At 37.4% G+C, this 511,173-nt stretch overlaps 40 protein-coding genes, 4 long non-coding RNA genes and 1 other non-coding gene across 90 annotated transcripts; 24 read left to right on the top strand and 21 right to left on the bottom strand.

Moving 5' to 3' along the window:
• The first annotated feature begins 30,789 nt into the window (after positions 1 to 30,789).
• On the top strand, positions 30,790 to 35,566 carry Pka-C3 (Protein kinase, cAMP-dependent, catalytic subunit 3). 3 transcript variants are annotated; one of them, XM_012374652.2, is made up of 6 exons: positions 30,790 to 31,764; positions 31,881 to 31,984; positions 33,460 to 33,622; positions 34,025 to 34,288; positions 34,634 to 34,964; positions 35,145 to 35,566. In XM_012374652.2, the coding sequence occupies exons 2-6, from the start codon at positions 31,894 to 31,896 to the stop codon at positions 35,289 to 35,291; spliced, it is 996 nt and encodes a 331-aa protein (XP_012230075.1). In that variant the 5' UTR covers positions 30,790 to 31,764; positions 31,881 to 31,893; the 3' UTR covers positions 35,292 to 35,566. The 3 variants fall into 3 exon arrangements, with proteins under 3 accessions (XP_012230075.1, XP_067207151.1, XP_067207152.1); XM_067351050.1 differs by having other exon boundaries at positions 30,790 to 31,522; positions 31,613 to 31,984; XM_067351051.1 differs by lacking the exons at positions 30,790 to 31,764; positions 31,881 to 31,984 and adding an exon at positions 33,000 to 33,022.
• A 150-nt stretch (positions 35,567 to 35,716) lies between these two features.
• LOC105676234 (sodium channel protein Nach-like) lies at positions 35,717 to 38,846 on the top strand. Its single transcript, XM_067351059.1, has 9 exons — positions 35,717 to 36,269; positions 36,554 to 36,770; positions 36,894 to 37,151; positions 37,232 to 37,376; positions 37,640 to 37,717; positions 37,838 to 38,062; positions 38,136 to 38,308; positions 38,385 to 38,488; positions 38,556 to 38,846. The coding sequence occupies exons 1-9, from the start codon at positions 35,984 to 35,986 to the stop codon at positions 38,675 to 38,677; spliced, it is 1,608 nt and encodes a 535-aa protein (XP_067207160.1). The 5' UTR covers positions 35,717 to 35,983; the 3' UTR covers positions 38,678 to 38,846.
• A 3,291-nt stretch (positions 38,847 to 42,137) lies between these two features.
• LOC105676464 (carbohydrate sulfotransferase 11-like) lies at positions 42,138 to 54,169 on the bottom strand. Of its 3 annotated transcripts, XM_012374370.2 has the most exons (7): positions 54,065 to 54,169; positions 47,504 to 48,035; positions 47,261 to 47,407; positions 45,221 to 45,602; positions 44,760 to 45,047; positions 43,962 to 44,197; positions 42,138 to 43,878 (listed from the first exon to the last, which is right to left on the bottom strand). In XM_012374370.2, exons 4-7 carry the CDS (start codon positions 45,530 to 45,532, stop codon positions 43,713 to 43,715), a joined length of 1,002 nt encoding a protein of 333 aa, XP_012229793.1. In that variant the 5' UTR covers positions 45,533 to 45,602; positions 47,261 to 47,407; positions 47,504 to 48,035; positions 54,065 to 54,169; the 3' UTR covers positions 42,138 to 43,712. The 3 variants fall into 3 exon arrangements, with proteins under 3 accessions (XP_012229793.1, XP_012229796.1, XP_012229795.1); XM_012374373.2 differs by lacking the exons at positions 47,261 to 47,407; positions 54,065 to 54,169 and having other exon boundaries at positions 47,504 to 47,638; XM_012374372.2 differs by lacking the exons at positions 47,504 to 48,035; positions 54,065 to 54,169 and having other exon boundaries at positions 45,221 to 45,645; positions 47,261 to 47,399.
• Positions 47,916 to 53,856, top strand: LOC105676466 (inactive hydroxysteroid dehydrogenase-like protein 1). Of its 3 annotated transcripts, XM_012374374.2 has the most exons (7): positions 48,105 to 48,245; positions 48,716 to 48,914; positions 49,367 to 49,586; positions 50,725 to 50,934; positions 51,976 to 52,212; positions 52,780 to 53,123; positions 53,309 to 53,856. In XM_012374374.2, the coding sequence occupies exons 4-7, from the start codon at positions 50,775 to 50,777 to the stop codon at positions 53,525 to 53,527; spliced, it is 960 nt and encodes a 319-aa protein (XP_012229797.1). In that variant the 5' UTR covers positions 48,105 to 48,245; positions 48,716 to 48,914; positions 49,367 to 49,586; positions 50,725 to 50,774; the 3' UTR covers positions 53,528 to 53,856. The 3 variants fall into 3 exon arrangements, with proteins under 3 accessions (XP_012229801.1, XP_012229797.1, XP_012229800.1); XM_012374378.2 differs by lacking the exons at positions 48,105 to 48,245; positions 48,716 to 48,914 and adding an exon at positions 47,916 to 48,055; XM_012374377.2 differs by lacking the exon at positions 48,716 to 48,914 and having other exon boundaries at positions 48,109 to 48,245.
• Positions 54,170 to 54,521: 352 nt separating the features above from the next.
• Positions 54,522 to 62,912, top strand: crc (bZIP transcription factor crc). Of its 2 annotated transcripts, XM_012374368.2 has the most exons (3): positions 54,522 to 54,683; positions 55,633 to 55,950; positions 61,505 to 62,912. In XM_012374368.2, exons 2-3 carry the CDS (start codon positions 55,728 to 55,730, stop codon positions 62,380 to 62,382), a joined length of 1,101 nt encoding a protein of 366 aa, XP_012229791.1. In that variant the 5' UTR covers positions 54,522 to 54,683; positions 55,633 to 55,727; the 3' UTR covers positions 62,383 to 62,912. The 2 variants fall into 2 exon arrangements, with proteins under 2 accessions (XP_012229791.1, XP_012229792.1); XM_012374369.2 differs by lacking the exons at positions 54,522 to 54,683; positions 55,633 to 55,950 and adding an exon at positions 57,937 to 58,963.
• Positions 62,913 to 64,812: 1,900 nt separating this feature from the next.
• LOC105676630 (probable E3 ubiquitin-protein ligase RNF144A) lies at positions 64,813 to 70,242 on the bottom strand. Its single transcript, XM_012374674.2, has 4 exons — positions 68,478 to 70,242; positions 68,219 to 68,381; positions 67,752 to 68,077; positions 64,813 to 67,631 (listed from the first exon to the last, which is right to left on the bottom strand). The coding sequence occupies exons 1-4, from the start codon at positions 69,162 to 69,164 to the stop codon at positions 67,395 to 67,397; spliced, it is 1,413 nt and encodes a 470-aa protein (XP_012230097.1). The 5' UTR covers positions 69,165 to 70,242; the 3' UTR covers positions 64,813 to 67,394.
• A 1,474-nt stretch (positions 70,243 to 71,716) lies between these two features.
• wde (windei) lies at positions 71,717 to 85,494 on the bottom strand. Of its 9 annotated transcripts, none has more exons than XM_012374626.2 (18): positions 85,354 to 85,494; positions 82,344 to 82,488; positions 81,640 to 82,157; positions 76,959 to 77,247; positions 76,566 to 76,688; positions 76,072 to 76,386; positions 75,421 to 75,978; positions 74,530 to 74,867; positions 74,184 to 74,444; positions 73,781 to 74,101; positions 73,511 to 73,652; positions 73,159 to 73,346; positions 72,961 to 73,059; positions 72,794 to 72,860; positions 72,520 to 72,593; positions 72,331 to 72,439; positions 72,070 to 72,239; positions 71,717 to 71,973 (listed from the first exon to the last, which is right to left on the bottom strand). In XM_012374626.2, the coding sequence occupies exons 4-18, from the start codon at positions 77,218 to 77,220 to the stop codon at positions 71,878 to 71,880; spliced, it is 3,123 nt and encodes a 1,040-aa protein (XP_012230049.1). In that variant the 5' UTR covers positions 77,221 to 77,247; positions 81,640 to 82,157; positions 82,344 to 82,488; positions 85,354 to 85,494; the 3' UTR covers positions 71,717 to 71,877. The 9 variants fall into 9 exon arrangements, with proteins under 9 accessions (XP_012230049.1, XP_067207137.1, XP_012230048.1 ...); XM_067351036.1 differs by having other exon boundaries at positions 75,421 to 75,591; positions 76,072 to 76,401; XM_012374625.2 differs by having other exon boundaries at positions 72,794 to 72,848; positions 76,072 to 76,401.
• LOC136998442 (uncharacterized) lies at positions 78,848 to 80,301 on the top strand. The gene is made up of 2 exons (XR_010889014.1): positions 78,848 to 78,989; positions 79,062 to 80,301. It is a non-coding gene; the product is annotated as an uncharacterized lncRNA (long non-coding RNA).
• Positions 85,495 to 85,991: 497 nt separating the features above from the next.
• Positions 85,992 to 90,777, top strand: Cka (Connector of kinase to AP-1). Its single transcript, XM_012374619.2, has 11 exons — positions 85,992 to 86,261; positions 86,694 to 86,797; positions 87,165 to 87,380; positions 87,527 to 87,731; positions 87,831 to 87,992; positions 88,089 to 88,227; positions 88,360 to 88,481; positions 88,562 to 88,740; positions 88,825 to 89,162; positions 89,366 to 89,677; positions 89,820 to 90,777. Exons 1-11 carry the CDS (start codon positions 85,992 to 85,994, stop codon positions 89,987 to 89,989), a joined length of 2,217 nt encoding a protein of 738 aa, XP_012230042.1. The 3' UTR covers positions 89,990 to 90,777.
• A 206-nt stretch (positions 90,778 to 90,983) lies between these two features.
• Positions 90,984 to 94,486, top strand: LOC105676249 (LysM peptidoglycan-binding domain-containing protein red). 2 transcript variants are annotated; one of them, XM_067351057.1, is made up of 5 exons: positions 91,102 to 91,422; positions 91,595 to 91,884; positions 91,973 to 92,122; positions 92,219 to 92,346; positions 92,682 to 94,486. In XM_067351057.1, the coding sequence occupies exons 2-5, from the start codon at positions 91,708 to 91,710 to the stop codon at positions 92,917 to 92,919; spliced, it is 693 nt and encodes a 230-aa protein (XP_067207158.1). In that variant the 5' UTR covers positions 91,102 to 91,422; positions 91,595 to 91,707; the 3' UTR covers positions 92,920 to 94,486. The 2 variants fall into 2 exon arrangements, with proteins under 2 accessions (XP_012229407.1, XP_067207158.1); XM_012373984.2 differs by having other exon boundaries at positions 90,984 to 91,884; positions 92,219 to 92,342.
• Positions 94,487 to 95,699: 1,213 nt separating this feature from the next.
• Positions 95,700 to 96,791, bottom strand: Bet3 (blocked early in transport 3). Its single transcript, XM_012374654.2, has 2 exons — positions 96,652 to 96,791; positions 95,700 to 96,413 (listed from the first exon to the last, which is right to left on the bottom strand). The coding sequence occupies exons 1-2, from the start codon at positions 96,688 to 96,690 to the stop codon at positions 95,916 to 95,918; spliced, it is 537 nt and encodes a 178-aa protein (XP_012230077.1). The 5' UTR covers positions 96,691 to 96,791; the 3' UTR covers positions 95,700 to 95,915.
• A 306-nt stretch (positions 96,792 to 97,097) lies between these two features.
• On the bottom strand, positions 97,098 to 101,608 carry LOC105676614 (interaptin). Its single transcript, XM_012374653.2, has 9 exons — positions 101,036 to 101,608; positions 100,592 to 100,698; positions 100,362 to 100,510; positions 100,073 to 100,291; positions 99,886 to 100,005; positions 99,580 to 99,803; positions 99,248 to 99,317; positions 98,702 to 99,156; positions 97,098 to 98,581 (listed from the first exon to the last, which is right to left on the bottom strand). Exons 1-9 carry the CDS (start codon positions 101,095 to 101,097, stop codon positions 97,327 to 97,329), a joined length of 2,661 nt encoding a protein of 886 aa, XP_012230076.2. The 5' UTR covers positions 101,098 to 101,608; the 3' UTR covers positions 97,098 to 97,326.
• Positions 101,609 to 101,806: 198 nt separating this feature from the next.
• ABCB7 (ATP binding cassette subfamily B member 7) lies at positions 101,807 to 107,886 on the bottom strand. Its single transcript, XM_012374660.2, has 11 exons — positions 107,356 to 107,886; positions 104,874 to 105,125; positions 104,598 to 104,805; positions 104,348 to 104,514; positions 103,970 to 104,248; positions 103,718 to 103,892; positions 103,432 to 103,589; positions 103,154 to 103,317; positions 102,917 to 103,046; positions 102,528 to 102,803; positions 101,807 to 102,451 (listed from the first exon to the last, which is right to left on the bottom strand). The coding sequence occupies exons 1-11, from the start codon at positions 107,518 to 107,520 to the stop codon at positions 102,206 to 102,208; spliced, it is 2,220 nt and encodes a 739-aa protein (XP_012230083.1). The 5' UTR covers positions 107,521 to 107,886; the 3' UTR covers positions 101,807 to 102,205.
• Positions 107,887 to 111,639: 3,753 nt separating this feature from the next.
• On the top strand, positions 111,640 to 114,518 carry Pdss2 (Decaprenyl diphosphate synthase subunit 2). The gene is made up of 7 exons (XM_012373969.2): positions 111,640 to 111,953; positions 112,633 to 112,993; positions 113,070 to 113,198; positions 113,300 to 113,501; positions 113,595 to 113,861; positions 113,959 to 114,114; positions 114,186 to 114,518. Exons 2-7 carry the CDS (start codon positions 112,659 to 112,661, stop codon positions 114,339 to 114,341), a joined length of 1,245 nt encoding a protein of 414 aa, XP_012229392.2. The 5' UTR covers positions 111,640 to 111,953; positions 112,633 to 112,658; the 3' UTR covers positions 114,342 to 114,518.
• A 702-nt stretch (positions 114,519 to 115,220) lies between these two features.
• On the top strand, positions 115,221 to 117,547 carry LOC105676526 (nudC domain-containing protein 1). The gene is made up of 4 exons (XM_012374504.2): positions 115,221 to 115,490; positions 115,593 to 116,577; positions 116,743 to 117,113; positions 117,196 to 117,547. Exons 1-4 carry the CDS (start codon positions 115,376 to 115,378, stop codon positions 117,393 to 117,395), a joined length of 1,671 nt encoding a protein of 556 aa, XP_012229927.1. The 5' UTR covers positions 115,221 to 115,375; the 3' UTR covers positions 117,396 to 117,547.
• A 93-nt stretch (positions 117,548 to 117,640) lies between these two features.
• RagC-D (Ras-related GTP binding C/D) lies at positions 117,641 to 122,574 on the top strand. 3 transcript variants are annotated; one of them, XM_067351046.1, is made up of 9 exons: positions 117,643 to 118,077; positions 118,358 to 118,518; positions 118,609 to 119,015; positions 119,094 to 119,230; positions 119,354 to 119,496; positions 119,573 to 119,721; positions 119,853 to 120,026; positions 120,955 to 121,014; positions 121,077 to 122,574. In XM_067351046.1, exons 1-8 carry the CDS (start codon positions 118,075 to 118,077, stop codon positions 121,011 to 121,013), a joined length of 1,233 nt encoding a protein of 410 aa, XP_067207147.1. In that variant the 5' UTR covers positions 117,643 to 118,074; the 3' UTR covers position 121,014; positions 121,077 to 122,574. The 3 variants fall into 3 exon arrangements, with proteins under 3 accessions (XP_067207148.1, XP_067207147.1, XP_012229930.1); XM_067351047.1 differs by lacking the exon at positions 120,955 to 121,014 and having other exon boundaries at positions 117,641 to 118,077; positions 118,786 to 119,015; XM_012374507.2 differs by lacking the exon at positions 120,955 to 121,014.
• Positions 121,164 to 126,239, bottom strand: LOC105676524 (gamma-tubulin complex component 5). 3 transcript variants are annotated; one of them, XM_012374503.2, is made up of 15 exons: positions 126,098 to 126,238; positions 125,764 to 125,894; positions 125,239 to 125,670; positions 124,855 to 125,120; positions 124,615 to 124,786; positions 124,288 to 124,504; positions 123,919 to 124,219; positions 123,641 to 123,837; positions 123,264 to 123,564; positions 122,966 to 123,182; positions 122,594 to 122,885; positions 122,315 to 122,518; positions 122,128 to 122,210; positions 121,901 to 122,060; positions 121,164 to 121,592 (listed from the first exon to the last, which is right to left on the bottom strand). In XM_012374503.2, exons 2-15 carry the CDS (start codon positions 125,833 to 125,835, stop codon positions 121,546 to 121,548), a joined length of 2,961 nt encoding a protein of 986 aa, XP_012229926.1. In that variant the 5' UTR covers positions 125,836 to 125,894; positions 126,098 to 126,238; the 3' UTR covers positions 121,164 to 121,545. The 3 variants fall into 3 exon arrangements, with proteins under 3 accessions (XP_012229926.1, XP_012229924.1, XP_012229925.1); XM_012374501.2 differs by having other exon boundaries at positions 121,164 to 122,060; positions 126,098 to 126,239; XM_012374502.2 differs by having other exon boundaries at positions 121,164 to 122,060; positions 126,059 to 126,233.
• Positions 126,240 to 126,425: 186 nt separating this feature from the next.
• Kap3 (kinesin associated protein 3) lies at positions 126,426 to 131,526 on the top strand. 2 transcript variants are annotated; one of them, XM_012374640.2, is made up of 16 exons: positions 126,426 to 126,626; positions 126,780 to 126,897; positions 127,000 to 127,168; positions 127,238 to 127,444; positions 127,536 to 127,672; positions 127,746 to 128,258; positions 128,333 to 128,501; positions 128,590 to 128,690; positions 128,767 to 128,985; positions 129,070 to 129,235; positions 129,481 to 129,606; positions 129,667 to 129,771; positions 129,876 to 129,961; positions 130,123 to 130,309; positions 130,385 to 130,475; positions 130,577 to 131,526. In XM_012374640.2, the coding sequence occupies exons 1-16, from the start codon at positions 126,601 to 126,603 to the stop codon at positions 130,713 to 130,715; spliced, it is 2,559 nt and encodes an 852-aa protein (XP_012230063.1). In that variant the 5' UTR covers positions 126,426 to 126,600; the 3' UTR covers positions 130,716 to 131,526. The 2 variants fall into 2 exon arrangements, with proteins under 2 accessions (XP_012230063.1, XP_012230064.1); XM_012374641.2 differs by having other exon boundaries at positions 127,000 to 127,162.
• Positions 131,525 to 134,153, bottom strand: LOC105676605 (ribonuclease P protein subunit p40-like). 2 transcript variants are annotated; one of them, XM_012374642.2, is made up of 6 exons: positions 133,892 to 134,147; positions 133,668 to 133,812; positions 132,616 to 132,780; positions 132,354 to 132,479; positions 132,075 to 132,258; positions 131,525 to 131,980 (listed from the first exon to the last, which is right to left on the bottom strand). In XM_012374642.2, the coding sequence occupies exons 1-6, from the start codon at positions 134,006 to 134,008 to the stop codon at positions 131,638 to 131,640; spliced, it is 1,080 nt and encodes a 359-aa protein (XP_012230065.1). In that variant the 5' UTR covers positions 134,009 to 134,147; the 3' UTR covers positions 131,525 to 131,637. The 2 variants fall into 2 exon arrangements, with proteins under 2 accessions (XP_012230065.1, XP_067207149.1); XM_067351048.1 differs by lacking the exon at positions 132,354 to 132,479 and having other exon boundaries at positions 133,892 to 134,153.
• Positions 134,154 to 134,198: 45 nt separating this feature from the next.
• TRNAM-CAU (transfer RNA methionine (anticodon CAU)) lies at positions 134,199 to 134,271 on the top strand. Its single transcript has one exon. It is a non-coding gene; the product is annotated as a tRNA-Met (tRNA).
• Positions 134,272 to 134,434: 163 nt separating this feature from the next.
• On the bottom strand, positions 134,435 to 136,666 carry LOC105676259 (RNA-binding protein NOB1). Its single transcript, XM_012373997.2, has 6 exons — positions 136,507 to 136,666; positions 136,159 to 136,291; positions 135,642 to 135,853; positions 135,228 to 135,558; positions 134,802 to 135,136; positions 134,435 to 134,714 (listed from the first exon to the last, which is right to left on the bottom strand). Exons 1-6 carry the CDS (start codon positions 136,576 to 136,578, stop codon positions 134,454 to 134,456), a joined length of 1,344 nt encoding a protein of 447 aa, XP_012229420.2. The 5' UTR covers positions 136,579 to 136,666; the 3' UTR covers positions 134,435 to 134,453.
• A 267-nt stretch (positions 136,667 to 136,933) lies between these two features.
• Fadd (fas-associated death domain protein) lies at positions 136,934 to 140,414 on the top strand. Of its 2 annotated transcripts, none has more exons than XM_012374013.2 (5): positions 136,934 to 137,087; positions 137,251 to 137,653; positions 138,507 to 138,707; positions 138,805 to 138,935; positions 139,122 to 140,414. In XM_012374013.2, the coding sequence occupies exons 2-5, from the start codon at positions 137,326 to 137,328 to the stop codon at positions 139,251 to 139,253; spliced, it is 792 nt and encodes a 263-aa protein (XP_012229436.1). In that variant the 5' UTR covers positions 136,934 to 137,087; positions 137,251 to 137,325; the 3' UTR covers positions 139,254 to 140,414. The 2 variants fall into 2 exon arrangements, with proteins under 2 accessions (XP_012229436.1, XP_012229437.1); XM_012374014.2 differs by having other exon boundaries at positions 136,948 to 137,168.
• Positions 139,773 to 151,688, bottom strand: LOC105676427 (eukaryotic translation initiation factor 4E-like). Its single transcript, XM_012374298.2, has 5 exons — positions 151,580 to 151,688; positions 141,475 to 141,651; positions 140,831 to 141,012; positions 140,431 to 140,748; positions 139,773 to 140,297 (listed from the first exon to the last, which is right to left on the bottom strand). Exons 1-5 carry the CDS (start codon positions 151,601 to 151,603, stop codon positions 140,183 to 140,185), a joined length of 816 nt encoding a protein of 271 aa, XP_012229721.1. The 5' UTR covers positions 151,604 to 151,688; the 3' UTR covers positions 139,773 to 140,182.
• On the top strand, positions 142,234 to 145,892 carry LOC105676424 (histone-lysine N-methyltransferase SETD1B-like). 2 transcript variants are annotated; one of them, XM_012374288.2, is made up of 6 exons: positions 142,234 to 142,465; positions 142,792 to 143,454; positions 143,537 to 144,033; positions 144,120 to 144,540; positions 144,663 to 144,983; positions 145,094 to 145,892. In XM_012374288.2, exons 1-6 carry the CDS (start codon positions 142,454 to 142,456, stop codon positions 145,157 to 145,159), a joined length of 1,980 nt encoding a protein of 659 aa, XP_012229711.1. In that variant the 5' UTR covers positions 142,234 to 142,453; the 3' UTR covers positions 145,160 to 145,892. The 2 variants fall into 2 exon arrangements, with proteins under 2 accessions (XP_012229711.1, XP_012229712.1); XM_012374289.2 differs by lacking the exon at positions 142,234 to 142,465 and adding an exon at positions 142,556 to 142,576.
• LOC105676422 (uncharacterized) lies at positions 146,283 to 150,118 on the top strand. 3 transcript variants are annotated; one of them, XM_012374287.2, is made up of 6 exons: positions 146,283 to 146,450; positions 147,249 to 147,911; positions 147,983 to 148,479; positions 148,598 to 149,159; positions 149,280 to 149,666; positions 149,783 to 150,118. In XM_012374287.2, exons 1-6 carry the CDS (start codon positions 146,442 to 146,444, stop codon positions 149,846 to 149,848), a joined length of 2,184 nt encoding a protein of 727 aa, XP_012229710.1. In that variant the 5' UTR covers positions 146,283 to 146,441; the 3' UTR covers positions 149,849 to 150,118. The 3 variants fall into 3 exon arrangements, with proteins under 3 accessions (XP_012229710.1, XP_012229709.1, XP_067207138.1); XM_012374286.2 differs by lacking the exon at positions 146,283 to 146,450 and adding an exon at positions 146,557 to 146,924; XM_067351037.1 differs by lacking the exon at positions 146,283 to 146,450 and adding an exon at positions 147,144 to 147,170.
• On the top strand, positions 150,489 to 152,879 carry PCNA (Proliferating cell nuclear antigen). Of its 2 annotated transcripts, XM_012374300.2 has the most exons (5): positions 150,489 to 150,884; positions 151,107 to 151,272; positions 151,354 to 151,498; positions 152,114 to 152,386; positions 152,497 to 152,879. In XM_012374300.2, the coding sequence occupies exons 1-4, from the start codon at positions 150,664 to 150,666 to the stop codon at positions 152,365 to 152,367; spliced, it is 786 nt and encodes a 261-aa protein (XP_012229723.1). In that variant the 5' UTR covers positions 150,489 to 150,663; the 3' UTR covers positions 152,368 to 152,386; positions 152,497 to 152,879. The 2 variants fall into 2 exon arrangements, with proteins under 2 accessions (XP_012229723.1, XP_012229722.1); XM_012374299.2 differs by having other exon boundaries at positions 150,490 to 150,884; positions 152,114 to 152,879.
• Positions 152,621 to 158,581, bottom strand: LOC105676426 (zinc finger and BTB domain-containing protein 14). Of its 4 annotated transcripts, XM_012374296.2 has the most exons (7): positions 158,332 to 158,580; positions 157,684 to 157,991; positions 155,341 to 155,582; positions 154,720 to 155,241; positions 154,514 to 154,621; positions 154,265 to 154,429; positions 152,621 to 154,161 (listed from the first exon to the last, which is right to left on the bottom strand). In XM_012374296.2, exons 3-7 carry the CDS (start codon positions 155,575 to 155,577, stop codon positions 153,775 to 153,777), a joined length of 1,419 nt encoding a protein of 472 aa, XP_012229719.1. In that variant the 5' UTR covers positions 155,578 to 155,582; positions 157,684 to 157,991; positions 158,332 to 158,580; the 3' UTR covers positions 152,621 to 153,774. The 4 variants fall into 4 exon arrangements, with proteins under 4 accessions (XP_012229719.1, XP_012229720.1, XP_012229717.1 ...); XM_012374297.2 differs by lacking the exon at positions 157,684 to 157,991 and having other exon boundaries at positions 158,332 to 158,581; XM_012374294.2 differs by lacking the exons at positions 157,684 to 157,991; positions 158,332 to 158,580 and adding an exon at positions 157,016 to 157,352.
• Positions 158,582 to 159,096: 515 nt separating this feature from the next.
• app (Palmitoyltransferase app) lies at positions 159,097 to 166,004 on the top strand. Of its 2 annotated transcripts, XM_012374290.2 has the most exons (9): positions 159,097 to 160,029; positions 160,220 to 160,380; positions 160,535 to 160,693; positions 160,852 to 160,989; positions 161,095 to 161,249; positions 161,325 to 161,442; positions 161,569 to 161,681; positions 161,804 to 161,906; positions 164,294 to 166,004. In XM_012374290.2, the coding sequence occupies exons 1-9, from the start codon at positions 159,680 to 159,682 to the stop codon at positions 164,590 to 164,592; spliced, it is 1,596 nt and encodes a 531-aa protein (XP_012229713.2). In that variant the 5' UTR covers positions 159,097 to 159,679; the 3' UTR covers positions 164,593 to 166,004. The 2 variants fall into 2 exon arrangements, with proteins under 2 accessions (XP_012229713.2, XP_067207142.1); XM_067351041.1 differs by lacking the exon at positions 164,294 to 166,004 and having other exon boundaries at positions 161,804 to 163,436.
• A 63-nt stretch (positions 166,005 to 166,067) lies between these two features.
• LOC105676326 (protein odr-4 homolog) lies at positions 166,068 to 169,188 on the bottom strand. Its single transcript, XM_012374109.2, has 8 exons — positions 168,961 to 169,188; positions 168,494 to 168,673; positions 167,692 to 167,897; positions 167,442 to 167,613; positions 167,196 to 167,375; positions 166,895 to 167,108; positions 166,644 to 166,826; positions 166,068 to 166,573 (listed from the first exon to the last, which is right to left on the bottom strand). The coding sequence occupies exons 1-8, from the start codon at positions 169,054 to 169,056 to the stop codon at positions 166,413 to 166,415; spliced, it is 1,392 nt and encodes a 463-aa protein (XP_012229532.1). The 5' UTR covers positions 169,057 to 169,188; the 3' UTR covers positions 166,068 to 166,412.
• A 185-nt stretch (positions 169,189 to 169,373) lies between these two features.
• Positions 169,374 to 173,390, top strand: LOC105676237 (uncharacterized). 2 transcript variants are annotated; one of them, XM_067351044.1, is made up of 12 exons: positions 169,374 to 169,610; positions 169,707 to 169,886; positions 170,064 to 170,199; positions 170,291 to 170,517; positions 170,699 to 170,880; positions 171,053 to 171,200; positions 171,274 to 171,306; positions 171,421 to 171,592; positions 171,737 to 172,134; positions 172,274 to 172,557; positions 172,660 to 172,767; positions 172,834 to 173,390. In XM_067351044.1, the coding sequence occupies exons 2-12, from the start codon at positions 169,809 to 169,811 to the stop codon at positions 172,925 to 172,927; spliced, it is 1,860 nt and encodes a 619-aa protein (XP_067207145.1). In that variant the 5' UTR covers positions 169,374 to 169,610; positions 169,707 to 169,808; the 3' UTR covers positions 172,928 to 173,390. The 2 variants fall into 2 exon arrangements, with proteins under 2 accessions (XP_067207145.1, XP_067207144.1); XM_067351043.1 differs by having other exon boundaries at positions 169,374 to 169,596.
• Positions 173,391 to 175,119: 1,729 nt separating this feature from the next.
• Positions 175,120 to 179,414, top strand: ImpL2 (Ecdysone-inducible gene L2). Of its 3 annotated transcripts, none has more exons than XM_067351052.1 (7): positions 175,120 to 175,256; positions 177,504 to 177,683; positions 177,886 to 177,953; positions 178,035 to 178,119; positions 178,235 to 178,418; positions 178,499 to 178,812; positions 179,017 to 179,414. In XM_067351052.1, the coding sequence occupies exons 1-7, from the start codon at positions 175,179 to 175,181 to the stop codon at positions 179,023 to 179,025; spliced, it is 918 nt and encodes a 305-aa protein (XP_067207153.1). In that variant the 5' UTR covers positions 175,120 to 175,178; the 3' UTR covers positions 179,026 to 179,414. The 3 variants fall into 3 exon arrangements, with proteins under 3 accessions (XP_067207153.1, XP_067207154.1, XP_067207155.1); XM_067351053.1 differs by lacking the exon at positions 175,120 to 175,256 and adding an exon at positions 176,060 to 176,211; XM_067351054.1 differs by lacking the exon at positions 175,120 to 175,256 and adding an exon at positions 176,620 to 176,767.
• Positions 178,011 to 210,525, bottom strand: Btk (tyrosine-protein kinase Btk29A). 6 transcript variants are annotated; one of them, XM_067351039.1, is made up of 18 exons: positions 210,338 to 210,525; positions 209,594 to 209,779; positions 206,993 to 207,254; positions 206,163 to 206,477; positions 183,543 to 183,604; positions 183,371 to 183,454; positions 183,175 to 183,239; positions 182,767 to 182,832; positions 182,452 to 182,580; positions 182,120 to 182,313; positions 181,811 to 181,982; positions 181,483 to 181,651; positions 181,244 to 181,362; positions 180,879 to 181,131; positions 179,675 to 180,796; positions 178,545 to 179,470; positions 178,210 to 178,334; positions 178,011 to 178,088 (listed from the first exon to the last, which is right to left on the bottom strand). In XM_067351039.1, the coding sequence occupies exons 1-15, from the start codon at positions 210,338 to 210,340 to the stop codon at positions 180,695 to 180,697; spliced, it is 2,181 nt and encodes a 726-aa protein (XP_067207140.1). In that variant the 5' UTR covers positions 210,341 to 210,525; the 3' UTR covers positions 178,011 to 178,088; positions 178,210 to 178,334; positions 178,545 to 179,470; positions 179,675 to 180,694. The 6 variants fall into 6 exon arrangements, with proteins under 6 accessions (XP_067207140.1, XP_067207139.1, XP_012229527.1 ...); XM_067351038.1 differs by having other exon boundaries at positions 178,210 to 179,470; XM_012374104.2 differs by having other exon boundaries at positions 178,210 to 179,470; positions 210,081 to 210,525.
• On the bottom strand, positions 185,217 to 187,993 carry LOC105676329 (insulin-like growth factor-binding protein complex acid labile subunit). The gene has a single exon (XM_012374112.2). The coding sequence runs from the start codon at positions 186,539 to 186,541 to the stop codon at positions 185,471 to 185,473; it is 1,071 nt and encodes a 356-aa protein (XP_012229535.1). The 5' UTR covers positions 186,542 to 187,993; the 3' UTR covers positions 185,217 to 185,470.
• Positions 188,140 to 189,399, bottom strand: LOC105676327 (insulin-like growth factor-binding protein complex acid labile subunit). The gene has a single exon (XM_012374110.2). It carries the CDS (start codon positions 189,382 to 189,384, stop codon positions 188,212 to 188,214), a length of 1,173 nt encoding a protein of 390 aa, XP_012229533.1. The 5' UTR covers positions 189,385 to 189,399; the 3' UTR covers positions 188,140 to 188,211.
• LOC105676328 (insulin-like growth factor-binding protein complex acid labile subunit) lies at positions 189,730 to 193,624 on the bottom strand. The gene has a single exon (XM_012374111.2). It carries the CDS (start codon positions 190,823 to 190,825, stop codon positions 189,731 to 189,733), a length of 1,095 nt encoding a protein of 364 aa, XP_012229534.2. The 5' UTR covers positions 190,826 to 193,624; the 3' UTR covers position 189,730.
• On the bottom strand, positions 197,869 to 200,858 carry LOC105676332 (C-type mannose receptor 2). Its single transcript, XM_012374117.2, has 6 exons — positions 200,644 to 200,858; positions 200,078 to 200,290; positions 199,554 to 199,837; positions 199,031 to 199,169; positions 198,454 to 198,681; positions 197,869 to 198,256 (listed from the first exon to the last, which is right to left on the bottom strand). Exons 1-6 carry the CDS (start codon positions 200,798 to 200,800, stop codon positions 197,958 to 197,960), a joined length of 1,320 nt encoding a protein of 439 aa, XP_012229540.2. The 5' UTR covers positions 200,801 to 200,858; the 3' UTR covers positions 197,869 to 197,957.
• A 180-nt stretch (positions 210,526 to 210,705) lies between the features above and the next one.
• Positions 210,706 to 212,076, top strand: MED7 (mediator complex subunit 7). Its single transcript, XM_012374116.2, has 4 exons — positions 210,706 to 210,842; positions 210,939 to 211,431; positions 211,546 to 211,698; positions 211,769 to 212,076. The coding sequence occupies exons 2-4, from the start codon at positions 211,102 to 211,104 to the stop codon at positions 211,964 to 211,966; spliced, it is 681 nt and encodes a 226-aa protein (XP_012229539.1). The 5' UTR covers positions 210,706 to 210,842; positions 210,939 to 211,101; the 3' UTR covers positions 211,967 to 212,076.
• Positions 212,077 to 212,561: 485 nt separating this feature from the next.
• cass (cassowary) lies at positions 212,562 to 218,023 on the bottom strand. The gene is made up of 9 exons (XM_012374106.2): positions 217,793 to 218,023; positions 216,763 to 216,924; positions 216,470 to 216,635; positions 216,202 to 216,362; positions 215,452 to 215,649; positions 215,139 to 215,330; positions 214,553 to 214,936; positions 214,278 to 214,428; positions 212,562 to 214,189 (listed from the first exon to the last, which is right to left on the bottom strand). The coding sequence occupies exons 1-9, from the start codon at positions 217,865 to 217,867 to the stop codon at positions 214,101 to 214,103; spliced, it is 1,578 nt and encodes a 525-aa protein (XP_012229529.1). The 5' UTR covers positions 217,868 to 218,023; the 3' UTR covers positions 212,562 to 214,100.
• A 670-nt stretch (positions 218,024 to 218,693) lies between these two features.
• Positions 218,694 to 223,467, bottom strand: Clp (Cleavage and polyadenylation specificity factor subunit 4). 3 transcript variants are annotated; one of them, XM_067351056.1, is made up of 5 exons: positions 223,265 to 223,467; positions 222,766 to 222,969; positions 222,377 to 222,566; positions 221,903 to 222,288; positions 218,694 to 219,126 (listed from the first exon to the last, which is right to left on the bottom strand). In XM_067351056.1, exons 1-4 carry the CDS (start codon positions 223,365 to 223,367, stop codon positions 221,922 to 221,924), a joined length of 864 nt encoding a protein of 287 aa, XP_067207157.1. In that variant the 5' UTR covers positions 223,368 to 223,467; the 3' UTR covers positions 218,694 to 219,126; positions 221,903 to 221,921. The 3 variants fall into 3 exon arrangements, with proteins under 3 accessions (XP_067207157.1, XP_012229537.1, XP_012229536.1); XM_012374114.2 differs by having other exon boundaries at positions 218,694 to 219,130; XM_012374113.2 differs by lacking the exon at positions 218,694 to 219,126 and having other exon boundaries at positions 221,806 to 222,288.
• On the top strand, positions 218,706 to 221,934 carry Abp1 (Actin binding protein 1). Of its 2 annotated transcripts, none has more exons than XM_012374108.2 (5): positions 218,706 to 218,847; positions 219,435 to 219,603; positions 219,687 to 219,919; positions 220,034 to 220,211; positions 220,301 to 221,934. In XM_012374108.2, exons 1-5 carry the CDS (start codon positions 218,765 to 218,767, stop codon positions 221,048 to 221,050), a joined length of 1,413 nt encoding a protein of 470 aa, XP_012229531.1. In that variant the 5' UTR covers positions 218,706 to 218,764; the 3' UTR covers positions 221,051 to 221,934. The 2 variants fall into 2 exon arrangements, with proteins under 2 accessions (XP_012229531.1, XP_067207146.1); XM_067351045.1 differs by lacking the exon at positions 218,706 to 218,847 and adding an exon at positions 218,874 to 219,008.
• Positions 223,468 to 224,058: 591 nt separating the features above from the next.
• Positions 224,059 to 334,106, top strand: Hers (Histone gene-specific Epigenetic Repressor in late S phase). 3 transcript variants are annotated; one of them, XM_067351146.1, is made up of 13 exons: positions 224,059 to 224,189; positions 224,678 to 224,771; positions 226,736 to 229,195; positions 229,269 to 229,402; positions 230,045 to 230,180; positions 318,126 to 318,296; positions 319,676 to 319,814; positions 321,297 to 321,517; positions 323,227 to 323,546; positions 323,723 to 325,246; positions 325,755 to 325,914; positions 325,990 to 326,158; positions 326,449 to 334,106. In XM_067351146.1, the coding sequence occupies exons 3-13, from the start codon at positions 226,876 to 226,878 to the stop codon at positions 326,633 to 326,635; spliced, it is 5,481 nt and encodes a 1,826-aa protein (XP_067207247.1). In that variant the 5' UTR covers positions 224,059 to 224,189; positions 224,678 to 224,771; positions 226,736 to 226,875; the 3' UTR covers positions 326,636 to 334,106. The 3 variants fall into 3 exon arrangements, with proteins under 3 accessions (XP_067207247.1, XP_012229586.2, XP_067207248.1); XM_012374163.2 differs by lacking the exons at positions 224,059 to 224,189; positions 224,678 to 224,771 and adding an exon at positions 225,261 to 225,843; XM_067351147.1 differs by lacking the exons at positions 224,059 to 224,189; positions 224,678 to 224,771 and adding an exon at positions 225,865 to 226,399.
• On the bottom strand, positions 234,259 to 293,364 carry LOC105676365 (uncharacterized). Of its 2 annotated transcripts, XR_001101379.2 has the most exons (4): positions 293,247 to 293,364; positions 271,414 to 271,493; positions 235,120 to 235,362; positions 234,259 to 234,736 (listed from the first exon to the last, which is right to left on the bottom strand). It is a non-coding gene; the product is annotated as an uncharacterized lncRNA (long non-coding RNA). The 2 variants fall into 2 exon arrangements; XR_010889060.1 differs by lacking the exon at positions 271,414 to 271,493.
• LOC136998479 (uncharacterized) lies at positions 243,190 to 255,887 on the top strand. The gene is made up of 2 exons (XR_010889061.1): positions 243,190 to 248,286; positions 248,409 to 255,887. It is a non-coding gene; the product is annotated as an uncharacterized lncRNA (long non-coding RNA).
• A 6,471-nt stretch (positions 334,107 to 340,577) lies between the features above and the next one.
• LOC105676363 (netrin-1-like) lies at positions 340,578 to 510,948 on the top strand. Its single transcript, XM_012374165.2, has 7 exons — positions 340,578 to 342,691; positions 418,103 to 418,291; positions 463,992 to 464,141; positions 465,426 to 465,521; positions 499,429 to 499,497; positions 502,380 to 502,590; positions 503,195 to 510,948. The coding sequence occupies exons 1-7, from the start codon at positions 341,311 to 341,313 to the stop codon at positions 503,337 to 503,339; spliced, it is 2,241 nt and encodes a 746-aa protein (XP_012229588.1). The 5' UTR covers positions 340,578 to 341,310; the 3' UTR covers positions 503,340 to 510,948.
• Positions 392,022 to 496,477, bottom strand: LOC105676366 (uncharacterized). Its single transcript, XR_001101380.2, has 5 exons — positions 496,053 to 496,477; positions 490,142 to 490,821; positions 489,139 to 489,807; positions 445,570 to 445,672; positions 392,022 to 392,212 (listed from the first exon to the last, which is right to left on the bottom strand). It is a non-coding gene; the product is annotated as an uncharacterized lncRNA (long non-coding RNA).
• Positions 510,949 to 511,173: the final 225 nt, after the last annotated feature.

Below are 511,173 nucleotides of genomic sequence, written 5' to 3' on the forward strand. Positions count from 1 at the left end.
CGAGCTGTTCCGCGCGTACTCCGTATGAAAAATTTCTCCTACGCTCGCTGGAGAATGCGAAAGCTCATGCACGCGCCGGATAGCGAATGCCGCAAAACACGCTTCTAATGGAAAAAAAAAGTAAGAAAGTTTTGTTAATTCTTTATCGAGAACGTTCCGGGGAGATTTTGCGCCCCTATGAGACCTGCGTCACAGCTTCGCTGGACTTTGAGGTCGTTAACATTGACAGGCAATTACCCGAACGTCAACCACGCGTGTTTGCTGTTATTTTGTAAAATATACTTAGGAAATATCAATCACACTGTGCACTTCATAAAAAATAATGATATAAACTTTCAAAAAAATTAATTGCAAAAACCGAATTTTTTATTAGGTAAACTATTGCGAAGTAAACTTTTAGAAAAGTATGTAATTAGTTTTTGATCGTCGCATCAGAGACAATTATTTAGGAATAAACAAATCGATACATCTATATATTTCACACAGTACCGGTAGATTACTATTCAAACAAAATGAGAATAATTTGAAACAATCGATAAAGTACGAATAATTGTGGAAGAACCGTTGATTCTTTAGCAAATACGGGTAGCCATCGTATCCTCGCTATTTCCAACCATTTTTCCGAAGTACGAGCACCAACGTCGAAATAACGTCGCTCCCTCGCCCATCCTCTCCGCCTGAGTACAATTTCCATACCTCAAGTGCGTTCCGCTCGTAGTCGCTTTTTCGAGTACCTCGTATGCGAGAGCGCACCGGGACTTGCAACGGGTATTAAAGGGGATGAAACGAAGCGCGCATGACACAGATTTAGATAAAACGCTTGCTATAAGGCGTGCCGTGTACATATATACGCCTGCGTATATATGTGTGTGTAAGACGGGCTTAAAACGCAGAATTATAGAATTAGAATCGGTGATCGCGATATCCTTTTATCGTACGGCAGCATTGCCCAGACCCGGAGCATTTTCGACGGATATCTCTCTTTCTCTCCTCGTCCGGCCCCCTAATCGTGTCCCCTCGACTACCGGCGGCAGCGGAGACAGAGCAGCACAACGAGGAGACGGGCGTGTGCGCAACCGAACGCGGTCCGTGTTCCGGGTTCCGAGAAATAAATCCGCTCGTGCTCCCGACGTACACGCGGCGACGGCGGCTACGCCGGTTAGCGCGTACACCCACGGGATTTCCATAATTTGAATTGTAAAAGTATTCGGGCGCCAATTGCAGTCCCCGAATTTATGCAGCCCACCCTCGTGACGCTCGTTTCGGGCTAGCCGGAACGATAGCGCGGCGGCGACTGTCCCTTAAGGCGGACCTTACACGCGGGAAATATCGACGCGACCGGTACGCGACGCGGAGCGCACTCGTCCCGCGAATTTAAACTTGAATGCGGCCCCTCGAATTAAGCTCTTTTACGGTGAAACGGGATTATCGCGGGTCGCTCGTCGAAAGTTAATTACGCGGCGCGGACTCGAGACGACTCGAAGCCGTCTGCCGAAGTAATTGCGCGCGGTGGAAAAGTTTCGCGCCGAGCGATACGTCCGATATCGTCGCGGGGGAAAACTGTATCGCGTTTTTTAATTGCGCCCCTCGAGATTATGAAGGAAATAATTAGTACAATATTTTCAATTAGGAACACGTTCCGTGCATCCCGCTCATCATATTTGTTGCCCGTGAGCGAAGCGTAGATTATAGTGCGTCCCCGAAATGAAAATTTATGTGAACCGCCCGTCCCGAAGAGAGAACCCACAGCGACGGTCGCATAAAAAAAAGATCGACTTCATAAAAAATGATGTCGGTTCACGATGACGATGCGGGACTGACAGCGAACGGAACGATGCGGGTAGCGCGGTGAGCGCGCTCGACTTTTAAATTGCCGCCTGTCTGAAGGACAGGTGAGGGGACTTGGGGTTGGGACACGATGATATACAGGAATAAAATACAGAAATAAGGAAGATCCTACACATCTTATGTCCATCTACACACAAAAAGATAATAATCTGGAAGGGTAACCAAAAGAGAGAAGTCTCTTTCTTTGAAAGAGAAATAAATTCTGAATTGACCGAAGAATTCGTAAAAATCTAGGAAATATACGTCCCGCCGAATAATCGCCTCTTGTATTTTAATCTTATATCCCATTGTGCATTTCTATTCAGTAACACACGCGCAAGTATATCGCTTTCACATGCATCGATCATATACGCGTGTTACGCGGCGCGCGTCGTGGCTTCGGCGCGCATAATGAGCCTGTGTCCGGCGGGCAGAACGAGTTAATTAATCCTTTGGAGACGGCGCGCGCGTTAATTACCCGCGTAACTACTCTCGCACTCGTGATTTCGTGTATCAGCTTATATCGCGTCACAAACTTCCTTGAATAAATGAAAAAAAGATATTGATATCATACCTTGAAAGCAAAATATCACAGTTATAGATTGGAAAAGAAATGGAAATATAGAAAATTTTTTATTTTTTTGAAGCAATTTTTATATGCAATATTTCTTTACACGCCAAAATATTAATGTCTTTTTCTATGACTCCACTTTTAAAACATTCCCAGAAAGGTGGAAAGTCTTTAATAAAAAGGTCAACGTAGAACATTCCGGATCCTTTGGGGAGACTTCACGGCGAAAAGGATTCTGTGTAATCGAGCTCATTAGTGGCGCTACTGCCGGTCGGTAGCCGCGAAGGTGCGGGAAATAGAGTTCCACAAGCTGAGCTCTCTCAGAACGAAATAGTGGCAGGAAATTCAATTCGGCCAGAGGCTCCGGGGAAATTCGTTTATCGTAAGAAATGTTAATTTAGTGCTACGTTCGCGGTCTTGGGGAAAATTCTCTGATATTCGTGCAACGACACCGGAACCTGCCAATTGGGTCCGAGATTGCAGAGCGTAGTGCAATAAGCCGACAGAGCTTTTACGCGCGAGGGCAACGTTCTGGTTACGAGTTCAATAACATAATAAATGTAGTTATGGTCAGGAAAAAATACGATTACTTCCCCGACTTACATTATGCATTTTCCCCGCGTTTAAAATTGCCGTTCAAAGCGAATCGCAAGTACAGACATCATAAAATACATTTAAATAAAAGTAAATTGAATTAAAGTCACATAGCTGCCGGAAGTACACCGGGCGTGTCCCCCGCGTTTGAATTTATTCGCGGATAATTTTTGATATATTAGAACCTGCAAGAAGCTTATGCGAACTTTACGAGCACTTTAACCTATGTGTAATTAATAAGGGTAAAAACGCTGATGGAAACTAGGCGCCTGACCCTTCCCGTAATATTATCGTCCGCGCGAAATACGAGCGGTGTTAAAGGTCAACGTGTAGCGCTCGACAGCATCGGCGTCGCCGCGCGTCGACGCGCGAAGAGGCAATTACCCTCGTCTAATTCTAGCCGAAGTCGAGAGAGCATTCGGACGGTAACGAACCTGTCGCGCTCCTTGTTCCCGATGTTGCCTTCTTTTCTCTCTTTTTTTTTTTTTTTTTTCTCCTTTTTTTCTCAACGCGCTCGATCACGACGCGCGTTTTGTCCCACCGCGTAGCGAAGATCAGAGACGTGGGAGAGACGCGACGAGTAATTATCCTTGAAACGGAAGCGCGCACCCTAATCCTCGGGGCCCTCCTTTCGACGGCGGCTGGTGGTCCCAGCGTGCTCACATTAACGGCATGTGTGCCGAGTGCGCGCGACGTGATTGATTCGCTCGGCGTGTGGCTAACTCAAATCAGCCGCGGTACCCACGAGAGTCACGGCTCTCTCGCTCGCACCCGTGCAATACCACATGTATGCGATCCAGATACTTGTCGGTCTGTATCAACGGCTCGCGCAGAAAGTCCCCTTTTCGAGAATCTCCTCGAGAAGTCGGACCACCACGTCACGTCGCTGTGGGTCTTCCGAATCGCGGTCTTGACAAAGAGGTGTTTTGTAGCATGATTCGAAGAAAATGAGAGAGAGAGAGAGAGAGAGATGGGAGAGAAAGGGAGAAAGAGAAACAGAGAAAGCCCCATCCAGTTACAGCTGCCGTTAAAAGCGTCGCGATTAATGGATTTCTTTCGCGATCATTCAACCATGTCCGAATAAAATTCTATTGATATCGATCGCTGCGTAGTTGCCTTCATTTAGGGCCATTCCGAAAAATTGAGCGAGAAGTAATTATACGAACCTGTGCGTAATGATTAGATATCAGGTAGCTAACAAAGTTCAGGTTTTGCTAATAATAAACTTCACGAGAAACTGATAGATTAGAATGAATTGAAGTAAAAATATTTTTATATAATTATTTGTATATTAAAGACTGATCAATCTACATCTGTGATATGGTAAAAAATGTTCATTTATATGTCAAGTTAGACTAATAAGCTAATAACTATTATTCACAATCAGACACGTTGACTGTTTTATGAGTTACATATGATCTGAGAGCACGTGTGCGATTCTGTCGCTTCTTTAGTTAGCAAGAAACATCCTGCCGGTGTACGTCAGAAATATGGAGCTCCGAGAAAAATATGACATGTGGCCCTCGAAATCTAAGATCTCTTTGTACAAGCAAACATTTCATATATCTACCCAGAATTTTTGAATAACCAAGTGACTTTCGTCAGAGAGCTTACATTCGTAAAAACGATCGTTAAAATATCGTTTCGCAGAAAGCAATATTTAATTTATTACACCGTTCTTATTTACCGATTCGCTTTCGAGATAAATGAATCTGGAAAATATATCGTGTTTATCGTTACATTTCTACCTTGTTTATCGACAATATCGAAAAAGCAATTTACCGCACCGCAGGATTGAAGGGTCGGCGAAAGCTCTCGTTTGCGTTTATAAAACTTCGAGAGATGTCTATTGGCCGCGCGTGATTAACGCAAAGAATTTTACAGAGGCCAATTCATAAAATACGACCCTATACGCAGACCGTGTGTATGCGATATTGCATGCCTGTACAAGCGTGCAACGTGCTCGATTCGCGTACTAACGTGTCAGGTCAAACGGTGCCATGTCGCGTAATGCCGAAGCGTGTGGGCGACGCTATGTTACTCCTGCGCTTTTGCAAAACGCCGACGTTTCTCTGGCACGACGTTTCTCAAGCCCACGACACTCGGCATCGCCGAGTTCTCTTTGTACAAACAAGCGTCTCGAGCTAGCAGCTACATAACGTCTATGCGGCATCTTCGACGGCTTTATAGAACGAGAATTCTCGTGTGAATGTAATTGAATGTTTAATTAATTAACACCATTTCCCATTAAGCAATGTCAACTGTTAGCTCTACCGGAAATTACAGATAATTAATACTTCCGCAAATTTGCAGATACAATTTAGAGGGATAGGAAAATCATTCTAAATAATTCATATTCTTCTGTTTACACAAGACACTTGTCTGATTCGTTTCAAATTTCACTTGCAATGTTTCTCTTTTACAAAAAAAAAAATAATAATAAAAATGATAAAAATATTGATTGAAATACAGAAACAGAAAGTATTACAAAAATAATGGGATATCAGCGCATTACATGCGATACATAGAAATGCTAAATTATTATAATTAACATAATATAAATTATACAATCAATAATATTTCCGAGAATATACGCTAGAACAATGCTCCGAGACAATTATTGCAGAAGAGGCAAGCGCAAAATTTATAGTCACGATCAAGTAGCAAAATAGCGGAAAATCCGATAAGAGCATCCACACAGAGCAACATTTCGCGTTTAATTAAACCATGCGGTGGTCGAGATAACAGCTTTCCGGTTCGCGACGATTCTCCGGCTTTGCTCCGAATAAAATAAAGCATGTTATTCGCCGTGTGTAATGATTGGAAGAAACTCCGCTCTTGTTAAGCCGTAACGTTTCTGGTTCTTGTGCTTGTGCTGTTACCTTTCGTCTTTCTCTCGCTAATTGTCTTCCGTCGGCGCAATTTAATTTGCCCTTCGCCCGTCCTGACTCTGACAACTTTGCCTCGAAAATCAGCTGCGCGAAATGCATTTCGAAAGTTACTGACGTAGACTTCGGAGAACTAAGGAATGTACAAGCAGTACATTTTAATCATTTGAAAATTCGCGTTTAATGAAATATCAGAAACATCGTAAATCGTGTACAGCTTGTTCCTCTGTTAGTATTTTAAACAGATTTATTCTATAAGAAAATTAGGTGATGAATTGCTGATAGTCGGTAAGGATAGTAGATTAGCCGATTAGGATGTAGCGAAATCAAGTAAAAAAAGGGCACTGGCCACCGGGCAGTGCCTGGCGATTTTTGATTGGACATGATAGAAAAATCTTCGAGAAGGTTCGAGGGAAAAGAGGATAAAAGAGAGGTAGAGAAGTACGCGGGGCTTTTCGTAGTCGAAAGTCCGAGTCGTTTGGTTAAAATAAAAAAGAGTGTGAACGTTGAAAAGTCGGAGAAAAAAGGAAGTCGTAGCAAGGCGAGATCTCTGATTTTTTATGGATTGAGAATTTTGGCGAGCAGAAGTGATAGGAAGCGAATATTGAAGACTGAGATAAGACAAGGGCTCTTCAAATGGACATGAGATAGTTGTCGTGGTAGCTTAAGCTAAGTGAACGTTTTATTATATATGTATATGTCGTATGATCACGTTTTTCGCGCATGAAAGCATAATTTATGAAATAAACGTATATTCTCCGGTAGAGATCTTATTAGAAAAACGACGTTACTGTTTAAAATACTCTTATTTTGAGCTCGTTCTTGATCCCGACAATTAACGCCTTCAGCGTTATCCTACATTCTGACTGTGAATACACTAAGAAAACTTACAATTCTATCAAAAGATTTTTATTAAAATGAGACTTAGATATAATTAAAATTATTTAATTATATCTAATCTAATTATTTAATAATAATTAAAATTATTTTTTATATAATTTTGTAAATAAATAACTATTACTGTTTGGACAAAAATCGGACAGCTAATTAATTGTTTCTAATTAATCGTCTGTTATAAGTTTAAACTCATTATTTCTCGCTGCATCTTATCGTTTCGTCTTGTTTTGTCTTAAAATTAGATGTTTGCTATCGATTCTTAGCATTATATTTCTCTAAAAAACAGCTTTCACCAGCGAATGTATTTGCGATAGTTTTTCTACCTGTTTCTATCACGGTTTATTTATATCACACACACTCTCTCTACTCTCTCATACATACATCTATACACCACGAATCTTCAACAATTACTTTTGTATAGAAGTTACTGTAAAGTTATAAAAAATTTCTGAAAAATACTTAAAAGTTTACGTTTTAAATTAAATAACAACTATAAAAGTTTAAAAGTTAAGCGAAATAAACATATAAGTATAGTAAGCGAAATGTTAACAATTTTGACGAATTAACTGCAAATTTGCTGTCAATCTGCCAACATTGCTAACATTTTATTAAATTTGATTAAATTGATACTTATAAATCTGCTATCAATCTGCCAATATTGTTAACATTTAACTATTGGAAGTTAATAAATATACAAGGTTTGCCATCTGTTTGCCACCATTTGAGAACGGTATCAAATCGGCACCGAGAAAGTTCATCCAAGCTGTTAATTTAACTATTCGTATTACCAGCTGTTGAGAAAGAAATTTATAATTTTATTAACTTGCATACGTATTAGTTTATATCACATAAATTACATAATAAATAATAATAATAATTATAGCAATATCTATAAATTGATTCCCAAATATTTTTTTAATACTGATCATAAGTCGGTAAGCGTCTACGTAAAATGCTGAGATACCCGTTCTGAGGCTTCTTTCTACTACAAACTTGTCTGACCACTATTGTCGACTACTACTTTATATACGACCGACATATATCAACAGAATTACCGACGGTATACAAAATCTTAAAAAATATAATTGATTAGAAATATAAAATTTATTTAACACACAAATCACAAAAAAGATTTTACTCAAGAGTATTACTAATATTACTAATAATATAAATTATTACAATTTTTAATTTATAAAATTTTAGTAGAAATACAATTAATTTTAATTCATTATTTGTTTTTATTTTAACGCGATTCTTATGTTATAGTCACGTACGTAATATTATAAATTTTTGAAAAACTTAATGAATAGAATAAATTTGAAAAACTAATTGCAAATATAAAAAATAATAGAAAAAGAAATATTATATCTTAATGTGCGCTTGCAGAAAATAAAAAGTAGATCAAAGATTTGCAAAAATATTGATACCACGTCCAAAAGAAAACGATCGAGATACTTTAATAAAACAAAAAATTCATGTCAACCCAGTCAACACGAAATGGACGTTGGTTTTTTTCTCCCCCCACCAAAGTCAGCACACCGTAAAGAGGAAGGCTATAGGAAATCAGCGTTACGAAGTAAGAGCAACAGAGCATGAAAGGGGATCCTACGACACAGGATGTAGTTCTACCTTCCGTGTTTCCTAAGGCTCTAAGCCGACTTACCGGAATATTGTCTATTCGTGGAAAGATCCGGTGACAGGGTCGCTAGAAACAATAGCACTGACTCATAAATACGTGCGAACTGCGAGATTAAATGCAGATGCGACTTCGGAGAAGCTAATCATCATTTTGAGGTGGAGCGCCGAGAGAGATCGCGCGGGAAAGTTAAAAAAATAAAGATAATTGCTTATTATTATCTCAATGGTGTACCACGACAACGATAATAAGAGTTTTCGAAAGAGTTCTTGCATTTAATAACGAGACTTTTTACTGTGAGAATCACGAAGGTAACAACAAATAATGAATTGAATAGAAATAATTGCAATTTTAATAAATTTTCTCTATAAATTAAACATTGTAATTATATATCTATTATTAGTCATACCTGGGTAAAATCTTTTTTTTTATAATTTCTCTATTGAATCCGTTTTGCATTTTTAAGCTTTTTTCTCGGAACGGTATAAATAAAGAAATCGCTGCACGGCAGTTTAAAATGCAATTCTTTTGTTTGTAATTCTTGCACCTAACTGCGCTCTATACTCTTCTTTCGTACGATACGGTTTCTTGAGCCGTGTTGCCGGAAACAGTAAATTATTTCCTCTTAAATCACGAAGGCGAGAAGCCACTAACGCTAAGGATCAGGGGCGGATTACTTAAAAAAAAATATATATAAACAGCCACTAAGCCGCACTTACGATTGTTACGCGTGTTTAAAAGTGTCGAATGTGAGATTCCATCTACATGTTACGATTAGTCGTAAAATCCTCAGCCACTCAAAGCGACTCGATACAACATGCGTATTTATTTTGACTGGCTCTGCTCAAGATAATACCGGCAATCGCTTACGATATCGTTAAACGAGTTTATACCTCTGTAAAACTGGTTGTGTGTGTGCACGCAGAATGTGATTTCTTTCACAAACGGAATAAAACAGACAACTTTACATATCCATGCATACTAAGTAAGGATATTCTATGCTGTTATTTTACTTTATATACGAAAGTTATTATTTATTTAGATTTTTATTATTTTTATATACAAAAGTTATTTTTATTAAAAAATAATCTTACACTATTCATGAAAAAAATACAAATTAACAGTTATTCGCAGTCGTTAATGAAATAATAGATTTCACTAATGTTTTTTATTAAGATGATTATTAGGATTATAAAAATCGTGAAATTTGATTCATGTTTTCCGTTATTTTCTTTCAATACCTATATATTTATTCTGAATGGCAACAAAAAATCGCTGATGAAACGATCATTATCTAACTTAGGGCCTTAGAAAAAATCGTGGCAATTTTCTACGGACCGAAATCCGTGCCTGCGAAGAAGCATGCCGCCGTGACAGGACCATGCTCAAGGCACGAGCTATCGTGTGCGTCGCTTCGATTCCTCCGGGTAGCTACGCGTGAAGCAGAAGAAGTAGAAGGGTGAGGGAAAGAGATAAAGGAAAAGGGTGAAAGAGGGAGAAAGAGTAGAAGGCCCCGCGACGCGGGGGAAAGCAGTCGTAGGAACGCGCAGAGACGTGGAAAGGAACAATGACTCGCGATGCCGGCGTTTACAGACTATCGCTGGGGCGAGCTCGTAATTAGTCATAGTGCGATGCGCTAACAGCGGCACTCTGCAAGAGTGAGCCTCGCTCGTTCTCGTTCATGCCGCCGCGCGCGATGCTCTCGTCAGGGCGAAGCTTCGAGAGCACTCGGGTTGATCCTGTACCGGGTGATGCGCAAAATTTACGACTCATCGCTAAAATCGTAGCGGTTTTGAGTAGAATCTTAACAATCTTACAACCTATAAAATTCAGATTTGCCATAAGAAGAACAACAAATTACTTTCAGTTTTCTATTTTGTGTCATTTATTAGTTTTTTTACACAAATATATATTTATGAATTAATAAATGTTGCTAAAACTCAAATTAACGATGTCTTTTATTTATTATTTAATGTCTAATTTTGTATTTCCGGATGTTATTTCGATGATTTTGTAATATGCTTAACGATATTTCCTTCGCCTTTCATGTTGCGCGGAATTACGTTTTCCTAGCTTTAGGTACATTGATCAAAGTCGCATTGAGATCTTTGGACGTACCGAGCGAGCTTTCATCCTTTAGAAATACGTTATTTTTACCGCTGCTCAATGAGCGATGTAACGCGTATAACGGACCCGGGACACTTGCATACAAAAGTCCTATCCGAGACGATCTGCGTCGACCGCGCATAACGGGTCGTTGTATATCTCGTAATTAAAGTGGCATAAGTGAAGTTCACGAATCATCGCCCTCGAGTTACTGCTTAATTAGTTCGACCTCAGACATCGGCAACACGCGAGAAACCGCCGGCTTTTCCCTGTCAGTGCAAAATTATACGCAACCACCTGTCGCGGATTGCGACACATGATTTATCGGCTGGTAATATCCCAAAGAGCCAACTACGTTTCAAGTTGCCGCCGCGTCTATTCTCTTATTAATCACGTGCTGCATATTTATCACATTAATAGTAATCAAGTCTGAAAATAATATTTATCGCGATTTTCTGTTGCAGATATACAATACAATAGAATGCCGCGTTAAATGTGAAAGATGAATGGCTGTTGGTTTCTTCGCTACTTCGAGGACACCCCATAGATGTGCACCTGCAGCGAGAAGACGCTACCACCTTGGCGTGCGGCGAAGCAGGTAAGAAGGGTTGCAACGCGGTGGCACGAAGTTTCCGAGCAATGTCGGCCAAGGGGAGGGAGAGGAGGGACAAGCAGCTCTCTCGGAGAAAAGGAGAGAGACGCGCGAAAAGCGGCAGAGCGAAGCCGCAAGCGGCGAGCCGTGTCTCCGGCGGCGAACTCGGTCGTCGGCAGGCAAGAGAGGCTCCCTCGCCAATTCGCCGCGGCGTTTCCACTTCTGCGCGCGTTTCACGCGCGGCTACGGTCGCGCGGTGCTCGCGACTCGGCACCGGCGCGGTGGTGCGCGGATACCACTTACCTGTCGTGCACACATCACACGCGATGTGTGTTCTACCGATGGCGAACAACATGCCCGCGCCGCGCGGTGCGCTGACCTTTTTGCCGGCGAATAGAACCGCGACGCGTGGAAAAATCGCGTGCGTGCTTCGTTGCCTGCGCTACGAACGGAGCGAAATGCGGCCACAAACGAGCCAGGCACGATTGAGGTACACGCGGAAAATAATCCGACTCGCATCGTCGTCATCGTAGTTACGCTCAACGAGGCGTCGCGATTATCGGCGCGACCAAATGGTAATCGCTCACTTTGAACGCCGCTACACGCGTTTTTCGCGAGGGATCCTCGTCGATCGTCACAGGCAATCGCGCATCGCGCGCCCTTACATCGCGGGATACATGTATAGAGCGGAAACCGCTATGCGCGCGTCTCTCTCTCGCGATGATTCGCCCGGTGCGGTTCCGCGCGCTGAATTAGAAAATACTTAGGTTCCGCGAGCCCCTATTAGCGTGTGCACGCTGTTTTTTCTTCCACGACTTAAATTCCCCGGTTGCCGGTTAATAAGCCGATGCAGTATTAAGCGAAAATGCACGGAGCCGCATCTTCACGGCCGCTCGCACGCCGGTCACGTACAGTGAATGAATCTTTCTCATTTCTTTGTATGAATCGTCTTACATGGGCAATGCTGATCGCAATAACAGGATATTGCACTCCTAGAATGAAACTAACTCACTTAAAAAAGAATACTAAGATAAGAGAAAATAATACAATTACCGCACATATATTTCTGTACAAGAAGGCGGCTTACATAGAATTAGAATTAAATGTAGAAACGTCTTGCTGAAGCGTAGATGCCTGATCCTGATATACCTTCAACGAATACGAAGACGAAGATCCAGGCCCAAGTAGAGTTTGATCACTGCGAAATCGAAACTAGCCGAGCATTAAAATCTCCCTTGCGCGCGAACTGTACGCTCTTACGACACCTACGGTATTATCGCTTCGGAAATTATTGCCACGCAATATCGGTATCGGTGTCTGAAATCTAAGAACGGTATCGCTGCGGTACAAAGTATCTTTCTTCAGCCCCCGCCGTTCGAGAGAAAATGCAGTTAAGAGAGACCGGTCGAATCTGGCTTTAGATTACTTCAACGCAGTTGTAAGTATTATCCGCGCGCATCTCTAGGATCATCAATCGAAGGGCTCGAGCGCGATGGAGCCGGTTTACTGACAAGATTAAGATATGCCGCGGCCTAGGGCGTCATTATTTGTAAGATGCCAGTACCGTGGCTATTTAAAGCGCGAGAAGAGAGAAAAAGACGTTAAAAACCGGAAGAAAGAGCGTTAATTGAAAAACGCCTTCGCGATGATTGGATTTCACGAGGAGATTGAGAGCAATCAATAATGCATTATTGCACAATTACGTTAACTAACGTTACGTCAATCCCAACAACTCTTGTCCCGTTTTAGCTGTCTATTTTACGTATAGAATTACGCGAATTTTTATTTCATAAACATTTTTATCCAAGACATTTGCAGAAGATATAATTTCGAGACAGTTTCTCCAGATGACTCCGTGTCAAAATAAAGCGATTTCTCTCGCTTATCTTCCCCACTTCAATTTGCAGCTGCAGGCTTCACCTGCGAAACAGTTTGTTGTCTGCGATCCACCGGCGACTGTAAGCCTTAACTGTTGAAGCGAACCGAGCAACGCGCCATCATCCAACACCTGTTACACAAAGGTTGTTGTGAGTTAGGTATACCATCCACTATCGAGTGGTGACGGTCATTGACGTCAAAATATGTGTTACCTTCGTAGTTCACTATAATTAATTCAATCGCAGATTTTCAATAACGTGGAAAAGAAATACAACTCTGAATCGCATAAACGCATTCGACTGTCATTGTAGAAAATAATTAATTCTGACTTTACGTGTCATAAATTTAGAGAAAAAATTTATGTTAATATATTATCACTTATCATTAAAATTCCAGTCTTCCCTCGGTAAAGAGTTAAACCATCCTCCAAATTTATATGAGATATATTACGATAATTCGTCGTAACTATTAAACAGAATTTACGTGTAATTAATTGCGTAAAAGATTGAGCGGTTACTAAACCTGCGATAAATTCGTGGTGGTTGTACGGAATGTTTATCGCGTGTGTTTTTGAGAGGGAGGGAGGGAGGGAGGGGAGGGGACAGAATACACGCGCGCGTAGGGTCAGGGCCGGGAACCAGCACACGATAGCCGACTTCCGTCAGCCCGTACAGTCGACAAAGAGGAATTCGTAATGCAGCGGAAATGTTATTCTCACAGGGGTGAGCCGCAAAGGTAACCGTCACGTAGGTGCTCATCGCAACGAGGAAAAATATTCCACGAAGAGCGCGCAAAAGAAGGGTCACGCTCATTTGTTTGTTCCGATAAGACGCTGTAAAAAAGATAACTACACGTCACTTGAAGTCATCCTAAACTTATTATTCGACGATAATGCTACGGCTTCACAGTGTCACACCTTTAGATATGTCGGAACGTTAGTTTCGTCAATAATATTTTAAGGTCGTCATTGACGATTCCTAAACTAACAACGTTCGAGATAATGATGCTATTTCTATGTTGAAATTTCATAAGCGTTCACAAAGATGTAAAACACATCATTGCACCGTATAATTCGAAGGTTTGTTTTGTTGGTATTTTCAGAATATTTATCCGCCGCGATGGGAGGCGAAGATTAAAGGGTCAAACACTAACAGTCGTCCCGTAACATTAAACTTTTGTTAATATTTTCGGTGTGTGCCGCTCGTTGTGTCAGATGCGAGATAACAATGTCGCTCGAAATGTTGCTCGCAAGTCGAAAAACTAGTTTTTTGATATAATCAACTGCTGAGGATAACGAGTGAGGTGATGTAAACCCGCGAAGACAATTGCGTCATTATTTTTCTTTATTATTTCGGTTATTTCGTTTTCGCATTATTTTTGTCGCTCGATGGTAAGTCCTGATACTCTGCTAGCCGTGTAACATAACAGTTTCAGCTTATGAGAAGGCATAACTAGCTAGTAGTTAACAGTTTCTAACTTTCCAAAACAAAAAGACGAGATACTGCGTCATCAGTCGAGAAAAGATCCGAACCGTTTTGCCGCAGAAGTCTCACAATCAGTGACGTTAACGTCGCGTTAAGCCCGCGATTCCGAGGAGCGAAAATTTACGTTTTCTGTCATTACCAACCGCTATCAGTACCCACATGGTAGCCCTATTGGTTAGCACAGTGCGGGATATAAACGGATAAAAGCCGAGGGCCCAGCCAAGTTTTCTATAACGGTGCTCGCCATAAAAGTGATTCAAGCAACGTCATGAAAACTTTCTTCAAAGTATCTATGACATTAGAGAAACAACTTATCGCGAAGACATTCATGAGGCATATATTTCGTAAGATATATTTTGTAAAGACGTTTCTAAAGCTTTTTTGATTGAATGCAAATTTTATTACACTGCTAATAAATATTCGGATTAAACATTAAATAAATCTGAATAAAAATCACTTGTTTTGATATGCATAAACTTTCTATTCTTTATCTTAAAAAATATTAAATTTTTTTAATTTGATAAAATAAGTTAAAACAACGCTATACTATTAGCAATTTCTTCAACTTTTGTATTCAATATAAGAAACTGCATTGAAATCGTCTCGGTTGCATCAATCGCGTGAAATGTTTTCGTTATTCGACTTTTATAAATACAGGAACAATGCTCCAAAACGCGCAGAGCTTTCTTCGTGCTTCAGGGCTCTCCTCTTCTGTCGGTGGTGCGACGAAAACCAGTTTAAAGCGTTTACCGGGTATTCCGAGACCCAGTCTCCGCCGTCCAGACTTCGTGTCCCGATCGGTCGGGATTTTATTTATAACGTCGCTAAAAGTTGCGTCGTCGTTGAAGAAGCATATGGCCGGATCAGTCAGTCAGGGCCGGTAAGCCCGGCGACCGCGGCTCGCACCTGTCGGAGCCTGGCAGTAACCTGCCGCCTCGTGCGCTACGCTTCCTGCTTTGGCGCACCGCCAAAGCCGCCGATAGAACCAGTCTCGTGTTCAACCCGAATGTTCGTCGCATACCCAAACGAAATTAAACAGCGACTAAACGCCGTTGTCTGGCCTCGTGTATTTCTCGCGACCGCACATCGGACAAACAAAACTCGGTGTTCAACCGACAAAAACAAACTGCGTTAAATAACAGGATATCACGCAAGCGAGAACGGAAGAGTGATTAAAGCAGCGGAATTTTTTTATGTACTATACATATGTATATACATATTTTTGTAGAGCCATTGTTTCTCAAAATCAACGGAGATGATAATTACGTCGCTCTTCCGTCCAACAACGTCAAATTTTGTCTGTACAGTGCGGAATGTCGACAGCGGCGGCCTTGGCCGGTAGTCGAAAGTAGATGATTGTGCGGATTTGAAACTGCGCTTCATCCGAGATAACGCGTTATGGGAGAGGTCGTTAGACAGGCGAAATCCGAGTACCGAGCGGTTGGTCCACTCTCTCGGATCTCGGAGCCCGCGTGGGCGATACGCTCGGAGCGTCTTATGGTATTAAAAGGAAACGAATGTATGGTAGAGACTTTAGCGCTTGCTGCTAACGACGCTGATCTTAGGTCATGGTCAAAAGTAGTCTTGCGATCGCGGTGGGTTGGCTGGTTTCGTCGAAAGCACCGTAGAAAGGAGCGTTCGTTTGAGCAAGACGCGTGCATTGCTCGCCAACGATTCGTAAGATTCGCGTGGGCGGTATTGTTAGATTGTTCTCATGGAAACGTGGCGAAGGCGATAATGATCCGCAAAGTCCCTAAAGCAATAACGGACGAGAATAGTGTTCGCTTATCCAAATAGGACCGGTACTGAAAAATCCGCGAACCTAATTGTATTTTTAAGAATTCGGGAAATTGGAAATCTCAAAGTACTAATAAATCACTGAGAGAACATAAAAGCGAATGCGTGACGAAACCCAGATACTGCAGTGCATGAAATTGCCGTAGAAAAAATAGAAAGAACCACTCGATAGAACTTTTCGAGATCTATTTTGAGATTAGTTGCATTTATATCGAGAAAGCGAGCATCTTTCAGCGCGCGCCATAAATCCTTCTGCGCGCGGCTGTTCGGTTCTCGCATCCCGTTCGTCTCCCCAACGATTATCAATCTCGGAGAGGAGCCGAGGATAACATTCCTCCACGAAGAGACGACCAACCGCACTACCCAACACCATCGCGTACGCTCGCGCGTCTAGATTTAAGCGCCGCGGTTTAGAGCGGGGTGCCGGAGGAATTCGAATCCCAACCATCTGCTCTCGGCAGTCTCTAGTGGTTAGATGCTCCCTCTTTCTCGTCTCCGCGGGGCCGGCGTTACGGTGCTGAATGTCCGGTTAATGCACCTGCGTAGTCCGCGGTTCGCGAGCGGAACAGCATGAAACGAAGCGGGAGACCGCGCGCGCGCGCGAGGAAAGGATGAGAGGACAGAACACGGGGGACAATTACGAACAGCTCCGTCGAGCAGCTACCGATGACGAAAGGAAGAGACCGACAGTGGGACCAGGAAGAAGCCGACCACGTGGATCGGTCACCGCGAACGACTCGGCGGAGTAAAAGGAACGAAGGAACGAGTCGCGATGCGCAAATATTAGCAATTTCTCTTTACCATTACAACATCTTAGTTTCATTGATCTCTTTCGCCTTATCGATTCTTTTCGATCTCGTTATCTAGCAAATAACAAAATTGATTAACAATTAACAAAATATAGAAACATAAAAATGGTATCTTTCCATTTATTTGTGAATTAATGTATGTTTCTTTTATCATATTCGCGGCATCGAACTCACCTGATTTAGACAGATTTCGATTTCTGCTAGCAGTTTCGACTTGACGCGCGTTATATTCAACGCAAGAGTAAGCAAAATGGCATAAAAACAAGTTTATGAGCAAAACTTCGATCGAGTTCCCAGAAGAACGGTAAGAAATTTTAGCGATCTTAGAGAACCGCGGCTTCGGGCAAAGAGATGCGCTTGATATCCTTGTTTAGAGGCTTCTTTTCGCTCAGTCGGAAAGAGGAAGATAGAGACGCTTTTTAACTCAGCTCTTTTCGCTCCTTCTCTCCCTTGCTATTCTTCCTCTCTCGTCCCTCTTTTCCCTCGCCGCACCGCCATATACCAATTCATAAAATCCCTGGAGCGAGCCTAAGCGCTCCACTAACTCCGCCGACGAGTCGCTGACCTCAGGACTCAGCCGTGCGCATCAGCTGCATTTCTCCGTGCACATAGACCAGTTGCGCCGCGCGATGGTCATGGTAATCCAGAAGAACCATGATGCACCGATGGACGCTAGACGAGGAAACGCGCGCGGAGAACGCGAGGATGAAAGAGACGGCCGAGGCGAAGTATGTTGTTCGGACACAACAAGAATATATTATCAAATACTTTGTAAAATCGCGCAGGAGCAACATGTGTCTACTTTGATGCAGGGAGTTAACGTGCGCTTGATATAAATTCTATCGTTGTGGAAATTCTATGGTATTATAGAAGCGACGTTACCAAGTCAAGAAAGCGGTTTGCTTGGAATCTCAAATTTTATATGCAGAGGGGCAAATGTGAGAGAGAGAAAAATGCAGAATACATATTAAAATTTATTCGGGACACTTTTTCTTAAATAGAAACTACAATACATATATTATCGCAGACTTCGTCACACTACATATACATCATCGCTAGAAATTTCCCTTGTACTACTTTTTTACATGAGATCTCTATCTACAATAACTTACTAATTTCTATACACAGCAAATATTAATCTTTTACTGAAAACTGATGAAACACTTTCTACAATTTTTTATCAACACCCTCGCCGATAGATTCATCTTGAGAAAGATTCGCGATTACGGCGGTGAATATTTATATCCTGACATTTATATCCGTAACATTTTACATTCTGACATTGCATTAGGCGACCCACGTTACTAAGGCATATGTATGAGCCGCGCGGGATAATTACCGAGATAATTATTGTCCATACTAATTTAGTAAAATTCACGAATAGACCCAGCGACATGTCAGCAACGTCGAGGCTTTGTTCGGTCGGAGAATAGAGGACAGAGTATAGCGTCGCATTGGCGACGCTTAATGACGATCTTTTTGAATGAAATAATGTTCGCCGTCCGCGTCCGTGGGACGATGCGTAAACGATGACGGAACATCTCCCCCTTCGCCGAATAAATCCTCAGAGAAGTCTGTTTGGAAGGACGAAAAAGAAAAAAAAAAAAAAAATGAAGAATTACCTGTCGTAATTCGTGTCCATTATGGTCCTCGTATGATTCGCAAAGGTTCTTGGCTCTCAGAAGCCGCCGCGTAAATTCTATCAAAGTCTATCTTGCTCTACACTAGGATACGGTCATGTGCGCCCCACTCCGATGTAACTACACGTGAAAAGTCACGCTCTGCTGGACTCAGGTATAGTTAGTATCCAATATACCGGGTGGTCGGTTGTATTCTTGTCTCTCTCGATCGAGTGACTTTTGTCCGATTATTCAACTAAGCTCTTCGATTGAGAATTCGAGATCCGCAACGTCTCGGAACTTCACGTAGGATTTTATATAGAATTAACGGGGCTTTTTTTACGCGATTTGTACCTAAAAGATTGCGGTACGTCGAGGTAGCGGAGCGCAAAAACATCTCGGAAAGATGCTCAGAGCGGTGTATCGCCAATGACTATTTTTCATTTTCTGTTAATTCTAAATTCTTGAGAAAAATCGACCCGCAATCACGCGGTCAAAGATTTTATTATCCGTACGAACATAAATTCGCAACGCGAACGTTATTAAATAAACCGTGAAAACTTATTCCCATGACGTACGTATAATCAGCGTGTAAACCACACATTACGATTCGGCGCGCGTATAAAATCGCCGGCCAGGCAAAGAGATTATCCGTAATATTAATATAACCGTGAACAACATTAAATCCTGTCCGACTACTGAGAATCGAGAGTCATTTCCGTTTTTTTTTTTGTTTTTTTTTCTACGCGCGTTCAAAGCTTCCTTCCCGGATGAGACTACATCTTTGCGAGCAGCGCGCGTCCTATTTCGAATAAAATCGTCATCTTTGAAACAACCCTCGCATCGTTGTTGCATACGCAATTAGTATCCGAGTGAACGTACGATTGCGTTCGATTGCGTAACCCCAAAGCGCTAATAATTACGCCGTTGATCGGCGGGCGAGATTGCCAATGGCCGCGATGGCGGATACGATACCGGAAAGAGCGACGACGAGAGAGGATCACCGTCACTTCTGGATCACTCTGTACGTGTGTATATTCCTGTGTACAGTGTAGCCTTTGCGGCGCAGCCTTTACTATGTACTGTTGGCCTATTCGCTCATTCCGAGCTGAGTCACACGCAGCACACCGGGTCTCTCCTTGTCTCTCCCACCTTTTTCCTGCCCCTCGCTTCGCCGCGCGGCCGTGTTCCCTCCGGGCCCCGCGGGGACCCCACAGCCCCCTTCGTTTGCCTCTCATCTTTCCCCGCGCCGCCTCTGCCGCCACCACCGCCCTGCGTCCCACGGTCCCCTCTTCGTCCCAACGGCGCGTCTTTCCTGCGGCCCCTGGGGCCGCAGGCTGACTCCCCAGGTCGGCTGACCGAGCTGACTGTCTCTACGGCTGGCTGGCTGGCTGGCTCCGCCGGTGTAGCCACCCAGCCGGCCACCTTCCTCTTCTCCCGCGTGTGTGCCGCCAGTCGGCCGGGGTTTACCTGGCGTTACCTGCCAGCCTGTAGCCTCAGTTCACTCACGTCACTTCGAGCAACCGGTTCGGAGTCCTCCCGGCGTTCGCGCGCTCCCGCACTCGACTTTAAAAGCCTTTCCTTTCCTGCCTCCTTTCCCTTACGTACATACGTACGTAACCGCGTAACTCTTCTTTTTTCTCCCTCCGTCCCTTTAGCTCGTTTTCCTCTTCTCGTTCATCATCCTCTCCCGTTTCTTTTCTCTTCCGCGTGCGTCCTTCTTCTCCGCGATATCGCCTGTGTCGATCGGATCGATGTTGATAATATTTGATGTTGGTGCGCGAGCCGTACGCCGCTGAGGAGGCAATCGATCGCGTCAAGATTCTCGCGTTGAAATTGCGCTTTACTCCGCGCCAGCCACACACTGGAGACTCTGATGTGAACGGCCGGTCGGAGCGACAGTGAAATTTTCACGGACCTTTCGTAACGATGTACCTACGAAGGAAAGGGAGAAGGGCGAGAGCAGCTTGCGGAGGATTGTAAGGAGAAAATCGTTACCGATAGCGATCGGTACCAGGTATATACTCATTCAGTACGGCGGGAGCGAGGCGCGGGTAATCGACGAGCGGATATTACTAAGACGAGAGGATTGATTAAATCTGATCAACATCTTTATCCCTTCTAGATCGAAACCGGTCGGCGATCAAAAAATAATCTTACGGCTGCAAAAATGCATGTGAAAGCACTTGAAAACTATTTAATGCCCACAGATGCTGCGTCTGCTAATTGATACACGCGCCGCAAATGAAAGTCCGCACGATTATTATTCTCTTAGACACGAAATTGTAATACGATCTTCGAACGAATTGCTAGAAACGATTAAACGCCGCGGTGTTTTTATTATCGCGGCTAACGATCGCCGGTGAAATCTATTTCTTTGGGACTCGCGAAGGGGCACGTTTCCAACGGTTTCTCTTTCTTGTGTATCCGCGATTTTCATCGGGTCAGTGTCCTCCGGTACCGGTGACCGTTATTCGCCAACTCCGACCTCGGCATGAAAAACAGCGCGCGGCTGAGAAATCGCGAAATAAGAATGGCAGCGTCGGCAGGAGAATGACGAGATGCTGGCCGTGCCGTCGATTGTTAACGGCGAATACGTTAGAAATCCCTCCTCCCACGATTACGTAAATCCGGAACTTCGTACGTTCCTCGACTTCTACGACGAAACGAGTGCTCGAGGTTTCGCGCAATCCAACGTCGTTCTGCCTCCGCGCGGAATCACAAATGCCTCGGATGTAGCTCACAAATATACAGCACGGCGACGGTTATCGAGGACTTATCACGCGAGCGCAGCTTAAGAGGCTCTACGCGAATAATCTCGTGAGTTTCTGCCGTAACAAAAGGAACGCGAGTAGCCGTTAGAAGTTACATAACTTCGATATGAAAATGTATAAAGTTATCTCATAAATGTGAGTTTTCCCGGCCTTTAGCCTGTCGCTTTAGGCATGTCACTTTTGCGAATATGCAAATGTATGACGTATCGTACTGTAATTTTTTTATCAGCTCACTCGCAATAATATTATACGTTTCTTACGCCGCGTCTATGTCGTGATTTAATAAGATTTCGAAAGTCACGAAGCGCGCACGGAGCGTCGGGGCCGTTGTCCCAGGGCTCGTTTGGTATTTTATTGTTTTCACAGCCTCACCCCTCCCAACATCAATTATCCTCACCTTCTCGATTCATTTATTCTCTCGTCCTAGATATCGTTGCGTCACCGTGAAATCTTTTCGTCACGGTATCAAGGTGCTACTCTCTACTTCAAGAAGGAAGTTTTTGTCTGATCGAATTGTAACGTCTCTTACTCACGACTCGACATCAAGTAGCAATATTTATTGCGCATTGCGTGAATTTAATACAAACTATAAACCGCTCTTTCACGTGCTTTAAACAAGCCGACAAAAATGAAACAGATAAAAAAGGTTTGACGGATTACACACAAAAGCAATTCCTGATAAGATTTTATTATTTATTATATTTCATTAATTATACATTGATAATTCCAATTGCTTATTAATAATTTATTTATTCATTATTGTATTTTATCTTATGGGTACACATTGCATTGACACAATAACGTGCAATTTACATTTAAAATCTGCGATCATTGGCACTGATGATTGATTGTAAATTAATAAGGTGGCTGCACGGTGACGAAAGCAATCGTGGATGTTAATTTTCTTCTTAATCACGTGCCTTCGATTCAGATACATCATCGTGCGTCGATCGCAACACGGAAGAGCGATTGGAATCGCGCGGCGTATCGTAGCATGGATCACAGAGGAAAGACGGAGAGGAGCGGACATTCCAACGAGAAGAGAAGTCGAGGTCACACAAAACCTGTTCGAAGAGTTACGAGATCGCGAAACGGGGGCTTAAACACGCCCGAGACACGCGTTCGCGTTTTCGCAATCATTGTGTATCTTGATTTATACAAATCAACAGACCCTGCCGGCCTGACAGCACAACCCGCTGCGTCTCAATTTGCGAGGCGATACGAATTTTACGTCTGATTCCATCCCGAACAGACAAGTTTTGCACTTGTCAAAGAGAAATCTTGCAACCTTCCGTTGCTGTACCAGAACTTGATTGTAGCAAAAACGGTATTTACAAATCTATCGAGATCTTTTGTTTTCTGGCAGTAGAGCACTAAAAATATTGCATTAATATTAATATTTCTTAAGATTAACATTACTAATATTTTATTATTGCTCTGCACTCTTTATTATTAGAAATAAAACAAATTTTATGCCGCTATCAATTTTAATAATACTCAAACACATGCACAGAATGTTGTTTTTTTATGAGGTATTTAAAAAATTTCTTTTTTTCACATGTCACGATAAAAACTTTGGAAATAAATCATTTCCTAATAATAACTGCTTTGTGGAACAAACAGCCCGCGAAAATACGCGTGTCTTTCTTTGACGAGACCAACGAATGGCTCTGACTGACATACTTTATATCCTTTTTTACGGCTTCGAAGACCCGATAAGATGTTCCGACGAGTTAACGTAAATCATATCGACATCGTTAAATGGAGGAACGCGATCAGATTATTTCTGAAATAATTATTATATAGCGTACTTAACCGCGGCGTGTATTAAAAGACTTCTGCGAGCGGCCATTATTTCCGTGCCGCGTTTCTCGATGTTCGAGTAAGCCGTGAGAACCAGAATGATGGCATGACCGGAAGAATGGCTTGAGAACTGAGAGACTTGCAGATAGTCGACGAAGAATCGCAAGTATATACACGGCGCACTGAGAAGATTCGAATCGTGAGAACCAGACGGGAAAACTCGAAGGAGCGCGCGTTGCTCCCGCGGATCCGCGGCTTTCTCGCTCCATAAATAAATCATTTCGCCGCGTTATAACGCAAAATCGATTCCTCCGTGAATTTCATCTCGATCATTTTCGACGGTCGCGGATCGATTTTATCTTAATCAGCATGAAATGAATGAAATCAAACTGCGCTGCCACATCCACTCATGTACGTGATTCATTAGAGGTAAAAAAAAAGGGTCGGTTCTCTTCTCGAAAATGAAAAATTAATAGGTAACGTGAAAACTTTTTAATCTTCTTTTTCCGGTAATTGATTATTTTAAACGACGATACAGAATTATTGCTTCATTTTTAGTTATTATGAGATAATTGGAAATTAATATATTTAACGTAATGCATACGTCAAATACTTTTATATTTCCAAATATATTGTCACAGAAATCGATTTTTTATTAGCGGTAATTTTTACTAAGAAATAACTGACTTTAAATTCAGTCATGAACTTCTAAGATGGACTACAATTTCAGATCCACATTGTATATTAGACATGACTAGGAAAAGACGGAATAGATAGATGTATACTTCGCTAGATTATAGCCTGCGGAAAGACGAAGAGGACAGGAGGCATATCCCAACATGGAGAACCCGACAGTACGGCGCTGGTCGAACCTGAAGAATCGGTGGGAACGATTTCGTGGGTGGGAGCGAGCAAATCGAGAGGCGAGCAGAAGAAGTGAGAAGGAGAGATACGACGAGACGTGGAGTTTGAAGGACGAGCGTGGAGAACGCCGGGCGTTCAAATCGTGGCGCGCTCCGCGATATCTGGCAGACACGGCTTCCGGGAAGAGTCATCGATCCGTGACGGAAGAGCAAGAAGAAGAAAAGAAATAGTTGACAGACTTTGGACTACCGTCGCGAACTCCGCTTCGTTGTTTCCTTCGCGACTTTGTCTTTTTTTCGGGTGCTGTTTTCTTTCGCGGAGACAAATCGAACTAATTCCGTTCCAGACTCCTGATTTATGATGCGAAATTTTCAAAGTAAACTTCGACCTATCCGATATAACTTTGGCTATTAATACCGAGATCCATTTCCGCTGTCGTAATTGTATACCGAGATTAATGGCTCGCTTTCTATCACTACGTTACGATCGTTCAGCGTTTTCAGCCTTTATCATAACGCTACATCTTTTCGCTTTGATTTATTCCTGACTTGTCTCTCGGTGCGACGTCGAATCGATAATATCCGCGCGATTGAGAACAGCTCTCAATATTTAGAAAATACAATAGCGCTCAACAGATAAAGTTTCAACAGCACGAGCGACTTCAATCGATCGTGCGTGTGCATCTAAAGAATCTCGCAACAAGTTGCCGTTTCTCCAAGATCGTTGACATTATCGATTCTTATTTTTCAAAGTTTTCCTTGTCAGAATTTCAGCGACACGTACGCGCGCGCACGAAGCAGCAGTGGAGCTCATCCGAGATGAAAATACAATTGTACAATTTTCTCTCCGGGCTTGTCTCTCGGCTTGGTTTCTGTAAATGGCACTGGAAGAATTCACGGGGGATTTAAGCAATAGGCCCGTGGAGCTCCCGTGTCATACACAGCGTCCGGCCTTACAGCGACATAAGCCCGGGAAATCATTTTCCTTTGCTCATGTATCCGCATCATTAACAATAAAACGTCTGTCGACGTCCGTTCAGTTTATAAACGCATAGGTGATACTTACACACGGACCGATCAACCTGTTCACGCATCATTGCCAGCATCGTTCGCTCCACCATGAATATCGCCAGCCACACGTGAGACAAGAATTATTTAATTCCTCGATCTTTTGCTTATATGTGTAATGCAATTAGTAAAATATTATATCCAATCTTATAACATTAACATTATTATTAACACTTAGAATCAAATTTATAGCGATACTTATTTTTTCATGATAGATTGCGATATTAACTCTCTAATCTTTAAGAGATCTAAATTGCCTTAAATTGCTCTCATTTTAATTCTGCTGCATGTCTTCATTTTCAAAACAATTCGCATTTAACAAACATGGTAAGTCTGCTAAGTTAAAATTTCTTTTCATGCAACTATGACCAGCAGCTCGCCTCTATTCTCTTTATTTCTCGCGAGTCGCGGAGGCGCCGCGCGTACACGTGGCAAGCAACCGCTTGGCAACGAGCAACGACCTCCTCCTGTACAAGAACGTATCGCAAAGCTTCGTGGATGAGAGTCACGGCAAAGCGCATTTGTCGAGCGGAATGTCCGCTTCGTCGCGCCGCGACGACGGTAGCGACGAACGACGACGGCGACAACGATGACAACGGGACGAGGAGTGAAGAAAGGAGCGTAACGGAGAGACAGAAACAACCGGAAACGGACTTTGCGAAGGCAGAAGAAGAAAATGCCCCGGAAAAAAAGACCGCGTCAAGGCCCTCAGGCAGATTCGCGACGCGACTTAAGTCGTGTCACACACCACCTGTCGCGCGACTAAGGCAGGTAAATGCGTACTCTTCATCATCATCGCTCGTAGAAGCTCGCGGAAAAAGCACGGTGACAGCTCCGTAGAGGATTCTTCACTAGAACTTCACATACAGAATCGGTCAACGTAAAGCAAAATGCGAAGAAATTTCGCTTAAAATTCATTTCGAGGTTTTCGTAACTATTTGCGCATTTATGTGCAATATAATCAAAATTTAGCAAACACTCCATCCATATTTCTTACAATTTTTAGAATATTTTATTTTTCTTAAGAAAAATATATTAGATAAATTTACATAAATGTTATCTATCGCATTTTTAATCGAAATAATCATTAAGAAACTGCAAAGATTGCTTAAATCGTAAACAAGTACGAGAAACAATTGGTGGATTCGGCGAGGAGCAAATCATAATACCGACATTTGATTACCTGTTGCGTCACACCTGTTGCTGTACGTACGCATACCACGTAACGATAGTGGCCGTGAAAAGATTTTCTCGATTGTCTCCGTGCCGCATTATACGGTGTCGCGGTGCATCTACATGTCATGAAAACATCAATATTCACACTCTACGAGTTATTTTGAGACATCGAAAAATTATTTTCTTATCGGATGTCTTTGAACAAATTATATCATTTGTAAATTAACCAAAGAAAAACTTTTGCGGAAGCTTATCATGTATGACATAAAAGAATTATTTAAATTCTAAAAATAACTATGAACCGAAAAAATTGAATTTGAAAACGTGTCAAATTTGGAAGCGTGTGGCAAAATTGGATTTTCTATTCCTTCCGACGTGCTTTTAAAGAATGCAGGAAGTAGTGACGTGACGTTCTAAACACCGCGCTGCTTACGCAACTAGACATGACGTTTCAATTCGTAGGTTTTCAGTCGGAGAAATGAGTATTTTCGATCTTCGATGTCGATAAAACACCTCGCAGTTCGATCGTGCTCACGTCCTCCCAGGAATCTCGCCCGATCTCATTGTTCGTGGGCAGCAGGGCAGAAAGCGGCGCTTCCGGTTTCAGGTTGAGTTGCACGACGGTCAGACGAACGAACAGACAGGCCTGGCTGCATCCTGGCTCCCCAGGTAAGCACCTGCGCCATGTCGAGCGCGATACAAACCGGACAGGAAAGAAAAACACGTAACGTCTCATTTCTGCATTAAATCTCTCTCGGTGGTACGCATTCCTTCATGTCGGTTCGGTGTATTCTCTTCTAAACAAACAATTGTCAAGATGTTTTCACTCGATTGTACTTCCTTATCACGAAAACGTCGCAGCTGCGCTCATTCATAATTCATAACGATGGAAGATTTCACCGAGATTAATGTATAATTAATGCAGCGTGCATAATTAATAACGGACGATAAAATTCTGAAACGCTAAATCTCTCGCATGTAGGAGCGAACCGTGACCTGTGCGTGCGCATAACAACGTTATTACTTGATTTTTTTTCAGCACCCAGCGTGGTACCAGCGGAAAATTGTCGTAGCAACGGGAAGTGGATAAGTCAGCGCGGAACCGGAAGTCACCGTGGGATCGCTCGTGGAAGCCTGAAAACACTGAGCGAAACCTTCGCGCTCCTGGGAACCGCCGATTAGCTACACGCGCGCGCGTATATTTTTCGCCTGCCTCTTGTCTGTGTAAGACGTCGTCACGACACACGCATACGTAAACGCATGTCGAAGATACAGTACGCGACATAAGCGTTAGGTGTGTTGTTAATGCGTAGATTAATATTAGATTTTTATAATAATATAAAATTTTTCTTAATTGTGAAAAGAAATATTATCATTATTCAGCAAATCTATTGAACAATCTTCTTGCAATCTCGGATAAAAAGCTTGAATGAAAAAAATGAAAATTGGTTTAATTACTATGTTTATTGCAATGTTCCGCGTTACACAGATACAAACACTAGCGAACACGGTTAATAAATGTGCATACGTATATCACAATGCTCACTTAGGCGCTGTATACCAAGGTGGGTCGATGACTCATGCTAATAATTGTTACATTGTGGAAAATGTCGGCTTCGTAACTATTGAGAAGATGCCTACGAAGAGAAGCGGACAATGCCTACGAACTTCTCCGGTCTCTGGCCTTCGCCGCTGATAAACTTAATGAAGTTGTCAAAGGTATCAAACCTAACGAAGCACATTAATCACGTCAGCGAAGCGTCTAAAAGATTGGACGCCACTTAGACAGACGTTTGGCAGAAGTAGTCGGAGCTTTAACAATAGTACAAAATTTCGACTAATGTATCGGAGTGATATGTCTAACCGTCTCTTTTGGTTTCTAGGTACCGACACGAACTTGATCCACATCCAGAAATCGTAGGCGATACTGACGTCACGCTGACCAACGACTTCCTCGACTCGGTCTCCTTGAAAAATAGATATGGGAACTTCTACGCCGCTAGTTTTGACACCGACGTTTACCGTTATTCGCACCGTGAGAACGCCGTGATGTTTCATATGTCACAGAGTACGAGAAGGATGATAAATATATGTATCGAAAATAACAGTCGAAAATAGCATCGCGATAATGCGATATATATTTGGCGAATGAATCAGAAAACGTATAGAGTTTAAGCCGATAATTTATTAAATCAAGAAGGGAAGAGTAAAACATCTATGATTTTATTTCTACATCGACGAGCTTTACAAGATTTAAGTGAAGTGAAACAAATTGTGGAAAATTTATTACTGTTTCGCATATTTATATATTTTTGTAAACTTGTGTATTTTTCGAAGTATCGATCACACGGTAAATCAAATTTTTTTTTATACTCTCTCAACTGCCAAATTCAATTTCTCTCTGCTAATGCGTGTATGTTGTTTGCAGTTTGTTTTACAAACTATCAATCTTCAATCACTGTCATTGCGAATACTAATATTGACCTATGATGAAAATCAGAATTTTGCAACAAATATATCGATCACGACGACGGTTTTGGTGGCTCATTCGCGTCCGCAAAATGACGCTAAAAGCGTTCATTTCTCACGTTAGTGCAAACATAGCTACCGACTGAAATATGTGGCGGTAATCCGATACTGTATTTGTTCGAATGTTAATGATGTGATTCTGAAAAATAACAGCTCAGCATCGGCTACATCTTTTCGCTAAGTATATAGCGAATGTCGCTATATACTTTATATCATATGTATAGTATATGTTTTTCATCGCCCTGCTGAAACTTACAAGTTTTTCCCGCCATCTGTGGGTTATAAATACATTAATAAGAAAATATTGCGCTTGATATTCTAGTAGAATAATCCGATTTAAACCAGTTGACTACCGGTAGCCGTAACTCTGTTGCGTTTCATTGAGTAATCGATGACCAGAACTTTTACGTAATCCGATATGCACAAAAGCAATGTTTATTACATTTGCACGAATACCGAGCGTAATATCGCGTATTGCTGTTTTATAAACAGAGATTATTTCAGTATACGTACGTACGAAGCCGGTAATACGTAATTATTAAGGCTTATACTCGTCTTGGCATTGAATGACTTCACACGGTAAAACTTCCGGGAAACTATTATTTTTAGTTTGGTCTATCTAATCACACTGCGTATTATATGGAACGAGGCAGCGATACAAGACCACGCAACAAACTTTAACGGAGAAGTATCGACCAAATAGTTAAAACATCAAAGAGTTTCAGCTGCGATCTCGTGTCGCGTATGAATAAAACAGGTGCAAGTCAATAATTTGTTTTGCAAGCTGACGCAATATGTAACACGCAACGCGTTTACAGCTACATATATTGCATATCTCGTTATATAACAATCATACAGATGTTAAATAAAAGATTGCGAAATAAGGGGACGCCCCAGTATTACAAAAGGACAGAGTCACGGATTCGTGACGATAATTTATTTTGTATTCTGTGGATATTTTTTTACAAACTTGAATCAGCGAAACGATGAATCGCATTTTCGCTGCTCTCATTGATCCGATTTTTCCGATACAAAATCAGCGAACGTGCTTTCGACGCGCTCGCGGATCGAGAACGCATAGCGATAAATATAAAAGCTGCAATTTATGGGGGCTTGGGCTGGCAGTGGGGGTTCGATAGGTGTCGTCAGTCATCGCGACGTCGAGCGTCGGTGGCAAAATGCATCTGGACGATCGCCAAATTCAAAAATAAGTCGAAATTCGAAGGAATCGCCCGATCGTGAGTAGCCCGCTTCGTCTCGTTTTTTAGCAACAGTGTATAATCGATTTGCGAAACAGCATGACAGCGAGGATGTCCGCTCCAAAATGACCTACACACTTCGATGACCGCGGCAGATTCACCGTATCTCGATGTTTCGCGTTGATAAGAGACTGTCGCGTATCAGCTTTCACAACGGCAAACTTTCCCCTCGATGAATATACTGATAAAAATATTGGGATACACTCATCCGGAATGATTCATAAAATGGATTTTCGGTGCGTCAGACAGACCCGAAGGGGCGGCGCCGCGGTTAATCTCTCGGTGTTTCCAATGAATTTTGATAAAAGTAGCCCCCGCATTTACGGGGTTGACGCAACCGCGCGCTCGCCAAAACAAAACCGATGTAATTTAGAGCGGGCGATTTATATTTTTGCGTCCGCTTTTATCAGTCGCCAGGTTTTTTGGCAAACCACTTTCGTTTCGGCGCGCCATATCACTGTATTTTCCGGTTTCTATTGCGATTTCGACAAATCTCTCTGGCTAGGTGATACAGACGTTCAGTAACAGTACGCGCGAGGTGGGAGTGAATAGGGGATGGGGGGTCAAAGGAAAGAGAGGGGGCAACACAGAAGGATAGACTGTCTTTTGAGATCCCTCGGTGACCAGTTTAGTTCTGGTTGGCAGCCGAGCCGCATGCTGCGCAGGGTCCAAGGATGATACGATAATCATCCTTCAACTAGCTTACGGCGCTCATTCAACCGATCAATTCGATGAATGAACGAAAAAATAACACAAGATAATTCTACGGCAATGTGTTCGGCTGTTGACAAGTCACATTAGTGCTAGTGCAATTTAACAATTCTGGGAAGCAGACAACTAACAATCACGTGCGCCGCTCAACTTCTACATGTCACTGCTAATTAATGTGTTATTCCTAAATCACGAAATATAAAAAATTAAATTTGCACAGTGGAAGATAGAATTGAATTTAAAATCAGAGATAATAACTTGATCATGGGAAATGTAATATCTGGAAACACAAAGTGAATGGTAAATGCTACCTTTCTGATTGCAAATGCCACTCGTGCGGTATCCTCGAGCAAAAATCGCAGTAATGCTCGCGTGACGCGTTCGCAATCACACGAACAGCTCATTTCTTTTTCTAATGATATTTAATCTGAGTGCTACAAGCTCAGGATCCGATAAAATTGGTCGATAAAATTGTTTGCCGCCTCGCTGCGCGGGAAAATCTGAAAAGTGAACTCGTTCGAACGCGTGTTTTAAGCGACTGCGGTCTACGCAACTTGGTAAATGACACTTGTGAAATCAACGCACACATTTTCACCGCTCCGAGCGAGAGCTTAAAGGGAAGGAGAATCGTTAACAGAAACGTTCGTATGATTCACTTTCGAGCAATACTTCGCAAGAGCACTTGTTGAAAATATCACCGATCGCACCGACGAAGCGTTTTTTCATTTAAGGAAGATCCAAAGAGCGCGTCTTTGAAGACGATCAAAGTACCTGGTAATTTTTATTTGCTTGGACTTGGATCCGTTGCATAAGGAAACAATAAAGCTACTCGAGGAGTCACGTTGAAGTCACGAAGAACAGATATGAGAGCAAGTCGTCATTGGTACGCGGTCTAAGAATATCACAGTGTGGATCATTGAACCGGGCTTCCTTTCTTCTTTCCACGTGTCGAGGTGCGCAAGAGAAATAAATCAGAAACTTTCTCTCACAATTTTGCAGTAGTCCGTAAACGATGTCGAGCGACAACACGTCTGATGATGAGGGATCGCAGGAGGATCCGCCGCGATACGATATCGACGAATTGGAAATTATCAAGACTATCGGTAAGTCCGAAAATGTTATTCTAGTAAAAAATCGACTAGTGATATTTTGTACTTTAAACTATCATATAATTATTATTTAATTTATATTTCTGCATATTTTTTAACCGCACAAATTTTAGGAATAAGTAAATCACAATTCGCGCAATTTTCAATTTCAGTTTAGTGAAAACTATTAAATGTTGTCGATATATTTATATATTATTTGTACAAACAGTTATATAAAATTGCAAATTGAGGAATTTTATTTTTTACATTATTGACAAAAAATTATCAATAACAAATTTTTATGTTTGCAAATAAACTCGTGGATGATAAATATATTTGTTTGATTATAAATTATGATAGAAACAGAATTCAATAATCAAAAAATAATATTTCTCACGAATTAAAGATGAACGAGCGAAACGAAATAAAGTGTACTGTTCTCGAAGTAAGGAAGTAGGACACCGAAGAGTGAGAGGATATCCAGTGTATATTTAACTGTTCGTTAAAGTCGGAATTACGTGGGAGAGTGGTTCGGAAAATTGCAGGTACTTAGTCCGCGTTTCTATTTCTCTTTTTTTCTCTTTATTATGCCCAGATGTGTTCGCACGTCTGGTAACAAATCGCAATAGCAAAAAAATATCTCAAAAAACATTTTAATTTCTAAAATATCCATCTTTCGGACGTCTTCCAGATCGCTCGAGCAATTTTTGCTCGGGACCGTTTGCATGATGTTGCACCTAAATTCGCGTATTCGTCGTATGTGTATTTAAAGCGTCTACGCCATCACCGGAAGCGCTTCGTCGTTTTACCATTGACACCTGTTCCGAGCCGTCGCTGGCAGCGGTCCTCGTCGTAGGTAGACGACGCGTAGGTATCGTGCCGCTCTTATTGCGCGACCAATTTCGTCGCTGCTGTATGCAGGTCGCGCTGTTTTCGACGTAAATACACGTACGCGTAAATATGCAAAACCTTGTGGTAGTTGTTGCACACGTGACGGTCAATTTCGGGGTTTAATTTGGCCAAGGCTCATTGCATGCGCGCTAATTGGTTACGGTACGTTAATCAGAACAACCGAGTCACCTGCATTCGTGGGAAAGTACATTAAACAGACCGCGCCGGGCAATGTGCATCAGATTAAAAAGAATGTCGAGAGCGTTGATAATTAACGGTCACTTTAATGGTCAACTCTGTAAATGTTACATTCCGAATGTAGTTCCGGCGATAAATGCGCAAAAATTGCGGAAATTGGACTGTCCTATCTTGCTGTATCGGCAACAAAAAGAGAAAATATATAATATATTAACTTATTAATAAAGGATTATTTCGTAATATGATGAGAGTATTAATATTCCATAAAACTGATTCGCAATATTGGAAAGTTGAGATTGCTGCAATATAAGATAATTTCAGCAATTTTTAAATTTATGGAGACATTTAAACGTGCGTGCTGCTAATCAATATTAATTTAAAAATGCCAATAAAATTTTCAGGCACAGGCACGTTCGGCAGAGTGGTTCTCTGCAGGCATCATGAAACGCCTCTCGCTCTGAAAATTCTCTCCATGGTCGACGTGATCAGATTGAAGCAAGTCGAGCATTTGCGCAATGAAATCTCGATTCTGAAGGAAGTTAAGCACCCTTTCATCGTCAACATGTAAGTGTTACATCTGTTATTATCACATCTTTTACATTACCATTTATAATACCTTAAAATTTACACGATTATTTTCCGACGACAAATAAAACTCGTGACTGTTCGATCGTGCGGAGTAATCATTCAAGAAAATAAAGAAAGTAACGATGCGTTTGTCGGTCAAGGAAAGGATTTATACGAAGATTATTAAATGTGGAAAGCGCGGCCAGGATTAAGAAGAGTGATACACGCAAATGTCGCTTGACTAGTTTATACCGTGTCGCGATTAATAGTCGGATAGAGACGAGAGAAATCGATCCGCTCGTAGACGGAACGCTTTTTCAGCCAAAGGAGCGAAATCGAGATTTGCTCGCGTAACAGCCCGGTTTGTTCGCCTTGTTTTCAGACTCATCATCTTTTCAGGCTATGGAACAGCAGGGACGAAGCCAGAGTGTACATGCTTCTGGAATTCGTCGCCGGTGGAGAGCTCTTCTCTTACCTGAGAGCGGCCGGAAGATTCGCCGGACCCACAAGCTGTTTCTATGCGGCCGAATTAGTTTGCGCTTTGGAATACCTGCACAATAAGCATATAGTTTACAGGGACCTTAAACCAGAAAATCTTCTTCTGGACAGTCAAGGCCATCTCAAAATTACCGATTTCGGCTTTTCGAAGAAACTAACGGACAGGTGAGACATCGAAAAAAACGACAACATTTCAAAAAAATATGTGGGAATTAATTATGCAAGACTAATTATATTATTCTTCTGTTAGGAAAAGTCTGTTAGAAAAAGAAAGATATAGAAAATTCAAATTAACAACTTTATGTATCAAAATGTTATTTAATCAAATATCTGTAACATTTTGTTTTCTTAATTCTTAATTAATTTTTGTTTAAATTATATTAGATAATCATCTGTATGAAGCAAAGCACACGATATCGTACAATTAACGTAACTTCACCTGTTACTTCTCGACAGCTCGTCATAATAAAACACTGTGACCATGGCTATAATTAACATTTACATTTTTAGAACGTGGACCTTGTGCGGTACGCCAGAATACTTGGCGCCGGAAATAATTCAAAGCAAGGGACACAACAAAGCTGTGGATTGGTGGGCGTTGGGCGTCTTAATTTACGAAATGTTGGCCGGATACCCGCCGTTCTTCGACGACAATCCCTTCGGGATCTACGAGAAGATCCTGAGCGGTAGGATAGAATGGCCGAAGCACATGGATCCGATCGCAAAGGATCTAATCAAGAAATTGTTGATCGCCGATAGGACGAAGAGATTGGGAAACATGAGACAGGGTGCTGAGGACGTCAAGAGGCATCGATGGTTCAAATTAGTCGAGTGGCCACTGGTAATTTTATAATCTAATTAATTTTGTGTGATAGCAATAAGGCATGTGAAAAAAATTAATGAAAAAAGTGGCAGAAATTGAAAAATTGCTGTTCAATAAGTACCATTTTATATCTATCTCTACATTTGATGATATCAACAATATAAGTGCAACAGTTAAACGATCGATCAATGTTCACAGGTGCCGCAAAGAGCCTTGACACCGCCGATAAGGCCACGTGTGAAAGCGCCAGGTGATGCGAGCTGCTTCGACGATTATCCGGAAACCGATTGGCGTTCCCAGCCACCCTTGCCACCGGATCAACTAGCTTTGTTCCAAGATTTTTGACAGCCAATGTGACGATATCGTTGAATAGTCATAACATTCTGCACTCGCAAATTCACTACAATACTATGCTAAATAGAAGAAGAACTCATTTTGTGGCATGAAACAAATGTGATCACAATTCGATATCTTTGATAATTAATTTTCTATTCTGTATATATAGATGACTTTTTATATTTTGTTGCGTATTATTTATTTTTACGCGCTGTCTAGGCTAGGCATTCCTTTTCATTGTTTTTGCGAAATCCTGTAAATAAAGATTGAACATTGAATGTTAAGTGTGCATTTCAATTTTCATCTATTTTTTAGAACTGTCATATATATTGCTGCGCTGTGTGTCAAGTTCATTATATGAATACAATCGATTTTTACTTTCACGCTCGTTGAAAAATAAATCTACTTTAAAGTACATACTATGTTTATTTGACAACAGAATATTACAAGTGATTCTTCATCATCTATACATTTCATTAATCTTGTACAGCATAGTAAATAATTTAAAGCAAACCTTGACACGCAACGTTTGCATGCTTTATCGTAGCAATACAACTTTTATGTACGATAAAATCAACGAGATTCTCGTCAAACAGTAAAAGGCAACATAACGCACAAGAAGCATTGTGTCGGTACATCAAATGAACAGTTTTATCCGTCATTCTTTGTAAAAGTGACGAACTTTTTAATTTGCTCGCAATATGTTATCAAACATTTCGCAGAAAAAGCAACACGCAGTGAAGAGAATTATAGTGAATCATGTAGAAATTCCGAAGAAGATAAACAAAGAATTATTCAAGAATGGCGATATCAAATCATATGGCGATCATTCGGTACAAAATAATAAAGAAATGGCTCGTCAGCTTTCGTGCGAATATCTGCAGGATTGCTCGGTACACGGCATAAAATATTTCGGCAATTTGCGATTCAAAAATAATATTTTTGGAAGATTGTTCTGGGCTGTAATTATGATCTCCAGTTTCGTATGTGAGTAGTAAACATATATTATTTTTACCTGATATTATTATAAAATATTTTTATATATGTATTAAGTGTAAAAATAAATTTTTTCCGATTTTATTTAAAAAATTAATATTAATTGACAGCTTGCAAATGCCATCGCGATAGAAACTTGGTGACTTTGAGGCAATAGTCAGAAAGAATTTATTTCTACACTTAATGATTTTTAATTATAATTGATTCATTAAAATACGATACGGCAATATATTTAGCATACATTAAATTTCGTCAAATGTGTATTGTTCCTGTAGTCTTATCTTGGATGCTCCAAAAATTCTGGATACGTTACACTACTAATCCAATTCGCACCGTCATCAAGTCCTTTCAGACTCCGATATATATGATTCCTTTCCCAGCAATCACCCTTTGCCCATTGATACCACCGCTGGCTGCAACGCGCAAAAAATTATTACAGAAATTACGCTTGCCGCACAATATGGACAACGAAACAGCAATGTTCCTGCTCAGGTACGTCCATTTTTCGTTAACAATCCAAACGACGCCAAATTGTGTCATTCTTGAAAAAAAAAATGATATCTGAATCAATTTGTGATATCTAAACTCAATGATAAGGTACGAAATTTCTCTTAGATACGGACCGGCTTTCACAAACGAACACGTCCCTGGTGGTAAAGCGCATATAAACAATTTAAAAGCATTGTTAAAAATTAACCATATGTCGATGGTGGATTTCTTAAAACTCTTGCGACCATGCGAAGATCTATTCGATTACTGTTCGTGGGAAAATATTTCGCGGAACTGCAGCGACTTATTCAAAATATCTTACACGTTTGAGGGTGTGTGTTGCTCCTTCAATTATCACCTCGAAGAATCTGTGCAGAGCGGCAGGTAATTACGTCCGTTTATTAATTCGTACTCGAATTGTGATATAATTCGATTGTCTAATGGCTTTGTTTCTACCATACCAGAACTTGGAACGACTCCGAATTTCTCAGAACTACTTCGTTCGGAGGAAGATCCGGTCTCCAAGCTGTTTTGCATCGGGATTTGTTGGTTGTGGGGGATGAAGCGGGAAAATATATCAAATATTCAACAAACTCCGCCGGTCTTGTGGTACATAAAAGTGATGCTGATATAACATTAACACAAACATAGCTAGAATAGTTTGATTTCTATGATAGAAATTTATGCATAGAAGAAAATAGATTTATATTTATAAAAATTAGTTGAATATATATATATATATATTCGTATTATATAATTTTTTTAGACGCATATCTAAAAAAACATATATGTGTATATATATATATATATATATATATATATATTTATTTATTTATTTATTTACATATATATATATTTTTTTTTTTAAATAGATGTACACTCATCATCCTTTAGAATATATCGGCCACATATCTACACACCAAATTATACAAGCAAAACAGGAATTACGGGTAATCATATATTTTTTTCAGATTCAGCTATATACTAATAATATAAGGCAGAATGTTTTGATCAAGCATTTCTTCAGTATTTCACATCTAAATATCTGATTCTGTAATCTTGTTCAATAGGTTGCCATAATTCCAACAATCAATCACAAACTCGCTAATTATTATGTTAAAGATTCTTATGGTGCAAAGATTTCGCAATGCGTAGATAAAGATATTAATCTGAAATACTTTCCTACGTATCAGTATACAAATTGCTTTATCAGCTGCTCCATCGATTCTGCTTTTAAAACCTGCAATTGTGTGCCATATTACTACACGCCTATGGCCAAGAATTATTCTTTAAGGGTAATTTGAGTTCTTTTAAAAATTATTTTTTCTTATCAGATCTGTAAAATAATGCGTTCTATAATATTTATAGATCTGTGAGTGGGAGGATTTCCAGTGTCTTTATACAAACAAGGAAAAAATTCGGATTATTCACAACACTGCTACATGTGAATGTCGATATCCATGCAAGAATGTAGCCTACGTAACGCAAGCTACTTCGATCAAGTTGAACGGTGAACACAACTTTAATGTCTCGCCGTTTTAGTAAGCTATAATAAAACAATACAAAATATGTTATTTAAATAATATTATGGACGCCTATATATATTATTAATTCCAGCCAAAACAGAACGGATGCTCAAGCTGTTCTAAGAGTATTTATGAATTATGAGGTCTGTGCTGAAATGGATACAGTTCCGATCGCCGATGAATTGTATTTGCTAGGTAAGCGACTGTTTTTTTACATATAAATAAACTACTTTAATATTTTAATCTAAAAAAATTTTTCCAGCCGCTATAGGCGGCATATTTAGCCTTTTCGTGGGTTGCAGTTTTATAAGCGCCATGGAAATTTTTTACTTCATCGGATTATTTCTTCACTCTTACTCTAATTCAAACAAGAAATCAAAATAATTATCGTCAAACAAGAATTTTATATGTTCCAAAATATCATCGTTCACTTATAGCTATTTAACAATTTGTCGCAACTAAACAGCTAATTAATTGGACGTCCTATTGCATTTTTGTCAGAAAACTAATTAAGAAATGAAGGATTAAGTACATCGCTAATATAAGCACACGAATATATGTCTTCTTTCAAGACATCAAGTTTACAAATATCGTACCACGAATCCAGAACGATTAGATCTATTTCGAGCGATTACTGGAGCGGTTGCCGTAACATTTAAGTCCTATAATCGTGCAGTTTTTAGAAACAAAATTGTTAAACAAATCCTCTATAAGCAACGGATAATGTTGTTATAATTTTCAGCTGTTTTCAAAGTGTCATTTAATCGGTTGTATAACGCAATACGTCAATTTATGCATTATATCTATATGCATTTAGTAGTTTCAACACTTGCACGCACCTGTTCATTAATGTTGGCAATTATATAAGAAATATATTCAAAATAGCAGCGTGCAGACATATCGAGTGTTTTGATACGATTAAATAATCACAGATTTATCAAAATCTGTGATCATTTGTGAAGGAAATATATAGAACAAAAGTGTGCAAGGCTTTCTTAAAGGCCAGTAAACTCAATATTTAGTTCCGCGAATACGTGAGATAAAAATTGTTGAAAAAGACGGCGAAAAGAGAGGATTCTTCGTGTACGCAAAAGTGGATATTTATATCGTGAAGAATGTCTCAGAAGTTTCAAATAAGACAAACAAGTAATTCGATACTTGAGCCATACGGTTTCAGGAATTGCAAGCCTTACGTAATATTTGAAAGCTTTACGTTAACGCAGCCCTAATTGCCGCGTAGTATTGAAACGTGTACTAATCACGTTGGCTATTTTCGTGAATGCTGTCGAAAATACCGATTTAGTTCTACGTAGATATACGGTAGAACTTCGAGAGCTGGAAGCGCCGACTATTTTTGGAGAAACGCCCACGTATCGCGGACACGTCGACGTCTCTATAACGTTTTCTATTTGTTGTACCTCGCAGCAAAATCCTCATCTTTCGTAATTACGTCTTTTTTTTAAGTATCAATCAGTTTATTTTACGTATATTGATATATGACAGGAAATTATTTTTAAAGCAGCGATAAATCGAGAATAAAATAAATTTCAATCGGCATTCCAAACGAAGAGATTTATTTTATCGTTTGTGGTACTAAAAATATATTACGAACAAATTTCAAAAAACATGATATTTATAATTAAATAAAATTAATGAGACTAATGGATACGAATGCACGTGAAACAACCTAATGTATTTATTTCGGCGAATTCAAATGAACACAATTCAATGATAACAACAATGTGAATTGTAGAAACGCTTGTAAAATATTACTTTGAGTTCAAATAAAGTATCCATTGCTGATTAGCTGAGAAAACATAATTAGCATAACATAAATAATTATTTTTAATAAATAGCCGATTTCCGCGACAAAGCGGCAAGAAATCGAAACGATGATGGGGGAATACATTTTTAGAAATTCTTCCTATTTTCTGAAACATATGGTTGAATAATTCTCGTCGCAGAAATCGGTCACTAAACGGTCAAAAGCGATTTACGTAAAGCATGTCTGCAGGCACCTAGATTGTATAAAGTATAATAAACGATGACAAGAACTGGTGAGCTGCAAGCGAGGTGTCCATGACAATCTTGGATCCTCTGAGTGCATCTGCCTTTTGACATGTGTCTTCTCTTCAGCCCTAAAATATGATGATCATATTTAAGGAGTCATTAAGTGTTAAGATATCATTTCGCTTCATTACATTATTAATTATTTAATCACAATTTATCAATTTATTAATAATAAAATACAATATGTAAAATAACATGAAATTATAAGACAAATAAGATTAAAATATCGGGGAAAAAATAATAGAATTGCTCATACTATTCGGAGATTTCAATGACGAATGTAACAATATTGTTCTAACATCGCAATCTATGACTCATAGCATCGTACAATCTTACAATTAGAGTCAATTTTAATAATTTTTATAGAAAGAAAAAACTCGTTTCATATTATCCATAATATCAAAATTAAGAGATTACATAAAAGAGAAAAAAAGTGTGCACAAATATTCGATACAAGCAGATATTATTTGCATTATATGAGAAATTCAAATTTATAGATTCATTGATAGATGCAACTCACCATAATGAGGAATGTCTGTGTTTAAAAAAATACCCCCGAGTATAACACCCAAAGTGAGATTAGTAGAAGAATAAGGATGAAATATGTCATCAGAATGTTCTGCGTCTCGTGAGCTTGTGGCATTTTTTGGCCGATGTGGACAGCACACTCTACTATTACATATATTTGCTCATTAAATATATTATTATTTGATAAATGTTTTCTTTTATTTTTTTATAAACAAAAAATCGACCGATCGTTTTTTTTTTTCAAATTTACATGAATTTCTGAAATAGCATTAAACTGGCAAAAATAAATTTGTAATTGTTGATGTAATTTATAAAACTCGATATTGATATTAATGATTAGAGATAATTGCAATATTTTTCATTAATATTTTTATTAATTGCACATTGTAGGCGATCGATCGGTCTTCGTTCAAAGAATAACGGCGATACTCACGAATGCTTAGACTATCACCAACTAATTGCAAACGTGTTCAAACTTCGGCGTTGTGTAACGCTCGGAATTTTATCTTTAATTGTAAACTTTATTATGCGAAAAACACTTTGTGCCCTTTTTATCTTCGAAATCACTCGAAATCAAGAATGCGTTCCTCGCCACTTTGCATGCAATCGTAGACTAGATCACACTGCGCAGGAATCCATACGCTGCGACCCCCTGTGATCCCTGTAAGTTCCTCCAGGAACCGCATCACCACCCCCACTCATTCGTTCGCACCTTCCCGCAAGCATCTTCTGCTCCAGGATTGGTAGAAGATGAGATCCCACCATCGGCAAATGTTGCTCAGAGAGCAACAAGTTCCGCTACCTCGAGTTATATTAAGGCATTGTGGATGTTACGCGTAACTTCCTGAGAAAAAAAACGCCGCTCGATCGATCCCAGATAATACGGGGCACGATAAGTATTGACAGGTTCACGATCGTTGCGAAACCGATGTGTGCCGGTCCGGTTATAAACACGGATTGTAAAGATGCACCATGTTACGTCCGAAATTCGTTCGGCCGACCGCCAGAACTGTTGCGCGCGATTAAGCTTTCACTCTTCAGCTGATGTGTGCCAATATAGAAGGCCGTCCATCATTTTCAAGCTCTCGTCTAAATTTAACTCATTTAGCCAAACATCAATCTCGGTTAAGGCGGAATGATAGAGCGTACGAACACCTCCGACCTGAACTCCAGCTGAGTTATATAACAACATCTTCGCGAGAAATATCAGGTACTTTTGTTTCACTAATTTACGAATTACATCATAAATATTTTAATTACAATTTATTATTAAATACATTGTACTATTAACAATGCTACATACATATCGATAGGAGATTGATTAATCGGTAACAACGCAGCTTCCAATTTCTACGCATTTTTTGTATAGAAATAATAGCAAATGCATTCTTGCATGTAATTATTATATAATTACATGCTAATATATCTACATAGGCACACAAATATGGCCGTGTTCGAAGCAAGAATTCTGAACACGTATAACACGATTCGCGAAAATAGAGTTAAAGAAACTTTTACGGATTAAATTGCGATACCGTATAGCAAATACTGTACATACATATAAATAAAAGATATCTTTTATATAAAATAAAATTTTCTTCTGTAAATTTAGATTAATATAAAGATTGCGGCATATAATTTCTACAAAACTTGAAAAAATCAACGGTGATTTCTTGGCACAGCAAAACGAGTTCTTTTATTCGCTTTAATGTTCTTAAATTCTTGGCACGAAACTCCGCTATACATTTAAAATACTATAATTTTAAAAATAAATAGTTCTGACGTAGATCTAAGAGAGTACACGTCTATATGAATTATAATTAACAATTAAAAATCAAAAATAACACAACTGAGCAAATATAACAATAAGTTAAATAAATTCCACATATAATTTTATATAAAAAAAACAAAAATTGTAAAATTAAAGATGTGCATAATTAAATATTCTAATTTATAAAACAATTCATCTTATCTTTAATTTTATTTTATTTAGCTTTCTATATCTTTTGATTGTTTATACTGATAACGCTATCTGAATTGAAATATTAAACGAAGCAAAAAATGCAATCAGAACGAAAAGCGCGGCTCTCAATGCACAAAAAACAATTTATTATCAATGAAAATACAAGACTTGACAAAAAACAAAACCAAGAAACGTTTTGGTCCGACTTCCGAACCTTTCTCGGAGTCGGAGATGTAAACCATATGTTCCCGCATAAGCCATGTGTACGGCTTAGATTTTCGGAAGACTGAGGTCAAGAAATCTTCATTTCCTGCCTTTTCTTTTTGTATTATTATTATTTTTTTATTATTTTTATTTATAAATCCTGCATTCTTATTGACAATACATTATTTTTTGCGCACTGACACCTGGTTCTTATTGCCTTTTTTACTCCGTCAATATTTTTATTGTTATAGAACTTTACTATTCTACTATCTGAATTATTTTATCATGGCTTAATATTGAAAGTATCTTTCAATAAAATATTTCTATCTTGCGTGTTATTCACATAAATGATTAATTAAAAAAAATAGTTATTTTATGATGCGATGCTGTATAATAACGAGGTAGTACGAAGCTTCTGCAAAATAAAATTTCCACTAAGTCGCTCACAGAATTTGTCGTTGAAATCCAAATTTGAAATTTCCTGTGTGTACGTGTATTCGTAAAATGCGATAATAATTATTCATCCTAACGTGCAAACTGTCTTGTTCACTTATACTTATTATGTCGACTTTAAACAAGCAAGAAGTCTCTCAAGCATCAACGATCTGGCCATTATATCACGTACATCTGTTTCTGTTGATACGTACCGGCGATTTAAGCCAAGGAAAATCCCAGCACGTCTTCCAACGAGTAATCAAACAGCCTTAAATCTAGTTTGTACAGATCCACCAGCTTACGAAGCTGCTTGTAACTCAGCGTAGAATAGTACCTATCCAGTTTCCTCGACGTCGGCTCGTAACTTGGCGGCTTAGGAGGAAAGCTGCGCATATAATTATTTGTCAGTGAGATATTTTGCAAAACGGACTCTGTCAAAGTTATTGTTTTATTATGTCGTACACTTACCTCACAGACGTGACGCCTATCCGTTCGAGAATTTCTGTGGCGTCCTCGACCAAACTCTCGTACTTGCTCACAAGATTGTAATTAACTAGACACGGTTGGCATAACTCGTAGATTGGTCTCCAGTGCTCATTCCGAGTTCCATTCTCAGAATCATCGGTAACAAAATCAACAAATTCGCGAAACGTTACGTCATCGCCGTTTTTTAAAGACTTCTCGCTGGCGTTTGGTCTGTACTTCTGTAACAAAAATATTGTATTTAATGCTATTAAACATTGTATTATAATAAGTTATGCATCTTAATTTACATACATAATCTGCTATTAATGGTTAATGTTGTAAAAGTAGAACAGCGTGCAATTAATTACGTAATCGTGCTCCGAGCAAGCAATAATTATATGATGCTTCTGAATTTAATGGAATTATTAGAGATATTTTAGATTTTACAATGTCTAAATAAATAAATATTTATTTTAATTATTTTTATTTATTTTATTTTATTTTATTTTGATTTTTTTATTATTATTATAAATATTTTTTACTCGTCATAATTATTTTTCTTGCTCATTGATATAATGTAATTGAACTCACAGCATATTCCAAAAAAAATATATCGGAACAATCTCACGAATTATTTATTGATTCAGCTTTGCATAAGCTATCACAATATACAGTTATGACGTGTAAGTTAACGTATAAAAATGATGAATATGTAACGTAGAATTGAAATCGATATTCAAAAAATAAAAATTAAATACGTCTAAAAAATAAATAACATAAATTAAATGTGAGGTTGTTTACCTTGACAATTTTTTTGCCAAAACGACTCTGAAAATATTTCGCGCTTTTCTCATGTTTGGTCTCCAATTTGTTTCGATAAGCCGATAAAAGCCTCTCCAAAGGATGTCGCACGACAATCAATTTATCGTACGTCGCCAATTTCTTCTCTATCTCAGGTAGCGTGTAATTGCTTAATCGTTGAAAAGTACCCGGTGAATGAGCTTGATCGGCCGGTATTTCTAGAGGATCATTACCGGGCCATTTTCCGGTCGCAATCATAAGCACGCGCTTCCAATTTGTGCAAGCCACCTAAAAAAAAAAAAATTATTTCGCTTTAGAATGTATAGGAACGCAATTTGTAATATTGTAATAGTTTTGACATGTATAGAACCGGATGTGAAATACCGGATTTTATTACTACTGTAAATTATTATGGTCTACTTTAAGTGATCTTAATAACAAGGCAACATTCAATTTTGCACCTTTGGCACGTAGCAGTAGAGCAATTCATGCGAGTCGTCAACGAGAATATTCCTAAATGATTCTGGATTTAACGCGTCGACCTCGTTACTTTCAAGCTCACAGTTATATTGCAGCCTTTCCTGTCGCTCCACCAAGGCCGATCTGGCCAGCGCATTTGGCCCTGTCCAGGAATAAAAGTATTTGTCCGCTTCAAACGGCTTTTTGCCGGCTTCATTTGCGGAGATTTGCTCGACGTTCGTGTTTGAATCTGCGGTCGTCTCCCATACAAGAACAGCGAACAAAATTATCCTCCAGACTCGACATCCTGTCATCGTTTTCTTTTGTCCGTCGCGGACATTGAACTTCCTTACAAAATATCGCACAGATTGTAAAAATCAGATTCTGCACAGAAAAAAAGCAGTTTGTTTTGCAAAGTTTTTTTCCCCTGAAACATCATTATGTTATAATTACAACCTAAATAATGAATTGGATAAAAATTCAATTAAATTTGGTATCAACCTACTAACATTGCTAACATTTTACTTATTGAGTATATGTTCTTGTACTGGGTTTTAGCTAGACGAATATACGTGTGAATAAACTCTATGAGATAAGATTATGGTTTGTTATGTCGAGAATATGAGATAAAATCGACGGAGATAAAAATGAAACAAACACATTGTGCTTCTATAATCACGAAAAGAAAATTTCAATTATTTATTGCTGTTTGTTGTAAAACAAATTAAATAAAAAAAAATTCCTCATTCCGATTATCGTAATATTTTATCGCAAAATTTCAAAAAGGAACAACAGGCGTGTAAGAATAATATTCTAATCGTTAACACAGTAAACGTAAGTAGGTGGTTGCAGCGATCAATGCGGACACGAAAACCTGGTTTACTTAAGAGAAGAAATGAAATGATTATTAGCGAGAGTCAACGTTTGATGGTGTTTCTAATAACAATCTTTCCAGGTTTTGTAAGCTGTTTTCACGCTGTTGACGATATTACGTTATAAAGCAGCGCAATTATTACACTACCTCGGCAATGTTATATGTATTCTTTTATGAATTACTTGTAGAAGCATTAAATATAAATAGTCTTTTCTTTTTTTTCTATATTCTTGTTTATATTCCTTCGCATGTCTTTTTACTTTAATACAGACAATGAAGAATGAATTGCAATATAATATTCTAGGCCAATGTTACGGTCGTGGCACAAAGAATGCACTTAAGTGCAATCATATTACAATGCAGACAAATTTTTTTTCTTTATGTATTTTCTGAATGAAGCGTATTTGTGGAAGTCATATTACAAAACCGCAAAAATGCCTGAATTCAGAATTGTGAATGAAAATTTTTATCTTTTTTAGATATAAATTTATAAAATTTTTTACAAGAATTTTGATAAAATAAGAAATAGATTTTTCGATAAAAACCGTCAATCAACAGCATCTCCTACTAAAAATAGTATTATATGTATAAAAATTATTATAATATATTTAAATAAACTTTTATTATAATATATTTTAATTAATTAAATAATATTAAATTATCACGTCGATAAACGTGCCACGTTTTTGCAACAAAAAGCAATTTTGCGTAAAATGGCAAAAACGACAAAAAGAAACTGCATAATATCATCCGAATATATCCGCGGCAAGCGTAACTAATCAGCATCTTGCTGAAAAATAAAATGTAATCGCAATGTCTCGTATCCGTGATGCATGCAAAAAACTACGCAGACTGTTATAGAACAAAGTCCATAACGAAGAATAATCAGCGCATTGAATTAAATTGACTGAAGTGCTATAGAAAGTATGACACAAATTGATATCATTTCGCCGTATTTTAATTTATGAAAGTTGCAAAGAATAAGTTTTTTTTTTAAATTTTGTATACATGTATTTCGTAATAAGTATTAAGATATTTTGCAATATATTATGCGCGATTATTTTAATTTCGCACATCTTATACTTGATTTCAATTAATTAGCCACAATAGATTCATAAGCGTGGATAAAAATTTATATTACGAAGAGAGTGACTAGCAAGTTTATTACCATTCAGACAATTCGCTTTCACGATGACACACGCAGTATCCCCGATAACACAGTCAGTTCTGTCGGTTGCGAGGTCACGACTTGTAGTCGACTGTCCGAGAGATTGATCGCGATCGATTCGCAGCCGCGTCTCTTCTACGCATTTCCCTGGCGCATAATTATATATCTTATTTTTCTAGTTATAAAATGTACTTTACAACAGGATCATATACAACATAAAAAAGTTCAGTGTTTGTGACTTACTGCGTAATCCGTCAATCGGGTGGACAGAACAGTCTTCAAAATCAGAGCGACGTACTCCGCGAATATCTCGACTCGCGTGTTCGGAGCGCGCGATCAGAGCGCACCGACGTACTCCAAAATTTCATGAAGATCTTGACCTTCCAAATGTAACAGCACGCTGATAAAAATCGAGGCAGGCGATTTCTTGCGAAGTCCAATAAGTCCCTTCGGATTCCTTCCGAATTCACTTCTTTTTCCGAAACTCCGGACGGAAAGAATGACAGCGGTGAACCGGGTCCGCGCTCGACAACGCATCGGCGAATACCGTGCGCTGTAAGGAGAACACGAGTGGTCAAGCAGCCGATCTAGGTAACAGCCGGTGATCGTCTTGGGTCGCCTGGAAGGCCCTCAGGAACGAAGCGAAGATGTGTCGGTGTCCGAAGTGAAAGACGCTGCGCGCGCCTCTGCTCTTCCGTCCTCGTTCGTTTTTCGATCGCCGCAAATCGGTTCATCTTTCTTCGACTCCTCGGACCATATTCACGGACTTCCCCACCTTCGACCCCATTCATTCGTGTATGTATTAAACCAAAGATCGCATGATGTAAATTACACAATACACAAATACATAATTGATTAGTTCGCGCCAGTGACGGTTTATCCATCTTCGTGAAGAGCTATGAAAAATCGATCATCGACGAATCTTAACTAGCCGTCCGATTGCTCGCATTAAAGCAGTTGCAAAAATTTATTCAAATAAAATAAGGTAAATATTCTAACATCAAACATCATTATAAAATCAAATCGAAATCTATTTATATTATTTCTTTCAATATTTATTCTTACTTATATTTTACGCATTAATCATCACTTATAACTAATTCTTTTTTGATCCCTTTTATACTCTGAATCGTGCTTTCACTTTTGTGTCACACGAGGATCTTACATGAAATGTTTTTCTGTTGTGTGAACGATCTCGTTACATAATGTAATTTTTATTACGTAATTTACACAAAAAATTCTGCATAAATACATTTTTGGCCTTTTTAATGGCAACTGGAATTTTATTTACCTTTATCTATAACATTCGACAAAGATTATAAACATTTTTTAAAACTACCAAGAGTTGTTTTAATGTCGGATTCTTCAATCAACTTCTTTAGCGTAAATGTGGAGGCATTAATAACTTCAAACTTGCAATTGGAAAAGAAGGGTTTTTTGCAAATTATATTTCAGAAATTTGAGAAATTAAAGACGGATAGATACTTGCAGTTTTCAATGTAAGTGAAATTACATATTGTGACGTAATATAGCTAGTCTGAACAGACATTGGTCAGTTTGACAAATGAGTAAATTAAATAGCTGGAAGGCGTAATAGAGGATCAAAAGACACGTTTACGTACCAAGTGAACGCGTAAGCAATGCAAAACTGACTGTAAGTATATGGCATTGGCAGACCCAAATAAGAAAAGAAACTTGTTTTATTGCAGCAGTACATGCGTTGATTGCCCCAACAGCAGCAAATTTTTTTTCTCTTTGTTTTGACATTAAATTTTTAATTTTTTATCTTACTTTATTCTGTTTTCAAATTAAGTTTTGAAAATATTACAATATATGCACGAATACTTATTGTTAAGTAAAACAACATAAAATTTATTATCATAGATCCAGTAGATTAAACAAATATAAAATTAATTAATTAAATGTTGATAAATTGATTCTGATATGATATCACCTCCAAAAACATCTATCGTCAAAAACATCATCCATTTTTGTCCAGTCTACAGAATCTACAATAAATCGTGTATTTTACTTAACAACATTTGACACAACAACAATTGTGATAAATAAAACCACTATTTGATAATCTTGATATTTTATTTGTAGTGCGAGATGTCATACTATTAAAATAATTTGACCTAAATACCAAAAGAAAGAATTGCGTGCAAAACTGCAAGATTCGCGGTAGATAGAGAAAGCGATCCTCGGCTTGGCCTTTTGGACAATCACCTAACCGAGGTCGTTTAGTCTGCCTTCAGCTTTCGTTCTTTAAGTACGAACTCTTGTGTACGAACAGTCAGCATCGAGATCACATACAGACGAAAGAGTGAGTAGCAAAAGAAATAATGCATCCGGTAACATAATTGCGCCACTAACAAAACAATTTACTTTCGTAACACTGTCGAAATTGCATAGTGAGATAATGCACTTTTAAGTGTTGAAATCTCAAGAATGTCATGCATACATTATTTTCTTATGACATCGTGATTACATACATAGTTTGAAGTTTGAAACAATAATATGATAATTTTCATTAATAATAATTAAAATTAATTAAGGTTTAATTGAGCACATCTATATTTCTCTCTACAAACTTAAATTAACTAAAATTTAAGGTAATTGTCTCATAAAATGAATTTCTGACAAATTGATTCAAATTTTCACTATATCTTTATTGAAGTAATATCTAAGTAATCCTGCAATAAAAAAAATTTACTGTTTAGAAACTGAGATAATCTCAATTGTAATTAGTACCTTTAACACGTGTACACCATATTAAGGTTAACGTCATATTTTTAATTTTAATTATTAATTATTAATTTATTAGTTATTACTTTTGAATTATTATTAAACTTCTAATTAATCCTTTTTAGTAATAAATTGTTCGTAAAATAAATTAAATAATATGTAACGCTATATCTTTAAACTTTATTATTTGAGTTTTTTTTTACAATTCAGGAAATTTACGAGATTCAGAGTCAATATGGGTTTTTTAATAAAAAAAAAAGAAAACTTCTTTTTTCTCTAGGAGTAATGTAAGATTATCCTTTATTCGTTAAACGTTTCGATCGTCCTTGCGATCATCTTCAATAACAAATCAAATTTTAAACGTCGAAAAAATTATATATGAGATCAACGATTACAAACATATTCAAAATGTGAGAATTGAAAACATACCTGTCGAAATAAGTTAATTACGTCTAAAATCGAGTGACTATCTTCCACACACCATTTTTTTTTCTTTTAAGAAAAACTTAACTTTTAGATCATACTGTCGTGAGACAACTACCTTAAATAATAATAAATTCAGAATATTACGTATAAATAATAATGTGACAAATAATATATTAATAAAAATAATTAATATTATATTATATATCATTCATTTTAAGCTTAAAAACGATGTTTCAATTTTGTATAATAAAAAAATTAAGAAAATAATTTTTTCCATAATTTTGTTTCAGTATTTATTCTGAAGACAACTAAGAGAAAGCACAAAATATAACGAAGAAAAATGCTTCTCTTAATAGCATTTTGGCTATTAGTCAGCTTAATCGCTTTTTGGCTTCTACTTGAGCCTATTACAAAAATACTGCGCATTCTATGGGAAATTATCATACAGATATATGATAAAAAACCAATTAATTTCCGAACAAAATTCGGCGAATGGGCTGGTAAGTTCAATAAATTATTTTCTTTAAATTTTAAAATATTACTTTCTATTTAAATATTATTTAAACTATTGATAATTTTTAATTTCTATATTTTTAACTTATCTTTTTTTTTATTATTTTTTATATATAATGAAAGTTTTTAAATGTGATGAAAAAAAAGATGTAAAAATAATCTTAGAAAATCTTATCAATATCTTATCAAAAAGATTGCTTGATGGATAAAAGCTAAAATAGATTTAGCGTAGAATTTTTTATTATTTAAAATTTAAAGTAAAAAAGGCCTGAAATGATTAATTAATTAAAATTGGAAATTAATGTGTACCAAAGAATCTAAGCTAATTTCGTCCGTGCGATAATACGTCTATTAAAAAATATTTATAAATATCGAACTTTCACTCCTTTAACACATTGTTAACCGACTATTTTATGCAAAAACGCGCGTCACCGATTATTTTCATAATAGAATAAAAATACGAGTATACTCGTGGCCGATCAATAACGCTTGTGTACAAAAATACGAGTACACTCGTGAGCGGTCAACAATATGTTAACAAGATCTTTTTCAGTATGTTTAAAGTTGAATTAATCCTAAAGAGTGAGGCTCCGAAAATCTCCTTTTTGCACAAACTTTTGGACCAAAGTTCAAGATTGCTTCAGATGAAGAATAAGTTGAACCGAGATTAAAGTTAATCTACATTGGTGAAAATGGGCATTATACGGCATCTCTCTTCTTGTACGGGCATCTCTTTGTCCTTCCCGATAATATCGGATCTATAATAGCTCCAAAATGGTGCGTCATAGCATGAAATTTTTTTTGCAAAAATTGACCTGTTTTTGGAGACCTTTCGAATGCGTCTTCCAAGTTATAATTTTTTGTGTGCAAAAAAGGGACTTTTTAGAATAGGCTTGTTACCTCACTTTTTTTAACATAAGACATTGTTGTACGAACGATTAAAGTACGTTTTTTTTAACTCTTTTTAATTTTTCCAATTTTTTCCAATTATTTATATTCTAAAAGTATTAAAACCATAAATATTTCAGTTGTCACTGGCTCAACTGATGGTATCGGTAAAGCTTATGCTAAAGAATTAGCAATGAAGAACATGAATCTAATTCTAATTAGCAGAAATTTAGAAAAACTTGAGTCCACGAAACAAGAGATATTACTGTTAAATCCCGAAATCAAAGTAGAAATTATAACGGCGGATTTCGCTGAAGGAGAAAAAGCTTTCCTCAAGATTCGTCCTCATTTGAAAGATATACCTGTCGGTATACTAGGTAACAAAATATTTTTATTTATTTATTATTTTAGCCATAATTCTTTGAAGGCTTGAAGTATCTTAAAGCATTTTTTTTATTTTTCCGTACTCCGGATATCTCAATTAGCCATTAGGACATTAGGTAATAGCTATTGCCTAATTGCATCAAAAGTTACTTACAAAGTTGCACAATTAAAAATTAATGATTATACCAAATAAAATTATAAGCCCATAAAACTGTGTAATATGATTCAGAAATAAATTCAATTATCCCATTCATCTTTAAAAAAAATGTCAATTTTTATTAGAATGACATATCCCAGACAGCACACATGTCTAAAATCGGGACATAAGACATCTTAAAGACATCATTAAGACGTCTTTTAGATACCGTGTCTAAAAGGTGTCTTACTGATGTCTTTAAGCCGTTTTATGTCCCGATTTTGGACATACGTGCTGTCTCAGATCTTACTAATCAAAAAAATAAAGTTGCTTTTTCGTTCTTTAAGAACAGAGACAGCTTCTAACATTTCTTTAAACAATTGAATAATTGAATGAATAATGAAATAATCAATTTATGTTTAAGTCAACAATGTAGGCAAAATGTACGAATATCCCATGTATCTCGGAGAGGTGCCCGAGTCGGATCTGTGGGACATTATTATGTTGAACGTGGGTGCGACTACATTAATGACGCGGTTAGTTATCGGAGAGATGCAGAAACGCGGAAAAGGTGCGATTGTTAACGTTTCTTCCGGATCGGAGTTTCAACCGCTGCCGTTAATGACGGTATATGCCGCCACAAAAGCGTACATGAAAAACTTTTCCGCTGCGCTCAGAGCGGAATACTCCAGATTCGGCATTACCATTCAACATCTGTCGCCTCTTTTCGTCAACACCAAAATGAACGCGTATAGCCCCAGACTTCAGGTACAAAGCATATTTCCAATTATCCAATATTAATTTGCTACATATAAATTATTATAAATTTATTATTAATTATTTCTTGTTTCATAACTTTTTCATTAATTCTTTATATATTTCAATGTTTTACGCTTGCATTTTCTTGCAGTTGCTTGTATTCTAATTTATATATTTTTTATCAAAAATTGCAGGTTACAAACATATTTGTGCCTGACGCCACAACTTATGCAAGGAATGCGATAGCCACTCTTGGCAAAATAGACGTCAGCACCGGCTATTGGTCTCATAGTATTCAGAAATTCTTTACTTTAATAGTACCTGTATGGGTCAGAACAAAAGTCGGACAAAATTTGAACGAAAATTTTAGACAAGATTATTTCAAACAAAAGAAAGAACAAAAATTGCAATAATATTACATACAAAATTATATGCTTTTTCAACATTTACAAACATTTTTGTGAAATATTATATATGAAAACTAATGATAATTGATTATTACTGATAGATGATTACTAATTACTAGTTATACTCTGATTATTACTGCACTAATTATTTTTAATGCTGCTTATGAATGTACAATGCTTAATGATGAACGATATACGATGCTTCAATTGATTCATTTATATTGCATTACATCGATCACTCGTTAGATTTGATTGCAAATAGATGAATAAGTTATGTTGTGGAGCTTTTTGTACATGTATTTATTAGTAGAAAATTATAGAATCTTTTTCTTTAACTTTTCTCTCTATATATTATATTCTCTACATTTTATACTAGTCATATTTTAACAATATTGACAGATTAACAACAAATTTGGTTGGATCAAATTTGATTTTTCTTATTAAACATTACTAACATTTTGTTTATTATATATTCCAATATTCTGTCGCCATTAAATTATTCAGAAATACCTCTCATCGTATTCAAAAATATCTATCACTTACCTCCACAAACATCTCATCGCGTCCAAAGTATCAATTATCTATAATTATAGACGATCCATCGCATGCAAGTATTCATTACCGTATCGTTATCTGGCAATAGCACGGTTAAACAAGTGGAACGCGAAAAGGCGTTCATGACATTGAGTGTTGAATAACAAACATGTGACTCTCGAGCGTTATAACCCATTTAAGAACATACCTTAAGTTCAGTTCAAATATAGCTTCTCATTTCATGGATATATCAAATTTTAAATAAAATATTATCCGTTCAGCGTATTAATCAGAATCTTAAGAGAAGAAAGAAAACAATAAGTACGCTAAATTACTCCTAAAATAAGAAAATGGACTATTTACTCGATGCATTAGAATGCTAGTAACAATATTGTTGACCAATCACATCGCGAGGAGTATAGGTCACGAGGAATGGTGGGAAAAATCACGTGATCCCGTCGATCGAAGCTCGGGCTGTTTCGGGGTACGTTCACATTCCTCATCCATGAAGCTTGTAAGGAAGACGTTAAAATTTTTGCCACGTTTCAAAATACGAGCAAGATGAATCTGTAGTTTAACGAAGAGCTTGCACACGCAAGTGTGCCGTCGATCCTTAAGAAATCATGGAGTAAGTAATACTGATTTTCTTGTGAATATTCATATTTCGTGTCGTGTTCGGATTTCTCTTGCGTTGTACGAAGAAAGCCTCTGGCCATCTTGTGAGTCATCGCGTCTAATGACTACGTCAAATCGTTATGTCTTCTTATGTCGCAATCTTTTTCGTTACCCTTTAGTTTATTATGTTCATACATCACATACATATACGTATTCCAGTTGCGTTATCGGTTTCAGACTAGTCGAGAGATCTTGCCAGATGATAGCCTCGTGTTGCGTCATAACGTGAAACGAACTGTTTATGAGTAACTGGTGTTCACTTCGAGTCCAATGGCGTGTTTTAAAAAAATCATTTTCCACAAAGATAAGCGGCGAATAATTGATATACAATGATTTCTAGGACGAAACTTGGCATCTTCTCATTCATGTTATTGTTTACTATTAATCATTAAGATGTAAATTTAATTAGCCTTTTAATCCAAATTGATTAAATTGAGAATAATGAATGAAAAGAAACTGAGCTAAAAATCTATGTTCTCTTTAAAAACAAAATTAACGAACTAAAAGTGGAAAAGTAGAAATATTTTTTTTTTATTTTATATATAATTAATATTGTAAGCGCTTATAATGTTCAACAAAATTTTATTCAAAAATAATAACAAAAAGAAAAAGTAGAACACGAAATTGATAACGGTTACAAGAAATATTTAATAAAAATCTGATTAATGTCTCTCAAAATGATTGGTCTGATCTCACTCGATCTTCCTCGCACTTATCAGTCCTCTTTTATTCACTTCACTAGCTCTTCTTCCAAAACTTCTAATCGCTTTGAGATCTTTTGCAAGACTGTCTTTCGGTTCTCGAAAATCGATAGTGTCATCCTCTTTAATGTATTGATATCAATATCAGCAGTGACAGTTATTATGTTAGGTACTTACAATGTCAAATTTCTTATTTTTCAGGGCCAATATGGCGCTCATCACGAGCTACGTCGCTAATCCGACACAAATTTCTTTTCATCATTCTTTAATACCCTTCGGTTTGATTCGCATTGAAAATGTCGAGTCAAGATCAGGAGATGTGGTTATGGAAGTACGAGCCGGTGTCTCCCAGTGGGACACCGCCGCTAGAGATTGATAATGATTGGCTTTTATTCGATGACAAGTCTACAGAACTTTCTAAAAATGCTGCGGAGCCTGTTATGTATGATGATCATCACCCCTCCCGTGCCCAAGTAGCTAAAAAACTCTTAGAAGAATTGGACGAATGGATCAAAGAAGGTAATTGTTTTATCTTTAATTTCTGTGATTTGTTAGTCAATATTTAACAGATTAATGATAATATCCAATAATATTTTATGTTCTTTCTAACAAGAAACTGAATAATAATAATGGCATGTTAAATCTTGGTCTTAAGTATCTTCAAATACAGTATAAATATCTTGTTATTAGAACATGATTAACACACATGAAAGAATGAATATTCAAAAGTTGTATGAGTAGTCTTATCTTCTTAAGTTCTTACATAATAACAAGACAAGTCAATAATGAGCTATATAAGGAAATAGAACCTGTAATTTTATATATATTTATTATACAATAATAATTAGAAAATTAAATAGAGATTATTATTAATCTATGATTAATATTTACAAATTAACTCTTCTCTACTTTTCTTTCAGTTTCTTTAAAAATTAAGAACTTTATCAATTTTAAGAGTTAACGTAATACAAGAATACTTATCTGGAAATACAGCTTTTAAAACTTTGGATTATCTAGATTTTTACATGACATGCATAACATGATTTTCTGATGCAAATTTATATCTGGCATAATTATTGACGTGACTCAAATTTTTATACTGGATTCTATATCATTATTGCGTTAAATTTTAATAACAAATGCTTTGACAAATTTGGAGTTTATTTTTTATAAGCAAAAATTTCGAAAAAAACATTGTAATTTTTTTAATTTTTATTCTTAAATAATTCCACAATTAAAAGTTGAATTAAACTCGTAAAATTGCAAGTAAAAATCACTCAAATTTAAACTTACAAATTGATCAAAGAATCTGTTATTAAAACCTATCATATCGGAAATGGGATAAACAGCGCGATAAAAATACTTCAGTTCGTTGCTCTGGAAAATTCCATTAAATGTGCTAGTCGGACTTGAAACAGTATTAATAGCCAGACAAATTCTTGACAAAATTTATTTTTTTGCTCTTATTATCACATACAAACATTGATACAGATATTTCTCATACTATGAAAAATGTCTGCAGTAACGAGCGTTAATTGTCTTATCGAAGCTATTAATTAACGGGAAAATTCACAAATTTTACACTACAATATTAATTGTCAAAAACTTACATCTATCATAACGCCTCTAACAAGTTAAATACTAGTGTTAGAAATTACCTCTACAATAGGTAATCGTTTATTAACTTTACTGTATAATCACATGCAATAATACAAGAATGCAATTATTGAATGTGAAATAGTCGCGCTCGGAATTGCAGCAAAAACTCGCACCTAGAGTTAAATCGCGAATCCTCGTGTTCATAATTACATGCCAGACAATTCACATATTATCGTATCTGAGCAGTAAGAAATCTCAATCGCATTCTCGACAGTGTATTAAACGCATGTTGTTATAAATACAATTCAGCAGAGACGGCCGCGTCGTCGTAAATCAACGATATGATATCTCGATGAAGGAGGAGCGCGTTACAAAAAGTTGCCGTATGCTACCGAGAGGAGACTTCGCAATCTCCACACGCGCGTAAATATAATCGAGAGCGAGTTGCGGCTAAGGACACGACAAGACGCACGTGAATGCGCATTAACTTAAGAATCGCCTACTTTTCGCATTTTTCCGCGCTGCGCGCAAAAAAATGTGAGAACTGGTATTTTCGTTCGATTTCGTACTCCCCTATCACTTTCATTCTTTCTCGCCAGTATCACTCGGTACACACTTGGTCTCTCTTTCTTCCTCTCTCTCCTTGCGTCGCTCCCCCGCGTTCCTCCACTTTTTTTTTCTACAAAAAAGAGTGGGACAAACTGGTTAACCTCTACGCAAATGGCTTCAACTTTGCGGCCGATAGAGGGGTGACGACGGTGTTAACAGCGAGATTGAGAAGAGGGAGTAGTGGCGACGGAGGGGAAAGTCCAAAGATAAGCAGGAGTGGTTCCGCGGTAGTATGCAGGCCAGTAAAGAACGATTTGTACGATCGCCGTTCGCGGAGCAGTCGCGCTACATCAGTATCTAATTGTTCGCCCGTCCACAGGGTTCTCAATATCTCTCTTGTCAGTGTCTGTGACTGCGTCGACCGTATCTTCCCCTGCCTCGTGATACTTGGATATCTCGCCTGTCACACGGTGCCTGTTTACACGAAAATTGCATTTTTCTCATCGCCGTGGAGTCACCGCGATTCCTCTCTACGAGCGAAGTCGTCCCGCAAGTCCGTTTCACGAGGAGGAGGCACGCAACTTCCTCATGCTCTTTGTGTTTGCTCCTTTCTGAAGAGAGTGTAAAACGGCACGCGCGCGACAGGTGATTCCCGCGAAACTGCGACGAACCTCGTACCGTTCGTCAGCGGAAGCACGTGTTGTGTCGGAGGCCTTACGTCGTGTTTGGGAAAATTCAAGTTCGGGATCCCGGTGCTCGCACGGCTCATCGTGACTCGTCCATCGATACAGAGACAATAGAATCCCGCGCGAGTTTAAGGACAGTGCCGGTTATCTTCGTCCTGAAGAGACGGGTAACGAGCTATCGCGAAACATCTGCGGAATAGCGAAGACCGATCGACCGCCCTTCCCCACTCCCCCCCTTGTGCCGATTCGGCGGAGCGCGTGAGCGATCTTGCATGGGCATCGGTGCGCCCTGACGAAAACGGAGACGCATCGCCGGTAATCTTACGAGACTGGCATCTCTAAAGTCGATCCACGAAAACGACCCGGCATCTCGATGGTGGAGTGTACTAATGTTGTATAATAGCATGCAGTTCGCATATCGTTACACGTGGAATCGAGAGATCATCGTCAACTCCCAGAAGCTCGTGAAAAGACGCTGAGTATCGGAAAATATCCAGGGCAATCACACGTGGAAGAATTACGCGTTCTTCTTCGTCGTCATACGGATTGTGGCGCGCTACGTCGGCGCTACCGAAGGAACGATCATATTGGAATCATCGGCCTTTCCCAAACAGCTACATTAAACACACACTCAGCCTCCCACCTCCCATTCCTCTAACAAGGAAAACACCAAGCGATGGCTGCCCTATGCTACAGCGGTAGGTTTCCCTCCCCCCCTTTCTCTTTCACACACCCTCCTGCCCGCCCCACTTCGATGTTTTGCTAGTTCTGCTCCAAGTCCGATGAATAATGCAAAATTTGCCCAATCGCCGCAGAGAGAGAGCAAATATGTTATCTGGTTATGTTATAAATACAAGCATAATGATTAATTTTATTTTACGATTGTTATGCAGCTTATTACACATGGTGCATTGTTTGCGTTTTTTAAAAGAACGTAACGTCAAAAATTTGTCGATTTCTTTTTTCGCAGAAAATTCCATCTTATGAAGATGGCTCTATACATTTGCAATGCTTCGATTCTGCTCATTTTTCTAAATAATCTTTTTCTTTTGTTTAAAAGTTTTTTTTTTTATAAAATTATGCGCGAGTGAACGATTTATTTGTCGTAATTATGCAACCAGATGGAATGTTTGTGTTCCCCTTACATTGGGCAGATTTCACACTCGAGGTGTATACTATCTGAAAAAATCTACAATTTGCAGAGTATTGAAATTGTTCGAGGCTTTCAACTTCGTTTTGCGAGCACATGGAAATCGAATCAGTCGAGTCGGCAATTAGGCCTCCTTCAATTTGTAGACATTTATCTTTAAAAGTACCGTATATGTATTCTTAATATACAAACTTTCTTTCATTATATTTCTTAGAAACAAAAGAATGAAAAGTTTTATGCAATACAAAATATTTATTTTGTGAAAGTTTTTCGCTGTTTTCAATATCTTTCAAATCTAATTACGAAATGGTTTTCAACTTTTTCTCATGTGAGTTCAAAAGAAATTAGCGTATAAATATCTCAAAATATTGTGATACTGCTTAGAAATTTGAATAAAATGTTTTTAAAAATGTGTGATTTTTTCAGGGAAAGTTTGAGTAAACACCTTGACACTATTCTTGCGTAAGCTACTAAGCTACTTCCCGTTAGGTCGACGACAGATAAAACTCGCAGGCTACTAGCGTTTAAAGTGAAAAATAAAACGCCGAATCACATGCTCGATAAATAAACACATATACACACACACACACACAGAGAGTCGTTCGTATATACATGAGAATATACACGCAGCAATTTGTTTCCTCTTTGATCCGCAAGTATACTTACGTTAGGTCTTATTTAAAAATTAATAGTCTTATGCATTGGTTTCGTTCGCTATTTGTTCGTGTTTTAGCATATTGTTGAATCGATTAACTCGTTTGTTATAAAACATTACAAGACATATTAGAAATTATGACGTAAGAATACTACAAAATAAGTTTGAATTGCTTTGAGATATGGTAGTCAATTCAATGCTCTTTTTATTTTTATAATAAATTCGTACAAAAAAATTACGATATATACACGTGTATATTTTATCGAATTTATATGTTAATTCCGATGTCCAAAGCTTATTGTTACTCCATTTTTCGAATCTCTATTCTCTTGAAAGTTCTTTGTGTGCCTTTGTGAGACTTCCGAATACAGAAATGTTCTTATCTAACCTTTTGCCCTCTGTATTTAAATGAAGATAACATCCAATAACCACTGGTCAGTTTCATAAGAAAATAGGTCACGGCTGTCGTAGAGCATACGAAAATTATAATATTATTAAAGAATGCATTTTAGGTATTTAGCTATATCTCTTAGCGTTTTCAGAGCGCTTTGAATTCAAGTTGAACAAGGCCACATCAATCGTTAATATTAAAAAAAATTTTTTTTTTTTTTCTTTTTTTTCAAACACATTGCTTTGCATGCGGAATATCAAATCACCGCAATATCCAAGAAGTTGATCGTATTATAAGAAATTGCAAATGAGAGACTTGTTTTCCTAGTTAAATCAGTAAACGTCCATGAAATTGTGTATATATCAATGTGCCACACCTACTTATTGTATAACGCGCAACGTGTCAACAAGTACTGTTAACTACTATAGGTGATTTTAATTTTAAGATCAACAAGATCCATATTATACATCAAAATATTATTGCAAAATATGCGTTTTTTTTTTATCTTCTTTGTTAGAACAACATTGTTACATGGACACAAGTACTACTACCGAAAGAATAAGAAAAAAATTTTCTGAAAAAATATATATCGTGTTCCGGTCTGCTATTGTCTCTATATAAAAGATGGATAATATAATTTCTTGAATATCATGTCGTAAACAATGTAACGTTATAGGAAATACGTCATTGTCGAGAGATCGATCACCCCTGATTCTGCATATATTCACCATTCATGCCACTTTTTTAGAAACATGCGAATTGCGTCTTATGCTATCTATAACAAAAGCGCGTACCAAGAAATGCATGTGAATCATTTACAAACGAATACATTACAAGAAGTTGTCTGCGTGCCTAGCGCGCGCAAACTGATACGCAGATGTCAATTAGAAACAAGACGAGCGTATTTCAATCTATGGCGCCGGCCGCGCGACCCTATACAAAGAAGTCGCACAATATTATTTACGTAGATTGAAAACCCGTAAGACAAACGCGCGCAAATGCCGTGCCGTTCTAATCAAATCTATTATCCGTTTTGCTTGCAGAACCCTTCTCAGATTGGCTTGAAGAGAAGATCGAGCTGCCTATATTCGATCAAATATCCGTTTCTGAGAACGGCCAAAATAAACCACCGCAGCCGCCGCCGATCGTCTATCCGACTATCGTGAAAGTGCAGCAACAGCAGCAAGATGACACGCAAACTCTTTTACAAGAATTTGAAACTGTCTTGGGAGATGTCGAAGCTTGCCATCAGATCATTCCGCCAACCAGCTCCACGCTCACTCCTCCGCAATCACCCCCTCATAAAGCAATCAATGTTGACACGCAGCTGTTGGTCACCCTACAGCCCGTTCAACCTCTGTACACCGCCGGTCAACCCATTTACAATATGGTCGTTCCAGCGGAAGAATCGCTGTACGCAAGCGATTCGCCGCGCCAATGGAACCCCGAGAATATATCGCTAAGTCCGCTCGGCGGGGATGTTGCGAATGACTTAGCGGTAGTGGATGAATATGTTCGCTCACACGCTGAGGACATACCGTCACCGTCGAGTCCGTGCACCAGCTCCGGCGGCAGTTGCATCTCGAATGAAGATTCCGCCGATGATCCCGATTGGAGTTTTGAGTCTGAGAGACAAAGTTTGAAACATTCAGTTTATGATTCATCGAAGAACCGTCACAAACCTTATTCTCGACCATCTGTCGAGGACAAGAAAGTACGAAAAAAGGAACAGAATAAGAACGCGGCTACGCGTTACCGTCAGAAGAAGAAGCAAGAAATTAAGGAGATAGAAGGCGAGGAGCGCGAGCTTACCGAGCATAACGAAAAGTTGAAAACTCAACTGGAGGAAGTGCAGCGCGAGATAGGATATCTGAAAGGATTGATGAGAGAGCTGTTCAAGGCTAAGGGTCTTCTTAAGTAATCCATTCATCCGGAAATCTCTACTATATCGTCAATATCGTTGTCCGTTTTTTATTTTATCTAGATATTAGATCTACTAATTTTAGTTTTAGAATTTTCTTTTGGCACTAACTATTTTACAATCCTACTACTATTTACAATCATTTACTATTGTATCACACATCATTTGTTCGCGTTTTTCTTATTTCTTAACAAATATTTTTTAATGTGTATTTTATATATAACTTACCCGCAGCTTTTTAGAAAGATTATAGACTTGTTAAAGTAAAATATATACCATCTCCTAATCTACTAATGATTCGTCATCGACATCAGCAAGCGTAATACATTAGATAATGCGTGTGAATTGTCGAGTATGCAGGTTAGTGAAGTTCTAAAATCTGCTTGCTCGTGCACATTCCACCAGATATCTAACGTATTCTTTGGATGCGAATTTTTTCATTCCGATTAACTTTTATTCTTAATTGCATAATACTTTCGTACAACAAATTATGTAGCAAGTAATAAATGGGTTCTATAAAAAAAAGCAAAGATTATTTCCTCGTTAAATCATAACTACAGATTAATTGTTTTTTAAACAAAATTTGAAAATTAATTTCTATATGGATATGTTGTTAACACATTAACATATTATCTCTACATAAAAATATCGGAAAACGTTTGCATTAGTTCTATTGCTAACTGATAAATGATGAATGTTGATATACCTTTAACTATATTCAATGAAATGTAAATATATTTGGCAAAAATCTTTGAAATGAATATCACAAGAAGCCGTATGATATGACAATTAAGAACGGCACGTGCTTCTTATCAGGTACATTTTGACATATTACAAATCTACAAAAATAAAAATACTAATGAAGCTGTTAATCATATTAATTTTAACACATCAGTATCTTTATTATTGTAAAGTTGTTAACTAAAAATCGTAGTTAAATAATTTATACATGAATTTTTTAAATCTAAAGTATCCTGTGAGACAAATTTCTTGAGGATCAATAATTGACCATGTTTAAAAAAACAATTGTACGTGATATGTGTCGATAAATCGATCTAATATTACAAAAATATAATTCGATAAAAGATGATATAAATTATAATTGATGTGAATTTTCGGCTCTATGAATTTTGACATTTATAACTGCAGTTGCTTGTGCGATTCGGCTAAATATTATATAGTAAGAATTTCTTTCTATAAATACCAATGATAATAAATCAATAAAAGTTATTAGAATGTTTATATTGTTTGAAAAATGTTAATTATAATATTAATTAGGCATTATAAACACTCTGGCAACTCACATTATAAAAAGAGGTTATGTTTTTGCTTCAATATATTCAACAATTGTCCAGATGATAATTCGAGAAACAGCTGTTTGTTCGGTAAGCAGTTAAACAGTTGCACAACTGTTGAAATTGAAATCTATATTTGCATTGGACTTTAATGAAGCAAAAATCTAATTGTATATATAGTAGTCTAAAGTCACATCGATTAGCACTTTTCTTTTTTACTTTTGAAGATATTGTAGCCAGCTTACTGAGATTTACTATCGGTTTTTACAATTTTATTTCTTATTATGGGTTATTACAATTTCATTTCTTGTTATTGTAATATTTCTAACTTTTTATCTTCTCTGATATATATTCTCTCATGCAAAAATGAAAGAGCGAAACACGGGAACAACGAAAAGATTTCCTATCAATAAATACAATAGAGCTGATTTGTATATTTACTGTACTTTTTACGTATAATAATTTTATCTAAAGATCTTTGACTCCTGTTGTAACGTTTCGACATTTTTTTTACCTGGACTATTCTCGAGCTGTTTATATAAATGTAGTGGAAAAATAGAATAATAATTCGGCAGTTCTCCCATCCAACTCTTACCGGTTAAACAAGTTTCTTAAATTAACGGGACACAATTTTAACATATTTATAAGATCATGATAATGGCATTACCATTACCACAAAAATATATTAATAAATATTAACATAAAACGCGTCGTAACACAGCGCATTGAGATGTTTGCAAACTGCTAAACAAAGCAATATTATTTTTTATCAGTTAAAATCTTGCATGCTAAACGCAAGCCAAGAAATAATTTATGCTACATTTCTCGGTTTTGACGTCATCGATATCGATTGGTAGACCTTGGGCAATTTCTTTCCCTACTTTGTGTACGAGATGTTATTATATATATATATATATATATATATATATATATATATATATATATATATATGAACTGTGTATATGTACAGTTCATAAATATTTAACGAATTTTTTTTACACAAGAGTCTAAAATGAATTTTGGACGATATTTTATATTTTTATGCTCCTTTGCTTATTGCTTAGCTACACTAGTAGCAGCAAACTATTGATAAATCAGCAGATAAAGGAATTTGTTTGAAGAGACAAACATAATATGCGATACTCTTATTTTATTACATTTTTATTTTTGACACACGAGTGCACATACACTCAAATGCATAATTCCATACACGTATATGTGTATGTGTCTTTTTATATTTACATACGATATTAATAATACAACAAATGAGATATTTTAACAGTTCTGACGTAAAATAGCGAAAAATCAGCTACTCAGTAATTTATACATATAACACAATGGTCTGCTGAATTGTTTATAATGTTTATGAAAAATGCATCGTTTTTTCGAACGTCCAAATGTATATCTGTCTTATATGCGTCAGTTATTATATATACAAAATACCACATATATTCATTACATAATTCACATATATGTAATTGATACATATATGTAATAATTTTTTGTCGTTTATTTGATATTCATATGGTTTATTAATCATGGTAAGAACCTGTTTCGCAGAAATAACATATAACTATTGTCCGAAGTTGATTATTCATATCCATGATCTTTAACAATCTAAATTTCACTCATGATGCATATTATGATGATTATCGTGGATGTAATTAACACGTTTCGGTACAAATTTTCTTTATTACAGGTCTCTAGCTCCTCGGAAGTATTCTGTAGAATCTCGCAATCACATGGCACATATTGATTTATAGATTCTTAATGTCAAACGTTAACTGCACAGCTCACACATCGATCAATAACAAACGTGTTAAATACATAATAACAACACTCTCAATTTCGATGATAAAATGCATAATTGTGAGATATCTTTTATATAATAGTTATATTTACCTACTATTTGTCACTCGTTCTAAATTAATGTACATGTAATGTACATACGATTAAATCACAAAAATAAACACGAAAGCACCCATAAATTAAAATAACGAAAATAGAATATTGTACAATCTAATACTTGATGATTAAGATTCGTTTTACAATAAAAATATAGAGCTGAGCCTTGTAATTCGACGTGGGCACACATATAGAGATATACACTGTGTTTTAAGATAATATTATAATTTAATTATACTAGGTGCGCAACTAAGTTTCCGGGTTTTTTTTATCAATGCAAAATGGAAAATTTCAAGAGAAATACAAAAAACGGTTTATTCAAAATATCGTCCCTCGCTAGCTACACATTTTTGCCATCTCTCTGGCAATACATGAATACCGCGACGATAAAACGACGCGTCTTTGAATCGAAACCATTCATCCAACCAATTCTGCACTTCTTCGAAATTGGCCAAGTGTAGCCCAGCCAAGCCATGCGCCATCGACCGGAACAAGTGATAATCGGAAGGGGCCAGGTCTGGTGAATACAGCGGGTGCGGTAGCAGATCCCATTTCAGCGTTTTGATGGTGTCCTGGACGATGGAAGTGCGATGGCACGGAGCGTTGTCGTGCTGCAATATTACTCGTTCGTGTCTCGTGTCCCATTCTGGCCGTTTTTCGAGCAATGCATGGTTCAAATTTATCAGTTGTTGTTGTCTTGTGTTTGCGTATCATTTTCATCCAATAACGCTTGCAGATCGGCGTCCTCAAATGTTTTTGGTCTTCCGGAGCGCTCCTTGTCCTCAGTGTCGAAATCGCCACTTCTGAAGCGTTTAAACCAATCTTTACAGGTAGTTTTCGATGGTGCATGTTTGCCGTAGGCTTTCTTAAGCAAACGACCTGCTTCAGCTGCATTTTCTTTCAAGTTGAAGCAGAAAAGCAAAGCTTCCCGCAAATGCTGTTTAGTTGGCACAAAACTCGACATCTTTATTGTTAGAAAAAAATTTTTGCGTTGCGATATGTGTTGGTATTATAACTGGTTATTGTTGACAGATGTCCAAGTTAATAAAAAAACACAACTTTAGACATGTATATCGACTACATGTATCGTTAGCGCCATTCATGTGTGAAACCCGGAAACTTAGTTGCGCACCTAGTACATTCAGTTATATTAATATTGAATAATTTAATATTGGTGAATCAAAGAATCGGCATTTTTACAAAAACAAAAATTATTAAGCTCGTATCTTGGTAATAAATGTATAAATTAATGAAAGCGTAATTTACACAGCACAGTTTATAATATTTTTGGGCAGTATAATAAATCTGATGTGCGACATATATATATATAAATTTTTGGAATGTTCTTGTATAATAATTCATTATGAGTATTTGTAAATCGTTAGACTTGCTTTAATCACAATTATCATACGAGTTTAATCATAAAATTTATTTTATAAAATTAATCATCATATAAAAATTAAGTGACTATAAAATAAGTGTACATCAGGAAAACAATCAAATTATAACTATACAATTCGCACTAGCTCTTATCTGTGCAAATAACGTCTCTCTAAGTAAAATATAAATATATAGGTAATCACACAATATGCTTGACTGACAAGAAATATATATACATATTCTGCTTCTCTATAATAATATATCCTCTAGTAACGCGCAAAAATAAAATAATATGTAAACTTAACAAAATGCAATGTATATCTATATAAGTTGCCAATCATATTATCTCCCATATGTGGAAGTTTAGGAAAAATATCTATTTTAGCTCAAAGAAATGATTAACCGTGATTCGATTAAAAAGTTTGGAAGGTTCTATGTTGCCGTGTCACCTTCCTCCTGTTCCAATCTGGAAGAGCCGCAAACGCGACATTTACAGCATACGATGCAAGGTGCCGCTAATAATAACAAGGGCGATGCGACAAGTAGAAGTAGGCCAAAACCAGCGAAGATCCCAATAACTTGCGTTCGATGCCATATCACGGACGCACGTGAATGACCCAATTTATTCTTACATGGTCCCTTGTCGTAATGTCGCAACAGAAAGTCATCCTACGGTAGCAACAAAATTTAAAGATATTAATTAATTATATCATCAGTATTCTTATATGCGAAGTTATGTCAAAAATTTTTAAACCGCATACTTTTTTTTATATCTCTTTAAATACTCACATCTAAGGATGCTAAACAGTACCAGCAAAACACGTGTTTACATCTTTTGCACATCATTTGAGCACAACCTTCATCCTTTTCTATCGGCACAGAACACATAGGACAACATTTAATGTGATCGCTGCCGAATGGTATCCCTAACGGAAGATCTGAACAGGGCCCATTGTGCCAAGGTTCCCGACATATTGAGCAGAAATCTGTGGAGCAATTGGGACAGTGAACAGGACCTAAAGGAGTGCCGCTTCCACCATTGCTGCTATTTATTGAACATATCGTTTCACAACCCGCTCGAGGACACCATGCACGACCTTTATCCATTGATACATCTGTGTACAAATCATATCAAAATTTATTAATATATATATATATAATATAAGTGATTTCAATCACAAATATCTTAGGCAGGAAACTGCATCATTTGCATATATACATTGCATTCCAAAAGATGCAAAGTCAACGTCACTTACCTCTATTTAAACGAAACTTGCAATGTTTCTCCATAAGTTCTGGACTGACAAGGCTGGATATCTCCTTCAAAGATAGTATTGCGCCGTGATCGCACTGAGCATCTGGACAACTAATTTCATACGCACCTTCCTCAATCTCAAATTCTACATAGGCACGCATGCACTAAAAGATAGAGCCATAAGTATCTCTGTGTACATAACAAAAGTACTCATCTTTCTCAAGTGTAACAAGTGATTTCCTATGAAAACTTTGACTTACATCTTTACAATAGGAACAACCACATCCCTCGATTTTACATGTTTTGGAGAGAGAAGTATCGACGAGACACAGTTTACAAAATATTCGTCCGATTGTCTGTTGCGAACCAGCAGGAACAAAGTTGCCAGCAGCCAAGCTATAACGCGAGCTGGACGCCAGGGATAACAAACTGGAGCAGCGAGAGCAGACTCTACTACGATTTATGGGTCTTCCTTCCAGTGCTGAGGTGCTTAATCCTACTGCGGTTTCGCATTTTCTCAGTACACCAGGACCCAGGTTCATCCAACTGCCGCCGCGTGCTTCCAGACTTGCGCTACTTTCAGGTCGTAGAAGTGGTGCATCCGCCTCTTTTCCCGGTGCAGTCCTCTCTGTTAAAGAGAGATTCACTACGCTAGCTTCTTTGCGTATCAGAGGTAGCCTGATGCCGCTGAGTTTCGTCTTGTCAATCTTTTTCTGATTAGTCGTGATTTTAGCGGGAGGATTGACAGACGTCACCGAGCTGGTTGCGGCACCCATATCTGTTAGCGGAGCTCGTCGTAAGACGAGCGAGTGTAGGCTAGGCATCCCCTGAACACCGTCGCTACCGGTTACGGACGACGAGGACTGCGTTTGTTGATCTCCTGGCGATGAGCCGCCGCCTTCCGCGCCCGTCGTCGTTTGCTCACCGCTGACAGTAAGAGAACGCATGAACTCGGATGATCATATGTACATGACGAATTCACACAGTGTATCCCGGAGTTGCGCGTACACAGATAGATCTTTACGCCGTTCGTCATAATCCTCGTCGTTCAACGTTACCTCCTGCACATATTCTACGTGCGTGTTAAGCTTCTGACACGCTCTGTTAAATGTTCTTATTTCCAAGCGAATTTTCACACCTGTGCCGTTGACATTACATTTAGCGGAGTCTCGACGTTAAATCCTCGAAACTGGAAATCACCAATTATTTGGATATTATGAGCGGAACACCCACAACAGCTGATCAACCTTCAACACCTGGGGAGTGATAATGTGCGAAATATCGTCGCGTTAAGAAGCGCGGAATAAACGGCACGACGAGCGAGTAAACGGCGTGAATAAACACACGATGCGTAAACGACGTCGGCACCTGATTAACGACGTCTGCAAAACGAAACGCGGTGGTATTTTAACGATGGTCGCAGCGTTGCAATGGGGCGCAAGCACATCGCGGACATCATCGCGCGACTCTTCTCTCGTACTATTAACAATCTCACCGATCACGATGATCGTCCCAGTCGCTGCCGCTTTCACTGTATTCGCAAAACGCGTCCCACTCCCGTCGTGCCGCCCGTCGTGTCAGCGCGCTGCGGTCTTCATCAACATTTTCACCTTCGCCGTCGCGCACACTGTATATACACACACCGTGGCGCGTTCATAAATTATCCGACCCACGGGACTACTTCCGCCCCCGCTTCCTTATTCGCTTTTCCTCTCAGAAAAACCAGCCAGAAGGGCACTGTCGCAGCTGCGGTATCTTCACAATTAGCAGTAGCGGGATTGTTTTTGTTTTGACGTAACATTACGCCCCGCGTATGACTCACTTGGCGCATATCGTACATACAAAATATCACACATTGCTAGGAAACGATGGGACGTGGAGATAGAGAGAGTCAGTGAAACTGGAGGCACCGCGGAAGAGTCCGCAAAAACGCAATTTCGAAACTAGTGACGTCCCGTCGTGCTGCTGTCGGAGCGACTTGATATGTCGTCGATGTCTATCTATCTTACTTGCACTTTCTGCACTGTTTTTCTTCTCTCTTTTTCCATCTTAAAAACTCAACATATGCCTTCTTGAAGAATTGAGCTCTTTTCTGACGTCAGTTTTTATTTTAAATTTATATTTATATTTTTGCATTAATAGTTATGTTTATATAATTAATGTTTTATATTAATTATAGTAAGTCTTTGAAGTTGCAGTAGGTCGTAAATGCAAAAGTACAACAGTATAGTTAATTATATATTCGCACAACTTGCATGCGCTTATTGCATATGCTTATGCGCAATGCAAGTTTGTCTGAATATACCCTAAGACAAACGAATCTTCGGAGAAGCGATCAATCGATACTGAGCACGTAAAATATATTATTAATTATTTCTCCTTATTCTAAATATCTTATTAATTATTAGTTTTTTTCAAAGAGAAGCATAGGTAAGTTTTATTAGGGAATTTTATTCTCTTTATTGGTAACACTAATCGTAATTTAATTTATCACAACTGGTAATATTCAATATAATTTAAAAAAATGATATATTTATATATAATTTTTTTAAACAATTAATTGATCCGATTAATTAATCTAAAATTAAATTCTATATATTTTCTCTCTTATTACAGTCCTATATAAGAATAAGATATACAAAATATAAGTAAAATCATAAAAATTGGGAAATTGGTTTTGTGTATAAAAAAATTTATTATTCACACAAATATAAAATGAGATTAATTTTATTATTTTTACATTATCACACGAGAGATAAATAAAACTAATTTAAATTTGAGCTTATACATATTATGCTTATAATTCATATGTAATTAATAATAATTAGTGATACATTTACATACATCAATATTTACATTTCTTGGATGCAGACTTCATATTTCGCTCAATTAAAAGATATTTTCCTTTTACAATATTTATTAGTATTACAAATACATATTCAAATTTAGCCGTATAAAAATTGAGCAAATTATATTTATTTAGAATAATTACTTATACCTTTTTATTACTGGAAAATATTAGCCTAAAAGTATCGTGAAACAGGCACAATTAAAACAATAGTTAAAAATAGTTAGTACCTATTTAAAAAAAGTACAGACTGTAGAAATTCTTCAATCTTATATCGTTAACGTATTTTGTATGTCGAAATGTCTTTAAAAAGTCTTTTGACTAGAATTCTTTTCTGTTCTGTGTATCAAAAAAGTTTAAATATGTGCAATGATATAAACAACAGAAATCAAGAGAAGCATATATAATTCTATTAATTTATAAATATATGATTGAATAAAAATTAATCATAAATATATGATTACAAAAAATTACAATAATATGTGAATATACCATCAATATTTTGTTCTAAAAAAATATATGAAATTAAAAATTCACCTGGTAATATCAATCTCTAAAAGAACAAGATATTTATCATGAAGTCAGGAATTACATGCGATACGTTACGTGTTTGATTGGAAGTATTTATGGGAATAGTTATTTCATTCAGAGTTAACAGTTAAAAGAAGACAATTTGTATTATCTATCAAATCAAATCCACTTAAATGTACAACACAAAATACCATGTTATTATAAAATTACTAACTATTTGTATCACAATTATGCATTAAATAGTAAAAGTAAAAAATGGAGATCTCGATGTTTTTATTTTTCTATAAAGAGATATTACCCGGTATACTGTACTGTCCTTTTCTAGAATGTGTATCGACCGCTCTGACGGCAAAGTAATAATTGTTACCCTCAGAAAACTGTAATAAAAATATTGTTCTTATAATATCGCTATTTTTAAATGTCAAGGAGCTCAATACTCTGACCTTGACCAGTTATAGTACTGATATTATTACCTGAGTCAAAGTACACGCCATAGGCAGTGGCAATGCTCGCACATCTCCAACTTTTTTCCATAGTGTTGTGGTAGGATTCACGCCGGGAACTTCTTGATACGCATACAATTGATAACTAGCTATCTCTGCATATTTATCTGACAGATTCATGTTCCACGATAGCACTATACCTAATAATACGACATTAACGTTATATATTTGAAAACTTTAACAATATTTTATTAATGAATCACTAGCTTGTAAGATTGAAAGATTCTTTACCATCTTTTCCGTTTGCGACTTTTGCAATCTTCAACGATGGAGCAGGCGGTGGAAGTTTCCAACCGGGTGTTATTCCGTAAGTTGGAGTATCTGGCAATGGTGCAGGATGCTGAAATAAAATGACAGTAAAATTATAATCGCCTTTGATAAATACATATCATAAAGATAAAACAACTTTTTTTTATTCACCTTGCTCATCTGTATATTTGACAAAGCCGGTGTAGTAATTACACGTACCGTACCATTCGCAATTGATGAGACTCCTACAAAATAGTAAAGTGAAAATAATATAACATAAAATAGCGCAATAAAATTGCATGAAATGCTACTATTTTTCACTATAATGCTTGTTAATTATTTATAGTGCTATAATAATGTGAAAAAGAGCTGTTTTAATAATGTTATAATAATGTGGAAAAGAACATATTATGTGCGATATATATTTTTAATGTAGTGTGATTACCTGTTTGGTACGTAACAGTTGAAAACGGTGCTCTACATGTAGTCACTGGTCGAATCTGTAATTGATTCTATCAAATTTCATATTTAAAAGCGATAATAAAATTTAATAATTTCATCGTTATTCAAAAAAGAACTCTCGGGAAAACAATACAAAATTGTTATACCAACCTGCACTTGTTGATTTGCATTTGATGTTATTAATACTGGTCTCGGTGAACCCATTCCACTTTGCATCACATATGCCAATCTGGGCGAATTTATATTATTCTAAAGAGAAAAAAAGATTATACACACAAGAACATTTCTGTTCTTTCTTCGATGTTGTTGCGTAGATATATATTCACGATATGAGAAGAAAATACTTACTACAAGGGCAGTTGGTGCTGGCTGGTTAGGTGCTATCACCCTTATACTAGCCTGTTGCGTCGTAATTGCAACATTTGTCGGTATTGTTTGTAGTACCCTTTGGAAGGATGGTACAGGTTTCGACGTAACGTTCATTTGCTGCTCCAATACAGAGGCTGTAGTTACGGATGTAACTTTCACATTTGTTGCTATGTACAGAATTCGGCGCATATTAGATAATAATATAAATGATGGAATAATTATAATTTTACGATTATCATCATGCTTGAAAATAGATATATAAATATAGATTATAATCTATCTATGATTCACTCATACATGTATTACGTAAATATAAAAAAAGTGAACTTACTTTTATTTTTTTCTTCTTCATCAGTAAGATCGATAAGATCATTATTTCTTGGCTTTGGAACTATCGATTGTGGACGATTTACTTGATTTTGTATTTTACCATTTAGGAGAATAGTCTGATGTGATTGAGGCTGAATCTGTGGCTGTAAAAATTTGCACAATCAAATTAATCTAATAAATCAGTATACTGCTATAAAACACTACGTTTATATTAATTTGAAATAATCTATTTTACAATGTATTGAATTATTATTAACTTCTCATTGCTTACGGTAGGTAAAATTGGCTGAACACCAGTAGGTTGATTGGGCAGTGTCAACGTGTGTGAGGCTTCCAAAGGTTTCGCAACAACTAAAGCTGCCGGTGTCACAGTGGAAATAAGAGGTGCCGTTTGTATCGGGCTTTGTGAAACTGTAGGAGTGGTAGGTGTAGTCACTACAGGCCGAGGCGATCTTGTCTTAATTCCACCGCGTCTTGGACTTGTTGTATTATTATTATTTGACTCAGGAGCTGGAGAACTAATAGTGCTTGGAACGTTCGTAGGCTTGACATGTGTTTGTTGTATCTGTCGTAAGCTCTGTATTCCCTGTTCCTAATACACATCATTTAATCAGTTAACACAATTTCAAGTAAACATCATAAAAATATATTAAAATATGTCTCATAATAAATACCGTTATAAAATTGACTTGTAAGCCTACGGATCTATTTATTTTTATAGGCGCAACCAGCTTATCAGCATTCGCACGCCGGTCTGCTGCATTACGATTTAGAACCATTTCGAAATCCTTCACTTGTTTTGTTAATTGTTGCAATTTTCCACGCATTGCTTCTTGATTCTTTTCCGATATGCGAGCTTGTTCTCTAAGTTGTCCGATTTCACTACGCATCGTGATTGTTTCAACAATCTTTTGAATCAGAAGTTCTTCCAATTCCTTAAGCAAATTATTAATTATAATTAATTAAAGGTTATCATACATTTTGCTGTTAAAAATGTTTTATTCTGATGTATTCTTTTACCTCTTGCGTAAGTTTCAGTAATTTTTCTTTAACATCGCGTTGGAAAAATTTCTCAACAAAAGCTAGTTTTGTGATATCATTCTTTTCCTCGGATTTTGAACTCGTTTTAAATTTCTTTAGATTACCATTAAAAATTTCATTATCCGAATTACGTTTTATTATACGTAACGGAGGAGGTGATGTAAGACGTATGTTTTGATTTAATTTGAGATTTGTTGTCACAATTTCTTCTGCACTATCACTGGAATCGCTGTCACTATTCAAATATTTTTTTCTAATAATCTCTTCCGCATTTCTAGCAGTTTTCCGTTTATATCGTCCGCTCTCCGTCTTTGCTTCTGCAATAATAATATATGAAAATAAAATACATCTTAACAAATATACATATCAAAAATTATAACTGAATTATAATAAAAACTTATTTAACGTGGTAAAACATGCTATACAACAAAACAGAATGAAAATATCCTATTTTATAAAAAAAACATACTTTTTTTTAATTTTATATTAATAGAATATCTTTTTTCTTCAATTCTATCACGTTTTCATGGTATTATTACAAAACGTATTAAATATATAAACACATAAGGTGTGATCTAAAAGTAATCATATATATTTTTATAATTTTTGTATAACTGATGCATGACTCCTTAATGTTCAGATATAAAACAAAATAAGCCCGTCAATCAAGATTTGATAAAAAAATATTCCGACTAGCATAAAAAAATTTTATTAATAAAAAATTATTACTTTTTTTCTTTAATTCTTACTATAATAATTAACACATTTCGCATCTGTCATATGTGACATACAGACGTATTTTACATTATCAGCGCGGAATGTATTATTAAAATATTATATTTACCTTTTAATATATAAAATATTTCTTACCTTGTTTAGGTTCTTCAATAACCTCATCTTGTACTTTATTGCTTGTTTTTTTTGTTCGTTTCGTTTTTGGAACAGTTGGATAATCATTTTTAGTTTCGCTCTCATTATTAGATTCTTCCACATCAATAGATGCCAGTAAAATAGTTTGTAATGAAGATGTATAAACTTTATCTACAAATTGGTTTATATGTTCATTAATATCACGCGTTTTCTTTGTTATTCTTGTTTTATCTTTTATATTAGACAAATCATTTTCATCTGATTCTAATATAGTAATTGTTTCTTCTTGCATAGATTGCGTATTCAATGAATTTTTGCTCTTTTTTATGTTCTTATGTTCCTCATTTTTATTTTTGCTTTTTACTTGATCAATAGAATCTTTAGTAGATGGCAAATTGTCAAAATTATGAGATTTAACTAAATCCATAGAATTTTGACTATCATTAATTTTGAGTGAGTTTTGTGTAGAGTGATGTTTATCATCTGTAATAGCCTTGTCTATTACTTTATTTATTATGTCACTCAAATTGTTATTATTACTGTTAGAAACAACGGTGACTGTAAAAAATTTTTTGTTATTAACAACATTAACTTTAATATAATCTATAATAAAACTATTATCGTCTATGTCATCTAATTTATTTAACTTACAAATATTTGTGGAATTTATTGGTTTATCGTTGACCGCCTCTTTTAAACCATCTTCATCGTCTATCGTTACTTCTTCATTTTTTATGTTACTTGGATAATTTGTAGATGAATTATCATTTTCTAATTTTACATGTTTAGATGTTGCATTTAAACTGAAATTGTTTATTTCAGCAATTTCTAAATCGTTATTAAATTTGACAATGCATTTTTTATTAGATTCACTAACAGTTGTACTGTTATTTTCTGGGTTATATACGTTATTTCCTTTTCGTTTGTTTTTTGATACACATTCATCTGAAGGCAATGCTGAGCTTTCTGCAATTTTAATTACTGTAACAAGTTTTGATAAAATAGACTTTCTTTTGTTTCTAATATCTTCAAAGCAAACAATTTTATAAGTAATTATACAAATTAGTTTAAACGTTTTCATATTCTTGGTCAAAAAAATAATTTGATTTCATGATAATGATTTTATTCTTTATAAATATTATTACCTGAATTACGTTTCTCCTGCGTTGGTGCTGATTCTCTGCTATCAGACTTTGTAATTTCTTCTACAATCTCTTGGGTGTTTAAGCAAATTTTATTTTCTACAATTATATTTATGGGTAGCTGTTCTGCAAACAAAATGCTAATATCTATATGTGTGCAAAAACAAATATCGCAATAAATGTAAGACTCACATTTGATTATATTTTATAAAACATAAATTATTATATTTACATTTTTACTTATATGACAAATATCATATTAAACTTGCACAATTATTCCATAAAGTAATTAAAATTAAAAGAAATATATACATATGTGAAATATCCAGAAGTTGTCTAATAATATTGGATAATAAAACATTTTCTTATAATTACAAGTAAAAAATAATTACGTACCATTTTTTTTATTTTGTGATTTAAGTTCTGAAATTTTTATCAGATTTGTTGTATTATCTTCTTGTTCAATATCCTCATCATCAGATAATCGTAAGCGTAAACTGTCATCAGACAGTGCATCTTCATCATCTCCATCTTCGTCTGCACCAAATAATAATTCATCCTCTTTCTCTTTTGATAGTTCATTAGTATTGGTACTATTTACATATGAGACTGTGGAAATGGCTTCTGATTTAGCTGCTTCAATTTGTGCTTTCTCCATAATGAAATTGAGCACAGTAAAATGTCACTGCAATTTTATTTATCTTGTTAATTAAATGTTTTATAATCTCTACCTACACAAAATGTTATTGTAATATCGTATTATATGTTATATAATCACAATATAATCTAACAATTGCACTCATAAAGTATATTTGTCCTATATAGTATGTGTCATAGTACATTGATAATAACATATTAGAGGAGCTTTATTTAATAAATCAACAAATCAATGTTTCAATAAACATATGTATAAATTTTTATTACAATTTTTACAATTATAAAATAATACTTATATTTGCTTAAAATTTATTATTTAAAAATATTCTACTAAAAATATTTGCACGAATAAACTACAATACATTTTGAAACATATATATATATATATATATATATATATATACTTCAACAAACTGTATCGTTAATCTTTGTGCTTACAAAAATATTGTTAAGGGCCAATAAAAAAAAGGGATTACTTCCAATCATAAAAATCATTGTAATCAAAGTTATTATAATTGACACTTTTTGTTTTATAGATGACCTCTACAAATTTATTTCTACAAATCAAAAGCAATAGTAAGTAACTATTAAAATACAATAAGAATAAACTATTTTTCTTATTATTCTCTTGAAAAATTGCCATACGAGTTGTATTAGAACTTTCTCTTTAGTTATTGGTTTTTTAAAATAAAACATATGAATAAAAGTAAATAAATACTCTGCGTAAGTACATTTTGCATCGAAAAAATGAGTTTTTAGTTGAAACCAACAGAAAAAAAGCTATTATTCTAAATTGCCTAATGCTTAATATTATCCTAGCAAGCGCTAACTAACAATAACATAACATCAATATTATAATTTCTCACTTAATAACGTTACTGCAATATAACATATCTTGTACGAAACTATTATATTGTTGAATGGAAATTATAATTGATGTTATATTATTGTTGGTTAATGTTTGCTGGGATTCTTATCCTTTCTCTCTCCGCATTTAATTCATCTCTTTTCTTTTTTTATGGAGATTTGTCTCTCCTGAAACACAGTAGCATTCAGAAGCATATTTCTGTTTAAACATTTTAATAATATATAGTTAACATTTTAGTAACTATTATTATTGCCGAATTTATGTATCAATGTGTTAGAGGTTATCCACTAAACAAAACGTATCTTGAAAATTCTGATGTTTACTGTACACACACACACGGGCGCGCGCATCCTTATTCTGGATCGATGTGCATCGTGTAAGGTTACTACTTTGTTGAACATGTGATTGGCGCAGAAGTTCGACAAGTCTCAATAAAATAGCAAATATTTTTCATGCTCGCAAATTGAACGTATGTATGTGTTATCGCATAAATTGTTTATAGAGCCTGAATGAGATCAGGCCCTGATTAAGGGGCCAAGGGCCCTGATCCATCGGCATACCGAGCAAAAGATGGCGGGCCCAGAATGCATTCCCTGCGATGGTTATGATGTATGAATGATATACTTCATAATCAGAAAGTCATTTATCTTCCTTATTTTCAACATGTTTCCTTAGACTGGTGTTCTTTATATGTTCGATATAGCAAAGCCATTTGGCTAATTATTGTATTTTGTGGATCCGGAAAAGTGCACTTATTTCTGTGAAATCACTCTAAGGTTTGTCACCTTAAAAATCGATTGCTATTTAAAGAGAACTAATCATTTCACGCTGACGTTAAGATTTGCAAGGATTGAGGAGGCACGAGTTGGTTGTGGAAAGTGACGCTTTATTGGAATGGCCAGGTAACCAACCGACACAAATGAATTGCTACAAAGTCAATAACGACACCCCGATTGAAAATCGAATTGTTATAGACATCACGAAGATCGTTATCAAGTGTCACCGATATTTTCAAACCCGAAGACGAATTAAAGAAACCGCGCGAACTAGTTCCGATACCATTGACAAATTTGCGCATTGAGCGTGGAACACACTGCACTTAGGCCCCGAGTTCATCACGAGATTCGTCCCGAAGATGGCCGAACACATACGAAGCATTGAAAAATATAAGCACAAACTGTGCTTATGAGGTTTGTGATTGGCTGCGCAATAACAAAACTTTAATCAGCACGTATAAACTACATTGAAAATTACTAACAAAATAATTTGATTAAATGTATGATTATACAAAGAAATCACAAAAATACATTAATAGTAATTAGACATTTTTTTTACATTAAACATGGCAGCAGGTTCGTTTTTTGAATTACATTTTATTCGAATTATATTTTGATTTAAACGTTAAACGTACATCCAATGCAATAAATTATCTTATCACTGTTATTATCTTATCATATATCAGGTATTTACGTAATTTTAGTTTCATGTATATGGTACACTTTATTTATGTATTGGGCCCCGTAATTCGCGATCAAGTTTTTCGATAAGATAAGTCGGTATAATTTTCATGTAAAATTTTATAGCAATTTATATATAGTTTTCGTTGAATTCATCTTATTGAGCGGTTGATGAACGACCCCCTCCCGTTTTACCGTACCAATGGCAGGGCTAACGGTAAAAGAAACGGCGCACCTTTCACTGCGTTGTAAACCAATTGATTTTCGTTGGTTCACTTCGATCTTAACTCTGTTGCTAACCACACAATATAGATTTTTGACTGTTAATCTCACAAAATAATTAATCACTTTTCACTGCTTTCATTACTTTTGATTATATTCATACAGTCAATAAATTTTTAAAATGTAGATAATATACTTTTATAAAATTAAAATATGTCGACCATTCTGTTCATGATCAGTACTTAATATGCACTTTAAATTTCATATAAAATACAAAAGAAAGTCAAAAGACAAAAAATTTATCTTTAAAAATCTCTTTACATTTCGACTTATCTTCACATATATTTCGCATGCAATAGATAACTTTTGATCTACAATTCTAAACTACAGCTTCCATAGAAGATTAATAAAAATTTAGCGAATTAACATCTATTTTGTTAATTAATCCATTTATATTCAAAATAAAATCACGAAGGTTCAATAATTTAATAATTCTATTAAAACAATAAAGAGAAAATTCAACAAAAACAAGCAATTTATATTCCAAAAATTATAATCGATATAAAAAAATCAATAAATATAATAAAGAATTAATAAAGATCTTAGAGATATCAAAAATATAATATATAATGTTTAATATTTATAATATTAAGTATTATATTTAATGTTTTCTAAGTAAAAGATTAAATTGAATCGGCAGCGCTATCTATTACTACTTTTACTTCGATGTAAAGTTGATGTTACATATGCAATCACACAATAATGTGAGCAATATAAAATTGCTTCTACTTGCTAAAATCTTTCTATTTGTTATATTTTGGTTACAAATTCCTTTTTTTTTGTTTTGAAGAAAAAAAATTCAACTTTAATCCATTATAACCTAATATTATTGTTCAATATAACATAAGACTAGTACAAGATGAATAGATGTTAGAAAAATTATTATTTATTAAAACAATTTTTATTAAAACATAATATATTTTTGAAAAAAGCGAAATTTTTTGTGTTGGATATATGTTAAAACATACAAATGATATATGAATATAAAATAGCGATATAACACATTGAAAATAATAAAAAAATATCTGTTGATAGTTTCGTAAAAAATTAATTAAGCTAAATAGAGGAAATTTTATCGTTATGACGTTGCACGTACTTTAATCGATCGGTGACCTTACAGCACTGATATGGCGTGATAAACAACAAACATAATTCGTAAACAAAGGTCATTGAAGGTAATATATTTGCATAAAACGTAATATTATTTGTATCAAATCTAAAGATCTCATCAAATTTTAATGACATAATTGTCAAATTTACCGAAGTTTCGTGCATACGTATATTATTGATTTATGATGCGAAAACGATGTATTCGTATGAATTGCACTTGTTGCATAATAAAGTTTTACTAACAATTGTATATTAATACAAATATTCAGCATGCACTTCAAAAGAAAGAACAACAAAATGGCGCACATAAAGCTATCTAAAATGGTGCCTTTCCTTCTATACACAACAGTAACAAATGCACATAAATTTGGGCCCTAAGGCCCAATGTTGGCAATGCACTGTCGAAATACGGTTAATTATACATGGTGTATTTATTTTAAGAAAACTGAAATAAAAATTAGCTCAGTTGACAAAGTGTAGAAAATTTAATTGTATGGTTTTATACCTTTAAATACACCTAACCTCCCAAATAACTTCAAAATCTTTACTCTAACAGAGTTCAGGGTTTTCAGACTTATGTACAGAGAATCTCAACAAAACGATTATTGACAACGATTCGAACCCCACAATTGCTTATTATGGAAAATTCAACGGACCTAAGTCTACATTAAGGCATTAGAATAATGATAATTGATAAACTTACGTTATATTACTGCGTAGAAAGATTTCAAACAATGGTTTATATACTTTTTGTCACGTGGAAATAGGTTATATTTACAGATTATATAGCAAATATGCTAGAAACGAACTGCACTTCTGATTCTTAACCACCCAGTAACTGCAACGTCGCAAGCTAAACAACTGACATTGGCAACGTTGCCAGTTCTCTAACAACGTTATTTCGTTTAACGTTGTGTCACATCGATTTGGAAAATACGATAAAATTATGATAACTTAAAGATATACAGCAAATCTCAGATTTAACGAGAAGCAATATATTCTAAAAAAATACAAATATATTGTTACAAATCATGAATAAATGCAGATCTAAAAGTTATCGACGTATACATCGTCATATGTTCCATATGGAATCTCGTTTGCGCATGCGCTACGTTGCCTAAATTCTCCGACCAACAATTTTAGCCTAACCACAAGGATTACTTCTTTTTTTTCCTTCCTTGAAGAACCTTTCTTACGTTTATGCGAATATTCCTTTCATTGCTACAATTACAAACAAAAGAATTCTGATAAACAATCATAAATTTAATGAATATAAGTATGTCAAAATTCGTTATATATGATACATTGTATTGTCACTAAATGTACGTCAATTATGTACAAAGAAAACATCTACAACACAATATATTTCATAATTAGTATCAATATGCTTAGAATTACGTTGCTTACCATATTGTGTTGAAACAACGATACAACGATGTATTATTTCTTCAGCAATCACTAATTGTAAGATTGTTGCTTATCGTATAGAAACCATCTTGTTCTTCTTCTTTTTTCCAATACTTAATCACTTTTTAGTTTTGTTTGATTATATCTGCGATATAAATATCTTTGTCAGATTTCATGAAATTACAAATTATAATATTTTAATTATATTATAAATTTATAATTATTGTTTTATACAAATCCTAATTTAGAAACAATTGCTATAATAATCTTTAATTATCAAACAAAATAACATTATTTATAAAATTTAATAATAACCCTTTCCTTAGAATTTAATTAAAAATTGTACTATTGTAAAATTTACTAAAAATAAAAAAAACAATTTTTTTATTGAATAATTAATCGTTTATAAATAATTAATAAACATACAAAGTGAAAAAATAATTATAAATAAAAATACGTAAGAAGTATACAGGGTGATTCAAAACAACCTGGGGGTCTATTCTGTAACTTTTAACGTTGTCGTTATGTATTATTGCGCAGCTATTACATGATCCAAAAAAAACCTGCGCAATGATGCATAACGACATCGTTACAAGTTACAGAATTGAGGGGCCTGATGTCCTTAAAATATTATATCCTTGAGCGATTTTTAATTCCTTTTGCAAAATTTTGTCCAAAGCTTTTTTAATTACAATTGAAAATAGTTTGCTAATGAGCAAACAGGAATGATGCAACGCATCATAAAACTAGCGTAATACTTGACAGTCTCATGATGCGTTGCGCGTTGTCAGGTTGTTTTGAAACATCCTATACAAGATAGAAAAATTTCCTGTTTAGAATTATATATGTATATATGGCGTGCGAATGTGTGTGTATGTATGTATAGCATAATGCGATATCTCGCATGTGACACAGATAGATAAATTGCTGCTGTATTATACATTTCTTCACTTAAAAAAGAGAAGAAAAACAACAAGAAAAGAAGAACTCCATTCTTCATTCTATTTTCTTAGGAATCTTTGTATTCCTAAAATGAACACTGAATAACTCAAAATAAAACATAAAGTTATTTATAACTTAGACTTTTGCAACTGCAAATTGACAATTCAAATATTTTTATATTTTATATTTTATTTTTTCTAATTTGCACACAACAAAATTAATTAATCTATTACAAAAACAAATCATAATAAATACTATTTTATTTACTAGTTTTTCTAAACGATATTATTTCTTTTATTTACAAAATTATTAAATATTTATATGTGTATAAAATATTTTTTATTTTTCTTAAAAATAGAAAAAGAGGAAATAAAATAGAATAGAGTAAATTTATTTAAATTTAGGATATATGAGATCTACTCTAATACATAATAATCAATATAAGTTTATAATAAAATAATAAAAAAATTTAAAACATATATAAAATAAATATGCAAAAGTAAAATTGGCATTTATCGTGTATAATGAGGATCAATTAAAATACTTTATAAAAATGTAATTTAAAAAACATGAAAAAAGATAACAAAAAATACAGAATAGAAGAAGCAAAAGAGGGAAGGAAGCAGAGAAAGAGAGAAAGATACTTAAAATAATTACATTTAATTAGAATAAAATTTGTTATAGAGAAAAAATCTTATAAAAACTAACACATTGCGTTACGTTATTGTCATTATTCCGTGAAAATTATATATGTAGAATTTTATTTTTCTATTGCATGATTATTATGCTTCATGAATTTTAAACACATGCGCTTTATTATTAATATGTATATCTTTTAGCGTTGCACAGTTATACAGTATACAGTAAATCCACCATTACATAACGTATGTGTACTCTGATTATTCCGATAAATATATGCATAGCAATTATTTTATATTGATATTAATTAATCAATATTGCAATAATAAGCTTAAACTTTCAGGCTATTCTGCTAAACAGATTGACATTTAGAGATGTGTAGGTGAAGTGACTTTTCCAATTACGGAAATAACTTTCCCACATTCTATTTTAATGTTTTAAAACAAAAATAAAATTAAAACAATTGAATAAAAGTTTACTATTTTGTTTATTCAAAAAATTTCTTAAAAAATCTTTTAAACTGTGTATTGTTAACATTATTTTAAACTTTAATAAAACTGTAATTCTGATTAGTCATTGAAATTACTGTATAACTTATTTTTAAAAATTATCGTAAATCTAATCAATACTGTAAAACAAATACACGTATGTATATAAAACTAGTCTTTTCATATTATAATAAATAAATATAAAAGAAATCTCAATTTAATCGAAAAATCTGATTAACTTTCTTCTTTTATCAGAAAATTTAACCTTATACAGATGTTCATAAACTTTTGACAGTGACTATATGCGGTTATTTCTAAATATCGATCTGCACATGCGCTCTATTAATTATAAAATAAAAACCTTTAATGTAAAAACCGCGATTTTTAAACATTAAAGTTACTTTTTTTTATTTTTCATAGCTTTGTAATGTATGTTATCTCTTTTAATTGAAATTTAATACCTATATCTTAATAGCCATTGGCGCATTTGTACTAAATTTATCAACATTGCCAACATTTTGTCTACTGGAATAAGGACAATAGTTAAAATCGTACACAATTCATTATTCGACATTTACAATTTTGTGAAACTAAACATAATCTATTATACTCATTGTCAATGATAAAAAAACTTTCAAATCAAACTAATTTCGATTTTATCTTTATAATAATTTAAGAATAAGTAATAGTGCAATCATTGTTCGTAAACTTGTCAGGATTAAACCGTTCTTATTTCAAATTTCTTTTCAATGTCTCTTTTGTTTCTATCACATGCACAGAATGAAAATTGTGTGCACAATTAAAACAAATTGGGAGAGCAATGTAAGAGACATTCACTTTACAAACTGAGTTCGTAATACGGAAAAGTTCACGATATAAATATGTTCATTATATGTCCAGATTCCACTTTATGATTAGGCTCATTTCACAGGATCACTCACGTTCACATTGACATGCACACGGCTGCGCGACCAACATCGCATTATTGGTCCACAGAGTTCGCCGCGCGGGGATGAATGGAGGGCTCCGTACGTCAGAGGAACAGGCGGAACGGCCCGTAACTAGATAGACGGCCAATAAAAGCTGACGTGAAACGCAACGCGCCGCGTAGCAAGGACTAGAAAAACAAACGAACGATCCACTCGGCGTGAAGATTGCCGTGAGGGGGTAGTGAATGTCGGTGAATCGCCGATAAAGGGTAAATTCCGGCGACGATGCACGCGGATCGGCGAGGTGCACGAACTCGCGACTGGGCGTGAGGCATGCCGCGTGATTACTTTCACCCGTTGACCCGTTGACGACGAGCGCGGCCGACGCAATAGAGAGGAGACGATTCTACGTGCACCAATTCCGACTTCGCTTTTCCGAAAGTTAGCACGGGCGAGAGCTTGCGAAACGAGCGGATCTACGGGCTTTTTTCTTGTGCGAGTCGTACACACGGCGCCGTAACTGCGTCCGCATGCGTAATAATTGTCTCCTTTTCCGACGGGCCGATCGAAATACATTGTCCGACCGGAGAGCACTCTCGGGGTACACGGCGAAGAAAGGGAAGTTGCTGTAATGGCCGCCGTGTCATGAAATGAAGGTGCCGAGCCAGTTTTGTGGTGCCACAATGGAGGATAGCTGCAGCCCCGCGTCCCAGAATCACAACGGCCAGCTGGCTGGCGGCGCGAATGTGTCCCTTGCTAACAACAAGCACCAGGGCGGCAGCGACAATGGCAGCAACGGCGACGCCAAGGACCAGCGGCCGCAGTACTCGATGCCTGGTATACTACATTTTATCCAGCACGAGTGGGCCCGCTTCGAGCTCGAAAGGTCCCAGTGGGAACTGGACAGGGCAGAATTTCAGGTATGGATCAGATTCTTCTTGGTGACGCAAAAATCGTAAATCGTGTATGAGTGAGCGCACAACAATTATCCATCTTGCTTATTGCCATTTCAACTGTCATGTGACAGAAGAATCGTGGAAACATATAAGACCCAAGCATTCAATAGCAATTTTTTAATTAGATATTTGCAATAGAATATATTAACAATGAGTATTTCATAGGTTGGCCATACAGTTAATCTTAGCATTGTATTACTTTTAATTTGTTATGTTGTCAAAAGTAGCAAGTGTCTTTTTCTCTCGGTATTAAAACTATTGAATAGACATATTGGTAGAAGACATTATTTATATATATTAATATATGAATAAAAATAAAAATAGGAATATGTAACAGTGTCATTAATACTGTTGACATTGATTATTTTTTTCTTTTTTTGAAATTTTATTATGCAGGCTAGGATAGCTTTTCTTCAGGGTGAAAGAAAGGGACAGGAAAATTTGAAGAACGACCTCGTGAGGAGAATAAAAATGTTAGAGTATGCACTTAAGCAAGAAAGGTAAATAAGTCATTAATAATATTAACAAAAAAGTTTAATATTTTTGCCATTATTATTTTAATTTTGAATACAATATTTATATTTATTCTGTACATTAATAATATTTAATGTATATATACTGGGGTACAAAAGAAGAAAAATTGCATAATTATTTTTATTATTTTTTATTTGTTAAAAAGTATATTGCTAAATTCAAGACATCAAATAAATCTAATTAAATTATCAAGATTGCTACATATAAATGAGATAAAAATATCAACATTATATATTGTAGTATTAACTATTGATAATTATCACTAAACTCACTATAGTGTGTGTATATTTTATAGTAACATTTGTTACATATAATTTCTTATAATTTCTACAGAGCAAGGTATCATAAATTAAAATATGGTACTGACTTAGTAATGCAAGGAGATATCAAACCACCTCTTTATGAGGAGGGTACAACGTGCAATGTTTCTGAAGGTAGTGGTGGTGGTGGCAGTGGTACTGGCGGCGGCAGTGGAGGAGGAGATGGAGAAGCTTCATTTACATCTGTCAGTAATGTTAGTTGGAGACAAGGCCGTCAACTTTTAAGGCAGTGTGTAAAATATTTGTTTTTATTTTAAATGCGGTTTTAAAATTATTCTTTATTATTATTTACTCAAGTTAATACACTAAATAAAGATAAGAAAAGAAATATAAGTATGTAGTCTTACCATGAAGTCTATAACAACATTTTTTCAGATATTTACAAGAGATTGGATATACTGATACAATAATAGACGTACGATCAAACAGAGTACGATCTTTACTCGGTTTAAATAATAACACAGACACAGAAGAAATGAATACTCCAGCGTTAAATGGAAATGAGGGAACAGCGCAAGATAAACAAGAATATAACGAAAGTCTCGTACGCCGAGGAAAACAACAGGCACCCCCAAAAAAGGTAAAGATAAACATTTTTGTTTTCAAATTAATTTTAGACTAACAAAAACAACAATTCGAATCCTTTTATCTTTTTATAAAAAATATAATCTTATTTTAGCAACAGCCATCTTCTATAGCAGAGGCAATGATATTAGATACAGAAGCGGCTGTTATAGCAAATTTTGAATTTTTGGGGCACACAGATATGGACATGGAAGAGGAGGAAGGAGATGTAGAAGATGAAATTTATGATGCAAATACAGAGACCAAACCAAATAAAGTAATTTTTATTATTATTTTACTCTAATATTTTATTTATTTATTTATTATCTGTAAGTATATACTGCTTTACACTAATATAATCTTTATCTTTCAGGCATCTATTCCCCTTCTAGCGGAGGATGTTGATACAGATGCAGAAGCAGAAGAAGTATTAAACGAATTAAATCTCCTCACAGAAATTGAAGAATCACCGCCTGGTTCTATTCATCTGGAAATGAATTCTTCAGAATGGAGTAAGTAACATCAATATGTTAAATCATATATTTCGTATTTCAAGTTTATATTTTAAAGTATAAACTTGTATATACCATACATTTATCATATTATTCTGTTTTCCAATGAAATAATCCGACTTTATCTTGTAGATGCATTACATAGAGGATTACAATCAGACCCAAGACGCCCAAATAAAGAAGGTGATTCCACACTGGAATTAGGAGAATTAGAGCAATTATGTGTTAACAATGATGCAGAGATATCATATGACGTAAGTTGCAAGAACTCTTCCTGTATTCTATGATTTTATATGCTTTATTAATATTCTAATGGTATTATTTTATGCAATAGATGGTTTCCACTACAAAAGAGACCTTCAGAAAAACGTGGAATGCGAAATATACGTTACGATCGCATTTCGACGCTGTCAGGGCACTTGTCTTCCATCCCACAGATCCAGTCCTTATCACTGCGAGCGATGATCATACATTGAAATTGTGGAATCTTCATAAGACTGTACCAGCAAAAAAGTTTGTAAATTTTATTATGAGATAAGTTAATTAATTGCAACGTATTATTTTAACGATGTAAATCATTTTTTTCTCTTCTTACAGGTCAGCTTCGTTAGATGTAGAACCACTTTATACATTCAGATCACACACTGGACCTGTATTGTGTCTAGCCATGTGCAGCGCGGGTAATCGATGTTATAGCGGTGGTTTAGATGGCAATATTCATTGTTGGACACTTCCATCGGCTAATATCGATCCGTACGACTCGTACGAACCAAGTGTCCTTAGTCATACATTAACAGGGCACACAAACGCCGTTTGGGGCTTAAGCATGTATCATCTACGTCCTACCATGCTGTCATTCAGCGCAGACGGAACTGTAAAACTCTGGGCTCCACAGGCCCCACAACCTCTTCTCAATACGTATGTCTCGGAACAAGGTATGCAAACGTTGCTTAACACTAACATTCTAAAATTAAACAATGCGCTATTAGATAATGATTAGCAAGTTGTATGTAAAAATAACAAAAGAGTCTCAAATCCGCAGAGCTTTATCTAGCAAATATTGATTGAATGTAAGTTTCTTCTCTGTGTCATACGTCCGTAGATGATTGCATATAATGATTCCTATTTTCTTTTATAGACGGCATACCAACTTCGGTTGACTTCATCAGGGACGAGCCGCACAAGCTAGTCGTGGCTTATGAAGGAGCTTGCGTGGTATTTGACACTGAAACAGGCGCGATCGTGGCGCGGCTCGAGGCGAACGAGACAAAGGGCGTGAATCGCGTCGTAGCGCATCCGACATTACCGCTCGTTGTGGCCGCGCACGAGGATCGGCATATTCGATTTTACGATCACCGGTCGGCTACCCTCGCTCACGCAATGGTAGCGCATTTGGACGCAGTTACTAGTCTTGCTGTAGATCCTCATGGACTATACTTACTTTCAGGAAGTAAGTATAACGCGATACTTAATGATCTAAATAATAATAATAATAATCTTGTTACGATAAGAAAGTTTTAAAATACCTAAATATCATATCTAATTAAAGTTCAATGTATGTGTTACTATCATTTCCATATTTATTATTACAGGTCACGACTGCAGTATAAGATTATGGAACATGGATAACAAGACTTGTGTTCAGGAGATAACAGCGCATCGGAAGAAATTCGATGAAAGTATTCTAGACGTAGCGTTCCATCCGTCACGACCGTTTATAGCGAGCGCCGGCGCCGACGCTCTCGCCAAAGTGTTTGTGTGAAATGTGTAAATCCGAGAGATACTCACTACATCAAAATGATTTCTACTATTACATCAAATCGAGCAGTTTTTGTACTCGTATTCTTTTTTAGATAGCCTTATAACTTTATGTGTCCACCCACAAACACTTCCAATTTCCGTTGTAACTCTGATCGTTCTACCATTTTTGAGGTTTATAAAAAAATCAAATCGATCGTATAGGTATTCATAAAACGAATGAAAATTATCCGTAACACTTGTCTGTGACAGTTTATGAAGCAAAAAAAAAAAACAATTTTGAATATAACGCTACTTGATGTTAATCATCAAGTAGTTAAATACTATTTGAAATAGCGGGGAGGGGTCTATCATGTAGAATATTAGCCGTTATAGTCCTGATAATTAGAGGAACCAACCCCTTACCCACAGAATCCAGGAAGTACACTGCCGCGGTAGCGTAATATTTATCCTTATGTTAACTATTTATTACCAATATCGCCGTTACTGTTGCACAGCTACTGGGGATTAATACAATCGTAATAATCGATGATACAGTTGCCCTAATAAAAAGAAAATACATTAATTAGTCTCCCATTACACATAATTTTTCCTGCTGCCTTATATATTCATCGAGGCTAGCACATAGTAATGATAACATAATAATAATAATCATAAGCTAATTATAATAGACATATTATTAATAACAATAAATTATAATTGTGTGTTTCTCTGTAATATATTGTATTTAAAAATAGATAACTGTGTAACGTATTATAATGAACATTTTTTTATTAAAATCTCATTCCATTATTTTCTTATTTTATATACCCACACACAAAATCGTCGGTTTTGCGCTTTAATCGCGTTTAATGTTTTATAAAGTGCAAAAAAATCAAATTATCGCGGTGAAAGCGTTTAAATTCGCCTCTTGACCGAAAGTTTCGCGCGGTCGTTATCTCAATTTTTATGTAATTACACGTGACTTAAAGCAAGGCACGTTTTGCATTGTCGCTTATGGGAAAGACAATTTTTCCAAATATTTTTTTCAAAAACTTCAAAAGTGTGTAAAGTGACGGATTTTTTTTAAAGCTGCATTTTTTTCGCAACTGCAATTTTATTTGAACGCCAATCTGTGTCAGATAATGCCATCTCTTAGTAGCCAATGCAGTGCAAACACACTATAATTCGTAGCTGACATGAGAAAAATATTCTTCCACCTCCGAATGCGATCACTAGTAGATCACTAGCGATCGCACTAATCACCTGAGCACAAACAGCCATAGCGTTTATATGTATCAGTGACCCCGTGATATTCCTTGTGACCAATTCGACGAAAGTCAACGAAAGTTTTCAATGATTCTAAGAGAATGATAAAATTTCGCACACGCGTGTACGCTGTTTCAGGCATGAAAGTGCTTCCAGTTTCTTAAATCGCTTGTTATTGTTCTTCATCTCGTAAGTGTTAAATTCTTAAGTCACCTCAAGAATGTACATAAGAAATTAAGAGAAAGAGAGAGAGAAAGAGAATAAGTTAGTGAAACAATACGAATTTTCGATGTGTCGAAAACATTCGCTTCACCGAAGACCGACAGATCGTTTAACTGAGTTTCGCAAAATTCTCGGACAGGTTATGTGAAATTATACGAATAAAATGGATTGATCTGAGAATCGTAATCTAAGACGAACTTTGACGAATTACGATATGTTCCATTCATTTATGAGCATCATAAAGGCCTAATAATGGAACGAAATGGTGCCAGAGAAATGGAAGAGCGTAGATGCATCCGAGATACCGAGAAAGCACCTAAGAGATATGGGAGTACAGCTAAGCACATGACACGAACTGAGAGTTTAGTAAAGCATACAGTGTGCCCTACAGATACCCTTCAAGGAATAGCTCTAAAATATGGAGTTACGGTATGGTTCATTTATAATTGTCAATATAATTTAAGACAATAATGGTCGCAATAGATAATTGACATTTTTTTCATTTAAATTTTTACAGACAGAACAAATAAGAAGAATTAATAAATTGTGGGCTTCAGATAGTTTATTTTTACGAGAACATTTACTCATTCCTGTTAGTGCAGACAGTTCTGCTTCTGTTTGCAATGACGAATCAGTCACTTCTGATGAGCATGATATTCCTCCAAATGTAAGTATAATCCAAAAGAAGGTATACGAAGCATCAATACTGATTGTGAACTATTAGAAAGCATTCACAGATGAATATGTTGTGTTTTTTTTATAGGTATCTAGTCCTTCTTCGATATCATCATCCATTGATGATGAAAGTTCCGTTAATGATTTCTTAGCTAAAATGGATACTTCAATAGCTAATGTCAAGAAAGAAGTCAAACGTGCTCAAGGGAATAGTGAGTAAGTTATTTCTTGTGCTTTATACACATTCAGTAATTTGATTCATTTTCAAGCATATATATAGTACCAAATTAAAAAAAAAAATAAAAACTGACATAACCAATGCTAGTTGGACTGTTACGCTATTTGGAAGAAAACCATTATTTAAAATAAGAAAATTTCCAACACATTTTATATAAAAAGAATAAAATTATAAAAATAAAATATTTATAAAATAAAAAAGAATTGTAAAGAAGTATTTATAAAATATTTTTTTATCTATAAATTTAAGCACAATACATTTGAAAAATATCAAGCGGCATCAACGCTTTAATTAATAAATCATCTTATTGCAGGTTCTGTATTGATAGCAATGACATGTACATACAACGGCGGCACAGATCTGCAAAATCACGAAACTCCTTTCCTGCTGCATCAAATACGTACTCGTCACCCTCCTCTGATCCTGTAAGACCTGCGTCCTCTAGTGATATGCATAATTTTCCAACTGCTGTAGTTATGACACAAGGAAGAAAAGTAAAAACTTCTTTACAAAGACTCGAGCAGCAACAAGACGAAATGTTTCAGTTGTAGCGTCTAAATTTTATTGGGCTGTAATATTCTGAATGTCGACTGTTATTAAAAAGCTTCTATGAAAGGATGTACTATATATGTATGCGAATAAGAGATTGTTTTTCATATTCGATGTTGGTTGATCCAGTTATAAATTTAATTGAATTACATTGCCTTCTTCTGACTTATTGCTGTCGAAAGATCAACCATATTCCTGTAATTAGTCTAAGCATTATTCTTAATAATTGCACTATTATTGTATATCAATTTTACGACCTTTTTTGTCGTAATAATATCATAAAGAGTGGATCAACTAACTTTTATACTGTTTGAACATAGATGCTGAAACTGTTTTACGTAATGTTGCTTAGTGGACCATATGTGCCTTGGATACAAGTCTCTGCATTATGTAAAAGTTCTCTCTATGCTCAGTTTTTTTCTGGTTAAATATGAGTTAAATATGGATTCTCATAAGAATATATTTTTTTAAAGTCATTTCTTTTTTTAATTTTTTAAACTGTGATTATGAAACTTAGAAGTTTGGTAAAAAAACCAAAGGCAATTTGAAGAAAAATAATTATTACGTAGTAATGCAAAATAAATAGTGCAAAATTACAAATATAAATATATGGACTCTCTTTGCAATGTAAGTTTACAATAATTATTTGTTATAATAATGATATATTTTATTTTCTTTTAACTATCTTATTATTGTTAATATAAAAGTTCTTAATTTCTTATTTTCCACAATGATAAAAAAACATATATCATGTGTATGACATTTATGTAATATTAAATATATATGCAAGTGTTATCATTGTGTTCACAAAAATCCTAGCAAAAATTATCATGAATAAATTAATAAGGGGCAACGGCTGATACTATTAAAATGAAAACGAATTAGTTCCTTTAATATTAATTCTTAGTTGATTATTAAATGAATCAATTTATTCCTTTAATATTAATTCTTAGTTAAATAAGCTTTTTCATAATTAATATTAAACTCATCAAAGTATAGTATTATTAAAATATATTTCTCTAAATTAAATGTTGTTCATCATTCCTAATCTATTTTAAAATATCATAATCTCCGCAATTTAATTAATGGTAATTCCTCATAAAAATAGAAAGTCACAGAGATTCAAAAGCTGAAGAGGATTTATTGTTTAAATTTATATCATAAATAATTTGCAAAATAACAGAAACTAAGAGAATAAATTAATTTATAATATAAACAACTGGACTACGATACACATTGTACATTATACATCAGATATATATATATATAATGTATCCAGTTTTTGTACATAGTGTAAAAAAACCTTATAATTTTAACATTGTATATATAGTTGACAGTAGCATTAATTGACAATGTTGTCTGTAAGTAATAAATAGTACATAGTATCCTTCCTTGTTATTGTAAAAATATATGTATATACATATATAAATGTTATAAATTAAGCTTATAATCTTTGATGCCCCCTCATGTATACATAATTACAATATACATATCTAAGCTAAAAAACATGTAATTAAAGGAAATGTAAGTATATAAAAAATCAAACAATAAATTTTAGTTTAACAGGTATCATTATTCATCACATTGTAATCACATTAAGAAAAAGTAATTTGAATTATTTAAAGTAATAAAATTGACAATAATTTATGTACATATAAAAAGGTAAGATATTTTTTTAGAAATATATTTTCCATAATATTTATGAATATTTTTTAGCGTTTCAAAGATGGTTTTTTAAATATATAAATAATACGTAATAATACAAAAATACATATGTGATCAATGTAAAACTTTATTTCTATTTATGCTTCTTTTATATTTTCATATAGTATGTCTACTTTAGAGTTAATTATTCTTATGGGAGGTCTTACATATTTGTCGCAGTTACACTTTAAATCATTTACAAAGTTGAAAGATCCTAAACGACTGTTGCAATGTGGACAATGCAATTTTCCCTTGGTCCAAGATTCCTGAAAATATAATTATATTTAGTCATATTTTTCGTAGACACACAAGCATATATTTTACAAATTTAGACAAAAGATATACTTGATTGATGATATTCATAATCCAATCTGGTGCACTTTCTGTAGTTATGTATGAATTGCAATCAGATTCATCTGCCTGACATCCTACATCTATTGAATTCTGTTTTACTTCATAATGTGCATTAACCAAGATAGAATTACCTTTAAAAAGAGATTTACAGCAATGCTTGCATTTTATTTCCATCATATAAAAACATGTAACAGAGGTTTTGACAATAATTTGTCAAATTAATACCTAAACAATAATTATTAGTATTATTTAATTATTATTTAATAATAAACATGTCTTGTAAAATGTAAAATAGAAAAAAATTTATATATAAAAGTTATAACAAAGTACTTGCTCACCAAAATATTTGTTACTAATTTAGTAAAATTCTCTATTACTGCGTTATTTTAATAACTGCATATCATAATAGAAACATATAATTCTTCAAATTATACCATACACATATAAATTAAAAATATATGTATTAAAACTATAGTAAAGATTTAAATTTAATTTTGCAGCTCTTTTCACGTGTGATATCTGTAAACATAACCTTCATAACCAATGCTAGACAGTTGGACTGTTCCAGTCCATTTGGAAGAAAACTATTACCTAAAACAAGAAAACTTCCAACACACACATTTTATATAAGAAAATAAAATATTTATAAAATAAAAAAGAATTACAAAAAAGAAATATTATTTATCATAGTATATATATAGATAGGGAATAACTTGTAATACAATTTTAAACAAAGTTTGTATGTATTTTACTATCATTGTGATTCTACCACATATACATAAGAGTGATATCTTTAATATGTTACTCTTAAATGGAAATTGACGGAATGCAAACAGTAAAAATACATGGCTAATTATTACAATATATCTTAATCCATATCATTGAAGTGACACATGGTCATAAATAACACAATATTTATACATTTAGGTACTATATATGTTCAATCCTCGCCTGCCGGTATTGCGTCTTCTAATCTTTTGACAAACTTCACACGTAATTCAGTTACATTGTCATTCTTAAGTTGATCCTGTACAAACCAGCAGGCAATTTCCATTTGCACCATCTCGCAAGCTCCTCTAAGTACACCAGTTAATATATTACAATACTTTAAATTTGAACAATTATCTGGTAATTCTACAAATTCTGTTAATGGATTTGTTTCAAAGCATAGGGAAAATTCATCTCCAGCCGGACTCCAATTTGTAATTGATGGTGTTATGCCCAGAAATATCTTGAAACCGCTTTGGATCTTCTCCGCTGTATCTCTGAAGTCATAACATCGGCCAGAACTAGTCCGTGCCAAGAAATCTTCTATTAATCGAATTCCCATGTTGTATCCCATCCTTTCTAACTGTTTGTTGACATCTTCCACATTCTCATAATCTTTCAGCAATTGGGCCACAACTGCGCCGTATGTTAGCGTAAATAATTCAGAGTTCTGTAATGCATAAGAATATAATATTATTTTTGTTGTAATTGGTACATTAATTATTCATTCCTACAAAATAATTATTAACTTTCTCTGCTTTAAACTAAAAAAAATACATGATCATAACCTCGAAACTGCCCAATATTCTAATTTTATGTTTGAAGTAAATATAAAAAAAAAATATATCATTTACTAATATTGAACTAATATCGCATGCACATCCATTCAAAATAATTGGGACACTTGCCACTTTTTTAGCATCAAGTTTTGTTCCTGTTCGTGACATGTTGACAGTTGGACGACACTACGCGTTATGCCACGTTATGCTGCTAGCTGACAACTATTCATTTGAAGTAGTATATTTTTATCTACATTTACAACATACAAAAAGTTCTGAATAAAAAATAAAAATTAATCATTAATTATCCATATAATCGTACTTTTATATTTTATTTTTTCTTATTATATTGCGCACTTCTTCACAATTAATTATCAGCTATAATAGAGCTAAAATAAAATTTACAATAGTCAAGATAATTTTTTGAACATTTTTATAAACTTATTTTCTTCGTTTCTATAGATTTTTAGTTTTTATACTTTTCTTTTTTTTTATTTAAAAAATGGGTATGATATCCATTAATCTTGCTCTCATTGCATAGAAAATAGATACATGACGGAAGTAAATAAAATAGATACATTTCTCTTATATAATTTATTTCAGATATATATTTATATAGTGACATACTTAGATAAGTTAATAAAAACTTCAATACACTAGAAAAAATATATAAACGCACGCATCTTTAAATATTTTTCCTCTTACCTATATTTGCATGCGAAGTTTAATAGAATGGAGGAAGGTAAGGAAAAAAACAAGTTTGCTCTATTTACTACAATCTTCTGTCTAAAGATTTCTAAAATTTTAATGAGATTTACTGCAAGTGCCTCTAACTTTATTTTCTATGTGATTGTCTTCAAATATATCTTTTATAATATCACGTTTTGGCTTTGAATGTGCAGGTAAGCCGCGATATAAATTCTCAGTTATTTGCATTCTGTTAATGTTGTGATTCCTGAATCCCTGATTTAGAAATTCAATATTTTCATTGTCATCAATAGCTCGCATTGTCGCCAATAATTTTTCTTTGTTATAATTGATTACTTTCTTTTTTTCATTTGATTGTTTCGTGTTTGTTATTTCAGTTTTTGTACCATTACTCTGTTCATTCTGATGAGATACATGCGCATTATTAGATAATGTACTTACATCTGCTTCTAATGATGTATTTAATTTATTTTTTGTTTCTACATTGAAATTATCTTTATTTAATATTTCTTTATCACTGTGTTGCGTTGTACTTAGCATTTCCTCTATTCTGGACTTAAGATATTCTTTTTCTAAATTATGAGTGGATTGATTATTTCCGTCGGAATCGTTAGTTACAGATTCCTTTTCGTAAGTTTGCTGAGAATTTTTCTTGGTATCTTTCCTTTCCGGACTTGGCAAACTTTTTATTTCATCGTATACATTATTTTGTTCAAGTGTCTCATGATTACCATGTGATGAATCACTATATATTGTCTTATTCTCTGAATATTTTGCCTCTTCTTCTTTTGAATGGTCTTCCTTTTTAATATCTGTGGAAAAATGATCTATTCCATTATTTTTCGAAAGTTGTCTGTCTTCCAGCCATATCTTTTCTGCTTTTGAAGATTGTTCAGTAGCTTCTGCGTTTTCCGTATGGATATCATCTAAAGTATCATCAGATATTCTTTGTAACTCTGTATTCTGTAATCTTCCTGTAATCTCCTTAGAGATTTGGTCTCTGATTTCTGAAACAATGTATTCTTGCTGATTCGTATCATTGAAAGATTTACTAAACTGCTCCTTAGCATATTTAGATGAATTTATTTGAAATTCATTCATTTTATATTCTGTGGAAGTGTCTCCATTTATATCCATCTTCTCTTCAGAATCTTCAGAGTCACTATCATAAATATTTTTGTTTTTATAATGTTGTAATACTTTTAATTTGCTTTCTTGCAAATGCTTCTGACATGCTAAGTCCTTCATTAGGTCTGTGTTTAATTCTTCCTCTTCTTCGTTACTGTAATGATCTGTCCTTTTCATCATATTATCCAAAGTATCAGAGGTATCATCTGCGCTACTGATTAATCTATAACAGAAATAACAAAAATAAGATTGTTATATTGATTATACATAGAGATATCTCACAAAAATTTTAATTATGCAGTACATTTTACATTATTTTTTAAAATATATATATCCTACGTACTTTGCATATAATTCTCTAGATTTGTGTGCAGTATTTAGATAAGGCTCAATATAATGTTCACTACTATCACTTTCTTTATCATCGGATGAATAATTAAATTCAATTTTCAGTTCTTTTTGTAAATTCTGGCTTTTTATTTTACTAAATAATTTTCTTAATTTTCCACTTTCATTGTTATCATTCAAATCGTCTCTCTCTATTACTTTAGAGTCTACTAATGTGATTTTTTCGTTATTATGCGTCTTTGTTTCAGTATCTTTAGGCCTAAATCTTATATCATCCATAGAATAAGCGTTTTTACGCATATTTGATGATCTTTGTAATCGAAACTTTCGTATCTGCTGCAAGCTTGCCATTGTCTCTGATTTTAGCTGATTCATTGAATGATCATTAACATCATTTGTTGCCTGAATCACTTTTCCATCATTATTGGATTCCAATATATCAAGGGATGGCTACAATTAAGTAATTAAGTTCATAAAACCGTATTAATACTTAATTATTTCATACTCAATGCATATAATTTATTATATATTTTATTCTCACCAAATTATCTCTTGGTATATCATTTTCACTTCTTTTATTTCTACTAGACGCTTTTGTTGGATTGGTAATGCTGTAGAGAAAATGTAAAACGTTATATATTAATATTATATACTTTATATAATATGAAAATAATAAAAATACATGTTTGTGACTAAAAAATAAGTTTCAAAAATTCATGATGCAACTATGACGCATTATGTAAATGCATTGACTGCAAAACTCACATTTACAGAATAAAGTTCATTTTCCTTTTCTTTTAGCATGTATCTTTGTGTAAATCTTTTATATTGGAATTTTTTATATTTTGTTACACATAAATATGATTTAAATACCTGAGATTTGTAAGAGAATGACTACCTAGATTTTTTTGTTTAGTACAAATCGGCACCTGACCATTATATAGTCTCTTTTCTCTATTGTCTAATAAACATTCTAAATTTTTCAATTTCTCTATTGTCTCTTGTAAGTTCTTCTGTGTTTCTTTATGTTTGGAAATCTCGACATGTAGTTGATGCTTCAAGCTCTTAGTTTCAAGTGCAAGTTTCCTATGTAATAGCTGCAAAGGAAATATTGAATCATAATTATACAATATAATTAATTATTGTTCTATTTATTACCAAGCAAGTATTGAAAGTTACCTGTATAGTTTCGTGTTGCTGTTGCATTTTGTGATTCATGTCTAATAAATGTAACTGTAATTTTTCTCTTTCTTCAAGATGTCGATCTTTACTAAGTTGCAAGAGATGTTTGTTTTGTGACTAAAAAATAAAATTTTCAAAAATTTATGTCGCAATATTATGTAAGTGCACTGACTGCAAAACTCACATTTACAGAATAAAGTTCATTTTCCTTTTCTTTTAGCAAATTGCATGTATCTTTGTGTAAATCTTTCAATTTTTTATATTTTGTTTGAAGCACTCTCAATTCTTCGTGATGCGAATTTATAAGTCTTGGTAACTCAGCGTTTGTTCCCTCATAACGCCTCAATGCAGAATCCTGTCTCTTCTGCAGCGCCTTTAATAATCTATTTTCATTTGCTAGTTCCTGTAAAAAAATTATTTTTATATTAAATAAAAATAAATCGGCATATTTTTCAATATATATTTCAACTTACATTGAGATGATAGTGTGCATCAGCCAATTGATTTTGTAATTGTTTAAAACGTAACATTTTCGCTGACATTACCCTTTGTCCAAGAACACTTTTATTAGATTTTGATTCATCGGATAATGATTGTTTGATACTGCCTCTATATGGTGTACCTGTACATACATATGTACATACATATATAACATAGTCAAATATTATAAAATAACAAATGTCATTTAAGGTTTTATACAAACCAAGCAAGGGATTTAAGGATTTTTTATTTGGTGGAAGTAATGTATTCCTGCAAAGAGACTGGCTTTTGGATTCCAGTATAGAGTTTTTTGAATTAAGTTTTGATTTTCTGCAAAAATTACATACACTAAATTAAATGGATAAAGTAAAGTGCATATTGAACTTTACATTTTCTCTCTTCTTCTTTCCGTCTCTTTATTATTACAATGTTATGATTCACAATATTATTATTGCAATATAATGTCATGTAAAATTTTGTAATAATGATAAACTTTAAATATAAAAAAATAAAAAATATCTATATAAATGTTTCAAAAACTCAACAAAATTTCAACAGGAATAAATACATTTATTTGTATATTATCCAAATATTAAACACATCTAATAAAAAATGCAAATAGTTAATAAATCATATGTGAGAATAGAATATTGTTAGCTGTGTTTACCTATTAAATGATCTATGTTCATCAAGTTGTACTACTGGCAAGACAGATGCTTCAGTTTGCATTTTATATTTATACAGCACAAATTACAACTCGTATTGTAATTGCCTGTAATCCATCTTTATAGAATCAAGTTGTTAGAGAACTGTCAAATGCCTCTTGGAGGCTAGTTGCGGAATCCATTGTTTCGAATGGTTGTCAAGACAACATCTACAGTAACGCCAGAATGGAGACGAAGTCCTGCATAAATCGTAATAGAAAAAATAACGCACATAATCAAGAATTTCATAGATGTGCGTTCCGCGCTTCGAATAGTAGAAGAGAGCAAATATACTGTTTTCTTTCAGTCTCGTTCTTATCGAACCGGCAACGCGCGAAGGACATTGCAAATTTCTTTTAGCGATTTCGAATGAATTCGGATTTTGATCTATCTCGAATTAAATTATCATTCAATTATCCCGAAAAATTAATTATTTTACTATGAATTCAAGTCTTTTGTTGGCGGAAACGATGCAATGATGTTATTAGTTAATCTTGGGTCGAAATCAAAATCCATTCATTTGAAAACGCTACTAGATTTACGCATATCAGAAGATAAAAATTCAAATCTTAATGAATATTTAATTATTTTATTTAATTATTTTATTGAATTGTTTAATTACATTCTAAGCATTAAAAATGGCACATCTTTTATTTATCAATTTTGAAATATGTTGCAAATTAAATATAGATCAAGTAAAAACAATTGGCACATTTTCTCAAGAACATACAAAATATTCCAAAATAATTTTTATTGCTTTGAATAGATCAAAACTTTGACAAGAAAGTATGTACATAATGATTGGCAAAGCAATTATTTGCAGCAGACCAAATATTATAATTAACAATATCTAATATATATACATGCATTGGTTTCGTAATAAATATTATAATCTGTAATCTTTAAATTTATATCCATAAATTTATATGCACAGCTCTATAATACTTTATTTTATAGCATCTCTGACCTGACTTTTATTTTTTGCATCCGCTAAAAATTTAAATTATTCGAAATTGTCCAAATTATGAAATTTTATTCGTACAAATGTAATAAATTCTAAAAAGGGTCAGATTTTTAGACTTTCATTCATATTATATAACAATCATTTTTCCCCTAAATTACACTGTTTTTAATCACTGTTCTACCTTGCTTCTTTCTTCCTGTTCTTGAGGCTTCTTCATACCCAAATATTGAGTTTCCCACAATTTGCTGTACAAAGAATTTGGTATGGATAATAGAGACTCATGTGTACCTCTTTCGACTAGATCACCCTGATCGAGAACGAGTATATCATCAGCATCCATAACTGTTAACAAACGATGTGCTATCACTATTGAGGTCCGTTTTTCTGTCGCCTTACGCAGAGCGTCAAGTATGTTCTGTAAAAATATATTTGTTTATTAAAAAGAATATTAAGAATTTTTAAATAACGCGTTATTAATTTTTAAAACTTGCATGTTCCGTAATGGAATCCAGCGAAGAAGTAGCTTCATCAAATATTAATATAGGACTGTCTTTCAAAATTGCTCTGGCAATTGCTACCCTTTGCTTTTCGCCTCCACTTAATTTCAAGCCGCGTTCTCCCACAGGTGTATCGTATCCTTGTGGCCATTTTAATATAGAGTCATGTAGATTCGCCATTCTTGCAGCTTCAAGAACTTCATCACGCGTTTTTCTCAAATTACCATATTGCAGATTATAGAATATGCTGTCGTGAAAAAGCACTGTATCCTGCAAATTTATAACAAATTATAAATGCTGTGGTATTCGTACATAAAATAAGGACCTTTATAAATTATCAGGACGGAAGAAAAAAGTGATTAAGTTATTTTGTGATTACATACTTGTGGTACAATTGAAATACAATTTCTGAGATCATCTAAATCAACATCCCGGATATTGTGGCCATTGATATAGATATTACCGTTCTGCGGTTCAAAAAATCTGTACAGCAATCTCACAATCGTCGTTTTACTAAAATGATAAAGAATTGTATGAAATTGTGTTATCGACACCTATTACATATTCCTTATTAACAGTGGCTAATCTTTGTAAAAGAATTTATATACCTAATACCTTACCCACAACCAGATCCTCCAACAATAGCAACTTTCTTGCCACTAGGTATAGTGAAGGATACATTTTTAAAAATAGGTTTTCCTTCAACATATTGGAAATTTACGTTTCTAAATTGAATTTCCGACGAATCTGGTGTCACGTAAAATCTTAACGCATTATCCTTTGACTGTAATAAAACATTGAAAAATATTTAATTGTTAATAAAGCGCAGTTTACACAAAGTTATTTCATAAATGTAATAACTGAGATTTTTTTATATTTTAGATCCACATGGTCTTACTTTAATTGCAGTATCTGTTGTCATGAGAGTAAACATGGTTTGCATGTCGATAAAGGCTTGTCTAACTTCTCGATAGACAGACCCTAGAAAGCCTAATGGAACAGAGAGTTGGAATAACAAAGCATTCACCATCACCAAATCGCCTACAGTCATAGTACCTAGTCAAAAAATTGAAAAGAAATATAACATGCGTTAAACTACTTTTTCTATAAATAATTCTGATTTTATATTAGCTAGTAACTGTAGTAGTTTATAGTTAAATAGTAATTATAAAATATATGATTACCATTTATTATATTCTGTGCAGCCATTACCATAATGAGACTTAGTGCACCACTGAAAATAGCGTTCTGACCGAAATTTAACATCGCTAAGCTTGTACTGGTTTTGAGAGACGCTGTTTGGTATTTCCTTAAAGACTGATCGTATCTTTCCGCTTCAAACTTTTCGTTGTTAAAATACTAAAATGAAAAATTTATATCTTTAGTATCCTTTTTATATCTTTAAAATTAAGTGGAATTTGTACTTTGTTACTAACTTTGACCGTTTCATAATTAATAAGCGAATCTATCGCTTTATTGCCTGCTTCATTTTCCGCTTGATTCATATGAATTCTGAACTTAGTCCGCCATTGTGTAACGGCTAGCGTGAATGCAGCGTAAACACCCACGCAGCCCAACGCTACGGCTGAGTATTCTGGTCCGCATTTTATTCCCAGTATTGCACTAACTAACGCTAGCTCAAACACTGTAGGCACAATGTTAAACACCATAGCATTTAAGACGAAATTAATACCACGACTACCACGATCAATTGTCTGCAAAAGATACAAATATTTTTTAACTTTAGCATACATAGTTTTTCTTAAATATTCAATCTTGGCTAAAATGATATATTCAGAAACAAAATATTTTACCTTCGATAAAGCACCAGTCTGCCTGCTCAAATGAAAAGCCATATCAAGATTGTGCAGATGTAAAAAAACGTTGTTCGCTATTTTACGGATAGAGTGCTGCGCGACCTTCGCAAAGACCGCATTTCTAAGTTCACTAAAACCCGCTGCTCCAGCTCGCGCTATTCCATCTGCAAAGAAAATCTCGAATTAGATAAAATCATACGTTACGAGAATGTTAAAATATTTTAGAGTAAAATACTGATATTCTTACATCCTACAAGTAGAGATGTTGCTACAGTAGCAACTGTTGCAGGCGCGGTTGTTAAACCCATAACGGCACTGCCTGTGGCGACTGCAGTATGAGTGTTTAAAGTATCTACTGCATACTTGAAAATAAATGGTACGAGGACATTTAAGACTTTAGCTCCTATAAGCAAACCCATTGCTATTTTAACTCTCTTGCGTATCTCTGGATCGTCCTGTGCACATATAATTCATATACTGTATATATTGTAAATTATAAGTAATTATAAATAATATTATTTACTTCTGGCCAGATGTATCTAAGCATCGCCTTTAGCATGTCCGCACTAGTAACCGATGACTTATTCTGCAAATCGAGCGCATCTCTGCTCAAACCAGAAACACCAGGATGAAAACAGTTTCTCTTTTGCTGGCCAGGTTTTGCTCCGGTTAAGGTATCAACGACTGAAGTAAACTTCACTGGTGGCACGACAGATTCAGCTTGTGGCACACTCTTTTTCTTCTGAGCACGGTCGATTACATTGCCACTACAACACTATAAAATACCAAGATTTAATTTTTATTCAATTTTTCTTATAATTAATCAAATATTACTTAAGAGAAATATGATAAATATATATTTATAAACATGTAATAAATGTTTCATAGACAAATTAAATTTTGAAAAAAAAATTATTTTACTTTTATCTTGAATGACAAAATATGTAACACAATGAATTGTGATAAACATATGTAAAAAAAATTTAGTCCTTCTTCAAAAAATATTTAACATTTTTAGAATATCTCTAAATATATAAATATATTTATATTTTGCAATGGATAAGAAAAAAAGAAATTAGAGAAGCTTTGATTAGAATTTATTATTATCACAATAGCTTATAAAATCATATGTACAAAAATGTTTTAAAGTATATTCTATATTATAGTTAATATAGTTATATTATAATTATTATAATCTATTAAAATATTAAATATAGATGATAAATGTTTATCTTGAGATTATAATTTCTATTGCTCTATGTATGTAGTTTTTTCTGTTTTTTCCATATGATTAAATGCCATATCTAGGATATTAATATATTCCTCTACAAGACCAATTGCGATTGAAAAACTTTGACTTTTAAATTTTGCATTCTTCATATTACTTAAAGCACATGTGTATTCTATTCTTTTCAAGTTTAAAATATTTATTCCTAACTTATTAATTATAGACCTTTCATTTGAATCAAACGTTTCGCCATATATTTTTATCTTCCAATAGTTCTTTTCTAATTTTGTACTCAATATAAATAATGTCATTGTTGCATTGTAATTTAGGCCATCGCGAGTGAATGACATATTCTTGTGGAAACTATTGAACGTAATAAAATCTAATTTATTCCTTGAAATGTTAAGACATTTTTGTATATCAAAAATATCAAAATGGATTTCATCTAGTGGATTGCATGAAATGAAAAATCCATAATCGATGTATAACTTGAGATTGTTATGTGAACCATAATTAATGAAAACCTGCGAGTCTTTATCAAACGACTTTAAAGTGACAATTTGATAAAATTGATTTTGAGAATCATCCGTGACAACAGATACTTTAACAGCAGCATTTACATCATGATTAAATAGATCTAGAAAGGGTGCTAGAGCTAGATTATTAGGTTGTTTTATATTAAATATGTTCTCCTTACATAACTTAGTATCTATATATACTGCTCTTGTATTAACAACATAGTATGCCCATTTGTATTTCGCAAATGTTATTATATTTTGTAGATGTACATTGCAATGAGAACAGGCCCTATTAATAATTTCCAAGTGTTTTATAGATTTCATTATTAAAGAAAAATTCTTTTCTAATTTATGTGCTTGAAGCAAAGAATCTAGAAAAAAACTTGGTAACAACTCTTTCTCTTTATTGGAACAAAAATCTGGATTTGTAAAAGATTGTGGCAGAGTTTTTAAATAAAAATGCCACTTTGAATTTGTTCCTAAATGTACTTCATATACAAGAAACACTGCAAGCATACATTGAGGATCAAAACTATCAGCAGTATTATTTAGAAATAAAGTTTTAATATTACTGTGCAACAATATATCTGTCGTTATTAACATTTCAAATGGCAATTGAATCAGTATTTCATTGTTTTCTATATGTTTGAATGTTTTTAAGCCTCTGCCTGTGAGAGGAAAATGCTCTGGTATCAAATGAGAAATCGATAAGCATTTTTCATTAAGAAGCCAGGATTTTAAGTGTAATAAAAATTCATCAGTATTTTCATTTAATTTTAGAATATCGCGCTTCTTCTTCCGGTGACGTTTTCTCAACGTTCGCCCCATCGTATAATGTAGATATTATATCTGTGGGAGCAATATAACGATAATTTTTATTGTATGTTGAATAAATTAATTACGTAATAAATCTTTTACAATTGTTTTTATCATATTACATCACTGTGTCATAGTGTAATATTTATATCATTATTTCTTTACACACACACACACACAAAACTTTGAAATTAAACAAAATTAACAATTACAAAATTAATAAAACATTGTACGGGATAATTACAATGCATGTATCTAATTTTATTATTATAAATGTCTTATAAATAATGAAATATAAGCGTAAGTATTAGAAGATATCACAATGAATAATGACAAATGTATAAATTCTATGTACAAATGTTCACACAATTATTAATGATTAAAAGCAAGTATGCATTTGATTAAATATATGTTTGTAAATGTATGAATTTTGAATATATTACCCTGATGCCGAGAAGAGAAAAAGCGGGATTACGTCCAACAATGTAGAATTTATTAGATAAAATTAATTGTGTCGTGACACTCGTGTAATATGTATTTTTCATATTCCACAGCTTCTTGTCGCATGGTACTTTGCGCAATATACGGCTGCACAGTATGCTGAACATTCTTTTCTATAATTGTTTTCTAATAACGACAAAGATATTAAATAACTATTAAAATAAATGTCATTACGGACAGATAATATTTGATAATCATGTAATCATGAGGACCATAACCACGATATGGATCAACCATGAAACAAACAGCACACATGAGATCCGTCTCGTACCTAAACTGCATATTTACATGACATAAATATATATATATATATATATATATTTATGTCATGTAAAGGCCAATGTCCACAATGCTAGAAATCGGTCCGAGAAACATATAGCCAATAAAATTGCCGTTTTTCCACAAAAAATGCAAGTTTATTGGTTATACACTTCTCAGACCGATTTCTAGCATCGTGGACAGCATCTCTCGTCCCTCTTTGCGAATGAGGTAACCTTCTCTCTATAGATCTTGGTTATGATACTGGATGTTTTCCAACTAGAACACGCTAAATTGCACTGTGTTACACCGTGTGAAACTTTTGTTGGAACGATAAAGTGTAAATCTAATTTCTGAAAATCTCAGTAGAGGGCATTATAGTTCTCCATTTTTATTACTAGGAGGGATTAACATTATTGTAATTATTGTAACAACGAAATTAGGGGCGGTATTCATAGTCCGTTCTTATATTCAAAATTGTCTTAAGCACGGACTTATATTCGCTTTCTTCGTTACACATAGATTGTGTCTGACGAAGAGAGCGAATATAAGTTCGTGCTTAAGACGATCTTGAATATAAGAACGGACTATGAATACCGGCCTAGAAGAGATTGACATTATTGTAATAACAAAAAATTATTGTAATTAATTTTTATAGTTAACCAAATTTTGAATGAGGATATATTTTGATTAAATTTTGTTTTAATTTTACTTTTATGTGAATTGCAGATGATGAATCGTAAGATTATATTTACTTTGACTAAAACTGCTGAGATAAGTAGTGATAGGGCGGTATTCATAGTCCGTTCTTATATTCAAAATTGTCTTAAGCACGGACTTATATTTGCTCTCTTCGTCACACATAGATTGTGTCTGACGAAGAGAGCGAATATAAGTTCATGCTTAAGACGATCTTGAATATAAGAACGGATTATGAATACCGGCCATAGTGATACTTCAATAAGCAGTAATGTTAGCAAAATGATCCAATGAAGCAATTGCGTTGTTACAATGTTTGCACGTGAATTCTGAAAAATATAATAAAATATGTAACAAATGTTTTATTGATAATAATAAGTAATAAAATTTGTATGGCATATTTTTTATTGTATTTTTTAATGTTTTATTTTACCATTAACTTCCAAAATATAATTCATTGAGATTAAATTTATAGAGATAGAGCTTCACAATTTTCAATTTTGTACTCTCGCTCTCTCGTATCGTTGTATTATTACATTTATAGATTATGATCAAAAGTATTACCATCATTTAAAATTATAAGATTTCTTAAAATGTTGGTAACACTGGAACATTTTACACGCTTGTACTTAGCTTTTTATTGTGTCGAGCAATGTAACATGGTGTCACTGTTGGAATAGTTCGTGTTGGACACAGTGGGCTTGTTCGTTTTAGCTACACTGAGGCTGCTCCGGGTCTGCTCTACACAGGATAATACAGGACAGATAAATAGTTTGTCTTGTATTATCTTGTTTAGAGCAGACCCAGAGCTGCCCCAGTGCAGCTAAAACGAACAAGCCCAGTGTCACACTGTGTCATCTGTGTAACTTGTTGGAAAGCACTCATAAATAGTTAAAATAGACGATTCAATCAATTTCTTTTTGAATGTCTCAGAATGGAAATGAAGGACTCTGATTGGTTGATTCCCTTATGTGTTATGCCTTATGCGTTATGTAAGGCACACGAGGCGATAGAGACGGAATCACATGTATGTACATAGGATGTCCATAGTATTAATTTGGTTATTGCAAAAAAAATTAAAAGCAAAAAAATGTTTCTAACCAACATTTTTTTACCAATTTTTCTTCTCCTTTTACTCTTATTCTTTCATCATGCTCCCCCTTCCTTCATCGTCTCTCGCCAACACCGGTTTTACTGAAGTAACCTTCTCTCCATATCTTGTATCATAACGACCTTGTTAAGATTACAAAATAGGTCAATTGAACCAGTTAACCACAAATGTCAAACCTTGTGGAATATCGTAAAAAGAGTGAAAAATTAAAATGTTACGAAAATAAAAATTAAAAATTAACCCAAATAACACAAACACATTCTATAAACATTCTATAAATATTTGTTGAAAATATTAGAATACTCTTTTAATGTACTAAAAGATGTTCTTTAAATCTTCATAGAACGTTTAAATGAGACCAATTTTAATATTCCAGATAGGTTGAAAAAATATTCTTTATTATCCACACGGAACATAATATCCAATGGACGTCCATATAATCTCCATAACTCCATACTACATCTATCTCTACGATGGATATTAGATAGGTTTCTATTAGAAATCCATATTATTTTCATGATAAATGACGATATAAATCCATCATAAATGTTTATTAGACATCTGTTATCGATGTTTGATAGAAGTATCAGTATCCATAGTAACGAATATTGTTAGGGTATCGTCGATGTCAAACGTTTCGGATGATCATTCAGCCATCTTCAGTTACAAGTCTAACGTTACAAGTCTGCTTAGTAGAAAGATTGTGGTTTCAATTCGTCATTAATAAAATTATTTGGAAGTAAAGGGCTTGTTCGTTTTAGCTACACTGGGGCTGCTCTGGGTCTGCTCTACACAGGATAATACAGGACAGATAAATAGTTTGTCCTGTATTATCTTGTTTAGAGCAGACCCAGAGCTGCCCCAGTGCAGCTAAAACGAACAAGCCCAAAGTCACAAATGTGATTGCGAGATAAGGCCGGAGCACAGACTTTTACATAAAGCATAACGCATAAGCATAAGGAAATTGATTGGTCTATATATAAGCATAAGCAAATGCATAAGGAAATGGACCAATCAATTTCCTTATGCTTATGCGTTATGCTTTATGCAAAAGTCTGTGCTCCGGCCAATAGTCTTGTTTATATAGGTGTAAGAGGCTAGTCACTAAAGTGTTGTGTTCCCAGCCAATCTGAAGCGTGAATGTCAGCCTTGAGTCGTCATTGGCTACTTGGGTTTCCCCAGACCAATCCGGTGGGTTTCCGCCGACGGCAATAATTCTGTGTTCTCATTGGCTCACGTGATCGAGCTAAGGTAATGTGAGTTGGGCTGCATGAGCGTCACTTCGGACAAGAGAGTCTGAGTCGAACCGTCCAAGCGTTAACATGCGTTGCGCCTTGATACTGTATTTTACGGTGTATTTTACCGAGTAATAAATTCTTTACATCCTGACATCAATCTAAATTTACTATACACCTTACGATTCATTTTACCCCAGGCTCACACCATACATAGGTGTTAACAGAATGTCACGACTGTGAGACAGTCGAGAACTGTGAGACAGTCGAGAACATGGTGACATTCTGTTAACACCTACATAAACAAGACTTATCTCGCAATCACATATGTGACTTTACTTCCAAATAATTTTATTAATGACGAATTAAAACCACAATCTTTCTACTAAACAGATTTGTAACGTTAGCACTAAAGAATGATCAGCCGAAACGTTTGAGATCGACGATGCCCTAACAATATTCGTTACTATGGATACTGATACTTCTATCAAACATCGATAACAGATGTCTAATAGACATTTATAATGGATTTATATCGTCATTTATCATGAAAATAATATGGATTTCTAATAGAAACCTATCCAATACAAATAAAACAAATAAAATATTTTTAATTCCTTATGAATTCTCGAAGTATTCAAAATACTGAGTTACAAAGTATTTATTATAATGAATTTTTGGGGAATACTTCAAGACGAATTGATTGTAGTTAATTATTTTAGAACCCAGATAACACACAATATTGTATGAATATTCTACGTTGCATCAAATATATTTTTATGAGTATATTCTCGAAGAAATCATTTATATATGTCTGTAGAATATTTTTGTTTATAAAGAATATTCTATAAACCTGTTCAGAATATGTTAAAATCAGCAGAACATAGTATACGTAACGTATACTGTAGATACATGCGCGCATATGCTCTTTACGGAACGCAGCCTGAAGCGAACTGTGTTCTGCTGTGTTCGAGTGTGTTAACCTGTCTCTTAAAAGGAAAGCAGCCTAAATCTCTCTATCTCTCTTCCACAGTGGACCCTCACTCCTCAAAGCTCACTCTTGTGTGCCAATTACAGCTGACTTTTCAGTTCTTGGTTTTGATCTGCATTGGTTAATATCGGTCTTCGTGACGTAGAGCAACATTCCATGCTCGAGAATACGATTTGATTTGTATAATCTTTATAGTGTGTAGTATTTCTGTCATTTGATCTCTAATTAAAGTCCATCCAACAATACGTAAGTCTCGATACTATTAAAAACAAAATATTAAAAATTTTACGATTGTTATGCACTGTTAATTTTCACACGTATGTACAACGTAAAGAATGTGACCTGTTTTTACATTGCAAGTAATTACATTGCATTTTTCTTGTAACATATGTAGCATATGTTATTCATTTTTTTCTTTTTATATTACTTTAAATACGTGAAGTTTGTAATCTAAGGGTTTTCCAGTGAATTAACATCGTAAATTCGCATTTCGTCGAACGTAAAAAATTTAAAGAAATTCATAGATATTAATCATATGTAACATTAATGTTAGCTATTTGTGCTAAAAATTTTTAAATATATTTTGACGTATTTTTTTTTAACACATGAGTAAAGTATGCAATTGTATGAGAAGATTTTGAAAATTAGGTCTAAAGAGAAAGTTTTAATAACTCTCACTCATTCTGTTAAATATCGAGAAGAAACGTATAGTTTTCTATTTATATTCCGTTTACATTCTTCTTTATTTTTAGATCTAGTGTTAAAGTGATTTTAGTTAAATGATTTTAATTTAGATGATTATCATTTATTCTAATTATTTTAAAAATAGAGAAAATTAAATGTTTTTTAAAACTCATGTGTATACTTGAATATTAATTTTGAGTTACTAATTATGTTAATAATTAAATAATATAATTTTTTCTAGATTACAGTACTTAAAGAAAACAGACAATGTCTACAAACACAGCTGTATTCAGAATTTGGAGAAAAAGTAATCCTATGATTACATATCTATGGAAATCGCATGAGATTTTTCAAACCCAAAGAACAATTTGCGTTTCTGCAAAAAACGGATATCATTTTAGTGATGTCACTCAAGCGGAAAATAAAATAGCAGTAAATCAGAAAACAGACTGGAATAAAACAATGTCAGAGGCAGAAAAGATTGTTGGATATCCGACGTCTTTCTTAAGTTTAAGGTGGCTGTTGAGCGATGAGATTGCAAATGTTGCATTACACTTAAGAAAGCTGGTTGGCACAACTCATCCCTTACTAAAGACAGCCAAGTAAGTCTTATGTGTGACAATGTTTTCTTATAAATAAAAAGAAATAAAACTTTATTTATATTTTTTTTTACAATAGGAACTTGTTTATTTATAATGGACGTAATGCACAAGCATTTGGTCTTATTGTGTTGTTAATCTCTAAAGCTGCTGGCCATTTAAATGCAAAACCAATAGAAGAAGATAAAGCTGCAGGTGTATTACACAGGTATAATATATATAATAATTTGAAAGTAAAAATCATAAAAGGGCATAATATATATTGTCCTGTTATATGATAGAGAGATAGAGTTTTAAATATGTTTTCAGCCAAAGAGTATTGGCCGAAGTTACACAAATGATATGCACTAGCAACTTGGTACACAAAGGTTTGGAAAATATAAATACAAATGAATCTTTAGAATCATTGGAGTTGAACACCATGTCTTTTGGCAATAAAATAGCATTGTTGTGTGGTGATTACTTGCTTGGCAATAGCTGTATTGAATTGGCGGCTCTTAGAAATCAGGATGTAAGTATAGACATTTTATTTATGAAAGTAATGGGAAGAAGAACCTAGTTTTTTTTATTTTTCAAAATTCATGGAAGATGTATTACTTTTCAGCTTGTAATCTTGATATCAAGTGCAGTAAGAGATTTATGTCAAGCAGAATTTGTAGCGCGCAGAGACAGTCAAAATTTTCCCATACCGTCAATACCACCTAAAGATTCTACAGGCTACGCACTGAAAGAATGGACGCTCTTAAATGTTTATGGTGGTGGATCATTACTCGGTAAAAGTTGTCAAGGTACATTAAAGCTAGCAGGACATAATGAGGAAATACAGGAGGAAGGTTACAAATTTGGCAAGCATCTAGCTTTAGCTTGGCAGGTAGTGTATTTAAAATTAATGCATTAAGTTTATACGTGTTTGTAATAATTTTGTAAAATTGATAATTTAAGAATCTAACGTAAGAACATTTTTACAGGCTTCCTTAGACTTAGGTTTATGCCTTAGCAATGATAAAGAAATCATATATAATTTATGTGCTGCGCCAATTATGTTCCATGTTGAACATGATCCATCGATTTTGATCGAACTTGATAAAGGTTTAGAATCAGTTGAAAACATTGATTATTTAAAGGTATAAAACTATACACACACACATTCACATATAATTTCTATAAATCTATAAATAATGTTTTATGTATATAGTTGCTTGACATCGTCACAGCTGGTCCAGGCATTGGATTAACCAAAGAGCTTGTGAAGGAACATTCGCAAAAAGCAATGAAAATCTTGAATGTTTTTAAAGAAAGTGATGCTAAAAAAGCATTGTCTAATATTATTGTTGCCATAGGAGATTTTTAACGAAGAAAACTCTTTTATTCTCTAATTTATTGCTCAACAAGCAATTTTATTAAATTATATTTTATTTGTATATACTAATTAAAAGTATATAAGATATTAATATATAAATATAAATTATTACATATTTTTACATATATTTTATATATATATATATGCAAAATAAATTATATATAAGAATGTTACGCTCTCTTTATATATTATATATATATATATATATATTTTTTTTTATAAATATTTATATATTAAATTTTGATAATTTCTAATATATTATAAACTAATATTTAATTAAATTGTTTTTATAAATAATGTTATTTAAATAAAAATAAAATGTTTGAATTTTATATTTTAATATAATCATACTTTATAATTAGTACATAGATTATATATATATATAGACAATATTGTATATTACACAAGAATCAAAAAGTGTGCACTAGCAATAAACTGGTCAAATGTTATGATAAATAAAATCTCATCAATTTTATTAAGAGGAAGAAAACTCTTCTCTCTCTGTCCTAAAAGCCTGAATCCGCCTAAAAATGAGAATTTCTATGCAAGATATACTATATTATATATATAATACATGTTAATATTATGCTCTTTCACAGAGTGCAAAAACATAGGTACTGTTTCTAATGATATAGATATTTTGTGTCGGTTGAAATCTGTTTTGACGGATCTAAAAAATACCAAAACAGTACTCGGTATTTCCAAGCGGTCAAATATCTTACCTTGGGTACTTTGATCGTGCACAATCTAGCTTGATCTGTTAAGATCACGTTTTCAATTAATCGCAAATATGGAATCAATGCGTATATGCCCACTGATGTGACTCTGATTGTAGACGTAGATTGTGTACGATGTAGCAGACGTCCAATGTGAACCCCTGTCTACAATATCGCATCAGTGGTCTCATATTTGGCGTCATTGGTCTTTAGGTTATCCTGTCAAAAGCGTTAGTTAAAAATGTATACTTACGCTTGAGTATTTTTATATTATATTACATTATATTATTCACAAATAAAACAGAGACGATGGCAGAAGTAATCGAGTTACGTCCTAACAAAGATTTAATAAATTCGTCTTTTGAAAAGTATCAGTTTTCCACTGATGTTATTCCTATAACTTCAGAAGTTATATTAAAAAATCGTAAGTCAAATTTACATTTTATACTATATACTGTAGATTATATACATTTTATATACATAACTTTTAACAGATAGGCAGTTTAACGAATGAATAATATTTCAGATGTATATAGATTAGAGCCAAATCATGATCAAGAATCCTGGTTGGAAGCAAGATTATTTGCATTTCATAATCATTTATTTAAGAATGCTTATGATTTATCATGTTGGTTTATTGATGAAGATTGGGTTGTCTGGTGTTTGGATAAAGATGGTTCTTTAGATCAAATATATGAACTACATACTACAAAGACAAATTTATCAAAAGTAAAATATAACCCATCCATTGGATTTACTTCTAATCAAATTATAGCAGTTTCGGATGGTGGCGAAAGACTGGATATATTGATAGGAGATACAAAACAGGTTATAAGAGTTCTTCTGTTAAATACTGTAGAACCTGGAGTTATCATGAATGTGCAACATGTAGAAAAAAGCTCAAAAATTATTATAACCATGTGTACCATTGCTGCAGATAATGATCAAAAGAAATATACACAGCTCATATTATTATCATATGCCTTAGAATATGCAGAAAATGAAATAAAAAGTATTACTTATATAGATAAACAAATATTGAAAGTACAGGGTACTGTAGACTATGTGTATGTAGAAGAAAATGGTAATTATTTGCATTCTATTTGTCAAGACACTATTAATTTTGAAAACAAAAATGTGCAAGAATCTGAAAGTAAAATAGAGCAATCAAGTACTGATTCGCAAATTAAGATTCCAAAATATTACTGGTCACAGAATGAAGATTCAATTACTGTTTGGGTAAAGATACCAAAACAACACAACACTAAAGAACCTAAAATAAACATCAAACCATTAGAATTATCTGTTGTAATAGACAATGAAATATTAATACAAGGAGAATGTCAACATAGATTAGAGGAGAATACAGCAACTTGGAGACACAAACAAGATACGTTGCAAATTGATCTAAGTAAGTATGAAAATGGATTAATGTGGAGTGAATTAATCAAAGGTGACACAGGAGGTGAATGCTTACCCAATGAAGATTTAGCTGCAGAAATTCATGCAAGGTATTTTTTATATAATTTGTATATTTTTAATTTTTACATTTTTTAAAATAATAGAATAATAAATAAAATGAAAGAGAAACAATAGAAAAAAATAAAATAATGTGATATATATATGTATAATATTTAATTTGGTTTTAACAATATTTGTAATATCACTATTTATAGGCTGGCACACTTGTGTACAGATCAGCAAAATAATAGTACTGGAGAAGGACAACCTTGCGTGGGATTTAATGCTGAACAATTAGAAGAGTGTGATATGGAGGGAAAGGATAATTTTCTACAAAGAATTAATCTTTTTACGCAAACAACCACACATGTAGCTAGACTAGGAAGCAACAATCATATGTTGTTCACATACAAAAGAAAGCATGGACAAACAGTATGCCTAAGGCATGATCACGATGCTTGTGTTTGGATAATAGATGATGCACAAGATGATATTCAGTGGAGTATAAAACATATGTACAGTTTTCCTGGATTTGGCTATGTTGAAGCCAGTAAAACCAATAAAAAGTATTGTGTTTCTCCGACTGGTAAGATATTAAATAATAATTTAACATTTTTTCTGAGATTATTAAAAGAATATTAATATAATTATATTTCTATATCTTATAGATGGTTCATATGTAGCTGTAGTAGAACACACTAGGCATGTATTTTTATATGACAGAGCTGATGTTGGAGTAAGAACTGCCAAACAGAGGATCGTGGATTTAAATTGTGAAAACTCTCCCATTATGGGTGTCGTGGCGACAAATAAATATTTAATTGTACTTTCAAAAGACAAATTATATCGTTTACAAATCTACACGTGATATAATTGTACAATGATCTACTTACAATGATTAAGATATATAAATTATTATAAATACTTTTTTTGCATAGAGCGATTACATATATAAGAATAATTATTATATATACAATTACTACTCTGTAGAAAAATAAAGTTCCAATTTTTAATTGGTTATTGCCAGTTTTAAACATAACATTTATAAATATGAATCAACATCAATATCGTTTTACCGGCAGTATCGAAAAATTATTACATCTATATAGTGAACAACGGTCGGTAAAACGATCAAGTTACTCTGCAATATTTAGACTTATGATTCGTCTGTATTTTATGCAGCTATACAAATGCTGTACAAATTGGTGTGGATAGTTCTTTAGAAGACCGAAAAACTGTTTATAAGTGATTAGTGTAGAATTTCAAGTGACAAGATTAACGTTTTAGTCTGTGCTTTGATGGGGAACTAATCAGAACACTGAGATACTAGCTGATATCAAACGAGCACTGTATCGTCACGCCTTTGCCAGCATAAACAAAGATATTGTATTAAACGCATTTGTAGTCCCTATGTAATTTTCTGTCGTGTATAGTAATTAAATAGATATATTGTGAAACCGTGAAACATTTTTCAAGTTTATTATTTGATAAGAAAACAGTCAGAATCTCTCTCTCTCTCTCGGCACAAAAATTATTTAACCTTAAACATGGTAAGTGGATGATATCAATTGAACATTTTTTATTAAGATTTCTGTTGGAAAAATGGCGATAACAAACGGTTTTACTAATTCAAAAAGATATAAAATATCACTGATATTTCTAGCAAATATTTTTTAATATTACTTAATTTGAATGCACATATGTTTGAAAGTAAAACAAATTGTAGCATTAATATTTAAATTAACAACAATGTTATATTTCGAATTTATAGAATATGTTAAAAAATTAATTCATATTTTTATATAATACGTTTTTACAATATTGTTTCAGGATGATGATGATCATTATCAAAGTGGTTATGATGATCATTACCAAAGTGGTTCTTTTCCTAAAGATTTTGGATATGCACCATTCGATGGAGAAACTGAAGGATCTATGGATCCATTAGCCGGAGAACAAAAACCTAGAATACTTTTGATGGGTCTTAGACGGTAAAATTACAATTTTTTGGAATAATCAATATTTCATAAACTTTTATCAGACAAGTATTTATATTGCTTGATATTTTTTTTGTTTTTTAGTAGTGGCAAGTCATCAATACAAAAGGTGGTCTTCCATAAGATGTCACCAAATGAGACATTATTTTTAGAAAGTACAAATAAAATAATTAAAGATGACATAAGTAACTCAAGCTTTGTACAATTTCAAATATGGGACTTTCCTGGCCAAATTGATTTCTTTGATCCTACTTTTGACAGTGATATGATTTTTGGTGGTTGTGGAGCACTAGTATTCGTGATAGATGCACAGGATGATTACATGGAGGCACTTAATAAACTTCACTTGACTGTTACAAAGGCATACAAGGTTAATCAAGCAATTAAATTTGAAGTTTTTATCCATAAAGTGGACGGATTGTCGGATGACTGTAAAATGGAAACACAAAGAGACATACATACGAGAGCTAATGATGACTTAGCAGACTCTGGTAAATAAGAGATTTTAAGATAAGATTCTAAAAAAATGAATGTTATACAATATCCACAATTGTTATTTTTGTTTTTAGGATGTGATCAAATACATTTGAGTTTTCATTTGACCTCAATATATGATCATAGTATATTTGAAGCATTCAGCAAAGTTGTTCAAAAGTTAATACCACAGTTGCCTACTTTAGAAAATTTACTCAATATACTTATATCGGTAAGAGAACATTTTTTCATCCAAAAAAGATTGTAGAAGTGTAGAAAAAAACTTGATATTTTTTTTTGTATGATAAACTCTAGAATATACTAAGTTTGTTTTTAAAATTTAATTACATTACAGAACTCGGCTATTGAAAAAGCATTCCTATTTGATGTTGTCTCAAAGATTTATATCGCAACAGATAGCTCACCTGTTGATATGCAAAGTTACGAATTATGTTGTGATATGATTGATGTCGTTATTGATGTTTCTTGCATATATGGGTAAATAATTATATCTTAATTGCATATATATATATACACATGTCTATTGTATTATTTGTATTTATATCTATTTCAGATTGAGAGAGGATTTGGAAGCTGCTGCGTTTGACAACCAAAGTTCCAGTTTAATCAAATTAAATAATGGTACAATTTTGTACTTGCGTGAAGTGAACAAATTTTTGGCATTGGTCTGTATTTTACGAGAGGATAATTTTGATAGACAAGGTGAAACAATTATTTTAATATGCTTAATGATAAACATTTTACAATATATTAACAGGATTCCGTTATAATTTACATAATCGTATGATATAAAAATTATATCCTGTCACTAATTTTGTCTTTCTAATTTATAGGTGTAATAGACTATAATTTTCTTTGTTTTCGTAAGGCGATACAGCAAGTATTCGAATTACGAAACAAAGCATTAGCCGCAACAAGTGCGAACAATCACTCATCATCTCCCGTTAGCACGAATGAAACATCAAATCCTTCTACGGTATCGCAATCTGGAACCATTGGACAAAACGGTACTGTTGTAATTGCGCAAAGTTAATTCTTATGTATAAAAAAAATTATATATATATATATATATATATATATATATATATATATATATATATATAAAGAAAGAGAGAGAGAGAGAGAGAAAGAGTTTCTCATGTAAATGTGACATAAGATCTTACTAATAATCCTATTTCTTGGTTGGAAATCTCATTTTTGCAAATATGACTTAAATATCACACATTTCTTTCTTTTTTCTTTCTATTACTATCATTCTTATTTTTCTTGTTTTTTATAATTATTAAATATAAAATATCTTTCTGTATAAATTCTCTAAAAAATAACTTATACAGTCACATCATAATCGTGTTACATAATATATGATTTCAATTATCTTTTTAAGATGTAACTAATCTTGAATTAAATGATATAGTAATACTTTTATGTAATTAATATTTGTTAAATAAAAAATTTGAATGAGTTATTGCTCTTCTTGTAAATATATATATCTCAATAAAATATTTATTTAAATTTGTAAATTTTTAATTTTTAAATGATATAAATATTAGAATTTGTAGGGACCAGTATATATATATAACATTTGATGTTGCACACGTGAAATGTTATTATATAAAATATATTTTTATTTCAATATTAATCTAAGTCTCTTTCTGTAATATTATGAATTGGTGACAATATCTTCCATCTCATCGTGTAAGACATACGATGATGAATTTAGAGTACTTAAATATTCTTCGTGTTGATACCATCGTATATAAGAAAAAGTTTGTTCATATTTATTTAAGGACACTTCAATAGGTAACAATGATCCTGAGCTAAAATTCATAAAATCAGTAATGCCATATTTTATTTAAAAATATATGTAGTATATATCAATTACGATTTTTACCTCATTTGCCAATCTTTTTCGTAAGTTAATTTTGGAATTGGCAGAGGGATGCCTGATGGTGGTAAACTCTGATGCGCGATTTCCGTCAGTAAAGTTCGACTAAGGTCAGTGATAAGTTTAATAAATTTTTCACTATCTTGAAATTCATTGTCAATGGGAATTGCAGATGCTGGCATCAACTTATCTGGAAGGGATCGGATGGAAAACAGGATATCGGAAGTTGACACATTGGATACCAATTATAACATAGAAGAATGAATCAAATACATTTATGCGATTCTTATTTTAAAAAATAAATTAACATCTCTCAATTACAGATAGAAAAACAATTATCTTAAATATTAAGTACATAATGCTATATTATAAATATTACAGATCTTTGTGCAACAATTTAATTTAAAATAATTAAAAAATTCTTAATGTATAAGATAATGTATTGATCTATAAAAAAAAACAACAATCTAGCTAAATACTACGTGTATCCATAAAATCTATGAAATTGCTGTAGTATAAAGCAGTAATTTGTACAAATGAAATGAAATTGTGATGTCGTTGTTAATCCCAAATGAAAAAATCAGGGATCACACTGGTAATGTTGTTAAATCGGTACGAGTTGACATTCTATTAATACAAAATTAAGCACACGGCATACTGCAATTAAAGGCTGAACTTAAGCTGGTCACTGTAAATAAAGCAAGGAAAAAAGTGTTATATATATCAGAAGCAATATTATTGATCGTCATGCAGCAATGATTCATTCTTTAACGTCTGTTAGTATGATATTAATATTTTTCGAGTACACACGGCAAATAAATTCAGAGTTTGATATATCAATATTAATAACAGTAATATATCTCAGTAATCGCCAGAGAAATGATCTTTGATTTTACTATTGTTTCTAGAATATCTATGATTGATCGATTGAAATGCAGAATTTTGGGCAATTGTGTTGAAATACATTAAGTATTGCTAATAAATTCTGAAACTTACAATAATCTGCATCCTTATGTTGCACTGCATTGTGCAAAGCTAAAGCGAGATATGTATGATACTTTATGTAACTGTGCTCCATTACATCCAATTCTGCAGTAGCTAGCAATAATTTCTTGCGCGACCATCTGTCTCGGACGTGAGTACACATTTCGATCATCTGAAACATAATGTAAATTTTGTGTGGCTCAATTGACACTATTGTTATTTAAATACTTTATACATACGTTGTTTATGGTTGTCATTAAATCTTCAAACTCTTCTGTCAATAAGCAGTGTTCGTGAACTTTATTCAAGTATTCATTGTGCACTGCAAAATAATTGTTTGCCAAAAAATCATTTCATTAAATCTCTCTTGGAAAAATTTTGTATTTCGCAATCATGCAATAAAATATGTACACATTGAAAAATTACCTGATATAATGGCATCAAGACTATCTGCCTGAGCGAGAACTTTTTCTAGTATAAAACCTAGGCTCTGTAATACTTGACCAGATAAGTACGTATGTATAGACCCTATTGCGTGTAGCAACCAAAACTTCAAGCTTTCAAGGCGTCTTATGTGAAATTGTTCCACTTTATCCTTTATATTAGACAGCGACCTAGAATCTTCTAAATCTAGAAGAAGAGACAATAAAATATAAATGTTTCGAAAAAAACATTGTGTATCTTAAGGATGGCTTTGTTACTTACCATTAAACCTTAAATTATTTAATGTCCATAAAGCCCATTTCAATTTCAATTGAAATCTAAATATTTCATTGTATTTTTCCAAGACTTTCTTGGTCAGCATTATGCTGATAGGCCATTCCACTGTATAATGCAGTGTTATGCTATTCACAGCTTGCAACACCTGACGAGTGTTGATATTGCCGTGAACTGTGATGGACCAGCGCGAACTCGTGTCTGGCCAATACTGAGAAAATATCTCTTCGAGAATGCATGACAGGAAGTATGAGTTAGCCCACATTTGATTATTTTCAATCTGAAATAAATATAACACATTATAGCAAAAAAATATTTATTATTATGTAGAAAACCAATATTTCCCATTTCTCACTTTACCTCGTGAAATAAGATTTGATAGAATTTATTCATAACATGTCCAGCTTCCATCATGTAAACAAATCTCAATAGCTTCAAATGTGTTTGTAGCTTGTATTCCTCAATCATAATATTTCTCACTAATTTGCTGGCACTGTTGTAGCGTAAAATTAAAATCTCAGACAGTGTATTTTCCAAAATATTTTCCAATGGCAGGATATATTTTATCTTCTGCAATCTAAAAAATAATACATATATTTTAGATTTCTCAATTATTTTAATATCTATATTTGTAAACAGCTTTTTTATAGATATATACTTTTTATATAAATCGTATGTACGGTCTTGCTTTCTTTTAGAGTCGTGAGTATTACGAGCGTCCACTGTGTCGCTTTTATATAATTCACATGGCATGTAATCTTCCATAGCTTTCATGAGAAATGGATTATGTAAAGTTGATAATTGTTGTATTATGTTCTTTTCAATATCAGCGTCATATTCTTGTAATATTTTATCCACTTGCAGCGCAGATGTATCTGTTTCTTCGACTGATGGACTATATTTAGATATTTCGGATAGTAATTTACTTTGTAGTTCATTGTTTAATGAAATCTTTGTATCTGCAATAAATTAAGATAAAATATAGTTACAACATACAAGAATAGTATAAAATAAATATCATTCATAATTAGAGACCATTATTTTCACTGTCCATCTTCCACATATCAGTAATACGATCTAGAGAGACAAGCAATTCAATACTGTGTCCCATATGTTGCACTTTTTGCAGTAAGAACTGCATGATCGGATCTGTCAGGCAAACATTATCAGACAACCGTACTGTGAATTTTTCATTTTGTTCATCATTTTCCGCTAATGCATCTTCTGTGATCCTAATATAATAATAGATATAAATATATAGATACACAATAAATTATTAAACTTTTTATTCCAACATTAGTTCTTTCATTTACCTTACTATTATAAATTCATCCCTCCAGTCTTCCAATCGTCCTTCACTCAACCATGTATCAATTATATTAAGATAAACAGCAAGACTACATAAGTACAAATTTGTACAAATATTTGTTCTTTCTCGGTTATGAGAATTCTGCATTTCATAATATAAAGATGATAACAATCGAGATGCACATTTCCAATTAGGATTAGCTGTCCAATCAGTTGTAACTTTTTGATGTATATCATGAAGTATTCTTATAGTATTCAAATATTTTCTTAAACTAGTCGATAAAGTTAAAAATGTATTGCAATTCTCTGTGAAGAAAAAAATATGTAGCAAAAGGATTATAAAAGTAACAAATAAATAAAATATGTAAGCTTACCTTGATTCATAACATCTTTCTCTATATTAATTACTTTATTCTTGAATTCATATAAGTGCAGCTTAAGTGCAGCATTATACGCTTCATAGGTCAAAGGAGGACTCTGAAGTTCTGATTCTTGATTATAAACTGATTGCAACTCGGTTCCAAATTTTTTAATATCATATATCATTGAAAAGCATTCACAGAATGGTGACAGAATACTTTTAAAAGCAGTCTGAAAGCAACATCACATGTTATAAAAAAAATACTTGTATGATGTGATTCAGTATAAGAGATTGCACAAGAAAGTGTAAGATTGCCAAAATATTCTTATAATATACTTACAGTAGTCAAACTTGGTATAGATATATCAGGATGTATTGAAAATTTCGATTCACTTTCCTGTTGAAATACTACCATAGATGTTTGAACATACAACATCCATAATAATTCTCTACACACTTGATATTCACTGAGAGTAGCTACTTTATATGAAGCTGATATGCTCGTCCCATGCCTGTAAGCACAAATGTGTATTTACATTAAATAATCTTTTGTATTTAAACAATTAAAAAAAAAATTTACCAAATGTCACATATATTGGCATCACAAGATTGTTTGATAACAGGACACTTTTGACATTCTAAATTATTCCACCAGTCCGTTTGAACATTTGATAAGAGCCATTTTTTAGATTCAAGATTTTGCACTAGCACTACAGATAATTTATCTGTTGTGGTATCAGAAATTTCTGAGGATTGTGCAATATCTAATTGTGTATTAGGTATTTGTGTTGGCAAGGAAGTATCATTTTCATTGGTCTCTTCTTCTTCTGATAGATCAGACCATTCCTAAATAAACATAAAAATTGAAAATATTTAATCATATAATCATAATAATATAAAATTATATAATAATCATATAAATAGTAAATATAATTTTATAAAATATATCTTTGCAAATACTTACATTCTCACTATCGTCACTTTTATAATTACAAAAAAAGTTCTCTTGACCTTCTTTTAAATACTGTACCCAATCAATTTCCTCCGTAACATTATCTTCACTTGCAGCAGCTGCGTTAAAATTATACTCTCCACGTGTAAGTTTTAAGCTATCTAAATTGGACTTATGAGTTTCAGTAGACAAATCCAACAGGAAAGTTAACAAACACCACTGCAAATCATACTGCGGATGCTGCTCAAAATCAAAACTTGATAAAAAAGAATCAATGAACTCCTGAAATGTTTTAGCAACTTCATATTTTCCATGGATTAAGAATTTGGTAACTATGGCATTTATAGCTTCTTTAGTTGCATGACTATTAACAGACAAGTAACGATGATGTTTGATATTTGACAAGCAAAATCGTTCACATATCCGAAATCCTTCTTCATCTTCCTAAAATACATAAGAATTTATATTTTAGATTATATACTTATGCCATGTCATCAATGATATTGTAAATGCTACTCTAATTTTATACACGCATACCTCAAATGATGTAAGTGCTTTTATAAGTTGTTTTAAATCATTATGAATATCATTTAATATCCGAGTACTCATTTTTACTTAGTATCAAAATCATTTAATAAGTACTATAGGATAATATGTCATCAGCAAAACTAAAAAAACAAATTTAATTATACATTATATTTAATACCAGAATAATACATAACAATCTTTTTTAATAGCTTTTTGAGTTAATTAATTCTTTAAAAATAACGTATGAGATAATGTCGTTTCTTCAGAAATCTGAGCGGAATAAAGAAACGTATAATATTATTACCATCAAATTTAATATTTAATATAAATTAGGAAAGTTTACATTTATTTTCAATTCGTGACACCATCACACATTCATACTGTTCATCGAATTACTGCTTATTGAATCGTCAACACAAAATATTCATCGCGATAAACAAACGTCTGTTTACGCCATAGACAATATTAATGTTGAATCATTTGAAAACACACATCGCTATAAAATTTAATGGTCGAAATATCAGGCTGTTCAATGTTTGAGGTAATGAAATTGGTTGTCCAATAGAAAAATAAATTTTTTAGGGATTTTAAGTAACAATATTGTTATTTGAAGAAAGCATATAAAATTATGTAAATAGGACTTTAGCCTTATATCTAGATGTAAGTATGCCGCTCAATACCAGTTGTAGTTTATGGATTTCTCTGATGGATTCGGGTCTTTTCTCCATGGAGATGGAATAATCGCAAATAAATTAACAAAGTGGATTTGTATGCGCAAAGTATACAAAAAAAGGAAAACATTCTAGTCTAAAGAAGGTGATAAAATAGCGATCATATAACAGTGAAATGGATGAAGCTAAATTTCTGAAAAGGTAAGAACGATTATCTCTTCTGCATCTGTCAAATAGTGTCAGTCATCTGTCAAATACATATGATCGTTTGACAGATGACACAAATGTCGTAAACGTTTTACAAATACAATTATAAGTGCAGTAAATTTACATATTCGCTGTACTGATATTCAGGAAAGTGAGATCTGGGACATTGGACGTGCATCCAACGGAAAAGGCCCTGGTAGTAAATTACGATGTCGAGGCGTTGATATTAGGGGAACTGGGAGATCCTATGCTTGGTGATCGCAAGGTATGCTTTTTTTTTGTATTTATGTTTATGAATAGAGTGTATGACATGTAATTTCTTTGTAAAATGAAAGCTATTGTTTGTGTGTGTTATTTTAATTTACAGGAATGCCAAAAGATAATCAGATTGAAAAGTTTGAATGCGGATACAAATGTCTCCCTCTTGGCCAAAGAAGTAATGGAAAAATGTTCATTAATACACGAGTCCAAGTTGCGCGAAGTTGAGCAGCTAATATATTATTTACAAAATCGTCGGACTAACGACACCAGTATGGGTAATATATTTAATATAGTTTTTATGCTTGTACTGTCTTAGAAGTTTATTAAAGTTTGGATTTCTATAGGTAATGATAGCAACTCTCATCCACCAAGGCCAGTATCATCAAATTCAGTGACTACGGAAAATAGCGAAATTGAACGCGCAGTCATTAGTAATGTTGACAGTTATATTGAATTATTATATGAAGAAATACCAGGGAAAATTAAAGGTTCATCATTAATTTTACAATTAGCGAGAGTACCAGATAATCTTTTAGAGTTGACAAAAAATGGTAAGTGTGTATTTTTTTAATAAAAATTTTAATGAATGTTGTGTTGATACAAAAAACCGCTTATTAATAATAATTTTTCTCTTTGGTACAGAATCATTGTTAAGTGCATTAGCTCGAGTCCTAAGAGAAGATTGGCGACGCAGCATAGAGCTATCGACAAACATCATTTACATTTTCTTTTGCTTTTCAACATATAGCCAGTTTCATAATATTGTGCTCGAATACAGAGTAAGCTGAGAGTCTTAATTAACTTTCTCAAGCAGATCTGAAACACTTGATACTTATATTTCCTTTCTCATAGATTGGTTCTCTTTGTATGGATATAATTGACTTTGAACTGCGTCGCTATGATCAGTGGAAGGAGGACATGGAGAAACGCCGAAAACAATTTGAGAACACTACTGGTTTAACGTTTTTTCCAGTGGGAAATAATGACAATTGTGATAGAAAGATTAGAATCATCGACGACATTTGGAATATGGAAGGCCCACTAGATTACGAAGTCAAAAGACGGTCCACAGAAATATCCACAACTTTGTCTGAGAGTGACATTAAGAAGTTAAAAGAGGAACTTGAGAAAAGTCGCAAGAAATTTAAGAGTTTAACTAAAAAGCAGGAACAACTGCTGCGGGTTGCATTTTATCTACTCTTAAACATCGCCGAGAATGCCATGGAAGTTGAAAGAAAAATGCGTAAGAAGAATGTCATTGGTATGTTGATTAAAACGTTAGACAGGACGAACACTGACTTGTTAATATTGGTTGTCACATTTCTGAAGAAACTATCCATCTTTCGTGAAAACAAAGATCTAATGGTAATATTACATAATATTTTATGTTGTATATAATAAAGTATGTGTATTAATAGTAAATGCATTGGTATTTACAGACAGAAGAAAATGTTATAGATAAATTACCGAGACTTCTACAAAATAATAACGCTGATCTTGTGTTGAGCACTTTAAAACTGTTGTTTAATCTTTCTTTCGATGCTAAGCTAAGAGCAAGAATGATTAGAGTTGGCATGTTACCAAAATGGATCAAATTGCTTATCCAGGGTAGGAACTGTTTAAAAAGTTAAATAATTATTTTTTAACATGAAAACTATAAATTCTGTACATAAAATAAAAATTCATATGTTCACAGCTGATGTAAAGAGTAAGAGCACAATTTTGGGACTGCTTTATCATGCCAGCATGGATGACAAAGTGAAAGCAATGTTTACAAATACAGATTGCATTCCAATGGTATACAAAAATCTAAGAAACTTTTCTACATAATTAAAAAAATTTGAAACTTATTTCATATGTATATCCTGTTTAGATAACAAACATGATATTAAGTTCCGAGGATGAACACGTAAGATCTGAATTAGTAGCACTTGGCATCAATTTAGCTATCAACAATAAGAATGCGCAACTGATGGTGGAAAATAACCGTTTACAAGGTCTCATAAAAATTGCATTCAGAAATCAAGATGCTCTTGTAATGAAGATGATTAGAAATATTTCGCAACATGATTCGACAAAAGAAAGTTTTGTTGTGAGTTGAGACGTTTAATACTTAAAGTCATGCAATCATCATATAATAACTTTGATTTAATGTTTACTCGTATACATTTTATAGGAATTTGTGGGTGATTTTGCTATGGCCTTGACTCAATCTGATTCTCAAGATTTTGTACTGGAAGTAATTGGTGTTTTGGGCAACTTAGAATTGCCTGATTTGGATTATTCTCAAATCATTCAACGTTGCAATCTTATACCATGGATCCGCAATAATCTAGTCCCAGGTATGATCTCTTTCTTTTTTCTTTTTGTCATCCCAATGATCATCCCAGATAGTTAAATGTTAGCAATGTTGACAGATTGATAGTAAATTTGATATAACCTGAATTTGATCTGCTAACATTTTGTTTGCTAGAATTTTGCATAATAAATTGATATTAAAACTGAGAATAGAGATTTGAAAGATACTAAATACAGATTAATAAATATATTAAAGCTGTTTTGTTATGTCTTGTCTTTATGCACACAGGTAAGGCACAAGACGATTTGGTTCTTGAGGTTGTCATATTTTTGGGCACTGCAGCTTATGACGAAGATTGTGCTCGTTTGCTGTGTAAAGCTGATATACTTCTCTCTCTTATCGAACTTCTTAAAGGTATGTATTAACGTTGATAAAAGCGTATGATAAAATTTTTACTGTACGATATTATTTCAGCCAAACAAGAGGATGATGAAATGGTTTTGCAAATTATTTACGTTTTTTATCAAATTGCAAAACACGATTCAACGCGAGATTATTTGATCCGCGAAACTGGCAATGGTAATAATCAATTTCTCCAATTGCTGAATTTGTCAAAAACACGCAAAATAACACCACAATGTCTTATGTCTTATGAATATCTTTAATCTCGATTTTATTTACAGAGGCTCCTGGATATCTGATTGATTTAATGCACGACAAAAATCCTGCAATCAGAAAAATCTGTGATGCATGTTTAGATGTCATTGCTGTAAGTAATTTTTTGAAGGAATATATTTTATGCAAATGTTTTTTCTTGTTTTCCTAAATTTATAAACAATATCTCGTAAGTGATACATTGTGTAAAAATTTTATGTTAAATCATAAGAAGTGTTAAATCATAAGAAGTGCTAAATATTCTAATTATTTTAGATATGTGACAAGAATTGGGCGGCTCGCATAAAAGTAGAGAAATTCCGGTCACATAATCAGCAATGGTTGGAAATGGTTGAATCTATAGGCGCAGACTCGACCACTCACATGCTACCGGATGACGATGACAGTTTATCTCCATTCATCAGTGGTGATTTGTTAAAACATACCATATTGTTTCCCTCTGGTAATAATTTTTTTAAATAAAATTATATGCAATTGTTTATTACACTTTGACAATAAATTAATCATTTTTTCACAGGTAATGCAGCATCATTTAATACAGATGATGGATTTTCAATCATGAAAAATTCATCGGAATCGTCTGAAAATCCTAGTCGGCCTGTCAGTAGGTACGCGTCGAATAATTCTAATACATTTGATATGATTAGTCCTTTTAAAATAAATTATGATACAGCATGAAAAAATTAATTATATAACATTATTTTTTCAGATATCGAGATCTCGATGATATAGGCGAACTCATGGCGCGTTCTAAGTCTCGTATGTCCATTGGTTCAGGTATAGAGGATTTATATTATAATTCTAGAGTGAAGTTCAATGATTCGGATAGTTCCCACGTATTAATATGAAGATTAATTCAAATGTTCTGATGTAGATACGCGACTTTTAACTTTTCGAAGATAACAAAAATATTTTACATTATCTGAACATTATACGTGTTTGATGTAAAAGAAAATCTTTGCTACTATTTACTAAGACGTGCTTGCTTAAATCGAAGATTTTTATTGTACACATGATAGATTGCTTTGATCTCATAGTTAAGTATTTTAGTGCCTTTTATTTTTTTATACATTTATTTATGAACATCAGCTTTACACTGATGCGTGATTCTATTACGTTGCAAAATAACTGATAGTGTTAATTAAGTCCTTTCGAATCTCTTTTATCTTGTGATAGACTTCAGGCAGTCAAGATAGTGTAATGAATATGTGGTTAAATGTAAAATTAGTATTTACGATATATAGTTCAAAAGTGTCTCGTAGTATTTATATTGTTAATATCAGTTAAACGACAAGTGGTGTATGAAAATATTTAACAATTTAGAGTGACAGCAGGAATGAAATTATTCCAAGATACAGTATTTTTTGTTTATTTATTAAATTATTAAATATAGTAAATTGTGCAATAAATTATATAAATATATGTAACTTCATTATATATAAATCTTTTTCATTCTTTCTCTAGAAAATAATCCGAATATATAAATATTCTCTCTCTTATATTGTTTTTCCGTCGTGTTTCATCGCACCTCTTGTTCCTTTGTGTTGTCAATTTATCGCATTTATTAACATAAGATGGTATTTTATTACATTAACAAAATGCATGACATATAGGTACAAACTATCCATTATATGACAAAATAAATTATGATATCTCGTAGTTTTTAAGACAATGATTTATTTAAAAATATGTTCCTCAAAATCCAATTCCTCATTGCAAAATTACAAATTACATGAAAAGGATAATAAAGTATTACGTGAAAAGGAGAATTTATTCAGAATTTGTTCTTGGTCTGTTATTAGAACTTGAACTTTGTCGTATAATAGATTCATCGTTAGGTTGAAATATAATAGTGTAACTATTGTCTCCATCAGTGAAGAACGTGTGTTCTCGTAAGCCCCAACTAATGGGACTGTCCGCAAATCCCTGTACATCCAAACTAATCCATGATACAGTATTTCGTGATAATATATAATCTTTTAACACATTATATATCTCTTGCATCTTTCTGCTCGTAAAGAATCCGGTATACTTCAAATACTGTACTTGCCCAACTTGTATTGAAGGAGAAGGACATTTATATGGGTTTGCATCATCTGTTTCTCCATTCGATCTAAGAATGTTATATTGAAATATTATTATTGCACTTGTTTAACGTTATTAATCATGGACGAAGAATTGTTATTTTATAGCATAAATAAACATACAGTTTACAGTCAGTGCTGAAGATTCCGAGCCATTCAAAGAATTTATCGATATTACATTCATCTTGAAGAGTTGGTATCATTAATGAGTATTCAGTTCTTTGAGAAAATCTTTGGGAAGCAAGATCAACTGTATAATCTAGTTTCTCAAACCATGCTGCTATGGAGGATGGGCACACATTGTACTCTGAAATATTAAAATAATTTAGAGAAAGACATATGTATGAATGCCATAATATCGTATTACATTGCATTATAAGAAAGAGAGAACTTGATACGTACGTGATGGATGCCATGATACTATAACATTAAAGTTTTGCGAGAGTCGTTTTTTCAATGCTATTCGAACTCTTTCAAAATTCTTATTACCAGGAATAAAATTTTCATCATTTAGATCAATTACCACTACTTTTGTATATAACCGGAAAAATATTCGGATTTAATATGTGAAGAAATATATATGCATATATATAATGCTTATAATAAACTATGGATTGTTTTATTTTGGTTATATTTCATTATTATTTTATTTCTTAAAACTTACCATAACGCGTACGAGATTTACTTGCAAAGAAAGAAACTCTTCCTTCTAAACCAAGAGCTTGGTAATGTGCATCTATCAAAGAGAGCACTAAATGTCCACTTGGTGTTAAACATATAGAACTCTCCAAATCTATTTTAACTCCTACTGTCAAGAGATTGACTTCCCCTAAAATTTGAAAAATAAACATTAATAAAATTATGTATAAAAAGTTAAAAGCAAAATTTCATCTAACATCTAAATTTATTTAATTTACTATATATTGTACAATATTATAGTTATGCTTAAAAAAATTGTTTGTTTGGACTTTTTTAATAAACAAATTATAATATAAAATGCAATAGCTATGTTAGCCCAGAGTCAGGTGTTGGTTGCTCAGTTAAGAATAATTAACAAATGGTTATATCAAACGTTTCGGCTCATTTATTTTGGCCATCTTCAGTGAAAGTTATTAAAGACGAACGGACATTAGAAAAATAAAATAAAAAGAAAATAACAATAAGTATACGCCGCAAGGTTATCGTGTATCGGTTACGGAATTCATTCGTTTACAGTAAGCATATAAGAATTTTAAAAAATATAAAAATATAAAAAAATAATTTATAACTCGGACAATCCAAGTAAGATTAGTTCTATATTTTTATAACTCCGACAATCATTTTAAATTCTTATATGCTTACTGTAAACGGATGAATTCCGTAACCGATACACGATAACCTTGTGGCGTATACTTATTATTTTCTTTTTATTTTCTTTTTCTAATGTTTGTTCGTCTTTAATAACTTTCACTGAAGATGGCCAAAATAAATGAACCGAAACGTTTGATATAACCATTTGTTAATTATTCTTAACTGAGCAACCAACATCTGGCTCTGGGCTAACATAGCTATTGCATTTTATATTAAAATTAACATTTAAAAAAATTACAGTTTGCACTTCTTACTTACAAATGTGTGAATAAAGATTATTTCTTTAATTTAAATTAAAATAAAGTATTATATAAATAAGTACAAGAAAATCATGCAATTATATAAAAAATTAATAATAAGTATTACCTTTCTTGACAAAAGCTTCAATGAATTCTCTGTATAATAGATCGCAGGCACGCAATCCATTTACTTGATAATAATTTGTATCGATCAATAAACAATTTTGTAAACGAGTAGGAACTGTAACAGTGTCAGGAAGCACTACGGATATCTAATGATATTAAAAACATAAATTGTACGAAAATAAAATCTTAAAAGTTGAGTTTTAAAAAAGCAAGCAATGAACTTACAGAATGATTGAAGTAATGAGTTTTCATCGGCATAGGAACACTTCTTTTTCTAAAATCATACTTCTCTATGAAGAATTTATGCGGTGGTGGTTTGAAATTGTACTTTGGACAGAGCATATTGACAATTATAAAATGATATTCTAATATATGTATTAAAAAGAAATATACATGCACAAAGCACCGGCACACGTGTTATTTACATGTGATAAGTAGAAATCAACATAACCTAATCTAACCTAACTTAACCTAATTTAACATAAACTGTTGCTATCCTAATATTCATAGACTTAGAGTAAGTGGCACAAGTGCCTCGGTAGCGCAGTAGGCAGCGCGTAAGTCTCATAATCTTAAGGTCGTGAGTTCGATCCTCACCCGGGGCAATTTTTTTGTTATTATAGATATATTACCAAAATATAGTGATTGTCTAATGTAAGATAAAACTATATTGTAATGTACAAATATTCTTTTAATTCATATAAAAATTGTACAATATAAGTAAGCTTATCGCTTAAATGCAGGTACATGACACTATTAACATCAATGTGTAATAAAAATATAATTTTTATTTTCGTTTCTTCCTACATTCATTAGGATTCTTTTTCATCCAGTATTTAATAGTATTATCTGGTCTTATACCCAACATAGCTGATTTCGAATTTACATCACGCATAATGAATGGAGAATAACCAGCTATATAATCTTCATGGAGCGGATTGTTTTTAATACGCGCTAAACGCGACGGACGTTGATCTGGTACTGGCTGATCTTCACATAAAATGGGATTGTTTGCGTGTTTTCCACCTTTCGGCATTGGCAATGAGAACTGAAAAATTTCATTAATGTTATTTTTACATCTTAACATACATCATTGAACCATAAATTAATTACACTAGGAACTAAAGCAACATACTTTCTTTCCTTTAGCCGAGAGAGGTCTTTGGAAGTTTATATGAATTTGTTGTTTTCCATTCTCATCTAAAATGACTTCCACTTTCTTCAGTGTCTTGTTGCCGCAATGTGGACAGAAAATCTTTGTCATAACACTTGTGGTCTTGAAACAGGCATAACATCTGAATATGAAAGTCCGCATTTGTTTAATGACTCTGCCATCCAATGAAACTACATTCAATCCCATTTGCATAAGAACGTTCTGCATTGCAAAATCCATCGTTAAACATGCAACGGTTGCAGATTTCTCTTCGAGAATTTCCAGATCCATTTGTTTTCTTAAGTCAGCAAAATTTCCTTAAAAAATAAAAATTATTACAAATTAATACAATATATGAATCGTACATTAATATTGATCAGAAAATTTGATTGACAAAATTAAGTTTACCTGGTGTGATCCAACCGTTATCATCGTCGTCTTCATCTTCAGTTGATTCCCTGTCATTTTGGTCATCTTCAGATGTTGCATCAACTGGAGCAAGAATATCATCTACAACATTCGTATCTTCATTTTCACCTTCAATTTCTAAATCTGCTGGATTGCATGTTAGTTTAGCAAATTTTTCAGCCAAAATTCCTGTTTTAGTTTCTTCAACATCCGATGCTTCATTATCTGACTGATCAGATCTATCAGAAGTATGTAAAGTAGCTTGTATTTTCTGTTTTTCCACATCATTTAAAGAAGATTCTGTGGTATTTTGATCCAATTTTGGTTTTTCCTAAATATGAATATCAATTTTAATTGAAAATTTCTACACATTACACACATATGTACACACAAAAATTTATGAAAATATCTTACACTTTTATTTGGCATATAAAAACCAATTGGTAGCTTAACATCATCTTCATCTTTTCTCTCAGCAGTAGATTTAATGCTCCTTATTGTTGGAGCATCCTTCAAATGAGATGTTCCAACTTTTTCCTTCTCCAACTGATAAGTGAGTGCAATCACTTTAATGTCAGTAGCAGATAGGCTTGTATAGTCACCACTTTTCTTAGCAAACTCAGTCACTATGAATATATTAAATACATATTAATTTTAGTAACAGAAATGCATAGAAATGTATTTCTAAATAATATAATATAAAATGTTCTCTGCTACATATATTATTTATAATAGATTTTTCTTTCTTATATTAATAATATATAATAATAAGTTATTTTAAATTTAAAATCTCAAAATAAAAAAAAATACTTAAAGCAAAAAGATAATAGTGTAGGAATAATTATATAGTGTGATTAATCTTGCATCTTGCTAAACATATTCTTAGTTAATAACACATCTAATAGTGAATACATTAACATGCTTTATTTACCAAATTTAATATTTTCCGTAAAAGCTTCTTGAATTTTTAAATCATAGGGTAGTACAACTAATCTTCTTAATTGTCTCTTATTTGTGATTTCATCAACAACAGCTTGTTCAGTCAAAATATTGACTCCAATATCCTGTGAATATTAATATGATTTTTATTGATTTTCATATTTTATAAGCAAAAATGATAAAATGTGTGTATATATATTCTTAATAAATTACATTTTAAATAAAACTACACTAATATTTCAATAAAATATTTGATACATAACCTTCCCTCAACTTTATATAATCTCAAAATTAAAATAATGTGCACAGATTTATATATAATGTTTCAGTTAATCATTACCTGTAAAGCAGCATTCTTTATAAAAGCACTCGTATCAACAATAAGATATTGTACTTTATTCATATTATTCATGATTGTTGCGAAGTCTTATCAAAACCACGTGAAAATCAGTGCTGTCTAATTTTCTCGATAACCTCTGATTGGTTCTTGATAAAAAATAGGAACATGATTTACCTAGTAATTTTTACTTTTAAATGTTTTTATATCTTATGTTCATTAGTTTTCCGCTGTTATTTGTGAATGGAGAATAATGGCCGGAGCACAGACTTTGCATAAAGCATAACGCATAAGCATAAGGAAATTGATTGGTCCATTTCCTTATGCATTTGCTTATGCTTATATATAGACCAATCAATTTCCTTATGCTTATGCGTTATGCTTTATGTAAAAGCTTGTGCTCTCGGCTTAACTCATAGTTTATTATTACCAACTTTATAATATAAATTAACACTAGAAAAGAGATAATTAAATTTATGGAAGTATATAGTGTTGATAAATGTATATTGTTAAACACACTAATTGTAAAATATACAATCTGTATAAGCTTGCAAAATTTTATTTTAACAAAATGTATATTTAATGTAAGTATTAGTATTTTAGACTACTTGATGTGCCACTTTGCTGTTTGGTTGAAGCATTTCTTCCATCCAATGTTTTCTTAGGTTATAACTTTATCTATATTTATATATATATATATATATATATATATATATATATATATATATATATGTATACATATTACAGGTTTGGGTATTCCCGTGAAAATCTCCTTGAAAGTCTGTATTTTCTACGCACAGTGAAAACTTGTATGAGGGCAAGATGTGTGAGCAATATAGCTTACTCCGTCAAGACTTCCTTAGTATAGCAGAACCTTTTATTGACTGTGGTATATTGGATCAACTAAAACAAAATTATGCACATGAGATTGATTCAAGACGCAAATTAAGTAGTGTAAAAGACCTTAAAACATTTATAAGATTATTAGAAAAACGCGATATTATCAGTTATAAGAATATAAAAGAATTGCAAAGCATATCAAAGTTATTTATTAGGAAGTCAGCTTTGGAAAGTAAGTTGCTCGATTATGAGAATTGGCTGAAGACTGTGCCTACATCACATTTATGTGATATGTATCAACATAATGAAAGTGAGTATTTATGATTTAATAGCTATATAAGCCCAGAGCCAGGTATTAGTTACTCAATAAAGTGTATTTAAATAAATCAGTTATAATATAGTTCTGAAAAAAAGAAAAAAAGATGTTAGATTGCTGCTGTATTACAATTTTTCGGCATACTGGATTGACTTTCTTAATTTGTTTGTCCGTTGATTTTTACTGGAGGTTACCCTTTGGGACCTTTGCACACTGTCTTGCTAATTTTTATAACTCCGACACTCAAGTAAGAGAATGTACAATTTTTTAATTCTGAATAATTTTTGTAACCACTCTTCGACAACCTTGCGTCTTATGCGTATATTTATTATATTTTACTAACGTTCTGTTTACTTTGTATCTCTTATTGAGGATGGCCAAAACAAATGGGCCAAAACGTATGTTATAACTGATTTATTTAAATACACTTTACTGAGCAACCAAAACCTGGCTCTGGGCTTATACAGCTATTACATTTTTTTGTTATAATTTTATTATTAAGAAAACCCAATTAGACATTTCTTTTATTAATAATATTTCTTATGATATTTACATCATTATATATCTTGATGTATATTTTATTTTCTTTGAATAATCTATAGTAAGAATGGTCAGGTAGTTTTAATGTATAAAACTTTGTTATGTACAATATTGTGCAGAATTGATTTGTTTTATTAATATTAAGAGTAATGCAATATAAATCTGAGAACTGAAAAATTTACATATAATACAAATTCATAATAAATTTACTTTGAAACTGTACATATTTTTAATTTGTTAATATTGGCAATATAATTTTTATTTTCTGAATCTATTAATAATATTAAATTAATTTTTATTTTTATAGTAGCTTCAGGGTCGTCACAAGGAGCAGAAAATGTAGAAACAAATCAAAGAACAACCTCAGAGCCTGAATGTTCTAATTTACCTCAATCATCAATGCATAGCGAAACTGTGTCATTTAATCGTATTACACAAACATTGCACTGTTCTCAAGAAAATAAAACAAATAATCTTGATGATAAAAGAAAATCGCTTCAACAAACAGGTACTTCTGAAAATTTTAAGTTTATATATATATATATGGTTTTGTATGTCTTTTTTTTGTACTTTTGTACTTTTATTTTGTATGTTTTTTTTTATAGTGTTACTACAACTTAAGGATAGGCTGGGTCGATCTTGGAGGAATGTAGCTAGACATTTAGAAATTAGAGAGTGTGAAATTGATGCTATACAAAGTAAATATCCTTTTGATTTAAAAGAACAGAGTTATGAGGTAAGATTTTGCATATACTAAATGTATGTGTGTGTGTAAATTTTATATATTTTTATATAGAAAGTTGTACCTTATATAACTAAAATTTAAAATTTAATTTTGTAATATGAGCCAGTAATATTAATAATACAAACTAGTTAAAAATGAATTGAAAATGAATAAAAAATCTATTAAAATGGTTTACAGATGCTGAAAATTTATATATCACAATCCAACACGGAAGAATGGGCAATAAATTTAATACGTGCTTTAGAAAAAGGAAGGCGTAAAGATCTTAAAGAACTAACAGAAGATTTAACATGGAAAACTAGTATGTAAAAAGATTGATAGTATCCTGTATTGATACTATTAATCATACTGTTAGAAGATATATAATATTTTATAAAAGTAAAAATTCAATACACAACAAGATGGATAAATCAATTATTTAAAAGTCACAGGTTATGTAAAAAAATATGTATACACATAGATGCAAGTATATTTTATTAATATTTATAAAAAAAAAAAAAAACAGTTTATTTGCTAAACAATTTTAATATTATAAATAGCTCGTACTAGAAAATAGAGCTGGGTGCTGTATTTTAATAAAAATTATTGCTAAATATCAAGTAATTAAATACATATATAATTTCTGTTAATACATACAACCAATGCTTAACGGTTGTCTTGCAGATATTAGGTCGATTTAGCCTTATTTCTGCTGAATATTAATGAGAAAGCATCAAGCCTTTTAGAATTTGGTGAAAGATCAAAATAAAAAAAAATAAAAACGATTGACTTTCAGCATGGCTCCCAATATCCATAAGGCAAGAGTTAACAGGTGTACATAGAGAAGCATTACAAGAAATTATATATGTATTTATTTGTTGAAAAATGAAATTCCACAAATTACATTTAAGTATAAATGTATCAATCATACAATCATGTTATCAACTACAGAAAAATACAGCAGCCCGCGCGTATCTTTCGTAAACTATATCAAAACTGCATTATAAACTAATTTTTATGTTAATGATATCAATCTACTTCGATTCATCATATATTTATTGGTTTTCATTTAATTTCTGTCGTTATTACGAAAACATGGCTACAAACGACATAACATGCTTTCGAAAACAAGATTTAATTTTTCAACATAATGCAAACAAACACTTCCAATTATATTGTTAATATGTCGTCCGGCAATTTTTGACATTAATGTCTTAATGAACAACTTAAAGGTGATATCATAATGAATTTGGCAATATTTAAAGTGTATAAGTATTTTTTGTTTGATTTCCAGTTGTTGCCATAGTATCTTTATGTACTTGATATCCCATCATTGTTTTAGATGTGATCCTCAATCTTTCCTTTAATTTGCGGCTGAAATCAAAATAACATATCAATAACATCAATGATTCAAAAGCGTTATATATAAAATATTAAAGTGTCTTTTAATATTAAGTTATAACTATTAATATAATATATACAAAAGTCAAATAGCTTAATTCTTTACCCAATTTCCATAACACTATCTGCAGAATCCGCATTTGACGTCCAAACGCATAATTTATCTCCCTTTGTCCTGACATTTACTACAGCTCCGCATATATCATCAGAGTATTCATTGAAGGCTTCACCAATCATGCAAAGTAAAATTTCTAACCAAAAATTATCTAAGTCTGTAGCTCTTTGCTTCTTATCTAGATTTATTATCCATCGTCCACCGCATTTGTTCTGATCATCTTCCCACATAGGCCGAATTCCTTGCTTAAACATGCTATAGTCACAACCTTGTCTTAATTCAGACGCTGTTTTTATGTGGTTGTACAAGCTGCGCATAAAAAGTTTTCTTTGTTGTAATTCAGATTCTGTAATTAGTAGATACATTTTTTTACACATCAAAGAATAGTTACCTCCAGAAATCTTCAGCTGTATCGAAACTTGTGACTTCCCGGTGCCTCTCTTCCCATGATTTATTCCTGTCAGGTTCGTAATACCACAAAGTCCAAGTATTCTGCAACGGATGCTTGATTAAGTATTCAGGCGGGAATTCATCGGTGTTTGCTACTTCTGTATTTTGCTTCCGATCGATGTCCTAGAAAGAATATTTAGTATCATTTATACGATGCCATGTAAAATCGTGTCAAGACCGGACATAATTGTGTCGATACGAAAAACTTGCGCGAATGACCTTTCGTCTGTTAACCTAGCAACAATCGTTACTACCGTGTACATTTTTTTTCGATCAATCTACCGTATTTCGCAATCTTCGCATATATTTCCGGTAACGCGAATTATTTATAGATCGACGAGCGATTGCCGGTGCAAGGCACTTGCGAACGTAAAGGCGTTACAGCTTTTGCGGCTCTAGGACACTTTCTACATGCTGTACAAACGTAACGTGGGAGGGACGCGAAGGGAGAAGGATATGGAAAGTTCTGAAAAGGATTATGCTGTTATATGCGACGTTGGAATGCTTTTTTCGCCTATATTCGCGGATTACCGGCATTCTTGCATAGAGATACGCAACGCGATTGTTACATTCACACTGAAATACCTCGATTTCATCCGAAATATTCGTAGCCATGTCACTACAATATGCACGCTCGCTCCGTGGAAGCCGTGAACTGGCAGCAGGGGCATCAATCCACGCTCTCCGCTGGCGCTCTATTCGACTTCGCTCCTTCTGGGCGAAATCGGGAAGGAATGGACAGTTGCTACTTCGTTTCGCTTCCTGCAATGTAGACGCGCCTTGTGCGATGAGTCACTTATAAAAGAAAAGAATCCGTCCGTCTGTTAGTTGCACTTTCTACGTTCAAAATATGTGACGTAGGCTGTAAATTTAAGTTTTATCGAACGAGAGAGAGAAATGTAAAGTGTAGAAAGTGTGCAACCAAAGCGGAAACGGACATTCAAATATAAATAAGAATTCGTTACGAGTTGATTTTTTTATATGCCTGCAGTCCTAAAATTCGAATTACTTTGTTTTTTTAATGATTTGCAATTAAAATATTATCGGTAAGCAAACAAGTGTTATAGAACAGTGAAGATATAAAAGATTATCGGTCGAAATTGTGTTACGCGATGATTGTGTGGTTATGTAAATAATAAATATTTTCCGAGTTGTTTAATCGAATCTCTTGGCAACTGTTATACGATTCTCTTTGACAGTCATTCATATCTCGCTCCCATGCTCCGTCCTGTTTGATACATCTGCGCCCGCGTTGCAAGTCGAAAAAAAAAGAAAAATAGGGAGCTAGTGCCCCTATCTGTGGACAAATACAGAATGTCATGAGTTCACGCTGTACATACGTACTTTATGTAATGTAATTTCACGTAGGATCACCGCGATATCGGGTCAGGGTCGTTCTTGTTTATTTATCTTGCAAAAATCATCGAGCAAGGGTTGGCACCCCTGACGTGTCTTTCTCCGTCGTACGCTCGTTATTCATGCCTGTACTACGATGTGTTTACGTTGTAACTCGGGAAACGCTACCTCCTCATAAGGACTGACCACGTTAAGCGTGTCTGCAGTGATGAAGCGCGCGGTAATATGCAGGCTTGTTTTTAAAGAGATAGTATTATATCCTTGAGACAGACTTTCGTTTAAAAAGAGAAGAAGGAAACTCCGTTTTTTTGTGTTGCTTAGCGTAATAATGGTTGTAATGCGTTGTATTTTTTCCGTTTTCTGATATTATTATTTAAGGTTAACTTGTCAAAGCTAAACAATGTTTTCATGCTTGATTGTACCAATATTGTAGTCGCGATAGAATGATTTTTACTTTAACAAATCAGATCTTTGGTGTATATGTTGCAAAATTTACAAATTGCAATATATTCTTCTTGTTTTAATTCATAAATTTTTGCTATTTAGATACTAGAAGAAAACAATGAAGCCAAAGGAACTTCAGTCAAGCAGGAGGCTATCAATTTTGGATATGATGCTTCGTATGCCAATTATTCTTCATCATCCTCTCCTTCCACTGTTGCTCAACCTTTACCAGGACAGCCACCTTTACCTCCTATACCACCTCCACCAAGTGGCGTCCCACCTCCACCTCATGTATTCGGATCAGTGCCTTCCCAAGTTGCTCCTATTCCATCATGGCCACATTCACAAGCTCCATGGCAATGGATAACACCTCAAACATCCCCTTTGCCATCTCCAACTCCTCACGAGATTACTAATACGTTTCCAAGAGAGATGCCTCTGAGAGGTAATTATGTACGCCGCGAAAGATTTACTCACAATAGAAGCAATATGTATGTTCAGAGAAATAATTTTCACCGGAAAAATAGAAGGCTGGCGCGGTTTGGGCAGTCGCAGGGTCAATTTGAGCAAGCTGCGTATTTTGGCCCAGCATTGGCAGGTGGTCTCGGTTTGGAGTGGCAAAGAAATAATTATACTACAGCAACGAATGATGCTATAATAAATCATATGGCCGTTCCTATACCTAATCATCCCATACCTCCTATTCCTTCAGGGGTCATAAACAGTAGGCATAATGAAGAAACGGAAGATCATGATTTGAAAATTGTAATAAATACATTCAAGTTATAACAGTTATAAATTATAACAGTTTGTTACAAAATGTAATTAATATAATCAAATTTTTTAGGAGGAGGTTATAGTAAAGAAAAATAAACCAAGGAAGCCAATGTCTCAAAGCTATCCCAGTAGACCGTGGAATAGAGAGGACGCGGAGAAAGCACTGAAGACTGAAAACGAATATAGGACAATTGAAGCACAGAGCTTAATAATTAAATTTCCTGATCCGGATCTAAATAAAGACATCGTTAGATCATTTCACCCCGGTATACAGAATGTACGTTTTCAAAGTCCGAGTGGACCAAGGTACTGTTTTATCCAAATGGCGAAGAATGTGAATATTGATGAAGCTATAAAAGATTTGGAGAAAATTCAATTTGGCATTGGATGCTTGAAAGTTGAAAGAAAATCGTTGAGAGATGAGGATAATCCTTTGCCTGAAGAGATAAACCCCTATACTTTATATATAGGAAACTTGCCTAAATACCTTAATGTAAAAGAACTGAAAAGTAAATTTCCAGCCGCACGAGTAGATGCTGGATACGCGCAAAAAATACGGCGGACACGGTGAGTTATGCATACACATTGTAGTTTGTATGGCGGGATTATTAAATTTTATTCTTGTATAATATCATGTCTATATTTTATTGCAGCTATGCTTTTTTAAGACACAATACTGTAGATGAGTCGATAGCAGCTTATAAACAAGCGCATGATATGATGTGGGACACGAGGAGTATTATTGTTAGATTTAGACGATTTGACAAGCCTAATGGTAAGAAAATTAAAGATGAGCCGAATAATGCTGCACAAGTGAAGAAGGAACAAAATACAAATCATGTTGAATCCAAGTCTAACGTTAATAAGCTGAAAGAAGAAGAAAATAATGCTAATCAAGTGAAAAAAGAGGATAAAATTAATCACTTGGACAAATCGCCGATTAATCAAGATACGGATAAAAGCAAACCGGTTTTGCAAGCTCAAAAGCAAAACAAGTCTTCCTCCCCTTCTTCTGCATTACCAACTTCAATTACTTCAGCTAAAACACCAGAAGAGCAACAACAACAACCCTGGGTAATAAATATAAAATCTCCTTACAACATTTTATATTGCATTTATATGTATTTAATTTAATTTGTATATTGTTTATGAAAATGTAATCATATTTGAAATATTATTACTGTTTTTTTTTGTAGACATCGCAGCCTCCTCAAATACCTTCAGCATCGGAGGCTCCGCCACCGTGTCTAACTGAGGCAGAAACTATCGAGAAAACGATGATGCTTACAGAAATCAAAGAGGAACCCTTGGATTATGAAGAGGTGGATATGTATAATATCCAATCGGACGATGACGACGATGACGACGATGACGAAGAACTGGAAGAAACTGATGATGATGAAGACAAAGATGACTTCCAAGACAATGATGAAGACGAAAATATTGATGATGATGGAAATATAACTTTCAGTGACAAACCGTTCGAAACAGCAGAAGATGACGAAGAACCAACAGATGTAAATATAACATGATTATTTATTTATATTAATTTTACATATCATTTTAAACTAAATTGATAATTTAATAATCAAGATGCAAATATTTTATGTATACTTTCTTGTTTCAGCATCTCGATCAAATGTTCAGCGACTTGGAGAATATGACAGGCGACATCGGTTTTTTTAAACATTGAACAATTTATCATTTCAATACATTTCGCATTACACTGATCCAATTTTTATAAAATTTAATTTCGTATGTAATATGTAAATATTACTGGTTACCTAATGTAAGTAAATGAGACTGCATGTATTTAATATAATAGTGTAAGCAATTATACAGTCGTATTTAAGAAGATTTTAGAATGACGCGCAAACTCCAACATCAAAGCACCATCATTTAGATGGGACTCTAAATGAGAGATTTACATGACCGACGTAATCAGTGTTACCAATTTTTATTAGTGTGACTATGTATATTTTATGTATAACATCTGGATTATATTCTTCATTTTATTATGATAATTTCTTGCAAATGTGATCTGTTTTTTAGAGAATTTTGTCTTTAGAGCCGTAACAGAAATTTAGAAATAAAAAAAGCATTACGTCAACCTTTTTGGTTATATATAATTGTATTTGTACTATCAATCGTATTATGTAATATTTTCTATTTTACAATATTTTTAATATTGAATATATAAAATGTCTCTTTATCGCATATTCCCGCAATGTATCTTTCTTTCGGTTTTCCTATTTTAAATTATATATGAGGCATATAAACAGCGATCTTTTCTTCTTCAAAAAAGTCTTTACGAATAATGCACATTGAATAATAAATATATTATATTTGCCGATATTATACACAAAGCAAATGACATATATTTGAAACTGTAATTTATGTAATGGAATATATATTGTTACTCTAAACATTACGATTCTTTTGAATGATGATTTGATAGAAAATGAACATTTTCTATCAAATCTGAGAATAGACAATAGCTTGTCATTTTTTATAAACATAATAAAATGACGTCTCGTATATTCTACATTATGAGAATATTTTTTTCGCGAAATTTTCCTCCAAATCTTGTAGCGTTAATTTTACACATGCATGTTTGGTTTTCGATTAAAACTTTTCAAAAATTTATATTGCGCTTATAGAAACCACATATTAAATAAGTACAATTAATCGTACGATGAAATTACTTATCTTTACAAACGCACAAGTGGTGATTTAATTACGTTTTATTTGTGTACATCACGCAAAGTTGCGCAATAAAATACCAAGTTATTGATTTGCGAACACGACAGCACGCGCGGGTGTATCGTGATCGAAATGGGAACTTGAAATCGACAATCGATCGCACGTGCGTGGCAATAACAGTATTCAGTAACAACGCGCTTTTTCACGTTCTTCAAATTTAGAAATCGTAGCACGTGCGATTAAACCTTTTAACGTGATATGAAAAAATAACAATGAGGAGGGTACGTATTGAATAATGTCTGTGCGTAATGTTCGATTGAATCTCTCGGCATTTGTCGCATGATTCTCTGACATTCATTTACATCTTGTTTTCGTGCTCCTCGCAATTGATATACCTGCGCTCATCTCGTGTGTGCGCGACGCGTTGCAAATCGATAGCCGGAAAAAAGGAGAAATATGAAGCCAGTGCCTCTGTGAACACTGTGGATAGCATAAACGAATGCGATGCGTTCGCATTTATGTAAAATAATGCACGTTGCATAACGTAATTTTACGTCGCACTGCGGGGTCGTCGGGTCAGGGTCATTTTTGTTTATTTATCCCGGAAAAAACATCGTGCGAGGGTTGGCATCCCTGACGCCTCCCTTTGTCGTATACATGCTTGCACAACGATGTGTTTACGTTGTAATTTGGGAAACGTTGCCTCCTTGTAAGGACGGACCACATTTAACGTGTCTGCAGTAATGAAGCGCGCGGTAATGTCTAGGCATACTTTTTAAAAGTGATACTGTGTGTCTCAATTTTGAATAGATTTCTGTTAAAAGAAAAGAGAAGAGAGGCTCCGACTTCTCGTGTTGTCATAACGTGATGAGTAGTGTGACGCGTTGTTTTTTTTTTTTTGTCTGTTTTCTGACAACATTATTTTAGGTTAACTTGTTAAAACTAGACAATATTTTTACATTCGATTCTGATATTGTGCGCATGAGAGAATGATTTCTGCCGTAACAAAGCTTTTGATTGTATATATTCTAAGTTGCAGTGTGCTTTTCCCGTTTTAATTCATACTTTGTGATCCTTAGGTATCGGAAGAAAACAGTGAAGCTAAAGGAACCTTTATCAAGCAACCTTTGTCTATCAACTTTGGATATGATGCTGCCTATGCCAACTATACTTCGCCACACACTCCTTCCACTGTTGCTCAACCTCTACCGGGACAGCCACCTTTACCTCCTATACCACCTCCACCAAGTGGAGTCCCACCTCCGCCTCATGTATTCGGACCAGTGCCTTCCCAAGTCGCTCCTATTCAAGCATGGCCACATCCACATGCTCAGTGGCAATGGATAACACCTCAAACATCCCCTTTGCCACCACCAACTCCTCGGGAGATTGATGGATTTTCAAGAGAGATGCCTCTAAGAGGTAATTATGTACGCCGGGAAAGATTTACTCACAATAGAAGTAATATGTATGTTCAGAGGAATAATTTTCACTGGAAAAATAGAAGACTGGTGCGGTTTGGACAGTCACAGGGTCAGTTTGAGCAAGCTGCGTATTTTGGGGCAACGTTGACGGGTGGTCTTGGTTTAGAATGGCAAAGAAATAATTATACCGCAACAACGAATGATGCAATAATAAATCATATGGCCCTTCCTTTACCTAATCATTCCATACCTCCCATTCCACCAGGAATCGTGAACAGCAGGCATGGTGAAGAAACGGAGGATCAGGATGTGAAAATTGTACTAATTAATATGCCTTAAACATCATATCAGCTTGTTACAAGTATAATTAATATGATCGAATTTTTCAGGAGAAAGTTATAGTAAAGAAGAAGAAACAAAGAAAGCCAATGCCTCAAAGCTATCGCAGTAGACCGTGGAATAAGGAGGATGCAGAGAGAGCTCTGAGGGTTGAAAATGAATATACGACAGTTAAATCGCAGGAATTAATAATTAAATTTCCTGATCCGGAGTTAAATAAGGATATTGTTAAATTATTTCATTCCGGTATACAGAACATACATTTTCAAAATCCTAGTAGACCGAGGTACTGTTTCATCGAAATGGGAAAAAATGTGGATATTGATGATGCTATAAAGGAATTGGAAAAAGTTCAATTTGGCGGCGGAAGCTTAAAAGTTGAAAGAAAGTCGTTGAGAGATGAGGATAATCCAATGCCTGAAGACATAGATCCTTATACTTTATATATAGGAAACTTGCCTGAATCCCTTAATGAAAATGAGCTAAAAAGCAAATTTCCAACAGCTGTACTAGTAGTAGGATATGCGCAAAAGATGAGGAACACTCGGTAAGTTATGCATACATTACATGTATACAGTTAATTTATATTTATATTTGTTGTAGCGAGGTTATTATTTTTTTATGATTCTGTACATATGCGATACGATGTCTTTATATTATTGCAGATATGCTTTTGTAAGATATAATAGCGTAGATGAATCAATAGCAGCTTACAAACAAGCACATGAATTGATGTGGGACACGAGGGGTATTATTGTCAAGTTTAGACGACTGCGAGGTAACGCTTGTATTCCTGGAGAGCCCAAACCTAATGTTAAGAAAGTAAAAGAGGAGCCAAATAATGCCACACAAGTGAAAACGGAAGGAAATGCAAATCATATTGAATCGAAGTCTAATATTAAAGACTTAAAAGAGGAAGAGAATAATGTTGATCAAGTAAATCAAGAAGATAAAATTAATCACGCGAACAAATCGCCGACGAAACAAGACACAGATAAGGTGGAAAAACGAGTGGAAAAACGAGTGGAAGAGCGAGTGGAAGAGCGAGTGGAAGAGCGAGTGGAAGAGCGAGTGGAAGAGCGAGTGGAAAATGATTCAAATCAAACAAAAAGTAAATCGGTTTCTCCAGTCTCTTCTCAAAAGCAAAACAAGAATTCTCCTTCATCTGCACCACCAGCTTCAATTACTTCAGCTAAAACAGCAGAAGAGCAACAACAACAACCTTGGGTAATAAATATAAAACCACGTTATGATACTCATTGCATCTGTGTAAATTTTAATTATTTCATATTATTTTTTCATAAAAATGTAATAATATTTGTGGATATATTATTTATGTTTTTGTAGACATCGCAACCTTTTCAAATACCTTCAGCATCGGAAGCTCCTCCGCCGTGTCCAATTGAGACAGAAGCTGCCGAAAAAACAATCATTCTTACACAGATTAAAGAGGAACCCCTGGATTACGAGGAGGTGGGCATGTCGTATAATATCCGTTCGGACGATGACGACGATGATGATGATGATGATGATGACGACGACGACGACGACGATGATGAAGAACCGGATGAAACTGATGACGATGAAGAACCGGATGAAAATGATGATTATGAAGAAGAGAAAGATGACTTCCAAAAGGATGATGACGACAACGATGAAGCTGTCGATGACGATGAAAATATAATTTTTAGTGAAAAACCGTCGGAAGCACAAGATGACGAAGAACCAACCGATGTAAGTGTAGTGCGATTAATTATTTACAATAATTACTTTATATATTGTTTTAAAATGCTAACTTAATTATTCAGTAATCCAGATGCAAACATTTGATATACTTTCTCTTATTTCAGCATCTCGATCAAATGTTCAGCGATTTGGAGAACATGACAGGCGATTTAAGTTTTTTAAAACGCTGAATGATTTATATATCGTTTCAGTAGACTCATATTACGCTGATCCAGTTTCTATAAAAGTTAGTTTCGTATGTAATATGTAAATATTACTTATTACCTAACATAAACAAATGAGACTGCATGTATTTAATATAGTAATATAAGCAATTATTATAGTCGTGTTTAAGCATTTTGTAATTATCATTTTTTCAACTGAATTTTAATGACTACCAGGCTTTGCAAAAGATTAGAAAATTATGTAAGTTATTATACCATTAAAATTATTATTTTGTATATTCTCTGCAGTGATCAATCTGTTTGTTGTTTATGTCAGCATTTTATTCGATAATCTTTTATATATATATATATTATATATATATATATATAAACAAATTTGTATACGAGGAATTGAACAAATGTTAGATTTATCTTCCACTTATATGTTACGAGTCCACAAACTGATGTCAATTATAATTAGGAGCTAATCTTACCATATTGCGAAAATATAGCATCTAATATTCTACGAATAATAATTCTTTTTTGCGCATAACCATTAAAAAACTGAAAGAATTTCTCTTTTATAATGTATTGCGTCGCGATTTGTTGCATATTCAAATACCGGAAATGCATCCCTGATAATTTAAAGGCGCCACCTATTTCCGCTTCAATAGGCAGCTACAAAAGCGCGGGTAATTGTTGTCCGAGGAAGCTGCGAGAATACTTGTTGCTTCGACTGGAAAGCAAATTGCGGGGTTTTCTACGAAATTCGTGTTGGCTGCTCGAAGTACTCGAGAATATCGAAATTTATCGACACTAGCAGACGAGTGACTAACAGCACGATGTTCGAGGCACGTCTCACACAGAGTGCGATCCTGAAGAAGGTGTTGGATGCGGTAAAGGATCTTCTAACCGAGGCAACGTTCGAATGTTCCGATTCCGGGATTCAGGTCCAGGCGATGGACAACGCGCACGTTTCTCTGGTCTCTCTGAATCTCAGAAGCGACGGCTTCGACAAGTACCGTTGCGACCGGAATTTATCGATGGGCATGAGTATCAGTTGGTGAGCCGCGATGACAATTTAAAGGTTATATACCGGGCGGCAAACAAAGAGAATCTGTTACTTTCGACTGTACTTCCTCTACTTTAAAGTAAAATAGATATGTATATATCTTGAGCTTTAAGGCGAGAGAAAACAGATCTGAAAGACATCTGAAATAGGAAAATTGCCACGGTAATCTTTGTGAGATTGTACGTATAATCAATTGTTATGAAATGCTTTCAGCATGTCAAAGATTCTGCGATGCGCTGGTGCGGAGGACACGGTGACCCTCAGGGCATGGGATAATCCCGAATCTATCATTTTTATATTTGAATCACCGAACAAGGATAAGCTTGCTGAATACGAGATGAAATTGATTAACATGGATCAGGAGCATCTTGGCATTCCTGTGAGACTCATTTACATATGAATAATGAGACTATATTGAGTCGCGTATCGTTGCTATTGTTTAATTATTATTTTTTTATAGGAAACCACGTACTCGTGTGTCGTGAAGATGCCATCTACAGAATTTACTCGAATCTGTAGAGATTTGAGCCAGTTTGGAGAATCTATAACTTTTGCATGTTCTAAGGAAGGTATTAAATTCAGCGCATCTGGTGATTACGGTTCAGGTAAGCTCATATTTTTTAGGAATATATATATATAGATAAACGATATAATGTATATATTATATAGTATGTCCTCTTACTTACACCAGTGAAATGTACTGTCAGCATCTTCGATATCGAAACTCGCCACGTATGGTATCTGTTGCACAGTAGATCGAAACTGACTGTAGGAGTTGATTTCAAATAAGCGTTATTAACTGGAAACATACTTAAAATATTTATCTTTCCTTTGAGTAAAGGTCATGTTGTGTATACTCTCTTATTTATATTTTCAACACTGAGATCACTTCTTGGAAATATTTGCAATCTAAATACATTTAGATTGTCCAGTTATAACAAATAAAGTAAATTTTCTAAACGCGTTTATACAAAGGCGAAAATTGAAAATTTTATATTTTATGAATAATGCTATAAGATGTTCTATCATAAATTATTCCCTTTTATTTCTTAAATTATGATTATATTAATAAAGTTTCAATTTGAATAATTAAATCTAAATTTTATTTATCTTAATTTATTTCCTTTAATTCAAGAAATAAAAGGGAATAGCTATTTATGTTGGAACATCTCAAGTGCATGTCATAAGTAATTTAATATATTCTTTTTATTTCTTTGCAGCCAATGTTAAATTAGCACAGACTGCAGACGCAGATAATGAAGAGGAAGCAGTAATAATTAACATGCAAGAGCCAGTAAAGCTAACATTTTCTTGCCGTTATTTGAATTGTTTTGTGAAGGCTGGTCCACTTTGTAATCAAGTTCAACTGTCTATGTCCGACGATGTGCCTTTAGTATGTGAATATAAGATCGGCGATATTGGACACATCAGGTATTATCTAGCGCCGAAGATCGACGACGAGGAAGAAAATTAAAATAGCGATAAGAATAAAAGTTCGTATACAATGAATTATAATTACCGATACCGTATTACGTTATTGATTGCTTTGGAAAGTCTTATCTGTTTAGCATTAGTTTTGACATTGTCATATTTATTTCAATAGAAAAAGATTAAATAGCTTGACATTTTAATTCCAAGGAAACAATGTCGTACATATATTTTAGTAATCGAGAAAACTAAATATTCCATTATTCAATATTGAGGTACAAGTAAGGCAAAATATGAAGTACTTTTAAGGTAATATATTATTTTAATTTTACATTTAAAAGTTATTTGGCTCGTCACAGTGCTAGCGCAATGCAGAATTGACACTAAAATTCATAGTAGAGTGACACAATCGTAATGATTAGTATAGCAAAATGGTGTCATCCTCTTAATTATTATTCACATTGTTACTGTTCCAGAGACTGTGACAGTATTTTGATAATATCGCATTATTTTTTATATGTAAGAAGAACTCAATATATTTTCAAAAAATTTGATAAATTTTGAATATATTATATGTTACTCTTATGTCCTAACCTAGATCGAAATTAAGTTTTGCTTAATGCAAGTATCTTACTTTTTATATGTTTGTGTGTATAAGCTACTTTAATATAAAAATACATAATTAACTTACGAGCTGAGGGAATAAGAGGGCTATCTTGGATGGAATAGCCTAGAAGTATACAGTTAAATCTTACATAATTTGGATTTCGTATAATTATTCTAAATAATTAAGTTAATAATTGTTAAATATTGATTTATACTATAGAATTATTTTACATGCAAGCACTCCTCGACAGATCTCTAAAAGATAAAGTCATTAGCATTTGTCCTTTGTATTTAACTAAATTCTTTTTTTTTAAATAAAATAAATAACTTTTTTTACGCGTGCACTATATTAGAAGTGAAGAAAAGAAAGTTAAAAACAACCAAATGAGACATTTTTGGCAATATTAATCAGCCTCTTTGGTATTAAAGCCCTGGTATTGCTTTCTTGTCATAACTCAATCGAAAACTGTTTAACGAGAGAGGAGAGCTCTATTATTTTATACATTATTAAAAAGAAGATTATTATATTATAAAGAACGCGAGATTATTACCTTTTAGAAAAAATAGTTTGTATAGATTTCTCTCCAATATGCATTGTAAATTTTTAAGATGCGCTCAGTTAGCTTTTCCGGTGGAGATTCACACAGCTCTCTACTTACAATCGGTTACTTTGTCACCACACATCTTGCTCTGATTTGGCATCCTTTTTATACGTTATAGATACGCATTCAGTCTACATAGACATAATATTGAATATACATAAGATGCTGTATGGTCTCTCCACGACTGAGACGCTATATGCAGAACAGAAACAGATTTACGCATCGGAAAGGAAAGAGAAGGGCTTTTAAGTGTTCTTACAACCGTTGCTCCCGTATAAGCTGGGATGTACATATTTGTCATGCAGTGTCCTTAAATGCCTCAGTAGATTGCTCTTTACGTTGAAGCCTTTTTTACAGTAGGAACAGAGAAAAGGCTTCTCGCCCGTATGCGTTCTCTGGTGGATCACCATCGACGCGTGACTCGGGAATTCCTTTTGACATATGTTACATAACTTTTGGTGATTGTGAACCCTCTTCGGCTTAGGGGGCGCCGAATTGTTCATCAAGGCCAACTGCTCCTCCGTGTGCTCCGTCTGTATGTGGCGCACCCATTCCTGCGGCGTGGAGTACATGTTGCCGCACAGATCGCACTTCAGAGGCGGGAAGTCCTTGCTGTCATCGCTCATGTCGTCCTGAAACCCAAGTAGTTTTTTTTTTGTTTTTTTTGTTTTTTCATAATATCTGCGTATCATCGTACACGTGCATCGTATTGTATTATGAGGAATTAATAATTACTTTTCGTTTCTTTCTCCGATTTTCAGTCATGTCAGCGTGCGTGTATTCTATATGTCTCACCCAATCCGACGGCCTGTTGAACGTTTGACTGCACATGTCGCATGTCAGTGGTGTATACTCCTCCTCCTCCATATCTCCATCCTCATCCGCGCTGTGTACGATTTCCTGCAAAGAGAATGGAAATCGTTATCACCGCCAATCGCTTCACGATATCAAAAGAAGTGAGTGGATCATCCTTATTTTACGCACCGGTTTTATATCGATCTCATGGTCTATCGTAAGCGACTCCGACGGATCGATCGACTCTTCCCAATCGATCGGCTCGTCCTTCACTAGCAGTTCTAAGTTTAATTCAGTCTGGAAAGGAGGAAAGAACATATTAAACTTCATGCTGTCAAACTAGAGCGTTTCTTCTTTACAGCGTTACTACAACTAAACCTAAAGAACTGCCTCACATTTTCGCTTTCACTCTTCGACTTATTCGACTCGACGTCGCTGCTGACGCTTTTCTTCTTCTTTCCGTTCGTCTCGAGATTCTCCTTATTTTTGGTCTGCTCATTATTTTTGTTCTCTTCTGAGGTTTTTTTGGTTTCAGATTCGTTGACCTTTTCCTCGTTCTTCTCGGTGCTTTTCCTTTCGACCGGCTTTGGGGACTGTACATTATTTTGGCAGGCCGTGGCCGTCTGTTGCGTGCTTTCGACCACCTTCTCCGGAGTCGGCTGTATCAGCTTGATTTTTTGTATCTGACCGGTGAGTTGCGACGGTTCCCGCTTGTCGCGCTCGATTTTCTGATTGTTCGATTGTATGTTTTCCTTCTTGTTGCTGCCGGTGTTCGATCTCCACAGTCCACGCACACGCAATATATCGCCGGCTTTCAAGACTCCCTCCAGTTGATCGTTCGTCACGGTAGCCTCACCACTGTACATGTACTGTATCAGGATTTTTAGCGTGCGGTATCCAATTTCTGTGGGCAACACCTAAAGCACAGAATAATACCGTTTCGAATTGACAATGGATTCGCGATAGCAAGTAAAATGAATGATAACGATAAAAAATTCGGTGAATTCGATACCAACCACAATTATCGGAGCATTGGTGTTCGCGCCGAAATGGCATGTCTGAAAAATATGACTGAGATACGACGAGCAAGCCGCGAGGACGAATCGATGAGCCGCCACGTGCCGGCCGCAGGATGTAGCCAGTAGAACGTCAGCGAAGGACTCCGAGTGAAGCAGCGTCGCGACGGAGCTGTGCAGATGCGCTCCGTAGCTGTGCCACTTGAGTTGATAATTCTCCGAGGCGGCGATGGCCATCTTTTCTGTATCAGACAAAAGTGATATGTTTATATTAAAAGCAATGTAAATTATAATATATATGAAAATTCCAAATTATTAAGAATCATACAACATTAGACTTTTAGGCCAAAGCAGACGATAGTGCTTATTTACTAATGCATGTTTATATTTGCAAATATAAATCATCTGTCTTGGCCTAAAAACCCAATGTTGCATAATTTTGATTATTAAATAATGTAGATCTTCACAATTTTGGTTTTATCAAAAGTATTATTTTGCGCTAACAATTTAACTTACTTAATAATTACTTGCAAACGCAATGTAAACATTGACTGATAGTCAGAGATGACATTTATTATTAGTAATGTAATTGTGAAATTTTTTTTTTAATGTGTCTGTTACGAGACGAGCCTGTTGCGCGGCAATATACTCTTATTGATAAATCGATAATAAACCGATTAAATTATATAATTCGGCAGATTGCAACAACGAATCACTTTTCGCCAATTTTGTCGTTTTGCGCATTCTTTCTTGTATCGATCTCTCATCGCAATTAACGATTGCGGATAATTATCTGCAAAGACGAGAGAAGCTAACACATCGCCCTCTCGCCATGATCCGTCTACCATCATCTCGCAAAAAGCGTCGCGATCTAGCGAATGATCTGCGATTTCGAGTGATCTACAGAAAACAAAACGCGATTTCTTTTTATCATATTGACTCTATCTTTTTACCGCAGTTCATCAAAGGTCGAAAGGTCCGTGCCACTCCGTGCTGCAAGATCAAAGCTACAAATCGCTCCAAATCGATCGAAGAAATATTATTCTAGGCGACTATAATACTCGAGTGTGCGAGAACGTTAATCCTCTATTCGCGAGTTGAACTGTCAATTGTGCTTCCTCGGTCACGTTTGCTACGATCCGCTACGTCGTCGTCATCGTCGTCGCCGCCCGTATACAGATCAATGCAGGCCGATAAGTCGCGCAACGTGATAATTCGCGCGCGGTGTCACTCTCTCTCTTGACCGTCGCGATTTCCCCTGCGATCTCCGTGTCTCGTCGCGCGTTAATCAAATTTGCAAACTCAATCAGGATGCACAGGAAGTTAGAGTCGATCAGCCGTCCTTTATTAGCGAACGATACCCGACACCTATCATTCGCACCCTCTCGCGACGTCGGGAACGCGTGTGCTATTACTCCGCGAACACATCGGAAACACTTGACCGCGTCCGTGCACCGAGGAACCGCATTGATTATGCTCGTTGACGGACGTCCGCACGCGTCGTATCACTCATGAATCATCCACGGGGAAGAAGAGAATGCGTCGCGACGAGCCCTCGATCGCTCCCCTTCTCTCTCTCTTTCTCTATCTATATATCGCTCTCTTTCTCTCTCTCTCTCTCTCTCTCTCTACCCATCTCCAGCCAGACGTCGTCTTTGCCATTGTCGCGATTTACCTGAGAACATCGGCGCACCAGTAACGATTTCTGGATCCACTCCGACGATCTATTCGAATGCGCGATTCACGCGACGATAAAAGCAACGTGCGATGGGCAACGAGAGCAACGGTAACGTCGACGAAGACGGGGCTGCGTGCACGAGCGCGGCGTATCTCGCGCGCGTCGTCGGTGTTTTGAAAGGCGCTTGGCGCGGACAGGACGGGGGCACGGGGCAGATACGAGCATCGAACGAACCGCCGCGTAGGGGCCTAAAAATCGATATTTCGGTCTTTGCTCCATCCTCTCCGCGCGCCGTGCGGCGCGGTGCGGTGCGGCCGTGGCTCGGCGGCTCGCCGGCTCTCGCCGGTTAGAGAGGTAGAGGTAGGAGTGTGCCCCCCTGTGTTCATCATCGATTTTCCCGGCTACCAATCGCACGCATCCATTTATCGCATCGATCGCCCGAGCTGATTTCAGCGTTTGCGTCCGTCCGTCCATCCGCCCGCTCCACGACGATTCATGCACCCTCCCGACGATCCCCCCCTCCCGCGCGTCCGTTCTATCAGCCCTCCCCGCGTTGCCGGTACCCTTTCCGCGACCCTACCCCCTTGTTGAGGCGACCCTCGCCACCGCTGCCGTTGCCGCCGCTGCCGCCGCCGCCGCTGCCGCCGTCGCCGCTTCGGCTGTACCTTCGATCGTAGATATGACTCGACTCGAGAGACCCGTCGAGGGTCGCGCCAACAGCGAGACCGACCTCGCGGCCGCGCGATCCTACACGATCGCGTCCGCCGACTTTTTGATGCCTGTTGATATCCCACTGCTTCCGGCAGCTGCGTTTCCTCGCTCGAGAGCTTTTATCTTGTAGAAGCGGAATGTCGGAGCGGCGAATGTCAATCCGATTTATCGCTAGGTATTGATTATCTGTCGCTTGATGATCTACTGTCCAGACGAGGAATCTGCCTTGTCCACTAACCACGAGGGTTCTCGCAGTTCGTTTCTAAAAAATTTCAATAAATTATTCGAAGAAAGCATTCGCTATCTCAGATCGATTTGGAGTCGTTTGTAATCTTGATTCTTTTTTAGAATATCTCGTTAAATATAGAGTTAATGCGGTAAAAACAAGAAATTAATAATTACGAAATTAATATGCAACATGCAACGTGCTCTCTCTCTCTCTCTCTCTCTCTCTCTCTCTCTCTCTCTCTCTCTCTCTCTCTCGACATATTGAGTTGTGAAAGAACCGCGTTTAAGCGTGTTGAATCACATTGCCAGCTAAATTCCAGCATCCACTATAATTAAATTTAAATCATAAAGTAATTTTACAAATGTAATATTACCTGTGGACGTGATTATATTTGGTAAAATTACTGAACACTGTGTCACCAATGTTAAGAGGTTGCACACGACTAGTTGCGATAGACGTGCGTACACGACGCGGCGAAGGATCTATAATGGATCCTTTCGGGCTTTGTCATCCAGCTCGTGGAAGTTTTGCGATCGATGTCGTCCGTGCCCGAAGATGGCGTCGGTGATGGAATTGTTCGATTTTCAGGATTTCCTTGGTCACATGTATACCTACATGCGCTGTGTATGTGCGTGTGTGTGTATATATGTATCTGTGCGGTGCGCGGCGACGTACCGCATTGCGTCGACGACCCATTTTGCAACGGGGGCGATAAGTCGCGCTTTCTCTCTCGCCACCCTCCCTACCGTTAAATAATCAATCTCGCGGCGCCCGCTGATCGAGACGCTTTCGGAGACGCCTTTTTACCTGCCGGCGCTACAAGAAGGGGGTTAGAATGCATCTCGACGTTCTTCGGCGTCGCGTCCTTTTTCCCGCCCTGCATCTGCATCATGTTCCACGCTTTCAGCGCTATATTTCCGCACCTAACTTCGATTTGGCGAAATCCGGAGCTCGAAACTATACGAATATCGTAAAAAAACAACTCGATCGCAATGTTGACAGAAATCAGATGATCAATGATCGATTCGCGCGAAAGGACGAGCGTTTGAATCGTGATCGTCCGACCCGCGCTCGGGTCACATGGTGTCAAGTCACGTGGCGTTTCGCATGTGCCTTGCGAGGGCGCTGTGCGCGCCTTTTTTTTTTGCGAGCGAACACGTCGGGCAACAGCGAAACTTCACAACAGTCCGTGTTCCGTAAATATGCGCGTTATTGTCATCGGCCAGGGGCACATCGCGACGTCGATGACGACAATGATGACGATGACGATGTGAGAGGATGCGGTGATTTACCGGAACATAGCGTGTGTCGCGAATTTCGTGAATGGCCAATAGTGCTGGATCCGCGAGTGGCCTCGCTGACCCAATTTTGACAAACGAAGGTCCTTCCTTCGCGGCTATGACCCTTCGAGTGAACCCTGTCGTCGGAGTCGCTGGCCTTTGAAAAACGGACGATGACGATGTCGCGTGGGGAATGAAACTTATGACGATTTAAGCTGCGTTTAAAGAAAATAAAATTGTTTCGTGTGCTGACTTTACTTCAAGGATGTTGCGGACTCCTCAACTCTAGAATATAGTAGTTACGTTAAGAACATTAGGTTAAGTGGACAAAGCGAATTTGTCCTATTCGCAAATGGTTCGATTTTAATCGCCGTATCGCATACCCTAAGCTCAACAGTCGATCCCTGACGTTGCAAAAAAAAAGTGGTGAATAATACGTGGATGCTGCAGCTGGTTTCTGCAGCGTGTTTTGATTCAGGGACCAGAAGAATCAGTCAAGATGAAATATGTTTGTTCAAATTCTCAAGCAGGAATGTCGAAGAAATACAGATATACGATTGTGATAAATCGCCAGCGATTCGCAGCCGAGATTTGTATGTTTATACATGGCAGTACATGAGAGGAACTTTATCATCCAGCAAGATGCCTCATGTCACACGAAAATGGGAGCTATTCCCAGGCAGAAATCGCTTTTGTTGCGATGGCAGAGTAATGATGGCACCACAGACTGGAGTATTCTACGTTACTGTCTGTCTTATTGTCGGAACCAGTGGATTATTCTTTGGTTTGGAGTAAGCATCATGATATTGCATATTATATTTGTTCTTAAGCACCAAGGTTAAGTAGTATTATTAAGTAACTTATCTAATCTATATTAGTCATTGCTCAGGTATGCTTGAAATAGATTGCGAAATTAATTAGGAATAAAATTAATATATTTTTAATTATATCAAAATGTGATTTCAAATCGTTTTCTTCTAGTTGTCCATATTTGGCACTACATGTAACACCAGCAATACCAGTAGTAGGAGCATTATTATTTATATTTGTGATGTCTGCTTTATTCCGCACAAGCTTTAGTGATCCTGGAGTAATTCCAAGAGCAACACCAGACGAAGCAGCTTATATTGAAAAACAAATTGGTATAAATATAATTATATTTATAGAAATAGCAGTTTTATTGCTTTACATAATTATTTTATGCTAATGATACTTAATTGTGAGGAAATAATGAAGAATCGTGTTTATTGTATGTTATAAATGCTAAATTAAATTGTTTTTTATGTTGGGTTATAGAAGTACCAAATAATGGTAATTCAAAAACATACAGACCACCGCCTAGAACAAAAGAAGTCTTGATTAGAGGACAACCAGTAAAACTGAAATATTGTTTTACGTGTAAAATATTTAGGCCACCAAGGGCCTCTCACTGTAGTTTATGTGACAATTGTGTAGGTATGTATATCTGTTTTTTTCCCATCAAAATTAGATATATTAATTTTCTTCTCATCGTTTTATATTATTAGACGCATATCAAATTAATTTTATACGATGAGCATAATATTAGTTTAATACACAAGGTATTATTTTAAAGATAACTTTTCTTTTTTCAGAGAGATTTGATCATCATTGTCCATGGGTTGGAAATTGCGTAGGGAGAAGAAATTATAGATATTTTTATGCTTTTATAGTGTCCTTGGCATTTTTTTGCGTTTTCATATTTATATGTGCAGTCACACATTTGATTATGCGTAAGTGTTTTGACTTCGGAATCAATAACTGAGTAAACACATCTTAAGAAAATTGAAGTATAATATTTATAACATCTATCTGTTTACCACTCATTATGATTATAGTTACAAACGATAGCAAGCCTGTTTTAGAAGCTATTAAATTATCTCCGAGCAGTATTATTGTGGCAATCGTGTGCTTCTTTTCTGTTTGGAGTATCATAGGCCTTGCTGGCTTCCACACATATTTAACCAGCAGCAATCAAACAACCAACGAAGATGTAAGTAAATTTGACAAAGTTATATATCTATAAATTATGTTTAACAACTATTTTTAATTGTTGTTGCCATCACAGATTAAGGGATCATTCACGAATAGAAGAGGGCAAGACAATTTCAATCCCTACAGTCAAGGAAATATATGCGGAAATTGTTTTTATGTGTTATGTGGACCAGCTCCACCTAGCTTAATTGGTAAGATCTTCCCGCAAGATGCGTGATATTAATTTATGCAAATGCATGCAAGTCACGGAATCAGGAGAAATAATACACTCATGCTCTCATTATTCTCTATTAAATTCTGAGATCATATTGTTTCAGATCGAAGAGGAATAGTTACACCTGAATATCGCGCGGAACAAGAACGGCTTGGTGATGATAATGTGATTGCTAATAATAAGACGTATGGTACTGCCAAAATTGTGCAGCCTCAGGTAGATATTACAGATTGTAGTACTAATTTCTATTTTATTTTGATAACACAGCTAAATACGATAGTTGTTTAGCGAGTAATTTACGCGACGATACATAATTTGCTTTTTATATTTTATTACAGCCGAATGGTACGACGGTTCAAACAAGTCCTACCATGGATCTCACGGGCTCAATGAACAATCTGATCACCGGTCAGCATTCCCCAAGGATAGAATCAATAAACGGTGAGTTGACTCTATTGAGGCATCCTGTGCATTGTCCCGAAGAGCTACCGAAATATCCGCGCCAATACATAAACGATACTTATGTGCCGCCATATCCGGCACAACATTGCTCTCAGGACTCGATGAAGCATATTAAATACACCACCGAGATAGATCGGCTAAATCCAGACTTACAGAAATATCCATGTAGATGCGAGGAGGGTTTGCACAAGTATCCTCACAGATGTAGAGATGAATATCATAGATGCTCGGATAACAATCTTATATACGATCAGTGCGTAGATCCGAAATACGGCATTGATCTTCAGAAGTATCCTCAGCGATATTCCGAGGATCCTTTGGATTACAAGATAAGCGAAAAGAACGGTTACACCGATCTGCAAAAGTTTCCCCAATGTTACTCCGAGGATCCGCTGCGACTTTCGCAGTCCCCGCATATGCTTAAGTATAACAATTTGAGGTGCGCCGATCACAATTTAAAATATCCGATGTCAAAGAATATTCTGCCGGCGCGTATATTAGGTACGGGCGGTATACCGATTATCGGACAGACCGCGATTGGTCTTGTGGTCAATAGATTCGGCTCTGGCCCACTGACGAATAATTTATCGTACGCGGATAATTCGTTATGCCCGAGCGATAGCACGGAGGAAGATCTCTTGAATCGGCGTTTCATCATGAGTTCACTGAGTGATAACGAAGACATTTAACGTCTGTTATAAATTAATGTTTTTTAAATATATAATTCGGTTAAATTCTCACAAATATATAATTCGGTTATATTATACAAATAATGAAATAATGATAATTATACTCCTCTACCAAAGAAATTGTGGACTCATAATTATATTAGAAAGCTTTAACAATTAAATCGTGATTCGTCCTAATCTCGAAATCTCTCTCACACTAAGAAAGTGCACCGATTTGTATATATAAATGACTATATAATTGTTCTCGATTCCTTTAACAGGGAATTATAAAAAAAAAGTTATATATACAAATATGCCAAGAAGTTGAATTTAATTGTTGCAAAAAGAGATCTATTTATTTTTTGAGAGTACCGTTTTGCATTACACATAGATTTTTATTTTAAAAATAATATGTATATTATGGTTATGGTGGTATATAAGTGAGTTAAGGTATAAGACGCGTGTACCAGTTATGTTTACTTGTGGCTTCTTAATAGTACATCATTTTCCTTAATTTAAGTTTTGTGTGTATTACAGGAAATAAGTTTTATCGAACTTTGAAAAATATGTCACTCCTGCTTCATTCAATATTCTCAGTTTAAAAATCACTTCACATATTTCATGTAAATTTTCGTAGTTGCGTACTTTTTATTATTCTTACTATGAGGACAGACAAAAGCGCGTAATATGTCAAGATATATTCTTAACATATTTCTTTAAGGCTGAATTTCTTTTATTAATCGAAAAGTTTTCTTTAGTACGTATATATACAAATGTACTTTTATATATATCTAAGTTTTTTAGCAATTAGTAAAAGTTGAACATTATTCAATAAATTGTATTTCTTTACTGTTTAAAATAACGTCCTGTCGAGGGCTCAGAGCGTACTACTTGGTAAGTTTATTTTATACGTTTTGACCATTATTGAGTGTATGTTTTTAATATACGAATGACCTGATTATCTCTTCGCTAGTATTAATATATTACTATACGCGTGATGTGTTTGTTTTTTTTTATATTTTTATAAAACTAATTTTGGAACACTATTAATTACAGGGTTTATGGTTTGTGACTAATTAATTGGGTTTTACGGGCAGGATAAGATTTTATATAATTTGTAAATAAATTAATAGGGATATACACAAAGTGTATCAAATTTTTTTATTTTTATTGAAAAAAAACTCAAATTTAATCTAATAATATTTCATCTTTTAATGTCTTTTTTTACAAATTTGAAAAAAATTGGTAAGAGTCTTGTATATCAAATAATGTGAAAAATATGATTTATAATCAATTCTTATTTTATTATACATAAACGGTTGCAATGTTTAAAAAGAATTTTTCGCAAGGCTACATTTAATATAGGATGTTAGTTTATGAAATATAGGAATGGAGAACTGACACATTATCAAATGGGTAATAAAGATTATGGGTAGAGCTTATATTCGGTTTTGCTGATAATTTTGTGTGTGAGAAACACAAGGCCACAATGCTGCACTTTTCTGGTAATAATTGTACAGTGTAATTTGTTTTCTCTTTTTCCTCAACACTAAAGGAGATTTTATAACAGCTTGTCTTTCACAATTTAATAGCAATTATTATATTTTAATGCTGTATGTGCACACTTTGTACAAATCGTCCATACAACACCATAGATAAAATCGAGATGCTTATCTGCCATTATTATTTTGCTTTTAGGTAGTACGACAAACAGTATAAGTCAACTTGTTACCAACGAAATACCGCTAGCGTCTCTCAATATAGCACCAATTGATATCGACGAAATCGCTCCGTTGCCTCCTCGTCAGAGTGTCGTGGCCACTTTGGATACATCTTCAATACCAACGGTAACTGTAACAACTCCTTTGTCTGCGTCTAGACTTAGATTGTTGCAAGACACGACTATGATAGAGTCCGCCTTAGACTTGGATTCGTTGGAAGATACAAGCGTTGGTAGAGGAAGTCAGTCAGGACTTATAAAAATGGGTGTAGTATAAAATTCTGCTATATTTACAGGCCTTAGAGATTAAGAATGATCAATTTTTGTCTCATGGATAGTGCAGTGTTAACGTCGCATATTGAATCAAAGCATGAAGTGCAATATTTGTTTGCATCTTCGTTGAGAATAATTCATATACGAAACGATAATTATATGCAAATGTAAAACATATTAGTCATTAATTGCAAGGGCTAGATATTTACAATATTATGCTTTTTCGGAGGAAAAAGTGATTTCAAGAGATTTTCGAAAACTAGGCAATTAAGTTGAAAATCTAAACAACCAAAACGGCCGAATTTATGGTTAAAGTACAAATATAATTATTTATATAATTAAATTTGTATAATTCATTGCACATAATTAAAGGCTTTCATAATTTCCTATTACTGCACTATTTATTACATCATATTCATATTCATATTTAACTGTAATAATCACAGTTAATATATTCTTTTTGCTTTCCAAAATATTTTTCTGCGTTAAATTGTTAAAAAATTTTTATGGATTATAAAAATTTTAGGACTTTGAAGAGTATTATTAATATGTTATTTAATTTATTATTTATATTTAAAATTTTTGTGATTCTACGAGAAAAATGTTTAACGGTAAAAAATTATAATATAATATAATTAAAGAAAATGTGATGTATTATACTTAATTTTTTATCCAAATTTAAGTTATGTTTAATATGCATAAAAAAATTTATTTTGTTGGTTGTTTATGGCATCTAATCGTTAGAAATATATATATATTTTGCAATATTTCACATATGTATATGTATGATATCAGAATTGATGATTTTACTACAATAGATACAAAAAGTCAATAGCCATGTGTGTACAAATCATATTTCTAACACCTGTGCTTATACTTAAAGACAAAAAGAATCAAAGTACGAAAAAGAAAGACGGAGAGAAACATAATTTTCAGTAAGTAAACACATTATTTATTGCAGAAGAATTATTGCAAGATTATTTCTTGTTATTTTCTCGATATTCTTAGAGATATTGTCTTTTTGACGGAATTTGTCTCTTGTACAGTGTAAAAAGTTTTGTAAATAAGATTTTCATACACGTTAGCATAGTTTTACAGATATTTACAAAATTTATTAATGCAATGCAATTAATAGCAAGCATTTGAACATTAGAATTATCACTGCCTGATTTATTAACAAATTTTGTATCAAAATTGCATGCTATTACCTAATTTGGCATTACTATGCGATAGATTATTCATATATGAGTAATATTGACGAATATATTATCAATAGCAATTGTCATATTAATGATATAAGGATTGCCATTACGAAGACTATAAATACTATTCTTTTGTATATAAGATATGTATATGATACTGTATATGTAGATGTTATAATAAAATCCATATATAATATAATGCAAGTTAAAAATATTTTGTAGTACTTTATTGTATTTCCTCAAAATATATGAATAAAAATGAACAACTTCAACTATATACCTTGCAAAAACCATATACCTTTTATTCTGTAACAATCTATAAACAGCAAAAATGTAATTTTTGTTTCATGTGACTAAAATTATATCCTATTTTTATAAATACAAAATTATATATTATAAGAATGCCATCTTATAATTTTATATGCAACATTAAAACAATATGTACTGTGTTAACTTTCAAATTGTGTATTAAATAATTTAATATTTTTACATCAAAATTTACAAATGTGTGTGTGTATTACGTAGTTTCAAAATAATATACTGTTTATTGCGTATTGTATATTGCACGATATACAATAGTTAAAATCTTATGTGCATTATTAATAAAATACGAATATATATTTTAAATGGTGAGTTGATGCACAAGAACAGCTACCACCAATATAATAAGCCCAACGCTTATGCCGGTAAGACAATAGGCCATTTGATGATTTCTGTTTGTATCAGTATTATTGTCTGACAATTTAGTATTGACATCACTTTGGCAGTAAAATTCTGTAGAATCTGTGTTAATAAATTCAGTTGCAATTAAATAAAGATATTTGAGACTTTAAATTATTTCGATAAAACTTACCAGCTTGTAGTTCCACTTCCTTTTGGACTTGACTCTCTTGCACTTCGACATCCAGAAGCTCTTGCAGTGACCGTAACGCTTCTTCCGGCCCTTCTCCAGGGAAGAGATAATCCGATAATGTGACTTTATTCTCCGGTAACGCTATTAATACTCTTCTTGGTGGTTCATGCAACGTGATATCCTCTGAAAACAAATTTGCAGAAAATTTGTATTTACGTTATATATCTTTTACAAATATATTTGTGACTAACCTTCGGGATAACCAAATTCTTCCTCTATTAAACTATCCCAGTGCATTTCCAGCCTGCTTGCCAGAGATCTCATGATATCTTGTTTCACAGCCATGTTAGCTTCCGCAATACCAGCTTTCTGATGTACAAATGTTCTACTGACTAATTGCCCGATAAGTCGTATCGATGCACTGCATGATGTTATTCTTATATCCGACTTAGTATCACTTTGCGACTGTAACAAGATAATAACAATATAAATTGTAATGAATAAATTTTACAATTACGTTTGTAAGATTTAAATAAATTTACTCATACTCACACAGGGAATGTACAAATTAACTTGAAGCGAATTGCTGTTATCATTTTTCTTATTTTTACACTCTTTGCTGTCCTTTTTTCTTTTGCTAATTATTTCCAGCGTATCGTCCGGAGATCTGACTTCTCCCTCAATAACAACAAGCGAAGAATCGATTGTATCTGCCACGCTTGTCAAGATATTCTATGAGATTTATGTTTTTAGTTTATGCAATATTACACAAATAATATATTGTTTATTTTTCAATACCTGTAACTGTTTTTTGAGAGTTTCAGGATCCTTGTCTGCAGCGATAAGATATAATCTGTCAAAGTCTACAAAAGCTTCGAGTTGGTGCCATTTGGTAGACTTTTCTTGAAATTTCCAGTCAGCTGGTTTTAATATGCCATCTTTAGCAACATCTATAGACTTGCAAACGTATCTGAAAATACAAGACTCTAATTATTAAATAAATTAAAATATGATATACCTTAATTTTTAAGTATCTAAAGCAGCATACTTTTGTGTGATACTGTTGAAACTTAATATAAGTTTTTCATCTTGATTATTTCCATAAAGGTGCTTATTATTCCAAGACAAAGTTTTGTGAATTGCACTAAGAACCGATTTAATTTTCTGTACATTACTAGTATTATCTAAAGTATCCTCAGGTCCAACAATAAATACACCAAGTACCCACATTCCACCAGGTAACATTCTTGTAGCCTGTGAATAAAATGAAATATGATACAGTCATAAATATCTCTATATTATACTATCAATAAGTTACTGTTCAATATGCAATTCCTTATTTTTTAAATTGCTAGTTAAAATAATTAGATGTTTTCACAATCGATTGTTAAAATATTCACATACTGCAACAAAGTCTTAAACTATTTCTAAATCTATTACATTATTTTAAGATAGAATATCATACTTTTGTTCAATTTTTTATAAATAAAAGCACTGTTTTTATCACTTGTTTAACACGTTCCATGCCCAGCCTGTTTTTGCGTTACCACCAATAGCTGATGCTGGTGTATTTATTATTTGAGCGCAAAACGTATATATTAAATTTAAGATTGATGTATTATCAAAATAGTGTAGAACAAAAGAAATAAGTTGTGAAATGTTTTATGATAAGGTATTTGTTTATATAAAATATATTAAACAGCCTGAATGAAAAGTTCAGCGCGGGCCATTGGTGGTACACAGGACACTGAACGTGTTAATTATTTCTGCAGCAATTAACCAATTTATAAAAATAAAAGAAATTAAATTTTATTATATAATATTAACGTATTATGAAGATCGTGACATACATGTTTAGCATGATCAGCCACCCAGCTTATAGGTATATCCTTGACAGATTTAATATATGTATTTGCTACATCCTGTTCTGCAGGTTCCGTAGAACTAATTAATGTCTCTTCCACAACATTTTTAGTGAGAGGAGGTGGAGTCTTTGCTAAATGCACTATGTAGTCTTTCTGTCCAGAGCTCTATATCAAATAGAAAAAAGCATATTAGAAAATTCTGTGTACATTTATAGGATTTTAAATATTTATATCTAGATATAAATTTCTAGCAGTTAATTTTTAGATTCAACAGTAAAAAAAAACAAAATATGAATTAGTAATATTGCCTATTTGTGTGAACTTTGATAATTTAAATTTAATGCAATTTTAATGAACCACATGTTTTTCACTTGCTCATTGCATATGTTAAAGTGAAAACAGATTGATAATTGACACTTGACACGAAGAATTAAAAAATGTGAAAATCAAACCTGTCCCAAGATCAATCCTATTACATATCCATCTGGCTTCGTTAAAGATGCTAAATACGTGCGAAGATGCTGTTCAACATAAATTGTTCGTCCCATTTCCTCGTATTATGCCTCTTGACAGAATAATAGCAATTCACGTGTGATTGCCGACAGGCCTGTAAAAGTTACGTTCAGAAACACACGCAATAATACGTGAAGACACGGCCCGTAACAGCAATGGAGGAAATAACGCACACAATCAAGAGCCGCGTATATATGCACTCCGCACTTCGGCTGACTTCGAATAGCGGAAGAGAAGAGCAGATATACTGTTTTTTTCTGTCTCGTTCGTGTGCGTTACGTTGGGCCGCGTCTTCAGTCTAGCATTACTGAACACGCAACAAGATATCGTTGGTAGTTCAAGTCTGTTTCTGCAATCTTAATGTATCCAGATGTATCCCCGAGACACGAACCCGCAAGTGGGTTTCGAAATTCAAGTACCCTGCAGCCTGCACGTGCTGCGTCTAGCGTCTATGTCGACGTATATATGTAGTTGTGCGTAGAATGCGTAGAAACAAGTTGACGACATGAATTATTATTCACTAGCATTCATCGTTATCGACACTGAATAGAATAGACGTGATAAAGGTTACAAAGGTGACAAACTAAACGCAAGTATAGTGCAATCGCATTTAGTTGTGTGATATTACGTGATAGATACGTGCTGTACATAGCTAACGAAGATTTTCATTTATTTTAAATAACAGCTGGATTAAAGTCGTTGAAACACTGCCTGCCGTAATCACAATACGGTTTGCATATGTAGCGCTTTAAAATGGTGAATATTGTTTGAAAAGCAAGAGTGGATAATGTATAGTGTTTCTATTTTCTTACTTATTTTGGCAGTATGGATAGATGGATTTTCTCTGGAAGATGTGTATTGCAATGTGAGTTATACAACATACTTATTTATCTTGAAAGTAATACGTAATACTGTTAAGAGTTTGCAGCTTGTTTATTTTTTGCAAGTGGCAATAGATAAGTGCTGTTTGACATCAGTAAGAAATAAAAATATATACCATTAAGTATACTTATTTTGTTTTGCTTTTTAATATATTTTCAAGCAAAAATGCCAGGGAGATGTAAATAATTATAATGTAGTTGGATACAATTCTTCAGTTATTAATTACTGTACCACCGAAGATGTTCCTGACGAATTCAACTTCACTGTATGGAGTGACAACGGGAAAGGAGAATTTAGTAATATGTTACTTTTGGCCTTAAATAATTAATTCATAAAATGATAATTATAAGCATCTATATGCGTTAATTATATTTTTTTTTATCAAAGATTCTGTAAAGATTGAGTTTGCACCTCCTAAAAGAAAATGTATATATGGAATAGCTTTATTAGTTAATCCCTTGATTGAGGATGAAAGAGAATGCAGAGAATATAAGTTTGAAGAAGCGAAGGATATTAATTCAACAATACATACTATAGAGAAAACCTTATGTATTCATATGAACACTAACCAGTTTGTAAGATATAATGATAATTCAACAGTACCTTTATGTAAGGTAATAAACAATACTAAGACAATTATATATGTTTATATGCATGTATATGGATATTATATATTTGTACATACACAATAATTAATATTCAAAGTATGATTTTATAAAACTGCATAAATGTGCAGAGTCTGTTTAATAATATCTGAAAAGAAATTTATTTTTAAATCATAAATAATTATTTCAGGACAATATTGGACTATGGTTCCATTATATCTTTACAGGATGCTATGCGCTTCGATTTCATCTAGACAAACAAAAATATCTAATAAGGGCCCATAATTTTTTGAACACTACTTATCAACGTACGGAAGTAAAAGAGCCACAGTTCATTTGTAACTATAACACATATTCTGATTTAGATCAAAGGTATAATTTCAACAATAATTTTTTGTTGTTATATTAGTGCAAATTTTATTATAGCTTAGATAATAGAATGATTAGATAATAGAATGATTCTTATTATATTGATAAATACATCTCCATTTATAAATGTTATGAAAAGATTAATAAAAAATTAAAATATTTAATATATTTACAGAAAGGGACTATTAAATTTCACATTAGATATCTCGCTATCAGCAGATACAGGACCATTCCTTGAACTAGCAATAATAAATCATGATAAAGATGAAAAATCTTGTATATGGCGTGGGCAAAAATCAATACGTATAGGAACAGTTTATTTGGTAAGATCTAGTTATTAAAATAAAATTTCTTTTTTTTAACAGCTGATATTAAGGTTTAATTTTATATTTACAGAAGAAGGATAATCGTAATTGCAGTATAAAATTGGTAAGTAATATTTTGCTTAATAATTTCAGGATTGTAGATTTTTTGCAAATCATCAAAACATCTATAATTTATATATACATAAATTATATTAAGAAATAAATTTTGATCAAACAGATACAGACAGTATCTGGAGAATATGTGAGGAATGTGGTGTGTAATTTTCAAGTACGAGTTCCGCAAAGTGAAGGTTATTGTTTTATATTTTGGGTGATTGACGATCGGTGCCATAAAAATACTCTCTGGAAGCCACCCTCAAATGAAATGTTTTTATGTACATGGATAAAACGTAAATAAAAAGTTTAATATTATCATATTTTATAGAAATAAAAAAATACATAGGTAATAATTTATACATATAAACTTTATTTTTATTAAATAATGTTTTGTAAAATAATTATGTGTGATACAATTATGTGTTATATGTTTGCAGGTTGCCAGAAAACTTCGGATAATTCATTACATATTGACAACGCTATTGAGATAAAATCAGATAAATTGCTGAATACAAGTTCGTACTTATTACTGCCAATTATTGCCATTGTATTTATCGTATCGGCAATAATCGGAACATTGTGTTTCTTGCATTATTTACGCATTCGAAAAGAGGAGGTCACCTTATACGTCAATCCGCGGCCCGATGACTTTTTAAATTCTGCTTGCCTAAAATCCGATTTTGGTATTATTGAAAACAATGATACTGAGAAGGAAATCGATCACGATAATTCTAAGTGCGACGACATTGTTCTTTTATACACTAAAAATTCGACATCCTTCATGGCATTGATGAAAGATTTTCGTGAAACACTTGCCAAGATATGCTCTTGTTCTGTAAGTTTGCGATAATTATTGATTAATCTATTTTACAATATTTTTATTAACATTTTCTCACTTATTCGATGCAAAGTATTAAAAAGAATGCTATTTGCATATCTTGAATATTTCTAGTAGCCACTATTTATTTTTAAAGATACATGACTGGCATGACGGAGCCGAATGGAATGACGTAGCTAAAGTTGGTGCTGTCTTATGGTTTTCCGAATTACTCAATAACGGATGTCGCGTTATCTGGGTAGATACACCGGCTACGAGATCCATCGTTACATCAAACTCGAAAGAAAGTGCCTTAAATAAATTTAGTAAATATTATGAAATAGGTGATTTTCGTGATATGGCATTTCCTGTCGTACTCGAATTGGCAAAACGCAATACAAAGAATACCGTGTTTCAGTATCGCAGACATTTCGTTGTAAGGTGAGATCAAAGTGATTGCAATTATTTTTTACTAATGTAAATATTTCTCGATTATAATTTGCGTCATAATATATATATGCTCTATTATTCATGGCGCTCCAGGTTCGAAGGGTTGGAAAGCACCGCAAATGGGAACGACCCATTTCTGGATCTCTCTCCTCACGCACGATATCGCATGCCGCAACATCTTGCGCAATTGTGTTCGGACTTGTAAGCATATCATATAGTCCATAGTTTTGTAAGATAAAAAGCTACATTTAATTTGAATACTTTTAGGCTGGTGGTAAAAACAGCAATTTCATTATATCAAATGAAGGCGGAGGAAGATCTTTTGCAACAGCGCTTAATGAAGATGGAGTCACTAATGTGAGATATCGGCTAACCGTGGGTTATCGTAAGATCTCAGCATTATCAAAATTGATGGCTGTTCAAATGCAACGATATTTTTTTCAACGCAAAGTGATACCTAGGACACAAATTTATTGTCATATCAAAGATACTACCTCAAATTAAAAATTAGACGATGCTCCGTCCTGATAGGATTACCGGTGAATTGCGAGTTATTTGTTCTTCAGTGACGATGAAGCAAAGACATGCATCCTGCACTCTCAGGATTAATTAATTATAATCTTCTAATTCTTCTAACATTCTTATTATAAACTTTTTCTAATTCTAATATTCTTTTCTAATGTTCTTCTAATTCAATTGCATAATATTATGAAGAATGTCTAGTGTAAGTTTTAAGTGAACTTTATACATTTATCATATTGATACAAAGAGATGTATATTTGACATAATATATATAATTTTTAATAAAATGTTGGGAAATAAAATTTGTTTTTTTTTTAACATATGTATTCTGTTATTGTATGTCTGTGATTCACTTGTCGTATCTTAAAATATATTTACGAAAATTTATGGCATATATTTTGTACATTTAGAATTATTTATGATAGTAATATCCATAATTTAAGAAAATGTAGCATTTTCATAGATTTATTAGTCAATAACTTTAGAAATTTATTACTGTTTTGATTATTATATTCATTTTTTTGGCCTCAGTGTATATTCTTGAGGATTACGTGATTCTTGGTGGTATAAATGGTTGCCTAATCAGAGGCGAAATACTTGTGAATGCGTTAAGCACACAAAGATCTTTTATCATAGATTAATTTGATGATGACTCAAAACACTTTCGTAAAGCAACGACAAGATGATAAGAATTTAAAACAAAAATATCATTAGCTCTCGTTTATATTCATTTTTTTGTATATATGTCGTATTTGTAGAAAGAGAACTATTTATAATATTGATATCTATAATCTAAGAAAATATAATATTTTTATGGATATTATTTTATTTGTCAATAACTTTTAGACGTTTATTGTTGTTTTGCTTTGTATTTTCTCTCTTCTTTTTACTTCTGTTTTTCTTTTTCGGTTTTTTTTTAAATGAAATACTACAATGCTAGCATAAGTGGACGCGAAATTATTAGTTAAAAATCTAATGAACAAGGACAAGTTTCTGAAAAATATAAATAAAACATAAAAATTGAAAAATCTAATACGTAATATAAACTTATTGAACACAATAAAATAAACAAAACTGTTTAATTTTTTAAAGTATATTTTATTTTTTCCGATTAAAACAAAAATAAAATATCAAATTCATTCTTTATGTAAGCTAATAATAAATTGAATTTTCTCTACTGAGTATCTCAGTATTTATTTTATGACGTTTCTCTACGAAACTGTTCGTATCTTCGTAGAAAACTTATGAAATAAGATAACATCAATATTTGAGAAAATATTGTTAGATGTATCCAATAGTTATTTCGTGGCTATACAATGGTTATTCATTTAATAAATTGTAATAAACGCACATTTGACAAGGCGCACAGCAGGTTTCAGGCAAAAGGATATTTTATCCACGTTATGACAGAGTATAGCAGAATTACGAACATTTCAATCTTTTCACACACACCTAGGCAGCGTCGTTTGTTGGATAATTGAAAGAAAAATTATGACATTAAAAAAAAACACAAATTTAAAAACATATTCTAATATTATTTTATCCATTTATATGATGCATTTATTACATAATAGTAAAAAATAGACCAGTCTCTTCATTTTCGTATGTAGCCTGATGCCTTTTGCAGATATCTATGAGAGATTCAGCGCAATTTTGAGGTAACGACCTCGAAATCGCTGACGAAATCCAAATTTGACACAGCCGTTTTAACGCGAACACACGTTTTCATTAGAGTTTCGTCTTCATGACCGCATATTTCGGATCGCATTCGGATCGGATTCGCATCAGGCGACAGCGAAGGTCAATCTAAAGCGTGAATAGCATTTTTACCTTTTCCACTTCGATTCACAAGTACGATATTTTCGATCGTTGTTAGATCAGATTCGACAACGATGGAGTTTGGTCGATTTACTAAATAAATGTGTAATGTTATTTAAACTATATGTTAAATGTTTATGTGTGAGTTCAAATTAATAAATTTCCTTTCATATACAAACGACGTGTGACAATAATTCTAAAAAAATCGTGACTTTTATTCTTTATATCTATCCTTTGTTTCTTTAAAAAAAAAAAGTTTAATTCACATCTGTATGTGTAATTATATATTTTTACCAAGTGAAAACGTCATTACGTGTTTGCTGGGGACGGAGGACACAATATTTATTGAAGTAAGTAATAAATTCTGGATGTAAATGATTTTACAATTTATACGAACCTTCGATTTCAACTCAAGTATACACTTGCGCGACATATTTTCATTTTACGCTATTTTTATCACGAATTGATCGATAGACCAATCGTGTCTCTTTGATTTCAGAGAATTGCAATAATAGTTACCTATCTTTTAGCAGACATTAAGATAAATTCAACGAAAATGATGATATATAATTGCGCCTAATAAAACGGAGAATACAATTGATTGATCAATTCGCGATAAAGTAACAATATATAAAACATAATAATATATGATGTAAAATAATGATGCGCGCACTAACAACGTTCAATCATAATCGTTGATATTTTTGCGTAAATAAATGTAATCAAATGTTCCTTTAAATTGAGATGAAGCTTATTTTGCAAAAGTGTTGAGCAATTGAAGCTATTTCACGTAAATTGTTATCAAAATACTTATCACTTGTGGAATTTTATTGGCATTTTTAAAGACGAGAGAACAATAAAAAAACTATGTATTTTTGCGTGATATAGAGATCAACCGGATAATTGGAGTGATCTTCTTCCCGATACAATCGCTTTCAATAAAAGTAATTATGTCATTCTTTTGAGATAAAAATCGATGGACCGTAGATGAGGGTGGAAATTGGGGAGATATCTATTACGCGCGTACAAACGACCCGTGTGCGGATAATGAATTCGATTGTTTGCTGGTGGTATTATCGCCCTACTCCCGGTAATAACGGCCAATCGGGCAAAAGCAAGGGCGCCCGCTGTTACATTCGAAATATATAAATGGACCAATAACTGTTATACCGTCGTTCAGTCGGATCCCTCGATTCGCCGCTGATAAGCTGCGAGCGCCGGTCTGCTTTTTCCCTTTTTTTCATTACCTTCGAAATCTCTCCTTTTCTCTTCACAAATAATTTACGGAAAATCACAGCGTGCACGGTAAGTCACATTTAGATTTACGCGCCATCTCAATATTTCCCGCTGCAAAATCTAAATTGCGAATATTTTACGAAATTTCTTTCTCTTCAAACACGTAAATTAGTATACAACGTAGATATATTTTTGTAATATACTGCATGTTTTAATACATTTCAATTGTGAGTGTCCTTTTTAGTGCGTGCGTAATAATGTAAACGTTAATGATGGTATTTGAGTCCAATTATAGAATTTTTGAAAGGAATAAACCGGTAATTGCTACGAGCGGCATACATTTTGACCGGATCTCGCAAGGATTTAAAGCTGCGCGGTAGACCGTAATAGTTTCGAAAATTAAAGCATCCGCATCATCACGAAGTGTGCCTCGCGCACGTGTCATTCCGGTTTGCTTCCCTCTCCACTTTAAACCGGGCAAAGGCAAACCAATCCAATAAAACGGCTGATGCAACATGGCAAGACAGAACATCCGCCGCATCCAACGTGCTCTCACTCACATACTTTTTTTTTCAATAACTGGGCGCCAGGTCGTAAGATATCAAGAGACAGTTCCTGATTCAATGTAAATTAATCGCTACGTATTCATATATACAGTGTCCTTTCAATAAACGCGTTATTTTAAACTACGGATTTTTTAAAGTCAATTTGTCTTTTACTTTATACTAGTACTAACATACTTAAATCTTAGAGACAAGCGTATTATCTACTTGAAATTGAGTAATTATAAAAATTAAAAGTTTTTTGAAAAATAAGAGAGATGGATAGATAAAAACAAAATCATATTTTTTAATTAATCTTACATAGAATCTTTAATAAAATTTTTATTTAATGTCATTAATTACTTTGATTCCATTAAAGAGGTGATTGATCAAAAATTGAAAAATTGCAATAAGTAACAATTTTTTGTTAAGAAAAATTGATGCAAAATTTAAAAGAATCAGTTGAAAAGAAATGTTTTAGTGACAAGTGTGCTCTTCTATATATTACACGTAGAACTATTTATCGCCACGTGGAAATAAAATAACGTGAAAATTTAATACATTGCGAATAAATCATTTTTAAGTATTTTCTTGTGTGAAACTCTTGTAAATTTGCAAGTAAAATTTTATTAATTTGATGCATGTGTTATCTCTCGTGGAAATAGATTAATAATGTTCGATATTTATCGTGTGAATAAGTCCTTATTTCTCTTTTCGCTATTTCGAGAAAACGTGTTTCATCCCACATTCTCTTTCCGAGGACGAATTTAATGATTCATACATATGCGAAATTTTTGATTTAATTAATACTTTTTTCAGATGCGGTTGTACTCTACGGATCTCGCACATCTTCTGGTGATCGTCGCGGTAATCGATGCAATCCTCGGAAGCCCTTTGACACTCTTATTGCTGCCCAATGCATCGTACGCACGTGGAAATGTTGATCATTCCAACACGGCGAATAGACTAAAAGGCGATAAGCCGACCGGCGAGAGAATGGTATAATATCATCGATCGTAAATGTTTAATAAATTTAAGCTTCACTTTTCTTTCCTATCTTGCAGACTTACTGTACAATTTCTCGTTTAATTTCATCTTTATGGCGCATGGCGTTAGGTATTTTCTGTTTATGCTTTACATAACACACAAGCCATTCACGCACGTTTCTTCATGCATATTATTTTAAAAATTTGCATTCCAGAACGTCTTTACATCGACCTGGACCAAAGTTTTGCAAAATCCGCCCGATTCCTTAGAAGTTGCTGTGGGGTAAATATATATATATTCTATATAAAATAATAACTAATACAGAAACAATATATAACGTTCATTGCATTGATGTTTATTTAGAAGCCGAGTCGAGTTACAATGTGTGATGGTTGGAAATCCGCCTCCACAGATCTACTGGATTACCGGAAATGAGCCAGAAAGACAAGTTAGTTTTGAAAACATAACATTATTACATTAATTTGTTTCGCTTAATCCTCACCGATTTATAATAAATAATTGTAGCAATGTTCCTTACATTTATTTTTTTGTTGCTCCGGCAGATTCAGGAGCTGACCACGCGAGACCAAGAAACGAGTAACAGCGTGTCCACTGAGAGTATTAGCAAAATCTCTTCCACATACGTAATCGACTGCGTTAGACCTGAGGATCAAGGTTTAAAATATTGTGTATCCGTGTCTAAAAATGTAGTGGCCCAGTCAGCAGCAACGATACTCTTGGTTAATAGTAAGTGAGAACAATATTCCGCCGTGGATCACATCAATAAATACATCAATCGATAAAATGTAATCTCTTATTGCCTACAGCTACCAAGTCTACCAAGTGCAGCAGCGAGAGTCAGCCCACTATTACCTTGTACGCCGCTTGGAGATTCGCTCTTCAACAGAGCACGGTAATTCTTCCATGTAGAGCTGTAGGTCAACCAGCGCCTTATCTATTTTGGATAGATAACTTGGGCAACACTGTAAGTTCCGCCACGCACGAGAGACACACCGTTTTGCCCAACGGCGATCTACAGATAATAGACCTCGAGTGGACCGACATGGGTGAATACACTTGCAAGGTGAAATCGGGATATACGGAGAAAAGTATCTCCACATTCCTGTACCCCGTACTTCCCGTACGTATATAGTTAATTTCTGCAAATCTTTGGTATAATTTAGTATATGATATTTAAATGCACGGTAAATGGAATATTTAAAAATTTATCAATAGCAGGCAAATTATTATACATATCCATAATTTTTCATAATTTTCAATATAATGAAAAGTAATGCTTTTAACAGCAATGACGAGTGTGTAATCTTCTGTGTTTTCGTTTCAGGAATCATAAAGACAAATAGAAAATGTTGTATAAAAGGACTCTAAAAATCTCTGCACTTGCAATGCCTTTTGCTACAACTGTGTATAACATCTATTACACTCATCAATCTATACATTGTCTAAGTAGAATGTAATTTAATTATATAGAATGTATTAAGTACTTATTTTTTGTATTAGAAAGTTTATTATGTATTACGTATTATGTATTAGGTAGTTCCTTTTTTGTTACATTTACGATACCAGTGTTGCTCGTCCTCGAAAGCTCAATATTTGAGCGACAAATTCGCTTCCTACGTTGGATCAGCGCACAAAAGAAAGTATTTTTTTTTATCTTGCATGAAAGAAAGTTTGTAGGTGAATTTAAAGCAGTTTTAATAAATGCGACCTATACCATCTGCACTTTTGTAAAAATTTTTACTTCCACCACTTGTCAAAGAAACCTTGAAATTAGAAACCTAAAAAGATTTTTAATAAATAGATTTTTAATAAATTAACGTTAATTATGGCTTGTCAATATAAGCGCATTGTATCTTAAACTACTTAATTTTATTACATATGCTATATAACAATATTTATATTTTGTATGAGATTTATAAACTTATAACAGAATTCACAATAAGAATTTATTCATCAATTGTTTTAAATTACATATTACTTACCACTTATAAGTGTCCACTAAGCTAACTCCAAATGAGAATTGCATACTATTTCGTCAGAATAAAACATGCGTTTTTTGCGGCTTTTGCTATATCTCCTTTTCCTTTGCGGTTTCGTGTATTAATTATAATATGATGTACAAATAAGCGAAATGCTTATTTATTAAATCGATTTATTAAGCAGAAACGATATTTCCAATTCAAAGTGTATGTCAAAACCAGTCATAAAAAATGATATATTCTAAGAAGAATCACAAGTTGAATATTGCGCTTGTTGCAAAGGCCATCAATAAATACTATTGTTCTATTTATAAATGTATTTATGACGGTACAGAGTAAAGTCTAAAAATTATATGGGAAAAATAGTATGTGAAACACACATAGTATCACGCATCTCAACGTCGGATAAAATCGCGTGACAACTGGAACACATCCGTTCGAAATATTCGGAGATGCACCAAGAGGGAACAATAGGAGAGAATAGACGAAAGAAATGATGCATTTACGCTTACGGGGTTTAGAATCACATCTCCGTATTACGGATACGGTTCTCTAAATGCGTAACAGCCGTGATACAGAGCGGTGTAAATTCAATTTCGTGTACACACACACGCGCGCGCATATACGCAAGTTTACTCATTTACCTTTAGTGGCTCGTATCGCCTTGCATATTTCGATCCACGGTTGTCCGTAGGAACTGCAAACGTCACACACATTGTTAGTCGAGCTCGATGATGGTTTATGTTGACTAGTTTGATGCCCGGGTGTGCTCGGCGACGAGGAGACCTCTCCTTTTGATTTGCACATGATCGATGATAAATGACGTGAGAAATCGATCGTGGAAGGCGGGGGGGAGGCCGGTGCGCGGGTCTTGCGCGACGGCAGCGTTGCTGAGTTATACGACAGGTTCGACGAGGGTAAAGTGGCAGACGTTGATCGTTCCGACGACGGCGATGACTTCGCCGTCGATCGGATCGAGCGGTAGGAAGGTGAAGACAGGCGCATACACCGCAGAAGGTTGAGTCAATCGTTGATTAGTCCTTGAGAAACGCTGATTAGCTGTTCCTTCAAGACGCGGAAGGACGGTCGCACTTCCGGACAGTGTGCCCAACATTTACGCATCACCTGAAATCCATGAATTCGTAAGTTTGGGAGGATTCTGTAAATGCAATACACGACACGAAAGCGAAGAGGAATAACAATTCACCTCATAGACTTCCTTGAAACACGCTTTCGGTCGTTCCAGTATGATTCCTCGCTGTACTCGCTCGACAACTTCCGTATTCTTTAGGCGACCATAAGGCATTTTTCCGCATGTGAATACTTCCCACATAAGTACTCCATATGCCCACACATCCGATTTCGAACTAAAGCGTGTGTAATTCAACACTTCTGGCGGCGCCCATTTAATAGGAAACTTCGTGCCCCCGCTACTGGTATATTGATCATCGAGCACGTACCTGAAAATATGTGTCCGATCAGCTAAATTCACGGCACGCTTACGCGTTTCTTATTTCTTTCGATTAAGTTTGTTATCCCAGCACAATATAATACGGTAATAAAATAACTTACCTAGCTAAACCAAAATCTGCAACTTTTACTACGTTTTCGGATCCCACCAGACAGTTACGCGCAGCAAGATCTCTGTGTATGTAGTTATGCCTCTCTAAATACGCCATTCCTTTGCAAACCTGTACATTATAAAAATTATAAAAAAAAATACTTAAAGAGCCTGTACATTATATTATCATAAAATTATAGCAACATCTCTCTGTACGTTCTATTATTATCTTAAATAGAATTTGCATTACCTGTATACACATGTCTAACAAAAGGCCAACGTTTGCGCCTAATGAGGTTTCGTGACGGCGGAGGTAGTTGAGAAGAGATCCGTGTCGCATGTATTCCGTGACAATGTATATTGGTCTATCTTTACTGCAGACACCGTACAGCTGGACTAGGTTTTGATGTTGCAGTTTTCTAAACACAAATAAAATTATAAGCGCGAGTTTCAATAAAAGTTTAGAAAATAGAGAGTTATAATCAAAATCGTAATTAAATTAAAAAGATCTCGCTCGTGCGTATACTTGTCCATCGAAAGTTTCGATGCAACATAAAAGAAACTGGGTTGAAACTTACGTCATTACTTTAGCTTCTTCTATAAAGTCATCCTCAGACATGGTTCCCTCTTTCATCATCTTCACGGCAACGTCGATGGAGCCGCGCCACTTTCCTCTCCGCACGACTCCAAATTGGCCGGACCCGAGCTCCTCCAGCAAATGCAATTCCGCCGGGTCGATCTCCCATTTGTCTGCGAAAAAGCCGCCCGTTAAGTAGCGTCGAGAGAGGTCGAAAAAGGTTTTTTTATATCTCGTGTTCTTTTTTTGCATCTAGTGCTTTTTTACAGTACCTATTTACAATAAGAAAGAGAATAAAAGCTACACGAACCATGACTAAGACCGGCAGTGGGTGGTACAGGACGATCGCAAGGACTGGTTTTCAGTCGGCTGGCCAAACCGCCGCTGTTGTGTCTATGATAATTCACTAGGTCGGGAATGGAGCCGCAGCAGTGCTTTTCCGACAAATAAAATTCTCCGCGAGTGTTCTGTTTGATGTGATAATGCTTCACGTGGGGATGTGGCCTGCAACACCATGGAGACTCTCAGATTATCGGAAAAAGCCTCGGGCGATTGTTATGCAGAAAGCGCTTTTTAAAGTCAAGGATCACGATCAATGGAATTTTTCCATTTTTAGTCACTGATTGATAACCGTTGACTTACACTTTCGTGTAAAGGGAGAGTGTGTAAAGTCCTTTGGTCGAGGAATTACGAACGACGAAACAGCCCTCCTTATCTTCTTGCTTTAGCAACGATTCAGCGCGCTGTCTTGACATATCGCCTACGTACCATCTACAACAGCAAATAAATCGTCCGTTAGTTTATTTTTATCATTTACAAGCTTGCAATTTACGTAAAGATTATGCTAAATGATTGATAATTAACTCGAAAAAATAAAGAGACGTAACTAGGCTTTTATAAATCTACAGAAATTGAACTCGGCGTTTTACAGAGAAAAATATATACTATTACACTTACTCGTATTTTTGCAGTCCCAACAGTTCCTTCTCTTTAACGTAGTTGCTAGGAATATAGCCGATCGATCTGCAATTAAATGCGCGCCATATGACTTTGTGCAAGGCATTCTTCGCTAACACTGCAAATTACCTTCGACGAGCCTTCTATTTTGCCATGCATAAGTAAACTATCAAGCTATCGCGAATAATTATCGCTGATTATATAAAAGTGCCACTAAGATTACTGTTTGCGAATTGTACGCTGTAACTAATTATTTTCCATGATTGCTTTTTGATCACTGCGACGTGTGTCATGATGTAAAAACACAAGTGAAATATTGTAAGCTCGTTGTAAATTTGTTGTAAATAAATTTCGAAAGAAGTTTGCGTAAAATAATGTTTATAGCCGATTTGAAAAAGAAATATGTACCCATTCTCGTCCTTAACTTTCCACCAATGTTCCTGAGAATCATCCAGGACCTCGTACTCTGCACCCTGCGGTCATAAAAACACAGATCGTTAATAAATATTCTATTCAACGATGTATAATAATGTATAATATTGTGTAAAATTGTATGCCATAATCATTTTGAACTTTACGATATCTATTATTGTCTTATCCTTACCTTTTCGAGAGACAAGTCACCACCTTCGATGGCTCGAAACGGATACAGAGCCACTACGACTTTCGCCCGCAGCATTATCTTCTCCTAGAGCAAAATTAATCAACTTTTATCGCAAAAATCAGATAAAATGCTAGAAAAAAGAAAACTGCAATACTTCAACGAAATGACTCACCTTTGTTTTAGAGGATGGCGTTCCGGGTGTGCCGCCTGGCATTATCGGTGTCGAGGGCGTTCCTATAAAAATAAAAAAAAGAACGTGGAAAAATCAAATAAACTGTTCGAACACTTTTCACATCAGTTATTTAGTTTTCGAATAATTTGATAGCACAATACATTTCCTCACATTAGCAAACAATCGATTTACATTCTTTCGCACTTCATTTTCACAACGCTGTTGTTTATTGAAGCAAGAAGCAAAAGTTCCTAATAATTTGATCCGATAGCGGTCGACACACGATCGAAAATTGAATAATTACTTTTCGATTAAGCGCAATCGTCGTCGTTTCATTTCACCAAACCAAAAAAATTCGACAGCGACATTTCTATTCGCGTGGCGAGGATCGGCGAGAACTGAACGGAACATTCCGTCCGACAAGTGCACCACGCCGGGATGACAGCATACCGGACCGATGGACGCGAAGGACGATACCACGAGAGCAGTCTCCACCCTGTCTAGACAAAATCAATGCGACCTCAAACCTCCTACAGCCTCCCCACCAGCATCTCTTCAACGTTCAACGTTCGCACGTGTACGGCTCGTCGCGTGCACCATGACTGCGTGCGCTGCAGCAACCGTTTCCTACCATCAACACACAACCGCCGGGCGTACGTGTATGCCTGCACTGAAATCTAGAAAACGCGGTGGAGACGCGGTAGTACGTGTGGGAAATTAATGTTTCCAACTTCCAACTCCGAAGTTCGCGAGCAATCTGATATTCTACGAACGCACGCTTTCCTAAGCACGGCCTCTCATCGTGGGTATTACAACGTTGTTTAACCGCAGCCGAGCGAATTTACTGCTCATCGCGTGACATCTCGTATCTTATAATGTTCATCTCTTTAACATTTTTTTTCTCTCTCCCTTTCTTATCGCCTCTTCCGCCGAGTTTCATTACTGGAGGCAGCCCCCGGCGAAGAGGTTTCGTCCGCGAAAGTTTCTTTACAAAAAACACCCCGAGTATCTTCGTCATACCTCAGTTGCTTGCCCTTTGGGGAAAATTTTTCGTACCAACAAAAAGCTATATGACCAGAATGGAACTTTAAAAAACAGGAAAGTTACCGCTGGAAAAACTCTCGCGCTATTCCGCGCGAGTTAATATTACATCTAATCTTCCAAATTTTCTTTACAATAATATATCATAATGTTTCTATTTTTTAAATTATATTTTTTAGATTATTATATCAGAATAAGAGAAGAAGTAGAGTAAACGAGAATGTACTGGATAGTCTTTTCAATTATCGAGAGAAACAATATTCTCGATCGAACGAGTGTTTTCTCTTTTAAAACGCTATCCATTTTCGCATAGCGGAGATTTCCGCGCAATTTTTCAGTATACACACACGCCGTGCAACCGAGATTCATAGAGAAACTTTTCGTGAAGCATGAAGAGAATCTCAAGGAGGATATCTCAGTAATGAAAGTCTCGCTGGGACACAAGACCTGCGACGTGAAAAGAGGGTAACAAAATCCGCCGGAGGCGACGCTTCTTCTTTCGGGAGAGCCACTTCAAAAATATTCCGACTTCTGCGGAAATTCAATAAGTAGGAAAATCTTAAAAAGGATACACATAAGGTAAATGTCGCGCTTGAAATAGGGAATGTTGGGATATTGAGTCTTACTCTCGGATGATTCAAATATAAAATATATTGTTAGATGAAGAGATACATTTCGATACAATACAATTTCCGTTTACATCGTTTCATTCCTCTTTATACGTTTCCAATAAGATTGTCCTTTATATATATATATATATATATATATATAGAAAAAATTTCGCCGAGCTAGCTTAATATCTATTCTCGATTTATTGTTAATCTCTCGATAATTTTACATTTTTTGATACAAGGAATAACAGTAATAAAAAGCATATTAACATTCCGTTACAAAAACAGTGCAACCTTAGATAAACATCCGCTTATTTTCTTATCGATTTCAGTGATGTTGTTAGAGGTTAAATCGAGACTCTGCAATTCAACGAGATCAGAGAATGCGCCGTTATCTACCGTGTGGATGTTATTATCAGACAGTGCGAGATCTTTCAGTTTGTAGAGCCCTGTAAAAGTGTCGGCTTTAATATGAGACAGTTTGTTTCCACCCAGTTGTAGGTTCTCTAGCTTAGACAAATCCCGAAATGTTCCCGGCTCAAGAGTTCTGATTTCATTATGCTCCAGATGGAGTTCTTGCAGATTAACTAAATCACTGAGAAGCATTCTGGAAACACTCGTTATCAGATTATAATCTAGGTGGAGAAATTTCAACTTATTTAATCCTCGAAAGATGCCGTTCGGTAAAATCTGCAACTGATTGTGGTTTAACTGGAGAGTATTCAGTTCGGTTAACCCGGCGAAGGCGCCAGGCGCCACGTACAAGATTTTACTGCTGATGAGCGACAGGAAGAACAATCCGGGATTTAAATTCGAAAAAGAATCCTTATCGATTGTCGGGATATCATTCTTATTCAAAAATAGCCATAATAAGTTCGGCAAACCAGCGAACGAGTTCTTCGGTATCGAATTGATCTTGTTGAAGCTTAACGAAAGCGCTTGCAACTGTGACAATTCCGCAAACATGTGTTCTGACAATAATACTACGTTTTTGTTCAGATTAAGAATCTTCAAGTTGGGCAAACCGCGGAAGGATCCCCTCGTCAGTACAGATATTCGGTTTCCAACGTTCAGATTCAAAGTGTGCATCACCGTCACATTTTTGAAGGCACCCTCCTGAATCGCCAGAAGATCCATGTTGTTGAGGTTCAATTGATCATTGAAATACCATCGATCTTTGAAAGTTCGCGTAACTTTGACAAGCACTCTTTCGTTTTGGCAGACATTATAGCCGTCTGAAATCTTACAGATTGGTTCCTCTTGTTCCTCTTGTTCCTCTTTGTCCAACAAAGCTTTTGCCGAGACTATCAGAACGATTTGCGAGAAGAACAAAAGAAGTCGCCACATCGTTGATGTTCAGCAGTCGATGCTTCCGATTGAATAATATTAATGTAACTGTAAAATCGCTGCGTTTTACGCTTTATATACCGTCGAAGGGACGCATTTAGATATCGGAACAGTGTTGCTAGACGGACGCTTTTCTTCACGCATGCGTTTGGAAATCGGCCTCAATAAGCCTCAATAAGGTACTAATTCAGGTGAAAAAGGGCACTCTCAGGTTCTTAGTTTTAACTATTTAAAAAATTTTTCCCTTGTAGCCCCCTAAACTCTCTGGATTGTGTTCCGATATTAACTAACAGTATTAAAATACTACAGGTAGATAAGGTAAACAATAAATTACAGTACTGTTGGTGAATATCGGAATGCAGAATTTTTTGTGTCCAATAACGCTCAAACACTATGTATCCATATACACCACTGAATTCATAGATGTTACACCGCGCATGCGTGAAGAAAAGCATCCTGTCTAGCAACACTGCATCGGAATGACTTAGATAGCATCATCTTAGAGACGAAAAAATTTCCATGCTTACATTCAGGAAAGAAAAAGATCAATTCTAGACTAAAAGTAAATAAGGCTCTAAGTACCAATTTTTAAAAAATCGCGATTAAAATAAAAAACTGCTCAAAGAAAAAATAACTATTACAAGAAAAATAAAAATTTACTTGCAAACATCTGCAACAATTGGTATTTGGAGCCTTTTTTAAAAAATAGCGATTGGAATAAAAAATTACTGTCATTGCTAACAGCGTGTATAAAGCGCTAAATGCCATTTGTATAATAAATAACTTACAATACATTATTTACGGCACTTATTATACGATAGATTCTAAAAGCTATTTTTTAAAAAAGGCTCCAAGAGCCAGCTGTTGCAGATGTTTGCAAGTAAATTTTTATTTCTTTTGTAATAGTTATTTTTTTCTTTGTTTATTGTTCAATAAAAGAAAAGTTAAATAAATAAAAAGGTTATTCACATTCACTTATATTACAGTGGGCGTACTATGGCGTACCTATGGCATTTAGAGTTTTCCTTATTTTATCTCCCTTGAAACTTAGAGCGTTTCATACATTTTAAACTTATGATATGTGATATTGAACATGTTTTTTAACTGCATTTTTTGCTGTTGTTTTATTTTTTCGTAAAAAAGCACTTTCGAAAGTAAGTATAAACGTATGATTAAAATATTTAATGCGTTAATAAAAAAATTAACGGTTCATTTACATCTCTCTATTTCAAAATCTATATTTTGGCATTTAAAGCCTTATTTACTTTTAATACTGATACCACATGTCAAAGTTGAAGATAGAAAACACATGGTTAATTAGTAGAGAAAGCAGAAATAAATTTCTTGTGTTATCACGCTAATTCTTGTGTTTCTTCTAATATTTATCGCATTTTTAAAATATTTTGAAAAATATTGCTACGGTGGTACTCGACTTAGTTTTCTATTAATTTTTTCTCCATTTATTGTTAATCTAACTTTCTCGAAAACTTTATATTTTTCAATACAAGGAATGAAATATACAGTAATAAAATACAGTAGTAAATACAGTAGTAAAAAGCATATTAATATTCCGAGTGTGTAAAATAAGATCGCAAACATTTTGCAATAAAAAGATTTATTTACTATTTCAATGTTGCAAACAAATTCCGCATTGGGAAATAAACAGATTTCTAAGGCGTCAAAAAGACAGAAACCTCAGATGAAAGACCGCTTATTTTCTTATCGATTTCAGTGATGTTATTAGAGGTTAAATCGAGACTCTGCAATTCAACGAGATCAGAGAATGCGCCGTTATCTACCGTGTGGATGTTATTATCAGATAGTATGAGATATTTCAGTTTGGAGAGCCCTGCAAAAGTGCCGACTTTAATATGAGATAGTTTGTTTCCATTCAGTGGTAGGTCCTCTAGCTGAGACACATCCTGAAACGTTCCCGGCTCAAGAGAGCTGATTTTATTGTGCCCAAAATGAAGTTTCTTCAGACTGACTAAATCACTGAAAAGCGTCCTGGAAACGCTCGTTATCAGATTATGATCTAGGTAGAGAAATTCCAACTTGTTTAATCCTCGAAAGGCGCCGCTCGGTAAAATCTGCAATTGATTGTCGTCTAAATGCAGACGATTCAATTCGGTTAACTCGGCGAAGGCGCCAGGCGCCACATGTGAGATTTTATTGTTATTGAGCCACAGGTACAGCAGTCCGGGATTTAAATTCGAAAAAGATTCCTCTTCTATCGCCGGGATATCATTGTTACTCAAATATAACCACATTAAGCTCGATAGACCAGCGAACGAATCCTTCGGTATCGCATTGATCTTGTTGAAGCTCAACAAAAGCGCTTCCAACTTTGGCAATTCCGCGAACAGGTGTTCCGACAATGATACCACGTTGCTGTCCAGATCAAGACGCTTCAAGTTAGGCAAACCATGGAAGGATCCCCTTGTTAGCACAGATATTCGGTTTCCTTCGTTCAGATTCAAATGCGTCACCGTTACATTTTTGAAGGCATCCTCCCGAATCGCCAGAAGATCCATGTCGTTAATGTGCAATCGATTTTCGAAGTGACGTCGTGTAACTTCGACCAGCACTCCTTTGTTTTGACAGACATTATAGCCGTCTAAATTCTTACAGGTTGGTTCCTTTTTGACTGGCGAAGTTCTCGCCGGGATTATCAGAACGATTTGCGAGAAAAGTAAAAGAAATCGCCACATCGTGTTCAGCAGTCGATGCGTTCGATCGAGTGATATTAATACAACTGCAAAGTCGCCGCGTTTTACGCATTTGCATATCGTCGAGAGGAGGCAATTAGATATCGGAGTGACTTTTGACATTGATAGCGTCATCTTCGAGACGGGAAATTTTCATAAGTGCATTCTCGGAAGGAAAAGATAAATTGGTACTACACGTCAAAGTTGAAGATAGAAAACGCATGACTAACTGGTGGACAGAGCAGTGATAAATTTCTTGTATTATCATGCTATTCTTCGCGTTTCTTCTAATATTTATCGTCCATTTTTTAAATATTTTGAAAAATATTGCTACGATGATACTCGAGTCCAGTTTTCTCTCCATTTATTATTAATCAAACGTTCTCGTTAACTTTATATTTTTCGATTCAAGGAAAAAGAGTAATAAAAAGCATATTAATTTATTATATCTCGAGTACGTAAAATAAGATCGCAACAAGACTTATTTACTCTTTTTATTGTTGCAAACAAATTCCGCATTGAGAAATAAACAGATTCTTAATGGCGTCAAAGAGACAGTAACCTCAGATGAAAGTCCGCTTATTTCCTTATCGATTTCAGTGATGTTGTTAAAGTCTAAATACAGACTCTGCAATTCAATGAGATCAAAGAATGCGCCATTATCTATCGTGTAGATGTTATTATCAGACAGTACGAGATGTTTCAATTTGGAGAGTCCTGCAAAAGTGCCGGCTTTAATATGAGACAGTTTGTTGCCATTCAATCGTAGGTCCTCTAGCAGAGACAAATCCTGAAACGTTCCCAACTCAAGAGTTCTGATTTCATTATGCTCTAGATGGAGTTCTTTCAGATTGAGTAAATCACTGAGAAGCGCCCTGGAAACGCTCGTTATCAGATTACGATTTAGGTAGAGAACCTCCAATTTATTTAAGCCTCGAAAGGCGCCGCTCGGTAAAGTCTGCAACTGATTGTGGTTTAAATGAAGACAATTCAATTCGGTTAAACCGGCGAAGGCGCCAGGCGCTACGTGTGAGATTTTATTGTCGTTGAGCCACAGGTACAACAGTCCGGGATTTAAATTCGAAAAAGATTCCTCTTCGATCGTCGGGATATCATTGTTATTCAAATATAGCCACATTAAGCTCGACAAACCAGCGAACGAGTCCTTCGGTATCGAATTGATCGTGTTGAAGCTTAACGAAAGCATCTCCAACTGTGACAATTCCGCGAACAGGTGTTCCGACAATGATACCATGTTGCTGTCCAGGTCAAGGCGCTTCAAGTTGGGCAAACCGTAGAAGGATCCCTTCGTCAGGTCAGATATGAGATTGCCGTTATTTAGATACAAATGCGTTGCTGTCACGTTCTTAAAGACATCTTCCTGAATCGAAAAAAGTTCCATGTAATTGAGGAATAATGCACTGATATTATAATGTTGCGTAACTTCAACAAGCACTCCATTGTATCGACAGATATTGTAGAAGATCACGTCATGGCAGATCAGTTCTTTCTCCGACAAAGCTGTGGTTAAGACTATCAGGACAATTTGTAAAAAAAGCACCAGAAATTGCCACATCGTTGGTGGCTAATACAACCGGTCGAGTGATACAAATGCAAAACCGCTGCTTTAGAAATTTATATACCGTCGAAAAGACGCAATTAAATAGCAAAATGTGCCTCTCAGCATTGATATCGTTATCATAGAGGTAGAAAATGATTGCATTTTTAATGAATAATACATCAATGAGTATCACATGTCAAAGTTGAAGATAGGAGAAGCGTTTAATTTGCAAAATATTTCACGAAATAAAAAAAGCAAAATTTCCTGTACGATCGATGCACGATTTCTCGAGTTTTCCCAGCATTTATCGCATTTCATTTTTAAGATATTTTGAAAAATACCGAAACGGCTAAATTAACGCGTTAATTAAAATGAATATCATATTAACCGCAGTCTTTGTGATCGCGAATCCATTTTAGCAATCCGCTTATATTGCGGATGGCAGGTTGTTCGCCACTGATTATCTGTAACGAGCAAGTAGAAAGTATGTAATAGTCCAGTGAGCACCCGGGACAGTGAGGCGATCACGGAAAGTGGAGTGAAACGGTAGAAAAATACGGTGCGAGTTGTATAAGGATGTGAGCGTCCTAAGGCGGATAATCCAAGGCTGATTACCGCTTTCCAGAAATAATCATATATTTTTTTTCAACATACACTGTGTCATATTTATTATCGCGCATATGTATTTATGTCATATGTATGTATTAATATTTATAAATGTAAATATCTTTCTCCAAGACGGCATTTATTTCCGCGGGACTTGTACCGTTAAAATTTGTATGCTAATCTCAAGGTCTAGCTCGAATATCGAAGAGTTCGGATTCCGAGAGAATTGCATCAATTTCGCAAGAACGATTTCCGTGCGGGTTTTCAAGTGTTTGATGACGACGAATTACGGTGCAGGCAATCCAGCGAAATTATCCGAGAAAGAAATATGCATTTGCTGTTCCGATTGTTCGAGAGATAAGATAAATATGTACCGCGGGCGATTTTCAAGGCTACGCATGTCTTCTCGCGAGCGGTGCCGAGAAGCTTTCTAAGGTATTGGTGAAAACATCAGAAGAGCGATTCGCCTCTCGCTCGCGAGGTCATCGAACGATGTACATCCCACTCACTCGGTTTCTCGATTCAGGTATTCCGCGGTCGATCGGTCGGTCGGTCGGTCGGCGGTTAGTGACAAACCGATTCGCGATTACCAATACAATATTAATGATGAAGAAGCTTAAATTTCAATCAAATAGCAGAATACAATAGGATATCCGATATGTCTCTTGGCCGGAATCGCGACTTTATATCTCTCTTTATATTTTCTTTATATTTTATACTTTATATTTTCTCAAAAGTCAGCTTCGCGCGCGATTAATGTTTATGATTTCCAAAATTATGAACAGTCTTGTTATTGCAGGAAAAAGCGCTGCTAAATGTACTAACTGTTTGTTTTACTTTGCAATCAACATAATTGCGCGAATCGACTTAAAAAAAAAAACTATGATTGCAAAAAATAAATCGCTAATTTTTATCTTGTAATTTTTTTAGTTATAATTCGTTCTCCACAATCGCTGAGCTTGCGAGATTCCCGTGTATTTTTCCCGTTTGCAAGAACACTTGTGTATCGGTACACCATACAATGACCGCGTTACCGTCAGCACTTGAGGTGTCGACGTCTATGCAGCCGGTGAATGTCACCTATAATGGCCACATTACGCCTCGCACAGCGGTGAGTATGCGCGCAAGTAATTGGCATTTGTCTCAGCTGTACTCTTAATCAATTTTTTTATACGTAGAAAATAATTTGGTAGGACGTAGCGAAATTTGATTTCGCAAAATTTGCGTCGCAGCACATTTTTTAAAAATATAAACAGACAGCATTTTTGGAGCGTAAACAATCGCTTGGTATTTCGAATAAAATGAAAACTTTTGGATTATCTGGCAGAGTTCTGACTGCTCCTTCTCATCGCAATTTTTCTCGCAATTCTCGCTCATAATTAAACACGGACCTTTTTATTCATTAAATGCAGGGTACACGCTTTTTTCGATCTAAAAATAAAAAATCGATCCAAAATAATCGACGTGCAGTTGACGTTGCGATCTTGACATTAGGCGTGGCAAGAAAGTTACCGTAGTACCGTTCTTATGAAACCGACGGAGGTCGGTCGTGCTCGCGCGCGCCTCCGTGTAACCTTTTACATTTTGCGCAAGCGATATTTCTGCGCGAACACAAATGTATTATGCACCGCGCGGATGCTTTCCCGTGCCGAACCGAAAAGTTGAAAAATACGGAGCGCGGGTGGGAGCGACGAAGTACGACTCGCGAGCGACGGAAGGAGAGAGGGAGAGCGCGATACGCGCTAGATCGTTTCACCTGTATATAGCGCGATTACGAATTCTACGTTGCAAATGTGGAGAGCGCAAGCTTTCATCGTTGAGCCGATGAAATACCGGATGATATTTGCCACTGTAGATTCATCGTCTTTTTTTTTGTTTTTTTTGTTTTTTTTTTTTGGACACATCGGATGTTTTGATTGACATTACTCGTTGCATTGTGGAACTTAAGTGGATTTCAACATTTTGCTTTATTAAATTAAACCTATAATTTTTGTTGCGAAATATTTAGGTAATCTCGGAATTATCAAATGTCTCGAAATATCATACATTAAAAGCGATTAGTCTTGTGCAATCAAAAAACAAGCGATTAATTTAAATGCTAACGTAAGCGCAATCGCGGCGTATCGGCGAATAAATAAAGGAGGGATTGCGTTAACGCAAAAGCGAATCGTTCAAATTTCAAAAAAGGAAAGGTTCGATCGACTCACCAGAACTATTGTGAGCGTGTCCGGTAACATTGCCGGTGGCCGAGTGAACCGCGTTAGTAGCGGCATTCGCGACCTGCTTTAAAGCGCTTATCACTAACATGATTCCGTTAGTTAATTAGCCGTCGATCAGCGTCTGTTGCGCGATACGAAGTACACCGGCGCGCGAAACTCACAGCAAGAGCCCCGTGCACTAAATTTCGCGAATAACGATTCGGAGAGAAGGAGCGGTAGCAGCCGTGGAAGCGGCTCGACGCGAACTGGGTTCGGCTCGAGAACGTCTAAGCGCGCGACTGGTCGCTCGTGCGAGCAAGCAACGCGAAAGGGAGTTCGGAGTCGTCGTCGTCGCCGCCGTCTTGCTCGGTCCCCTTCTTCGCAGTTTCACCTTCACGGAAGTTTTCCTTCGCCGCCGATTAAAGTCGCCGACCGTAGACGAAGACGACTCTTCGACACGCACTATGACGCGCGATGCGTTACGTGGACGTTGTTCCTATCCGTAAAAGTCCGGAAAGTAATATGTGTAATCACTAATACGCCCGGGGACCAATTATGTAAAGAAAAATTATATAGCAAAAAATTCCATTGCGAGAAATTCATACTGAAAAAATAAGAGAAAAAAATTGTATAATAAAAGATAACGTACTTCGATTAAATAAGTATTCTCATCGCCTTTTACGAGAGAAACTGTCGCGACGCTGCCGAATTAAAAGAATCCAGTCAACCTCGTGTCTCTCGGTCGAATTAGGCGCGAGGAGAATTAAAATCAAGATTCCGATCACCACGGCAATAATTTCTCCGCGCGCGGCGATGAATTTGACGAATATCGATATCGGCTCGTGTCGTTCCCTCTCAGGCACCGAAGTGCATCGTGTAGAAGTTATAGAACCCCGGGAAAATGGCTGGTGACATTGTAGACCAGCTTACCGGCAAACTCAGCACTTTGCGACAAGTACCTATCCGTACCACTCTCTCCCTCCCCCCCACGGCGATGTCCAATTAAGTGTGCGCTAAGATTACCGGCGGGAAGCAGCAATTTGGAACAGCGACAGGCGCGAGTGCACAGCGCGGCGACAAATAAAACGCGGTCCTTTAACGGCGCGGATAAACAAACTTCTCGACTTTAATGAGGATAAAGAAACGCAATAAAACGTTAGAAAAGCATTAGGAAGAAAAAAGCGAGGCGGAGACCGCGCGCGTAGCGCGCGCGAGAGCGTGACATCGTTATCGAGGCTCGCGCTAAATCGAATTTCGAGCCCGGCTTCCTTGGCTTCCGTCGCCGTGTACTTGAGAACTCAATGATCTCCTCGAGTTTTCCGAGCACGAATAGCGATGGCGGAATACCAGTCGAGATATGCGCGGTCGCAGCGCACGATTCGATGCTACTTTCGATATAAGGCGTCTCTCGAAGAATTCTCGCGTGCATCTTAAATCATTCGGTTCAACACGCTACATATAGATATCGCGCGTCGGGAGTAACATTATTATTATATTTGCGAATAAAAGTGGAGAAATTGCACGGACAGAATTTATTAGACGGACGATTTCAGTTCGTTAAGAGACCCATACTTCTTGTGGCGAAATCGAGCGTATTTTCGTTCCACGACGCGCGAGGACTATCGATTTGCCGCTACACATTTGCTGAAAATCCCTAGTAGCCCCTAGCTCAATATTATGCATTCGAGTTTTTCGCGGAGCAGCCGCCCCGACTCGACCCACACCACTGCTGTCGTAACAAAAGCGAAGTGGCTGTGTAATACGCCGACACGACGACGACCCGAATCGCGAAAATAGGGAGTCGGAAGTCGAACAAGAAGCGCCTGTCGTAGACAGAGCTACTACTGCGTCGCATTTTCTCAGAAAATCAGTTCATGAAAATGTGGGTGGGTGTTCTGTTCTGACCGGGGCAACTCCCGAGCCCGAATGTCTGAGTTTTCAGGACGTAATTCCATCACAATATAAGCGCAGTCTAATAGCTAAATTCTTTTATTCAAATTGCGAATCTCTCACGACTTTTAATCGCGCACACGACAAATAACGAAATATCTCGCTCAGAGGTGAATTAATTGATCGATCGAAAGCGATATCACCCGGGTGATAGCCACCAAATGCATTAGTGAAGTTGATTTCATTGAATTTCATCAAATCATCCCCGGGATTGAGAGCCGCGATATGCAGACCTCACTCGAGTTCCGGTCGATCCCTCTTTACATCCACGCTGCGTTTTATATAAGCGGATTGCCACAAAGCGGTTTAAGCTCCGACGCTTTTATCGGAACGAGAGAGGGGAGAAAACTGCCTGATATTATCACGTAAATATTTCCGTACTAACGACATCGACATTTATAAAGTACATTTAAAATAAAAATTTAATCAAAAACTGCGAACACTACAAAGGCCCCACATACTTCAGAGTACAGTGACATATATTTAAAATTAAAAAAAAAACAACAACAAAAAAACAACTTTGCCTGCTAAAAATTTCTACCGCGACACTATGCAAGACGAAGGAAGGATCGTGCTCGCCAATGTGCCGATCGATGCGACGAGCAGGAGCGCTTTTTACGATGCTTTTCCATTTGCGGTTCCCGCGGTTGCGGATGAATCTCCATTGAGACACAATTGCGCGCCACGGAACATCTCTGACAGTCCAATATTCAAGTATGCATTTGGATTTATGGGTTGGTCTCTGAAATATCCCGCGAACACTCCGCGAATATCTTGGATATCTTGTCTCGCAGAACGGAAATTAACTGTCCAAAATTAATTTTGCACTCCTCAGCGCATAAAATTCTTTTCATTATTCAAAACAATTATCAGTAATGTTTTCCGCAAAATATAATTAATATAATTTGTTTTTACGTAACGTAGTTAATATGCGCGTATGAACAGGATATATTCAGCATTTATCGCGGCTCTTCTCGTGGCTTCTCGCTTGTAATTTATAATTAAATACTTCTCTTGCATCGTTTCGCGCAACAACACGATTATCTGTCAGAGGCTATTAACTCGTGGAAGTTACGACTACATTCAATCCCGCCTCATCACATCAGTCACTTTTCTCTTATCGAATCTACATTTGTTAACATCGTCACGCGCGTATTTGCCCTCACGTACGAATCGGTCTTATTTGTAGTCGCGGAGTCGTCTTTTCTCAAAAAAGATCAGTTCTTCGAAAGAGATTTCGAAGAATATATTCCGCGAACAGGAGGACTGTTCTAACAGATAAAGTGAGGAAATGGAGAAACAACGACACCGAAGCAGAAAGTCCAATAATATTCAATAACAGTTTCCAAATAAAGCATTCGAAAAATTGAAAGTTAGCCTTGGATACAATTGACAGATAGGATGTCATTCCATGCTCGTTGAATAGCGCAACGACTATGATGTACCTTATCGAATAAAACAGAAGCGAGGGAAGTTGAGACTTATATTTGATAGAAGAGACGTCTGCTTTATCACGCGAAAATAAGCTACACTTGAAAAATAAATTCATAGACGAGCAAAAATTAGAAAACCATCCTACTTATTTAATTGCAAACGACATAATAATCAGCGATGACGAATATGTAAAAATCGTGTAAAAACCAAGGGAAAATCCATCAACAGGAAAATCTTTATCGTTAGTCATTTATTTTTTTCCCTCGAGATAATTTCTCTTCTTTTTTCCCCCTCAAGTTATCTTTTCACTCTTGAATTGAGACTATATTTCAACGACGATATTTTAACGCCTGCGAAATTCCACAACGACCATCCAGCAGCCGGGCAGCTTCATCTCACAGTTATCCGGCTGACTTTCCTTCATCCCCGGTATGAACAACGAAGCCGGAAGAGAGCTCATTCGTCTTCATTCGCAAACCCGATTAACTACTATTCGAGTAAACTGAACTGAATAGTATCCAGTACAATATCGCGCGCGCGACGCTTTCCATTACTACACTCGTGCAATTCAAACGATATATATTCGCTAATCTAACCGTACGGTATCACTGCGCTCCAGCCGCCGGTCGCGCGGACAAGCCGATCGTTCGATGGAATGCCTTCATAGCGGTAGAGAATAATGGAGTACCGAGTCAAATTGCGGTTCAGTGTTGCGTCGTGATTAATTTAATCCTTCCTTGCGTTTCCGACGTTCGCGGAAGCGACAGGAAAAAGCGCGTTTGCGGTACTGTTGCGTAAATATTTCGGTAAATATTGACGACGTCGATATTCTCTATCTATTGAAGTGAATTTCTCAAAATACAATTTGGGTTGTCAAAATAGTAGGAATAAATCTATTCGTTTATTTATACGTATTGTTGTAAATGTAATCTGCGAGATGTTGGTACACATCTGTAATTTTAGGCAGCCATCTCGCAGATGTAAGAATGCACATGGTTGCAATTTTCATCGTCTAATCCACCCTCGATAAGGAGCATTCCGCAATTTTGGTTGCCTTGATAGTTGTCGGGTTGATTTGGAAATTTAGTCGTCCACTTGGTGAATCCTGTTTCTTCTAAAGGGTCGCCTTCGACGGTGATCCACTCACCCTCTTGATAAAGATCATGAATTCCGAGCCAACCTTCGCGTACATTGTTCTCTTTCATCAAACGTAAAAGAAGCTCCTCCTCCGCTTCCGAATTGATAATCGCCAAATAACCTGATCGCGTTTGAAATATATTAAAAAATCTTTTGCTCTGATATTTGTACGTTTATATTATCGTGACCACGATACTTCTTTAATTTATGAATGATGTGTTGTGTTAAAGCAATTTTTCAAATGCTAGTAATACATGCCAATTAATATATCAATGACTGATGATCGTTTGATGATGCGTCATGAGTTATTTTCTTTACCTCCTTCAGTGTTGCAAGCTTGGCGAGCATAGTTCCAGGTGAGTTTACGAGTCACCAATTTATGCGCAGTTAAACCACTAGTGCCAGTGCCACCCAGTTTTTCCGAATGCTTATTATTTATTAATATTCGCTTGAGCTGGTCTTCGTCGTATATATAAAATATTTGCTGGCCCACATTGTAGTTGTTATTTCCGTTCATAGCAATCACGGGTTTCTTGCTCAACTCCTCTGACGGGATAGAATTATTTTAATAATTTTCCGAAACAAAAAATTGTTCACATCTCTATTTCTCCGAAGATCACATTTATTCTTATGCAAATCTTCTATTTTTTATGTAACACGTCTAATTTAACAAGATGAATAAAGTACGGAAAATCTACAAGCTGTGACAATCTAGCTTCGATATTTTTGAAGAAAAATATCTTAAAAAAAACTTTTAATAGCAATCTAAATCGAGAGACTAAGCAGTTTCAATAAAACACTGATAGAGAAAGAGAGAAAGTCGAAGAGAAAATAGATTTTTAAAGTTTCAGTTTTAAACTTTCGTATAAAATAAATTGTAAGCAAGGATTTATACCTGTAATCGCGGTCAAATTGCCGTTATCTACATTTGGAATAGAAAGAAGTCGAGTCGACGTGTCTTGAGCAAACGCATATCGCTGAGTTTCGCACCAAACGACAAGAACAACTAACAGATACTTGAACATCATTAGATGTTACCACTGAACAGTCTCGTGAAGCAATGCCACGGTAGACAGTCGACGTTGTGCCCGTCGTTTCGTTATACTCAATCGGTAAAAGATAACCCGACGCACAGGTCATGAGGAAAGATTAAAATTGACGTAAACAGTAAAAACAGCAATGAAGTGTATCGACATTGCAAACTGAAAAAATTGTAATCGCAACGATACGCGTTGTCGCGCAACCGAAACGCTGGGATTTTTGATTTACGATGATTTACGGGATTTACGATGATTCGTATTGCTTATTTTTGCTCATTTATTAAATTACTCATTTATATACATATATTGTTAACAAATACATGCGACTATCCATCATCATATTGATAAATCGGCAATATCAGACAAAATTCTCCATTACACGGCAATCTCGCAAAAGAAGGGAACCAAAACGTCGCATAGCTCATTGGTCATTCCGCCCTCTTTAAGAGCCGCGCAATTTTGACGATTAGCATCACTGTTGGGTCCGTTGGCCGCCCACTTAGCGTATCCGGTATTTTTTAAGGCCTCATCCGTGACGGTGACCCATTCACCTTTTTTGTAGAAGTCATGCACTCCGAGCCAAGCGGCGTCTATGCCATTATCTCGCAGCATGCGCAAAAGAATTTCCTCCTCAGAGACCGAATTGATAACCGCCAAATGACCTAGTCGTATGCGAAATTTTATAATAAGAAATCTTCCGCTCAATACTGTTATACGGGATAGCTATCAACATTCATCATGATAATTTTCCAATGAAACCTCATTAAATATCGGCGAGCAAATCAAATACGTAATATCAATCGCAAGTCAAATACACGCAACATGCGCTGATTGAAACATGAATTCAATAATTAATGATCATCGTTCTACATTAGTGGCGCTTCATGAATTATTTTCTTTACCTCCTTCCTGAATACAAGTCTGGCGAGCATCGTTCCAAGTGAGACTGTCAGTTTGAAGTTTGTGCGCTCCTACACCGGGCGTGACGAGATAGCCAGCAGGGTTCACATTTGCTTTTGCCACAATCGTCGTTTCGACGTTTACGAGAATTACTTGCACGCCCGCGTTAATATTATTTGATCCGTTTATCTTAACTAGCACTTTGTTACATCCGTCTGATAAAAGAATAGAAACAAAGTTAGACATTTCTTGAAAAATTAAAATAAAAGGGACTATTTGCGTCTATGCAATTTTATCTCGTTATAAAAATATCTCGTGATAACTGAAAAAATTTAATGCTTCTGCAAAAAAATATATAAATACGTAAATCTTCCAATAGAAAAGCAAATCGAACGTCGTATTGCGATAAAATAGAAATCAGAGACACCAGAAATATTAGAATACTGCAGCAGACATCAGAGTACAAGAAATATAGTAGTCACGAGAAGTTTAGAAAACGTAAAAAATTCAATTTGTTTCCATATGGTTCAAATTTGAGAATAAAATATATCATTAAGCGAAAATTTACCTTCAGTACTATTATCTGGATCTGTTGCGTTCTGCAACGAGTTCAGTAGCGGCAAGCTTTTAAATAACGCCGGAAGACGTTGAAGTACTTCTTCTTGCGGAACCGCATGTCCACGAGTGTGGCAAAGAATAACGAAAATAAAGAAATACTTGAACATGTTTGATCTTGCTATTAAACAATCTCGTAAAACGTCTCGACAGGTTTTGCTCTTGGCTCAACGAACGTTTGCTTTTATATTCATTTTGAGATTCGATAAAAATTTAGATTAGATGTAAAAGGATTAGATATAAAAGGATTAGATATAGAATCATTAGTTTGCATTTCTGAGATTTGTTTTCCTGATTTCTTAAAACTTTATTGTTTGTCATGTTATTTTTATTATTATTTTTATTATATAAAACACTTGTGTTTATCGGTGTTCGTCGTAATCAATGTTTAATCGTGTCTTTATCGGTACTTATACATTGTGTCTTTGATCTATATCTAATATCAGATTTCTGTGTAATCAATTTTATCTCTTGTGATAAAACGCACTTTTTTGCATCATTCTACATCATAATAAATATTCATCATCATCAGTATATATGTATTCCATCTAATGTTGTAAAGATTTAACATTCGAAAGACGATGATGTTCGTGGCAGAAAAAAATTCTCTCTTGTCGTAGACATATTACAGTCCTGTCAGCAGCGATCTAATAAACTTTCCACAAAGTAAATGAAGCGAAGAAGTAGTTCAAAGGAATGATGTAAGAGACGGTGCGTAGGAAAGCAGTCTAGCCTGCAGTAATAACGTGGCACGCATCGCTAACCAAATGTATTTTAATAGCGAGAGGGGTCGCACAGCCAGAGGCATTTTTGCGACGCGAGGCCTATAAAAACCGGTATGCAGAAGTAGCGATTAGGAATCAGAACCAGCTATCTCCGCGTTAAAACATGCTATAATCTCATTTACAAAATGCGAATAGAATTGATAGACCGCGCGAGATACCATATCTCAAGCGCATTTAGACATAATAAAAATGTCATGGTGACGATTATCGCGATGGCACTTATCAGCGACTGAAGATTTATATTTGCAGTCGGATCAGCTATGCCCTTCGAATAATTTAGCCTGCACACGTGGTGTCTGCTACATTATACATTTGCGCGCAATCGGACGAGGTAACAACTGTGGCAATGAAACGGCATTTTGCAGTCAAACTTCCACGAGCAACGAGATGATATCAAGAACAATTCAAAATCACAACCAAGAGCGCAGATGCAAATATCGTAAGATCATTTTACTCATTTCCTATTTTTCTCTGCAAAAAAAAAAGACAAAAATTTTCTCTCGAATGTCGAACATTCGAGATAATTGCAAACGTATATTCGTCGCGATGCGATCACGAAATTCAAGAGATGTTTTCAAAGCATTCGCACTAACAACAGATTGAAAGTCACTCGTCTCAATCGTTCGGGAGACGAAACTTCCCTTCGAGAGAACGCTCTTAATCAATTAGCATTTATTACCGTCAGATTAGTCATCGCGACCTGTCTCTCTATCGACCGAAAGTTCCCTTCGACGATATTCAGCCCGCGTCTCCGAAAGTCAAACTGGAAATCGCGCGCTCTGAATGCGACACTGGAAGGTCTTCTTGAAGATTCATTCAAGGCTGCGGATTTAATAGCCCCGAAGAGGAATCAGAGTCGCAATAAGAAGGGACGGCGCGCGCGATTGCACTAACTGAGCAGAGTTTGGTCGGGAAGTAGCTTTGGGACTTTCTCGGGCGACATTAGTTCCGCCGTCGCCGTGCCACGCTGGTTCCGTCTACATTTATCTCTCCTTTTTTTCCTCTCCATTCGCAAACCTCCTTCCTTCGTCCCGAACCTGGGGGATTGCAAACCGGTTGCACTCTATCGGTTATTTAATCGAATCTCCCTCACTATTTATTGATTACCCGCCGCGCTCCGGCGTAATCCTGTGCGCTCTGCTTGTCTAGCTTTTATTTTATGACACGCTCCGGCGTGCAGATTGTCCGACAGACCCTGGCCTTTCTCGGACACGGTCCCCGATGACGTATCGCGAAAAGCGTTCGTACGGAAAAATGCGAAACAAAAACTGGGCTGAAAATCGCTTTGATACAAAAATAATCAATCGCGCGATAGAGACAAACCGATCCGACGCACGATCGACGTTCGACGGAGGACGCAATTAGTGGCATTAAAACGACTCGAATGCCTCGTAACGACGATCGCTTCGGCGCATAAAGAAAATACCATCCCGGAGCGAGAGGAGAGAAAAAAAAATGCGCGTGGGCTTATTGCCGGTTCGCGCGATATATACTCGGCGACGAGTCAAGGATGCTCGAGAAAAAAAAAACTGCATTTCGCGATGCGTCGCATATTGCAGCGTCAGAGGTAGTTAAGATTTAGCTTTCGGCTGCATTCATTTGCTAACTGTAGCGCCTCGTCCGTACTCCGTAGTCAAGCAAACTTGTTAATTGCGTGCTCGACCTACTCGACGTTCATATAATGGAGTCGTGTCACGTCTGATATCGCGGCGAGTAAATTAAAGCGGCAGGACCCGGGTGAAAGATGAAGCCGGAGCGCGAACAGTGGATGACGATATTGAGAAAAGCACGAGAGACCGATACTTGTCAAAGTGCAAGCGGGTAACAAAGAGAGAAAGAGAGAGAGAGAAAGACCGATAATCCAGATATTCAGATCCACTTGTTCGATCCGGGAATTACTTTCGAATCTCGTAATACACGATTGTTCTTAAGCTTATGAGATTTTCGACGACGGTGCGTCGTCGCAATCACGCGCGGCGCGCCATCGGCGTTGTAAATTAAGATATGGGTCTCGCGTTTAAGCTGCACCCTGCCACGCTGCGAGCGCCGAGGATCGAATATTGCATGCATAAATGCAAGCCTATCCCGCGCGGAAACAATGCAAAGGTCGGCACTACATCACACGAATGATAATTCAGGTAAGTGCGAGGTCGTCGCTAAACTCGCGATTAAATCACCGAACCGGGATTAATGAAATGATCATTATTTAAAGCGGCGCATTATAATGTACGAACTTTATCTCAGGCAGTTTATCGAGAAACGCCGTGAGCCATTACTTTGACCAAGTTGAGATAATTGCTAACCGGATGACGGTCGTTACGTAACACCATCAAGTCCGGCGGAATTATCGGGAAATGTGAAAAACGACAAACGATAATGCGCGAAATCTGGTGCGTGGGATGGAGCGGACGCGCGCGTAAGTTACGTTCTTCAGTGAATGAGCTGATAATCGAATTGATTTGCCAGCACCTGCTGCTTTGGCGGATTGCGAAGAAAAAAAGGTTCAATTAATCTTCCGAGAGTCAACTTTGTATTTTCAATGCGCGCGCCGTGAAAGCATTAAGCGCATTTCAGATTAGCGATTAAAATATCTCAAATTCAATTTGCCGTTAAGTAGGTCGACTTCGGTCAAGGAAGTCTCCGAAGAAGATCGTAAGTTCCGCGCGCGCGGTTCATATATATTCACTTCGAGCTTTTCACGCGAACGAACGATAGGCCGACGCACTCGAGAAGGAATAAATTTCCGACGTATGAAAAAGTCGCCGTTAAGAGAGCGTCGTCCGAAAGATGGTGATCGGAAGTAATCTGATAATTCGGAGCCGTCGAAACTGTGTGAAAACTCGGATTATACAATGACGATTACCGTAAAACCGGAAATATGTAGGCACTTATTTCACGCGATTACACGACGGCACACGTATCGATTTTTAATAAAAGGCTATCTAATAATAAGTTTTCCTTGGTAAAAACTGGCACCTGCGTCATTTGCTCTTGAACAGAATGTCATGCTTCTGGATATTTGCGATGCAAATAAGAGATACACGAAGTTTGACGTGGGAAATTGGATTCTAATGTAGGTACCTTTCGTGTAGAGCGCACACCCTTTGTAACTACCGTTTATTTTACCGGCGACAATTCCATTTCCACAAATTCGTCTTTGCCTTTGATTCGCGCAATGAGCCACGTAATCAGATAAATCCACGTCGGAGAGATTGAGATTTTTTTCCACCGTTCATGGAAATGCGTTCATTACGCGAAATCGCGAAATCGATGATACGAAATTTCAATTATCGATACCGGCGATATCGGCGCGCATTATTGGCGAAATCGAAAGGCTGTCTTGCTGCGAGCGATAAAGAAACTGGGACACTCGAGTTATTTGGGAGGAAGAATGACGCTTGACCGAGGGGATTTTATGACGCGATGCGACACGACGCGATGCGGTTCGAGTTTCGGGCTTGCAGTTCGAAAAGTCGAGGCGTTTTCACAGCACGCAAAAACGTCACGCTGAAATCACACTTCCGTTGTCTAAGAGAAAAGTTTTCGTGACAGACGCCAGCGATTCTGACATTACTTCGGATACTTCTCTGTTTAAAGCTTTGTTTCGTTGTTTTTCGACTGTCTCGTCGCGAACAGAAATCCACGACAAAGACTTCAAAAACGAAAACGCGCACACACATGTACATATGTACAAGCGCGCTTCGGCACACATATCAGCGTGCAATTTGTCAATCATGTTTATTCTCAAAATAGAATCACTTGAATCGAATAAGGATAAATTTTTCCGTTACCGCTGATATTGCTCTAAATACAGCTTCGTATATTCGTTGATAAAAAAGAAGAAAAAACCGTTTTCACGAAATGTGCGCAATATCTATTCTCAAATATTAGACTTTAAACATTTCGATCTGAAAATGCATAATATGATATAAGCTCCCGCGTTATAGAGATTTCCAGTCGTTAGACAAGATTTAACAAATCCGGATTCAGGAAAATCGCTTTCTCGGAGACAATCCTCTTCGTACGAAGAGAACACGATTTTCTTGATAGAAAAAAAATTCACTGCTTATTCGATAAATCTACAGATAATCTCGTTCGTGGCAATAGATTGAGCCAACGCCGCCAACCGTGCGTCGGTCGATCACGAAGCACGGAATGGACTCGTGTTATTGTGCGCGCCACTAAATATTTAACGAGATAAAACGGTAATCAGTTAATTACTCGTTGCTTATACGCATCGTCGGCCGTTGATTTTGCGCATTATTCCGGAATATTTCAACACTTTTTCTTCCGCAATAACCAACACGTACATCGCCTAGCGATTATTTATATATCCATCTCGATTGTAATTAGCGCGTTCAGCAGCTATATAAAATACAGTGCACGATATCGTGACAAAGCGTGTCGCACGTGATAAAACCGAATTGTGCATGGATGATAAAATTCGACGCAAAAGAGTCCGAAATAAATGATTCTCTCCTCGATAGCGTTTAATTCTTTACACGACCGCGGCAATTAACGAACCCGTCATTACCAAATATATCCGCTATTATATGGTTAAACAACGTAATCCCCCTTCGGAACTTTCACGTAGCATTGAAATGAGGAGCGTATCGATTTGCCAGTAGGCCGATTACGGCACAAAAGGCGGCGAGAAAAGCATATAGCATAAATGTGAAGTACGAACCGATTGTTGAGCGGGTCTGCGGCTGGACGATCGGATTGTTATTCGCTTCAGCGTTCGTCGAGCGGTGATCGGACGTGACAGTTGTCGTCGAGATGATATTGTTAACGACGCTGCCGGGCACGGATGTCGATGTTGTCGAGGCCGACGTTGTTGTCGAGGACGGATTCGTGGCGTTCGTAGCTGGCTTCGACGACCAGGAGCTGCAAGTGTCGCAGCCTTCGGCCGAGCGTGTTGATAATCGACAGCAGGACCAGCGTTTTCCACTCCAGAGACCCGCGTGGTAACGCCCGCTCAAGCTCGAATTCTCGCTGCACACTGTAACAAATGGGCATCGCTCGTAAATCGTGCTTAAGGATGATATATCGCACTTCAAATGACAAATTCCACTAATAAAGAAAGCGTGTCGTTTTTTTTTTTATACCGATGTGAAACGTACGTGACGGAGTGCTCCAGAATTTCTCTCTTAAAGTTTGATATTGACTTAGCTTATCTATCGTAATAAATATCAAAGTTACTGCAATTTTTATATAACATCTTTTAAATAAAATATTATTCTTAAGCATTATTATGTCATCTATAAATTTATCTTTGTACTAAAACACACATACAATGTTTTTTCTGCTTGCAATAAAAATCACGATTCAGAAAATTACTATTAATACATTCAATATTCAAATTAACATAGATATATGCTCCATGGTAATGCGAATCTTGCTTGTCATTTAACGTCAGACGAATCATTCACGGATGAAATACTTGCTCGAAATCGGAATTGAATATCGATGTAAGAAAAAGAAGAAAAGGAGGAAGGAAATAGAAGGAAAATTTACCAGCGCGTATGGCACGTATCCATTCGGCGCGGTCCTGCTCGCGAGCGGCGAGGAGATAGAGCGTATACTCTTGACCAGCTTCCCGGTATCCGACCTGGAAGGGTAACCCGGATGGTATACCGCCACCCCCGCCGCCTGCATCGCCGCCACCCGCGGTGTCGCCAACACCGCCGCCTCCGCCACCGGTGCTACCACTTCCGAGGCTGGCCGTTTCCACCACGTGGACGCTCTCCACGGCGATCCGTCCGCGTTCCTTGCGGCGCTGTAACAGATAACAATCTCTGATTGGCATTTGATTCACTAAAACACCAATGGTCTCAGAATTACATTGATCTCAGAATCCACCAACAATTTCCATTGAATAGAGCTGTATTTATTATGTAGAGAGTCTAAAAAATATAATATAAATATTTGTATAAAATATAATATAAAATATAATATAAATATTTATATAAATATAAATATAATATAAATATAATATAAATATTTGCACATGAGTAACTAAGATGATAATTGTTTTTAAATTATTTAATTTATATTTGAAATAAATATGAGCGCTGTAGTAAAGTAGTATTTTAAATATAAATTACATAATGCATATAATAAAACATGAAATTGCACACAACTCTGAAATTTTCCTTCTATATTCAGCAGTTTACGTAATCGCCTCAATTTCAGAATTAGGTCCAGAGTTTCAATTTTAGATTAAGATGTCAAGCGTTGGGGTAATCTCGATGTGCTTGTTACCGGAGTATATCTGATTGCACTTAGCCAATAAGGCTTTAGCTCGAGAATACATTATTGGCTTTGATGAGGAAATTAAATTGCGATAAACTATTCATGCTACAATAGCAACGGAATACCTTCCGAATATCGACACAGTATAGTTACGTTTCAGACGTGAAAAAGTAATTTGCGAGCGGGCACGGAGCGACCCTCCCCGGGGACATTCCTAGCGGAATTCGTGATATGTGTCCGTGCAACATGGATTTTCCATCCGAGAACGGGCAAGCTAATCGAACAAATGCGAGAGAGAGAGAGAGAGAGAGAGAGAGAGAGAGAGAGAGAGAGAGAGAGAGAGACAGCAGAGAGAACTATTCAAATTCGATCGAAAATCTCTTTACCTCCACGTTGTACGATAGATCCTGCGACGCGGCGAACACGATGAATCCGACGAAGTCGGTGGCTCGGTGGTTCCGCACGTGGACCACGTTATATCGGCCCGAGATCGGTACGATAAACGGTTGACCGTTTAGACGATTTAATCTTCTTGAAACGGTGTTCGGAGGGAAACGAGAGAATATCGAAATTGCAATCGATGCGCCTTAACTATTCGCGACGTCTTACAGTTCCGAGGATCGATAGGTACAGCTTGATCCTGTCGCTCAGGATCAGATGGCACCTGGACAGAGCGCGTCGGATCAGGATCCAGGAAGGTCGACTGTTACGCCAAAGGATCAAGGCGCGCGTCGACGTTCTTCCGCGCTCGTCGAGGGATTAGAGCGTTATAGACTCGTCCGAGGAATCGTCAACTCGCGGAAGAGTATCGAGTACCCGAGCGGAACCGGAAGTCCGACGTATACAGCTTCGTTATACTTTGTCGACACCGACCCCGAAAGACGGCCACTGACTGAGCGAGCGAACGAGCAGCAGCAGTATCAGGAACCCAACGACAACGGCGGAAGAAAGGACGAGGAGAGGAGGAGGAAAAGGTGGAAGAGGAGGAGGAGGAGGAGGCAGGATGGAGAACCCGCGCGGGGGCGCCTGCGCCACTAATTTTACACACGGTATCACGGTGCACGTTATCCGCCACCCCCTGCCGAAAGCAGCCTGGTCCACCAGTCCACCTACCCAACGGCCCGCTTAGCTACAGAGGTATAGCTACTGGTACTAGTCACGACCGCACGCAGTTACCGAACCGATAGTTACCGGTTGCCACCCTACTCGTTGTCGCGAGATTGAGGGGACTGTGCTATCGTGACAAAGACGAGATTAACCCGGAAACTCTGCGACGAAAATTACAACGGAACAGTATATCACAAGTTATCCGAATTAGCCTTTATATAATTAGTGTGTTATTAATAGTTCAATAGTTAACTAAAAAATTGATTATGTAAGATAAATTTTTATTTCAATTTTTTTAAATAATTTAAAAGTAGTTCAAAGAAACAAATTGCACTGTTGTATAATTAATTTTAAAAAACTTGATTATATAATAGTACAATTTTGCACATAATTACTTGAAAAGAAATTAGTTAAGTTTGTATAAAATTGTAAAGAAAAAAGATTTCAAAATAAATGTTTTTGATGTTTTGTGTGAATGCAATATTGTTACATTTTCAATATTTCAGTTATTATCTGTTACAGTTTCTCTTTGAAGCAATATCAATTTCTCAAAATAAGAATTTTATGGGAACAATAACAATGATATATCATAACAATGATAACAATATCATTAACAAAAACGAAAATTTAATTATTATTGTCACATGATTGTCACATTACAAATAATAAATAATAAATTGACTGACTTTGTGCATATCATATTTTACTGGATTTTAGAAAATAAAATTCAGATATAAATTTCAGAATTTTACTCACCTCACCATCCCCATCATAGTAGATGAGATAATGTTTTGTCAGCACAAACCATCGTTGCTTGTAATTGACTGGAGTAAAGCGTTTTTTATTTTGGGAGCGTTTTATCATGAATCCTTGTCGAATAACATCTCCACCTTTTGACTCTGGCTTCCCATCCTTTCCTGCCATCACAGATGAGGGGCCTCCCTAGCAACAGGAAAAATATCATCTTTACATATAATAAGATAACTTCATTAAAATCTAAATATTTTATTATGTGCTCTGAACACAGACTTAGTATTGATACTTGTTGCACAACAGCTTAATTCAGCAATTCTTTATAAGAGATACACAAAAACTTAAGTACATTTAAATCTGGCTTATTATTATGTGGCACATCTGGTCTATTCGAAATAAACAGAGGATGCAAAGGAATCTCTAAATATAGCACATCCGGAAATTTTTTTCTCACTCTATCACCCGCTTCCTGCCATATAATTCAACTCACGTGTGAATTAATGAGCAATTATTATCTTCATCGTTACCGCATAAACGGCCCTGTGCTCGCACAACGGAGCGGAATCGAGAGAAACGCGAGCGAGTGTCGCCGAAATCTCGGTAGTGTCGTTACACCTAAAGGAGCGGCAGCGCGAGAATATGTGTGGTTATCCCAACGTTTGATAATTCGAATTCTACACCCACCGCGAGGTCTGTCGGCGTTTACTGGCCGCGCCAGCGACATTTTGGGCGAAATCTCGCGCTTACCATGCAACAGATATGCGCTACCACCACGCAATCCCGACACTTGTTAAAAACATGACCGGCGCCCAAACAAAGAATTCACGTGGAACGAACGCATACACACACCGACAATCTGTCAAACGAAGACGTCTCGCGGCGACGTCGGGAATTTGCGAGATATCAGGAAATGCCTGACTACGTTGATCAACGTAACGCCGGATTCCCACGAATAAAGAATCACGTGTGACAAACGGGACGTGATGGTCCGGTATTACGACATTTCGTGTAACGCATAAATATTTTTAAAAATTGAGGAGAATTTTACGATTTAGAATGCGCTAATGATTGTCGAACGGTCGGAATACGAAATATCTTTTGACTTGTATAACTTGAAACGTAACAAAATGGCGAGCTAGTGAGTGAGTGTCTTCGTCTCTGTTGTTTTGTTTTACTTGTGAGGCGTTTACCTGTCATATACGGACTTTTGAGATCTTCAAGAGTAATACAAAAGGAACTTTGCGATTCATAGGTTATTTTCCATCTAAGACATAATCAGAGTACACAAAATTATTCTGTTGCTCATTGCATATCAAAGATAGAATAATACTTGTGTCGTTTTGTGTAGATTGAAAATAACTGAAAATTGCTTTTCGATCCATGCGAATACAATATGAACGATTTTAATTAATACATATGAACGCGACCTAACCTATCCATGTGTTCGATGTGTCATCGATGAATCATTATTTACCATTGTTCGTCCACACTGCCATCGGAATATATTGAGCATGGCAGCCCCCGAAGCGATCCAAGTCAGCTCTCTGCCATTACCACCCGTCCAGTATATCAATTCGTACTCGGACGAGAATGTTCGCCGTGGAAGAGCTCCGCGGCCACCGCTGCCGATACACGAGTCTTATATGATGTTCGGCAATGCCTTCAATGCGGACGACACAATCATCAGGTCGTTGGAGTTGCAAGGAATTAAGAGATTATACCCGCAACACTTCGACCGGCGACGTGAACTAAAGAAGCTCAATCACTCTCTGCTTGTAAATTTCTTAGATTTGATAGATTTACTTGTCCAATGCCCTGATAGTCCGCGACGTGCTGAAAAAGTATGTACATATACAATTATAATTTAAATCAACAAGTCTTGTGCACTGGGATTTGTAATATTATTTTGACTGTGATCTTTTAAGAAATATTGATATAATCTTGTTGTTTTACAGGTAGAAGATTTAAGTTTATTATTTATCCATATTCATCATCTATTGAATGAATTTAGACCACATCAAGCTAGGGAAACATTACGAGTTATGATGGAATTACAGCGCAGACAACGGCTTGAAACAGCACTACGTTTCCAAAAACACCTTGAAAAAGTATATTATTAGAATTTCAAATTTCTCTGATGTTTTCATAAATGATTTGTTATACATGGCATTATTCCAGGTGCAAGAAATACTGCAACATGCTTTACAGATGCTTCCAGATACGGAACTGGACTCCAAACTTGCAATAAATACAGATGCTATGGAATCTGCAGATAATTTAGGTCTTGAACAACAAAATCAAGATCCATGTAGCCCAAGTGATCGTATCATGTGCAAAGCGATAGACGATATGATTTCTTCTAATGGATTGTTTTAAGATTTTTTTTACTCCAGTATGACTGTTTACTGCTAAATATGCTGTAATAATTTTATTTTGTAATGTTTATAATGCTTATTAAAGTTATTTTACAATGTTGTGTATATCAAGTACAAATTTTCAAATTTTGTGACCTATATATCATATTAAAATATTACACAAAAGAATGGCTTCTAACAAAAATAATATTTTCAATGTTTTTTATATATTTGTCGCTTTGTTTTCACCTGTAAATTTTATTCTTCAAACAAAAATTGTAGTTGCTTGAAGATTAACGTTTTATTATTTATACATTAGTAATACAGGAAGTTTGACAAATTGTAACTCAAGTATATCATTCGTATCCTAAAATTTAGTAAATTGAGATTATTATATATGATTGTGCAAATCTAAGCGCATCTAATGCAACTACACAAGTTTTTACAGATATTAATGCAATATAGAATCTTAAATATAGAATAGACATAGATCTAGTCACACATGCGTGGACAGTTTGACGGCTTATTTCTAAAATCAATTGTTCTAAATCAACAGATTTTTTTCAACTCATTATTCCCTTGAAATACCTGCATTTACTGGGTAAAAAAACACCATGTAGTATTAAATAATGTTATTTATTGAAGTAGTTAGAAACATTTACGAATTGCAGATAACATAAAACCTTTCTACATGATGATAATGGAGAGAGGAAAAGGAAAGACAGAACACAATGCTTGTTAAACTCACCTCACAAAACAGCAATCACATGAAGGAAAAATATACACAAATACTTAATAATAAGTAGAATAATATCAGCTCCTGTAAAGAAAGTGCGTGTACTAATTAGTTTTTTCAAATACTCTCTGCTTCTTTGCATCCATCTCTCTGACAGAAATCTGTAATAAAAAAATATATATAAGTTTATATGACGTTCGCCTAGTCCTCAATTTCCAAGCCTCTTGTTAGTATGTATTTTCTGAAAAAGAAAAGCAGTATAATTGCTGCTGGTATCACTCTTGATCTTATCGAAGAAACATAGATTCATGAAACCAATATATTTTTACAATCAAAAATATAATATATATTAATAAATTAATATTTTTGAATATAAAATTGAATATAAAATTAAAATAAAATAACAAAAGTATTCAGAATTTATATTTTTCAGAATAAGCATATATAAGATATGAGAAGCATTATTAGAGAAGCATTTACTGAATCTATTGAAACAGGAAGCATAGATTGCGTATAAACACAAATATTGCTTTTTGTAAATGAAAAATTATATCTAATTATATCTGATGTTTCTTCGATCAAATTGTTCTTTTGCATGGCTGCTCGCTCTGATCTGCTCGAATCCTCTGTTACGCATGGACCAATCCTGTAGACAAACAAATATCAAGAAATATAAAGGTTTGGAGCTAGGAAGGCTAATTTAGGAATGGATACAAAAAGTGGTATTCTTGTATTGTTCTATCTGTCGTCTTGGAGATGAAGGAACTGTACATTTCCATAAGCTTGTGCCACTACGTCGATGGTTCAATTGTATAGTATGAACTTGTTGTCAGCATATTTCCGTTTTCCATTTTTATCGTTTTCGTTATTCCATCTTTATGCTTTGTTTCAATATCGTCAACTACAATCCAATTTCTATAATATTCTTGATAAGTTCTGTGCTGCTAAACTTCTTCTTTCTTCATATATTCCATGTTCATGAAATCAGTTATTGTAGCAGTATGTTCTGTTGATCTTAATACATTTGCGTTCACTGTACTCTGTTTGCATACTTTCATATATTTTTTTATATACGTCTGCAATATTTTTGGATTTTTATTGCAGTTTATATATTATAATGTTACAATTGTTTTCTGTCTCTTTTTCGATATTTGTAAAACATTGAAAAATATTTGAGAAGTCAAGAAAGTCTGCAGATTTTTAATTTTCTGATATATGTCTGCAATTTGTCAAAGCATTCAAATCACTGCTATGCTTTTGATGTGTAACGTAAAAATCATTGTTGTTACACGTACGATTATAGAGAGTAACAGTAGATTTTGCAATGTCACTTTTTTGAAAGCATTTTGTCAAACTCACAGGTTATATAAGCGTTTATGTTGTCATTCCAATCTCAATTGCTTTCAATGAATTTTTATGTTTAATAAAAATTCTTTCGCCACGGACCACGACCTCTTGACCTGAATCCGCCTCTTCCTCCAGATCTGTTGCCTTTGAATCTACCACGTCCTGCAAATAAAATCAATAAATAATAATTATAACTGATAAAGTAACATTGTCTGTAAGTTTCAATATTCTTTATCTTCTAATTACTTACCGTAGTTTGATATGTTTGAACTATATTTGCCACTAGGAGGTGTATATATTTCTCTTTTGCTGCTTTTATCTTCTTTGTTACGTTTATTTGAGTTGCTGTCATTTCCAAATGTAATCGGTGTGTGTCTTTTCTGAGCAGAATTCTTTTCGACCTAAAAGAGACGCAATAAAATTGAAATAATGTAAATCAAATAATTCACTGATGTGAATATATTGTAGGTATACATTTACTTGCAAAACAGATAATATTTATAACTGCATTAAAAAAATAATTACCTTCTTGTCAGTACAAGGCGTTTTCCATGAGAGATGTATTACACTTTTAAAACTGGGTGGTGAATGAAATAGATCCTTGATTAAAGTGTTGATGTTATTGGTTGTCTTTAATGCTACAACTTTTAACTGATTTTCGTCAGATTTCAATTCTTCCTCGGTTTTACCACTAATAGCTTCACGCAATTTCTTTATGTACCCTTGAATACCTCTTGCAAAGTATTGTAATCTCAATCGAAATTCTTTAAGCTGTTCTGGATCTTTTATCAAAAATTCAGGAGTCTGTTTGCATAGCTTATGAAACGCATACATTAAACATTCCACGTGACTAAATTGTAACTTTGGTACGTCAGTAATTTCTGTAGCTGGAGGAAGCGGCATGTAAGTCTGAAAGTGATAAAATAATAAATAATGGATTATCAATTTAGTTAATAAGACACAGACATTAGACAAAACTATTCGATTAAATCATAAATAACTTTCTTAATGATAATAAATTTAAATAAAAGAAACGGATATTATTTGTGATTCAACACGCAAAAATAAGATAGATTTGTAAAAATATATCATAAAAAAAGATGTTACTTACAGTAAGAGTGTTGTAGAGTTGTTGAACTTTATCTTCGGGTTTGTCAATAGTTCCGCAAAACACAGTTAATTCAGCAAGCAATTTTAATAGTTCCAATTGAATATCTCTACCATCGGGAGAAATAATCAAAGAAAGATGTGGCAAAACTTGCACACAAATGTATGAAACAAATTTTGATGAATCCGTCTGTGACTGAAAGAGGAATAAATAAGTATAAATAAAGCAATTAAGTAAAATATATAATACACATAACATTTATATAAATTACTCTAATATATATTAAAAAAACATACAAAGCAGTGCGTATACATACACTGAAAAATGGAAGAGCATGTTTAATACATTGCACCAATCTGTTCCATTGTTCGACATTAGTGTGTTTAAAAGGTATTGATAATTCAGCTTGTTCTATTATGATATCAACTAATTCTTGTTGACCAGTTACAGTAGATCCCAATCTAGTCCACGCAAGAATTTCTATGATACTATGAAATTCGTCAGCAGTTACATCCTGCGTAAAAAATATATTAGTTAAAATAACATATACAGGGTGTCCAATAATTGCTGAATCATCTCTCGGGTGTAGGTAGAGCGGTTTAAACCGAATAGAGAAGTCCTCTATCATTTTGCGATTTTCGCAATAATTAATAAGAAATTAATTTAAAAATATCGGCCAATTCGCACGAGTTTAAGAGCGCAGCGAGAAGAGATCCGTGGTGATACAGTCCACTGTTATTTGGTTACTAGGCGCGCGATAAATCGTTGGGAGGAGCGCTCTATAAATGACAATGGCACATACGAGCGGTGTGTAACGCTAGATCCTTGCGTCCTAGCGACCATGTAACAACGAGTTGCCTCTTCTCGCCGTGCGTTTAGACTCGCGCCAATTGGCCGATCTTCTTTAATTAATTTCTCATTAATTATTGCGAAAATCGCAAAACGATAGAGTACTTTTCTACTCGGTTTAACCCGCTCTACCTGCACCCGAGAGGTGATTCAGCAATTATCGAACACCCTGTATATCTTCATATATAATAATTATCGTAAATTAATAAACAATTACCTGTAATACTTTTTTACATTCTGCAATTAACAAATCCTCTGGTTCCTTTGTAATAACATCATGTCCTATTGCTTTGAGTTTGGTAGCTAGAAATTTTATACAACGTTCCCTCGTCGCATCATCACCATTAATAATTTGGCTGAAAAATCCGCTTAAAGTTCCTACAAGAATTATTTTGATTATACAATGTTACATAAATATTAAATGCTGTCCAAATCAAGTGACAAGTTCTTGCAGATATAAATTGTGTTGATTAATTAAATCATACCTTTTGGATCACTTTTCATAAGTGACATAATACTGTTATGAACTACTGCTAGTTCTGAAGAATCCTCAGCTTGCAATAATTGTGCCAAGATATCTGCAATTCGAGCTGTATGTTCTTTATTATCTTTGCAAAGCGATGGTAAGTCTTTAATAGCTTGTTTTCGAATCTGGAAAAGAAAATATTATGGATAAATAATTATTTTAAAATTATTAAAACGTAGCATAAGCCATTCTTGTGTATCGAAATTAAAATAGATAAAAATACAAAGGATTAAATTATATTTAAAAACTTACAGCCATGTCTTCATCTTCACATAAATCCAAATGAGCATTTATAGCTTCATCCGCTAGTTTAGGGAAATGCTTAAAAAACCTCGCAATAAATTGTGATGCTAAACGTTTTTCCTTGGGTGATCCTTTAACTGCTGTTAAAATTTCCAAATATTCTTTTTCATGCTGCAATGTAAAATAGTAACATTGTAGAAAATAATTCATAAATATTATGATAAACAATCTTTTTGATAAATTGATATCATAAAAATATTAACATTTTAAAATTTGAAAAAAATAATGATTTTATCAAGTTATTTATTTCTAAATAAAGATTCATAAAGAGAGAGAAAATAAAGATTCTTTTGTAGCTCAGTAAAACATCTAAATTAATGTCAACATTTATATTTCAATCTGAGATTAGTATTTCTACATATACTTTTTACATTTCTTGAAAGTAACATATAAAATTGCAGACTTTTTGACTTGTAAATGTATAAACAACCTTTATTACAAATTAAATCTTTTTGCGACAAACCAAATAAAAAGCGTTATTCTAACAAAATCACAGAAATAATATTCTATATGTATTAAAAATACATTATTCTGACACAAATTAACTAACTAATATACTAATCAAAATCATATTGGTAATAACTAACTAATATACTAATCAAAATCATATTGTTAATTAAGAAACTATTTGGTCAGTTTGATGACTCATCGTTAAATGATTACAATAATTCTATGTATATATACACAAGTTTCTAGTAAATCACTATAGCGGTTTTTCGTACACAGTAATGTTTACGAGCTATAGTGGTTTTCTGAGAAAGAATAAAATAACATGCATAAAAACGTGCACATGATCGCACATGAGACGCTATGTGTATTTTCAACTTTTCGAGATACATTTGACATTTCATGCAACGAGAATAATCACATAAATGATACTTATTGATAAAATTATGTAAAGATGAATGGGAAACAAAATCTTCTCGGTTATATTTACCGATCAAACGTGATTACTCAATATAACCAATAAGATACGTACCTGAACCAATTTATCCTTAGCATCAGCAAGGATGCCAAAATTTTTGTATAACTTTTCGATACTGTCAGTACTCATGGCAAAATTTATGCGTAGCGTTTTATAATCGACGACACAAGATACATGCACAGAAAATGCGATAGAAAATCCGAGAAAATCGAAAATTTTTGCCGGACGCCGAACACAGCTGAACCCGCCGAACTTACAACGATGACAAAGATGGCAGCGCAAGGGAATAAATTCCCTTTTTGAGAAAATAGTTAGATGCTAGCGCCTCCTACCCGGAAGTGGTAAACTAAATATGGATACGTAATGAAAACTTGGTAATTGCGCCAAATACAAATTTCAACGAACGCGTTAAAATGTTAATTTTTGTCTAATTAATATTATTCTTAATCATTAATATCGTGTACAAAAATATCTGTCTTTTTTTAATTATTAATATTTGTTTTTTTTTATTATGCAAATAATATTTTATTCAAATGTAATAGAATTAATAACAGATTTTCAAATAATTTCTATATATATTTAAATACTTGTAGAAAAATATTTCTAAAATAAACAATAAAACATATTTTACATAAAATATCTTTTATATTGAATAAAACAAAAGAAGAAATAAAAATAATATAAGTTAAAAAAGTAATGTTACTTTATTCTGCCCCCATTTGGAAAGCACTTCATAAAAAAATCTTAATTAAAATAAAGCCAGTAAATAATAATTTATAATATTGCGTACTAATGCTCCGGAAATTCAAACTGATAAAGTCAATATCTCATTACCTCATTTCCCGGTGTGCAAACCAACGGGAGGCATTCCTAGGAACATTAGAATTTAAGCGATTGGCTGCAGGCAGGGCGTTGACATTAGTCAAGGAGGCGATGCGCGTGTGATGTTGCGCTGGTTTTGCGATTGCACGGTTGCCCCCGTTAATAATACAGTTGAATTTGTTATGAATTGATCCAGCGAGAAACATGTCAATTGATCTGACGAAAAACAAAGATGCCTTGGTGGCTGCTTGGCACAGCGTGGTCGACGATAAATTGTCTACTAACTGGTAGGCGTACATTTAAGTTCCATTGCGTTTTGTCAATCCGGCATATACACCAAGTAGTTTCGGCATACGTACATACGTGCACACAGTCATTAAGTTAGCCGGTTCTTTTCTGCCGGTATCAAATCTACCATGCCGAATTGATATATTCTTGTGCATTCGCCGTAAGCTATTTTGTTTCACATAAACACCAGGTTGATGATAAGCACTCTTTCTATCGATTCTGATTTTTTAGCGGCTATTGCATTTTGTCGATGGGAATTCTTTTGTTATTTGTTCTTACTTTCTGAAAAATAGAATATACTAAAGAGAATATGCAAAATAATTATTATTAGAAGAAGCTGTCTTGATATCAATATATATTAAATATATATTTTTATAAATAAAAAATTAATTATGTAAATAAATATGATTATTCAAAATGAGAATTCATAGCAGCACGATTAACAGATTTATACATAATTTAGTTTATAAATTAACATAATGTAATCTTAAATTTGATTCGCAATTTGCAAATTTCAACATGTAAATCTTATTCGATCAAATATATTGCTTGAAAGCTAAGATATTCCTCTTTTTATTCTTGGCAGGGCTTTATTTGGCTACGAAGGGCAGACAAATAATTTAAAAGTAGCTGGAACTGGAGAAGGTGGATTAGAAGAGATGATTGATCGATTAAATAGTAGCCACATTATGTATGCATTTTGCAAAGTCACTGACACTAAAACAAGTCTACCAAAATGTTTGCTCATTAATTGGGTAACTAAAATAACTAGATAAAATTTGTCAAATTTTATAATAGTTTAATATGTATGGACTTATCTAATAAAATATTTCTATAGCAAGGTGAAGGTGCTCCCATTGTTAGGAAAGGAACATGCGCCAATCATATCAGAGATGTAGAACGTTTGTTAAAAGGAGCACATATAACAATTACTGCGCGCTCCGAAGATGATGTAGAAGTAGATGCAATTATGCAAAAGCTTGCACGGGCAACAGCTTCAGCATATAAATTTAATGAGCCTCGTGGTGAAAATGAAGGACACGCAGGTCCTATTGGAACAACATATCGCAGGTATAAATTTTTATCACATGATATTTATATTTCAAAATGCTGACTAATCTTTTTCAATTTTCAAGAAATTATTACTGTTCACGATACAGTTCTTAACTAATATGCACTTCACAGAGTAATTCCTGAACAAGAGATAAATGCATCAGAAAGAGATCAATTTTGGCAAAAGGAAGAAATAGAAGAGAAAAAAAGACTGGAACAGGAGCGGGTCCGTACTGAAGAAACACGACAGAAGCTCGAACGAGAAACTAGAGCTCGAGAAGAAAAGGAAACGCAACTGAGAGAACAAAAAGTATGTTGTAATCTTATCTTGTATTCATTTTCTTATCTTGTCTTTATTTTTATATCAAATATATGTACTATGTGCACTACTTCTATCAGGTAACCGCTAAGGAAAATTCGATCGCGCGGCAGAAGATGGCGGAACAACGCGCTGAAGAAGCGAACAATGTACGCAATCAGGTAGCCGCACAAAATTATACTAATGACGTTGATGATGATCATAAATCACGAAGCGAAGAGCTACGGAGGCAAAGGAGTAAAGAGACGCAACAATTGATAGCTCAGAGAACGATAAACGCTAGAGCGGTGTTCGAACAGAATTCAGCCGCCGGTCAGATGAAGAAGAGCTCTGCACAATTTTTACCTAAAAACAATCACGTAGAGTCCATGAGAAAAGCATTAGAAGAGGCTCAGATAAAGGATGAATCTGATGTAAAATCTCACGAAGAAGTGCCGGTTGAAACGAAAAAATCTACAAATGCGGAAACAGTAACGACTTCGTCTGCAGTGCCTCAATCTCAAAATGTCAATCAAGAACCAAAAACGACCGCTAATCCACAGCCAGAATCTGAACAAGCAGAAACTAAAGTAGAGTCTGTTGAAAATGAATTGTACAATCAATTAGATGGCCCATACTTATATTTCGACCCTAATAACGAAGGGATGAAAGCCAGAGCTTTGTACGATTATCAAGCCGCCGACGATACAGAAATTACTTTTGATCCCGGAGATATAATTACACATATAGACGCGATTGATGAAGGCTGGTGGCAAGGCCTTGGGCCTGACGGGACTTACGGACTTTTTCCTGCTAATTACGTTGAAGTTATCGACTATACTACAACATGATAAGACGTGCTTCCGAAGGAATTAATTGAGATCATTGTTCTGTTTGTTTCTTCGTAATTACCCACATAAAATTGTTTGCATGTTAAAACTGATACCGATGCAATCTTGTCCCTTGTTCCACCACAGTTTTAGGTGTAACCACGTGATAAAATGATTTTGAATGGTTAGTGAAAAGCTTTTGTAACGAAAATACGCATAGCATGTTTGATAGCTAAAACGCACGTCTTCAATAACATTTTGCGCCTTCCATTATTAAATGCCATTGTTCAATCCTAAGACATTTATGCAAGAGTGAGTATATACACAATTAATATTTCAATTAGTAAAAATTCAGAAACCAATTGAAATGTTAATCGTAATTGATGAAGTGTATGTGTCTTCCCAGCAGGCATATAAGTTTTATCCAATAACCAACCAATATTACATAAATATATCTTTTTATAACATTATGTAACAAATGACGAGATGTAGCAATAACTAAAATGCATCTTACAGTATAGAGACAAAACTGTGTTACTGATGAAATTGTAACAGCTTAGCATACGTCACTTTTAGAACGACAAATATTTCAATTTGTTATAGTTTAATAAAACAAAAAATCTAGCATTAAAGTATCCGCTTATATTAAAGTTGTTCTTTCATTCTGTATATTACCTTTTAAATATATTGGTGCTATCGTATCCCAAAAAAGGAAAAAAAAAGATGTATGGAGATGCCAATAGTTATACAACATTATAAGAGCGACGATGACCACGTTAGGCATGTACGATAAATGATTTTATTGTATAAGAGATAGAAGTTTTTATAAATAATTAATATTGAGATAAAATAGCATCACAATATCTATGTTACCTTAATGAAATAAAGAAAGTTATCTCCGATAATTCTGATTCTGTCCACTACCTCCACTACCCGCATGACTTAAAAACGCTAAATGACCCTTTGGGCATTTATTGGCGTAATGTCCTTTCTGGCCGCATTTGTAACACGTCACTTCTTCGAGTGGCTTTTGCGGTCCTCGCGGTTGCGGTGGCCCATTGTGCATATTCATATGATGATGTGATGTGTGAGAATTATTGTCAAGCTCTTGTCGTACTTGAGCTTCCCGCACGTCGGGTGGCATTTTGTTGCAATAAATCGCTTTATGGCCACCTTCCCCACAGAAGTGGCAAGTGATCATAACCTTTTTACCTTCTTTTGGTTGCATGTCTTGCACCGCTGGCAATTCAAATCTCGGACTAAACACAAAAATCAAGTTATAGATATAGGGATCCAATAAATTTTTATGGTATAATAATCACTAATATTTTATACAAATATACTTACTGCATAAATTTGCAATTTGGTCCCTCTGGACAAAAACCAGCTAAGTAAGCCATACACAGTACACGTCTGACATGCCGATGCCGACATAAAGGACCATGTCTACAGAAACCACGATCATACCACGGACAATCTCTGACTTTAGTTTCAGGATCAATGTGTAAGAATGGACATTCCTTATTATGACATGCATCTGTAATAATTCATCTTGTTTTAGATATAATTATATTTAAATATAATTTAGCTATATAAGTTGTAACATTGTTCAAATGCATAATAGTTCTGTTAAAATTGTTATATGTAATTCTTGTATAGAATACTTTATTAAGTTATTAATTTCAATAATAATGACAGTAAATAAATAATTATAATAGTTGTATTAGACTACTTACTGAATCTAGAGTAAAAATAACATTCTGGCATTTTTGTCATGTCATATTCATGTAAGAATTCACACTGATCTCCTTTTTTGCAAAGACCTCTTAACCAATGTTTACATACTATTGTGCGATCGCCACGAACATGTCTAAATGGACAGGAAGCTCCTTTACTGCAAGAACCTTTTGGATAAAATTGACACACTGCAGCAACTGATTCTGTAAATTATTAGAAGAAAAGAAAATTATTTTATTATATTTTTATAACTAGATGGTAAATTAAACTTTTATTATAATAAAATTTATTTAATTATTGCACATAACAATCTATTTGTATATCTATAAATATAATTTGTAATAAAATCTACTTTTTATCGTTAATTGTTTAAAAGTTCTAAGTGCAAGATATAGTATATGTTTTTATCAATTAAAGTAAGATGTAAACAAATATGATATTGTACTGTGCAATGTTAACCTACAATACACTGTATATAAACATAATATAGAAACATACTATCCATGCCAGTAAAAGGTAAAGGAAGAGCTCCATATTGTTCATCAAGAGCAATCTCAATATCAAATCGCATGCTATCCACACTTGCTACCATACAATCCATTATTATTGCAAGAATTTGAACAATCAAATACAAAAACACCCTGCTTTCGTTTGATCTGAAGTTTGGCTACGTTCAGCAGAATGCTGAACTATCTTCTTGTCAACACGTTGATTTGTTGGTTTTAAAAGTAAAGAGCCAATCACGTTCGACTGCTACTAAGCGGTTTGTTCTGCTGAACGTACCTTTTATCAAAGTCTAAGGGTGCCGTCACATGAAGCGTAACTTGCGTAAGCGTATCTTGTGTTAGCCAATCAAATCGTTCAGATACTATACGCAAAATTTTGCATATGATAGCTGAATGATTTGATTGACTGACATAAATTACGCTTACGCAAGTTACGCCTCATGTGAAAGCAGTCTAAAGGCGAGTGACTCGCTTTACTGTTAACTATGATTGGTCGATTTGCTTACGCCTTACGGTTACAAATAAAACTTTTTTACGTATAATGACTTTAAATCTTTTTTAGGATATATTTAGACAAACTTGAATAAGCGTATGACATATTCAAGTTAGTTTAAATATATTTTTAAAGTCGATATTGAGTAATTACTGTGATTGGTTCGCCGTATCAATCGATTCAAGATTTCGAGAATCGTAATATCGAAGTATTCTCTCTGTTGCTCATTGGATATCAAATAAAGACAGAATGATACTTGTGTCGACTTGTATCCTTTGCTGGAAAGCGGCCATATTCAGAGGTGGTCAGTCACAAATGCACCATTAAAATGGCGGAACTACATTCGAACCACTCCGTATCATTCGCAATTGTAACTGTTTAAGAAATATTGTAAATAACAAATTATAGATTATAGCAAACATTCGTAAGTATCAAATATACATAATAATGTTTTAAATATTGTGTACAATTGTCATTATTAGGGTTTTGATGTCAGCAATCCTTTTCTGTGTGCACACAATATATATATATATATATATATATATATCTATATATATTTTGTAGTAAACTGCGCTGGTTATATTTTTTGTAATAATTTGCTATTTTGACCATGTCTGATATTCATTCAACAATTTTAGATAATTTTTTACGGTAATTAATGTGAAGTTTATTGCTTTAACCGTACCAACATTGAAAAATGTGCAATTCATTCTTTAATAAATTTGAAATTACAAACGGTTTTAGAACGCACCGCGACGGCGATAGAGTCGCATTTCCGTTCGCTCGTATTTTTCGCGATTGTTACTGTATAAACAGATCTCATGCGTGAAAAATTATTGTGAATATTTCTCGTACAGCGAATGTTTGTCGTAGCGTGTTAAATGCTGTACAACTGTCACCATTGTGTTTTAGGTATAAAGATACATTTTTGTGAGCCTTTAAATCGATCGAAATTGTCTTCGCGCTATTTTCTCACCAAAGTTCCAACAAGTATGGTCATCAACAGGTATGTGCACAACATTGCTATATTCTACAATAAACGGAGCTGATGTATTTCTTGAATAATAATTAATAAATATTTAAAGCTATTTTATGATACATTGTATATTAATGATGTAAAATTCATCACCAATAATTGATCATGTTTGAATTTTTCAATCCCAGTGAGAAATAACATGTCAAGAAAATTTATATTAGATGTCTGTAGACGTTTTTTCTGTGCTTTTCACTGGGGCATTTTCGTAGGATTTTATTTGTCACAAAAATGTAGCTGCGTTCCATAAATAATATTAAACATCGGTGTGATTAACTTTGTCTTAAAATTATAAAAAATTGTTTTTTTCAAAAATTATTAACAACGTGATGTTTAAAGGCAAATCATCTGTATGTTTAATAAGCAAAATATTGATTTTTTAAAATCAAATTTGCTCAAATTGTAACAGATCGATAGCAAAAGATAGCAGCGCACGGTTAAAAAATAGGTAAGTCATATTTCATTTATTTCCATGTAATATTTTTTCTAATTAGCACTATTATTTGTTTCATTTACATCCATATTATTATATACAATTCGCTGCAGTATCGATGTTACAACCATCACCTGTGCATAGTTCTTGCGTGCAGCCCAGATGGCTGTACTCGCTACCTTCGAGGCTGCTTTCCGGTTACGTCAAAAGCATGAAGCCGCGAGATGCTGCCCTCTCACGATAGCGGGGAATCGTGCTTTCGACACTACGTGACAGAGGGCTTCGCGTGGGAGTAGTGGGGGAGCGGCGCGAGGAAGAAAATGGCCGACGGGGCTACGGTAAAAGGGCAGGGACGTCGTGCGAGGTGCGCGCTGCGCGACACGAGATTGCCAGTTTCGCGATAGACCGCGCGAAAAAGGGCCGTCGAACTTCCGCCGGGAAAGGTCCCTCGTCGTCGCTCGCGGTCGCGCGTCCCGCCGGGAGGTCGTTCAGACAGGACTGGAGCCCGTCACCGTCGCCGTCGCCACCAGCGATCGCTCGGCGCTACGATTCACCGTTTTAAAAAGCGTTCGCGGATCGAGTGTTGCAGCTGACGGAAGGGCTCGCCGAGAGGTAAACACGATCTCGTTACTAGTGAGGCTTCTGCCTGCCGTCTTGTCGTATTATCCAGTTTTCGTTCCCGCGTTTGCGTTGCTAAGCGTGCTTGCTTGCACGCGTCACTCGCCGTCGTGCGATCGCGTCGTCGCGCGATCGTCATCCGTGAGATTTTCCGCGTGCGACGATTGATCGATCAGCAGGTTGTGGCTCTCCCGCTCTCGCGCACTTGTCAGGGCCACTTGTGGCCGTCCGCCCTGCAGCTGCTTTTTAAAGGGCGTGCTGCCGTCGCCGTCGCGTTTACTCGTTTCTCGTTTTCGCGTTATCCTGTGTGTCCTCCGTACTGTGCGTTGCGTACGAGCATCTTTGTTCGCTGTCGTGCTATCCGTACGCGTACGGATCCGAGCGCACGTTCGAGAAAAGTCCGGAGTGGCGGACGCCGCGTCGCGGTTGATTATTTATCACGCGAGAGTCTACCTGCTGTGTGCGAGGCTGAATCGCGACGGGCGCAGTGAGATTTAAAGGGATCGATTTGTCAACATATCGATGAGAGAGTGCGCGCTGTTCTGACACGGTACGGCGGATTTTCGCTTCGCTTGTGAAGTATTATTACGATTTCCGTCACGCGTTTCTCGCGAGCACTCCAATTTGCGTGCGTTTGTCATTTTATTATACGTTGATAAAACTCAGCGTCCGTAATACTGTATCAGTGAATATTTCCTTGATGTTCGTTTTGTGGAAAGTAGTTTTCATCGCGGTTTAAAGTCGTTCACAGTAATAAAAAAGAAATGTAATAACGATTAATTGCTAGTTAAATATCAAATATTTGATTGTTAAAATTATGTTAAAATGTAAATAATAATTATTTGCTTTTCGTTTGAGATTTTGTGTGCATTGGGATTGTTTTCAGATAAATCCAGTTTGCGAGTCATATCGCAATTATTAAAATCTACAATGGCAGTTAGGTAGTTGTGGAAATTAACATTGGACATTTTTTGTGAACTTCAATCGTATTTTTATTTATTTGAAAATGTAAAGAATACGATCATAATGAAGCCACAGAAAAAGGCTGTTGTTGCCAAAAAGGCAACTAAAATGCCAACAGTCGCCAAAAAACGTCGCACATTTATAGAGAAGACCATGCCCGATGTGAGGAAGGAAAAGAAATCAAAGAAAAATGACAAAGTGGAAGATTCAAAAAGGAAGATAGATAATGATAAGAAGAAATTAGAGAAAGCCGAAGAGAGAAAAAAATTTGATGATAAGAAGAAGATGGAGGATAAGAAAAAAGAACGATCTGACAAGTCAGATGAAAAGAAGAAACAGTTAAATAAGGATTATGACAAGAAAGCTGACAAGATTGACGACAGAAAGACAGAAAAAGGAGATGATAAAGCAAATAACGAAGAAATAAGTCAAGAAAATATGGATAAGAAAAAATTACAAAAATGTGAAGAGAAAGGAAAATTAGAAAAACAATCTGCTGATAATAAGAAGAAAATTGAGAAAACAGAGGATAGAAAAAAGAAATTAGACGATAATGCAAGTGTAGAGGATAATGTAAAGCCTTTAAATACAACAGAAAATAAGGATTTACTTGAAAACAAAATTGACGCCCATCTTCCACTTAAGAAAAGAAACAATGATAAAAAGAAGGATGTGAAACTTATTAAATCTGATATCAAGTCAATTTCGAAGAATTCCACCGTAAAGGATAAAAAATCTGAACGCAAGAAAATTCCTGAGAAGGAAGTGGCAAGCAAGATTTCTTCTGCTAAAACAAAGAAGGACAGTTCTAAAACAAAACAAGGGCAGAAGAAGAGTATTGCAAGAAAAACAGTTTTAACAAAGAAGCCTCATTTATCGATAGTTAAAAGATTAGTGGACAAGAAGATCAAGTTAGTCAAACCGGTGAAAGATGAAGAAATGAGCGAAGATGAGGATCCAGCCAAGAAAGCGAAGAAGAAGAGCAGCAGCATTGTGAAGAGTAAAGTTTTGCAGGAGAAAAAACCAAAGCTGGCTAAACACATGAAAGCCAAATTGCCTCAGAAAAATTCGAAGATCAGCGCTGTTCTGAAAAGGGAAGATAAATTGAAAACTATAACGGAGAAAATTATGGCCAAGAAGAAGTTGGAATTAAAAGAGTCTGAGGAAGCTGGAGCCGAACATAAAAAGATTACAAATAAAGATGAAGTTTGTCAAGGACTAGAGGTGAGCAACATTAAAAGCGAGATTGAAGAAGACAAGGATACCGATAAGAGTAAAGAGGAAAGTCTTCAACCAAAATTACAGGATAATAAGAAAGCTATCAAAAGTGGTAACAAAGTTAGCAGCAAGATTCCAAAGAAGACTGGAAAAATGATTAAGGTACAAACGGAGAGCAATAATCAAACAGCAGCTTCATCCGAGGGCATATCTTCCGAGGAAATTAACAAGCAGTCGAAAATTTCCGAAGATAGCGCGAAGTCTGCCGCGAATTCCAAACAGGAACAAATTAGCACTGAGAACACGGTTGAATTGGATTTAAAGGTTGAGGCGATGAATGGAGAGAGTGCCGGTGGCATTACATCTCAATCTTCCGAGGACGATTCTGACGATGAATACAAGAAGAACAAGCAGAGGGATTCCAGGAATAAAGAGAGGGCTAACTCACCATCGGACGAACGGGCGCGACGAATGCGACTTTTCGGCTTCTGGAGTGGACCAAAACGACACAGGGTCGCGTCATTGAATGCCTTGGCTAAAGTTCACTGCCTCTACGAGAACGAGACCGGTGGAGTCTATCTTGGAGGTTTCTGCAAACCGAAGCCCGAGAAAGAAAAAGAAAAGCCGAAGAAAATGAAAGAAGAGAAAGAGGAGCAGCCACCGCGTAAGGAGAAGGAGAAGAAAGTTGAGTGCAAAACAGAAGAGAACGTTTTGAAGAGAAAGTTGAGGAATGTGCCAGGACTACGTGGCAAACATTGGGATATGATGGAAAGTTCATCATCTTCGTCGTCCTCCGAGGAAGACTGCGAGAAGGAAAAGAATATCGAACCGAGCAAGAAGAAAATGACCAAAAGGAGGAAGAAAAACGAGGAAGTAATGGATCTGAAGGACATGGTTGTTTGCAAGAGGATGGCCAGTCTTAATGCCACTGCCATTTTGGCTGCTTCCTACTCCGACGAGAAAAATCGTTGCAGCGGCAGCAGCAGCAGCACTACTGATTCCTCCTCCAGTGAATCGGAAGTAGAGATAATTAAAAGACGTAGACAAAATGACTCTGACGTAGATAAGAAGAAGCTTAGACAAGGCTCGGATCCGGAGGATCCTCTTATTAAGCCATCCAAGAAAGTTGTCATCGTTAACCAGGACACGGACGTCACTATCACTGGTAATTAATCATGTGTGGATTAAGTACGAAAACTCTAATGATCTTCTTGTTACACTAACAAATTCTTTTCAAGGTGTTTACGTCAATCAAACCCGGTCCACCCACCATGAGGGTTTCTGCAGTATTGCTGGTATGCAGTACAGGATCAGCTCCACCAGTCACACTCAAACTGCAGCTACCGCAGTGGCTACTGAACTTCACGATCAGGTTTGTGTTTAATTTAAGACTGTTTGCTCCTCATATGTTACACATACATTCATTTTACGTCATGCACATGCCTCTAAAATAGAAGTTCTGACTTATTGAATATTTATAGAAAATTTTTAGAGATAAATACAATGTTGCTACAGGCAGTATAATAACATATTAAGTTTTACATTACTAAATGAAAAATACGCTAATATTACGTTTAACGAAAAACATGAATCTTTAGTATATATTTTGACACATTTAAACAAACTAAAAATTTTCTTATGATACTTCTAAAAACAAATAATTGTGTGTGTTAATTATATTTATGTTTTGCTTATTGAATACAACATAGTTTTGAGCTGTTTATTGTTTTTTTCCCTTCAAAGTTATAAAATTGTTTTAATATAATAATATATCTTATTGTATTTTAAGTTTAATGATATGAAAAATATTTATTATATTTGAAAAAAATAATATTAAATATTTAAATTATGTAATAATTCTGTAAAGAATCTATATTTAAATATCTTGTGTTAAGTCACGCTCACATATCAATGCGTAAAATTTAAATTACAACTTTCTATCAATAATTCTTTCTTTTCGTTTTTTGTCGAGTATATATGTATATTTTTACAGTTATATGTTTCTTTTTATTAGCAAAAAACGGAACAGCCTTGCAAATCCTACACACCACTGGGTGCATTGTCCTCTATGCAGCCTCCAGGTAGCCAGGGTAATCATCCTAATATGTCACCTCGCAGGCATTCAGCATTCTCAGCCCCTCATCAGCACGGTGAGTCAAACGTTCTTGCATGTTTCTACTCTTTATTTATCAGTTGCATCGAACAATCGCATCAATTTGCGATTATCAGACTCTATTATAAATCGTTTTAGCGTACTGTCGTTGAAAAACCGGTATATACAATACTCTTTTCATATTCCATTCTATTTATTATTTGACGTGATTTAAATATGGTCCTCACGAATTGCATTTTATATATGAATTTACACCGTTCATTAAATTAATTTACTCGCTTCCCGTGAAAGCGTATATGCGTAAAACAATCTAAACGAGGAATTACGCGCCTATTAAATAAACGGCCGAAGCGCTATATGGCAGAGAGAAATTTTGCGTAAATTATAATAAATTAACCGGCGCGGATTTTTTTTCGCTAATCAAGGTACTCCGAAAAATATTCTCGTCTTTTTCGGACGTACGCCACTGCATCGTCCGAGCGCGCATTACACCGCTCGGCGATTTCCTCTTCCAACTCATGGCGAGCGGCTGGCTTTTCTCTTTGTTCCATTGACGCTTTCTCACCGCGTCTCGTTCTCTCACCCTTTATCCCACTCGATTCATTGCGAGACGTACACATTGCACGCAAGCCGAGGTGCCGCGTAGCCTCGATGACAGCGTGTGAATACATGTATATGCGTATGGAAAGCCGCGCCGTACAGTTTGCGCCATTTGCTGGACGATTCAGAATCGAAAAGGCGTCGTTCTGCCATGTACTTGTTACGCCTTGTATTATTCTATCTATCTTAACGACTTGCGTAATTACGGGCCTTTTAATTTTACTCTTCAATTATTTTATGCATCTGTAGATTACGCGTTAGGATGTTATACGACCCGATAAACTTTCTTTGTACATGTACGCGGTATTTTTTATGCTCTCTAAATATTTATCATATTATCATATTTCATCCGATAATAGCCTTAACGAGCTTAGATCTATTAAAGTAGGCGTACTATTATTATAAAGTTCCGCAATAATTCATAAGACTTGTGCTTTCGGTCATAAAAATATATAAAGAATTAGTGATTAGTGCTATTATAAAGTAAATTTTCTTGTAGAAATTTATAAATGAGAGAAAACGCGCAGGCCTTGTTCGAAAGTAAAAATTTCATAGTGAACATATTATGTCTTGCACTGTCGTACATCATTTACAGCGTAGACTGTATTTCATTGAATTAGATGCGAACATATTTTAGTCTCCAAGGAATAACATGTTTACAATGGGTATTGTACAAGTGGATGGGATGGAAATTATATATATTCCGCGATGTAATGCGGAATCATTCTGATTCGAGTCGAATCAATAGCTTAGACGATTAATTTTTCTAATCGTGCAAGTTCTTAGCTTCGCGGTGAATTTTGAGAAACAGATGAGTAGACGTGTTCTGCATAATTTTTCATATTGCAAACGTGACATGCGATATTTCGACTTATTAGATTATCACTTGACTCATTTTCCTTCTATTTTACATTTATCTAATTATTTTGCGCAAACAGCATAAAGTTTTTATATGGTTATTTTTACCAATTGCGTGCAATTTTCATATAAAGTTAACAATTGGCTTGGGAAAGCATCAAAGAGCAAAAGTTTTAGAGCATCGTGAGGCGATGTAACGTGTCTAAGAACGTGTTTCACTTTGAGACGAGAGAAACATACTAAACTAGAAAACTTCTTCCTAAAACGGAACTTTCAACATCCGAGAAAACACGCTTTCCCCTCTTTACTCTAAAGATTAATTTGAAACCCGGATTTACACATAAGCTAAACAAACTGCAGTATAGAGTCGCGCGGTTATAGGTTTCACATGGTTAAAAAAAAAATACTTTCTCAACATTTATTATTATGTAGTGGAAGGAAAAGTGTTTTAGTCATGGCATAGCTTTAGGGCAGCAACAAGTTTAATCCTTAGTCGAGCGAGAGAATTACACTGAATCTCTGAAAATATCTGCTTGTTATCATTGAAATAATATCTAACACGAAATAATCAATTAAAGCTGAAAAGTTTCAGCACAATTGAGTAAACTTATCTCTCTGAATATTAATGCTAAACGTGATACTTACGTGAAAATGTCGAAATAGCTGTAGGGTGCTTCGCACTTTGCATCTCCGATCGCGTTATGAGAATAGATTGCCGAGATAAGGGCTTAATCCATTGGATTAATTTGCACAAATATACGTTATCCTCAAATGAAGCCCTCCGGAAACTGTGTGCTTCTTTTTCTCGCGTTTTCCTCCCATTAGCGCACAATTCCCCGAAGCTTCGTCCATTAAAAACAAATCGCACGCGTCCCGTTCGTAACACGCGCTAACGCGAACGATGCTGAACATCCGCCTGCACAATTATCCCGCGCCGGTTTCCGAGAGCAAGGTCAGTGCGTGCCGAGCTCTTACTGGTGCAACATCGTGTGCCAATTACGCGTATGATATGCAGGACGCACGCACGCATAAGATTCGTGTTACGTCTCGAAAACTCAGTCGACGATTTACACTTCGTATTTGTCTGCAGTATGCATTACCGAGCGAATCGACATTCTGCTAGCAATTTAAACGCCGATATCTTCGATAATTTTATTATATTTGTAAATTAAATTTTGTTTTTATTTTCTAAATGTTTATTTATGTTCAACAATATTTAATTAACAAAAACATGATTTCACTTCACTTTCATAGTTTTATAATTCGCGAGCTGAAACATTATCGAATAATTTAATGAAATAAACACATTTGGCCGATGCATCGACGTGATAAAGCTCAGAGACTAAAATTTTTAATTGTATTAATTTATGTTGATAGGGCGAAAAGTGATCTAGAAAATTGTATCAATACTGTTGCGCTCGAGGTTTTTCGCGCTCGCGGCGTTTAGCGAAACAAACATTCATTTCAAAAACAAGAATGTTTATTATTCATTGATTCTTTACGGCATAAGAACGATAATCATATTTCAAATTCAGATATATCGAAACCGATCGTGACTCGTCCATCCAGCGCCGGGGGCTATATCAGACTCTTTCATCTTCTTTGGTTGATCCGTTAGCATAGCTATCAGACTTTCTTTTTTATGTCTTTACACAACTCAGTATTGATCTTTCTCGATTTTCGACTTGGCGCGAAGGCAATCTATGGATATTACAATTTTGGCGCAGATTCAACAATATGATGACGAGGATTCACGCTACGTCTTTCTATGCAAAGTATATTTGAGTATATTTGAAACATATTCACATTTTCCTCTATCCTCTTAGTATCTTTCACAAATGCGTGAAGGAAAGTTGGAACGTATAAGGTTTCTCTAAATTGTTAAATCTGTGCACAACAACGTTGCTTATAGAATTGCGAAGTCATTTTTTCTTAGCCAAATTTTGATTGGATGCCATCCTTTTTGCCCGGTATTTAATCATTAAATATTTGGTATTTTAATCAATATCGTATTAAAATATCTAATATTAACGAAATGATGACGTCAATCAACATGAAATATGATTTTTCATATGATACACGTTGGAGTAAATTATCGATAAGAGATGTGTAAAATAAATAAATGAGAATAAATTTAGATAAAGTAAATATAAAATAGATAAAAGAAAAATTTAGCTGTTGGTTTGCTTTAGATAAAAAAATGATATGTTTCTTTTCAGAGAAGTCTATATCCAACGTCCTTTTTCATATTCGTTTCATTAGCAAAAGTAGTTTTGTATAACATTATTGCCACATTTATTGCAATATAGAATGATTACATCTTTTTGCAAATAGTAGTCGTCCGCAAAAAAAAAGTAACACTCTTTCCAGCACTTCTCGAAGAAAAGTAAATAGCACAGGGTGCTCGAAAATTCCTTTTTATGCGCTCCAGATCAAAAATCGGGTAAGAATGTGAAAAGTGTTGCTTTAGAATTTAAGAACACCCCGTAGAGACACGTTCGACCGAGTGCGCGAGTCTAATACTTACTTCCCTTCTTATGTAAACCGTGTACCGTCGTTGCTTCCGACTACGCAGTGCTCCAGTGTACGTACATACCGTGTCGGAGATCGCGCGCGTGAGAGTGGCCGCCGGCGGCGGCAGCGGCGGCTGCAGTGGTGGTGGCGCGCTGCTACGTACGCGTCGCGAGGACGCACACCTGACAGTGCTCGACTGGTAGCCGAGGGAGACGAACGTGTGTCCGTTCCCTTACGGCCCGGCATCCCGTCGCTTATTCGGAGCCGCGCGCGCCGGCGGGCCGAAAGTCGGCAGTAGCGCGATTCGTCATCACCGCCGTCGTAGTCTTTCTCTTTCCCTGTCGCGTAGTGCCGTGCGCGTCGTCGGTCGGTTCGGGGTTGGACGCAAAGTGTTCGGCTTGATAGTGTTCTGTACTTGTGGTGCGCGTCGTACCGTAGCCGCCGGGGGGTACGAACGAATGAAATGGAGCCATGGCGTGAAAAGTAGGTAGAGCACTCCGGAGTCCGATTGCATCGAGCAGTCTGCTTCACTGAATTCTTTCTCTCCGCGTCTGCCCTGAAAGGTCCGTCTTTCGTCTCTGGATTCTTCGAGTATATTCCGCTGTCGATCTCTATTTTTATCTGAAATATTGAGACACAAATAGTCTTCGAGATGTAAACTATTGAAAATGTGAGATTACGTGTTAATTAACAAAAAAAAAATTTTTATTTTTTTTTTTTTGTTACTTTCAAGAACATTTGGTCTTAACAGAATTTTTATTAGAAAATTAATTTGACAAAAATATTTGATTAATGTTAAATACTAAAGAATGTTGAAAAACATGACTTCTAAGCGAGAAATCGACACCAGATTATTCAAGACATTTATGGACAAAGGAAATGGCGGTGACATCACAAAATAATTTGCTAACATTTTGCGCAGTAAATAGGGCCATAAATTGAAGCAAAAGCGAATCATTAGGCAGACGTAGTCGACGCAGATTGTCGATGCAATTCGGCCTTACTTGCGGCGAATTCGACGAGTGACACGTGTGCGGCGCTCGATGTTATGCATCCTCGTGATCGACATGAACGAGTCGTCGCAGTGTCACCTTTCGATTCGGCGGACACTCGTTGACGAAGTGACGAACGCTTCGATATCGCCCGATAGGTATTGACGGCCGTTTTCGTCTCGCGGCCAGCTTGATTGATGTAGATTATTGCAGATGATCTTCCACGCCGGTGAATTGCATTTCATCAAACACTTGCTGGTGAAATGAACATTTCGAATGTGAGATAGAGCGAATGTTAATTTGAGTGTGCTGAGATACGTTTCTAACATTTGATGAACATTTCAGCCAGTTTGCGGCAAAGTGAATATAAATGCCATAAAGAAAGCAATAATTTTAGCTATGTACATTTAATTATTCAGCATACAAAATGTTGGAAAGTAAACATGTTAAATTTTGAAGTCAAATTTTTTAGCGAAAATATTAAAGGAGAGCGTTTTTGACCTTCTGATATTTTTCAAGCTTCAACATTTTTTATCGCTTATTAGTCAGATTTTAAATTAAAATTCTATCTAAAATGCCCTTTAAATTGAAAAAGCAACATTTCGTTATTTATTTGCGTTTTTTGTTTTTATTGGATTATGGTTCCATTAATGCTTTGATATTTTCGCTAATAGAAATCAATCCTGATATGCGTGTGTGTTCATTAATTCTCTTCGTAACATAAACTTTAATGATTAATTTGAACTGTTTATTATAACAGCCTCGACCATTTAAATAATGAAACTTTTCAATGCACGATTTTCACCATTGATAGTAATCAATGGCAGAATCAGTATACAAGGTATGCATTTTAACATAAAAAATATATTATCAGAATTAAAGATCTAAATGTAATAAAAGATAACATTTAGATATTACAAAAAGTATTTAAAAATTTTATTACGATACAATACTCGTGAATAGCGATTATTTTAACGATTATTTTTCATATGAAACAAAAATGGAACGACATTACAATTTTTTTTAAAAGTAGACACAGTCACGATCTTCGCTTTTATTACTTTTCAATTGTAAATTCATTCTGCAAGTATGAATTACAATATGCTTCCTAGCGAGCGTGTTTTCCTGTTATCATTATTTTATACATTCGTTCCCTTACCCGGAAACTCACATAACAGTAAAACCGGCAATAAAACAAGGTCACGCACGCGTCGCAATCGCTCGTATAATCCGTCTTCTCGTCCTTCGGAATTATTTTGGATCATCCCCTTTACAGTCCAGTTGCTATCTCAGAGCAGATCGGGGATATTTCACGATATGATGAAATGTTGGAACGACAAACGCGTGTCTTGTGTCGCATTTAGAAGAGAAAATAGGAATATCGATAGTGCGGATGTAATATTTCGTAAATACTCTTGTGCTTACTTTGCAGAAGAGAACAAATCTGCCGACTATAAAATGCTAGTTTTTAAGCGCTAATATTGACAATAAAATTGATTGCACACGATTTAAAAAATAGTGCAATTTTTAAATAACAGAAGTTTTGAACAAATTTTGCTACAGCACGTTTTATAACAATTTATTTTTTATTTATAAAGTTAAATGTTCACTTTTACGACTTATTATGTATCTTGAATGTTTTATTCATTTCGGCAATGTAAACTCAAATTATTAATGTGTAGACTATCGTATACGTCCAAAATTGTTATATTTTTGTAAAAAGTGAAAATAAGATCACGACTTACCGTCGTGAGATTACCGTCTTACTTTATACTCCCGTCGCGACGCGTCGTTTCCTGGTCGATGAGAATCATGTCATATGTATTATAAATCGCTGGATTTCGGAGCTTAGTTTCTGTCGCGTCAAAAATGTCGACGCGTGTCGACGCAATGCACGCCGGCGCCTGGAACGTTTCGGCGCCACTTAGATATGCGGGTATGGTTATCAACGGGGCGGACATGAGCACGCGATGGTTTTAGTCGAATTTGAAAATAGACCCGTAACACGGGACGGGCGCGAATGGGACCTGGCCGCTCGCCAGCCTCCGCGGCGCAAAGCCGAGCGGAAGCTGGTAATTTCCACGGCCGTGACTGATGCGCGACCGAATACGCGGAAGAGATAATAAGGTCCGCGCAGGATCTTCCGCGAAGCGTGTCTCGTGAGAAGCACGAGAGGTCTGTGCCCGTTCGCGGTAATTTCGCGTGTGCCGCTGGAGCGAAGCTGCTCCGGAACGCATCGTCTCTTGCTCGTCGATGAAAGTTCACCGAAGCGGCAGCGAAGCCGCGATACCTCGTGGGTCAAGAACTTGAACTCTTAGAGATACAACGTCAGACTCTCCGTACAGGATTGAATAGTTTCGCCGAGCGCGAATCATTGCAAATTCACGCTGTTAACGCGGCTATCGTAGAATTTCAAAATGCACCGCGTAGAATATAACTTTTGCATTATAAATCTTAGCCACACGCGCGAAACGGAGATTTACTGTTTCTGCTGACCGGGGCACCAAATTTATCTGCTAAAATATGCAATCGTGCAAATTTTAACGGATATTAATCGCGTAATTCCGCTATACAACGGTAGTGTGGTCCGACCGAACTTGCTGCTTTTCGAGGACACGTATATTCTTCGCGAAGTAGTAGACTCTCGGAGTTTTTAAAAGTCATTCTAGTTTTACGATCCGTATTTAAAAGTTTTATTTTGTTTATTTATGTAAATTTCCTCTTAAACTTCAAATTGATCCCAAGTTGAAAAGATATGTCAGTAAATTTTCACATAATGGACGTAATAATAAATGCGGAATATTTAATTTGCATTTTTTTATAATACATAATAAAGTTTCGTCGATAGTTTTGCCTCGTGCTTAAAAGTCGCAAATGTTTTTTCAATATCTAATTTTCTCGCCGTCTCATCGTGATCAAACAAGAAAAGATACGGGCTACTCTAGGTGCAATGTCAGGCGCGCGCGCGAAGTCCGTAAGATCGAATCGATGGGAAAGTCGTTTGCGCGACGTGTAGTATTTCGTCTGTAATGCGATCAATTCGGATAACGTTGTTAACCGACGGCTTCGTCTGATGCCCGAGTTCAATGCTCCAATACGCGACTCGCAAATCCCGATATACTCATTGTGGCACTTTCCGTTTCGGTGACGTAAGTATGCGGTCCGTCCGTTATAAATCCGGCTTCGTGCTTTAATCCTCGATCGAACCCCGCGCGAGTTTTGGCTCCGGCTGCATCAGCCGCGAGATCACACGGGTTCTCTTACATCGCGGCGTAACGGCGCTTTGAAGTGTGTTGCGGGATAACGCCGCAAAGTTCCAAAATTTACGTTCAACCTACGGCCGACAAAGATTAACTAAATACACAACTTCCTGATGGGCGGAAAACGACCGGTATGAAATATCGATTAGGTCACCCGGGGGTGCGATATCGGTTGTAGGTCAGCACTCTAAGCCCGATAATGACATCGCATTACAACGAAATAACACAGGGAAGATTTATATTAGATCGCTGCTGTCAGGAAAAATGAACTGTTGAAAAGTCCATTTATAGCATCCACTATTTCTAAAATAATAGAAAAGAGAGATATCGATGCGCGCGAGGAGTCGTTGAACATAATTTAAAGAGAAATTGCATCTGTCATTTTAAAAAATACTTTATTTCTAAAAAATGTAGGTCGAGATAGTTTGAGATACAAAATTTTTTAATGTTTGTGCAGCGACGTGTTATTTTTGAAAATAAGCTTGATTTCGGAAATAAATTCTTTAGTTGCATTGAGAAAGTAGGTTGTTCGGAGGCCAAAATGAATAAATTGAATAAATAAATGAATAATGAAGCCTTTTCGGAGTTTGACAGCGGACTCGCAAAATTAGACGATAAAACGTCTCTGATTGAGAACGTCTACTTGTTACTTATTCGCGCAGGACTTTCGAGCGTAATGCAGTCGTTCGGAGCGATTCGTTCGAAGTCGAGCAATGGCCAGTTTAAATGCCGCGTTTACGATCGAATAGGACATGGAATCGTGCTCCGGTTTCCTCGCCGAGCGGCCGCGTCGCTTCCGAAAGGTTTTTCAATCATAACTTTTATTTACGTGAACGGGTTTATCGTTCCACTTTTATTACCATGCGCGTCTCTACCGGTTTGCAATGTATGTTTGCCTTGTTCGCTGAATTACTCACGTAATATTGCACAGCGTATTCGCGAATACGTGTGGCAAATTTTTCGAACGGATATCAATGCGAATGAAATATCGGAGTTTATAAATTTGCTTGTAATCGCGAAGAACACATGTTCTACTGTTGTTCGCGGAACATAGTTACGCGCCGAGAAATATCAGCGCTGTCGTCACACTGAAGTAATCGCTGTTCGCAAGTAACACATGTCCAGTATACTTAGGCATTTACGGCTCTATTAGCACGTTGCTATTTTTTAGTATTATGGCGGCGAACCGCGGAGCATATGCGCGTTGTTGAAAGGGCGGCTGGAGGCTTCGAGAATAATTTACGACTGTCTATACACGCGCGCAAGAGACGACGATGTTGCTCCGCTTTTTGTCGCCTGGTTTTTGGCACGTGTCGGCATTCAGGAGGTATTTGCGTCCTTCCCGTTGAGGCGTGTGTTATTACCGTATCGTAATTGCGGCACTTTAGCGCGGCTATTTCGTCGCGTTTGTGCGCGCAAGTCGCAATGCAATCGATTGATACGTCACTCGACCAAATTGACCACGACGATGCTTTAAAGTGCGCCGCAAACAAGTATGGGCGCGCCGGTTTGATCGGACTTCGTCATTTCTTTTATCGCCCGGCGCGGCACGTGGCGTCATGCCGAACGCGTGACTTCCTTATCGCAAATATTTCAGCGAGTCGTATAAGAGTATATAAGAGAGACGAATAAGGTTCGGATAAATATTTACGCGGTCGAACCAAACGCCGCGGCCTCATTCTTACGTGTTCGGCAAACAGATCCGTTCGCCATCGCCGACAATCCGCGCTTCAAACTGAAATGCACAGAAATCTCTCGCCGCGATTCGTCTGCTCTTTTTCTTTCCTCGTCTCTTTCAATTGAGAACGTATCGGAATAAACAGCGCGATATAATATAAAATTGCTAATTATGCGCGGAAGGAAATTCGCTAAAGTTAAATTTGCTTTCTTCTTTTTCCGCGGAATGTTTCGGCACACTGTTTACTTTTTTAAATGCTAAGCAAGTATTTGCAACAAGTACTGTCTAAAATCGTTGTTGCAGCCCATATAAATGCACTTATTCGCTGAAATGCACTTTTACTACATTTTGATGAGAATCTGGTTTTAGAGTATACGTACACATTAAATAAACGTCAGTAATAGCAATGAATGCATTAAATGCGTTAATTAGACACAAATGCGGACAAATAAATTTTTTGCCTTCTCTTTAGTATGCGGAAAGCTGTATAATTTGTATAAATGTCAGAATAATCAGAGGAATATACGCGCCGCGCTTTGTATTAGTTTTTATTAGAATAAATATTGAGCGGGTTAAATATTTATCGAACGTGGCGTGCTTGTGCAATTTATTATACGAGATCCGCGCGTGTGATATTTTATTATTATCGAGCGCGGCGAAAATATCTCTGAAAATTGAGAGTAAAGTATGGTAGAAATGATTGCGTATGCTCTTGACCGTTTTGATTGAAGGTTTATCGTGAAATTTATTATCATTTACGGAAAAGCAGGCTGATGTACATCAAATCCGCAGTATTGTGTAACGTAATGATCAGAAAATGATGTTCTAAATGTGCATAAACTTTTATCAACGAGATAATGCCGTTGTAATTTCGCCGTCACGATAACATTCCTATCTTTATTATTGATCAAAGTGGATATAACAATCGATAAACAAGAAACAATTTCATGTTTGATGGGTATTGTCTTGCTTGAATATTGGAAAGCTTCGTTGTCGATAAATTCAATTTAATTGGTAATACCATGTAGTGTTCATTAATGTTTATAAACGAATCGATTAATTAATGGCGAAATTTACCACAGGTTGACTGCGACTCGACGAAACGAACGAATGCACTCGATTGCAAAATGTGGCGTGGTTATGATGTCATGTATCGCGCGTATTAATTAAAAAGCGCGGTAGTATACCTATCAATTAAAAAACACATCGCACCGTATCATCTTCGGAGCGCGGAATCCACCGCCGAGTGGTTTCAAAATTGAATCTCATGAACACGTTCCTCATGGCGGCGAATGGAAATTAACGTAACTGATATTTAAGTGACCCATGCGCCCGATACCGTGGCGTAATTTCGTTAATGCCGCGCTTTCGCGCTTACCAAGCCGCTCGCGCAGGGCTCGGGTATTACGCATGGAATTAATTTATACGGGGAATTTAAGTTCGTTTCTCCGTTGGTGCAGAAACAATGTAAAACTGCGCGGCGAGCAGCCCTGTTACAGATTGGAAAATGTTGAGTTCGGTGACTGTTTCGCCACGTGTGCGAGAAAACACGGCGAATGTTTGTTAATGCGCGAAAGTTTTGAACGGGAGAAACGATAAACAATCGTTCGCGATTTTGACTCTGTTCAAACGGAACTGAAGCGCAATCAAGCGCGAAGACAATACTCTGATTCTGCACCAAAGACATGTTTTTTAACTTTTAAATTTATCCAACTTTTTTATCGATAAGGATAATATATTTATTTGGTATTGTTTCATAAAAAAATGTTTCATGAATGATTAAAAAAGGCGAATAAAAATATTTAGAAATGAATGGTCGAGGCTGGCTACGACGAGTAACTGGATAAAAATTCATCACACTCGAGGTTTTTTCATGCTTTTTTCGCGACTTGCGTAACAAGAGAGAAAGAAAGAGAGACTGGAAGGACATATGTATATACATACGGGCGAGAGAGATAGAGGCACATGAGATTGAGCGGCGTACGTAATAGTATGATTAAATATTAAAATTAAAATATAAAGGAGCAAAAGAAGTCAATGACAATTATTCGTGTAAAAACTCCTTCTTTTTTAGATTTATTTACATTTTTGTAAAATTGCGTGGATTTAAATGTTTTTGTACGAACAACTGGCACTGGCTGTTTTTGCTCCTTTACATTTCAATTTTGATATTTAATCATCGGAGCCTTTATAATTTTATTTTTCACGCAGGCGTTAACACGCGGTTTTTCCCTTCTTTTTTTTTTTGATTATTTTTATTAGATTATATTTTTGTAAAATAGCGTGCGTTTAAATATTTTTACACGAACAACTGATATTGCCTTTTTTTTGCTCCTTTATATTTGAATTTTGATATTTGATCGGAGCCTTTAATTTTTTATGTACGATTAATATTACGGCTGTCCATTACGAACGCGAATTATCCGAGAGGCGAATACGTTTTAGGAAATACGCGCGTATTGCTATTATTAATATGCTGAAAAACGTGATGCTTTTCGCGCAACAAAATTCCGCGATTTATAATAATATTAAAGGCGTAATTAAGATATGGTTAATTTTAACGTAAATAATAACGATCGCGGATAGAGAAGGATCGAAATTCATTTTGCTCCATGATAAACCATAATTTATAGGCGTAATATATCTCGCCGGGACAACCGGTAGTTTTCCGTTATACCGGTAATTTATGGGAAATTTGTCTCGCGCTTGCGAGAGATCGGGCCTGTCACTCCCTACGGCACCACTCTCGTCATTTATTCTTCTCGATTACGTGCAATTAAGTAGCTCTCTGTTTCGTCGCGCGATCTCCCGCCTCTTTCTCTCACACGGCGTTCGTTCCCTCATCAACGAGCTGACGATGATCTCGTGATCGCACACGTTAACGTACGCGATGCCTGTTGAGCAGGAATGCTCAATCGAGGATCGCCGATTGGACGACGCCACATCATCAAGACTCTGAGAGAAGTACAGGAGAACAGCAACTGTGATTAACGTTTCATGCCGATATTAGGAGCTTCTATATTATTACACGTTGAATATATATACACTGATATCTATATATACACACCATATACATGTTCCATATATTTTTGGATTGCCTGTTGAAACAAGAACGCAACCTGATTCTAGCCGGTGAGTACATATAAAGTGATGCAATCGTAATTTTACGGCGGGGAGACTGCAAATTTTCGGTAGTACATTTATATCCGCGGAAAGTTGAACTGTTTTTTATATTGTTTTTTATTACCAACTGCAAAGAAATGAAAGAAGGCTTTATATAACACCGTCTCTATTATATAATACTGTCTGTCATAAATAGCAATCATAAAAGAGCAGTAGTGATCCTATTGCCACTCATCGCCGTCATAACTTTTTCAATCGTGAAATAATCTTTCACGATATCATTCGCCGATCACTTGTCGCATCAGAATGGCGGCTATAACAGCGATGACGTTTAATTTTCACGAGAGCTTGCTTATTGCATATATCGCGCGTAAAATAACGCGGTTTTCGATGACGATTATTTTGGCGAATCGTATATAAATAATTCCATTAGGTTGTTGTCCTATTTTTCCGGCGAGTTTATCGATCCGTTCAATCGTCCGCGACACTGTCGGAAGCGAAATGCATACAAATCGCGATTCAGAAATCTATCGTGCGCGTTTTTTATTATTTATTGGACATTATTCTTTAACTAATCTGAATTCAATTTATCCTCAACGAAAATTTAAATCGATATCATTAAATATTAAATATTATTAGAATTGTATACCTTCAGTGATTCAGTTTTAAATTAACTTTTCCATTTTTTGAAAACCATCTATTTTTCCGAATAATCGACTTGTCATTTTTATGCAAAGAATAGCAGAGTAATAAAATAGAAAGGATTATTTATATGTAAAATACCTTCTATAGTGATGAAAGAAGTTTTCGTATTTATCGTCGTTATCTTACTATAGAGTCAAGAATGTCAGTCGTGTTGACTGTAGAATAAGAAATTCCCGAAGCTACTTTGAAGAGATTGGTTAGATAACTGGAATCCAGTTCTAATAAATATAGCAAGAATGCCTGGTTGCACGTGATAGGGTGTAATTACGGCACGCCGTGTACATATGATCGCGGCCGCAGAAATTGCTGCGCGCGTTTGAGCCAATTGTAATTGTAAATAATTGGCGGTCTTTGTTGGGGAAGACTTTTAACGCCGCCGTCACTCACGGTCGTTTAAATAACGCATTACTGTCGTTTAAGCAACATATTGCCGCGCGCAGGATGCGCTACGTGTAATTAACGCGCGCGCATAAACACGGCCCGCTTAACTTCAGGCTATTGTCCGACGTTGTGAAGTTCATGAGAGAAGCTTTAACTTGATCATGAACTCTCAGATAGTCGGAAAATATTTTTTTCTCAAATTTAGCATATTATGTTTCTTGTTTGCGAAAAAAGTTTTTTAGCATTTCGAAATAAGACACTGTGAGAAAAATTACAATAACATTGGTACAATAAGAAAGATGTTTCTTCATTTAGAGATGTTCTAATTTATGTATAAATTTCTAGGTATTTGTGTATATATAAAAAATGTGAAAGTTTGAAATCGCTGTAGTTGGAGTAAATGTATAGCAAGGAAATAGTGCTTTATATCATTTTATATTTGATGCATATACGCACATATGTTTGGTTAAATAATGCACCTGAATAACTACGTGCAAATCTTATATCCTTATATTTAAAACATGACATGCTTGATTTCAATTTCGCGAATAAGTCTAAAGTTAACTGTCCCAATTAAATTAAATAGACGTCGTATAAAAATTAATTTTTGAATTAAAGATTTATAACATGTAAAAACAAATCAGATTATTTAATTTTGTTACTTCTATTTACGATATTAATTCATCATTATAATTCAGAAAATTCGAAGAGAATTAAAAAGAATTTATTTGACAAATACTAAAAATGTCTCGCAAAGATTTGCTCAGAAATTGATTATTTAAAAAAGTACAAATGTAGCAATATGAAGCAATTAGAAAAAAATGTAATTAGAATGATATGAAAAAGCTACGCTTATTTCAAACAATACTTTTTGTTTAGCAAGATATTAGTTTCTACAGGATTTTGGGTACAAAATGACAAATTTATCGGTCGGTATTTTAGTGTTTGGGATGATCACGTACACTCGACTGAAGTTCGCATAAGCTATCTGCATGTAGATCCATAATGCGGCCTAGATTTCTATGTACGACGACTCGGGCCGACCGAGCAATGGCGGCCGGACTGGTTGAACTCTATCGAGTTTATTCGACGATATACACGAGTGATTCCAAACAGTGCCGGCACAATAAACACTAGCGTGCATCGATATTGACTCCTTTTTTTCATGCGACTGCATTTAGCTGAATATAACGTGGGAATAGGAGCGGTCAAATTTTTTCTCGTTTCCGAAGAAATAGCGATGCTCGAGGAGAAAAAAAGTGTCGAAAACAAAAAGTAAATCAGGGAATTTTTGACTATAAAATCGAGGTGTTAGTGGAATCTGCCGATTTTATTTTTAAATGCCGTATTATAGAATTGAATTGTTTATTATTAAATTAAAGATGTGCTAAAGTTAATTAATATACTTCTGATATGCATTTATTTTGATGAAACAGTTTGCTATCTAATTTACCATAATTTACCATAATATAACACATATAATATAATCTAACATATAATATATAATATAACATAATATATAACACATAATGTGATTTAATACATAATATAACATACTTAGAATTATCACAAAATGTTTAGCAATTTATATATTATAATTTTTTATTAGCGGGTAAACTGCAGCTATATATTTATTCGCTATAAGTTTTTCATTAGTGATTCACAGCAGGTAGAGAAACAAAATAAGATGACCCGCGCTTCACTACGCCGTTCGACTTTATCGGTGATAGCGATCGATTGCATTTAAATATGACTTCCACTTAAATTTCATGTAATACCGACGCAACTGGGGCGCTGGACAAAAATAGAACGCGCCGTACTAGCGTCCACTTTATATTCGGTCGTATTCGAAAGAGACACTAATTTCGCGGGGAACGTCATTAGCTAACGCGAGACGACACGGAAGACTTCCCGCGAGGATCCGGATGCACGCGTGTTGTTCTTGCACCGCGCCATTGTCGCGACAATTCGCTCGTCCCGGCTCGGCGCGTCGGCGACGAATCTTATTAAAGGGATATATACATTCTAATCCTTAAACATTGCATTTTTAACATGCGATCTACATATATTTTTTTTTTATTCACGAGGGATACAAAAGAGATCTCTATAGATACGAATCATAAATTATGCATTTTAAATATAGTAATTATTAAATTACGTAGTATGTAGAATTATACAGATTGGAGATAAACATATACGGATCTTGGAAAAAGAATAATTTCTTTAAAAGACGCGATATGTGCGCGATATGTGCAGTAAGAGATGCCCTTCCGAAAAATGCGAGTTTGATTATTTTATAAGCAAGCATCTATGCAACGCGTTCAATACATATTGCATAAAACCATAGAAGATACATGTATCCACTTAAGGAATAGCGGAATACACGATGCCGATAACACAGCAAGATCTATCTCCGCAATCTGTCGTCGCTATCGGTTTTCAGCGAAACACTCCAGGTTTTATATCCGTGTCGCTATCGCGCTTACGACAGCGCGTTCCAAAGTTTTCAACGTGTGGCAACGAAGAGGTTTATGCCGACGGCTTCGCGCGGCTAGGAATAATCTGCATAATTGCACGGGACCGCTCGTTGCAATTGCGTTTTCTGCGGCGTGACCTCTTTAGCGGATGTAGCGAACGGCGAAAATTTTAGTTCAATCACTCGTGCAAATCGCACGGATTATAGTCGCAATAATGATACTTCCCAACATCTTTGCGATATTATTGATGATTGATAGTCATTTGCGCCGTGATTTGCGCCCGCGATCACGAAAGAGGTCTAAATCATATCGTTTGTTTTGACCTGTAGACTTTTAGCGTTATATTATATTAGCTCCATAAAGATGTTTAATATCAGATAAAAATAATTTAATTTAATTATGAAAAATCAGTGAAGAAAAAGGATGGCATCCAATCTAACCGACATTAGAAAAAGAAAATAGATTTTAATTTGACTAAAACGTTAATTTTACTAATGGATGAAAGAAATTGCGATAATTCCAAAGCGGTCGTATATACATTTAAAAATAGCATTGAAATGAATATACATTTATCACTTTTATACATTTAATATATCAAATGAGCGGCTTGTATGCTGCAAAAATGGAAGATAAATGAGATGTGTCGCAAACATGGAGAAATTACGTGTGGCGAACAATTCATTTCATTTTTAATGTTACTGTAAACGGCATGATTATGATTGTTAATGTATTGCATATTGGAATAATGCTTAGTTTTTCAAGTTTAACGATAATTCGTTGCAGTATACAAAAAGTGTAACCGGCAGATGGCTATTTTTATATCTAATAAGTACACTAAAAACGTTCTTAAAAAAATCAATTTTTCTCGATTAGACTTCACTGTGGCATAACACATTCGCTTGATGAACCATTCAATTATCGAATTATTCATATGACCCTATTTTCTGCTTCTCTAATCGAACGTGGCGACAATGTAAACTTTATGCACGCGAAGTAGCTGGCAGGCTATGCAAGGTGACATAGCACAAGGAAAGGTTTGCGGGAAAGATTAAAGGGGTCAGAGGCGTGACGGGATACACGGTTTTCGTGGGCATGTTGCGCGTTTGACGTCGCCATGTTTTACTCCGGCGAGGACACCGGAAAATGCCGCCGTTCGACCGGCTCCCCGTGTTTAGCACGTGCTCTCCGAAGAATGGTCGGTCAGCCGGTATATCGATCGCGAAGCGCGGCCACTTTTCCCGTTCGTGTAATGCGTAGTAAGCTTGGCGAGACGTCACGAGAAACAACGGACGCGCGTGGCTTTTGACGCAGCGACGCGGCGCCAAGGCGATCGTATCAAAAACAAAAAAAAACACTCGGATAAGAAAAAACCACACAAACGGAATACCTCGTCGCGACATCTTGTGTCATTGTTGTTTTGTATCTGTTCGCGATGATTTAATCGAATTTTCGTCTTCATCGCGCGCGTCAACACCGCACATGTTGCGTCTCGCAAACGTGAACGTGTAAATAAGAAGGCAGTGATAGCGTAAATCGTAAAAAAAATCAGTGTTGCGTAAGTAATCTCTAGAAATATCCGTGATGGATGTGTGTATATGTACTTTCGACATTAAAACGGAGCGTAAAAGCACGGAAGACATCTGATATTACATTATTCAACGATTCTCTTACTTTTAGATTTCTGACGGGACGTTCGACACTAATAGATTTTTACGATTCCATACGTATTTTTGATGAGCGGACTTCTAAATGGAGAATTATAGTAGTAGATTGAAAAGATCTTCAATAAGGTTGTTAATGATTGATTGATGGACACTTAAATATATAATTCCACATTTTTATTGAATGAAAATGTTCCGTTTATCTCGTTACCTTTAAAATTTCAATTAATGTTCAATTTTTTAAATAATGTTAATATTAAAAAAATATAATGAAGAACTATCAATATCATATTTAAATTAAAAGGATAATTAGATTGGTGGTTATATTTTAAAAATAAATACAGATTAAATAATTAATACCACGTATATGCTATTTTTTTTATTTTAGTGGACAAAATTTGATATTTTTCCGAAGTTAATTTAGAGCAATTAATTGCGGGTGTAAATTACATAATTACGTGTAGCCGATACAGTAACGATTATTCTCCATAATTTGCGATGGTTTAGCGAAGTAGCAACTTTCTCCTCCTCCTCCTCCTCCTCCTCTTCGTGTAACGCGAGACCTTTTGATTCACGCTAATTAATCATGCCCATTACGCCTATTAAGTGAGTGTATCTTATAAGCGTGCTCCGAAAATCATGCTTGCACGTCAATCGGTGTTTCGAGTCCGTTAATTGAATATACGTCTGGCGCGCTAAATTGATTGCGATTCGATATGATTACTGTAACATATCGACGACTGTAGCAACAGCGCCGCGTGTACACATAATCCTATCATTAATCATCGGTGTAAATAAGACAATTACATGCAAACGATACTCTACTATTATCGACAATTCGCGGCCAATCGATGTAGAATAATAATATCGCGGAACACGCTTTCTCTCTTGCATACGGAGCTGTTTTTTCCAACTGCATGAACTATTCACATGGTCTTGTCAAACAATAAATCAGGAATGTTATTGCACTGTAGAGAGCATACCATCACTATCGGACATGTCCTTTTATCTAGAAACTCTTTTACAATTTTTTTTACAAATGTACAACGAATGGAAAGTTATCAATAGTCGAAACTATTTGATTTCCCTTAATTATGTGCTGTAACGCGAAAATTCGAGTTAAATTCTCGTAAAGTCCGTCTGCAATGAATTGAAAACACGAGGCTTTATTTGTTCTCTTTGTTTTCAATGTAAAGTTCGGTGTAGGCTTTTCATGCTTTAAATATCTATACAATTTCGATTTGAGAATCGTTAAAAATTAGCGATATAGTAATAATAAAAATTTATAAGATTTATAGATTTTATACAAAATTACAAGATTAAAATATTTTGTAGTCACTTTTGTTTTCAAACCATAAATTCAACAAATTTCTATTGTTATGAAAATCGAAGATAAGAAATTTTTGGAACTTGCTTTGCGGTTGTAATCGAAGCAGCTACGATTATTGTTGATGCTTCACGTTCGTGGGATATACGCTTTCGTTTCTTTCTCGGCGCAACACGAGGCCTGGCAGAATCACGTACTGGCATACTTGAACGTGTGTATGTGGCGACGAGCGCGGCTGCGCCGAGCGTCGGACGCAACAGCGAGCCGTTCAGTGATTCTCAACCGGCCGGCCTGCGTGAAAGTACGCGCATCTGATTCCGGGCTTCGTAAACGATGCTTCTCAATCTTATGCCTCAAAGTCAAACTGAATCGGGGTTTTGAGATTTGTGTTAGTACTTTTAAACATTTACTTTTTTATTTAAAATGTATTTGTTTTTATACACTTGAAAATTACTTCTCTCTACGCATTCCTTAAGATACGGTGCAAATCTTACTAATGAATTACAGTTAGCAGTTATAATTAGATTGCGGATATTTATTCAAATACATTATTTTTATTATTAAAATATATATGTGTATAAACATCTACAATCTAATAATATTACTTGTAAATTTGTCAAGAGAAACAATACTCGATTATACACACAAAGTTTACATTGCAATCGATGCAAATTAGCGCGCAAGTCTTAATTATATTCAAAGTTAAGCAATGTTTTACGTTTTAAGGAATATATATTTGAAGCGATCGCTACATATCGGTCGACGAGTTATCCAGTTATCTTGAATTCCATTATTAGTATTTGTAGTTTCAAATTTCCAGTTCCAACCGCGAAGCGCACTAAAGACAGATGTATAATGCAAATTACCGGAGAAATGTCTTGCGTGATTTAATGATGGTGTTTGAAGCCGATGAAGTGGAGCAACGAGATGTACCTATTAGTAATTCATCAGATGAAGACTGTATGCGAGTATTCTCGTATATGAAATGTGATAGGGCATGTAATGAATAATAATCTTGCGTTACTCGAAAGAAGGATCAAAATAGTATCAATGATCACGCTCGCATTTTACAAATCACGATAGAATCTTATTTATAGGACATGGGTTTGCAGTTATTTGCGATGTTTGAAAGATATACAAAAGGAATATTTAATGAATATTAAAACAAATTAATTCAAAATTGATCGATTTAAATATAATTGCAATATAACGCGTGCTAGAAATTAAACATTATTTTTTTTATTTGCTGAAATTAAAATATTTGAATCATAAAACCATGAAATGTTTTTTTTTTTTTTTTTATTTTTATTTTGTATTGCATGAATATCATTCTCGTTAGACAGATCTCTTTCTGTAGCCTTTACAAATCTCTTTCTATACGTGTGTCCATCGTACAAAAGCAGTTACGTGTCGCCATATTACTTGATTCCAGCATTCGAGACTGTGACATTTACGAAGATTTGACGCACTTTCGTGACAAAAAGATAGAGGGTGCCGGAGTTAGGTGGGCGTTTAGAATACTCCTACGTAACAAAGCGTGGGCGAATGAGTGATTCAATATATTTTTTGCAGCAGAAGTAGCGACGAAGTTTTGAAAAGCTTCAAGCATATATTCAAAGTGATTTTCAAGATAAAACAAAATTACGTATCAATAACTATTTTTAGAATACACTGACTTAGTCGCACACTCTTCAGCTCACGTTATCAATTTTCTGCCACTTTTTCTTTCGCAGAGTTTATCTTTTAACCTTGCTGTGTCAATCTTATTGACACTTTATTACTGTGAGTGAGGGACTACAACGATTGACAATTCGGATTATCGTTACACAATTAGCCTTTGTTGTTGTGGAATTTCACATGAGTTCTGGTTTTGCTATCTAGCATTATTCTCCCGAATTCCTAACTAAATATAATATTCTAACCGAATTTTTGGCAATGTTCCCGGCACTAACCGGATTTTGCACTAACCAGAGCGCGTAAATTTCCGTGGGCTCATTGCCGAAAATCGCGTTCGTACTTACATATGCGGCGTAATGCCGATCTGCGAGGTTTACATCGGCCACGAATGACGCAGTTTCGCGAGAAGAGGGCGAGAGGTGGGCGTTTAGTGTCTCCGTCGCGTCCGTCCGCATGGGCATTATTGCAGATGTGTATCTCACTCTGGACCGCACTGTCGCATGTATTGCGCGTAAAATCCCCTCTTCTTTCGCGCGCATACGTCATCAACGAAATAACGTAACTTTCGCTCAGCCGTGTGTGACGTCCGTCGCGAGCATGCAGTGTGTGCACGTCGCGGATCATCGTTTGCGTGTCCGAATGAAATTGTCGCTTGGCATTCGGACGCAATTGGGTTTCGCAACGTGAAACTTGTTATTTAGGATCGTCCTTTAGTGGGTCGCGCTTAATTGTGACTAATTCTGGAAAAGGGTAATCAAACAATAAACTCAAATATTGAATATTTTGTGAAGTATTATAATTCTGTTTGTATTTTATGACATTATAATCAATGTTTGCCACGTTAAGATTGCATTTTTCTAAAACATAGATTTTGTTGTCATACTTATTTGTAAATTTGTGCGAAAAATTAGAAATTGATATTCTCTTTGATCAGATATATTTCCAGAAATAGTCGCAGTATGAATATCTTCAGTTTGCAAGTACTTCCGAAGTAGTTGTGCATGCGTTTGCAGATATAGCACGCTTGAGAATTAATTAGTCTGAGTGAAGATGTAAATTATGCACAAGGCAAAATAGATAAATAATTCATACGTGTTAATGAGTAGCATTAATTAAGACCCCAACATAGAATTCACAAGTAATTACGAGCGTAATAATCCTAGACATTACTGCTTGTTTTGTGGCTCAAAATCAGTCGCTTACTTTTGTCTCTTGAAATTAATCTGATAATAAGCATTTTATCAATCGCATTTATTTTTAACATTCATTTTTTGCAACATATTATTTAATGACATTTACAAAAATATAGTAGCATGTAAATTATTACATATATCTTTTTGAGTTGTTTTTTACGCAAATTTTTGGAAAAAATTCTTATAATATTTTAATGTATAATATAATTTATTTTTTCTACATTAATGAAGTAATGAAGTTCCCCAACTGACTTTTCATACTCGACTCGAAGTTACAGCTAATACAAACGCGAATAGAAAGTTAACATAAACTAGCAGAGTTGGTGAAAACTGAATGTGCATCTAACTAGCAATGTTGGAAAATTTTGCAGCGGACAAAGTTTTGTTTTAAAACACTATATATATTATATATATATATCTATTTATGTGCAAGACATCCCCTTTTGCCTAAGGGCAATCCTGACGGTCCTTCGATTTCATACTCAATCCGCGTGAATGTTCATCGCTCTGGCGATGCCTCTCTTTTGTCTTCGTGCTCTCGGATTTTTCATTTCGAAGTGAATTGCCTGTAGGAATTAGATGCGGTTCACGCTGCACGTGCAGGAACGACGAAAAGAGCTAGCGGCACGCTGCGAGAAAATAAACGGAACAGCTGTCTACCTCGTGATGGCGAAGGTACGGAACCTGAACCTGAACGCAACATACCCTCGTCTGCTTCGTTCCTCCTTTCCTCTTTCCGCTTTTCCTTACCTACCGTCTCGGTAGGTCGAGCTGCATCTCGCAGGAGGAGCGGGAGGAGAACGACAGACCGAACCAGTCGTCCAGTCCTCAGATATACTTTTACTTCTGCAGGCAGGACGTTCCTAATTTTCTGGAGCGTTAAGCATTCCGCCTACTCGCGATACTTGCAACTCGACGACGACATCTTCCTCGTCGTCGAGTTCCCCCTTTCACCGGTCTACCGTTTCTCCCCGAGATACGCCCTGTTGATCATCGACTTTTTTTCTTTTTTTTTCTAAAGCCAATGACGTCGCGAAGTCTCACCTGAGCACGCGAGGAAATTTTCCAAGGAGTATTCTCTCTATCGTGGCTCTCATTGTACCATCTTCTTTTTCATAATCCTACAATTCTGTGCCAGCGTGAACGGTGTACAAAGACAAGAATAGAAATAAGTGAGAAAGTTCTATTATTGGAAATAACGGATTTTGCTGCTATTAATTGCGAATGATAGAAACTATTATGTACATTACTATATATTTTTAATTGGAATTGCTTTTGTCATTTGTGTTTGTTACGATTTGTTGTCTATTTTTTTCAAAAATACTGATTTACTTTTTTGTGATTTTTTTATATTATTTTCTTTTATAAAGATAGAAATTTTTTAAAATACTCAATATTAAAATATTCAATTTTTTTCAATCGAAAGGTTATTGAAAAATTTATAGTTGTTTATACGATATTACACAACTTTATTATAAATTTTGGAAAATGGACATTTCTTGTTTCTATATTCTTCAAAAATAAGAATTTAGAAGCATTATGCGAGTCAGAATCATAAAAATTCTGAGAGTTGTTCAGAACACGAATATTACTTGCAGAGCGGTCACGAAAGATTTGGCTGCAAGTTAAGCACTTTAAACTGCACTTCTTGCTGCAACGCATTTTAATTTTTATCAGATTTTACCTTTTCTTGCCGAACAGGTCCGGAATTTTTGTCGCTGTTCGGTAAGATTTGCGATCTTTATTGCGCAACCTGTTATACGTACTTCGCCACTTCATTATTTTCCGGTAGGCAACCGGTTCACGTCACACTTGCGCTCGCGACGTGTTTAGTTATCTACTTCCTGTATGAAATTGATCCTCGAGCGAACCGCATTCGTATATCTCCGTTGCGTTATCGCGCCTTGACGAGAGCTTTATTAGAGAGAGAGAGAAAAAAAGCTGACGCGCGATACATCGCGCATTTAACCGACCAATCGGTATTAACTAGATGAAAGAGATGTTATATCTAACGTATAGAATATCACTCTAAGCATTTATCTATCTTACGTTTGAAAATATATATTTGACGATAACCAAGCTCTTTATCGTGTAGCACGCAATTTAGATTCGAAAAATTATTTTATTCCTTTTGTGAAATAATTTAGTAGAGAATAGTATTGTCGCGCGCATCGAGAACTTATTAAACAAAAAAAGAATCATATATTCCTAGGTTGAATGCATCATGCAATTGCAATGGTTGCCTTAAAATTAAAAAGCATCACGTTAATTGGAAAGAATATATAGTCTCGCATTATAATTTACATCCATCAGCGCAGTTATCGGCGACTTTTATCACGACTGAGAAATATTTAACGGCCACGTAAAATGCCCAGCGTTATCGATTCGCGCATTGAAAATGTGTGGAACGTCAGCACAATACGGGAGTTTCGCGCCAGCGTAGGTGGGTATCAATTTTACCACGAAGTGGCTTAAATTAGAAATCCCTACGTAGACTCTCTTGCGGGACTTGCGAGGAAAGCCTCGGGAGTGGTGAACCGTGCGCGGCTGTGCGTGCGGCGTGTATGCACAGCTGTCGACTAATCAGTTGACAATGCACGCAGCGGCGGGTATCGCCGTCTATGCGCGGAGAGCAGAAATCGAAAATACATCAGAATGCACGGGTGCACGCGAAACGGCACTGCGAATCGACATACGCGACTTCGCCAAATTGACCGTCTGTCTTTCCCGACCGTGACGAGAATGTAACTCGACGTCGTCTCGATTAACGCGTAGCTTTCATTGCAACTAGATCGTGTATCTTTATCTTTCGAGGTGATATCGCGTATCGAGATGAGTAATCGTGTCAGAGAAAACGGATTTCGTAGAAAGTAGAGAATGTAAGGAAATATTTTCAAGACAGAGAATATGACAGATTTTTATTGTAATATTCTGAATTCTGTGCGAAATCAGTCGACCTGAAAAGATTTTCTTCCCGAGATAGAAATGTCGGTCGCAGTCTGATCATTCCGACATTGTGGTTGCATCGACTCGTCTATCGGTATGTATATGCGCGAGTCTCGCGGTCGTATCGGCATTATTAATTCGCGTCCCTCATCGATTTCGCATTCGAGAAGTCTCGGGTGCTCCGGAACAGCGCGACGATGGCTCGAACGACGTCGCGTTGCTGCGGAAAAATAATGCGTGCGGCAAAGTGCAACGTGTTCGCGAGTAGTTGGTAGTGAAAGTCTTATCGTCGAGATAATGCAACGAGCGCGAGCTTCTGCGCAACAATGGCGCCCGTTAAGTATAATATTGTGAGCGTCGGCGCCTTTCTAGTCGTTGCATAATCTGTTTTGTGCCTTCATAATTTGGAATTCGCGACGATGAACTTCGCGCCTTTAACTATTGTCGTGCAGTGAAATGTTTTTATTTTTCTCTTTCAGGATTAATAACAAAGATATGAAACATGCATAACTTTTGAAAATGATATAAAATATTTTGGAGTTTTCAAGATTTAGGAGGTTAAACATTTTTTAACTGGAAGAAAATATTTTGTAATGAATTTAAACTCCTCGAAACTTTGTGAAAATCTTTAAAATTCCACTCGCTGGTATCTCGAAAATTAACGTGTTGCTGTTAAAATACAATACTCTCAGGCGCGATAAAAACCGCCGACTGCGTTGATGGACATAAATTGTAATGCTAGAGTGTTCTCATTTACGTAAACAAAGCGAATATTTCACATACGAGAAATTTCAATTCGAGAAATTTTCCTGCGGTTTGCACGGCGAAACTTCTCTCACGACTGTATCAGAGGCGGGATGCGAAATCGCGGCTGTATGTATACAAGTATCTCTCTGAAGAAGCAACGTACTCCATTTAATTCAAAGGGAGCAGGTACTGACGATTAAAAAAAAATAAAAGTGGAAACGAAAGGAACGGAAGTTGCCCGAGATGAAGGCGCTGACGGAGGGTACTAGGTTTGATCTACATTCTGTGAACACGGAATAAGAAGTCACGCACACGCTTACACGCGGGGGACGTACACATACCCACGTACACACGCGAACGCGTCGACCGGCAGTCTGGCCGTAGTCTTTTGTACTTTGGGACACGAGCCTCGGGCTTGTTGTCTGGGCTGTCCTCGCATTATAGCGACGCCACAGGTATAACCCGGCACTCACACACCGACGCGTCGCCCTTCCTCTCTTTCTCTCTTCCTTCCCTTTTTCTTGCTCTCCTCCGTTCTTGCACGGCAGCTTGTCGATTCGAGTACAAAGTGGGGAATCAGGCCTTGGCGGATAAAGGAGAGGCCTGCGTCGTCGTGGAAATAATGAAGACAGACCGAGGAGGAAAGGGAAGGCGAAGGAGAGAGACGAAGAAACAGGCCGCGCGCCGAGGAAGCGAAATGTACAGAGTAAGGGAGAGAGGATAGGAAGAAGCGAGACGAGAAGTAAGAAGGTCAGGAAGGGATCGGTCGTGTTATTTGGCAGCTGTGTGGCAGAAGCACCAACTGGCAGATGCTACGCTGAAACGTTCTCTTTGGGCCCAGCCGGCCCACCCCGCGGCCGGTTCTCTTCGTTAAGGGAAAGTTTTCGAAAGAGAGAACGAGAGAAAAGAGAGGAGAGCGAGTAGTCCCTCCCTGACGATGCCTATCCCCCTTTATTTCCCGTGGGACCGCGCGATTAAGCTGACGTCTTCCGGAAGGAAGGGCGTCTTCTTCTCGAAGACTGGGATCATCGCATTCGTATTCGTTCGCGCGACGACGCGGATTTCTCGACGCGTACTTTGCGAATTTCTTGTGGATTGCATTCGTCGTTAAAAGAGACTTGAGCTTTCGTATGCAGAGAACTGTGCGATCGCGGTGAAGAAAAATAGAGTAGAAATTTGAGATGTATAACTATGACTTTGTCTTATACACGAATGCCAACATCTTTACTGAAACACGATGTGTACGATGCGTGAATAATGTGAGGTCGTAGCGTTTGTGGAAATAGACGATCAATATTATTTCGCTAGAGCATGGCTTTGACGGTTTAACTTGAAATCGTGAATCAAATGAATTTGTGCGATTCATTTTAATGCCAAATTATTTTTCCATGCTAATTAATTCGAATTAATTAAACATTTTTATTGATATTGACGTAAAAAAGTGTTGTAACAAGTATCCTAACTAGTAGTCTGCTTTCTGAGTGAATGCTGTATTAATTCGACATGAAAGTTTCGACAGTATTTCATACAACACCGCGGAATTTTAATGTTTGAAGGCCCATTACACCACTGGAACGCACATTCCTTATCTGTAAACGTTTAACTTTATTGAGTACGCCTGCCTAATTCTGAGGCTTGTCAGAGTCGTAAATATAATGAGCACCGTAAACAAGGGAGCTCAACACGGACTGTTTTGTCGCGGCGGTAGAGGAAAATGATATTTTTCCGGTAATCGAAGCAAAGTCGTTTATACACAAATTCTTTCAAAGTTGATTCCAAACACATTCCAATATTAGAGACAGATAAATTTAAAGATAATAAATCAAATTTCTCATGACAACATATAAATTTTAAAAGCAAGTTTGTCGAAAGCAAATGATAAAATTTCAGGATACGTGAATAATGAATTAATTTCCATTGCTATCTGCTGTAATTATCTGGAAGAAAATTTCGAAAACATGACGTCACAACGTACAATGTGCGCATGAAGTTGTTTAACCGAGCCTCACCGCAGAATGTAACCATTGTGCGGTTTTGCCGCTAATGTTTAGTAAGTGAACTATTTCCTAGCTACGGGCACACGCGAGGCGCATAGAGAATATCGATGTTAATTCGTTCGGCCGTGAATCAGCGGCGCAGTTAGCTGCGTAGTCGTGCGTGACACCATGCTCTCACGCGTGAGTCAATAATACGCGCGGTATTGAAAGTATGGGAAGTCCTGAGAGCCGGCCGGGCAGAATCATCCGGTTTCTCCTTTCATGGGGCTGGGGATAGAAGGGTGAAACGGTCTACCCCTGCGGGTGACGTCATGGCCCTGATGGCGCCGGATGTCTGCGTGTATGCGTGCTGTGCATCCATGTACACGGCTGCATTTCGCGTCGACTGGTCTGCCGGCAGGTCCTCCGACCGAAGCACCTGTTTAAATTCTCATGAAATTAGAACGCTCGCGATTCCGAGAACGGAAGGAAGAACTAATTGTCGGAAGCCTTATTGTACTCGACCTGCTGAATTCGTAATGAGACGGAATTTTTGATGGTGCATGACATTGTACAGGCAGAAGTCGAAGTTGCGTCGGAGAGAGAGAGAGAGAGAGAGCGGGTCTGATAATGGACGATGAAAGCCGCCCATAGATAAAAGCAGGGTTCTTTTGTCAAAACGCGTGTATTTGTCCATCTGGAAGTTTTGGGAATTGATGGAGAAATAGCGCGAAACTATTTTCAGTAGTACCCATATCGCAACAGCTATCAAACTCCGAGTGTACGTTGTTACAGGAAGTTATATTGTTATCGAAAACTCCATTATCAGGACAGCTATTGTAGTTGTGAGAATTTTTATTTGTTCGAAAGATACGTTTCCTGCTGTGGAAGTTCGAAGAAAATTGTATTTTAATCTTATATTTCACTTATTCGTAGCAGGGAAAAAAATATTTAGGGTACAGCTGAAAAGAATATTTTTATGAATAAATTCGGTAGATAAGGTTTAAATTTTTAACACATTATCTTTTCTAAATCTGTAAATTCGCTTAATTTTGTCCTCGTGAACATGTAAATCTGAAAAAAATGCTCGGCTGTATCAGCGAGCAAGAATTCGGTTCTCAACGCGCTTCAGCTTTTTTCCGAGTCTGCTTCACGCTTCTACCACGCTTCTGGTTATCGCGAGATTATCCTGCCGCATGATCTTCCGAGGCTAACACGTTCGCCTTCGGTTTCGGCTCGATTATCAAAACTATGTGATAAATCGGCTCTCGTTGTGAGCGACCTGGAAAACCGGATGCACTCCGAGATGGAAGACTGTCGTCGATAAGGACGCCGCTATAAAAACGCGCACCGTCACGTTGATAGAACGCTTTTCGGTGTCGAGTATAACGAGAACAGATAAGGATAGCTTCGCTGCGGGCGATGCGCGCGCGCTTTCTCCCTCCGCGTTGAGTGGAGTCAAAAGATACACATAGCTATATGGGATAAAACATTATTTTCTAGCACCGTATACCGAAGCCGGTATTTCCCGTACTTTCTTTTCTTTAAGGATTCTTTTATCGATTTGAAGTAGACTTTTCTCAAGCAAATGTCATAATGTACAAATATTCTCTGCAAAACAATTCGAAGTATTGACGATTCAGTTTCGACTGCTCTAGAAATTATTATAGGAATATATTAAAGTATATTTTCAATGAAAGAAAAAAAAAATTAGGAATTAAACTTCTCCATAATTATATTTACGGGCTGTTACATAAAAAATGTACAATCCCGACGTTCAGCAAATGTTTTACCAAACGTATCATATGTATCTTTAGCTGTAACTTCACGGAAGTTTACGTTACGAGATACGAGATGTATATATCGTCCTCTCTTACTCGCGAATATTCCTCTTAAAGACACCAAGAAGTCCCGAAGGAGGAAACAGCCATACCGCGCGTTCCAGCTGTCTTACCGCGCGCGATATATCTTTAAGTGGATTTCGATTACTAACTGTAAACGGGGGACGAGCGAGCGAGCGTGCGATCGCGGCTAGCGCAGGCTCCGCTGACATCTCGCAATTTGTGCGCTCCATGCATCGCGAGCGACGACGAGCATGCGCCCGTTCGTCGCGTGGAACCGCATCGTCGGTTGCTTCGGCATCGAGTGCATGTAAACGGCGCTTATGTAAACGCCGGAATCGACTGGCGGTAGATACATAAGCTGCCTACGTGGAAATGGGACGGTTGCTGCCCCGATTAGTTACAGACTAGCTCTCCTCGCGTATCCTGTGATCCTAATTCCTGGCGCGTCGCGAACAACATCGATTCCACAGATCAGCTAGTTATATGCACACGAGGTGTCTCGTCAGCATCACATCGAGACTTCATTGCGAATTCTTCGGTTAATTTCGAATTGACTCTTCCTCGAGAGAGCGTTCGGGATAAAAAAGTTTATTTGAGGCTTAATTAGTGTCGAAATACTGAATGTCGAAAACTATCACGGCAAATATTTTCGTACAAAAATATTTACTCGGTAAATACGAGCATCGCTATATGAATGAATATTCTGCAATTGTATGATCGTTATAATTACCCAATATCGGTTCCTACGAAATTCGATAACAGTTACAGTAGAAATCAAATCGTGTGAACAGGGAGCATGCTAATGAGCGTAAAAAGCTATTTAAATAACCGAGATAATTATTCGACTAGATAAAACTAATACCGATGAATACTAGTCAACCGTATCACTTATCGGGCGGTCGCAAAAATAAATAAATCAAATATTGTCGTCAGTCTCGAGACAGAAATAGAAAAGCTCGCGTCAGATATCTCATGTCAGACTTCTTTACATTCGTCTTTACATTTTTATGAAATCTTATAATCTGCATCTCGTAATAAAATTTCTTTCTATTATTTTTATATTCTTTCCATCTAACCAGATCTCTATTCATTTACGTAATATATTTCACAATCAAGTTTATGGAAAGCGATATTTAAAGAAACAAAGTGGATACAATTTTATCGGAAGAATGCTTCATTAGTCAATTTATTAAAGTTGAAATGACTCGTGTAATAAAAAAATAAAAAGTGAGATGTTTCGTTTTTACACGCGAAAAGCAACACAAGCGAAATGTTTCCCGTTTTCAGTTCTTGTCCGCGTGATCCAACGCGGAAATAGAAGAGAATTGTTCTGCGACTTTAACACGATCCTCGTTACAAGCATTTCAGAGCGAAATCTTATAATTCGCATGTCATTCATATCGAGGAATTTCTCGCATTAAATGCGAATCCAACGCGATTCGTAACGCACAGGCCGGGCATTTGCAATTCAATGATCTGTAATAGTTTCGAATGGTTCATCGTTGACAGCGATGGGCGCCACGTTGTCGAGGGAACAAGCGAACCGATGTTTCCCGCGGCGGCTGTCGCTCTTATTACTTTATTATTACGCCTGGGCGATATGTTCGTAAGTGAAATCGTCCGTCCGATGATAAATGAAATTTGCAACCGATTGTTTCTCGCGTGCGTCATTCACGTGAAAAAAAAAAAAAAAAAAAAGCGAATCGCCGCTGTCTATTTTTTACAAACAATTTACGAGAACTATCGTCAATTTTTATATTTCTATTTCTTTTATATTTTGCACACAATGAATAGATTTGATCACAAAAGGCAAATCTAACCGTCGACATTTCACGATTATTGCGGTTAATAACTTTTTGATGGATTTAGAGTTAATCCTTCTTTAGGAATAATTTAGTGGGAAATCTTCATGTGTAATCTTCTCGTTTTTAGCGTTAAATGTTAATTTTTGCTGAGAAATGAAGTTTTAACGATGTCGATTGAAGTACGATGTCTCGCGTGACGTAATATCCGTCTTATGAATCTTATTTCTCAATGGATGCCTGCCGACTACTTATGCCAAAATATACGTTTCGCAAACTCTCATCATTCGTTGGAAGTCGGGTACCGCTGGCGTTTGCAGAGATGACGACGGGGTGTTTGCGAAGTCATAGTTACAGTTTGCGTTACAAAGAGAGGTGTGCGCGATGTGTTACGCATTTTGCTGCAACTCCTCGGCACTCGGCGGCAATTTGCATTCTGCGAAACCGGTTGCGGATGCAAATAAAATTGTTAAACGGGAACGAAATGTATTGTTGCACGTAAGGACGTCGTGTGCAGCTGTGCTACGTTTCCGTTTCGAAATTGCGTTAATTTCCGAAAGCAAATCCCCAATACGGCTATTGGTTCGATATATCATTATTAATAACCCGGCCGATAAATAATGGAACATATAAAACTCCGTACACAATATTCTCTTCTGATGCCATCGCTAATTTTAGAAATATCGCGAGGAAGAATTGCGTTTTCTATCGATTAAAAATATATATTTATCTCTTTGAACTTATCTATGTCGGTTCATTGTTCTGCATCGATTTAAAAACCAAAACACGAGATCTCATTTTAACGTATACGAACCTAGTCTTGAAAATAACTCCTTTATTTTATGATGTGTGCAATTACGTATAAAGTTCTATCGCGCGAATTATAGAGCGTTCAATAAAGCAGGCTCGAGGCAGCTGCCGGGTGTCGTCGAAATCCTGCTCGAGGTATCGCCGACGTGTCGGAAAGCTCCGTTGGACTCGATAACACGTTTGAAATTCAAAATCGGCCGTCTGGAATCCTTGTTGCGCGTTCTTTTTCTCCCTCTGTGAAGTCGCGCCGAGCCCCCGACACAAAGCGCTATAAAACAACGCCGTAAACCGAAAATCAACATTTTGTCGCTTCTGACGTCGCTCTCGTTCGCCCACTCTTTATGCATCCGGGCACAAAGAGCGCAAAGTGCAGCACCGGATGCAGAATCACCGTGCAGAATGTCGTTCCTCGCGTGTTTCGATATTTTTTTATAATTACGAGGCACGCGACGTACAATTTTTTTAACGCGACAGATTTAATTAGCGCAGGCTTGTTTGGTATCTAATTTGGGTGTTACGACATAAATTAATTATAAATTGTGTACGTGTGCATTGTTGCACAAAATATTCTATATATTTAAATAATGAACAGACAATTGTAGCTCATCAGTTAGGATATTGCGGTTCGCTCCGCCCACAGCAAATTCCGCTTTACATTGCTCCGCATCGGTCCCATCGAAGAATCGAAAACACGCGCTAATAGTTACGCATCACCGAGCAACAGTCAACCCTCGCAATTCATTCGTCCATAATTACACGAAATACTGTGATATCATCCGTTGTCTTTTTATTCGTCAATATTTGTTATTTAACTACCGGGGATCGTATTTTAACAGTTGTATTCTCAGCTGCAATTTGCATTTTTATAAACAAATACACAACGTACATAATTGCAATATCATGTAACTGTTTGGGATTGCCTAACAAAATTGTACAAGTTACAATTCTATTTTTCGAAATTCTTCTTCAGTTGAATGACATTATGACTCAGTTGTTTTGGTCTAAAATCAAGGTTACGAATAACTAAGTGAATTTTAGCGGCTGTAACTTTTTTTTTCCTTTCTTCCGGTAGAAAGACAAACTGGTTTCGAACATTTTAACACGTAAGATCGCTTTCGTCATAAAAATTCAACTATTATCGCAGCGATCTTAATATAGAAGATACCTGTAATAGACTATGATATTAAACACCGTGGCTCTGTCAACAGAATTGCACAATAGGGTTTTTATCTTGAGAATAAGTCAGATTATTAAATTGTTCCGTTGTTGATTATTTTTTCTGAAATATTTACAAGCGGGAATTACCGATATAACTGCGATAAGCTATCTTTGCTACAGGTTTGCGAAAATAATATATATATTTTTTCATGATAATAAAATAGCAATAATTTGTATTGTTCGCATTTAATCGTATTTAATTTATCGTATTCGATAACCGTATAATATATTAATTATTTAAAATTTCGTATTAAAATGAGCGATTTTATGTGACGATTTATTTTCTTTTATTTTTCAATTTTTCAAGCATTCGAATGATGGATATTAAATTATATTTTTTTATGTTTACGAAATAATATGAATAATATTTATTGCGTTAATTGACGCTGATAACGTCGAGTAAAAAATAAAATCAATTTTAGAGATTGCAGCAATATATATAAAATATCAAATATGTCACATCAAAATAATAAAAAATTGTTACAAACGCGCGTCAATTTTCATGTTTTCGTAATTAAACAAATAAATACAGATATCATTTTTCCATGTTTACAATATCAATATCTTAACTGGCCGAAAACACGCCAATTTCGAGCTTTGTTACGGACCAGATTTCTCTCTGATACTTCCGATTTTCACGAGCGGAAATTTCTCGACTATCGGCGTAATCGAGGGTCGGCCGGGCAGTACGAATGTCCATTACCCAGTCATTATCCTCCATTGCGTCACGCACAGAGAGGTACCCCGACTGACCGGAATGCACCCTTTCACGATAGCGTTTTCTCTCTTTCTCTTTCTCTCCCTCTCCTTGTCCGCCGCTCTCCATCGTGAGTATTAAAAGTGGCCGATGTTCATTTCGTAAGGCTTGCGTAATAGCGTGCGCGCCGCGAAGCGATACCTCACATTGTTAGCAACCGCTGGCCTTCGCTCTTGCGGCTCCGAGGAGTCCGATCGATCCGCCCGTGCGTGTCCGAAGACGAGCCTAATCGGCCGAGATCCACGCGCCGTTCGCCGTTAGCCACGCTGGATTCTACTACGTAGTATATCACAGCGCGACGCGTCACATTCGACGTTCGATTCGACCTTGTTTGCGCACAGGCGATCGCACAAGGACGCGCTGTGGGAATGAGCCTAGATACGACGTAGGTAAAGTCCACGATTGTTCGCTTCAGGGATGAAGTCGCGCCGTAATGGCACGCGTACGCTCTAATGAAGTTGATTAAACCCCTTGTGCGCTTCGACATTACACGTGGACGTTACGTTGGTTTGATGACAATCCCTGTAGAGTCAAGTGGAGTAATTGAGGCCGTTGGGTAAATGGAACAATGCAGTGATTTTCCGTCATAAAACTGATACATTATGAAATTATTGGGAATTGATAAGAGTATTTACTTTGTAATTATTAACAAATTATTAAGAAATTATGGTTAATTATAAGCTATTGATTATTTCATTGAAACTTATTTTGTTCTGTTTAAAAAAGTATTGTCTCGCTTATATCCGTTATATATCTTCTGAAATATTGAACAAGTTTTTGAATTATTTTTGTTCAAATTTTATAACACGTAAACGGTGTTGTATTAATCGATATGTGAAAACTACATTTGGTATTTTGAACATATTTATAATATTGTATTTTCTGGAACACTTATTTTATTATTTTTTTCTTTTATTTCGGTATATTATCTGAAACAAATTTTGCAAAAATAATTTCGAAATTAGATGAAGCATTAAATTTTCAGTTTGAAAATCGAGATTCAAAAATAGAAAGTAAAATATTTATCAAAATTTTCTCTTTGTGCGCTATTATTTCATATATTTTTCCACGAAATTTAGTTTTCCAATTGGTATAACTTGTCACTTTCGTATTCGTAACATAGTAATGTATAATGGAACATTATTTGAGTTCGCTATTTGAAGAGTCCACCGACCTTGCTGAAAGTTCACGCGCCGAAACTACTGCTCCGGTTTACAAATCGCAATATCTCCGCCCCACAATCCATCGTCACGCGCCGAGCTGGTTCGACCTATTTGCGAAAACTGTCTCGCATTTCTATTAACAAGTTTCGCGCGGACAGACGAGCATAGTCCCGTTATCGCGCAACTGCGTTTTCGAGTTGATAGCCACCCTTAATCCTTTTAATTGCATTGGCACTTCGTGCGCAAAATTGCTCACTATTTTTTCGACTAAAAGAGTCCGTTCAATTTGCAATTTGATGTTTTTTCTGAAAAGCTTCTTTGCTTTAGTCCGATGTTTTTTCCGCCGTTAACCATACGAGTAAATATTCATTGTTAATACCCGATTATCAATACATACTGTTAGAAATATCATATTTATAAGGATATTAATTCAAAGAATATTTATTGATTATTTTTAATATTTATATTTTATTATTTAATTTTAAAAAAGATCGATATCAATTTGTGAGTTTATCAGCACTCTTATACGTGAGACGGAAAGATCGAACATCCATTCGAGTTGTTTTGCTAATAAAGCTTTACGCAATATGCTATCACGCATTGGTGTTTTGCAACGGGACGACCTTAACAGTCAAGGGTTAAAAATGATCGGACCGACGCGAGGTTGTAGCGTAGCCATAACCGAATGTTTATTATCGAGTTGGAAGATTGCGGGTGTTTGAAAAGGAGACGGCGGGTACAACACGCGAAAGCGTGTTAAATCGTCCGATTGACTGTCGCACGCGAGGAACGGTCTTCCCGTCGCGCGGGAAGGAATTCTCCGCCACGTATACACATCGTATACGGCGATCGTTGCGAGGCATATAAGATCCAGGGAGCTACTTTATAGCGACGGTTATGGCCACGATATATCCTGTTTTCGGAGCTGGACTTCTGATAACAGAATCACCGTTCTACCACTCAACAGTATATTAACTCTCTTTTAGCGACTCAAGCAAATTTCGGGGGAACGTGTCGCCGTACGTCTGTCCGTTTGCAAATTGATATAATAAATTGCACTTTTGCTTCAATCTTTTATATCGATATACGTCCGACATTATTTCTCAGGAAGCGTCACTTAATACCACAAGCGTGATATCTTTGCACGCGCAATATATCGTCCCGCGGCCGTAATCGTTGCCATAAAGTTTCTCCGATATTATATGCAGCAGCGATACACAAAGAATTTTATCGAAGTGAAAAAACGATAGTAAAACTGTGGTCGCTTTTGCCAGATAATAACTGGTTTTGCCGAGTTTTAATTGCCACCCCGGGATCACGTCCCGCAGTTGTACGGCTACGCAGCAGCCGGCGTTAAGGCTAGTTACGCCGATTTAAATAGATCGTGATCGCGTCGGCCCTCGTCATCGAGCGAGATCGAAGGTGGAGATTCGTCCCGGCTCCTCGTAGCCGGTTAATTATAATGAATTATTCATAGTATCGTTAGACGTCATGCCGCACCGTCAAGTCCGCCACCGGCTGTCTCGCTCCTTCTCGCTCTCGGTCCCCAGCCTCGGCCGACTCCGTGAGACGTTAAATCGCGGTGAAGCTGAGCGAAAAGAACGGAGAGGGTGGGACCCCGTAGGGTAGGCAGATAGGTGTACTCGCGCAAGCATAAATTGCACCTACGGGAATCATATTAAATTAAGGACGCGCGCGGATATACTATTTACGAGCGAAGCCAGTTACGGAGGAGGCACGATAATTAGCGTCGATTAGAAGCCTTTTCGACGCCGTCCGGTGAAACGCTTTAATTATCGATTATGGGGGCTGCCACCGATACACCGCGGCTGTCCGATCGCCGTCGTGCGAAGGACTACGCATTCCTCTCTCTCTCTCTCTCTCTCTCTCCCGTATATGCATACCTTTGTGAATCTCCCGACGTGGAACGCCGCGGCGTCTCGGTTACTGCACGCTCGTTATTAAGTAGCGTACGGAGGCAAAGCGCGTGCTAGTTTGTATGGAAGTTACCGACGAGGGAACACGACCGTGCCCCGAACTCATCAATTTGGGTGAAACTTTGCCGGTGTATAGGGTGACTCAAGGAGTAACGGTAATGCTCCGTTCGCGCCCAATTGCCCTTTAAAGGTACGACATTTAATGTCTCAAAGCTGTAAGACCGCTCCAATTCTGTATACATAAATGTTGAATCGTGATGTAAGAGGATGTTTTGAATAAATGTGACAGATTGAACATTACAAAGTATACAAACAACATTTCGGCAAGATCTCGGAAAATTATTGTATTTCTTTACGAAGGTAAATTGATTTTATTTATGCTATTTTGTGATGTTTCTATTATGAGTTAAGGGGCAATTTTATATATTAACAATTAGAAGAAATTTATTGATTGCTCTATGAGAAAATAACAAAAACTTAATTTCCAATAGATTCTAATCAAACTGTAGTTACACAGTAGATATTTTGCGATAGATAGTTTTACGATTTGATTTTTTAGACATTTAAAGTTAAAAAAATTGAAAAGCTGCGGTAAAAGTGATTTTATCAAATTTCCGCTAAGTGAAAATTGAAGTCAAAACTCGAAAACACTTTTTATTAGAAAATATCGTTATATACGGTGAATGCACTTGAAGTTGATGCGTTGCTGTCGCTATATAGAGTGCCTACAAGGGTTGGCATGAAGCTAAGGCAAACACTAAATAATTCATTAACCTTTCGATAGCCCTAGCGGCAAACACACGTGCGGATTGCACGCATGGCTGTCTTCAAAAAGTTCGGAATCAAAAGCAGCGTGCTGGAAAGCGCGATATCAATATCAAACACACGCATTCGCGGCCTCAATAAATCGCTGCCTGTACGGCATAAGCTGTCATGTCGATAAAATTCGGTCTTTTATTTGGTAGAATGGTTTTAACGCTTCTGCATACGACTCTTTTTCCCGTTCCACATTCCGACTGTAAAATCGGACGCTCTTGTAGTTTTGTAGCGTCACGCGCGCGCGCGCCGCGCGCGCGAATTAAGCCGCTCGCAGTATTTTATTCTCGCCTACATTTCGCGCGTGTTCCTTAGCATCACGCTAAGTATTACAGTTAGTTTGGAATTCATTTTCATTAAGCGAAATATTAACTTTGCTAAGAAATCTTCAGCTGCAGGAAGGCGCGACAGTTTTAGGAGACCTTATATATAAATACAACAGGAAAAGCGAAACGGGAAATCGAGTGTAAGAAATATCGGAAATTACGGGAGAAAAAAGAGCGGAGGCTATTTATGTTGGAATTTAGAGCTGTTATATATATATATATATATATATATATATACGGAATTTTGTGTAGCGAGAAATCGAAAGAATTATTACATGGCGAGTTTGTAAAAATACAAAGGCCTAAGTCTCTAAAATCGAAATCCTTGTTTCGTTCGGCGACGACGTTACGTGTCCGACGCAACGACGCCAGCGTGCAGACATCGTAATCTGCTCCCTACGCGCGCGTAGCGGTCACCCCGTCCCTATCGCCGTTCTCCTTAGCACGTTGCGTTGTTGGCCTCAACTGAACGCGCGCGCGCACGTAAAACGCACGCACACGGAGCCGCTTGTGCATACACACGATCGTTATTACAGCCGCCGGCCGTGTATGAACGGACGGTGTTCGCCGTTGGCATCGCGCGCGCGAGACAGTAGTAGTGGCGCGTAGTGTGCCGGCGTGGCGCGTCGACACGGTGGGATCGTCGTCATCGTCGTCATCGTCGTCGTCGTCGTCGCCGTCGTCGTCGTCGTCGTAGTGGTGGCACGACGTGGTGGGATGCGGCAGCAGATTCGTACGTGACCCGGTGCGGCAGGCAGGACTCTCTCAGCCGGCGCTACTCGACTTCGCGAACGTACAGATCAGTTGAGTCGCGAGCCTCGGAACGAGCTGTCGCGCGCGCGTGCCTCTCTCTCTCTTTCTCTCTTTCTCTTTCTCTGTATTGCGTTTTTTCCCCCTCTTTCCGTTTCTCCTCCGAGTGTCATCTCCGTCTCGCTTCCTCCGTCCTCCCTCTCGCGGCTTTCTACGCCGTCACTTGTTCCTCTCCTCGTCGCTCCTGTCTACCTCGCGGTCCACCCCGTGATTCCCGCCTCTTCACTCGCTCCTCGTTTGTCCGCCAGCTGTGGAGTCCGCACGTCTCCGTTCTATCCACGAACGTTCGGTGTGTGTATCCCTACTGCGTCTCACCTGCCGTTATCTCCGTCTCGGTCACGTACACCGGCGACTTCATGCGCGTCTTCTCGCTCGCGCCCGCGACGCCGAGGAGCACCGAGCGCGTCCGAGTCCGGTCGGGACACTCGCGGCACTCGCGCGCACAGGATCCGCGAATAATATCACCTGCCGGACGCAACACTAAACCGTCGATCGTCAGCGTGAGAGCTATCGCCACGGTGACGTGCCACCCTACGCAGCGATAACGCAGCCTCGATATCGTTATCGAGTCCGGAGATTAACCAGGGGGAGATTCTGGACCTCGCGTTTTCCCCCTTCGGGTGCGTTCTTTACACGCCGATGGGAAATTGCGACTTTCTGTCGATGATCTATACCGCTCCGAGCAGGATCCGCTTTTCTCTTTGAGCGAACGACTTCCAGGAAGCTCACGATCGATCTTTATTGCGTATGGCTGGCGGAGCTCGGCTGTGCACCGTAATACTCTTTCGCGCGTCATGCTGAAGCAAGGTGTGTTTACATCGCGAACCTTTTACGCTAATTTTTTTTCAATTAATCATTAATCATCATTAATATTCGCTTTGACATATTGAGTGCAAGTTTTTTTCTTTCACGACATGGATAAATAATGCTCATTTTGTAATGTATGTCATTCGAATAATTAACAAAGTTTGTTATGTATCAAATTTGATCACGTGCGGCCTCGAGGAATTGCTTATTTTATATGCAAATTTCTGATTTACATGAAAACGTGAGTAATAACCAGTTTTTTTTTCGAAATATTAAAGAACAGATATAAAGGTTATTTACTTTATTTTATATTAGCTCGTTTCTTACGTTAACGATTAATCGCAGTAAATCGTATAACAAAAAATTATTCTTATTATAAATGAGTGACAGAATAAATTTTTTATATATCTCTACATATAGCATTTAAGCTTTGAAGAAAAAAAAAAAAGAAGATAAATGTGCCTCATTTTGCGCGGCTTTTTTACAATACATCCGACGTTAATCAAGATTTCCTTGTTAGAAAACTAATAATCAAGGTTTTAACGAGTTAATCAGCTCACGGCATCCGTAAGGCTCGATTAGTTGTCGGGCGTCCTCGGATCATTCCTTGAAGTGGATAAACCGCGCTCGCACGCTATATCGCGCGGGGGTATACATTGTAAATTACCGTTCTTGCCGGCAGCCGTACTTAGGCGCACCTGGGCACGGCGGAAGGTGCAAATGGTCTCGAATTGCTCGGCAAGAAGGAGGTAATAATAGCGCCTACCATTTGATACCTCCGCCGCTTACGCTGGTGGCTGAATTATAGGCGCGCGTCGATTGCCCGATAGATAATTTCAACGTGTAATCCTCTCTCATCTCTTACCTGCTTCACGCGCCGCGCACATTGTTCGTTCGCGTGGATTTCGCGCGCCACGCCGTGCCTTCGTCGGACAACGGTCATCTCTGAAATAACAAAAGAATTGAATCAGTCGACAAATCTCTCGCATCTTTTACAAAAGTAAGCCGAAGACGATCGCGTATTTCCGAAATCGATTGATCTTTATTAGACGAGCTGTGATCGAGCGTGATTAATTTAATACTTAGATGCATTGCGCATCAATTTTAGCATTGATCCATCCAATTTATTGTTCTCAACGTTCGATGAACAAATCGAAAAATTGCAAATTGTATAATTATTATCATCTTTTTACTATATCATTTGTCGCTAATCCGTCTAATTAAATTTACCGTTATCGTAACATGTTGTGTAACATAATAGGTTGACCGGAATCTCATTGATCGTGCGAGGGAAGGTGTTACGAAACACGCGGAGAATTTCGCATCGGAACAATTAGCGTAGGGTTGGATAGTACGTTAGGATGCCTGTAGGGTGTTACGTTAGAAGGCCACCAATTACGAACACGATTGCTAGTTAACTCGTTAGAAGGCACATTATTCTGTCTGAACTAGGCTTAACCGTTTAACTGATTGTGAATCGTTTTCTCATTAATTTACTCTCGTCAAAATATGTATCACTCAATCGAATATATAGTTCTCTGATAGAAATAATGATGATACGACATATCGAAGATGGAGATTTATAGACAAATGCGAATTAATATAGCGGTATTTAAAAAATTATTTTAAAATTGAAGAAATGAGGTGAACAATAGAAAATTAAAACAGTGGTGGCATACATTTTATATTGCGTCGAGAATAATTTAGTGAGTAATTATGACTATTTAATTCTTGAATTAATTCATCAGAGAGATGCAAATGGGACATTCGAATGATTTAAACTACTAATATGGACTATTAATTAAAGTATAGTATTTAATAGCAGATTTGTGTTTTTCTTATAGAGAAAAAATATTTTATATTCGTGTAAGATCTTTTCATATCAGTTAGTTTCTTTTGATACATTGTGGAAATTCGATCGCATGTTTCATGAGCACTTTTATAGTGCTCTTCAATTCTGTAAACGCGTCACTTCAACAGGCGTTGTTGGACGTGTTGTGTGCGCACGATGATCGGCGAGTTCTTCGTGTCGGAAAATGATGCAACTTGTTGACGCCGGCCTGTCTTTATATAAGTCCCGTGTGATGGCGTATTTAATCTTTTGCTTCAAATGCGAGCTATGTCTGTACTTTCGTACAAATATGGTCAGGAAAAATCGAGCTGTACCGGCTCTTGAATAACTTCGCAACGTAACAAAAGATTGTAAGATTTTAAGATCTATATTATTCACATTCTATATTTGGAATGTTTTTCTGCTTTTTATTTAGAAATGTCGTTGTGCGAAACAAACAAAATACAGAATCACACATATGGCTAAATGTGTATTACGACACGGATTCGCATTTTTCTATTTTCAGAAAAGTTCTCTGTTATTTTCATTGATATGGTAGAATAGCTAAAAAAATACAGACGACGCTTTTCCCGCGAAGCTGACGTTTTTATCTTGGCATTTTATGCGAGAACCGCTCCTCGGAAAGACTGTTTAAGGTTTCTTCGTCTGAATCACGAAGGATCCGCGCCTTACCGACCCGGATGAGATCACGCCGCGATTCTTATTGCCTTCTTTTGCGCGGACCATTTCGCGAGCGGCGGCCGTCGTCCCCCAAGGACACGTCGCGGCAACCATTAGGTGTTGTTTCCTCAATAAGGGGGGAAAATGCGCACGAGGGAAGCGTAATTTACCAGCGTGGCATCTCCGGAGCGCAATGCTCACACGCAGCCGACGGCATTATTTTTTGTAACATTATTACTCGCGGGTTAGCGCTTTAAACATAAATTTATGTACTTATTATGCCGCGTTATATCTATCGTGTTTTATTGACTTCATTTTGCCGTGAAAATTTAGAGTACATTATAAAATATTATTACATATTCAATTATCACGCGCGGAATGTCCTAATTATCTTTATTTTCAATGAAATTGCATTTTTTTATCTTAGATAATTTATTCAGTGTGCAACATCCAATTATATGTTTTATCTTAAATATATATACGATTTTATCAAGTATCCCGTTCTATCGATAGAGTCTGATTACGACGCCTGCTTATCGAAAAAGCTGAACGTCCAATAGCTCAAGTGCAATCACGACCAATGGCCAAAGATTTTTGCAATTTACCGAAGAACAAGACGACTTGACTCGGCAAGTCTCTTCTCTTGTCCTTCCACTGGAAATTGTTTTTTCGCTAAAGAGAAAATGTATTTATCGAGGGGAGGCGTATCACGCGCTGGCTGCGTAATCACATTGTGTCGCGCGCATCAGGCCCGATAATCGTTTTATGACGAATGTGAATGAAACACTTTGTCCGAAGGGTTCACCTCATGCGCGGAACGGAAGCGTGACTCATGAGTGACTCGCGCTTATCGGCTCCTCGGCACGATAAAAAGTCCCTGGCGCTGCTGCCGTGTTTGTATAAACCGTGGGGTAACACAGGGTGGCAAAGTGCCACGGCATAAAGAGGAAGTGCTTCCGCGGCGACGCAAGCGTATTTTTATCTCTCGTCCTTCGTAAAGGCATGCCACAGTGCCTAATGTATTAATGTCGGAAAGTAAAACCCCGAGCGAGTAGGTCCAAGTATCAAGTTGACATTTCATTTGTGACTGTTCGAGAAGACATGATTTATTATTCAAGGCGTTGAAGTTGATTTGCGACGCGTTGCTCAAACGCGTACAGAAATATCAGCGAAATTTCAAATGCGAGTGAATTTAACGCTTCGAAGTATTATTTGCTTATAATATTAATTGCGAAATTATCATAATTATTTTATAAAATATTATCAATGCGTTCTTGATTCTAAACTTATTATATTATATTTAGATTAAATCTTATAATGATTATATAACTATTTTTCCTATTTGCAATGTTTATTGATTACAATACAATGAACTTTTAATCTAGAATATTTAATAAGAAAAAAGTCGAAAATAGGTAATAAATTAAACGATTATTTCTACCAGCTAATTTTTAATGTTTTTTAAAAATTATGAATGGTATGATTTATCAAGTGTAGAATATAATTTAATAATGATATTAGCTGACGTTAAAACCATTTGCATATTACACATGAAAAAAAAGAGTGTGTTCGCGATTCCGGACGGTGGGATTAATGCATACGCGTATGAATATTTGCACACGACGGTTTGCCTTTTGCAAGAGAGCCTTTGCAGCACGCAAGGACCATTGTCCTTATCGTCGTTAATAATTCATTTGATTTTATTTGGTCGGCCGACGCGTTCCAATGTACTTTATTTGGGATTAGATTCACGTGGCGATGCATTCAAACGGATTTCTCGCGAGACCATTGCTCTCCGTCACTCCGCGCTGGCGCGCCAAAAGAGAAAATCTCTCTCTCTCGTTACGGTGTCTTGCCTTCCTTATACTTTATTGCATAAATAAAGCACGGGCTATTGAGAGCGAGCGATCTTTTACCGTGTCAAGGGAGGTAGGAGGAGAAGGAGGGGGAGGTTCGCGCACAAACGGGAAAATAGGGGGCAAAGAAAGCGACGGCGTTGAACGCAGTTTTGCGGATTAGCAATGCTAACGTAATCAAAGAGAAGCGGGATGTTTTTCTGTTAAGCGATTAAGCTATGTCTTGGGAGGTTGAAAAAACATCGCGGCTTCATACACGGAAAACCGTTTCGCGTCGGCGGCAATTAACCGTCGACGAAAGTCTCTTAAGAAAAGAGATTTTCCGAAGTAATCTCATAATGGTGTAATATAATACACTTTGCTGCACCTCGCTATACTTTCTACTTCAGTTTACTTAACTTCACTCGTTTAACATCTTTAGAGTTGTAACGGATGCTGTTTTCGTCCATTGCAAAATGAGAGATAATGGTTTTATCGATTATAATTTTGCAGTAAAACTTTAATTATGGAAAATTTTATAGATTTATATTAGCATCCATTCAATTTTGAACGTGTGTTATTTTTGAGCATCGATTCATTCGCGCGTGTTTATTATTTGAGTAAAAAAAATGAGGGATAAAGCGCATTCTTTGATAGCTGCGAAAGAATAATCAAATTTCTAATATTCAGACACATAATATTTATTAACACACAGTTTATTTAAATCATACTATTAATAAATACATGTTATATTTCGTGGCGAAATTGTGTGTAAGGCAGGAGGTAGGGTGCACTTAAGAGCTGAGTGCCTCGAAACACACTTATGTAGTTACGAGCGAAAATTCCGTTTCTACAATTTTACCATGGAACGACGTAAGCCATGGTTTTCTTTAAGCCGCTTTTATTTTCACGTTGTTAATTTAATATACAAATAACTACACAGGCTTTGCATCGCGTGCCGATGCAGCAATATTCAAACGTCCCACGTGGTATGAACGTAAGATCGATTGATCCGTCAAATGTGATCGAAACAGAAAGCAAAGTAATACTATTACCTTTATACATCGTCAACCTACCTCAATTTCGTCTAAGGAACAAAGAAGGTAGGAGTGAGCAGGAAAGAGGTTTTCTGGAGAAAAATAGATAGACAATATCGCAGAAAGGTGGAGGCGGAATATAAAAGGTCGTGCTTTTATCGCACGTGCTGAGCTAACCGTTTCATGCGCTTCTCGCGTTACTTTCTCTTTTTACTCTTATTTGTACGAAATTGAACCAAAAAAGTCGCGCAATAAAGAGTGTCAGTCGAATTTGCAGTTTACTGCGCTGAAATATGTCCGAAGCGAAGCGTATTGCGCGAGATTATCTTTAGCTTAGCACTGCTCTGCTTTTTGCGCTATTTTTATTAACCTGCGAATGGTTGCGTTATGAGCGCCACGCTGAGATAAAAAATAAGTCCCTTACGCAACCAATATATAAATTATCTTACTATAAAAAACAAGTTATTTACTTTTATTTTTGACCCACTGGAATATATTAGCATATTTAAATATGTAATTAATGTGAAAAAATATACAAAAATTTAATATGCAAAAATAATTGAAAATTTCGAGACTTTGTTCTCGATAAAAATGTGCTGTTTAACTGTGTTAACAATTAGATCTCATGTATTATTCGTCAAACTGTTGGCGACTTTTTACTTCGAGAAAATATGTGAACGCGCTATGTCCTTTCTTTAATTACTCGAAAAGTACAATTAAAACTTGCGTTCAAATAGCTGAAACGTCCTCATTTCGGAATTTCCGACTGTACCCTTAAATCAGTGCTTTTAGTTTAATTGTAATAATGACTGACGTAATATACCGTGGGCGCGATGAACTTTGGTACCAGTTCGGGCGAGATACATAACTACGAGTCCGGCAAAGACGCTTAACTTTTAACGAATACAAGAAGATTCCGAGTATCGAGGTCGACGATACTTTGCGAAATTTGCATCTCGAGATCCAGAAGTCGCGGAAGGAGGAAGTACAAGAAAAATGCATTGTTGAGGCGGGACTTCAGCACATATCTGTTTTCACTATAGCGCGATATCTATAATATATTGAGACGTACAATGGCTTGGCGCGTTACTGATTTACTAAATTACTTCCGGAATGTTTAGGTGTGCATCCGTGCGCATTTTTCACCCGCTTGCCGCAATCTGACAATGTTTGCATTATTACTACTTCACGTTTTCACGATTATGGGGATTTTCGCGGAATCTTTGTATACATTTAGTTTTTTCGCATGACACAGTGATCTGGCATTGTGATAAGGATCTTAACTTGCCTTTTAATTAATTTAATTATGTTAAGTATGCATTTAATTACAGTGCGTTACTGTGCTATTGGCAATTTATTATTTACAATCGAAGATTCGCGTTAAACTTATAAGATTAACTTATCAGACGCAATGTCATTATTAATGCTTAAAACGTTAAAGCTTGATGCGCGATACCGATCATAATTATTTCGACATGTATGGAATGATTTATATGATTTGTTATTCGTATCGACAAACTACGGAAATACATTCGACCACGATTTCATGTCCGTTAACCGCGATATGTTCCGTTCAATTTCAGTTATTTATCGATGAAAGCGAATGTTTCACATACGAGTTTCCGAGTAATTATAACTGGCTGTATACGCAATAAACTTTGATTATAAATTATCGAAAAATAGAGGTGTGCATCTGGAAAAATTTATTTTCGAATAAATTTGTTTTATGACAGCGGATTATTTTTTTTCCAATAAATTATTAAATATCTCGACATAGCGGCAAAATTAAGATATATCACGAACTTATTTATCGGTAGATTGAAATTTTCTTAAATTGTAATTTAGTATAACAGTATAAATTAGAGATTTATTTGCCAATATACTGTTCTATCATAATAAGATAGGGTTAAGTGATTTAAAACCAAAATATATCGCATCGTATAGCTTCGCAGAGCAAAATTTCCAATATTTCATTGCAAAACTTGGCCAAGGTTGCTTCTCTCGTGTATGTTTTGCCTCAGAAGAGCGTAGAATAAAGAACAAAAGTCGCGTCGCTGTTTCGCCATACGATCGAAGCTCCCCAACTGCGATTTGTCCTAATTTATTTCTTTGCCATTGGTCATCTTTTTCTCGAAAGAATGAAGAATGATCATCATTTCTACTTTACAGAGAAAATGAATATAACAACAAATCGCCCTACAATATAATATATTGTCTTCGTGTAATCTGCATTTTTATTTTTTATATGTAAAATAAACAGAAATGCATAGTGCTCCACCAAAGTAATAGGACGTCTACAGGTCGAATAAAATCGTGTTTGAGTGAATACTTAAACTGCTACGAATTATACAATTTTTGATAACTCAAATTGTGTTTAAAATACTGAGGTGCAAGTTTGCTGACTTTGATAATTCTCTTAGCACGTACTGTCGTGCACATTCTTTCTCATTTAACATAGCTTTTTACGCTTTGGCATATGTTTCGGCATTTACTCTTCGCCGCTTCAAGTGCGTTTTCTTTGCGGTGGAACTTTGCCGAGATCAATTTCAAACCGCGAAGCGAGATGTGGTAACTTTTTCTCGACCAAGTTAAAAGGTCGGAACGCCTTTTGCTCCGCTTTTATATAAAAGAAACTGGAAAGCGTCGCTTTCAACGATTTTGAAGATGCTCTCGGTATTTCTTTGCATTTTAAAAAGGTATATGTAAAATAAACCAAGTGCTGTACAGTTTTTGTAACAATTTACAAGAACAATTTATAAGATATTTATACAAGATACAAGATATTTATAAGATAAATCAGTTAAGAATATTTTTTAAGTTTAGAATATTGCTAACAATTAATATTTAAATTTGTTCTAGTATTCCAGAAATTTATTTTTTAATTTTAATGTACAGCTACTTGATTTTTTATACAAAATATCCAGATAGCCAAATATTGGCAGATTGACAGTAAATTTGATCAAACTTTACAACACTTAATATTTTGTTTAATAATTATCTATGACTGTCATCTATAAAGATCTTTGCAAATTTCAACATTAAGCTTATATAGCTTCCAATCAAATTACAATTTTTGCCGAACTATAAAGTGCATTTGCATTCAAATAAAAATAGTTAAAATTAGATTTCTAGAGTTTTAACGCATTTCAAAATTTATGCAATAACTTTTTTATTTTTACAAATTTTACCTCAAAAAAATCTGTAGGAAGAGTTAGAGACCTGGAGCGTCTAATAATAGAAACCGTTTCTAATTAGCATAGAGATGCGTTCTCGCAGAAAACTCGATAAAAACTTTCGATTTTATCTATGATGGTTAGAGTTACGCATTATGTCGATACACCAAACGAGCAACAGGTACGAGGGCAGTGTAAATCAGGAGCTAACAATTGAAGCGCATTAATTCCTGTATCACGGCCGTCGTGTTCGAAGAAACGGCGGTGGATAACCGAAGGTCGTCGGTTCTGCGCCTCGATTGGATCGGAATAAGTGCCGGAGCTCGGGCTTAGAAACATCGTCGCTCGGTCAGTAGACAGATATTCCGCTGATAAGTCGTAACGTGATAACGCGGCTGCTCGCACGCCGCAGTTTCTGTCGACGCGACGAAACGCCTCGCGTTGCTCGAAATTTCGCCGCATGCCACGATCGCTGCATACGTTTCAAATCGTCATCGCTGCGTTAATTGCCGTCCTTCGGGTAAGTCGTTCCGTTATCGTCACACGTTTGAAATTGTTGTGATTTTTTTAGATCACATTTGTTAAATGTGGACTGCATATCACATAAATCAAACAGATATCGAGGCTATATGAAGAGATATTTTTACAAGAATGCGACGACTTTTATTCTGGTTTGTAGCGTGATTCTTGTTCATTATCTTCGTGATTTTTTTAACAATCGAATTTTCAATATTACGCTCACTGAGATATAAAGAAAGTTTATATCTTTCGTGTACTTAATATTGATTAATATCGGCGTTTAGTTAACACATACTTGCAACTTATGATTACTATGCTACAGAGACATACAAAAATTTTGATATTGATTTAAAAATTATACTGATTTTAATATCGTTTTAATACCGAGTTCGCTTTGGAGTCTCCCCATCGTATACAAGGTCTTATTTTCTGTGTCATATAACGTGATGCCTTCGTTTCGATTTATCAGAGAATCGAGGAAGAAGGGCCGAGTGAAGTGCCGTGGCAAACCGCGCACAGTGATATAGTCATACAAATATATTTTTCTAATACCTCGAGAAGAACTGCTCGATCTTTACGAGCATCGTGGGTGAGCGGTCAAGCGAAGTGATACCAGTTCGGGACGAGTCCGACGCAAGTGCGTGCTGGACGGCGGAGATCGGTGCGCGACAGGATGACCAAGATTCGGTGCAGGATCTGCGAGTTACTCGGTGGTGACCAAGGTCTGAATCACGGATTGAGCCATCCCTGTCATCTGACGAACCCGAACCACTCCAGGCCGGGGCTGAACTCGCTTCCTAGCATGAACTACAGCTTGCTCAATGGTCTCTACCTGCCGCAGCTCAAGGACATGATGCTCGCCGCCTACTTGCTCAGAGGTAAAGATCACGCCAAGATATATCGACCGCGGCGAAATGCGCGATATTTCGACGAGCGCGCCGTAACTGCTAACCGAGTAGCTTCAATTCATTTGAGTCGTGGCGATATTATTGAGATGCGATTCCGTTTGTAATTCCAAATGTGAATAGTTTTTCCGTATAATTGTACTTTGACGCTTGTAAAAATCACGTTTATATCAAGAGCGCGATGCAATCTTAAACAACAGGGAGACAATTTCAGATTGTGTTCAGTTGCTTGGATGCGCGATATGTCTTTCCACTGATTTTTTACGTTTTGTTATTTGTTATAGTTTTTACGCTTTTTTATCGAGAAACTTTTGATTGGAAGCTAACAAGATTATTATTATCGCTGTTTTGCGTATATTGTTGCAAGGAAACTAATTACTCATTTTTGACGTACATATGTTGTTATATTTTCATTAATTTTGTATTGAATTTAACTGCTGTACAGCGTAATTGGCACGGAATTCGATGCTTTCATATCGACGTTCGAGTCAAACGCGAACTCCCTGCTTTCTCACCATTACAAAATACATATTGTTATCGTTTTTCCAGCAAGTTGAGCTCGCGTAAAACGGGCGCATATCAATCCGGTAATCCTTGGAACGTCTTACGGCGGAGACGTCTCGCTTTATTCTCGCGTGGCTGCCTTTCGAAATCGGTTTATCCGCGGCATACAGCCGTACTCTCGCGGAACAAAAGTGATACCTTCCTCACTGTGCTCCGTTTCAGCATAAAAGCACGGGACAAGAGCTCTAAGTCGCCGAACGAACGGCTGAATAATAAATGCTCGCCCATCCGCGGTTCGATTTCGAACCCGCAATGATATATTTTTCACGTCGCCCGCGATACGACAGGATCGTATTTCAGCGATACTTTGTGACGTTTGGTTGTGATATTAATATTCTCACGCGACTCTAGCTCGAATATCTCGCAAATCGCTATATTAATATAACTCAATATAACCAGTAATTACCAGTTTATCGATAACGCGCGAATGATTCAACCTAGAATCGTTCGGGAAATACGTTCGAAATTTACGTTTACCGGCATAGAAAGCTTTTATCTGTAATGTACAATTTGCATTGCTATTAATTGCTCATGTAAATTTTTGATTGTTGAATAAAACTAGTAAGCGAAATACTAAAAGCTTAGATAATACATTTTGTATTTAAAAGATGCAGAAAAATTATTATTGTCTATTATTTTCTTGCAATAATATACGAATTAAATGTTTCAAGCTTTTACAACATTTCACTCGTATTTTTTAATTATGAATACAGAATATTAGGGGGAAAAAAAAACAGAATCTTTATGTGTTTAGCAAATTTTTAAATCTTTAGGCTTTCTATTTTTATTATGCAACACTCGAGGTATAACAATATTGCGTTTAGAATTCTCTAAAGTATCAATTCACGCAGTTTACAAATTAATTAATTAGATTGCGCACAGCGCAATCCAAATCGTGATTTCGCGCCGCGGACTGCATTGAATTCGCACGAGCACGCTATCGACCAACGGCACGTAACCGTATCATTCAAATATTGACAGCTGCATTCTACGGGTCGCCGCCGGTATTCCTCGTATCGCCGATTTTTATCGCGAACTGCCGATCGATACCCTCGTCCGTGCCGAGGCGGCGGCAGCTATATTGCCGAGGATACGCTCTTTCATTCGTGCTCTGGGAAGTCGCTCATTTCTGTGCGAATGTTCGCGCTGTCGGTCTGATTTTATGAACGTTGGTCGGCTACCAAATCGCCGCGCAAATATGACATGCACGATACTTTGTTCCCGTCTCCCCGCAGGCCCCATTTCGCGATTTTCCGCTTGCTCGACCGCATATTTTGTTTGCCCGTTGATCTTCGTGAATTTGTATGTGCGCTTTCCGCTCGTCGTCGGGAAAATGAGCGCAAGCTGCGAAATATGACGGACTTGTGCGCGCCGCAGTAAGGCTAAAATTTCCATCTTTTCGTTTATGGTCGACGATTCGTTGTGCCGCGTTTTACGATCGACTTATAATTATTAATAATTGTTTCGAATTCGTATTTTCAACAACGTTGAACGAGATGCGAGGATACAAACAACTTTATCTTATCTTTATTTATGCGACATATAAATTAAGAGAGAAACAACGCGCCAATCAAACGTAATTATTGCTATTTATATTTATTCGCAATTCTGAATATTTGATTTTTAATATGATTACAAATATTTATATCCAATATTCAATATTATATCAAATTTTATCTCCCACGAATTTTTTATGAAAATTTCGCGTGGAATGAATTTCATAATTAGAATTATAAAGAATATTCGGGAGAATATTATGTATCTCTCGGGCAGCGAGTCAATAAGAGAAGAGAAAACAGAGTCAGTCTCGATCCTGCGAATTGTGCGGACGTATCGCGATTGGCCGTGCTATAATATTGCAATTAAAATGTATTTCTCATTTTCGTTGTAAAACGCACGTTTTAACTAAATGCTTTTTTATCGGACGTGTGCGTTGCAACAGTGCGGATGTGATAAAAACCGCGGATGTAATAATACGAATTAGAAATGTATGCAAACATGAATTTTATCTCTCGGTTAGCTCTACATTAATTAAAAAATATACAAAGTACATATAACTTAATAATGTGCAATTATGACGTATAATCTAGAATTTTCTGCAGCCGCCTGCGAATAAAAAACGCGTGAATTTTTTGTGCAATAGCCAGTTACGAAGTCAACGTCTTGGCAATGACCAATTATGACTAAGGTATCTAAGCATTTACATTTCATTGGAAGTGAAGTGCGAAACGAGAAAAATGTCGGGTCTTTGTGCACAACAGTTTAACGAAGCCGATAAAAGTATTATGCGAGGAAAGGCTTTTGTCAACTGGAAGAGAATTCCATGTTTCAAGTGACGAGGAAAATTTTTGCGACATGTACGTAGAAAGATAGCTGTAATTGGAGATTCGGAGAATACTTCGATAATATTAAATTCTTTTTCTCTTTGTCACTACGATAAAGTCATTAATATTCTTTTCCGAATGATAATCTTGGAGAACACTGTACATCAATCCGCAATCGAGTTGCTTGAATTTATTTATTATTAATCTTTGCTAGCGAGAGGTATTAATACCGTAAAGTTTTGATTTATATTTATACAGCATTCAATATCGGATATCGTGAAAAAGTATCGTTGTATTTATGATCCAATTAATGCTCCAATAATAACCCTTTAGATCCTTAAACCGGACAGTAATCTTTATTAATCAGCGCGCCGAGGTGGATAGTCGCTAATTAAAACGCGGGGCAATTAATAAGACTCCGAAAGCTGACTCCCCGGTGAAATAGCTCGCGTTAGATCCGCGAGCTGGATTTCTGCGCGTTTCGCAACTTTCGCGAATTTACGTTAATCGCAAATTACGATTCGCCGGTGACGGGAAGAGCGCGTTCGGGTTTTATCGGTAATCGCGTCCTCGTTTATACCGTCGCCGTCGAGGCGCAATTTGCCACGAAGGAGACGGCGGAAAATGTCTGCCTCGCGGTCTACGCCGCGACTCTGACCTTGATTTATGATCTTTCGCTGACCCTAACGTCAACCGAGCCCGGCTGGCTGCTCTCACGTACAACCGTCAAAACGATCACGTTTACATTGGACGGCAGTAGCGCGAGAATTCCACGTGTCCCGCATTTAATCCCGACGGCGGCGACGATGGCGATTTCCGTCATGCTTGCATAATTTACGAATACACGCTGGCGACGTCACGACGCGGATCCGTCGAGCGTGTGCACTGATCATTATAAATTAATTCGCACGTATTATCTACCGAATTACACGTCGTACAATTCGTTAATTCGTCCTTGAACAATGTGTGAGTATACGAATGCTTTGTGTGAAAATTTAATCCCAAAATTCGTCGATCATGTAATGTTATTAAAAAAATAAAAGTTAGATTTAAAAATTTATCCAAGAGGAAAAAATACTATTTGCTAGAATAAAAGATTTTTGAACTATTTTGAACTCATCTAGGAAAATTAAATCGGTAATTAAAATTTTGTCTTATGTGGAACGATAAAATAGAACTTAAAGAATATTGTTTTCTCTATTTAATGATGTTACAATCTATATTCTTGTTTGAAAGTTAATTTTGAATTTACACGCTCAAAGCTTAGATTTGAAAAATCACGAACGGCTGAAATTTTTTATGAAATTCTAGTTTTGCGCAAGATGTTTCTCTCATTCGGAGTATCGCATCATTAATTACACGCTGCAACTTGCAAGTACTATCCGGCGACATAGTAATCACCATGAATATTTAATATTAATTAATTACGGAGGATTATTCTATACAAGCACCTCTTCATGCGATCATCGACCGTGCGAGGAGAGTCGTCGTGTCGTTCTTAACTAGCGGTGCGATCGTAATCAACGATTACTCGATTCAGCGCTACGTGGCGAGAATCGCGAACGGCTGAGCCAACGGAGCCAAATAGACCCGCGGACGATCGCACGATCGTTGCGAAACGCGCGCACGCATATATATCCGGGCAACCGAGATATAACGCCGGGACGAGTTGCGCGCCGAGCGAATTTTACGTCGCTTGTCACCAGAGACTTCTATATTATACGCGAGACTGCTAGTACGCTTTAGTTTCTCACGATGTAGAGATACATGAGATTTGTGGTAGGAATGTCATTGCCCGACGTGCTGTCACGTAATAAAAGAATTTCTGAGTATTACATACAGACGTAATTGGAGTTTTTTTAGGCTCCGAAATTAAATTACTTTAAAAAATTATTCCAAGATATGCAATATGGAAAACAAAAGTTTTGTTTAATTATTTTTTTAGAGCAAGAAGTCTATTGTTATATTTTGTGCATAAAAATATTACAATTTAAAATCTAACAATATATTGTTTTAATCATTGAAAAACGATACATAATTGTAAATGAGAAAGAATAATTGTGTATGAATATTCAATTATTTTAGAACTGCTGTTTTTCATATTGTATATCTTCAACTTCACTGACTTCAGTTTCCCTAACTTGACAGCTAATATGTGTTATAAGATTTTGGTTACCTTGTGTGAAGGATATGGCGGTATGCCAGACTCTCCGTTATACCGAATCTACACCGGTAATCTCAAAATTGAAATACACGTGTGGTCGAGCGCGGTTCTATCCGACCGTGAAACTCTCGGTCGTCTCACAAATCAAAATTAGAGTAGGATTCTACATTTGTTGTACAAGCTCGAAGCAGATAAAGAGTGCACATAAAGAAGAAAGTTGTTTGAAGTAATACGTTGCTTATTTAAAGCAATTTATTGCAAGCGAAGAGAAAAATAGAAAAGTACTCATTATGTAATAAGTTTTGCAACGATATAAAAATTGATACCAATTTGTTTTGTCGCGAAGAAAAATAACTAGCAAAAAAATACTCAGACAATAAATTGAAATAAATTCAATTTACATAATAAATGAAAATAATAAAATAGATAATAATAATATGATATATAAAATAAATTGCATTAGCTACCCGAAAATAGTTACAGAACTATCAGTATTATTCCTGCGCTGCCAGCGCATGTTGTACATCGAATTGTACATCGAAGCGCTATGAATTGCCGCGTGGAAGAAAGTCAGCGTTCTCGAGACTTTCACGAACGGTGATTGCAGCAAGAAAGAGTTTATCCGCTCGTCATCGATCCTCGTGCGATAGATCATGGATCGTTTTATTATAATTCTGCGGTACTTTATTCCGCAGTTTCAGTAAGAGCACTGTACGCGTTAATCGATAAATGCATGACGACATAAGACAATTCACGACTGATAGTACAAATGGAATGGCGGTTTGTTGTGAAGTAACTCGATTTGCAGGAACAATCTTTCCTGAAAATAATTGAATTCCTGCGGATTATTTATGATCAAAGTTTAGACGTGTGCGCGCGGTCTATCGTAGCAAACTTTCGAACGTATGGAACTTTACGTGCAACTTGTTACTTGTATCGGTAAACTGTGGAGACACAGTCGATCGCAATTCGTTGTTAAGCATTGTTTTCACTCAATTATTCCCGCATTAAAATAATATAGTCTGAAAATAATTATAATCGATCGTGTGCGCGTTTTATAGATTTTAAATATCAATAATTTAAAAAGTAATGATACAGCAAGAAATTATTCTCGATTATCCATACGACAAAAAATTATTCATTTATTATTGGCAATAATTACGTATTCTGTAGATAGAATTAAGTTTCACTTATCAAAGCATATTTTATACGCGATTAAATACGCTTGTTTTCTGTGCCATCCGCATCCGCTAAAGCGGACTGATAGTTTGTCGCTTCGAGGAAAAGGAGGAAAAATTATCTGTGTCCGCGTATAATAAGAAGTAGGAATAAAAACATAGGAAAAAAGAAGATAAAAAAGCGTTTGCATTTTGATAATGTAATACAATCGGGAGAAATTTAAGTTTGGTGAAGAATCGTAAATGAAATCCAACGTCATAAAATGATAAGGGATGATCTGTGTCTACCATAATATGTGATTTGATCTATTATCTTCCTTGACATACGCGTGTAAGTTTTCCAAGTTGCGCACTGCTATATCATATTGCTAAGTCCAAAGAGGATGAAGAAGCATACCTCAGGGGCCGTCGGGAATTTCTGGGAAGAACGCGGCGTAAAAATGGCGCTCGGCTTTGAGGCCAGGGCCGCGCGCATTCGCGGATCCTCGAGGATCGCGAAGAAAAGGCGTGGAAGAGGGACGGCAAGAAGCCGAAGGCTTCTCGCCTAATGCGCGAACAGCAGACCGGAATCCGGTTGTTTTGCAAAAAGCGCCTAACAAATTCCGCGTAATTTCGCGATCGAGTCGACCGCGCCGTCGCCGTAATTAGCCCTTCTTCGCCAATTAGCCGCGATACGAGCTGACACTTAATAGTGATTTAGTGCCGCGGCCAACGACTATCGAGAGTAGTCGCGCGTGGAATCGATTTCATCTCGTGCACGAAGCTTGATTTTTTTTTTCTTTCATCCGATGGTGACTTTTCAAACTCGTCGCGCGACTAGGTATGCTTTAAACTTAATAGGAGAACATACATTCTGACATTATTATTCTGTATAGCATACTCGAAGTATTCTATTCGGTACTTCTTCCTTTATTAAATTTTTTGTAAAAATGAATACTGTTTAAACTTAATTGATAATATTTGTTATTTATTTTATTGATATTTAGTCGCGATAGTTGTCAATATTATTAGATAATTTTACTTAAACGGGTATTTTCTTTCATTTATAAATGTGCTTTAAGAATAATTCTGTACATTTGTATGTTAAAATATTAATTACAGAACTTTTGAGATCTTTTTCACTTTCTATAGATTCGCTTGATATGCTAATCATAAATTGAAAACATTTCGCTAAGGGTCAACGCTCTGTTAACCATATAGAAAATAAATTCAGATTAATACGCGATATCAGATCGAATTACGTTCCTCAATAGAGACGTTTTTATTCATAGTTGCATTTAAATTCATAGTTCATCAATTTTTAATATCGTGAGCATTCTGTTCTCATTTCGTGAGCAACTTTCATCGATTTCCAATTCTCTACTATTAATTTTAATGCACAACTTTAAAATCTCTCAAATTATTAAATGCTGCTTTTGTTGAATGTGATTAATTTAAATTTAATATTTTAATTTGTGCGATTTTTATATTTTATTTATGAAGTAATGCCATACATTTTTCAAGTAGTAATTGATACAATATATCGTTATATCATTTTTCTCTGCATTATTCTAAAGCACAAGATCAATTTAAAAAAATATTTAAGAAATACATATTTTTCATAAAATGAAATACTTGTATAATTAAAGTTCCTTGACAAGCTATTATATGTTGATATTAAGAGAAATATACGTATCGCTAGCTTCTCTTTTTGATTTGATACCAAACACGGATTAATAGCTTGACAACGACGTTCCTATTGGACATCGTGATCCTCATGGCTCGCTAGGAACATTGGACATCTGCGATCCGATGTCGCGGTCTATTTCGAGAGCGCCGGGAAGCTGGATTACTGGCGGTAGATTCATAAGCGAGAGAGCAAGGCTCTCGGAGCATATGCCGCTCAGTTAATCTCTCACGTAGTGCCTAACTCGTTGGCATTTCGCTGGAGAAAGTAGCGAACCCGCAGTGGTGCGGCGCACCACCAAGGTTCCCGCGTGCCGCGCAGCTGCGGATAAATTTCGGCTACTCTGCACTTTCGAATTGTCACGTGGATTATGACAAGTGCAATTAAATTTGATCGCAGTCGTGCGGCACGATCGGCTTCATTTGCCGTCGATCGTAAAAAAAAAAATTAGCTCGTTCAGATTGACAAATCTGATTCGGCAGAATATTCGCAATCGTTCGCGCATATTTGCTGTATTAATGCAATAAATTTGAAGAGTTTGTCTTTTTTTCTGTTTTGACAATGCACATTTGTCGAGGACGTGTCTCTCGTAACATATTATAGGTATAATATATATTTGAAGTGTGACACGTATCTTTTATTCCGAATCTTTCTCTTATTTGTTTTGAGATCTCTTCTATTCGATTCGGAACGCGCAAAATTAATTATTTTTGGAATATTTGATTTTAATATTTTAGTATTTTTCCACGGAGTAATATTTAATGCAACAACATTAAATTGCCCACTTAAAAACGGTACAAAATAATATATGGGATATTTGTCAGCATGTGGTGTGTTGATTTTCCGATTTTTCAGATCTTTCCCGTAGCTTTCCTGTGTTCAGGCTTTCCGTTTTAGGAAAGGAGAAATTTCCGTCTTGGAAAGTTAACGCTTTTATGAAACACTTCGTGACTTCAACCCGGGCTATTCCACGGGCGTTGTAGTAACTTCATAATGTTGCTTTCTTACCGCACGATGCTTTGTAGGGCATTGTGCAGCAAGTAGCGAAATACGAAGTGCATTCTCGTGAAGTATGCGTTTAGAAGAGACATCGTTTAACATCGCCTGCAGTAGTATTTCGTTTTCCCTCAAGAAATAAACTTCACGCCTAATATAAATGCCAATATTTTTGCACTTCTTTATCACGTTTTGATAGTTATGTACGGAATTTCCGATACATCTACTGGCAAAAATCCATTTTGATAAATGGAATTAAAAATATATAACGATTGTTGGAATAATTGCGTTGTGATGAGCTAAGAAATAAAAATTCTAATCTGAATTAGCATTGCATTAATTTAGCAAGTTAATATGTTATTATAATCTTATTGAAGAATAATTTATCTTCTATGCAATCCAATGAAGATCAATACGTATAGAATTGATTTGCAATAATATCCAGTTTCACAAATTCGCGATTCAATTCGACGGGAAATTGATGATGATCTGATAGTGTAATTCGCGCGTATTAGATTAGTTTATAAAGGTGGGATTACATGGCGGGATAGCGTAGTTGGATTATGATGTCGAATCATGCGCTTGGAATGAGTTACACATGCATCGTGTATCGAGTTTACATACGTGCGAGCTGCGATATTCCGATGACAGCACGCCGCGCGCCTCAAGGACACGGTACTCGAGCGAAATTGCGCGTGTGCGGAGCCGCGAAGGAAGGGTTCCCGACTTGGACATTAATTTGAGGAATAAACGAGATACGCGTTTAGGGAGCAAGCGCGAAATTAATTGCGACCGCCGTAATCCTTGCGCTACGAGTACGCAAAAGCGGACGCGTCGCGCGGCTGCGTTCTCGTAATCTACGTCGTCTTATCGATACGCGGCTTCACGTGATCGCTCGTTGGAAGAAAAAAGGAGATAATTATTGCAGCGTCGTGCCGCTGCATGATGGTCGCGGCAAGATATATGCGCGCCGCTTGCGCGCCTATTACGACCGGCCGGTGGTGCGTAAGTGTACTTGCAGCGCGACGCGCTCAAGTAAATTAATAAAATTTAATCCCGCGATCACACCTATAAAATGTCCGCAATATGGCGACAGTGTAATCCTTAAGTGCTTAATGTGTCACGTTTGCATATTTCATATGCGGATTCTAGAATTTTGCGAAGACACTTTTATAAATGTCAATGTATTGTGCGATATATTATATGTGCTTTTGAGCTTTTAAGCGAAAAGAAAATTATAATCTTTTATGAAAAAGTTATTCTCTATTCTTCGACACTTCTATTCACGATGTTTCGCTGTTTGCGCGTATTAATTATTTAGTTAGATTATAAATAGACAGTATTAGACCGGAATATATTATCAATGCTAACAACTTTTGCAACTTGTTTAAAGCGATGCTCAAAGCGACACACGGCAACGGTGGAATAATTATTTCCATCCTCGAAAAAAAAGTGTAATGAACCGTAATGTCGACCAGCAGTGTACACCAGCCTTGCGGTGTTTGCGCATCAGCACATGATATTTTCCATTGCGTTGCAATACGGACTCAATGTCGCTCTCGGGAGCGCGCGAGCGCGCTCTTAAATATGCAGAACGGACGGCGAGAAGTTTACTCGAGTGACATCGCGTGTTTTCGCATCGAGATCGGTGCGCTCGAGCAATCGATTAGATATCTCTCGCAAGAGAGCGTGCCGTGCGCGGCAAAAAGCTATAATCGTCACCATTGATGATATCGACGCGCGTGATACTACGTACATTAGTTTCTTGCCGTCTGAACATTCTCCACTTCATTTTTCTTTCTCGGAAAAATCTATTGAAATATGGCGTCCGCGCGAGCTTACACATTCGCGCCGAGATAAGCGGAGCTCGTAACGCGAATTCGCAAGCTGATGTCGATCAGCTGATTCCTCGGTTCAACTCGGCGCGAAACGAGAGCAGATTTTATTTGCCGCCTGTAATCTTATCGACGTATTATTTCACGCGAATCGAAGGATCATTATCGCCGTTAGCGGTACTCGCAGCGGAGCGTATGGTTGTTTCGGCGTCTTCGGAGATTCTTTAATCACCGTTTATCCGCCCGTTGCGATGCGATGGAAACATGAAATGCGAAGTATCTCAGATTGTTACCGATAATGTCGGCGTGTAATATCGGCGTAAAGTGAAAGATATGTGCCGAGTTTCTCAGAAGTTGTGCGCCGAGTCGTGAGATCGGTTATCTTTAGGACTTCAAGTTTATAAAGTTCAGAGCGGAATCTTTGTACATTAAATGCGTGGAAAAAAATAATAAAAACTTTGAAAGAACTTACGATTTTCACTTTTGAAGTAAGAAAAGCATCTAAAATTTAGGTCTCCAAAAAATATTCTTTATGTATCGTGTAGAAAGAAAAATTTCTGTAACTTACATTTTCAAATAATTTTGAAATATTTAGCATTCGGTAAGATTAGGATCTTTGAATGAAAGATAAAAAATCCGCGAATCCAGACATTTTTCACGATAGATGCATATGAAACTGCGAGAGTATGCATAAACGCAAGGAACGAGGCCTTCATTGGATATTGCATCCATTGCCTCGAGTTACTCGCATGAACGTTTTGATTAACGTACAGAGCCGAGCGTAGTACCGATTTGCCGGCACCTGCAATCGCGCGGAGATGCTGCAGCCGGTAGCCGCATCTGGCGGACTGCATGCAAAAGGAGCAACGTGAAGTGGTCCACTCCTTCCGACGTCGTCGCGCGGCTTCCCGTCGTAATCTATGACGTCTTATCGATAGGAACCGACAGATAGCTCGGTGCTTTTCGATCGATGGTTACACGCGACTGCACTGGGAAAGGAGAACTTTCCGACGGCCGTGGCACGTTATGCTCGAATTACGCCGCGAATATTATGGTGTACATCCATCGCATCGCGCGTTGGATGTTGAGTTTCTTTCGCTTTTTATACTCCATTCGACGTATTGTGTGTGTTGCTGTCTATTGTTCGAAAGTTCCCGCCGCGAACCATTATGCATTTTTCTGGAATGGAAAACCGGCGAGGCGTGTCGCACGCTCGTCGAAAAATTTTGTTTTTATCAAATTTCTGCAACGAGCTTCAAACATCGGCAAAAGCGAATGTCGCGAGATGAATGAGAGCCTTCGGCATCACGTTGTGAACGCTAAAGAACTTGCTTAATTATTATGGCAAATAAATTCATCGCATTTTAGCATGAAAGCGCGAATTTTTCTTTTTTATCACACTTATTTAACTTCACAAGTGTTATCTTAAAAGTTAAAACCATTATAATAAAGACTTCAATAAAACTTTACAATGAGATCTTAGTATGCTTTACCGCAACTTAAAGAACAAATACTGCTGTGTGAAATAAAGAAAATAAGACGCGCGTTACAAGGAGACTATAAAAATTACAAATAAAATTGTAAAAATGCAATCTTGCGGAGAAATGAACTCGGAGAGGTATATTATGTAGTAGATAAAGAGAGAGAGAGAGAGAGAGAGAGAGAGAGAGAGAGAAAAAGCAAGACGCGGAATCTCAACAAGCATAAAGTTTTACATGGGCGGAACGGATAAAACAATTACAATAATAATAAGTGAGGTTACAAGACGCGACACGTGGAGGAGAGTGGCGACGCTTAAGCACGGAGATAGTTGGACGCGACAACGACAACGACGACGACGACGACGACGACGACGACGACGACGACGACGACGACCACGAAGAAGACACATATTTCCTCGAGCGAACGAGCTGTTTCTAGCACGCCTTGACCTTCCGCCTGTGGCTCGAAATAGCATTTGTATTTTTAGTCGCGGCTTTTGAACACGCACCACCCTCCTCTTTCGAAACACCAAACCTCCTCCAGGACCCGCCGTGCCTCTGACGCAGCTTCCTTCCGCTTCCTTCCTCGCCGTCTTCCATTAATTAGCACACGTCTTTCTTTTTGCACGTTTTGCCGAGCTTGCAAACTCGCGGAAGGTCGCGTTTACTTTGTTCGCCATCCTTACTTTTTACATTGTACATTACGGCGTTTTACTCGACAGATTTAACTGAATAATCGTTTAAACATCTACCAGTCCGATAAATTTTAATCAAGTTTCATTTCCCGAGTAAACACTTTGTATTTATCACGCTTAAGAAATTTTGGGATTGGAAGAAGATATTCCGTTTATGCATTCGTTAATTAGAAGTGAACCCATTAAAGTTATTTATGAACATTACAACGCAATATTATTCAACAAGAAATTTAATAATTTTTGCCAATTACTAAAAAAACATATTTATTACTAAAAAATTGTTTGCGTTTAAAAAATTCACTTTTTAGAAACTTATCTAAATTTAATCTTAGGATTAAGTTTTTCAACTTTTTTAACAGACAGTGAAATAAATTATTGCATCGAGAAATCTTTGGATTTTACTGTCAAAACTATCCGCGTTGCGGCACAGTCAAGCGCGATGCGCATTTACACACGGCGTTAATGTTGCGACGCAATAGCGTCGAACGACGTATAAACTTCACAAACGCTCGGTCATGATTCAAACTATACGGACGGACGCGCGTCTCTCGGGTGCTCGAGTCGCTCGTCCGCGAAATAGCTTCGCGCTAGTACGCAACATCGCGCCTTCATTATTTTCGGAATTTCTACAGCGACGACGCGGCGCGAGTAATTTCGGACCTTTGATCTCTCACTTCTGTTGCTCGCGTTGATATTGCGGAGGTCGCCGCGCGAGCGCAACAGACGCTAATATATTTAATTAATTCGAGTTTCGCCCTTTAGTCTCGAAAAATTCATAGTCTCGTCGACCGGTTCCGGCAACTCGCGCCGCCGAGTTTTTATTCCTCCGCGGGATGTAATTCCACGTCGGTGTGAAAAGCTAAACGGTAGGAACGGTAGGTTTTTAGGAAACCTTGAATTCCTATATGATATTTTATCCGCTTTTTTACGACCACGATCGCATTACGTCGCTGCCTTATTTTGTAAAACACTTTTTTTTCCTCGCATGTTTTGCACTCCTCTGCCAGTGGTATGTGATAAAAGACATGGAAAAAAAAGCTGAAACTGGTATTGTACGCGTGGATTTATTTCAAATTTTGCCAGTCGATGTGAATTTATTTACGCGAAAATTTCACTTCGGAATCGCCAGTACAGTCGCACACTTTTTTCATATTTTTATACAATATTTTCGAGATCTCTCTTAAATTATAAGATAATATTTTATAAAAAAGGAGAATTATTTTTTGCGTATATAGATTTTGCGAAAGCAAGATAAACATTTTTGTTGCTGTAAGAAGAAAATGCAATTTATTATATTGTGACAAATAAATCTATTAAATTTCTACTATCTGAAAATTATACAATAACACGCAAGAGGACGCCCGTTGTTCCCCGTTCAAAATGTGATACAATAACGAATTCAAATCTTTTTTATCGCTGCGATATTCGGCTTAGCTCGCAAATTTCGCTGCAACTGCCCAGCGTCCATTTGCGTTAAATTAAAGTCGTCTGCGATCGTTGTTTCTGGTCCGCGCGTCCGTTTTCTGAACCCGAAATCGATTCTCCTCACTCTCTTCATTCACCAATGCCTCTTTATCATTGCCGTTTCCTTTTCCCATCGTCCCTGCGGGATTTTGCGCGCGTGATTTCGCTGCACTGTAAATTCGGTTTACGCCTCAGCACGCGGTGTAATTGCTGCGTGCCAAGGCATTTATGATTGTTTACGTCGTCACGGCGAGTGTCTAACGAACCAATTAGGTTATTCCACTCGTCTTCGACGATTCAGCATGCCGGCGGACCTGTTATTGATCACGTTGCCACGTCGCGGGCGTTATATGTCGTCCCCGTATCGAATCGTTGATTGACGATAATCCGCTTCGTCGGCTTTGTGCCGACCGCTTTGGTTACGCGTTATTCGGCTTGCGATCTAATTCACGACGTAATTCGCACGATTGCGTTCAAAAAGTGTAGTTACAATTCTTAGGCAAAAAAATTCTGCTACGGACTCTTAAAAATAAAATTATTTACGGAATTATTTAATAAAGAGATATTGCGGCTTGCCGTTTTTTTTTTGTATTTGTTCTGGAGCATTCTTTGTCGGTAAATATACTCGACATTACAAATAGAATTTTTATATAATCGAAAAACATTCGAAATAAATTCTAGTTGATTAGATTTCAACGTTCATTATATTTGATTGATTTGAAATGGGTTTTGTTTGGAATCAAATTCTGTCGTTGATTGCAATAAGTTCCGAAAATATTTTAATTGTGTTTATTATTAGTTTTTATCTTCAGTTTTTATGAGCGCTTAATGACATCTCTGAGGATATTCAAGATTCATTTAATATTAATATATGTGTCGTGGCGACGACACACTCTTCCTAGAATCCCTGTTGCATAATACGATGCAATCCGACACTTCTTTTAACGTAACTGATAACTCTTTCAGTATCGCGACACTGGCGTATGTCGCTTGGATTACGTTCCGCGACGCGGAGTTAATTATATGCTAAAACCATTTAACGACGGAAAACGTGGTTGGCGCGGTCGAGGACAAAGCGCAGAGGAGTACAGAAGCGAGGATGCAATGCGACGCGAATTACGAATGCAGTACGCGAATGAGCGCGAGTGGCAAGAGCGCAGTCGGCGGCGGGCGTTTTCTCGCCGCGATGAGCGGTATACGAATATGCAAGTGTGGAATTTGTCGGAGAGGTTACAAAACCGAAACGCTCGGGCGAAGTTAATTATACGTTGATTTCGCGTAATCGAGAGCACCATCGTGCCGCAATAAAGCGCGTGCAGTGGGATAATTCGGCGCAGCGAAATGCGCGCGGCTCGAACGCGAAGCGCGACCCCGACACCGAACTTAATTACTTAAGCTCGCGTTTAAACTCCGCCTTGAATCCAATTACTTAAAACGGGCGTGCGCGAACCTCGCTGCCTGCTTTCCCGAAGATAACTCGAATCTCGCGTTATCGTTTCATCTCCCCCTTAAATGAGTTTCCGTAACAAAGAGCATGAAGGGACGTATTCAATCAATCATATCGATAAATTGATAATGTATGAATTATATGGCACATATACAGATATCATGTGTTTAAGAAGTATTTTGAGTAAAAAATATTTGTGTAAAAATTCATTTGGAAAATATCTGAAGAATCACCAAGCAAGTACTGGTAGAATTGTGATCATGAATCATGCGATTCATCATTCTTTTCCCGCGGCATAAAATCGATGAGTGGAATGTGGAAAAACAATCGATAGAGCTTGAATGTAATTGTAGATCATTTATTAATTATTTAAAGTATTGAGAAAAAAAATGAGAGGTCAGCATGAAGCTATTGTCCAAGAATAAAGCATGAAGAAATATAATGCCGTTAGACATGATAAAAAAATATATATAATAGATGGCGAGAATAAATTTTATTTTTGAAGTTAATTTTTAGAAAGATCGTGATTTAGGTCAAACAAAACCACGTTGGGAAAGAATCCATGAAACAGGCCTCGCGCATCGGAAACAACTTCTCGTACAATACGATTAACACTTTCACTACTGTTCGACGTTTGCACAACGAGTGCCTGTATCATCAGTGATATGTTGATGGTGAAAGTGTTAACACCGCGAGTTTCCATTGCCAGACAATGTTATTCGAAATGATCGGCAGATAAAACGTGACGATGAAGTTGGTTGCGAGCGCGTGCATGACGCAATCGCCGTGTTTTACGTACCCAGATAAACAGCGGCCTGCTATCTATATTAATCCTAGGAAATACCAAAGTTAGAAATACGAACCCGGGAATTTTTACCGACGAGTTAAAAATTTCCGGGAAGTTTTAATCAGTGAGTTTGCGCGATGAGAGCATTGTGCTCGCGCTAAAAATTATTTTTTTTTCTATGCAACGATTGACACAGAATGTCGTATAACTTTAGTTTAAATGTTCTACCAAATAAATATGTATTTAAAAATACAATTATTTATAATGTTTCTAATATGAGACCGTTGTTGCAAAAAATGCGCGCAGAATATTGTCAAGTTATTAAATTATTAAAATAAGTGTTAAATTAAAATATGCATTTTTTGTTTTAATATTATTTGAATTTTAGCATTATTTGAATGCCGTATTAACATTAATTTATTTAATTATTGAACATATTTACAAGTAAACAGTAGAATTGAATTGCAAAATTCAATTGATTAGTTTGTTCAAAGCATATTTTACATAAATATGCTTTCAAATATATTATGATTTGCTTTGTTTCAACATTGATTTGAAACATTTTGTTTCTATGCATTTTCATATATCCATAGAAACGTAAAGAGAAATTGTGTTTTTTAATTTCGAAAATGTCTTTTTTAATTTTGAAAAATAATGTCAGCATTTATTTTCTTCAAAGAGGAAAATAATGCCATCCATGGAGAATTGACATTATTCAATTTAATTTCGAGATGCTATATCGAGATAAAGCCAGGCCGGATTTTTTGTGATGCAATCTTTTCAGCAGCTGCGACACAAAACTGCTGCATCGACGACCTAATCGAAGTTAATTACATATTGATTTTGCGCAAGCGGGAGCACACATGGTACATATGGTGCGATAGATCGGGAAGCAGCTCCCTTTGAAATGTTCACACGTATTATAGCGGCGCTGCATATATTCTGTTTATTTGAAATAAATTCATAGAGGGGAGAGTTCGATGAGATGTTTCATATTTTATTAAAATGCGCGGCACATTGACAATCCGATAAATAATTAATACTGTATAATACAAAAATAATTATTTTTGACGAATATTAATATTGGGAAAAATTGTTTCAAAATACGCGAACGTCATCACAAGCTGCCGTATAAATCACATACAATTATTCGCATAAATTAAAAATGATTGTAACACTGATTCAGACGTAACTTTAGATTATGTGTGGAACACGGTGATTTCCATTGTCGGAACGCAACCATCTGTTTATCATTTAAATGCATTTTATTGCATTTATTGCATTTAATTATTGTATTTATGTATTATTCCGTTAATATCATAGCAATTGCTCAAGTGGTCGATTAATACCTAATTCATTATAACCAAGCGAAACGGAATGATTCGGTTACATCGATACACAACAGAAATGTTAAATCTTCGTGGCGAACGCACAATTCTGCTTTGCTAAGCCCAAATTACATCGATAATCAGGATTATCCCGGATCAGCTGCATTGCCGTTTTTTCTAGCAGCTTACAGTATCGTCTGTGATCTAGATAGAGGAGCGAAATCGAGTTAACCGGGGTTAACGCTAATCGACCTTGGTCCAACAGGACCTGAGAGCCAAACTCAATTCAGACCGCCGTGTAACCGCCGGTGTAATATGCTGTAATCCGCTACTGCGCTACAGCCTGCGGCTCGGCATTGTGCGCGCCTCGCGGAATTTTCAATCTCGAAAACGGAACGCGACATTTATGAAAGCTCATGGAAATTACGAGCCGTTCGGCAGCCCGGTGAAACGCTGCGGCGGAACGTTCCTGTTTGAGCAGCTCCATAACGAGAAGACACAGGTTCTCTCTCTGGCAAACAACGAGATGATCTCGAGTAGACCGGGGTAAACGCAGCTTCGGCTTAAGCCAATTAGCAGCCGAGAACACGTAGGCGAACTACTCGGCTTTCACGGCAAAGGTACGTGATGCCCTTGTGGGGGCGACGTGATGGATACGCGCAGGAATGCTCGGGATGTTTTTATAACATCGAAGCGTCGATACTCGGCTTCCGATCCTCGAGTGTCTTTGACATCAATATATTACCTTCGATTGCGGCTCGATTAAGTAAACGCTGCTGGAATTTTCCGGGTTCCATCCCGGATGGAATCCGGGATTCATTTCGGACCGCCCGAAAATTTCGCGTATCGTGAAAGAACGGAGAGAGGAGGTGGAAAAAAAAGAAGTACATGGAAAATAACATCAATTGCAAAACAGGAGGACTCGCTCGTGAGACATGAAAGATCACGAATTCGAATAGTTGTAAATTCCACGAAATTACTTCTGCAGTATTTCGTAATCGCGGTGTATTTTCGTCGGTAATTTCGTGAGAGAGCGCCCTAACGTGTCCCAGTTGAAGAGTTAAGGGCTAAAGGCGTCGTAGGATCGCTGTACGCCAAGACAAGATCTAGTCTGATTAAGGTTACTCGGCTGCTAGCTGATGCCGATGGCGCGAAGCAGACCGGCGCATTATTCTTACTGCTCATTCCTACCGTGTTGTGGCTTCCTAACGGCGCTATACGGTACCTCCGTCGTTTCCCGGCACGCTGTACACGTACATACGTCTTCCCCTCCCACCTCCTCTCTCCACCTTCCGCCTTCCTTTACGACCGACACCACCGTTCTGCTGCGCGACATTTGCCTCGACTATAGGGATGCTACCGACGATGCCACGGCGGTATTTTGAAGGTATCGATACTTGGCGCGTAACATTATCATTTTATTCGAACAGAAGCGCTTACGCTGAATAGCGGTATTGATACATTTTTATTTATTTTCGTCGATATAGAATACGAGTAATATTAACGGTATCGAGTGGTTACTTCTCTCGCAACGATCGACGTTTTGTAACATCGATGCTAGACAATTATCGGAGAATGTTTCTGCAGCTATCAACAAAAGTCTTGGAATATTTTCCATTTGTTATTGTTAGGCTTCTAGTTAACGATAAGATTTATCTGCGATAAGATTTCAATAATTAGAATATTTAGGAATTGCAAATTATTGTAATTTTGATATGCTTACTATTATATTTTATGTAGCGCATCTGTATCTAAATTGAAAAGCAACACAATGTAAATATTTGTTGAATGTTTGGTAATGGTCATTTAGGTAAGCTGCAAAGTAGACAGTTTAGATATCATATGATAATTGTTTACGCACACAAGGCCAACACGTGCCGACTTCCCCTCTTTCACATTTTTTTCAGACACTGCTAATATAATTTATATAACGTTAATTCAGTTTTTTAATTAGTCTGTTTTTTAAGAATGTATTGTATCCTTTATTATCAGCGAAGTACGCTGCACTATGCGGTTGTTTTATTTCTCAAATCGTACATTTCGCGCGCACGCATAACTGAAAAATCCTTCATTCCAATTTGTTTATTCGAAGTAAAATGCAGCGTATCGCGGATAATATAATATATTCATGCGGAATCGTTCGGCATTAATTTATCGTCAATTATGCCAATTGGTTCGCCTTCTGTAAATCGAAGCAACTAGCTCTCACTGATCAATAACATTGCGCGCTTATCGATAAGTGAACGCCACTAACAGCAGGTGCTCAATTAAAGCTCAATATCTTGCCGCCGATTAGAATCGCGGCTGTTTGTTTAAATGTCACGGCGTACCTGCGAATTGGGAATTTATACGTGTTGTTGCTCCGTGGTCATCGCATCGTCGCGGTGGCCTTCGGATTCGTCACGGTGCAGTGAAAGCTTGTGCGCCACGACACGTGTTGACGTTAACTCCTGTAACCTGGGAACGTTTGCGCTATGCATGCCGCGCTCGCGCCGACAATTATTTCCTTCCTAGCTAGCGCGGAATTTTGCGTGGAATGCCGTCTGATAACTTTATCTCCTCACCATTCCGGATCCCTTAGAACGTGTAAACGCTCAAAAGTAAGTTTATTATAGGAGTGTTTCATAATTATATGAGAACATTAATGTCCCCATTTCGAGAAATTTCTCCTGCGTTTTCACAGTAAAATATCTTGCATCTCGATATCATCGTCTGCTTTGAAAATACGATAATAATTTGAAACCTTTGGCTTATATTAGGAGAGCATAATTTTCAGCAAAATTATTTAAATGATATCAATTTTCCACATGATAGTATTCCAGGATTAATTTGCGGAAAGCGAATGGTTTATTTTATTTTCCGTGTTTTTTTTCGCAAGTAAACCAACAGAGAAAAGGTTTTGAAAAAACCAAAGAAATTCTTTTCTCTGTTGATTTTCTTTTGTTATTTTTTAGAAGTATATGTCGCACTATTTATTCTCAAGTGTTAATAGATAAGAGACTATGCCATATTTTTATGACGCAAAATTTAGTTCTAAGATGAACAAACAGAGGTGGTTTGGAATATTCCGTGTGATGTTTGTATCGGGTTGTGTTAAGGGAAGAGCTTTGAATAAGCGAAATGGCGCTTTAATAAGTTAAGACGACACGTGTTTCGCGGGGTTGCGGAGCGCCGTCCTCTCTCGTTTTCTCTCGTCCTCGTTCGTCCTCTCTCGTTGCACGGAAAGATGTCCTCGGCCGCGCTCCAGTTTCGCGCCGCGAGACGAACACTGATACGACACGCTGCCTTCGTATCCTGTGATTCATGGCCGCCCACGTTCTCGCTCGTTCACAACTTAACACCCGTTTCGAATGCACCTTTCATTCGCGGTTTTACTCGGCCGCGAGCGGCATCGGCGAGATACTCGCGGTGCGTTAATTAACTCCGCGATAACTAAGTTAAGAATATCTTGCTCGAAACTTTTTCCTCTTCTGTTCGAACTATTTTCCTCAAGCGCCAGCCAAGCAATAATTCCATGGCGTTCTATCAATCTTTCGCTCGAACTTTTTTCAAGCTTTTATCTTAGACGCGGCGCAATGTGTAAGCGCTTAGAAAGCACACGAACTTTTTTTTGAGAAGTCGATCTATTGAAAGAAATTTCTTTGTGCAAGGATTATGTGTTTAGGAATGCTGCTTGGTAGAAACAAAAATGGTAATCACACGCTAACGGTTCGTTATATATTTGCGAGCAATTAGCGGATGTTGAAGGATCATGTTATGTGCGAGTGGTACGTTACGAAGATTCATTACGAAACAAATTCTAGAAATCCTCACGAATATTCAGAATTCATTGTTTGATTCAGCAAGTATAGCACTGATAAGATTCAGCCTTATTGCTGCCTGGCATGTCTGTCTATGGTACGATGTTAGTTTTATCTTGATTGTCTACAGCGTGTTACGCTATTACCGTCATATTGCAGACGAGAAATGTGTTTAACCCCGATGAGTGCTTGGCGTTTTCCTCTCGGTTGCGACGTTCGTTTTATTCTACATTCAACACGACCCTATTTACGTAGCTATGAAAAGCTACATGAAAAATGGAGCTGTGCGGTGATGAAAAATGAATCTTCGAGTGATTTACTAAACTCGAGATGCATTTTAAGGAAGTTTAAGGTTTTAAGTGTGGTTTTTCAGACGCGATCGAAGAGCTATCACTGATTGAGATCGCGACCTGGCTTCGTAATATCGATTAACAGGAATTATGCTTTAAGCAGAGTTTATTATCGGGACACGTCTGAAAAACTTTCGTAATTCTAGAAAGTTTATCATCATCGTCCGATATTTTCTCTCGCTTTATATCACTTTATTGTACTTTACATATATTTTCCATATGTATTATTTTTTCGGCATATTTGTCGAGGATGTTCTGACATAATAGTTTTACGGAAAAATTACGGTTAAACTATTTTTATGTCACCGCTCGGTTTAACATCTTTATATTAGTCGCAAAGTATATATCAAGAATCTCTTCCCTCAAGATAATCGATGAAATATTTTTAGATATTGAGCTCCGAGTGCAGAATGTCCTGTTTGCACTGCGTCAAAAATAAAATGTAGATTGTGCAATGAAAGTTTAAACTCAAGTCCTTTTACTGCAAACTGTACGGAGAATCGTCATACTTTATCAGAATACATCGTCTATTTTTATAATTATATGAAAACGAATAAATCCGGATATCTTTGAAATAATACTCGCTGCGGGAGCTGTGTATAATTACGAACTTACGAAGTAAGCGCGGTCCATAAAAGTTCGCCGTTTCCTTTAATTGAGAAGTCCGTGCGCAGGAAGCGCGACCGCAAGCACCATTTTGGCGCGTGATATCTGAACGGCGCGCCGTCGTTCGCGAAATCTCGCGCGCATCCTGCGATTTCGCGCAGATTTATCGCGTCGCAGGAGTAATCTGTACGCGGGCCATTGTATGCCGTGTATATTTTGCAACTATCCGTCACTCCGCGGAAAGCCACGTCGACGCTCATCCGTTAAGCCAGGTTCAGACTTGACACTTATCGCCTGATATTGCTATCGTACGTCGCGCTGCCGGGACGCGACAAAAGAATATCCGTTGCGGGCCGTAGCGAAGGTGGGGACGCGGGGCGGACAGGAGGAGGTCGGACGTCAGCGCTGTATGCATCGCTGCATGCGGAGAACAGACTTCCGACGGTTGCGGTGCAATGTGGAAAAATGTATACTCCGACGCCGAGTGTCGGTTTGAGAAATTTAGTTCTGATAGTCGAAATTTAGGAGAAAGAGAAGTATTACTTTGACGATGATATTCATCATTGTTTTCCGAATGATATATATTTTTTATGACTTTACGAATCTACGATTCTGCCATTATTTATCTTACAAATTGACAGTCTGCGAATAATTCCTCTCGTTCAAGCAAAATTGCTTATTTTACCGATTGTACAGTAAAAATAATCCACAAATACCGTTCTTAATTCCGCGTTTGGTCAAGAGTTTTTTTGTTGAAAGTAAATAGCTCTCAACTGAATGTACAAACTAAGACTCGATGTTTAAGATTTATTTTTCGAGAGTGAGTCGAGGACGTGTGTCCGGTGGAGTGTTGTCCTTTTTCTCACTTTCTCTTTAAAAGCGACTTTCGATAATAAAACTCTGATGAGGACAGAATAGAGTATGACATTTTCCTTAATAGACATCCATCTCCAGAGTTTCACTGTTTCCGCAAGTGCGAAATAGCAACTTTCGATAATAAAATTCTTAAACGTGCATCTTTTACGTGAATTTTGACATATTTTATGTGAGACTTGCGACTTGCTTGGAAAAGTCGGTGTAGTGAGTAATGTAGCTTACTTTTATTGTACCTTCAAAAAACTATGTATTATTCGAATTTGAACTAAATGTTTAAAATTGAAATTATATAATTAATTTATAAATTTATTAATTATATATAATTAATTATTAATTATAATATAATTATATTATGCCATTATTGTTTTAAATGTCCGTAATGTTAACATTAAATATTTGAAGAATTATTTGTTATACAATTACATTGAATTTCTTAATTTGCCAGAGCTGTTTAAGTTTTCGCTGTTAAATAATTTTTTAATTCGTTTTAATGTGTAGCATGGAATTAAAGTAACCCGAAATATAAAGTTGAAAAGCGGATGTTGTTTGATACGATGAATTTAGCGTAGGAGAGATATATTTAGCTATTTAACGCGCGTGATGATAAAGCGCATTTCTGCACCGAAGTGCACGCGAAGAGCGCTGAGAGTTTCGTATAAAAGAGACTTCACTAGATTAGTATATCCGAAGAGCGACGTCGACGATCTCGAGAGCATCTCGTCGCGCGGAAGAGGATACGCGAGATGGCACATCTTACTCATTCTAAGCGATTTGTACTATCGAGCGGCATCGAGAGCGAGACGACGAGCATCTCAAAAGCGGCGGTGCCTTGAAATTGATAAACGAGCAAGGTACTCTCGCGCTAAGACGCGACGCTGCTCTCGGTATCATGCAACGCGCATTCTCGACGATCGCACAACCGACGAAGTACATATTAAACGCGCTGAACGGTGAAAATAGAGCGTGCGCGCGCACGGAGAAGTTGGCCTAGTAACGGTAGACAGAAATCTTATGATGATGTCAAAGGCTCGTATATTCTTATCGCGCATTTAGCGTCAACACGCTCACTTCATTCTTATATTTCGTGAAATTATTTTAATCGCATAATCTGTACAAAATTTTTGTCTACTTTACTGTTTGCGTTGTCAAGAGAATTGTTTTCTTTTGTCCAAATTGCATCTCGGACTATTCGAATACGATGATGAGACTTCACTAACTTGGACGCCCTACTAATCGTCTATTGAAACTTGAAGCTGCGAGAATTAATAGGTCACAGTCCATTGAGAGGTAGAAATCTGCAACTGGATTTTCTCATCGTTTACGAAAACAACGTGTTTTCCGTTTAGACGCGAGACAAGTGGAACGTCGACGTCTTTCGCAAAAAGTTCTAAAATCGAGCGATTTAATTTCACCGTCAGCGTGGTTGATCGAGTGTTTTTACGAGCGGAGTCTTTTTACGTATTTCCTAAATAAAACTTACGGAGAGCTGGCGGAAGTGACTATGTCAACAAGCACTTGACGGATATTTCGCTCTGCTGAATCGTAATCGCGCACTGCACACAGACTTTCGTATCGTTGACCATCGTGAAAAAGCGCGGGGGAAAATCGAGAATCCTGATAGCCCGGAGCTTTTTCGACGCGTTGTACAGACAGCGCGCACGATTCAGTGTACAACTCTGATAAATGCTAAATTATTTTACGACTCGAGACCGTTTGCCTTACGAGTACAGTCACACGACTCGGCAAAAATCTGTCTCTCACCAAAGTGGATACTCGACTTAAACACGTCTACGAGGTGCGACTAGTAGTCATTTTTTTTTAAATTATAGAATTTAGTTTTAATTAAAAAAATGATATTAATGGGAAAAAATTGGAATAATATGGGATTAAAGAATATTATCGTGTTTATTTCGAAAAGTAGACGGTGCATAGAATAGCGTAATAAATAGCGAAAAAATCTAAATTCCCCGTTTAAAAAATATTATTGTAACAGATAGTCATATTTGCATTGTGTTTCTTTTTCTTATCGGGCCATACTCTTCGTGATCTACGAATATGGAAACTAAGGAAATGCTGTGCTAGATCGCGAGAAGGTACGGGGTGAAAGTACCACGGCGAGGGCCTCTGGGAACGCTTTCGCTATGATCGTTTCTTTTTTTTCTCCTTCGATCTCGCTCATCGAACAGCAAATAGAGATTAACCGCGAGCTAATTATGATCGATCGAACGACTCCGTTAGGTTCTTTTCGGCTCTTAAACGCGCTCGAACGAGCTGACCCAGTAACGGCATAAACCGTACGGTAGTGTCCCGGCTTGCAGTTCTTCGCGGGTCGATAGTTACTTCACGACGGTTCTTCTCGTTAACTGCTTGAACTTGCCGGTGGTAATCACGATGATTGCGAGGAAGGGAGTCCCCTTTCAAACACGAAAGGACCATATCGATGCGCGGATTGTTGTTTCGAAGTGTCCTTTTACCCAGCGATCATTCCCACGTAAAGAAGTCGCTATTGTCCCCGGGATCCTTCCTCGCGGAAACTCGGCGGCGAAACTTGGCGATTAATCTTTTAATAACAAAGTCCTTCCCCGGTTGAATTTGGGCCGAGTTACTTTCTGCGCTCTTTGTCCGTCCGCCTTTCAGACACTCGGAAGTAATGCAATAATTAACGTGACTACGTCACGTGGACGATATCGTTCGCTCGAAGTGACGAGGAATGGAAATGTGACGTATCGAACGCTTACAATTTTACTGAAACTGTTTCATTTGCATGTAAAACTATTATTATACACGCACATATTCGTCGTGTATAAAAGTAAAATAATTAAATTGAAATATTGGTCATTTCGGAGAGAATTATATGTCGATATATCTAAAAATGAATCGTTTCGTTTATCAAATTTTTGATGTGCAAATACGCGCGAGAGATAGAATATTCATTTGTCACAATCTACTGTATGATATTTGTCTGTCTGTCCGAAACTACTGCGGATAAAATACGACGTATACAAGACAGAAGCGATTCTTTCTCGGATAAAATGAGCGCCTCATCGCGAGTAGATTTAGCGAGAACGAAATATGTCCCGCGTGTAAACGTGGCGGGGCCTGGCCTACTAACGGCACAAATCCCTCACGTTGGCGACAGCGTGAACCTTCTACCATGCTGTTCATTATTCATGACATCTGGCTCAATGTGCTTCCGCTTTATTATCGATACTTAAAATAGTTATTTTATTTTTGGCTTGACACGAACGCGCGTATGCTGCATTTTTATAATTACCTTTTGCGATGCATGGATCGATCTGCTGATTGAATTTTACTCAACTTATCGCTAAGATATAATGCGCTACAAAAGTTATGCACTTTACACAATTCACCAAGTTTCTTAGTAATTGTAAAATCAATATTTTTTGTTCCAAGAATTAAATTAAAACCCCGCTATTGAATATAAGTTATATTTAATATTCTACATTCTATTTTTGTCAAGGATTGTTCCGCTCGGTTCGATATTTGATATTAAAAGATAAAATAAATATTCACGTCCATGGCTTTTTACGTCATATCAAAATAAATACCACTACAATGTATTTTAAAAAATGATCGGTCATTTATAGTTTGCAACATGAACAACCGTATCAGACTACATCAAGTTTAGCGAGAACAAAATCCGCAGAGCATGAAAACAGAACGCGAAGTTGTTGACCTACTAACGGCACAAATCCCCCGCCTGTGTCACGTGCCGCGGCACGCATTTCGATTGTTTGCATTCCGTTTGATTTATCTCCCTTTTGGCCACTACAACCGCATCGATCTTTTTAGCGAGTCCGAGTTTCGCGTTTACACCCCGCATTTAGCGCTTAATCCAATCCGATAAATCATCCGAGCTCCGTCTGTCTTACATGAAGACAGCATTCAACGTTTCATTAACTGGGGATTATGTGCCGTCCAAAGTACATGGATATCATTGTAAAACACAATTTTTATCATGATAAATCATAGTTTTACATCATTGCTTTTCTGCTCTCTTATTACCCGCTTTCTCTTTTTTAGTAGAGAAATTATTTTCACGAATTTCTTAAAAATTATTTTTTATACTTTCTCTAAAATTCAAAAGAAAGAAGCCTAATTTGTTGCAAACATATATATGTGGAATAGTGAAGCCTCAAACGTTCTGATAGCTTTAGCATAAGCGAGAATTTTCGCAGCATATCTTGTACAACAAATAATACTGAAGCAGCTAGATTTGGTGTCGATTTCACTTCTTCTTTCCGTAATTGACAAGGTCAGATAGATGAGAGGTCCTTAGTTTCCGGCAGGATGAGTTAATCTGTATCAACGTCAGAAAATCGCGTAAACGCTCTTACAATTGACTATACACATAATCAAGGCGATTTATAACGTTCCGCTCGAGAGAATTCCGTCGTTTATCATGGATCAACGAGAAATGGAGCGTGGAGTATACACATTGAAGTGAAGCGATCGTGCATCCAACTTAATCCGCGAGTGTTTTGCGTCATGACAAGTCGCGTCGTTGTTCGCACCTGGGCGTCGCGCCGCCATGCTTTCGCAAGTACGTCATTGTGGATTGTCATCAAAAATGCAGCATCTGATAGAAAAATTTAACGATATTGGAAATAATATGCCGCGCGTTTTATTCTTCGAAATTTTAATTCCAATTGCATAATTTAGAAATTAATAATTTTTTTGAGTTTCTATTAAAGAAAATTTTTAAATCGCACGATAAGCAGTTAAAGATGGAAAGGACGGCTCGTTAGATTTGAGAGACATTTCGTACAATTACTGTATAAGAAATGCGGCGAGCGGGAGAGCTCGCTGGAATTAATCGCAGTCGCGAGCGACAAAATGGACGGCGTGCATGGCGTCGCGCGCGATCCGTCTCACCGCTCGTCGGTGGATTTAGCGTAAGCGAACGATATGCGCCGCGGACTGCGAAAACGGAACGCGCTGCGATGAGAAGTCACTGGCCTACTAACGGCACAAAATCCTCCGGTGGTGGTGTCAACGTGTCTCCGCGACGAGCGTTTAATCCGCTCGTACAATATCCACCGTCTCTATGGCACCTACACCTATTACCATCCGCGTAATCGTTCATGGAAAGTCGCGAAAGTAGGTGTTAACGAGAATTTTCATGGGTGAAAGAAAAGCGTGTTTTCTACAATCGCGATGTGAATCTGCGACTGCGATTCGGCTTGCAATGCGGATAAATGCACTTTGCGGATTTTTGCACAAATTAATTAAAAGATGTCGTCGAATGTCCAAATTGAAATCGATTCTGTTGATAGCGATTTATTTTATCGTAATTTAATTAATTCTTTATTTTGTTCAAGTTCTATCCTTCTAGAAAAAAAACACCGACCTAATTAAAATGTAGCTGACATTAATTCGTATTTGTGCCATTATTTATGTCATTTTAATTTTAATATGAATACTTATGTGACATTAATTAATATTTGTGTTTATAAGGACGGTTCATGCAGTTGGGAAAGTTTTGCTAACTTTATCGAAAGTGTAGGACATGTATTACATTCTCTAAGCGCGGAATCGGAAGAAAAACGGCGAGTCGTTCTTCATTATTGGCACAAAAGCCGCAACGGGAAAGATCGATGCAAACGGGAAATTGAATTTGGTAAATCCGACGGTGCGGCGCGGTATATCTGCGCGGAGAATGAACAAACATAATTAATTTCTTGAGTGTCTTCATCCTGACGCTGCGTAACTGCATAACAAAGTTTAATTGTGTTGCTCAACAGTGGGTTCAGAATAAAGCTATAATCATACGGACAGTGCAGCTTAAACTGCACCGAACTCGTGAATAATGCGAATGCATTTGGGAGGCGCCTTCCTTCATACAAAAGCTGCCGGGGGTATCTCTCTATGCCAAAACTGAGAAAGTTGACTCCTGAAGCTTCTTCCGAGGGAAAGAGTGCAACGGCATTTTGTGCCATTAGACACAGTAATTTGCAGCACAGTAATTTAAGCCGTAATCTGCTGAATTCCGTTAAATCCACTTTTAGAATTAAACAAGGCGTAAAACTGTGTTCTCTATTTATACACTTTGGAAACTCGTGAAAAGCTCTCATTTGTCAATTATTTATAACTCCAGAAGATTGTTGGAATGTTTCGCTATTAAAACAAACAATAGTCCGCTTATCTCGGTTGAAAGATTTCATGAAAATGACATTTTTTAAATTCTTATTTCTCTCGTTAGACAGTGGAAAAAATTACGAAATTAAATAATAATCATTATTTGCTGATTGATCTCCATTTCTCGGAATCATATAAAAAATATTACAGAGGTTGAAGAACCGAAAGATTTCGATACTAGATGATTAAGATCGAGATTAAACAACTCCCGAATCCCGCACACTTCGGTGAACGGCAATCACGTGCGTTCGCTCTTGTGATTTGAGAAAAAAAAGGAACGAAATTCCACATCATCTTATTTGATGATAGATCTCAGTCCGTTCTCGTACCATAATATAGCGATGAGTTTTGGCACTTCCTGGTTTCGGTACGTGATCCGATCGTTCTTCAATCCGTCGAATATCCTGTCAGATGATTGACGTCATTGCCATTCGCGCGACGGACGAGGTGAACGGACGGCTTTCGTCTGTTCCGCTTACACCGCCAACCTTATTTTTTTCCCTCACGTCCCACGCGATGACGAGGACGAGCCATAATCGACGGACTTTTTTAATTTCTCTCTCCTACGCGCATCGCGATTATCATTAATATGTAGGATTTCGAATTAAAATAAGACTCTCGACTGCTGGAAAGTTGGTTTGAAATTTTTAGAATCTTTAATCTGATAATGACATACTAGATTGCTAAGAGGATTAGCATAACAATGAGCAGTGACCGAATATTCTTAATTTCTACAGATATCATAAATAGCATGTAATTAGCAATGTAATATGATCAATGAGTACGTGTTTGTAGTTAGATATGGATTGTTTATAATGTTATTTAGATGGAAAGTTTTGACAGAACTTATTGAAATAAACAGTTTATTTTATTGCTTTAATTAAAAAAATTAAGTAAAGTATTATAATTGTTAGCCTACAAAAATAATAAAATGAATTTTTCTTTCGTTTATTTTATTCTTATCTAATTCTATCTAATAACATTTGTTATTTAATTTCACTAAAAGTGTTTAAACGAAGTGATAAATATTGAAAGTAAGTACATAAAAAGAACGTAAAAGCGGAAAGAGAAAAGTAAGATGGAAATACTCTGCCAAAGAAAATACGGCGCGCAGTTAGGTTCGCCGTTGCGATGTATCAGTTGACGGACAAATTACATTTCGTAGTTACGTGGCTTCAGAAGTGTGGCGCATTAAAAATTAACGTAGAGAGATGAAAATACTAAGGCATCTATTTACTTTAGTTTTTAACTATTTAACATAAGGAAGACAATAGTTCGGAATAATTTTCATAAATGATCATGATAAAAAGTATGCATTATATTTATGATTCATGTATGAAATCATTCACATGTAATGTTATATACTTATTATAAGATAAAAATAAGTGTCAGTAAATAAATGTTGACTTAACTATCGCTTCGAGAAAAATAAACGATAGCGTGGAGCTGGTATATTTAAATTTAATATACGAGGTCGAAGGTTAAAATCCGCGGATAAAAGAGGTCATCGAAAAATATCATTCAATATTGTCAATGAAGTCGATGACATAACATATTGCCAACGAAGATAAATATGTCGGTACTATTTGACTTTTTATCGATTGCTTAATGAATTATTGAATCAGTATTTATGCCGTTATATTTATTTTGTATATTTTTCTATTTGATTGATTTAAAAAAAGCGGACATATTAAATTCGCACGTATTCTATAACGCGTAACTCAATACAGTTCATAATTGTATTAACAATCAATCAGCATAATCAATGGAAATTAGCCAAGGATTATACGGGTTTGACGAGAACCTTGAGACGATGAGTATCGTGATCGATCTTATCGGGAGCGCTGCGAATGAGTTATCGCACATTGAAAGTAAAGGGTGTCCGAGCGCGCGACAGTAATTGACGACTCTCATCGAAAAATTGATTTCCTTAATAATCGTTTTATTTATCTTCACTAACGACAGAATATTTTACGGCGAATCACAAGCAGTCGTTTATAATTGTTTCTCTAGATAAATGCGTGTTACTTTAAATCACTCATTGCAAAATTATTTTTATATCGTAATTTTAATTTATAATAATAATTTTTCTGAGCAAGGAGTTTTTATATTCTAAATATATGTATGCGTTAAAATATATATGAGCGAATCCTACATTTATTGGATGTTTGGATAACTTTAATAACTTTTTAATTTGCCATATATACTCGTTAATAATTTTTCAAGCAAAATCTACGCGAATGTTTCTTAAAGTTTTGCTACGTGCATGTTACGGAACTTTCCGAGGTGATTCCGTCTATGTCGAACGTCCTTGTAATACCGCAGAGGATTTTTTCGCATTTCAAGTCTTCAATTACCGAGTGCAGTCTTAGTGGCGTTATCAGGGCCGCGGGCTTTCTCTCTGATCCATTGGATCTACTGAACGGTTTTGCCGATCGATTTTTTTTATTTATGAGGGATAAAGGGTTAAGAACTAAAACCACTTTATCCACTTCATGATCTCTATTTCGCTCGTTTGATTGTAAGAAATCATCACGCAGTTTTTGCTCTTTGTCGCAATTGTTCAAGCATATCGGAAAGCCAATTCGTTCGATTCTCGTTACTCAATTGTATTGTAACGCGAGAATACTTGAATAATAACTTCAATGTTCACTGTTAAACATGTTTTATGATATTTTGTGCCTGAAATAATGTGGATAAATTATATTATACACGATTTGTTAAAGTGTTGTATAATGTCGCTTTATTTCACTTTGAAAAACGTTTATGTAATTTTCACAATAGCCTGGGAGAGAAAATAATTTTGTAATTAATGTTTCATGTGAAGAATATAGGAAATTACACGAATTACACGCGGTAATATTGCATAATTGGTTAAGGACCGAACAATCGGATATTTGCATATCATTGATCTAGAGTCAACGGTGTGGTGACCGTAAATTCTTCTCGTTCTCGAGTGAGAGATTTACATGACAATCAGTTACTATATATATATATATGTGTATATATATATATATATATATATATATGTGTGTGTGTGTGTATATATATATATATGTGTGTGTGTGTGTGTGTATATATATATATATATATATATATTTCGTTTCATTAGCAGGCGCTTCCGCTCTTCCATCATTGCCAGCGCACAATAATGTTACGTACGATAAATTACTTAGAGCAAGCTACACAGCAACGCTGGGTCACTAATCGCGATCAGATGTAACAATTAGATGTGGATTAAAAAAAAGAAATTGCTATAATTAATTATATCCGACGTTACGAAACGTCGCGTTTCGAAATAGCACTGCTTCTTCAGCGCGTTATTCGTTCGAATTTAAATCGCAGTATCATCGCCGTCGCAAGTTTGTTACACGATTTGCGTTACCGCAACTCGATCTAGGCTATCGACCCCTCGCGACGCATCGCCGGTCCCCATTCCGCATCGCCCTCGCCGCTCCCCCTCGCGTCTCCGTATCGGATGACGGCGGTTAAGGGCCGAATATTCGCGAATTATCGATCGCGTGCCGAGGTCGCACGCCCTACCGTCACCGTCACCGATCATCCCTTGGATTTCCGGTCCGATCGGGAATCCGCCTCGCGATCCCGTGATGCGCGTCGTTCCTCGAGTTTCGGGGAACGTAATCGCGCGCCGGGGTACGTCGTAGGACCCACGTCTCTCTATTCCGAGTCCAACGACACCGCCGTTACGCCAGCACCTACGTGCTCCTCGGGTCCTTGACTTCTCTAGGCTACGAACGCCGTTCGAGACATTCGCCGCGCCGATATACGGGGATAAAATGAGCAGAGAGTAGTAGTGTAGGCTGTGGATCGGAGGGACTTCGTTGGAGCAACACGCCACGGGATCGCTATCGCGAAAGATAGAGACGTGGCGTTTTTATTCTTATTTATATTCTTACCTCCTGCCAGAGATATTCGCGTCAGAGTCAGGCCAATGTGACGGGTAATTTGTTTCCTTGATGCGATTACGCCTCCGGCGCAATCTCTATTTTGTGTAATTATTAGCGTTTCGATTTGCGCTTTCAGCACGAAGAGCGTTGTGCTAATTTTAATAACTAAAAAGTAGCGAATGGATCAAACTTTATTTTAAATATTCCTCAACACTGAAATCGGAATTTGCTTTCCTTACTTAATAAAATAATATTGTAATCTTTTTTTTTTTTTTTTGACAAAATTATTTATTGATCAATTTTTTAAAATGTTTTATTCTTGCTATTTAAGCAAATGCATTTTATATTAATTTTATTACTTGAAAATGCAGATTGAAAGCGACGCCGACTTAAGCGTTTCTATTCTCGCTCCCGTATCCTGCGATTGATCTTCGTATAGTCCAATTTGACGTCATTTACACGCGGTGATGCTAAACGTCGATTTTGTTAACAAGCTGTACTACAGCTGCAATACGTCACGATGACTCGCGATTCTATGATTATTTAATGCAGTCACGAGCAAAATGCGCTACCATTTGCGATGATTTCATTTAGTCGTTAATGATCTGGACAACATTGGAGTAGTAGATAAATCTGGGCGTGCTGGACGTTTATAATCGAATAAGAGTAAATGAGAGCCATTCATTTGCATTTTCGAAATTAATATCCGACTGATTCACAAGCTCGAAAAATTTTTTTAAATGTCATATGTGAGAAAAAAGTTTGACGAAGATCAAACTGATCAAACTATTTCTATTACAATTAAAATAAAAAATAATTTATATATATTTTTTTACAACTAATATTCATTCTAATATATTGAAACTGAGAAAATTTAACGACGCTACTGTAAAGGCACTTGGCTCAATATCCGAGATCAATTTTCAAGAAACTTGCGGTGCGATCGCGATACGGACGGAGAAACGCGGGCGCATATCTGCGCGATGTATCTCCGCGCTTCCGAACCAGTCCCAGCGACCTTAATACGCGTAGACGATGTCCTCGCGGTATCCTTGAATTGTTCCGATATGGCCGCGTAAGAAGTCTCTCTCTCGTCCCGACAATGCTCGCGCCGCGCCGTGTACACGGCGACCCAGACTCGTCTTTTTCTCGCCGTCCTTATCGTCGGCAGTCGAAGTTGGGCCACAAGTCGGGCGCGCGAACGCACTATCCTTGGCCCAACTTTATCGTCGACTTTGACCTCTTCGCCGCCGTCGCACCCGCTACGAAATTACGCAAAATTAATTGGCTTTACGTTTAATCCCGAATAAGCGCGGGCGCGTCTTTCGCCGCTACCGGCGATACGAGGTAAATTAGTAACCTGTTGTTTGCGATTTCTATGTTTACCGCGGTTTCACCGGAAACTCGGCAAAGTTGGAGTACTTAGCGAGCAAAGTGGCGAGGTCGAAGGTCGAATTGAATTAAATTTAAGCGCGATTACAGTGCGATTGTGCAAATAAACGATTTAGCAGGAAATTCAGTCGGGTGATTCGACTCGTATTATTATCAAAAATAAGAAAACTTAACAAAACTTGAAAACGTTTTCTTGAAAGTTTGCTTAATTGACACAAAATCAAGAGAGATTTCGCACAAGATTAAATGAACAGTAAATAATACAAATGCACGTGCAATAAACGTTTGCATTGGCGGATATTTTTTTTGTTTTTATACATATCGCAACGTTTAAGATGTTCAAAATATGATTAAATCCGACTATTTAATTTGTTTAATTAAATTATCATTAAAAATAATTTTTATATGGTTTATATGAATTAAGATAATTATTTGTTATTGAAAGAATTATTGAAATTATTTCATGTTTATCATAAATACTTATGAAACATCTACAATATTGCTGCAAGAGCGAAAGTTTTTTTTTTCTTTTTACAGTTGGATTGTGCGCATCCGTAACGATTGTCGGAGAACCGTATTAAATGATTAATTCGATGGCAGCGGTTCGGTACTTATACTGCGTATCGGTGTGCGCAAGCGGTATCGATTGTCGTATGACGTCATTCAGTGAGACCGGCATTCGTCTTCAACTTTGGCCTTTTGATGCCCTGACATTCATGGTCTACACGTGTCGGCCAAATAATTACGTTTTTCCGAATCCAATTAAATCGAACTGTCGTCAAGCGTTAATGAATGAAGTAAATTATGCAGCAGCGCGTTGGCCGAATTTGTCAGCTGCGTCGGATAAACGCATAATCTGCAGCAATCGAATATTTCGCAGTTAACGATGAATTCACCTTCAATAAATTATATCTATTTGTTTTTATCATTGCTATATATTGTATTTTATGTAAAATTACGTATAATTAGTTATCAGTAAGTAATTGGAAATGACAAATCTTTAAATCGACGGTTTTAAATCGACAATTATTTACAAATCATTAACAAATTCGATACTTAACAGTATACCTAACTAAAATCACGTGACATTATCAGCGTATCAGTCTTTATCTCTGACTGCACGCTCAAGCCTCTAATATGCGCATTCAAGAAACTCCCCATCGTTTTGCTCGATTTGTACACTCGTGAAACTTGCTTTTCTGCTTACATATCCTGTATTAATGATGATACAATTATACGACAAAATTGGATAGACGAATACGAGCGTTATCAATGATTATAACGCATTTACGCGTAAAATATGTGTAAACTTGCGTTAACGTGTTGTAAACAAGCGCATTATAATTAGAATTGTAAATTTGTTTTGCTGCAATTAGAATTGCAAAAATGCTTTTGAATCGATGATAATTAAATCTTTTCATAAGTTCTCTTTCCAAGTAAAGAATATTCAACTATCACATTTTTACGTAGCTGATTGTTCATTAAATGAATCTCTCGAACAACTTAAATATTGGAATCACGTATTAACGCTTATCAATCTTTTTAATTTATCCACTTTGTCTAATTGTAAGATGCGCTTCGAATTAGATCTCCGCGAATGCGCACGGATGCTGCGCCCATCGCGGCGTGTATGCGCGCTCGCAGTGTGCGTGAGTACGAACGAGGCGCGTTTAACCTACATAAAGTGGAATCGTGATTGGGCGAAGTAAATGGCGAACGATCTTACAGATAATCGATATGCAGCACGTCGCGAGTATCGTCGATTCTTCTCACGCGGAGAAAGCCGGTTTCGTTCGTTCGTCGTTGCTTTGGGGAGAAAAACCGGAGAGGAGGCTATTGCGATGAGTTTCATACGTGTGATCCCGGTTCGCATACGTGTTAGGTTTAATCATTTTTTCATTAAGGCGGACCGCCCCAAAATCGACGCGGTGCGAATGTTGAAAAATGTGTAACGCGAAGCTGAGGGATAAAACTAAACGAATGAGAGGATTAGAGAGACTTAACGTGACTTATTCACGCTCCCACGTTTATGAACTATTGAAGTGTAACGCTTTGACATTATCCTATCACTGGCGAGTTAAACTACGCTTCTATTAGTATTGTAACATCTTGAACGTATTGATTAAACTGCAGAACTTGTATTTAATTTCTGTACTGTATCTAAAACCATCAATTGTATCATAAATTCTATGTAATCATATCGATTGATAATATAAATAAAATAATTAATTACAGATCCAAATTTTACAATATATATGTGTAGCTAAATTTTTTAAATATAAGTTTCTCAAATACATGAAATGTTTCGAAAAGTAGCAATCTTTTTTCAACTTGATTTGAAGTTGGTTTATGTAAATGTAAACATTGAAATATATATAAAAGCTACATAATTGCACTCTCTTAAATTCTTTGGTTAATTTGAAAGATTTAAATTGTGCTGGTGAAAATATCTTTCACAGCATGATAGATGATATGCTCGAACAGTTTTCAAAGTAACAGTTTACAAAGCAATATTGAAAATTAGGAGTGAAGGACGATCAGTTAGGAAAGTGCACACGCTGCTCTTTTGTTCGCAGGGTATTATCAGCCGGCTGGTCCACTGATACAGCACCCACCGCCACCGCCACCGACTTTACCACCCGTTAAAGGTCCGCCCCCGGAACCGACACCCACGCCTCCGCAAAATTCAGAGGGCTCGGACGATTTGGTCGCCACTTCCACAACTTCGGGAGGCACAAGCAGCACGGGTATGTCACACTAATAATTAACATATGAATAATAATCATCAAAAACATTGCTGTAAAAAAGTTTTTTCATTATATCTTTTGCTGGAAAAACAAAATTTTATACTGAAATATTTTAATTTATATAAAAATTTTTTCGTTTTGCGTATCGGACAGTTTTCACCAGTTCAATTTATCTAACAAATCTGCTGCTCAGGCAAATTCACGTCGTTATATATCTCTTGAGGAATGTATCACAGAACTTTTTTAACGATTTTATCATGTAGTGCTCAACATAGCACGATTATCTATCTTGGAACTGCATTAATGAGTGCAAGTGCGTATTGAGATTGCATGGTGCATAACTGGTGCGTGAAGGTAAACATTGGAAATCGTGCAGCTTTAACCTTTCGTTCCTCCGTTTTTCTCTTTTTCATATTTGCTTTATTCATATTTTATATTTGTTATTTTTTTTATTTATGTTCCACATTTATTCATATTTCATCGGAGCAATTTATGTTTTTTTATGTAGATTTAAAAATGAGTCTTTGCCAAATGTTGCGAAGAGTCGCTAGTAAACTTTAACTTGTATGTCGCGTAGAATTAATAGTTTGTTTTCTGCAATAATCATGGATGCGCTATAAATTGCACGCTACATTAGAATGCAAAAAGTAATGTACATCGGCCATTTTTAAGTCGGGCAAAAACAGTGCGCGTCGGCTTAAGATTGAACCATGAGAGCGTATTTTTCTGCATTTTTGCATATGCAAATAACAGCTTGCACTACGATATTATAGATATTAGCGTATAATAAGCGACTCTAAATCACGTAGTACATAGACGGGAGCGCGGGGCTAATAGCGCGAGCACTCACGAGTTAATTGGATGGAGATATCTCAGCGTCTTCGATAATATAGCGCTACATTCGTACGCTATATCAAGATCAAGTATAGCACACCCATGCAAAGTCCTCGCAAGTAGCGTTACTGATAGCAGATATTATCAACGAGAGATTGTAAGTCGATGAATAGTTATCCCGCTGTTCAACTTTTCGGCAAAAATAGAAGTTTCTTACTAAATAAGCGAATAATATTGGATAAAGTACTTATTATTTGGAAATGAAAACAGTTACTTGCTTCACTCTTCATTTTGAAGACTTCAAGCTTCTGCGACAAATGAATGTTACATATTAATGATTACATATTAATTGCATGTTAATTATGTATAAAGAATGACGTCTTCTTTTGACAAATGGCTCGTGTAAATTACGTAATAGTGCTCTTTAAACTGGCCCTTCAACTGTAATTATCAAACTAAATACTCGGAGTTTGTTCGTTACTGACAAAATGGACCGTTGGATTCGATAGAACCCGCAAGGATGAATGAACGATCGTTTGTTACAGGTGGAGGCTTTTATAGGACATATTGCCCGCAGTACTACAACACGCCGCCGCAGTATCCGGATCTGTGTTATCCGCCGACGTATTCTCATCCTCACGCTCATCCGCCGCATTACTACAAATACCCACCCACTTACAGAAGGTAAGAGATTTATTCGCGTTCGACGCCTCGCATGATGACGCGGGTAAGAAGAGGCGAGGTTCGCAAAGAATAGCACGTACGCCGCGTTACGTCGGTTCTGTAACATTACCCGGAATTTATTTGCATTAAGTGTCTTTAAAAATTTTCATTTTTACATTATACAACATGTTATTACGGTAGAATATGAGCAGCACTAGCCTTATTATTATTATAACGTTATCGGGCATTGTGTTACATTACTCTTTCCGTGGTGCTCATTCTTTTGAACGAACGCCCGTACACCTTATAAATGTTGATAACGCGATTTACACATGTTAATTATCAAATTGTGCACAGTAATTATGTAATAAATTAGGCGCGATTGTATCTCGCTTTAAATATCATCGTTGTTAACCGTTTCGCGGCACGAAAGTTGTTTTGCGCATGTTTATTACTATCCGTGTGACTGAGTTCTCTAAAGTTTCAGACTAGTCTTGATAAAAGAAATAAGATTGCTGTTGGAAAAGAAACATATTGTAGAAAATTTCAATGAATTTTTAAACTATCGTAAAACAAACGGGACCGCTTGTATAATAATGATAAAATTACTCGATACGATTGCACATTGTGTTCAGATTGTCTTGCTCAAATGTATATAAAAGCATATAAAAATATGATTGAGGATATTGCAAGGACAATTCAATTTCTGTATCAATGTTATTATTTTTTAATGTCATTATCACTTGCAGTGATTTCAATTACATAAGCAACAGAGAGCATATCTTGTCATATTATAATACATTTAGGTCACAGATGGTGCTAACTTTCCGAAAGCATCGTAGTCTTGTTTTTGGTAAGGAAACGAGAGTTGCAACTAGAGCACGGCGAAGTTGGTTTTTGCTGTAAAGTCGCGGAAATTTTAGGCAGCGAATTTTGACATATGCGATAATTTTGGAACTATTCGGCATATTAACATGAAAATACATGTACGCTTTCGTCTCTACAATTAAATCACACAAATTAAAATTTTATTAATTTTTATTAAAATTTTATTTCATATTAAATTTCTATTATACGAGAAATGTGCATAATTAGACTCATTCGTAGCCTCATTATTATATCATATATTTTTGTTAAAATATAATGTAAATATATAAATCTCTCTCAATCTCGTCTCAATTTCTAGAAATCTAATATTATTAGTGCCCCGATGTTTTCGGCAAGAAAAAAATTTACTTTGAATTGAAGAAAAAAATTTTGTCAATCGAAAAAATTATGCGGGCCTGAATTCTTCTTTTGACCATAAATTTAGATGCTTCTGACATTTGCTAATGACTCTGTAAATATGTCACGGAAAAAATATATCTTTTCCGAGCCTTTACAGCCTTTCTTACACAATGAGAACAGGCGTGTATAAGGGTGAACGTCCAGCGTGTTGTAGAAAGTTCGTATTCATCTTTTGATTGTTAATGCATGCTTCTTGAGAAAAGAATTTCATTCCAGGCAATACTATGGCTATCAGGAATCCGGTGGGGGAGGCGGACCACCGCCGGGCAGCGGGGCTGCCGGAGGTGGCCCTGGAGTCGTTGATTATCAGCCACCTCCGCCACCGCCCGGTGAATATCCGCTGCCACCCTATTACTATCCGACACCCCCCCATCCGCCACCACCACATCCACCGAATCCGGCATATCTGCATTCTCAGGGAAGACCTTTCGTAGACCGTAAGTATCATCGGTTTTCTCAAAGAACTATGCTTCCACTCTGATCCTGCGCTATAATCTTGCGAGGAAAATTTAGAATTTTACCAAAATTTTTTTTCCGCTTGTGACTATATCTTCCTGCAATCCATTTCTTTAGTTCCATACGATTAAATTTATATTAAAATTGTTTCTATTTTCGTGTTTTTAAGAATTTTAGAAAAAACACAGACATGTGCCTGATTTTTTAAATTATTGTCTCGAATGTATACAATATAATATAGACAATAATTAAAGTAAATAATAAAATAATAATTATAATGAAAATAATTATTAATAATTATTACCAATAATTGATGTATATAATTTTTTGACAAATTTTTTAATTAGAGAGTTATGTCATAAGTTATCATTGCAGAATTAAAAGTTTAAAAGATTGCAGGATTATATAATAAACTAATAATGCATACGCCCGAACGCTATTGGACGACTAAATTATTCAGCTGACGGCGAATTTTTGGAATTCTAATCAATTTTTTAGCAACTTATCAATCCAAATTAATCTTTAGATTTTTTGTTTATATTTTTAACGAAATTTTTAATGTATTATTCAATACTTTGAAAGACTAAAAGTCGTTTAATGGTTAAGTCCCCTCTTCTCCTTTCTGCATCTAATACGGATCTAAAAGAGTTTTCAGATTTTCAAAGTAATTTTTCACGTAATTTTACATGCATTATTTTTAGAAAATCATATTTTTTTGCGAACGTAATTGAAAAAAGTATTTATATTAAAGAATAATAATACATATTTGGGTTTTCCATTTTAACAAAATGTATTGGTACAAAAATCAAGAAAGAAACTAGTTAAACAACTTTAAATTGGCTTCTCTATATTTGCTATTGTATTGTTCGAATTCCAACAAACAGAATGGCGTCTTATTTGACATAGAAGAAAGGGAAAGTGGGGATAAGACCTCCATATAATGACTAGTCATTCAGGTTAAAATTGCTACAACCCAACAAGTCGTTCGATTTTGACCAGAGACCTACGACGAAGGGTGGGGTGCAGTCTTGCACGTTCATTCAGGCAGTTTGCATAGAAGTTTCGTCAGAAATTTTCCTTTACTGTAACGCCCACTTATTTTTTCTTTTTTCCCAGTGTTCTTCCAAAATCTTGTGACTTTGTGTGAACGTTGTGGTTTATCTCTTGAAAGAATGATTGGTCAATAGCGTTTGCAGTAAGTTATGCGTTTCTTTCGAGTATTTCTTAACGTGCTTAGGATGTGCCGTTGAAAACTTGTAGCTACACGTTTTTCCTCGACTTTCGTGAGATTAGCGACATTTTAAATGCACAACTGTTGCGCAAAATAACAATAGCTTGTGATTAATTTTATTATATTTATCAGTAATATTTAATAAAAACTTAATTTAATACGAAAGAAATTATACGAATAATGTAAGATGTTTGTCGCTCTCTCTCTCTCTCTCTCGCTTTGAGATCGGATTTTCCAAAACGTAGCGCTATTTTTTCGCACGACGTTCGCAGTGCAAATAAAACATTTTTTTGTTCAAGTATATCTTTTATTCGACTTACGCTAAGAACTAAATGCAAAAAATATCGCTGAAACAAGTATTTGGAATTTTTGCTATGAATTTAGTTTTCTCGGACTACCTGTTTTCTAATCAGCCTTCGGCAAGAAAAAGGATACTTATCGAAGCTGTTTCCATTGTAGCCTTTCAGGGTTGTCCATGCCCGATGCAATCGTGTCCAAAAAACGTGGATACTGGGGCCCTTATTGGTAATGGTAAGGGAGCGCCAGTGGTATCGGGGCCCGGTCTGTCATTGCCACCCAGTGCTTTGGTAGGTCCGCCCTCGCCGGCGAGGGGGCTAGCCGGGCTAGCACCCCCTCACGGTGCCAACGCCTGGGATACGGATCGCGTCCAAATCAACACTCATCGCAACCTAAATCAGAACCAACCCCCCTCAGTCCCGTCGTCGCACAATCTGGTCGGTGGACATAGTCGCCTTCAAAGCCAAGACTGTAGAAGTAAGGTATGTATCATTCGCTCTTAAATCCTGACGATTGTTTATTTTGATTTCCCGCATAAAAAAATATCATTGATTGCACTGTTTAATGTATAAATGTCAGAAATTATATTTCGCGACAGTATCTTCGCGAATTTTATCACGGCTGAGTTGCGAATTTCCTTTTTTTGTCACCTCCGCAGGACGAGCAAAATTGTACGGAGGATACGTTGCGAAAATGTGGTTGTCAGAACGCCTGTACGTCCACCTGCGAAGTTAAGATGGAGACATTGTCGCCGACTGAGAAACTGTCGGTGACGGCGAATTGTCCCAGCAAATATCACAATTTCAAGCTAGAGAACAACAACGTCAAATGCGAGTCCTGCAGCATGGAGATCGCCGACGGGCTGCCGTGCGTCGCCAATTGTAACGTCGTGAAATGCGAGTCGGACTACAAGTGCGACATCATGAAATGCGAGCAGTGCATGAAGGAAGGCCAGATCGCTATATTGGAGATGGATAAGGACTCCGGTATCGTACTGGATGACAAGCTTGACGGCGATCCCGATGTGAAGGAGGAGTTGGACGTCGTGCTAATCGACAGCGATGAGTCCTGGAAGAAACCCGATTATGAATCGACTGTACAAGAGACCGTCGATGATAAGGATGATGAAGACGAGGAGGAGGAGGAGGAGGAGGAGGAAGTCACGCAGGGACCGGCCGAGGTGGAGATTGAAGCTGAAACTGAAGAGCAGCCCAAGTGCCAAAAGGTGACGAAGAGGAAGCTCTCGCTCGACAGTTTGTCGGACAGCAGAAAGAAGAGGAAGCTGAGCAAGAGAGCCCTGTCGGTCGGCTCGTCTCAGGAGGCGAACAACGAGCAATCGGCGAGTGTGATCGCGCCGATCGAGCCGTTGCCGAATAAAACTGACAGCGTGAGAGTCGAGGCGAGCGTGCCGAAGAAGAAGCAAGCGAAGAAGGACGTAGGGCCGCGAGGTCAAAAGCGCAAAGCGGAGGCGCCGAACGCGAATGAGAGCGCGACGAAGAAGGCGAAGAGTTGTAAGCAGAATGCGATTAACAACGTCGGGAATTGCTTGAAGCGAACCGCTAGCGATATCTCGATAATGGAGACCATAGACGATGTGATACAGCAGAGCCTGCAAATGACGCAGAGGAAGGATCGCAAGAGCAAGAACTGTGAGCGCGTGGAGAAGAAAAAGAAGAGCATAAAGGAAGAATTGCCGACGGCGAAAAAAGTCGCGAAGAAGATAGATCAGATGAAGCAGGCGATTGCTGTCGAGAAAATGTTGAAGGCGGTTTCGAAGAGTCAGTCCAAAGCAAAAGCGGACGTGAAGCTAAAATCTAAGGCTCTGCAGGAGAGTAAGACTAAAAGTAAAAGTAAAGGTGGCAAGATCGTGGAGACAAAAGTCCAGGATACGAAATTCAAGGTGCAGGAGTTGAAAGCGCGAGACGGTTCGAAGAAGCGCGACACCGTGTCCAAGACCAAAGCGAACGACATTGGCGAAGACCCGAAGAAGTCGGCTGTAATTAAGAAGAAGCGGAAAAACGCAAAGAAGTCGGTGAACGTCAAGAAGTCAGGCTGCAAGGTGGAGAACTCCTCAGTCGGAAACGAAAGCCTGACATTAACGAGAAAAACGTTCCTGAAACCGAAGTGGAACAATGGATGGAGCTGGGAGGGGGAGCCCTTTGAAGCCAAAGTTTATTTAACGGTAAGGACAATTACACCTTGAAGTTTTCAATCTGGTCGCTTCGCTTGCATCTTGATATCACATTTAAAAAAATAGATGTCTACTGCATTGTCATCACATTGCGATAAAAGAGATTATAGTAGAAACATTTTTATTGAAGGATTATAAAACAACGATTTAAATTACATATTTATCGAATCAGAAAGATTTTATTAGTCAAACATGCTAGAATATTTAGCTTTGTGCTATAAATGATAAAAAAAGAATTTATATTTTATTGTTTGCGTGTTACTCTGACAAATTCATGCAAAATATAGATTTTACAAGGCAATCTTTGATCAAATAATATGTGTAGATCGTTTCAAAATAATTTTCATTCATTTTCCAGTCGCAAACGATTGCATGTTTTATGTAGAATCGTGTGCGGCTGTTAATTGCTATGTGATGATTCTAGTGATTGATTCGATTCTGGAAATCGGTCGATTCCAGACAGATGAGATCTGATCGATTTTGAAATGTATTATTTTAGAACGAGGAGACAGCCATACGGCGATGTTACGCGAGTATGAGTCACGAGAGCGGCGACGTGCTGCGACCTAGGGACTGCGTGTTACTGAAAAGCGGTACGCGGAAGGGTGATTTACCGTACGTTGCGAAAATCGCTGCGCTCTGGGAGAATCCGGACGACGGTAGATATCTTATATCGCGAAAACACGACCGTCTAGAGCCAACAAGCTAATATTCCGTTATTCCGTTCTCGTTAGGTGAGATGATGTTTTCGTTGCTATGGTACTACAGACCCGAACACACGGAGCAGGGTCGAACGCCGCACGATAGCGAGGACGAGGTATTTGCTTCGCGCCATCGGGATGCAAACAGCGTCGCTTGCATAGAGGACAAATGTTATATCCTAACGTTTAACGAGTATTGTCGGTGAGTAAATCCATATTCTGATCTATCAATTCATTACTTGAATGTGTTTTTGATAAATAAGCCTTTGGCAAAATTTTCTTTACAGATTTTGTATAATTAGACCTAATGACAAATTTCGTTTGTACAGTGGCAAAGTAACTTTATGAAAAACGTTTGAGGCTTTTAACGAATCGCTGAATATTGCTTTTATCGTTGGTTCATAAAATGTTGAAATTAAAAAACGTAATCTTTTCGCTTCATCCGGCAGCGTCAGTTTCTCTATATTACTGCATGTGGTTTTTATGTGATAGGTATCGTAAAAACTTACGGAGGATCGAAGAGGGCTTAGAGAATCCTGGCTTGATAGTTCCGCCAGGGGACCAAGTGTATCCAAGAGAGAATCGGCAGCCTCCTATACCAGTACCATCAGACATGGTGCTCTTCTGCCGACGTGTTTACGACTATCGCGGGAAGAAACTCGTGAAGAATCCCGGATGACTCGAATTCCTGTAAAATGCAAACCGAGGAAGCTGAGGTCACACTGAGAACACATTGAAACTGGCCGCGGGTTTCCTTTCAAGTGTAATCGCGTCGATCTGTTGATCGATTTGTCTTGATTTCGAGGGGTAACGAGATCCGATTGTTCTTGTCGCGAATTACCGGCTTCGCGAAAGCAGCCTCTACTTTCTGCACTTTTCGCCATTCGCATTTTATCGATTCGCTAGAGGAATAGATAGCGCTTCTACATGAAGGAATATTCGATTTTACCCAAAAGAATTATGGAAAAGTGAGGAAAGTGAAGTAGCGCGCGCGCGCGAGTGTTTCAACGATAATCGGATTTCCTTCTACCCTTAAAATGTAGGAAGATTTTTAGAATATTGCGTCAAGAAAGACTTGCAGAAAAAGAAACGGCATCTCGCGTATATCATATATATTGTAAAGCTATCCCTATCGCCGCTTGTATTAATCCGTCTTTCTATCTTGCTCGTCTGCGGTAGCACGGAAATCATGATGAATCGTTCATTAATTCTGATGATAGACGTCGCGTCGAATTCGCGTCGGCGGATCGAGCGCGAAAATGCGCGTCGAGCACTCACATGCCGAAACATATAGATCAATTACAAGTTCCGGACGATATTTTTCCACGGGTGACATTAATCCGCATGTTCCTCTCGCGATCGCGTATCTTCGACCGGGATTCGGCTCGAGAACGCGCGCCCGCGCTCATCGCCGTCCGCCCACGCGAACGAAACCGACGTACTCTCGATAAACGTGTATAAGCTGTTTCTAGGCGAGTTAGCGGGATTTGACAATTTTATAGAGAGAATCATATTTTTTGTGAGATAGCATTTTACACAACACTTAAATGGATATTTTTCACATAGGAGGTACAAATGCACGACGCCGTCGCGTCGCGCGTCACGGCGCCTTAACTTGAAGGGAACCTACGAACAGTTTCAATGATAAGGAATCAAAAGCAGGGACGAAATTGCGGTTACTTAGCGAGAACAGCGATATATGTATAAGTGCTCTACCGTACTCCAATCAAGCGTGTGCGACATTACACTTCCATCGTTCTATGGTACACTTTTTGCATCTATCTCGGGGATGCAGCTAGCTTTCGGATGGAAACCCAACCGGCGCACATATGTCATTTTCGTAAACGTAATCATTGTAATATGTAAAATGCATTTTTACAAACAGTGCCGAAGACAAATGTTCCACAATCAGAAGTGGCTCAATCCGAAACATTAGATTGTACGATAAGTTGTCAATTTGAACATCTTTGCATGTCTTTATTAGGATTTTTGTGTCTAAATATGTACACATTTAGAAATCTTGTTATTGTTGTTATACTTCACAAGTGTTAATTATAGTATGATAGGTTTGGATACTTTTTTTAAAATCGATTTAATTGATATTGATTTTTAATACCTAAAAGGTAGCAAGAAAAAATTGAAAATCAGAGTGTTTTAAAGAGAAGAATTGCGGATCGAGCCATTTCTAACTGACACGCCGCGTCTACGCTTAGTAAAGAGACCTTTGTTCGCTCGTTTTTTAATACAATTATGACTCCTTCCAAGTATACAGGAGACACAGACATTTAATAGCCAGGGACGTTTGTGTTTTGACCTGTCACACACCGCGAGTCGCTTCTACGTGCAGTTTTGATTTCTTTTTTTTTTTACGATTATTCTTTTTACTTTGATTCTTAACGATCTCTGAGATCCATAATGAGAGAGAAGTAGTTGTGTATTATCGCCTATAACGTAGACGTATAGAAATAAATATATAATTTTGGTTCGTGTAAGATCCATGTAGCAATTAGTCAGTACTCGCGGTAGAATGCCAAAAATAACCAAAACACATTTATGTCACACGATTCACACGAGAAGCTTGACTTTTTTTTATGCGCATTAATATTAATCACGACAGAATTTATCACCGGATCATTTGATAAGTAATTATTTCTATGGGAATTCATCGAATCATGTTGATTTTGATTATTTACATTTGTTGAGTGTAGCGGGCGTTTGTTGGAAATTATATTATTTAAAATTAATATATTGATCATATATGATTATTATTTAATATCTAATATATTGGACTTAGGCATTAAGTTATTTTGCGAGAGCGTAGTAAGGAATAAACAGGTAGAACAGAGCGCGCGCGTGTTTATGGCTGTATGTGTTATGTGTGCGTGCGAAGAAAGAGAAAAAGAGAAGAGAAGTTCATGGCGAGCACTGTTATAAATGGGCGAGAAAATCGAAAACGCGGTAAGGAGAGAAGCGAGACCATGTCGACAGATTCTGTTTGCGAGAAATCTCACGATACCGATACATTCTTTAATGTGCAAAATTTCTTCGTTGCGATTCGATGTATCCGTTTTCATAATGTATCCCGATAACACTCGATGAGATGCGCTCGACGTATTTGATAAGGATTTAGTCTTACGTAAACACCGTACACACAATGCGTGGGTTTCAACGGACGCCGTTTCGATTAAGTACCGAAAAACAAAAAACGCGCCGAATCCTCACGCGATGCACTTCCGCTTTCGACCGTGTTTATCGGAAACCGAGAGAAACAAGGCGCTCCGGTCAAGCATCTAACGCAAAAATTCCAAAGAAACGCCGATCCCGCGAGGGGTAATGAATTGCGGCGCTCGTCGGTAATCCACCGGATTCTTGCGTAATCTTTTTATAGGTAGTTTTATATTCCTTTTTAACGCGCAAAGAAGATAACAGAGAGAGGCACGAAAGCGCAGAAGATAACTTTTTTTTTTCTAGAGAAATCGACCGTTACAGATAGCGAAACCGGGAGAACAGTGATACAGACGGAACAATAAAATATTTGCTGAAGAAATATCGAGAAAGAGAAGAAAGAAATTAAGAGGAGAGAAAAAGAAGAGTTGCACACGAGCGCGACTTTTTTATCGTGTCACCGAAGACGAAGCGTACTCGTGGAGATCATCGAAACGAAATAGGCGGAATCGCGCGCCCGTGTAAATATTGTGTATTCGCGTACGTGTAATACCTAAAAAGAAAAAAAAAAGACAAGAGAGAAGAGCGCGGCTCCATCCGAGCCGCGCGCGCATGCACGGTGCGGGTGTAATTTTCAGGAACTTACCTACCTAGCGACGGTTAACATGGGAACATTGCACACAATGCATATCCTCTGTTCATTTTACGTAGCCGACGTACTTTTTCCATCGAGAGAAAGAGAGAGAGAGAGAGAGAGAGAGAGAGAGAGCGAAAGCAGGGAACTTCCCTTGGTCGTTCGTCAGGGCCCACGAGGTGTGCGAGGTCCGCGGCCTGCGCTTCTCTCGCTCCCTTCTTGCATCCGCTTTAATCAAAATGCAACAAGTGTCGGCCGCGCGCGCTTGTCGAGATCGGGCGCGTCGTCAGTCGCGTCGTCAAAACGCTCGTTCGAGACATACCGTTCACGGGCGTGAACCGCCAATGGATTGACTCATATTGAGTATTCACTCGATTTGTATTCATCGTGATAATTTGTAAGCGACAAGGTGTAAAGGGATCATGTATCTGAATATCGAAATGAGCAATGGGCGACTTCTAAACCCATTAATAATATAAGAGTAAACATTAGACGCATACTTTTTATTATTTGGTCCACTTATGGCGAAGAGATGCTGAGTTTTTTTATTTGCGTGTCTTGTATTACTTAACGATAGCTTTTTTCCTTTTTTTTTTCAAAATGGAATATTAGTCAGCGGAAGTCAGATTTAAGTTAGAAATCAGCCCAGATAACACAAACACGTTCAAAAAAATGGTATAAAATATTGTAAGGCGTTTTATGGGTTCTTGTATTGTTTGGGAGAGATACAAAGATTCTGACTTCCACGATGTATTAAAATGACATTTATGAAATTGCTGGTTACAACACCGTCATGAACAAAGACATTAAAACAGAGGATTATTGATAAAATCCGAACAAAGCGTGAAAGATTTAGTAGTAGTAGTAAAATGCGATGTTATTTAAGACCGTTATATGTTAATTAACAAATTAAAACCGCGACGTTTCGTAACATTCAACACTGTGAATTGTGAAAAGGGAAGGACGTCCCGTTTCGACGTCGATGGTTTCTCTAGCGTGCGGACCGCGATCGTTGCCTGATCTCGAGAACGCGACCGCTATTTACGAACGATCAACCCGATGAACTTTCATTGCGCGGCGTTACGCGGTTTGCCGTGCGGATGCTCGATTTCTTCTGGTTTATTTGTTGGAACAGGAGAGCCGAGAGACGCGCGATTGTACTCGTAGGCGGTGCCTCATTCTCGTAGCTGTGAGACTTGTATGCCCTCCTACATTGCTTGTCTTTTGCTCTATACAAAAATATTTGATATACGCAATATATTGAATTGATGAGAACTTTTGTCTAGATGAATATGGATTCTGGGATTATTATTGATATGATTTTTATATTTAAAGATAAGTTTATAGCAAATTAGATGTTATATGGATGTCTCTGATTTTTTTCGTTCACGCTTTGGGGTAGAGAATTTTATATAGAATTGCGACTTTATATCGTTATAAAAACATTTTTATTTTATCTATATTGGTTCTTATATATCGTTCTGATCTTATATCATTCTTATAATTAATCTCTCATTGTTCTAATGTAGATTCCTGATTAGTATTTTTTTAAGAGTATTTCGTAATATTTTGAGAAAAAGTTTCAATATATTTGTAAATTTAAATGCAAGACGCATTATACATTAACATCATATTGCATAATTTCATTGCTTGGCTTGGAATTTTATTGCTTGGCGCGACGCATGAAGCGAGCTAAAAATATTGCTCACGTATCACTGATATTTTGTCCGCAAATGATTTATATGTTAGTTCAGTATCAGTTGTTCTCCAAAAATAAATGAACTATTTGATCTATTAAATATTTAAATAATCGATTAAATAAGAATCCAAGTAAAGTTAACTTTTTTTCGATATTTTTCTTTTTTCAAAAATATCGCCTTATTTAGAAAAATGTCGTTGACACAAATGAAAAGTTTTCTGTTAGCAAATACTATCGAATAATCGTATCTTGTGTCTTCGCAGATCAGTTGTTATGTGAAACATATTGAAAAAAATGTGCAAGACTCGCAGGTAGATTGCATTTCTAAAGAAGCGAGGCACGCCTAGGAATTTCATGCTTATAATTGTAAATCATTGCGAAGCGTCTTGAGCCGAGAACTGTTGACAGAAATAAACAAGAAGTCTAATTTACCAAGTGTCTTACTAAAGTATCTATTCCGATTACACCAATAAACGATGGATACGGGTTCTCAGTATGAAAGGATGTCAAGTATAGTCGTTTGATGTTAATTACACGAACTTTGGAAATCGCAAAACGTTCGGAAACATCACAATTTTCGGAAACCTATATCTATTTATATTGTCGCTATTATAAGAAAAAGGAAGATTGTATCCTATGATAAAAATTTACTTCTTCATTCATAACTCCGGAGAGCCGAAAGAATTATAAACTGATTTATTTTTGTGATTTTAGAAACTGCGATTTTATGTTTTTGTTTAAGAAAATCTGTACATATAATTTTGCTTTGTCATTTCGTAACAATTAGCTGTTCGATTGTCTTATTTAATTATATGTAATTTTATTTTAAAACCATTTCTCGCATTAAGTTTGCATTGTATCAATACCTGCAAAAGAATTTTGTATTTTTCAGATAAGCAATGCAAGTCTCAAAACTTTTCTTCCTTTTATCTTTAATGCGCGAGGGATGCTGAAACTCTGGCGTAAAAATATTTTCTTGCTTGAAATTAGTGAAGTTGATTAGAAGTCGCTCGTTTGGACAAATGCGAACGGCAAACTGAACGGCAACGCCACACACGAGCATACAAATACAATAAAAAAGAGAGAGAGAGAGAGAGAGCGAGAGAGAGAGAGAGAGAGAGAGAGAGAGAGAAAGAGGTATTATTTCTACACGAAACTGAGATAAAAGTATATAAATAATATATATATGACAAAGTATATATATATAAATATATATATATTTAGATAATTAGATTTAAAAAAATATATATGTATATGATTGAGAGAAAATGAATAATTATAAATACGGCGTACACGTATATACACACACGTACAGACATACGATACACAAACACGTATAGACACCGACCCACGCAAACAAAAGTACACGTACGGTATAGAGCAATACGTGATACTTCTGTGGAGGACAGGGAACAAGAAGATAATACAAGTGCCAGAGAGCATTCCTATAGGAAACTCGTTGCAATTGTTTCACCGTCTATGGTTTTTTTTTCTCCTTTTCATTCTCGAAACGAGTGTACGTCTATTAGTGAATGAATTGCCTCGCGATCCTACGTTGAGCTGTTTGTAATTATTGCGAAGCGACGCGACGCGACTCATAGGCATGTTTAGCACGTTTTTCGAGTGGAGTTCGCGATGGTGTCAAGTATATTGGCGAAAAGGAACGCGTTTTACGGCGAAAATGAAAAAACAGTCGTATTATAGAAAAATTAAAATCTACTTTTCCACAAGTATCATAATTATTATCCGAATTGATCAAAAAATTATCTCGAAAAAGGGATTAAGAAAGGTGTGAAAATCTTGGGACATTCGTCATGATTCTTTGAATACATTAAATAAATAAAGCTAAATGAAGTAAGAATTAGTGTAACAGTCACGTAATAAATTAAATTCTGAAAAATTGGCTACAATACTATAAATTTCGATGCATTTCAATTTTCAAATAGCATCACATGTATTTTCGAAAAATGAGCGAAACATGAATAAGCATTGCACTCAAACAGCTTGACACCTCGCGCATTTTCGTTTTTGGACTCGACGAGAATTAATTAGTGTAACTCGTCCATCGCATGTGAAAAAACACGGCGATGCCACTTTAGGAGTTTCGGTGATTCCCACTGTTATTTAGTCGTCGCGCGACCACGATTCTCTACACGAAACAGCGTAACACGAAAAACACGTTTCACCGGCAGTCGAGTGCTTCCTCGAGGTGTCACGCGTTACTTTCAACGGTATATTTCGTACAAATACTATACTACTTTTAGACGTAATTTGTAAGCTTCGTAGAGTGAAAAAATGGGAATTTAATGACGCGAACGGATCGTGACGCGGACGAGCGCGATTTCGCACGAGAGAAGCGAATTATAATTCGCTTCTCTCTCTTTTTTTTTAATAAAAAAAATTATCACTATTACTGCATGTGTTCCCTCCGCGTATTCAATCTGATTTATTCCCCTTCTCGCGTGCTCGCGTTCGCTCGTCCCGTTGCGAATCCGTGTTTTAGAGCCGCAATGTGTTTTTCACAGACAACGGACGTAAATATCTCGCGACCAAGCGCAGAAACCGTGGACGACGTGGTGGGCGCACGTCGTTGTCTTGTAACATTGTAAATTACTATAAAATGGCGAACGTTTAATAAATTATTTGATCAAATCCGCTGGTTTTCTTATCGCGCCATATTCCTTTTGTGCGTTTTATTTGGGCAAACAGAAGAAAATACTTTTTATTGCGATATTTAAAGTAATATGTAATTATCCAGCTAGCCAGATGTTAGCAATGTTCGCAGATTGACAACAAATTTGATCAAATATTGCTAAGATTTTGCTCACTGGATGGTTTAATTATTTATCTCAAATCTTAGACTCTTAGTATTTTTTAATGTGTAGATACTTTATTTGACGAGTTTAAATCAAATAATAAAAATGTCGATAATAAATATCTTTTCCAGAAAGAAATTGAGCATCAAGTTATTAACTCTTCTAGAAAAGTGTACACTTAATCAGCTTTATACTACTTAAATATTTTAATCGTGATCTATATTTAAAAATAATACCACTAAAATCAAAACAAAATATATATATATTTCTTTTTTCTTATCTTCTCACTCAAAGATTTAAGATAAAATTTAAATATATCATCGATATATTTATCGAATGATGAAACGCAAATTACTCCGAGCTGTTTGCCACGGCGTGTCATCTTTTTATTAGTTTCAGGCATAAATTAGTTCCACTAAAAAAGCGACATTCGGCGGGGTCGAGTTCAAGGAATATTCGCGTGTAGCCCGTTCGGGCGCCATAAATTCGTTGACTTCACATAGGGTTAATCCTAGAATCGTGAATGTCGGCACGAATCTCGTTCGTTCCCGAGGATTACGCAAGACGAGCCGCCCCGGTTACAGGCGGTTTCAGGGAAGTCGCCGATAGACCACTTGAAGAAAAAAAGCAATCATACGCATACGTTAATCAACCGAGGAAGATGAATCGTTCGCCTTCTGTTACGTTCTACCCTCTGGAATTTCCGTGGGAACTAGTCCAAGGAATTCACGAATCTCTATTGTTCCTACATCTCGTTTCCAAGCTCGTAAGACGCTTCAGAAGTATTCATTTTTGATTCCTTGCTCTTTATTTTTTGTCATTAATTATTCAAAAATTGCCAATATTACCAAAATCTCGGTAGAAAAATTTACATCCGTAAGGATTATTAGAAATAAAATTTTTTATTTGTTACATATTAATATTTTCGTAGAAATCTAATTTCTTTTCAAATCGCGAATTTTTTTCGCAAATTTGTTTTTAATTGTAGTCAATACACTAGATAGAAGAATTCTAATGTGTGTGTGCGCGTGTGTGCGTATGTCCAATTTATAAAATAAATGGAAAGATTGCACGGTAATTGCAATAATACGAACTCTTTTTTTTCATGCGCTTAACAGTGCGTGTCTACCGGCCCTACCATTATCCACGGTCGACCGACACACGACTTCCGCGCGACGGAAACGGTATGAAAGGCCGATCCGCAGAAGAACGGAAGGCGCCCGGAGAAAAGAGTATCCTGAGCTCGCAGCCGGGGTGAGAGGATATTGCGATCGGTCAGCGCGATGGCGATTGCGTTTTCAAGTTTTAATCCGGCCCAGGGCGAGGGATCTAAGCCGAAAAGCCCGCAGCCGCGAACGTCATCACGGCCGCTTCGTGCCCGTCTAACCGCTCGTCGAGATTATATTAATTCGATTAATGGATGCCATCCATCGTCGGCGATGCCCACGCGTCCATTGGACTTCTCTCCGGCTTGCTCGTTCGCCCGCTGTTCTCGATGCCCGCCCCGAGGTTTGATGAGAGATACATAATTTTGCTGTGATCGAGGCGGAACCAATAACGTAACCAAAGGTACGCAAATTCGATTACGTTTACCGCATGCATATTAACATTTATTAATTTGCTAAAATCGATTTATGTTTATAATAGATAAATACATAGACCATGTTGGTAATCTCTGTTAATATTTGTATTGATTATTATTTGAGATAAGTGAAAGAAAGAGAGAGTTATGAATGCGAGAGTTGATAGATGTAACAGTTACTAATTATCGCATAAATTTGATAAAATTATTTCTTATTAATATCAAGATAATAATTTTTATCAAATTTACGACGTTACGCGCCAATTTATGTGATTATTGTAATGAATAGTTGATGACAATCGCAACAATTGTAGCAATTACTATAGATTAATGCTATGTTTTTACGTAGAAATGAGTACATTTCCTCATTTCATTAGAATCAAAGATTTTTTTAATTTTATTAAAGTTTTCTCGAATTTAATTAAAGATTAAAGTATTTCATTTATTCGCATCTTTAAAGTTTAATTTGCGAAAAGATTTTTATCACTGATCTTAAAATTATTAATGCCTCAACATTTAAATTAGAAAATTTGACGAAAATACTATTATCAAAAAAGATTTTTCTTGTTTGATGAGGGATATTAAAAAATTAATAATAAATAATTGTATCATGGTGCAAATGTTTTTGGAGTTATATTAAAAAATGAGATTTCTCGAAATAAGCTTTTGGAATACAATTGAGTAACAAAATGCTATTATTCAATCTTAATATTTATTTTAGATTTAAGTGAAATTTATTATTTCAAAAATCTCATTTGAGATAAACAAAACTGTTAAGTATTGCAATAAGATATCAAGTAATCAAAGAATAAGATTGAAGTACAGTATTCCGAGACACCTTGTGTAATAATATATACTGTAAGGGATGAATCTCTCACTGCTTAATGAATAGTTGATGACAGCGGCGGTAATCTTTGACTTCGTAAAAATCCGTCGGTCCATTTGCCGTCGGGCTAAATGAATAATTGATAGGCAGATCGTATTGCGATTCTAGAACTGCTTTTTACAAGATCCGCGAGTCGATATCGTTATTTTTGGATTAACAGTGTATATTCGCGACTTACGTGCATTCGCCGGCGTCAGCTATTAGACTGAAAAATATTACATTGGGATTTTATACTGTTTCAAAAGCTAAACCTGTTAGTTATAGCCCGTTTACATTGCGTGATTTATGCGATGATACGGGATAAGATCGACTGGTATAAAAATTATGAACTATATGTAATTTTATATTGCGTTGCATCTTCGCAATACCACGGTCGCTATAAATATCGTAGAGCATAAATAATGCTTCCCGCTATCTTCCTGGTATCTTGCGTATTTCATAGCACTAAAATGCGCCAGTCGCGCGGTTTCTAGTTATTAAAAATTATTAGATATCTGTTATTTGTTTTAGTTTTTGCTTTGTGCTGTCTATATATCAAAAAATATACGTATGTACTTTGCTCTCGTATAAAAGAAGTATCGTTTCTGACGATACAAAATATTTCAATGAAATTTCAGCGGCAGTATTTTCTCATAATTATGAACAATTATGTGTATTGTAAGATTCCAATTATGAGTTTACGAATTCCGTAAGATATTATTATTAAGCATTATTATTTCAGTCGTAAAATACACTCTCGCGTGCGAGTATGTACATCCTAAATAATCCTCCCCGATTTTCGGCGTTGAATGCGGAGCTCAAAGGCCAGCAAAAGGAGAGCGCGTTTTAACGCGATGAGGTAGCGCTCTGTGAAAAGCATTCCAGCCGCCACCTGCGTTGAACGCCATAATTATGTTTCTTGTGCGCCTGCTTTTGGTACGAAGCGTTTGGATATTTTGCCTGGACGGCCTTATGCTACATAAATGCCTTCTGTCAGACTGCAAGGCGCCCTTAAACGGTGGGCCCTTCGTTTTCATGCGCCTTTCATCTCAGGCGAGTATGTACAATTCCGCCAACGCGCCTATAGCCGAGCTTTTTGTAGGAATATTGTATATATTTAAATATGCAGAATCGATAATAGGCATATTTGATGGACAACTCGGATGTTCCTTTCTAAACGTGAAACGTGAAAACGGTTTTTTTGTATTAAAATTTGCATTGAAAGTTGATGGAACGTTGTATTTCCCAGTTTTTAAAGCTTTAGTGTTGAATTTACTCCAAGTCAAAATTCTGTTAAAGTAAAATTTGTTTTACTTGCTTAAAATAAAAGTTCGTTATTTCTTATTGCGTATATTTTTCTAATGATTAATGATGAATGTCAAAGAAAAAAAAATTTAAACAATATCCATACAAAAAATTACGCAACTGAATAAATATCGCACGGTTGACTTGAAAAGCCCTATCGAATAAGACCGAAAAGAAGTCTGTACCTTTCACCGTTTTCAAGGAAATCACGAAAGGCAGAATCGAAAAAGTAAAATATCTCACAAACGAAAGCGGATAGCTGGGCAAACATATATAATAATCAGTGCACGTCATCTGACTTTCGCAATGTGTGAAAAGAGAACGCATATCCTGTCTGTTGGCAAGTCTATTAGCGAGCAAATAAATTTTGTATCTCGAGTGCCTTTACACTCTCGGCAAAGAGGTATACGTCAGCGATCGCGTAAGTGTTGAAGGCATAGTTATCACTGCCGACGCTAGAATCGTTGTTAATAAAAAGAAGGTTGCTCCGAAACAGTGTGAGATTCACGGGCGGCAAAAAAATACTACAACAGATACTTTAGGTAGACCGGACTCGTGTCGGCCACGCGGAAAGATTCGCGGTTGACTTAATTCTCCGGGACCTATATTTATCGTATCCAACACCAGATTTCGAGCTGTCAAGTCAGACGAGCCAACGAGGCCTTTCCACGTTGCGGTCCAACAGAAGTTCGCGTGACGGCAACAGACGTCGGCTCTCCTCTCTCCACTCACGTCGTCCCTCCTCGTCAATTTCCCTCTTTCTCTCTTCCGTATCCCTCTCTTTTTCTCCCGCATCTCCGACCGTCTTTTCTTTTTTTTTCTTCGAGCGCCAAATCGACGCCGTCGACCAATGGAGCGGCAGAAAACTCGCTCTATAAGCCTCGCACGCAGCCGAACCCGTCCTCGTCTCTCCCGACGAAATTGACGGAAGAAGAACCCTCTCGCCTGCGGGGATCACCGTGAAATAATCCGTGGATAAATTCCTCGAAGACCTTCCTCTCTCGCAGACCAGCGGCGAGGCGAGCGTTCTTTACGATCCGCTCGCGGCAATCGATTCCGTGAATGAACATGTCCCATTGACAAGTGATATTCGATTGCTTCATCGGTGCCGATTGCGTCAGCCTTAATTAACGATATGCATACAAAGTATCCCGTAACGCGTTTAGTGAAACGATGATCGGAGAATTGGAGAATTGAAATGATACTTTCTCATCAAAGATGTCAAGACGTCACTAATTTAACGAACGACAATAAGAAGAGGAAAGTCTCGACGATTTTGAGAGATTTCTTTAAGAATAGAAATAAATAAAATTTTTACCCTTTTAAATGGATTTTGAAAAAAGATTAACTTGAGTTTTAGATATTGAAATTTTAATCGCGAAACAAGAGATAATATCGAGTTGAATTTTTATACGAGCAAGTCGTTTTTGTTCGTCAAGTATTTCTCGACGTTGGTAAAATATCTGTCTACAATTGCATATGCCTTTGTATGTTTGTTGTTTGCTCAGCCATTCATATTAATTATTCGCATCCACGAGATTATGCATTAAGACGTATTCTCTTGTTATATTATCAAAGATACTGCTACAGCAGAATTTCGGTATATTATATTGGACAAATTAAATTGTAATTTCTGGAAAAGCAAGACGATTCGTTAACCAGAGCCAATTAGACATGGTATTACTGAAATTAATCAATAGAGACGATATTCAGCTGTGGATTTCAGTGTATAACGGAAATGGATTACATCGAGTAATATTATGCCTGCGTATATAGAGGGACGATGGTGGAGCAGGCAAAGACAAACTAATGTACATGTATTATACACTACCTGCTATGCAAAGACGATATATATAGGAGATTGACATAACATTATATATCGCATAACATATTGATGCGTAAATTCTAATCATGTAGAATCATTCATTGCGCAATGCTTCGAGAAACTAATTATTATACAAAATGCGAATCGACCGAGTAAACTACTTTCTAATCAAGATAAAGAAAGAAATAATATCTTTCTAAAGATATTTCCCGCTAAAGATCTTGAATAGCGATACCAGGGGAAATATCTCTTTTTCAAATATATAACTATTGAAGTGAAAAAAACTTCTCATTTCTACGTATAAACGTCTCTTATGTAATATTATTACAAATTACCCGAGTATCTCATAATGTTATTATTCATTATTCACCCCAATTCGTCTCCCTACACAATTATCTCTCCACCTCGTACAATCCGAAAGCAACGAAATCCCAAACGCAAACGAACCAACAGGTTAACGTTTAAAGCCGCCGAAACGCGGACGAAATAAAGGAGACGAAAAAAGAAAATCACGCGATGCCCCCAACCTCTCCCGCAAGGAAAGCACCCTCGGGGCCAGTCCACCGATTCCGGCAGCATCCCTCCGTGCTGGATCCACGATGGACCGTCTCTCGCGTGGGGGGCCGCGACCGCGCCGTCTGATTGGCCCGCGCGATCTTTCGCGTGCGTGCAAGCGAGAGCAATGCGTCGTTCGTCGAACGGAGATGCATAGAGAGGGGGGTACCACGCATCGGCGTCTCCCCCCCGGCCCGATGTTGGGGGGGGAGGCCCGCAACCGGAGAGGGACTCTGGCAGTTCGGATGCGCATCGTGCGAGGACGGCGTTTCAGTTAGCGGCGAGCCGCTGTCGAGATAAGGTGGTTTTTATCGTCGGTTTTGGTTTTAACGTATCCGATCGTACCCGATTTTCTCGCTCGCTTTTTCGCGCCCCGGCAATACGCGGTCTGCCGATCGTCTCCGGATCGAGGTGAGACGCGTTTTCAGAAAATTGCAAATCGATAGATTAAGTTCGCGCGGCTCCGCCGAAGTGAGAACACTTTCGAAGCGGTGAGCCAAACGGTTTCTCGGACCGCAGTCCAGTTCAGTGCGAGCAGTGTATTAAATCTCGTGGTAATAAACATATATATATATTCATATATATATATATAAATTTATTTCGTCGCGACTACATGTGTTTCTTGGCAAGTGCCGAATATAATGTGAACCGCTGAGTGAGTGGGATACAGATAGACGGACTGCAGAAATTAAACGGCGCGACCGGTGTCAAAATGAAGCGGAGCGGTGCTTAGGACCGATCGCGTCTCTCGTGCCCTCTTCTCGCAGAGGGGAAAGTATAAAGGTAAAAGGAGAGGTGAATAACTTGGTGGCGATCGACACTTGCGACCGAGCGATCTCGACGTCTAGCGCGCACCTACAACGGAGCACAGCGGCCGAAGAACGACACGGCGTTCACCACGGTGCAGCATGACGGAGGAACTGAGCTCACACCGATCCTGCCGGTCCTGGATCGTCCTGGCGGCGATCCTGTCCGGCCAACTGCTGCTCGCGCAGCAGGCGCGCGGCGAGATCTACGCCAAGATGTTCTCCAGCCAGCAGAACCCGAGCGATCCGTGCTACGACGAGGACCGGCCGCGGCGTTGCATACCCGATTTCGTGAACGCGGCGTTCGGCACGGCCGTCGAGGCGTCGTCCACGTGCGGCACCGGTGGGCCCACTCGCTACTGCGACGTTACCGACGAGCCCGGCGGCACCACCGGCATCGGGCACTGTCACGTGTGCGACGACAGCACGCCCCGACGACGATTCCCCGCCAGTTACCTGACCGATCTCAACAATCCGAACAACATCACCTGCTGGCGCAGCGAGCCGCTCGTCAGCTCGCAGAGCTTCTCGGCGCCGCCCGACAACGTCACCCTCACACTCTCGCTCGGCAAGAAGTACGAATTGACGTATGTTAGTCTGCAGTTCTGTCCGCGCGCCGCCAAGCCGGACTCCATCGCGATCTACAAATCTATGGACTACGGCAAGACCTGGCAGCCATTCCAGTTTTACTCGTCGCAGTGCCGCCGCGTGTACGGCAGGCCGAATCGCGCGACCATCACCAAAGCGAACGAGCAGGAGGCCCGTTGCACCGACAGCCATCGCTACACCGGCGGGGACGGCTTCGGCCCGGTGGGCAGGATCGCCTTCAGCACCATGGAGGGTCGGCCGTCCGCCGGCGACTTCGACAACTCGCCGGTGCTGCAGGATTGGGTCACCGCCACCGACATCCGCGTTGTGTTCAACCGACTGCACATGCCGCAGCAGCCGCCGACCTCGGAACAAATATCCCACAATGGCGGCGAGGATCATCACGTGGCGGCGATCGGTCTCGAGGAGCTGACGAAACGCGAGCGCGAGCGCGAGGAGCGGCTCAAGAGTCAGAAGAACGCGATCTTGCACGCGCAGGATCCGCTGGTCACCGCGCTGCCGTCGGTCCACCAAGTTATCGCGCCCCAGGAGATGCAGTCGAACGACGCGATCGACGCCGCGGTGAGGGATATGGGCTTCGTACCGGTCACCGTCTCCACGACCACGACCACGCTGCCGAGCGGCGCGGTGATGGTGGCGGCCGGCGGACCGGCCACCGCCACCATGGCGCATCACTACGCGGTCTCGGACTTCGCCGTGGGCGGCAGGTGCAAGTGCAACGGCCACGCGGCGCGATGCATCCCCGGCAAGGACGGCGAAATCGTTTGCGAGTGCAGGCACAACACCGCCGGCAGGGACTGCGAGCGCTGCCGACCCTTCCACTTCGACCGGCCGTGGGCCAGGGCTACCGCCAGAGACGCCAACGAGTGCAAAGGTTAGTGGAAATGCAATTTCCATGCTCGCGCGATCATAATAATAATTAGCTTGATCGGCTTGTGCACGCCGAACGCGCATACAAATGCAGGTCACAATGACGAAATAATCAGAGAGCTATAATTGAAGTCGGAGGATAATTTTGGAATAATCAAAAAGTACGCGAATTCGAACCACGTTTGCGTAATTACGAATCGCGCGATAATTTATGCAGTCTTTAATACGTAATTTGGAAAAGATATTTTTAGAAAAAAAATTAAAAAATCTTGCATTATATGCAGCGTTTTCTAATTTTTTATAACAATCAACTCGCCAATTCAACTTATACTAATTAAATTTCGACAAGACAAAAGTCATGCATAAATCACTTTGCTTAAGTACATCGGTTGATTCCTCAACGCGTAATAGACCTCAATTGGAGTTAGACGCGCTCGAATACCGACGATTATTCAAACTGCAGGACGTATAACTGCAATTTGATTCCGAGACGGCGTGTGGGCTTTAGGCGCGCAGCAAGATGTGTTTTCGAGGAGTTTGAATTGAGTTATATGGATTTCGGTAGTGGCGTGTATTACAACCGGAGCGAAAAGGAGAAGCCAGACAAAGTTATGTATTACAATATATATATACGTAAACCTCACAATGAATACTGCGAGATTTTGACGATCGATAAGTACATAGACAACTCTCTTGTTATGCAGTTCCGCGGATCAGTTAGTTGTAGCGTTGTTACAGAAATTAAGGCACTCACAAAGTACTATGCGCGTCCTAATTAATATGATATATTCAAGAGTGTGCAATCGTTTATGAACTATGTTACACTTGAATCTTTCGGCAAAATTTTACAATTGCTCGTAAAAATTTCACGCTTTCAATTCAATTTCCAATTTTATCACAAATGGCAAGTTTTGGAAAAATATTATTATAGTATTCAAGGTACGATAATTGAATGAGTTGTGCAAAAAGACATGCAATTTTACGTTAATCATATTTATACACACCCAAATATGAAAAAAAAAAATAGATATGCAGATGCATATTTATATTTAAAATACAAATTCTAATAAATAACATCACAATAGTTGATATGAAATATATTACTGTATGTTTCTCCACCCTCTTTTTTTATAAAAACGATTTGGCGCATTCATTTCAATATCAAGGATATTTCGATATTCCGAAATACAGAGCTGGATCGAGTCGACGACACTGGGGTGCCGCCCCAATAGGGAATCACCATATGCGTTGTTTTGTAGTAGGTTAAATATCTGTATACTGTGTTTACGAATGCAAAATTAAATGAACGATAGAAGTGCAGTCACCTTTGAAAGCTGGCTAATCCTTTGTAACTTCCGGGACACATATTACTTTTGACCGTAGCGGAGTGGGAAGAGAGATTGCGCAACGCGCATATTAAACTGTTATCTGTCACCTCGCGATTGTCGTGTCGTTTAACGGTGACTAATTTTTTTAGCGATCTTGCTCTATTCTCATCGGGTTTTGTTCGTCATCGCTTTTCCGCAATTCTGTTCTTCTGAAAAGCAATTTCTGCGATATCCCGATATTGCGTTTCTAATTTTACGAGCTCGCGCGGCATAATTAAAATTCTTTAACGCACAGGCGATAACCTCTTCTTTATAAGATAGTGAACGTGTAAGTTTTACTTTACTTATACGCAGGATATTAATTCCAAAGTTTTTCTTCCATAAACTTCTAATAGATACTTCGTAGCCTGCAATATTCTTGGCTATCTTGCCGATGCATAAAAAGTACGAAGATATTGTCACTCTTTCTTCTGCAAATTCTTCGATAAAATAACATCTCGGATATTATTTTTCACTATTTTTGACTCAACATTAAATATGTTGCAAATAAAATCTACACAAATGTTATTAACAAACAGAATACAACAAATTTGTGAAATAAAGTATACGAAACTTTGTAATTTTATCATTTGCATCGAATTTTGATAAATTTTGCTCTGTGAATTTTCTTCTCGGAACTCACATTCTGATTCTAGTTAACGTAAATACACTGATCCGCGTTTCTTTTTTTGCTCACTGCACAAACGGTATTCTTTTCGATTCGTCACGGATTTCAGGACTACGACAATAATCTCTATGAGACTCTCCAGAAACGTCGGGCGTATCCAAACGCTCGTTATTCAACGGGGCCATATTTATTGAATCTGGGATCGGGGATCGTGGGGTGCGTATCCGGCGCGTATAGGCCTCTCGAGGAGTAAAAAATAAACACCAAGAAGAACCCCAGATTCGCTCGATTCCGCGTCCCTTCTTGTCTATTCGTCCCCTCGCTCGCTTTCCCCGCCCCACTTCCTCCGCACTGTCTCTCTTCGAGGGACGATCCCGGGGTTGGGCCGTACTTTCGGGGCTCACCCCTTAATTCGAAGCGGCGAAGCGTTGCCCCGCGGAGACTGGTATCGCGGAGACCGCGTAGCCGAAATCAAAAATGTCGGAGGGTGAAACCACCCTCGAAAATCGTTTCGAATCGATAAGGGACGCCACCAGTGTTCGCGCGCTCTACACGCGCCTCGCACCCACGCGGTCTGGATTCTCGCGGGGGCCGCCGCGACGAAAAATGTAATCGGATTTAATTGGATCGGCGATTGCGGAAAGACACCCCTGTTTATCTTCGAGTGAGACGGAGCCGGCATTCGCGAGCCGGAGAACGTGCGATAAATGGAAGGTGCCGGGAGCCGCGGTTTTCACTCCTATCAGCGAGCTTCGCATTTGTTTGTATCAAAGCCGAATTTTAATTCGTATTTTCTGTGGAGATTTTAACAAAATTCTTTGGATAGTTACGTTGCGAGATATGTTGGCTCGCTGAACGTATTGTTAATCCTGCTCTGATCCTGCTAGAATGATACAGTATTTACAAATATTTTGCAACAGTTTTTCATTTCTGAATTTATTCTATAAATTTCAAAGAGGTAATAAACGTTAAATAAACAAATATTTTCACGCATAAAAGAATAACTTTTAATCTATGTTTTCTTTCGAAAAACATAATTAAATCATTGAACTATATCTTGAAACATTTTCTTTTCTTTGAATGTCGTCGAAATTCACGGTGAAAAAACAATCGCTGTTGTTGCAACGTCAAAACATTTCAAGTTTGAAACCTGCTTTCTAACGACAAGCAAGCGGAGAAAATCACAGCGTTGATTAAACGTAGACGCCAGCACGAAATATCTGATCCGATTGCGTACACAACAGCGCGCTATTCGAATTAATTAAATAATTGACTCGCGCCGAACCGTAACTAACGTTCTCTGCACAGTAACACAATGCTCCATGCAAACAGGAATCGCGCGCGAAGCGCGGCGGAATGGGAGGAGGGTGGAGGAGGATTATCGATTTAATGATACTCCGATTAGAAAACACGTCGGGGTAATTAATCACGACCGGTGTCGCGCGTTGAATGAGAAACGCGAAATTGCCCCGTAAACAATAATGCCGCGGTCGTGCGAAAAATGAAATGCCATTTACGAACGATCGATCGAATCAATAAGTCGACGGTGCTCGACGTCGAACGGTGCCGCGATGCGATCCGACGCGATCGGTCATCCGTAAGCAGATTGTCCACCGCGCGTCCACGCCGTGCCGCGATTGTCGCGTGAATCGTTTCTCCTTCATCGTGCACTCACCCTTCTTCGCTCCACTTCGATATTGCGCTTTCACGCGTGTAGATAACCGCCGGCTGATTTTCTCGTTCCGAGAGAAGGATATCCACGTGGAGGAACGTTTTGTAATTCGGTTAAATTAAATGAGAGATTATTTCTCAGCGGTATGTTTGCGAAGAAAGCGCCATTAAGCGCGGAATATTTACGACCGTGTCGCATCAATATTATCTGTGTTTTGCGAATCGAGAAACTCGGTCGCGCGTCTGATTAATTAATCGATGCTAAATAGAAGTTGAATTAATGTTCCGAGCATTGTTTGTATGAAGATCTATAACATTCATATTCACATATTAAATTCAATTTGCGCAATTTACAAGCAAATACGATCTTTATTATTGCATAACGTTACACAACGGGTCAGTTATCTTTGATTGGATCGATCAATATCGCAAGGCAAATAAATTAACATATCGATGTTTATAAGTCAAATTCATGTTTTGCTACGAATTGTATTTGTTAAAAATTGTTTAGAAAGTCAAACAAGTGTTATTTATTTATCACTGTTCAGGCTATAGTATAATTCGTGAAGAGATATTTTTTATCAAATAATCAAAATAATAGAACCACCAAACTTATTTAGCGTTTATGATTTTGATTTATTGTATCCGGGCTAGAAATATTTGCATCTCCCCTGCAAAATACGCGGCGTCTGCCTGGACTATCGCGCGCGAAATGCTTCCCCTTCGTATCGTAATCGATGTATACGAGTATCGCATACGCGCGTGTGCATGCGTGCGGAACGTCAACTGCGCGATAAAGAAAAAAGCTTTGCGCGGCGCATTACGTTCGAAGAAATGTCGCCATTAATTACCGCGGTTAATTAATTTCAGACACGAGAGAAATTGCGCGCAATCGAGCGCCAAATCGGGCTCGAGATCATCGTCCCCTTCGCGCCTCTTTCTCTCTCGCTCTCTTTCTCGCTTTCATTTGCCGCGGGTCAGTTATCTTTGATTGACTCGTTTCGAAAATGTTTCGTTTGTATCGGAAAAAAAACATCTCTACCTATTAATTAATACGTGCCGCGAGCCAGGCAATTTCTCTCCGAGTAAAATTGCGTAAAGTGTCACATACTTGGTGAACAGTTAGTTTTTTGTATTTTTCGACCAATTAATCCGATAAACCGCTTTTCCAATTTACGATTTATGCAAAGTGACTGTACCTTTGTTTTTGTAGAATTTAATTAAAACAACAGAATAACAATTTTGGAACGTCCAAGATTAAAAAAATAAATGCTTACAATTTATACTCTTGATGTATTTTTTACATTTTTAAAAGAAAATAATTGTTCAGATATCTCTGAAAAAAATTGGTATGATTACTTCTTTTACAAAAAGAAGAAAATGATAAAATGGCACAATTAGACACAAAATTACAGTAATATTCCGTTTAATGATTCTTTATAATGCGCTCATAAGATAAGAAAGCGGCATTAATTTTACGAGTGGGTGTAATTGGCAATGGTATGAAGATAATTGAAAATGGGAGCGTTGTTCAGGGCCGATTACACACAACAATTATCTTTTGAGTGGACTAGTTAAGATAATAAGAGGCAAGAGTGATGTTCTGGTTAAGAAGCTTCTTGGTTTGAAGTTTATCGTTTATCGGTCAAGGCTATAAATGCATCGTTGAGTTATATTAACATCTTGTTGAGTGATTAACATCTTGTTAAATCCCTAACGAAAGAAATTGTTGCGTGAAAGAAAATCTCGCGTTCATCTATTAAGAATGAAGAATGAAATTAAGAATTAAGAATGAATCTGTTATGGATTAAGAATTATAATTACGCGATTGTAGCACTTTTATAATGGCTGCGTTATGATGTTGATAAAATATAGAGCTACTTTTATGGCTGTGCGCACGTTTTTCTATGCACGTAACGCTCGGCACTTTATTACATCGATCGTTTCTTCAACAACTACGTAAAGCACACTTGATAGAACGACAGCTTTAGTTGCCTTCCTCGAATGGGAAAGATTGACAGTTGGCGAACTATAGCTGTATGTGTGATAGATTCTATGACAACTAATTTTTGTTACGTAGAAAACCATTTTTATATGTTGACTATTCGAAATATGTATTATTTTTATTTTGTAAAAATTCATTAAAACAAAGTTCAATAATAATTTAACTTTTATATTGATGAAAGGAATATAAGTAATATTTTTCACTGAAAATTATTCAAAGGATTTTTAATTAAGGAGCTAAAATGTGATAGCGCTATAGACAATATCGTATTAAATTTAACAAATACTTTTATATATCATATAATGAGGAATATGAGGAATATATCATAAAATGAGGAAAATGAATAGATTTATATATACATTATTAAGTAATAAGAAAAACGGACGTTTCAGTATTTAATAATTAAAAGTGAGCTTTAAAATTATGAGTGAGGTTAGACTGGTTAGTTAATTAATTTACACGCGAAAGAATCGAAACAATGAACTGATGCCGTTGGGACTAAAAGCTCTATCCAGGTTTACTGGCCGTCGACGATACTTGACTCTCTGATATATCGATCGTTTTGTTTCATGTGTAAGGTACCTCGGAAGTTCGAATCTGGCTGAGGTTCGTTTGAACATAAATAAACGTCGGTGTTTGTCTAATTGAAAGTTATGTATTTAATTGAGTAATTTAAATTCTTGACAAAGAAGTAAAAAAAAAAAAAAAATGGGAATGTAAGATCGTGTGATAAAAAATGCAGACATAAATTATTCAAGAGTGTAATTTGTCGTGACTATCGCAAATTTGATGAATCTTATTGTTAGATTATTTTCTACAGAGTAAGAATTTAAATTTCACATTTGAAGTTTTTACTGTCTCATGTTATAAGATGAAGACAAGATAGTAAAATGTATTAAAATGCATACTTTTAATTAAATAAAATTAATTCTTATCTCAAATAATGCTAATGAGTTTATAAAATAAAAGTGGAAAAGTTATGCGACTTATTGAAACTAAAATTGAAAACGCAAGGAACAAAATATTATTTGGTGATACATAAGAGCAATTAAAGACGAAACTATGTACGTCTGTCAAAAGAATCGTTGTACATACAAAAAACAGAGTTGCTTTAATTGATGAAAGAATGAATGAAGAAACATTAAAGATGAAGTAATTTTGAGTGAAATTGTTTCTTATAGAAGAACCCGTTGTGCATAAAAGTGTAAAAAATTATTTTGCATAAAAGTGTAAAAAATTATTTTGCATAAAAAGCTTGGTGCTGCTAGATCTTGAAATAATCTAAAACGTTAAAAATAAACAATTGGTTGCGCGCGACACCGGAGAGACGCGAGTGAGTTAGGTGCACCGGCCGGTCCGCCGTAGCATATAAGGCTCTCGAGACGCGGTGTTAATTTGACGCGGCGTGCCGCGGCGCCCGTTTACCGCAATGAGTTATGTTCTCGAGGGCACGTTTATGCGACTCGTGCAGTTACACGCGTACGCGGCGCGGCGAGTGCCGGAGCCCGCGTATGCTTTTCCTCTCTTTCTCGTCGTCTCTTTCTCTCTCTTTTTACCTTCCTTTCCTCCCGCGCGCAAAACCCTCGAGCCGCCACGACATTAAACCGACCTCGATGGCGATTTTACGGCGTTTTTTGTGATGTCAGGTGCCTCTCGGGTGCGCGTATTGTACGTAGGATTTTACAGCACGTTTAGGACGTTATCCGCGTCACGCTGCTTTTGCGACCGGAGAGCGATATGGGCGGATATTCCCGCAGAATGCCACGCGAAGTCCATGTAAAGAGCGATTACAGGAATTTATTGCGCTTCTCGTGACGCTTATTTGGTCGCGAATTCAGGGGTGTAAAGTAATATGATGCAATAAAATATAAGACTTTAAGTAGACCAAAGATGATTATAGCGCATTTCGCGGACTGGCGTGTTAAATTTCGACGACAATTAAAAATATATTTCTTTCCTATTTAACTGATAAGAAAATTAACTAAATGCTAATCTAACAAATAACTTTTTATTTTAATTTTCCTTAATTTGTATAGTGCAGTGTATGGTTTTTCAAGCACGTAAAACAACAGAAAGAAGGGCGATGAGAATCAAGTGCAAGATATTAAAAATTAATACAAAGTAAAATTATCCGCGTTTTTATAGTCTTTTTTTCTGTTGTTTTCTTAATTCGTATTGGATATAAAATAAATCAATCTTCATCGTTTACTTCAACGAGACGCGATAAGCGGGCCCAAACGGGAAGAAACGGAGAGCGTGGATGGGCCCGTTGCTGTATTCTCTCTATTTCTCCCCGTTCCTGATATTCGTCGCGCTCTTCCTTACGGGAAGTTATGCGAATTTGTTCCGCGCCGCGGCGCGGGGGCACTCGACGATTTTATTACGGGAATCTCTTCTCCAATTAAGCGGTCGCTATGGTGATAGCCGTCCACGAGTGCTCGCGGTGTTCACCGGGAGTGCACGTTGCGGCTGCCGCACGGGCACGGGGTTCAAGCAAAAAAGACAAGGGGGTTGGAGGATCCTCCCCGTCCCGTCCCTTCATATTACGACTCTTGAAAAAGAGAGTGACGGTACCGTGAGGAGGGATGGTTAGGGTAGAATGGTAAAGTGGATAACGCGAGATTGCAAAACAAGCCACTGCCGGCGTTTCGCCAGCGCCGACGTATCGTCGACGTGCACCGCCTTTGTACACTTTGCCACTAATTGCATCGGGGATCTTTTTGAACTGCGTCTGTCAGCTCCTCCGCTCGCGTCGCGGATCTACACGGTGAAAGTGTAAGCGGCGAACGTTTCGCGAATTTCTTTTTGACGATGAGGGAAAAGAGAACGCAATTGTGATTGATTACCGCCATTGTAATTTACATGATATCGAATTTCTGCGCTTTTGCTATGTAAAACCATTCGCGTTTGGAGTTATTCAAGTGGCTGCGAAGTATTGAAGAGAGTTAACGAACAAACCACCGTTTTCCGAATGTGTTTGATGCTACTTGAAAACGATTCCTGAAACAAGCAACGTAAACGACCGCAATCTCTCAGCGTTTTTTTGAAAGCAGAGAGCCTGAGAAGTCGATCTCTCTCTCTCTCTCTCTCTCTCTCTCTCTCTCTCTCCCGAATAGCAGACGAGGTGGTTCTTTTGCATCATGGAAATGATAATCCGTGTTCCGAAATCTACTTACAAGGCAGGATAGGATGGAGAGGAAGGCGCTCTTCTCGAGAGCGGAGTGAGATCGAGACGTGCAGATATAAAGAGCCGCGAGCGAGTCGAGAGAGAAGGGGGGGGGGAGGCAAGGGGGAGGAGGGGAGAGAGAGAGAGGGAAGAAAGCAGGATAGCTTGTAGGCGAGGAAAGAAAGCAAAGAGGGAATCTGCAGAACGAGAGAATTAAATTACGTTTTAATTTCGCAACCATTTCGTAGCGTGCGTCCCGCGACGCGATACACCAAATATTCGACGCAATTTACATTTTAAATTGGAGACTTCTTGCGGTCGGCTCAAGAGCCCCGTTGTCGGCATCGAGACTGACTACAAAAAGCATCCCCGCGGCTGCGAGGCGGAATTTGTGTGAAAAATCGCGGTTTACCTAGCGTTGCGCCAAACACAAAGTTCGAGAATACTGTTTGCGGGATTATCGCGCAAACAAACGCGCTATGGGCGCGCGGTGTATTTTTCGTCAGACGTTGACGATTCGGAAATTAAATGGCGAAACACGCGTTGTCGTGTGCGTGCCCTTGTACACGCGTGCGTTATTAAAAGATCTTTTCATATGTTAATCCGCGATTTCTAGAATTCTCTGGTAGCGGCCGTGTCCAAGCTTTACCGAGACTCGTTTAGCTGCGCGGCGCTGCGCCGGAGTCTCGACATGATAGATCGTTTTCGCTCTTCGACGCCTCTTTTTCCCGCCGAGTAACATCGAATTCTCGAGGACGCTTCGAGCCTCGTTTCGGTGCCGCGAATAGCCGCCGCGTTCCTCCTCCACCTCTTTCTCGGCCGGTCGACCGTTCCCCTGCCCTCTCGCCCCCCCCGTCGATTATTCTTCCCCGCGGCGCGAGGGCGACGTGTTCTGCATGAATGGGAGTCCTCCGTAGAGACTGTAATGAATGGTTTCCCCCTCACACGCAAAATGTAGTAAGTACTTCGATACGAAGTATCGAAAGTTGTACTTCACGCATTCAAAATCTCGAAGTTACTGTTAATGTACTCTCAAAAGTAATTTATACAAAATAATTCTTAGAGAAAACTGTTTTTTTTTTTTAGTTGATATCACAAAAGACTGAATCTAAATATAATGATTATTTTAAATAAAAAAATAAATTTTTATGGCAAAGATATTTCTTTTTAATTATAAGATTTGACATTTATTTTTGTTAGTTCTGTTAATTAATAAGCTTTATATTGATTAAAATTAATCGTGACTTAAATATCTCTTCATACAATTTTTTAGATTTTATTTCTAAAGGAAAAAGGATAGAAGAAGCTGATTAGTCAATCTTAATCAATGTCAGAAAAGTTGAATATGTTTTGCCAAGCGCACTGGCCGTTATAGACAACATGTCTGCGAGGTTCTCGAAGGAATCCTGACCGACTTCACTCTGTCTCGTGGTCGTGTGTACGTCCACACAAACGTTTGCATGGATGTGCGTGCGCCGACGGCGGCCAAGAGAAAACGAAGGACCTGTCGCTTCTATGGAAGCGCGCGGCGGTCTCGCGGATGCACGGATAATTGCTGAAAATATGGACGCCCCGCTTGTGTTACCAAAGTAATTTGCCCGGTTATTACGGGCACGAGAAACTCGAGCAGTCCCAGTGGCGCTGTTCGTGTTTGTTGCTTGTTGCATTTCGAGGAATACACAGTAGAATGCGGAGCAATGCGTGTAATTGTTCGTGGGATCAAAGCGTAAAGAGCTACAACTGCTTTTCGAACTTAGATCTGATTACAGAAACGTCAATTAGCATTATTCCGCGAAGAGCAAGCTAAAGATGTAAGATATTTTCAAGTGAAATCTAAAATTTTAATGCAAACTGTTCAAATGTTTGATTTAAAACATGTAAAAGATAGTATTCGGTTTTCTGTCAAATTTTTATTATCGGATAATCCACTCTTTTTTATATTTTCCATCGGATAAAACCGAATAACACCGAAACAAGTCAAATATTTAATTTTACACCGCAGAGAGCAAATTTTCACTAACAGTCCGTAACTTTCGAGTTACCAGAAATATACGGACGTTAACCACGCAGCACTAATTGCGAGCCGGAAATGCGATTGAAATCGGCGCCGCGGTGTCTTCGTGCATACTCGCGCGTGTACGTATGCGAAATACAACGGCCGAGATTTACTGGTCCGTGCTCGCTCTCGATGGGAACATGTAAATGTGACGTACGCCCGATGTGCCGGGCTCTCGCCGAGTTCCTTTCCGTCTCGACCCGCGATGTAAATTACGGCGATGGTCATCTCACGAATAGACGCACCGTCTGCCGCGCAGGGGATCGGATTTCCTGGCATGCTCCAAGCGGAAAGCGCTCCGCCGCTGAAGGTGACTATAAATATATAAAATCGGAAAATTGCTGTGATGAATTGCGCTGTTCATATTTGCGGAGCAAATTGCGCCGATTATCATACCGTACTGTGTATAAAGAAAGACGCGAACGAAAAGATAGAGGTATTATTAAAGAGATATTATTAGCATAGTATTATTACAGACACGAAGCACACATTTTTCACGGAGCAATTATATTTTATTTTTAACTGCGATTTTCTCGCATTGCATCTCCAAGTTGTATAGCAGAAATTGTTATCTTGAACGCGAAACGATCTACAAGCATTATCCTACATGCACGATCATTAAAAGTACGCTCGATGTCGCGTCGTAAAAGTCAACATGTCTGGAAGGGACACCCGGCGTTGACGATTAGAGCGGTTGTGGTGATAAATAAGGGCCGTTTAAACTCCGCTGTAGGTAGAGGAGAACTCCGGTAAGCAGTTTTACTTTTTGGCATCGGCCAAGTGGAAAAACGTTACGCGCATGAATATACGACCGTGGGGTGTACAAGCGTGGCGCGCCATTATACGTTCTTTTATTGCGTATGCAAACGTGAGATACGGTTGCACTTTGGGCAAAGTGTTGCTCAAATATTTGATGTATCGCGCGAAATCCGAGAAGAAAAAAGTAGCATAAATTTGGCGAGCAAGTTTCTGCGAACTCGCTACTTAAAGCAGATTTAATTAATCCTCTTTCTTTGCACGATAATTTTTTACAACGTAAAAAAATGCATAGAATAAGCAGCAAACAAGATAGAAATACCTAATTACGACATATTGATTAAATTGATCTTTTTATATTTTGATTTATAAGTAGCACAATTTGAAGTAGCGAAAAGCTATTGTTTCTCAAGGTAGCATTTGTCATTGCGATAAACTTGTCATTTCTATTGTTAGACGGACATTACAATGTTTGCAATGTGGATAGCGGGATTGTAAAGAGACATTAACTAATTTGATTTCCACCGCACATCTATCGCATGAGATCTCGGTGATTCGCCAAACTCCTACAATTCACGGTGGTTTCACGGGGCACTTCTGCGAGAGAAATCGCAAGTCATGGAACGTCACGCGGAAACTCGGGTAAATTAGGGTAATGGTCGCAGCAGAGAATCGCTGTTGGAAATATAAAATACGGATATATACGCGTAAATCAAATCCCCAGGAACAAGAGTCGACGTAACGAACCGTATTCGCGCAAGCCGCACAGACTCCGTCATTATGCTCCAGAACTGCCTGATCATCGGAGCTCTAACGTATCCTAACGGTATCGTAAATTAGCCGCGTGTTATAAGCGAGCCCGGAGTGCGCGCATAATTGCGGCTCCGAAAGGCTCAAGCACAATGCAGTGCACTTTTCGCTATCCTGACATAAATCGGCTATATTTATTACCCAAGTCGTGCCATGTTTCTGAATTCTATCAAGGATCGAGTACTTCCATTTAAGGAAAGAAAATGTTGAAAGAGGGTTTTGAACAGTTATTATTTTGTGCATCACAATAATTACGTATCATTACGGATATATTGCTTTCAGCATAATTGATCAATTCTATTGCACTCATAAATAAGTTATCCAAATGTTAATGTTTCTAAGAAACGTTTTTTAAACAGGACAAATAATCTAAATGTTTATATTACAATATTTTATTAAAATTATTATTATAAGGGCTTTAAACAGCGACAAATTTATTTTTCTAAAAAAGTGATATTTTAAAAGATACACATACATTTCTCGTATTTCGAGAAAATAAAAAATAATATGAATATTGATTAAAGCGCTTTTTCGGCCATTGGTAAACAGAAAATTCCTTGTCTTCTGTCAGAAATATTTTTCGTATTGTAATTAAACAGCCAATGGAGAGTTTCGAATGCGTAAATACGTGCAGTAGCATTGCACACACAAATAAATTCGCAAACTGCCAGTGCGGTCTATCCGTACAAGTATTCGCGCGAACATACGCCCGGCATTCCAAATTACCGCGTATTTTATACATTGTTGTTGCGCAACTGTTGTTTCGCTGTTACGACTACTGTCGTGAATTTCAGGAATGTACGCGCGAAACGCTCGCGTTTACATCAAGTATCGGTTTTAAATTAACCGGTGCGCGTGTGCTAATTGCCTCGTTGAATTTTTACCATAAACCGAATGTTATAATAAATGGTCTTCGGGCAAAGTAGTAATTTGGCGCCTTAAAATTTGCTTCAAATTTAATTATGGGTTTACGTAAGGTTGGCGTTAAATAAGTTAATTGTACATTAAGATATACGAGTTTCGTGCAAGTATGCATCTACAATGTATCGAATTGAAATATTCTTATAAAGATTGATGTCAGATATTTTGATATCAGAAATTTAAAAAGTAACAAAGTAGAATCAATCAATCGGTCACTTTTTTAATTTTTTAATTCCTCAGTTTGATTTTATTTCTAATTCTGTCCTTTTCCAAAATTCGCGTCACGCGCTTACAATTGATCTCGCAAATGAGAAAATATCGGCGCACTCGGAGAGAGCCGGCCGCACCTTGTATTCCCGAGAGTGCAGCAGCCCAAGCGAGCGCAAGTATCCGCGCGTATGTGTGCGAAACATATAAATAAATCTGAGAGCTGCCACGCGGTCTGCCGTGAAGCGCAACGTCTCGGCGACCGCCACCACCGCCGCCGCGCTGTCCATTCGTTCGCGCGAGCCCGTCTCTCGTCTCGTTTCTTCTCGTTTCGCAGCCTCGCGACGGACTCGATGGACGCATTTTCTCTGGCGCACAGGTGCTTCCGCGATCTCCGGGTATTCTCGTTCGAGCGCAGGCTGCTGCGCTCCCGAGATGGATTCGTGGTTGCATTCGCAATGGTTACAGGAAGTAGCGCGAAATAAATAGACGGTATTATCTTACGTGAGAAACTACACGTTGATATATGTTTCCGGGGAAAGTTGCCATTTTTAAGTAAATCATGATAAAGCCGATATAAGTACGAAAGAAATATCAAGGATAAATTTAAAATCAATTTTTTAAATTATTTTCCCTCAAGCAAGTTTCGAGATTTCGACAAATAAACTTTATTCCCTTTGCGCTAAATAAAAAGAAAAGAGGACTTTTGTAGCGTGTTTGTTAACTTTAATTATATAAATATAAATTTTCAGAATTAACTATAGCAAAGCTATGCGTTATGTATGGAACAGCATGTATATAAAGGTCTAATTATTGCGAAAAGTTTCTCCACGCTTGACAGGAAGTAATCTAACGTCAAAGTCCATAAGCCATGTCGCTTTATTCCCTAGTCGATGGCAAGCCTTTGCCAACAACAATAACAACAACAATAACGAACCTTTCTGTGGTCTGTTGGAGGAGAGAAAAGGGGTCTCTTCGGTCGTCCCGAAATAAACTGCGACCGCATACTCGCGTTTGTTCGCGACCGCGCATGCTTGCTCGCTCGCTCGTCGGCTCGATTTATTCTCTCGCTCTTTATCGTGGAATCTCTCCTCTCCCCCTTTCTTTTCTTTATTTTTGCGCACCTCAACCCTCCCGTTCGGCGGGAATTTTAGCAGTCATCGGTAATGGTATGCGAACCTTATAAATTCAGTTTACGCACCGTTTGTATAGTTATTTTATTGTTGCGCAAATTAATGACACTTCGTAAGATAGAATTTTCTAAAATAATGCAACAAAAACTTAATGACGCGATCGCTAAAAACGATAAATTGCGATTAGTTTGCCTATATTAGAAAAATCTTCCCTTTACTTGCTTTTAAGGCATTATTTGCAACATCGGGGATTCTTAGCAGAAGTTAAAGGGAGTTGTAGAGAGCAAAGTGTCATTTCATTAAAAAGAACTTTGCGGAAGCTGTGTAGTGAAAATTTATTCTTTTCACTTGCTTGTACCAAACTCTGCGCGCGTCAACTCCATTGTCCGTTCGCACAAAAAACGAAAGACTGTCACGGACGAACGCAGACGACTTTATGAAATGATAAAATGAATTATTGTAGTCTCGGGAGTTACTTCCATGTGAGTTTTGCAGACTTATATAATGGGATAATTGTGTTCTGGAAAGAGATTTATGACCGCGCACATGGTAAAATAGCTATTTTCTTTTAATTAGTATACAATGTTGAACTTTCCGAGTAAGAAGTATATCAGCTATAACTTGTGGTCTTTCAAAACTCTATCCGTTGTTGCAAAACAAAGTTTAAAATATAAATTAAAATATCTAAAATATTTATAAAATCTAATCATAGATATTATATAGAAATCACAAGTTTTGCAAATTTTGTTTACAGATTAAAATATTTGAATTTTTATAAATATGGAATGTTCTGCATAATCTTTTACTTAATCTAAAATTAATCTTCAAGATGAGATATATGTATAAAGGCACAATTTTTTGCAAATTAGAGAAGCAAATTAAAATATTTCTGTAGCAACTTTATCTGAATTGGTATTTACAAATCATGCATTGAGAATATCAATGTGTACCCTTACTCGAGCGTGAAAAACTCGGTGTGCAGAGTTCGACAATTCTATCAATCACAAAGTGGACCACGTTTTGTAAGCCGCTCGACTTCCGTTGCGATTTGTATGAGGCCGAAAACGAGAAAAGTGTCCGCGACAAACGCGTTCGCGAAACCAGTTGTAAGATCGACGAGATCTTACCGGCGCCTTTGGCCAGGATACCCTTAAATGGCCCCGCCGTTGGCATCGCCTTTTAGAATCCGCCCGACAGAACTCGTCTTGTCGCTTACCCGTCGGCTTTCCTCTTAGGTATCTCTGTCACGTTCCGTGTTTATTGATTCCTTTTCTAGCTCTTTATATTTCTTGCGCAATGACCCTTCATTGCCCAAATTAAACCTGACTGCGAGTTAGCACGTATCGAAATTGAATTGCAATCAAAAACTGACGGAAGATACGTTTTAATTTTTCTCCATCTAATATATCTAATTATTTGATATGGAAATCCGCCTGTTTGTTAATCTATATATTTCGATTGAACATTTATTACAATTGATAATAAAGTTATTAATTAACTTAACGAGATAGTTAAATTACTTTTTACATGATGTTGATTGGAAAGATACTGTTTATTGTTTTTATTAGTGTAATTAGCATTATATTCCTAGTTATGTAATTAACAAATTATGATATTGAATTATCGTTGAACGAGTAATTTACATTGTTGCGCCGATTTATCCCGCGGAATTAAACAGACGACAGACAGGCGGCAAATTGATCGTGCGAAAATGAATAGATTAGAGCGGCAATTCTGAGGACGGCCGAAAGCGTGAGGAGTTATTTATTATGAGTGTCCACTCGCATTGATGTCTATGCCAACGCATTAAATTAAAGCTGCGTCTATAAATACATCGGTGTGCGTGTTCCCGCGTGTTCCTTCGCCGTTTCGCTTTCCCGCCTGACACTCCAATCTCTCGGTGCTTCGTTGCGCGAAATACAAATTCATCCTGGGAAGCAGAAATGTCTCGGAACGCGATGTCGGAGGAGCTCGACGGGATTTACGCGCCATCATATTTTCCACTGCGTCCGATCAAATCTCTCCGCCGGGCGGGAGTCCCACCCTCCCCCTTCCGCGCCGTAAAAACACGAGCGTTCCGCAAATTCCAGACGCTTTCGTCGTATTGTTTGTCGAGACTCTCTCATCCAATTTTCTTGCTCCCCCCTTCCGCATTTCGGAAATATCGCTCCCTTTCGTCTGGACCTGTCGCGCAATCTCCTTCCATCTCTCTCTCTATCGGGACTGTCCCTCCGGCAGCAATCTCGGACAATCTCGACGAATAAACTCGCGCCGCTACCTCCCTGCCTACCGTCCCGCTTCCTTCCACGTACCCGGTGTCCCGTTCGTGCAAAGATTGCGGCGTCGAAATTAACTGCCGGGCCAGGTGGCCCGTAATGGAGTCGAGGAATTAGAGCCCGGACCGGGCGGCGGAGCGTTGCCACGTTATTATCGGGCATCTCTGCCGTTCGCAATGACGGGCGATTCGGCCGCGGAAACGCATCGCGGAATTGCACGCCCGGTGGGGACGATTATTATAGACACACCCCGCGCGCTATTCGCCTCTCCGCCGTTGATTATCCTCGGCGAGAGATCCATCGACGATAGCGTCTAAATGGCTGATAACCTCCGAATCGACATTGATGACTGTTGCGCCGGCATCATTAATGTTTGCAATTATGCTGTACATTGCCTGCTCTTTTTTCGTTTGAATTATTTTAAAGTACTGCTACAACATTTCTTGATAGCCTTGTTAAATTAAGAAGAACAATTTGTAACAAAAAGATTGAATTAAAAAACTTTATTCGTTTCGAATCCTTCTTGCCTTTCGTTTCGTGAAATATATCCCTCACTCGCGATCTCGATGCAGTCTCACGATTTCTTGCAGCTTCGAATTGCATACGAATATGTACGCGACGCACACTGTATGCATATACGAAGCGTGCATCCTCGCGACTATATATGACGCGGCACGTACGATAGATACGAGTCTAATCTTTAGGAATCACGGCAGCTCGTAAACATCCGTCGATTCTCGCGTAGGAGTGAACGAATTCAATGGTTTTCTTCAGGCGCATTTCGCTTATCCGAATGGACGACGGCGATTATCGGTTCTAGCCCGTTGTCTTCGTCGCGATTCACCTGGCGGCTCACACACACACACACACACAACGATTCTCGATACTTTCTATCGATAACACGATGCGCTATCTCTCGGGTGCGTAATCGATTTCCGTAACAAGCTCGACCGATCACGGAAATAGCGCGTGCAACTATGTAATCGGAAAAACTTGATTCTTTGTCTTCACGTGGATGTTAGATTTGAAACTTTAGTCAGCTTAGAGTTTTAACTATCGAAGGAACGGCGAGTTTCTAGCGTGGGAGTTTCGAGGTCCTTGCTCTATCGCTGGCGGATTTTCAACTCTTCGAGTTCGCATACGTATCGCGCATTTAGTGCTATACGTAGCCGTTTGATTCTCATTTTGTTTTGGCGCCGAACGCGAGATTCGCGTTCTGCAAATAAAATAAAGAATCGAATCAGCGCACTTAGCGAGAAACGAGGCATTAAATAGAGGAGATGAGAATATAGATCTCTAAATTTATTGCAACAAGATGCATTTTAAATTTTTCTCTTTTTTTGTACTTGATGTTTTATATTTGCTGCGGATTAAAAAAAAACTATTGTAGCAAATTTATATGAACTATTTTCATTCACGAAAGACATTAATGGGAGAAAAGAAATAAGATTATTATTAATATTATATAAATGTTACTTGAATTACAACTGAAATTATAAGAAACTAATTTACATATTATACAGAAGATTATTATATAGAAAATAAAACTGCTCTTACTTCCATTTTTCTTGAAGTGCTTTATGCGCAATAAAAGAATAATATTCCGTCGTAAACTTAGCGTAATTTTCTTCAAAATATTGCGTTACACGGTACAAAGAAGAACAACACAGATGCACACTTATTTCGAGAAAAGCTTTCATCATCATAAAACATTTTTTCATACACCGTCATAAAAGTCATGTATATGAAATTACACACTTTTCTGTAAAAAAAACAATCAAGCTATATCTATGCTCTTCGTATAGTAAATAAACTTTAAGTATATAATATGAACAAATAATGTTAAAATATCAAAATCTTTATGTAATATATTATGATGAGAGAATTTTTAATCCTATTTTTAATCCTAGCATCTAAACTGACAACGACTGTTGCTTTAGTGCTGTAAAACGCAACATAACGAATATTCTCTCGTATCGATGCGTACGTTAATGTACCATTTTCATGTTTGCAATAAAGTTATGGATGTGAGCTTGCGCGTTTCTCTCAGCAAGCCTTTCACCGTGCATAAATCAATCACTTGCCACGTCGTTATCCTATGTAGTTCGGATCTCGAAGTTGGCGAGTAAAGTTTGCAGCATATCTCGATAATCATACATCATAAAGCGGGCTTGGATTTATCTTCGCTCTGCTCGGACGGTCTCCGAGTTATTAGAAGCGATTTCAATACCGAGCCGAGCCGCCCCGAACGAGTTGCATCGTATCGCAATGTGGCCGAATCGATCTCGCTGAGCCGCGCTATCTAAAAAGGAAGAACCAGCCGCTATAAAAGAGCTATCGATTCGAATTGATTCTAATAAATTACCTTCTATCAATTAAGCGCTAATCGAGGCTCCCTATCTTCGCTTTCGATCGCGTTACACAACGAGAAGCAAAACAAATCACCTTCCACGAGAGATATACAGACGCTTTTCTGTCTTTACGCCGACTTGGTGTTAATTAGCTCTTATCAATTCATCGCTAAGCAGATTGTATCATTATTTTCGATCGTAATCCGAACTGAGTCTGTTGCAATTTCAATGCGACTGGTCTAAGATTATAAGGCGAGAGAAAGAGAGAGATTGTGTTTTTAAAATTAACATGCATATTAAAATTAAAAATTGAGACGCATAAATAACTATTTCAATTTTTGCTTGCAATCAAAGATGGGATGATGTAAACTTCATTTTATACGTATGGTAATAAGTATGGAATTGCACCTTGCACATAAAGAGTTAACACCTCCTTCCCGTTGCTTCCCGAGAATCAGATCGCGTGGATCGAACGGCCTCGGCGAATCCGCGTAATTGGATCTCGATCCACGTAATGCCTGGAATCGCCTTGAGGAGGTGGGGCGAGGTGCTGGCGAGGATTTTTTGGTGCCTCTATCTGGACCGCCGTGCGATAATCGCTATTCGGTACGAAGCGAACGGCGGCTTCGATCATGGCCGGGAAAATATTGTCGGTCTCGGTGTGGTAGCGATGGGAACAAACAGGAAGTAAACCGATATTTTGATGGTGCAAAATAAAATTACTTTTTTACGCAATTTCAATATTTTTATGTTTCTCTGCTCTTGTATTTAATTACGATTACTTTAAAGAGATTTTTTTTCTTTAGTTTGAAATAAATATGCTAAATAATACAACTGTTCTTATCTTTTTAAAAGCTGTTGCGTAACTTCTCTTAAAAAGCGCAATAAAATAAAATACTTGAAAAATATTTGAATAAAAGTATTTCTCAAATTGTTGTCTAAATTCACTTGCAAGCATTGATACAGAGTCAAAATTAAAATGGCTAATTGTGGAACATCCTGTACAGATACGATTGCGGTCAATAGAATGCCGACGATCGTTTTTCTACGACGCGGGCATCAAGGCGTGCGCTCGTATACGTGAGGTTGTTTCGCGATCGAGTACGTGACGTGGTCGAAGTTTCGTCCGCCGTCTCGTGAATCTCGGAGAGAAGGTGCCGGCGCATATCGAGCTATTAGCACAGCGGGTAGCTCGTGGCCGCTATCACCTTCTCACTCATCGTTGAGTAACGCCCAACTTTTTCTCGCCTGCGACGAATTAACACGTGAATGTTCGCGCTCGGATAAAAAGTTACGTATCCCTCTTACACGGTGGTCGTGCCAAGCGTCTAGGACTTTATCTAGCCCTTTATTTTCAATCTTTTCGGATGTATAGGAAATTTATCTTCGTCGAATTTTAAAATAAAAATTAGAATCGATGAGATGATGTCTGTGTCGTCACTCGCGGTTTACAAGGAAGAATACATTCTGATTAGCTGATTGATCGAGGCGAGTGGCAATTAAAAAGAGCCGCCTGTCGGAATCTAGTCTTATTAATCACACGCGCCACCTAATTCCCGACCTCGATATTAATCTCCGACGAAACAGAGTGCCTACCCGGCACTTCTCGCGTGTTGTCCTCTTTGTCCGCGCCCTGGACCGTAGATTGATAGCTACCGAATTCGGGTTTCGGTCGGTGGGCAGGTCGCACCGTCGTTTCTACACGATGTCGTAAGCGCCTTTCGCGAGAGGCGGAGATGAATGACTGCGAAGATTAGTGGTCCACTTGGGAGGGACGTTGCCTCCGTACAAGTTTTTATCGGTCTATTTTTCTCATCGTTTTAAGCTCACCGGAGATTCGGTGCCCCGCGCGATAGCGGATTTAATACGCGGACGTGAGATACGGCATTGTGCGCACTGTGTCGGCTTTGCATAATGCGCACAAACTATGATTATTAATGAAAGCTAATATATCATGTTAACACTATCGGGTTATAATTTATCTGGGAATACTGGGATGCGTGATTATAAATCATTTGAATAAATGATTTTGGGCTTGATTGAACGCTGACGCAATCACAGTTATTTTAACAACAGCAATATAATATTTTAATAAGCAATAAATATAAATTGAGTAAAGCAGGTTAAATATGATTATTAATAAGTAGCATAATTTATTCAAAATTGTAATAAATATTAATTCAATAATATATTATATGCGATTTTATATATTATAGAAAACAGATGCACATATATAACGCGAGTTGAAAGCTTTTCAAAGTTCGTACCAATTTATTTAGATCCGCGACAGCTATTGCAATAAAACTTTCCAAGTTTATATAAAGTTTAATATTTTCAATGATACGTCTGAAAGCAGCTTTGTTCGCGAAGAGAGAGCCATTCGACCGCATTGAGTTTTAATGTGAGAGCAGCTCGACGACGGCCGTTTTGTTTGGCGAACGAAACTCGTATGGAATCGGAAGCAAGCGGAATAGAGGGAAAATAGTAACGAAAAGAAACGGCTGCCGAATAACGAGGAAACTTGGAAAGTCTTCGGTCCAATGGATTCTTATGCCACAGTATTGCTATTCCTAACCACGAAGATGTCGCTGCCGCAATCGAAATCTTTGCGTTGCAAAACGCGACGCGACACCGGTGAATGTTTCGCTTTCTTCAAATCTTTTCACCACAGCTATGGAATTTTTCAATACTTGAGTTTATCTTTCTCGAAGGAAATAATCTACAGAAAAGAGAGGCTTTATATATTTTTGACAAATAGCCTTTACATTTATTTTATAATGAGAAAAATATATGCCGCTCGCTCTTGCGGAAAATACTGAATTAGTTTCGAAGTAAGCAGTCAAGGTTTCGGCAATAAATACGCGGCTCAAGGAAGCGAATAATCGTTCGCGCGTGGATTTCCTTTAAAGTTTGAAGACCCGATCAATTGAACCCGGGGATTTGGAGAAAAAAATGGGCGACCCTTCTTCACCCGGTAAACCGGGTTTGTACGAAGCCGAATGGAGATCACGCGCGGGTATAAGCGGGAGGGCGGGCGGAGAAAAAGAAAGAGGAGCATCGCCGGGGTAACTAGGAAACTTGGAAACTCCGCACCGGCACCGGGAGATCTCTTACTTACAACTGAAGGCTTTACGTTTTCTGGCCGACGAAAAATAACTTTTAGCGTGGAGCGACGTCGCGGGAGGAAAGACAAACCATCCGGCGGAAACAGAATAGGTATCGAGGAGGGATCCTTCACGGGCTTGCCTTTGCTCCCGGGACTCGCGCCAAGGAGTTTCGCAAAGTCGTAGCTCGTTTCGGCGCTCGAGGGGGAGGGGTCGAAAGAAGTTTTAGCAGATCGGTCCCACTCTCACGTCAATAAAATAAGAGACATCTCCTTACTCCGCGCAAGAAACTAATGGGATAAACGGCGCACTGAGTTATCGATGATATGAAATATTTTACTCCGGAAAAAAAATTACACCTAAAGAAAAGTTGAATATTGTAGGCCGTGTCGTAGAAATTTTGTGCTTACCAATTTCCATTTTTATTCACATTGGCGAAAATATATTTTTTTATATGTTCTTAAACATGCATTATGATTCAAATTCTTTTAAAGTAAATATGTATATCTGAAGCAAATTGCTAGATTAATCTTAAATAATTAGATCAAGATTTAAATAGAATGTTAATATAAATTTTAGTTTTTTTAGCGTCTTTAATTGTTCTTAATTTTTGTTTTCTAAACGGTAGAAAGGAAGAAAAGTATTTTAGGATGAATCCCGTTCAAAAATATGAGACTGTAAATGGTTAATAATCGACTTATTCTGACAAGTGGCATTTGACTAGCCATAAGTAGGGAGAAAATTAATTGGACATAGAAGTAGGAACCGCAATGCGCGGTTTTGTAAATCGTGAGAAATTATTGACGAGTGAATGCATTCTGTGAATGATAATTCGCAGAAAATCTTTCCAGAGTTCGGTTAAGCAGCAGTTTACCTCGTCAAGCACTCGTACGTGCCGCGATTCGCCGCGGGGCCGCGATAATCGGACATTATTAAAGGTTCGGCGGAAAATTAGGTGTCAGAGATGAAGTAGTACCGTTACGCAACGTGCCAGCGATAGAAAAATGCGCTTTCTACTGTGCGCTGAAGATAGGTTCTGGTCGGTATAATTGGGATATTTTGCAATTCCCCCGGTTTCATCTCGCGCGGCACGTCGCGCCTCGCGAAAAAGACGAGAATGGCGTAAGTGATACGGCTGCGGTATAAAACGAACCGCGCTTGCTGCATCGCATTATAATATAGCGAGATATCACATGCGCTTTGCATATATATAATTATGCGACTCCGACAAGAATTACATCCGTGACGAATGGACGAATATTTCTTTGCTGTAAATCCACGCTCCAAATTCATACGAATGTATAACAAATATATTACGTGCCATACTGTGTCATATATTTGCGATGCTATCACTTGTATATGCACTTTATAATCGTGAAAAGATAGAAATATTTATAAATTTGTTTAATGAATAATTTAATTGTATACCTTTTAGTCAAATAATTAAAACATAGAGATTCAGCACAATCCAAAATAATAAAAGCAATTTTGCAAAATATTTAGATACATTGGAAAGAATAAATATATATTTCTTGTGTAAACTGAATTAATATTCGTTCGTTTAATGAATACAATTCGCGTTTATATTTCCCTACAGACGCGAATAAATTTTGTTGAAGGAATTTCCCTATCGCTTCAATCGGATATTACGAACCGAGCCAATTTGCGCGGAGTCGGGATCCTGCGATCGTAATTTCGCTGATCTACAAATTCTCACGAGCGATCGCGTCGTTGAGATACCGCGGCACGCCGTATTCGAGCGCGTTCCATTACCCGAAAGAACGCGCTGGCGAAGAATTAAATGCCGCTTAATCGTCCATGAAGCCGAGATTAAATGCCCTGACAAAAGGCGTCGATTCACATCATTACGTGGCGGGAGCGGGAGGATGGCCAAATTTGGTCGATCCCTCGATTCTTTCGCGACGGGACTCGAATATAGGAGGAGTTCTCCGACGTTCGAAAGCGACCCGCATGACCTTCGGTCATTTCTTATCTTTACACGTGGACGCACGTGGAAGTTCGCCGTGGGTGTCCAATAAATTGGCCGAGTGGGCGGTGGTGCATTGTCTCGAACAGATTGACCGCTTAATCACGCACCCGCAGAAGAATAATTCAAGGTGGCGGGCAGGTCGCTCGATAGATATGTAGGTAGATCGTCATTTTTCCTGCCAGAAGCCGCAGGATTCAGGCAGGATTAATCGACTACGCTTCGTCGCCGTTTATCTATCGGAATCGATAACTTCCGACTCTTCCAGAATTCGAATCGCTATATATACTGCATACAGAACGAGATCGGATGATCAAGAGCAAATTGAAAACATTATAGATTCCGCAAGAAAATATAAAATCAATTTTGGCAACAAATTTTTTCAGCAAAATTTAAATAATTAAATTGAATATTTTTAAGCTTTTATCGTTCTATTGAAATAAAATTCTTGATATGAGTTACAGAATAAGATTCTTTTTTTCAATTTCTTCGGTTGTTCAAACTTAAAGAAGATGAAAGAAGATTTACATGACGTTAAATATTCTATTTCCGATTCTGTTTGCATAAATTTCGCCATTGGCGTTTTGCAAATGGCGAGAGACTTGACGGCGTAATCCAAAATTTGCAATCATGGTTGGTGCGTGTGGTCTAGCTGTCGGCAACGGTAAACAGAATCCTCTCCGGCTCTTCTTCTCGTCACATCGCCCGCGCTAGGACTCCGACGGGATCCCAGGAGAGCACGTAGACGAGAAAAAATAAACAGAGCTCGCTCGCTATCTCTTGAGCGCTCCGGAACCCGGTCCGAAAACGCTCACTGTTTATTTTCTCACCTCACTGCGGTGCTCCTCGGCAATCGAAACGTTTCTCGTAACGTTTCACGGCCTGCTTCTTGTCGTGACACGTCGGAAGAGTAATTCCTTCCTGAGTATTACTCATTGAGACGTCCGAAAGGCTGAAAACCGAAGAGTCTGACAAGTAGCGGTCGAGATCCCCGGAGATGATTTAAGCATCGATGACATGTTCTGTAATCTCAGAGATTTTGTAAGCTTTCCAGCCGAGCGACCCGTTCGAAATAGAAGAGTTACGGCGATCGGAAAGAGAGAAAATGATTCTCTTCAAATATAAATCCAATTACTAGATTATTTGATCCAATCCTTTTTCAACGTATATAATACACGTATAATTACAAATGTATATTTCTATCTAATTTGAGACAGCATCTAGCGATACTCGATATTTCTTTGAAAATTGCGTGATTACAATTTCTAAGTTTGTTAAAATGTTTGAAGATGAGCTATCTTAACAGCACTAATATTGTTGTCGGCAAAGTTGAATGAACTCATTCCGCATCTTCGTGATCGCCAATGACGCGTGCATGAGGAACGCTGGTGCATGCGATTCGATACGTTGATACTGGCGATACTCGCGCGCGATTCTGCCATTTCTTCTTCGTACGTGTATACCGTGCGAGGGGACGGTGTGACCGGGTGATACGGCGCGATACGAGAAGCTCGCGAGGCGTAGGTGCCGGTTACGGGCGACGATAAGATCGGGGACCGGCATTCCTGAGCCTATCGGCCATTAATAATCGAAGCACCTCGAGAGAGATCGAATACAAAATTGTCTCCCTTCCCTCGGTCGAGAAGGAAGAAGGAGAAGTAGTTTGCGGACAGACAGAAACAGACGATAATCCGCGCTTTATCGCCGATCGTGATCGAGCGGAATAATTTCGGCAGTAGAAAGGAAGCAGACGGGAATTCGAAATGGACGGCGCATGGCGGGGCGATCGGGAACGCGTGATTGAAGCTTTTGATCGTTCGCGCGAATGGCAACGTTTATTTTATTGCATCTCTAAATGCGATGACGCTGTCAGAAAGATTCGCTCGGAGAGATCACGCGCGTACGTTGAATGCGGTTGCAATATGTGCTACCGTCGATCGATTGTAATCTGGGCTAATAACTTTAAAAGCGAAAAGCTACATCGAGAATATTTCGAAATTCGCATTTTGTTTCAGCTACATTGATATGGACGTGCGCAATACTGTGCCGAATAATTTAGTTGAATTTTCGCAACTTATTGACTGGAATGGAATTTATTCTGCCATTAATCAATGTGTATTTACAATTATCGTGCAATGCAACTGATTAACATTAACCTAGGCACTTCATATACAGATGCTTGATTTCTTCTCAATGTTAAATACATTTTTAATGTTTGTCGCTGGCATTCATGCTGGTATTCTAATAATTTCAGTTGGTCGCTGAAAGACTATGCACTATCTGATATCTATCGATTGTGAGATACGCGAGGGTAACTTCGTAAATCAGAATGAAGAGCCGCGAATCGAGATCGTAGAGATCGAAGGCGCGATGACGTGGACGATGACTACAGAATCTGCAACGGGACACTGGGCTCGGTTACTATTCAATGAAGTCTTGTTGCGCGGGACAAAAATAACGAATGAGAGGAAGCATTCATGGTTGAACGAGGATAACAAGGACATTATGTCGCTGCTAAATACTCTTCTGATCGCTTCGCTATGCGTTTTTGTAGGATGCGCATGCGATCATTAGTTCTTTTTTACGCGCAACAGCATGTCGAGGACCAGTCAGTTTGATATAATATTCATATCAAAGAGATTATCTATTATCTAATAGATACTTTAGCGGCACAAACTTTTAGAATTTCTGAATGAAGAGTTGTATCGTTGATTTAAATTTTCTACTCTCAATGTTAATAATCTTCTGCTATCCCATTATTATCTGTGCGTTGAAACTTTGATATTTGATAACTACAATAGTTGCACACATGGCGTGCAATACTAATGTAATTATATGATATAACCGCACATATGGTGTACAATATTACTGTAATTATATGATTAATGTCATATATGAGTGCGTGTTGCGAAATTCCGTTCTCAAGCGGAAAATACGCGGCAGTACGAAAGCGAGTGCCGGGCTGACAGAACAATAGCACTCAGGGCGCGATAACAACGATAACGACCACCCTTGTTGCCGGTGAACAGGAGTCGCGCCAGCTGTTTCCTCGTCATCTATCAAGCTTCTGCGACGTCGTAACTCGCCAAATTGGTCGCCGAGCATCATCTCAGTAAAATATCTGCCCACTGTGTTGCACGTCGTCCGCAAACGTCGCGGATAAAATTCTAAGCCGATGTAACGACTTCAAATAACACGAAACGATGGTAGCGAAAGGGAAAACTGCTGAGGAAAAACAAGTGTCAATATTATTTGGAATCGGACACTTTCCTTCTTGCGTATATGCGCATATGTCTTGCGAACGGATGTGTTAATGATGCTTCAAAAGCATGTCTTAGAAACACAAAGTTCTCAGTGAGTAAAATGCTAGCAATGTTGGCTGTTTGTGAGTAAATGATTAACAGAGGAAGACGTAAATTAATATTTAAAGAAAAATTCACAGAAAATCTTCACACGTATCATATCTTACTATTTTTATCATACGCTTAGTGTTATCTAAAACAAACGTAGAACCAACGCTTTTTAAATCCAAACAGATATTTCTACGGAAAGCAAATTTACTAGATAGATATACTGATAAAGACTGATAAAGAAAGAACAATGAAAGGGTTTCTCCAAGAGTTTATGTTGCAGCCCTAAAATAGCCTCTCAACTTATCTATAAAGGTATACAAGAATTACTAGCTAAGAAATAGAATATATATTTTCAACGATTTATGATCTTTGAGTTTTTGAAGAAATTTCATAGAATGTTAAAACAAATACTTAATTATTTGTCTGAGATTAAGAAGCCAGATTGTGCTGCAACGAATATCATACATGACCTCTTTGATAAAACCTGATAACGGAGGAATTTCCTAACAAAGCTCGCTCGTTCGCCTGCAAAGAACAACGCGCACACCGTATACTCACACATACAATTCAACTATAATGATCGCTTCATCCTGGCGGGTTCTCGGACTACCCAGATGCCGCTTGTCATCCGTCAAGCTTCCCCGGGACCGCGAAATTGGCCTTCGCGGAGTGCGCGCGGTACACAGAATGTAGCGACTACACCGGAAGAAGCAGCCGGCGAGCGTTGCAGACGCATACATGCATATTTACACGCGTGCGACAGGCTCGTCCGTGCGCGTAGGCGTAGGCGCACAACACGGACGCCAGGACGACGGGACCACCCGTGCCCACGTAAGGAAGAGTCTGCGAGAAACCTGAACGCTCATATTTGCTTTCGAGAAAATTAAATTCCGGTCGCGTGAAAGGCACAACGAGCTTGCGACCAAAGGAGAAGTGCGAGTCGTGAAATGGAGAACCGACCAAGAGAATTGTTAATTTTTAATTAACGTTATTTATTGTAGATGTGTGTATTGTTTCATATTTCCATTTTTATTTGTAAATTCTTGAAATAACACATTATTGCCCGCAACTGCATAACGAAAGCAAAAAATTTTGTCGAATATTTTAATGAAGGAAAAAGCCGGATAATGACGATATCGTCAGTACTCCGCGGCATCTCACCTCTACCACATATTTCATTTCTCATTACGACGCTTCCGCCGTGCCGAAGCTTTTCTCTACATCATCATCATCATCACCGCCACAACCGACCCTTTCACATTCGACGGCCGCGACGAATCGAATTTCTTTACAGGACGTCAATCGTGCGACTGTATGTGCGCTTCTCCGCGTACAACCACTACGTGCTCGCTCTCGAACGTTGATTTATCGGAAGAAGGAAAAAACGAACAAAAGTTACGTAGTCACGCATGCGGCAACAATTTACGCGTACGGAACGCGCCATATAAACCATTGTAGTGATTTACGACAACATCTGGAACATGATAACTGTGCAGCGAGTAAGCTGCTGAAGAATATTTTTATACAAGGTCGACGTATATATTAGCAAACGTTAACAGATGTATCACTTGAATGGGACGTCGTTCAATAGACTGCCGGGCAGTCGAAAAAAACTATGTTGAAATCGAAAACAAGTCTTATTTTTCAACAATCTTGGTACACTCATTGGTTTGAAATATTCTCTCAAAGGCACTGTGATTTTACTGAAAACATCTTTGAAAAATTACGCGCTCTATATTGAAGAATAGCGTATTCCGTCAGCGACATTATCGCTCCGCGAACGCGCTTCTTGCATCAATGGAAGGGTCTCACTTTGCGTCCCTCCCTCCCTCCGCGTCCTCTTCGTCTCCTTCGCTTCTTTTTTCCTCTCTCTCGATGCTAATAAGCGAGATCTACATGACAAATACCCGTGCCGCGTCGCAACCGAAGATGTCCCGAGCACGGTGGTCCGCGCGATCGAACTTTCGACAACGACCGCGCCGCTCCGACACCGCTTCCTCTGTCGATCTTCCCTGCCTGCCTCTCGGCGATCCGTCCCGATCACGATCGATTTGATCTGCTCTCTTGTTGGCGCGACCTACACGTCCCGGCGCCGAAAAAGTCTCCATTGTCGGGAGAGTATTTATCTCGAGCGAAGCCGAGCAGATTGCCGAGCCCGCGATCGACAGTGGCGATCGAAGGGTTTCGGATCGTTAAGATATTGACTGGAAGAGAGATCGATCTCTCTTCGTCGGCAGAAATTGACATTCACCGACTTCAATCGTTAGAGTCGAATTATTCACGTCGCGAGAGAATCAATGTGAAGAAGAAAATAGCAATTTGGTGTCTAACATTCACGTTTAAGCATTTTCAGCATTCAAGTCGTCGTTGATTACGATTTTGGAGGAAATCTTTTCTTCGCGTCTGGAATTTAAAAGAATCTCGGGTACGGTCGTATTTCAAATTCATAGGGCACGGTCGTATACAAAGTGTTCACGGCGTCGCTCCCGAATGTTACAGGACGTTAAAGGAAATTCCGTGTGCGAGGTGGAGGTTGAGGCGTAGAATCGACCGGGAATGGTCTTCGAAGGTGCGAGGGCACCCCACGAGTCCATTGTCCTCTCTCACTCTCACACGAGAAGCATTCACACCCATCCCACCGCCCGTACGATCACACATGTGGAAATCGTAATCGAGAGAAAAAGGGGGAGAGAGGGAGAAAAAAAAAGGATATGTAGGGTAGGTGGCGGGAATCCTTTGGGAAAATCCGTGTCATTGTTTGCGCAGGCGGGCGTGGGTCCTTGAAAGCATAAATTCGTTCCGTGGAAATAAACATGGGCGCTCCGAGTTTAATGTCCGCGATCTCTGACGCCCCGGCCGGCGATGATAGCGATGATTCGGGATCGCTGTAGGAAAATAAACTCGCGCCTCCCGAACTTGGATGCGCTGCGCGCGAGAGCCTGTTTCGGAGAAGTCGTGTCCCTGCGTTGTTTGCCTATGACGCGCGCATTCCCGCGGTCACGCGTGGCTGCCGCGGAACGGAGCGCAAGCGGCTGTTTTCGATCCAGGCACCTGCAAGAAGCTCGAATATTGAGAAACTAGAGTGGCGGGCCTGAGACGGCGTGGGTGACAGCGGGAAGTGAAATAATAACACGGTCTCGGTTTCACGAAAACTATCGTCGCTATCGGAACGATAATAATCACAGCGCGGCGTTGCGGTGAAGATAAATCGTAGCGGATATTTGTAAAAGCACGTTTCAGTGAAACGATATTTTATGGGACCGGAGCTCGTAAAAGATAAGATTTAATTAAAATTCAACTTAAGGCAATATTTAGATAAAAATCACACAAAATAAAGATTCGAAGGGCAACATCGTGAGATTTGTTTTGAGAAATTTCTTTCCTTCTTTATCCCTCTGCGTTCTAATAATAGAACCGAAGTCACCGGTTATGGTACTGCGAGAATTACTTGTGGATAAATAATAACTGTAAAGTGCACGCGTGGTATTCGTGCGGCGCGCCGCAATAAAATCACTCTTAATACCGCGATATATCGACGAATGAGACATTAACGGGCGAGAGATCTGGCGAATGCGTGTAAATCACTAGGAGGTCACCAGCGATCCCGACACGCACCGGGGTGCTGCTCCGGCTATCGGCATCGATAAATTGGAATTAATTAGCGAAAATAAACGAGTCGCGCGGAGATACTTCGTACGCGCGAAATAAACGCGATCGTGAATACTAATGAGACGACGGTCGCGTATAAGGAGGACCAAGATTAAAACGGCATCTCCGTCGTCGCTCCTCGCCGTCGCGCCTAATTTAAATGTAAGGGCGTGCGGTTTTACATTGCGCAATTAATATTATTACGCTGACTCCGCGGACGATTAGCGGAGAGCGATGTCGATTAGATTCGCTTAGCTGAAATTTACGATGTCGTTTGCGCAATAAACCGGGCGCTCGTTAAAGCCCCTTGAAGAATCGTGATGTAATTAACGCGAAGTTTGCACTGAATGAAGACACGACGGTCGATTAGTTGTATGTATACCGCAGAAGCAGCTGCTAATTGCGTCGCTGCTTTTGTTTACTAAGCACTGTTATTCTGAACGTTAAGCGTCTGTTTTTCATTATTCTTTAATAAAGAAGTATGATGAGACCACAATGCTTTTTATAACGGCATTTGAAAGAGCGTGAAAAAGATTTACTGTACATTTTTATATATAATAAAATATTGCTATACTCTGATAAAAATACTAACTAAAATAATGCAAACCAGCTGCTGTGCCATTTAAACAAACTAATATTTGAAAACTGTAATAAGAATATGTTTGTATGTTTTAAAAGTACAAGTCCGTCAACAAAGCAACGGCATTCCTATTGATACGCTTTCGATTTCTCCATCTATAAATCTGCGATCAGTCGGGCGCTTTCTTCGTGTCTCCGCTGCTATTTCTTATTTCGAATTTTTAATACAGGACAACAGAATGGTTGGAATTCGACGCGGCTCCAATATTTTCACCTTTCTTCAGCTACCAAGTCGGTTTCTCTTGTTTTTCAAGTGATGACCGTCAAATAATAATATTTGTGAGACTCAAATAAAATCAAAGTTGACTTTAAGCGCTCTAAATATATTTAAACAGTCTGATGATGTTTGAAGATCAGTTCAAATATACCTAAATGATAAGCGATATGTTTGAGACTTGATTTAAAACTACGTTCTAAATAATATCGATCAACTAACAAAGTGTTAAAATAGAATCATGTCTGATTAAGTTGACTCTAAACTAATTCGAGCAAACATCGAACTGAATTCTATGCAAATTGAATTTTCAATACTTAAAAATTTTCAAGAATAATGGCTGGAAGTTATACTTACTATAAATCTACATTTTTATTGTGTAAATGAATTAGATTACAGATTAAACATCTGTGGCACTTGGCCACTCAATTATCCTTGTGTCATGTGTACACAGCTTTATTTGCATAGATATGCCGCCACTTAAGCGCTTGGCAGCGTTTGGAAATAGGCCAAACACTCCGAAGAGAGAACAAATGCGTAAGAAACGGTCCCAGTGTAAAAAGATGTTTAAAAACTGTAAAGCAAGCTCTCTTATTTCACGAAGAAATTTCCTCGCGGTTGTTTCACCATGAATTGAATGTCAAGCATACAATCGTATAAAATACTATTGACCGTTGTACACAGTTCACACACAAACGTGAGAACTGTTATATTGGCGTTTGTATGAATTTGCTATGAATGTTTTACAAGTAACTTACGACACGCTCGATTCATTACTCTCGCGACTTTCTTATGCGAGAGAGATAGCGCAATTACACGCTCGCCAAGTGCAACAGAGATTTCATTCATGGAAACCACGCGATTCGCTGCAGCTCATACCTCGCGAGCACCGACATTTTTACGTCCCCAGTTATCCCGAATCGCTACGCAGTCCGGATAATGACTTCGTGTTCAATTAGTGGGCGCGCGTATCGACGCGTTAAAATTCCGTGCAGATTCCTTCTCGGAAATGTTGCCGGCGAGCGTAAAATGATTTTGGAAACTAAATTAAGAGGATTTTACGGCGTCTCGAGCTCGACGCTGGCGATTCCGGTACGCGGGATCTTTTCTTCTCTCCGTTCTCTCTCCGGACACGCGGTACATCGAATTTTATGGTGAAAGACGATCCGTTTTTATCTTCGCTTTTTTTATGCGGGGGAGCACTCCAACGCATAACCTCCAATTTACACCGATAACATTGTTTTCGATAACAATATTCCTCGGTGTTGATTCGAAAGCGCAATATACGCGTCCATTATAAATACATGTGGCATATTTTTTAAAAGTTAAAACGAATCCAAGGTTGTGAACGCTGCGCGATATCTTTCATTTTATCGAGTTCCGCTGTATTTATTTCGGCATCCAAATTTTTTAATCATTAAAATGAACTGATACGGGCCAGTATTTTATGGGCTGCTTGAAATGCGACTGAGATTAAGTCTGATCATTTTTTTTGAATAAGTTATCGTTTTTTTATAACTTGATAAAATTTATTAGTGTTAAATGTCATATTTATTCTGCAAGCGTTAGATTTCCTCTAGTTGAACGGATGTCAGGCAGAAGTTTTTTCCCATTTCGATATGAATGATTACATCGCACACGTTTACGCGTCATATCGAACATGGTCTTTTAATATGTCGAACAAGAGCAAGAAATTTTCTTGACGGAATTTACTTCGCAGATTCAACAAACTACCGCGAAGGAAATCGATTTTGCCCTTCCGTTCGATTTAACGCACGGTTGAGCGGCTCCGGGATTATAAATGTTCCTTTGTTGAATGATTCGAAAAAGGAAATTGAAACCTCGCTTCGCACGGTGGAAATCTTTCGATTTTTCAAGTTCGCGCGCCGACTTCGGACGTTTCTCCGATACCTGGCCGAATCGAGGGCGGCATAAGTGGCCCAATAAAAAAAAAAAAAGGAATTGAATCGTCGAGAAAGCATCGAACGCGCGCAATCTTGAACAATTAATCACCCGTGGCAAAAGGAAGGATTAAGAAGTGGGCTTGACGTGGGCACGAAACGATCGTGCTCGCCCCGAGGTAGACCAATCGCCATTCTCGTACCGCCGGAAATTTAATAAAATTAATGCGAAACTCGTTATTACTAAGTAGTATGAAGGTAGAGGAGGTCAGGAATGCCAAATATAACGGGTAATGTTTACCTTGACAAGAAGAGTTATGCATCGCTCGCAGGATCGAGATTCAACAGCGAAATATGACGGAAAGTAAATGAGTGCAAACGCAACTACGAGAATATCCAACTTTTATTTCTAAAGATTACAAATGCGCCCAAAGTGGCGAAGGAAGACAGAGAAACCGTTATCTCCCGAATAATGTTATCCGAACACCGTCAACCGATGAAGAAACTCAGCATTAGTATCGAAAGTGAATTATCATAAGCATCTTTATTTCTGAAGCAACCGCAACGCCCGGAGCTGCGAGGTGTCGTTATTGCGCCGAAACGAGGCACTCAACTGTCGCTTGATAGTCGACAGACCCGGTTTCCTTAAAGCCGCGCGGGCGCCTTATTTGCTTTCACGCGGCGAGATTTCTCCGAAGCGAACGGCGCGAGATGATCTCCGCTTTGAGGGAAGCCAGGAGGCGCTCTCGAACCTGAAAAGCCGAGAGGCACGAGGAGGGAACCCGGCACCGTGCGCGAGATCGTAAAATCCCGGACGCCTCTCCGCGCCGTCGTGTTTCTGCCGTACCTACCCTCTGGGTCCGCCTGGATGACTGATGATCGCCGCGCACGGCCGATATTTCGATTAAATTCATGCGAGCCGCGCACGCATCCTCGCCGCGAAATTCCACGGCGGCCGTGGGGTGCGAGCAAATATTTAATTTGCGAAACAGCTCGCCGGACGGAGACGAGCGCGTCCTCTCCTTTTTCCCCTTCGGACGCGGCCGATACGATCGCGTAAGTGTAATTATTATTGTGCGGCATCGTGAACGCGACGTCACGTGAAACGTAACGAGACTGAAGGGAGAAAGAGAGAGAGAGAGGGAGACGGAATAATTGGTTTTATGTACCGTGTCGTGTTACACACTTTGTCGATGGGATGCATCGTGATTTCAGTCAAAAACGCCTGTCACATTTGATTTTCAAAGTAAAAGTTCGATTTAACGCAACCCTTCAAATGTAATATTAGAAATTTGTGTATTATATTAAAGTATGTGATGACATATTTTTCAGTTTATACATTATTTGACATTAAATAACATATATATGTTATTTATGAATATTTGAAATACGTTTACTACGAATATTAAGTGCGAATTTAATAATTCAGTTTTTTAATTAATTGCAACTACAAGTACACGCGCTAAAATTATCATATATGCATCCAATTATGCTTTTAGAATGTACATATTTGTTGTATGTATATATATTGTTTTAATCCAAATAAATAATTAAAATAATTCAATGATTAGAATGATTAATATACATACAAATAACTAAATTTCAATTAATTACTATAATCAATAATGAATAGTATTAATTTCATGACCCGTTTTGTTGACTATGATGAAAAACGCAGAACGCGCAACAAATTATTGCAAATTATTATTTATGAAAAAGAAGATGTTAAAAATTAAATTATTCTATCACATACAAAATATCATTACTTGATCACATACAAAATATCATTTAATATCTAATAACACAATAAAGTTTGCATGCAGAGATTAATTCCGCTATTAATTTGCAAATACGGCAACATCTATGATTGAATCCTGGTCAAATGCAGAAAGGCTTTTCAATTTAATCCTCTTGTGTATTTGACCCTCACACGCGACACTAAGCCTAAATGGCAGGCCTTAATTTAATCCTCGCGTTATTCCGTTTCTGTTCGAGGTGCTGAATTTCTTTATATCGATTCATTCATGTATAAGCATCCTCACACACAAAAAAACGAGACTTAAATAATCCTAAAAAATCTTTAATCCTCTCACTTTGAAAAAAACCACCGCTATTTTTCAATTCCATTTTTACTGTCACCAGCGAAAAAGATAGCTGGCCAACTTTGGCGCACTCTGTACACGTGAAATCCTACAATTTTTATCAATAACCTCCCTCGGCACATCCGAGCTTCTTTCACGACGCGCGACGCGTCCGCAGGATTTCTCGCGCGTAAAGAGATTACCGCCTGTTTCCCGCGCTTTCTTCCGTTTTTCCTCCGAGGTCCCGTTCGCGTCCCCTTCGATTAACGGCAACAGACAAACGAACTTATCGCGGACCCAAGGCGAGCATCCGACGAGATATAACAGTTACGGACAGGTTAGTACGGATTGACGTCCGCCCGCGGCGCCCACCGCGGCCGTCTACGGGGTTGATTCGGTTTACTTCGGGGGCTTGGAGGAAGAGTAAGAGCCACCAGTAGTGGTAACACAGCGACCGGGCACCCTCGTCGAGGCCGGGCCGATATCACCCGGTGCACGTCAGGGCCACGTCTTTCCCCCGAGGGTGAAACTGGATTAGCGCTCCTGGCGTGGCAGGGGCGATTCTTACTCGCCTTTCCGAATGCTCTTTGTAGCGCGCCACGTGCGCGGTGTACGCTTCTCTCTCGTGAACGAAGCAGGATTGTTCTCGCCTCGGGGCGCGCTTGATGGTCACAAACAAATCTTCTGGTCTTGAAGGGTTTTTTGCATCGTAATAAATGAAACAGTAAGATTTTTACGTAAGATATTCGTATACTTACTATTTTTCTCTCTTTTCTTCTTTACGGATATTTTATTTTTAATCTAATTTAATCCGATTGTAATTTTAGCTTCAAGTATTTTTGAAAATTATTTTTAAACAACTCTTAGGATTATCTGCAGGGGCTTAAATCGCGATTGAGAGAATATAACTTTGAAACAGGTAATATTCTGTTTAAATATAGCGAATACACTCAATGTGAGAAGAAAAGAAGCAGTTTACGGTTGAAATTGAATGTTTTGGAAACGCCACGAGGATAAATTTGTTTCTCGTAATCTCTTCCTTCTTTTTCACTCATCTACAGATTGACGCAATAACCTTTGGCACGCTATTCAATGCCTGTCGATAGTCGACGTTTGCATTTCTCTATGATAAAATGTCAATAACGCAAAATTTCATTTACAATCTCGAGAAGATACACGTCAAAGTAAGGTTCGCGCCATCCCTATGGACGGAATCGCCAGGAAAAGCGAATATATGCTTTGAAGTTTGTGCGAGTCCGAAAAAATGAATCTTTGATGTTTGTTATATTGTTTTCTTTCCTTTTGTGTATATACGTGATTGAAAGCGTAAAATTGGCGATTGCACTCCGAGTCGCTGCAAAATGCAACAGGAATAATTTCGAAGCTTCGTATCACTGCATATGAAAGACCAAGATCTTTCATTTCGATTGCGATACGTAAAGAAGAGATCATTGTTAACTCATTTGTATTTGTTATTTGTAGTTATAAGTATTATCTCTATATTTCGTCGGCCAATACTTTCTATTTTTCGTAAAGTATAAAAAAGGTGGAACTAATAAAAAACAACTTTGATTGCATTCTTATGTGACGCGTTTCCATGATTAATTTTCAACTTTTATAGATCTAAGCGGGCTTTCATAAACGAAATCGGCTTGCTTTATGCGCCGCGTGATTTACGGCCGCGACCGTTTAGCGTATATATTTCATCCGCGTTTTAAATACTCGCGCATGTAATCGGCCGCCAATCGTATATCTTACGAGACACCTTACATATAAAAATTTGGAATATCGCAGGCGGCTGTTTGATTGCTGACTCGGGCGTGATAAATTGCGCATGCCGGGAGAGAGTAAACGACTATGCCTAGACCAGTAAACTCAATGCCGTAGTGATTTCTTACCAAACGATAGTGTTTACATATCTTTTAAGTCACGCATCATCGGCTTGCTGATTACGCTGTAAACGATTCAAATAATTTAACGTACGGTTATGCAAATGATAATTTTACAACAAAGTATGACAAACAGTACAATTTTACCGATATCGATCTTATAGTGATATCTTTTAATTACTTATCTTAATTAAATTCTTATTTTTTTTCCTAGTGCAATATTTTTTATTTGCGATAAATATTCTGCATTTGAAATAGTTAATTTTTCAATTTAAAAGATGCACATTACAAATACATAAAGGCGAGATCTGTTAATGATTTTTGTGATCGCTGTTGACCAGGACAAGTTTGTTATAACAAATTTAAATTCTATGACTGTACGCAAATTCTAAAAAGTAGGCATATTATACTAGTTGAATAAAAGATTATAGTACATCAACGCACAATTTATCATTTGCTCTCTACAAATAATACATTTGCCTATGTATACATATGTTAATGCCTATTGTCTTCGATTCCTGTGTTCATAATTTTTCTTATTTAGTGAAAGTTATTACGAAGCATAATCCATTCATGCATTACTGGATTTTGCAACATGTTTTACAATACTTGTCAATTATTTGTATCGTAGAGAATTAATATGTGTTGTTGAACGTGCCTGATAATAAATTAGATAACAATCCAGATAGCCAAAAATTGACAATAACATAATAAACATGAATATAACAAATGCAAATTTAATTTTTGAAACATCTTGGAACTACAAAGATAAAAAATATCTCATGATTATGCTATCTACATAAGTTGAGATCATTATATTTGTCCAAGATAGTATGAACGCAAATTGTAAAGGCGAGGACAATAATTATCCCAATTTGCTGGGTAATTTTAGTATCGTCGAAGCTTATAAACGCGACAAAAACATTAAATTGCTAAACATCCCAGATTTGCATAATTTCTCGATAAATGCACTTCCCGGTTTAATGAAACGTTATTAATGGAATCGTTTCTCAATAGCGCCTCGCCGGCAACGATTGTTATTACGACCATTAAGTACCGTCTACGATAGAATTTATGAGTTTTCTCATTTGTAATTTAAAATTGACAAGTGTCGTTGCACAAAGTATGCAGGCAACGCACCTCCTCACGTCGTTTCTTGCAGCATCTAGCCGAGCTAATGCGATTCGCAATGACTCGCGCGAGTCGCCGGACGACTGCATTTCGCGCGCACTCAGCTATTTCTCACCCGGCGCAAGAAACGCTTCTTATGCGAGACATTAAAGCCCTCGTCCCTTTTTTCGTCTCCGCCCGTCGCTTTCTTTCCCCTACCTTCATCATGCATATGCGGTTTGCACAGACGCGAATGATGACTTTTTGCAACCCGAGACACTATTATTTTTGTTCAAGTAAGTGAGAAGCCGCCGTTCATTATGCGCAGGTATATAACGTTGAAAAATTATCCAATATTTCTTAATAACTTTTAATAACTTAAGATTATTCTTGAATAATTCGGAGAATTTATTACGACGACGAATAATTTATCTCTAAATGCGCGACGATTGAACCGCCCGACAGCAGCTAGATTGGACTTGAGGTTTCAATTTCGTCAGTTTTCCTGTATAAGCGCGCTTCTGCATCCGTGTCGATCACGTGTGCGAGCATAAATATGTATACCTTGGCCCGCATATTGTTGGCCCGGCCCGGAGTCAATCGCATCGGTCGGGGAGAGCCGAGAGAGCGCGGCGACACTCTTTGCAAAATACGATTCCCGGCACGATTCTGTATTTTTAAGGGAGACCACCTGCGAACCGGAATTCATGCGTGTTTTCTTTGAGCGGTTGAACGCCGAAAGCCAAGCTACTGAATTAATCGGTGCGAATTCACGGAACGGCGTCGGACGGAAGAGATTAGGGGGAGTAAAAGCTGCCCATAAGATAACAATATGCCGCGCACGATTTCCTATGATCGATAGTAAAAAAATAAATGCGCATTGTCGAACACCTCGACATTCCATGTCGTCGTCGACAGAATGCCATTCATGAATCTCAAAGATGTATCCAGTTTCAATACTACACAGTGACAGATTGTGATAGGTGAAAGGTCGCTCCACGAATTGTATACCGTGGAGAAAGCGGTATACAAGCAGGCGAAAATATGTAGAGGCGCAGTGTTAATCCGTCTGTGGCACACGTATTACAATCTAATCCATGTGTTTCTATTGACTCGAGAAGTGACGGTGATGGCGCATCTCGAGAGGGAAAACAAGAATTAGATAAAATAATTTCAACGAGCAACGAGGATGACTGAGAAATTGTAGAAAAGTTCCTCACATATTTGACTTTCAACATGTTTCTTCTCGAGAAATTCTTTAATTATCGGCTATAAGAGAAATTCAGGCGTTCCGGGACACCGTGTATAACTCACTTGCATAAGAGCGCGTGGGCGTCGAGAGGAAACAGAGGCGTCGAATCATCATGTAAGGACTTATAGCGTTTCTTCTTCTGTCTCTCTCGCTCCCATGGAGTTCCGTGGTGGGCCACACGTATACGCTCGATTCGTCGGCGGTGTGCGTGCGAACGATGGCACGCGCGCGTGAGGCATCAGAGAGATAATAATACCGGAAGACGGAGAAAAAAATAGATCTGTTCGACGAAGAGAAACTGCGGATTCTATTTGTGTCACGTCGCGAAATTGGCGGCTTTTGTGTGTTTTATTGCCGTCTATTCGGCCTCACGTGGGTGTAAAGTAGACACGATCATCAATCGTGCGGCTACCGTTTTATAGAGAAATATTGACTGTTGTGTAGTTGAAGTATTATCAGCTTAAAAAACACAAGCGATAGGATTATAATTATTTTTTGATTTATCATACAGTTAAAAAACATTTAACGTTGCGTAAAAATTTTAATTCGACGAATTAAAATTAATTTCAGCAATAATTCAACTTTCTCTGCGTTCTAAACTCACGCAATAAAATTCCAGAAAATACCGTTGTGAAAATCCGCAGTGTTCCCACCCCACAATATAGTCTATTCAAACGCGCAAAATCTCTCGCTACACGCCTATACCATTTATTTCCCGCCTTTTATCCTTACGACGCGCCGAACACGGGCTATAAAGTACCCGACACGTTTGAACGCTGTTACAAGTCGCGGACGCACATTGCGCTCCGCGTTTCCGGTCGGCCGAATCGAAACGCCGCCACTAATACCGCCGTAAAGATTCCAACCGCGAGCGAATTGCGAAACAATGCCTTGGAAACCGGGTGAGGACAAGCACAACAGTTAAATGCCGCGCAGCATCGTCGATATCGCGGTGTTTAATGGACGCGTCTCTATGTACCAGTCTCTATCGATGTATGTATCTCCTTCAATATAGTCAAGTGCCGCGAACGAACGAACGAACGAACGAACGAATGAACGGTGCGCGCGTCTTTCGAGCGTGAAGAGGAAACGCCAGCGGCCGGAGTGTGGGGCCGAAGACACGGGCAAATTAGGATCGTCCCCGACGAGGAGCCGCGCCTTCGTCTCTTACGGCGATCGTCGGTTAACTATGCGCGCTGCCGCATCTAAAGACCGGAACGCACGATTCATTAACTTCGGCTTGGCTCGTCCTAGTTGTGATTTATATCGGATCTTTCATGCGAGCGCGCACGGCTTCCAGAGACGCGCGTCGGAACACTTTACTCGATGCTTCCCAAAGTTAACGTAGTAGCTGTGGATACGGTAATTAGTGTAATTACTATGATCACGACGATGCCGATCTTCTATCAGCGTTTAATTTTGTTCCAACAAAAAATTAAGAGGGCATTGTAGAAGATCTAAGAAAGATTGATCTAGTATTTGTTGAAAAAAAAATTTTCTTTTCTCTATAAAATGTAAGTAATAGCTTCAAAATATCGTGTGATTAACTTTCGTTCAAGTTTTGATGATTTAGAATCAACTGTAATTTTGATTTGTTAAATTATTAACTTTTTTCTTATTGTACATTTTATTGAGAAATAAAAATGTATATCCATCGAAAAGCGAAATGTCAATTTCATGTGACGTGGCGTCAATTTCATTGCGAGCGCTAACTAGTTCTCAATATTTGGCAAACAGTTTTAGAAATAAGAGTAATTTTCCAATGTCACGCTACAAATTCGCTGCCTGTCGCGCGAAACGCGCGATGTCACGAGCAGGAAGAGCGGCAAGAAAAGATCCGAGGCAGACAGGCAGAAGAAGAGGGAAGGCCGTCGTTACATTCTGGATGCTCGCGGTGCGAGAGGGAGAAAGAGTTTAGTGATTCGTCAGGGACCGCGGTGCCCGTGTCGAAACGCTCGGATGGAAGAGGACGGACGTGAATTCCCCGTCCACGATGATCGGGCGAAAATAAGCTGCAATTTTCTGGACGAGCGCTCTCGCGCCTGCTCTCGTAATTTGAGCATCGGTTCCCGGCGCATTGTGTATATTATTTTATGCGAGCCCGCGCACGTGGACACACATCGGCGATGTGTGCCCGTGTGCGGTAGAGGAGGCAGAGAGACGCGACAGAGAGGACTATCGTGTCAGAGAGTGAGAAGGAGGTCGGCAGGGAGATGCGAAAGGGACGATCCGGGAAATTGTGGGGAGATTAAGCCTGTTATTCGAGGACAACAATGGGTCGATTCGCAGTCCAGGAAGGGGACACAGAGCCTGCAGATGGATAGCAGGTAATGCTGGGGCTCTTCCGGGCTGTCAGGCCGTCCCTCGGCTAAAGCGCGTAAACGTTGTTGCGTTATTGATAGATTTGGTGTACCAGAAAGCAGCATGTTTGAAAAAGACGAACGTGTCAATTTATTAACGGTAGATGATCTCGATTATATCTTCCGAATCTAATAATAGCAATCTAATAAAATCTAAATTGTTAGAATTTTTGAACAATTTTACTTCGTTAAATTAATCAATTAACAGTAATGATGATATTTTTATTTCCTCGTGATCGCAGGCAGTTCTTATATCTCTTACCGGCTTCGCGCTTCCATCAAACATTTGCTTGAAAACTTTTTATTTAGAAAGGCGATTTAATTCTAATTGAATTGATCGATTCTCGGTAACTGTTTGCTCTCGATGTATCTGATCGAAAAAAGCTATCAGGCGGGAAGAGTCATCCGTCACCCCGCGTATCTCGTCTCGTAAATCCCTCATTTCCATGCTCGCTCGTGATGATGAAAAAGTTTTTAAGGGTCGTGGACGATACGCGAAGCAAAATTTCTCAATCCTGCGGCGAGAAAAAAAAACTAAACGAGCACAACGGACATATTTACGATTTCGATTAGAGCCCTTAAGTGTCTTTGGCTTTCATTCAATGCGCCTCGTGTCGCTATCGCGATTGGGAAAGAAAAAGCATTCTTCTTCACGCCTTCCACGTCCGAACCGACAAATCATTTCGAGAGATCATAGAAATGAAATGGCGCTTTATCTGCTGTCGCATGGTTACAAGCCCGAAGCGATAGTTGCGATTGTACGCGGTGAAAAATCGTGTTCGATATCATGTGTGATCGATGTTCGAGTAACGGGAAGTAAAATGCCACGTGTGTTACTCTTGTGTCGCACACGACATAACTTTACAGAATAACTCAGAACTACCGTGAAACATAGATATTAAAGACCAATCTGAGAAAGATGCCATTTATTTTAACGCCTTATTTATGAATAGCTTTGATGTTAAATAACTAAAAGTGTTTTGTTTGCTTTTATGAATGCTAAATAATTTAATAATTTTTTAATGGGACAGAACTAGAAAAATATTTTGTATTAAACAGTATAATCTCAGAAAGATAATTTCAAATTTTTGTTAAAGAATAATTGACGCGAAATGTGTGCGGATAAAAATTTTGATAAAGAATAAAACACTTCGTAACAATTTTATCAATTGTAAAACTGTCGTCCATTCTGATAAGATGTATAAAAAATTTCTCGAGACTCTCCGAGGCAGAAATTCTGCCTTTCTAACTAAACTTAACTAAAAGGTGTTAAATGCTATGTTAAATCGCGACGCTCATTGAAAATTAATTGTGAGCCGGCCATTTCGTGAAAGACACAGCAGGAACCAAAGGAGACCGTGCGGATACGCTTTTTACTAGCGGGTGGACCGAGCTGTCGCCCAGTAAAACCTCTTGGTAAAAAATTCAGGACGCCGGCCGGGCTAATGGCCGTGCGACGGTAATTTTCAAATGATTTTTCGCCTCCTTCTTCGCCCCCCTCCCCGCAGCATAACGCTTTTTTCCCGCTTTTTATTCCGCCCTCCCACATCCACGGCGTGCTAAAAGCTAATGCTGCTTCGGCTTTGCGCTTGTAGCTCCTTTTTCCGTTCCCCCGGCATCCTCACGCTACCGCTACCGGGGGAGCGGAGCGAGCGAAATTCAAAAAATAAAATATCGGCGCTTCGCATCCCACGTTGTATACAAATAAAAGTGGGCGTAGCGGGCTATTCGTTGATGAAAAATCAGACGCATCGACCGTAGAAAATGGAGGAAATGAAACGAACGGTGATTTCGAGATTACGGATTTAATGCACCTTTGCGTTCGTTCCGGATGCAGAGAGATCTGGTACACGCAGCGCGTGAACACTTCTGTTACATATTTCAATTCTGCAGTGCCCTAATTCTTATGTGGAAGAGAAGGGAGAGTCTTTCAGTGCGTTAGATTCCAGGTGAGCAAACAATGGGAGCCTAACGATGTTTATCGTTACAGGAAGGGTATTTGTGCTGTAATAAATTTAAGAACATGCTTTCATAAGGAAAATATTGTTACGGATATCACGGTATATGGTTATCGTACGAGGATATTGAAGGGTATTAATGTTACATATTTTGCAGTAGCTACCAAATATTTTTCAAGTAATTATTATCACAATGGTATCATTGTAAATTGTCAGAACGGTAAAACGCAAAAGTCAATTATATAGGATAAATCAAATTATATCTGTTACCTCTAAAACTCTCAAGTCAGCGCAGTAATATGTGAGAATATGTTTCAGCTTTCATAAAAATTATTCGTAAAAATGTTTTTGTTTATATCCCATGAATAAAATTAAATCTACGGCTGAAATATTTGCATTTTGCTCGCAACAGAACCTCGAAATGTACGTTTTTATTTCTATCTCGAGCTTCCAGATTCAAGCGAATCGATGCATGTAGTTTTCCGTGCTTTTGTTCGCGCCGCGAAAAAATGCGATGCGGTAAATCCATGTCACTCACGCGCGATTGTCGGGACAGCAGAAGACCGGGCAGATAGGTCAATTAGTTTGCATTTAAAATCGCTGATACCACTGAAATACGTCCAATTAAAATGCTATCCTGCTTCATTCGGCCGGATCGCATCCCGAATTTTCCGCATCACCTCCGCGAATGAAATGTCCCTTGCGCCCGATCGAAAACCAGGTTCACGCGGGAACACGCGATTTCACGCGGATTGAAAGAGTGATGAGCTTTCATCCGACAACGTTATTCGATCGTCCGCCATAATCTCACTCGATGCCCGATATTCCGAGAGGAGCCTTGAACCCGCCGTCGTCGTGCGATGAGAGCGAAAGCACGGGATGAAAGCGCATTCCCCGACGAAGATCTGTTTGTGAGGCCATTAGGGATCAGCGCGCATCGTAAATTCATTGATATATTTACTGTGTAAATGCGGCCACCACACTCGAACGTAGCTACTCGGGCGTCGAGTCGTCGTGTAACAGTCGTCCGCGCGCGCGTGTGTGTGTATGAATCAACGAAGGCTCGCAAAACTCGTAACTGCCTGATCAGACCCGTACCTATCCCCGAGATGATATAATGCAAACAGATTTTACATCTCGCTTCCTTTTCTTTGTTTTTGTTTCTTGCGCATCCCCCGTCGAAAGCGTCTTCGGCCGCGCCCGAATTAATTCACCGAGACGGCGAATCTTGTGAAATTTGCCGACGCACAATTTGCGGATATAATGGTATAAATTATTTTTCATCATATTGTATATTCCGCTTCCGGCAATGTCATATGTATATGTTCAATAATTGTAAAACGTTTCCCGATGAAACATTTAAATCGTGACGTGCAAAATTAGAACTTAATATATAATAAATTACTATAGAATCGCCGTGTGGATCAAGTGCGCGATAATTGAAATTAATAATGTTGTCACGAAGACAGTAAACACGCTGATGGCACGAGCGCAGTGCCATCCGAGAGGCTCTTAATTGCAGTCGAGGCAGTTTGTCTCTTGAGTTTCCGTCCAATTGGTAGGTGCGAATTGCGACCATAAGCGCCCGCGCAGTTGCGCGCAAGCCAGATCGGGATGATGGACCGCGTTTACTCTGAAAATTTACGACGCAAACGCTCCGATAAATTTACGGGCATCGTATGTTACCCGTCGTTTGTATTTACAAACACACCTATGCATGGTTGCGATATTCCACTGTCGAGTGAAGTATGTGCTCTATGAAAAAAATTTGTAGTATAAATTTGGTGAAAATTTGGTGATTTAGATAGAAATTACTGTTTGTTGACATTTTTTTATTTGGTAGCGAACAGTGTCAAAAATGTCTTTTTTATCACGATTTAAAAAAAATACGAAAAATATAGACGCGACGATATTCCACGAATAGTACGAATGCGCAAACTATTGATTTATGATAATTGATAGATTTAGTATAAACGAGATATTATTTGTGAGATGCGTGTTATGTGAATGACAGAAGCATCAATTGATGAATAATTTGCAACATGATGAAGACTCTAAATTAATGAATAATTTGCAACATGGTGAAGACATGGTTAACAATTACTATATCTTTCCAATTAATTAAATTGTCACTATCCGATAAATAATTTTATAATAGAAACAATTCTTAATTAATTTTTATACATACAATTCCAAAATTGAAATAATTTACATTTTCTTTAACAAAATAGAATAAGGTTGCACAAAAAAAATATGAAAACCTCTGATGATAATTTGCTCTTGATAAAAAATTGTTGCTTTCTTTAGAAAATTATAGTGAAAGTGAAAGGATAATTTAGGAGTTTAGAAATTGGAAAAAGCAGGTAGTCGATCGGGAACGCGGTCGGAATTCAGGGGTGCTCGATTCGACGGGAATGACAGATTTATATCCGGCGATAATGAGGCGCCGCTAGCTAACGAAATGAGATAGTAATCTTGCGGAAGTGGAGGTGTGGATGTCGGACTGACGACAGATTTGTCGCGATTAGAACTACCGGACACCGGAGCCGATAATCTGTCGAGATAATACGGTCGCTTTAGAATTATGGTTCCTCTCTACATTCTCTAGGCTCTCATAGTGTTCCACGGTTCCATTCAAGTGAAAAACGCAATCAGACAGGAATGTCGTCCGCTTTGTAGGATTTCCGATTATATCAGTGACAATCCAAAGAGAATCGAACAAAAAGAATAGCAAAGCGAAGAAAGGATGATAGCCTTTCGATCTTAAAACTTCTTTATTATTACTTTTTTTTTTATTTACGGTATTTGTAAAATATCATAAAGTACTCGGTTGACATGAATTCCTGCCTGAATCGGGTTTTCGACAAGTTTTTTTTCTAGATTTTTTTTAACATCCACTCTTGTGCTTGTTTCCGCACATGTCGCGCGACAACAGTGACGACGTTTGACTTTCTTCCATCACGTACCTTCCGGTCGTGTACCTCAGTCGACGGTGTAGTCGAACATGGAGCGTCCACGTAATCCGATCACGTAATCGCCCATCGCTCTTCCCAGTCTATCGAAATCACGACTCGGTGCGATGTTCTCGGGCGTGGTAGCCGGAGATTCGGGATCTCGTAGCGGGGCGATTGGAGGGTCAAAATTTGCCGGTCTCCCCTTCGTAAGTACCCCCCGGGGACAAATCTGCGCTCTCGTCAGAACGTCCCTTTCCATCCCACGTTCTGCGAGTAGCTTGCGCACCGTTTTCGCTAATTTCTCAGCGCGATCGCCCTTACGCATCCAGATTTTACCCCTGCGACCACTTCTCGTCTGTCCCGACGAAGAGGAATGGATTCGATTCTCAAGATGATACTTCGAAAGGGAAGAAAACCTCCTTCTCCTTTTAAGGAGAAACTTCTATCGATAATCGCACGTCTAAAGAAGGCAATGCTGATTTTTCGTATAAATATGTATTTCTTTCATAAGTAATGTATTTTCAAAAACTCAGTGTAACTGCTCGTACATAACTATAACTTTAATTAAAAAATTAATAAAATGGAGATTTTATAAATATCAATATCTTTGTCTCTCAAAGAAAATTATGTCACTAATTCTTCATTGCATTTTCTCACTCTTTTATCTGCGAGAGATAAATTCTCAAATTATTTACTCTCGATATTTTCGTTTATTTTCTACGTATCAATATCTTTCAATCAACAGAAACTGAACGATATTATTATAACTATAAACCATCCGCAATTTTCCCAAGAGTATTTCTCCGCACGCTGTTGCCCGAACTTTCGTAAGTTTCTCTGATTGTCGCAATTCTCTCAAAGGACCAGAGAGAAGTTCGTGATATTTCTCGATATACAGGGTGTCTCAGGCTTTTTCTCGTTTATTTATTTTATTAATTAAAGACGATTGTTTCTCAGGAAATTTAATTTAATTAAATTTTATATCAATTTTGCCATTATTCGTTTAACATTAAATTTTAAGCATCTTTGTTAAAATTTCACTAAAAGTCTAAAATTGAAATATGATTCGTTCTTCGTTCTTAAAGTTGAAATTCTCTCTACATTTTTGTTAAAAATTTGAAACTTTGATTTTTGCTAACAATAGAAATAAATTTGGTCTTTCATCAAATTGATTCAAGAATATGAAAAGATGTACGCGAAATCTGACTCACCGTGTATCATTATCGCATCGTTACACGCTGCGGAAGTGGCACGAAACTTGGCGCAGATTCGCGGGATTTCCGCGCGCCACAAGAGGGAATCAAGGAGAGGAATCCTTGGCCGGAAAGTTTTCGGGAAGGACTCGAAGATATTTCAAATACCCGACAAATTTTACGGCCCACCCCAAGGGGTCTTTACGAGCGGCTATGAAAGATCAAGCGAGCCGATGCTGACTCGGACGAAGGATATTTATTATCCTGAGTATGTGCGGCGCATATATATATAACTCATCACACCGATCGGCGTGCGTGTGTGCGGCAAATACTATGTATGTAGCCTGGCCTATGTGCGCCTAGACGCGTAGGAAGGGGGACAAACACGGAGCGCGCGTACGTATGCTTTATAACATATTAGGACCTGCGGTCTAATATACTCACTCGTCCTTCGACTCCTCCCTCCTCCGACGATTCTCAACTCCTTTCAGACGTCCCTTGCTTCCTTCACGCATTCACTCCAGCAGCTGGGCATCTGGAAAAAAATTTCGAACCGAATTGTTTTACTGCGCATAAAGAATTCTGCTTAAATCAGCCGTTTGCACAGGTAATTTTGTACAAGATTTTACTCAAATAATTTTATTAGTTTTGACATCTTTGATGTGATGTGTATCGATGTGATGTGATTTTGGTTTACACGTTTATACGCTTTGGAACACCGTAAACTATTACAACGATCAGGGAGATCGGTTTCCCGAATATCGCGCGCACGAGATCAGATTTAATTAATTCCAGTCGTATACGTATATTACGCAGGCTCATGTAAACACGCGGTCGCATATTCGGCAGTATACACACGGGCCCGCGCGTACACACACAGCTGCATTCTGCATGTAGCGCAGCGAATCCAGCGGTCTAATATCCTCACTCATCCTTTGACTCCTCCCTTCGAAGAAGAACCTCCATTCCTTTCGAGGGAATCCTTTGCCTTCGCAAACCCACATCTGAGCATTCGAGAGTATAAAATATACCGACTATTTCAGAAAGCCGTTAAAAGATAATTGAACAAATATCCATCCGACGAACTTCCACGATCCTCTGCGTATATTCAGGCGGAAGCGAGCAGATTTATGAACGTTATCCAAATTACAGTTCGATCAGGATCTGATCAGGTTCGGGAGCTCCCGCAGGACACGTGGCATATAGCGGCGTACATAGGGAAAGGGGACGCAAGGGCAAGTAAATACGTACGGCTTATAACGTATTAGACCCTGCGGTCTAATATACTCACTCATCCTTCGGCAGTCGCTTTCCCCCCGGGGAGCCTAGATTGCTTTCCGAGTCTCGCGCGTCGGCACCTGTGCACAACAAGCGACTCGCGAAATAAAAGCTTTATTACTTTCTTAGGCAATAAAGTTCGGCGCGTGAAAGCCCATTACATTGTTCATTACATCTGATGCGACAATACAAACGCGACTCTTCTCGAGTCTTGGCTGCAGACGGTGACCGCGCAATATACTTTCCGCGCCTTTGTCGCTGAAATCGCGGCGAACAAGCGTTGATCGTTTAGGTAGGTCATTTTTCCTCTACGCCCAATGACGAACATTGTGATTTAATATTATCTCCGACTTTATTACGCGCTATTTGCCGAAACTCGATGCGAATCTCACGACACACCGTGTATAGATCTTCACGTACGCTAATAAATATCGTATTCCCTGTACAGCGCATTAAACTCTGCGATCTAATATACTCGCTCCGGTCCCCAGGGGAGTTCTCGACCGCTCTTAGACGTCCTTCACACCTACACGGGCACCTGTTTCCTGCGGGAGAGCCCCGCAAGACATTATTGTGCGATCTACCGCAATATGGTCAACAGAGTCGCGAAATAAAAACTTTATTGCCCCGGCCGGGCAATAAACTTCAGAGGTCAGAGATTCGCGTTTCGCGCGCCGACGGTTATGCTTCGCGGCGAAACACATCGCGGCTCCGTCGTCGGGCGAGTAGGCGATTAGGGCGATTCCTCGCAGCGCTTGCGTGTAATGACGACGATTAATAAATCCCGCGATAATAACCACGTGTGAAATTGCAACGACAAGAACTCGCATAGATGCTTAATTGCAATCGGGCTGCACCACTCGTATTCTTGTATTATAATTCATAAATAATCGAGAATATTAACTTTTCTTTTTCAACGTGTTGTTCCTCGTAATTATTTTTAGACGCTTCATTACTTATAATTGCTTGCATTTTATCTTGCTACTTTTTTCATTCTTTTTCATGGTTGCTCGAAGGAATTTTAATGTGTCTTTCTGCGGTTTTTATCGAGTAGATATACAAGAGAGAGAATTCTACATTGCATTAAATTACAATAATTGCAAAGCGGACCTAAAACATCTTAAAGTAAAGAAATACACATTTGTTATGTTACAAGAGAATCATTGTCTATATTTTATATTACACTCTACTAAAATCTGACATTTATAACTCGTAGAACATTTTTCATTTACCAAATTTTTAAACAAACAAAATGAAAATACATTAAACATTTATGCCCGGAGCTTGATTCAAACTGATTAATACTGATTAAAACTGTGCAAAGGTACAACAAGATTAAGAGAAATACAGTGGTGGTATAAATGCATCGGCGTATGATTAAATATCACGGAATACCTTTGTTGCATTCGTCGCATCGGTGCCGTTACTACCGACAGGATTGCCATTTTCACGCTTTGGTGGACACACGCAGTCGGTCTCACATGTCCGTCGTAACGAAATCACAGAAAGGATACACACGGGCGTAGAATTTCACGAGATGGATAATTTGCCGTAATTGCAAAACGGAAAATTACAGTTCGAAATGTGCCGAGCTCAGATTACTGCTCACCAGTTCGGGCGCAATTAGGGAATAATCAATCGCCATGCGCGTATCACGTTTCGTATTCATTAGCCAAATGGAATCTCGCTCGCAAACGAGGAAACAAACATAATCGCAATCCACCCACGATTCCGAGAGAACATAATCGTGGCAGAAAGAGGAGACGCACGGGAACGGAATACAATATTACGATTAAAGATCGTAAAGATTGAAGGAAAGAAGAAGAATGATTCCGAAACTACAGAAAAAAGGCTTTGAATTCGTAAAGAAATACATACAGAGTAGATAAGATTTATTGCTTGTTCCTTTCGGAGTTACAACGCCTTACAATAGTAAATTAGTCAATATTGATTAGAGAAATGAGAGAGTGATTGTGCGTAAAAAATAAATGTACGATCTAACTAAGCAAACATTGTATTAAAAAAGGAGCGAGAGAGGGGAAGAAAAGCAGTATTCGATACGTGCGTAACAAAAAATGTTATTGATACGTCGAAACCGTCGAGTCAGAGTGAGTCTTGAATTCTATAGGTAGCAATATTGATTTTAAAGCCGATAGTAACGACGCGAGAGTAGGCGAATGAATATAACTAACTGCGATTACGGCAAATAAGTAGAGCGAGAATGATGAACGCAGATTAAACCGATGTCTGAAACATTTTGCAACAAGCGAATATTTAAGTAGCTGCATAATATACATCGCATTCTGGCGACTCGCAAATTTAACATGTATCCAGCGAACGGAGAATTAAGCAAATGCACAAAGTAAGATAGCGAGAGGCATGCTCTAGAAATATCACAGTTTGTTATAGGTCTTTATTAATAATTTATATTCAATCTGACTCGGTGAAGATTTCATTTAAGATTTGATTTATTAATTTATCTGTTCGAGCACGGAAAAAAGATTGGTATAGCAAACAGTCTCAGAAGGAAGACAAATGGTGCTCCACTACATCACGTCGACCTTGTTTGAAGAATAGCATCTCGAAACGTGTCGGTGGGAGCCAATCACACGCGCGGACGGAGAAAACAAAACGAGACTTTGATTTTATATGCGCGCACATCCTCTTAAATCTGATCTCTTGAATGAGGCTGCACGGGACAGAATCGTCATCCCGATGCGTCTCGCGCCGAACAATGAAAGACAGAGAGACGACCTGTCGTCGATGCAGGAACATAGTCTGTCGTGATGTCAAATAAGACAGAGAGAGAAAGGGAGACAGAGGAATAGAAGGAGAGAGATGGAGCGAAAGCGACATGAAGAGTTAGGGGGGGGAGCGAGAGGGAGACAGACGCGTCACAAATTGGTTTCATTGTTCGGCTAATGAAAGCAATAACTCGCGGGCGAGTCGTACCGCGTGCGCGCGGCGGAATTGCGAGGCGGAAGGGGTTGGTTACACCGCGTCGCGCACCCACGCGAAGGGGCGGGCCGCGGAGGGGGTCCGACGGGGAACAGTTGTGCGGCCGAATAATGTTACGCATCGATCATCAGCGTTTGCCAATTAACGAGACGGCCCGTTACGCTGTCCGTCCGTACGCCGCGCGTGTTTTGACTCGCAGCAGATGCGCCGCGACACGAGCGCGCGTCAACTCGAGACGAGTCGCTCGAATTAAAGATGCGCCGAGCGGGACGTGTAAGGGTGAAAATCCCTAGTTACCGACATCTGTCCCAGTCGAAAACGTTTAGAAATTTTTCACACAAAACTTTCTCCACCCTTCGGAATTTTTATACAGCTTTCGCATTCGAAAGCTGTGATAATTTTTCCATATTTTTCTACCTTATTTTGCGATTCTGATCAATGACAATTGCGTTTTTTTCTCCCCCTCGCATAATAGTTGATTGTACGAATTGGGCATATTCCGCACAAAATACCGATTCGGCTGTTGCAAAAGCCTCCTTTGACGAGAGCATTTTGAAATAGTCTCGAAACGAGTGGAGTCGCGCGGGCACGCATGTTAATTGCACTCGTTTGAAAATATTCGCGCATAACGAGAAGCGCGGCGGAACCCCCCGCATATGCAATTTTATCGGGATCGCGTAATGCACACATCGGCATCGGGTTCTGTCATCATGAGCCGTGCGTCGCGGGGCAAATCTCGTTTTTCGCGAGTTCGTCGGCACGACAGACGCATATTAATCGTGCGCGATGCACGAAATCGCTCCCGGCGCATCCGCCTGTCTCTTTTCACATTCGTCGCTTGTTTTTCTGTATTTTATTGCGGCCGGCTGTGTGTGCACACAGACGAATGCGCATATCGCGACTGTCTCTCTATGCCCGCCGTGTAATGCGCACGTGTCGCCGATGCACAGATAAAGAGGGTTGTCCGACGATGCGTCTCCCCTCGGGTCGATGGATGCACTTAGCGCCCCGGCGAAATGATTTATTCGACATTTACTCGCGAGCTTTAACTCTCATTAAAACAACCGCCGGGCGGTCCTCCGCCTCTTTTTCGTCTCCCTCGTATGCCTTTCTACTTTTTATTTTTCTCTACCTCTCTCGCTTCGCTCTCCGCCGAGAATGTCGACTTCAGCATATTGCGGAAGTCGTTGCGATGTAAAGAATTTTCAAGAGTTTCTCACTTCTCTCACATTTTCTATCGGTCGACGTAGTCCAAAAATATGACGTGGATAAAGGAGCTTTTACGAAAAGTCGAAAGTAATCAGTGAGGTGTAAAAGATATTTTAGCTATGCTCTATTTATATAATACATGAAAATTAAATTTAAATACTTTATTATATGAAAATCATTATTGAAAAAATAAAATTAAATAATATTTTTAATGTAAACTTAATTTAATGGCAAATTTAATTAAAAATGGTAATTATTTAATTAATGGTAAATTTTTATTAAAAGTGTGTTGATTAATAGAGAATATATAAAAAATTAAAGTATAATTTAATAATAATTCATTTCCATTCTTGTAGGACTCTTTGGATAAAATCGCTATTTTATTTATGACATTTCGATTTGACGTCTGTAATTATCATAACACATTAATATGCCCAACATTACATATTGAATTAACCCACATTTTGGTTTAGAGAATATCAATTGTCAGTCGAATTATTCAAACTACGCGTTTGAATAATTAGATAAATGACCATCACACTCACGCATCGTTGCGATATTACAATTATTAATTACGTAGACGCATTATACGCGACATACACGTGCGTCGCATCTTTCCCGCCCTTCGAATCGCATTAACGTCACATTAATTGGGTGGTAATGCAATCGCACGTGGCAACGCAATTTCACAGAGATTACATTTACCATTAACCAACTCTCGCGCATGACGATGGGTGTAGCGGGGGCGTACGAATTATCCGCACGGTTTAACGCGTACAGCGGGGTCCGGGACGAATTCTCGCCATCTTGCCGCGGCTCATAAATCTTGCAACGACGATGTAAGCAACGCGGTAGCATCGGATACCGGGCGCAAAACGTGCCCCTAGTCCCTTAATTGAAACCCCGTCTCGCATGCCTCTCTCCCGATAACTCCTCCCCCTTGCCCTCTTTCCCCAAATTCCGTAAATGGCCATCCCGTCTTACCCTCTGGCCCCTTTGGCTTTCCGGTCCAATTCAATCCTAGCGAATGGACCGCTGCCAAGAATACTCCATGTATCGTTTAGATTTTCAATTTATCCACTTGATCGCATAGCGTTACGTATAAACATGTTGACTGCACGAAGATACGAGCTTTTTTTGTTTTTAGAAAACAGCGCTTTCAAAGGTTCTCTCAAAATTTTCGAGCAATTGGAATCCCGTCCCACTGTTGAGATTCTCTAAAAAGTCGACTTTGATTTCGTTAGATAAAGGAAAGATATATGCGAAAGTTTCCGCGAATGTTTTCTCAATTGATCTGACTTGATCTGAGCCTAATCGACCTTCGGATTAGCCGCACATTCTTACTCCGGACATCGCTGTCACTTGATTCCTCCGTCGCGTGATTAATGGGCACTTATCGCGGCTGTAAGTTATCCGATGGCTTACAAGTGCGCAGTTAACAGCTATCTTCACGATCGTCGATCACGGGCGCGCTCGATCTTTCGGGCAATCGCGCGGCGCCAGAACTCACACTACAGGCGGACAATGATGCCGGCGATAACGCGCCGATGTCGAGGAACCCTCGCTGGCGTGGGCTTTATAAGCGTGGACGAGCGTGAACGATTATATTCGGACGTGGCGGCCGGCTGGCCGGCCGGTGTGCGCGCGAAACCGAGTTATCAGACATAAATTAATACGCTCGTTGCTTCTATCGCGGTATAACACGAGTATCGCGGGCTATTCATTGCTTTAATTGACGTCTATTCAGCGCGAGAGCTCACCGTACCCACGCACGGTTCTATCTGCACTTTTGTTTTCTCTGTCAGCTCTCTGGAAATAGTCAAACACGCTTCCACTCCACGAAACCTAAGCACACAGCGCGAAGGTACACACGCGAGCGAGCTCTCGCTCGCATGGTACCTGTAACCTGTTACCCCGCGTACACACGTTGTACAAACTCGTCGAACTCGTCCGAAGGGCAGTCTGCTGTTAAAATATAAGTTGGATACCATATCTACCGTAAGACATTTTTTTCTTACCATATTAAAATAATTGACGTGTCGGTAGCTGTGCGCAAATTTTACTCGCATGCCAGTTACTAAAATCTCGAGTGAATTTTCTCGTAAACTAATAACATTTTCTTTAAACATTTTGATTTTCTATTCCGATTTGTAATTAGTATAACGAACCATATAATCCTCTAAATCGTGGTACAATATGTTATAATTTTTGTTAATAAAAAATCTTAATATTATTACCTTTCATTATTAACTCTATCAGTAAATCAATTCTTCGTAAAGAATTTACCTAAAAAATGAAAACAACTATAATTATAGGAATCATTATTGAAATAACGTCCTTCGATACTTTAATAAAATTCTGTAAATTGCATTTAATAATACGTAAATTGTTTGCATTAGTATTCTGTGCGGCACCCTTATTTATTACAGCATTATATTGTTAGTACCTGCGTCTGGAAGCTTTATAACATTGTATCTTTAAGAACACCGTTCAGAATGCACGATCACGTACATAACTGCGCGTTATAATTCGAGGATGTAGTTTGTCCATGCACGCGAGCGTGCACAGACACGATATACTTCCAACGAAACTGCAACTCGCCGTACAGAATAGAGAGCCAGCAGAGTTTACCCGATCGAACAGCATGAAATACTCTGCCGCGACTATAAGATTTATGTATACGAGTGTCGCGAGTTAGCGCGAACGTCGCACCGGCGCGCCGCTCTTGCGAAAATCGACTCGCCGGTATAAATTTGCAGCTGAGCCTTCTAATCGATTTCGCGCGTAAGAGAACACGGACTGTGTCGTGGCGTTGTCGAGCCTCTACATGTCGAAATGTCTGTATCTGCGAACCGTGGGAGAGAATGAAGGTATAAAAATGTCAATTTTGGCATATTTATCGCGTTGCAATCACGAAAACGAGCTCTGCACGTTACAGCATCAAATAAGTCAGTATTATTTATAATTATCGAATCGTTCACTTTTACCGAGCCGTAAATTCCAGCTGACGATCGTATCCCATTATATCAACAATTATTGAGGCGCAATGAGTCATAAGAAGATTTTTTTCAGGAATTACGATCTGAAACTCGTACAAATGATGTTTACGGACGCGTAAGAAAGTTGAGGCGTGCAGCAACAGAAATGTTTTTCGATGACCGCCGTTTACGACCGTCCCTGCGACGTCTGTTCCTCGATGTTTTGCTTGGCAGAAGAAAAGATGTTGGAAATCTTTTTTGTCGATCTATATACCGGACTGAATTACGGTCCAATTCGAGAGGGGGTGTCCGCCCTTCTTCTCGGAGAGCGAACCAATTCCAGATTCCAGGCAATTTAACCGGCCGGTTCAGGACCGTGAAACCAGCACGCTCGTATAGCGGAATAAAAGGGCACGTTTCACCCTTCCTTCACCGATGTGTTCCAAAATGAGCTTGTTATTTTTTACTGCGTGTTCCCGACTTTAGCAGTACGCAGTTTACATCGTGCCGGCCGATAAGGAAAACGAAGAATGAAATAAAGGATTTACGAGCCTGCCAAGGAAAGCATCTTGTGCACCTTGCGCGGCATTATCTGGAATGGCCATAGCCAAGTTGTACAATTATTTATATTGTTCGTAATTGACAAGGACAATACTATTGTTACAACCATGACTCGATTCAATTTTTTATCTTCGCAATAAATTCTTAAATATTTGCTAAAGTAACGTAGCGAAATAACGTTTCGTTATTTCTAAACTATCTTCTTTTAATTAATTTATTTTCGATCATTTGTAATTCAGAAAGCTGTCAGAGCTTTGACGTGTTTATTGAGAAACAATCGACTTCCAAACATACGAAGAATGCTTAGGTGAAAGGAATAACGGGATTTTCGAGACACCTTGTGTATCCGAGAAACACTGCCGAAGCGATGCGGAGATAGTAAAGTTGTCTCATTCCGCGTACCTTCGGCGCGGTAAGTGCTTCTCTCCGCTCTGGTAGCATCCACGGCGCGCGGAACTGATGACGACATAAACAAACATGTGTCCGCGGATGAGACCATTTGTAATGAGAATGGCGAACAACCGACGACGACGGCGAACCACAGCACGCCGTTTATAGCGCTGCTCGTAGCGGCCATTATACCGGCATCGTGGCCACGAAAGAAGTCATTCCACATCCGAACCGGGGCTCATCTCCCAGCATACACAGCACACGGGACACGCAGACACGTGTTCCGCAGTCACGCAACTTTGTTTTCTCCTCCTTCTGAGACGACGACATCTCGAATCGATGAGAGAGCTGCGCGTCGACAGCCAAATAGCTCGAGACTTGACGATCGAAGAATACGCTTCCTTCGTTCGCCGCGGAGAGGATTTTTATCACGCTCGCGGTTAGAGGTACGTTCTTCCGCGTTTACGGCTGGTCTGCGTACGCTTTATTATTCTGCCAAGCACGAAATAAAATCTCCAAGTTAGAGTAATGTTTTCGACGCGAGTCGAAGACGTCGGAGCGAAGAGAGGGGGTCTCTCGGAAGTACGTGGATGTCGTAAGCGAATGCATTTAAATGAAACGCACGTCATATCGAGTAATGCAAAAAGGCACATATCGTTTATTTACGAGCATATGTAGATAAACCTAAGCCCGCATTGATAAAGTTTTGCAATTCGAATGCACACATTTTATTGCGAAACGTCCAGATTTTTAGTTTCCAAAGGAAGTTATTATAGCATATGGAAATTTTATGATTTTGTTTTTACAGTTTTATCTCACGTATCGGGGGACTATTTTTCTAAAGAAATTCAACTTTAGCGTCTTGAAATTAAATCGAACGATCATTCTCTCTGCAGTCTTTGAAGTTTCATTATTAAATAACTTCCGAAATTAAAATTTTCCTGTTAGAAAAATGCCTGTATATTGCAATATTAATTTACTCTTCTAATACTTTGTTCGAGAAAATCTTTTAATTCTCATTAAACAGCTATTAAATCCCAAATGAAATTTTCTTAAGGCAAAAACCGATGCAATTTATTCGAAGAACAGTGCTCCATTACAGTGTCTGCGTATATTTTATAGAATCATTTGCCATATATAAGAAACTGGCAAATATACTTTGATTATATTATCGCGATATTTTTTTCCCATCTCGCAAAGCTGTGGTAATTATTCGCCATTAAACTGCTGCGCGGCTTCCTTAATTCAGTTCTTTCATTAGCGGCTGCACCGGAAGTCTCGTTAAAAAAAATTCTGCTGGCTCGTCGGTAAGAGGTTAAATATTTTACTACCATCTTTCTATTGAAGCCTTGATCAAACTCTAATCTTGGAGTTCATTTAATCCTCTGCCCGCGTTTCGGTCTCGCGGGAGTTTCGAAAGTTGCGCATCTCTTGAAAATTGGATGAAAAGTTCCACGAGATTTTCTCGCCACCAACTGATGTTTCGAAGTCTTTCGAACCCCGCACGCTATTATAAACGTTTTACGAGCTCCAAGTGTAGTACCTTCCGTCTTTTAAATATTTATACTTCGCGCGCAACTTCTTATCATGTACGACATCACTCTCACAAAATTGATTGATTTTTATGCGGAACGCTTTTTACCAACGTCGCATGCAATTTACAATTTATTTAACTAATTTTTCGTTACTTACGACGATTGTGGCAGAGAGGAAAATTCCGCAAACAATCGTAAGCAGAGGAATATTAAGAAAATTTTTATCAGTTTGAGGAAAAATGTAATCTCTGAGAATGCAAACGATTAAGTTTCTTTCAATGCAGCTAGCAACTCATTCCGTATAAGTATATTCCATTAAAAGAAAATCTTTTATACAAATTTCCACAAATCTTTTTCCAAACAAAAAGCTTCTTCAAAGAATAATGAAAATTTCCAGGAGGAATCTTTGTTATGCTGCGAGGCAATTAGCAAGCTTGTAATTAGAATGGTTGGCTGCAATCGTTAGCAGGCGAATTGTCCATGCCGTCTGGTGTTAATGACATCCCACCCGATGAAAATGCGGGCCCGGTTTTCGCACGTTTGCCGCATTGGCGACTCTTCTCCTCATTAATGTCGGGCCGCGATTCCGCGACGCGCGTTAACGCCTCGTTAGCGTTTCGCGAGCGAGACATCGCGTTAGATAGGTGCGGCGCGCGCGATAATTTATTGGCTCGTAAATTTGCGCTTTCCCGAATGTATCTGCGTATTCACATACATATGTGCGACGCGCCGCATCTATCCGCGCCGCGATCTTCCCGGCGGACGATGGCGCGGCGCGGCGCTCTCGTGGGCGTTTTGTCGCGCGAATATCGCCCCCGAGGCTTATTAGAGAACACCTACGGCGCGAGCGAGCGAGAGGATAAATACCGACCGGGCTGCTCCTCGATAATATGATAAATCGGCTGGCGTGCTCGCGAGAAATTACGGGATATTAGTGTCGGTTTGCTCGCGCGAACGCCGGTCCGGCGTCGTCTCTGTAATTTGTATTTTATTCAAAGCCCACGTGAGACTTTCGAGAGAGCGTTGCGCGCGAGGTGTATCACGCGACGATACCGTATCGCGTCGAACAATTGCGCCGATCGTTTGTTCGCATATCGAAACGTATCGTTGAGCTTTCACCGCACGCGCGAGAATGATTTGCAGCGACCGCGATGAGAACGCACGATAAATTTTGCGGAGATACGCTTTTGTCGTCGCACACGAATAGAACGTCGGTTGAAAGTGGTGGTTTTAGGTATTCTATACTAGAATTTTTCTAAATAAACGTGCCATTATTCTCCATTTTTTTTTTACTCAAAGTGATCGGTGTACGCATCGGTGTATTAAAATAAAATTGAGAAATTATGACGCGATAATTTTATTTGCACACTTTGTAAACGGTGCATGAATATAAGAACTTGAAGAATTAAGTGGAATGAAGCGACTTTCTTTTTGCTGACGGGATTTAAATTTTACGATTCACGTTTTACAAGATATTACAGATAAGAAAGAATTGTAGGGAAGAAGAACAATAAAGAGAATGGTATTATCATCGCATTAATATCAATTTATCTAAATTGTAAAATATAAATGAAATCGATGCTGAATATTTCTGTAATTTTAACCTCTAAAAAGATTAAGATTTTATTGGAATAAAAGTTACTTGAGATAAAACTGAATTTTTGTTGACATTTTTTATGACTGAATTCCTGATAAGCTTTCAAAAATTATTAAAATCCGTGTCTGAATATTTCTGTCAATAAAAGTATTCGAAAAGATAAAAAAATTTAAAAGAGAGAAAGAGGACACTGTGCACTCAAGACAGGCATAACTGGCTGCGCACACGCGCTAATAAGAGGGACAGAGCTGTCCTCGCCCGGGGTGAACAACGCGGCGGTAGCGGCATAATTTGAATCCCTCTCGTGTATAATCACGCGTGCCTTATAAGGCGATTTCACGCTTTCGAATTTCTACACGTGAGCTCCGTTCGCGCGCCACTACGTGATTTATTCGAGCGAGCAGCGGATGGTGATTCCACGCTCGGGACCCGATAATATCTGACATTGCTACGACAGACATTTCTCTGGGATCTCTGCGAAATCATCACCGTGGATTTCTTCTCGTGACGTACTCGTCCCGTCTTGTCTTTTACGCGTAGGAACGTAGCAATCTCGGCGGACGGAAGCACACGATTATGACTCGTAAGAAGGGTAGATTGCGGAGAAAGCGTGACTTCGAGTGGTCGGTCGTATAATCGGCGAAACGTAGTTATTCAGGCGGGACCAAAACATAATTTAGAAAACGTTGCCAATTTTTTGAAAGATTGTGTTGCATGCCAATTTTCTCAAATCCATATATGATAGTAACATATAGAATTGTAATGTTTCCAAAATTTGTCAGACTCACCGTTTCAAACGGATACATCCGAGCGTAAAGTCGCTTACTTGAAAAAAATGTATAATTTATAAAAATTGTTTAATAAATTTGAAATTCTGTCAGACAATTTAGTAGAGAAATTTTGAACAAAACGATTCTAGACATCCGGCGACGATATAAACTTGGACGGGAAAAACGTTAAGTATGTTGAGTTCACTACATCAGGATGATATATGAAGGTTAACGATGGTTACGCTGATGGCAACTATTAGGCTGTTGGAAAATGGCTTACAAAGCGTAAAATTTTCACCTTCTAACTCTATCATAATAATGTAGATAATCATGCGGATTTGCGAAGCGCGACTGATTCCACTAATCTTAGGATCAGCTTCGGGCAACTGTGAAATTACTATGTGTTATGAAGCGAAATTTTATCGTTGTCCGTTACAAACGATGTAGAACTATGAACTACTAATCTCAATATCCTGAGGTCAACACTTTGAACGAGTACAACATTAAACAAATGTTCTACTTTCAAATTCTATATCGCGAAAATTGATTTTAAGTTTTTCAATAACTCTGCTGTTAAAATTTTAATTCAATAAAAGTGTAATATATTATATATATAATATTTTATACATAATATTGTAATATTTTACTGATAAATAAAATATTTTCAATGCCACGAATCAATAAAGCTTTACCGCATGACATTTTTATTTCATATATGACGAACATTTGTCAGTTTCGATAGATTGAAAGCGGAGGCTGTTGCTTTTCACACATTTTGGCTAGTCTAAGAAAGATTAGTTGAGCGTGCATAAGCGGACGAAATCTTGAGCGGATAATTCCTACAAGCTGCTGATGGCTGACCCAAGGGTTAATTGCACCCTCGGCGAGATTTCTCTATCCCTCTATACCATTTCGCTGTATCTCTCGTGCAACAGAGTGCAATCTCTAAAACGCAGTTAATTCTATATAATTACCGATCATTTTTAGGAACGCCCTATCACGCAATGAAAATTCTTTTGCTACTAATTACTCGGCCTGAATGGCCTTGAACATTATTCTAGCGTCATTATTTGAAATTAAGTTAATTCAACATTACATGATAATTTATTTACAAAATAGATCCTTTATAGATTTTTATATATGTAAATGGCTGTTATAAGTTTTTATAGATTTTTATATTTTATATTCTATTATAGATTCTTTTGTAAGAGAAAATAATTATATAGCTTAAGTAATTTTCTACAAATATTGATTGGTATATTTTCTTTATGGTCTTTCAAAAAAATATAATGTAATGGAAAATTTTAAAAGAATATTTTTTGGATATAGAACTTAAAAAACAGAGATAAAAGTTTTATTTGCTGTATAATAAAAATAGTATTTTAAGAGAACTTACGTTATATAATATACGTAGCCCTAATTTTAAAATTTTAAAATTTTATTTTAACAAAATTCGAAACATAATTTCTGAAAAATATTGTTATCTATTATTATTTTATTTTGCTACATTTTTTTAGTAAAATATGTTCTAAAAGTCCGATAATATCTATTATTTTCAACGGTATTTTTGCAAAAAATATTTCATAAATAAATGCTACAACTGTCAAAACCATAAAATAATTTTAATGGATTTCATGAATGCTTTATATAAATATTTTTACAAAGCTTAAATTTACAATCTTGTTTAAAAATTTTTAAACTGTTTTAAATATCATAGTGTTTATTAGTATACACAATGCAAATATGCATTAAAGTTCAGACATTCTATAATCAATAATGTGAAAATCTCATACACTCTTACGCGACATAGCCAAGGTATCGTTATTCTTTAGAACATTTCCATCTTTATTAGAGAAGCTCTGTTATCTCTAACATGCTTTCTCGAGTGTCTTCTTTAAAGTTTAAAGTTTAGTCTCGAACAGGAACTTTATCGCGGAATAATGAAACCTGCAACGCCAAGCGATTAACGAGAATTTTCTCGATCGGAATTTCTTCGTCTCATCGCCTTCAAACGAAGGATCCCCATTAGATTTGAGCTCGTTAGAGAGACCGGATAGACAACGTGACGTGCGTTTCACGGATCGGCTACTAGACACTGAGACGGTACGAGAGATCTATCCACCTGGATTTCAAAGGCGGCTTGCCGACTAGAATCAGGTATCATCGGTTCGAAGGAGTTTAACGTTGATTGCCAGCTGTATCGATAAGATCTGACACGGGCGTTCGAGTTTTCAAAGCTAGCGATAGGTCACGAATCTCGTGGCTAGATCGTGTCCCGTGCGATGCCTAGCGCCGGGCTGACGATAGTCGAGCGTGAGCATCGTGCGTGCCAACTTTCTCGAAACAAAGCTGCAATCGCTCGGACACGTGTATGGTCAACGCGATACGTCACCATGATAACGTCACTAGATGAATAAATGCGCTTTTGTCCTTTGGATGAATATACTTTTGCACTATTCATATCTCAAATATTCTAAAAATTAAATATGTATCAAAAAAAACATTAAATATTTTTTAATTTTGTAATAATTATCTGTATTTATGTTAAGATTTAATTATTAAGTTATTTATTTTGCAAACTAAATATTTACGATGGATAATGATCTATTGCAGGATTTCAGTTAAAAAGTATATTATAAAATTTCTGACTAGAATATTCATTGTACCGTGCAGAGTTATAAAAATAACTATAATAGGAACTTTATTGATTTATAGGAAAAAATTTTGATTGTAACAGGCAAAGACGAAGTGAATGTAGATACCCGTAAACTTGAAATTCTTGCAGTAAATTGGTAGCGACAGTAACTTGTCCCATGCTTCGGCTTTAAGAATCAAGAAGATAATAAAAAGCAGTAGATTTATTTCAGCGAATCTCGTCTCTCCTGAGCGAAATCTATCTTACACATAAAACGTGCGATAGAAATCGCACTCTTGTACCAAAACTGTAAACGATACAAACTGCGCGACTCATTGTAATTTATAGGTCGACATCCCCGTGCGGGAAGAAGAGAGAAACGAAGAAAAGACGAATGGTGTAAAAAGCGCGTATAATCCGCGCTGTGGACCAATCGATCGTTTATCTCTATTGCGGCAATAGTACAACCGCCTTAAATCAGCGACGTCTTTTTTAACAGTTAATTCAGGATATAGGTTTTATCTAGAAATAAAGAAGGGTTTTGTGAAAGTTGACCCATTTTGTTGATTTCGATGAAGAAGAAAGACGCGTTGTTTACTTTACACGGTGATAAGAAAAGTATTTCAACAAGTCTCTATCATGTATTTTAATGAACAAATAAATATACAGAATATATTTTATTTTAATAAACAATAGACACACGAAACATAATTTATTGAAAATCTAATACTTTGTATTTTGAGAATAATTACTTTATCGTAAGAAAAAATGCGAAAGAAGTTAAAGTTTTCAAACCTTTTTCGCATATTTTGAATCGTTACGTGCGCTTTTAAATAAGAATAAACGTGGAAATTTTGATATTTAGTGAGATGAAGTCGAGACGTGCTGATTCGGGGCGAGCGTGCCTTTGCCACATTCATTACGGCGTCATTATTGCCTCAGACAGGGATGATGTAAATCAATTAGCCTCACGAAGATCCGCATACGTGCTCTCTTACCAGTCCGTGCGCGCGCGTAAGTGCGTCGAAAGAGCGATATACGCGGCGATGGCACACATCCTGCTGAAAATTGAATTAGGCTTCGCGGCGCCCTCGGTATCCAGCTCGCCTCTTCAACACGACGCGAAAGCGTGAGATACGAAGGCGCGAAGTAATCCGTTTAAGACCGTTCTAAGTGCACGCGCGAGGCGACGCGAATCTCGTAGGTGAAACCCGCACGCGTCCGGACGCGTCTCGCAGTCCTGGCACAATGGACCTCATTACACGGTATCGGGACCTCGAAGATGGCATGGTAATTGAAGAGGTGCATTTAGTCTGCTAAAAGCAACCCCCCGACCTGCCTTCGGAGAAACTGAACGGCGATGCGTCACTCAATGGAATTAACTGCTTTGGAGCCGCGTTCGCCATCGAATCTTTTATGTGACACGCGTCAATGAAAATTGCAATCTCCGATGTCTCCTCGTGCTTGTACTCAGAATCAGCATTGAACACGCAAGCATTGATAATCGCATTAGCGTTCAAAGTAGATATTATCGAACAAAATTTAATGACAATATTTTTAATGTGCAATGCCAATATATAATTATTGAAAATTAAAGGAATTTTATATAGCAAGTTATTTTTTTAAAACATTACATAAGAAATAAAACATTAATTAGCATATATATGTATGTAAAGATTTAAAAATGTTTTGTTTAAATAAATTTTTAATACAAGAAATTTTATGGATCTTGGCTAAAAGTGTTAAGATTTGAAACGTCAAGTTTTAAGCAAATTAGTTTTTAAACTATAAAATTCAATTAAGAATGCAAAAATACAAGGAAGAAATAATATCTCATATAAATTCTTTTAAAAAAGATTGACTTTAAATTGCTCAAGGAATTTCTTCATAAAATAACGGTGATAGTTCTAAAAAACGTTGTATAATTTTATGAAAGAGATAATTAACTGCAACATGCATATTCATTGTTCTTGTGCATGCGTCTAATTGCGATCGAGCAATTCCGCAAGAATTTTATAGTCCGAGCGAGCATACGAAAGATTGCGGGGGTCACAAACATGCGCGAACCGAGCGATTCTGGCGGCCACCCGGAAGTGACCATGAGCGAGCATGATTATGATGATAGCGTCGATGTATCCCTCCGCGGCACGAAAATTAGCTCGTAATTTCAGTACAGGTGTTCTTTGCCCGTCCGATCATCCCACGCAAACCGGCGAAACTTCTGAACGAAAGGCGAGTCGCGCACTCCGGTGCATTAATAATAACCGTGGTGGTCCTTTCTTCGGTCATGTTATTTGCGAAGGGGATTGCACATAAAGAGCCCGATCCACCGGCGCAAACCGTTGCGGCGGAGGTTCTCTTAAACGGATATTAATTAGCGACAGCCGTTGCTCGAACGCACAATAGCCCGGGCAAAAGGATCAATAAAACGATTGATTGAATTATGTACGCGTCTGAAGAGGGACAATCATTATCCTACCATATGGGCAATGTTGTTGTGAAGAGAAAGTGTGCATCGCCGTTCTTTATTTTTCAGCGTTACAAAACCCGTTAAAATTACATATATTCTTTATAAATCAAAATAAGCTGTCGAAATTTCGAGTTCTTACGCTTTATCAAGCGCAAAAAAGTCAATTTTAATTAAAAATTAAAATATCAAAACTTAAAAAAGGATACAAATTAACATATAATTTGCACTTTTCATGTTAGTTATATATTCTATACAAAATAATAAAAAGGGATTAATAGTCAATTAATTAATTTTCTTAACTTTTTGCAATCTTATCTTCTTAATAATGACGCGATGTCACTTTCTCACAGATTGCCGGTACGCCGTGGAAATAATACTCGACTAATAATTCGTGGCACGTCCCGACGACAAATCAATCCCGACGTAGTTTCAGACGATAAAGAGACACGACGGCGTGCTAATTTGCATGATCGCGTGGAAAACGAGGCAAATTAAACGCGCCTTCTCAGCCGGTTCAATTTGTCCACAAATTTCCCACAGTTGTGACGAAGTCCCTCGGTCCAAGGAAGCATTAAGCGTCTTCTTTACCTTCTCGTCTTTCCTCTTTCTACTTCTCTCTCCCTCTCTCTCCCTTTTCACCTCTTTTTTTACACGGCGCAGCGTAGCGAGCGTCCTTCGGTCCACGGCGGAGGGCGGGGGCGCTCTTAATTAATTATTCCGTGGGCGTCGCGCCGCTCAAAATTAAAATCGGTTCATTAAGCGGCGCTACGTGGAATTTTTTCCTAATCCGACGGGGGACGAGGGAGCGGGAGGGAACGACGGCTACCGGTTTTCTACCTTCGTGAAGGAAAGAAGAGCCACGTCGAGAAGGTCGCCAGACCTTCGCTGGCGGAGGGAATTCGACTTGCTTGTTCGTTTGGATCAGCAGAGCGCCTATTCCCCGTTCGGCCTTAATGGCTCGGCGAATGACGGCGATGCCGCAGCGGTTTTTCTCCCCGCGTGCAATAAATGCCTCGTTAACGATCGTGTTCGCGAGCAATAATCGAAATTCTCGATTGGTGCGCATGCTTTTACGACTGCATCGGCGAGCGCATCACTGACACTTGAAAACGCATAACGGAGTCGTTTACGGTAACTTATTGTATTGTCGATGGTGTCATTACTTAGTAATGGTTGTACAAATTCTCGCAGAAGAAGTGAGTAAATATTAAGTCTCATCGATGTTACCGGGACGAGACGTATCACGCATATTTTACGTTCGGCTATTTTTATGTAAATTAGTTGAAAAGTCGCGTGTTAAACGCGCGAGACTTTGCAGCGCGCTTCGGAATATCGTCGGCGGACGTCTCAATAAGAAGGGTATAGAAACTTTCTCTCCTTTCTTTTTACATTTAATTAAATTTATATAATTCAATCTGATTGAATCCACAATTAATTTCAGTTAACATTTTTGTAAAAAGTGCACGCGAAAACCGCTTCGCTGGATTAACGATTGAAATATGTCTATAGACGTTAATTCGCGCTTGCACATCTGCTTCATGGCCGAGCGCGCCGACGCTGCAATTTTGTAATAAACTTATCGAGCCGATGCGATAATTATCGCGCATCTGGCAAGGCCGATTCGCGTGATTGCCGAGAGTAATCCGCGAGCGAGTCCAAGCGGATGGAGACCGAGATGGAGCACCTGTGGGCGCGGGATAACTCCTTGAACGCGGGTAATCGTACAGTTTGCGTTATCTATGGTTCGAAGCCGGCGTGGGTTCCGACCGCAAATGATGGGATAAAAGGGTCCTTGGCACGACAGGATGCAATTACGGCTTTACGTAGCATTACGGAGAGGTATCGCGAGACGTCCAGACACTCGCTATAGCGACTCCATTTAAAGTTTAAGTGCGACTTAAATTAAAATCCGTTCTATAACGATCACGGTGACACTCACACCATAAATCTCAACTTGGACGATGATGCACCTCCGTGTCACTTTGAACTCACTCCAATAGGAACTAAGAAATTTCCTTCTTACGTTGCTTCACAGTGTGTTTATATTGATACGGATTTTCCGTTGATTTAATCTTGCGTGCGATAGTATTGGCATACTTGTGGTTATTAAATAGCACTAGATATGTAAACGAGTTCACACGCGATAAATCTGTTATTTCCTGTAAACATTATTAACCGCTATTTTATAAATATACTCTTAAAATAATTCTTCTATGTAGGCACTTGTTATTTTAACGTAATGAATCTTTTTGGATCTAAACTTAATAAAAGGGAAATGTACGGAAATTGTACGAGATTACTCGAATGTAGACATCAGGAAAAATCGTGTCGATCATTCCTAACGACTTAAACGAGCGCTTTTCGTTTCGTTTCAAGATTTCTGAAAGGAATTCCGAGCACGTAGATACCGCGCACTGTACCAATAAAAGGGCCTAGCATACCTGAACGTGTTAGCGAAACGCTCGAGGTGTATGAATCGACCGCTCGCTTGCGGCACTGGAATTCTTCCTCCGCGGGATGAGAAAAAGGAGTTAAGCAAAATGTGAAGAAGTTTCAGTACTGGTTCGCATCTTGCTACACGTCCCTCACAGATTCTGTTAGTAATTGAAAGGGTTTGATATATTTTATATAACAATTTAGGTGGAGTTTTCATTAATGCGATTAATGTATAAATATAGCGTTATCGCGCTGCGATATCTAAAGCTGAATAGAAATAAATTGAAACTGAAACAAGAATTGCAGTGTTCCAAAGGGAAATTAAATTATGCTATCTTCCTTTTGCGGTATTCTGTAACGAACGAGCGCGGAGAAGTGTGTATAGATTACGTATCTAGAAAATATGTATCTAGATTACATCTCGTTTAGTTTTCTACTAGACCAGATCAATTTCAGCGTGATAAAAAAGTGGGGCAATTTCCTCTCCTCTATATTAAAGTTAATCCCGCAGGCGTGTTCTTCTAACCGCAAATATGGGTCCAAAATATTTTTCGAAGAAATCATCCAATCTGGATTTTGAGAGGGTTCATCGGAAAGATTATTTATCGACGATTGAGCGAGTTATTTTAATGAAGCAATTGACTTTGCATGATTAAACTTCATAAGTAAATGTAATAACGTTATATTTTTTCAAATAATATTATCGGACATTATACTACATCAGATTAATTGGATTTATGTTATTTTTATCTAATTTGATTTACATCTCTCGGCTTTAGTTGTCATCAAAGCATTTACTAATCAATTAAAATGTAAAGATTTAAAACGGAAAAAATATGTTTATATTAAAAAGCGTACTAAAACTATACGAATGAATGTCAAAGATTAGATTAAAGATATCTGTCAGTGCATGTTTAAAATGAAATGAGACAACCGGCAACTAGGTTTCCTTGACAAAAGCCAGGTCTGGCATCTACTCGTATTTCGGTGCTCTGCAATATTTTTTCTTGTCAAGACGGAAGACAGATCATCCCTTGAGACTTGACTTGTTTCCTTCCCGGGTAAAATTTAGAAAAGGGTGCACTTCATCTCATTAAAATAAAACACCTAAAAACGAGTTTCACACATTCCAGAGCCGAAAAAAAGATGCTGCGCGATAGAAAAAAGATAAAAGTCTAAATGTATCCAGTGACAGAAGAAAAGAAAAAATTTGCCATTAATTTTTCGATGCCGACATTGTTTAAAAAAAATTTGTAACAATTTGTTTTTTTTTTGCAGAAAAGATACTTATTCTGCTATTTAAAAAATAAGAACAAAATTTTTGAAAGATATTATTATTACTATAAAAAGTGATGTTTTAATTAAAAAATTATAGTAATAATAATAGTAATATTAAAAATATGATATAATTACTTGCTTTATACATTTTTGTATGATAGAGATAATATCTTCTGGTAAAACATTATTATTATCTAAGTGAGAAATAAAGTGCTACTAAATTTCTTTAATCACAGGTATTCCGTAAAGGACTAATTTATTTGAGATAGGATAGATTTATAAGATAGATTTACTAGGGTAAAGTTTCAGTGTTTGCTTTAGTAACACTTTATTTTCCTGTGATTACATTGATTTATTAGAGGCGCTGTAAAAAAGAGCTGCATCTCGATTATTATTATAAGTTGTGAGATTTAGTCGGAATTAATTAATATCGATCAGAATAATTCATCTCTAAGTGCCGGCGATAAATGCCGCAAGACTCACTGATTCCACTTCGATTAATCGCTAATTGCAGCGATCATCTCTACGAAAGCAACTCGTTCTGACGTCGCCAACTACAGCTTAATAACAGGAACCGATCGTGGAATTTCAGACGGTGGCTGAGCATGGTTATTAAGTATCGAGAGGTTATCCGATCGACCCGATACATAGCAGCCAACTTGGATTCAACAACATTCTTATCCATCGATCAAAGCCTCTGCTTCGTGCAAGTAGAATTGCCATAAATTATCAGTCAAGATTTATGCCGGCCCGCAATGAAAGTATTAAGAAAATGCTATAAATATTGAGCGTAAAAAACTTGAATACAAACTTTATATATTGAATGTTGTGACAATATTTATTGCCGATTAAATATGATTATACACAAGTATATGATAAAAACTAAAATAATATTTTATAAAAGTTTACGCGGTGTTGTATTTTAAAAATTGTATGCTACTGATAATCCAGCGACAAAAAAGTACTAGGAAAAAACATCCCGAAAGACAGGAACGACAAGTGCGATGAGGATATATCAGCGATAAAAAACATATCAGTAATGCCTATATTTTATTTCCGGCAGAGAGAAACTTCGATAACAAACATACAGAAGAGGGCACAAGACTGTAAATTGAATTATGATGGAAAGAAACAAGCATCCGCTCTTGATGATTTGTCCGGAAGCAGTAGCTCGTATTTCATGTTTCAATCAGTTTGTTTAACGTTAAATTAAAGCAGTATGGATTCAATTAGCAGTTAAAAGTTTTTATTTGATAAAAATGAAATTAGATAAGACGATTGAGGAAATTCAACATACATGATTATCTCTACATTATATATAAAGAAACTTTAACATTTTTTGTATTTTAAAAATATATTATTGCCATTTGCCAAAATTTTTAAAGGGCTGATTTTTTTATCAACTTTGAATAAATTTTTTAGTTTCTTTTTTTTATATTTTATTTTTTCCAATATTTTCTAACTCAAAAATTATTAATACGAATACACACAACAAATATTATCTGATAAATTCTTCTGATTTTGAAAATCTCGTGGATAATCTTATGTGATTTATTATTTCATGTCTTATCACATTTCATGAACAGTCAGTTTCTGTCCGTACAATATATCTTCTTATAAATAACGTTCATTTTCAATCTCCTAGAATATTTCAATGCTAATTATACGCCTGCTCTCTTAAATTAAAGCAAAGCCTTTTTCTTCACGCCCACCGCCAGTTAATCGATTAAAGCGTAGCACTAATTTGTAAGCGAGTATAAATCACGGCAGCGGCTAAGCAGAGTACAGCAGACGTCAGCATCCGCGCAAGATAGAAGAAGGAAGACGGAGAGTGCGCTGAGAGGCGAAAGAAAGAGTCGCGATAACGAGTGTCTCGTCGCGAGCGGAAAATAAGACACGCTCTTCCCAGTTGGACACATCGGATTATTGGGTCGAGAGAATCTACGAGAGGCGAGCGCGCGGAGGGTGGATCGTTAAAACTGCAAGCTCTCCCAATTCCGCCCCTAGCATCCACACCATTTTACCCCCCCTGCATTTTCAATTATTCTGTTATATTTTCAAGACGTCGCGAAGTAGACCGGCTGGGTAGCGTGCTCGAGAAGAGGAAGTTACGGCACGATTCTTGCCGAAGTACTTTGCCGTGCCTCTTGAGAGTTCAATGAGCGATCGATGTGTAGAGGGAAGTCATTGCAACTTACTAACGTTCATACGTTTCATACCGACATTTGTACTCTCTTTTCGATCATTTTAGCGAAATTGAACGATTTCAATTTCTCTAAATCTAAAAATGAAATGAATAGTTTGATGTATAAACAGACGACACAAGAGTGTAATGACAATTTTTAGTCTTTGATAAAATTATGTGTTTTTTTTATTTTTATCAATAAATAATAAGTAAAATTGATAAAGAACCAAATATAAACCAAAGATACAACATCTGGTTAAAATAAACAGTAAAAGTTGAATGGAAAAGAATTATTATTTTAACGTCAGGTAATGCAATCAAGAATTCTTGGAATCTCTTTATAATCATATTATTGCGTTTCTTAGATGTAATATATATTTCTGAGAATATCTTGATGTAATTTATTACTCCAGCAGTAAAAGATTCGCTTTTCATTATTTTTCTTTTTATGTTCATAAATCGATTTTAACTTTAAAAGAAAGCTAGAAAGAAAGCTGCATTTAAAAGGCATTTAATCTTTACAACAATGGAATTTTGTTGATACAAATCCATAAAATTTCATTCATAAAAAATTTTGGCAGACCGCAAAAGGATTCCAAAATTTTGCATAAATGTAAAAAAGTTCAGTGTAAATATGTAACTATTTTTTTTTACTGTAACTAAAAAAATGATTTTTCTAAAACCATATTTTAACCGCAACGAAAAGTTGTTACAAATTCGTGTTGTATTACTTCGCATGTAGGTATTCAAAGTTTCAAACTCTTTTTTATTTGTGGAATTTGCGAGTTGCGGAACTTTTCTCGTGAGCGGAATTCGATAGATCGTGAAATTTCGACTTAAAAATCGAAGTTGCGGAATTTTAAATTTTGTGAATTACGGCTTCCCTTGTCGGATCGGGTTGGCAGGTCCGCGAGGAGGATCGAGAATGACGGGAGAAGTCGAGGACTGTTGTCCGATAACGAAGACGACCTCCTCGAGACGTTTCCTTCCTCGGGCCGGATGAATAAACTCGGGACTAATTACCGCGATAAGTGCAGAACGAGCCCCGGCACGCTTCGTTGTTCCACGAAGGAACTTGGTAATATTAACGAGTGGCTGCACGCTCGATGCTTCAATCGCAGGAATGCCTGAAATATCCCTTCGCAGTTTCTGCGAGATAATATGTATGCTTAGCGCACTTGTGCGTCGGCTGGGCGGAACACGGCCTTTATTACCTAGCAGCAATGCATAATTAAAATAGAATAGATGGTATTCGAAGCATTCCGACTTTGAGATGAATACCGCTTTCCGAGATGAATACCGCCCTCTGACGTAGGGAGCAGTTGTGATTTAGTCGAGCAGTCACCAATTATTAATCGATTTGTATAAACATGTATTTATTTATGCGCAACCGCGAAAGTTAACGTTCCCTCAAGTAATAATTAATTAATAGTTGCATGGATAAACTTGTATACATAAAATTATCTCTATTTGCATCGCGCGAGGAAAGAGTAATTAAAATCAATCACTTCGAGGCATGAACGTTTGAAACTTCCCTCTAATCATAATTTTATGAGAAAATGTGAAAAGGTGAATGTGGAGGAAAATGTAGGACTTTTAATCGAACTTATTGAAATTTTTAGTTAATTATTTTACACACTGTGTACGGAAGAAAATACATATATGCTTTCGTAAAAAGCAAATTTTGTATATCCCACATAAGCTATACAATTTAGATCAAATTATTTCAAACATATTTTCTCTACATTTTGTAAAGATCTTTGCAAATATGTGGACTGATTCTTACAACAATATTTTGCCGAAAGTATCAAGTGAGAAACGTAAAATATACGTCTTTCACACTCTTGCCTTAAGGAAAAGGTGTAAATATATATTTTAATGTCACTATATTTTCACACGAAGTGCAAATTAAACACGGAGGAGATTTTTATTATTTTTTTCAACGAATAATTGCGACTGCGCCAAACAAATCGCAATTATGGTGATTTTAATGACAACAGCACGTCGACAGTAATGTTGACAGCTGGAAAAAGAACTTGCGCGTGCGACGGAGAGAAAAAAAGAAATTAAAAGAAATAGTAGTCATAAAATAATGGCGCGCCTCGTGTCGCTCGCTGACTGAAATTACCGCGTTACCTGTTTCAGTGTGCAACTGCAACCTCCACGCGAGAAAGTGCAGATTCAACATGGAGCTGTACAAGCTGTCGGGCCGTGTCAGCGGAGGCGTTTGTCTGCAGTGCCGGCATTTTACGTCAGGAAGGCACTGTCATTACTGCCGCGAAGGTTACTACAGAGACCCGGCGAGACCGATCACGCATCGCAAAGCCTGCAAACGTAAGTGCCCCCGGCCGGTAATTACATGTAAATCCAACAAAGACACTCGGCGAGCAATTATGCGCGCCGAATAACCCTGCGCGATTACTCGCGTGTTCGCGGCACGCTTAATTACGAAAGTGTCGTCGAACTTGCCATCGTTTTGCGCTGCGCGATTAGTAAGCGATGATAATAGCGTGTGGGATTTCGAATTCTTTATGCGTCTCGATGTTACGGGCGCGTTAAAACATCAATAACGCAAGACGTTTATCGGGCTAATTAGAGAATGCCGCGGGCCTTTAACGCTTTCTCCATCACGTAAGTCGTGTAAATTGATTCACTTGCGATTTGAAAGCATAATTCTGCGAAAGAGATAATTGAGAAACCTTCAATATTTCTTGCAGGAAAAAAGACATAGATAATATTCATTTTCCTAATAACATATTTCAATAATGAGAATTTTGTATATCACTTTTTTGAAAATTTCTTCAAAGTTTCCGCGGAATTTTCAACATTCGCGCGGAATAACAGCTATATTCAAAGGCACGCGTTATATGCGATGGGAAACTTTATTGTGAATCGAAATGCCGCGCGGCGTTTCGAGTCAGCGCCTTTTCCCAGTCGCGCGACGCTATCGGGATAGACTCGGACGCCATTACCATTCGTCTCAGTCCTTCCTCGGTACTGTTACAAAGTGGTTACCAGCTGAGCAACCCCCTAATCTCGGTGCATTCAATTTATGTACGTTTGTCTAGGCCTGCGGACCGCCGCGGGGATAACGATCTCCCGGTGTGAGAAAGCGCGCGCCGACGCATCGTGAATGCACCGGCGCGCGGTCCATGTAAGTGGGCATCCTTAGCATCGCGCATCCCGTGTACGGGTCGTCCGTAACTGTACGGCGAACCCGTTGTTCGCCGTCGGTTCGCCACGTTGTAAGAATACCGGGTGTTACGGCACGCGCATAATACCGTGATAAATCAGCCATCCGTTCCAAATACAAGCGCGAGAGTCGGTGCCCGGGACGACGCGATGTACGCGATGAACTTTGAAACCCCGCAAAATCACTCATCTTCCCTCCCCCCCCCCCCGCCTCCTGCTTGGTTCGGACGTTTACATCGCAGCGCGTTTATATTGCGATTTTTCAACGCTTCCTTCTGCCGTGTACCTTCCGCAGCAACGTTCGCAAAAAATATTGAAATGACTGTTTTCCGTGGATCACCCGGTACTTGCTCGCGCGTACTTGAGCGCTGGATTTTTACAGCGCGCTTCTTCACGACTGCGAAAATTTTCGCAAATTTCTGTTGTAGGTACTTGTACTCGATGTACGAGTTTCGCGCGATTAACTATGTATGTCACTGGGCGGCTGGTGCATATTCTCGAACGTGGACTACTTGTCGCGTTGAATTGCGAGGTTAATTAACTCTTTGCGGTCTGGCACGTTTTTAACAGCAGCCGGCCATTTATATTCGCCGTGAAGACCAGTTATAAAGAAGAAATATACGCTTGAATGTGCAGTAAAAATTTTACTTGAGAGCCACGTCGTTCAAAAATGTCAGACACAATTTTCCACTTGTCAACGAACAGTGTCATGAAATATTTTGTAACTTCTCTGGATATATAAATATAAAAAAACTGTTCTTTTTCTTCTTTTTTAAAATTATATTAATATCATGCTGAAAATAATACTGCTTTGTTATTAACTTTGAATTACGTTGTTTTTGCTGAAAATCGAGTATTTGCATTTTTTTTTAATATCAATTATTATGTTATTATACAAGAGTTCATATAATGTAGACGTATATACAATAATATCCGGATTTCTAAGCGTGCATAATTGTATTTAATCGGTTTAAATTCTGAATCGTGTTTTGGATTAGCGATTCACAGAGCGACGATACGACCCACCTTGTGTTCTAGAAATGTTTCAGGCTCTAGCATATAAAGCACGAGTATCGTGCCGAGGGCCTGCGCGTGCTCTCGCCGCCGAGATAACGAACAGTCTGTATTCTCGTTAGCAGCCATGGCAGCCGTTAAGATAACAACGAGACAGGACACTCACCGCGCGAGCGCTTGCCGTGGAAAGAAGATTTAAGCTCGTCTTAGGACGGCATAAGTTTCATAAATTAATCCTCGGGTTGGGGTGGGGGGAGGGGGAGGAAACCATCGCCATCAGTGTTAGATCGCGTGAGACGACGCGAGCGGGCGGATATAATTCCAATTTGATACGTAATTTAAGTTTGAGCTTTAACCGCGCTCGAAACTTGAGATTACCCTTCTTCCCGTTACGATGATAAATTTAGAAATTAATCTGATGACAGCGCGATTCGACTTTGCTTCGCTGGATACAGTAACAAGTGTATAATGAAGTTGTAGAAGTGAATAATCGATGTATCATGTTTTCATGTCGTAAGAAATTATATTTTATATATGCGATTATATCTTACTTATTTCAAATAGGATAAAAACTAGCTAAGATAAAATTTACTTACTGATTCAAAAAAATAAAATATGTTTTATCAGTCAAAAATTATTTGAAAAATTTGATTTGTTTGACTTGTTACTGTTATTGCAGATGGAAATTTATTTGAATTACGTATTACTATTGTAATGTAGTTTAATTATATATGTAAGAGCTAATAATAAATTCTAATTCATAATGTAATAATTGCATAATGTATTTACTTAATTAGTATAATTGAATTGGATTACTTAATTAAAATAATTTATTACCTAATTACTTAATTAATATATAATAGTAACGGAGCTAGTAAACAGGAAATATACCGTAATTCGAGTTTTACGATAATAAAGCTGTAGATTGTAATTTCGATATAAAAAGTTTCATCTTTAAACGATAGGCGATTTGACATATCTTAACATATCGATGACGTTTTTAGAAAGCTGGTTAGATCTGATTTCAGATTCCCATAATAAGGAGAGAGCAAAATTATGATGTTATCATACAAGTTCGCCGGTTAATATCCCGCAATGAAGATAAGATCTTTCCGAAGGAAAAGCGACTACGATTGTGAATAATTAGTCACGCCTAAACAGATTAATTTAAATTTAAACATCGTGTTAAATAGCACAAGAGCAGTCGCATTTGCATGTCACACCACCCACCGGCTTTAACTTAGATAGTCACGGCTCAATTAAATATTATCACTCTCGAAAAACTATCCTCGCGACATTAAATAATTAAGCCGCGCACGCTTATTAATATCGCCTTAACTTGCGTGCGTGTAAGAAGAGAGCGTACACGAACGGGGCAATATATTCCGAAGCGGCAACACCATTTGTATGGCCGCTTACGCTTGTCGAACATGACTGAATAAAATCGAGAGGTGAAATCGATGCTGTAAACATTTGTAAACGTTACGTGAATCTTACGCGCGCAGAATTACATAGCGGAATAATAATATATTTATCGTATGAATACTGTTGATTGCACCGCGCCGAAAACGCCGAAAACGTCGAAGCGACGACGACGACGACGACGGCAGCGACAATGACGCTCTGGCTTACTTTATAAGATATCCTCGCGCTCCTTTCTCGTCTGCCGCACCCTCCGTTATTACAAGCCCGCACACACGGAAAATGCAGATTTCTGCAATTTGTCGTCCTACCACGTCTCGCAACGTCCCGCTGTTGCACCGTCTCCCCGTGACGGCAGTAATGTTTCCACGGTTAGTGAACTCCGAATTGGTCCTACCGACTACCCTTCCCCCCCCCCTTCCCTTTCCCTCATCTATCCGGGTCTCGGCGAACCCCCTCAATCTCGTGCTCGACATTTTCGCAAGAAAATACAGCCCCGTGTCGACTGCGTACCGTCGGGTCAAAACTGCGCCGCTCGTTTCGTGATTTCCACGGTAACGAATGAGAGCCGCTCTCTCACTCCGTATCTCGTTTTCACTCCTTTTCCGCTTTACTTGTCTGCTCCGTAGTGTCTACCACTTGCCCCCGGTCGTAAGCTCCTTGCCTTTGACCCGTCTCGGAGGATAAAGTCAGTATTTTCCTGAAAGCTGCTTTATACGCACTGCGGTGATTTTATGACTTGTTTGTCTATTAAGAATTCTGTGCACTTTGTGCATGTCATGTATTATGGATAATTTGCCTTTGAGTCTGATTTGTTTATAGAAATTTTTCAACGTTAATTACATTTTTCAGCGTTTGTTATTTTTTTTAATATTTAACTGTAAACTTGGTTAAATTAAATAATATTATTCAAGTGCTTGCTTGGATTATGTATTTTGTTGGCAGCAGGTTAGCGTGTATCAAATTTTTTTTTATTTTAAATTGTTTTAAAATTATATAATTTTCCATATTTTCACCGAAATATTCTTTTCCTGCCGCGAAATAAATAATAAATATCTCTCGCAGTCAAACGTGACCTCTCGACAATTTCTCTTTGTTCCCTTCGACCACGTACAACCTCTTCAACTCCGTTTTATATCTTTGCTACTTTATTTCTCTGTTTTGCCTGGCTATAATTCCTGTGCTTGTTTCGGACCAATGTAGAGTTGTCTTAAAAATTTGTCTCGCTATACTATAAAAGGAACAATAGGACCCGCCTAATATACGCTGTAAGAATTTCATGAATGATTGCCAGCGGCATAGCATACACTTTTTAGAACGAGAATGAATCTATTGAATTTTTACTTTTCTCTTAGTACTACTTTATTTGATTACATAAGAGAAATATTAAAATTATGTAAATAAATAAAACATTGTAATGAAAAATGTCTTTGTATACAAAAAAGTTAAGCTAACAATAGATTTATTAGATATTGTAGTTTTAAAAGTCAAAATATTTTCTTTAAAATTTGTGAAACATCATATCTCATTATATTGCTCATTATAATAAAGATGTATACATGAATAACTTGACAAAAAGCAAAGAGGCAGCACATTAATGATAATAAGAAAGTTTAAATTCTCAATTTAATTTAGAAAAATATTCTGGAAAGTCTTTTTTCCATTGTGCGAATTTAAATGAGAAAATTTTTATTTCTCATTTTTATTTCTCTTCTTTTATTCAACAGTTCTTTGCTCCTAATCGCTATGCCACTGCAAGCATGAAATAAAAATCTATCTCGATTCAAAATATGTAAAGTACTGGAGGTCAATGTATTGCATCGATAGTAGAAATGTCCGAATACGTCGTAATTTCACGGCTCACTAAGGATCGTACTATTGCAACGACTCAGCATTTGTCTAATCGTGTGGATGCACGCCGAGAATAGTCACGGACGATTATTCCTCGCGAAGAATATATATTGCAAAGAGCCACTTTTATATATGTGGTCTTCGCCGCAGCGCGTCGTTGCGTGACACAAAATAGCCATCCCCATCTTGCGTCCCTTGCAAAAATAGCGTTGGCCATGTATCGGGAATCGCGGTGTTCGCGCAGCCATGACCTTTCAGTTCTATATCACGTATTGATTCACTTTCGTCAATCTTGCATCATATACAATGTATCTATTTTTAAAATCGTATTTCAACCTTGTTTTATACACGAATATTTTCAGAACTCATCTATTTATGTAATTACAAAACATTAGAGTATAAAATTTTTCGAATTATCACATTCCGATAGAAATAATCAGTCTTCTGTTCGATAAAACTTTGATTCATCCTTTGTCTAATCAAGAACGCTCCTTGAACGATAAATCTCACAGCAATAATTTTTATAACCGTACACGCGGCCGGCCAATGTCGTTATGGTGCACGGTGGTCGGTATATATTAGAAACTCCCCCTGTTTGTACAGTACGCGTGACCATGCCGGAACGATACGCGTTTCAACTGTATCCACCCCCAGCACCCAAAGGCTTACCCCCGTGTTTACTCTAACCCCGGTGGCACCCTCGGGCAAGGGTTGCTTCTCAAACAGAATCGGTCACCGAGACACTCACGGCGCTCCCACCCTACCCAGGGCACCCTTCTGGTTCTTCCACTCTGTCAGGACTTCGATCTGTGCGGCGCGCAAAGCGAAATTTCACGCAGTATTAAATTAACACACGGTGCTACTGCGAATTTCTAACGTGACTGAGTTTTGCTCGGCGTGGACAGATTGCCATCAAGGGAACTTGCTCGCCTTGGACTTGCCGAAAGTAGTTCGCGCGTTTATTATTCGCCTGGACGCACTCGTTTGCAATTGGGGGATTTTGATACTTTGATAGAGGTGATTCTGAATAAGCAAATTTAATTTCCTCGTTTAAAAATAGTGTACAATTTATTGATTTTTAAATTTGAATAGTATGAAAAGAATGCTTATTTTTTAATTTTTTACAGAATAATTATTTTTAACGTTATCCGAGTATGAATAAATGATATAAATTTTGCAATAATTTTACGATAATTTTGCAATAATTTTGCGTTAATAGAAAGGATTCAATTATCAAATATAATCTGAGAAGAATTTGTGTAAACCTATATCAAATTGATAGGAATATCGAACTTTAGTATATTGCAGATATTATTAAAGCTAACAGTATTAACGTGCCATCGTCTTTATCAATTAATTTAGTCGATAGTGATTTTCATCTCTAACCTAATGAATTCATAGGCTCAGTACGCCATGAAGAAATAGCTACCGGTCGCGCGCGATTTATCTGCCGTGGCTGCGACATAACGAGGGCGATTTAGAATCTTCGCCCCGCACATGTTAATCCAGCCATGAAAGCGCAGAGTTATCTCGGCGGTATTCACCTCCAAACTTAATCAATATTATTCCAACGCGATAAACCAGTCTCGCGCTTCGGTTGTCGCGTTCAAAAACAGCTTCGACTTAAGCCAAGGATGACATTGACGAGTCGTCGTCGTCGCTGCCACCGACATCGCACTCGAAGTATCACGTCGTCGATCGCGAAAGGGAAGTGCTTGCGCTCGCGCTTCACCAGCTCATTATATCGCATTAATCGAATGTCGCGAAATTGAATTTCTCGAGGTGTCTCCGTATCGTTTCCAAGTACTTCCTTTAATGCATACTGACAGCGACACAGAGGCGGGAGAAGAGACACCAGCGTCTCAAAGTTTTCTGATGCGCTACCACCACTTTCTGTTGAAATTTATATTGAAAACCAAGTTAAGATCTGCATTTAAATATTTGAAAAATTACTATGTAAAATAAAAGATATCCAAAGTTAAGAAATATTGGAATAAAAATACTTAAATGATACTCTAATGTTCGAAATACATATATTATATTCCTCAAAAATATCTAATTTTAGAAATATATATTTAGCACGTAATATTTTAACTAGAAATACATAAAAATAGCTTGATTTTTTATGCTTTGCAGTTGATTGTCCCAATCATTCCTCAAATTGAAAAGCCGCACGCTGGTGAACTTAATTATTCTGGCAACTCGCGAAATAATTGCGAGCATGCGTATTCGCGTTCGCGCGAGTCGCAAGGTGCTTGAACCCGATACCAAAGTGCAAAGCTTTCCTCGCGCACTCGGCACACGTTAGCATATTCATTACCCGCCACTTAACCGGGACTTAAACCTTCCAGAGTTTTCAGTGGGATCAGCACTATTAGTGTCTCCCTTCTCCCTGTCCTTTTCTTTGTATTGCACCCGGTCTCCCTCGTGCCGCCCATCGACTCTTTCACCGCCTTGGAACACTCGTTTCTCCTCGCGGTCTTTGCGGTATTTGCTTTGTCTAATCACAAGTGGATTTGTAAGCCGGTTTTGCGCGAGAAGGCGGAAGGCGACGGATTTACTGGAGACGTACTTCGTAAATTTCAATCATTTCTATTTTCTTATTCAACTGTGTGCCGTTTCTTCTTCGTGAAACTTGCTCACCTCATATTTGACGTCTTGGCAAGACTTTTGTTAAGATGTAACGCTTGTCTTATCTTTTAACTTTTCGTTTGCTAAATTATTGTGATCAAAATTGAATCTGTTGTTAATGATTAATTATCCGGATTTTTTAAATAACTTTTTACTGCAAATCTCTTAATTTGAAGAGTTTACCCTATCTGTGTACGGGATGAGCTAACTAGTTTCCTGTAGTTAAACGCGCAGCAGCAGTTGCTGCAACGGAAGAATGTGGAGCGATGAAATTTAGTTATAATCTAGTTTCGGGCTAAGTTGCAAGTTTGTTAGCAAATTATAATGCGGTTGACGGGGCCAGCAGCGCTTAGTATTCACCATATAAACGTAACACTGTTTGGTTGCTCCACGTGTGGACTTTACTTTCGCTTACAATTAAAAAACTTTATCTCGAATCAAATAAAATTTTGTAATTTCTCCACCGCGAAAAATGTGTCAATAAAATTTTACATTTTTGTACAGCAACTTCAATTTTCATTTTTACAGCTGGCGAAAAAAAAGTTTCCCAATTTTTTCCCCTAGATATTATTTTACGTCAAAATTATTGCTACATCGGACAATCTGCTAATTTAGACAAAACTCTTGTCTGACAACTTCGAAGCGTGATCTGATTCACAAAGACCAAGTCGCAAAACGAGCGACGAGGGAGAGAGAGGAGAGGCAAAGCGTATCTGGTTACCGTGGATATTCGAGCACTTGCCTATCTTCTTTTAATTTATTCGCGCGTTTCTTTTGTATGGGGCGACGTTGTGCGCAGGGTCTTCGTAGCGCTTGTAATCTTTCTCCTTCGTCGCCTTTGGTGCATTTACGCCGCACTTACGACCCGCACGCACGCGTCGCACCAATATCTCGTTATAACATCTGATCTACCGGGATTTTAACGAAGCCCTGGGTATAAAATCCTATTGAAATTAAGTCCCGTTGCACGGACCTAACAGCCACGGCGAAACAACGTTGACTGCTACCCTCGTTATCGACGAAAATAACTCGATTCTAGGATTTCTCTCCCAAATATTTTTCGAGAAGAATTGGTTTTTTGCAATTTTTTGACAAGTTAAAATATTTATTAATAGTGATAATTTTAAATATATTACTTCAAAAAGAAATAACAAAATACCAATCATTTTTGCGTCAATATCTTTATAATTAAAAAATTTGAATTATAATTATCATTTATTTATCATTAGTAGACATCTTTTTACATTAAAAAAAAAAAAAAAAAAAAAAAAAAAAAAAAAAAAAAAAAAAACAGATAATGCCGTCAATTCTAACGAATATCGATATGAACAATATTTATTTATATCGACCCCGTTACGACTTTCCATGCGTCAAATTCTTGAATAAAGTTTATCGCAACAGCAAGTATGAATATCGATGCATCTTACTGCAGATCGTGAGGAAGCACGATTTTGCCAGCTAAAAAGGGTTGCTGCTACGAGATTTGGTTAATCAGATTAGAGCAATTATCGTGCTCGAGAATGGAGTCAGCAATCTCGAACGGTCTCCTACGAAACATACAACCTGACATAATCGCTTAAGGCTTAAAGGAGAAGGCGGTTCCAATTAGAACTCGGATAAGATGCTTAGAGTAAACTTTCCTCGCGGGAGCCGCTCGTCTTGGATTTTCAGAAAAGATCAGTGAGAAAGCTTAATGTGCTGAAACTTCGACTACCTTCGGTTAAATCATCCCCAGTGGGATACTCGATAAACAGCCGTGAAAAATGAGGTTGTGAAAAAAACTGTAGAGCGTGAACGAGACAGGAACTAATTGATTTTGCACACTATTTGTCGAACGAACGAGGCAGAGGATAAACGAGAAACGATAAGAACCATCTGCGGCGTTTCGATATCGTAAATTATGAATTATGAAAATTGTGAGTTGCAAAATTATTGTTTTATATTTCATGACGCGTCGTTCATCAAATCGCATCAATCGGTTGAAAAAATATTTAAGATTTACTACGCCACAAAGTGTGCATTAAACGTAGAGTGGATAAGTAAATCGAGTTGTACACACGAAATTCATGTCTCGTCGCAACGCGCGCAGACATGCGTTGTAGAGCAGCGTAATGGCTTCAGCGGGATCGCTGAAGAAAACACTCTCCTCCATCGACCTGTTTTATTGCTTGCCCTTAGAATCTCGCAATTATCGCGAATACCACCGACGAGCTTTACGACGTATAACCGAAGCGCCGCGCCCGCCTACCACAGCCCTTCCATTTATTACCACGCACATTTGCATGCGAATGTATTCGCCAATACACAAACGAATAAAACTCGAGTTTACTGTTCGATTAGCGGGTAGCCGCGACGCGGCGGCCCTCCGTTAGCTAGTGACGTGAGCCTTCGACTTCATACTTATGTTTTTCAGATAGATCATGTGAAAAGTGTTTATTCGAAAGGTAGATGTTGATACGAACTTCAAGAATGTAAATAGTATGTATAAACAAATTAACTTTCAATTATTTGAAGACCCATTTATTACAAGTGAAAAATGATAAATAATTTCTTTCTACAGGGTCTATAAAAATAAATTTTGTTTCTATTCTATTGTCGAATAGATTTGTAAAATATATTAACAATTCTCTTTTTGCAAATTGATGAACAGAAAAATATGTAATCAGTTGTCATAAATTTTCGTTGATAATATAAAAAATATAGAATAAATTATACAAAACCGTGACACTTATTTGTAAGGATAATTTCTAAATTACTTCAATGAAAAATGCGTTTCCATTTGCATCGTTTGCATTACTCTAGCTCGCCTCTTGTTCCAAATAAAATATTTTATTTCACGCAAAAAGATATTGTCAAAAGTAAAGTACGAGTTGCGCAAGACATAGAAACCGGGAGAGAAAAAGCAGTAGGTCTCTCTCTTCGTGCATCTAGCAACAAGACATTCCCGCCCGGATGTAACCTCCGCCGTGTACAACATCGACAAAACGAAGAGAATCAGCGTGGAGAAAAGGGTACGAGAGCAGCGGTAGGCGGCAGCGGTTAGGAGAAGACCGCGGGAGGGAGAGAATGAGAGAAAGGTAGCGAAGCGTGCACGGAGCGCGAGGAGTTAAGAAGCGCATTATGTGCAGCCGAGGTGCAGGTTGCAGGCTCACCTTTGTTTGAACACGCAGTCAGCCTCCATCCTCTTCTCTCTCCGTCCCGCGTCTTTATTCGTTCTCTTTCTCTCTCCCTCGATCCTCCTCCGCGGATGTAAGTACGCTTACGCGCTTATGTGCCGAGACGGGTGTGCGCGAGCGCGTGTTTATGCACCCCAAGGGTTACCCGCGCGGATTTGCGCGTATGCGTGCAACGACGTTGGTGCGCGCGGTGAAATTTATAAGCGTGGCACGCATACATCTCTCTCCGTTGTAGGAAAGATACCTTTATATCCGAGCACTTGGCCAGTTACAGATGAGTATCGGCAGGTACTCTTCTTCTCTTTCTCTTCCTCGTTCACGTGAAATCTTTGCTGATTCTCTTAGATTTAGCTGCGAACAGTCTCACGCGGGCAATCGACTTTAAAAGGTCAGTGTACGATATATTCCGATATCTGAGAGCTTTGTTCCTTCAGAGTGGCCCTTGTTACTAGAGGAAATACAAATGAAATATTCTACTAGAAAATATTGGCTTGTTTTTATAGATACCTCATTTCGAAATGAGAGTTATGATTAGAGCACTAGATAATTCTGGATCTCGAATATATATGTGGCTTTAACGATTTCTACTATTTCATATTCCATCAAAAAACCTCGCCTCGAAGCTGCGTGTTTTTGGACGTTGATTGCGTCGAAGTAGCAATCTTCTCAGCACGCGATGGTGCAATAAGGTTTACTCGCGTTGTTTTTCGAGTTACGGCTAAGAAGATGAGTTACGGTGGGTTATTAATCCTGACGAGAGGATAAAGAGATTTAAGGTTCGTCGTAATAGCGTCGCTCCCTGTATTCTTTTTTATCGCGCGCGAATTACGTGCTTATGCAATGCCGGTGCGCGGTCTGAAATTAACGCGCGTCACAAATGTCGTCGGGATTTCTCTTAAAAGGGAAACGTCATTACAATTGGTGAGACGGTAACCGACCAGCAAAACGACGGCCAGCAAAAACCGGAATTTTCTCCTTGAAAGACCCGGCATCTGCAACACATTCATCGTCGCACACGTGAGCGCGCAATTTTGGAATGCAACCGCGGGAACGTGTTCATTCGAGCGCATTACATAAATATCGCGCGACAAGTGCGAGATTATTAATTGATATGAAACAAGAGCGGGATGGATGTCCGCTCCCGCGGTGATCGCTCTATCTCGCTCGGAATCGCGGCTAAAGGACCGCTCGTCGCGGCGAAGCGATTAATTAAATTAATCGACCAGAACTTGGTATGTATTTCTGCGGTCCGAACGCGTGATCATAATTCCGATTTTATTCATCGCTCATGTTTATCGTTATGTTGCGTTTAACTTCGTAACCGGTGGACGAATTTGAATTTAATCTCCCTGAATCGGACATCGATGACGGTTGAGCCGCGCTGTCAAATACAATCGTGTAAATCATGGCAATAAGATTAATATTGTAGAATTCATTCTTGTCACCTTTTTGTAACGTGCATAGTGTAAACCTTTTCTCATATGTTATTAGCTGCACTCGTAATATTTAACTTGCTTTCTCTTTGCTTTTTTCCTCTATATTTAAATCCGCAAATACTCGGTTAAACCTTTTGACATAATTGTATGTTACAAATTAGTATTGTCCGCAATAATATATTTACATCGATTAATTACGAAAGCAGCTAAAGAAATTTAATTTTGTTATTGATTTTCGTAATAATTAAAAAATCAAATTAAATGAAAAATTATAACAAAGCTAGTAAAAAATAAATTGACTATTCCTTTTAATATTTTATGAAATATTTATATCCAGATTTAACTAAGTAAATTAAATGTTGTTTATTCGAGAGATAAATGTATTTATCGATAAATAAAAACTCGCTTGTCAGTAATAAACATTCCTGTATCTCAGATAAAATTATTGACTTATCAATCGTACGTCAGCATAAGAAGTAAACTCGCTTTTCTATTTCGAACACATATGTCTCTTATAAAAAGTCACGTCATACCTGACATCTGTGTACGGTTGCGTGGCATCAAGCTACGCTACGTGACAGCCGCAACGCGTTTCGAAATGTGTTACGTGACACGAGTCAATCTTGCCACGCGATACGCTTTGTGCGCGGCTCAATCGCCAGAGTCAAGAGCACTTCGACTACTGATACTAGGCACTTTGCTTCGTCATTAGCACCTACGACGGGAAAAAAAAACGAGAGACCGTATGCTCCGACGGACGGTTGCATCCGGCAATCTTGGGCTGCGTTTTCACGCCTCTGCCATGGCTGATGCACTTACCCGGGTGCATCTCCGATGTGCTTACACGATCCGAGTACGCGTAATTGCGTGCATAATTTAAGGGCGCGGCGTATGAATATATGACTGCCGGGAAGCGTTGCAGCGACCGAAGAATGCGCCCTTCACCCTTGGAGAAGAGAAGAGAAAAGAACACAAAGCGGGTGCAGGCGCACAGAAGGAGAATGAAAGAGAGGTACGCGAAAAGACGGTAAAATGTAGAGGGGAAAAAGGCACAAAGAACTGTACGCAGGCGCGTGAAAGGACGGGGAGTGAATCAGTGATGTAGTAGGAGACGGCGAAAAAGGAATGTAAGCGCGGAGGTGATACAGTGACGAAGAGGGCGACGCGAGGAGAACGGAAGATAACGAAGGAGTTAACAGGGGAAACGAACGCATACATCGCGAGACATAGAAAGGAGATGAAGGCGCGAGGAGCGTGGGGAGAAGAGAAGAAACGGTGATTGCGAGACGGAAAGAGAAGAGAGAGAGAAAGCGACGGAGGAGAAACCGGCACTTTAAGAAAACCGATCTGTTCATTCATCAGAGGACGATTAAATTGATAGCTCGCCACCACGCGAACGTCTGAGGCAGGCTCGTTTTTCGATGCCGTCGGCTACAAAATTGTGTCCTCCGCTTTCTCTCCTTCTCGCGCACTTTTTCTCCCCGCCTTCCGATTTGCATCGCGCTCCCGAGAGTTTTAAATTATTTCCGAAAAGAAAATATCCCTCGACATTTACAGCGCCAGACGGCTGAATTATCGCGACGGGAGCGACTCGCGCGATAATTCACGCGCGAGCGATAATTCGAGACGCCGCGATGCTTGAGAGACAACAGCGAATAAGAATTTACGCGTCCGATCGACCGCGAGGCGTTGTTTTAATTTAACGACAATTAAAACGACGTGATGCTGCATGCAAATGCAAGCGCACTCGCTGAATTAACCTTTTAATAGCTCGCTCTACGTCCAATTTACTGGCGTTTAAACATTCGACGTGCTCTCAGTGCGGACGCGTCTCGTTTCAAGAGCATTTCTTTCGTTGATTACAGCATCGCTTTTTATTAAATGTTACGCAAATACTGTGCCACAAAATTGCTTAGCGGATATTTAACTTGAGACTTGAAAATTATTTTAATTTCCGACAAGGATGCAGTGCTTATCGAATATTTTGTATAAAATTCACAAGCACTCTTATACACTAATTCCATCAATTTATCTTAGGCTGATAGCTCGTAAGGTTCTCGAGATTCGATGATACACGATGATAAATTTAAATAAACCTAGCTTCAAATGCGTTTATGATTCTCCGCTCTTTTTCTCGGCCTTCCACAGTAATCAAATTCTTCTTTTCAAGCCGAGCGTGACTATTTCGAACTAGTTGTGGTCTTTAGAAGAGTCGTGAGTGAGAGGACAAAGTTACTATACCCCCAAAAACCACTTAAGATCAATTAGCAAGGCACAAGTGGGCGAGGCGAAAAAAAAGGAAAGAATCCGAGAAAAAGCGATGGTGCAACGTGAAACGGGGCCTGAAACCCCATGAATGGAGACGTCATCGCTCGTAGTTTTGATTGGCCGTGCCAAAGAGCGGCTGGAACACGAGACGTTGACGAGTGAAAAGGGACCTGGACCAGTCGGGGAGGTCCGTGGCCTCGCTGCGGGACGAAGAGAAGAGAACCCGTAATAAATACATGGGAGGTGTAATGGGTCGAAACCTGATAGCCAAGCCTCTACTGTGGTGTCGCGTGGCAAAGTACTATAACGCCCGATCGGCTGTAAAGTCGAAGATGTTCATCGAGTATCGGGTTGTCGACTACAACCGTGATTTGCGTGCCATTAGTTCCGCGTGATTGAATCAGTTTTTCAGAACTCCAAATTGATTCTTAACAGGTTCAATTAACAGATCTTAAATTAAATATATTAGTTTGTTGAAGTAAATTTAACGGAAAACAACCAAAATTAATTGCTATGGTCATATGGAATATTCAAATTATTTTCACTTCTCTTACAAACAAAGAATTAACATTAAGAGAGAAGCAATTTATTATTGAAAAATTATAAGATATATTTGCTTCGTTTTTGCATCAAGAAAGTAAACGATTTTACGCGAGATTAAAATTTGGAAGACAAATGTATACATATTGTGATACATTATCTTGTTATAAAAAAAGTTACAAAAATGTTATAAAAAATTCATCAGGTGTTTCCAATTTCTGATTTTACTTTACAATGACGTCACATTTTTCAACATTTAGTGATAAATAGGATCAATAGGAGAAAGATTCGATGTCCGCTCCGACGGTTTCTTGATGCAAATTTACGGTCCGCCCGATGATGCACGAGGATCCGCTTTTGGCGCCGTGATCTCGCGCATTTACTCGCGTTTGAAGCACACTGTCAGGAGAGGAGGGGGTGGGGAGGGGGCCACGAAAAGGGTCTCTTGAGTTCAAGTCGATCCCCGGATGCCGAAGATGAGCAGTGCCGTCTCGAGAGTTAATGACACCGCCAGCTCAGCCGAAGTACTTTGTTGGCGCGGTATCCATCATTCCGCGTCGAGAGCGCATCGTCGAGAAAGCGTGGATCGATAGCGGGTAGGTCGGCCGATTACGAATAATTGGCGCCGATCGGGTCCCGAAACGCTCTCCCCATCCAACGAAAGAAATCGGCCGATTCCTCGTGTAATTGGCGAGTTGACCACGGCGTGGACGATTTGGCGCATAACCGCGATCCGAAAGGCTCAATTTGTCCAACTCCGATAAATGTCTGTCTTCCACCGCCATTTAGGACGCGACGAGATTTACTGTGCGAGAGGGACCGAATTGTGTTGTCGAACATAGATGCTATTATCGCGAGTATAATCACCCGTAATTATTGGGTGTCGACCGACAATTCGCGACTCTGACTGATTGAGCAAACACTCTCCCCATTCATACAGACCGGAAATCTATATGATTCGATCGGCAAATAAACGATCTCTCGTTAAATTATGGGTGTAAATTGGGGTATCATATTCCAAAATAGGATTCGTATTTTCTGCAAAGGTATTACAACTTGCAAAATGGATATATCGTTCTGCTATCTCACACTATTTATACTTAATAAACGTTATTCTGAAAAGTAATTTTTCCGCAAGTATTTATATTTGGCAGTTTTATAGTTTTACTTATATAAATTCAATTATGCAATATTTATTATTCTGCGATAGAGTCATTAACCGCGAATTTAATGCTTTCTACTGAGATTCCGCTTCGGAAATTCATGGATAGCCGCCCACTTCCGTCCAGGTTCTTCTTGACATTCTCGTCAATCGGTCTCTTTCATCGTTTTCTTTTGTCTCTCGCAGAGTGTCGCGTCTTGCTGACGGCCCATCGCGAAAACAGTCGGCGGTGAATTTAGATTTATAGACGTGCACGCCGAGACGGGTGTTGGGTTTCAATTAAATATGATCGATGAAGAGACCCTTTTATGGGCCCGATTCCCCAGGGATACCGATGGACGAGCGAGACGAAGCGAGCGATAAATATTTTTGCCTGCTATTTGTTTGCACAATGCCGCGCCACGCCGGGCGTGCACTTTTCCACGTGTACTCGCGCCAGACTGCAGCCAGCCCAGCGTGTCTCTGCAGGCGCCGCCAACGGTATGCGTTAAAGAGATTTAAGCGATGCGTGCAGATCGTCGTGGTGTATTATGTGTTTAGATTTCGACGGTGATTTAATGTCAGCACGTTTCTGAACGCGAAGTGCGCGACGCAGGGGCGCGCGTATGCGTTGCATCCCGGTTCTCTTCTTATCTCTCATTCGCTGTAAATTCGCGGCGCAAATGCCGCTAAAGGGAAATAGGTCTGAGGATATTTTCCAGTTAATCTGTGTGAAAGCTCACATAACTTATATGGTTTTTTGAGTTTGCGCTCGTATGCGAACTATCATTTTATGGACTTCGCTCAACATTTTTATTTCTCTTTATGCTGGACATTTTTATTTCTCTACAATATATAAAAGCGTATCTTCTTAAAATATTTTGCAAATAAAAAATATGTTTGGATTTAATAAATTATTTAATATCTACACGTAATCCAAAAATGTTCAAAATTAATGATTTTGATCGATTTGATGCGCTAGAAATTGCATACGTATTTCATAATTCATGAAAGTAAAAGACTTAAATAAATAAACAATAAAAATGAACATTCTATTGTAAATTATAATTTTTCATTGAAAGCACAGATGTATGTGTTATATCAAGTTTCTCTTTGCACAGAATCAATTGGTACTTCGTGCAATTGCAGAGTTTTTTATTGCCGCTAGTACGAGTTATGTTGTAATGAAATAAAAGTGCAAAAAAACCGAGCTTTATGTTCACAATACAGCGAATTGCATGTTTTGTATATCTCCATTCTTTTTAATTTTTATTATTCCCGGAAGTTAGTGGCGCACATGTAGGAGAAAGCCGACCACTTTTAATGCAGTTGAAATTGTTATCACGGCAGTTATCACATAATTTCCGCAGTATTGCGGTTTCAACACAAACGAAAATTAAACTGCAACATTTTCAAACAATGAATTAAATCTGCCGAGAATGTTAACGCACTACATTATTGCGAGAACAGATTGTGTGATAACTTTTTATACAATTTTTCAAATAGAAAATATAATGATCAGAGAAATTTATATGGGAAGAATTAAATTCAATTATCAATCAAATTATTCTAGGCTCTTCAGATATTATTGTAAAATTTAATATTTCTTTACGAAAAAAGACATGGCACAACTCGTTTTCCTTCAAATTAAAAAATAACACAATATATTTTTATTCAAATATAATATAAATCAGACATATCATATATACGCTTTTATATAGTTTAGCATTGAAAGTTAAAGTAGATAAAGTTAAACGACAATGACGAAAAATCACGAAAACTAAAAAAAATAATTTTTTCAATCTAAATTTAGTGAAAAAGCGATCACTTACCGTTTGATTATTCATGAATCAGAAACGTGTGCATTAAAATGAGCATCGATTTAATCTCTGAATAAATCTCTACTTCACACATCATCGAAATTGCGGAGGCGCAGTGAAACAGAATCCTAAGTCAATAAATTAAAAATTTCAAGCGTAAGCGAAAACACGAGCTCTCACGTCACGCGCGACATCTCTCATGTTTAAAAATCGCTCGATATATTCCGCTCGGAAACAAGCCGGCTCGCGCGTCCGTCTCGCCCGTGTGTATTGTGGGTCCAGGAATCAAGGAAGAGGAGAGGGCGTCTGACGATATCCAGATGCTCGGCTCGTAACTTCGGCGACAACGAGGCTAAAGCGAGACATTCCAAGGCGTCGCGTCGCGCGGCGTCGATGACGGCGCAATTAACGCGGTATCGATTCGCGTCTCGTGCCAGAAAGGAGAAAACGAAAAGAAGACGTGAAAAACGTGGCAGTGATTTCGTGTGTGGGTGCGGCCTGTCCCTCGGGGTACCACCTGCTGACCGGCCGTTCATAAAACCCGCTATTATACGAGCGAATTCGCTCGTAAACGTAGACAAATGAGGGGCTAATCCGATATATCAATTGGCAACCTCCAATAAATTCGATTATTAATCGCCCGTTCGGGACGCGCCAGCCGGAGAGGTAATGGTCCGCTGCGATAATTTATGGATTCTTATCGTCGCCGTGAGAATCCGGTGGAGCGGATTTTGTCGTCGCGTTCACGGGTTAATTAGCGACGTGGCGCGAAATTGGCCGAGCGCGAGAGATTAGCCGCTGCTTTTTGCCTTTTGCGACTAATTAACTGCTGAAATCTGCTGGCTCGATGAAAACGATCGAAACGACTGCAATAATGTTGCATATTTCTGCTTCTCGAGAAATTAAACCCGCGAGATTATCCTCAATATGTCGCAGAGAAGGTTTTTATCGTTCTTATCGAAGGTTCTTGAATATAATAAAAAGTCATTTTTTTAAAATATAATAAAAAGAAATAAACAACTTTCTTTTATAACTCCAATTAATACAATGTAGAGTATTACAAATCGTGTAATGTTATAATAATGATTATTAGTATATTAGTATATTAAAGTATATTATTTACAAAATAAATAACAGTAGATAATTACGAAACTAAATTGGAAGGGCTTAAAAATGTAATGATTCGAATTTCAAGAATTTAGAGAGACATTTTAACTAAAGAAAAAATTAGCGATAAAAAATAGAAAAAATCTTAAAGAGATGCGATTTATCGTTTAAAATTTACCGATATTGGTGACACTCGAATGTTTAGCTTGCAAGAAATATTCCTGATAATATTTTGAATGAAGTTCTTGAACGTTTCAGCGGACAACTTTATATAAACGTACTCGATTACATAAAAATACCGCATCACAGGTACTAAACTGGTAGTCATAAATTTTGCGGGAAGACACGTCGCGCGGTAAAAAGCGCAACGCGATCCCGTTCCGCGTCCCAATTCTGGCACGGTGATCGGCAATAATTCATAACGGTCGCGGCTGACGCGCGATAATGCTAGTTTGGCGTGGGATGTTTTCGAGAAGTGTGTTTACGTCGTCTGGTACGCGCGGACGCACAACGGACGGGGCGATCGATCATCGCTTAATGAGTAGCCAAGTAATAAGAAGATGAGAGTGATGAGAAATGAAGTAATTAGCATTCCGAAGGAACGTTCCAGTGGCCCTTTTTACACGACGGCCAGAACTCCTCGGCCATCGATCCTGTCGAATTAAAGTATATTTGATGTAACGCGATGTCTTCATCCACGCAGAAGAGGACCGCGGAATAACACTACTGCTATTATAACATTGAAATGTCCCGCGGTGTAAAAAGAGATTAACGACACGCGAGATTAATTGATCACGTATCGCGAGAGGATACACTCGGTGCAGAACGGAGGAAGTATAATTGCAAGAAGCAAACGAAGCGTGGCAATGTATTGCTTCCTACTCGAAAGCAAGCCGGAAGCAATACGAATGACACTTGTGTGTACTCGATTTATAACGTTTGGTATACTTGACAATTAAACCCTCGAGAACTTGCATTTGTCAAGCAACCGTAAGTACACTTCTGAGTGCTTGAAATGATAAAGTTCTTTGAAAGCCAGTATAGAGAGATATCTACTTGCGATTCTTCCTGCAGGAAGAGAAGTTTACAATTTTTTCCAAAAATTTTTGAATACATTATTTTGACTTATTGTCTATATACATATCTCTCTGTGCTGTAAATGCTTTTGCAAATGAAAATGATGTTTACAACATAACAATCTCGATTTTAATTTTAATGATGTTTTTCTAGCAATTTACAACTCATCTTTTTAATTAACTAGAACAATACAAGCGCGCGCTACGCGCGCGCACTTATTATAATAATTTAATAATTATGAAATCTAAATATTTAAAAAAAATTTTTTTTATTTTAAATAACCGCCAAAATAACCTTTGCTCTCAAACTATCAAACTGTCAGAATAATTGGAAAAGCGTCAACAATACTTTCGATACATTCGAGTATCGATCTTTCATGCCTTTTTTAAGAGTGGAAAAAATGTTTAGCTAGAAATACAAATTGTAAATGAATAGAGCATACAAGATTTTTTTTCCGAATTACATCTGTAGACTATCATTAAACAATAAAATCTTTTATCTATATTCAAATAGTTCGAAATTTGTTTTCTTAGAATTTTAATTCTAGATTTAATCACAATATGTTTAAATGTTGAATATTATAAATAAAAAATTGCTTGAGCTTCTTCTTGAACAAAACTCAGCTCGAAAGAACAGAACTCAGATTATTAAGAAATCTTGCACTAACAATAAGATAAAGTTTGAAATCTTCCGATTATTCTACATCGTGTGTAATTAATCAATATTTTAAAGCAGCGTTGATATATTCACAAAAGAAAGCTGATGTCGACTTTAGCATTATACAATGCCGAAAGATTGATCCTCTAATGCGCATCGTCAATTATCGTCGACATCGAATCCCAATTGCCGAACACGCTCGGCACGTCCATTGAAATTTATTGATAGGTGTGCGATAAAACGCGCCACGCAAACTGGTTTACGCGCAACAACATCGCCGCAAGAAGAAAGTCTGGAATCATTCCTGAAATTGAATATCCGCTGGCGTCGCGAACAAGACGGGAGAAAACAAGGAGGAAAGATCGCGGCAGTCCTCGGGCGCGATAATCTCGACGAGAGTTTTCCTGGCCTGCGGCGCGGCTTCGTTCTTCCTCCTCTCGAGGGACGAACGCATCAGTCGTGCCTCCGGAGATACTTACGACCGATATATCTCGAATCGAATGGAAAATACGTGTTTCGCTTCAGGACTGATACCGAGCGTCGCGATCGGGATCGAAGCGATTCGCAGACACCGATATCTAACGAGGCTAAATTGTCAGAAAATGTCGCTCAGCATATTTTGTTTACTCCGCTAACTGGATTTTCTTTTTCTCTGGTCTGATTTTAAAACATTTTGCTGCTTTTTAAAACATGTTTGTTTATCTTGCTCATTATGTCTCCCCAACTTAATTTATTTCGAAATAATAATTTACAATTTAAAAATATTTAGAAAAGAAAAATCCTTTAACAATGAAACTTTAAATCACATAAAATATTAGCTTAGCATAATTAATCAATTGTTTGTCAAAACTGTTTCAAATTTCTTGAAAATAAATATTTAGAATTTTATAGGAAAACAGCGAGATTGCTTGAAAAACCAGGATTTTTCAAGAGCCCAATATTTTTCTTGAGTGTTTCAAGCAAACAGATTCTGTTTGGGTAGAACCTACCATTCGCTCAAAGGCTTCATCGAAATGAAACGGGGACAAATACCGTCGACTCATTACAATTTGTAAACTAAAGAATTGAGAAACTCCATTAATATTTGTAATTTTAACGAGAAAATATTTTTTATCGCGTTTACAAAGATTAAAGTTACTTTACGTTCTATGATCCGTTTATAATTGATCCAAAGATTTAATATCAATAGGAAGAAATAAAAATAAATCTTTTTTGAAGCAGAGTTTGCTTTCTCTTATAATATATTATATTAAAATTGTTTATTTCCGATATGCACGGTATAGAAATAGATACACCGCAGAGTCCAAACTGTTATTAGTAAGCCATTAAACTTGGTGACCAAACTTCGAGAAAGCGTACATAGCTTTGGGCACAAACTACATGGAACGTCGGCTATTTAGATGCGAAATCATAATCATTAATAATCCTGCTCGTCCCTCGCTATCGGAATTGCAAAACAGTAATCTAAGACCTAAGTTTCTAAACTGCCGCGGTCGAGATTCTTCCCAGAAAAACACCATGGCGCTTAACTTCAATTCGACAACGGACAGCAGCTTTTATGCAGATGCGCGCTGGCTTCATCAATCTGCGGGGCGCAAAGTGTTCCCCGGATACCTGCACATCTTTTTATCAGAGACTCTCCAACACGCGCTTTAACTTTATCTTAATGAAAATGTCGGGAGATCAATTTTTCAATTATCCACATCATTTTGGATTTCTTTTCCGCGAAGCGTATCATACAGACATTTAACAGGCGAGTTTTACGATGCTCGAAAGAAGAGAAGAGAGTTCTGTGAAACGTGCGTCATAAAAGCGAGTTGATTATATCAATTGCTGTAAGCAATTGCATCAATAAACAAGCTCTTTCGTCGCAACAAAAACTGCGGATAAATCTATATTTCGATAGGAGCAAAAATGGAAGAAAAATCAGAAAAAATCACTTTCGATCAATGACGTGACGTATCGCGGGATTGGCAGCGTTCGTCCATTTTTATTCGGTCCGCTTTCTACGTGATTTTCCTGTCCGTTCTCTAGAATTGCAACATCGCGCCGGTTTTCACACGGTGGCACACGTAGCTAATCGTACGTTGGCATGTGCTATCCCGCCGGGAAATCGAATTTGCGATTCTATGCCGCGGCGTAACTTTTCACACGTTGCAAAAGTCTGCAACTTGCCCCGAAGACGCGCGCCGCAACTCGATTTCGCCGGGAACAGGCTCGGAATAATTTTTCCATATCAACTCAGCCGCGCGCAATCCCGCAATATCGGTCGTATAGAAGGACGGTTGTGTTATTTGCGAAATATCAATACATAACGCGTGACAAGCGAGAAGTTACATGGTCGACTACGGTAAATTCGCATATTCTAACGCCGAAGGCACTTTTTTATCGAGATTTTTTATTTTCTTTTTCTGTTTTTTCTCGGTGATACAAATAAATAGATAAATATAAACATATTGAGGCAAATTTCCTAGAAACCCACGGCACAGTTTTATGAAAATTATTTATAACTATACAAAGCTAGATTATTTTAATTTTTTTTTTTTTTTAAATATTGTGAAAATATTGAAACATAACATCTAAATGCATGTGTCGTGAAGTTTAAAGTATTCGGATATTTTGTATTTTATTGCGAACTTTCAGAGATTTTCTTACAATTAGATTTGAATTGCATCATAAAACAAAATTGTGTTCTTTTTAAATTTATATTATTGTGTACAAATTATTTTATTTTTACAGCTGCTACTTTAATAGAATATGCGAACAGCCAATTTGTTTTCGATCCTCTGCGGGGAAAGAGATATTAATCATGACATATTACTTACTGCATATGTGATACTTTCTCATTGCAATGCGGAATTCGATAATTTAGGATACACGTAAAAGAAACAAGGTCGTTGACCAGAAGAACCGCGGAATTCTCATCGAGCCTGCAATTGTTCGATTCGCGTCGTGAGCGCTGGCCTTAATTTGACTCCCGTTTGCGATGACTCATTTTCTCGCGTACCACGCCAGCCAGACGAATATTATTATACTAATCGACATCCGCAGCCTCCCGACACCCTGCCTAAGCATTGCTCTTTTCCGCTGCGGAACTGGTATTATGTCGCGAGCGTTTACTAGAACGAATTAGATCGTTCACGCAAAACTATTTTTAACCGTGACAGGAATATAAAACTGTGTCCTTTCTCTTTATTTAATTTTATAATATTCATTTTTTTAATTATATGCTAATTTCAAATCCACCATTTCGAGGCTAAACAACCGTAGCAGCATGCACTTTACATGATCTACGGTGTTATTGTTCATCGTGAAAATGTCATATTTGTATAATAAATGTAAGATTATCTACGCTTTATGGCATATAATTGTACACAGTCGAAAGGTGATATTATATTTGTACAAGACTTTACACGAGCTGTATGTATGAAGCGAACAGTCGTTGATCGCTTGTAAGTATGCATAGTCGTCAAACATTGAAATTAAAATATCACAATTCTCCAGCATCGTATCCATTGATAAAATTATCTTTTTTGACTATTTTGTGAAATATCTGAAATATATATGTTGCATAATGTTGTGAATTCTTGCAATACGATTCTTCAATATATCGAAAATTTTTTATTGCGCTATAAACAATATAAAATATGGAATGTTGTATCTATATATCGGATAAATTATTAATGAAAAAATGCATAATCCTGATGGAAATCAGATATCGAAAAAATTATATGTCCGAGACTTATAGCTTACATTGCTGTTACAGACGAGCTTTAATTCCGTACGGGAATCGAGAATGTTGCAAAAACGTTAAACCGATCGCTCGCGAAATTGCGCTTCGGCGATAAGGGGAGGTTAATGATGATAGCATCGGGCGAGGGAAGTCCAGAGGAAAAAAGGGATGCGCGCGAACTTTCCCTGTGTGCGTCCGCGGTTTTTATACCTGTCCACTCCCTAGCGTTACCTCACGAGCATTTGTGCAATAGCGGTTAACGACCGCGTTATCTCGAGATCGCCAATTTGTGCGCGGCACGGTCTTTGAGTAACGAGAGGGACCTAAGCGACGCGGCGTGAAAGAATATCGGATAGAAATGTCGTTCCCGATAAATGTCAAGCATAAACGATGGCCTAAGGCGAGCCGTCTTATTTCACTTGCGTCATTCCGCTCTCCGCATCATCGTCCGCTTTCGCGCATCACAGAGCCACTCAGAAATTTATTCGCACACGCATAATTACATGAGGGCTCGCAATTAAGCTAATCCGCAAGAAAGTCATCCGTTAGTTTTCAGAACGAGTTGTTGTTAAAATCTTGACAGACAATCAAAGAGGATGTATTTCTTCATACAAATCAATTTGCTTTCACATTCAAGTCCGCAAAATCTTGCAATAAATCTCACGTAATATTATGTAATTTAATTTTCTCAATAAGAAATGTATGGCGTTAAAATATAATTTAGCGATAAATTACACAAACGTGGCATATGACTTAATTTTTCACGCGCGAATAGCCTTGAATGAATTACAACGATTATCATTGTTGTCTCTAACTAAACATATTAATTGAATGTTTCCGCGCACAAATTGGATTTTACGAGGATTTTATGAGCGGGATAAAATGAATTCAGCACATATCTCTATTTACTCAAGCTTGTTCGACGTATGAAAACGCAACACCGCAAACGCTCGCCTCGCTTCAAATATGTCTTTTACTTGAGGGAACTGATCGAGGAGGGCTCCGGTCGGTGATCCGATGAGAGTTATCACGAACAGAGTTCGCCTTGAGGTAACTTTGCACAAACACGCACTCTCGTGCTCCAATGCTCGTCTGCGCTATCAAGTCGGTCGGAAACACAGACTGCACTAGAATACGTGTGAATCCTAATAGTGCACTCTGGTGCGCGTGTTCGTATAATGAGATGTGTGCATACCGAGGGAAAGTTATCGTTAATTTGGAAGCAGGCGTCTTCGTATGCTCGTTGCCGGAGCAAAGTTCGCTAATGCAGTTTGCCGATATATCGGACAAAGTGGAATCTCGTTATAGCAATGGCACTATTTAATGGAATATCGCTAAAGCTCCGTATACGATATGTTTGAGAAATTCAATCTTGTCGAATAATAGCATTATCTGAAGATTGAATATTTGGTAAAAGCGACCACATGTAGTGTGAAAAATTTCTATTATTATAAATTTTTAAATTTATAATAATTATATATATAATACGAGTGCAAAAGAGACGAGAGAATATTCTCCCGTATTCTCACATATAGATATACGTATGTGAGTATGCGGAAAGCGTTGAGCGCATAATGTGTCGGTATCGCGCGGCAGCCAGCGGGCTCTCCTCACGCAAGCCTGTTTACATAAGTCCGACCCGAGCTCATCGTCGTAGCCGTCGTTGTCGCTCTCCACACATCGCGGCCACAGGTGGGCATCCCATATACGCGCGCGTTTCACGCACCGCGCTTTGTATGTATGCACGCCGAACAACGAGAATCTGAGAGAACCTGTTCCCCTCGGGGTCCACCCGGTATGTGTGTATCTCGCGGGGGTCATCTGCGCGCTCTCAACGATGGGGAGGACACTCGAAAAGCCGTGAGTACAGAGAGATCCCACCGACGACGACGTTCTAGCCAGAGAGAATGCGGAGAACACAGAGTATGGACGCGGGGGGAGGAGTGTGCGCGATACACGCTGGGATATCCTCGCTCTCCGGGCTCGGACTCTTTGATGGCACTGATAATGGTATGCGAGAGCTTGCGCAGGGAAAATCTAACGCTTTAACCTTTTTCCGTGGGCATACACGTATTGCGGTATTATGCAAGTTCCGCGATTAAATCGCACTTATATAAAAGTGAGCAAATCAAGTGAAAATGACGATTGTCCGCGATAAAAGCAAGCGCTACTTTCAGGAAGATAAAAATAAATTCCGATTAATCTCGCGGATAGAAAATGTTCGAGTCAACTGGAAGAGAGAGGCGTGATATATCTCTCTTCAAGTGGTGTATTCAAATAATAATCTTGTCACATGAAATATTCACGAGTCCCGAATCTCCATGGAAGAGAAAAGCGCAGGGGAACGAAGGGAAATGAAACACAGCGTCACTTTAATCTTGACGTGACTTTTTAAAACACACGCTCGATGGGAAACGAACCGCTACGGAAACTGAAGGGCACTCCATCTGGTCACCACGGATATCCATCAACCTCGCGTAGGCGACGAGGCGATGTCTCCAGTAAACCGAAAGTTTTGTGTAAGATAGAGCAAACTGAAGGACTTACCTTATGTAGCGCATGTAGTTTAACCGCTCGATGACCCTCGTACGGGACGGTTGCTGAAGTATTTACATCTTCATGTAAAAAAGAAATCTCGACGAGAACGGACCTGAAATTACAAGAAAAAATGTCGTTAGTGAGGCAGACGTATGAAACGCAAGAAACTGAAAAGACAAAAGAAATGTATTATCTTGTAAAAAATAAGTAAATTTTGTAACTTGCGTCACAACTCTTTTGCCCAAAGCCATTGTAATATCGGCCAACTATGGCGAAACTGTATTGTTCTTTTTATGTGTCCCATAGGAACTTGCTCTATTTCGAATTTGCCCCATAAAACTGACAAGAAAAACTTCAAGTTTAGTTTTAAAGTACACTACGCCCTCGAAGACATGCGCAAAAACAAGGGGAAATTCGTGGAAAATTCGCGTGTCTTATACCACAAGTTTTAGATAGGTTCCGTTCGAGGGTGAAAAGTTCGAAATACTTCCCGAGCAGTTTATCCCGCCAGACGTTTCGCAAGGATTTGCGAGTTGACTTTGTTTTATCGAAGATAGCAGACGCGAAACTTTCGCGAAGCATCCTCTTTTTCGCAACCAACGGTGATCATGGTGTCATGATCTTTCTTTTACGGGGCATTTGCATCGTCTCGATTCGCTGCATGTTACGCAAAGTTTAACGAAGTTGTTACAATTCTAAATCTAAAGCTAAAAGTTGGCTACTAAATTTACTGCTTGCGCATTGAAAATGTTAATAATATTCATGAACAAAGTCACATTGTGATATATCAGTTTGGAAAAAATATCTATTTGAGAATTTTTCAATCAATGCATTATTTTATCAAATAATACTGCAAACTATTTTATTTTTATTTTATATTTTAATGAGAATGATTAATTTTATCGTTATATTTTTTTGTAATCAAGAAGAACACAATCGCGAAGATCATTGGAGATTCTCCAACTTAAAATAGATGAAATAGATAATGGAGTTAGATAAATCAGAATACAAGTTACCAACAAATCTCATTAATGTTAAGAATTGTCACGCGTTTACGGTATAGCGCGGCTTTAAGGTAGACCGTCTCTAAGGACACGCAGCATTATGATTCGAAGCTCGTACGCATATATGTGGCAAACTAGACCAAACACTCTCGCCGTCTATCTTTTACGAGCGCTTTATCTCGGCGGACTTCACGACCCGACACCACATTACGCGCGCCACATCTAGATTTTACAGCTCCGTTCGCACTGACGCCACTCCGTTTTACGAGGTCCTCTCGTGTCCGATCATCTAGCTTCTTCCGTACACTTCTTCGCCGGTGGTCCATTCCCGCCGGAATATCAAAAGGGTCCTGATTGTACAAAAAAATGACTATCTCCACGCTCTCCGAAATCTCACTCGTACAATCGCATTTTATTACAGTCGCTGCCATTATGTCATAGAAGATTTTTTTAACTAATTAAACACACAGTGCTTGAAATAATTATATAATAATTGAATTATACCAAATAGCTATCGAAACTGATCATTGAGCAGCCCTGTTGAGCTGGCCCCCCCACCTTGCACAAATAAAAAAACCAATAGCGCAAAATTATAAGCTATTTATGAGCTTTCATATTCCGCAAATTAAAATTTTTGAGCTCGTCACGCTGAGCATGAATTTAATGTTTTTTGTGGGGGGGGGGCTGAGTCGATATCGATTAAGGGTTGTTTGAGGACTAAGGGGGTGAGCTTAAAAATCGAAACTATATCAGTTCAAAAGCTCATAAATAGCTTATAATTTTGCGCTATTGGTTTTTTTATTTGTGCAAGGTGGGGGGGGGGCAGCTCGACAGGGGTTCATTGAGCACTCATCGATCGTTTTCGAAAGAAAGACACGCACTGTCGTAGACGCGTTCGTGCAAACTTTCAGGTCAACTGCGATACCGCAGCAGCACGTATACCAAGGGGGATCGCAAGAGGAGTTCACGCGCGACGGTTCAATCAACCTTATGTACACGAAGGGATAACAATTTGCTGACGCGTGCGTGTCGTCTGAGTAAGGAGGAGCCGGCGAGGTGAAGAGGACCGAGAACCGGTTTGAGTTATGAATGCGAATTTCTTTTGCGAGCTGCCTGATTACGGGGGTGGAAGCGATAAAAAAAGCGGGGCGAGTCGTGGAGCACGACGCCGGGCTTTCGTCGTGACGCGAATACATCAGTCGCTCGCCGAGCGCGTGTCTCGAATGGGACCCGCGGCTTCTCGCCGCGCCCGAGACAGGGATGGCCATGGATAAAGAAAGGTCTGATTATCATGAAATATGATGAAAAGATTCTGTATGCCTTCAATTGAATTCTCCTGAAAAGATTTTCACGACATATAAAATTTCCAGATAACATTCAGAATGTGTCATATTTTTTCGTATATTTTATCTAATTTCAGCGTTTTGAAAGAAATGGAAAAAAGTAAGAGAAATATTTCTTCACCATTTGAATATCTCGTATTGATCTTACAATTAGATTCAAAAATATTGATAAGTTTTCAACATCGTCAATGCGATATTTGATACTACAACTAATAATATCATTAAAAATATAAAATATTAAATAGTAGATAACGACGAGGAAATTGCACGAATAAAACGTAATAAATTATACTTATCGTATCTAAAATGTCATACAATGATTATATTTTAGATAAATTTAACATTAGCATTGCTTTCATTTTCAGTGTAAAATATTTCTATAATTAGAAATTCCTGAAAGAATTCGCTGAGAAATATTGCGGTCAGATATCGCAAAAAATTTATCTGCAATATATTTTTCGGTAGGTCTAGAATAGCCGGTATGACTTGATAGCGCCATTTAATCTCGGCAAACTCGTTCGCAAGCGTGCCCGCTTGCATTCCATGTGTCAAAGGGCGATAGATTATTTTTCCATCGCCCCTATCGTCGAGTCGCGCGGCCCGCTATCGCTCGATTCGTTTATGAAAGCAAGCGGCGAATAACGGGCGATTCCATAGGGTCTCATGGTGATTGCTTTATTCAATAACCGATCGTCACGGCCGGGCTGCGGGAAATTTTTCGCGAAACTCGGCTGCCAAATGAGCCGTGAATCCTCCGAGATACATTGGAGAAGAGTGCTTCCTTCTGGGTGGTATTGGCGCGCGACTTCATCGGTCGGAAAAAAGTTTATCCTCCGCGCGAACGGTGACGGAAGATAATTCGATCCGCCTGGAGTGTGATCTCCGAGACGATGAGCGAAATGAGATACCCCTCCGCCTCCGCGATCGTGTTCCCGCAAAGTTTAAGCGATTCAAGAGCAAGTGCTTCTTCCGAGTTGCGAAGACGAGCCGGAAATCGAATCGGCTGTACGTTATGGTGGGAAAGTTGAATTTTATATTGGCAATTTGGCGTAGACAATCCGCAGTCGCTCGGAATTGTAATAAAATTAATTCGCTGTCTATCCACAAATCGACTTCTGAGAATAAGTTCTTAATGAAATGACGCTAAGAGGATTGAGCGTGCCAATTTAAATCAAGCTTTCCTTCCGCGGGAGAGATTGATATCTGGATATTGATCTAACTTTGCTTGCGTTGATAATGCGTTTCATTTGCGTTGGATTTACTTCTGCTTGTTTTGTATTCAATCGTGCCTTTGTGCTGTTTTTAATATATTGAAATATTGTTAAGTACGCGCTCGACTCATACGTATGCTATTTATCTTTTATAACACCATATATTTTATATTAAATTCAGAATTGTCTGCGTTTTTTATAAATCTCATTCAGATTATCACACGCATCGACGGAGAAATAAAACAATCGCGAAAGATATTTCAATTAAACTCGCGCATTCGACGTTCCAGCACGTATATATCTTATTACTTCCTCGGTAGAGATTAAGATCGCGTTTACATTCCGCGCGGAAATAGCGCGAGCGGTAGTTAAATTCTGTCGGACAAAAAAAAAAGAACCGCTCGTACGCGGCGTTATCGCTCGAGATCCCGGGGCAATCCGCGGCAAAGAAAGAGAGAGAAAATCCACGGAAATTTATATCACAGCGATGATAAGATCTCGCTTACCGCCCCCTTCCCCCCCCCCCTCCCCCTCCACTCGCGTTTCATTCGCGAACGGCCTTTTGCTCCTAATTTCATCTCCGCTCGGACTAGCGAAGAGCTCGCTCGCTCTTTTCTTATCCTCGTCGGCGATAAATCCGAAACGAGTCACGTTCACAGACACAGCGAAAGGTGGGAATAAACGCTTTGTGGCCGCCGCGCATCAAGAGCCACCGTGATGCGGCCAGGCTTTGATCTCGGAGGTGAGAGTAGAAAAAAAGCCTCAATTCACTCCCAGTGCTTTGACCCGCGCGCGTTCTCGATCCTGTCAATCTATCCGACTCTCTCGATCAAAGACTCGCCAAGGAACCCTCGATTTTCTCTGCCCTCTCTCCCTTATTTGAGATAAAAAAAATGAGGAAGAGGGCGGCGACGACGGCAGAACGCTACGAAGAGGGGAGTCCTCGAAGAACTTGGTCGGAGGACGAGCGATGCGGGAAGGGAATTGTTCGGACTTCGATGGATCGACTTTATCGTCGTGCAATCCCGCCGTCAGGGTTTGGGGATGGTTTACTCAAGGGAAATCAAGTTGATAATCCGATTAATAAATTGGGCCGGTATCCATATGCCGCATGTATCGATCTCGCTGTTCTCGATTTAATTGATTATCTTTATTGCGAGCTTTACAGTTAAACTGTTTACTGATAAATATGTAAATGCATTCAACGCATAATTGGGAGAAGCAGAATTGCAAAGTGCTGAATTAAAATTAAGATTGAGAGAGTGTAACATGACAGTTTGTAATATAAAAATGACTTCCATTCCTTCTATAATCGGAGACGAAGTGATAATTCATAACGTAATTCAATAACGTGGCGTTAAATTCTTGATGCGTGCATTTAACTCAATTAACGATTCAAATCCTTCTCTATTAAACTTGCATCACGGTGTTGCGTCGCTTCTCATTATCATTTTAATTGCGCGTTGTTCGCTTCTTGCCTCCACGCTTGTGTATTAAAAACTTTTCACCGGACGGGAGACTGACTTCCTTTTCGTTATTTTCGGCACGTTGAGCACATCAGCAGGACACCGTATCTGGGACCGGATGCCCATGATGCATGGCAGTTTGTCGAAACGGGAAGGGTGGCGGGATCCTGCGAGACCGTGGAAGGACGTGGGTCGAAAGTGACCATCAAATGGCCCATGAGCTACCCGCTGCGAGAAGAAACAAGTGGGCGAATTTCAACATGCAAATTTGGCCCCCGGATCCGCCTCGCATCCTCTTCGCGATTACGAACGAACGCTCGATGATCGTCGGGCTTCGATAAAGACCCCTTTTATCATTTGCAAACGTCTAATGAAGAAAACGGGAATTTACTTATGTAAATAATATTGGAAACGAGACGGAATTGCAAGGCGGAGATATAAATTGCTGACTACCGCAAAATGACAATGAAATTAATATAATTTCGCTTCGTGAGGACAAATTTCATTACTTAAAATAGTTTCGCTCGATATTCAAATGGAAATTAAAAATTCCATTATTCACAAAATAATAGTGCTTCACTTGCTGCCAAGTTTTCAGCATGCGTTCTGTCAACATGTCAGTTTAATCTTTCATCATTCGTGTTCATTTTTTGTAAAACGGGTAGTAAACGCAGATGAAAACGTGTCAGCAGGTTTATGGATTATCGATAGGTCAAGTGACGACAAATTGCCATTTTTATGAATTTAATATGGCAAAACTGTCACATTTGGACACTGAAATCCGTTATATCGGAATTTCTAGAAATAGCTTTTTCAACGTAATTGCAAAAATAATTGCAAAAGACTAATAGAACATAAATCATTACTTCTACAATAAACAGTTTTTCAAAATTGAAAATCCATTGTAGGTATATTATTCGTTGTATATATTAACAACTGATGGTTCGCGTATTATGTGTAATCCTTTTTTATTACTTTTCTACATGTAGATATTTTCTCTTTAACAGTATTTAAATTTCCATCAATAAAACACAATTTTTTTTAATTTAATACATTTCGACATAAAGATTTAATTTGGCATATACGACATTGCAAAGTTAAATATATTAAATATTTAATATCCACTGAACTTCTGCTTAAATTTATATTAATAAATATTTTCCTTTGCATACTAAAAATACAGGTGCTACCAAACACGTAGCTATATTTTTTTCTGAAAAATATTAAAAAATTTTTTCACAGAAATTCTACATTATCCTCATAACGTTCAACAATTGCATTACGGTCGATGTGGACTATATTGCGTAATTTTATAATGCTCCGCACCATCGACTTGGCAAGCACCGGAAACGCGTAGTAAATTGCAACGATTAAACGGACGTCGCTGGAATAATTGCGCGAAAACGGAACTTGACTTATCTACGAGGAAGAAAGTGAGGCGCAGTCGTTGCTACGAAGTCGAGCGCTCTTGGGTTTTCACCATTTGCGTTTACCTTAATTTCCGCACCGCTCTCAATTTACATTGCCGTAATTCTACAATGCACAGAGATGTTTGCCCGTAACTCGCGCGACGCGGGAATGTCATAACTATCTTCCTCTTCAGCGAGATAGTACAATAATTTTTCTATTTGAGCATTTTTGTGCATAATTTTATTTAAGTAAGATAGGAAGACTTATGTTTACGCAATATAAAATGCAAATGATATAAATGCCTCTAGATGTAAAAATGTAAATGTTACCAAAACTCAATTGTGTTATCTAGTAACGTAATATTTTATACAGTATACTAATTTTAATCAACTCGTTATTTTATTCTGAAACTTTTTGTATTATTTATAAATTGTTATGAACTTTGACCATTCAAAGCTGAACTTTGAATTTGCTTGTTTTTTTCTTTTCACAATTCTCAAATCTGTTGGTATACACGTTATCTCACCATAATTTTCTCTTATCGTGATCTCATCTCGGGCGGGATACAAAATGTAAGTTCGGCACATGCGCCGGCGTTTTGTAATTATAATCCCGAGACAGTGCGCCAACCGTGTAATCTGATACTCATTTTCATTCCATTATAAAATTCTAATTAGTCGCGCGGGATTTATGCCACCTGTAAAAGGATGTCCGTTGTCCATAAAGATCCTTATCTGGCCACCCATCTCCGAATCTGCTTTAACTGGCTGCGAGATACGGACCTCTCGAAGTAGAAAGCCACTCGACGTTGCGCTGCTGTGGTAGAGCTTTCCGAAATGAAGAAGGTGTCTCGCGCGCGTTTAATCGGATTACGTCTATCGAATTAAATTTAGCAGTTATTTATTTCAAGATTCTTTCCTCGATATCTCTTTATTTTGCGAATCAAGGGTAGAAATTCTTCTTATACCATCTGATTAAATCTGATTAATTTATTGATTCGTCCAAGGGGGAGCCGAAAACTTTGTTCCGCTCTCGTTTAGTAAAAAGATCGTATTAATTGTTAGAACTGAAAATAGATTATGTTTGCGGCGCGACAATTGCTATCGAAAGATGCGTTTAATAAAGCGTAATCGCTTTTGGCGCTTCTAAAAAAACAAGCAGAATGCGAATGGGCAAATAAGTAGGTAGAGGAGAATCCTCGCAAGATCAGTTTGATCCTTTCTGATAATCGGCTTAAAGCGCCTTAACAATTTCACGTGTAAGTATGGGAATATAAATACGTGCACGCTTGTAAGACTGGCCCGGTAAGTCGAATTTATGAACGCCTTTTCGAGATGTTAGCTTCGCCTTCTTCTCTCATTCGATCTTTCTCTCTCTCTCTCTCTTTTACTTTCTTCTACTTCGACTCTTTGGACCGTAATAATCTGGATGGACGCAACCGCTCCCTGTTCCCGAAATCCAGTTAGATTCTTCCTCCTACACATTCGCGTTTTTTAGCCGCGATTGTATTGGTCTGCATGATCTTTTTAGAAGCGTATCGCGATGAGCAAATTTATATTTTTTTCATATGAGAAACGCGAATTTTTCGAGCCCTACGAAGTTTATGTGCAATCATCGTCGACAAGAATTTAAATTAGTATCATATCAATAAATTTAGATTTCGATAAAATAGAAATGTACAAAAATACGAATTCTTATATTTATTTATAATAAAAAATATTTATCACAAAGGCATTAATTAATTATTATAGCAGACTATGGTATTTATAAAATAATAATATATAAAATGAATATAAAAAGTATTTTTTTTAAATAGCTCGTTATAAAGTTATTGTCGGGTCAATTTAAAGTTAAATAATTAAAATAGTGTCAAAAATTTAACTAATTAAAATTATACGAATATCACGGAAATTAAAATTTTAATCAGATATTAAAAATTATTAAACAAAAATTACTGAGATAAAAATTATTGAAATAAAAATTGTGGAGATTGAAAATTACTGAGCTCATATTTCCTAGGTGAAAAACATTCTATTCAACTCGAATTTTCCAACGTTCTCGTTTCACGAATAACGATCTAACACACACTTGGTTGATGGAAAATAGATGAGTTTTTGGTTGGCGGTTTTGTTTCGAAATGCAGTCTTCCGTAAACTTTTATATAGAGGAATAGCCGGGTATTTTTCATACAAACGCAGGACGTCATCCACGGCGTTTGACTTTCAATTACATTTCACGCTACACGATTCTCGAAAGGATACAATCGCGAGTCGACTGCGCGTTTACGAAGAATTAATTGAGTGACTCGTGCCATAGAACAGAGATGGGTTTTGTCGTAAAATAATAACATGGACACAGAGTTATCAATGAAAAACACGAATAAAAAAATATTTTTAAAAAAATAGGCGATTAAAGCAAAATTTAAAACGATTAGATATTAGATTAATAATTTATATGCGATTAGTATTTGAATAATATAACACTATGTTAATTAATTAACTGCAATATAGTTTTTATTTAATTATAACAAAAATTAATTTTCTATTCATACTTTAATCATTTAAATTTAAAAATCATATTAGAAGCAAAGTTATAACAATTCTTTTGCAGCGCAAAAATCATATGTGTTTTGAGATGTTTGATATAAAATAATCTTGCAAAACAAAAGTCTCTAGAGACGAAGGAGATTTTAAAACAGTCCGGGACAAAGCAGAAGGCAAACGCTTTGATGCGTTTATTTTCCAGCTTTTTACCGAGATACATTCTCGAGTCCGAATGCAATCGTAATTAACTGCTTTTCAACGTCTCTCTCGCATGAAAAGTACCGCACATAAGCAAACGGGCGCGAGGAGTTTGTCACGTTTCTTTTGACGGACCTTGCTCTTCGCGGCTCTTAGCGCCGGATCTGTTGACTACGATGAAAGGATACTAAAAAAAACGATAAACTGTCAAAGACTATTCTGCTGAATCTCATTATGCGAAACGATTGTTAGGAATGAAGTTGACTTTTTTTTATTCGGCACTGTTCTCTACAAACACCTCATAATTTTAATTCGTCGAAGAAATAAATGTTATTAAATAACAAAGTGGAAAAAACGATTCCGTTAACGCTTGCCGATATAGTCAGTCCCGAAGAGCGAAAAACTGTCGGAAGCAGGTTTGGAATTTCATTATGTAAAACGAGCTTTGGCAGTGGCGTCCGCGATCGTTTATACGGATTGGATTTTAATCCGGAGACAGGAATATCGATTATTTCTCTTTTTTTACACAGTCTCGGTGTCGCGAAAAATCTACTTTGAGCGTGCGCTTATAAAATAAGGAATTTCATAAATATCTATTCGCGACGTATCGTTGTCGACACTTCAACGAGATGCATAGTAAATGCGAAAAATACTTAATCCCTCGCGGCAGACGAGAGGAAAGAAAGGTAAACGAGAATGCCAAGGGTAAACTTTCCAACGCCATTGACCTTGGCTGATTACTCAGTCTGGACGTCGCGAGTCAAAGACATTTCTAGCTGAATTCCAAGGTGCGAGACTATTCAGGAATGTACGCGTTAATGTACGTTCGTTCACGCACCAAGGCCGATCGATCGATGCGACGATAACAGTATCACGAAGAGAAACGAAGAACCGTTCAAGGTCCTCGAGGTATCGTCCTCCGTGAAAGCGCTGTGCCTGTCGCGATAAGGACGATCCTCTCCAAAAGAGGAACGCAACGACCGTTTACGCCGCCATCAGCGGGTTTAATCTGAAGGAGATTATCGCTAAGCGGCGAACGATCGCGCCGCTTTTACGATTTAAGCTCATAATGTAAATCCAAGCTTCTCGCAACTTATCGACCGGATCTTCCGGACAGAAATCTCAGGGGAGGCTGCATACACCGGCGTTAGTAAACGTACCATCTGAAAACGCCAGCGAATAGGATGACGGGAAAGATAATCTCAACGGAAGTCTTTACCAATTCTCACTCGTCGATTCCAAACAGGTTTATCAAAATCAAATTGAAGATCGAAGAATGAGAATATATTATATTCTCAGAGATTACAAATCCGAATTTATACGACTTTTAATCAATGTTCGAAATAATTCTAATATTTTACTGAAAAATTAAAAATGAGAACTAAATTTTCTTGACGTTGTTTTGAAAAGAAGATTATACCTTTGCAAAAATACACATCTTAAATTATTTGTAAACACTTTTTTACCTTTCTAATAAGTGTATATATATAGATTCCATAAAATTAAATTATATTGTATTTTTTCTTTATATATTTCTTAACCTACTTATACCGGATTTTTAATTATTTGAGGTTTTTTAAGTGTTTCTTTTTCTGTTGCTATTAAATGCTGGGAAGTCAAGTTATTAGCCCTACCGTGTTACGAAGAAAAATAAAAGAAAAAACACTTAAGCGCGCCGTCTTGGATTCGACGAAGAAACCTCGAGACCAGCGTGGAAGACAGAGGTTCCACAGGACTAAATCCACAGTCTCGATAGTAGAAGCACGACGAGACCATTTGCACTTCCGCGAAACGGATTAATCTTGAAGACGCCGTCGAAGGGACCGGTTCACGCTTTCACGACATCAATGCCGTGAATAGGAAGACTTTGAGACAAGCCGGAAGCGTAAAACGTTACGGCAGATGATGCGAAAGAGTGGTATTATGGCAATTCTTAAAGAGTTGTATGACTTAACGTCATATTTTTATTTTCTTATGCATTAGACTACAATATCTGTCACATTATTTTAGAGAAAATAACATCTCTGTGATAAATATTTTATATGAAATTTTATATATTATCAATATTTCTTTAATGATTTCTACACGTTTTCAGATTCGTTGAATATGTTAATGAAATTTTTAAGCAAATTTCCAAGAAAATTTCCTATTTTTAAAAGTCTTTAACTTATACATGTAATTAATTATTTAAAAAATATTAAAAGTTTTCTAATTGAAATCGCGTTTTGTATATTTTCTACATGTGTATAATTCTTCAATTTAGATACAGTATAGATAGAATTTAAATTTATAGTTACATTCTAGCGTAGAATGAATAAATTATTCGAATAAAATGTATGTGATAAATCTACTAACGGTACAGCGAATTTCTTATGTTAGAGTATTAGATTTCATAGATTTATTATGCAGATAAAGATGTAACTTCATATGCGAACATCGGTATATCAATGAAAATTTTTCATCGATTAAAATAACATTACTATTAAATTGTAGACAGAACTAAGATAACCTTTATAACGTAGTATTTCCACGAATCGGTATGCTAATCGCGGCAAGAGGGGACGAAGAAAGCGAGGAGCGGAATGACTTGAAGAGCTGGCGAGCGAGCTCGCGTCTCTCGGAAGCATCATTTTAGCGAGTGTCTGTGTACCTGTGATCCGACCAGTTTTATCCCGCTGGAGAAGGAGAGCGAGAAAATTACTTTGCAAAAAATAAAGATGAGAGAAAATACGAATACGCGATGCTTTTTGACGTGAGACGCGTAAATACATAAAATTATGGCTTTAAAAACAAATTAAAAACGCTTGTATGTTAATTAATGCCAACTGAAAAGACATACAGAAATTGTAAGATTAGCTATGTTAGCGAAATAAATATTGCGACCTCTAAAATACGAATTTCCAGCTAAATAATGCACCAAATATTTTACGAAATTCTTTAAAAAAGGTATCTTACGCAATTTGATTAGAAATATAATCTATATATTTTATAATTAATGTAACTATTACAATCTAGCAAGCCAAATATTAACAAAGTGGCAGATTGACAGCAAATTTACTGTCAACCTTTTAACATTACTAACATATTACTTGCTGAGGAATTATATTAAATTGTAATAGTTCATCATATTAAACCATAAAAACGCAAACTCTCAGAGAATGCAATACGCGTACCAAACGCGTTGGTTCAAATATAGAATGATATTAACAGAAAACGGCAGGAAATGACGTAACCAATGTTGATGTACATACGTAGTAGGCGTACATTGCCATGTACGTCGTCTCGTTACAACAAGTAGAACAATTAAAGATCACACAGTGCGATTTCTCCGGAGCGAAATGACCGAACGATCGACGGCACGGAAGACATTAAAGTTAATAGTTTCCAAAATCGACCTGTGTTACCATATACGACGTATAGTAAGTATGTAAAATGTGAAATGGCTGTGATTTATGTACCACATTCGCGCACTTCCTTCTCTCTCGTGGGTGTCTCGGAGTCATGTTTATATTAGCCGGCAATAAGTGACATGTTGGTATGTTCGCTCATTTTGCAGGCGTAAACGTGAGTTACGGGGCTTTGCCGTGCTTCCTGAACGCATGCTATTACATTGATCCTTTCCACGCTAACTCTTCGGAAACATAGTTAAATACCGCTGCATAACTATGTTTGGTACAGAGTCAAGGGTGAACCAAACATGTTTATTGCTAACAATGTTAAAGATAACTGTTCGGAATTTTTCTTTCGATTAGGTTGCGAAATCGTGAATATATCACTCAATTTTCAATATTTGGAGAAAGTATTGGCAATGCTACTTATATAATTGAAGAGCAATTAAGAAGATATTTAAATAGTTTTTATAGAAAGCTAATTAAGGAATTATTACACACAAATTTTCCTAACTTAGCCATAATATAAACCATTACTCGCAATAAACGTGCCGACAAAAGGCATAAGAGTCTCACAGCGACAGCAGCAAACAAGAACACAGTTAGTTCAAGTTGACAAACGATCTTGAATAGACGTGCTTAATCCTGGATTAAATTTCGCGCGAAAATAACGCAATAATCCGACACCGTCGGCGTGATAATCCGAGGATTCTTGTTTTCAATTCGCCTGGCTATCGAACAAACTTGCTACTAGAAGCATTATTTAAATATCTTTGCACCCAGACATTTCGTGCTGATTTTCCTCTCTCCCTCTTTTTCTTCGCTTAATGGATTTAATCGCGGTTGAACACATGCAGGGCCTTTTACAGATCTCACCAATAAGCAAAAGATAGGAGACAAACCAACTGACTTCTTGGCGTTTTAATCTGAAGAAGTATGCCAAGAGATGGCAGGTGAGATACAAGACATTTGCATGTCGGTGAAGAGTCGTTGAGGGAAATCGTGGGTTGTTACCGTTGATGCGTTTAATGCAAGGTCCATAAGGCCTACATGGTGTACAAGCTGTCCTGGATAGCAAGTATATTTTCTTGTGCAATTCTCCTCTTTCTTGGAATTTTAACATTTATGGACGTAACGTGATAAGTTTCGAGCAATGGACAATGGCAATGTTATAAATTGGAGAAAGTAGACCTTTCACTGAATATTTCTTTTGTCAATTATGGAAAATGCCCTTTATCAAATATTTTAAATATTTTCTGTCATAATTTAAAAACGCATACTTGCTATGCAGGAGATTAAAATATTATTTATTTCAATATTTTTTCATATCGGTATATTTAAATTAACTTTTTGTCACCATAGGTGACATCAGCTACTTTTCAGTTCGCCTGCAACAGAAATCTGCTAGACTCAACCATCCGTAATTTGTTGCATAACAAGCTAATGCGCTGCTAAAAAACTTAACTGATTCATGAGTATTACATTTAATCGTCGAACTCTTTCGCGTAAATAGTCCATCACCAACATTGCGTGTTTATTTTTTATAAATTATAAAGTATAATTATTAGAAAATATGCACATATATTAAACGTTATATACTATAAAAACATGTAGAAATAAGACGACCTGAATAACACGATAATATAACTTCAATTTTATTGCTTATACAGAGTGTCCCCGACTAACCGTATTATCCTTAATAGCAGATTTCTGAAGTCATTTTGAGACGAACATTTTTATACCAAAATAACGAAGCTATAATAATTTTTAGATAGAAAGTGTTTAAAGTTGATCAATTAGATTGCCAAATATTCTCGTACTCAGGCATATTGATTTTTATATCCTAACTATATGAGAAATCTGCTATTAATGGGTGATACAGTTGGTCTAGAACATCCTGTATAACTCAAAATTTTCAACTAGAAATTGAACTCTCGACTTTTATTTTGCGAGTTTAATCCTTAGAAAATAATTTTCTACTTTTTTAGATTTCAAATTGTCCATTGTTATCTACTGCTTTGTTATCGTTTTTTAATATGCTACTTTTTCAACGCGCAATGTTGTTGCAATAATCGATTTCAATACTGACCAAGAATCTTAACTTGAATAATTTTACGGCGACATCATGACGACCGATCGCCGCTTTCATCTCCGGTGTCTCGGTAAGAGTTGCATAACGAATTTATAGGTAACGAAAGGGCCGGTAACGAGGGAACAAACGACTCCTTGTCTCCGGAGACAAGTCGCGCTGGTACGAAACAACCGTTACGGCGATTTAGGTGTCGAAAGTCGAACGTCGTTTCCAGCGCTAGAGACAGCGGCAATTCATATCTCCGGCGGCGGTCGTCTCAGCGAGAAACGTGGAAATCCTTGAACCGCGTGCCGTCATGAGTCTACCTCTAATCACTACTTATAACCAATAAGTTGGGTCGTGACCTCTCACGACACACGTCCGTGGAATTGCAATCTGCACCATCGATCGAACTGTCTTGTAGAGTGAATAAGCCATTCGTCGTGTCATCTGAATTAAATATTTGTATACGATCTTAATAGACAACAAATAGATCAATCGATCGAAGGAGTTTTTCAGAATTCTTACAACGCGCAATGTATTTTTATGAATTCATGTGGAAAATTTGTAGCTCTCAGAAGTTCTAAATCAATTTAAATAAATGACAATAATGTATATACTATAATAGATTTTAGATAGATAACGCAATGAACTAATTCCCTATGTTTAAAAATTGAAGATAATTATTCGATGTCTTATACATTCGAAAAAAACACATAAGTATAAGATTGTTGCTACATCGAGCAAAATAAAACACACGTGCGTCACCGGCGTCAGCTATAAATGCGAAATATTGATGTACTCAATTTATCTCGAGCTAATCACGAAGATACGCATCCGTAGCAATAAAATTTTTATTGGGCGACTATATCTTGATTGCGCGCCATGAATCTAAGTGCTTAGCAACAGGCTCGTTGGAGTACGATTAAACCGCGATTCCGACGATTCGCGTCAATGCGAGCTGACAACAGCGTCGATGATGAAGAATCATGTGAATTGCGTTCTCTGTCCATTTTCGGGGACCTCTTCGCGAAGAGCAGATGGTAATTTATGCTGGGAACGGAAATTTAAACGAGATGTCTCGTGCACCGAGATACAATTAACTCTCGGCGGAAGAGGGATAAAGCGAGGATCGATTTTGTCCCACAGCTACTCATCAACCTCGAAGAACAAAGACAACTATCTTGTTTAATTGATACGCTCTGGCTCTAATCGACGAATCTCGGCGTAAAGTAACCAAAATTAACTGGAATCGTTATTTCATTGATAAAATGGTCAAATTTTTAGATTTGAAAAGTGGAATGTCAATAGATTTAATACTCTCGTCAAAGTCGTTAGCGCAGAAAGAAAATAAGGACGCAACAAGTTTTGCCATTTCAGTTAAATTATTATTTCAGCAGAGAGAAGCCCTGAATTTTTTATAAACGTTCTGAAACGTCTTTTTAAATTTGCTTAAATATTGACTTTTAAATTATCGTACATTATACGTTAACAAAGTTTATTTTACACGTTAATTCCAACCTTTCACACGTCCGTTTTGCGCGACATAAATTTTTCATTGCTCTGTATTATCAATGCGGTGCAATTTAAGGGATACACGGTGACACACGGATACAACTGATTACGTGCAGCTATCGTAAATCAGCCGGGTTATTATTTTACGATGGGTGCAATTTTGTTGCGATCATTGGTAGTAAATCGTGGCCGGCGTCGCGCGAGTCTCGGGAGACGGAATGTTAATGTTTGCATAATTATGATAACTTGCACCGCGATGCTATGTTGTTATTTTATCCTTATGAGTTATTAACATTTTATGATGATTTACGTGCAAAAAAGAACGCGCACGGAGAAAATGTCATTTCTGTAGTATTCATGCAACACCTGTTACCGTCCAAGTAAATCAATTTTATTTATTACTTCCCCTTTTCTCCGTAATTTTCTGAATATTACCCGTTATATCCGAAGTATTATAATTAATATAAACAATAATATCGTATTCACATTTCCGATAAGCTTTTAACATATAACTATTTTATTATTTAATACCTATATTAATTTTAATATAAAAAACCGCACAAACTTTTCTGATTATCTGATAAATTGAAAGAGAAATTAATGACTCTCATTTATGAGAAAAATGGGTACTCGAAGTGATAAGTTGTTGTTTATTCATGTCACTATGTAAAGTATTGGTGTAACTAAATGTGTAATCGCGCAAATATTTATTAGCTTTTCTCCTGATCTCCAATCTTCCTCATCAGCGAGTTCTCGAGGGAAGCTTAAGCTTTCTCTAAGGCATGATAGCGATCCATTTGTCGAGGCACGCCTGATTGATTTCATAAATCCTCCGGAATGACCTACGGAGACCTCCTCCGTTCTGCTCTGTAAGCCAGTCGCGAAGGAGGCCCCTTTTAATACCTCGCACTACACGCGTCCCTTACACAAGATTAGACTGCATGAAATTAGGATAAGGCTGGAATGCATTCATCTCGATGCTAAGTCTCCCTTTATCGTTTACCATAAATAATGCATCACATGGAGGGTATTCTACTTCTATCGAATTAATTTTCCGTGTTAGACTTTTTGATAATTCCAAAATTAATTTTCCTTATTGAAAATTTTAATGTACATTGCCATTTTTTGCAAATTTTTAATTTGCAACATTACATATTTTTGTAACTAACTCTTGAATTAAAATTTTATGCGAAAAATCTATTTAAAATTTATTGATACATTGATATTTTTGTTTGAGGAAACGGGATTTTAAATTAGTCTCAAAAATATATTATTTAAATCTGATTTAATTAAAGTGGAGCACCCTGTGAAGCTTCATTTCGCTACACTCAACGCAAGAGATTCTGATTAAATATTCTCGATACTTTGTACATAAAACCTAGTATAATACGTAAACTCTTCATTTAAACGAGTTTAAATTTAAATAAATTTCTATTAAATATAAATTTAATAACTTGCTTCGGCAATTTAATGTTAAGTATTTAAACGTAAACTCGTAAAAATCAGTTTCTAAACTTCTGTAATAAATCTCGACTAAAAATCTTGTTTATTTTCAATTAACCGATAATTGCGCACATTTTCGACGCATTAGCGTACTCCGCGTGTTTCTCTCGTGGAAATGAATCGCTTTTATCCCGCGTAAGATCTTTCGTTTATCGAGCTGCTAGCGACGGCCAAGATCCTTTTATAGGTGCCACGTAAATCCGCGCTTTATCTTAATTTCAGGTAGCGGATCGTCGCGCCTGTTTGGCTATCTCCATCATTTTCCGGGTCGCCTATCTGCGTTGTTTCTTAATAGAACGAGCGTATTTCCGAGGTGCGGCGCGGCACGGCATAACGAGATACGTGGAGGGATAGTAAAGTTGGACACTATGCACTAATGCGGGCGGGTTGACGCGAACGATTCCGACACAGTCAACTTGATTAAAGCTCTCTTTCATCCGGTCTCCCGTTACGCTTTGACGTGAAATTTTCACAGATAATTAATCATTCTATCGAATCACTTTATACAGCATGTCACTAAACTACTATACATTTTCTCTAATCTTGTATTAAAAGCCAAGCTAAGGAAAGTGGTATTTGAGTACTATCTATGGTTATTTAATATGGAAAGATAAATGATTTTAACAAAATATATAAGATCTGTGAAGGATAAGATAAATGTAGAAATTATTTGTACAACAAAATAAAAAAATTTTTAAGATTATTCACTTCCAATCTTTTCAAAGATTTTGTTATATTAACGCTATTTTTCCTAACGAGTTTATCTGTTGTATTACAGCGTGCGACTGTCATCCGATCGGAGCTTCTGGAAAGACCTGTAACCAGAGCAGCGGCCAGTGTCCCTGCAAAGACGGTGTAACCGGTATTACTTGCAACAGATGCGCCAGGGGCTACCAGCAGAGCAGATCGCATATTGCGCCTTGCATCAGTAAGTATACGCCCACGCGTGCATTCACCATACTTGATACCCGGTTTCATTGCCGCGTTTATCTTTTATTTCGATTTCGTTTCCGCCGGCGCTCGTCAACCCCCTCGAGCCATAAGCTCGTTTTATACGCCAGGAATATTGGTACAACGGAAAAGATTCCGACTAAGACTATTTCGACCACGGAGAATAAGGAAATTTCCTTGCGCTTAGATGACGGTATGGTAAATTTAGAGAAATTCTGCGAAATTGTTCAAAGAAAATGAAAAAGCGCCTTCCTGAAGAAGCTGATATTTGCGGTTGCATTTCTCCGAAATATGTTTAACGAATTTTAAGCTTCTAGTTTTTCAATAATAATGAAATATATTTAGTATGTAAAATGTACATTTAGTATGTAAAACTTATTGCGAATTTAAAATGGATTGTGCGACAAGTTATTCGAGAATGAGAAAAGTATCACAAGTGTTCTTTTCTGTCACTTCAACTTATCTCGTCGATGTATTTGCTTACATGCTGTGACACAAAAACGTGCAAGTTGCTTGACCAAAAGGAAATGCAAAAAATCAATCGCCAAGTCGATTTCACGATCGATCTTTCGGCCTGCTACCAGGGTGGCGAGATCGACCAAAAAAGGCGCCGTTCGACCACACCCGTGCTTCCCTCAAGAATGATCGATCGATCGATCGACAGGAACACGCGACGATCTCGGCGCACGATCTCCCCGCGCTTGTCCAATTAGGCGAAATTTGCGAAAACGTGCGTGCATCAGGATCGATGCTCATCCTTCGTTCTCACCGCTGCGGGCGGCTTTTTAGTTTCAATTCAATCAAGAATGAGTGTTCTGCCACGAAGGACTACACTATGTCGTTGTCGGTACTTTTGAGCACCGTGAAGATACGATGCTTGAAACTTTTATCGCGCATAAAAAACACGACAGACAAAAAGAAATTTAATGTAGAAAAAAAACATTCCCCGCGATTGATCGGGCTTTAAACAATATGCTTAAATTTTGCAATTTTGCATTGCTTGTAATTAAAAAGCAGCGAACAGAACATAATATAAATTTTTAAATGCGCGTTAAAAGAGATTCGAAGATGACATTTTATTAACAATTTGTATGTTTAAAAAAAGTAGAACTAAAAGCAGATATTTTCTATAAAAAAATCTTCTCTGCATACGAAAAAAACAGTTATTGATCTGAGCACGAAAGTCTTGGCGTAAATACGCGCGGAGTTAATTTGAACTTCCGTTTCCACTCATACCCTCATTTATTTGATATTTTTGCAGAGATACCCAGGGTCGTGCAGACGCAGGGCACGGCCGGCGAGGAGAGCGGTGAGCACGAGGACGACGACGACGAGCGCGGATACGACGGACGAGCTGGTAAGTAAGTGCAAAGTAAACTCAAAGGTGCGTATACACTGAGCAAATGAACAACGAACAGCGAACGCAAATCTGCAGGTATTCGTATTCGTGTTCGTTATCCTTTTATCCTTTTTCACTTGTGTTGGTACCGACATAGAAAGCGAAAGAGATTTGATGATTGCTACTAAGAGTTTAATTAACTCTGGCTAAAGTAAATGCAACTGCATACAATCATTTTGTTGTTTTGGACATCAATAAGTAATTCAACTGCATTAACTAAAGATTTCTTTAAAAGATATTTTTTAATTTAATTTTCTTATTATAATTAATACAATATATTTTATATATTTTTTTGTTTCTGAAGAATATATTTGTATTAAATTAATACTGTGCTGGTGTTTAGGAATTTGTATACTATATTTATTAAGCACTGCTGTATATGTGAATCATGTTTCATATATTCTTTGCAATGTACATATTTTCCGAACTCCGACAATAATTTGCATTTGTTTTTGGTTCGTTATTCGTTCGCTCAGTGCATACGTATTTCCACACGCGATTATACTTCATTCGTTCGCGCGCTAACTATCCTGCAACCGAACTACTTGATATTCCGAACGTTACGCCGCGAACACCACATTGAAGTTTCCGTTGGTGACACATTCAGCGGCGTAAAAATCGCTAGTGAACGATGGGAAGAAGATGAGACGGATGAGTGAGGGAGAGGAGAAGAGATAACATCTCGACAGACAAGCGATGTTGGTGTAGGTCGGTATTCTGATGTCATGTATTCAATACTACATGTCTCTGTCTGATTGTCAGTTACACTTGTCTTATATGAAGGTTTAATATAAACGAGAGATGAGAGTCAAACACTCGGTACGCATATAGCGCTTGTGTGAGATGAGTACGAACATAATAATTTTCTAAGTAGTTTGAGAGTGTCATGTGTCCATTATAACATCAAAGTAGCGTTGAAAAAAGAATACTTATTTCGAAATAATAGATTACAAAGAAAACGAAATTTAAGAAAATTTATCATTGAAACTACGTATCTATATTCCAAAAATATTTTAATCTTTTATTTTTTACAATAATATCTTAAGGAATTTTCATTGGTGATATTTGATATTTATATAAAAAGAATTTGTAAAAGAAACTTTCCGAACTTTTGATACATCCTATATGCGCGTAAATTGAATAAACTTCGATGGGGATCAGCGTCTGCGCGCGATTATTTCCGCAAATTTAACAGGAGTCAGGGTGGAAGGAAGTCGATCTGGATACGAGTCTCGTCGCCACGTGGTAGAACGGAATGCGGGTGCTATATTAATTTAGCAGACAGTGCCGGTGAGCGAGTGAGACGGAGAAAAGAGGGTCGGAACGTCTAGCCGTTCGGTCGTAGCCTCTCAGCCACCCCTAATGGCTTAATTAAAACTACCCTCGCTTGTGGCTCGTCCGTTTACGCCACGTTTCCGCTCACGCACACGATACGCGATTTTCGCGGTAAGCTCGTAGCCGTGTAAAGTAAACGAATCCCTTTCTCGAGACATCAATATATCTCGATGGATTTAACTTCTAGATATTTGCGGTATTTTCTGAAGTATTAAAATCACGCTGAGTCTAAAAGGGGTAGAAAATTGATTAACTCACTAACATATATGCAAATATTTCACTTAAGTTCCTCAGTAGCTTTATTTTAAGCTGAGCAATCTATTTTCACAATTATGTAATATTTTTTCTATTTGTATAATTAAACATTATATATAGAGAGAATTTAATTAAGTTAAAAATTTATTGTAGAAAGTAAGTTTTATTTAAATTTTATGAAAAATTCATATTGCCTGTATGAAAAATTCAAAAAATTTTGAAATTTTATATGTAGGAAATTTTAAAAGTTCTGAAACAGTTGCCGATGCATATTTATACAGTTATTGACTTAAAATTTTAATGAAAAAGCTTAATTTCTTAACTTAATGTCTTCTAAACACTCTCTTAAGATGTTTTAATATCTTTGAATCCTACAAGAAAAACGATTTCTTTCATCGCTTAAAACTGGTTTAATTTACATGTAAATTGGTTTCTTATTATAACTCTAATTATAGCATTGATCACAGCTTTGAGATAAAAAAACAAAGTTAAATTTAATTATAATTTTATAATTGTTCCTTTTATCGTGAAAAATATTGAAAAATATTGAAAAATATTCTAACGTCAAATATATTCACATACGTGCATTGCAATTTTCCAATATTAATCCTGCATTGCATGGCAAAAATCGGCATCAACAAGCTTTCTATTCGGTAATATCCACTATTCAAATAAACAGATAAATTTTTTATTTAAAACTTGTAAAACTTGTAAAACCATGCTGGCAATGGGATCGGGCGGAAAACTGATGCATGAAAAGCGAGAGGCTCTCACGCAATTGTCATCCCCCTCGAGTTCTCTTGTTGTATCAAATGTATGTGCTTCCACCCACGCGTGCTTAATATAACGCAGACTGTAGATTACGCTCCCTGCATTTCGAACACGAGTGAAATATCGATGCGTGAAGAAGGGCATCGCGATCGCATCTGGAGCCAGATTTGCCCTGCGGTTGTTGCGGTCTTAATTATCAGACGTCGCACAAACGTCGCGGAGATAACAATTTCTGTTCAACCATTATTTCCTAACAATCTCTGATATTAATCACATACGTAAAAATTCAAACTTTGCTGGAATGTTAATTTTATTTTCATAACTGCGTGTTTTTTAATGAGTAAATTATATTATGCAGTATTCGAGTGACGCTACATGATCACTTTTCGCTAATTCTGGAACATCCTGTATAGTTGACGATCTTGCGAGCTAATTAGTTTACGTATCGAAGCGAGAATTATCACGGCCGCGAAACCGATTTTGCTCGCGCGCGTTTTCGCGTTCGCGTTTCTTTACGAGACACATAGAAGTTTCGCTGCCCACGCGGCGCGCATAATTCCGCGCGTAGATTACGCCGCGACACCACCTACTCCGTCCGCGCCGGAGTGAAATATCGACGCGCGAAGGAGAGTAGTATCGCAATCGAATTTACACCTGGCGAGTGTCGCGCCGAATGGCGCTGTCGTTGTAAATTCTTGCGGGGAAACTGCCGCGGGAACGGCCCGCGTAAATTATCCGCCGTAATAGGCCTCCTGGAAATACTCCTTTCCATTTTCCTTCCCGCGGAATCGCATCCCTATTTCGATAATGCCGCGATAACGCTTTAAATCAATGATCCTCATATAGCGGGTGTCTCAAGGACAGATAACGAATGCTACACTAAGAAAATGATGCTCGTTCTAATAAGAAAACGTTAATGATTACACAGATATTTTACATTGCAAATTATTGTTTGGTTCCATGCACTTGGAATGGTTGCATCACTCGATTAATTTTACATATAATTTATTTTTGATAGAAATTTTTGAAGCTCAATATAAGCTAAAATATTTTGTATAGAAAATTTAAAAATTCAAGCTTAATTTTATCAGATATTCTGATAAGTTTGAGACATCCTGTGTAATAAATCGATTTCAGATTAAATCGCACATATTGATTGGTATTAAAAAACGCCGGGCCAAACTGGTGCCAGCTGATTTATACACATACTCATTTTGGATCTCAAAGTAGCGATCAAGATAAACCTGATCCTGATTTTCACGTATTCGAAATTTCATTAAGACGAAGTCCACTGATCACGCTTCGTGCTCGCCTCTCGCGTGCAGGTTTCAGACTTCATTACCGGTTTTACTCTCGCGCACTTCTTCTCTCGTTACTTCGCCCGGTGGTAAAAGCAAGGCTACCTTTTAGCTCTTTATTTTTCAATTTCCGCCTTAACTTTGCGATTCTGGAGCAGTCGATCTACAGTGAGCCTTGTCGTATAACGATTTTATGTTATCGTACCCGCGCGAGTAAGCAGATATAAAAAAAGAGATAAAGTGATATCGGAAAACATCGGAACTTGCCCGTAAACTGTTACTTAGTACTTGAGAAAATAACATTGCGATGATGCACATCATCTATGTGTACGTTCAAGTGAGCACTTTAGGTGAGTATACCGTGCATGCCTACAAACATCATCGGCGAATATTATTCGAAGAAGATTTGCGTATTTTGATTGCGAATAGCATAGAATGCGTTTCAAGTGCAGTCGGTCGACGATGTTTCGTGTCTATATTTCATAGATCAGTCAATTTCAAATGTCACATCGTTGCGTGAAGATATTGCTGTAATATATTATCTTTACGTATGCGAATGTACGCGTGCATCAAGCTATAAATAAAATATAATGGATGAATTCCTAACTAAAATGTTAAAGCAATTTTCTAAAATAAAAAGCTGCGCTATTTTCTGCAAACAAATCAATATTTATGTCTTTTTCACGACTTTCTCTCTTAATCTTTTTAATATTTATTCCTCTCTTTTCTAATAATGAATGACACTACAACATGACAGGTACCGTACGGTTTTCGGTTAATTATATAAAAACCCCGGGCAAAAAAGTCGTATATTGAATCTTATAGTAAATATATGCTCCGCATCGCTGATGAACAGTTTGTAGGTGTGTTCGATGCTTAACGTCTACATATTATTACAATATAAGGCGAGTCTCAGAGTGACGAACGAGTCTCGCATTGCAGAGGAGATCCACTTGACGCGATCCGCCTACGCGGTGCAAATCGCACGGCCCGCCGCGAACCGGCGCGATCGTCATCGAATACACGGCCGGGCTCGTTACCGGATCTCACGCGGGCCTTCCGCCGCCGCGAGGATGGGCCTCGCGCGCTCTCACGTGTCCGCCCTCGCCGTTATTCATAAGCAGCGCGGTAATTACGGCGAACTGGTAGCCCTCGGCTACCTTACCCCCGCGTGTTCCTGGTCGGAAAGGCAGCCTCCTCCCTCGGTCCGCGGTATTATCGCGTGTAACGTAAGCGCGCATATCCGGCGTATGCATTCCGCGTCACGGATCGCATCTATATGTTAATGCCACGCCGCGCAACTGAGCGCCGTAATTCTCGCGCAGCGCAGCGCAATACACCGCACCCACGCGCGCCTCGAGAGTCTCGCGAAAAGTCTCGCGAGCTGCGGCTTCGAAGTACGATACCGAGGAGACGACTGTGAGGCTGATCGGAATAACAAATCGTATCGCGGTTCATCGGTTTAATCAAACCGTCAATTTTAGACCAATGACGATAATCAACGATATGATATTTTTGATATAAAATACTTGTAATAAAATGGTAATATAACATTTAATTAGGTATTATATAATAAATATTGTGAAAATGTGAATTTAATTAAGGCAAAAAATCAAAATATTTTATCATTGATGTTGAATATTTTCATGAATTTTGTTTTTGTAGTCGTCATTATTAAACCTTTTTAATTAAAACAATCAATTTCAAAGCATAATGATTTATCATCGAATATTGTTTATTAAAGTTTTTTACTTTTTAATTGAAATAAATTTGCTTTCTGATATAATGAAATAAAATTCATAAAAAGCAATTTATGTCCCAGTAAAAATTTCCAGAATACAAGATAGTTAAAGAAAACACATTTAAATCACCAAAATCGTTTAATAATTGCGATGAATACTTTTCTCTGTTTATTGTGTATTTTTATGATTGCGAAACTATTTCGTTTTGTTTCGTCTTATTATTTCAATTGCAGGAAGACCTATGTATCTTTATTCAATCGTATTTTAAACAAGCCAACAACTCGCGCAACTTGTTGATGCAAATCACGAGCGTGAGGAGAGTATGAGGATAAAAGAGTGATTATCTTGATAAATTATTCAGTCGAGATTACCATAAACGCGCTCGCGGAAAGGTTTACTCTACTTCTACAGGGCGGACAGGTGCGAGATGTCTTTCCGCGCGGTCCTTTGATCATCGGTCTGATAAATTCCGGCTTAATTATTTGGCTCATACTCGACGCCAGTCGGTTCTGATTTTAATTTGTCGATGCATCCTTGCGCAACTGAGATATAAATAGCAGTGCAATCGCCAGCTCGGCAAGAAGATGCCGCGCATGCAAATTGCAAACCGATGATGAAATCGAAGGGTGGATTATGCTAATAAATTATTCAACCGGAATTATCATAAACACGTTCATACATATTTCACCACTTATAAAGCAGTCGTCAACTTTCTACGAAACGCAATCAACAAATGACAAACTTGTTGCTAATCACCCTCTTGGACAGGTTACAATGTTACTCGGATCCGTTAAGATTCTCGCTTGATATAATCCTACTATAAAACGACGCAAGTTACATCTACGTGAATTACGAGTTAATGATGAAATTAGAAAAACGTTTATCCTTTAACAAATTGTTTGCCGTAGGGGCGTCGTAAATGTGAGCGTAAAGCGCTATTTCTAGCCTGTCGAGTTTCACATTTTAATGCTAGTAATATTACGTTGTCACATACTTTAGTATTATAGAAAACCATGAAATAAATTATTGCGATAAAAGAAGCTAACGAAATATATTACACAGTAAAAGATGATGTATACGCGATCTCGTTAAATTAATGCTAACCGCCGACCTAACCGCGGCACCATTCGTCACTTATTTATTTGTGAAATGTAAAGCAGCCCAGGCAAAATAAATTTTATTCGATTTCCCTCAATCGAGAACGCACCGAAGAAAAGTCGATCGCATCACGAGTTGTATTCTATCATCTGCCGAATCGAGAGTCCTTTTCTTTGCCCCGACATTTATGATCCGCCATCGAGCACTCGACTGGCATTCACGGGAACAAAGGAAGGTGCGCGGGTAAAAGCGAAGCCGAAAAATCTCATTTCACCGTCGGCGAAGTGCCTTCTAGTCCGCACGATTCCACCCTTAATAGAAACCACGCTCTCGGCCACTCACCGCGCATTCGAGTACTCTGAGACCTTTGCTCCTCTATTTCTGGCCTTGTAAAAAGCAGAGTCGGATCAACATACCTACATCTAAGTAAAAAGCAGAGAGCAGTAAAAGCAGTTCGAAGATGATAGAGTCAAGTGCATTTATATCGTTGCAATCGAGAAAACAAGCTCTAGAAGTTTCAGAGTCAAGTAACTTGACTTGATGCTTTCAAATACGATTACTTAAAGATTTCTGTCACAACGCGACCAGTCTACGTCGCGACAAAAAGATCTAAAATTTTATCTAACGATTCAAATTTTTACTCTGTTTAAACGAAAATAAAACATACATATTATTTTATAAATATAAACTATAACCTAACTTATTCGTTCTTATTTAATTAATTTCATTGTGTTTGAACACTTGCGTGTTTTTCCTAAAAAAATCAGTTCCTCATATGCTTCTTCGATATAAAGTTTCTGAACCTTGAAGCGAGTGTCAGGAATGGGATTTCATTACATGTGTCCTAATTCAGTAATATCGGGTATTATACATTGGCGGATCTGAAGGAGAGATCAGGTCTGTTATTAAATTAACCTTCGTCAAGACCTGTTATTAAATTAAGCTCCCGGCGATCGTTTGCGTGTACCGTAGTTAACTGTAGGTAATTTTGTTTAATTTAAGCAGAATATAAGCAGTCTTTGTTTTCTTATATCTCAAAATAAACACTCCGCAAAGCCCAATATTTATACCATCGTGCAAAATGTTTATTCGCATTTCGTATGATGAACTGCGTTCATTCAAGTTTGACATGTTGCGCAAAATATTTGATAACGGAGCTTTCTTGTGGCTTCTGGGATAAATCGCTTCATTCATTTCGCGATAAAACCGAGCCTGGTGGTGAATAAACGTCAGACCATTAAGGCGAGTCCACGCGAATGTATATCTGCGGCAAAATAATAATAACTCGGGAGCGAACCCTCCTTTCGGGCCTCCCTTGTGCAGAGGGAGAAAAGCACGATGGGGGTGTAAGGGACGTGGGAGGTACGACTTCAAAAAGGGAAAGAAAGGAAGAGGGAGAGTCGTCGTCGCGTATGTTTAACGCATGCTCACTCGCGCGTGTGTGCGTGCGTATTTATGTGTTTGTGTGTGGCTTTACGCGTTTTCCGCGTTCATGTCGCTTGCGTACAGTGACGTTTTATCAACGGGCGGACATCGATACTACGGAGAAAATGATGTAAACGCTGTAAAGGACTGCGGACGGATGGTAATGATGGCGATTAAGATCGTCCGCGAAACCAGTTCGGCTTATTTCTACGAGTTATCGTGACGACGCGAGAAAAGTACCGCCCGGTTAAGTCACGCGCGGACAAAGTCGTTTCGCATGTTGCTCGTAATGTAAATTCCTTCACCGTGTAATGACTGTCGAAGTATGAACTTCGTCGATCACTGCGGCGCGATACGTCGAGTTGGCGCGCGACGTCGTAACTTTTATATATTCTAACGTTCACACGTTTATCCACATACCGATCCTCTAATTAGCAATTATTTTTATATCCTATAACTTTATTTATATGTGCACAGCTACTATTTTGTTATTCACACAAGATATGCGAATTTTTAAAAGTGTTATATTCTGAATCATGACGAGTTTCCGGTTTATAACTCGCTAACGTTTTGTTACTTTGTCTGAAAAAGCATTTAAACAAAAAAATTTTTGACATTTTTATATCCGATGAAATCAATTATAGCAATAAAAATGTTTTTTATATGTTTAATTTATCGATCGATGACTTGTTGAAGCAAAAAGATCTGAAAGTCATGAATTTATACGGCTCGTTAATTTGGATAACAAACATCACGATTAAATACAGTCATTCGCGAACTCTTTAATCTCGTCGCGTATTCGGTTATTTCTTTATGGAGGAATATACATAATAACACACTACCATAGCTTGCATTTCGATCGTTTTTTAGCTTGGATTGTCCTTTCACTGCATGAAGGGATTTATGTGACCCGACGCAAAAACGCTAAATGGCGCTGGTATCAGTGCAATAATTTTCGAACGATATATTACGATAATCGCGACGGCGTGAATAAACCAACATATCGTTCACAAGATATGTTGAAATGCAACCAGTAGAATTACGCAAACACAAAATTCACATACCTCTCGTCAAAATAACAAAGTAAGATTTTTATAAAATATAAAAATAATATAAATATTAAAGTACTACAAATATTTGAAATAAAAATGATTAAACTACGATCTACATAAATAAAAGCACGAAAAAACTTGTCGACTGAAAAATCATGATGTAAATAATTCTTCATAAAATGAATTAGTAATTTGCTATTCTGTAAACTGTGTATAGAATTTTTACAATATGTATCTGGAAATATACGTAGAGTAATGTGACAAACTATTATGCCTCTCCGCCACTTTTCTTTTTCAGCCGCCGTCCCTGTCAAGTCTACTTCGAAATAGAAGCGTAAAAGATTTTAATGGCGTGGCGTCGCGTTCAAGTATACCTCGGCGACTCAACTGGCGCATAAGCGTGTTGCGTGCGCGTATGCGCTCGGATAAACGCTCACCGAGGGTCTTTCCGTTTCGGAAAACATACCCCGCGCACTGTTTGCACACTACATCGGTTCGTTCTCTTTCCCGTTTTCTTCCTTTTTCATCATGGATGCACCTTAAAGCGGCGATATGCTTTCCTTTCACCCGGCATGTATCGCGCGCGATATATCAGACGCGTCCTAACACTTCGAGAACTTGAATTATTCGGCTAAATACGGCCTGCGTGTAGTTTACACGTTTCTAAACATAGCGACTGCAAGGAGATTCTTCGAGAGAGTTGTAATACCGTCTCTCAAAGCGCAAAGTGCAAAAATAACTTTCATTTCTTTTAATATCGAGACACAAGGCTGTCGATTTTTTTTTTAATGCTAACTTTATATCACGAAACTTTATACAAATTTCTTGCTCGTGATACGCGATATGTGCGAACAAAGTTACACTATAAAATTATATTATCTTTATGCAACTATGTATAAAAGTAGTATAAATCATGTTTTAAGAAACTCGTTAAAATAGATACAGTGGCAGTTTTTATCTAGATTTTACGTGAAGTAAATTGTCTCAAATATTTTAAACTTAAATTCTGCTTATCATTTTCGAAATAATTTCTCAAATCTTGATAAATTTTAATAAATTTGCAATTACTCAAATTACAAAATTCTCTAAAATGTAATATTATAATAAATGCAAATATAAGAGAAAATGTTTTAGTACTTTACTTTATGTGATATGTGTAACACAAAGATTTTATTTCTGTTTCTGAATTTCGGCAATAAATTTACTCTAGAAATGCAGTTCAATATCTCAGTTTATTGTTGGAATAAATTTTCAGTATATCCGTTCCGATTTGATCTACGGACTATTCGGGAAGACATCTCTTTCGCCGATATCCTCTGGCGGTTTCATTGTATGGGCCTGTAACTTTTCCAAACTGCCATATGAATTCTAATGTCGTATTGTGTCTAGACAAATATCTCGCGATCTGAAGCTTTTTTATTGTAATTACTATAACATTACTATATTTATGAATTACTAAATAATATTACAATAATAATAATATTATTATTCTTATGAAAATTTGATTTTAAATATGAATTCTTCATTCAGAAATTTCTAAGAAAGTACGTCTACAGTACCTGTCTTAAATGATAGACGTCCATTTCGATAATTCAAAAGATATTACGTAGAAAGAATGCAAGAAGGCAAAAATATCGGGAAATAGTGTCTTCCAGCAATTTCGTCTCGTCGATCGTGATAGGACGGCTCGCTTCGTTTATATGCGTTTCTTACAATGCGAACGACGCGCTGCACCCGCGGCCACGTATTGTTAGCTACATGAAAAGAAGTAACTTTCGTAGGAAATGACCTTTCGCTTCGTCGGGATGTGCTGAGAACGAACGGGCAATCGATCTGTTTTTCGCGGACTGTTAAAGCCGAACGAACGTTTCGCCGTCGCGGTGTCTACGGTAAAAGCAATGGCGACGAGGAGGAGCGACCGATCGTATCGTCGATATTTCGAACAAGGCGGGAGAAACTCCGCAAAATTTTACAATGAATGAACTCAACGAAGGAATTATACTAAGCTCGAGAGATTGCCTTCGGCAAGCGATAAAATGTAATAATAGATTAACGAGCAGAAGAAATATTTGTGAGAGTGGGATAAAAAAAGAACGAAAGTGTTCCTTTTGATTAGAAACTTGCGATAAATCATGAATTTTTATTACCTAACGGTTTATGTAAATGAAAAGCAATAGCTTTTAACTTGGTGCTATTCTCGAACATATAAAAATAGCTTTTGTTAGTAATATGACACACTATTTAAATATTGGATAAAATCCATTTTAATCTCTTGTAATTTCAAAGTTAAATATCTCGTTAATATTTTTTTTTTCTAAAGCAAAAACTTTGATTTTTAAACAAAAAGAAATATATTAGCAAAATTTAATTAACTCATTTATAAAAAGTTCTTGAGTGGTTAATTAGATATCATATTTCGTCGCCGGTTTAAATGGTAAATTAAAAAACTCGACAGATTTTATCACATTATTTAGGAGCGTATAAAATCCCCGTCGTCTTGAAACAATAGCATCGTTTGTGCAACAGCAGGCTAAGTTTAAGCTTAATTGCAATAAGTGTCGAAAGCATCTTCAAGATAGACGGTAAGGCCGAGGTTGAAAGCCCTGGCGAAAATTTTCAAGCGACGACCCTCATCGACGGATACGAGACAATTTTCTATGCGTCGCGGCCAATCACGACCTAATTACGCATACCGGGTACGTAGTGATGCGCGCATACACATCGCCCGCGGCACGCCGCGATGTAAATTTCCGGCGAAAAAAGGATCGCTCGTAGTGCGCGCACCTACATGAAAATGGAGAACCGCCTAAGGCATTTTATTCCGGTCGAGCGGATCGGCTAATCAGTATTATTCAAAAATCCCCGCAGAGCCTGCTCTTACGCTTCCTTACCCTCAATTAGCAACGCGATACTCGAACATGAAGCTTTATAGGAGCGATTTGCGAGTAACGAGCAAACTTTGGAGACTTATTGCCAACCGCTGCGCCGAGCGCAATTTTTCCCGAATATTAAATTATCCGCGTCTCGGAGCTCGACTACGACTTCAGTCCTTGAACATATTAATGGAATCTCACTTTTTGAAAATTTCCCAAAAATCTCATGACGTTTCTGGCAAGGAAAACAATGTGTCATCCTTAAAATATATTTCAATCATCATTTTTTGTAGGTAAAAAAGTATGCGCAACATTAGAAAAAATTGCGAAAGAATGTTATGAGAGAAAGCTATGTATAACACGGTTATTTTTAGTATAATGTCGGCTGACAGCCAACTTCATCCATAGTTTATTACCATTCTCTACCGAAGTAGGTTAAAGTTACTCGACTTTGATAAAACTGACCATTCGTCTTCGACTTACACGATTAATCCTGTGATATAAGTACGAGACTTATCTTAAGCAGTTATACGTTCCATCAATCCAGCTTGAATTCAAAATTATATGTTTATAATTGTATTAAGCTGTCAGTTGTGTGTTACTTTGTATAATCCTCCGCGGGGGATTTAATCCCAGAACAGGAAAAATACCTATATATCTGTCTATCTAGCTGTGTGTAGACTTCCGCATATTAAATGCATTTTGTAATCTTCGCGTTGACTACAGAATGCATTCAAAAGTTAACTAACATCATTCGGTGTAGTCGAATGATTTACTATGTGCATTTCCCGAAGGCGTACCTCTCCCTCTCGTTTACGCGAGAGCCTTTACATTAAAGCCGCTTCGAGGTGTACGGTTATACATCAACGCGAGCTCTTTGATATTGTCCGATAAAGGTTTTTAACGCTTTCTCTCTCTCTCTCTCTCTCTCTTTGGTTTTTCTCTCCCACACTCCGGCAAACAGTTTGAATCTTCCCTTTCTATTCGCATTTCATAGCCGGCCATTCAATCTCGCGCCAAGGATCAGTCGAGATTTTTCTCAGATAATTGAAATTTTGCGCCCGCATAGCTCTACCCGTTGATACGGGTAGCTGAAAGGACATAAACGATGGATGGAATGAAACGAAAACGAAAAGCGTGAAATAGAATACACGTCTCTCTTAATCCGCGAAATAATATCCATTCAAAATTTTGTTAACTTTAAAAATAAAGAAATTGTAATTTTAGCAAGTGCAAAAGGAAGCGACAAAATACCGAGTTATTGGTATTTCCTTGCAGTGTCTTCTATAAAACAAACAAATTAATAAACTTATCTTTTTATCGCGCATAAATATTTCCCACAAGAATGTTTAAAATGCCTTCGAGTCAAGATACTTTAAATACCAAAAAATACTTATTCAGTCTGTTTACGTTACAGAACAAATGTGGCGCATTAAGCGCAAAGTACCAAGAGTGACGCTAACGCGCAGAGATAACGAGCTTCGCCGGTTTCGCGCGTTTAAGCAGCCGCGGCGAGTAATCGCTGATGTCAAAATTAACTGCAGTTTATGTTCGATTTGCTCGCGTTTTCTCAAACGATGCAGCGACTAACACCGGTCGCCACGAACGCGCGCGACAGTACAAATCGCTGGAATCGATAACTACCGGCTCCGTTTGATTAATGCCCGCCCAGCGGACGACACGGTTTAACGACACTCATTCACGAGCGACACCGACGAGCTGAGATTCTCAATCATGGTAAAAGCCTAATTACCCCACTGACACTTCACTCGCAGCTTCTCAGTTTTGTTCCTTCTCAGGATGTTTCATTATTATTGCGTTTTCTTGCACCGAGACTCTTTGGCGGATTGAAACATTTATGCAAAAAGTGAAACAAGTAATTTGTAATTTGAAAAATACATTTTAAATATGATTTCTTGTTTAAAATAAATCTTGCAAATTATGGCCTTATCTCCTTTTCGTACTTATCAGTCTTGTTCCTTTTATTTATTTCTATTTATGGTCTGCTTGTTACGTGAAATACTTATATATTTTTAGATTTTTGTATAAAATAAAATCCAAAAAAATTTCTCGATAACTCAAACCGTTCTGAAAATGTACACCAACAAAATCGACCACACAATTTATTCTTTTTTGACTAAAAAATCGGAAATTTTTCGAACTCTAGAAATTTGCTTTCTCTTAACCGAAACTTTTAGTTTGTTACAAACTTTTGTTACAAAAATTTATTCTTCTTGACATTTTTTCTCGATGTTCTGACATAATCAAATGCGCATTAACTTCACCCATTAATAGCAAACTATCAATGGTTTAATCCAATCCCTTATTGTTGTAGACAACGATTGCCTTTAAACTTTGCCGCGTCTTTAGATGTTTTCAGAACTTACGCAGTACCCGATGCTGTACGCGCGCGCGCGCACGTGGCGAACCTACAATAATAATTATCGTCATTATTACTGCGCTGGCTTACCGGTCGGGCACCCTAAACCAAAGTTAATTACCAGCCGCCGTAGCTAATTTAAATCAAGACTAATTGACCCGTTCCTCGACCCTCGCCCCGCCGTCATTACTGCGCTCACACCCTGCCCTCTTGCATTAGGAAAGTTTCGCCGAAGTTACATTATATATAGCAGAACACCTTGGACCTACTCTCTCTCTCTCTCTATCTCGTGGACTTGCGAGACTCACCGGAGACCGACAATGAATTTCGAGTTCACTTCGAGTCTGCTTCTGTGAACGGAATTCTTGTTTCTCTATAACGGGATTTATACGCGATAAACAGATGCGGTAAACTTTGCAAATTTCTTTCAGTTATGTATAATAAATATATAAAGAAAGTTTAACAACAATTTTTGGTAAATTTACGCCCAATCAACAAATTGATATTCACAAAAAGATAGATGGATATTTCGAATTCGAGAATCTTTGGGAATTTTTAAATTTAGAAATATTCCATTAATGACGCAGTAACTATTTTAAACACGATAACAGAAAGAAAATATTCTGTGAGAGTTGGAAATAAATTGTGCAATGTGTGTTAACGTTTATTTAATTAAGAGTCGAACATAAATTATAATAATTTCAATAAATTGCTACACGAAAGAAGCAGAAGGAAACTGCGATCAATTTGTAGCCGTAATTAGTCCGTGGAGAAGCAAACTAGCATAGTTGCAGAAAGTAAGTCACTTGTATTCTCGCGGAGTTCGGTAAAAGCAAATAGCGAACAGTTTCGACTAAACGCAATTTGTCCCCACAGTTAGATGGGGGGAACATTTAGGTGTGTTTTTGCTAACCCATGGGACTATTTCCGTAGTCGCTTGAACTTCCTCGCGCGTGAAATTGGGTTAGATAACGATTTACACGGCAGTGTCCCAACACTCCCGTTTCATTAATAACAATTTCTTACTGTATAAGGAAAACTCAACTCCAACTTTATATATATTTAATATACATATAGTAGAAGAAATTATATTTTATCAATGTTATTATTTTTTTTAAATTACAACAGCAGGAAATGAATTAGAATTTTAAAAATTATAATATAAAATAAAATTCTCTAATTTTCAACGTTGTGTATATATAAACAATGAAAAATAGGTCTCTATATTTTACAGGACATTTTACCAAGTTGCCGGGTTAAGAATGTACCGAACGTAATGAACTTTTCAGAGTGTTTGTGCAAATTGCACCGAGCGTCGCGGTTATCGTTCGTCGAGTAACGTTAGCGCCACCGCAACGCGTCCGCGTCCGTGTCTCGCCACGTAAATTCCAGTCTTAAATCGGCCGGGCGCTTAATCGCGCTCGTTTAATTTCGAGGCGAATGTGTCTCGCGTTAAGAGGGTGCGTGCTCGCTCACCCCCGCAGGAAACAGTCCTGTTTCAAGGGCGGCCGCGCGAAAAACTGTAGATTCTCCTGCGCCGCTGTCACGGCTGGCAGGCACCCACGCGCCCATTAAGGTCCCACACACGGCCGCTGTAAGGTGCTTAAGGTGCCTCGTGAGGCGCACACAGCGTGCCGACCCTTTTATAATTAAGATGTTACTTTACGAGCGTGCCCGAGTGCGCCGCGCGCGAGTCCCGAGACAAGAGGGACAAAAGACGGCATGCGACAGGCAAATGGGGGCATGCATTTTGCGCAACGGATAATTAATTAAATCGTCCCGGCGCCGAGACAGCGCAGCGGATGAGACTAGAATAGCGCAGAACGAAGAACGAATATTCCGAGGTATCTTTTCTTGTAAAAACAAAGCAGATTGCTTATGATATCTATGAGAGGAGAGAGAGAGAGAGAGAGAGAGAGAGAGACTTGTACAAGTTAATTAATGTATAAACACAATAGAAAAGAACGAATTAGTAGTTAGACGTATAACAGGATTTCATATTACAGAAACATGATGAATGATTTTTTTTAATCGCTTGCTTGTTACTTTTTTTACGGCTTAACCTTTTAGTCGAATTTCACAGGAGTAACATTGTAACACCGTAGTTGGCTGAAACCACATTTAAACCATGATGAATAGTGTACTAGCTAAGACAAATCTAACGTCACATGTACTCATAATCTTCCCAACGCAGATGCCGGAAACATTAATCCTCTTGTGATGAAAACAAGTCCTAAAGAAAATAAGTCCTAAAGAGAACAAGTCGGATGTCAAAATACACATACAATAAATTTGTAAAGCACAATGGATCTTAATTAAGAGTTCACGTATATCTTGAATAAAATTTTCTACTTGTTGATAATATATTATAATTATTAATAATAGTTTATTTTAACAGAATAATTTATTTTAATATGTTTTTTGCGAAATAATATAATCACATTTAATGTATTATAAAAAATTACCATATTATTAATGTATGCCTTTTGCAATGAAAATTCACATTTTCTAACAAAATAATATATATTGTAACAATATATCATAGAAAGATTATTTTATAGAAATATTTTCCCAAAGTCTCGATAAAAGATCGCGCATTTGTTCGTGTCACAGATTTCCGTGTTTAACTCCAATCGTATAAGATGAATTTTATTCGAATGCTTTCCGAGAAAAATAGCGATCGAGGTCGGAAATTCATTCGAGTGGTCTTAGGTCTCCGCGAAATCGGGGGGATAGTATCGACGACAGCGTACCGAGCCGATAAATCGACTGGTCCTTGGGTTTGCATTCGCATCCTTATTTCGGGCTATTTGTCTCGAGTTCCGGGGGATTCCGGCACAGCTTAAATCTTCCCGACTGATCCCGCGGGACAATCCTCGCCGGAATGGGAGAAACTCTCGGAGTTTACCGGCCGAAAGGGAAACGATATATGTAACGCCGCGATCGTAGAAACTAGATTGCGGAAACGATTATCTGTCGATTCGTGAGACTCGCCCCCTGGCTTTGCCCGTCGATGCCACGCGAAACGCAATTTACTAATTTACCAAAGTTACTCCACGGTACAGTATTTATCCACGATTGGATCGTGGAATAATATATTAGTTTGTCGAGCACGATTATCGTGTTTCACAAGACAAATGAGAAACAATTTGAGAGTAAAAAATCTTTGTACTGCTTGGATATATGGGGAAATAGCTTAATACTTAAAATAACAATTTCTTTCCCTTCAGGAAATTTCGTATCCGTTTTGATTTGCAAAATAAAAAAGAATTGTTACGCAGCAAATTGTTAAAATTTTGATATCAGCTAAAAATGAATAAAAAGTTTAACAAAAAATTTATACCAAGTTCCAGAAAGTTGCAAACTTTCAAAGTTCATGTTTCAAGAGGTGCATGCGATATTTTCTTGATGAATATTTTATTAAAAGTCATTATATATTGCAACTTCCTTTATTGCAATTAAACACTTAACACCTTGTCCGCAATTAAATTTCCAGTTACTAAAGTAAAAGTACTCCCTTGAACTTGAGTAAAATATAAAATACTTTCAGTTTTGCAAAGTTTCTTTGAGATTCTTAATATTAACTCCGTAATCAGGTTTCTATTTAAACTTTCACTAAGGGAAAGTTGACATTAATCTCATCAAACAGTTGTTCCTTAAGTTTTTCCGTAAACTCGCGAAATATAGTTATTTTGATTATACAAACTTTCGTTTAAATACTGAAGAAAGAAAATATTTTCGCTACCCTGCTACGTTAGTTAATGGTTGTAGGAAAGCTCATCTGGCGAAAATTAAACGAGGCACCCGTAGATCGTTAATCGTTGACAGCGGAGACGGCAGTTCCGCTCCGAGGGCTCATTTTCAGGGTAGCCTGTCCGCAGGTCCTCAAGGTGGATTTTAATGAGAGGTCCGGGAGGTGTGACGTACAAATAACACGAACGAAGACGTGCCTCGCTTCGCTGTACTTTGCGCATTTATACAGGGTGTTCAAAAATCACAAAATTTTTTCGTACAGACGCAAAGAAAACCCTTAAAAATATTGATAATTGTGCAAATGGTAAAATATTGATAATTAAAGAATTCTCCAACGTTGAGAACAAAGAAATTTTGTTAATAAATTAAATAATAATGTAAATATAAATTAAAACTTGTTTAAATAATTTAATTAAAAATGAAAATCCTTTATCTGATTATGTTTTCACAAATATTTATGTAGGAGATAGATATAATTTAAAAAGCGTGCAGTAGCATAGTGTGAACGTGCCATACATATAACGCAAAGCGAATGATTAGACTTGCCGCAATGCACGATAAAACAAATTTTTAAGTTACGTACCAGATCTCTCTCATTCGACGCGGCCGCGAGATTGCATTTCGAGACAGTCGCGTTGATTAACCCGGCTAACAGCGCCCGCGGGAGCACCCGTTATACAATTCCCGCAAACATCGTCAAATATTCATCCTCCGCGCGCCGTCGGGCGGCAACGTCGATGCGCGATCGACTCGTCCGCCGTTTACGTTTTTATCTCGGCTTCGCGATGAACCCGACGGCACCCCGGCACTCGTTTCCGGGCACCCCGGGTGCCGAGGCAATAAACGAGGAACGGTTCTCTCACCAACCCACCCCGACTTTTACTCCGTCCCGTTCCGACAGCGACAGCTCTCGCCGCGCTTGGCGATTCCGCTTCCAACCGGCGCTCCTGGCGGCTGCCGATAACGCGTTATCGAATATCGAGAGGTAAATAATTTTAAGAGTCGCGCTATCACGATTCGTGAACGCGGAACTTGTATTGCCGAAAAATTGAAGCGTTTTCCAACACGTTGTTACGGGATGAATGAGAGAAATGTTACTGTCATATCACGTGAGCTCACGCTTTTGTCATTGTAATATAAAAAAATAATCGAAAGTAGATATAATCTTTACGGTATGTTGACAATTCATTTTTGTTTAATAATACTCATTTTATATTTAGCTTTACACATTGCTTTCTCATTCTCAACTTTTTTAACTAAAGTTAAAATTCAAAAATGTCATGAAATTTTTTAGGTAATATAAATAACAATACTCTCAATCCTCTAATGTTGGATACATATTTCGAAGCTGCTTAAAAATAGAACACGAAAAAATAGAAAATAAAAAATCATTATCGAAAAATCTCTTTCCAGAACAGATTTCTACAGATGTCGATTATCCATTGCCATCTGTGATCTTTCCCTCCGAAAAATTGGTGTTGAACACCGCATCGACAAAAACTCGATATTTTTATTTGTAAATAACTAACAAAACATAATTGTTGTGTTTCCGCTTTTCCGCTTTTCCGTGTGTCGGACGATCGAGCAAAACGGACGACGCTCTGTTTGTAAATGTCGTGCCATTTTAATGAACCGCATGGCTGCTAGTCGATAATAGAATCCGTATAACGCACCCTCGGCCTCAAAACGGCCCGGAACCGCACGCGAGCATCGGCGTCGGGAGAATACACGCGTGGGTTGTCTCGATCCGTTTCCTCTCTCTCTCTTTTTTACCAGCAGCTAACCAAATTAAGCGTAATTTGAATTTCGTTTGAAATTCAATCGAGATGCCCCGCAACGGGCCGCCTCGCTCGCCGGCGGGCGCGTTATCAAATAAAAATATCGAAAATTCCGCGCGCACAACGGCACAACGGTCACGTCTGCCGAGGGGAATTTCCGAAATTCCAGATGCGATCGAAGTGAGGTAGATTGATAGAGAGATGTATCGAAAGAAAGAGACGGAGAAACCGAGACGGGTATACGTGAAGCAGACTGGATTTTTGTTTGGCGTAGTTCCCAATCTTCTCCCCTCACTTTTTGCAGTTTTACAATCGAAGCACGCGATTTCCGTGCGGCATATCCCCGGAAATCCATTCTGGAATATTGTTTTTATTGCTTCTCGTACGAATTTATCGTTTTCATTATCGGCCACTTTGCATACAATGAAGGATTGTTAACTTGATACTCCGACCGCAAACTGATTTTTAAATTTTCAAGGTTTGCATTTTTATAAAATTTGCAAAAATTATATAAGCATGAATACTCCGAAAAATGCAGATTGTTCTTGATAATTGATAAAGATAAAAACACATACTCTACTTTTTTTTAAATAGAAACATGCTACTATCAATTTGTAATTACTACATATGTTATATGATAAAAGTCATGTCAAAATGTTTGTAATTGTTGTTTATGATGTAAGTAAAGTGATTATGTTTGTTAAAGTTAGTAATGATTAGCTGATACTTTTCGTTTTGAAACAAACTCATTTTCGTATTAAACGAAACGACACGCTTTTCGCATTATTAAGTATGCGCTGATAATGCGCTCCAAAAGTAATTTATTATTTATCGAGTCGCCAGCGGACTCTGTGAAGCAATCGAAATTGCATCGGAACAATTGCTGAGAACTTTTACACTATTGATCGAAGCCATCGAATCGCTCGGCCGAATTACAAAGTCCGAACACGACATGGAACGCGGAGATAACCGCGAGAGTAACTGCGGTAGTTCGATGGTGGATAGAACTGAAACCATAAACCGCTTAATCGCCGTTAGAACAGAGACAGATACATTTCTGTTTATCTTGCGGTATTATTTTTTCAACTTTTCTGCACGCGAATCTGTTTTTGTAACACACAATCCTTTTTTTATAGTTAATTTAAAATAAAAATCAAAGTTTAAAAAATACTCGTTCAAGCCAATAAGCAAATAAAAAAATCCTAATATACGGATACAGGATCTATCGTAACAAGTGATCTGAAATGACATCATTCGCCGGTAGTTTAAATCCTGAATCACGAGTCACTTGAGAATTCACGGGCCGCTTGAATAGACCCGGATTTCCTGTTCGAGAAGCGAACCCTAAAGCTGCCGCAAGTTCGTGGGAAATCTGCCGAATAAAGCCGCTGCGAGTTCGCGGGAAATCTGTCGATCTTTGCGGTAAAGTTCGCGCACTTGGTCGGATAGTTTGCTCGCGGAAATTTCCTCGCGCGCTGGTGGGATGTATCGAACTATCGAACTGTATTACGGATGTGCGGAAGCGGTACGAAACGGAAACCGGACGGGTCGTAACGGCACGGGACGGAACGGGACGGGACGGCTGAGCGCGTTCGCAAGCGCGAATCGATCGCGACGGCGGCCAACTGAGACCATAATCCATTTAATTCCCGACTAACGAGACGTCCTTTGTGTCGATTAAACCGCGCCAATCCGACTGGGCCAATCGCTGCACCGGATCGACCGCGATCGTGCCGTAAGCTTGAGCTTTCCGATCGAGCGGTTGCATCGATCGGCCTGAACGTGAACCTCGAAACTGACCGCGCGCACTTGTTCCCTGTCGATGCATCGACTATCCCAATCAGCAATCGGGCAAAGTAAATCCGATGTCACGCTCCGGATAACCGCGTCGATGCCACCGCTGACATCAACGGGGGATGACTGATTGACGCATTGTGAAAGGAGAATGAGAGGTGCAATGATTATAATGTCGTTTTCCTCGTTAAAACGATTTACACATTACTTGTGACAGAGAAATTACAAAAAAATCGAATGAGAAATCAAGGAAACACGTTGGTTTTAGAGCTATCAATTATTAGAATTGCTTAGGATACAAATTATTAGACTAAAGTTAATAAATTCGTATTTATAATTCTTGTCAGTAGAAAATGCTGTAGCCAATATCTTTTTTTCGAAAAATAAATAAATTTTTCAAATCTCAAAGTTATTCGCTTTTTTTCTGCTTTACATTCACGCGCGATCCTCGCCCGTCTAGTGTAGACCATAGGAATTCGTGGTTATGAGATTCGACATTTCCGCGTCTACTGCCACGTAGCGTTATTCGTGTATCGCACTATGTGCAAACGTGACATGGTTGCAATCGAAATTGCATTTTTGGACGTAGTTTATCAGTCACGCGTAGAGCGTTGCGATATCGCGTCTTGATATTACGTCTAAAAAATTTCTGTAAAATTTTCAGAAGATTGACATTCCCTGAAATGTTATTTCGCGAGGAAGAAGAAGACGGGATGAAGATTAGATGCAACGCAAGCAAGTTCCAACAGTTGTTGCGAATTTCTTATTTGTCGCAATTGCAATATGCTATTTTCTAAAGAAATAACTAACGCAATAGGAAATCTAAGTGTCAGAAAGAGACAGAAAGAGTTAAGGAATGCGAAAACTAAATTTAACAACAGTTTGCGTAACATTCATTAATTTACTAAGACCGTAGCTTCTCAACTGATAAATTTAAGTACTGAAATGTTTCATTATAAGCTTTGCAGTATTATAGTTCTTTCTATCTCCCATGAGCATTAAAATCGTCTTACTATATATAACAAGAGCATATGCAGAACATAGATTTTGCGTTTACAACGTTACATCGCATTACCGCACCCGCAAGGGTCATGTAATTATACTGTAATATCGTGGAGATGAAAGCAGGATTATGATACATCAGATATTCCACTGCAGATGTCGAAACGGCGGACCACATCGCACATTTCCACGCGTGACCACGATATTCGATAAAGGTTCATTTCGGCCCATGAAAATTGGATTTTCCAGGGTGGTGCTACGTGCGCCGTTCGGCGCAATATATGCAAGCGATCCAAGTTCGGCAACGTATCCGGAAAATATTTGATTTCGCGCAACTGGCTTGTTTCACAGAAAATTCGATGTAGCAATGCAATTGTGATGTTAACTTTTTCACTCGTGTTTCCAATCGCGAACATATCTTCTCTCCATTTGCGATGTATGTATATATTCTGCAGCGTTTTCATCAACGCGTAAACCGCTAATCAAAATTGTACTCTAATGTCAAATAATACTGAGGTTTAGAGACTGCAGAATGTTAAATTATTTAAATAATGTTTATTAATACCCTAATAATGCCTAAATAAATTTTTTTATTTTAGTTTTTTCTTTCGAATGTTTTATTAATTTTTACATTTACTGTTGATTTAGTTCCAAACATTTTTTGAGCGCGATCACAGGTGTCAAAACGTATGTCATGCGTATCAATCACCAGAGTTATCGTCTGTCAACGCTAAACTAAAGTTGAGTTTAAAAATTTAATTTTCGAAAAAATTGAAAAAATGTAAAGCAACTGTTAAATTTTGAGAAAATCTGTTTAAAATGTTATTTTTATACATTATAAAATTATTTTTTTAATCTATCTTAAAATTGTATTTTACATTTTCACCATTTCACAAATATATATTTTTATATTACCATAATCAATAATTTTGATAAAAAGCCTAGCTTGCAGAAGATAGCTCTGTATTAAGCTCCATTACCATCACTAAAAATATATTTTTTTATAATAAATTACTTACCATATTGTTGCTCTTCTGTCGCCCGATGCCTCTCCTAGACCTCCTCCTTCTTTTAGTAATCCTCTAAAGCACTCACACACGCGTCGCGACGCACGCTTTGCTCGCATGCGTACCTGAATACGAAAATCGCGCGATACTTAAAGCGGCACTCCCGACGTCACAGGCGAATCGAACCGAATTGTCCAAGCTGTGACGTTACGCGCGAATTCCGTCCGCGTTTCAGACGACCACATTTACCAATTGGGGCACGATTCTCTCAAAACAGAGGGCAAAGGTAAGCTCGAAGAAGATGAGGTGCGATTAGTCATCCAATCAACCGACTAGATACAAGACATCTGAAAAGCAATCGGTAGCGTTTGACTAACTCCGGTAGCCGTCCTCGACTACCTTCGACAGTCCGGCTATCTGTACAACTAGCGCGTTGCACGTAGAACCGAAGATTGCCCTGCCGTAGTCGAGATTTTATGATTGAAACCGACCTTTCCCTCCCCCGAGCCAAGCCTAAAGTAAAAAAAAATCGTGTCCCAATATTTGTCATACAGCAAAAATGCGTTCATCTATAGATTCGCTATAACTCTCGGCATTAACGGCACTCCCGACGCGCATTTTGTTATACTATACGACGGAACGAATATATTTTGTAGCACCGATTACGCGCACAAAGTTGATCTGTAAAATAAAAAAATAAATGCAGATTAGTGTTTGAAATAATTAATATTTATAAAATAATTATTGCGCACATTAAACTTTATATTCGTTTATTTATGCACACGTCTAAACAAAGGTTTAAAATTTTCAAAAATATATTTTTTGAATAAAGAAAAAAGTTTAATTAGTTGAAATAATAATATGTAAAAAATTTCTAAAAATGGTGAATATTAATTTACTATTATAAATATTTTACTAAATATTTAAAGTATTTTAAATATTTTATATCCGCTACATTATATAATATTTTATATGCAATATTTTGCGAATAACAAATAAATGAATTATTGCTTACCATAAAGTTGCTCCGCCGGCGCCCGATGCTCCTCCTGAGCCTCCTCCTCCTCTCAGTGGTCCTTCGAAGCACTCACATTGAATCACACGCGTTCGCGGCGCATGCATTGCTCGCATGCGTACCTGAATACGAAAATCGCGCGATACTTAAAACGGCACTCCCGACATCACAGGCGAATCGAACCGAATTGTCCAAGCTGTGACGTTACGCGCGAATTCCGTCCGCGTTTCAGACGACCACATTTACCAATTGGGGCACGATTCTCTCAAAACAGAAGGCAAAGATAAGCTCGAAGAAGATGAGGTGATTAGTCATCCAATCAACCGACTAGATACAAGGCATCTGAAAAGCAATCGGTAGCGTTTGACTAACTCCGGTAGCCGTCCTCGACTACCTTCGACAGTCCGGCTATCTGTACAACTAGCGCGCTGCACGTAGAACCGAAGATTGCCCTGCCGTAGTCGAGATTTTATGATTGAAACCGACCTTTCCCTCCCCCGAGCCAAGCCTAAAGTAAAAAAAAATCGTGTCCCAATATTTGTCATACAGCAAAAATGCGTTCATCTATAGATTCGCTATAACTCTCGACATTAACGGCATTCTCGACGCATATTTTATTATTTTACGATAACGGAATTATAACGAAACAAATTTGATGATTCACTAGCACGAAAGTTTATCTGTAAAATAAAAATATATTCATATTGCAACAGCATCCAAAACAGACTATAGCATAGCATAATAATAAATAAAATTCTATTTTTTCGGATTTTAAATTATGAAAAATACTATTTTTATATAATTCGCACAATTGATTTCAATATAATAAAAACTAATTTTTGTGACCCATTTAAATAAAAATGTATGTATATAAATTTAACGAGATATATAAAGAGCTCAATATTTTAAGTATCTCGTATAGTATTTAACTTTTAATTAAAAATTTATCTCTCTCTTGTATTCAAATACGCTTTGATTCGAATTTCTCTCGAAATATTGTTAATGTTAGTACGCTTTCATTACACATTAAGCGCGATAGTTGATAGTTGACTAGCTTCTCGCTTCGAAACAAGGGATGATCCTGACCCTTTCAAACAGACCGCGGAGATGAATTACGTCAAAGCAAATTGATTTCGAAGCAATCTCCTGTTCTGCTTCCTGCGGGCGGAAGATGTCGGATTTATGGGAAAAGCCCAAAGACCTAGGACGATTTTCAAAAGTATTATAATATATGTCCCGCTAACAATGTTCTGATTTGAGTACTGTAAATTTTAATTTAAAACTTTTTAAAAATCAGTAAATTTAAATGTTTTTCTTGAAAAATGTGCATAGCAACCTTATACCAAAAATTAGTTAAATTATAAAATATGTTCACACATCGCATAATACAATTGCGTCTTTCCTAGTTTAATCCTCCATATTTCTCTCGCAGCTATTCTTTTCTGTCTCGTCGTATTAAAATATTCCACGAGTGAATATTGCATGCCCGTCCCACTTTCTGTAGCAACGACTTGCACTTGTGTACCTTACTCTGGCTGCCGCAATATAATCTCATTATTCCACGAATACCTGAATGAGGCGAGCGAAATATACGCAGATCTCTCTCGCTCTTTCTTTCTCAACCTCCGCTTTCTTTCCTTATCTTAGCTTCCTGGTAGCTTCCAGGAAGTCTTTCCTCACGAACTCTGGATTTAGTTGACGAACACCGGTATACATCTCGCCTCACAAATATCTCACAAACGCCTACACGCATTCAGCTAGGTTGAGCGTGAAATACACGTAGGATCAGTCTTGTACACAAATGTTAAAGCGTATTGTATTATAAGTATCTATTTAAAGAAAACTGCGAATAAAATTTCATTATTTTTTTCTTGCTTTAAAGAATAAAATAAATATGATATAATTAAACCTCAATTTTTATTTTGTAAAAAAAAAAAGTTTTTCCAATATGATAAACGAGCTTTTACACAGTCGTTGCATTACGGTAATTTTGTCACGATATTTTCGTACGGTAGTTGAGCGTCTCGTGTACATTACAGAGAGACGTTTGAAAATTGAAATTTTATGTTCGTCTTATGTATCGTTGCGACGAATAAGCAATAGTATCGTGTCAGTATTGATGTTTTTCTTGGCGGTTTTAAAAGAGCAACGGCTACGGTGGGAATTTACGAAATTCATTTCTCTAAACCTCGCGCACGTTCCTGCGCGCGGCGTGGTTCCATTGCCAAGGAAAACATCGCCGTGTTGCGGAAGATTAATCTACGTCCGCCGCTAGGAACGGCGTCGCCTGGAAAGAATCTGCACACCATGCACGCTGCAAGATTAAGAGAATGTGCACTCCCTTGAATTTTTTCAATGAAGATAGGAAAAATTTAGTTTCCCAAAACAAAAGTTTAAGACACAGTTTACCCGATCACTACAACCCGATATTGAAAAGTTTAAATAAACATCTGTGCATGTTTTCATAACCTTTTATACTAATAAAGCGCACTGACAGCAATATGGTTCTTGTAAAATAGAAATAGCATCAGGTCAGTCCAATGAAAACAAGTATCACGAAATTCTACATCACTTTGCGTAACATCATTCTCGGTAACGATTAATCCGCCGAGAACATGGTTGACTAAAAATATGCGCATAGTCAAGGTTAAAATAACTTCCAGAATTTAAGCCAGCCTCAACGGATACGGAGATGTCAGTCTTTCAAATTAATATCGCGTGGACTCGCATTGCTAATTGTAAATTATGAAATTAGATAGTATAAATATCATGTAATATCATGATTTAAAAATTAGTGTTATAATAAATTATAAAAACAATTTTTCTTTAAAATTTTATAATTTTTTAAAATAATATTTATAATATTCATTGTTTTTTACTTTATATTCATTGCTTTTAATAAAATAAAATGTATTGGAAAATAATTTTAACTTCCAATTTTAGCTTAAAATTACAATTATATAATGATAGCGAATTCAATATTTTATTTTGTATTCGAAATCCCACAGAGAGAAACATTCTATGCGTCATTAATAGCGGCTATCACGATGTCGTTACAAATTGACGATGAAGTCACAAAGAAAAGCTTGATCGGACATCTCCTATTAACGATTGAATCTAAGCGGATTACACGCGCGTGTACATGCGAATATCGGCGTCTAAATCGCGCGTCTAAATCTACTTCCAGCCGCTGCCGCACCGCAGTCGCCGTCATATGTTTGGCCGATGAATGGGCCAGGATGAATGGCGACTCGTCTAAAGGACGCTTGTGAATGGCGCTTACTGGCAGACGTATCGCGCTCGTACACGCTGTCCCGCTGTCCGCGCCAGAAGCATGTTATGTACCAAAATATAATAAGATACAAAAGACTTTGATAAAATGCTTTATAGAATAATTCGCGAAAAATGCAAACTTACAGAGATATTCCTACGAGACGCGATTTTTGCGAAATAAGAAACGAAACAACTCTGTGAGATGCTAAAGAAAAATAAAAATAATATCTATATAAAAATACAGATAGAACTGATATGGTTGTAAAACGTTAGTTTATTTTTTCAGAATGTTTGTTTATCTCTTTTTTTATATACTCTAAACATTACGTTCCCTATTGCTTATACTTTTAATTTTGTTATTTCATTACATTAGGATATTATCTTGAAATCCTACAAAGCGACGGTAGACATATATCTTCTCTTTACATATCCACTTGTGCGATTATTTACTGGTGTATTAGCGGGGTTTCTTATGTGTATACAAACATTTATTACTCTGACACTCGGTGCCACGGACATCATTAATTCGAAACGGCGTCGCACAAAACTGTACAACACCTGTTTATAATTTATTCTCGGAGAAAGAGAGAGAAAGAGAGAGAGAAAGTCTAGTAACTGAATAATTATGTTTTATTCGTTTCCAATTTCATGCGTTTATGGTATATGTCACTGCAAGCTCACTATTATTTTTCCATGCGCGCCGCGCGTATATTGGTATCATATTATATACCATACATAAAACTCACAGTTTTTTTAGTTGTTCATATTTTATTTTATGAAACAAGCTGACGGTTTTTTAAAATTGTTGATAATTTTAGAACAATCCGGCACAAAAGCATAGTTTGTGTTTCGGAGTTTTCAAAAACAAAACAAAAAATCAACTGAACAATATTTCTACGTGAAAAAAGAGTAGAATAGAAGGCAAATCTGTGAATAATTTAAATTATTATAACAATACTGCCAGCGCAGTAATAATTTGTCATGTTTGCTTTCGTGCAAAACTTTTGACCAAATAAATGCAATAACTAATATCAGAAAACATTTTAGTAATTAAACAAATTTGAAATTCAACCTTTTGTAATGAAGATGTAACGAGTGACCTAATTACAGAGATATATCGAAAATTATGGGATTTCACGAATTAAATGAAACTTCAATAACACGACTTTAATAACAGGATATTGTATTACTTTCTCAATACGCTTTATTTTACTTTTAATTTAATTTAACAGAAGGGTTTGAAATTGCTATACACACTATTGATCTTTTATACCACAGCGATTTTGCATAATTTGCTTCCCTTCTCTACCATGCGTAGCATTAACATGTAACAGGGAATGAATCGAAATTACATTTCCATTTTTCCGATATTAATAAATGGATCTCAAAAAGATCCAATTATTCCAATTCAAGCGGGCAGCCGCGAGCGAATTAATTTTACATGAGTACACCTGTACATGTTTTCACGCGTGTAATCACACCCGCTAATCATTTTCTTTTTTTTTTCCTTTTTTTTTACCTTTTTATTCGTGCTCGGATACTGCGGATGTGTTCGGCTTTTCACGACGGGAGAGATCGCTGTTAATAATTAGAATTAAGTTAGCGAACAGCCGGCAGGCAGAGATCGACAGAGGTGAAATTATCGCGGTAAGAACGAGATAAATAAGGGCATGCGTAATCTTGCTGGCTTCGACAGTGCGTAACCGCTAAACCTCGAACCGCCGAGCGTTAAAACGAACACCGGCCGCGAGAGAAGGATTAGTTTTCTCGGAGGCGTTTAGCCGTAATTACAGGATCGACATGGACCGCTTTCGCACGCGATCGAAGCGGTGGGCGAACTGCAAACACGCGGCCGACGTAAATCTGTAGTACTCGAGAAGCAAGAAAGTCTTATACCAAGTTTTAATAACAATAAAAATCATTAATATTTACTTAAACAATTTTCAAATAAGATAAAATTCTACTTAATCCCTTCAGTTTCTCGGATAAGAAAATGCAATTCGTTTACGAAATCCTTTTAATTCTGCCTGTTTTTATTTTATTGAAAAAAGTATAAGCTAAGAGATTAAGTTAGCGGTTCAAGAAGTTGGCATCTAAAATATGACAAAGAGAATCTCATGCTTCATGTATATTTCATCAATCGTATATTTTCTGCTTCCTGTATTGCATGCAGTGGCACTGCTTCGCACCATATCTCACCAGCTTAGCGGTCCGATGTATATTACAGGAGTCTATGATAATATCCGGCAAAAAGCCCGACACTCCCAGGGTCAAAGATCTCTCCCTTCTCTCTCAACTCACGCAAGTGCAAAGTGCCTTTCATTCTTTCTCATTTATCAAATGTTCCTCGCGGCGACGTACGCATTGACAAACGACACGCGAACAAGAAATAGGGCAAATCTATTAGCGTAATAACCAGTTGAGAAATCTTATTAAATAATTGGTTTTTCGTGTCGAAATGAAAATATTACTCTCTTATATATTTAAAAGTTGCAGAAAATTTAATTCCTTGAATTAATTATTAACTAGTGCTCGGGAATTTCAGGTGGCCGAACATATTTATATGAGTCAAGCACAATTGAAAGATTATAATTTATCTTACATGTAGCAAATAACAAATAAATGATAAATCAGTTACCTTACAGCTTCTCCGTGGATGCCCGATGCCCTCCGAGGCCTCCTCCTCCTCTCAGTCCTGCTCTTTCACTCGCTAAAATACGACTGCGCGATATTTCGTACTAACCGAACTTCGTCATATCAAAAAAAGCTTGAGAAAAGCACGCAATCGCACGGTACTATGTCGCGTACGCAGTGACCTCGCGCGAAAAACATAAACAACCACCGGCGTCACAAGCTACCGAAATATTTGAACGCGCAACTCGGCGACTGTTTTTGTTGTTATAATCGACGTCATGGTGTACGCTCTTGTCTACGCGCTATCACCTTGCTCATTCGCAGAATCGTTCCACATGTATAATTTACTATGCAATTTCCCTTCACTGTTGTGCTTCTTCGTTGCGAGTATCAAACGAATGTAACTCATGCTTTTCTCAAGTTTTTCCTACATCACAATATAACAAATTTTGCATCAGGTAATCAGTTAATGTCGTATAAAATATCACGTGATCGCAATTATTTTCACGAGTAAATACCATGAAAAAGCAGTCATCAATGAACTATTGAGAGGAGGAGAAGAACCGGAAGGCATCGAGTATCAATGGAACAATCTAAAGAAAAGTAATTTATTCTTTTTTTTATCATTTATAGTTGTTGCCGAATCTTTTATTTAAACTCTATTAATTTGGCGTCAGAAGAATATTGTTTAAACTACGTAATGAATGAAAGATGCAATGAGATCATCATCGATGTATCTAGCACTGCATACTTTATATAATTACATGCTAATATATTCTTGTATTTTCAGTTTTGCAAAAATTCATTTGTTACTCTTTTTTATATTTTCTACAGAAATAAGATAATGTTAATTTTGCTCAATTAGCAGTTACTCATTAATGTCCATATCTGTTCTAACGCGCGCAGAACGCAAAGGATATTACTCGCGCGCGTGTTATTCGACTCGAAAAAAAAGCATCTTTGTTCTCTTTGTCGCCCTGCTTTTTGCTCATTCCGTCCATTCTCGCGAGCCAGATGCGCAACGTTCGAAGTCGTAAAATACCGCGCATGCGAAAGAACTGGTTGTTCTCGAATCGAAAAACAAATATTTTGCGCTACCTATCCAGCAGCTTTAAATATTTGCTCCGACGCATGCTTCTCGCGCGAACTTCCTGCTCGATGTAGTTCATTCCTACGCGCTTCGCAATGCACAAACAAATGTAATAGCGAGTTTCATTGAACGAACTAACGCGTACTAATGCAAACTCTCTTTCTTTCTCTTCAAATAATGTTATTTGCAGAAATTTATCTAAATAAAAAAAAATAATATAGACACAACGTATTAAATATTTTACAGTATGGACCAATTGTTTGAATGCTATACACACGCTTTTATATTAATCTACATACAACAATTTTTAATTTGCCGCTTTTCATATCAAATTGTGCTGTTAAGAACGTTGTGCTTCTTACAGGCTTTTAATTTTTCAATGCAAAAATAGATATTTCAGGTTTTTATTATTTAAACACTCGCAAAAATGTGATAATAACTTTTATCTGAATTAATTATTAATCGACTGTTACTTTAAAAGGCTCGATTATCAAACAATATGCAGTAACAACTAATAGACTTTATAACTTATTTTGGAGGAAGATCTTATCTTGTAACCTGTATTATTGGACCGTAAGTTTAGATCTGACACTAGAAAACTCCCTCGTCAGCTACCATCTCCATCGCGTTACGAAATCCAACCACGTCGCTGCCGATAAATCAACGCGTCGAGCAACAGTCGGCCGATCTCGCGGGCAATTCTCGATCACGCTGCCGGCCGGCCGATCAATCACGCGCTTTCAATCCTCGACACGTGCGCGATCCAGCGAACGTCGCAGCGTACGAACGAGCAAACGTCGATGTGGTATCGCAGCCAGCACCAGGTGGGCTGGCTTACGTTAATTCGCCAGTTAGCCCCATGCGGCCGGCATTTGGCGCGTCACGTTGATTCGCATCTGCCTACCCACGCTCGTTTCCTGGACCGATATAAATATAGCACCTCGTTTTATTGCCACTTTGAAACTTCAAATCGAATATCGCTAATGCCTATGACATGCTGTTCCCTTTCAATAATACTCATACAAAAATCAAACGCACGTGTACGAGCCTGCTCAGCAAATAATTAAAATAATGTAGTAATAACATTCGTCATACGTTATATATATTTATATTAATTTGCGAAATACGTAAGAATTTTTATACCATATTATTTCGCTATTTTATTTTAGTTTTTAATTTTATTTTTGAGCCTTTTTCGATACTTTTCTATTTTTTTCGGGAAACGTAGCGCTTGAAGCAAGTGTTCTTGCTTCGTCCTAGTCACGGTGCTGATTCTCACCTCTCTTAATCTCCATGGCAGTCGGGACTATAACATATTGCCTGGGGAATTAATTGAACGGCTGCGCGGGGGCTTCAGGGAAGTGCTGACCGTACGGAATATAATGGATGGATAGTCGCGGCTAGATAATAGATGGATGGATACGTCGGTGAATGATAATGGGCTGTGTCAAGCGCGAGACGAGACGAGACGAACTGAAGTAACCCAAGTGTCTGCGATATGAACGCAACACGAGGTCGGAAGCTTCCCGTTCGCGACGTCACGACATCCGTCTGGCGTCTCACTCGACATGCCTCGTATCTGTGTTATGTATAGCTACTATTATAAGGCTGTCCCAAATCTGGCAGACCTGTTTTTTATCTATGAATTTGTTCATTACTTTAGAATTAATTTTTTCTTCACGAAAATAGAGACTTGTCTTAACTTTCCAATTTTTAATCTTTTTGTACTTATTTTTTAACTCTACAAATTTATTTACAATTAAATCAAGAATATTTCCTAAAATATCCTTGCTCCATCCCCAATTTAAAATACACAAGATTATCTCAAGAAAGATTATTAATGATTATTTTCAAAAATTTGAATAGACACACAAGAAAAAGAGCATTCTTTTATCATTGCAGAGAGCCATATTATTTTCTGATTTCTATCAAGTCTATAAGAATAATAATCTTTATCACTCTCAGCTAAATAATTATATTATCTATTCATCGTACATTAATTGTTTCTAAGATCGTAATGCATTTTTAGCGTAATGTGTGCGATTACTCATAGACAGTTCATTCATCATTTTGATAACTTCTGCACAAAGATCAATTTCCAACAATTGCTCGACTCAACCGAATTGTATTCCGCGTGCAATTTAAAGAAACGCTTTGCTAACAACGCGTTTCCTCGTTTGCCGACGTCTGCGCCCAAGAGAATTAACTACCGCGGGTTAACCCGCGCCGCCATAAATTGATTAAGCCACTGAAAGCCGTGTAATTTGTCTTCGACTTCTTTTTGTTGCAGATCAGTGTGGAAAGTGCCGCGCCAGCACGAAGAGGCTAAATCTCAACAAGTACTGCAAAAGAGACTACGGTAAGTGTCTCCAAACCAAATAATATTGTAGACAGAGAACGGTACTAATTGCGCGTAATATAATGGAACCCGTAGAAACCCAAACATTGTACATACATAAATTTCTTTGGCATAAGATTCTTTAAAAGCCTTTACGCGTCACTATATATATCCGCCACAGCTGCTGCAGTTTCTAAAAATAAAACAGCTTGTACGAAGACATTGTGATTTTTATATAACAGTATTTCCTTGAAATCCGTCTGTATTTACAAAGCTATCTCACCACTTTTTAATTATCTATAGATTTATTGATGAAGCAAAGAACACAGCTTCGAACAATTCGTTCACCTCGTTGTTTTTCCGATGGAAAAGGTAACAATAGGTAACTCCTAAATCCAATATCATTATATCACGCTGGGCAAACTAAACGAAAACGTTCGGCAGCAACGATAAACGTGGAGATATAGACAATCGTCGATTCCCGGCTAGTCGCTGTGAAAAAACATTGCGCGACAAAGCCACCGGAATTGTTTCGGCTTTTATCGGAGGTAGATGTGCACCCGCCCCAGTAATGTGTGGAGGGCACATGTGAAACAACGATTTATGCCGTCCTCTCCCTCGAAAGTCCTCGAAAAAGAGCCGAACATAAACATACGTACAGAGACGAACATGAAGAGAAAGAGAGAAAAACAGGGAGAGAATAAGAGGAATGTCGGATTTCACATAAAAACACTCCGTATTTATCGTAAGAAATTAATCAAAAAATTAAATAAAATTTCATTAAATTGAAAAAAATTATTTACAGAAAGATAACTAGAGACAGTATTTTGTATAAAGAATTGTTCTTACATTTTAATTTTTATAGATAAAATTTTAATAGTATTATCAAACCGCGATTTATTTACCGATTAAAATTCTACACTACTTTCTTATTGATTTCTAATACGCGAAGTCTAGAGTTTGTTAAAACCATAGAAACAATTCCGAACTCAGAAAAGGAATTAGAATCATTAAAGAAAGCGAGAAAAAAAGAGATAGGGTTGTTGCGTACGGCCGTGACGGCACTCGGCGAATACGGTGGTGTATAACGGCTTGTTCAAAAATGAAAGGCTCGCGTTTTAACGGTGCCGGGGCTTTCAATAATAGAATGGTATGCCTTTGAGCCGTGGTCCGGCGCGAGTTTGGCCGACGGCTTCGGCTCCCTGCTTCCTCTCCTTCGTTTGATTCAGCGCAGATAAATCTTCAACAGGTCTGCACTTAACTGTCTCCGACTTAGAATAGCGGCCGAAACGACCGCGCGCATCCCGCAGCCGCGTCGCAAAAGCAAAACCGATCGGGAACGGCGACGCATCGCGCGCCGTTTTTCGACGCCGCACGTACCTCGCCGTATTTTTTTTTTTTTTTTTTTTTTTCAACGGAGAGAAAAAGATGCGCGAAGGGAGCCGTATGGAAGATTTGTACTACTGCAGTTTCAGTATGTAATTTATAACGCAAGAAAAATATCCACTTTACGAAATTCTATGATAAAAGCAGATAAAAAGAAAAGAAACAGAGATTTCAGTATTTCAGGAAAAATAGTTGGGTTTTTAAAAAAACAATTATTTCTAGTATAAATGTTTTCTCTCAAATATTAAACATAAAATATTTTATATTAAAAATAATTTTATTGCGCAAAATTATTTTAACAGATAACATGAATGAAAACAAAATTGACAGATATGCAAATATTTGAGAGACAATAAAAGGAATCACGTTTTATATTTTCTTTCTCATAAATATTTGTAATTCCACGAAAAAAGGTAAATAAATTGAAAATTACAGATATAATAACTGTGCGAGGGAAGCAAATTTTACAAAATTGTCAGGGAAAATATATATTTCCGTTACAAAGATATATTTCGCTATCCTGAACCTTTCTCGCGAGGGGAATGAAAAATCCCCAGAATACGACGTGAGAAATAACGCAGCCCTATGATTCGAATAGCAAACTCGGGGTCAAGCACGACGGTATATAAACTCGTAACACCGACGTCGAATAATGAATGGTTCGATCGAATGCAACTCAACGCTGAATCGTTTCGCCGGGGCATGACCCTAGTCCTTGGCGAAAGGCTAATACTATCCCTGTCCTGAGGACGACAGGATCGATGGTACGATCGTAACGGGAGAGAAAGAAAGAAAAAAAGTCTCGACCGCATCCCCCCATTCGATTCTACGGTCTCGACGTCCGTTGAAAGGATCCGGGCGTCCTTTGAACGTAAGGAACACGTTGTCAATATTAAAGGCCGATGTCGATTATGTCGAATACGCAATAGAGATTCTAGATTCTAGATAAAACGTAAAATATCGATTCTATAATTAGATACAGCCGTTCAAGATTTTGCAGCGACAAAAAGAAACTCTTATCGAAAGATATACGCCTGATATTGTACTTGTTCCCATTTAGTAGAATTTATAAAAATTAATCTTTCTTTTATATGTAACAATTTTGCAATTATTAAAACAATATAGGTCAAGTTTATGCAACGTTTGTATTATGTTTGAAAAAAATTCTATTCTAGAAGAGCACAGCTAATTAAAATTGTGTTGTGATGACTTGAGAAAGCACACGTAAATAAAAACTCTGTTTTGAAAACAACGTATTGGAAAATTTATAATTTTATCTTACAGAACGCAACACTATGATTTCCTTTATAACATATCATCTAAATATATCATGAAGTTACAGTTATGCTCACAAATATTCCGCACGATAAAATAGAAAACCGTTAAATGCGTTTTTTCTCAAAACAGGATTTTATTTATATGCCCTTGTTCCAGATACTCTCTCAGTTATATACTATAGTAATATTACGTATATTGTACTTGGAACACAATGTTCAATACGTTCTTTTTCATTGCAGCTATTCTGGGCAGAATAACGGACAGACACAAGAAAACCGATGGCTCACAGCCCGGCACAAGCGTAACAGGCACATCCTGGATCCGATTCACTCTAAACGTCGATTTTATTTACAAGAAAAACTCCAATTCAAGGATTCGACGTGGTGACATATCTCTTTACGTTCATTCAGCTGACCTGGCCTGCAGATGCCCCAAAATCAAGCCTAATAAGTGAGTACTTTACTGTTCTTCATAAAATAATTGAATATTGTTTTTAATGTATTTAACTCTCGAAATTATTTCATCGTTTATGAATATTTATATTGTTATTGCTGTGCTGCAAGAATTTAGTAACCTGAAATTTTGCATTTCTATGATTTTTCTTAGGGATATCCTTAAATACCAAACTATTCTTAAAAAATAAATGTGACGACTCCTTAAAATTCTAAATCCCGTACACTACGCTCTTCAATCGCTAATCTTGTTATGTGGTTGATTATTAAAATTACTTGTTAATCTCATCGTGTGTCTGGGGAACACATTTAACAGACGTCATAAAGAGATGTGAAATATACACGTCTTAATTTTTTTTTTTTTTTGCATTCTTTAAATATCTTTCAGACATTTTTGATTTTACGCTCGCCTTGAACTGAAAATCAAAAAAAGCCAGGCGCGGTCAAGGTTCTTAACAAGACAGTCCCGATTATCTAGAAACTGGCACGGCTGCAACGACCGTGAACTATCAGTCAGAGTCTGAACGAATGCGAAACCGCGCAGCCGACGGCGGCTGGACGGTGATCGCGGTTATACTCACGCGATTCTATTATGTTTGCAGATCGTACTTGATCCTTGGCCAAGAGAACGAGGGCATTGGCCAAGGTGGACTCACGGTGACGCAAAGGTCGATCGTCATCGAGTGGCGTGATGAATGGCACCGCCGAATGCGCCGTTTCCAGCGAAGGGCGAGAACGTGCCATTGAAGAGCTCGTACGTCGCGGAAAGAGAGGAAGAGATAAAAAGCGAGATAGAGAGACAGAAAAGAAAGAGAGAGAGGGAGGGAGAGGGAGAGAAAGAGAGAATGTGAGAGAGAATGAGAGAGAAAATGAGAAAAAATGAGAGAAAGAGAACGAGAGAATGAAAGAGAGAATGCGTGTATGTATGTGTATGTGTGTGTATGTGTGAGAGAAAGAGAAAAGGCGGAGAGGAAAAAAGAGAAATCGATCCCCTCCCAACCGTGTTCGTAGGAACCCGCATATCTTGATTTCCCTGCCGCGAATACCGGTATTGGGGTGCCAATTTTGTTTTGCGCGCGCGGTACTTGTCGACAACCGCACGTCGAAGGCAACGAGGAAGGAGAACGAAAGGGGCAATGGCGATTTTACCGAGAGGAGCGTTTTCCGCCGCGTGAAATGACACGAGCAGTGCATGTTGCGCGCAAAAGCCATCATTGCGTGATGAAATAATCCCGAAGCGATCCGCGAGCAATCAATAACTGTCGATCGTTCATAACATATTCTGACAGATGGATACTAATATCAGATAATCCTTATCGTCAACATATCATAAATATTTGCATAACTCGTTCCGCTGTTTCAACTGGAAAAAGAGACTTCAAAAATCTGTCCAATTTTGTGCTAAATTGCGTATGCCCTCGCGTTAAATTCGTTCGAAAACGGTAAACCGCGACACGAAGGCAACGAATACCTGATGTCTCTGTGGAGCGGGCGCATTCCACGATGTCGATTCACTCCTGACATTTGTTGCGCGACATTTCTCCGTGACAAGCGATTTATTGAACGGCATGAATCTTTGAGGGCTCGACGCCGTGCCCGTTCGCACCCGATAAATCGCGTGTCCGTGAGAAATGTCGCGAGATAAATGTTGGGTCGAATTTACGCGACAGATTCAATTACTCTGGAATACCGCAAATCGCCGCCGGTACGGTGTTTCGGGCGGTACAACCGTTATTCGATGGCGGATAATCACCCGAATATGTCGTCGTTTCCGCACTGTTAATACGGCATTCAAATCAGATTGAAATGAGAGATATTCACTTTCGCATCACAGCACTCGTGTCGCAGTCAATGTCGCAATTGATAGAAATTGATGGTTTTAATTAAGTCGCGTGCCATGATATGTAACGTAAATGCGCAATAGATTGCGAGATTGTGGTATATTAATACATGAAACAACCGAGCTCTTTCACGCAAAACTCTATTCCAATAATAATTCATATTCTTTAACGTCAATTTGCTATATACAAAACATGAACATGTATAGACCGCACGTGATATGACATGAATCCGATATAGGGACGAGCACGCGCTAATGCATCTATATGTATATTACGGCACTGTCATTAAAGCTTAATAGATTCGATAAAGCGAAATCAATTTCCAATATTATATGCGTTCCAATATTATTGCGCGATACATGATATGATGCGCAATGTCTTTAATCTTATTCACCCTTTTATTTTGCTTATAAAAGAAACAGAGATAGCGACCAAAAAAAATACATAAGTAAAACTTTGGTTTTACGAAAATTTTATTTAAAGCTTTTAATTTTTTATACTTTTATTAAATCAATATTTTATAAAATTATCATTAAATCCAAGTATTTCGAGAGAATAAAAAATTTAAGTACGTTTTTCTTGTAATAAAACCTTTGCTTTATGTATTTTTCTCTAGATTTGTCTGAATTTTAATAATTGCTTTTAAATACAAGTCAGAAATATACTTAATATTAAACTTTTACAACTTATAACTAATTTTTACTATTGTTTTATTTAATTCTTTTTTTATCAAAGTTATCTCAAACATTTGTTAATTATTTAAAATGTTAAAAAAATAATCTTACGTATAAGATTAAAGATACACGGTCGGTCTTGCGCCTGCGTTGCGCGCTACGCGTGAACTTGGCGCGAGACACTACCGTGTCTCTTGATACGTGGACCATTAATTATGCATCGTGACAATATTTTGACGTCAATAAATAATAATGGCAAGAGGAAAGTACGTGTGATAATAACGTCTCGACTTTATATTCTTGATAAAACTGCAGCACACCTGCTACAGAAGCATGATTCAACCGCGTTTAGCATTGAAGGGCTTGTATCATCGTCAGTACTAAAAGACAGGTCTCTCAAGTAGACAAGTGCAAAATGCGTACGTACATGTACCACGTCTAGCCACTTCAAATTTGATTTATTCGCGACCATCTTGTCTTAAGAGCCAGTGCACTCGGAGAAAGTGGGCGTGAGAGAGAAACAGCGCGAGAATCCAATGAAACTTCGAGAGCGGCAAAGAGAGAAACGAAAACGAACACGGAGCAAATGGATAAGAGAAAATATATTTTCAGGCGTGAAATATATTTAACCCCGTTATACATTATCATTAAAGTTGTATCACGTTGGAATCTGAGAAGCGTGTTATCATTTTGATTGCCTAATTAGAAAGTTAACACGACTCTTGATTGTCGGACACGGAATACAGAGTATCTCGAACTTAGTAATATATAATATATTTCATTTCTCTGGAACAAAATTGAAGATTCTAACTTTGAAGGTTTTTCTTCGGCAAGAATATTGTAAAAATAATTATTGTTTGTTATAATAATTTTTAATTTTTAACACATTAAAAAAATATTGAATCAATTCTCAAATTCATTAAATTCTACTTAAAATTGAATAAGATTTTACTACTTTTTTTACATCTTTTATGTTTGATTTCGAAAACCGCTTAAATTTTCAATTGCTTACAGCTTGAAAGATTAACGATGTTTTTATTGGGGAAAATCAATTCTTTTTCAAAGCATCCGTGGGCAAAAAGTAGCACAATAGGTCTATACACTCTCTACACTGGGAAGTCAATCTCGGTAGCGTTCTTTCAACAATAATGACCGCGTTTTTGTCTGGTCCTATTGATTGCTGAGCAAACATTTGCTAAGTCGAAGGATCTCCTTTAAACACTTAGAATTCTCGGTTGTTTTATTTGATTTTTTGTCAAACTTTCACGCGCAAGTACTGGTTAAAATTCATATATAAAACGCAAGACCGAAAACTTATTACCCCACTTTTGCAAATTTACGCCGATTTATCAGTGGCGCTTGAAAAAATTACGAAATATTACGTTCGTGTGATTGAAGACGTTCAAATCTGCTCGGTAAACTTTAATTCGGTTAAACAAATTTGAATGGTCGTGTTGAAGCGTGTCGCCAGGCGTGTCTTGCACGATTTAGAGATTAGTTTGTTCGAGAGATAAATTGGCTCCGTTAAGATTCGGCTCTAAGGACGGCTATTAGGAATTCGAAGCGTGCGGATTTAAGTCGACGGGCATCCGTTTTGCTCGGCTTAAATACTCCCTCCAGCGCAAGATGCGTCCATCTAAAATTGGAACGCGTGGCACTTGCCGAGAGACGGATATACGCACGTCTCGCCCGATCGAAAATAATATCGTGCGGAAGGCAACGCATTTCGCGAGTCGTTTTCAGTCAATTGAGCGAACGTGACCGGAAACCGAGAACGGCATACTGCGTCTTTCTTACACGTTTGTTCGATGCTATGCACTGCTCGTAAATGTCTCTTTGAGACTTGTCTTAATACAGATGGAAACAAGTAAAGACAACTAGCGCATTGCGCGTTGCTTTTCAGCACGGCGGATCGCTCAGTTGTAAATGGCACAAAACTCGCCCCCGGGCTTCCCCTTCCTCACGCGACTTCTGTTTTAATTTATTTATTCTTCGCTCGATCATCGCGCGTCGACCGTACCCATATAGAAATATCACACGCGTTCGTTGAATGTAGATTTTCTTGTACATTTTCTATATAAATTATTAAGATCCTTTTCTAGCTGGTATATTATATTACGTAGCGGAGAGAAAGAGAGAGAGAGAGAGATAAAGAGAGAGTGAGAGAAAGACAGGAGAGAATGGTAGAGGCTAAGCACACGTGTCGCGATGTGAGTCGCGGGCTTATCGATCAATGATGACACTCTCCCAGATCGTTTACGTCACGGATTCCAGGCGGCAACGACGATAGCGGCGTTCGGTTAATCATCGATCGTGAAAACCGAAGACCATTACTGATCTTAATTGCATAAGACGATACGTCTTCGATGTATGTACAATTGAGGCGGAATACGAAAAAGAGCAGTATAATAATTCTGAATCTAAGGATCGATTATCATATCTTAACAATATCACATAATAAAAAATGAAATATTGTTTTTAGATCAATACTGCTTTTTGATAAAAAAAAATGCGCCAAATTGAATAAGACAAAATTCATTCAAAGGACCAGTTTCGTCTATGTACTCCCTTTTCGTAATTCGTCTCGATTTTGACCGTGCCAAGGTTTAACTCAATATTTATACAATATCTATACAAAGATCATTAATGCAATCTAGTGTGGAGGTCAGAAACATCGAATTGTTTAAAAATTATTCACATGTTATTCGATATAATCGACGACTGAGCCGCGAAGCCCATCCGTCACGTTCCACCTGATCCTTTTCGGATTTCTGATATCACATCAGCACGCAAGAAGATTACTGCGATTATTCTTCCAGAGCTAAGTCTCTCTCGCGACAGTACGAATAAAGGGATTCGCGAAGATTTAACGATCAAACGGCACAAGCGTATTATTTAACGATAATAAATTAATCTGTAGAAACGTCTATCTCTGTAACCACGTGCTTTGTGGTTTGATAAGAAAAACTTGTAAGACTAATTTGATCCTCCGAAAAGAATGAGGGCGTTGAGAAATCGTGCTACTCGATTTTCTGGCGATATCATTAAACCGACGTCGGTTTCAAGTCGTTTTTCCATCTGCGCTAAGTGTGTTATACTGTGGAATCAGCGTGAATCTATTACATACGATTTTTGCGCTCCCATATTATACTTATAGCAGCTGTAGCGATCCGATAGAGAAGCGACACGATGCAACTCTGCACATAGATCACGTATATCGCTAAAAAATCGCGTAAACATTTCGCTGTTATGCGCAATTACGGATTATCTTTACGCATCGCGTTTCAAGCCAAGTTCCTAAATTGTGCCGAATGCATTCTGCTCTTCTGTTTCATCAAACAATTAATTCTTTGTTCCTTCTAGCGACAATCAAAGGAACAGCGCAAGAGAATCGAAACGAGAGGAGGGGTGGGGTGGGGGGGAATGGTCCGTGCACGCGTCGCATTTGAGGAGGAACCAATTATCGACGTTCGCGTCAAGTTAGCGCGACGAATAGTATCGACATCACTTGATCACAGGCTAATTCAAAATGTGTATTATCGTCGTATTAATAAGTATCGTGGTTGGATATTAAATCATGTTTGAACTATAGACGTGCTAATAACACGCGAGCGATTTTCCGGAAGAGAATTCCACGAGAAGTAGATTGGACGCGATCGCTTTCGTTCTTGAACGAGGAGAAAATAGTCGTACGCTCTTTCGTGTGTGCCGTAGTTGACAATGTATGTATGTACTTACGATTTTAACGATGGCTGAACGTGACGTCGGTGGAAACGATTCTGACGGGCGATCGATAACACCACGAAGGGACGGCGGACGTTCACGTCGTTGCGACCGCGAGCCTATAATACCACGTACTACGGAGACGATCGATCTCGATCAACCGATCCTCATGTTGTGCAAGACCATCCTGAAATCAAAGATCGCAGCGATTAAAAACTTTTGCATCGGAATTTTTATAGTAGACTCGAAGTTATTCCAAGTTGAATTGAACTATGATTTAAGTATTATATGTTTTTGATTGCATATTGTAACATAGCTACATAATTTTATAAAAGTTTGAAAATTGCTCTATAACCATCTATTCCCAAAGATGAAATAATAGAAATTCATTGTTTTTTATCTTTGTAAGAACTATATATAATTTTTAAATGCTTCTTAATTTTTTTTAATTATAAGAATTATAATTATGAATCAGAAATTATCATAAAAACTTTTTTCCAGCAAAGAAAAGAATAGATAAATTCATTATTTTCTATGCTCAAAAAATGTTCAAAAAATATGCAATTTTTAATCTCTCCATATTTATTGCACATGAATTATTTTATTTGCATTACTTATTAATATTTATTGTTGCAATTTCAGGTTTCTTTTATAATGATTTGATAAAATGTATGTAATTCTTCCATTTTTTAATTACATATGCTTTGTATTGTATTGATCAATCTATATAGTATTTCTAAACGTTTATTTAAGATGAGATCTGTCGTCTCCGTCACTTACGCTATAATTACATGTATAAATTGTACCAACTTAAGATAGCTTTAGATTAAGATTAAAAAACTATATCATCTATATCATCCCCAAGTAACACGTACAGCCGGGGATTAAGGAAAATTTCTCATGAGCGATCGAAATAAGTAGATCAGATTTGCAGATTTACCGCATGAACGAATTCATCAATTGTCATTAATTGTCACGCCTATAAAAAAAGGGAATCAATTATAGCTCATTTTTATAAAAGAATGACGAGAAACCAAAAAACTTAACAAACTCAAAAATAAAATTGGAATATAAAATGTGCTCAATTCAATCACGTACGATTTCAATTCGAAGATTTTCAAGTTATGCTGCGCATAATAAATTTTAATTATGAATCAAATTTAATATAAATTTTCTTGCTAATTTTAATATAATATATAATTTTCATATAAATTATTAAATCTACAATTTTAATTTAACATAATTTTATGTAAATTATAAAATTTACATAGACTTTTATATGAGTCAAATATAGTATCATATAATAAACTTTGATTCACCGCAATGTGAATATTTAATTATACATTGAAACATAAAATGTACTTGAGACAGTTTTATAACAAATCTCATTTTTGAATTTCTATAAAATTTATATATAAATATATTTTTTGATCGTATTTTATCAAGGAAACAGATATTTCCAAAAAAACTTAATTTAAAAATTGTTTAAATTTTTTATTGAAATTTTTGTACTGTAAAATTTTCCAATAACTTAAAAAATATCTAGTTGTTTTCAAAAAAGTATAGAAATTTTTATAAATGGATAAAATATAATTCTCTTTCCTTACAATATTTTTTAAAATAAATTATACATGCGGTATATCGTTAACAACCAATTATATTATGACTGAAAATAAAAGAGAAGAAATAAAAACCGCTATCGTTACAAAATCGCTCGCTATCAGAAGGATTGGCCGATAATTTATCGACTTTAACCCCTGACTGCTGCGTAGAGATATGACATGGTATAATATTAATGGGCAACTTATCCGCGCCCTTGTACGTAAATCGATGTAACAAAATAACTTCATCACAACTAAAAGTATATTACAAGTTTTCCCGAGAATCGTCGCTGACTGAAACGCGACTTTTATGCGGAATTTATGAACGACAAGTATATCGTAGAGTTGTACGCGATGTCTCGAAGTAAGAGTATGCTATTTATACCTCCGCATTAATCAATTGCTACTGTACCACAATTATCACATTAGACTCGATTAAATTATTAAGTGTACCGTCGTGTATTGTGGTGTAATAAATGTGATTAGTTGTACGAGAAATAAATGCAATGCGTAAGAATTACCATGCGTGTTTTTTCGACTAAATTTGATATTAATATTTTGTTATTATTGCGAAAATAATTGAATAATACGTAAAAATTTTATTTCTTAATATTTGACAATGATAATATCTATATTACATATATTCTATTGTGAAACATTACTTTCCGATATTCCTAAAACAATTAAATTTTTTTTTTCTCGAAAACAATAAGTTAAATGCAAAGATAAAACGTAAAAATGG

Source organism: Linepithema humile, chromosome 3 (assembly GCF_040581485.1).
Source record: "Linepithema humile isolate Giens D197 chromosome 3, Lhum_UNIL_v1.0, whole genome shotgun sequence".
NCBI lineage: Eukaryota > Metazoa > Arthropoda > Insecta > Hymenoptera > Formicidae > Linepithema > Linepithema humile.

Excerpts from the sequence above, each read along its gene's own strand:
- Clp (XM_067351056.1), bottom strand. The coding sequence starts at position 223,367 with ATGGATTGTATGGTAGCAAGTGTGGATAGCATGCGATTTGATATTGAG. Across the intron at positions 222,970-223,264 it reads ACCTTTTACTGGCATGGATA|AATCAGTTGCTGCAGTGTGT; the intron begins GTATGTTTCTAT and ends AATAATTTACAG. Across the intron at positions 222,289-222,376 it reads CCAAATTGCAAATTTATGCA|TCCGAGATTTGAATTGCCAG; the intron begins GTAAGTATATTT and ends TTTTGTGTTTAG.
- Kap3 (XM_012374640.2), top strand. The coding sequence starts at position 126,601 with ATGGATGAAGCTAAATTTCTGAAAAG. Across the intron at positions 129,772-129,875 it reads GATCCGCGAAACTGGCAATG|AGGCTCCTGGATATCTGATT; the intron begins GTAATAATCAAT and ends TTTTATTTACAG. Across the intron at positions 130,310-130,384 it reads TACCATATTGTTTCCCTCTG|GTAATGCAGCATCATTTAAT; the intron begins GTAATAATTTTT and ends ATTTTTTCACAG.
- LOC105676464 (XM_012374370.2), bottom strand. The coding sequence starts at position 45,532 with ATGACAGGATGTCGAGTCTGGAGGATAATTTTGTTCGCTGTTCTTGTA. Across the intron at positions 45,048-45,220 it reads TCTACTGCTACGTGCCAAAG|GTGGCTTGCACAAATTGGAA; the intron begins GTGCAAAATTGA and ends TTTTTTTTTTAG. Across the intron at positions 44,198-44,759 it reads TTGGCAAAAAAATTGTCAAG|AAGTACAGACCAAACGCCAG; the intron begins GTAAACAACCTC and ends TTTTTGTTACAG.
- Pka-C3 (XM_012374652.2), top strand. The coding sequence starts at position 31,894 with ATGTCGAGCGACAACACGTCTGATGATGAGGGATCGCAGGAGGATCCG. Across the intron at positions 33,623-34,024 it reads CACCCTTTCATCGTCAACAT|GCTATGGAACAGCAGGGACG; the intron begins GTAAGTGTTACA and ends TCATCTTTTCAG. Across the intron at positions 34,289-34,633 it reads TCGAAGAAACTAACGGACAG|AACGTGGACCTTGTGCGGTA; the intron begins GTGAGACATCGA and ends TTACATTTTTAG.
- RagC-D (XM_012374507.2), top strand. Across the intron at positions 118,519-118,608 it reads CTTTTGATGGGTCTTAGACG|TAGTGGCAAGTCATCAATAC; the intron begins GTAAAATTACAA and ends TTTGTTTTTTAG. Across the intron at positions 119,722-119,852 it reads GGATAATTTTGATAGACAAG|GTGTAATAGACTATAATTTT; the intron begins GTGAAACAATTA and ends TCTAATTTATAG.
- LOC105676630 (XM_012374674.2), bottom strand. The coding sequence starts at position 69,164 with ATGCGTTCTCTTACTGTCAGCGGTGAGCAAACGACGACGGGCGCGGAA. Across the intron at positions 68,382-68,477 it reads GTTGTTCCTATTGTAAAGAT|TGCATGCGTGCCTATGTAGA; the intron begins GTAAGTCAAAGT and ends TCTATCTTTTAG. Across the intron at positions 68,078-68,218 it reads CAAGTTTCGTTTAAATAGAG|ATGTATCAATGGATAAAGGT; the intron begins GTAAGTGACGTT and ends ATTTGTACACAG.
- LOC105676363 (XM_012374165.2), top strand. The coding sequence starts at position 341,311 with ATGACGGAGGAACTGAGCTCACACCGATCCTGCCGGTCCTGGATCGTC. Across the intron at positions 499,498-502,379 it reads GTACTGCAAAAGAGACTACG|CTATTCTGGGCAGAATAACG; the intron begins GTAAGTGTCTCC and ends TTTTCATTGCAG. Across the intron at positions 502,591-503,194 it reads CCCAAAATCAAGCCTAATAA|ATCGTACTTGATCCTTGGCC; the intron begins GTGAGTACTTTA and ends TTATGTTTGCAG.
- LOC105676427 (XM_012374298.2), bottom strand. The coding sequence starts at position 151,603 with ATGCTGACAGTACATTTCACTGGT. Across the intron at positions 141,013-141,474 it reads ATATTTCGGATGAAATCGAG|GACATCGATCGGAAGCAAAA; the intron begins GTATTTCAGTGT and ends TATTCTTTCTAG. Across the intron at positions 140,298-140,430 it reads GATAGTGTTATGGAAATTGG|CCGCAAATTAAAGGAAAGAT; the intron begins GTAAAGAATTAA and ends TTTTGATTTCAG.
- crc (XM_012374368.2), top strand. The coding sequence starts at position 55,728 with ATGTCGAGTCAAGATCAGGAGATGTGGTTATGGAAGTACGAGCCGGTG. Across the intron at positions 55,951-61,504 it reads GGACGAATGGATCAAAGAAG|AACCCTTCTCAGATTGGCTT; the intron begins GTAATTGTTTTA and ends TTTTGCTTGCAG.
- LOC105676605 (XM_012374642.2), bottom strand. The coding sequence starts at position 134,008 with ATGCTCTGTCCAAAGTACAATTTCAAACCACCACCGCATAAATTCTTC. Across the intron at positions 132,781-133,667 it reads TGAAGCTTTTGTCAAGAAAG|GGGAAGTCAATCTCTTGACA; the intron begins GTAATACTTATT and ends TTCAAATTTTAG. Across the intron at positions 132,259-132,353 it reads AGTATCATGGCATCCATCAC|AGTACAATGTGTGCCCATCC; the intron begins GTACGTATCAAG and ends TTAATATTTCAG.
- MED7 (XM_012374116.2), top strand. The coding sequence starts at position 211,102 with ATGGCAGCCCCCGAAGCGATCCAAGTCAGCTCTCTGCCATTACCACCC. Across the intron at positions 211,432-211,545 it reads GTCCGCGACGTGCTGAAAAA|GTAGAAGATTTAAGTTTATT; the intron begins GTATGTACATAT and ends GTTGTTTTACAG. Across the intron at positions 211,699-211,768 it reads TCCAAAAACACCTTGAAAAA|GTGCAAGAAATACTGCAACA; the intron begins GTATATTATTAG and ends GCATTATTCCAG.
- app (XM_067351041.1), top strand. The coding sequence starts at position 159,680 with ATGCTGCAGCTGGTTTCTGCAGCGTGTTTTGATTCAGGGACCAGAAGA. Across the intron at positions 160,694-160,851 it reads TTTATGTGACAATTGTGTAG|AGAGATTTGATCATCATTGT; the intron begins GTATGTATATCT and ends TTCTTTTTTCAG. Across the intron at positions 161,682-161,803 it reads CCAAAATTGTGCAGCCTCAG|CCGAATGGTACGACGGTTCA; the intron begins GTAGATATTACA and ends ATTTTATTACAG.
- LOC105676259 (XM_012373997.2), bottom strand. The coding sequence starts at position 136,578 with ATGAATAATATGAATAAAGTACAATATCTTATTGTTGATACGAGTGCT. Across the intron at positions 135,854-136,158 it reads TACGGAAAATATTAAATTTG|TGACTGAGTTTGCTAAGAAA; the intron begins GTAAATAAAGCA and ends ATATATTCATAG. Across the intron at positions 134,715-134,801 it reads TCTCGGCTAAAGGAAAGAAA|TTCTCATTGCCAATGCCGAA; the intron begins GTATGTTGCTTT and ends GAAATTTTTCAG.
- LOC105676237 (XM_067351044.1), top strand. The coding sequence starts at position 169,809 with ATGTATAGTGTTTCTATTTTCTTACTTATTTTGGCAGTATGGATAGAT. Across the intron at positions 172,558-172,659 it reads CGCAGACATTTCGTTGTAAG|GTTCGAAGGGTTGGAAAGCA; the intron begins GTGAGATCAAAG and ends ATGGCGCTCCAG. Across the intron at positions 172,768-172,833 it reads GCGCAATTGTGTTCGGACTT|GCTGGTGGTAAAAACAGCAA; the intron begins GTAAGCATATCA and ends GAATACTTTTAG.
- LOC105676422 (XM_012374286.2), top strand. Across the intron at positions 148,480-148,597 it reads CAAAAGATGAGGAACACTCG|ATATGCTTTTGTAAGATATA; the intron begins GTAAGTTATGCA and ends ATATTATTGCAG. Across the intron at positions 149,160-149,279 it reads AGCAACAACAACAACCTTGG|ACATCGCAACCTTTTCAAAT; the intron begins GTAATAAATATA and ends ATGTTTTTGTAG.
- LOC105676524 (XM_012374501.2), bottom strand. The coding sequence starts at position 125,835 with ATGAGTACTCGGATATTAAATGATATTCATAATGATTTAAAACAACTT. Across the intron at positions 124,505-124,614 it reads CTATACCAAGTTTGACTACT|ACTGCTTTTAAAAGTATTCT; the intron begins GTAAGTATATTA and ends TGTTGCTTTCAG. Across the intron at positions 124,220-124,287 it reads GAAAGATGTTATGAATCAAG|AGAATTGCAATACATTTTTA; the intron begins GTAAGCTTACAT and ends TTTTCTTCACAG.
- LOC105676466 (XM_012374378.2), top strand. The coding sequence starts at position 50,775 with ATGCTTCTCTTAATAGCATTTTGGCTATTAGTCAGCTTAATCGCTTTT. Across the intron at positions 50,935-51,975 it reads AAAATTCGGCGAATGGGCTG|TTGTCACTGGCTCAACTGAT; the intron begins GTAAGTTCAATA and ends TAAATATTTCAG. Across the intron at positions 52,213-52,779 it reads TATACCTGTCGGTATACTAG|TCAACAATGTAGGCAAAATG; the intron begins GTAACAAAATAT and ends TTTATGTTTAAG.
- PCNA (XM_012374300.2), top strand. The coding sequence starts at position 150,664 with ATGTTCGAGGCACGTCTCACACAGAGTGCGATCCTGAAGAAGGTGTTG. Across the intron at positions 150,885-151,106 it reads ATGGGCATGAGTATCAGTTG|CATGTCAAAGATTCTGCGAT; the intron begins GTGAGCCGCGAT and ends AAATGCTTTCAG. Across the intron at positions 151,273-151,353 it reads AGGAGCATCTTGGCATTCCT|GAAACCACGTACTCGTGTGT; the intron begins GTGAGACTCATT and ends ATTTTTTTATAG.
- LOC105676614 (XM_012374653.2), bottom strand. The coding sequence starts at position 101,097 with ATGCAAACTGAAGCATCTGTCTTGCCAGTAGTACAACTTGATGAACAT. Across the intron at positions 99,804-99,885 it reads AGCAACACGAAACTATACAG|CTATTACATAGGAAACTTGC; the intron begins GTAACTTTCAAT and ends TTTCCTTTGCAG. Across the intron at positions 99,318-99,579 it reads CATTCTCTTACAAATCTCAG|CATTACCAATCCAACAAAAG; the intron begins GTATTTAAATCA and ends TTTTCTCTACAG.
- LOC105676249 (XM_067351057.1), top strand. The coding sequence starts at position 91,708 with ATGGAACGAAATGGTGCCAGAGAAATGGAAGAGCGTAGATGCATCCGA. Across the intron at positions 91,885-91,972 it reads CTCTAAAATATGGAGTTACG|ACAGAACAAATAAGAAGAAT; the intron begins GTATGGTTCATT and ends AAATTTTTACAG. Across the intron at positions 92,347-92,681 it reads CGTGCTCAAGGGAATAGTGA|GTTCTGTATTGATAGCAATG; the intron begins GTAAGTTATTTC and ends ATCTTATTGCAG.
- LOC105676332 (XM_012374117.2), bottom strand. The coding sequence starts at position 200,800 with ATGTTCAAGTATTTCTTTATTTTCGTTATTCTTTGCCACACTCGTGGA. Across the intron at positions 198,682-199,030 it reads CAATTTGACCGCGATTACAG|AGGAGTTGAGCAAGAAACCC; the intron begins GTATAAATCCTT and ends CTATCCCGTCAG. Across the intron at positions 198,257-198,453 it reads AGCTTGCAACACTGAAGGAG|GTTATTTGGCGATTATCAAT; the intron begins GTAAAGAAAATA and ends AAACGCGATCAG.
- Fadd (XM_012374013.2), top strand. The coding sequence starts at position 137,326 with ATGTGTGAGCAATATAGCTTACTCCGTCAAGACTTCCTTAGTATAGCA. Across the intron at positions 138,708-138,804 it reads AAAATCGCTTCAACAAACAG|TGTTACTACAACTTAAGGAT; the intron begins GTACTTCTGAAA and ends TTTTTTTTATAG. Across the intron at positions 138,936-139,121 it reads TAAAAGAACAGAGTTATGAG|ATGCTGAAAATTTATATATC; the intron begins GTAAGATTTTGC and ends AATGGTTTACAG.
- Abp1 (XM_012374108.2), top strand. The coding sequence starts at position 218,765 with ATGTCAATTGATCTGACGAAAAACAAAGATGCCTTGGTGGCTGCTTGG. Across the intron at positions 218,848-219,434 it reads GATAAATTGTCTACTAACTG|GGCTTTATTTGGCTACGAAG; the intron begins GTAGGCGTACAT and ends TATTCTTGGCAG. Across the intron at positions 219,920-220,033 it reads ATTGGAACAACATATCGCAG|AGTAATTCCTGAACAAGAGA; the intron begins GTATAAATTTTT and ends TGCACTTCACAG.
- Bet3 (XM_012374654.2), bottom strand. The coding sequence starts at position 96,690 with ATGTCACGAACAGGAACAAAACTTGATGCTAAAAAAGTG. Across the intron at positions 96,414-96,651 it reads AACTTGATGCTAAAAAAGTG|AACTCTGAATTATTTACGCT; the intron begins GCAAGTGTCCCA and ends TATGCATTACAG.
- ImpL2 (XM_067351052.1), top strand. The coding sequence starts at position 175,179 with ATGTGTAATTATATATTTTTACCAAGTGAAAACGTCATTACGTGTTTG. Across the intron at positions 175,257-177,503 it reads AGGACACAATATTTATTGAA|ATGCGGTTGTACTCTACGGA; the intron begins GTAAGTAATAAA and ends TACTTTTTTCAG. Across the intron at positions 177,954-178,034 it reads TCCTTAGAAGTTGCTGTGGG|AAGCCGAGTCGAGTTACAAT; the intron begins GTAAATATATAT and ends ATGTTTATTTAG.
- LOC105676327 (XM_012374110.2), bottom strand. The coding sequence starts at position 189,384 with ATGACGCTATCAATGTCAAAAGTCACTCCGATATCTAATTGCCTCCTC.
- wde (XM_067351035.1), bottom strand. The coding sequence starts at position 77,220 with ATGGAGAAAGCACAAATTGAAGCAGCTAAATCAGAAGCCATTTCCACA. Across the intron at positions 72,240-72,330 it reads AGTCGCAAACGGAAAAGATG|GTATAGTGCTATCGTGGAAC; the intron begins GTAAAGAATCTT and ends TCGTATTATTAG. Across the intron at positions 71,974-72,069 it reads TGGCGTGTACTTTGACTCAG|TTTTCTGAGGGTAACAATTA; the intron begins GTAATAATATCA and ends TTTTTATTACAG.
- Pdss2 (XM_012373969.2), top strand. The coding sequence starts at position 112,659 with ATGTCTACAAACACAGCTGTATTCAGAATTTGGAGAAAAAGTAATCCT. Across the intron at positions 112,994-113,069 it reads CCCTTACTAAAGACAGCCAA|GAACTTGTTTATTTATAATG; the intron begins GTAAGTCTTATG and ends TTTTTACAATAG. Across the intron at positions 113,862-113,958 it reads ATCTAGCTTTAGCTTGGCAG|GCTTCCTTAGACTTAGGTTT; the intron begins GTAGTGTATTTA and ends ACATTTTTACAG.
- LOC105676526 (XM_012374504.2), top strand. The coding sequence starts at position 115,376 with ATGGCAGAAGTAATCGAGTTACGTCCTAACAAAGATTTAATAAATTCG. Across the intron at positions 115,491-115,592 it reads AGAAGTTATATTAAAAAATC|ATGTATATAGATTAGAGCCA; the intron begins GTAAGTCAAATT and ends ATAATATTTCAG. Across the intron at positions 117,114-117,195 it reads GTATTGTGTTTCTCCGACTG|ATGGTTCATATGTAGCTGTA; the intron begins GTAAGATATTAA and ends TATATCTTATAG.
- LOC105676328 (XM_012374111.2), bottom strand. The coding sequence starts at position 190,825 with ATGTGGCAATTTCTGGTGCTTTTTTTACAAATTGTCCTGATAGTCTTA.
- LOC105676329 (XM_012374112.2), bottom strand. The coding sequence starts at position 186,541 with ATGTGGCGACTTCTTTTGTTCTTCTCGCAAATCGTTCTGATAGTCTCG.
- LOC105676424 (XM_012374288.2), top strand. Across the intron at positions 144,034-144,119 it reads CAAAAAATACGGCGGACACG|CTATGCTTTTTTAAGACACA; the intron begins GTGAGTTATGCA and ends ATTTTATTGCAG. Across the intron at positions 144,984-145,093 it reads ATGACGAAGAACCAACAGAT|CATCTCGATCAAATGTTCAG; the intron begins GTAAATATAACA and ends TTCTTGTTTCAG.
- ABCB7 (XM_012374660.2), bottom strand. The coding sequence starts at position 107,520 with ATGTTCAGCATACTGTGCAGCCGTATATTGCGCAAAGTACCATGCGAC. Across the intron at positions 103,318-103,431 it reads CAACAGATACTGCAATTAAA|TCAAAGGATAATGCGTTAAG; the intron begins GTAAGACCATGT and ends GTTTTATTACAG. Across the intron at positions 102,452-102,527 it reads TGGATTCCATTACGGAACAT|AACATACTTGACGCTCTGCG; the intron begins GCAAGTTTTAAA and ends ATATTTTTACAG.
- LOC105676234 (XM_067351059.1), top strand. The coding sequence starts at position 35,984 with ATGTTATCAAACATTTCGCAGAAAAAGCAACACGCAGTGAAGAGAATT. Across the intron at positions 37,152-37,231 it reads GAATCTGTGCAGAGCGGCAG|AACTTGGAACGACTCCGAAT; the intron begins GTAATTACGTCC and ends CTACCATACCAG. Across the intron at positions 37,718-37,837 it reads AAGCAAAACAGGAATTACGG|GTTGCCATAATTCCAACAAT; the intron begins GTAATCATATAT and ends CTTGTTCAATAG.
- Cka (XM_012374619.2), top strand. The coding sequence starts at position 85,992 with ATGAAGGTGCCGAGCCAGTTTTGTGGTGCCACAATGGAGGATAGCTGC. Across the intron at positions 88,228-88,359 it reads AATGAATTCTTCAGAATGGA|ATGCATTACATAGAGGATTA; the intron begins GTAAGTAACATC and ends TTTATCTTGTAG. Across the intron at positions 89,163-89,365 it reads TACGTATGTCTCGGAACAAG|ACGGCATACCAACTTCGGTT; the intron begins GTATGCAAACGT and ends TTTCTTTTATAG.
- LOC105676426 (XM_012374294.2), bottom strand. Across the intron at positions 155,242-155,340 it reads CCAATGCTCCGATAATTGTG|GTGTTGCCCACAGAAATTGG; the intron begins GTTGGTATCGAA and ends TCTGTGCTTTAG. Across the intron at positions 154,430-154,513 it reads ATGAGATCGATATAAAACCG|GAAATCGTACACAGCGCGGA; the intron begins GTGCGTAAAATA and ends TTCTCTTTGCAG.
- LOC105676326 (XM_012374109.2), bottom strand. The coding sequence starts at position 169,056 with ATGGGACGAACAATTTATGTTGAACAGCATCTTCGCACGTATTTAGCA. Across the intron at positions 168,674-168,960 it reads TAGGATTGATCTTGGGACAG|AGCTCTGGACAGAAAGACTA; the intron begins GTTTGATTTTCA and ends TATTTGATATAG. Across the intron at positions 166,827-166,894 it reads AGAATTTGGTTATCCCGAAG|AGGATATCACGTTGCATGAA; the intron begins GTTAGTCACAAA and ends ATTTGTTTTCAG.
- Hers (XM_067351146.1), top strand. The coding sequence starts at position 226,876 with ATGAAGCCACAGAAAAAGGCTGTTGTTGCCAAAAAGGCAACTAAAATG. Across the intron at positions 321,518-323,226 it reads GGGAAGACCTTTCGTAGACC|CCTTTCAGGGTTGTCCATGC; the intron begins GTAAGTATCATC and ends TTTCCATTGTAG. Across the intron at positions 325,247-325,754 it reads AAGCCAAAGTTTATTTAACG|AACGAGGAGACAGCCATACG; the intron begins GTAAGGACAATT and ends GTATTATTTTAG.
- cass (XM_012374106.2), bottom strand. The coding sequence starts at position 217,867 with ATGAGTACTGACAGTATCGAAAAGTTATACAAAAATTTTGGCATCCTT. Across the intron at positions 216,925-217,792 it reads CTAAGGATAAATTGGTTCAG|CATGAAAAAGAATATTTGGA; the intron begins GTACGTATCTTA and ends TTTACATTGCAG. Across the intron at positions 215,650-216,201 it reads AATGTAAAAAAGTATTACAG|GATGTAACTGCTGACGAATT; the intron begins GTAATTGTTTAT and ends TTTTTTACGCAG.
- Btk (XM_067351039.1), bottom strand. Across the intron at positions 207,255-209,593 it reads ACTATGATGGGGATGGTGAG|CGCCGCAAGGAACGCGGACG; the intron begins GTGAGTAAAATT and ends TATCTGTTACAG. Across the intron at positions 180,797-180,878 it reads GTTTCAAGGAAGTCTATGAG|GTGATGCGTAAATGTTGGGC; the intron begins GTGAATTGTTAT and ends CATGGATTTCAG.